This window comes from Melanotaenia boesemani, chromosome 1 (assembly GCF_017639745.1).
Source record: "Melanotaenia boesemani isolate fMelBoe1 chromosome 1, fMelBoe1.pri, whole genome shotgun sequence".
In the NCBI taxonomy this organism is placed as follows: domain Eukaryota; kingdom Metazoa; phylum Chordata; class Actinopteri; order Atheriniformes; family Melanotaeniidae; genus Melanotaenia; species Melanotaenia boesemani.
Window position 1 is genome coordinate 7674275 of NC_055682.1, and position 576716 is coordinate 8250990.

General features: G+C 38.5%; 3 protein-coding genes, 1 long non-coding RNA gene and 2 other non-coding genes across 9 annotated transcripts; 1 reads left to right on the forward strand and 5 right to left on the reverse strand.

The window, feature by feature from the left end:
• Window positions 1-27728: 27728 nt before the first annotated feature.
• Window positions 27729-33642, reverse strand: LOC121653709. Its single transcript, XR_006012844.1, has 3 exons — window positions 33630-33642; window positions 30990-30992; window positions 27729-27791 (listed from the first exon to the last, which is right to left on the reverse strand). It is a non-coding gene; the product is annotated as an uncharacterized LOC121653709 (long non-coding RNA).
• Window positions 33643-38982: 5340 nt separating this feature from the next.
• Window positions 38983-355567, forward strand: LOC121641784 (protein kinase C-binding protein NELL1-like). Of its 3 annotated transcripts, none has more exons than XM_041988075.1 (20): window positions 38983-39096; window positions 39606-39734; window positions 86787-86937; window positions 102664-102834; window positions 128993-129089; window positions 144227-144299; window positions 144725-144807; window positions 151961-152095; window positions 154168-154270; window positions 155828-155901; window positions 159374-159473; window positions 162638-162766; window positions 242312-242437; window positions 270209-270331; window positions 308471-308566; window positions 322040-322180; window positions 340116-340309; window positions 345111-345287; window positions 345569-345793; window positions 354171-355567. In XM_041988075.1, exons 1-20 carry the CDS (start codon window positions 39048-39050, stop codon window positions 354219-354221), a joined length of 2427 nt encoding a protein of 808 aa, XP_041844009.1. In that variant the 5' UTR covers window positions 38983-39047; the 3' UTR covers window positions 354222-355567. The 3 variants fall into 3 exon arrangements, with proteins under 3 accessions (XP_041844009.1, XP_041844018.1, XP_041844026.1); XM_041988084.1 differs by lacking the exon at window positions 354171-355567 and adding an exon at window positions 341531-341578 and having other exon boundaries at window positions 340116-340269; window positions 345569-345706; XM_041988092.1 differs by lacking the exons at window positions 345111-345287; window positions 345569-345793; window positions 354171-355567 and adding an exon at window positions 341531-341657 and having other exon boundaries at window positions 340116-340269.
• Window positions 355568-418384: 62817 nt separating this feature from the next.
• LOC121646176 lies at window positions 418385-418497 on the reverse strand. The gene has a single exon (XR_006011580.1). It is a non-coding gene; the product is annotated as a small nucleolar RNA SNORD67 (small nucleolar RNA).
• Window positions 418498-419694: 1197 nt separating this feature from the next.
• Window positions 419695-419808, reverse strand: LOC121646175. The gene has a single exon (XR_006011579.1). It is a non-coding gene; the product is annotated as a small nucleolar RNA SNORD67 (small nucleolar RNA).
• A 418-nt stretch (window positions 419809-420226) lies between these two features.
• On the reverse strand, window positions 420227-438873 carry LOC121639417 (lipase maturation factor 1-like). Its single transcript, XM_041984630.1, has 11 exons — window positions 438626-438873; window positions 437010-437319; window positions 435727-435737; window positions 433268-433416; window positions 430208-430273; window positions 428318-428485; window positions 428059-428239; window positions 425465-425618; window positions 423497-423680; window positions 423248-423360; window positions 420227-422088 (listed from the first exon to the last, which is right to left on the reverse strand). The coding sequence occupies exons 1-11, from the start codon at window positions 438837-438839 to the stop codon at window positions 421902-421904; spliced, it is 1737 nt and encodes a 578-aa protein (XP_041840564.1). The 5' UTR covers window positions 438840-438873; the 3' UTR covers window positions 420227-421901.
• Window positions 438874-442683: 3810 nt separating this feature from the next.
• Window positions 442684-575814, reverse strand: lrp4 (low density lipoprotein receptor-related protein 4). 2 transcript variants are annotated; one of them, XM_041987194.1, is made up of 38 exons: window positions 575484-575814; window positions 522446-522592; window positions 495505-495621; window positions 487104-487217; window positions 486892-487008; window positions 484929-485057; window positions 479437-479556; window positions 479096-479221; window positions 478381-478506; window positions 476287-476421; window positions 473947-474072; window positions 473287-473517; window positions 471284-471440; window positions 470552-470769; window positions 463972-464148; window positions 460773-460898; window positions 459891-460099; window positions 459503-459584; window positions 459300-459405; window positions 459014-459215; window positions 458677-458866; window positions 456252-456383; window positions 455861-456001; window positions 455692-455778; window positions 455435-455606; window positions 455131-455293; window positions 454549-454774; window positions 454085-454388; window positions 453724-453942; window positions 452749-452883; window positions 450308-450416; window positions 449845-450037; window positions 449344-449457; window positions 448471-448573; window positions 448118-448179; window positions 446660-446747; window positions 446426-446567; window positions 442684-444427 (listed from the first exon to the last, which is right to left on the reverse strand). In XM_041987194.1, exons 1-38 carry the CDS (start codon window positions 575542-575544, stop codon window positions 444086-444088), a joined length of 5748 nt encoding a protein of 1915 aa, XP_041843128.1. In that variant the 5' UTR covers window positions 575545-575814; the 3' UTR covers window positions 442684-444085. The 2 variants fall into 2 exon arrangements, with proteins under 2 accessions (XP_041843128.1, XP_041843137.1); XM_041987203.1 differs by having other exon boundaries at window positions 449845-449989; window positions 575484-575813.
• Between the last annotated feature and the right edge of the window lie 902 nt (window positions 575815-576716).

Sequence of the window (576716 nt, forward strand, 5' to 3'; positions counted from 1 at the left end):
ACCTTGCACAAAAAAAGTAGCAAAGTGCTCTACATAAAAACATACAACAAACAATTTTAAAAACACACACCTGATTATAATATCTCTGTACAGGCATGCATTCACTCATACATACACATAACACGCATCCACTCACCCTTCTGTCTCTTCAGCTGAATATTATTATGGAAATAACACCTGGCTTGACACTGCTGTGAGGAAATTATATATCTTGGGGATCCATTCACAGCCAGCCCACTCAAGACAGAATAAACCAGTTGTTCTCCCACTATCTTTCTCCTTTTCATCTAGATCTCACAACAGCATGGAGCAAGTTTAGGTTGGATTGCCTGCCATGAAATAGGACTGTGTGAACACAGCATATAATTCACCATATTGTTGCAGTGTCATCCTGGAAGGAGCTGGTATTAATCACTGGATGAAGATGATCACTGAGGAGGTGCTGTTCTACATTCTAAAGATTACATCAGATCAACTAAAGGATAAGTCATGTTTCTGTCTTGCAAGGTGAAATTCTGCAGAACATCTTTTACTTGCAGGTGATTACAACTTGAGAACATGTTCATAAGATTAAAAACAGAAATATGAGACAAGAGAGAGAAACAGAAAACATTGTAGTTCAATTAAATGGAAGTTTTCAACCTAGACATCCATACTTCAGCATTCTTTTTTCAGACAAAAAATTCTTTTAAGTTCAGAAAACAACCTCAGGTTGGCTTTTATTAAAATAATACAGTGCAACCTGTGGACAAGTATAGACGTCTGAGAAGCAGGAGAAAAGATCACAGGACTCTTCCTATATGTGTGAGGAAAAACATGATGATTTTGATCTTATGACGGATTTAATATTACCAAAAACAACACTATTTGAGCTATGACTATTTGAATAGTACCAAGATTGTTCATTATCAGAGACAGGAACACTGTAAAGGATTTTGTGCACACTTTTTGCATTAATGTGCATGTTTTCCAAAGGGCCTTTACCTTTAAGCAGAGCCGTTTTAGGATGTCATTTCCTTTTTTTAGCGCACACCGCTGGAGAACAAGCCAGGCATTAGGATGGGCGGCAGGTGGGAGGCAGGTTCAGGGAAAGATCAATGCAATTTGCAAAGTGCCTTCCACACAATTTCAGGGTTGGATTGTTTCCAGCAGGGAGACCAGTGGGTATGTAGCAAAGAATAAAAGTCATGACTCAACTTGAGTTTGGCAAAATCTATGCCTTTTTAACCTCACTGTCACCAATGACACGGGCTAACTGAAAGAAAATTAAGCTGTGCTGTCCACATCTCCTGCCTGTCATAGAGGCCTACAGCAGCAAATATATCTCTACTTTTTGTACAGGCTACATATCAGGACATTCTGGTACTGTCAGCCTGCTCTGAACTGCAGCCTCAGTGTGGCTTTGTCCAAAGACTAAATCTTTTAATATATAATAATATCTGCGTGTGAAGTACAGCACAACCGAACTCGCACTCATCAGAGATAGTTTGGTTACCACGACCATAACCCCAGGGCTGAAATCCGCACTTGGGAGACAGGGGCTCCTGAGGACAACAACGTGGCGCAGCAGAGTACGGGGCGCTGCGGGAAAAAGGAAGCGTTGTGCCCGGAGACAAAAGAGAGGAACGCGGGCGGGTGTGCTTGCCCAGCTGAAGGCTAGGAGGCCTCCAATTCCAACTCTCTTCCTGGCCAACGTCCGCTCCCTGGACAACAAAGTGGACCTGTTGCGTCTGAGGCTGAGTGTTTACACAGAGATGAGGAACTGTGCTGTTTTCTGTCTCACGGAAACTTGGCTGAACCACAACATGCCGGACTCAGCCTTCCAGATCGACGGCCTGCAGCTATTCCGTGCGGACTAGAGGTGCGCGGATGGGATATTTTTTCATCCGCAACCCAACGCAAAATTTCACAATCCGTCCGCTATCCATTTGCACCCAAGTTTTTGACCAATTTTCAAAACCGCACCCGCCCGCAACCCGCCGATTGATTTTAGGTCTACAGGTGATAAGTGGGCCACAATAATGCTGGCAATAGCCTACAAGCAAACTGGCACATAGCAAACAAACTGTGAAGCCTCGATAAGACTAGCTCATTCATTCCAAAATTATTTCCACCGCACAGCGTGCACGTTCACATTCTTAATTGTCCATATAGCAACCCCAAAAACGTATAGGCCTATTGCACCCCAAAGCTTGTCTTGACGGAGGAAAGCTGTCAAGGTGTTTGTGGAGGTTTGGGGTTTGACACAAGTGTGATGCACCATGTTAGACGTACCCGTCTTATGACTGTCATAAACATAGACAGCTTCACAGCTTTTGCATATGACATAACCTGCACTGGTGTCATCCTGATTCACCACCTCGAAAAATTTGTCCCAGGCAGCACTTTTTCGTCCTTCTTTTTCTTTGGTTTTTAGTTCTCCACTTTTAAGTTTGTCACGTACCACTTTCGCTGGCGTTGCCATCTCTGTTCTCTGATCTGATCTCTGGTCCAAACAAAGCAGCATGCGTAGAGCAAGTAAGCTACTAGGCCAAATTACTGCCTGATGAAAAGTGTGCTCAATTTTTCGAACTTAGGCTAACATATGAACAACGTAGGCGATATAGGCCTATATATATAGTTTTTCATTTGATAGTTCAACCGCCACCCGCCCGAATTTAATTAAAATATTATTTTTCGTCATGTCACCCGCCCGACCCGCGGATTAGCTGCGGAGTCCGCAGCTGTAACCGCCATCCGCGCATCTCTAGTGCGGACCGCGACCACCGGTCGGGGAAGTCGAGAGGAGGAGGACTATGTGTGTACATAAACGAAGGTTGGTGTACAAACTGTGGACTGGTAAAAAGCCACTGCTCTGAGGCGATAGAACTTATGACGGTGAAATGTCGGCCGCACTATCTGCCTCGAGAGTTCACCGCGGTGTTCGTCACCATTGTTTACATCTCACCGGGTGCTAATGCTAACGAAGCGCTACAGGAGCTCCATGACACGATCAGCTCACTGCAGACTGCGCACCCGGAGGCACTTTACGTGGTTGCGGGAGACTTCAACCACGTGAAACTGACGGACACTCTGCCCAGGTTTTACCAGCACGTCACCATTCCCACACGAGGGGACAACACTCTGGACTGTGTGTACACAAACATACGTGGTGCATACAGAGCTCTTCCTCGGCCCCATCTTGGCCTCTCTGACCACATCTCCATCCTGCTGGCGCCAGCTTACCGCCCCCTGCTGAGACGGATCAGGCCAACAAAGAAGACTGTCACTGTGTGGCCCAGTGATGCAGCCTCTGTTCTCCAGGACTGCTTCCAGTGCACAGACTGGCAGGTCTTCAGAGAGGCAGCTATGTGTGAGGGAGAGGTGGACCTGGAGGACTACACCTCCTCCGTCCTCGGCTTCATCTCCAAGTGTACTGATGATGTCACCACCACCAGGACAGTTACCTGCTATCCAAACCAGAAACCCTGGTTGAATGCTGAGGTGAGAGCTCTGCTGAAAACCAGGGATGCTGCGTTCAGGGCAGGTGAGGCATCAGCACTAAGAACGGCGAGAAAAGATCTGACGGTGGGTGTCAAGAGGGCCAAAGCCGCATACGCTCAGAAGATTCAGGGTCACCTCACCTCCAACGACCCCCGGAGCATGTGGATGGGCATAAAGTGCATCACAGACTACGACACCAAGGATGCACAATGTCCAAAGGACCCCTCCCTGCCAGACGAACTAAACAGGTTTTACGCTCGCTTTGAGGACCCTGACTCCCCCCCTCCCTGCAATAGACTAACACCACCACCTGGTGACACGCCCCTCTGTGTGTCCACTGCTGATGTGAAGAAGACTCTTAAAGGAATCAACCCCCGCAAAGCTGCTGGCCCAGACAACATCCCAGGGCGTGTACTGAAAGACTGCGCACACCAGCTGGCTGAGGTGCTGACGGACATCTTCAACACCTCACTGTCGCTGGCATCCATTCCCACCTGTCTAAAGACTGCAACCATTGTCCCCGTCCCAAAGTGTCCCACAGTGACATGCCTGAATGACTACCGACCCATAGCCCTGACCCCGGTAGTCATGAAGTGCTTCGAGAGGCTGGTTATGGCCCACATCAAAGACTCCATCAACGTCACCGTGGACCCACATCAGTATGCATACAGAAAGAACCGCTCCACTGATGACGCCATCTCATCAGTGGTCCACACAACCCTCAACCACCTGGAGAGCAGAAACTCATACGCCCGCCTGCTCTTCCTGGACTTCTCCTCTGCCTTCAACACCATCATCCCACAGACACTGGTCCAGAAGCTCTCCACCCTTGGTCTGAGTAACACACTGGGGAACTGGGTCCTGGACTTTCTGACCAACAGACCTCAGACTGTCAGGATCCATAACTCCACCTCCTCCTCCATCACCCTCAGCACTGGCTCTCCTCAGGGCTGTGTGCTGAGCCCCCTCCTGTTCACTCTGCTGACATATGACTGCTCGGCGAGACATCCCAGCTGTCATATAGTGAAGTTTGCAGATGATACAGCGGTTGTGGGACGCATCAACAACAACGATGAGTCGGAATACAGAGAGGAGGTGGAACACCTGGTGCAGTGGTGCAGAGAAAACAACCTCTGCATCAATGTGAAGAAGACCAAGGAGATGGTGGTGGACTTCAGGAAGGATAAGCGCCCTACTCCTCCCCTGCACATCGGAGGAGTAGCTGTGGAGGTGGTCTCCAGCTACAGGTACCTGGGTGTGCACATAACCGAGGACCTCACCTGGAACACCAACACTTCCCAGCTGGTCAGGAAAGCACACCAGCGCCTCTACTTCCTTAGGAAGCTGCGGCGAGCCGGACTAGGGAGCGCTGTCCTGAGGAGCTTCTACCGCTGCGCGGTGGAGAGCGTCCTCTGCACCTGCATCACTGTGTGGCACGGCAACTGCACCGCCGCTGAGAGGAGGGCTCTGCAGAGGGTGGTAAAGGCTGCACAGAGGATTATGGGGAGCAGCCTTCCCACCACCTCAGACCTCTACACAGCACGATGCAGGGGGAGGGCCCTCCGCATCATGAAGGACTCCACCCATCCAGCACATGGACTTTTCCAACCCCTCCCCTCAGGCAGGCGGCTGAGATGCATAAGGAGCAAGACCACCAGGTTCAGGAACAGCTTCTTCCCTGAAGCTGTCAGACTGCTGAACTCTTGCCATGCCCTGTAGACCCCACCCTACTTCCCCACCTCTGAACACCAGCCCAAACCCTGCTGCCCTGCCCCCACCCCCCCATCCCCACCCCAACTGAATCCACCCCCCCCCCCCGACAAACAGACCTGCACTGCAAACACTTTACTCCCCCCAGGGGAGTTCCTGTCCACATGTTTACATGTTTACCTGCTGTCCATATAAGTGCAATATCATTAATATTAATATCAGAAATGTTATACTTTGGACTACCACTACCTCATGCACATACATACTTGCACATATTTATCTAGGCTGCACATGCAAACTGGGCTCTTTAGTGTTTACTGTTATTTTTATTTAAAAAATTTTGCTGTTTATATTCTATTGTATTTAGCTTATATTCTATTTATATTTAGCCTATATTTCTATTTTTCTTCATGTCTTATTTTATTTCACTTATTGCCCTCCTTCTTATGGCTCAAACCGGGACCTCAGTTCTAATTTCGTACCATAAACATGTAAATGTGAGCTGGTATGACAATAAAGTTCCTTGAATCCTTGAATCCTTGAATAATGTTCTCTTTTTCCAGTCACAGGGTACAGTGAATGATTGACAACCATTTATGGAGCACGCCATCCAACTCCATTTTGTCATCTACTAGAGATAGGCCTCTAGGCTCATTGGGAAGTTAATAGCTTATATTGAAGCACTTTCTTTGTTCCATCAGCATTCATTATTTCCTTTTGAAAAAAAGAAACAAAAGAAAGGTTATTTATTCTTTTGACGGTGAATCTCACCTCTTATTCACTTCTGGAAACATTAAAGTTTTTTGGATAGCTGTGTTATGCTATCTCAAACAACAGATGTCCATTTATTCTGCAAGTGATTTGACTCCTCTAATTACAACCTTGTTTCCAAATTAGATGTGGGACAGTGTTAACCTTAATAAAAACATATGATGAACCAGAGAAGCCATGCTAAGGCCACCTCAAAGAGTTGTTAAATGAAATGAAAAATCATCAGCCATTAGTTGCGTATAAATAACATTAGTATTAGGGATGGTAATACTTTTTTAGTTATAGTAATTTAATTGCAGCTATCATCTCAATATGCAATTGTTTTGTTTTAACCTGCACCACCACAAGGTGGCATCAACTTACCAAGCTGTTTGCAACCACCAAGGACAAAAAGGGCAGGAGCAAAGAGTGTGGTGCTGTAAGATTTTATGCTAATGTATAATAAACATGCAGAGCCAAAGACAACTACTAGCAAACAGTTCTGTGTAGAACCATTTGAAGTTAATTTAATAAGAATTTGGTCTAATACAATATGTAAAGCTAGCGTATCAAAATGCTAGAAAATGTCTTACCCAATGAAGATGCTAACGGGACACTTAAAGGACCAGCAGGAGGACAAAACAAAGGAAAATAATGCATCTCCCTATGTGTGCTCAATCAGTCTGAGTGCCAGGTAGCTGACATAGGCTCAACAAGGGATGCAAATCCCTGCAACTTTAATATGATCACTGTTGAATCATGTTTTCACAAAGAACTGTAAATCTATTACAGGTAACCTATAATAGCATTATAGTGTGTGCTTTGAAGTCATGTAACACTTTCAAACCTTACTGCAGACTAATTTCCATAGATGACTAATATGCTGCACCAAAAGACACTTAGGATAGAAAAAGGGTCAAATTTTGATATGTCCTGAAAAATTCAATAAATACTTTTTTACTCAGTGGGGTTCCTAGAATGAATATCTGATCCGTAAAACATCTAAATTTCTACAATGGCGAGTCGGTCCGCTGTGCACGTTTTTGTGATGGGTATGCAGTTTTCTGCAAAACCAGAGCACGAGAAAATTCCAGCTTATACTCATGGAAAAGCTTCATCTTTACCAACCTGAGAGTGTGTACAAAACACAGATACTTTTGTCTGCTTTGCAGTTGGCTGATGTTACATTTGATGACATGTGCTCTGCTGGTCTGCTGGAATAAACATATTCTAGGCAAGGCAAGGCAGTTTATTTATATAGCACATTTCATGTACAGGACAATTCAAAGTGCTTTACATAAAACAAAGACATTACAGATATTTAGAATAGTGAAAGGCATCAACACATAATCAACACATAATCACAATAAAATAATAAATTACATTAAAATGATTAAAAGCAAGATAAGTTAAAAAAAAGTTACCGTGCAGATTTCATGCATAGGCGCATGAAAAAAGAAATGTTTTTAACCTGGATTTAAAAATGTCTACATTTGGGGAAAGTTTAATCTCCACTGGCAGTTTGTTCCATTTGTTTGCAGCATAACAGCTAAATGCTGCTTCTCCATGTTTAGTCTGGACTCTGGCCTGGACTAGTTGACCAGAGTCTTTGCACCTAAGAGCTCTGCTAGGTTTATATTCTTTGAACATATCACAGATGTATTCTGGGCCTAAACCATTCTGGGATTTGTAAACAAGCAGAAGGGTTTTAAAATCTATTCTGTGACTGACTGGAAACCAGTGTAAAGGTTTCAAAACTGGTGTGATGTGTTCAGATCTCTTAGTCCTGGTTAAAACTCCAGCAGCAGCGTTCTGGATGAGCTGCAGATGTTTAATGCTCTTTTTAGGAAGTCCTGTTAAAGACCATTACAGTAATCCAGTCTACTGGAGATGAATGCATGGATGAGTTTCTCTTGGTCTTTCTGGGAGACTAAACTTTTAATTCTGTTGATGTTTCTGAGCTGGTAAAAAGCTGTCTTAGTGACAGCTTTGATGTGGCTGCTGAAAGTCAGATCTGAGTCTATCAACACTCCCAGGTTACGAACTTGGTTGGTGATTTTAAAAGCCCGAGTCTCCAGGTGTTTGCCAATGCTGACCCTCTTCTCTTTGCTACCAAACAGAATAATCTCAGTTTTGTCTTCATTTAATTGTAGAAAATTCTCCCTCATCCAGGTGTTTATTTACTCCAGACACTGACACATTAAGTCTATTGGACTTTATTCTAGAGGAAAGGTGACCTTGAAGCTCTTCTGTTTGTCAACTGGCTCTATATAAAAAATAAGGTCAACACGCTGACCTTCTGGTGGGGGCACAAGGTATCACTGGGAGAAAGGGCACCCAATGGTAGGGGATACAGTGGTATTTCCTGAAGTTGGAGAATATCCCGCTTCCCTAATGCCTCATGTGTAAGGTAAAGGTTAGTTGTTAAAGTGCAATATAAAACTGCTTTTACGAATCTGGCTAATGGAAATGCTCTTCCATAGCCTGCAAAATCTATACTTTCCTCACATCTCTATACATCCATATGAACTTTAAAGAAAGCACACAGATTTCTGTATTCAGAGAATACTTGAAACATTTTGGCCAATAATAGCTAAAACAAAGATTTGGTATCTTAAAACCAAATACTTCAATTAGCAAGTTGTATATTGATGTTGAAAGAAGCAACTGTGGCTGAGATTTTCCACATGATGGTTGAAGAAGGGCTCAACAATCTGTGAAAGACTGTGGGAAGATCATTTAACTGTTTAAAAGTTAAGCTTTTCATTGTAATTTCCATTTTGCACATGACTCCGTTTTATTTGTCTTTCAAGCCCAGCAAGCTGCTTAATATTTACTGCAATTTGCTTCAGATAGATAGAGGAGAGAAAAGATGCAATGATCAAAATCCATCACAGCTTGATAAATTTTTCTTCATTTTCTCTTTTGGTTGCAGGAAACCTGGATGTTATATTAAATAAAAATGTCTTCAGAATGTATTCTTAAATAGCAGGACTGTCCAGTAGGAACAACATTTATAGATTAAATTCTAATTAGTCACAAATTAAATTTTATTTATTAGTTAAATTTGTTTTTAAAAATACTGTACGCTGAAGCAAGAAATCCTGTCCTACCTAAATCTGGTCCCAATAGATTGGTTGGAAGTGACTGTAATTAATATCCACAGGAATGAAGCAGAGCACATCCTGACTGCAGCTGAGAACTGGATGCCAACAGAAGTGCAGATTACTAATAATTAGTCATTAAGTGTCAAGATGGACCAATATTTGAGAATAATTGTGCTCTTAATGTTATACTCTGTGTTTAGAAGTAGATATAAGGACCTGGTTAATGCAAGGTTATGACACTGTGTCTCTGTCCCTTCTCAGCCACCTGCCTGACTAAGGAAAGTTTCTGAAAAGCCTGCAGCAATTAAGACTAACACTGTTGGCGTATGATCACCTTCTCATGTGATTTGGTAAGCTGGATGTACTCCAATGACAATTTAACATTTCTACAATATGATTAGTGTAGAACCATCTAAAATAATACGTGCGTTGTTAGATTTTTCACAACAGCATTGAATTGAAATTTGGAGAATTCAGTGTTAGTGTTTAAGTCTTGACAACCTGCTGAATTATTGTACAGATTTTCCACCATCAAAAAAGAATCTACATGATTATGTTTCACACTCCTGTTATGTAATGTTCAAGGTCAAATGACTCATTTTAAAGTTTAAATTTATTTTTGCTTTAAAAAAGTGAAAAGAATGCTGTGTGATGTAATCAAGTGCAATTAACATATAACACACACACATTGGGTTATATTACGTATAAACTGTTAGTGGCAGTTAGGAAAAGGTGCCACATATTGATTGTTTCTTTGCAACTGTGAGACATGTTTCACCCCAGTCACACACAAACACTCACCAAGGGAGGCGCTAAAAATTGAAAGATTCTCTACTCAGCTACATATTGTATTTTCCCTGTCAGAGCTTTACAAAATAAGCAGCAGAAGTCAACAAATTACAACTCTGGAGGCTCTGGAGCCCAACTTTGATCATGTCAGTGAAATGGAGAAGGATCTGTCTAAAGATAAAGACCATCTTGGGGCAGCAGAGCGGCTAGTCAGATAACTTGGGGGCTGCAGATTCAAATCCCACTTCAACCCAATATATCTGTTGTTGTGTCCTTGGGCAAGACACTTCACTCATATTGCCTCTAGAGTCAGTAACATTGGTGTATGAATGTTTGGTGGTGGTTGGAGAAGCTATTGGTGCTGTCAGTCTGCATCATGGCTACACCTTTAGCTTACCACCACCAGAGTGTGATTGTAGAGTCAATAAATAAGTAATTCAGAGCCTTGAAAAGTGTAAAAGAACTGACATCGAGAAAATAAAAATAACAGATTAAATTTACACAGAGATACATGATAAATACTTAAAATCTGAGTGTGATGATTTGAATATGAACCAACTAAGGAAAATGCCTAAATGAAATACAGTTGTTTTTATCTCCAAATATACATCAGGCAAAACAGTCTGCAGAGAGCATTATCAACACAGTGTCAGGGCCCACCAGGGTGGCAGTGACTAATGTGACAGACATCAAGTCAGCTTCTGAGGTGGCCATGTTTAACTCAATATAATGATAAAATCCTGTCAAAATGCTAATCAAAATCTAAAATAAAAATAAAAAACCCATCAAACTATTGTATTTTAAATTGCAGAAGAGGGGGAAGAAAAATACCATCATACCACATATCGATTGAAATGTTTAGTAATTGAGTTAATAATGAGAAATAACCTAATTTTAGTTCATTTATTTGGGTTGTCTGTCCATCGGTCTGTCTGTTAGCAATATAACTCAAAAAGTAATGGACCGATTTTGAAAATATTTCAGAAATCTCTGGAATAAGGAACAAGTAATTTGATTTTGCGGGTGGATCACTGCCAGGATCCAAGTATTTTTTAAAGGATTCTTTACTGTGGGCAGATATGGATAATTTTGTCATTAGACCTTCTAACTCAAAAATAATGCCCACACTCTTTGGCAAAAAATAAATAAATAAATAAAAATGACTGGCTCGGCAGAGGTCTGCGCTCTGAGTGCTTCTAGTGTCCCTGGTCAAACTGACCCTGGGACATTATTGCTGTTCCTGAGAAACAAACATTGGGTTAAGAAAATTAAAGTTAATTAAAAATACAACTGACGACTCCAAGCCTGTCCTACCAAACAGTGATAAATTATTCTACTTGTAGCTTCACTGTAGCAGCATCTTAAGATTTTATGTGTATTGAAATTTTTATTTTTCCCACATGCACTTTTAGACAATTAACTCATGAGAATTTATTTCCAGTTACATGTTGTATACTTTTTGTTTTTGCTTTTTACGTTTGTGTTCTTTATCACTTTATTGCCTTCTGTTTAAATTAGCTGTTGAGACACTTAACTACTGCGCTTTCAAAAGTCAAGTACATACAATAAACCTTATTCTTTATGGCTATTATCATCAGCATCAATGTAATAACAGCAGAATATTTCTCATTTTTAGAGTTTTCTTTATGGGAAACGGTGGTGCAGGTTTGGAAAAGATCATTTTTGCTTTTTCGGCTAAATCTAACAGATGGTATGTAAATAATGTGTAGTCATGCACTCTATACACCTGCATAGCCTCCTCTCCAGGACTCCGGTGCAGGTTGTAAATATGGTGCCTCATTTATTGAAAAAACCAACCACAACAGCAACAACAAAAATGAAAACTAATGTTGCCTTTGAGCGTAATAAACTCGGCGACAATGATGCAGCTGAACCTAATTTGGACCCAATCTCTTCAGATTGTGCAAGGTGTGTACAGCTTGTTCTAGCCTGAATGACTGGGGACAATTTAAATAAATTTCCAACAGGAAAATCTTTTGGAAACAGATTTTGTTACAATTTTGGCTTTATTTATTTATTTATTATCTTTTATCTTTTATAAATAGCTGGATAACAAAGCTGCCACTTATTCGCTTCAAAAATGACAAAACAGATTTTATTTCTTTAAGCCTCGCTTCTAAACTTTGGCAGATTTTCTCACTTTGGCTTCCCCAAACTAAGAATAATTTGGCATCCTGTCCCTTCTCTGAGCTCTTTCCACACCGTATAAGCAGTAATGATGTTGACCCTTGTCTAATCTCTTGCTCCGTCACTTTCCGTTACACCTCTTGTGTTTCTTTGCTGAATCGGCCGTGCTGCACATTCAAAATGGCTATTGTTGATGTTTTTGCTGGTATGTGGTGCTGTGCATAAAGCCTAGCACAGCTGTCACATGATGCCCCAGGCTGGTAACAAAAAGTTCTGAAATGTGGTTTCTCAGCCCCGGGATGTTGTCAGTGTGACATCAGACTGAGTCATATACGATACTGAGTTTAAGGTCAGAAAGTTTTGTTGTGTTTCTTTCAACTTACAGCTGTAACTGAAATTGATTAATTATTATATTATATTATATATTTGCATTCATGTACAGTTCCAGTCAGTGGTGGAGCTACACTTTTATACAAGGGGTGTATTTATCAGACTTTATCAGGGGACCATATACTAAAAAAAAAATTATTGTGTTCCTTTCTCTAACACACACACTCACATATACTACTGTGATAACTATGGTCACATTAGACAAACAAGAGAAAAAAATTCTTACATCAATAATCTGGATCACTAAGTGGAAATATTAGCAACAGACAAGTATAATAAACTTTAAGCTTATGTAGCTCTAGCTTAGTCAGCACTAAGTAACATGGATACTGAGGTACTCTTTGAGCATCTTTATAATTTCTTTGCAGCTCCAAAGTGAAAATCTTGATTATCTGAGTTGATGTGTGGTCCCTTAATACACTCACTGAAAACTAAGTATGATGTGGTTTTTCCACATTATCTTAAAACTAATCTAAAGCTACCATATGACTAGATTAGCACAGCTATGTAGCTTTAGGCTAGCATCAGGTTAATAGCCTTACATAACATTAGTAGTTATATTTGCACATGAAAAAGAAGAAGAAAAAAAAACGTTTCTAGAAAACTGCAGCCAAATGTTAATATTTTTTAAGGATGCCTCATTATTAAACATGTTGATCTATGCTTGTCTGGAAAGACTTTTCAAACCTCCTAGAATGACCTGTCAATCACCTGATGTGGCACCTTGGGTGTCCAATCAGGTTTTAGAGACACCCCTCTAGCTCCATCCCTGGTCCCAACTTAGATGATCCCATCTTTGGTCTCTGTACACTGTGTTGTTTAATCAAGGGAGGTGGGGGCATTTATCAGCTTCAGGCAGATGTCAGACCGACACTGTCAGCCTGATGAACACACTGGGCGCCTCAGATATTTCCAGGTCAAGGATAGAACCCATTTGGGCTTCTCCGCTCCACTCTGTAGCTGGATCTTTGCCTCACAGTTCTTCAGGGGATAAAGCTACAGAAGGACTCTAAAATAAGTCTGATGTGCTCGGCACAATCAATGGTTCTTCCACAGCTGGCCTACTTTGCCTCACTCTCACGCTGAACCCTGATCAGAATACCGCAATCCAAACACATTCAGATGTTTTCCACTCGTGAGTGCTGTCACCTGATCTAATTTATTTTCCATTTTCTCTTTATCGTTCTTTCAATGTCACTCTTCTTTCAGGCGCAGGCTGGGAATACTTTACTCCATGCAATTAAATCTGTATTTTATGTGTTTATTTCTTGTATTTTTCTATGGTGCAGTTTTCTTTTTTGATTTCTTTTTTATATTGTGAGACATAGTGATTAAGTTCAGATTTAACAGGAGGGACTTTGAACTGACTTTGCTCATATATGTTATACTATTATACTCTATGTACTATGGATTTCAAATGTTGGATCTAAACACAGCACATAGGAGCAAGGTGTGGCAAACAAAGGTCATTAATGAAAAACTTTCATTGAGTAGGAGTGCTGCATGTGTATGATAACTCAAAATGTCCATTAAAAGAAAATCCTAAAAAGAATCCAGGGCAATAAAAGGGCTTGCATACAGGAGAGGACCACTAGGACCCAGCAGGCAAGGTAAAGGCAAACCAGACATCACACATGGGGAAAATACTTTCAAAATATAATAGAAAATAAAACCCATACTAATTAAACACAAGACATGAATGTCACAAATACAATAGAACAAGTAAACCAACAGGAAAAGGAAAACTGAAAACTCAAGCAAACCTAAACCAAATTTTCACTGACCCTGACACAGAGACACAGTTTCCTGTCTGTTTACTTGCTTTTCTTATATCCTCCTGCTTTTTTTGTGGTAGACTTCTAAAGAAAAGCGAACACTGCTTTTACCATGTGGCCACAGTCGAGTAGTTAACAGCAGCTGCTATGGAACCTCCCGAACAGCTAAAGCAATCAAAATACACACTTTTCCAAAATCAAAAGAGCCCCCGTTTGCCTTTGAAATGAAGTGCATCATTGTTGTATTATCATGAGCTGAAAAGGACATGGATGGATGGATGGATGGATGGATGGATGGATGGATGGATGGATGGATAGATAGATGATAGATAGATAGATAGATAGATAGATAGATAGATAGATAGATAGATAGATAGATAGATAGATAGATAGATAGATAGATAGATAGATAGATAGATAGATGGATGGATGGATAGATGGATAGATGGATAGATAGATGGATGGATGGATGGATGGATGGATAGATGGATGGATGGATAGATGGATAGATGGATAGATGGATAGATAGATAGATAGATAGATGGATAGATAGATGGATAGATAGATAGATAGATAGATAGATAGATAGATAGATAGATAGATAGATAGACAGACAGACAGAATTGTCTTTTCTAATCTTCACTAAATACAATATTAAAACATTTAAACATAGCTAAAATGACATTAAAAGACAAAATCATATGCGGCGGTAGCTATTTTATTTGTTCAGGGTGGTTCCTGCAGAGGGAAGGAAGGTACTTATGTGGGCTAGTCCTAGATAGCCTCAGAGGGCGGTGCTAACAGTGGTTGTGTCTTTAGTCAGAACTTCAGGAGCACAAAGAAATTATTTTACAACTGCTACTTAGTGGTGAAAATAACAGACAGTAAAAAGCTTTGTCAGGTGACAAAAACAAAGCTGCCAAGAATCATCAGGAACCTTATGGAAAAACAACTAATAAATACTACCAGTCAAAAGTTGGGCTTACTAGGACAAATCCCAGTAAGCCTTCTTATTGTTGGTCTGTCAAAAAGCCTCAGTTGATCAGTTCAGGTGTTGATGTCTTTCCCAGCACACCCCTGGTCATAAGTCACTCATTGTCCACCTTAACGCTGCACTTAATTTCAAGGAAACAGAGCAGGAGTTTGATATATGGCCAAAAATGGGCATGCTGACAAAGGTTGAGTCTGATGATACAAGATGTAACTCCTACCTCTAATCTTTAGTCTATTATTTATAGGAATAATGAGGAATAGACAAAAACAAATAAACAAACAAACAACAAAAAAATAAACAAGCATTTCTCGCCAATAGAGGGAAAAGACTGGGCCATGCTGTAGGAGCTTGTCATGATACTTCTTAGCAGCCTCAAATGTCTAATAAATCCACCAGTTCTTAAGATTAAAATGTCTTTACTGGTTGATAAACTGGAATGAAAATAAAGTATTCTTAGGCTTTTTGTTTAAAAAAAATCTAATAAGAGAAGCTTTTTAAGGCTCCATACCTTCTAAAATCCACACTTTCACAGATTCCCAATCTAATGTACAGAGATAACTAAACTGAGCAAAACCTATAATTTTCTGATGTGTAACTCACATTTGTCAGAAGGGACACTTCCATTAGGAGACTAAAAGAGAAGAAGAGAGGAAGAAAAGAGGTACATGACTGGCAGCCATGAGAATGTCATTAGGATTAGCTATAAAATGTAGGCCATCCTCCATTTTTACTGGTGTGGCCCACAGAGCAAAAAGAGCAGCAGAGAGCCCCTTATGTGTGCAATAAAGCAAATATACAACACAGACAGGAGAAAAATCAGTATTTTAAGAGGTCTTTGGTTTGGTTTATTACTTACACAGGGTTTTATAGATTTTAATCATCACAAATCTTTGCTGGGGTGATGGCTAAGAAAATAAATGGTTGTGTCGCTTTGATCTGTACTACATTTTGTACAGTTTAACAGAGTAATTAAACCAAGCATTGGCATGAAAGTAAACATTCATTTGCAAATTTGATGCTTACTTTCATATGACTGTTGGAAAACCTTAAGAAAGTGAATTTTGCATAATATGGGACCTTTAAGAAAACAGATGTCTGCCTGCACAGGCATATTATTATTGGCTGAGATCATTTCTAAAATGCTCATGAGAGTAAAGACATTTCTATTAGAAAAAAACAATAAACAAAGGAAATAAAAAAAACAAAAACAAAACGCTGAGCAAATAAAATCTTAAGTGTCCTCATAGCCTGTGTATGAGGCCCCAAAATAAGAAATTTCTGTCACCTCTCTCACTTGCTTGCTCCACCTTTTGGCGAATATGTGCTCAAACGGGTGAGTCTGAGATCTTTCCCTTTGTGAGGTCAGAATGTGTACCTGCACTACAATGAACTAAGATAATTACCTCAGACTTAAATACAAGTTTTCAAGACTTTACTCATTTTCAAAGATGTACATGCATGTTCAACTTCACTTGACAGAGTAACAGTGACAGTGCCCACGAATAGATGTGTAAAATATATAAAATAATATAATATATTAAAAAATCTTCTTATCCGTGAGGTACAAATCAGTTTCAGACTGTATTTAAATATATATATATATATACATTATTATAGAGTATAATCTCAGGCAGCTTGACTAAATTTTAATTGAATATACCTGTTTTAGTTCACAGAGACGTGTATCAACACTTATTGTAAATCCTGTGCATGGTCACTGCAAGCTCAGTGGCTCACTATATAAATAGAAGTATCATAATTGCTTTGCATGTAATAGGTTGGTGTATATTTATTTCTGGAAAAAAAAAAAAAAAAAAAAAAACAAACAAACAAACATGAGGATACTTTATGGAAGTTGATGATAGTGCCCAGTTCATCAAAACAGAAAATACTTATGTGATTTGTCTCAAATCCTAAATTGTAGAATACAGACAGAGAAACAAGTCTAATCTGTTTAAAAGGACGAAAAAAAAAGCCACCTCATCTTTGTTTCTTCTGCAGGGTATTAGATATTAAGCTCATCTCAGTCAAGCCTTCATAAATCTCAGCCATGTGTGGATTTTAAAAAAGCAGAAACAGACAGTTTGAAGTGTGCTCAGCATCACGTCAAAAGATCCTTCAGTTTGTGTGTGTTCACTAAATCACAAGGTATAAATATAAGGAGGATTTGGAAAACTTGTGTCAGTCTGAGGTTTTACATAACTGCTGTGTAAAAAATGTTCCACGAAATTAGACCTGTTAAGGATTTGGGGAAAGAATGATTAAATCTGATCAATTTTTAATTCCTCTGGTGTCCTTGCAGATGTGAGGACACTGCAAACCTCTCTGTGGCCTCTGCAGATAAGTAGATGTGGATTTCAGATATGGTTTAGGACCCAGACTATTCACTAAATATTTCCAAGAGGATATACAGTATTTATTGAATAATTACATGTGTATCAAAAACCAAAAAAACACTGATAAAATATATAATACTGCCATAAAATTTAATTTTATTTGTCAAAACTGAAATCAAACGTAACGTAATCAAATATAGCATTTATATGTAAAACTAAACTAGTTTGCAAGGTGTTTGTTTAGATAAAATCTTAGACTGTGCTTCATTAAAGTAGACAAACTTTTACTGACACCAGACTGACTGTACTAAAGTAGGGATGGGCAACTCCTGCAACTCTGGTCCTCGAGGGCCACCGTCCTTCAGGTTTTATATGGTGTCCTGGTCCAACACACTAGATTCACAGTAAATGAATCCAACAACTTGTTGTCAGGTTTTACATAATGACCCATTTAATTTGAATCAGGTGTTGAAACAGGATAAAATCTAATACCTGCAGAACAGTGACTCTCGAGAACTGGAGTTGCCCATCCTTGCTAAAGGTAAAGATGACAAGCCAAGTTTCAGCTCAGCAAAACAAACTACAAAAATCTGCTGGACAACTTGATATATCTATTACTTAAAACAGTGACACATCATCAACATTAACATGTTGGATATTTTGAGATTATGCTTGCTTTTAGATGATTCTTTTCGGTTATGTGTGTGTTTTTAGCACACATGTAAGCTATTATAAAGAAGAAAAATGAAATACAAATAGTTATAAACTGAGTTTGTCTGGTAAACTGGACTCTGGAAAGCATTAACTCTGGCTGGTTTTCATCATTGTCCTGATTTTTATAAAGTGAACAGTTTAACACTAAATCTCCAACACACTTTTGTTTGTTAACACAGTTTGTTATCGGTGTGTTCATTCCATATTGCTTCACCTTTGTAAGCTAAGTGAAAATATCTCTTTGGCAATTTTTATGTTATTTTTAACATAAACTTTAAAATCTTTGTCTAAAACATAATCTTAAAATGAGAGAGAAGGAAATTTTAGGTGCACAAAGGTGCACCTATGACCACTGCCTTAAAATCTGTTTAAATGTAAGCATTCCCATAAAGGAATTGCATGAGAAGTGTTCTAGAGGACCCTGAGAGAACTTCGTCTCTATCAGATTTGGTTTTTGTTGTGTTTAAAGCAAAAGGGCCCCATGAGATGGGGAGCAACCTGTACGCATAGGATGCACACTTAGGAGACTAAATATGGTTAAGAGCAAACACAAGAGTTTCTTTTGACTTGTAAACATCAACACAGCTGTAGCAATGCTAAGTTTGTTTATGAGAGTCGATAAGAACAATGTCAGATGAACAGTGACTAATTTAAAAAATGACAGTAAAGTTCATAACAAGTGTAACTAAATGGATGGCTAAGGTTCACCCACGTCAGTCCCAACTATGAGCTTTACTGAATGTTTGAAGCCTTAAAAGAAGAGATGGTGCCTGCTTCCTGTGCCAAAACTAGAAGTTGGTTTCACAAGGTGCCAACTGCCCCCAGTCTACTTTTCGAAGATAAAGGAACTGCAAGAAACCCTACAGTCTGAGGTGAAATGTTCTGTTAAAAAAAGGTGGAACTATGAGATATTTATGATAAAATGAGCTTAGTCATTAAGGGCTCTATATGAAGAGAATTATTTAAAATGTTATTATTTAATTTTATTATAGATTTAACATGCAGTTAATGAAGTTCATTCACATCAGAAACCTTGCTGGAACATTTTGGATCAGCTGGAGGCTTTTCTGAGGATTTTTGGGACAGCACAATAATGAGGAATTGCAGTAGTTCAGTTGTGAAGTAACAAATGCATGGACATTGTTTTCTGCATCCCTCTGAGATGGGATGGTCCAAATTTTGACAATTTCACATAAACGAAAGGCAGTCTAGAACCCTGTTGTATATGTAAGTCAAAGGGCAGATCCTGGTCAACAATAACTTCAAGGTTCTTCACTGCAAGTACTGGAATCCAAAGTAATGCCATTCAGAGTAATTACATAGTTAGATGGTATATTACTGAGCTGCTTATGCTGAAAACTCAGTCTTTTTAAGAGGCTTCATGGACAGTTTAATACTATCTAATGGAGGCTTGTACAATGTAAAAAGTATTGGCCTGAGCACAGAACCCCAAGGAACTCCTTACTCCAAGGATGTCAAACTCCAGGGCACTGTCCTGCAGGTTTTAGATGTTTTCCTGCTCCAACACACCCTAATCAAATAAAATGGATCCACCAGCTTGCTGTCAGGTTGGGTCAGATGTGTCATTGTGCAGCAAAACCTCTTAACCTTGCAGGTCCGTACCCCTGAGGGCCTACGGTTTGAGATCTCTCACTTCCTTTGACATGTGAGAAAGATTCATTGTTTACATGAGACATCTGGACTCTAGCAGGTAGATATGACTTATACTATCCTAATGCAGTTCATTAAATTCCAACAGCATGCTCAAGCCTCAATAAGAGAATGTTGTGATAAAAATGCAGTATCCTGTTTAGGTTTGGCACTTAAAAAACTTGGTCAGGTTTAGGAATAAAATCTATTTGATTAGGTTTAGTAAAAATGTGGTTGTCTTACAATACAGTGTCATCATATTAAAATAACGTGCAGGATAATGACATGGAAACACAGTTTAATTAATTTTATCTGGTCTGTCCAGGGGAGGTCACATATAATCAAATTCAGATTTGGTACTGAATGTAAAATGATCAAATATGTGACGAAAATGTGAGTGAAATTACGAACGGATGGAATATGTTCTGATATAGTGCTGTTTGATGACAGGGAGGGGTCTTTGTTGACCAGATGTGAAGGAAGTTTAATAAAATACTTAACACATGAAACACTGCTGAGAAGTTTTGGTGAAATACTATAAACATTCATTGCTTTCACGTAGCAGGTGTTTAATGGGCCAACAAATGCAACATGGTTGAGGCTACATTTCAAAGAAAGCTCATTATTTCCAATTTAATAACATAAGAAAAACTGAATGAAAGAATAATTAGGAAAAGGTTTGCCCCAGGTAGTAAAAAACTAAGCCCTTTCCTCATGTAGCTGGAAACACAACAAATGCATTCATTGCAATAATAGTGAAAGTACAGTGAGCACTTACCTTTACAATTGTTTGTAAAGTGTTGCCAGTACAGAATAATTGACTTTAAACATAATTAAGCCACCCTCGGCTAAAAGCATCATAAACTGATGGGTTATTTTCCTGGTGACATCAAATGAGGTTTTTCAAGATTTTTTTTTTCTTTTTTACTTTAAGACATGTGGAATGAAGCCCTGTGATTGTGTTCTCTTCTTTTCTGTTGCTTATGAGAAATCTATGTCAGTCTTGACTTCATCTCACAGTGTATGTAAGCCACTACAACCACAACTAATTTGAATAACTCCTTTACATGTCATTATTACATCCTTCACTTCTCAGTTGTACAATTCTGGAAATTGTAAATCAACCTAAAATACTGTTAGTTTTGTCAAGTATAATAGACAAACTCACCCATCAGTCTTGTGATTCTTATCCCTTTAGTTATGGAGCTGCAAAACATTGATCAGCAAGTCACTTACAATGACAGGTTAGAGTAAATCCTTCTTTCAAAAGCTGATGTTACATTAAATCTACTGAAATAACAATGCCTTTGTGTTTCCTGTATTTTGTTAAAATCATTAGTATATTTAATCCTGGAACTTGTTCTGGTTCTACATAAACTTATAATGGGATCAATAGAGAAAAAAACAATTTATCTTATTATGGTCTGCAAATGTGAAAATGCAGTCCAGCATCATTGTTCCATTTGGGGTCAGAGTGGCCCTCTTCTCTCTGAGGCTATCTACCTGAATAATCCATTAATCTTTTACTCTAACGTAGGTCTCTACCACTAGCTTGTTACGCAAGGACCTATTGTCAGAATAATATAAAAGCATGTCATTGTATCAGAAAGAACCACTTAGTGCCTGGTCTGCCATTGTTGTATTATCTGTGTTCACTCTCATTTACCACAAGGTTGGAAATTTAGAAAGGTCTGAATAATAATGGCTCAAAATAAGAAGGATAAAGTTTACCAAAGTTTAATTAAGTAGCACAGGGCACACATTACAATTCATAGCTTCAAAGCTGAACTTCACAAAGAGGAGATGTTAATCTGAGACATATTAAGTGGTTCAGGAAATCCAATTAGTGTCAGGTGTGGACATTTGGAGTTTTTAACCCTAACAAAGCCAAGTAAACCTGTTATACCTATCCTAGATAATGCCTGCCATACATTCATTAATTCATTCATTCATTCTCCTCTGTTTATCCAAAGTCTGGTCATAGAGTTAACAGAACAAGGAGGGAAACACTGGCATCATTCTCTTCAGCTCCCCTTGGGGGATTTAGAGGTATTCGCATTCCAGAAGAGATTTATAATTTTTCTAGCATGTTCTGGGTTTACCCTGGTGTCTCCTCCCAAATGGTCATACTGAAAAATTCCTTTCCTTTGTTTCCTTTTTTACAGTTTTTCCACACAAACAATTACACTACACTACCAACATTTTGGACACATTTCCCCTTTGTATTTAATGGGAAAGTGTGTCCTAACTTGTGACTGATACAGTAAAAATAAAAATAAATCAGTTTAACAAAGGAAAAGAAAATATTGATTGATGTAATAAAGGTCACATTGACCATTATGCTCTAAAGTTGACCTTGGATATTTCTTTTTCATTATTTAATTATTTTTCATATCTATTTTATTATTTATATTTCATTATTTTCACTTGGTGTTGTGTGGGTGTGAACTTATTTCACCTTCTAAAAGATGGCACAACTGGAAAAGTTTGAAGAGACCTGCTTCAGGCAATGTGGGCACTAAGGTAGTTAGAAGTTTGCATACACCACAGAGAAAAAAAGCATTTATTTGTATCAATGGATGCATATGACAATGGATGAATACGTAGTAAAGCAAAGATAAAAATTGTTTTTATTTTTATTTTTTTATTTTTTATTGTTTTATTTATTAAAATACAGGTATTCACAGAAAAACTCAAAGAATAAATGAATAAATGCAAATGTGACAAAAAAAGGACAAATTCTATGTGACCAACTTAGTTCCTGCATTTTCCTCTACCTTTGCTTTCAGTTAGCCGTATAATGTAACTTTTTTCTCACTAATAGAATAATGGTGATTTCTGTGCCTAGTTATGGAAGTAGGTTGATATTTGGTGGGTTCGAAGGAAAGGCAAATTAATCATTGCTTTTAATTTTTTTTTCCATCTATTAATTAGTTGACTTTAGCAAAGATGTACCATGTCTGCTTGTAAGTAGTGTAATTTTTTTCAATTTTTCTGTGCCATGTAAATGCACTTTCATTCGGCTTAGTGATCTCTTTATTAGGTTTAGGCTTTCACAAAGTTTGTGCAGTCTTGGTAAGGTTAAAGGTTAAACTAATAACAGTAAAGCTGATGCTAAAAGAATGTTCTGCTTTTTTGTGTGAATCAGATGGCACCAGCGAGTACAGAAAAAAAAGCTAATTTAAACAACAGGATAGTCTCTCAGCAGATTCAGTGGTGTCTTGGAAACCATTGCAGGCTTAAACGGATTCTCATTTTGAAGTTGTTTTGTTGCTGAAAGTTTTAGCTACAGGTCACCTGATAATGCAAAATGCAGACTGACCTTTTCTTTTTTAAAGCCATCTACAGCCATTATAAAAGAACCTGTAATGATATTAAATTAGAGATTAACTTTCTCTCACATCCGTTCAGCACTTCATTAAATAGAGCAGACTGAAAGTTTCAGAAAGAACAAACCTTTTGATTGCCTAATTTTAAGTGAATTTCAACCTGTCCATGAACTGATGTGGTTCTTTACTGTGCAATGATTTAAAACAAACAAACAACACTTTAGAAATAGAAATTAAGACTTTTCATGTACAAGATAATTAAACGTGCTTCTCAAAAAACATTAAAAGCATTACAGGTGTGCAAAGAAAACATTAAAAACTAGTAAATGGCAGCAGCAAAGAGCAAAAATCACAATAAAATAATAAATTACATCAAATAATTAAAAGCAAGATAAGTTAAACGTTTCATGCATAGGCGCTTGAGAAAAGAAATGTTTTTAACCTGGATTTAAAAGTGTCTACGTTTGGTAAAAGTTTAATCTCCACTGGCAGTTTGTTCCACTTGTTTGCAGCATAACAGCTAAATGCTGCTTCTCCATGTCTAGTCTGGATTCTGGTCTGGACTAGCTGGACTGAGCGTTAGAATCTAATTTGTAATGAAACATGTATATTGTATATTTATAATCTGAAAAAACATCTGTATTATAAACAGATTATTAGAAACACAATAGTATATTATTGAAAATATTTTAAATTATTAAAAACATTATTCAAATAAAACATTTTCTTCTTCACTGCTCGATTTACCGAGCAACACACACACACACACGCACAGGATTTTCATATCATTTTGTCTGAATGTGATTTACTTCTGTTTCCATCTCAGCAGCCTTTCCAGGGTGTGAACTCTCTCATTTAGGAGGGTTGTGATTCCATATGGCCCTTAGTGTTGCTCAGCCAGTCTGCTGAGTTTTATTTTAGCACATGGCGCCCTGCTGCCTCTAATTCGGGTCCATGGAAGTGAAAGGTCTGCACCCTCTGTGGCATTCCTTTTTTGCATGCTAATAATTTCAGAGCATTGGGGTACAAACAGCTTTGATTGCACAGTTCTCAGCAGTTAATATTCAGAGCTCCAGTTCTGTGAATGTTGAGTAATAATGTTATAAAACATTGTAAAAAAAAATTGCTTCAAAACAGTGTCTTCTAATAATACCTTAAGCACACTTTTAAAGAGTAAGCAATAAAAACCAAAAAAAAAAAAATAATCAAGTTGAATAAAAATTAAATTGCATAAGAATGATATGAGGTGAATAAGACATGATGTCATAGACACATTACACACAAAAAATGTTTCTGTTTCACTGACATTAACAATATATAAAGTTAATGTTCACTTTTTAAATTTGGTGATTTACAGCAGATAAAGCAAGGAAATCTCTAAAAGACAATGGGAGCAGTAGATCAAAGGTTTATGCAAAATGTAATTTTTAAGCTCTCAGTTCAGTTCAGCTGGATTTGTACAGCACCAATTCACTTTTACAGACATAGTCCAATTTATTTGTAGTCTAAATATAATCCCATTAAAACAAATCCATTACATGGTCCGCATTATTCCACTTTATCATATTTGTGTTCAGAGAAGCCAGTTCAGAAAGAATAATTGCCTAGCTATAAAACCAACGGATGGTGTCATGTTTTCTCTCTCATTCAGACCCACATCCCTAACAGTGGATAAAAATTCCTTTGTAACAAGGGAAAAATCCTTCAGCAGAACCAGATTCTGAAGGGCAACCATCTGCCTCAACACTTGAAGATGAAGAGGATGAAATAAAGGGATCAGCAAGCACCATAACTGCAAGCCAGGGAAACACTAGCAGGGTCATTGCATTTTCAGTGTCAACATGTCCCACAAGAAATGCTTCTTCTACTGTGAAATCTACATTTGTTCGAATTCCTGGAGGAAACAACAGTTAAACAGCAATGGATGGAGTCTGTTTTTGGGAGCCAGCCACAGAGTTGCGCCAATGTTTGCATTTGTGACTGGCACATCACCGAAGACTGTTGGATGAATAAGGGTCGGTATGAGGGATTTGCGACCAGGCTTTTGCTGAAAGGAGGGTCTGTTCGTACAATCAAGGACCACGTTTCTGATCCTGAGCCACAAGCTGTAAGTAAAACTGAATAAGTTGTCTGTTTTGTTAATGTGCATTGTTAAAAAAAAAAAAAAGGGGGTGACAACAAGGCAACAAACTTCGATAAAATTTTGAGTTGGGCAATTAAACTAAATATTTTAAGCTTTGTTGTTGAATTTATTCAACTCTGAGTTATGATTTTTGTCCACTCAGCTTAAGTTATACTAAATTATAATTTTACATTGTAATAACCTTTAATCCTTACTTCTGCTAACTCTCCCGTAAGTTGTACTAATTGATCTTTTTCCATTGTAATAAATGTTGAGCCTTACTTCTAACTCTCAAGTTGTACCAACATATAATTTTACTCAAATTCTTACACAGAATCCACTTTAATTTGGTTAAGTTATTCTAGCAGAATAATTTGAGGAATTTCAAATTGCAAACGGCAATAGTTATAATCTAACTCAACTTTATAATTTAGAACCTATAACTTCTAATCAAAAGCATAATTACAGATGCAACATTCATTCAAAACACTTGGTTTATTTAAACTGTAGCAGCATCAAATCCCTTCCAACAGGGTCCTAGATTGTGGTAAATAAGAGTTGAGCGAGTAACAGCAAGAGGACCTTAACATGGTGTTTGCTGGACAGAAGAAAACTTTCAGGTCAGCAAATCCAGATCCAACATTAACTTGTGGCTTCACTGAAGGAGTTTGTCTTTGAGGGATCTGACCTTGGCAGAGAGATCTGTGACAATTTCCATGAAAACTTTCTTAACAGTTTCAAATGTGTACCTGAGATCTTTTGGGTACTTAAGGTTTGAAGCATAAATCAATCCAAAGAGGTAAACAAAAGTAGTTAGCAGGCCAGGGAGATCTTGAAGAACAATCTCTTCTTCCACAACAGCAACACTCACAGCACTTTAAGGGGCTGTGCTGTTATTATCCTCCAACAGAATGAGTATACCCACAGGGAGGCCCTTTGTCTGCTTTTCTTCTGGCTCAGGCCCAAGCAAACAGGCCAGGTAAAGTTCAGGAAGTCGACCCGGAGGCCACGCAGACTGGAGCTGGCTCTTTGGTGAGTCCACCAGAATTCACTCAAACACAGGTCCTAGCATTAAAAGAGGAAGAAGTGCGACATTCTCGGAGACAAGAACCAAAGGCAGAGGAGGAGCGTCCCAACCTGGACCCCCTCGGAGACAGGAGCCAGAGCAGGAGCTTCCTGACTTGGGACCCCTCATAGACAGGAGCCAGAGAAGGTGCATCCGGACCTGGGACCCCCTTGAAGACAGCTGTCTGGCAGGAGGTGTCTAGATTGCCAGTCTGGACCCCCAGAATGGCAACCTCTCAAGTGAATCCTCAGTTAGTGAGGCACGCCACTCCAGCCAGTTCACCAGTTCTGCTGAGGTGATGTAGGGGTGGCCCGATGAATCCATGTGTGGCCAGTTCATTGTGGCCACACATGGGGACCCAAGCGCAGGCAGATGAGGCAGGATGCAGACTGGTGCAAAAGGCTTTAATAAAAAAATACAAAACACCAATCTTACTAAAACAAAAGACTATAGTGGCAAAACTAAGACATGGTACGGACTAAACTAACAGTAGCTAACAACCAACAGAAAGCAATGAGCTGGAAAGGAGGAATTGAAAACCAATGGCTTAAATACACTGAAGGACATACTAGACACAGGTGAAGTGAATGATCTAATCAGACCAGGTGAACTAATTAGCAGAAACCAAAAAACACAGAACATGACACTAACACCAAAAACCAGGAACAGAAAGAACCCAGAACATGAAAGAACATATAAGTAAACCAAGGAACAGAGCATGAATTATGACAAAAAGACTATTTTTAAAAACATTATTGTAATTTGCCCTCTTCTCTTTTTTGCTTGCTGCCATCTTTTAAACTTTTCCAGATCATCCTTTTGCCTTCTTTTCTCAGGAGTGCAGACAAACACAAAGATGGATGGGACACAGGCTGGGGACAATGGGTTGTCTTTTACCGAAGGGAAAACAAAAGTAGCCTTAGTTACATTTCTGTTAACAACAGACTGACCTGAAGTGTCTGGTCCTGGGGCACAATAATGTTAAACCACTGCAGTTTTCTGCATTTTTAGTAATGCATTGGCTTAATTTTTCATAAATAAATATATTCAAAATTAGTGTAGCCCACCATAAATAGACTTGGAAAGCTACGAAACAAAATTTTCAATAAACTTACCACAGACAAAGTGCTTGATACACAGCTGAGAGCTTTCTGACAGTTTTCAGTTATCTCGTTGGATGCAGCAACACATTTAACCCGTCGTTCAGGGTTAGCAGGCAGTCTGTAAAATAAAATCCAATTCTTGGGATGTTGATTGGAACATCCAAAGGCACAACACAGATGTACCATTATTTTTTTTAACACGAAAAGCTATATGTTGTAGCTAAACCTGTAGAAGTGAGTCTGCTTTGTTTATCTTTTTGCCCCAATGAACGTCGCGGACGTGCAAGTCACGTGATCAGTGACTAAAACTGAGAATGGTCCATAGCTGGTAAGCAAAGTATTTACCAAAAAGATATGCCCTGCTGAATTCCTTGCTGCAGGTTGCTGAGTTGTCCAGTCTCGTTTTCAGGGTCAGATACGGGCTTGAGTCTGTACGGCTGTTTTGTATTGACATTATTTACTGAGCATTTATATTACTTCAGTTTGTTTACAAGTCCTGTGGTTCTATGACGAAACCAGTGTGCGCTCCCGACAACTAATCCCAGCAGCTGATCAGTCAGAGGCATCAGGGGGATGCATAGCTCAGGGCGAAGAGTCTCATTCTGCTTCTGTTTCTGGCAGAGGCTGATCTGAGGGCCTATGGAGAGGATTCTTATAAAATAAATAAAGGGATTTGAAAAGTGCTGGATTGATTCCTGCCCATGTGCACCCACATACTGAAATAAATTAGCCTGAAATGAGCATAATAGAACCACTTTAAGACCTGTTTCATATTTAATGATGATGTTTTTAGGGTTTTTCTTGACATATATTTATATCTGTTCACCGGTGGAGAACTGCATGCTGTAAATTTCAGCTTTACAAAAATGTAATATTTGTTGCAGGGAAACAGAGACACTTGTGGTGGAGGAGACAGAATTTTATTTCTCTCAGAGTGATTTTTCTGGAATGATGGAGGAAGATGTTAGTAGAAAATAGTTATTATTATAGTCATAATATACTGCGTCCTCATAAGACAACCTGGGATCTTCAGCTTGGTTTGATTTACGCATTCACTTCACCTGTTCCCAATTAATTCCTCAGTATATTTATGCCCCTTACAGTTTTCTTTTGCCAGATCATCTGTTGTGTTTTCCCGGTGTTCGTCCAAAGCAAGGTCTGTTTATAGGATTAAAACATTGTTTCTACATTCTGTCTGCCTTCCGCCTCCGAGTCCTGCATTTGGGTCCACTTCCTCCTCAATCCATGACAAATATATGGTCACAGTTAGAATTAATGGACATGGGTAGGTCAGTAGAAAGTTAATAAATAGTTAAGACTTACTCCAGGGATGCCCATTTCTGGGGGCTTCATTTATAAAACTGTACATAGGAAAGATCACTACAGGTGGCGTACACTGGAAGAACAGAAAATCCAGAGCACAAAAACTTTCGGATTTATATGCCTGTTTCTGTTTATGAATCAGAAAAAAACTCTTAATGCTGGCACATGTGAGGGAGCACCTTGCCCTGCCCATATGGTGGCTATAAAAGGTCAGGTGAACGCCCATTGATAAATATTAACTGAAATCATTGCCATGATGGGTCAGGAGAGGAAAAGAGCAAAGAAGCAGGATTTTTTGGAATGTGAGATTGAAATCCTAATGGACACAATATTGCAAAATATATGAAGGTTTTAATTGGTGGGCACAGCATGGGCATCATCAATGCCAGAAAGGCATCTGCCATCTGGAGTGGCAGATGACCAAAAGAAGTGGTCAGGCCTTAAAGTGGAGGCAAAAAAGCCCATCACTCTCCACATGAGTGTGTGCACCACAAATGGAGGAAGGGGAACGTCCACAGACAAAAAGCTGGTGAATCTGTCCTAAGATGAGTTGTGATGGAGGAAGAGGGGGACACAAACACACCAAAGGCACCGGATGATGCAGGTAATTTATGCCTTTGTTTTAAATTATAAAATTAACATGTACAGACACAATTCAAATGCCATTTGCATCACTTTATTTAGTTTTCAATGATAATTTTTTATAGCTCTTGGGTGTTCCAGCTGGGTCGGCGAATCTGCAGCTGTGGTTCGAGAGGGTGAGGCCAATGACGCCACAGCACCTTCCTGCCCCAGCACATAATTTAAACCCAATGGTTTGTTGTCAAGTTCTGCCTCTTAATTCCCCAGTAATTGAAGTCATTGTGTTGCAGCAGGAAAACATCTAAAACCTGAACTCTGCCAAACAGAAAACATCCACCTGGAGTTGTAATAACATCTCACATTTTCCAAACTTGAATTGTTACACTACTGCTGAATTTTTATACTTTATCTAGTAGGACTGAGCGGACTGTGTTAAAGAACACCTTTTCTAAGGAAACTGACTATGTGGTATTAAGAATTCAGGCCTATCTCTTATGTCAGAGTGACTTGCTTAATTTCCAGGTTGTTGAGTCCCACCCCAGGGTTGGAGATTCATATCTAATTAAATAAGGAATGAACCATAAGCATTGAACTGGTCTTTTTATTAAAGGTGTGCATGTGTGCTGCTCTGCAACAATTCCCTCGTGTCCCTTAATGCAGCCTACATTAAGTTTAATACTTCCTCAAAGGAATGTAAAAAGTAAAATATTAAGGAATAAAAAAACATCACTGTATATGTAAGTAAAATATTGTATGTAAAAACCATGTGGCTTAATAACTTAATACTTAATAACCCATGCATTAAGGATTAATAATCCTGATTTTCTTCCCTGACTTTGAATTTAGCATCATGATCTTAAGTCATGGATGTTTTAGTAGTATTTTTACAGAGCGTATTTATGTGCAGTTGGAGAATTGAACATGTTTAAGGGAAAATGTGGTTTTATAAGCTGTGTGGTTGTCAATCAGAAATGACACGGTGACACATCCCCACCAATGGCAGATTTCTAGCATTTGGAAGATTCTTTAGATCTATGTTGCACAAAACAATGTCAGACAAAGTAATATTTTTTCAGGCTTTTATGGCATCGCAATACATGTAACTAAGATCAGTAGATGTTTTTTTTTTATATATATATATATATTTAGATAATTTGTTGACAAAATGAAAATTACATGAACTGGAGAGCTAAAATGTTGAAGCTGCCTGTTTTAGTTTTTTTTATGCAGGTTTTCAAAGGCGGTAAAATGTGGTGTTATCTCTAGATATTTGCATTTTTTATTTTCTAAGTGTTTTCTTGTTTTTCCTGGTATTTTTACTGACAGCGAGCTTTTGTCTGCAGTTAGAGAAATCTGATCTGAGTGATGCAGCAGAAAGTTGTCATTTCAATCACACTGCAACAGAAATTCTGCTTCTTTGAGTCTGGCAAGTGTGTTTACCTCTGCATGAAGAAAGTTGAAAGCAAAAGTGGGTCATGCTTGGCATAAGTGTTGCTATATTTGTCAAAAGAATCAAACCAACTGACTTGCAGGGACAATTGCCCGTCATGTCCACAGCTTAGAGATTTTGTGTGACCTGATAATTGCCTTCCAGTGACACATTTTGTGGACAATGCACAAACTACAGAAGAGGTGCCCATTTAATCCACAACTTTTTCTGCCCTCACAGCAGGTTGTAGTGGCTGAAAAACACTTACAATTTCCTGTCCTGGTGGAATGAAGTGATCCATTTTGAAAAATGTGGCTCTGAAATCAGAAAAGGGTCAAATAATTTCATCTTTTGTATTACAAGCACAGCACAGTTGTTGTTTGATTACAACCCCAACCTCACTCCTCCAAAAAAGTCAGGATGACGTGTCAAATGTAAATAAAAACCAGAATGTAATAATTTGTGAATCTCGTAAACTCATATTTAATTCATAACTGACCACATTGGTTTTTGCAGATCACTGAACCTCTTCTCATCTTTGCTTCTGAGAGACTCTACCACTCAAGGAGTTCTTTTGAAATCCAAATATATTACTGGCATGTTATTAATTAGCATAAATAGTTGCAACATGTTACTTCAGCTGTTTTCTTTTCAATACTATTTACTTTCCAAGTCTTTTTTTGTCTCTGTCCTAAGTTGTTCAACGTTTGCATAATTGTCATTTGAATGCTTACACATGAAATGAATCATTAGAACCAGCAATTAACAGTAAATCTAAGGAAAATGAATTAATAAGAATAAAAACATTAATGAAAAAAAGAAATAAAATATCCATGTTAAAGTATTGCATGATTTGCATTGTGGAGATATGATAGGGCAAAAATGGATTTGTTGCCTGAGGGCAACAAGGTACCATAGTGGGTTAAGTTAATTAGATATTCTAAATTCAACCAAGGGTGTGAGCATGAGTTGTTTGTCCCTGTGTGGCCTGACTTGTGACCTGAGAGCAGCTGCGTTGGTCTCCAGCTCCACATTTTCAAACCTTGACTAGTGTTTTAATTTTCATTAAGTATATCTGGGTAACACATCAGTCATGTTCTTGGAGAAGTGACAGTCAATAAGACTCAAACTTCATCTGACAAAATACGATTAAAACACTATGACTTTTTCCTTATAGAGTAGCATCTGGCTTTACCAGTGTCAGACAGCACAAAGTCATAACCTTCTTCTTGCTTCCACCCCTCAATTTAACATGAGATTTACTACTTAAGAAAATTAAAATACAAGGTGAGTTGTGAGCAGCCCGTCCCACTCTTCGTTTCTGGTAAAACTGCACAAAGGTTAACACAGGCTGTAATCAAACTTTAGGTAACTCTGAAGCTGGGCAAATGAAATCAAGACTGTGTTAGCAATTTTTCACAACCAAAACTTGAACTTTTTGTTTAAGTTGCTAAGTTGTAAGCCTAGATGGCAGAGTTGAGCCAAGGGGGCAGAGTCTATAAAAGAGGGGCGGAGACACTCCCCATCATGGGTCTTTCTGCCTGATGCGCCAAACCTGAGAGCAGCAGGCAGCAGAGGCCTTTGTGTGGAAGAAATTAATGCTCAAGATAAAATCTTGAGTAGAGGCTTCAACAGAACACTTAGGATACAAGGTATGCCTACGCAGCAGCAGCAGCATATGACCTCCTTTATGAACTAGAATGTAAGCATTCATTGTTTTAATGCATAGGTTGTTTTAAACAGTTTTCAGTCACCTCCATACACCAGGAGCCAGGAGTGAGAAAGGAGTGGGCACCTGTGCTTTGACAAGGTATATCTCTTTCATTTAACATGTCTGGACCATTTAAGTTTTATTTTATGTTAATTGCTTTTTCCTTGTAATTCTTTTATTGGGTTTAGCATTGGGGTGCTAACTGTTTTCCCACTCTTGGTTATTTTCTGTATTTATTCAATTTGGATTATGGACTTTAGACTATATTAAAGGGAGGGGTTCCAAAGGGAGAGTGGTCTTTGCATGTGTTTTGTTGTGTTTGAAGGGTTATCACTTGATTGGTTGTTTTAATTCCATGCATAGTAATGTGGTTTGTAACACTGCCCTGACTGAGCCTCCCCACATATAGAATTGTCTTATTTTTTTTTTTTTTTTTTGCTTGGTCCATTTCTTTGGTCTGAAGTCTGTCAGTACAGAAATACTGTCCTCTCCTTTATATGTCCAGCATCCAGACCATTAAAGTTTTTAAAGGATCTTATTTTGTTTATAAATAAATTATTCTTTTTAAATATAGTGATCTCTTGTTCCAGTTCATTCTGGTGTTTTCCTTGATAAATAGCACTTGGTACAGTACAAGGGGCACTTCAGGTTCACTTGTTTTAAGGCGGTATGCTCTTTTTATGTTCACATGCAGACACAATCATATTTCACTCCTTAGCACTAGGCCCGATCCTTTTGTTTGCACGTTCACCTCCCATGTGCAAGACTGTTATTTATTCTATGATAGAGAGACAAGGTAAAATGATAGGGCAACATGACTCTTTAAAAGTAGCTCTCACAGGGGAAACGAAGGAACAAAAGGAAATGGCACTCTTCTTTGGTAACTTCCCACTCTGCCACACCAGTTTTTCCCAACATTTGATAATGATGATCAATAGAAAATAAGCTGCAAGGGCATCTTGTACAGTGCTCTATGTCTCTTGACTTATTCAGTCACCTGCTGTCCCTTTTTATTAAAACTCATAAAACTCATGTCATGCCTTTTTTAGCTGATGATGAAGGAAAAGTGTTGTGATGGACTGGGAACCTATCTCAGGTGTACCCCCCCTAGAAAATACATGGATGGATGGAGTGGATGAAGTATAAGTGCTATCATTAATATACTTTCATTTTTGTGTTTTTCTCCCATTTATCTGCACAAGCATAAAAGTGCACTTTCCTCACAGGGTTAGGATGAACCATGTAAATGGAGCTATGTTTAAAAGCAAATTCAGAGGTAACATATTCAAGCCTGGCACACAAAGCCTTGTCTCGCATGATGCCACATACACCACGCTGCCAGAGAGCTACAAAGTTCCCCACTATATGGGGAGTGCTCTAACACTGCGATTAATGGGTAATGATTGGCTTTCAACAGACAGTTCAGGACTCTGATGCATGGCTCTGTTCCCCAGGCTACAATGTTTAGGGACTACAAATGCTGCTCATCAGAATCCTAGCTCTTCAATATATATGATATATATTTCTTTCATGTCCGCCTGAGCTACCCAGTGCAAGAACAGTGTGTCTCTTCATGGAAGACAATTTCAGACAACAAAGCTTTTGCTCTGGTCAAGCTGCAATACTGTTGAGATGGCAGCTGGAGCGATTTAACCTCTCATGTCGAAAGCTGAAAATGACCACTTTAGCTATAGATCTTTCTTATTTTACTATGATTTTGTTTGAGTTCAAGACACAATGAAGTGTCATAAGAACCTCATGAGGCTGAGTGTTCCTCTTGTATTTCAATTAATCCAACTTGCATCAGAAATATACATGGATATACGCTAGTGAAATATATTATAGAAATTCTAATGTTAACCCAGCAGTTACTTTACAGCATACTTATTAGTTTTTTTTTTTTTTTGTATAGCCTACTTGTTAATTAGTCATGATGAAATAATTGTGGAAGTTTATTATCATTGTTTTAATGCCATGATAGATTAATGTTTTTTTCTCCAAAAAATTGGATTTAGCTTGATTAGTACATTTAAAAAGTGTTATGAGTATTATTGTTAAAGTTTTTAAAAGGCACAGGTTGTCTTAATAAAGTGCATAACACACCAGAGACAACTTGACTATTATTACAATTTCCCTGTGGGATAAATAAAGTATTTTTCTTTCATTCATTCCTGTAAAGGGTTGTGACATGAACAGATCTGAAGTAAAAACAACTTCAGCTGGTATTCTAAAAAATTCTATTGGGGAGGAGTGTCACACTTCACTGGGTTTAATTGACCCAATCTAGCTCGCACCTTAGACATGAACGGGAAATGCAAAAGACTTTTGACTCCTTAAAATGAAGTCTTGAGCTATATTTGTTCTGGGTTCTGTAGATCAAAATACATCTGTATATTACCATGCAAATGTTAGCATAAAGAACTTTCCAGGGAAAGGTACTGTTTATTTCAGCAAGACTACCCATGCTCTGCATTTCTATTAACAGCATGACCCTGAAATAGAGTCTGGGTTTGAAATTATAGTTTCTTAAGGAAAGGCTCATTGTAAATATCTATTGTCAGCACCCATCTGCCTCGACTGATTGAGAGTGGAGACGACAAGAACGAGTCAATAAGCACCATTATTCTAGGCTGGGGATGCTGAGAAATAAAAAGCAAAACACAAGTTAATGAAAGCAAAAATTGATCAGTTGATCTCCACCTGCATCATGTTCGCCTGGTTTTGAGAGTTACAGTTTTAAAAGATTTTAGTCAGAATATATTTATATGCATTTTAAACTTCCAGCTTTGGGTAAACTCATACAATTATTCATTTGTTTTTCTAGTGCCAAGTAAATGTGCCAACTATGAGACATTTAAATACAAAATTAGCATATGTCAATTTAATACATTGATCTAAAAAGGTAAAAACAGTAAAAGTGTTGCTTTATTTATATATATATATATATATATATATATATATATATATATATATATCCTTGTCAAGAGAACTTTTAGGACACGATGCATGTCACAAGTTCACCTGTTTTTTCTGTAAAGAACGCCTTATACACCCTGAGTAATTACAAATCTATATTTGAAAGAACTGCATAATTACCACTAAGGGTTTTGTGAGGTCAAACATATCCATGGCTAGAATAAACATGGTGAAAAACATCCATAATTTAAATTAAAGATTGTGCTGAAAGTAAGCATTGAATCTTAACAGCACCCGAGTGCCATCTCACCTCCTGTGGGTTTAAAAGCCCCATTCTTTTAAAACAAAAATAAACCTTGGCCTCTGTCGGCATCAGACAGCTTTGTTCAAGAAGTTTTAGGTTTTTTAAACAGTTGCTTTTTTTCCCTATTAGACTGCAGTTGCTGGTTGGGTTACTGATGAGCTCAAAGTGACTGTGGGGCAGCTTTTCACTTAAGTTGAAGCATAAACATACTACTGAGAATGTGTCCTGCTCTTTATTTTGCTCTTTACTCCTTTACTCTCTAAGAGCTGTTCAATTTGGTTCCCATTGACAAGTAGAACTTGACATGTGGTTATTCAGTGTTATGCAAAGGAAAAGTCAAATGGCACATCTCCCAGCATGCACTGTGAAACCCCTATAGATGGTCCAGGATGAGACTGCTCATCTGGTGTTTGATCAAGCAAAAAGGGTGCATGTCACTCCGCTACTCACTGAACTTCACTGGCTTCCCATGGCTGCCTGAATTTAATTTAAACCACTACTGCTTCCTAAATGAGGGATTTTTCTCTTATCTGCACCCATTTATTTAAATTGTCACCATGCATGCTTATGCATCTTCACGACAACTGCATTCACCTAAAGAAACCTGTCTGGCGTGTACAAGACAGCCTCAGTCCAGACTGTGGAACGAGCTGCCACATGATATCAGAGAGGCTTCCCTCAACCTTCAAAAAGCTCTTGAAGACTCTCAGACATCCAAGAACAGTTCTTCTTCTAACACCCCTTACATTCTTCGTGTAGAATGCACCAACTTGCCATTTAAATAGATTTGTAACTTTATGCTCATGGCAGTTTCTTGCTGCACTGGGTTGTTTTTATATGCATATACTTACTGCAGATTAAAATTGGTCCAAAACTGAAAGGAATCGAATATATGATCATATGTTGCCACCATAAGGTCGTGTCCCTTCATTTTTGCCACTATATATAGAGCGCCACTCCCTTTCAATAGCCTATACACATTCCTTGATGAAATTCAAGCCTTAACTGTCCATGTTGACATTTAAACTTAGACCTAAGCTATTTTTTTACATTTGAGAAAGTACTTCCCTCTGCAGGCAGAAAGAAAACATTTTTCTTTCTGTGTTAAACAGTGATTATATTGTTTAAAAGCAATTTGCATGCGTCTTCATTCAACTGGATTCGGCATGTCACACTGCAAAACTCTTCTAATAAATACACCTTGTATAAGTCTTCTGGTTGTTCCTGTCTACAATAGAGAAGAAAAACTAACATGAAAATGATGTTTATTAAAAACATGTTGGATAACACTTGCAGCCATTTCTTATACCACACAAGTTCAGCGTGGGAAGCGTTGATCAGTGGGTAGAGTGGTCGTCTTGTAGCCTGAGTGTTGCCGGTCGAGCTCATGTCGAGGTGTCCCTGAGCAAGACACCGAACCCCAAATTGCTCCTGATGGGTCGTAGTTGGTGCCTTGCATGGCAGCTTCCGTCATCAGGGTGTGAATGTGATGTATGATGTAAACGCTTTTGGTATCTGACGTTTTTGTGCCACCGTTTTTACTACGGTGTCTCTAAATGGACAAACAACTCCATGTGTGAAGTGAGAACCCTCTGAGCTTTAAAACTATAGTACCAGCTTTGTTTGATAAGTGCCAGAGCAGTAAGTAGCACCTTAACAGGCAAATGCACACAATGTTGAAGTAGTTTCCTGTAGTGCAGTCGTCGCTGCACCTGAGGTCACTCAATCTACTTGCAGATGAGAACCAGTTTATGTCCTGAATAATTTGGCTCACCGTCTATTTCAATATGACTCTGCAGATCCAGAGAGCCGCAGATTCAGACCCACAGTTCTGGACCTGTACTTTCAGATCCTTACTGTAAAACTGAAATTGCATTTCTGGACCACCAGGTTGCCCAGACCCCTTATGAGTGTGTGACAGCACCACCAGTAGACAACAAAACTGCAACTACTGAATCAGTGTCACACCTGAAAACAAGACTGTGAAACACGGAGATGTTTTATTGACTGATCATACATCAGTGAGACCTGCAGAGGAGAAAAAAAATCAAACATATCTATCACAAAGCTGAAAACAGACACATTTGTTAATATAACTGCACTGTAATCACAAAGGATGGAAAATCTTTGCAGCAGGTCCTGCATCTGTCCATATTTGGCAGGTTTTACACATTGTACACATCTAGTAAACATTCACGCAACTGTTTGCTACTTTTTACTTAAATTATGCCCAGAATGCTGACAATGGATCATGATATGGTCAACAGGTATTCTGGATGAAATAGCAACACATACTTTGTATGACTGTTTTAGAAAACGAAAAACACTAGAACTGAATTCAGAATTCAGAATCCTGACTTCTGCTATTGTTTAGAGTCTAATTTCGGAGGCTGGAGCAGTGACCTGCATCCCAATGCAGACATTACACTGTCCCTGGTGTAAAACACACTTGCACAGGTGGAGGAGGCTGTGCACAGTCTGCCACAACCATTGAGACACCGCCGCTATAGTCCTCACTGTTTGCGCTAAAGCAGGTAACCCAGACAGCCTGACAATGTACACAAATTAGACGCAGGGAGGAGAAGGGTATGATTAATGGTTCTCAATAAGGACAAGCCTCAGAGGAGAGGGAGGGCTGGAGCTGCAGGGCTTATAAATCCAGAGGCTTTTCTGAGGCAAGGATGAGGAGAGAGGAAGAGGTTTATTGAGGAGCTGAGAAGACTGATGGGGGAATACCGAGTGGAGAAACGGAATGTTATGTAAATCCCTCTCTGGAAGAATATTCTAAAGGTGCAGCATCTACGTTCCATTATTAAAATGTGCTCGACTTTGTCAGTCGCACTTGTTAATTTACTCCATAAAATCACAAATTCAGTTTTATTTCTGATGTGAGAAAAGCAGCTGCACGTATCAATTACAGCGAATCTCCTCCACTCACAGTTTCCTTTGAAAACCCAATCCTCACCTCCAAAACTGGAACTTTCTTTACTTTTAACGGGGGGATTTTGAAGATTTAAAGACATTATTCTCAACATGTCCATCTGCAGAATAATTTTTCCTTCTTACCTATTTAAAAGTCGATGTGTGTGATTTTCAATGACATGCGCTGACTGATCGCTTGCGTTAAGACACTATAAATAGATCAGGTTGTGCAGTGAGGAACCCCTGCGCTGGTGTTGTGGACCATTCCTCCGTTCCTCTACATCCAGGCGAGGAGAGAACGGCGCACAGCGCCAGACGGACCAGAGTGTGTTGGTGTGGATACACTGTGGAGCGCACGACTCACGAACTCTTGTGCAGCGCATCTCTTACACAAATGGATATTTACGTGACTTTGTTGTCCTTTTTCTTTTTCACCAAACCAGGTGAGTACAAGCTTTGGGCAAACTGATCGCAATTAATGATTTTTATATCCAAACTTGAGCGTCTTGACGTTTTGTGCGCCTCACTTTGCACCATGCGCGCACGCATGTTGAGATTTTTGCTTAGTTTTTGTACTGCAGCGTATTTTTTATGTGTTGGTGGAGTTTTTTTTAATTCTGCCTCAGGACAGGTAGCCTACGATTAAAGCGATCAAACCCTCTACCTGCACCTTTAACTAGCAGTGCACCCACAGTCCGTGGAGAGCACAGGTGATGGCTGCGGGCTTTTTTCCCCTTCTATAGTGGACAGCATTAGAATTATACTGTTAAATAATAATAATAAAAAAAACGCTTGACTTTTTGTTTCCCAAAAGATGCTTTTTAACGCAAACAATTAACAATAATGTCTAGCCTATGTAAAATTAATGCTTAAATCCGTTCAAGGTTTAGTCCTCTTAGCAGGTTGCGAGCCTTCCACTTACCATCCTCTAACCTTCATCTCCCTTCTCCAGCTTTTGTTTTCGGTTTAGATCAAGACTACCAGATTGATATCATCAATGAACTTGACCTGGTAAATGCCACCTATGGAATTACCCAAGTGGCGGGGCTTCACAACGGCAGCAAAGCCTTCCTTTTCCGAGGTAATGACAATGTTTTTTCAATTTTTTTGCGCCGCTCAAGTTGATATATATATATATATATATATATATATATATATATATATATATATATATATATATATATATACTCTCTTTTCTTTTTTTTTTTTTTTTTACTCTGTCTGTGTCGTTAATTAGTGAGAGCACATCCACGCTGCGCCACACCTTTTGGTGTCACAGTCTTAGAGGGTATGCTGAAACTGACAACTCCGGGGAGCCTCCACTCGTATTTACTCCACATTTAATTTGTCCGAGACAGCAGATGCTCACAGTCTCGGACACACTTGAGCGCTGCTGTCTGTTGGCTTTCTAAGACACTGAAATTCTTTCTAATTTTGCTTTCTGTGTGATCCTAACAACTGGTGCTGAATGGAAATCAGCTGTGAGGACTCTGAAGGGTGCACAGCGTGTGGTCGGATTGCTTTTTCTTTTCTACCTCTTCTTCCCTCTTTTTTTTAGCACGGGAAAGAAAGGGGCACATTTAGGAAGACAGTGATGGAATGACAAAGTGTTTGTCCTGTTCTTGTGATTTTAGATGTCAAGACATTGCTTTGAATGAGCTATTATCGCTTACTTCGCTGCATTCTGGTGGAACATTTGTCACTATTTGTCCCTCCTGCTGAGGTGCTATCCACTTTAGAAAAAAAAGGTCTAGTTGGATGCTGCAGGAAAGATTGTCAAACAGTGAGAGGAAATAGAGAGGTCGTATGTAAGATTGAACATTTTCTGTTTATTAGACAAAAACAGATATTAGAACACCTTCAAACAGTTTCAACAGCTACTTAAAAAAATCAAAAAGATTTTGGGGGCATTATGCTCTTTTTTCCTCTGTTTTCCATTGTTTTGTTTTTTTTTTTTTTTTTTTTTTCTTTATAGGATTGCCTGATGTTGTTCTAACCCAGGAACATTAGCCTACAGTGTTAGGAAGAGGAAATGCTTAGCTTTTTTCACTTCTTTGACAAGCCTATTCAAGTACAAGGATACAGGCACAAACAGCTTGAATTTAAAATGAGTAGCCCTGGGTGTTGAGACTCATATCAACACTGGGTATTGAAACTCATATAAAGCAGAGGAGAGATGTTCTTTGTGTGAGTGCATGTGGTTTTATTTTCTCGAGTGCTTGGCTCAGCACACCACTGGCTCCACATGAATGAAGCCAGGGCGGATTGGCCAACTCTGCCGAGGTAAAGCTGTCCAAGATTCAGAGCTGGAGGCCTTACGGGATACACAGTCTTACTTTTTACTTGGTACAAGCCCACACACACCCCTACTCCAACCGCCTTTCCCTACACAGTTTCCCGACTCCTGGGCGCAGCAGTGAGACAGCATAGGAAACAGCAGGCAAGTCCGATGGGGGAAAGCTGGACTTGTTTGTGTTGTGACCCATTTAATACTTTGGTTTTACCCCTTTGCTGCTGTCATGGGTCTGTAACACATATGGCTCCACTCATTTCGTTCTGCCAAATTTACTGAATTTACCAGATTTTGGATTTGAACTTGCAATCTCTTGCTTTGGTTAGGGTCTTAACAACACCAACTAAGTGACTGTAGTCCGTACAAGGCATATTTGTCCTAGTGAAAGGGGTTGGCTTTATTTTCAATATCCTTATGTCACATGCATCATGTTGAGATAGCAGTGGAAATGTCATAAATGTGAGCTGTATCGCAATGATTGAAAAAAGGAAAATGTCACAGCTGCATGATTTTCTTAAGGTTCGGTGGTTTAATCGTAATAAATGTGTTGCATTGACACTAATGTGCAGCTGCATTGATACAGCAATAAAGAAATGGGTCCTAATTCACCTGTATACATATACATCAAGTCACCAGTTCATCACAGGGCCAAAACAGAGAGAGAAAACATGCTCACATCCACTCCTTGGGAGAATTTAGAAACACCAATTAACCTAACACCATATCTATATGTAATAGTACCAAAGAACTATTTGCTCAAAACTAGGCATAACTTAGCCTGGTGTGCAGTGTATTCTCAAAACATCTGAGGTAACTAAAAAAAGAGGTTGTCTAGCTGAGTTGGTTGTTTCCTGCCTCTCAAATGATAGCAGATAGGATAGACTCCAGCCCTGCTGCTACCCTGCACTGGAATAAGGACCTGAGAGATGCATCTGTACCTTCAGCTGATGTATCTACTGTTAGTTGAAGCCTCGTCAGAAGTGGTCTCCATAGAAGGGAAGATGTCAAGAAGCCATTCTTCAGGAAGGGACATGGGGAAAAAAGGCTGAGATTTGCCAAATAACTCAAGTACTGGACTGAAAATCAGTGGCAACAGGTCTGATGGAGGAATGAATCTTCCCCAGAGCCTGGACCTCAACATTACTGAAGCAGTGTGGGATCATCTTTACAGAGAATGACGCAAAAGGCAGCCAACATCCAAAGAAGAGCTGTGGAAAGTCCTTCAAGACTACTTAAAACAATAAGTGAAATCTTCTGGTTGTGCTGAATAATAAATCTGCTTAGACCAGATGTTAATTTTCTAGTTTGTTAGAACTGATTTTGCTTTATGCAGTGTATTTCCATTTATGACTTCAGATATGTCAAAAAAACTGCTGCACCTATTTCCTGTCTTTCTGACAATATATTCAGACTTTTGCATAGTTCAGAACAAGAAGCTGTTCTGGTGTGACTGGATTCATTTTTATTGCAATTATTCAGTTCAACTGCACTGGTCTCAATTTCATATCTCTCCGTTGTGATGTCTGAATCTGAAAGAAAAAGTGATATTATAATAATAGTAAAATGAAATGAAGAAAAGCAGGGCAAAGAGTCATCCAATTAATCTCAATGACGGAGAAAGAGACATTTCTGGCCATGTCTTTGGCAGGACTTTTTGTCGCCAGTGATTCACTCACACCAGATGGTTTGGATAAAAAAATAGATTTCAGTAACTCTTCTTTTATGCTTTTAGAAGAATAACACACATAGAGTCAGAAGATTGTCTCTGCTTACATTTCCATAACTGGATTTGTGATTCCACCTTATACTAAAGGAAGCAATAGAAAAAAAAAAAATAAAATCAACAAAAAAACTAACAATCCCCACTGGACAGCAGGAAACAAAGCTCTTGTAACTGTGAGGATATTTGCATTTTTTTGTAATATGTGTTTCTTATGAACAGGGTCGCTTCTATTGCTCTAACATCAGATGCACTGAATAAAGTTAGTTTGCCCGGATGCGAGTTGACCTAGTTTCTCATCTTGCATTGGAACCCAGATTGTCAGCCTCATTACTCAAGACCCCCTCTGCCCCAGTGTTGATTTAGATTTAAAGTAATGGCGATTATTAGTTTGTTTCTTATCCTCTGGTGGGTACATTTCGGGTCTGGTGTTTTAATTTTGTCCATAGTGAAATAACTCAACTTCAAACAGATGTTGTCTCTTTATACAAGCTTTCCCAGAGAGATTTCTGAAATCTGAGTGTTCCATAAAACACATAGGCAACAGTAGGATGCATTACCAGACATGCTTTCTTCCCAGACTTTGTGAATTTATCCATGTTCAGCTCAGTGTGCAACGGGTAGACCATGAAGTAATGTTTAGACATTATATTGCTTCTGTTTTTGCATCTGTGTATTTCAAGTGGATTCATACAGGCTTCAAAGTCAGCTCTTATAGCAAAAATTGTAGAAATACTCATTTCAAACACTTAAAGTTTCTTGTTATTTGTTGCCACAACAAATCGATGCAGTTCTGCTTGGGCTTAGTACATTTTGGATCAGCTTTAATTACCCTCTTATGTATCGAAGAATAATTTAATTTTGCCTGGGACACTTTTGAATTAATTTTGTTTTCATCCTTCTATGGAAACCATAGCTCACCACATGAAATGTGGGCAGGTTTTATTGGCCTCTCATCTAATAAAAGTTGAACAAAACTCAAGCAACCAATATGCAAAACTTGCCACCAGGGTAAAATTTATTTGCTATAAATCAGCTTTCATGACTGGAATCTATGGGGGAAAAGAAAAACGGGACCTTATAATGTTATAATTTTACAGCTGGGACAGATGTAGCCATCGTTGGAAATATTCACTTTTAAAATTCAGATGACATCCAGGCAAGGTGGTGTTGTGAATGAAAAAAGGTAACATGAGAGCTAAGCTGTGAGAGGAATTTGAGAAATAATGAGAAATCTAAATAATTAATTGTTTTTTTTTTATAAAAGAAAAAAAAAAGATAACAGATTAAAACAGTTATTTGTTGGTTATTTGAATTTTATCACAGTTTAAACCTTAATACTAAATATGCACAGTGTGTTGGAGTGTTATCTATAAATATCAATATGAAGAGTTTATGCAATAATAGACATAGAAATATAACAAAACAACAGAAAGGGGGTGTGTAGTCTCTCTGCTTTTCACTGAGTCTTGCTTAGAATCATTAATGTTAAAGGGTTCAGTTGTAACAACAAGTGCAACTTTGATCTTGATATCCCTGAAATCTTTGAACAGTCTTCTTCAGCCTTTGGGGTCAATTATCCTCAACACATAACAGACTGAACTCTGGCGTGAGGACTGAAATGGTCCGTAATTAACATCTTATTGAGCCTCTGTCATTTCCAGTCAAAACCTTTCTTCCTGCTCCTTTTAACATTGCAGTGTAAAATAATAACAAAGATCTATTTCTGCCATAACAGTGCTGTAAAAGGTGTAGAAGGAGAGGAGTGTTCCCAAGAGATGAAGAAAAAAGAGGAGACATTAGCTGTTGTGGATGTGGTTTTGTGTGAAATGGAGGATCAGCCTTATTATACAACTGTGCCAACTGTGTGTGGTTTTGTGAAAGAAGTGGAAACATGAAAAGGTGAAGAGAATTATGTAGAAAAGAAACAATAGTTATTCATCAAGAATGAAAGTCTCTGGTATAAAAACTTAATTTCCTGTTTTTCTTCTTGACTGATAAATTAGATTTAGGTGCAATTTCTTGCTTGATAGGCGGTAGGTAGACAATTTTTAGATTGTTGCTATCTCCAGCTTGACCGCTAGATGTCAGCAGTCTTTACACACTATTCTATTAAAACAAAAATTTACTCTGAAATACTTCAGGATTGTTCAATAGACAGAGTTAGAACTTCCTCTGCTTATATGTCCAACTCCCCTTTTAAAGCTGACCACATGTAATATATGTATAGCAATCCACAGGACAGTTCAACAGAAGAAAACTGTTTCTGGTCACACAAGAAACACATGATTCATCCATTACAAACTGAAAGCCTGAAATTAAATGTGACACAAACTGAAAAATTTTGACTCTGAAGCAACTAGGGAGGCTTTTACTTGATCTGACTCACTATTAGGGCAGCTGACCTTTTTCATTCCAGATTTTTTGACTTGGGTGCACTAACGAGGGCTGCGTTCCATTTCCACACGTTGTTTGTACCTAGTCAGTTGTACAGCATGAACAAAAGCAGGACTTTCTCTAATTGGAAAGGCACCTTAATTAAGATGTCTGAAGGTCTAAAACTTTTTTCATTTGCTCTATGTGCCATTTTATTTATATCTCACCAGTACCACACATACTGATATCTGCATGTCCTAACAAATCTCACGTCTTCCCTTTACTATGACTCTGAAAGTATTTAAATAGACCTTGTGACTGCAGATATGTACTCATTTCATTATGAGTATGCAATTTTTGGGGCATGGTGTTTATATAAAAACTCAACGGTCAGGCATTTTGCAGAATTGTAATAAAAGTAGTCAGTGGCTGTTCTAGACCAACGTTAGAGGGGGCTGCAGGCTGGGACCAGCTTCTTTGTTGTAGAGGCACATTCATGAGAAACACAACAAAAACAGCCTTGAAGGATTTCAATATTTACTGTATAATTAAGACAATATTATAACAGCAATTTAATTAGTTGTATTTTCCAAATATAACTTTTGAGAAAAATCTTGAACATATAAAATTAATGGCAAATTTGCATTACTAGCTACAAAATGTCTGTAAGTATAATAATATGCAGTCCAGTTGTTTTTGGTATTCAAGTCAGTTGTAAAGTTCAAGTCATGCTGCCTTAAACTTCTCCTAAATTGAAAGATTTTCAATTTTGGCTGCAATAGCAAGTCCTCCCTGGTCTTGCTGATATTTGAAGGAAATGTTGATTAGAGATAACAGAAAAAAAGAAAGGAAGAAAATAGAAAAACACCTAAAGTAGTTTTTGGTGGATTTGGTTCTCGTGACGAGGGACCTACATGCACAAGATCAGAAACTGATTTTATGCATATGGGTCCAAGCCTGCTACTGGTCCAAGCCAGTACAAAATGCCCTTGAAAGTAGTGTTAATTACATATAAGAGGCAAAAACTATCCTTGTCTTGGGTCGGAAGGGTTTGATGGTTTAGCTACAAACATAATTAGTTAGTTGCTTTTGTTCTGGGTTTATGCATTAAACCCACTTTAGTTAGGGTTAGAGACACACCATGGTTTGTGTTGGACAAAAAACTCAATAACATAAAAACTCTTTTTCTAGCTTATGAAGTAATTTGAGACCGGCTTAAAATATCACTTGAAAGCAAAGCTTTGCAATATTAAAGTCATGAAATGGTGGGAGGTCATTCTGGTTAATAACAGACTGATTAATCAGTCAACAGATTGATTAAACCTTTTATTTGCTAATTAGATATAATCTGCTTCATCCAATTATTTCATGAGGCTGGTAAAGAATCAATGCAGTGTGTATGTGTGTGTGTGTATGTAATGTTCTTTATTTACTTTGGAGATTTAGTTTTACATTCAATGATTCAGTAACAAAAAGATAACATAGGATATTGGACTATTATACATTTGAAATCCCATAATAACTTACTTAATAATAATGAAATACAAGTTGCCAAAGCAGGTGAAAGACAGCGTGGATGTTAAAACACAACATGTTTATTAACTGATTAATTTAGTTTCTTGTGATATCTGTTTAATGTCAAGCTGCAGTCACAATAAGCTCATTATTACTGTGCAGGATCTTGTTTGCATAATCTGTGGAACAACTGAAGTGTGAAAAGACATGTTGCTTTTTTAAAGAGACACATAAGGATTTCTGTACTGATCAAATAAATAAGAAAGAACATCATAATTAGGACTTTGTTTATTTTTGGTTCTAATTTTCACAAGAATCCATGTCTGTGAATTAACATGTTAACAGTGTTAACTTAAAGCTCATCTCAAGTTTCCCATCCAGCATCTTTTCTACATCAATTCACAAGAAGGCTCCTTTGCTGCGCTTTGTGGTAAACTACTTTCTTTGTAAGGAAAAAATATACAGTGAAAGCTGAAATTGGTGTGTTATGAAAAGCTAAATTGGTGGCTTTGAAATTACTCCAACTTCAGCAGCTGCTCACAGGTGAAAAGAAGCTGAGCTTGTCTCAAACAAATCAGACCTATGGTGAAGTAAACAGGTGTTAACAGAAGAAAGAAGTCAGTGACCACCTGCAGTCTAACTGATCACAACCAGAGGCAGTAAACAAATCAACCTCAAGCTTTGAACAATACCACAAAGGTTGCAGAAGTATTGGTGAGTCCTATAGAGAAAATATGTTTTTTGGTTCTTATTGTTGTGTATTTAGTTAATGTTACTACAAGCAGCAAAATATTCTGATTCTAAACTGCAAGGGCTTCAGTCAAGGGAAGTATGGAAGTATGACACAATACTTCAAACAGGCTGAATATTGCATAAATGATTTGGCTCCTTTGAACAAAAAGTATAAATTGGAAAAAAATAGCTTTGTTTTAGCTGTTCTTTAATGTTAAAGGATATTAATTTTACCATAAAGTATGTGACCACCCACTTTCTTCTTCAAGAGATGTGTTACTAATGATCTTGTATTTTTCTAAAAGGACTTTGAATTGTATATTTACAGTAGTGGAATGCTTTTAGCTGTGGGCTAATGCACCTTGATGTGCTGCTAACAGTAACTTAAAAGCTATGAAATAACATGTTTCTCACTGGAAAATATTACTGTCATAATATGCATTTAACAGCTTATTTGCAATAATTGAGCACAAAGATGACATTATGATTTGTCTACGTGGAAAAAATTCTTTGGTTTATGTCTGTTTATGACTAAAAGAAAAATCTACAATATCAACTTAGCACCATTATTTTCTATTCACACATAATCCAGTATAGGGTCGTAGAAAGCTGGAGCCTTTCCCAGCAATTATAGAGAGAGAAACAGGGTACACCCTGGACAGGTTTTTAGTCCATCACAAGGCTAACATATTGAAAAATAAAACCAAACCAAGTAATGCAAAATTATACTCACATCTTTACCCATTTTAGAGTCAATATTGTCCTAAGACACCAGGGGAAACCTGTGTGGGCCATGCAGATTCCACATTGATGGATCCAAGCAGAGATTTGGCTGGGGTCACGACACTGATGACCATCAAATAACCTTACTGCCCATGCTTTGCTCATCACTTCCTTTTTTAATTAAACGAAAGGTCCAATCTGTCAGTGACTTCTCCAGAAGTCTATTTAAAGCAAAGCCTGATGGAAGAACATGCTGGCTGCACTAAAAGCTGATCCGAGACATTGCAATATCAGCCCATCATTTTTGTTTTAACCTGGAAGTAAGTGAATCACATAGAACAAATGGAGACATCAGTGTCTTTACTCTTTGGTTGGAGGTAGTTCTTCCTTTTTCTCCAACAGCCAGATGTTTATCACTTGTTCTACCTGCTGAAAATGATCTAAATGCAACTGCCTTTTTAAATTCTTTCTCTTGCAATTATAAAAAACAATTTGCAAATGATAAACAATTACAAGGTCTAATAATAAATGAGTGAAGCAAACTTGAATGCAGAAGACAAATTGAGCTTTGGTGTATTTTATTTTTCAGATCAAGGAACTTTTAATGTATGCAACGACACCACTGTTTAGTTTTATTAATGAGTTATTAATGATGTTCTCGTCCTTCACATTTCTCTCTGTAACTAAGGTGATTACAGCTGATTACAATGATTACTGTCTCTGAATACTGTAGGTGTTTCCCTAATTATGTGCGGCATGTTTTCCTAGCTGTCATCTTGCAGCGATCAGGGAATGTGTAGCTACATCTCTGATCTGATACCTCACCAGATGCTGTTTGTGTGAAGCAACTCAAGCGTGCCCTGCTTTGTGTGTGACAAGTCTAATTGACCAACATTTTAAATCTTTTAGTGACTATTCCAGGTATATCTAAACATTAACAGAGATATATCTAACAATTCTTCCTTGTTATACTTGCGGTAGGGTAAATCAAACTACGATGAAAGAGTTGTTTACACATTTTCCCTGCATATCATTAATTTAATTGAAGCAAAATTGCAGAAGAATAGGAGGAAATTAACCTATTTATCTAAAACATTGCAGAGTAACAAACATAAACCGTCGTAGCTGTCAGCAACATTAGCTTTAGCATAAAATAAATTAATGCTATTGCTCATGAATAACTGATGTAACATAATCTGTGAAATATAGAACATGCTCAAGCCTCAGGAATTATTTCCTGCAATTCATCAGTCCAATAAATTGCAGTGCATAATTTACAATCAGTGCTAAAATTTATTGCCAGTGCTGCCCACAGTCATCTTCTTAACAAGAGAGAAGGAAATTTATAACAATATTCATCAGGGTCAGCATCAGAAATTGGCGATTAGGCTCAACAATTGCACCCTGTGCTCTCGCAGATATTCTCAGTGGAGTGAAAATTGCCAGTAGTTTAAGGAATATGTATATTTGTATGCATACTCTGGATATCCAGAGGTTGAGATGGTCATATCCATTTATGTAAAAGTTAATCAAGGGAACAGAATGACAGAATTCCAATGTTTGTTGAAGACCAGCATTCAGGGGTTTATTGACTTCTAAGGACAGCAGTTACAAGGACTTATTCAGGCATATCTGAATTTGAAATATAGGGGTTTTGACATGATATGGAAGGGAGAAAAAAGGGAAGAACTAAAGAGAAAATCATATTGTATTCATAGTACATCTTACAAATCTCCCTCTTGAACCTCCCACCTTTTTATGTATAAATATTTTCAAAAATAACAGTCGAAAAACCTACTTGCTTCAAAATCATGTCACATGCACAACATGGAAAATACGTTGCTGTGTGAAGTGATCAAAAGTACCATAAAAAAGTTAACAGCTCCACTTTAGGCTCACATGTTAGTGAGAAGTTTAAACAAAATAAATCTTTAAAAAAATCAATCAGTAAAACCTGTAAAAATGTCAAAGTGTTCCTGAACCACTTGGTGTAAACGATGGTCTGCCCTGTTTTGTGCCCTGTCAAAACATTAAAACTTGTATCAAGATGTTGCAGATAGACATAAAGTTGGCAGCAGAAGATTAGCCTCTAGAGATTTTTTTTGTATTCTGAATTTTCAGTAATGCACTTGAATGCAACACCAGGTGGTAAGAATTTGATTAGCTTAATGACGTATCTGTTATAATTTAAAGTTGATATGCAGTTGGCAAAGAAGACGCAATGTCAGATCTTAATTTTAAGACGGACTTTCTTAGTTATTATAGCCTGGAATCATGACATGAAAGCTCCTTTTGGTCCAAAAAGCTGTCAATAAAAAGTTAAATTGTTTTACCGTGGAAAGGACAGAATAATGCAAACATTAGGGCACTTGCAAGAATTTATGAAAACAAGCTCAAATAACAGCTAGTTTTTTTTCCAGGTCATAATAACGATGATAAGTTGCTTTTTATTGTTCTGATTAATAATTTTTTGTAGCTATTAACTATTTAATGGCTCCTTTTGTATTTTAAAACTGTTGACATGAACTGAAATCCTGGAATCTGGATTATAACTGTGACACGTTAGCTGTGTCCCAATTCAGGGTAACATAGGCTACGAAGTGTCCTCCGGAGTGTACACACTTCTAACAACAACATAGGAGGTTGAATAACTTAAACCTCTGAAATTACTCATGGGCACTAAAGTGGACGTTAACACCAACATTGGGGGGAAAAAAAAACACACTGTCTGAGGCTCTGGTGTTTTCCAGTCGGTACACACTTCATTAACCTCTTAAAAATCAACGAATATCAAATATTACAGAATTTTACCATTACGTTTCAATGTACTTGGTTTTGTAACCATTCTACAAAACTGTAGTTAAAAAAAAAAAAAAAAGAAAAAAATGAACAAAACTTTATTGAAACTGAAAACGTTCTCTTCTGAGCTTGGTTGCTTAGTCGCCTCCATCTTGTGCGCAGAATTCTGGGACAGAAGAGGCCGTGAAGGATGCATCACCAGCAGCCTTCGTTTGAGGCCAAATGAATTGTGATATTGTAGGGTGGATTTGGAGACTCCTTCAAATTCTCCGAATTGGGACAGTGCTTGGTGCACCACCATGATATATGTAGCCGACGAATCCACACTTCAATGTGTGCAGACCATAGACTGTATATAAAAGATGGACGGAGCCTCTGTGACATCACCTGTAGGTTTCTGAAGAGTAAAAGTGAAGCTCGTTGGGCATTCCCACCATCGCCATCTTGGTAGTGTCATGCGTGTCATTAGTCCTGGAAAATCCAAAAATGGGCCAAGAGGTCGAGCTGAGAGGGGGACTGTGAAGGTGGTGGTGGACAATTGACAACCATCAAACTCCGAGCTGCCCGTAGCTAAGAGCCAACCGAGCTAACCCCGAGCAAAGGTAGCAAACCAGCTAACGGAGGTAAGCAGGCTAAAGCTAAGGCGCACTGTTAGCTGGCTAAAAACCGCGGTTTTGCTGCACTCTCCCATCATTCTGCGGACAATGGATACATGTCAATCAAAAGGACACGCCCCTAATTATGCCGAATTTCAAGAATAAATAACATCCAAATGGATGAGCTAGAAAAAAAATTCACCCCCCTCACAGTTGTCATGATGGTAAACTTGACCTATTAACCCTAAAATGGATTTTTGTACCAGGCTTTAAACATGTTAATTTCTGCTGTGAAGTTGGTCTTTTTAACATGGGAGTCTATGGGGATTTGCTCTGTTTTGGAGCCAGCCCCTAGCGGATGAGGGGTGAACTGCAATTTTTTGCATTCACATTTTACAGGCAAAGGATGCCTTGGTGCAAACCCTGAATTGGGACACAATTGGGACAGCAGAGGATTCTGCAAACCATTGGACATTTTTGGGGTTAAACTTTTAAATGTTAATGTACCGTTAAGTAAAAAAAAAAAGAAAAAAAAGATGAAAGCTGTTGTGTAGGTAGGCATGCTCAGTGGTCACTTGGCAATGTGCCTCCTAGTTAGTGCAGTTTTTAGTGTACTTCATGTCACTTTTGCCTGTAGAAGAAAACTGAAAAGGTTCTCAATTTGCATGATTTATCTGCGAAAATGTATGTCTGATGAAATATGTGTTGTTTGCTACCATTATTTATTTATCATGTCATGATTAAAGGGGTAGTGCACCAAAAAAGTGTTTTTTGGGCTATAAACAATACAGTATTAATTGTGATGAAAACTACATATACTGTATATTTTTTTTATTATTTTAAAAATGGGATTTTGTGGGTAAAAAATGGCTCATAATGCCATATACAGGGTAAAACCAGGTTTTTTTGTGACATGGGCAGGTAATTTACATCACTACAAAATTTAAAAAACCCCACAGTCCCTTCCTCCAGATGAAAACAGATGGGTCCTCTCCTTGCAGGCATAGAACACCATGCCTACCAACGTACATTAACTTATATGTTGTAGATTTGCTAGTTTCAGACTTCTGTTCTTTCACAGAGTTTTTGATGAAATATTCCTGCAATAGGACAGATTTGTGCTTTTGAGGGGTGTGAAAGTAACACTGGACTTTATTCTTTACCTGCTGATCCTCATCTGGTGACAGACAGCAGCTCAAATTGTAGCAGCAGCAACTTACAGCAGCACTTCCTGCAGCTGCCACGAGTCTCCACAGCTTTCCAGAGCTGCTGGAGCTGCTGACAGGCCAGTGCAGCAGCACTAATAGCTCACACTGAAACGGTTCAGGACCACCTTGTTCATGTGTAGCTGAGGAGATTCAGGAGGGGAAAAGTCTTCCACCTCAAATACCGCTTTGTGGCGTAGGTGCTTTGTGAATCTTGCTTTGCATCGTGCTAGTGAGCTGAGCTGCTGTCTGTCAATCATTTCTGCCTGTGTATTGCCGACCCGGCCACTCTCCGCTCCCTATCACCCCAAACCTCCCACCCCAACCCTTGCAGTTTCAGGCATTTTTCAAATACGGCAGTGGGTAAAGTTACACAAAAAGTAGGGGGTGTAGTTGCACTTTAAGCTGCATGTGCATGTTACAATGACAACACAGCAGTTTATATGGAAGGTGATTCAGTTAATTTAAGGTAGTTTTTATTGCCTTAAGAAAAGTTCCTGAGGGAAATGACCCTGATGTATCTCTGTGACAACCATGATTTTTTTTTTTGCAAGGAGCTCCAATACTTTAATATAAATCTAATTCAGCTAAAGGAACACTTCACCATCCACGATGAAAAGAAAGGATTTTATTATGCCCTATGTTTCCTTTCAAGGTTTTGTTGGATTATTTTCATACAATCATGCTAGCTGGGATCCATGTAAATACTGAGAACAGGAAAATGAGTGTCAGGCAATACCGGTGAGCAGCCTGTGATATCATCTTTCACTATTGTGGCATTTCTTTTTTTTTTTTTTTTTAAAACGGCCAACCTTGACGTTGAGTTGTTTTTCCTTTTATTGTTTGTCAGCTGGAGCATTCCTGCGGCAAACCAACATCACAGTTTAGGATAAATGTGGACTTATTCCTGCTGAAAGTGGTTTTTCTACATCTTTATGAATTTCACTGACTGTTTCCTTAATCTCATGAATGTTTTTTTTAGTGAGGTCAAGCAATGCACTTATAAAGACGAGAAAAAGTTATTATTATTATTATTATTATAATTTTACTGTTTAAACCTTTAAATCTATATTTGTGTAGTTGCTCTGAAGTCGTGCTTGATGACCAGGAAAAATGAAGTGAGTCGTCTGCTTGTGCAGGAGTCCTTGCTGGGCTTTGTGCTGGGATAAAGGAGGGTCACATTAGTTGTACCATCAGCTCTCTGTGTGCCACTTCCCTGCTTTACCACTGATGGATCTCTGTCTAAAATGGGTGCATTGCTGCTACATTCTTCCTTCCCAGTTAGAGAAAAATAGCCACACTTCTGCTCTGAGCCTCCACCTTTTAGTTTCATTTATCGTACAGCTCACACCAACCCTGCAGAGAGAGTAAAGTAGAAAGAGTTATGATCATGAAAGTCCCTCAGTCAGAAGCACAAACGGGCATCTTCTCCAGTGTTTGATACAATGAAAGCTTTAAATTTAATAAAAAATCATATGTTCACCACTTATTTTTTCAAATTTTATTTCATTGGCAGCTGAGCTTTTCATTGAATCTCAACAATTTTAGAATGATCAGTTTTTTTAATTTTATCAAGTTATCTGTTGAGTTTTCATATTGTAAAATATATCATAGATGGACAAAACATCACAATCTTAGTTTTAAACTTGGTACATAGAATTGTGTCTGAATCCACGTCCCTATTAGGCTTGAATCAGTTAGAATGTAAAAGATCACTAATGGAGCAATTTACGAAGAACATGTTTTGTCCTTTGGTAAAAAGTGAAAAGGGAACTATCTTGTGAAAATTTGTGGTCTTACAAATGTTTAGATGACTGCTGGTGTGTGTTGATGGATTACAAAGAGATCTGAGATGAATGAATGCGACACTAAAAGCTTTAGAACTGTAACAGCTCTGCTTTATAAAAATCTACCCTGATTTCTTTTCATCCTGCATGTTGCTGCTGCTCTTTGAAAGTTGTTCTTTATAACCAACTTTGTTAGTTCTGTTTTAACCTCTTGAAGGTTTCTGCTGACAGGTGTCCTTGTCAAGCCTGAGTTACTGCATATAAATCAATATGAACACTCACTGACCCATTTTAGTATCAGTGCACTGATTTAATCCGTCAACTCTTTAGAAGCGATTGAATTCTTGATTGAACAGTTGGCCAGATATGCCTATTTTTTGATATATCAAAAGACAAATGCCTTGAACTGAAGATGTTCATAAGTCTTGATGAATCCAGGGTAACCGAGGAGGTTAGAGTTAACAAAAGCCAAAAAAAAACAAGAAAAAAACTGTATTTCATAGCAGGTTCCTTTTTTCTGAGCATATCAGCACTGTGCATGTTAGTCTTGTTTTAGAAAGTTTTAAAAAAATTCCAATCTTTGATGTTCTCATGTGAAATGTTATCATGGTTGTGTCAGGCAGTTGAGCAGACAGAAGGTTTGGCTCCACTCGAACAGATCTGTCTGTTCTCTCATGGTGGTGATGAAACTAAGCTGCATGGAACAAAATGTGAAAGGAAAACAGCACATTAGTGAGACAAATTTAGTTCTTAATTACCGATGCTGCACTGAAATCAGACAGTAGGTGGTTTAAGAAGGAGAAATATGTGATGACATAATTTAGTAATCTTGATAAACACAAATACACCAGGAACATTATATAAACCCTTTCAGTGGAGCTTTTTCCTGCTCCATTCCTGCAGATGAACTGGCTATAAAGTGGGAGATTTCTTTGAGGTCTTATTTTCTCCTGCATCCATGTTGCTATTTATACCTCCCTCCCCTCTGACTGCAGAGCAGAGCTGGGTTACATGTGGCACAGTTATTGCAGAGAGAGCCCCCTGCAGCCGGGCCCAAGAGGCTGTGGGTAGTTCACAGGCTGCGAGCAGCTAAGCCAGGCTATGACTCTAAAGTCTTCGCGCACAATCCCAGCCACTGAATCCAGTGGAGGCTATCAAACCTTTCATCTTTTATGCATGAGCTTCCTGGCTGTCCTACTGCTGGAGGAGGCGAGACACTGGTCCCACCTCACAGCAACCTCAGAGGAATTATTCCATCTGAATTATTCATCATACATGAGTGTGATATCTTTTAAAGAGACAGACATCTCTCTATTGCCCCCCTGATGTCAAATTAAAAGCAGCACAGAGGAATGTGGGCTAGACAAACGTGTCATTTATTTGGAAGTGAGAAACAAGATTTAATCTGGCACAGCTAGACCAAAAACCCATATAATTGGTACACATCTTCATGGTCTATTAGGACTAAGATCAATAACAAGACTTGACTTCTAAGGATCTATTTCTAGTATAAAAAACCCTTCGGGGAAGCTGCCTTGTGCAATTTTTGGATACAAACTTTGAAACCCTATTCTTTTATTACATCTTTGAAATTATTGTGATGGTATACATTTTTCCTTTAGTAGAGAAAATGCTTAATCCCGGTGAAACCTAAAGCTGTCTGTGTTTTTGTTTTCATCTTGCAGTACTCCTCTCTACGGCCCCAATGTGGTTTTATTTATTTTGATTTATTTGCTTTTTCTTTTGCTACTGCCACTACAAAGCTCCGGAGTAAAAACCTGCTCCTCTACATAAGGCTTTTATTGTTTGTTTTTTCCAGACATGTGTAGAGTATGGCTGATTGTTGTTACTAGTAGTACATATCCAGTACTTGCCAAACATTCATGCGATTCCTTATGTATCCAATGATTTGGATGTTTTTGTACCTTTCTCCTGACTTGTACCTTTTTAAACAATGATATCCATTTGATGCTTTGTATGCTCTATGTGAACCAAGGCTTTTGCCTTATTAGACTTTACTAGCGCAGCTGAACTTTATTTGGGGTAATCAGTTTCTTTAAATGATGACAGGTCAGATGGCAGACAACCAGCTTACATTATTTATTTATTTGATATCTTTTTGCATTTTTCTGAGTGGATATGGGGCAAACTGACAGAACTCCCAGTAACTGCCTTTTTTATTTTTTTTTAGATGATTTTATGAACATTAGGGGGAATATAAACACTTTTGTGAATTACATCTGTCCTGACAAAGATTACAATTATGATACTTACTAGCTGTTTTGAGGTCTGAGCTGGCACACAGCAAACTGACTGATGCTAAATGATAAAATAAAATCACTTAAAAATAACACTGCATTTCCTCTCCAGTGGATGTTTACCCAAATTTCCCTGAGGACTCTCCAAAGGGATTAATAAAGTATTTCTTTTCTATTCTATGTCTACCTCAGACGATGTTGTATGATGATGTTTTTTCCTCTGCAAACAGCTACGTCAGTTAGAATCACCAGCAATGTAGCCTGTAATGCCACTGTTTGGTGATGCTGTGCACCCTTTAACCATTGAAACCAGTCAATGGAAGTGGGCCTAATTCATATTTCCTTTCTTTAGCTTTCCAGGTAGTAATGACTCAGGTGGTAGATCAAGTTGACCAATAAATGGAAAGTTTGATGTTCAAATCCCCCTGTCAATCGTTAGTCCGTGTGCAAGACACTTAACATGTTGATGTTAATAAAACCTACAAAGAATATTGGTTCCATTTAAACCTGTAATACGAATCAGAAATTCCTACAATGATGTAGATTCAGCTTGTTTTGCTGTTCGTGTTGCCGTGACGACCGTGACCCTATTAGCAAGTGTTGCTCTTGGTAGGTATCAGTTTTAGTCTCAGTTTTAGTCTTCGGGACGAAAATGCTTATTAGTTTTAGTCATATTATAGTAATTTCTAAGTTTGATAGTTTTAGTCCAGTTTTAGTTGACGGAAACTCAAAAAGGTTTTAGTCTAGTTTTAGTCAAATAAAAAAGTATTAGTCTTTAAACAAATTAATTTAGGTCAATGATACATATTAGGCAAGGCAAATTTATTTGTATAGCACATTTCATGTACAAGACAATTCAAAGTGCTTTACATAAAACATTTCAGCAGGGTGCAGAAAGCAATACAAGTGCATTAAAAAAAAAAAAAAGAAGGAAAAAAAAAAAGAAAAAAGTGGAATAAAGGTTGACAGGTTATAACAAGTATTGAAATTATAAAACAAGTTAACCTTAATGCAGGGATGCAATGCTGCCGTGCTATACTTAAAAGGTTTCTGCTCAACAGCAGTTATTTCTATATTTCAACTTTTTTTCATGAACTGATGCCCTGCTTCATACAAAAATGTCACTCAAGAAAATGGCTGATATATAAATTCAACATATACCAACTCATTGTGAGCTTGTTTGGTGATTTTCATCAATAATTACAAAATTAAAAGGAATGCTTTTAGACTTAGGTTTCCCAACCAATTTAGGGTTATGCATTGCACAGTTAAAATGCTAACTGTGGAAGCAATTACCCCCAAAAAAAGCAAAGAGCAACAACCTTACTTTGGTACCTGTCGATCGCCAAGTTTTATGAATCGATTTTGGATTTATTTAATTTAATCTATGTTCTTTTAACCCAGCCCCATTCTCCACAACCCCACGAGGAACATCTACAGTCTAAAGGACACACACACACACACACACACACACACACACACACACACACACACACACATACATATGTATGTATATATATATATATAATATATAATTTTAAGTGCCATCATATAATATTGGAAAATGCAGTTCTGGTCTTGGCAGAGGGTGTACTCTCTGGGCATTTAGCTGAAGCTTTTATCCAAAGACACTTCAGTACAGCACGAGACACTGCTTTAACAAAGTACTAAAGTACTAAACTTAAATTATGTACTAGATACTAAATCAAGTTTACTATCTATTTAAAAGACAGTGTAAGTGGCAAGGGTGGAAAAGTGTGAGTTAAGTGTGTAAGGAAAGCACTTGCTGCATAGTTGCTAATGACATTAATTATTTCATTCTGTGCACTGATTTTTAAACATGATTTTTATCTATTTGAACAAATGCAATTGTAATTTTGAGTAATAAATGTCCCTTTTAATATCAAAACTGAATGAAAGCCAAATGTTTGAGCTCCCATGAGTGCAGAACATCTCCATCTTATCATTTTGTCAACAAATACTTGAGAAAACAGTGTTCCTTAAAGATAGATCAGAAAAATTTCAGTGTGAAAGGAGGGAATTTTAAGGCTGCGTTTGCATTACCATTCAAATTGTTAGTTATGATTCAGTTTACCTCATAGTTTTGATTTGTTTGAAGGTAATTTCTTGTATTTCTATGTTATGTGCAGCTAATTGGGATCATACAATAAACAAATACAAATGGTTTAGTTTACAGCTGACTTGTATTTGGCTCACATGTGACCACAACTATCCACAGAAATGACACGCATGTGCACTTCATATGATTTTTACATGTATTTAAGACAATACATGTATGTTGGGTTCATTGTTTTTTGTTCATTGTTTTTTTTTAGGTCAGATGAACAAGTTTCATACATATTGCTTTATTTAATTGGACTTTGCATGAAATAAGTTAAAGTAAAAGGATTAATATTATATAGACAAACTCTCATATCCTATTATGTTTTCCTTCAAAGTTAAGGCTAATTAATTTTTTTAGATTTATTATAACATCTACTTTTTTAGTGCATTAGTGTGTTTGCAGTACGATGTACAATGTATTACTTCTTTTTTTAGATTAGGTTTTTAGGTTTCATTTCTCACTCAGTTGCTTTCAGCTACACAAAACTGACGCCACTGATGACTCATCATCCCTTTGTTCCAGAGTTTGTTCTTAATACATTAGATCACTTCACTTCATCACTTTTTAAAGGTTGCATTTGATCTAAAGTCAGTTAAAATCCCTGTAAGACATGGTTGAAGAAACTGCTAGCCTGAATCGGTTGTATTGTGTGTGCATGCAGCATATAAGTGCACATATGGAACACACACAAAATAGTTCACTGTTTTAATAATGCCACACGTTTCTGCCCTACAGTTTGCTGCACAGAGGGAGTCTGGATTACTTTCTTCTTTTACGATTCATCTGTTCTATTTTTATGGTTTTAGATGATGGCAAACTGTGTTGTTTATATTTTGCAGAGCCCTTTGGTCTTATGAATACTGTACGTTCAAAACTGCCTGGATATTATTTGCAGTGGTGCATTATTGTATATTCAAGGTTCCCTCTTAAGTGTGGTTTATTATCGCATATAGTGAAATGTCATCTACCATAGGACATGCTAATTGTTAAATCCGAGACTGCATGACTTCAAACTGGCACAGCAACCTCAACACAGAACAATTAAACTGTCTGTTTATCACTGTTCCAAAGTGCTGGCAGAAGGTGGAAAAATTCAGCCTTCAGCTGCTTCCTATCTCCATCAGAAGCCCGATATAATTAGCCCCGCTTTGTCCTGCCTGCAGCCATTGTCTTTGTTTTGATGGTATCACAGACACACTGTAATTGCATTCACATTCACTCCAGTGGCTTTGTAACCTATCATAGATTTGAACTGGAATTTGTTTTGCTATAACTAATTATAACTGATTACATTTCAGTAGCACTAAGACATAATGTGGATGATGCACATCCACAACTTTCTTACTTAAAAAAGAGAGAAACCAGTTTCGAAAATTGTTTTAGCTTCCACTTATTACTGTCCTGGCATTGTAAGATTGTTAAAGAAACATAAATAAGCTTTAGGATCAGAAAAATAAATGGAAATTCATTTTCTAATGTGGATGTCTGATGTGCATTCAGTGTATTCCATGATATAAATGAGCATTCAATAAATCAGCTTTACCCATTCAAACAAAAAGCAAAATGACACAGTACAGGTGATCATAGGCAAAAATATTTGGTAGCACGGGATTAATCTGAGACAATGTGCTCATTTCATTTCATGGATTAACCATTAACATGTTGGTCTCCAAGACAACCATGACACCATCATAGCAGCATGTTGCTGCTAATTTACCATACTACAAGATGCAGCCATGGAAACGTCAATGCATGATGTGTTGCTGACAACCTATAAATTCAAACTGAAGCCTGGAAACCTCCAAAGAAAATACAGAGAAAATCTCTGTTGCCATGAGAACACTAGGTAGGTCTGAAATGTTTAACGTGCTGATGAAAGTTAACATGTTTTTAGGATGAGGAGAATCTTCATCACATCTGCCTCATATAAGTTAGTTTTAAACATAGGGCAGGTGCTTACATGTTACACTTGTCTCAGTTTCCATTACAGTGAGGATGACGGATATGGATTTGTTTGATGTGAGCTCAGATTAATTCAACATATTTTACACACTGTAGTGTCTATTAGAGCCTATGGATGGCTAAGAGAAAGGGCGGGGTTGACCCCATTGCCATGGATGATGTCATATTTCCTGACACTGTAATTTGCTTTCTTGGGTCTTTAGGTGTTTTAGGTCTCTGTCAATAAATTCATGACCAAGATACTGCAGGAGGTGTGCTGCTGGATCCAAATAAAGATATGAAATGAAATGTAGGCCGTTGTTACTGGGCAATCCAGCTATGGCCGCAACATCCACTTTGAGCTGGGACACTTGGCGTGCATCAAGTGGAAACTGTAGAAATTGTCAGATGATGTGGGGTCTGCAGAGGGTGTTTGTTGTTTGATGAATAATTCTGCTTACAGATGACTCAGATCTGTGGCGCATAGCTGCATTACCCTTCAGGTATTTTTCATGTCACTAAATATAGCTGCCATTAAGCCACTTCTAAAGAAAATGACTCTTTTATATCCAAGAATATTGAGAAAGTTGTATTTAACCAGCTTAGTGACTTTTTAAATGAAAGTGGAAGTTTTAGTAAATTTTAGTCTGGCTCCTGACCTCATCACAGCACTGAAACAGCTCTGGTCAAAGTGTTAAATGGCATTAGGTTGAATACTGATTCTGGTATCAGTCCTGGTTCTGTTGGATCTCAGTGCTGTGTTTGATACTGTAGATCACAGAATCCTGGTTCACAGGCTGGAAAGACTTTCTAGAGCGGCCCTTAACTGATTCAGGTCGTATTTAGAAGGCCGGAGTTATTTTGTTACAATCGGCAGCTAAAAATCTGAGCGAGTGGCCATGACCTGTGGAGTCCCCCATGGGTCTCAGTCCTTGGGGCTTTTCTGTTCAGCTTGTAAATGCTCCCTGTGGGTCAAATATTACAGAACCATAGCATTAATTATCAAAGTTTATACAGATGATACACAACTGTATGTGTGTCTGTCACCAGACGACTGCAGTCCAATAGACTTATTGTGTCAGTGTCTGGAGCAAATAAACACCTGGATGACGGAGAATTTCCTACAATTAAATGAAGACCAAACTGAGATTATTCTGTTTGGTAGCAAAGAGAAGAGGGTCAGCACTGGCAAACACCTGGAGACTTGGGCTCTTAGAATCACCGACCAAGTTCGTAACCTTGGAGCATTGATAGACTCAGATCTGACTTTCAGCAGCCACATCAAAGCTGTCACTAAGAAGCTTTTTACCAGCTCAAAAACATCAACAGAATTAAAAGTTTAGTCTCCCAGAAAGACCAAGAGAAACTCATCCATGCATTCATCTCCAGTAGGTTGGATTACTGTAATGGTCTTTTAACAGGACTTCCTAAAAATAGCATTAAACATCCAAAATGCTGCTGCTAGAGTTTTAACAAGGACTACGAGATCTGAACACATCACACCAGTTTTAAAATCTTTACGCTGGCTTCCAGTCAGTCACAGAATAGATTTTAAAACCATTCTGATTGTTTACAAATCCCAGAATGGTTTAGGCCCAGAATACATCTGTGATATGTTCAGAGAACATAAACCTAGCAGAGCTCTTAGATCCAAAGACTCTGGTCAACAAGTCCAGACCAGAGTCCAGACTAAACATGGAGAAGCAGCATTTAGCTGTTATGCTGCAAACAAGTGGAACAAACTGCCAGTGGAGATTAAACTTTCACCAAATGTAGACATTTTTAAATCCAGGTTAAAAATATTTCTTTCTCATGCACCTATGCATGAAATCTGCACGGTAAGTTTTTAATTTATCTTGCTTTTAATCTTTTAATTTATGATTTTATTGTGATTCTTGTTACTTGTTGCTACCTTTTACTATTTTCTAATGCTCTATTTTCACAACCTGTGGTGCTGTTAATATTTTATGTAAAACACTTTGAATTGTACATGAAATGCTACATGCTACACAAAAAAAAAACTGCCTTGCCTTGCCTAATGTAGTCAGTTTTGATCTCCGGTGTTTTTTCTGTTCGTCGTGATGTTATCGCAACCCACACCAGCTCTATTCTATTCTTTTCTATTCTATTCTACAGTCATTTAGCAGACGCTTTTATCCAAAGCAACTTACATTTGAGAGTAAGAACAACACAAGCATGAATTCAAACAAGATGGGAAATCATAATTAAGTGATAGTCACACCGCTTTTGAGTCAGTTGGACCCAGCTCTACCACGATCACAACACCCTTGTGATTGAGGCGATACCTTTTTAAAAGCTCAGCATCAAGTTTACCAAATTGTTGATTGGGTTACTTGGATTACCATCAGCAGCTATCATTGGATTTAGTCTTTGGTTTACTCCTAGGGTTTTAGGAGTCTCATGACTGGTCGTAATCATTTTCAGGTTTAGGACCTAGTTTTAGTGCTAAATGTTTTGTGAAATACTTTCAGGATAGAAAATTTAGGAGTCCTACATTTAGGACCGACATGCCCACTTTTTGTGCTAAATCAGCAGGTTAGGAGCTACTTTTAGCCCTAAGATTCTTTATGAATGCGGCCCCTGATTCATCAGGATCTTTGCCAGCTTGTTAACAAGCCGTTCATTTCCTTCAGAGGGTATGAAGTAGGATTACCTCTAAAACGTGCAGGGCATTACTACAAATTCTGTTACATTGGGGGACAATGTAAGGCCAGCTCTTTGAAATGTGAAGTTGTATTGAAGTGGATGTTTTGGGATGACTATAGTCTTTTGCACACTGAAAAATCTATTGAGGAAGGATTTTATTGTTAGAGTGGCTTCATGAAAGTCTAGATTTAATTCCCTAAAAAAATATTTGGGAGGGCTAAACTGGCACTTCATATAACAAAACCCCAATGTAAACTGAAGATACTATGTAATAAAGAGTGAACATTAATGTTCCTTCTTCCTTTGTCCAAAGGTGTATGAGCTTTTTTGTTGGGGTTGTGTTCAAGCTGGTCACTCAGAGTGAGCTGTGGAGAAAATAATTTCTTATTCGTAAATGTGGAAAATATAACAAATCCCAAGGGGTATGCTACCTTTTTGACAGCTTTAAATTATGGTTGATGAATGCATGACAAATGAATGTATTACACAGATGACTGAATCTGTTGTAACTTATTGCACATTCTGTTTCTGAATGGCAGGGCTTGTAGATTTAGCCACTAGCGTGTTCCAATGCAACTTTTTAAAGAAAGCACATTGAGTGTTTATCAAATCTTAACCAGGCTTGCAGTGAGCCAAGATGCTGATGGATGTTGTGAAAAACATTGTCAGATTTATTCATCATTAATGAAATGTTGAATGTTTTGCATTATTAATTTCTCAGATGACTAACAGATACTCCAACAATGATCCTTTTAATTTTCAAACACACACCCCCTGTAGGCTTGAAAGGATGCAGTAAAGGTCTCAAAATGGAATCGTGATTTTCTTAACGTCAGTCAGGATCCTGCTGAAACTGAATGACAAGGTGCAACATTAATACCTTAGGTAATGAGCCATTAGCTATGGAGAAAACCTGGTCTGTTCTTTTTGTGTTGTAATGCCTCTTCTTGTTTCGACAATATATCTCAATGTACCACGTTTTGTGTTATTTTCCAAGAAGTAATGGATGTTCATGGAGCTCATGGCTATTTTTTAGATTATTGTTAGTTAATAATGGAATCTATTTTGCGGTAATTTCAAAGCACTCAAATGGAAAATGGAAAAGGTATATCTTTGTTGCAAAGATAAAGATAAATGCCCTCTCTCTTTCAGTTTTCCTGTAAAAAACCTATGAATAAATGGTGCCCAAGTCTTCGTTTTTAATGGTTTAAACTTGACAATTTCATTTTGAATGTGTAGGTGTGAAGGCTGCGTTGTTAATTATTAAAGTTCCAAAGTCCATAAATTACTTGTAAGTTTTATTTATAAAGCACCTATCAGGATAAAAATCACAAAAGTGCTTCACAAAGAGACTCAAGAGACAAGAAAATATAAAACCCAACAAAAACTATACAAAAGTCAGTTTAAAAAGATGGGTTTTCAGCTGCTCTTTGAAAGAGATCAGTCCACGGATCTAAGGCTCAGAGCAAGGGAGCTCAAGAGAAGCAAAGGCTTTATCACCTTTGCACCGCCAGACCCTGATCTCATGATCTCAGGGACCTGCCTGGGACATATGGCTGCAAAAGTGTTGACATAAATCAGTGCTATGCAAAGCACTATAAGTTAGGCCCAAAATTTTTAAATGCACTATGTAGTGGATGGAAAGCCAATGCAGCTGAATGAACAACGGGGTGACATGACAATACCTTGAAGATTTTGTTAGGAGCTTTGCAGTAGCCTTCTGTACAACTTGAAGACAGTAGTGTTTTTTTTCATTCAAGTAAACATAGACTCACAATAATGTAGACATAGACAATAACCTAGACTATGTATCATGTTGTTCTCAAGATGTTGCTGCTTTCTGTAGAAAAAGCTTCATAATGAGTATTTCCTGCTAAACTATCTGAATTTTCAGACGGGTAAGTTTGCAGCCATTCACCAGTCATTAACTAGTTTTCCTAATTTGGATTATCTGTTGTTAAGGATTCAACTTGTAATATTTTAATTTGAGTCGGAACATTTGGGGGTTTCTGTTGACATCATCGAGCAGCTTTGCAAGCACGTTTTTTTCTTTTTTTGCTAAATGAAACAAAGACGGATCAAACTGCAATCTCCCCCAGATTAAAGTAACTTCATGAGCAGATGCTAGTTTTCATTCTTTATGACTAAATACGAATGTGCATCTGTAAAACTTTAAACATTGAAATATTTGTGCGTTTTAATCTTGCAAGAAACACTGAATTTCCAGAAACAGTTTTATCTTAAAATGCATAAAATGATCCTCATATCAACGTCTTTTAACTGAATTATATTCATGTTAAAAACAAGTGATAAATAATGAGGGCTCTTTGCTTTTATTCAGGGACACATATTTTAAATTAGAAGAATCAAACCTTGGTCACGAGCTGTGGGTAGTGACCAAAAGAAGAAGATCACGAATACAAGCGGCCAAAATGAGTTTTCTCTGCAGGGTGGCCGGGCTCTCACTTAGAGATAGGGTGAGAAGCTTGGTGACCCAGGAGGGGCTCAGAGTAGAGTTGCTGCTCCTCCGCATCGAGAGGAGCCAGATGAGGTGGCTCGGGCATCTGGTCAGGATGCCCCCTGGTGAGGTGTTATGAGCATGTCCCACCGGAAAGAGGCCCCGGGGAAGACCCAGGACACGCTGGACGAACCACATCTCTCAACTGGCCTGGGAACGCCTCGGGATCCCCCCGGATGAGCTGGTGAATGTGGCCAGGGAGAGGGAAGTCTGGGTTTCCCTGCTTAGGCAGCTGCCCCTGCGACCCAACTCTGTATAAGCGGTAGACAATGGATGGATGGATGCATCATCCATGCAACCATGCGTGCAACCATGCATCATATGTAATTTTGACTTTAACACAAGCAAAGAAGTTCCCCAGTATTTAATTTTGTGTTTAGATTAGGGCAGTTTTCAGTTTGCAAACTTAAAGACTCAGACATGAATTTATTTTTAGTGTCAGTGGACAGTGGAAGAGGATTAGAAAGATGGTGTGTTTTGTTGTTGAATTCCTTTAGTTTTTACTGTATCTGTCATAGTGTTTTGGGCTACAACACACAGAAGATGCACATGCAAATGTTTTCAGTGAAGGATCAAAGGATGCTAAAATTAACTACAAACAAGTGCATTTAGAAAAATGTGAGCACTGCATGCGTTTCCCAACAAGCTGTCATTTTGTTTAAGTTTTGGGTTAAAAAAAGACCCAAAACACAGTCAGTAATTCTGTTTCTCTCCCTGACTTATGAGTTTCATGTCTTAAATTTATGTCTGAGACAAGAAAGAGCAGAAAAGCGCAAGGTGCTTTGATGGAAACAGAAAAGGCAATGCAGTCGGTCGATAAAAATAGATTATTTACCTCCTCAGCAGACATCTCACCGTGTATAAATATGCAAAGGAAGTTTAAAAATATCTTTCTAAAATTACTTATTACTTAAAGAAAAAAATGATTGTCATGTTAATGAACAGGATTTAACAACATAAACAGAAAGAATGTGAATGCTGACACTCTTAGTTCCATAATCGCACTGTGCCTAGAAAGCCCAGTTGGACTAACAAGCTGCATTATACTATAGAAAAGGAGATTCCTGCTGTTGTTTCTCCCATTCTGGAAAACATTCCAGGATTGAATTATGATTTCCTACCACTCATCTGGAATTAAGGCATAGGAATGTTTTTAAGTATTTCTACTGCAACTTTTTTTTTCTCTGAATTCCAAGTTTCTACATCACTCTTTTTAATTTCACTTGATGGTGTGTTTAATTTCACACCAAGCGAACCACACCAGGTTGCGCTTACAAGTGAACAAACACTGACAGTTTTTGCTTGTTTGGTCCAGACCAGAGTGTGAATGAGCGTTTGTACCACTTCAGATGAATTATACTATCCTTAGAAGGGGACCAGAGTTTGTTTAAAGTGGATCAAACAGTAACAGTGTGAATGCATCGTTAAATTAGTAAGGAAAGTAGGATATGAGCAAATACCCCAATATTCAGTGGTTTACAACTGATTTGCATCAGTTTGTTGTGAACAAATGCTTTGATTTTTATTGCTCATATGTTTCTGACAGATGTCTGCTTATGGCAGGTAGAACATACCACATCTATTTTCAGATATTTTTGTTTCAAATCATGTACAGCTCAGCTATATGTTACCAAAATAGACCCAGGATGCAAATACATCACTGAAATACAGAACATTTTGGACATAACAGTGAAACATTGATCAGTATACCTACATTAAAGTAGGTAATTGGGTCACAAAGGGTAGACATGGGCAATGATAGACTAGATCTACCCACCTGTTAGCAGGTGGTATGCCAAAAGAGATGAGATGCTGTGCTGCTGCTGACAACCATCTGTCTGTTTCTGGTGGGGATAATTGGGTGTTTCACAAAAGATTCAGAGGTTGTATGAGTTCATCATTCACATATCCCGAGATTAAAGAAAACTGTATTCTCTTGTGTGAATAAACATCTCTACATGTAATTTATCCCAGTTACCTCAAAGAAAACCATATTCTTGTGTTGAAGTTGTTGTTGTTTTAAATGGATCAAATGAAAATCAGTAAATTATCAGAAGTGAACCTAATGGTAAAATGGCTTTCTGTGTATTATTTAAGCCTGTGAGAAACAATAAATCAGTAACATTAGAGAAAGAGGCCAGAGTTTTCCCCAAACTAGCTTGCTTTAGAGAGCTGAATGCTCACTTGTCAATGTAAATCAGTTTTTACCATAAAAGCGAATCACCCCCTCATGTGCTTTTTCTGTTATTGCATTTTTGATATTCTCTCATTTTGTTGTGTAGTTCATATTTAAAGTGGTTGGTTAAAATGGTTGGATTGCTTTTGAAGAGCTAATTAATTATTTGTCATATTTTAATTACATGATCAGATTTTTCTTTTTTTTTTCTTTTTTTTGCCTTAAAGTAGATTATTACATCTCTTTGAAAGAAGCATAAAAGCTCCAGAACTTTGCTGTGAATGATATCTCATACATCCAGCTTAGTTCTGGTAGTATATAGAAACTAATGCCCTGACTTAACCGTGTCAAGTGACTGAGGCCTGGAGTTGTATCAAAGTGACAAACTACACAAACACCACCGCATTCCCTCACACACAAGAAGAAAGCCAAAGAGATTTTTCAGGCTCATGTTCACTTTGCTTGTCTATGCTTGGGAGAGCGTAGTGTTTGTCATGAAGACAGGGCAAACATCTGGAGTGCCATTTGTTGTAATAATTCATTGTTTCAGACTTCATCATCAACCTCAACACGCTCGGAGTCACTGAATCCTGTAACTTCCTCTCCAAATGGCATCCCATGCGAATAATCTGTCGCTAACAGGTTTTGAGTGCACACATGGAGATATTTCTCCACATACAGTAGCAGCTAGCTTACATTACCAGTCTGTATTTGATGAGCTGCCTCCTCTCTGCTTCGGCTCTGTGTGTCATACCCTATTTGTTCAGATAAGAAAGGGAGTGAAGGTTTGTATTGTTCGTCTTGCCACCTCCTTGGCCTTTTAGAAAAGTATTAGACTGTTTGTTCCCCAGTAGGACGCCTATGTTTTAGATACTGAGCTTGCTGAGTGTAAGGCTGCAAGATATGGAGAAAATGTATAGATGATGCCTGTGCTGAGTACTCTGGTGGCAAGCAAGAATTAGAGAAGTGGACGCTTGTGTGTACTTAGAATCTGGCCTTAAGAGCATCAAAATTATGTCATGAAATTAAACAGTGATTTCTATTACAACACTGTTAAATTAGTTGTTGGCTCCAGAATTTCTCTCCATATTGTTTTCTTCCTACAAGTGAAGCCCTGTTTGATGACAATAAACCGATGACATTGCTGATGTGGTCAGTCTAATCATTGATAGCGTAACCCCTGAGTTTGCAAAAAGCTGTCTTGACAATATTGAATCCTGAGGAAATAATCCAACTTCTTGCAGTACTTTTTTCTTTGAAATATTTTAATGAGTTTATGTTTTTAATCTGTAGTTTGACTTTTTTCTCAGTGCAGAAAAGAAGGTAAATCCACTAATCGCTCTTGATATTTAGGACTAAAAGTGAAGATGTCAGTAGTAATAAGCTAATCTTTATGCTAACATTAATAATAACATTAAGCCTTCATATGACAGACTGACTAATCTCTTTGAGTGAGTTTTAAGGAGACGAGATGATGTGGTGGATCCATCGTCCAGTATTTTTGTTCCACAAGGGTTGTAGTTTGCTCTTTTTTTATTTGTATAAAGTTTTTATACTTAAATTATAAAGAAGGGTAGGGTGGCAACAGGTGGGATGCAAGGGATTTTATTGTTTGCATGTGCATGTGTTTGTGTAATTTATTTACTTGCTGTCCAGCATCATAACAAGCTGAATGATAGACTGGTTGCTATGTTGTGCCAAACAAATTTGCTTTACCAAGGGGAGGTTTATGGGTATAAGGCTCCTCTTGATAATCTGATTAATTAATTACTTTATTTAATTACTGTTATTTATTTACTTTGAATCATGGAATCTATGTAATCTTGCTGGACCTGGCCGGAGGGGACAGAAAAAGAAGGAAGACAGCAAAAAAGAGGCAAAAAGGAAAGCAGAAAGAAGAAAGAGGAGACAAAAACACAACAGATAGAAGGCAATGACCCTTCAATCCACACTATCACCAGACAACAAACTGCTACATAAACACACCAGAAAAATTCCCACAGCTTTTACAGAAAAAAACAGAGCTGACAGTAATCAAGAGTTCCTAAATAACCAAATCAAAAAAACATATCACAACAACAACAACCGAAGTACCAGATACAAACTCATAGAGAAAAAAACTAAAATATCTCTTAGTGTATAAACCCACTGGACAATTCAGTGACTGTGTTGGCATGTAAAGTATGAGGAATGAGGAGTGATCAGTGATAAGGAGTGGTGAGTGAGATCGTGCAAATGCGACCACGCCTCCCTGGGCAGCCCAGAGACCTGGGTCATCAGCAGCAAACCCGGAGCACGAACCCAGGCCACCCCACACTGAAAATGGTGTGGGATCCCCAGCCAGAGCATGCCACGGTCAGGGGGCACAGGCCCCAGTGGGCCAAGATCGGCAGCCGCCAACCCCACCAGGCACAGGCCATCCCAGGCAGCCAGAGCGAAGGACCCAGTGCCCCGAGAGCCCAGAGGCAACCTATCTAGCTAGTTTATGAGCCTTACGAGATAGAGGCTAAATGTGAGACGTCCATTTAAGCAGTAATTTGCCTCAGAAATTACAACAATGGCAAGGAGACTAATTGTTCAGCTGTACATGTTTCCTGATGCACATGAAGTACACCGGAGCAGGAAACTCCTTGAGCTGCTTCTCCTCCAGCTTCTCTTTTGAACAGACGCTATTAAAGCAGATATTTCTGTCTGTTTTACAGGTGGTTAATGCAACTATTTTCAGCATCTGCTAATGCTAGTGCAACTCACCTGTGTGTGCACGCGGCATGTAAAGACATGACGGGACGTAATTACATGTCAACATGAGGATTAAAAAAAAAAAAAAAAAGATCAGGCTGTTTGGTTTTTATATATTTTTCCATTTATTATACACCTATTCTAGAGGGAAAGGGAACCCAAGTTACTTCGGTTGTGATCTGATGGAAAATGGAAGAAAGCCTAAATAATAAGTTATTTGAATATAAAATAACTGAATGAAAAAATATATAAGATATTAATTGGGTGATTATAGAAGTCAAAATAAACTTGATCTTTTAGATGTGGCAGGGGTTGATGTTAGGGGGTTGGGACACCCCCCTAATAATGGTTGGGGAAACACTGGTTTTCATTAAGTTTTTGAGTGCAGGTCCCTGGTTCAGAATAAAAAGTTTGTTAAAAGAGAAAAATCACAGTGAAGTTACGCTGATTTCTCTAGATTTAGAACTGGCAATAAGAACAAAAAAAACAAAAAAAAAACAAAAAACAAAACAAACAAAAAAAAAACTTCATATCAGTTGACCTCAGTGTATCTGAAGTTGGTCTGTCAGTCAAATCTTGGCTAGTCAAATTAAAATTTGTCTGATTCTTGTCACTAAGCAAATAATTTGCATCTTTTGAGATAAAATTAAAAAAGAATGTTTTTTTTTTTTTGCGTTTAGATTTGCAAAGAGTGGCATACAGTACATTAGGTGTTTGGTAAGCAACACCATTTTATTTAGAGCTGTGACATCCTGTGACTGCAGCTGCTTCACAGTGAAATCTTTCAGCAACACTTCCTTGCTTCAAGTCTTTTTTTTTTTTTTTTTTTTTCCACATTTTTTATTTTTCATTTTCTGTTCTGTGAAACAGCTGTTGGATGGAAACATTGCAGAGAAGAAAGTCCTCTGATTTCAGCTCCAAGTACTGATAAAGGATACTTGGCCATTCTCACATCACGACCCCTGTGCATTACATTTAATGTCACATGCATTTGTAGTATGCCATGCATGATTGTTGCACATATTAGCTGTGTGCCTCCGGGCTGTGACATATACTTTCCGAGAGAGACGAATGATGCCCTTGGGTGACCGTAGGCTGTATTATCTCTCTGTGTGTCTTTCCTGTGTGTCTCGTCCTGATTGTATCACTCAGCTATGCTCTGCAGGCTGCCCACGTTGTGCCACTTGTTTGCTCCACTCCCATTGTGTCTCCTAACACCTCGACCCCTAAACACACACAATTTAAAAGGATAAAGAAATACAACAGAGGCTGTTGCTGTAAGAACTTGATTAAAGAGCCTGCCATTAATGCAACAGTGTAATGATGAGGTTATTTACCATTTTGTTGCTGTAGTCAACATTTAATAGTTTAGTGGAGAGCTTTCTGGATTTGGGATGATTTCTCACCCTAGCTTTATTTTATCTTGACATACTGTAATATATTTTAATCATGCAGTGCATGGCTAATTGAGATAAATAGCTTTGTATGTAATGCTGATGACAGGATGGAGACCGGTTGGTTGGCGAGGCTGCTGGCTGGTGTTCTCTCACACTCAGATCCAGTGATCGGTTGTTTGTCAGGCAGAACAGTACAAGGATAGTGAGGAGGTAATTAGCTTGGCTGAGCTGTGATGTGCAGAGCTGTCTGTTCAAGCTCCCCTGAATCTCTACAGAGTCCCTGTCTATAAAGCTGTGCACTCCCTCAGAGGTAGCCACTGTCCCTGCTGTGGGCCTTCCAGAAGTCTGACAGATACTGATACACCACCTCAAAGCTTCTAGCATTCAACTAAATTAACTCAAATTTCAAATCCACCTGTTTCCCCTATGCGGATTGGTGTTCTGGATAGTACAGTATATTGGGCTGTCTGAATTCTTGCTTCATCTGTACAGTGAAAGCAGTTTACAGGATGGAGTGTTAAAACCGTCCCACATATGAGGAGGATTGTGTAAAGCTGTGGAGAGTAGAGCAGATTATGGAAAGAAACAGATAAATGGACACCCAGTAAACCCCAGAGTTTATTGGGCCAGAAATGACCAGATGTGTGACTGGTATATGAATTGACCGGCTGTAATCTCTGAGTATTGAATGTTTAAAGTTTTAAAGTTTAAAGCTTTTGTTATAAATGATTTATGGTTAAAGATAATCAAATGTTTAAATTGACATCTCCCTGATGCTTGGGTGCAGTGCTTATTTTAAATATGCTAGATTATGAATTCAGTCCTAATTTTAGAAAACTATATTATGTTGCTGTTTTTGCTTCAGCTCAATGTGAGTATGACACATTAAAGATTGTTCAAGAAGCCCCTTTTTTTATCAGCCTCAAAACACTTGCAGATCCTTAAAGTAGCACTATGTAACTTTCTGACCTTAAAATGTGTGTTTCTGATTCATTTTGTACATTATAAATGGCATTGTGCCATCCACTGTGACATTTATGTACATTCCTGGAGCCGGCATCGCCCAGCAGCGTCCCAAGGCTGAGAAATTCCACTTCGCAACTTTGGATTCCAGCCTGGATCATCACGTTGCAGCCGAGCTTTGCTTTGCACACCGCATAATATGCTAGCAAATGGATATCAATACCATGGCCATGTTGAATAGGCACCATTGCTGATTCATCAAAGTAATGTAAGAAGATATTCTCAGAGGAAGAGAGGAAAAGGAAGAGAAAAGGACAGGGCAAGAGATTAAACAGTCAGCATCAGACTGACTTGCACTTGCTGGAGAAAGCTCAGAATACAGGTGGGAAGCAAGATGGATGCTAAATTAGCTGCCATGTCTCACAATAGTTCAGTGGGGCTTTTTTAAGGTCAGAAAGTTGCATAGTGCTGCTTCAGTGTTCTCAGTTTTTCCATGTCTGTGGAATGTGTGTGTGTGCGTGCACGTGTGGGTGGGTGTTGACATAAAACACACAAATGCAGAGAAAATCAAAGGGGGGACTTGTTGCTCTAATTAATGTTCCCCTAGCCAGATTATGTTTCAGTGCTGTGTACATTACTGTTCATTAAGTGACAGCTGATAACTCTCCCACATATGGATGGACTTCACTTTGGGGGGTTTTATTCTTCTTTACTGTAATTAATCTGAACTCTTTCTGATTGCCTGCAGTAAAGAGTGTTAGTTCTGTCAGGGGCCACAATAGAGTTGTACATCCTCAGAGTTTAATTTTCATCAGATATGTGACACAACACATTATACCAGTAACCCACCAGATAGAACTTACAGGGTTTTAAATGTTTACAGTCAGGTTATCTGCTTGCAAAGGGAAGGAAAGGTTGAAGTAAATCATCAATGTTTTATTGATTCAGTTTTATGAATTTTTCAGTAGCTGAGGAGTTCTTCAAATGCAAGCCAAGTCAAGTTAGAAGAAGCTTGCTGAGAGGACAGCTGTGTATGCAGGGTGCTTGACATGCATTCATAGCATCCTTCACATGCATCAAAGTGTACATTTTATTATATTTTTGTACAAACACAATTCAGTTTCTATTGCTTTTGCCAGTTTGTGGTAGTATGCAACATTTCTTTTACCATTTTGCAGTAACTTTGCCAGTTGCCAGAAAGAGCCTTGATCAGTTATTTATTAGACATCTGTAAATGTCTCTACTGCTACATTTCGTAGTTTGTTCCTCTCTGCATTCTGCTTTTTATGGAAAAGTGTACAGTGAATTTGCTGGATCTTGTCTTCCACTGTAGGCAAGGCAGTGTGCCATCAGTGTTTGCAGTTGACATGTAGACTTTGTTCTAAATATTGCTTTGAATATTTGAGCGCTGTGCATCTTTGTTTTCCATTTTCAGTCATGTCTCAGTCCTTTATCTTTGATTCTAGCTCGGCTTATTTTCTGCAGTCCAGTCTCTTTCCTTTACTTTCCAAGGCCGACCTCCCTTGAGCAGCCAAAAGCAGGCTAGCTCCTTAGGGACAAAGTCTTGTGCACTGGATTGCTGGCTGGATGGCTTGTTGTGTGTATATACAGATGACTGGAGGGCTGAAAATGCCAAAGCAAAGATGACTGGTGGCTTACACAATCATAAAAGCAGATGATAGACCAGTAATTGTCACAAAATTCTATTGTAATTTTGAAGTAAGATGTACATGGGCTGAAATAATGATAATTATTATTTTGATCAACAGCACAACCGCTGCCCTGAACCTGTCCCATAATGTAGTTTAAGATAATTTTAAGGCCAGAATATAGATTTCAGAACTTTAAAATGAGTTTTTCATTTAATGAGCCTGCTTTTAGGGGTAGCTTTGTCGTCCCAACGGAGGCAATTGATTATCTTGTCAGACACTGATATTAAAGCATCAACAATAATTTATCCCGTACAAACAGTCTCACCACAACAAGCCATGTTATAATTTTCTGTTGGTTCTTGTGTGCTTGTAGTGATTAAACCTAAAGTAAGGCATGTTTTGGGTAAACTGTATGTAGCAAAAAGGGTTAGCAAAATGTAACTATGCTTTATTTCTGAGTAAATGCTGAGGGCAGGGTAAAATGACTAGGATTGCTGTATGTGTGCATTTGGTTAAATCGTTTGCGTCAACACCTCACTAAAAAAAACTTATTGCACATATTGTCCTGGATATTATTTGACATTAAAATAAACACCAAACTAGTCAAGCAAACAAACAAACAAACAAAAGCATTATTTATTAATAAAGACCATATAATAGTCATGTATATGACCATTTGAAATGATTTACATTTGTCCTACTTCTTTTAACCAGACTAATAAGCTAGCTAACAGATGTGGGAGCTATTGCTAATGTTAAGTTTAAGTTTGTTCTTATTTATCAGATCACTGATTATTCATTCATAAATAAATCCTCTGATTCTTGTTCCCAGTTCTGTCATAAGAACTTCAAGGCTGACAGGCTGTCTCTACAAAGTGTTGTGAATTATTTGCTCAAGATGGAGGATTATGTAGTTGCATCCACTTACTTTGCAGATATCATGTCTTTTCCTGTTTTTCATTGGCTCTTGATGTTATCATGCCACTCAGACAGTATTTGTTGTGTTCGGTCACACCTTAGGGCTGGTACACACAAAGAGTTTTTAAATGTGAAGAGATTTTTTTTTATCTGTTCAAGACCTCACACAGGAAGATAAAAAAAAAAATCAGGCATTTAACAGTTTTGATGATACTGTGTGTGGTGTTCTCCGATAATCTCAACACAGAACAACACACACATAACGAAGCTGAACCCCAACTGATCTAGAATCTAGTCCTCCAAGCCAGACATCTTGCATGACCAAATGTGATCTAACAAAACCAAAGAAGAAGAAACATAGTAACAATCAAAAAAAAAAACAAAGAAGAAACATAGCAACAACTGGAAAACACAACACCCAGCATGGAAGAGGATCTACAACACAAAGGAATGATGGTGATCTTGGGACTATCGTGCAGACTGGAGACAACGTGAATACATTCTTTATATCCTTCCTTGCTCTCCAGTCAGCTCGCTCTCTGATTGGCTACATTCTGTTCCACATCACAATCCACAGAGTCACAACTCAGGAGTCGTCAACTTTCCTCACACACATGAAGATTTTTGGTTGTAAATATTGAACATGTTCAATACTTCTGATTGTCGGCCACGACCCATTTCGGAGCAGAGTGTCGGGACGAATTCGCTCTTAACACACCACAGATCACAGAAGAACTTTATAGGATAATCTTATAAGACGTAAGATAATCGGGTGTTTGCCGTCCTTGGTCGGAAGTGGGAAAATAAGAACAAAAACCCCTCGATAATCTTTGTGTGTACCTAACTTTACAGGCGGGCCAAAAGTTAGTTTTTTTTTTTTCTTTTTTTTTTTTGCTGTCCAATTTTGTGCTTAATGTTTAGAGACCTAACAACCTTTTTTTTCTCCTGCTGTTGTACGTTCATAAGAAAGTAAGCATAATGTTAAATGGTGTTTCACTGCTGTTCTGCCCTGTACTTACTTTTACCCCTTGTTCATTTTTTGATGTTACTTGAATGAGGTTTGGTAAACAAAACTTAAATAGCTCTCTGCTCCCTGGAACATGTTGATATTCTCTTAATGTTTATGTGGTTACTTACTGTCGAGGAGAAGAGCTAGCTCTGAGTACAGCTGTAGCCTCTTTAGCTATTGCAGTGCTCTCCACTTTGGAAATTCCAGGCCAATGTTAATCCGGGTTATGTTCTTTTCTTTATCTGACAACTTTTTCTTTTTAGAGGTAATGCAGGTGAACTTTTCATTCCGCCAATTCGCTTCAAACATATGAGCTGCACATATAATATGAGCTGCTGTTGCTCACTTGCTTTATCTAGAAGGAGGGCCGAGGGCTCAGAGCGAGGAGAGGAGGCAGGGATTCACATGAATGTACATGAACGCGTGGCCTGACTGGCTGGTTAAAATGGGGTTGGAGATCAACACATAGAGACGGTGTGTGACGTCATGTTATACTCCAGATGAAATTACACTTCTAGTTCTTCACATAGAAGAAAAAAAAATGTTGAGTTGAGTGCTGTCCAATGTAGCAAACTACAAGTAGTATTTCTTCTAATCATAGAAGTACTTTCCTTTTCAGAAAGTTACTCAAGTAAATGTAACTCATTACTACCCACCTTCGAAGACGCACAAGGAGCGTTTCCTCATCCTGACAGCACTTAAACACTGTCAGCAGTCTTCTACAGATTTGCATTTAGGTTTTCAGGAGGATATGACAGTCATCTTAGATCAGCCTTATTGGTTGTTTTTCTCTCAGTAAAGAAATGACCAACGTTCACTCATGCTGAGGCATCGTGTTATTCAATTCCACTGCCGGTGACGCAGAAAAACAGTGAGATTAGGGCCTTTAAATCACGATTAATGTCTGGCATTGTAATCAAGTCACTGCGATAAGGGCCTAATAATTTACATTTACTAGAGGTAACATTTTTATTTTACAACATTGTACATTCTCTGTATTGTATTGAAATTGTTCTAATATCTCTCCACCTTCATTTACAGACAGCTATTACAGCACATACAATCATACAAACCTGCTGGAAGCGATTTATATTGCTGCTCTTAGTAAGCTGGAAAATGAGAGATTTCTTGCCTTTTGCTGGCATGCTGGTCTCTGGCCTCACATGGAAACTCTGCCCAGATCTACTTTGTGCCCTTGGCAAAGACTTGAGCATTGTACAGTAATGTGCTTATCTAGTCGAGACATGGAGACATGAGTTTTCCATATCAGGCCAGACAGAAGTCCTCACAGGCATGACTATGTCTTTGGTGAGTGAAGTCTCTCTGGACCTCATCTGAGCTCCTCTTCCCCACTGCCATTTAAAGAGGCCATCTGTAAGACTTTACTGAACTGGGGGAGGACCCACCAGGCTCCTGATTAAAGTGATGAGCTGTAAAATTGAGAGGGAGAGGGCTGTGACAGCTGGTTGCTGCCTGCCACACTGAGCTTCAGTTTTTCTGTTGGGAGATTAACCTTCCCACTTTACCTGCTCGCCCAGTCACTGTAAATGTGTTTGTCTACAAGAACCTGAGGGAGCTTTAAACACTAAATTCTAAGGAATGTCCAATTTTCTCATAATATCCCATCAAAACCTTGATCAGCTATTGTTAGTGGAATGTTTAGAGTGTGATAGCACTTATTTTTATTTATTAATTAGTTTACTGGATTATTTATTGGTTTGAGGAGTATTTCATTTTCGCTTTACGGTCTCTTAAACAGACTGCAGTTTATCCAATTATGCTGAAAAGTACACCATATTTTCTAAAGTAAATGAAGGCAAGGTAGGTCAAATTTATTTATATGGCATATTTCATTCACCCATGATTTTTCCATGATAAAAAAATAAAAACACAGTTACATATGATAGGTGTCAATGGCAATGTTTAGATTTCATTGTCAAATATTTGTGGCTTTGAGGCAAAAATAAAATTGCAAATGTAAAAAACTAGAATATTGTGCAAAACTTCAGTTATTTCAGTAATTCCACTTAAAAAGGTAAACTAATATATTATATTGATTCATTACATGCAAAGTGAAATATTCCCAGCATTTATTCATCATATTTTTTTATGTTTATGGCTTACAGCTTATGAAAACATAGAAATCTAAATCTCAGAAAATTATATTACAGCAATCACTTGGTCATTAAACCAGGTTTTGGTTCTTTTGGCAGTGTGGGCAGGTGTCAAGTCCTGCTGGAAAATAAAGTCAGTATCTCCAAAAGACCTTTCTGCTGAAGGAAGCATGAAAGAAACTAAAACTCGAACTGGGTTTTTTTCTTCTGTAATAAGTTGTGTTTTTCTTTGAAAGTAAAAAAGCGTCTTGTCACTGCAACTTTTTTTTTTTATCTGTGCTAGATTATGGTGATTTTTTTTTATATGAATGTTTTGTCTTCTTGTCGTCAAATGGTGGTAAACATTTATTTACAAGGCTTGGACTACTGCCTCACTGGATCTGGGGTTTAATCACACAGAGACGTGTTGATTCGTACTTCTTACGATCAAATGTTGCTTTCTGTTCCTTTTGCATGCACAGAGCTTGGGAAGAAAGCCTTTGTTCATTCAGCTCCTTTTGCTTGCAACATGTTGCAGAAAGACTGGAAGTTGACTGAGCTATTGCCCTTAAATGCCTTCAAAACCAAGCTGAAAGTATCAGAGACCCCTTCAATAACTTAGAATTGTTTTTAATGACCTTTGTTAATGTTGTTTGTTTGCATGTTGTAACTGTGTGTTAATTTTCACTGCCTCTTGGCCAGGACACCCTTTGGATAAGAGGTTTTTAATCTCAGTGGGACATTCCTGGTTAAATAATGGTTAAATAAAAAAAAAGTGCTCTAAAAATCTCCTGGTAGACGGCTGCATTGACTCTGGACTTAACCAATCTGGACCAACGCTGCCAAATGGCTTGGCTCTCAAATCAACACACTTCACTTTAAGTATCTTGGATTGTTGCCTCTCAATTCTTCCTCCAGACCCTGAGACCTTGATTTCAAAATGAGATGCAAAATTTGCTCACATCAGAAAAGAGCACTGTGGACCAGTGCATTGTTCTTTAGCCCAGTAAGACACTTTTAACATTGTTTTGATCAGTAGCTGCTTGACAAGAGGAATACAACATTTGAAGTCCATGTCCAGGATCCGTCTGTGTGCGGTGGCTCTCCAAGCACTAACTCCAGTCTCAGTCCACTCTTTTTGAAGCTCCCCCACATTTTTGAATGGTCTTTTCCTGATGATCCTTTCCACACCTTTTATTGATGTGCTTTGATGCAGCAGTTTGAGAGCATCTAAGTTCTTTTGCAATTACTTTTAGAGGCTTTCTCTCTTTGTGGAGGGTGCCAGTGGTTTTCTGCACAACTGTCAGGTCAGTAACCTTCCCCATGATTATAAATTCTACTGAAATAGACTGAGAAACTATTTAAATGCTCAAGAGTCCTTTGCCGGTCTTTTGGGTCAATTAACTGATTGTGGCCCTAAGAGGCTACAACATTGAACCTTTTCACACTATTCTAATTTTCTGAGATGTTGAATTTGGGGTTTTCATAAGCTGTAAGCCATAAGGATCAAATTATAACAAATAAATGCTTGAAATATCTCACTTTGCATATAATAGTCCATATATTACCTTACCTTTTTAAGTGGGAGTACTGAATTGAACTGTGCGATTATTCTAAATTTTTTTGTTTCAACTGTATGTGCTTTGTGTAAATGCATGAATCTAAAGCAAAAACCCAATAAAACAATACTGTATAACTTTCTAATCTTAAAACGCAATGCCTCTGACATGGTTAAATGGTACATTGACATTCATTATGCACTTTCTGGAGCTGTCATTGCCCTGCAGCTTCCTGAGACTGAGAAACTGCATTTTTTTCCATCCTGAAGCATCACTTGATAGCTGTATTTTGCTTTACAGTACTATGACAGCAATTGGATATCAACACACTTGCTGCTTTGAATGCACACCGTGGTTGATTCTGCAAAGAAGCGCAAAAGGACATTATTGGAGCAAGCAAGGACAAAGAAAGTATGAGTCGAAACCAGACTGGCTTTTCCCGGTTGAAGAGAGCTCAGAGAAGAGATGTTATGCAAGACTTTGGAGTAGATGCAGAAGTGCAAACATCTGCCAAAGTTCAGTAGCTCTGCATTAAACCGGGAAGCTTTCATTGTTAATATTGCAATTTTGTTGTTTTTCATGCAAGCAAATACCACGTCGTTACTTTCATTTAACCCGTATAGTTATTCAAGTTTCCCATTAAGCTTGTTTATGCAAAATGACACCGTCTTCATATCTGCTGTGGAATTCTGTTTGGGGGAAAAAAACATAAAGGTGATTATTATTATTTTTTTTTTTATTAAATCACAGCAATGATTATTTGCTGAAAACGACTTTAAAGTCTCTTTTTTTCCCTGACATAAGATCTTTATTTGTCATGTATTTAAATGTTTTCAGGTGTCTGGTGTTTTAATCCCTTTAAGCACGTTCCCTGATCCTACTGTTCTCTTTAGGGTTTTGGGTATTAATGTTTCAATTTTTTTTCTTTAATATATTTTATTGCCAGTGGGTATTCACAGTGATATCTTCACATTCAATAAATGTTTGAGGATCAGATAATAACATGCAGCCAAAGGTTAAATTTGGCTTGCCTTGTACTAATTTATGGAATATAATTCGAAGTAGATTATGCAGTTAAATAGGATGAAGTTTAGTTTTGCATGATTGTTTACATGTTTACATATGCATATTTTCCATGCAAATGCATGTTTTTTTTTTACCATTGAGCCATCGCAACATGAATAAAAATATCTTGATTCCACCACAGACGAAACTGTGATTATATATCTGTTTACTTGCCATTCAAAATTAGTTGGAAAAAAAAGTTGCTGTATTGGCAGAAATACAAGATTGTGCATTCATACTCTGTAAACATAAAGTTTCATATTTAGAATTTCTTTTCCTCATGTAAATAACCCATTTATACCTGATAAGGACTGAGCTGCAACTCTGCACCTTCACCTCATTCAATATGGATGAAGCCATGTGTATGCAAATTAGCCCAGTTTTTCTCCAATACACTCAGCTGGCTCTAATCTACTCAAGCACTCAGCTTGGAAATACAAGGGGACAGGCTAATTATGTGTCACTTATGTTAGATAAAACTTTTATTGTGATAACTTGACATGTTTTGCCCTTCTTCTTGTATATGTGTGTATATATATATATATATAGCTGGAGCATGTCTGGATACTCTGGCTTTCTCCCACAAATCAGAAACATGTTTATTTATTTATTTATTTATGTATTTATTTATTCATTCATTCTAAGTGTACCTATCACATTGTACTGTTTGGTATAATGAGCTATCACTACAAGGGGAACAAATGAAGAAATCAAAAGAAGAAGAAAAAAAAAAGACTAATTTGCACAGAATTAAATTGCTTAGTTTTGTTTGCTGCTATCGAGCATGACTCATTACCACAATATGTTGGTATTGATCTCGGCTGTGAAGCGTTTAAACTTGACTGTATTAAGTACCTACACATTAGATGCATCTGATGCTGTATGTGTGAGTAATTTAATGTTGGAAGTTGACCTTGAACTGTAAGACTATGCACCTTCTTTCCTTGTCAGTCAGGTGAAGGTAAATAGACCTGAAATCTGACAGTCTCTTCACATCATAAAAATAAGGGCTGTGTCTCTGCAGATTAGAGTTGATGATCTAATGTCTGACTCTGGTCAGGCAGCCTGCATATTGAAGAAGTGGGTGGTCAGGGGAAGTGGCTCTCCATCAACTTGGCTGTGACAGTGGGGAGGCTGAGTGTGAGGACAGGCTGGCTACTGTCACCCAGGGGAGATTTAAAAGCTCTTTGCTGAGACAACGACAGGCTTCTCTCCACTAAACTATCTGTCATGTAAATCTGGCAGTGTGGAACCTCAGGAGTTGATCATTCAGATCTGTCCTCTGTATTACAACTTCCCTTTAAGATTTTGTTTTTCTTTGCACTTTACCAAAACTGTGTACCAAAATTGCTGTGACACTAAGGAGTTTACAGCTGATCCTTGGTGTGATGCAGCAGTGTTAGTGAAAATGAGAAAAACTTTTAGTCCATCAGATGTTTACTCTTATCCATCTCTCCTGCATTCAACAGACTAAAACAATCATTTTACAGCTAATGTTTCACATACCTTCCTCTATTATGATTTATTTGCTTCGTCAGACCTTGAGGCTTGTTCAGTTTAGAAAAAAACTTAAATGGGAGTTGTATACATTTTCACCCAAATGCATGTTGAACATCTTCTTTTTCAGACATGGCATTTCTATAATTAATGACCTTATAATTTAGTTTTTTATGCAGAACTAAAACTGCAAAAACTAATACAAAAATATAAAAATGGCTCAAACTACTATGCTAACAAATTATACAAAAGATATAAAAATATTTTTTTCTATTAAGTCATTTTTCAAATGTGATTAATTGATATTTCTGTTGTAATTTTCCACATTTTAATCCAACGTTGTATGAATATGCCAATTTAATTAATTACTGTTTTTTTTCCTTTCCTCTTTCTTTTTATCCCTGTCTGTATTTTCAATTTACATTGTCATTCTCCCCAAATCTATTTCTATATTTTCGTCTAATATAAGTTGTATATTAATACTTTTTTTTTCAATTCAGTCATATTTACTTGCCTATTTTTTCCCATCTAGCATTTTCTTCTATTTATTTCTCCAAGCATATTTATTTGTGTCACCTTTCTACATTTCTGTATGCATTTCTACCGCATTTTGTAATTGAGAGGGGCAGCCTTTCAAGGCGTGTCTTGTGGTCACCTCCTCACCTATTAACCAGTCAGCACTGAGCAGGTCACAGGCCCGAAGTGCAGGGATGCCTGTCCATGCCTGTCTGGCTGGTACAGAGATGAAGGTGGTCTGAGTTAAAGGGAACACGTGGAACCACAGCAGTTGTCTTTCATAGGAGGTTTTACGGGAATGTTCGCTGGTGGTTACAGTTATAACTTTTCAGAATTTTTGTTTCTCTTCCCCCTCTCACCAATGCTGAAGTTACTGTGTTTATTTTTAATTTTGTTACTTTCAGTACTCCATAAGTTTGTACTGAAGTTCCTCACTGCTCACTCATTCCTGACAATGACCTGGAGATCTAGGGTTCATGGGCAAGGTTTGGCATTCATATAAAAGTTGACATTATTTAGATAAAGCTCTCGAGTCCTGTTAGATTTTATTTTCTCTACAGCACATCAAATTGCGATTCAAGCAGTGGACTGGATTATTTGGGGAAGAAAAGAAAATCTCTCCTACATATTTAGGGTTGTTAATGGCTTGGTGTCATATGTACATGAGTTTTATTACACTACACTAACTAGCACGGTGTGAGCACTAGTTAATGGGATTCACCTTGTTTACACAAAATGGGCTAAAGAATATTGATCAAAGTTGTTTTCCTTTTTTTTTTGTTGTTTCCCCTGTTTGTCTGATTCTAGTACTAAGGGAGAAAAAACATCCAGTAACAGATGGGAAACAGGCTTGTACAAAAGTCAGAGTTGAATTGGGAATTTCACCTAAATTGTAATTAAGTTCTTGAATTTGAGTTTGAATTGAAATTGCTAACAGGAAGCGAAATTGCAATTTAAATTGCAGGAGGCAGAATTGTAATTCTATGAAATTCAAAGAAATTCATGATACATAACTGATGTATATTTAACAAAGAATCTTTGCAGTTTATGTCAAGTACAACATGAATTTCATACTGATATGATTCTATGTGCTTTATGTACACAATTCTTTACTATAGTAAATGACCTTATTTTTTTTTTAACCACAAATAAACATTAAAAACATACTCTATAAAACAAATCATTGAAACTGTAATGTCTTCCAAATTGTGAAAATTATAGGACATCACTTAATGTCCCAGAATACCTTGCTCTAGCCAAGTCTTCAGAATGGTTATCCAAACATTTTGGACATTTATTTTAGACTACACCCTTGTGAAATAAGCTAATTGAGGGCCATACTTGTTTTGTACTTATTATTTTTGGAATTAGAGCAATAAGCAAAATAACACATGTAAAATGACATCTGTGCTTGTTCATTTTGGTGAGCCAGTTCCCACAACAAAGAGGAAACCACAGAGCAATCTGCAATTACTGCAGTGTGATATGTTTTCTAACCCTAACCCACATTCTCACTGATATGTGATGAGAATGAATTTCTCTGAAATGCAATGAATTCAAATGACACTTCCTGTAATTTCAATTCAAATTTAATTCAACAATATGTGGGGTGGATTCATTTCTAATTTATTCAGGGAATTAAAGTTATTTGGAATTCTGACCAGTTTATCATATGCCAGATTAACCTGCTTCTCTTTGTGCTTGTCTATTTATGTATCTGCAGTTGTTCTGTGTAAAACTGATATGTAGATATACACTGCCTGTCCAAAGACTGACTGTTGTTTTGTTGGACCGCCTTTAGCTTTTATTATTTTATTGTTATGTGTTGATGCCTTTTACTATTTCTAAACATCTGTAATGCCTTTGTTTTATGTAAAGCACTTTGAATTGTCCTGTACATGAAATGTGCCTTGCCTTGCCTTACTGTTAGACACTAGACATGATAGCTGCATCATTTCTCCTACTCGCTCCTTACCCTGATGCTTCCATCACTCTGGAACAAGATAAATTTGGACCACATGACCTTCTTCTGTTGCTCCAAGGTCCAATCTTTAAGTTCCAAATGGAACTTTTCCTTGTTTATCCTATGATATGTGGCTACACAGCTGTTTAGTCCCAATCCCTCCAGTTCCCTTCACAGAATTGCTCAAACTTTCACTAATAAACATAGCCGTGAGTTTGTCACTTCTTTTATACAATGTGATATTCCTGAATGTTAATCGATCACGGCCGTTAAAGATTTTTCCCACCAAATTTCTTACTGAAATATAATCACCCATACTGTAATTATCCAATGGGAGGCTCCTAACTGTCTTGAATAGTTAAATCCAGGTAGTGACTTGTATTTTGGGGGATGGCCAGTGTAAGTAGGTCTGACCTTTGCTTGTTGATAACAAGCTGATGCCTTATTATTTGAAAAAAGTAAACATTTGGAAGGTGTTTTGTTGTTGAGCCATTTCTTTTTAACTAAATATTTGTCTAATTTGAATTTTTCTTATAATATTTTAGACAAGCAAGCATGTCCTGGTCATCATGGATAGATAACTAAAATGAGCAAAGAAGGGGAACTTTTCATCTAGCTTTATTAGTTTCAGAGCTAGAACTACTAAACCCATGTTTTTGCATCAGTGAATTAACTGCCAGTATTTTGTGTTTTCCCAAATAACAGCATAGTCTTGATTAACACAAGCAGTTTGGAATTATTATTGCTATTTCAGCCAGGCTGGCTAAAGTGATAACTTGTTGTTATATTCTTATTCTGTAACTGTTCATATTGTATCATGTTGGAACTCAATGATCAATTAAAATCATCATAAAAAATAAATTATTTCAAAATGGACAAACTGTATGATTGAGTATGATAGATTAGCAGGTTTTTTTTTTTTAAACTATAAAACCACATGCAAGAGCTCTACAACAAAATACCTGAATTTATTTTTTAGATTTCCTTTTTTCTCTCCTGACATCTTTCTTTCTTCATGAAGGAAGACATTTCTTTTTGGTGTAAACAAATACACACATATATGTAAGATTTGTCATCATGCTTCAGGTTAGCACATGGTGCCCGGTGGCATCACCAGATTTTTTAAACGCTGTAACAAATGCCATGCCATGTAGAGCTGCCAGGATGTCTGATTTATGTTTGGAAGTGCAAAGGTGTTGCTTTGTGTTTTGTCATGTGTGATTAAACTGCTTAATATGCTTGGCAGGCACACATGGAGGGGGCAGACAGCTGATTGCTTATGAAAAGTCTGCACAAGCTCCTGATTTGTCTGTTTCATTCTGTCCCTTCAGATGTGGGGAGAGCTGTACATGCCCCGGCACACATCACAGAAAAAGTGGTGCAACTCTTCAGGAGTAAAAGTGAGTTTACCTTCTTGGCCTCCATCCAGCAGAAGTCCTCCACGTCAGGAGTAATTTTCTCCATCCACGAGTCAGAACACAGGTAATCCATCTGTAAGCCTCTTCATTTTGGTCCATGATTCTGTTGCTGCATGATTTTTTTCTTTTTTTTTACCACAAATTAGTGAGCTGTGTCATTTCGAAAAAGTCCATTTAAAGTTCTCTTTTTAGATGGTTTCAGAAGGCTTTTGATAAGGAGCTGTAGAGAAGAGAGCAGCGTGTGATTACTTGATTAATCCAGGTTTATGCATATGCTCAGGGCAGTAGGATAATAAGATAATCTTCCATGATATTTCTTTCTTCAAGAGTTAAAAGTTCTAAACAATGGCAAGAATTCTGATGATAAGTAATATCTTGCAAAACAGGCAAAAGCCAAATAACTAAAAGACACAACATACCTTTGTGGTGACCTGCCATTAGCTACAAGAGTAAAGAAACAGGTATGAACCTTTATTTTCACTGAGTAAAATGAGTATTTTGAATTACGGCTAGAGGCAGTTGCCAGAATGTTACTGCGGAAAATGAATGCTGTAAGACATGACCGAGTGAGAGCAGTGAGCTCACCCCCGGCCCCCAGAGAAACTCCACAACTGTGAATTGTTTTAAAGGGCAGGCAGCATTGATTTTCCTCTCGCTCTCTGAAGGTAAAAGCCTTCAGTTCTGTAAAACATGCAGCCAAAGTGAGCTTGTAAGTGAGTGTGTATGGTGCATGTGTTTGCTGAGAATACAGAAAAAAAGCTAAATCATACTCAGTGGGAGAGAAGATGGACTCTCAGCTGATGGAGAAGCTTGTGAAGAGGGAGCTGGCCTTTTCAAATGTAGTAAACAAAGGCTCTGATTCTTCCAGATAGGGAAAAAAAAACGAGCCATTAATAGATGTACAGGTTTTAGTGAAAATATGACAAAAGCTAGCTTATGTTGTGTGTTTCAGCTCAAATAATTGAAATTGTTGCAGCAATGATGACAGCTGTGATTGTAGACTTCTAATGCACGTCCATTTCAGCTTTAAGATCAATGTAGGTGTAAAGGAACTTTGAGGATATTTATGTTATTCATTATTATGAAAGTGGTTTATGACATGGTGTTATTTAATATATCAAAAAAGTCTTTTCAGGAATTAAAAATAGCCATTTGACTCAAATGGTGCTTTGGTGTGGTATGAAAATGTATGATTAATTATTAGTCAGTTAAGCAGATAAAATTTTTAAAGTTTAGTCTTAAGTGTGGCAAGGAATTTTCTTATTTTGATATCTCCTTTATTACCATATGCTATATGTACAGGGCTCAAATTACACCGGGTCTTTCAAGGGAGCCTTATTTTTGCGCGTCAGTGCAACTTTGCATGTCATGTGCATGTGCATATTAGTGCATGTAGCACAGTCCAAAATATGGTTACTTTCAAAAATCCCAACTGTTACTACTGTATGCAGCATGTTTAATCAAAAACAGGGACGGAGAGTTCTTTAACAACCACAAAAGGAAGCTTATCAAGTGTTTGTAGAACGGACGCTCACAGCACACAACAAACAACAATGTTGCTGTCCATGGTGCTGAAAGAAACACAACGGATCACCTGTCTTTTTGGAAGATTTATTTACTTAGATAAATGGATAAACACACAAAGATGACAAATTAATGCTATTCTTTTTAAGAAATAACAGAAACTTTATTTAAAAATTAAATGTAACCTGAAAGTGGACATTTTTAGGGCTCCGTTAAAAAGTATTAGCTAAATGTTTTTAGGGGTACTCCTCTACCTTTCCAGGGAGCTAAGCTCCCCGTAGCTCCCCCGTAATTCGAACCCTGTTTATGTATTATTCATAATTTATGACATGTTGCAGCGTAATATATATTTATATATTATATTTTCTTGTATTAGTGAACAATGTGAATATGCATTGCTTTATAACTGTGCTCGTGTTCTTGGCCACTTTTTTTTAATTTTTTTTATGAAAGATACTTGATAAAGTAAAATATAGTAAACTTCGTGTTTAAGCCCAAGTCCATTCCTGCTGAAAAATGTCTTGTCCTCAATTGTGCTTCTCAAGGTGAAAGTTTCAGTCCCTTTTTTTCCTTGCTGTCTCTGTCAGGGCTTTTTTTCCACTTTCTGTGTGACATAACCTGCGGGCATAATTGTTGCACAGTGGGCTCTCTGAACAACAGCGAGGCAAGGCTAAATGGAGCCACTTGACTGTACTGCCCTCCTCCTTCAGGCACAATGACATGGATCATGCAACATATGTATCTCAGAGGAGTTTTTGGACTAAGCAAATGTTTTATCAGAGGCCCTCAGACATACTGATTTCTAAGCCATTGATAATATTTATTTTGCTTGGAAACATATTTGGTTTAGAGATGTAAAATTTCAAAGGCACTGTTCATTTACTTATGAATTTACATACAAATTACGTAGACATGCTTTTGAATAATAGTTTCATTTTGTAATTGAAGCAAAAGCTAGTTGTATTCATGCAAGAAACAAAACAAAACAAAACAAAAAGGACACTTAATTTTCAATTGCCTTCCGAACTTACTAATAGGGCTGTTCTGTTATAAAAGTTAAGTTGACGATTGTCATTGAAAAAATTGTTTAATGCTTCAGTTGTGTTGTTTTTGTCGTCTTTTACAGCTTTTAGTTTATTGGTATTGATTCTTATTCTGCCAGATTACTGCAAATCTTACAAGTTATCAAGCTTTCATTTTTCCATTTGGTTTAAAAACAAAAATTTATCGTCACAGTGGTGCAGAATTGTTTGGCTGCACTGCCAAGTCCATGATGGTAAAGTCGGAGCAAGCTGCTATTTTTGGTCACTGTTTGCAAATAAAAAATAAGAGATGGAGTGGTAGCAGCCACAGAAGAGAAATGCATGTCCTCGTTATTAGTTATCATGAATTATCACGTCAGGATGTCTTCATCAAAATGTGCTGAATATGAGAAGTTACAGTCCTACAAACAGAATTATTAAATAATTACAGAATAAGGATAAAGGCATACAAGTATAGCAGAAAAAAAATAATAAGATGATTTAATTTCTGTTTCACCCAGTTCTATACAGATGAATAAAGATGATTTAGGCAGAAATCTTCTGGCCTTTACTCTGAATCAAAATCTCAACGTTAGTGCTTTTAAGTTCCTTCTGATCCTTTTGCACATGGTTAAGATTTCTATACCTTTTTTTGGCAAAATAAGTTTTGTTCTGTCTAGCGTAACCCTTCATCCTTTGAGGATATGTGGAGGTGTAGAAATGTTTGTCTGGTTTGATCTGTGGGTCACTGACAGTGCTTCTCAAACCATTCTGCTGAAGTGAAACATCTCAGCACATGAAACTAAAGCCATCAGCATGACCAGACACCATACGGGTAGAAGGGCGTTGTTTCTTTTTTCATGGATTTTAAACTGACTTATCTAACATTTAGTATAAAACACAAACTACTTATTTTGACATTTACCTCCTACATATTTCAGAATGAAGTTGTGATCAGGTTACTGAGTTTTGGGACCTGTGTTTTGTCTTCTCATACAGTGTGCAAATATATGCAAATAGCTCAGCCAAACCACAGCATGTTATTTTGAGACAAACTGTTGTGTGAGTCAGACTCCCGTGCTGAGTGTAATTAAATTTGGTGAGGAGGACAGATCCTTCATTGGCTCAGTGCAGACCTGTGCTTCTTTGTTACAAAGGATTTGTTCTGAACCTCTGAATCCTCTCTGAAGGCCTTATTAGAGCCCTCTTCTGATGCACATGCTTTTCTGTTAACACAGGCCTACTGTTCAGCCAAATAACCAAGTCATTGTTGCTTTACAACTCCAATTCCAATCATACATTTCCTCTCTGTCCTTTCGTTACTTACTTCCATCCCTCTCTCAGCACAATCAAACCAGCCCCTTTTCCTTATGCCAACTCAGTTTCCACAATATGATAATATCCTTCTCTTCCCTGCTCTCATCCCCCGCTCTCCTCATCGTCAAAGTAAAAATGTCTTTTGAATGCAAGCATTTCTCAGAATCCATCGCAGAAGAGTAGTTGGTTTGGGGGGACTGTCTTTCTGTGCCCAACACTGGGGAATGTGGAAGGAAGTTTATTGCTGCTCCACTTGGCTGAATACAACAAAAGGAGATGATTTCTGCCCAGGCAGCAATTTTCTTGGTCCCAGGAATGCTTTCTTTGTCAGCAAGAGGCAGAAGCTCTGTGATGAACTAACTCAAAGCCTGGCTTCTCCACTGCTCTTCCTACCTGAGCACTCAAACTCCAAAGATGCTTAGCCTGCTCCTCCAGCTGCTCTGTTCATCTGCCTGCCCTTTTGTAACTCCACAGGTCTGTCTCTCCTTCTGTGACTCATTTCGTAAGTGGTTACAGGTTGTTCTCTCTTATGAAACATGCTGAGCAGAAAAGGGACTTGTTTGTGGAGACTCTTCTTTTGTAAAAGTTTGTGAATCTTGGCGAGGGGGGCATCTGACACAAAGCAGAATTCTTTTCACAGTTTTTCAGCAGTTCATAGGGACTGAGAGCAAACCTTGGTCTTATCGAGCTACACACCACATGGCAATGTTTTCATCAACTGTAACCTGGTCTTTATAGTTAAAAATGTGCATCCTGTATAGACTGAATAAAGCTGACTGTCCCTGTAGAAAAAAATAAAATGAAACTACTGGATTTTAGTAGAAAAAAAATAAAATAAGTGAAGTAAAATTATTATTTGCTATTTATTTTACCTTTACTTATACAGGTTTAACTTATTGAGAGATGGGGTCTCATTTCCAAAAGTAAGCTGTCCACAAAGTAGTATGTAGTTACAAATGTATAATACAGACATGACGGTCTTATAAAAGTGCTAAACAAAATTAATTTAAAAGTTACACAAACAGGAACAAGACCTCATTGTTGTTTTTTCCCCCAGTGTGCTTAAAATGAGTTTTAAATCCTCCAGCATGACCAAACTAGACAGCTTAAAATCCTGCTGTAATGAATCCAAGGTTGAGGGCAGAGCAAGATAATGCCTTTTTGTCAAGCTTTGTTACCCTGAAGGTAATGAAGGCCTGCAGGCCATTGCTGCACAGTCTGTGTGACATGTAAGAGGATACATATGTTTGCAGCTGAGGATGGGTTTGTAAATAAAGTTGTACCAGTGTAGAAGTCTGCATGTGGATAATGATGACCAGTCTACTACAGAGTATAAAGTGCAATGATGTATGAAGGGTGTACATCCTGTTTATAGACAACATATATACTATGTCACCATAATGAAAAGAGGTGAGAAGGTGTCTACAGCAAGTTTTTTTTTCTGGCATTGGATGAAAAACAAGCTATTTTCCTAAAGAAGAAACCAAATTTTAGTTTCAGCTTCTTTTAAAAGATGTTCAGTGTGGAACTTTATTATCAGTTAAGATATGTCTAGATATTTATGAGATGCTACACACTCAAAATGGGTACCTTGTGTGGTTGTAATGGAAGGGAAGAATAGAAGGCATTTTCTGGAAGTAGACCACAGATAAAGAAGAGCAAGCACCACTTATTCCAGTGTAAAAGGAGATTTCCTTGAAGAGTCTTTGCAGAGAGTCTGGTCTCTCCATGCAACCGCAGCCACAGTGTGTTGCTGCTGTCTCTATTTCTGTTTGTTTCTAAAACTCTGAAAATGTGCTGAATTTTTCAAAATTTCTCTTTCCATCAGATGGGTTTTGTGTGTGAATGTTTGAGAAGAGGGACCTGCGGGCATCGACACTGAACTGCTGATCTGCCCTGCGGAGTTGTGCTGATGGATGAGCTGCACCCTCTCACCTCTGTTAGACACCAGTTTCCACACTGCGCTCCCTGGATTATTCCAGGGTGTGAACTTACTGGCTGTATTTGCTTTAAGAAGGAGGATGCGCTACAGTGCAAATGATTCCCTTTGCTACTTCTGGCTTTTGTAGATTCCAGGCTTTTATTATTAGATTTTCTGTAACAATTAATGCTTGTGAGAGCAAAATAATCTTGGTAAATGTAGATTTTTATGCAAGTTAATGATGATATTGAAAAACAACTTGAACTTTGGAGTGTATTTCCACTGAAAGCTGTTATTTGTGATCTTGTATGGGCTTAAGAACTTAAAGAAAATGTTTCAAAACAGCTGCTTACAGATATGAACACTCAAAATTTCTGTGGCTAACAAGCTGTAAATGAATATCTATTTTGATGTCCACCAGAAATGTGGATGCCTCTGGGCTCTTGGGGCCCTGGGCCTTTTGCTCTAGCCGTCCTGGTTGGCTGGTGCCTGGCTAGGTCAGTGGCTGCCAATCAGCGCTGGGGTGGCTTGGGTTCATGCTCTAGGATTGCTGTTGATCGCGTGGGTCTCTGGGCTGCCCCAGTCTGCCTCTAGCCTCCGTAGAGGTGTGGTCATATTTGCACGATCACACTCGTCTCTGATCACTACTCATTCCTCATCCTCTGCATGCTGACACAGTCACTGAGTTGTCCAGTGGGTTTATACACTAAGAGCTGCTTTTGTTTATGTTTTTTTGTGTATTTCTGGTACTTTGGTTGTTGTAGTGATACATGTTGTTGCTGTCTTGGTTATTTTTTTTAGAAACTCCTGATGATTGTCAGATTAGTTTACCTGTAGAAGCTCTAGGAAATTCTGTGTTTCTGTACAGGTATAACAGTTGGTTGTCTGGTGTTAGGTTGGATTGAAAGGTCTTGCTGAAGGGCCTATGGTGGTTCACCTCTGTTGGCACTCCAGATCGAAGCCCACCTCCATCACTACTAGGCTACTACGCCCCCACTAGTCACCACTGTTTAATCCGCTGATAAGAGTATTTTGTGTCGTTCATTTCTTCAACTGTACATTCATCCATTCATTTAAGCATGTTAGAAATCCTGGATCCTGCACTAAGTGAGACTATGGAAGTCTACTTGAATCAGTTTGGATTAAATAAAGCTGAGCTGCGTTTGCGGAAAAACTTGATGTGTAATTATGAGATGGCGCCAGTTTGAGTCTACCGTCTTCAGGTGAGTCTCATTCATGTGCGACTTTCATGGAATACCCCATGTATCTTGGACAATGGTGATTATTTACGCAAACTCACTTAGTGCCCAAATTGAGTAAATTATCTGGCTTACTGGCTCTACAAAATCTGGAACAGTCGAGTCAGAAATGATTGAAGGACTACAATAAGCTATGGCTTGGATTTCTGGAATTTGAATTGCAGTTGATGTTTTATTCACTGATTTGCAGCCTGCACACTGATTCCACCTTGTCTGGTTTGCTCATTTACAGTTTAAACCTGACACCTTGATGACCAGGGACAAAGCAGTCTGTCTCGCACTCCAGTTCCTGCTAATAATGCCACATTTAACACAGTCCAAACTGTGAAAATGAGAATTGATTTCCTCCTGCAAATCACATCTCATTAATCAATAAATCTCAAGCTATGCGGGCCTGTAAAAGTTGCATCTATCTGCTATTCTTCCATTTATGATGAGAGGATCTGTTAAACCCAAGAACTCCTATCAAGGAGACTCATCCCATAACAACTGAGGCACAATGCCACCCAACCAATCCCTTTCAGATTTTCCAGGTCAGCAACTGAAGCATTGGTGTGTTTTGCCAGTGTAGTATCTGGTTTACCTCCTCCTTGTGCTCTACGGTCAAGCTCCAGAGGGCTGACCCTCCCTATTGAGCAGATAATTGGCTGTCAGCTTCCTCCATAAAATAGCTGCGTGACACTGGAGGTGAGGAAAAAGGACAGGATGATATACAAGCAACCCAGCACTCTTAGGCAGCCATTCATTTCCAAAACTTTTTTTTTTTACAGATGATACCACTGCATTTTGATGAAGTCACTTGTCATCTCAACAGCTTCTTCCCAGAGCTGTCGCATTACTTTCTAAAACCCTTCTGCTACCAACAATCTTTCTCTTAGAAGACACAATGTGCAAGCCTGCAACTGTGACTGTTGGTGTAGCTCTGTTTGAATCATTAGCACCTATTGAGGTCTCAGAATGTTGATAAGAAAACTTAGAGCTAATGTTTTATGTACCACAACATGAGCAGAGTAATACATTCTGCTTTCCTGCAGTGGGGTTGATGGTACTAGAGGCAGTAAATATATCAAAGGAATGCTACAATCAGAAGATTTCATAAATCCTTTGGGGTATCCATAGCTCAGTGAGTAAGTTCAGTTTTCCAACTGTAACGACAGTAGTTCAATCAGCAGCACCTCCATGTGTCAAAGTGTCCTCGGGCAAGACGCTAAACCCCACGTTGCCCTCAGTATGCTTATCACTCTAAGACTGCGGGGAGGGGGGTTGCTGCGCACGGTTATGAGTGTGTTAAAATGGTTACACATCGTAGAAATTAGAAATGGATTAAAAGGCGCTGTTTTAAGTGCATATCATTTATTACTACCAGGCACCAGGTACCAGGAACTGATCTAAATTTTACACAAATGTTTTAACCTTTATTCACATTGCAGTCCTTTACCAAACCTTTTGAGATAGCTGAGAAAGCTACCATTTAAGTGGGAGAAAAAAAATCCAATCACATTTCAATGGCTCTTACAGATCTGCAAAAACCGCTTGAATGCAAACTGAGTGGAAAAAGTATTAGACAAAACTCCGGGAAAAATTACCATCTTTAAGTATTTAAAAATGTTAGGGGTATAGGAATACACTGATCTGTACATACATCGATTCAATGGTCCGGCCAATAGTTTCAACTCAAACTGAAAAATCAAATGATAGTCAGACTGTACTACCTTTTGAAATTCTACAAATATTTAGAGCCCTTAAACAGGAGGAAAGTTTAGATTAAATGCTGTTTTAATTAAGAATTTAAAAGTTTTGAAAAGCCAAAATCAAGAAACACGAAAGTTTAAAAACAATAAGACATAGAAAGTAAAGGGTGTGTAAAGTAGGTCCTGACTGATATGGACGTTTTGAGGTCGTTGCAGATTCTGATATTTGGCAGAAAAAAATTCCGAAAACCGATTAATCGGCTGATTAATTAAAAAAAATATATAATGAATACAAACTTCATTTTTGGTTCTTTAATGCTTACACCAACAAAAATATGAATTACAGACAGAACATTTTACTGTTTTACAATATTTTGTCCTTTAGTATATGTTTAACTTTACAAAAGAAGAATTTCCAAAAACATGCAACAAAGCATTAAATAACCAGGAAATTATATAACCTTAAAAAAAGTCAATTTATAAATTTATTGTATAAATGAATGTTGAATTAATTAAATATATCTTGTTTTGTATTTCTTGCTGGTGCAACTTAGAAGTAGGTTAAAGTAAAGGTAGAAAAACGTGTTTAAAAAGTTGTAAAGAGGTAAATGTGAGAGGAAATCAACTAAAACATTAAAAGTGGGGCATTTTATTTTAAAATTTGCATTGTTCAATTTTTCTACCGATGGAGCATGCATGAATGTAGCTATCAGTTGTACTGATTAATTTTGTCTTTAGTTTAGGACATGAGTGTATGTCTTATATAACCAATATGAGTGAAGTTGGTTATGGAGCCTTCTGATGCCCTATAATGTTAAATATACATTTTCTTTACTCCAATATTTTCTTTGCCATGAAATGTATCATGGCATATATCATATATATATTTTGGGCATTAATCTGTTTTTTTTTTTCTTATTTTTTTTTTTTAAGTAATTTATTGGTGCTAAAATTAAAAAGAAAACTCTGCTAACCTGACAGGAAGTCTGTTTGATTCAGATTATGTTTTTACTTATTATAAACTTGAGTTGTTGATATTCTAAAAATGTGTTGCTGTTGATTCCGTATCGTGCAGTGAGTATGTCAAATGATGTAAACGTTTTGTTTACAATTACATCCTCTAAGTAGTTAGCTCCATTAAGTAAAGTTAAGTATTTTCTTGTTATGCAGGATGTCAGGATTGTTCCAGGTAGGTGTACATTTACATGGGAAGAGTGAAGACTTGGTTATTTTAAGGAATTACCCCCAGTCTATCAGAAGAATTTATCTACTACTTATGAAAGCATTAAATATATATTGTATTTAACAGCTTAATGCACTTTAAATCAGTGTTTTTCAGTCCCAGTTCTCAGGACCCACTGTTTTGCATGTATTAGACGTAACCCTGCTTTAACACACCTGAATGAAAGGAATGGCTTGTTAACAGGCCTGCAAAGAACTTGATGAGGAAGTTCATGAATCTGAATCAGGTGTGTTGGAGTAGGAACACATCTAAAACATGCAGGGCAGTGATTCCTGAGGACTGGGATGCGAAATCACTGCTTTAGATGTTTGTAGAGACTAAAATCAGGCTAAAGTTCATATTTAGATTACTAGAACTCAAAGTGAATGCTATATTTCATGTTCTGATTTGTTCAGTAATTCACCATATCTACAAGAAGTAACAAGTGTATCCAAGTATTTTCATTTTCAAAGTTTTTATAAGTCATGTTCTTGAACTTGACTTGGCTAACATTCAGCAATACTTAATTACATACTCACCAAAAAAAACAAAGTTCATCTCAGTTTAGAGCTTCACCTTGTAACACCTTAGTAGCTACTTGGTTAAATTAACACACTTATGCCTTAAACCCCATTCATGCACATCATCTGCTGCTACGTATCTTTTCATCAGTAGAGACATACACATTTGTGTAGTTTTGCTATCAGGTCTAATCTAAACTCTTTCTCATCTACACAAGTCCCTCTTTACCACTGTTAGACATTTTTCCCTCTTTTGTTTGATATGCAAACATGATTTTTCTTATTCTGAAAGCTGTGGAAGCTCACAGTTGGGGTCTGTTAGATCCATGCAGTTGTCATTAGTAAAACAGCAGCTTTATACAATTTCTGGTTATGAAAAGATCATCAGTGAGAAGAAAGCCTTTGAAATCTGTCATTTTATGACATTTTCTTTTATACAGAGAACCAGCAAAACGTCAGTTTTTTTATATGTTTTGTGTCAAAGCACAGTTCATAACAAACGGATGCCTGTCGATAGACTGCCTCCATTTTCATTAAATATGTTGTATTACAGCCATACAATAGCTACCAATAAATACTTCATAAAATAAACACTCTCTGTGAAGTGGAGTTAATGCCTTTGATGATTATTTCATGAGTCCAATCGGGATAAGTGTTTCTGCTCATTCAGTGATTTCGGGGCTCTCGAAGCCCTGAGGAGGTTTCCATCAGTGAAAGAGTCAAAGCTGGAGAGCTCTCGTTCTCATTTTACCCCTCATTCGATGCAAATGATTCTTCTCCAGCTGACAAGTATCAGCGGCTCTGCCTCCTGCAGCATGATGAAGACGGGCTGTCAGGTCTGTGCTCAGTGCAGGCACAGGGTGATGTATTCATTTAATTTCAGAATGATGACATGCTGTACAAAGATGGTCAAGCTGGCCAGTTATACACACACTGACTCTACTCTTTCCCTCACTTTCTCTCACACATGAGCAGACAGCTTAAGCTGTTTGCATGCTAAGACACTATCTTATAAATACATTCATTTCTTGGGTGATGATTGCTTCAGTATTAACACCGTCTGCTGTATGTGGGGGGTTGATGTGCCATCATTAGCTGTGCAGAAGGGTTTAGAGCTTAAGTCTTGTCATAAGGATTTCCCTAAAATGTCTGAATTTCCCCTTACATTGACCTTACACTTGAGGAATTTCTTAATTTTTTTTATTTATTTTATTTTTTTTTTATTGTGGAATAAAAGAATGAAACATTAATATAAGGCTTCAAACCAGGAGCCGGACGTGTGGAATAGATTAGAGCATCCACAGGGGCTGCAGGAAACTTGCTGCAGCTGTGTGTCTTATAGAGCTTCATCATGGTGCCTATTTTTGCCACATGAGGTAAGCATCAGGGAAGCAACTCTCTGCTAAATACACAGCAAAAACATTTGTAGGTCATCATATTGACTTCACATAAGCAGTAATACACCTTTCATCTTAGTTTCAGAGTGCAGACAATATGTCAGATTAAAATACAGCTTATCTGTTATGATAGTGAATATTGAGTTGAAATGATTTTCTGTGTATTTTGGGAACTGAATGAGCCTGTGCTGAAGTTACAGCTGGAAGAGTTTAATTTGTGTTTTGAGTCATGCCAGCTATAGATTATACATAACTCTTTGCATTTATAGCCTTAAGCAGAGGCATGCCAAGTGAAAAATGATTGTGCTTCAGTAGCACCACAGGCAAAAAAAACAACAGCTATGCCAAGCATGAGTCAACTAAATAAAATGTGTGTGGGAAATGTACAATTTTACTTCCACAAAAGCTCCTACTAAGCGAGTAAATGCAGATTTTTTTTCATAGATATGCCTTTTAATTGATTTTTTTGGCAAAACCCTGAAGGGAGTCTCTCAGCCTAAGAGTGTTTCTTGTTGCACCGAAATGGAAAACTTAATGCTTTCAGAAACCGCCAGCAAAGGTTTTGTTTTTATTTTTAATTACCAGCGGGGATTTTATTTCTTTTGCCTTTTGTTTCCTTTTTTAATCATACATCATAGGTTCTAACTTTGAAAAGTAACTTATTAGGGGCTTAACAGTTTAAACACCCAGTTGAAATGTGGCAAAACACTGCACAGTATAAATACAACCAAACACTAGGACTGAAAGATAATCAAATTTTTTTTGACCAATAATGCAATTTGTGATTTGGTTTGTGATTTAATCTTTTAAATTCCATCTTCTGTTCAGTGTCCATACAGAAATATAATTCTAAATGAGATCTTAACAAGGATGCAAAGTTGAGATATGAAAGACTTCGCTTACAGCTGTGAGATGTAACCTGTGGCCAAAACACTGAAGCCTGAAGGTCCTTTAGGACAGGTTTATGATTTTTCTACTAAAGAGTTGTTTTTTTACACCACAGCACCTCATTTCTCTCTACATGATTTCTGTACTGCACAGAGCATAGTTTCACCCCGATGCCACACAGATATGTACATGCAGGTGCACACACTCCAACCAGCAAAAAACACATCGGACAAGATGTGGCTTCAACCACCTGAAATCTTACATTGTAACAGCCTAAATTGGGATTTTTAATGAAAAACCTTTAATCATTCAGTCGTACCAGACACCAAGCATGGTTTGTAGATGAGACCAAAATGCAGGTCAAAAAAATGACTTTTTGTCTCAGTTGTCCTGTTTTGAGCTTTACAAGTTTTGGATGTTGATTGTGAAGGGTGTTTTATTTCTGCAAGAGGTGTCAGAATGATGATGTCAGGAAGGTGATGCAAAGGTGAAGGACGTTGGAGACTTACTGACGGGCAGGAGTGCAAAGACTTGTAGGTGAGGGGAGAATCATGTTTTACGCTCTGAACTTTATTGGTTGTCAGGAAACATGTGAGGGATGGCAGGGTTTCAGTAGATGCTGACTGACATGGATTTTTAGTTGAAGAATTGCAGACTTGATCATCGGAGCATTCAGTGACTAATGTATGATAGCACAGTTTTTATATTTTGTTTGACAGTTTCATCATATGCTGCTTGATTTAACCTGATATACAAGAACATGAAATTAATAATTAGATTTTAAACAAATGAAAAAAACAAAAGGAAAACCAGATGATTAAACCAAAACAGCCTGCTTGATCATTCCAGTGTTTAGGTAAGCTTGTTCATTAGTTAAGATTGCTGCAAACACAAATTCAGACTTGAATCATTCACAGTTTATGGACCTTCTCATTTGGATTTTACCACTGTGTGCATTGTATTTGTGTGTAGAATTGCCTTTCAGTTTATCAGTTCCTCCCAGTTGCATTCATCCTCTAAAAATGAAGATGGATCAGCAACCCAAAGTCTCACTTGATATTCTCTAAAGTGGTCACAGTTGCCCTTTACATACATATGCATGAGGGATGATGACCTTTGGAATTGAATGGGCTTGATCCTTTTGTGCATATGTTGTTATAGCCTATATCAGAGTAGAATGCAGTCTGTGCTAGATTTAAGTTATTTTTTTGGGGGGGAGGGACTATGTTAGTTAAAAACAATATGTTTTTGTTTCATCAGAGGGTGTGTATGTGTATGTTTTCAGGGACTGGGGGTTATTTACAGCCGCAGGGATGCTGAAATGTCATGAACGGTTGCCCGCAGCTTTGGAGTGTGACGAGCTGGCTTTTAATTTACCGTGGCTGATGAGGGCAGGGAGTGGAGCCAGCCTGTTACATTCACACAAAAATGTGATGATAGAAGGTTAAACTGAGACTGAAAAATCTTGGTTTGGGTTGATGATAGTGGCTCAGTTGAAGTATCACAACATTTTTCAAAGTAGGAAAAAAATGCCCAAAGTTCTTTACTTTTTTTGCTTGGGAAATAAAAAAAAGGATAAAAAATGAAAAAGGGGAAAAAGGTTGTATATAACATATACATTGTAATCTTTGAACGTCATCATTTCAAATCTAAATTTTTTACCCACCATTTAGGTGAAGGCTGAATTCGTTGAGTTGGTGAGGGAGTATTGGCGTAAAGCGTTTTGAGACTTGTCTTAAATCCATTATTGAGCTCCTAAATTAAATGAGCCCACCACAGTTTAATTTGTTTGTGGGTGATAATGCAAGAGCAAACGAATACTCACTTTTTTGTTTTTACTGTGTAAACCGTATTATAAAATATCCTGGTCGAGTTTTCTTTCAGTCTTTTTAATTTTCTCTATTTGAATCATCCTGTAATACAAAAGGTTTAATTAATTAGTTAGTAATTAGATTTGATAAAAAAAAAGTGACTTTAAGTCTGAAATGTTAATTTGTGATCATTAAATTAAACAGATAAGCAGTCCACTGTGTGTAATGACCTTTTAATCAAATCAAGGATAAGTTTTTTTATTTTAAATTGCCAATATGATGCCCTTACTACAGTAAAAGACAGTGTATACATTTGAGAGTTATTTAATTTCTATAGTTTTAAAGCCCTTTTTCTGTGTATTATTGTTTATTTAATTAAGACAAAACTGCCTTTAATCAGCCTTACGTGACGTAACAAAGCAAATTTGTGAATGTGAATAATCTGTTATGCCCCAGCTGGTGGTCTGCGATGTACAGAGGTGACCAAACATCAGGCCTGAAAATAATTGCTTTATATACTTGGAAAAAATTCACATTCTAAGAGGTAAATTCCCATTTTATTTGGTAATCTTGGAGCAAGAATTCCCAAACCTTTCAGCCTTTAAGCTATGAAATAACAGTGACAGATGCACGACTCCCTTGCTTGCTGCTAATGCTGATTTTGATTGGCTTTTCAGTGTAATGACAGAAAGCATATGGCTAACTTACCTTTCCACCCATGTTTTCTTTAATTTGTCATCCTCTTTTTCCAAAAGAAACAACACTTGAACACAATCATGTCCACCTGGAGTGACAAAAATCAGAACCAACTTATGACTATGACCCAAGAGAGACCAGCTCTTCTTGTTGCTGGCTCTTATTGGTTTGGTGAATAAGAGTTCTTGGAGTATAAGCTAGTTTCAAAGTGCCCCTCTATTTATTTTGATATTGGGTTTTCCTTAAGTCAATATTTCTGCATCATGACCTTTAGACTTGTTGGTATTATGGAATGACTTGAAAGGCTGAGAAGAGGTAGGATTCTTCTTCAGGAAATAAAAGACATCCCTATTCAGTCTGGAGCATTTAAAGACAATCAGTAAAGGTGGGCGTCTGTTCGAGAAATACATTTTTCATTAAAATGTTTATAAAATAATGAATTAACCCACTTTGAATAAGACCTTGCATGACTTTCTATGAGTTTCTTGAGCCTTTCCAACCTCATGTCCCCCCACTTGCAGTTACTTTGAACTGGAGAGCAGCGGCGTGAGGGAGGAGATCCGCTACCATTACCGCTTCAAAGGCAAGCCGCGCTCCGAGTCCTTCCCCTACCGCCTTGCTGACGGCCAGTGGCACAAGATCGCCCTCACCATCAGCGCCTCCCACTTGCTGCTGCACGTCGACTGTAACAGGTAAAACGCAAACGGCGCCTGAAACAACTTAATAGCTCTGTCACAAATGGCTAATTTAATTTAACCATGCTCCTTTGAAGTGACACGTCTAATGAGCTGCCTGTGTTTGTCAAAGCAAATATTTGTTTGGTGCTGTGTCAGTGAGGATGACAGGTTGTTAACAGTGCTGACAGTGAAACATCCAAGGACAAATTAACACAGAGGATGTGAAAGAGAGGCGGTTTCTTTTTTATGTAACATTCTGTATCTGTGCCGCATTTACAGGATGTTCGTCTCACAGTGTTCCTTAATAATGTGGAAGGTAACAGTGATATAATTATCTCATTGATTGGCTAATAAAGACAAACCTCTTAAAGCTAATCTTTAAAGAATCACTTCAGCTGTCATTCTTCACTCACATCTCTTTAATTCAGCTACTAGAAAGGAACACTATAAATAGTACATTTTAGTGGAGCTAATACTCTTTTTGTGGATGAGAAGCTGTATAAGAAGCACTGGAGGAGTCATCTGTAATATTGATTCTTCCCAGACCTATTACACCCATCAGGCTGGTGGCCTACCGATTAATTATCATGCTAGTGGCTCTCTGTCTGATGATATTGTAGTGAAGATAAAAGAGGCCATGGAAATGTGCATTATTGGCAAGAGGGAAAAAATCAAAACATAATGGGAATAAAAGTAGAATTAAAACTTTTTGCTTATACAGTTCTTTGTAAAAGCTCTAAGGTAATTAAGGAAGTGAGATTGAACGGCTATTTATCATGAAGTTGTGGCTGTTGGTACTCTGAAACCGGAGTTTGAAGCTGAGTATAACTGTCTCGGGGGAGGCTGGCTTTGTTTCTAAATACTGCATTTTAATATGTTTTATTTAGTCTGCATGTACCTTTTTATTTGCATCCTCAATCTCTGTAGGGACTATTACAGACCTCTTTGCAACTCTTTTACCTACTTTATCTTTTTATTCTTTAGTTGTTTTTTTGCTTTATATAAGCTATTGGTGTTTATTGGAGGCTGCTTTCAGCTTCCCTCTGCTGTGTCAGCTGGTCCACTGCATTGCCTTGTTTATTACCAAACTAATGCAACTGAGTGTGAAGTACTACTTACAGCAGGCAGTGGACACCCACTTCTGCCCACTGATGAAACATAACCTAAAATATCAGAAGCTTCATAGAATCTAAATATTTTACTATAAGAATCATTAAGCAGGAAAATCTCCATCTCCACAAATAACAAGATCTTAGCCTTTTATAAATAGCTCAAAAAATGGTGGATAAGAAACTTTCCTCAAACTATATCATCAAGAAATCCTTAAATTACTTCTTGCAGGGATACGATTTAAGGCTTTTGCTCTCAGGAGAATAACAAATTTGCACTTTACTTTTTACTGTAAAACACTTTTTGCCCCCAACCACAAGTATCATGTCAATTAAAGGGAAACTTTTAGAACAAAACTTAGTTTAAAGCTTTTAATTAAATAATAAATAATGTCATATACATAATAGTATTTTTTTGTCAGTGAGGGTTTAGACAGTGCTTTTGATGAACACCACTGATTGTTTTTACGCTGTACATTTGTATCCACATCTCTCTGTCGTGGGATTTTGGTTGGTGACAGTTGGATGGTTAAAGTAGTGTCGCTGTGATGTGGTTTTTAGTTTTCATCACTGCTGTTCTTTGCTGTTTCTAACTGTTCTATTATTTATAGGGTTGTCACAATACTAAAATTTTAAACTCGATACCGACACTAAGGATGGTGCTTGATACTATTTTCCATACGATAGAGAAAAAAACACACTAAAACATCCAAGTCAGAACTCCGCAAAAATAACAACACAACCCAAACACCAAAAATACAAAATTTCTAAGACATTAACATTGTAAAAAGCATTTGCAATATTTTAAAGCCATATTAACTCGTGCAAAGATGGTCTTCTCAAACTGTTTACTCACTGTAGTGCAAAACATACTAAACTAAAACAACTACTACCACTAGTTGGTGTACCTGTACACAAATGTTCTTTTCTTCACAACACGTGAGAACAGATCAAGTAAACAATAGAACATAAAAACTAGTTCAGATTATTAACATTTTATTGAAATAGTGTTTTAAATTGACATTTTGAAGAAGCCTCAGTGTAATGTTTACACAGTTTATCAGACAAGAACCCAGTCCATACAGGTGTAATGTAACATTCCTGTTCAGCTTTTATATGTCTTGTGATTTGTTGCTGTATTTCCATCGTTGCTGGTAGGGTGGGTTGTGGTTGCTTAGGTCTACCGGCTGGTCCTCTTCTCTCAGTGTCAGCCTGGGACTGTAAGAGTGACATAATAATTGTCAGATACGAAATGAGTGGTGTAAACTTGGCAGCATGGCTATATCCCTGTAGCTCTGGATGCTAGTAGCATGGCTAAATCACTGTAAATATTGATGCTAGCAGCATGGCTATATCACTGTGAATAATTATGCTAGGCATGACCTTTGACTTCAATTTCAACAGTTTTTTTTTTCTAATTGTTATGCTGAAGACAGATCTAAGTGAAGTAGCTGGGATGTAGCCTGATTTTTGATGGTTGGTGTGGTTCTATGATTTCATGGGTCAGCATGCAGAGGTATTTTCTATGTTCAGTGAATCAAAAAATATGTCTCTTCACCCAGTAAAGGGTTAACTTAAGTAGATGGCCATGCTTGACAGTGGAAACTCAATATTCATGTTTAAACAGCAACTTTCTAACCTTGAAACCTGCGCTAATTGATATCTAAGTTGATTTTAAATTTTTGTATTAATTAGTATCTGAGAATATTTTTTTTTCTTTTTTGACACTAGTGATTTAGCAATGGAAAGCACTGATTACCAAAACTTCTGTATGAAAGGCACCACCAAATACGTTCAACATTTTTTATACATAATACAGGAGCCTCTTTTTTTGCTACAAAAGAGCGTGTAGATAACTCTGGTCCTTCCACATGTGCTAATTTTAACTACAACTCACAACAGTTTTACAGTTTGTATGTTAAACGGCACAAAACTCAGCAGCTACATTTGGTGTCCAGATGATTTCCTACATACCTGCTTATCTGTTTGTTCTCATTTGTCAACGTGGATAGAAGAATGCAGGCAGTGCTGTTCTGCCTGGCACTTCTCTGCTTGGTTGCCTTAAAAGGAAGAGACAGAAAAGACTCTGTGAAACATTTCCTCTGTGAAAAGTTCACAGAGGAGCAGCTGCATGTAAAAGCAATACGTTGTTGGGTGCAGAGATTTTTCTTTAGGCAGTCACGGACTCTTTTTATTTTAATTAATTACGAAACGATGCCAACATTTAGGAATATATATATATATATATATATATATATGAGACCGTGGGCGGTTTCATCCATACTTCATGTTGACTTATGGTAAAGGCAGTTAACAGATTCTTAAAACCTTCTGGATAAAAGCTGATGAATTATCCCACAGAAACATGGAAATGAAGCATTCAGTCAGAATTTTGCTCAGGTGCTCCAGAAGCCACAACAGTCAAATAAATGCTCCTTTTTAAAACTGCTAAATAAATAAATAAAAATAAAACCAGGACTGGAAAAGCAATTCACACCTCTGCTAACCTGCTACACATATGTTAGGAATGTATTGTTTCTGCAGTGAGGTGACACCATTGTGTTGTGACCTTCTTCTCTGTGATGCCATTTAGTATTTTATTTGTGGAAGCAGGTGATGTGACAAAAAAAGTTTCAGATAAAAAGACAAGCTCCGGACTTCGCTTTGATGTATAATAAAATATGATGATTTATTACAAAAAGTGACAAGTGACATGCAGAGTCTGTGAGGTCCCTGGCCAATTTCTGAGAATCCCACTAAAAATATGTGTGAAGCACTTAATATAGCTTCTTCAAAGACATTCATCAAATTCCCTGAGTTGAGCAATCATATGGAGACACATATGTTTACATATATAATGTTCGTGTGCTGAAGTCCAGTCTTTAAGATAAAGAACCTTATATGGTAAAAACCTTACATCCGCCTGTCTATACATGGAGTCTATTCACTACTCTTAGCAAATTGCAGTCTGCTTAAACTGCAACTCAGTATAATCCTAATCTATGTAATTTTAATTTATTCTAAGTATGAAATGCTGAGAATAAGACACTTCAGTATCCCTCTTTACAGTTTTTTTCTATTGCCAAAACACAAAACCCAGTACTCTAAACCAAATGACCAGTTGCCTAAACACATTTAGTAAAACTCCCCCCCTTTTGCCACAACCACAAACACAATTCACCTGTAGACACTGTTCACAAAACCCATCCCCTTTTTCTCAAAACTCAAAACAAAAATTGCCGTGCTAAAACACATTTTGCATATAACTCTGCTCCAATATGCATTGTGAAGCTCATGTGATGCAAAATGCTACCCACAATCAGCAAAACTTGAACACAATGAACATACCTGGTGCCAATCAGTAAACACAACGACTCATATTTGAAAACACCTATTGCAAATGATGTGACCACACCTATATAAGTCAGTGCAGTTTGCTGAAAGTTCAAAAACAAAAATGGATGATGAAGACAGAAGAAGAGGAGTTTGTGTCAGAGGAGGGAGAGGAGTTTGTGTCAGAGGAGGCAGAGGAGCGGGCCGAGGAGGGAGAGGAGCAGGCCGAGGAGGGAGAGGAGCAGGTCAAGGAGGGAGAGGAGCAGGTCAAGGAGGGAGAGGAGCGGGCCGAGGAGTGGGCCAAAGAGGGCGAGAAGCAGTCCAAAGAGGAGCAGGCCAAGGAGCGAGAGGAGAAGGAGGGCAAGCAAGACAACGCATTTTCATTACAGATGAAATGAGAGCAACAGTCATTGACCACGTCATTGTCCACGGCATGACAATGACCACCTGAATGCTCGGCCAGCAGATCACCACGACCAGCAGATTCCTGGGCCAGCTGATCTTCCCATATACGTCATCCTCTGGGACAATGTTAGCTCCCATCGCAGCATCCAGGTCAGAGAGTGGTTTAACATCAATCAGCAATTCATTAATGTGTGTCTGCCACCCTACTCTCCGTTCCTAAACCCAATAGAGGAGTTCTTCTCAGCATGGCGGTGGAAGGTCTATGACCGCCAACCTTACACTAGAGAGAACCTTCTCAGGGCTATGGACCTGGCCTGTGATGATGTGGCTGTGGAGGCGTTCCAAGGCTGGGTGCGGCATGCCAGGGCATTCTTCCCACGTTGTTTGGCTATGGACAATATTGCCTGTGACGTTGATGAGGTCCTGTGGCCCGACCCAGCCCGACGACGTGATGCCTCTCCATGATTTCGGTGTCAACATACAACATACTGTGTCAATTTTCAACGTACTGTAATAAAAGAAATCGCACCCTGAACATTGTGTTCTCAATTGTTACTGTACAGTATCTATTGTGTGTAATGGATCCTCCATGGAGTTTAGTACTCATTTTTGCATTGAGTTGTGATATTACTGCATTTTCTGCATTATGTAACTATTCCCATGAAATGCACAAATCTATAGAAAATGCCCAAAACATATTTGAGAATAAATAAGGGTTGCTCAAATGCATCCTGGCAGTTGTGAAACTGTAAAAAGAACAGTCTCACACTGTGAAAATTGCGCTTTCAATTTTTTTGGTAATGTGGTTAATGATGCTCAGTAGTGTTTACATTTTTGCAGGCCTTGAGTGGTATTTTGGTGTCAGAGTTTGCTTTTGAGCATATGAGCAACTGTTTTGGTGTGATGGGTTTGCTTTTGAGCATATGAGCAACTGTTTTGGTGTGATGGGTTTGCTTTTGAGCATATGAGCAACTGTTTTGGTGTGATGGGTTGGTTTTGAGCATATGAGCAACTGTTTTGGTGTGATGGGTTTGCTTTTGAGCATATGAGCAACTGTTTTGGTGTGATGGGTTGGTTTTGAGCATATGAGCAACTGTTTTGGTGTGATGGGTTTGCTTTTGAGGATATGAGCAACTGTTTTGGTGTGATGGGTTGGTTTTGAAAAGAAACTGTGAGGTTTAGTGTACGTAGCTTTAGAAAAGTGTTTTGTGTTTAGAGTTTTGTGAAAAGTGAGGGCAGTATCGTGAAATGTGTTTAAGCAATAGAGAAAAACTGTAAAAGCAAGTAGTCAGATCCATTCAGGTGATTTAATTTCTGCACTGAACTACACTTTATTGATTTGAGACTCATTAAATGGTGTTAAGCATCTATAATGGTAAGAGGTTACACTTAATCCCCACATCTCTCACTAGACTTTTAGCTGGCTAGAATTTCATCATCTTTATTTTCTCTTCTTTTTTAAATGTGCACACCCGGGTTGTGACAGACTTTTTGGGGGGCATTGAAAGCTTGTGTTTAGCAAAACTCATCCACTAAAAAATTATTTTACAAAAGGATAGTTGGACATTTTGGAAATTAGGTTGATTAAGACATTTGTAACCCACTTATAGTTGCTGGTTCAGTTCAAAGCTGGAGTCCAGACAAGTTTAGCCTGTAAAGATGGAAAAATCAAGCATGGCTCAGCTGGTGTCTGAAATTGTAAGTCTATTCAAATCTTTTTTTTTTCTTTTTTATTTTTTTGTCCCTTGACACTTGTTGTCACTCGTCTACATGCCACTACAAAGAAGTAGATGCTTAGAACGCTGCTGTTACAGATTGCACACAATGTTCACGATATAGCCATTTTATATATATTTTTATATAAAACATCTCAGGATACCAGAGAAGTCCTACCAGAAGGTTACATTTCCTCTACAACTGGTTTGTTTATGTAGTAAATATTGTAGTAAAAATTAAAGTCAGTTATTTATCGTATTTGCACTCAGCACCTCGTTTCTCCCTGCATGATTTCTGTTCTGCACACAACACATACAACACGAAAACGTCCATTTTTAAAATGGTTTTAGAAGTTTACATGCATGCTCACTTCCTGGAGAATTTGATCATACCAGGACATCCAGAAACTTTGACCTGATAGTGACAAAGTTCCTGGGGAAAAAAAAGAAAACATTCCCACAAATGGAGTTTAAGACTGCTGGATGAATCAAGATGCTGTTTCATAAAAATAAAAAAAAAGTTTTCTTCCCTTTCTTTTCTGCGTATTAGCCAGGAAAAAAAATGCCATGGCCCCTTTAACACTGCAGGTACAAAATGAAAATTATTTTTCCAAATTAAGGAAATGGAACAAAAGAAACAGCCACTTCCACTTGACTGACTCGATCAATGTGGACATCCCTGCCATGCTCTTCTGTGCCTTTGATACTGTTTGTTACAAGCACCAAATCCTCTGGCTTTCTGCAGGGCAGCATCTTCAATATGTACCTGTCATTTTGTTTGTCTGCACTGCACAAGTCTCGGTGTCCCAGAGAATGGCTCTTGCCCTTGAGTTAGGATTTACACTTAATCTGAAGGTGGATCACAAACATGGAAATTTTGTTGCCTCCATTTCCACAGCTGTCCCTGTCTGAGATTAAAAAAAAAAAAACAGAAGATGTGAAAACATGTACAACATGCCATCTCTGCCCGGGAGGACTTTGGCTGGGATGAAGGATGTCAGTATATATATCTTAACTTAATCAAAAGGAAAAAAAAGAAATCTTAGAATTACAAAAAATAAATCAATAGGAAACGTCATCTGTGCCTTTACAGGAATCTAAGAAGAAAGTTAATAATCAACAGAATTATTTTCACTTGTGCATTTTGTAGTTATAGAACCATTTATTTAAAACGTATTGATTCACTAACTTACCATTTACTATTCATACACTGAATGGTAAGGGTTCAATATGCAAAATATGTCGTTATGATTTTGCAGCTGATAGAAATACACATGAAATAGATTAAATGGATTGAAATTGATTTTTTTCACATAGTTAATACAGAATTTATGTCACATGTCAGTTTAAAATGCTCTTGTCTGAGCTTAACAATGGTCCCAAAATTTCAAGAAAAGTATCAGCCTATAAAATGAAAGCCACTGACAGTGTTCGGTGTAATGCATCATTCAGTGACATGTTAGAGTGGTCAGTTCACTGACTATTACTGAGCATGTGCGGTTCACTCAGGTAGCGGGGATACCAGAGGAGGCTCTTGTTATTTTGAGTTAGACTATGAAAAGGATCTCAGTGAATGCATACTTTGTGTGGGTGTTAAGTGTTCATCAGGGCTGGAAAAACTACTACAGGATTTGATGAAGTACCTGCAAGCTGAGCACAGCTCCACAACATCATGATTCTGCTGGTTGCTATCTTTTGGTAAGATTGTTGGTAAAATTACTATAGCTGTTAAGCTAAAAACATTGGACCCCACACATTGTTTTTTTTTTTTCTAAGCATAATTATTAATAAAGCACTTTGAAGGTGATGAAACACCTGTCATTTCTGTTAGCATGTATGTCTTAAGATTAAACATCATAAAAACAGCATGTAATGAGGGCATTTAAAGATAAATTTGTCTGACTTCACAACCAAAGAGCACAACAAACTCCAGTTTTGGCCCCTTCCTCCGAGAATAGACTTGCTTTTTAACTTGCATAGACAACAGGTGTTGATCACATGCTTGCTTGTTTACTACACTCATTACTGGAGGATTCCAAAATGAATTTGTAGGATATAAACTAAATGATAACCTCCTTTTAATGTCACCATGTTTACCCTTTGGTGAGTTTTAAAATTAAATGGTAGTAGTGGTATTGTAGCAGGCTTCTAAACCAAGCAGCATGAGTCTTGTCTTCAAAAGCTTACATCTGGTCATATTTGTCCCCACACTGCCCCTACCAGTTACTCACATATTGCAGCTTGCGAATGTGTAGTGTTATTTTGTGAGAATATCAACAAATGATGCTTCTAACAAATACAAAATATGTAAGGCAGCCATGGTAACCACGCATACACATAATTAGAAATAAAGGGAAACACCTACTCACCTAAACTGGTGAGTTTAGGTTTATATGGAGTCAGTTATATTTCTTCAGGACAAAATTACGACCAAGGATTTACTTCTAAAACCTCAACATTCTGTTCTTATAAAATTACATATTACTCACCTTCTTTTCATCATTTGTTTGGAAATGGGGCATCTGCTACACATCAATTGTAATATCCATTAAGTTAGACAAAACAATGCTCCACCCTGTATATAAATAAAAATCAGCTGGAGCCTCCCTTCCGATCCACTACATCATGCACACAATTTTCGACTTGGTGTGCTCTTGCTTATTAAAGTGGAGCTGTGGAAAATCTGTAGCATATTCTTAGTAAAACTTCCATGAACTCATGTTTGACTGAGTTCACTTTGATAGTTTATGCATAAGATAAAAAAAAAAAAAAGAAATCTCAAATCTGGCTTTAATGTTGCATATCGCTTTCTGTTTTCCACTCTGTGCACAACCTTGTGCTGTTTGGTAGTGACCCGAAAGTGACTATTACACTAATGGATCCAGATTGCTCAGGGGAGGAGTCTGTGTTAGAGCTGCCTGACCTCAGTGTTTCAGTCCAGACGTGACGAATTATGTGCCTATGTGGCTTGTCTGGTCTTCTCTTCTGCTGCAGATCCCCTCTGTGGACTTATTCTCATCTTTTCTGACAATTGTCAATCTCTGTCAGTAATTATCTTTCTTCTGTTCATTGATTAATGTGGCTTCCCTTGAAGCTCACCGGCTAATTCACATGAGTTGTTCTTCTTTTCTCTCCCAACGTAATAAATGATCCCAATCAGTTACACTATTTTACTGAATAATAATTTTATCATAAGCATAGCAAAACTGAGCTCTTATTCAATCAACCCTTTTAACATTGTGAATCTAATCATGTCCAGTTGTTTCATGCTTCTGATTATCTCTAAGTCCAAGATGGAGGACAGAAACGGCTTGAAAAGACCATTAAAGAAGATATTGCTGTGAAGTACCAGTTGTGTTGACAACTCATTTCAAGGCATTTTTAGTTGCAATACACATTTCATGTACAAGACAATTCAAAGTGCTTTACATAAAACATTAAACGTATCACAGCGGGGTGCAGAGGAAGCATTCAAAAGTTACTTTAAAAACAAACTTTACAAAGAAGCAAAATAAAGTTAAAATAAGATGCAAGAAGTAAGTTTCAGTGTGAAGAAATAATGGTTTTGATAAAAGGTGGCAAACAGAAGAGTTTTTAACCCTGATTTAAAACTGCAAAGTTTCAGCAGACCTGCAGTTTTCTGGGAGTTTGTTCCACATGTGAGGAGCATAAAAGCTGAATGCTGCCTCTCCATGTTTCGTTCTGACGGAAAGTAGATTTGACCCTGATGACCTAGGGGAAATGGTTGATTCATAACAAACCAGAAGATCCTGAATATATTTTGGTCCATTCAGTGCTTTATAAACTAACAGCAGGATTTTGAAGTCAATTCTTTGACAAACAGGAAGCCAGTGTAAAGATCTGAGGACTGGAGTTACATGATCTACATTCTTGGTCTTAGTGAGGAGTTGAGCAGCAGCGTGCTGGACTAACTGCAGCTGTCTGACAGACTTTTTAGGGAGACCTGTATGGACTTTGTTTCAAGACAAACATGGTAAGTCTAAAAGCAATGTTACCATCTTATAAAAATTATGTATGCAGTGCTTCAGTAGCAAATAAAAATAGGTCTTGTATTTATTTTTTATCTTTCCTTGTTTGCCATGCTTACAAGAATACAATTTTTCCGGGTTTTGGATTACCATTAACATTCTCTTTGCATCAGTAGGTTAGAATAGACACTGGAGGCTTTGTTAGCTATTCGTATAATCCACGTTGTTAAACCATTGGCTTAATAAAATATGACATGTCTTTAGTCTTTCTGTGAGGCAGTTTATGCTCTAACTGTGCAGGATGATGTAAAAATGTCATAATAAAATGTACTTAATTAAATATTTCTTTCTCATTTTGTATTCTCTGGCTACTCAACAGGTCATGACAGTTCTTTTCCAAAGCAGAAAGTCAGTGCTGATAGATTTAATCTCCATTCTTGTGTATAAATGCTTGTGTGACCTGGTGCTAATGCCAGTGTGAGAATATAGGCTTTAACTTTTTTTGTAATATTTAAAGTAGCTTTGAGCAATATTTCTCTGGATATTGGCTGCTTCCACACTCATTTTCAGTTCAGTTTAACTGACCATGTACATATACATATATATATATATATATATATATATATATATATATATATAGTTACTTTAAACACTGAGCTATGAATCACTCGAGCATGACAAGAAGCACCTCATTCGTGTATTGAATCAATGTTGGTTTACAGATAACAGACAACAGATGCTATGTTACACAAATGGGCTGCTTGGTGGTGTGGTGGTTAACACTCACCTCACAGCAACACATCTATCAGTCCATCCATAGAAAACGGATGGATGTCACACAGCTGTACAAGTTCTGCCCATTTATTTAGTTGTATCAATGAAAAAGGCCAAAGACAGCACAGTTCGACAGGCCTGCAATAGAATTTTTCTCCAACAAGGGGAATCCCAGAGCACTAATGGCTAAAGCGTGGCACATCTCAGTATGATTCACGATGGGACTTAAAAATTTTATTCAACTGATTGAAAAGGAAAAAGGCAGCCAACATCCAAAAAGGAGCTTTAAAGAAAAAAAGCCTGGAAAACTATTCACAAAGAAAACTAAAAGAAATGACAAGAAAGCTTATACCTTCACATGTCAAATCAAACATAGCATGTTTTTAAAGAACTGTGCTCCATCATACAGAGCCAAATGACCTTTCCAGTGTTTTATCTCTGCATATCATTTCCAGAGAAGTTTCATTGGACCATTCTGTGTTGTTAGGGTTAATTTCTCTTTCACGCTAACATTGTGTCTCACACCTGAATTAGTGCCACTGCAGAGCCGAGACAAGGTCACATGCTTACATAACTGGAGTATTTAACAGTATTTAATATATTTCCCCTTTGAGTTAGTGGCAGACACCTGTAGCCTTTTCACATGCTTAGACCCGATTTTTTGTTTAAACCTTAATAGCTCAACACAGTGGTGACAGCTCTTTCTGTCACAGTGTGGTTGCCTGTTCCTTTAAGGTCGTATCATTTGCACACTGGCCGGTGCTTTTCAGGAGTCTTTGCTCCATTCTGTAATGTTCCTTGCTCCTTCACTTCTCACTTCTTATTTGGTACCTTTTATAGCCAAGGCTGTGATATAAAACCTTCAAACAGAGTTGAGTTGAAGGTAACTTGGTTCTCCTACTTGACATATTACCATTGATATGTACTCCAGACAAAAGTAGCCTCCCTCAAAAGAGTTCCATCCCCCTTTCTCAGTTATTTAAATTTCTCAGCAGGATTAAATCTGAATTAAAAACCTTTGTATTTGCCACCTTTTATCAAAACAACTGTTAACTTTCCACACTGGAACTTTATTTCTATTTGATCTTTTTTTTTTTATTTAACTTCTTTTAAAGTTTGTTTATAATGCACTTGTTATTGCTTCCTGCACCCCGCTGCAATGCTTTTATTGTTTTATGTAAAGCACTTTGAACTGTCTTGTACATGAAATGTGCTTTACAAATAAACGTGCCTAACATATAAAAAAAAACATTTGAAACAAAAATAAGGTGCATAGCGATGGAGATCTCAGCTGGTTAAATTCAAATCTACCATTATAATTTGTATGGTACATTTCACACTCGATTAGAAAGATATATATTAATCTGTAAGCATTAGCATTTCTAAAATGTCCTCTAGTGCCAAAATGTCAGCTTCAAAAAATTTCATCTAATTGTTATAAAGTTAAAAGGGTCAAAGAAAAAGACTAACATACAATTAGTTTAGTCTTAGCTTACAACAACATTTAAGTCTTTTCATTGTTAAGTTCTTCAGTTTTCATGGCAACAGGTCTAAATAGAACTTACTGATTTTCCCAGCTCATTCACGAGACATGCTTTTGATCCGGTTAGTGCACCACAAAACAGAAAAATGTCAAACACAGATTCTGAATTCATAAATGCACAACATAAAAGATTTATTTATAACACTGTTGCTGAAATATAAAAGGAGTGCGGAAGATATTACTATACAACAGGTAGGTTGTCTGTGTCCAACCTACGGTGACAAAAACAGAAGCAAAATGTTGTAGTTCTGGACAAGAAGGTGGATGGAACAAAGATCAGAGAAACCAGTGGTGGTGGGATAAGCTTCATTAATTTACCAGAGATTTGTGTTATATTAATTCTTATGTGTGTGAGTGATAGACAGAGATTTACCTTTTTGTTTTCTTAAATCTGCCTTGTAGGAAGTATATAATCATACTTTTGTTATTTCTGAATTTTTCATATTTGTTTATCAGGGTTTTACAAATCTAAATTTTTCCTCATATTTTCAAAGACCCTTTTAAGAAAATGCTCCCATCTAGTAATGAAGCCTTTATAGACAAATCCGGCAGGTGTTTTATGTTTTGTGCCATCTTGTGATACACCTATAAGCTTATCTATTGTTCTTCAGAGTTCCATGCTGAGGCAATTGTAAAGCTACAAGAAACATTTGAAATGATTCATCTATAGAATCTGTGGCGATACGCCACACATTGGTCATAAAGATGTTACCACAGGATTTTAAGTAAATGTAAGTCTTTGAGTTTTTATTATTGTAGACCTGACACATTTCTCAGTTATGAGCATCATTTAAGCTGACAACAATTAGACCTTGATTTACTTTGTTACCTCTGGGTCAAGTCAAAGTCTGAGTAAAGCTTTTTGTTAGTCATGCTTTACAGGTGGTTTAACGATTGACAGAGTTCTTTATTTCTTTGTTAATCAAGGCCAAGGATTTGACAACAGATTTATTGACACAGCTCCATTGATGAGGTGTCTGAATGACCACAGCAATGGGTAGAGAAAAGCTTTACTTAGCGTTGCACCTGAAGAGGAGCAGTGTTTTAAAAGCCAGAACATGTGGATAATGAATATGGCTCATAAACTTGATTATGATGTTGGATCGGTGTACAGTCCTGCAGTTGTGGGTAATATAGTCAGTGACAGACCTTCACATCCTTGTATAGTTGGATGTAAGCTGTGAAATGTCTGCTTATTACACACTCAGATAATGAAGGCATGGAGACATTGGGAGCTCTCCACCTTGAAGATCTCATGATGATACGTCTGCTTTTGTGTCCAGCAGCCAGAAAATTACATTCTTATTTTGCTCATTAAAAAAGCCAGTGAGCTGGAAGGTATATTCTTCTTTCCCCACCTGCTAAGCAGCTCATGAGTCAGACCCAAACTATCATTACAATAAAGAGACTGATATAATGGAATAGTACATTAGATTAATGATAGAGCTGCAAAAGGGCTTTCTCTATTGTGGTCTGGTGGTGTTTTTTTGTTTTATTTTTTATTTTATTTTATTTATGGACTTGTTGTAATTCCGTATTATGTACTGATGTCTTGATTTGTTTGTCACAAGATGTAAAGAAACAGGAGTCATAGCTAAATTTTGCTTAAAGAAATCTAAAAATCTTGCTCAAAATGAAGAATTCAGGTGTAACATTTTAATTTCCTGTGAAGGGCAGTGCCCACACCGCTCAGAACAGCAGCAACTATTCATTACTTTATTACCTGATCACTGATACTGAGAGAAGGGTTCAGTACAAAGAATAATGACTTGAAATTAGTAATGTATCATGACACAGTCTGTAACCTTGACTGTGTTACTCTTGTCGAGGTTTGAGTTTGTGGTACAGTTAGTATCTCTAAGTGAAAAGCACTGGATGGTTGTATTGTGAACGCCTCCCAGTACATAAAATGAAACCACAGAGGAAATATGCGGCCTTTGAGGCTGAAATCAATGGGGCGACTCCAGTGAAATAACCTACATTTAGATCAATGGTTGGGTTTTCTTTCAGTGTAGAAGCTCATACAGGCCTTTGAGTAATTACTCCTGCTGCACTAGACTACTTAATGAAGAACAATTTTAAATGTCGATATAGTTGTGGGGGATGTAAAGACTTTTTACCTTTTGATTTTTTAGTGTTAGTGTGGGGAAAGTGGGTGTCCCAACAATGTTGTATATGACTGTAGAGGCAGAACTATCCAGAACAGACCCATGCAGACATCTAAAAAAGGCAGGCGCTTGAAGTAAAAAAATAAATAATAATAATAATAATAATAAGGGGCACAACCTGAATTATAAAGAGAGCATGTGAGGCAGGAATCTGGTAGTGACCCAGCTGTTACAGTTGCAATGGTCTTAGAAATATGTGACACAATGCACTATTAAATACTGCAATACAATATAAAAAAAATATATATATTTTTTTTTTTCATAACCAAAGAAATCTGACAAGAATGAGTTGTACAGGACTAAAGTATGCCATAAAAAGTTGCAGTGAAAGGAAATGCATTGCGTATGTTTCACCACCTGCAGAATAACCACCAGTTTTGTGCGCTAAAGTTTAATACACAGTAAATTGATTAAATGCGGTTAGTAATTACCTCATGTAATAATGAAATTAAATGGTATGTCATTTACAATTTACTAATTGTGTGAAACTTTGGTTGGGCTTAAAGTGCAGCATGACAAGTTAAGCAGCATTTACTGAACCTTGCAATATACAGGTAAAGAAAACCCAAAAACTAGTGGTTCATAGTTCACATTGGCAAATACTTAGCCAAAAGTTAAGTTATTGGGACACTCTAGCTAAAGGAAGCAACATTTATCAGTCTGTCAATCAGATCGATGTCCCTGTCAGAAAAACAAGCGGATGTCTTCGCTAAATCATTGGTGCTATGCAAGACACAGTTGGAGATACAGGTCTGATCATTTAGGGCCACTAATGTAGTGAGAGAAATTATAAACAGTTTCTAAGATATAAATCTTATAAGCGCTCCTTTTTTATAAAGTAGCTGATGGTAGAAGGATTTATATTTCAGATATCTAGAAAAGTTTAGATGGGGGGCCAGGCAGGGGCACTGACCAGGAAAAAGTTGGTGCAAATGAGATATACTTTTTTAAGGTCTTGATTTGATGCAATATTGAACTGATTATTACAACTAAAATGATCATATAATGCAGTGGATCTCAAATGTATTCCCAGCTGGTTGCTTGATATTTCGACAGCCCTAATGTATCTGTAAGCTACTATAATTATTCACCTTATAACTATGTAACTTACTATACTCATCACAGATGCGTGGAATGTGTAATAAGAAACACATTTACTGTTAAACCAAGAGCAGGACATCTGCACTCTTTCCTCCCAGTTATTTGTTTCACTATATCGCTATATTCCTTTTCTTCCTTCGATCGATCGATCAACCGATCAATCAATCAATCAATCAATCAATCAATCAATCAATCAATCAATCAATCAATCAATCAATCAATCAATCAAACTTTATAAAGCCCTTTTCATGTCAAAGGCAACACAATGATTAAGAATTTTAAGCATTATTCAATTCATGCATATTAAAAACAAAACAGGCCTTTACACATCAAAACAGAATTACATAAAAATTAAAAACACTTATTAGGATCTTTCACACAGTCGCACACACACACACACACACACACACACACATACACACACACACACACACACACACACAAAGCAGATTGATTAATGCATAATAATCATGATAATTATAAAATTGTGATTATTTCTCTGAATTATTTTATCAGTCACGACATCCCCTTTGATTCATTGGTTTAGCTTTAAAAGCTGTTTTTAACTAAATTAAAAAATTTCAAGGCCTAATCTCTAAAAAAAAAGTAAGACATTTTTTTCTTATCAGTGTGATCAAGAAACCCATGCTGACAACAAATACAGAGTTCCACTTTTCTTTTCCCATGGCAGTCTGTTGGAGTATATTTGGAGCAATCTGAATTTGCTGAATGATGACATGAATTTAAAGATGCACTACTGAACTTTTACAATTTTCCCAGCGATGTGCCCCCTATCGCCGGCTAGTTCAGCATCCATCTTGCATCCTACTTCTACCGTGAGCTCTCGCCGGGCTGCAAAAGACAGTGTTATCTTGACCCTTGCTGTGACCCTTTCTCTCTATCATTTCCATTCTTTTCCTGATGATGTCTTCTTTCATGTCTTTGCTGAATCAGTCACGGTGCACGTTTAAAACTGCCGGTGTGCTTGTTTTTTGTGTTTTTTTTTGTTTTTTGTCTTAGCCTTATTGTCTATTGATGTCATACTTGGTCAATATTTGGTAACCATCTTGTTAAGTAACTTCTCTGAGCCTCTATGACCCTGTTGCGAATACAAGTGTTTAACAGGAGCAGATTTAAGGATATTAGGCCGCCCAATGTTGTTGCTGTGTACCAGGTTCACGCTTGTATTATGTCAGGTGTGATGAAGTGTGTCATTACTGTTCACTTTCTCTGTTGAGCTCAGCAGGGTTTATCCCACCTCCTGCAGGCAGTCTAGCTCGAGCCCCATGTGGCAGGCAGGAGGAGCTCCATGCGCCAAGGATACCCGGGGGACAGACATACATTCACATCTTACCATACTCTCGATCTCCCAGAGTTTTTTTTTTTTTAATAGGAATATATCTACAGCTACAGTAGTCGTCCCTTATCAGAAAAGGACAGGAGCTTCTATCAACAGATAAGGTCATTGTGGAGGTGAAGTAATTACAGATATCTGACATAGTGAGGAAGCAGGCATGCAGTTCTTTAGGGAATTGGGTGACAAAGCCAGATTAGACTCTATTTTACAGGTAAAGCCAGTCGTTTCCCCAGAAGCAACCTTGGGGTAAAAGAATTTGGGTCGCTTTATCCATTAAAGATGATACATCTGCCATCTTATTAGGATATGTTCTAGTTTCAAGGCAACTGTTTCTTTCCTTTTTTTCAGCAAGGATGCTCTACTTCTACTCAACTATCTTTACTTTCTTTTTTTGTCTTGTGCTTGATATATTGACCAGATGCAACATGCTTTTAAAAACACAAAAAGTGTTTTGACTAGTTTACTTTTACATATGTAGCTAGACTTTTATAGACTCAGATCACTGCCTACCGTCTTGCATCATAATCTATGCATATTTCTTCTACTGCAGGTGGCAAAGCCTTATTTTGAGCTGAGCTAGTACAGATCGACCTTTTCTTGCATATGGATACCTTTTTTAGAGGTTGATGCTGCAGAACTGAAAATACAGGCTCTTCTGATGTCCAGAAAAGATGGAGGTAAAACAGGACGCTAGCACAAGATTAGTGCATAAAAAAAAAATCTTAAATTTACAGAAGTTTATTGATCCGTTTAGTATTTATTTTCTAAAAAAAAAAAAATGTACTGATTGTTCAGTGGAGGTAATATTGAATGAATGAAAACAAAGAATCACGCACTTCATCACATGTATTGATCATATGTCATATTTTATTGTCCTTGTCATACTGATATAATTTGCTTTGTGATAAGAAACCTACATCCTGGGACAAAGAAAACACGACAATCTCACTTGTGCTTACACTTTGGCACAGTCTGAGGAAGAGTTAAATGGGGGTGTTAAAGCTTTCTTTAGTGCTTAAAACACCACTTACGTTATACTTATTCTTTAAGATAAGTAAAAAAACATCTTTAAGATGCATTGTTCTTTAAGACACTTGGTTATGGTAAGTAAGTATTTGTTATCTTTGGTCTCAAAAAGAAGAAAAATCTGAAACTGGAAAAAATAAAAAAGTAGTTTTAATTCTGAAAACAAGTTGTTAGAGTTGTGTTGAATGAAATTATATGTGGTCATGTTGGCTCATTCTCTGCTATTCAAAAGCTTTTTCTTCACTGTAAATGTAATTAAAAAACTGAATGGCAAACGTGATCATAGAAATGGGTGTTAAAAAATCCATTGTGCAGCATGTTTAGAGAGGAAATGTATACTGTAGCGTACCAAATGGATCTTACTCAGGCCACAAATATGATACCATCAGTTGGCAGAAATGAAGGGATGTGATCATTACCCAATGTGTGTTTAGCATCCTGTTATGAACGCTGCTGAACCAAATTCCATGTAATCTGGTGGAGAGTTGGAGTATAGAACAGGAAAATTGGAGTGAATCGGGATCACTTTAGTTATAATACTGAAATGCAGGATCAGGTTTGGTGTAGGATACACTCATAAGCTCTTTTGTTGTGCAAAATGGGGAAAAATGTTATACTATTTTTTTTAAATCAAGGTTTATATGATATTAAATATTGTAACGTACTCAAATATGTTTCAGCCACCTTTATGGAGTTTGTCTTCAAACTAAGATTTTTAGAGTGAGTGTGTTATAGAGCTAACCTCCAGTCAGTAAAGAAAAAAACAAAACAGCCATGTGGAAGTATGTACTGTTGGTTTATAAACCTGCTCATTGATTCATTGTTAAAACACATGGTACAATATGTGATGGGTATCCAACTGCACAGATCCATGCTCTATCAATCAGTTCCCACAGATTTTTAAGTGACATCTTTCTTCAGAGAAAAGGAAGTATGCTGGAGGGTACAAGATTTCACTGATGCTGATGATGATCTCATCTGAACAGTCTGTGTTCTGGAGGGTTTAATGCTGGTATATGGAGTAGAGTATTAGTTAGGAGGCATTATCTATTACAGAAAACCAAGAAAACATTGAAAGCTGATGGACAAACTGCTGCAAAGTATAAAAAGAAATGTCAATTTTTAAAAAAAAAGACAAAGAATTGCGGACGTGGAAAGGACAAATCTGATCTTTAGATCCTGCTGAACTTTGGCAGATTTTCCAACTTATGCATCCACAACAAAAACTGATTTGGAATGTTTCTGCATCCTGTCTCTTTTCTGAGATCTCTCCAACCAGTAAAAGTTAGTCCAATGCTGACTAATGTTAAATTGCGCTACCCCTTTATTTGTTCTGAGCGATTTCTGAAATTGTCCTCTTGCATTTCTTTGCTGAATTAGTTATGTTCGTGTCCAAAACGTCTAATGATGTTAAATCCAATGTGGTTGATTTCTAATCGCTGCCATGTGACTCAGTGCTCTAAAGCCATATGCAGCTGTAATGTCAGTGCTCAAATGCTCAGCTAGAACACCCTAGGGAAAAAAAAAAAAAAGGTTTGGGCCCTTCTTCGATTTGTTTTTTTTTTTTTTTTCAAAACTTTTTTGGCCTTTTGACTTTTGTTTTTCAGATTGATTACATTAAATGGCTTATTAAAATGATTAATAAAACTTTTACGTGTAGCAACAAGATATACACAATAATTCCAAACATTTTATTCTTCTGTAGTTACTGTAATCACACAGATACAGTAAAATGTACAGCAACAGAACAGTACATTACCAGAAGTGCTATTTGGTGGCCCTCTCTGTATGGCAATGCAGACATTTCCATTTAAATGAGCCAGAATTCATATCCAGCCAAACTAAATGGACTTTAATGGAGAATCAGGCTAATTATGACGAGCATGTTAGAATTACAGGGCCATAATTTGCACTCACAAAGGGAAGGTTTCCTCCTTGTACATTTTTATCACAGGGTATCTTCACTATATTTCAATTTACATATAGATCCTGTGTGAAGTGGTGTGTGTTTGGAAAGTGTTCTATACTTGGACTGGTACGATATTGTGATAAATTTCAAGTATAATGTGGATCAGACAAAAACAAAATGCATGATATCCATTCATTCAGAATAGTTTAATCCAATAATGTTTCTTATTTACAAACTGATTTTACACATCATTCATTTTTTTGTAAAAAGTACAAAATACTAATGTAGTTATTTGTTCTCAAAGTATATGTTTTAACCTGGTCTCTTGTTCTTATGTACTGTTTGTTAGAATTTGGGGAGTTTGAGTTTTTATAGTTGTTGCATGTGATATTACATTAAAATAGTGTGAACGGGCCTGTTTTGATCACTCTCATAAACTGAATCAAAATTGAATGTAGGTTTTTGGAGCATTTTACAGTAACCCGTTTTCACCACCTGTCCAGACTATTATAGTAACTACAATCTCTGAGCTGCTTCCTGTGGTGTGGCCTATCCCAGCCTGTGCTTTTGGAAGCAGATAAAGTAAGAACTATGTGAGTTTTGTGCCATGGTGAAGCAAATAATTCAAAAAGGGACTCTGACTTCATCTTTCTGCCAGAGGAAGGACAGACATGACAGGATATGTCTTGAGCTCAACTAGTGGAAAATTAAAAGTAGTCTGGAGTTTAGTATGGCCGACAGATATTGGCAGAGAAAATAATGAGGCTGTGATTGAGATTATTCTTTTGAAGGGAAGTTATTACGACTGCCAAAGACCTGAATGAATTTTTCTGACTTCTGAAAATGGAAGCTGTTACTTTAGGAATACTTGTTTTGTGATATTATGTTCTGTTTATTTAGTCTTTTTATTTGCTCTTATCAGTAGCTTCAAGACAGTGTTAGGAAGCAGCCAGTCAGTTTATTGTGGCTAAACTATTTTTTTCCCTCCAATTCAGTCAGTAAATCAGCACAAACGAGGTGGCCTGGCGGCTTATACTGAAAAGGACTGTTAACAAAAATGTGTGCTGTGTTGTGAGATGTGGATTTATATAGTCTGCCATATAGTCCTTCCACAGTTCTGGCCAGGTTATAAGCTCTGGGTTTTTCCTTTTTTTGCTTCAGTCTCTACACACATGAGTGATAGTGAACCGCTCCACTCCTGCCTTCTTATGTACACAGATGTGGGTCTCTCACTCTTGCATACACATAGACAATGCTAAAGGTTAAGAGGAGCAGTGTGAAAGTGGAGCAGTGAGGACCCATTTTACTGGTTATGAATGAAGGATGGGTCTGGTTCATGTGGCTTCACTCTATGATGTACTTCCTGTAAACCTGTCCGTGTCCAATAACTTTTAATTGATTAACATTATATGTTCTGGAGCTGCTAAAATTCAAAATTCAGTTCTGGTTTATTTTGTGATGGCTGTAGTTACTGATCATGACAGAAAGGTGTACATGATACACATTTTAAAGAACAGCTGAAAAGAAAAAGTATTTTGTATTTATGTAGACGTAAGTAATAATAAGCCTTTCCACGATGCCACAAGCAACTGCAAACTGAAAGTGAGCTGCACACATCAGGTTTTGCACACAGTTCATATGCTCACCAGTGTTTAAGTATATTTTTGGATGTTTTTTTTAGAAACAACATTGTCAGCGTTAATCTCAGTAAAAAGCAGATTTCCTGTTCTGTGAAAGCCAGTAAGGCATGAACTAGCCACAGCAGAAAATCCTCAGTTTGCTTCATCACAGCTCTGATGGCAAAAAGAATAAGCAGTGTGAAGGATATCAGTGAAATGAGATTACAAGCAGGACTGCAGGGTTTTATTCCCATTTCCAGTGATTCCCACATGCATTCACTTGTGTAGACACTTGATTGCTTCTAAAACAGTTTGGGCCATTTTTAAGTTGTAAATAAAGACAACGTGCAGTGATTTGGAAGTCAATCAATCAAACAAAGATGTTGAATCATCAACAACTAGAGACACAAGCAGCAACAGACTGCTGTGACTAAGAATCTTGTGTAAACACTTCTGAAAACCAGTTTGTCATTGGATCCTTAGCTGAAAGATAAAAAGCTGCCATGCCACACACAACACACAAAAGAATAATCTAAAATGGGCTTTTTTTTTCAAAAGTGAGAGAAAGTTTGAAGCTCTCCTGGTGTTTGATGAATCTAGATCTAAAATTATATTTAGAAATCAATGAAATCTCATCATCCAGCCTTAAGAGGAACAAAACTATCATGCTTGTTGTACACACACTGTTCAGAAGCTGCAATCAGTGATTGTATTGGGTGGATCAGTAAACATCATGGGTAGCTTGCATATTTGTGAAGTCACTCTTTATTGTTTAGGAACAATATTTCCTGCCATCCAGATGGTTGTTTTCAGGAAAGGTTTTGCTTATTTCAGCAAGAGAATACATCATGACGGCATGGCTCCACAATTATGGAGTCCTCGTATTAACTGGCTTGGCTCTCATTTAATGTTTATTTATTTTAAAGTTTAGTTCATTCACAGTATTGAAAATATTTACATGTTCCCATTTCATGTCTGAAAAAGAGTAGGCCTAAGTATAAACTCATAACACCCTACCCCATTTCTCCACTCCAACTTTTTTTCAAACTCAAATTTCATACTTCACAATAAAAAATGTACACACTCCCCTCCCTCCCTGCCTCCTCCCAAGAAAACATAAATAAATGAAACAAAACACCACAATATTTCTGGCTTCAAACACTGTCAAACTTATATTTATTTGAAGCATTAAACACATTCTTAAGCAAACTGTTTGAAAAACAGTAAAATAAAACACAATGAAACTTCATGTATATGTTCATTCTGCTTTAAATGAATTCTGGTTGTTCTGCACATGCTCGTTCCCTTATCCTGTAGCGATGACAGTATGGGACGCTTCCTCCCTTCTCCTCCTCAGCTGACTAAAATGAAGTCGTATGCTGATGTTGAGCTGCTGCTTTTTAAAACTAGATTTAAATCAAAGCGAAAATGGTTCTTATTATGTGTTCTTCCACGGTGTCGCCAAAAAGAAAAGAAGCAGGAACTGAATTTTGTTTTCTTCTGGTCGATGTAAATACATCACATCCACCCCCTGGCCAATCACAACCCTTCCCAACCGCCTGATCTAAAGCAGAATTAAATAAAGGCGATTAAACGTGTTTTCCATGTAAACCTCAATTTGGAATTACTATTTTCATGTACATGCGAAATAGAATATTAGTATTACTATGGATAAGCTGAAAATGTGAGAAACAAGGACAGATGGGTCGGGAATTGCAGAGAATTGTGTAAAACAAGATGTAATCATAGAAGTCCCAACCAGAGCAGATCAGGTCTCTTCTTCTGCTGCAGGCTTTGCCTCACCTGCTGCAGGTGCCTGAGTTTTGTTTTTATTTTCCCCAGTTTTAAGACGTCATCGAATAAAACAAGACAGTTTATAACTCACTGGAGTTTTTATTCTATCAAAACTCTTTTGTTTGACTTTACAGATCAGTGGAAGGTAACTGGTCTGCTTTATCAGCTGATCACTCTGATCGATCAGTGGCTGTGTGAAATCATTCTGTTGTCAGAGATCAGTAAAATCCTACAACAGAGACCTGAGCTGGAGGTTAGATCTGAAGGTGGGTGTGGTCATTCCAGGAAAGTGTTAATAGTGCTAATTTACGTGAGAACATGTGGTTTATTAGGTGTTGATAAGCCGTGTGGACTTCAGCCTTATGAATATTTTCTTAGCTCTGGAAGTCTTTACTCTTAAAAGAGAATGAATGAAAAATTATTTTCATTGACCAAAACAAAAATACAGTTGTGTTAAATGCACAGATATAAGCTTTTAACTCAAAAGAAGCTATCTTGATAAAACGATATCCCTTACTCGATATTGTGTGTGATAAAGATATAGAGATAAAGTCTCTATATCTTGCCATCCCTAATAAGAACTCTACCGTATTTAGTGATAGCTACACAGAAGGGGGGAATCTGAAAGCCTGAGCATTGACGCTGCATAGAGAACATCTACACATTGGTATGTGGGCACAAAATGTGTGCACACACAACATACATGCAGCAAATGTGGAACATGAAGAAATACGGTAAATTATATGGAAAATTGGTTTGCTCTTATTTTTCTGTTGCAACCACTCATATACAAGCATTTTAAAAAAAAATTTATTACTATTCATATATTCATGGACCTTGAAATTAATTAAACTGAAGCTTTATGATGAATGTTGGTCAACTTAGAGCTAAAACACAACCTCTTGAGCAGTGCTAATCTGGGAATTTAGACCCTATTTAATGTGCACTGAGGGAACTGTGAGTGTTGTACCTTTACATTTCAACATTTCCAGACTAAAGAAAACTGAATACCATATAATGTAGCATGCACCCTGGGCAAACAAGTGGTTTTAGATTTTTTCCCATTTAGCACTGTATGCCTGTCAGAGACGGCTTTCATCACCATCCTAACAATAAAAAAAGCTACTAAAACGGACTGTCACAAACATTGCACCTTCTACTGTAATGGAAGTGCTGTTGCTGTGTGAGAAGTGGAGGTGTAAAGATGTTGAAGTTGGTGAGAAGTATTAAAGTATCAGACATGTGAATGCCAGGATTCAGGTTTTGACAGCTAAAGTTGGATAAGTAGTTTTATTGCTTCACCGGCCAGTGTTCTTAATGATGTGGCTGGTTGGTGTATATAAAGAATATATGATAGGCCTTGTAGTCCTGATTTTCTAGCTTTTAAAGATAGTACATCATCTTTGTTGGTTTACTAAATGTTATTCCCTCATTTCTGAGGGAAATTAACTTGAGCTACCTGTGGTTTTATATGGGCTGCAGGGTTCTGCAGTACTGATGATCTTTTCATAAAAATTCATAAAAAAATTAGGCTTAATGAAGCTTTAAGTAAAATCCAAAGAGATTTGAAAAAGATCATTTGTCATGTGCAGTGGATAAGTATGGCTATAAATCAAGACCATTCACCTGTCCAGGTGCTAACCTTTGTGGCCCAGAAATTTTACTTTGTGTCCTCTATGCAGTATGAAAAACTACCTGAAACTCCATTAAAAGTTGTATATTGTATAGAGATTTAAGTATTTCCTCTACATTCCCAAAAGTCAACGTGCCAACTGTCACTTCTGAAACCCACTATATTATCTTTTCTGCAAACATGTTGTAAGTCATTGGACCTCCTAGGGTAAACTAAAACAAAGAACTGGAGGTAAATAATCATTTCTACTCTGTGCCTGTATGACTCAGAAGGAGGAGGTGAAAAGCTGATAAATTGTTCTGTGAAATCCTCACGGGAGCCACTTGGAGCCCACCTCAGCGCAGGAAATAATGGTGCTGAATCACACTGAGGGTGTTGGGTGTAACAAAGCCTATTTGTGTCTGTGTCAAGAGTTAGGATGGTTAATACAGCAAACATCCCAGGTTCAGATATCGCTACACTGTTTGAACCCTGTGGGGTGAGACTGGCTGTCATGCTCGAGGAGACCAGTTTCTTCTTGACACTCGGGGGGGGGATGGATCTGCTCTGTGTCTGCTCTGGAGAGCAGACATGAACATAGCGTGTTGAATTTATCCTGGTGTTGAGGCGTATTGGATCAGTGTTCCTGTCAGAGCAGGACATCATGAGAAACCTGCCTGTCATTAACATAATATTCTCCTCTGGTTTGTTGTTGGCAGGATTTATGAGCGGGTGATAGACCCTCCTCAGATGGAGCTCACCTTAGGCAGTGGAGTGTGGCTAGGGCAGCACAGCCACAAGCACGGTCTGTTCAAGGTAAGACTCTACTCACATACCCCCACATAAACACACTCAATGCAACTGAATGTGCTTCACATGCAATACTGTCTCGTATAATTGGACAGATTTTCAGCAGGCTGTGGGGGGTTGGGGAGAAAGAAAAGCGTAAGAGTCCAAACAAAAGGTCTGAAGCCTCAGAGGAGCTGCTCAGCTCAGCTGGTTCTTTGAAACGCTTAATCCCAAGGACATTGCCACGTTGTCCATTTTTAATTGTTGCTCATTTTCACAGGCTCCTGTGCGCACTCACAGCAGGAATAAAACATGGAGTTTCACTAGAACATGCACTCACTCTAGATATTCATAGTTCTCCTGACCACCCACTATGCAACCAGTGAGCCTCCTAGTTTTCCTTTGTAACATATTGATTAGCCACGTGGCCTTACTGTGATGAAAATTATTTCTCCTCCTCATGCTTTGATCTTATCACTACTGCACAACTTCTGTTCTTTCGGTATCTGCCTGCCTCTTCATTCCTTATCTCCTCTTGTATCAAAGCATTCAAGGTGTTAATTTCTTCTTTAAAGGTGCAGCTCATCCCTGCAGTGTCTTAGATGTTACAGCCTCGGTTCCCCCAGTATTTCCTGCCTTCCATGAGCAGGGAGAGCTCAAAAGCACATGTCGCAGAGACAGATGCCGTTGAAAAGTGCTGGCTTGTAAGAACTGGCTTGCAAGGAATAAGGAAATTCTCCTGTCTTGTTTACTCTGGGATCTTGGCTGACAGGTGCACTTGTAACACCTTGAATCAAGGGCCCATTTTTTACTGTATTGGTAGTTTGTTTTACAGGTTTAAAATACAACTTTAAACCAGCAGGGTCACACTACATTAGGAGCACTTCACACCGTGCACAGTTAAAATGACAAACAAATGTTTCGCTTTAAAATTTTGCAGCTTGTGCGTCTCTTTATCTCAGAGCAAAGTTGACAATTATCTCTCTCTGCAGGAAGCTTTTAGAAGAAAAATGGTTACCTGTGTCTTTATTACCATGCACAGATGGGCAACTTGGATTACAACATGAAAGCTATAACATCAAGACTGAGAAAATCATCACATCTTCGTGGATTCGCAAAACATGTAGTTGACATTTGCGGGGTTTATTCAAAATATTTTATGTTAAACATTTAAAATTAGCAGCCAACAGTTACAATATTAGTCATCAGGCAGACATTAATGCAGGATTCATCAGGAAGAAACCACAAAGATGCTGCTGATTTGCATTTGTTTTGAATATGATACATTTTCTTTTAATTTTAAATTACATTACCCCAGAATTTCATTAAAATTCTACATATGTTCCAGGGTATCTTTGCATTCAGTGCTTTTCTCTTTTTCTGTGGCAAGCCTGGTAAACTTTGTGTGAAACATGGTAAAGCACGTTAGCCCAGGGTGATCTGACAAAGCTGCAAAGAGCTTCCTGACAGCAGCGAATAGTTGGGTTTGTCAGCTTTCGGGTGCCTACTTAAATATTCAGAAGTTTTCTGGTGATCGTTAAATGCAGTCTATGACTTATGTCTTTAGTTCTTGCAAAGCTTTGTGGGCCTTGTTACCTGCTACAATATGAATCTGTTTCCATGTAGAAACAGAGGATGTGATGTGAAGTTGCATTGCTACTTAAAGTTAGTCAGGGTGAAGTTGTCTTGGTGCATGTGTCCACTATTCAATTTATTATTCCTTACCACCATTTTCACAGTGGGTTAAATATATTTCTTTTTAAAATTTAAAATAAGACTTTTTCCATCCACGGTGGACTGATAACACTTTAAGCATTTGTTTATGATTCTCCTTTCCTGAAAGAAAGTGCTGTAGAAGCTCATTATCCTCAGAGACCATGAGACAAACATTTTTTGACAACTTTTTCCTCATTTCAGTCTGGTGTTATTTACCAAATTCAGTGTGATGGAGTTGCTTTTCTATTTCTTACTGAACAAATGTTGCTGTATTGATCCTCAGATTGTGTGGTTGCTTTTATCTGATCCTGCGTCAGATACAGCTCATGCAGTTTTCTGAGATTTTTAGTGCCATGCACCTCCCCCTTAAAGACCTTCAGTCATTAAGGAGGGAGTCGTTGAGAATGTCCTTTTTGCTTAGAATAACAATGTGACTTCTGTTACCTTTGTCTTGTTCCCTCTGGTCTTGATACCACCTTATAAGCAGAGTTCTCTTTCAACCTTGAGGCAGAACTCTCTCCTATCTGTGTCTGTTCAGTTTTAGATGTGGTCTCAGACTTTTGGACCCCACCGTACATTTTTCCAACCATAATATAGACTGTCTATTAAACAATTTCTGGAACCAAAAAAAGAGTTTATATTCAGCCGGGTCCATTGAAGTGTACAGCATTATCTCATGTTAATAAGAAAACATAATAATAAGATAATAATAATAAAGTTAATACTATTATTAAAGCCTCGGGCACCACCCATAACGGGAAACAATGATATCTTTAAATTAATCAATCTGTCTCAAGTAGCTAATTTGCAGAGTTCTTGCTTGAACTGACCTTAAACACCACACAACTACCTAAAAATAATATGAACATTTATTATTAGACTGCATACTACATAATATTATATATATATATATATATATATAATGGAATAATAAATCGGAAAAAAAATTAAAATAATGAAATTATGTTCAATCAAAGAGGTGTAAACTGAAAGCAAAGTGAAACATGAATTAAACTGTGGCGTTAATTAATGTACAGGAGACTGAAGAAAGGATTTCTGAATCCTAAAGAGACGTAGGTCTAGTTTAATTCCTTAGAAGAAAGATTGATGGAGGAAGATCAATTCACTATCCCAATCTTTTATGACACCAATAATGTTTCATCGTCAACTTATGCAGACAATTGATCCTCGTCCGAGAATCCCGAGTTTCACTGAGTTTCCACTGCCAGATCTGCTGGGGATTAGTCTGCAACTCTCTGCAGGCAGTCGGCCCCAGCACGGGGTCTGCAGATTTCTCTATCTCCTTCAGATATACGGCTGCAGGGTTAGTCAGAAGGTGGATATTAAATTGAGAGCAGGTTCCTCCTTGGAGCAGCAAAAGCTCAGATTCCTAATTTGCATATCAGGGTTTTATATATATATATATATATATATATATATATATATATATATATATATATATATATATATATATATGTATATATATGTATGTATATATATATATATATATATATATATATGTATATGTATATATATATATATATATATATATATATATATATATGTATGTATATGTATATATATATATATATATATATATATGTATATGTATATATATATATATATATATATATATATATGTATATATATATATATATATATATATATATATATATATATATATATATATATATATATATGTATAATATAATAATATATTATATTTTCCAGTGTGGGTTGGACTCCGCCAAGGCTGCCCTCTGTCACCGATTCTGTTCATAACCTTTATGGGCAGAATTTCTAGGTGCAGCCAAGGTGTGAAGGGGATCTGGTTCGGTGGCCTCAGGATTGGGTCTCTGCTCTTTGCGGATGATGTGGTTCTGTTGGCTTTATCGGGCCGTGATCTTCAGCTCTCACTGGAGCAATTCGCAGCCGAGTGTGAAGCGGCTGGGATGAGAATCAGCACCTCCAAGTCCGAGACCATGGTCCTCAGCCGGAAAAGGGTGGAGTGCTCTCTCCAGGTCTGCAATAAGGTCCTGCCCCAAGTGGAGGAGTTCACGTATCTCGGGGTCTTGTTCACTTGTGAGGGAAGGATGGAGCGGGAGATCGGTGTGGCGTCTGCAGTGATGCGGACTCTGCATCGGTCTGTTGTGGTGAAGAGGGAGCTGAGCCAAAAGGCAAAGCTCTCAATTTACCGGTCGATCTACGTTCCTTCCCTCACCTATGGTCATATTCAAACCATTAATTTAGGTGAAGCCAAAGTGTCCTCGCCTTCTCTGGAGAAGTTAATCATTTGTGTCTGTTAAATGTTCAAACGTGACATGGAAGTCAATAAAACTTCCAGAGCATGGTTACTTAGATGAGTCTCTTTCTGTATGGGCACTTTGGTGCAGAATCCACTACACCCTGTTCAACTTTCCATCTGCTCGCTCGCTTTATCTGCCTTTTTGTTTGAAGAAACGAAGTGAATGTTTTCAAATGTAATGCATTTATATATATATATATATATAGATATATATATCTTTCATATCTAGTTTTTTTTATTAGAACAACATAGCACACTATAGCACAAAACTGCAAGCATTGGGGGGTTAAAAAAAAACAACAACACAACAACACTGTCTCTGTCGAGATAGCTTTTCTTTTTCTTTGCTGCTTTTTATTTCTTTATGTTCTCCTCACATTACTTCAGTTGCACTTTTCTTTAGCCTGTTAAAGATGAGGATAAGCAGAACCTACTTATAGTTCCTTGTATATGAAGCTGGGAATGTTAAGAACCATGAGGTGATGAAAAGAGGAAAAACAGCCAAGAGCTCTGGAAGTAACACTGCAGATAGAGATAGGAGTTTAAATTGAACAGCAATTGCAATCTCTTTAATTTAAGGACTCCAAGAGTAGGATAATGAAGTTATGGCCCAACTAGGCCTTTAAATAAAACAGACTGAGCCCATTCAGTTCTTTGGGACGCTGTTGGTCCTCTCTCCATTGCCTCCTGGGAGCCTGTTCACCTGAGAAAGGAGTTGTAATAAATTATCTTTATCTAGATTCCATTGTTCAAACGATGCTGGCTCCTGGGGGACACTGCAAGTTTGTTCAGAACTGATGCGTTTGTAATATGCTTCATGTTTCATGCACCTCCGAAGAACAGCTCCTTTAAGGCCAACACATGATTCCAGGCGTGATATCCTGTTATCACAACTGGAATCATGTGTTGGTTTAAAAGGAGCCGTTCTTCAGTGGTTCCAGTCATATTTATATGGTAGGAAATTTTATGTCAACTTGGGCCCCTATAGCTCCAACATAGCCCCTCTAAGTTCACACTGCAGGGCATAATGCTCAATTCGGATTTTTTTGTGAAATCTGATTTTTTTGAGAGTCCGTTCACATTTCCAATTAAATGCTACTTAAATGTGATCTCCTGTATGAACCTTATGCGCACCAAAAGTGGCCCGCATGCATAGAAGACACACCGACATGACAGTGAGCGTGTGTGTGATGTCTTCGTGTTTGCGGAGCGTATGTTGCAATTTTAAAGTTATTGTCCAACCGTCGCCAGCACATTTTCAATTGCATCATTTTAAGGAATTTATAAGGAGATTACAAAAGAGGAGAGCCAGATTTTTGGCCATGACATTTTGTGGAGAAGTGGCAGCAACGTCTGTACAGAGAAACGTGGGTACGGTGTTGCAGCCAGGAGTGGTGAGAATGATGTGATCCTTTACAGATAAGAGTTTATAAACAATGTTGTGTATGACGTGTAGGTCAAATTAATGCGACCTGCCCGTTTAGACTGAAGTCGCATGGTTAAAGATCAGATAAGTATCGGATTTAGGACCACATATCCAAGTGGCCTGGGTTGCATTAGAAAAAATTGGATCTGTGTGATTCAGACTGTTATGAAAAGATCGGATACAGGTCGCATAGGGGCAAAAAAATCGGATTTGGGTCACTTCAGCCTGCAGTGTGAACCTAGCCTTAGTTGTAGTGTGCCTCAAGGCTCAATTTTGAGTCCAGCCTTGTTTTCACTGTACAGTATATGTTGCCACTGGGGTCCATTTTTTTTCAACGTACAACATTTTGTTTCACTGCTTTGCAGATGACTTACAGATTCATTTGCCCCTAAAAGCAAGGACGAATTCATTTAATATGGTATTGTGTTGTTTTGAAGATGTTAAACAGTGGATGTCCTTAAATTTTCTAAAATGAAATGAAAATAAAACAGAAATTGTCATTTTTGGCAGTTCTGTTAGTCCAGGAATTGACAATGCTCTGGGCCCTTTATTTTCTTACTGTAAGGCAAATGTAAAAAACGTTGGCATGTACCTTGATGGTTCCTTTAAACTTTGTAAGCAGGTAAGTGTAGTAGTCCAATCAGGCTTTTTTTCCATCTGAGATGGCTAGCTAAGGTAAAGCCATACCTTCCAACTAATGTTTTTGAACATGTAATCCATCTGTTCAGTCTTCTGTTCATTGTCTCCAGCTGCTCGTCTGCTGATTGGTACCAAATGGACGGCACACATTGGCTTCCTGTTTCTCGCAGGATTGTAAAGCAGTTCAGGCAGCAGGACCCGTTGGAAATGTGCTATATAAATAAACCTGACCTGACCTCCGCTGGACAATAATAAATCTAACATGGACAATGATGGAAACTTTGAGCATGTTACATGATACAGTGTGAAATCCCAGCCAAGCACTCATGCACGATGTATCTTTCACTTCACAGCTGATTTGTGTTCTGTATCTCTTTTGTTGATCAGTTTCTTATTTAATTATACCTTTCACTTTATTGCAAATTTGTGCTATCAACAACATAAATCTGAAATATTTTGATCAAGGACGCGCAAAAGTAAGTTGGTATAAAATGGAAAATCTACATATCGGAAGAAATAAGAATTTTATGAAGAGTTACTCTTTTAAAATGCTGATTTTTGCTGTAGTTAATGTGAGATTCTTTACATAATTTATTGCTGCGCGTAGGTAGGTAAATAATGTGGTATGTTAAACCCTAAAAACTGTAAACATTCCTATATAAAGTTTAGGGATGAAGAATTAGGGATTTCTAAATGTTTTAGTATAAATGTACTTTAGTAGTTTTATTGAATGTTCTTTTCTTGAGCTGATCTCATAGTTTTGATTTACTCTCTGAAGAGAACCCTTTGTTTTCACATAGACCTCAAACATAAACATCAAACTTCTAAAAATGCTAAAAAAAACACAACTCTTTCAGCTTCAGGTGTTGATCCTTGTTATGCCGCCTAGCATTTATCAAATTATCTTTCCTCAGGTTTATTTGTTTGGACTTGTGAATTTAATGCTATTCAGTTTCACTTGTACACTAAATTAACAACAAAGATTAAGTCCATTTATGCAAGCATTCGATAACAGTGGAGACAAAGTAGGATTAACACAGACGTGATGGGATAACGCTCTAAGATGAGCAGCTGACATCGGAATTTATAGCAAGTCAGTCAAAAAATCGGGTACGTGATCAGTCGGGTGATTTGATTGGCTGGTGCCTGCACTGCCACTATGAAAGTTGAACAGTTCTCAACTTTTAATCGCTAGCTATTTAAGCAAAATAAAGTGGAATTTAACCCAGAATTTAACTGGCTCGCACAAGAAATCATCCATTCTGTGTGACTGTAGACTTTAAAGGCTTGAAATGCAATCAATCAATATATAATAACTTTCCTTTTTAATTAAGTTTTCTTCATTACAAACTTTACTGTGTTCTTATTCTTTTTACTTCTGAAAGTATCTTCTGTGTTTAAACATTGAGCACATGCATTTGTTTGCAAAGTAACATGAAGAAGTCATGCACATCCATTTTATTGTATAATGTAGATTTTTATTATGGTATACTTAGTCCAGTTTTTACGTATGAAAAGTGCTTTCTAAATAGGATTTAATTCTTTTTCATCAGGATTTTTTTGGGCAATAGTGACATTTATTTGAAAGTAGCCTCGTGGAACATCAGCCTCTACATGCTGGGTGCCCACTCAACCAGTAAAGCTATCTGGCACATAATCCAGATTTTAAGTACTTGCATTTGAAACTGGCACCTAGATGGATTGATACCTTTATTGTAATTGTATTTAAATATAATATTTGAGGCTAAATGTTAAACAGAACTGAAATGAAACAAGTGAAATATATAAAATATACAATATAAATTCTAAAGGTAAACATTGATAACAGGCCAACAATGGAAGATGTATTGTAAATTTATGTTAGACATGCTAAATTAAAAGCTTTGATTTAAGATAGGCATTTAGTGTGTTGATAGCTTGGGGATAAAAAGTCTGCTTGTCCTTGCTTTAAGAGACCGGTAACGTCTGCATGAAGGAAGCAGTTTAAATAGATGATGCTCTGGGGGATAAAGTTGCATTTGGCAACAACAGAAATCGTGTGTTTTTCCGTTTGGGGCATCAGTTTCCCTGTCCTGTGCTGTCTTCTGTAATGAGATGGTTTAAACCAAATTCATGCCCAATCCAAACACACATTTAGTTAAATTCTCAAACCTTAGGTATACAGGGACTGTTAACATCAGTTCATTTCTTCTTTCTAATGCTAAATTATTAGCATATTTTAATTATGTAGCAGGAGTATTTGAAGAGCCCCTAATGAAGTGAAGAGGGGGTGTGAAGAAGAGCAGGGGACAGTAGCAAAGGCCACAGGACTAAATTACCTTGACTGCAGGTTTCTCTACTTGTAGAAAACTCTTGTTTTTCTTTTGGAAAAGTGCTTTAATGGACGACCTTTTTTTCTATTTAACAAGCACTGGCCATCAGGGTAAAACATTTTCTGCTAACATGAGTCTGCAAAACATAGTTAATGCCAGGAGTGTTGCTTCTGTACCATGGTTGCTGTTCACAACTTCAGGGTGTCATCTGTGAATACTTGCAAAAGTATGACTTGATATTTCACTGCTTAAATAAGAAAAGTTCTCACAAGGACAGTGTTCTATTTTATGTTACTCTTCTTTAAACCAGGCGGCTCCTCATTTGCATTCATCCTTCTTCTCTTCTTGTAACATCCCACTAGACTTTAGAAAAAAATTTCTTGAGGTAGACTTCAGCAAAGATAATTTCCATATTGGAAACTTAAAACAACAATCTGAGCCGTTAAAAGTACGAGAAGTTTTAGCAATTTCCAGTTACAAGGGAAATGAAGCTGAGGTTAATTTGTTTTCTATTACAATCTTTAATAATCAGTTACAATAGCCTTCAATGACCTTTGTCAAATTAGATCATGAATATCTTTTTTTTCTCTCTATGTGCATCTGTCTCTTGCCCTTCCCTTTCACAGTGTTAACTGGTGTTGTCAATGTTGTTTTAATCCTGTTAAGTGAACTGCAGGTTGAGCTTAAGTCTTCAGACACTGCTGGACCACAGAAAGATCACATTGTGCATGAACAAACTAAAGGAAAAGATAAAAAGAAAAGATAAAACCTTACCCAGGTTGTAAACTTCTGTTCATGTTGCTCAAAGCTCTGACCTAACGTGACTGGGCTGTTATTGTAAATATGAACAACAAACTTGCCACAAAAAGTAAAGAAATTTATATTTGGTCGATTTATTTTTCCTTTTCACCAATATCAGTCATTGGGAAGTGTGATCAGTTAACAATAAGGTATAATTTGGAAGGATTGTGCTTCTCTAGAATGAGCTGCAGGACCAACACAACTAAACATGTTGTAGCACCCCAGAAAAATGTGCTGAAATCCCCTGCAATAACCTCCTGCTGGTATTTTTTCAAGCACTCTCCCACAGTCAAAAAAAAAACAAAAAAAACAAACAAACAGATATTGGTCATTTTTACGCCTAATTAATTTTACACAGTCGGGGACCTCAGTGTCGTGTGGAAGATCTCTGCGTTGCCACAGCAGCCTAGCACCTCATGATAGTCATTTCGCTTTGAAATGGCTTCCCGTTCCTCTACCAGGAGGTGTTAAAGGTCAATCTGTGTGGTCGTGTTGGTCACTCCAGCACATAGCACATGTCCAAACTGATTTGTGTTCAATTGATTTGTCTGTAAAGTGCGCTGAGATGACATTGTTGTGAAGTAGCAGGATAAATAAAGCTGAATTGAACTGAATTAAGTTAGGTCCAATATTCTGGAGATATGGGATCACCACTGGCTCCAGATTCTCATTCCAGTATATCAGTCTTTCCAATATGTGCCAGTCATACATCTGTCACTGACTTGCTACTGGCAGTATTTGAATCTCAAAACAAAACAGGAGAATATTGCAGAGGATTTTGGCAATTTTTTTCAGACACTACTCACAGGTTAATACAGCAACCTTGGCAGTATTAAAGGGGAGAAATAATCAACCAAACACAATTTTGTCTTACTTTTTCTGTCAGGTTTATGACTGGGACTTATTCTTATTTTAGAAGCATTCTGTGAGGACGATGTTAACTGGAGTGACTGTAAGTCCGCTTGTGAACATTTGGGGCACAAAAACAACCTACATCAGATACATTCATTACATTTCCCCATCTTAAATCAATACAGACAAAATCTCAGAGGCACACAGCATTTCTTTAACAATGCAGTTGTTACCCTTTGCATTAAGTTTTATTCTGCACCCACTGTGAAAGCCAATAAAGACTTTAATTGTATTGCTGAACTATCAAGCTTTTTTTTATTTTTTTAACTGATTTAGATTTTGTACGTGAATAATGTGATCCCGTCATAAGCAGAATAATAAACACAAACATCTCACTGGACAATACAACAGCACACCACCAGCTACATTCTTAAAAGTAGACAAAATGTCTCCTTTGAGGTTTTATGTTTATTAAACAATTTGTTCTACAGAAGGACCACTAGCACATTAATCAGTGGGAATGAATCTAGTTAAAGAAACTATATTAACCTATGGGGAAATGTTTGTGAGAAATTAACATATATTTTTAACGATGGTCTGTTGGAGCCAGCACTTTGCTGCCATCGGTTGTATTACTCTGCATTGCTACATGTTAAACAGCGAATGGCTTTGCTTGTTATTTTTAAAGTGTGTTGTTTAATGTGGTAATAGTTGGGGAATTGGCTGCTGTCTGCGGGGGGACAGAAGGGTAAGTTAATTACTTTTTTTGCTGCTTGGTCTTTAAGAGAAGTATGTGAAATGAACACTAATTCTTGAAGCTTCATTTTGTGGAGGTAAACACTAAATTTGTCGTACTTTCACTGTGACAAATCAGCTAATTGACTTTCTGTCGGCATTTCTATGTCGGCCCCGGTATGTTAAAGCCAATATACCACTTAACCGCCACATAGGGGGGGACTGATAAACACATTACACATATTAATGTGTTTTTTTTTTTTTTACATCCTCCTGGTGCTGTTTACTAAACTAAAAAGAAAGCAAAAAAATAAAATGAATACCAATAAGTCAGTAAGACCCACTGTTGGCGACCATCCTCAGTGGGGTCAATCATTAATCCTGTTTAGCAGCAGTAAACCAGGAAAAACCAAATTATGCTTCTCTGATCAAAAGCAGTTTTTGAAATTATAATAAAAAATGTTATTTTGATCTGAATTTTACAAATAAAATCTCTCCAGAAACCAGAAAAACACAGATAACACAGTATGAATTGCTCCTGCATATAGATAATCAGACTCAAATGGACCTAGGCCTGCATCGCAAACTTCAAATGTTTAATGTTTGCTAAATATTTTGTGTATACATAATGTCTGTTTATGTAAAAACAGTAAAATCTGAGTATATATCGATATAGCATATATATCGATATTTCCCAAAAAAGCTGCTCCCGTTCACATCTTTGTTGCTTCTTTTGTCAGACATCGAAACACATGAGAAATTGACTGAAAAACAGCCCAATGTCTATTTGAGATTGAGTAAAGCATTTTCAGACTGTTTGCTGGATGAAATCCTGAGTGTAAAACGAGCTTCATCTGACATAATAACAAGTCAAGTAACTTAAAGATAATGTCTAAAAGATGGTCAGAGAAGTCAGCTGTAAATGTGTCTACAGTGATCTCCCAGAGAGAGAAGTTGAAGCTGTAGAATGTCTTAAATTCTTCACACACGGTCCACAGTCAGTGTCGCTTATACTTGGGATAAAAACTTAATTACCCTTGTGTGTGTGCGTGTGTGTGTGTGTGTACTAGGACACAGATAGTGGTAAAGTTAAATGGACTCAACTGTGCATGTAGCTGTAACGACTGTGCTAAATATAATTTTATGATTCAGTTTCAAAAGAATAGATAGTGAAGCAACCTAAAGTTGGAGTTGTTTCATTTATTTAAAATCTTTTGTTTGGCTGCAAACAAACACGGTGGAAAGTGTCACTCTTTTTGTGCTCACTGTACTGTAGATCTGCAAGTGTATAGCTGTGTAATGTAACATGCCTTATTATGGGATTATGGACATTTTTTTTTTCCGAATAGTGCCATTCTAAGATGGTCTGACAGAGTAGTGGGAGGTATGTGTTGTGTGTGTATGTGTTGGGAGAGGTAGTCAGTGAGAGGAGAGATTGTATGAATTCAGTTCAAATAACCTTCTGATCACTCACAGAGATGTGCGGTCAGAGCTCCTATATTACACCACTGGGACAGACATCTGTGATCTACACTCTCATTTCCATTCTGAGTGACACTGGCAGTCTCATCCTTGCTATCCACCCTCACACTGCCCATGTGTGTGTGAGAGAGAGGCTGCTTTTGTTCTCAATCTGTGCTGCAAGGCTGCTCGCTTCAAGGCAGTTTCTCTGTGTTTCAGGTGTCTCTTGCATTCAGGCCAGCCACATGCACTGCTAATGGATTTCACATGCACACAAAGTAAGACGATGATGCAGATTGTACCTGAGGTGGCAAATTTTAATGTCCCTGCAGCATGTTATTCATCAGTAACTACTTGGAAGGAGTGGTGATTTTTTTTTCTCTTGGGTGTGCATGCATGTGGACCCCCAGTGTTTTACAGGCTCCATTTTCCATTAGAAAAGGTGCTTCTTTTTTCTGAGACCGTTCCCTGTGTTCACCATGGAGCCTCTATTTATGAGCCATACACCTCTGATGATAGCTTGTCACTCAGAGTGATTGACAGTCTGTTAAAGGATGTAACAGAATTTTAATTTCTGCCCTGTAAGAAGCCATTTTTGTTTAGGTTGGGAATTGTTACATTTGAATAGATAACATTTGCTCTTTTTTTTTTTTTTTCTATTTCTGAAATACAAGCATTTGGATGAATTGAACACTGTTGATGTGGTAATTATGTCTGACAAAAGGAGAAGATAAACAGATATTCAAAAGGTGAAAAGTTTAAACATTTTCAGTGTTTTAACAAACATGAATGCATTACTTCAGTTTGATTTTAAGAAAAATAATTTGGCACGTTAAGAGATTTGAGATCATAAATAATGTTTATTTAAATGTCAGGCCTTAATCAGCTTGTTGCTATGGTTTGTTCAGTCAGTATTAGTAAAGGACATGATGGAGATTTAACAGCTTTGTAATAAAATGGGTCCTCAAAACAATTAGCAATGGAGGTTCCACTGAGCAGCAGCTTATCACTCCCAAACTGAAAATGTTTTATAGGGGAAAAGCAACACGACCAGAGAAGCATTTTCAGTTGGTCCTTTCTTCTTTGATGATAATGATGCACCATTCTACTGTCAGCAACACGTGTCACAAGGAAAGAACCTGTTTTCACCACACATTTCTGCATCAGATGTATTCTTACATCTTCCCACAGTCCAAAGACATGCATATTAGGTTAATTGGTCACTAGGAGTGAGTGTGAATGGTTGTTTTTCTCTCTGCAATAGACTGGTGGCCTGTCCAGGGTATACCCTGCGTCTCACCTGCTAATTGCTGGCATAAGCTCCAGCTTCCCTGCAACCCTGAAGTGCAATAAGCAGTGTAGAAAATGGCTGGACATATGCAGATAACAGGTCAGAGCAGAGATGGGCAACTCCTGTTCTCAAGAGCCACTGTCCTGCAGGTTGGATATGTTTCTCTGCTTCAGCAGCACATCTGATTCAAATGAATGGGTCATTGTGCAGAAATTGGCAACGGGGTGTTGGATCCATTCCATTTGAATCAAGTGTGTTGGAGCAAAAACATTTGAAACTTGCAGGACAATGGCCATTGAGGACCGGAGTTGGCCATCCCTGGGCCAGAGTAATTCCTGTAGATCAGGACTATTCAGTTTGGTCCCACAAGGGCTTCAGTTTTGTAGGTTTTCAATGTTTTCCTGCTCCACACACCTGAATCAAATTACATGGATACAACAGCCTATGGAGCCCTTCACAATGACTTGATTTGACTCGGGTGTGTTGATGTACAGAAACACTGAAAACTTGAAGGACTGCGGCCCTCATAGGGCTGAGTTGAATAGTCCTGCTGTAAATTAAATAAATGCAGCGTCTGAACGTGGATTGGCACACTTTGTCCAAAATGTTTTGTCTCTGGTTTGATGGTTACCACCATTGAGACTACAGTATATAAATGTAGTTTGTGTATTCACATTACACATTATGAAATTAGGCTCTGTATTTCACCTACCTCTAGTAGATTTTCAAGAAAGCAGTGGGCTGTCATATTTCAGCACCCAGGAAGCAGTTAGGGGTGTTAAGGGCCTTGTTCAGTAGCCCACAGTGGTTTAGTGCTAGACCAGGTACTTGAGCCCAGGTCCTCCAGACCCAAGCTCACCTCTGTTACCACTCAGAACCATACTTCTAAATTTTGCATCACCTGATGTGAACATATGTTAAAGTACATCTGTCAGTTTAGTTTAAATATAACCACTGCATGCAAATCCCAGTTTGCTTTGGGTATGAATGCATCATTAGTCTTTATTGTTAATTTATTCTTATTGTATATGGACTTCCTTTAATAAACATTATTTTACCCCAAGTGTGCTTTTTGTCAAGAGACACATGACAGTGAAAATAAGCATTACACCTTCTAAAATTGTTTTTGTTAACATGTTGGAAATCAAAGGTCAGCATTTCAATTGTGGAGTCCTTTACAATCCAAACAAAACCAAAACAAATCATTTGAGCAGATCTAAATGTTCTGTGTTAATACCTCATGTATGTGGTCACCTTCTCTGTTTAAACTCTAGCTACATGGTAAATTAGCTCCTACCAAGAATTCACAGAATGCAGTGTTGTCTGATAAAATCACCTTTCAGACATAGTGTGTTTCGTGGTACTTACCAGCATGCATAGCAGAGTTGTTCTAACAACACACTTTTAGCCACACTTCATCCAACATTTTGCTACATGTAAGGCTGGCTTGTCTTTTTGTGTTTTTGGTAAAAGAAATGCAGATACATGGGGGACATCACTAAGCAAATTGCCAGGTCTTAGATGTATAGTGATAAACAGTATTGTCAGTTTTCCACCCAGCTCAAAACCCTTTATATTCTTTTGTTTTGCAAATGCATATTAACGAGTCTATGTGTGTGTTACCAGGGCATCATCCAGGATGTGAAACTGATCTTCGCTCCCAACGGCTACATCACACAGTGTCCTAATTTAAACCGCAGTAAGTATCAAGATATAAGTTCTGTCTGTAGCAAAGTGGAAAGAGAAATGAAAGGATAATTTTTCATAGACAAATCCAGTTTTTCTCCTTTCTTCATTTTGCTGTTCTTTTTTCTTCTCTCTTTGCCTTGTTTCTTCATGTGTTTACTGTCAAACAAATTAAGACACAGTGTCGCTGCTGTGCTACTCTCTTTGCCACTGATCAATAAGGCAATCACACCCTGGTGCTTTATTATTGATACTAACACCTACTTCAAGCCTAAAACAAAGAGTCAACTGACATGTAAAGCTTCTGTTTACTCTTGGTCACTATATGTTATATCCAAATAAACTGAGCTAAGCTTATGGTTTATTTCTGTCTAAATGCTTCTCTGCTGCTCTTCCTTGTCTCTCCTTCATTTTGATGCATCCTGTTTGTCCGTTGAGCCTGTCCGACCTGCAGCGATTTCCTGAGCCTAGTTCAGGGCATCATGGACCTGCAGGAGCTTCTTGCCAAGATGACCCTAAAGGTAAGTTCCTGACTTTACAATGAAAAAAATTTGCAAAGTGTTGGCATTATGTTAGCGGCAGTCTTGAATAAACAAAATCTGATGCCAAGAAATCTGATTTTGTTGCCTCATCCACTAAAGTACTTGTTTCTCCTCTAAGGTTAGTGCCTCGTTTTTGTTAGAGATCGATTTTGTCGCTGGGAAATAAAACTAAAATTAACATTTACTCTTATATGTCATTGGGGCAGATAATTTATTTGTTCAGTTTCTGTTGTGAGCAGATATTGAAGAAGCTTTTAAAGACTGGAATTTAAAAAATCCCACTAGTCACTAATATCTAGATACTGTAAACAGTTATCTGGTCCCAGAATAGTTTACTTCAGATTTTCATTGTTTCCTTTTTTGTTGATCTAATACAGTTAAAACTTGCTTAAAAACATGTAAGTAGAAGATGAATAAATGATTCTTTCTTTTTCTTTAATAATGTATAAAGTCTTGGGTTATGACAGCAAACACAAAGGGGAAACCTTGAGGTGATTATTGAAAGTTCAGATTTTTAGTTTGTCAAATAACTATAGACCTCAGACTGTTATTTTCATGTGTTGACTGAGTTTGTTTACACGGTTTGGCTGTTTACTATGAACTTCAACTTTAAACTTCATGATACTTTCATATCAGATAAGAAAGTGTTTTGAGGAGGGAAGTTCAGGATGATCAAAAGTAGCTTTCTGCAGCCAGTATGCTGACTGGTACAGCCAAGTTATCCACTTTTAGCCTCCCTTCACTGGCTCTTTATAATCGTTAGAGTGGATTGTAATATCCTTCGCACTACAAAGCCCTATATGAATAATCTCATTGTTCCCCATCAACCAAAACAAAATCTTTGTATTTGCTTATTGAGTTTTAATTTTAGTTTTGAGTATCACGCCAAAGCTGCAGGCACACACAAAGTTCAGAGAGGTGTCAGAGAACGGTGACAGCGTCTGCACAATGGGAGACTATGAAATGACTTGGAGTCATGGGGGAGCCATTTCAGAGACTAAATAAATGCATAAACTATCTATGAGCATGTGTGATGGTCTTTGGGTGTTCCTATGATTGACTGTGCACATTTATATGTGCTTGAATGAATGCTATCAGGTGGGAGTGGATGAGGCAAGGACATCCCAGTGGGTGGGAGAGCTATAGAATCGTTTTCTGTATAAATAACGATGAGATGAACATCATTACCCTACCGCTGTGTCAGTGCCTCCTCCTTCACACGTGTACAGCTCGACCTTTTGCTATCTGACCTCCCTGCACACCCGTCACAGCAGGAAGGATGCAGTCGTCCCCAGCACTAAAAGGCTCTCTGCCTACACTGTGGAAAATTGAAGGATTCAGCATGGGGTGAATAATTGCTTGCTCCTTAGATTGTGAAGTTGAGTGTCAAGGTGAGGTGAGATGACACTTAGCTCTTCTGTGTGTGAATTATATTGGCAGCATTTGCATGTATTACACCTGAGACTTTGTAGGAAGAAGCCAGTTGCATGTTAAATTAAGAGACCTCTTATTAATTCTGAAAAAAAAAAAATTCTCTTGACTTTTATTTATTTTTTAACCTGCCAGTTTTTTCAGACATAAAGATGTCAAATTAACTAAAGTACTAAAGTTGTTTCTAAGAAGAGATAGTTGGTCTGCACTGAGTCAATAATAATCTATTTAAACTAGATGCAACATGTATGTGTAAACCTCTCATTCAGAAACAGGGTGACATTAGTCTTTTACCTTCAAAGCATGACTTGCAAATTGCCCCAGTTTTCAAATCATGTGAATAACTTCACTTTTATTAAATATCTTTATCAATGTAAAACCTAAACGTCTCTAATGGCTTTAGACTAATTTAAAGTTTGTCACAGTGTGAGATCAGTGTTTTAGTGGGCATGTTTTAGTAAGTCGTTCTCAAACAGGACTTAGGATTTGAAATACTCCATTTTCTATAATGCTTCAGGACATCTTTCTAAATAACCTGTGCTTAACTTGTCCTCCATCATTACTCTTGTCAGCCCAGTCTTACAGCAAAACAGGTTGTCATTAAAGCTTAATCACTGACTTTTTATCTTGTCTTGGACTGTTTTTATAAGGGATTATGTGGTGGAACTAAACACATGTCTGTTAAGCTGAAGACGGGTTTGGACATCAGTGTTGCATAAATTAGAACTTAAAAAAAATCTGCTTATTTACCTTCAGAAGTAGTTTGACAATAGTAACATTACTTTCTGTATCTGAAAAGACTTTGTTGAATTTTTTATTATTATTGTTTCTTAGGACGAATTTTCATTTCTACTTTTGTGTTACAATATTCAGTCCCTCTATAAAATGTAAACAGGATGCAGGTATAGAAAATTAAAACATTTTAAATTTAATTTCATTTAATTTAACAGAACAGTTTCCACTTTACCTCCATACCCACTTCAAATGAGCTTTGGAAGACAGAAACAGTGGCATGGTTTGGTTTGGCTGGTTTGTTCTTATATGACGACTTCTTTCCACACAGGACCTTTTAACTAGCATTTGTAGATGGGATAGTAAACTGTGTTTACAGGCAATTTTTTTCTGGAAGTGCTTCTGAGCCCTTGCCAGAATATTGTCTGTTTTTAAAACAGTGCTATGAGACTGCCTGGCAATCACTTATTATCATCGTCATCATCATCATCATCAGTTGTATGATTTGCTCAAATCATTCAATGTGCCTAAATCCAAAATTAAACGTGATAATTAATAACATATCCATCAATCAGGTACAGGAACCAAACTTCTTGGTATTATGATAGATGATGAATTAACTTGAACACATTGATAGAATTATAGCTATAATGGGAGGTGTGATCACAGCTCTGAGAAGAAAAACAACATTTCTGTGTGTTATTACAATGAATAACAATTTAAATTGGTAACTGGTTAAAGACAGGTTATTATGCTCACTACTTTTATCAACAGTATCTTGGTAACAAAAAGACCAGTGATACTATATAAAAACCTTCATTTCAGTATAATATAAAAACTATACTATAGGTACACTAATAGACATGAAAATTATTTTATATTACCTAAAGCTAAAAGACAGTTTTTATAGAGGGATGTATGAGAGGAATCACTTACCAGATAGCATATCAACAGTAAATGACATTACTGAGTAGAAAAAAATACTATGGCAGCATTTATTAAAGTATGGAATGTAGTTTTTAATTTATAAATGTGTATATCTGTGTGAGGATATGTGTATAATTGTGAATATATGTGTATATATTTATTTGGTATATATGATTTGATATATATTTAGTTTTTTATGTGTTATTTGTATGAATATGTGTATATTTGTGTTCATGTATATATGTGCAAGGATTATATATTTTAAAGAATATTTTGAAGGACTTTGTATGTGGGGATGTGATGTATTTCTGTGTATAGGTCTACGTATTTGCATGTACATGTCCATATATTTTGATTGTATCTAATAATTGGAACCCAGGACGAATAGCTGCAGCTGATTGCTGCAAGTTAATGGGGATCCAAATAAGGAAGAAGAAGAAGAATCATGAGCATCTAACATTGAGGAAAATGTGTTTTCCCGCCACACAGCGATTTTTTAAGATTGCAATATCTCTCGGTTTTACATATTGTAGATGATTAAATAATCAGTTTTTGAAATATTTACGTTGACGAACATTATTCTAAACTTGTTCCAATATTTTATATGCAATATTTTGGTTGCTGAACCTCTGCTCATCTTTAGTTTTCAGAGACTCTGCTTCTTTAAGGTGCTCTTAAAAAAAGCACATGTTCTATCAGCTGTTTCTTCATAGTACCACTTTTTAAGCATTTCATAGTCCCATCCCAATTTTTTAAAGATGTATTTCTGTCATCAAATTGAAAATGAGCAAGAATTTTTCATCAAATTGTAACTGATCTCCAACATTTGATGTGGACACCAGTGTCAGTTTTAATTTACATTTTATACAGTATCTCAATTTCTTTGGCATTTAGGTAAAAACACGTAATTTATCTGAACAAACTAAATTTGATTCAATGCTCAGGCTCCTTTAGATCCCCAGAATTTTATGAAATTTCCTTCATACATGTTTGCATTGTCCCCGGAAGAAGCAGCATTTAAATAAATAAATTAATAGTGTTATAAATAAATCAATAAATGCAAATTTTTTTTCTGACATTCTTTGTTTAGACTTCTTTTCCAGCTGTTATTTTATGATTTCACACGTCTCTCAGCCTTGTGCGTCAACAATAGGACTTACATGCCTATTAGCCTCCGACTGCTTTGTGCTGCAGCACGGTGCCATTTGATGCTCACGTTGTTCTGGAAAGGTATTACTCTGTGGTGCCTCGAGGCAGCTTCCAAGCCTTTGAAATTGCATTTCAAACATTTTGTTTAGGGCTTTGACAGGACACATCTCTAACATCACTAACATTCATAACTCACGTAACTCTCCAGCCGGGACTTCTTTAAACAATCTAAAAAGCCCCAGTGATATCCTTTTTTTTTTTGTTGTTTTTTTTTTCCTTCCATTTTTCCTGAGAAGCATCTATCACTCAGCAGCAGCTCTGCTGTCTGACACTGAAGCTTGGGCAGCTCTCAGAGGAGAAGGAGGGGGGTGAAGACAAAGCTGCAGACCAGCTTTGATGAGCTTTAGTCTTGCCAGTTTCTGATTTGAACCACAAAGACCAAATGGGTGATACGTTTACAAACTGCAACACCTGTGAAACTGAATATTAGTTATTTATGCTGTGGTACTTACATGTTTGTTTAAGTTTTAGAATTTTTATATGTATTTAACTTGAAAAATCAGATTTTTACTTGTCGTAAAGAGAAATAAAATAACTGGTCCATTCTTTTTGTAAGAAAGGTGATATAATACCACATGCGTGAGCAGGAGAAGTATGTGTACAATTGTTTTTTAGTATCTGGGGTGCCTCCCCACCTTCAAACATCAACAACTGTAGCTAAAAATTTCCAGTAACAGTTTCAGTTCAGGATGAGTTTTAGTACATTTCATCGGTGCAAAGGAGCTATAATGCTCAACTCAGCACTTTTTATATAACACAATCAAATATACATAAGAGCAAGCAAGAATGCTTTAAAAGGAAAAATGAAAGCAGATTAAAAATTGTCAATGATAAAGCAAAGTTAAAAAAGATTAAAAACTAAAATAGATTATTAATAAAGCAGGATATCAAACCAAAGCAATAGTTAAAAGTAAACCATGCATCAAATTACCAGAGCATTAAAAGCAATGAATCCACAGAATGCTTTCTAAATATATAAGTTTTAAGCCTTGTCTTAAAAGCTGATAACTAAAACTAAACTAAAAGAGGAGCCAGAAAGCTAAAGGCTCTGTCTCATCTCTGAATCGCGAGGACACCAGTACTGGGGAGCAATGAGATGATTGATATAAGATAGGGCTAAGCCATTAAAGGCTTTGTAGGTCATAAGAAGGATTTTATATTCTACTTTAAAGTTTATGGGGAGCCAGTGAAGGGAGGCTAAAACTAGATAAATATTATTGAATTTGGCTGTACCAGTCAGCATTCTGGCTGCAGAGTTCTAGATCAGCTGAAGGATTTTAAGGGAAGTATTTGGACAACTAGTTAAAATGGCATTGCAGTTACTGTGCATTCATGAGATAAATGCATGTGTAAGTTTTTCTGCACATTTTGAGACAAAAGGTTAAAGTTCCTAACAATGTTCAATAAAAGAAAGATGCTCTAGAAACCAGCTTAGTTTGTGGAAGGAAAGTTTTGTCAAAGCTGAGCCCTCAATTCCCTTCCAGCAGTACTAGAAGTTTCTCTCACATGAACAGTCATTCCACAATGTTTCAGTTATACTTATGCCAACACTTTCATTTGGTTTTTCCAAAATGTCCTTATTTTTCTTTGGAAAAGCAGGTCGTGTGCACAGTGTGGTTGCCTTGGTAGATATTTTTCTCCATACATAATACTTCTCACTTTAAGTATTACATGAGCAGATAATTGATCCAATGTAAGCACTGTCGAATGCCAAACCGTGGAGTGTTGCACTGTAAGTGCCGTCAACAATGAAGCACAATATAAAATCTAATCCATTATTATTATCATTATTATTATTATTATTATTATTATTATTATTATTCCATCTGTCAAGATAGTCTTGTCCACTTTATCGTTAGTGAACTGCACACATGCACCAAGTTCCTTCTGATTTTCTCCAAGCTGCCCTGTGCACATGTTGTAACTCTCTCTTTTGTTGTAGAGGTCAGATTTACATGGATCCTCCGTTAAATGGTAAAAAGTTTCACTCACAGCCGTCTTAAATTTTTTGGAGCTCTCACAGAAATGTTTTCCATGATAAATAATGAAGTCGTACGCGTCGCTTTATTTTTTGTCCTGGTTGTTTTTGTCAGTCTACTTTTTGGACTTTGGTGAAAATGTAATTTTCTTTTAAATCATATTTATAATTAGTCCACAAGTGAAGATGAAGAGTGACAAAATCACATGGATGAAACACCAACATCGTTTTCTGGTGACACATTCAAGAAACTCTAAAATTACTTTTTGAAAAAGAAAATTACAAAACATTTTGTTAAACCTTTTTTTTTTTTTTGCTTCTTTAGAGACTAGAGAACTCCGTCTCCAGAGTTCAAGTCTTGTGCTAATGACCATTAGTAGACAGAAGCAATACTCCTTAGAAAACATACTCAGCTAGATAAATTTACTGTAGGTTAAAATAAAATATCTGCTGCAGACAACCTTCTGATCCCTTACCAATGTTAGTCCCTCGCCACACATTTGTCAGTCACAGATGCATTACATCTGTCGAATGCCAAACCGTGAAGTGTTGAGCATGAAATAAGTTGCAGAAGAGGGGCTGATGAATAGCAGGAACAGAGAAAGGGTGAGACAGCACTGAAAGTGTCAGTCGGATCCGTCATTTCTCAGTAGATTATAGCCTGGGGTGTGGAGCATGAGCTGAATGATGATTGCTTATTGCTCTGTGAGCCCTTTTAATGAGTGGCTCTGGTGGAGCAGCTCCCTGTGAAAACTGACTGGGGTATGCCAGAGGGCAGGGGGCTGGGAGATAGGTGGGTGAAACACGCTCTGACTTGTGAATTGTTTTTGTGACTGTGGTGATTTTTTTGCACAGCTGAACTATGCTGAGTCTAGGTTGACCCAACTGGAGGGTTGTCACTGTGAGAGGACCTGCAGTGCCAACGGCTTGGTGTACCGTGATAAAGAGCTGTGGGTGGAGCCTGAGAACTGCAGGAACTGTGCATGTAAGGTGAGTATTACGATTATCCACAGCACTAAAGAATGAAGCTCTGGCTTTTATCTACAGTGACCTGAAACATCTCCCCGTCCTTGGCATCTTTTGCTTTGTTTTGTTATAATCTGGAATTAAAGAGGAAATGCTTACAGAATTTTATTTGGAGAATTTTTAAAAAGTATAGTTTTTAATGTAGCCCCATATTTACCTTTTAAATTAGTGTAATTTTATTAGGTTAAATTAAATTGACCTGCATGCAATCTTAAGTACATATTCAACTCCTGTCAAAGGAGCTGTATTTGTACTCTGGACATTATTCAGAGAGGTAACAAATAGGCAAAAGGTAACCGTGACAGAAAGCAGGAGTTGGGACATTTGTGGGACAACGATAAGCCATACTTGTGGAGACTATAGGAGAATAGCCTGAAAACTCCTGCTGATTAAAGAACAGAACAAGGAAACCTATTTGAAGATCAGCAAAGGGCTTCTGGGAGTCAGATGACATTCAAACTCTTAGTGTTGCATGTGGTCCAAACTCAACTCTTCACACCATCCAGAAAACATGATATGGTAACACAGTGTTTTACATCCTTGCCTGAGACGTTTGTTGCAGTCAAAAGGATGATTAATTATACCAAATGTAGGCAACTTTTTATGGGAAACCTATTTCAGTCTTTGAGAGAACTGAGACAGGGTGAGAGGTTCACTGTTCAGATTTAAATCTGATTGAGATTTGTTTGTAACACTTAACCGACTGGTGCACACTAACAAAATCTAGGAGTTTTGTCTTGGGAACTAATAAAAATCTCAGCGGGCAGATGAGCCAAACTTAAATAGACACAACTCGAGAGACATGCAGCTGAAATTGCTGCAGAAGAAAATTCTGCAAAGTATTAAGTTTGTGAAGGAGGAGACACATCCTAAAGTTTTTTCTTTTTTTTAATTTTGTTTTTACAATGAAATGATTATGAAATGATTTAACTAAACGTCAGCTTATTCTCAACCAACCCATCTTTTCCTCCTTCCCACCCGCTAATAACTGTTCACTAATAAGCCTGCTGCCTGTACTCTAAAATGTGTTGAATCAGGCCATCCTGGGCCCTGGGGAATTAGACTTGCTGCATCATTGGACATCGAGCACAGTGTAGAGTTTAGTCAGTCTGGTTTCCTCCTGTGGACATGCCATTAACTGATAACCACGGCGTCCTGGGGGAATCATTTTCGATGAGTCATGAAATGAAGAGACGCTTGCAGAGAGAGATATCAGCCTCAAAAATTAAGGCAGCTCTTCAGGGCCTAAAGAACTACCTGCTATCAACAGACTACTGATGGTGAATAGAGGCACAGTGATGAACTTGTTTGCTGTTATTTATAAATATAGTAGCTTTATGTTTCACATGTTTAAATGGCTCACAACAGGATTTACGTCTGAAGCGAGCAGATTTATAAAACCATAGGTGCTGCAGGTTTGAAACCTGAATTCGACGCTTCATGTAACATGAAAATTAATCAGGCTCCTTTGGATTTGCTAATTGCAACATTTTAAATTGTGATTAATGAAATAATCTGAAAGAAAACAAGGATTAAAATTAATAGCTTTAATCTACAACTGTAGTGTGGCTTTCTGCCGCACAGCTTTTGGATAGTCTGCCTTTTCTTTTAATGCCACTACACAGTGGAATATATATATATATAATATTAAGAGCTGCAGCTCCATAAGCTGTTTTAAATCTGAACTGAAACTATTTTTTAAAACAATCCAAATCTGTAACCACTAACTTATGTTAAATCTTTTGTTTTTTCTTATGGTTGTACACATCAAATTGTACATGGTCCTTTATATATATATATATAAATAAATAAATAAAAAATAAATAAATAAATAAATATTAGTTATTGTTGTCTACAGACTGTGTAGTCTTGTCAATCTGGAACAAAGAGTTTATTGATATTTAGCAAATGTAGGCTGTACAAAGTGAACTTTTTGAGAAGAGCTTGTAGCAGAAACTTTTTCCTCACACTTGGCTTTGGATCATTGAGGATGTTTGTAGGTTACTCATATTAAAAAGAACATCATTTCCCAACAGAACGGTGTGGTGGAGTGTCGCAGGATTTTCTGTCCTCCAGCAAACTGCTCTGAAGACTTGCTGCCCGTACATGTTGATGGAACCTGCTGCAAAACATGCAGACGTAAGTATCCCCAGCATATATTCAGGATGTGGAAAGCAGATGTTTTTACTTCCGAACCGGTGAAAATTCCCCTCAGCTATTTTGCAGAAATGTCTTTCACACTAAACAAATAGCCTCGGGTCAAACATTTTAATAATCTTCACGCTGCTCAATCAACACCGCAGCCTTGACGGTTTCAAGGTAGTTGACGAAGCCAGAAATACAAACTATGCAGGGTTGTTTTTCAAGGAGAATTTAGAGAACCTATGTGAAGAGTTTAGATGTTGTCTTTGTAAAATAATCTATTATCTGTTTGTATAATAGAAACATTAGCATTCACAGCTGACCTGCCTACAACTAGCAGTAGTTTTCATTTTGGATTATTAACTTTTCAGAGCATGGACGTTAAGTACTAGAATTATCTCCTGCTGGTTGAATACACCTGAAAAAATATGCTGCCAATAGACCATAATTGAATCTTAGGATTCAAAATCTAATGAATGCACAACAACTTAGAAACTGATAGACACACACTACAGGCATGTGTAGCATCCATATTTACCTGCATATTTATTTCAAACACCTTCTTAATAATAAGTAATATTAAGGGATTAGATTTATATTGCTCTTCATTGCTGATGGCACTCTAAGCGCTAATATTGGTTCAATTATTCGACCACTTCTCATTTATACCTGGTGATGGTACGTTACATGTGTAGCCACAGGAGACCTGGGGCAGACTGATGGAAACCTGGCAGCCGATGCATCACCACTGCTGCACCAACATTGTCATTTTCAAGTTGTAATTTTGATACTTGCAGATTTACATTGTGTCCAGTAAAATACTGCACAATGTTAATGTTTTAAAACTTCACCTGCAGCCAACACATGTGAACATAAACAGAGCTGCAGTTTGTTGGTGATGTACTGGAGCTCAGTGATACTGGAGTAAATCATCTGTATGAGCAAAGATCACAGCTGATTTCATGAATACTGGAATGGAAGGCATGTTTTAAGTTTTAAGCACAGAGGGGGTCTCACAACTGCTTACAGTCTCACGGGCAGCTCTGTCTCTCTTGCTGCACTGCAAAAACCTGACATCCCTGAAGTGTAGAGTCTGAATAATTCCATCCATCCTCAGCCTCCGTACATCCCTCTGCTCGTTCTTCCATCCTCCTCTTCCTCCCCTGCGAACATCAGAGCTGTAGCACAGACGAGCAGGGGAGCAGCTCCGTGGCTGATCGTGCTGCGGTCCAGCACCCTGGAGAGGGGGAAAGCAGAACCTCGTATCATGTGCCTCACTTACTATTTCTGCTTTACCACCAGAGGATTACACAGAAAGGCCTTCATCTCTTGTATTCTTAATACAACATTACATTTCCTCTGCGCTTATGCACACTAGTCAAGAAGAAACGAATTAACTGAAAAGACTTCATCCTGGAAACTTTTTTTTCCTCTAACAATCCCAGAAACGCTTCTCCATGCTGCTCAACGTAGGCTTACAGCAGACAATAATGAAGGATTTGTTCTGTGTTTAAAGCAATATAGAAACAACATGCTCTGCTTTCTTGTCTGCAGCTAAATGCACCTACTTGGGCCAGACGTTCTCTGAAGGCCAGCGTTTTCTGTCCAGGAGCTGCAGGGAATGCAAGGTATCACCTTTTCATGCATTGTGCATTTCTTTCTCAGTATTCATCATGTATTCTGTATCAGATCACCAGCTGAATCATCTCAGCGTAAAAGTGGAGTGTTACTATGTGGGGGGCTGCTTGGTATGTTTCTGTTAATTAGCAGCCCTTATTAGTTTCTCCACCCTCCTGCAATCTGATGGTGGGATAGTCAGGTAATTACAATAACTCATGAACACAGCAACACAAAGGCCTTATGTGAACTGGAGCTTCATCATTGCATGGATTATAATGACAGTCATTATTCCAGCTCAGCATAGAACAAAGGTAAGCTTTCCTCACTGAGAAGTCATTTATCTTTAAAGACACTATTTTAAGAAGGAAATTACCATTCTACAGATGTAATTGCTTACAAAGAACTACATAGGGGATTGCTGGACTCTTTATTAGCCCTCAGGGGCCCTGAAATATTGTTATACAGTTTAAAGGCTTTGTTTCAAGCAATTACAGCCATCTTTACTTCTGGATGTTAATGCTAATAAATGGCCAATTTGTGGGTGATTATTTTCTTTTTAGAAAGGTTCTTTCTTTGAGGCGGCTGTCGTTTGGGACCATGACAGCTCATAAATCCCAGTGTGTGTCGCAGCATGTGGTCCAGACTGTGTATATTTTTGAGCGACATACAGATACAGCAGTGTGTTTTCTGTCTTACGCTCATCCTTACAGCAGGAGATGTACAAGGACTGGGACAGTGAATTTTTCTGCATTTCCAGCATTTTCTGCTCTTGTTCTGCTTCTTCAAGGCTGCTGACCATGATTGATTCTCATCATGAAATCCTCAAAAATCTGAATGCTGTTATTTTAATATTTATATATAAAATCTTTCCAATACAGAAGGGGTTTACTTAGAAAGCAGACAAAACAAATAAAAAAATAAAAAAAACAAAGGAAATTCCTGGTTTTCTGATGATGCAATTTATTTTTTTTAAACTCTCATCTATTCAAATAGAATATTTTTAGTACTTGGATTGATATCAGACAAGGCAGTCAGTTTCAACATATCACTGTGGATTTTTTCACACTAAACATCTGATTGCAAAAGCAAATGACAACTAAAACTGAACATTTATGAATGGAAATAAAAGCTACCAAAGCTAAAAAAGTTCTGTAACTTAAATGAAGTCCTAAAGCAATTGTTAATGTTAAATAGTTCACCTTTAAATCACCTGATAACTCAAAACTTTTTATATAAATTATGTATTACTTAATTAAATAAGAGCTACCACAGTGACTGCAAGCATTTTATAAATAAATAGATAAATAAATAAAAAAAAGGAATCGTACTGGACAAAGACAGTGTTTGACATTTGTTTTAAAAGCCCAGGGGAAAATGACACATGCATTCCTTTTTTTCTACTTTTGTGTCCCTTCTTCAGGTGTGCACATCGGTCACTGTTATCACTACTAATGTCCTCACGGTGAATATGAAGGATGTGTGGGGAAAAAAAAACCCCAAAAAAACAACTTTTACCTGCTTTGTGGTTTAATGTATTTCAAAAGTATAATCACCTATTTAAATGTTGACATTTAAATACTCAAACTGGCCAATTGAACCTTGTAAGTATAGGTCTATAGGTGCAGGGCTGCCATTTCATGTTATTAAAGACCCTCACATTTGTATTGTGACATGCACAGTACCAGTCAAAAGCATGGACACACATACTTTTTTAAAGTGGATAGTTGTGTCCAAATGTTTAACTGGTACTGTATATGTAAGGAGGAAAAAGTACCAGATGAATATCCTATAGCCACAATACTCATCATGTCCCGAAGTAATCTTATTTTCCTCAATAATATAAGTACTGCGGTCATTCAGGTGACTCATCGTCATTGGGTCCTCTGATTGTAGAAAATCAAAATGTGTTAATGTACTTCCTATTGATGAATTTACCCATTTCTTCTTAAAACCAGCACCATGTCTGCACAGTTTCACCCCTTACAACCCTGATGATTTACTAAACTTTTAGGCTTTAAAGGTTTGTATAAAATAAGACAAATTAGCATTGATTTTTTTTTTAAAAAAAGGAATAAACTGATTAGTTAGGCTGAACTGATAATTTGCAATAAGATGGAAACTTTTCACCTTCACAGGTTTTTCAAAGACTGAGAAGTGAAAGTTGTCTGGAAAACCTCTTAGTTTTCTGAAGCTGTTTTTATATTCCTTGTTAAATGAAACCAGTTCAGACCTGCTGTTATTATGCGTCCTGCATGATCCAGTAATAATTGGACAGCTTGACGTACGTGTGATCAGAACTGGCATTTAAATGTGTCCGCTGTGTGTATTTAATGAGCACTTGTGATGAGATCTTAGCTACTGTCTCTCTTCACAAGTCAACATGTGGTCAGCTGAGCAACAAACAGGACATGAGCAGGTCTACTGATGTTGCTGTAAAAACAAAAATACATTCAGTACTTGTCTTTTTTGAGTCATTAAAACATTTCAGAATCACCTGTGTCACATTTTTACAGATTGAAACAACCAAATGAAAAGCATTTTGGAAGAAGTGGCTTGGGATTTTGTAACACTTTGTGTCAGCACTTCTCTAACTATACACACAAAATGAACAATTGAAATTTTCTGTGGGATTTATTCTCACAAGTCTTGAGAACCCTGAAAACTTCTGATCATAGCAGAGAGCAACTTAACTGCCTCTGGCAGATGCATGGGTTGTCTTTGCCTTGTAATGTGCATCAACACATTGTCTCATTCTGAAACACCACATTAAGTTCTGTGTAGTAGAGCAGGGATGTGCACAGCTCGCCTGTAAACATTTTCTTAACATTTAATGCTTCTACAGGAATGAACATAAAGACAGTCTGGAGATTTCCTGATAATAATGGGCCTTATGAGATTGAAAGCCGCTTTTTAGACTCCCCCGTCAAGAAAGGAGAAAAATGAGATGATGGGCTTATGTCAGGGACATAGATGGTCCTCAGTATGACCCAGGATGGTTTTTCATTCTGACTTTTGTACAAAAGCATCACTGTCTATCTCCGAATGTGGCCTGAACAATCAGTTCCAAGTTTGACCCAGACCTGGGGTCTGAATGGGTAGGACACCAATGTAAAATTAAATTAAATTAAATTATAAATAAGACTGATCGGGGCAGTGGTGGTCTAATTGGTTACAGAGGTGGGCTTGGGTCTGGAGTACCTGGGTCCCTGGGCTTCACTGTGGGACCCCAACTGCTCTCCGTGCGCAGGAATGTGGTCTTGTGGCCCACTGATCTTAGTTTAACTAGGATGGGTTAAAATGCAGAGAAGGAATTTTTCCAGCTGAGATTAATAAAGTATAATAAAATGACTGTAAGGTTAGCTTCAAACCCTGGTACAAATGTTTTTAGTGGAAAACCAAATCTTCCTTAACGCATAGACCTTCACACATGTGCTTCTAGCTCTGTATCTGAACTGCCCGACTTCTGCTTTGTCCTACTAGAATGGCCTGATGGTGAAAGTTACAGAAACGTGTCCAGAGCTCAACTGTACCATCAGCGAACAGATCTTACCAGAGGGCAGATGCTGCAATGTCTGCCGAGGTACGTCTTCCTCTTTGCTGCACTCTCCTGAAGTTGAATGAAACACTCCTTTCTGTGATTACTAGGGCAGACCTTTGCATTAAATTTGCTTCCCCTCCTTTTCACCCAGTGTGAATGTTTTCAGGTTGACATACCTATCACAGCAGATTGGGCTGTGTATGCCGGCTATGCCAATTTGCCTGAACCCTGATGCTTTGGCAGGGAGGTACTACAGGGTAAATAGCCACCAGTCATTCAGTAAATACATTGAATAAACAAACCGTTTGAAGCTGTCAGTTATGGCACCTTAATGAAAAAAATCCTTGGACAAGTTCTGCCTGAAGAAAATTGCGCTCTCATTTAAGTAAGATAGGCTGCATACCTTGGACTCGCCACACTCACAAAAAGATGAAAAATATGTAAAAAAAAAAAAAAAAAAAGAGGGGAAGGACTACATATTTTTAAGAGAGAAAGCAGCAAATAATTGGAGAGAGAGGGAGGATAAACCGTAGAGCCATGCGGTGAAAGAAAACTAAAAGAAAGGGTGCATGTAGGTTGAAGAATAAAGATGTAGAGATGTTTAAAGAAAGGTAGAGAGATTATGAGAGTAACACAATATGTTAAAAGGGAGGGTAAAAAGACAAAATGGAAAAATATAATAATAAAATAATAGCAAGAAAAAACTATAAGAACTACAAGGTACACAATATAAAGGAAAGGGTATCAGAGGAATGAAGAGTATGGGCAAGAAGAGTTTGTACTAAAAAAAACTAGCCATTAAAGATTAGACCTCCAGCACCACTTCCTTTTACTTTTTTCTTTCTTCATATCCACTGTCACTAAAGCGAGGAGCTGTTATTATTTTCTCATCAGTCCTTAACTGCCTCTCTGAAATGTATTTGTAACTGACTTAAATTCTCACAGTCACACTGGATCTGTCTAAAAAGTAATTACCTCAACCAAGGCGACGTTTCTTTCTGTGTTTTCAGTGGCGTCTGTATGTCTGCCTGCCTGCCTGCCTGCCTGTCTGCCTGCCTTCCTGTCTGTCTGTCTGTCTGTCTGTCTGTCTGTCTGTCTGTCTGCCTGTCTGTCTGTCTGTCTGTCTGCCTGTCTGTCTGTCTGTCTGTCTGTCTGCCTGTCTGCCTGTCTGTCTGCCTGCCTGCCTGCCTTCCTGTCTGCCTGTCTGTCTGTCTGTCTGCCTGTCTGCCTGTCTGTCTGTCTGCCTGTCTGCCTGCCTGTCTGTCTGTCTGTCTGTCTGCCTGCCTGTCTGTCTGTCTGTCTGTCTGCCTGTCTGTCTGCCTGCCTTCCTTCCTGCCTGTCTGCCTGTCTGTCTGTCTGTCTGTCTGTCTGTCTGTTATGGATGGATTTTGATAAAATTTTTCAGGAAATGTCAGAAATGGAATAAGGAAGAAGTTTTGGCTGTTATCCAGATCACCGTCTGGATCCTGGAATTTTGTAAAGGATTCTTAACTATTGGAAGATAGGGATAATTTTGCCGTTACAACTTGTAACAGATAATGCCCAGAATCATTGGCCAAAAGTACAAGATCATGATGGTAGATGTTAAATACACTAACAGCTAACACAGATTGTGCCATTAGAGTAAATGCAAATTTCTTCAGTAACTTCAAGAATGTTACAGCGATTGGCTTCATCTTGGTGTCTAAGGGTAATAGTTATAGTTATAAAAGTTTATTTATGAAGCACATTTAAAAACATGTTGACCAAAGTACTGAACAGCTTCAGTTAAAAGCCAAAACAGTAGTGCTGTAGTGCTTTTAATCACGATTAATCGCATGAAATGTTACAAATAATCGCGATTAATAACGTTGTTACTTGCAAAATGTCATTTTCCTTTAAAAGAAGGCCTGCTGCTATAAGAATAAAATGCAGTAAATTTTGGTTTACAAACACTAAATAATGGCTCTTAAGACATGCCTAAAAATCCTAAAGAACTAACTGTTATTAAATATAGATTTAATAACAAATGCATGTTGTTGTTTTTTTTTGTTTGTTTTGTTTTTGTTTATCAGTTTTTCAGTGTTTTCATGGAGTAATTGAATTCCACAACATAATGACACAAAAGTACCATTAATATTTTTTTTATCTCTTTTTCTTGTTTTGGGATATACTTCTGTATCGACACTTCAGAAAAACCACCTCATGAGAGCATAAAAACTTTTTTGTGATATTTGAGAGTTTTTTTGTTTTTTTTTAATGTAGGCGTTTCCATTACCAGTTTTCTATTGCAATATTTAGCTTTTGCACAATTCTAGGGGTAATGGAAACACACCTTATGATTTGGCAGAGGTCTGTCCTATCTAAATTTTTCTGGTCACATATGTGTTACTGTATTTAGAATTCACTATTCTATTGTAAAATACAACATTTGTACATTTAAGGGTTAGCAAATCAAAATCCATCAGTAACGGATACAACTTCATCATATTAACTCCACTTATATGTGAGTACCTAAGTGCATAATAAGAACTTTATCCTAACTGCACCAGTCTGCTGCTGTAAATGCGCTGAAGGGAAGAATCATGCAGAGACAGCTCTTTCTTCAACAATAGCTTCTCAGGCGCTCTGCCTCTCTGGGCTTTTATGTGCAGCCTGTCACTCATTACAGGACATGATGAGCTACATCTACAGAGAAAGAGACAATCATCTCTCTGTCTGTCACTATCCTTATCTGTCAGACTAATTCTCGGCCCATCTATCTGTGGCATCCCACTTCTGTGCATGTGAAGCTTCTCAGTCTGCCTTGATTCGGATTTGAAAAACACCAGTGGTGATCATAGATAAAGAGTAAAGAGATTCAGGGTTTAATTCCTGTTCATAGTTTCCTCTTGAATGTAAACACAAGGGGGTCTAATCCACGGGTGGGAAACTAGACTCAAGAGATTTGACTTTATCACCTTAGTACTAACTCCTGTTATATAAGAATCTGTCTTCCTGTTATGGTAACAATTAATTGTTTCCACAACTTTTACAGCATGTGTGTGGTTCAACTAAAAACAGAATTTTATTTTATACCACAATTATTGTGGCACAATAACAATGACTCATTTACTTATTGTTTCCCTCCATGCACAGTGATGCATGTACTTTTTGCCAGTCTGTGCTCAACTTCTCACTGCCTTGAGTGAGCTAATTTTATGGCTCCCTTTGCTTCCTTTCTTCAGGTTATGACTTCTGCGCAGAGGGACTCATTTGTGGAGAAAACTCTGAGTGTAAAAACAGAAATGCTAAAGCAGAGTGTGAATGCAAAAGTGGCTATGCCTCCATCCACGGGGATTCTACATATTGTGAAGGTAGGACTATTTTACTCTGCTCAGATTGACCGGAGGCTCATGTGGCTGACTAATAATATCTGTTAGCGCAGGATGTAATAACGCTGTGTAGATGGAAGTAGGTGAAAGTGTTTAATCAATTCTCTTTTAGGAGGCTGTTTATGTAGGCTTTGAGCTGCATACTGAGATTTGTAACAGTTTGAAGCGATGATGAGATGCTGTAAAGAAAACAAGGGTTGCTTTAAAGTTTTTAAAGCGGGGTTGTTCTTATGAGCTTGAGTCCTGTTTTACCCTCAGCAGCCAGCATTCAGAGCGTTGTTTGCAGAATAAGAAGGAATGTATGATGGGTCACTTAAGCTAGATGCTTCTCAGAAGAGGGCCACAAAAAGCTGTTTTGTCTACATCTAAATCAACTCACACCTCCATTGTTTTTATAATTCCCTCTCATAAATTTAGAAACTTTTTGTCATTTTATTTAAAGAATTCCATTTTTCACCATCAGAAATCTCATTTGAGAGCCTGGAACCGAGAATTTGAAATAGCACATTTTGCACAAAGAATATGAACATATTTATCATGGATGAAGTTATTTGTCTCTTGTGGAACTGTAAGCCATGGTTTGGGGTTAGTTGAGATTTTTTAAAAGTTACATTTGTCCAAACTAAAATTTCAGATTGGGTTTCAGATTGTCTGTTGTTCTGCCTGCCTTTAGCTGAGTGAATCTATGGTGATTATTAAATAATTGATTAGTATATCAGTACAAAGGCCCATCACTGAAGCTGTTTCTCACCATGTCATCAATAACGTACTCATCGCAACTCACCAATATCACAGAATCAGTGGGGGAACAGACAACTGATTGAAGGCCCATTTATGCTCAACTCAAAAGACGGATTTGTAGGAGACGGACAGTTTCGTCTATCTCCTGTGTTAATTATTGAGTTAATTTGGCCCATTTTCACTGAGCTTTGCTATTTGTTGCTCCACACAGAAAACTGAAACTCTTTAAAAGAAAGAAACCAGAGAAGAAGAGAATCAGTTAAAAAAAAAAAACAGAAGAAGAACAAAGACGAGGACAACAACTGTAGAAATTGTGTGAGCTTCTGAAGAAAGGCTGTGTGAGTGTTTAGGGTGTGTTAGGCGGTTGGAAACAACGTTATTGCGGTGCATTACTGCCGCCAACCGATGTCTGAGACTGACGCCTGATCACGGGAGTGAACTCTGAACTCAGCACTAGTGGAGGAATTGACTTAACGATGGCAATGAAAAAGTAAAGATGGTGACATATGACAAAGTTTTAAACGGAGTATAAAAGGGCCTTAACATGTTCTAGAGAAGCACGTAAGAGTAATAAATTCATACTGTCATCATGGCACAAGTTGCTACATTCAATGCCATTACACAGAAATTATTATTTGATTTTATTTTAAATTATTATAGGTTAATTCTAGATTGCAGGGTTACACTAAGGGTATTAAAGAATTAAAAAGTAATTTTGCTGCACTTTTCGTTGCAATGGCAAATAAAGTTCTATTCTTTTATGTAATTTTTATAATACTTGTATATGATACTGAAAATTCATTCTGCACTTTATAGAGGTGTTGAAAGCTTTGTATAAAAGTATTGTCATTTCTATGAATTTTAACATGGTTGTGTTTGTCTTAAAAGTTTTGTTGTAAAACGGATGATAAAAATGTCTATCAGTGTATCTCTAATAATTTCAGTTTTTGCATCTGAAACAAATCTGAAGGACCAGAATGTCTATTTTTTGTTATTTTTTTAAGGATCTTTTTTGGGGGGACTACAATAGTATTTAATGCTTGGACCAGTCATGTTAGATGGTGGCTTTAAATACCAGCGCAGTGATGGAACTTAGCAATCTGATCATTTAAAATATGTGATATTATTGTTGTGAAGTACTTATGCTGTTAATTGTCATGTTTTATTTGTTGTTTTATATTATAATTTGTTTTCAACAAGCTGCCTGCAGGCTAAGAACGCTGCATGTAAACTTTAGATAATTTAGGTATTTAGATAAATAAATTAGATGTTTTTATTAATCCCTGAAGGCAAATTATACTGTTGTCCAAGTGCTTAGTTCAACTACCACCTAAATCCTGTTTTCAGAGTGTAGGATTGTCTAAAACTTAAGCTTATCTTTAAATTTTTAACCAACTCTAACTTGGCTGTAGTATATTTGGATGTTTAGCTTTATTCTGCAGGATGGTCAATATTTTGCCTATTTGTCACCTTACACAGCGCACTCCGCATAATTAACTTTTCTGGAAACAAATAGTTGAAGTTTTTAGACCACATTTTGACAAATTTCAGGGATTTCCCAGCCACAGTGGAAAAGTCAGACCTCAGGGTCCTTGCAGTGTGTGGATTGTTGACCGGGGAACAGCTCCAGTTTGTGGCCCGGATTTGTTGTGATGGGGTTAATGGCCTTATTTAAATAAGGAGCTTGGGTGCATCAGTCTGTGGATTGAAGGATTTGCTAAGTACTTGGTGCAGTTTTATGGGTCTGAGCCACGTCAATCTGAATCCACAAAGCATTTTGTGAACTGGGTAGCCATGAGCTTTCTGGTCTGCTCTCCTCTATTTGAGCTGTATCATAGAGACGTTTACCCAGAGCTCCACTTCAATCCACAACTGTCCCATATATTAAAGACTGAGTGAGGGCTGGGAAACTCTGATTGTTAGATCAGCTATGTAAATCATGGAGCCACGGCTGCATTTGCTGCAGCAGAATTATCCATGTTGGTGTGTTGTGTCCTAAAGTCAGCTCAATCTTGGTGTGTATGGATCAACAGGATCTGACTGGAAAATTAGGCAAGGCTTTACTCTTACCGCCTACTGAAACTGGCTTTGGGTAATGTCTCACACAGCACACCAGGGTAAACATTTTTTATTATTATTTTTATTTTTCTCTATTTTTCTATTTATGAAGAAAGCCCAGATGTCTGACGGGGTGTCATTGATATCCTAATAGTTTTTATTTAGAGCAAAGTAATAGCTTCTCTTGCATTACATAAACAGGAGATTGTGTCTAGATCCAGCAGTCATTAAATGTGACTATTACATCCTCATAAATGTTTTATTGTGCAGTTGATAGCATTATTTACTTGTAATCAGAGGGCTGTTTGAAAGAATTTCAAGAATTGAAGTTTAAGCGTGTTTTGAATTCAAAACATAATAAAAAAAAACATAATTTTCTCTCCTATTAACTGGATTAACAATATTTTGCGATTCCTGTATTTTTGCTAATTGCCACTATTTTATTTATTTATTAAATCTTGTTGCAGAGAGCATCAAGTGTCTCTTGCATTGGAATAAATATATTCAATGAAATTACATGCTGGTAAAATAGGAGGCAATGAGCTGCACTGCCATTCATTGTTAGGATTTCAACAGCTAGGATTAGATTTTGTGTAGTAAAACATGCCTTAAATTAGCACTATGTGATTCTTTGCCATTATGATATGTGTCTCTGATTTATTCTGATGGCACACAGGCATTTTTCCAGCCTGGAGCATCACATTACACTTGAGTGCTGCTTTACACACCATTTCAACCACCAGCTACTGGATACCAACACACAGGCTGTTTTAAAGCATGCTGTTGTTGATTTATCAGAGAAATGCAAGGTAATATTATTCAAGGAAGAGAGGAAAACAAAGAGAGAAAGGGACTTAGGAAATAACACAATAGTCAATGCTGTACTTTTTTTTTACTTGGTGGAGAAAGCTCAGAGTACAAGTAGGATTCAAGATGTTAGCTGTCATCGAGAGGTGTCTTACTGAGAAAATATGCTCAGGTTTAGTAGTGCAACTTTAAGGTGCATTTGACAGGTCTGCACTATAGGAAGTACTGCTTACCTTATAGTTTCACCTTATAGACTGATGTAAACAATCTAGGATAATTTGTTATGAGAGATCTGAGGCCATCAGGAATTCTGTTGTGTTCTTTGTAAGTTACATTCACCTAGTACTGAGGAAATAAAGCTTGAGTAATTTGAGTTTATTCTGGCCATGTGTTTGTAATGTGTCTATCTTCCAGTCTGACAGATCTTGACCCCAAGCAGAAGAGACACTCTTTGATTTACAAAGAAAGAATGGACAATAAATTTTCCTGGGCAACAGAAGACAATTAGGCTGCAGCATATTGGGTCAGCCTGCTGCTGCAGATACAACACAGAGTCGATTTCCAAACCCAGCAACAGAACTTGGTGACTGTGTTAATATTCAAAGCCATCTGCCTAATCTCTGATAGCAAAAATGTGCTTGCATATGCAGAATATGCACACAAGTTTAAATGCAAACACGAACACATACTAATGATGATCTGTTTCTCTCTCGCCTGCCCACCAAAGCCTGTGTGTTTATTTATTCCATTAAAGATGTATTGCTGCATATGGGCTAGCATTTTTCAGGATTGGGAGAATGCATGCTGTATGGAAGCTCCCCCTCCTATTACTAGCTTGGAAAATCCTTTCTAACCCTGGAAATTCAGTGGTTTCTGTTAATTGGTCCTGTAAACATTTCCTACCACAGATATGAAGCAATGATGGGAAAGGTTTGAGTCAACATCACTGTGACTTCTGCACATTAAGATGCTTCTTGTTTATCTTTTTTTACCTCCATCATCAAACTCTGAGAAGCTCCAAGGCATAATAAAGAAAGCAGAATAAATCATACAAGACACTTTTACTGTTAGCTGAAGCTTCCCTTAATAATGCAATTTTCTGACTTGAATTGCTCAAATTGGTGCCTCTTGCCTCCAAACTGCAAATGGAGGCAAGACAGATTTATGAATCCAATGGACACTACAATTTATCATACGTTTCTCAGAGGAAATGACACACATGAAATCAACCTGATAATACACAAACAAGGCATCAAAAAGAAAAAAGTAGAAAAGAGATGGTGGATGCGACCAGCTGTTATCCACCACTAAAAAGAAATATAGGCTGCCTTCCTCCACATGAAAATTAACAGTCTTTGACTCAAAGCCAGTTTACCTAAAATTGTTTGCAAATAAGTCTTTGATTAGCCCCAAAGATAGTTAGATACTGTTTGTTCAATACATTTGGTATGTTGTGCTTATGTCAAATGTGATATGTTTAAACATTTTTTGTCCTTTGTTTATTACAAAGTCCATTTTTTCTACCTCCTGTCCAAAATGACATATCCAAAATAAATGAAGTATGAAATAAAAACTACAAAGGCTGTATGTATGATCTCAGTCTCAAAAAAAAATAGTTAAGACATGTGACATCACTACAAAAGTCTGTAAATTCACCTGGAACACAGTCAAAAATTTAAATGATTATATCCTCCTAGAATAAAACCAGGTTAGGGTTAGGGTTAAAGTAGGGATTAGTTAACCAGAGCAGTTTTACAGATGTTGTAATAAAGGTGTTACACTGGTAAATATCTCCAGAAGCCATCAGCTGATGTTGATGACTGAGACCTCTATTAATGGTCAGAATCTGAAGAATTGAAGGAAAGCCCCCAAATTCACCATGAGGTTCCAGAGAGAAGTGAACCCCAAGATAGTATATTGTATGAAGAGTGAATACTTCATTACTTCATTATTAAAGCCCCTTCATCTCAATGGAAACTACCAGGACCTTCATATTTCATTTCAAACAAAGGCAGTCATCAGAGAACACATTAGCCATTTTCTTTTTTTTTTTTTTTTAGGTAGAGTAAAACTTTTGACCACAAAACAGCCCAAGTAATACATGCTTTCTGAAATATTGTAAATCACAAGGAATTCCCCTTCCTGTAAATATTAACAGCATCTTAACTGTATATTTAATGTAGATTGAACTGAAACAGCTCGGGATTAAAAGTCAAAGTCAGTTTTTTTGTCAATTCTGCTGTACATACAAGACTGAAGAATTGAAATTTTGTCCTTTGTGGTGGAAACATTGAAAAAAAAACAAAATACAATAGAGCATATATAAAATATAGAGAAAGTAAAACAAAGTAGCTTTTTAGAAATGTGCAAAATCATATGCAACATAAAATCTGCACATAAAGATCTTACTGAGGTCAGATGAGGAGTGGCAACATTTAAAAAGGAAGAAAAACAGTTATGTCCACTGCAGTGGTATCTGCTATCTTAACAGGAGGTGGGAGGGGTTTAATTAAATCTTGTGAGGACACTTGTGTTGAAGCACTTATTAGCATTGATTAAGTACATTGACTACTACTCATGTTTTGGATTCATTTAGGCTTATTATCCTCGTCGGCTCCTGTTAATGCTGTCAGGTATGATCTTAGAGTCCCAGCAGATCAACTGCTCCCCCTCTCATTTGCTGAAAAATTAACACTCCGGCTGTTTTGCTGAAATCTTGTTAATACAAAAGTCTTATATTGTTGACACACATTAAGATTAATCTGCTAGCAGTGAATCACTAGAAAAAGGAAGGGATAGACCTGCTTTAGTGGGAAATGTTGCATCAGCAAACAACAAGCGTTATTAGCCATTTGCTAGTTAAACTCTGATGGGATTTTCCTCCCTAAAGGCCTTTTGTTGCGTCAGAGACGCTTGTGTTTTTACATGGTGAGAGTGAAATCCCAGCAGAGGTCTGTTGTTAAATTAGTGTGGACCTGCACAGTAAAGATAATTTATTCTTTGTATATCTTTTGACTTTGCAGCTCTTTTTTCCTCTTAATGTACCAAAATGACCCGTCATTCTGCAGGAATCTGTTTTACAGCCTCTCGATTAGGCATTCTGTGCACTTCTGTCCTCCTTTTATGTTACAAATTAAAGACGAAATCACCAACCCACATGCTTGGAAAATGCTCGCTGGTGAGCACATTAGAAAAAAGTCAGAGCAGTTAGTAAGACGCTCAAGTCGAGTCAAGTCTTTTCATAAATGCAGAGCTGGAGCTTATTTTCATCAAAATGGTCTCAGAAGGTTTTTGTGGAAAAGTCTCCTGCTGTTAAAAACCCTCATGAGTCACTCTGCCCACATTAAAGGTATCATTAACTCCTGTTGTGGCCTGTAAGTCATCAGTAGCTCTTATGTGCAATTCAAACACCAACTCGCCCTTGTTTTACACATAAAGGTGGATTTTTTTTTGCATCTTCAGATATTGTGTGGTCTGGTTTAAGTTGATTTCAAGGTAACTCACTGTCATTTAACCAAGTGCAGAGGCTGCACGTGGTGAGGTAGTTAGCACCACTGCCTCACAACAAGAAGGCCACTGGTTTGAGCCTCGGCTGGAGAGGGGAGTTTGCATGTTCTCTCTGAGTGAGTGGTTGTTTATATCTTTGTGTTGCCCAGGGTGAACCCTGCCTTTCGCCTGCTAATGTAAGGGATAGGTACCAGCTTCCCTGTGACCCTGAATTGAAATGCTTTAAAGAAAATTAATTACTCAAATGTGTGACTCCCACCTCTTGTAGGTTTTTATCTGTGAACCAACATTAAAGTTAAAAATACAAGACTCCCACTTTAAGAAAATCAGTGCACCAGATAGTAATAAATTTAAAATGGGACATTTGATTAAGTAAAAAAAAACACTTTAATTTTAATTATGAAAACAGTCCCAATTCTGTTATGCCTTTGAAAAACAATGAATATCCTTACTACTGCTCTCCATTATCATAAGCTTTTGTCTCTGAATTCAAGTTGCTAAGGCGGAGACATGTCTGAACTCTGAGTTGCATATTATCATGAATTTGAGAATGAGTTGAGTTTTCAGGTACTTAAAAAAAAAGATCAAATTTAACATTACCAATAAGAAGGTAGAAAGAGTACCATATAGCCCGTTCTATGCAGTTAGTAAAAGACAAAAAGTTTTTTTTTTCCTGAAAATCATAGTGTCGGGTCCTTTACACAGTATTTGCTGTCAGTGATGCAGATTTACATGGATAGCCCAAAGCGCCAGCTTGTGGGTTGTGTAGCTCGCTGCCGGTGGCATCATTACGAAACGGCCGCGGTCGCAGCTCTGATAAGTGCTTGTAATGACTTCTTTTATACCTTCTGATTACTGCCGCAGCCGTGAGTTGGGAGGTGATACTGTTTTCAGTGGTTTTAATTTACTACAATTAAGTGTTATTTCAGAGTATTCTAACTATTTTTGTTACAGCATAATTTTTTTATGCATGGAATCGTAACAGTGAGTCAAATCATGTTACATTTAACTGCACTGCAATAAAGATCAAAATTAATCATATTCTGTCATTAGTGTTTCACTTCTTTGGAAATTAATTGAAAGGTTAATTTTCCTTTAGTCTGATTTTGGCAAAAGACTGGGTTAATCTTCCTCTTCCTTCCACCCCTCCCCCTTTGGTAGTGAGATTAGAGCCCAGTGTGAGTCCGACACATCAAACCTAACGGTGCTATTTCTGTTTGTTCAGCTCGCTTCCATTTAGCTCTGAGCAGCTCAACTCACCAGGATCAGGAACTGACTCTCTGATGTGTCACCTTAGCTAACAGGCTCTAGGGAGGCGTCTTATGATATCCCCAATCTCCAGTCAATCTCAGCTGACACCACAGCAGATTTGGGCTCTTTTATTCTTGCTCTGTCGCTTTCCCCCAAGCTTTTACCACTCTGTGATAATCTGCTGTGACTTTGGTGCTAATAGCCCCACAGTTACTGCCACTGGAGCTCAAGCCATCTTGGGTGATGCGTTGCCTAAAAGATCCTGGATAGTGCAAGAGGTAATACATCAACTTGACTGTTTGTGTATGAAGCTAATTATAATTTCAGATAAAGCCAAAAATAAAGCTGCTCAGTGAAAACTGTCTAGTGTTATTGTACAACTACAACATTTTGGAAAGTAAGAATATGTTATGCTTACATACATTTTATAAATGCATCGTCTTAAATTCAAGAATGCACTAAATTAAGCTTTTAGTGCTACAAGTAGCTGTAGCCACCTTCATCAAGTTTATTCGATAAACAAAACAAACAAAAATCTAGCTCGCAAACACATTGTTGCACTTTTTACTGAATACATGGGCGCTTGTAAAGAATGCTGGCACAAGCTTCTCACTGTGCAATTATTCACTGTTTTTAATTTTGTATGAGTCTTGCTGTTGTCAGCCAGAGAAGAAGCTCCTGTGAATACTGAGTTTAGAAAAGCTTTCCAACTTTGATGAAGTTTTTCCTTGATAAATTCTAGTCAGATATTCAGCAGCTTTAAAAGAGAGAAAAAAACAGACTGAACTACTCACAGCTGATGCTTTGGTATGTTATAGGGCTGCACCATATCAGGAAAACATGTGATATCACTGTTGAGAGTTGCGATGACGATGTGATCTGCAATAAATAAAATTTCATGCCGCTTTTTCTGTTTTCTCACAAGAGCTCCACTCACAAAACTCTAATGCACAGACTTTTGTTGAACTTGAAGCTTTTGCCTTAATAACTTTAGTAGTGTTGCTGTAGCTATAGCTAGATTTTTGTAACTCTTCTTCTTAATAAAAATAATTTGGTCAGCAACACAAACAGATTTTATACCACAGTGTCCTTCAGCCTAAATTCTGAAGATAACATGAAAAATTAACAGCCTCTGCAAAAGTTTGAAGTAGTTTTTTTTTTTTTTACTAACTTTTGATAAATTATAAGTAGAATTGTGTTTTATATTCCAGTGTGGATTGGCAGTTATTAAAAAGAAAAAGATTAAGCTCATTTAATTAATGCACTGACGTTTAACTAATGTGAAAAACAGAATAACTTTGAAAATGCCCGAAAAGATGTCCTCATGTGTAAATGTGAACCCCTGTGTAATGCCGGCAGTCCAGATATCCATGCAGCTGTCCATGTCGACAGATACGAGGTAATTAGGACTTGCAGTAATAAGATGGAGCAACATACCAAATGTCTGCTGGATTTGTTTACAGCTCCTTGTGGTTGTACCTTACATTATCCTCTTGAGGAAGCAACTTATTCCAAGGCTCAATTTAGAATCAGCATTTCATTTAGCATGCATGTTTTTGGGCTGTGGGAGGAAGCCGGAGTACTGGGAGAGAGAGAAACTACTCATTGATAGGGAGAATATTCAGACTCCACACAGAAAAAGAGAAGCCTTCTTGCTGTGAGGTCCTGTAATTTGAGAAGTAACAGTTCATATTATCACACCTATGATACACACACCTATTATCACAGGCGTCTGTTTACCTTTGTTAATTTACACACCACAGACTCCTCAGTTAGTCTAAACATGGTATCTGAAGCAAACTGTGTTTTAAATTTAATAACTGTGTTTCCATTCACTACGCAGCAGATCTGAAGCAATCCTTGGAAAACTTGCAAAGCATAGAATCCGGATCAGACATGCAGACATGTTATCAGAGGATGATAATATGGGCTTCGTTGCTAGTGGTTGTATTTTAGCAGAGGAGTTATTTTTCCCAACTGGAAATAAAACTACAAGAGAAAAAAAAAATTGTGAAAGGAAAATGAGAATTCCTTTTATCTTTTGGAATATCTGGGATGTAATCTGAGATATGAGTTTGAATTTTTCCAGTTCTGTCCGGAAACATCTAAAGATTGACGTCATCAAATCATTTTCATTATTTTCTACGGCAGATGATTTGCAAAAGTGTTTTCATACCTTTTTTAATGCATAGCCACTCTTCTTTCAAACAAGCAAAAATATCTCAAGCAGTTAAGCTTTTTCAGGAAGTTTTAGACAAACGTTATACATTTTGCTTTTTCCATGAACCTTCACTTATACGTTTCTTCTAAATTTAAATCAGAAACAGCACTGGACACCCAGATCTTTCACTTCTTCCTGCCGGATTTCGCTGCTTGCTGCGGAAAAGCTTCCTAACAGTGTTTCCTCATGTCCTGAGCCTTATTTGCTGTGATATTCTCCTGTGATAAACTCGTGTCCATGAGCCAGACAGCCTGGGGACATGAATTAGGACACAGAAAATCACTGGTGCAGGATTTTGGCCATCATGTTTCTCCATGTTGTTGAGGCTGATAGAGGCATGTTGTTATCGAATGTTTGCAGATGAGCTGAGATGGGCTTGACTTGTGTGTAATTCAGATCAGCGCCCTGACAGACAGCTGCAGAGACAGACAGACTGAGGGGTGTATGGTAGTGACAGACTGGAGCAACAAACAGACAGAAATAGAGAGAAATCACTGGGGGTGCAAACCCGCAGGAGTCGCATCCTCTGAGGTTGGAAATGAGCCAATCAAGGGCAGCGACAGCCTGCAGAGCCGTCACAGTAGAGATGAAGGTGTGTGTTGAGTGTAACTCTGCTTGTGTGTGTTGTGTTTGTAGCCATCCTGGGTTTTCAGATAAGCTAAAGGAAACATGATGCGTCTCCACCCAGAGTGCAGTACCTGCCTTTGGTCTGTAGCTAATCTGCTAAAAGAAAATAATCCTGACAGTTTCTGTATACTTTTGGTCACACAAGAACTCCAGAAACCACAACACACCTTAATCTAAACACATACACCCCATAAATCCCTGGCTACTTCACTGTCATGTCATTACTTATAATGTTCTCACCATATTCAGGAACATAGTGCAGAATAAAGCAGACACAGATTTGATGAGGAGCTGCCCAAATAATATCCATTTGTCTTTACTGAGTGTGCAGCCATGAAAGCAGCAGCATGTATCAGCATTTGCAAGGGCTGCTGGCTGAATTGGCTCACTCAGTGGCATTAAAGAGTAATTGGCTGTGTTTGTACTTCTGTGAATCAATCAGGTTCTCTGTGGGCACTCTGTGTCTGCTGTGGTTTAACAAGGATGTAATGACGAGGAATGAATAAGCAACAGCATCTTCTCCCTCTGTGTTCTGTACATTCCAAAAAAGAGGGGGAAGGGTTGGGTTAGTAAAGGAAAAGATGGTTCACCAGCAGTGCTCCGGGCCTAAGAACCTGGACTTCACAACTTCACAATCTGAGACGCTGAATCACTTTACAGCTCTGTGCCACATGGCAGTAACTAGATATCAATATAATTGCTATTTTGAGCATGCACCATAGCTGAGTCATTAAAGGGGTAGTGCATACAAATGTGTTTTTGAGCTGTAAACAACACAGAATTACTTAATTGTCATGAAAACTACATTTACTTTTATTTACTTTACAAACGGGATTTTGTGGGTAAAAAAAAATGGCTTATAACGCCCTCTACAGGGTAAAACCAGGTTATGTTTTTTGTGACATAGAGAGGTTATTTATGTCACGGTAAAATTTTAAAAACCCCACAGCACTTTCCCTGGATGCAAACATATGGGTCCTGCCTAGCAGGCATGGAAAACCACACCCACCAACGCATATGAATGGATGTGAACTTATATGGTGTAGATCAGCAAGTTTCAGACTTCTATTCTTTCACAGTTTCTGATGAAATATTCCTGCAATGGGACGGATTTGTGCTTTTGAGGAGCGTAAAAGTAACACAGGACTTTACTCTTAATCTTTTGATCCTCATCTGGCGACAAACAGCAGCTGAAATTGTAGCAGCAGCAACTTACAGCAGCACTTCCTGCAGCTGCAACAACCTGCCACGAGTCTCCGCAGCTTTCCAGAGCTGCTGATGGGCCAACGCAACAGCGCCAATTGCTCAGACCACCTTGTTTATGTGTAGCTGGAGAAGTCAGTCCGTGCTCAAATACCATTCTGTGGCGTAGGCGCTTTCAGAATCTCTCTTTGCATCTTGCCAGTGAGCTGAGCTGCTCTCTGTCAATCATTTCTGCTTGTGTATCCCATTCCGTCCACTCTCCGCTCCTTTATCACCCCAAACCTCCTACCCCAACCCTTGCAGTTTCAGGCATTTTTCAAATTCAGCAGTGGGTGGAGTTACGCAAAAAGTAGGGTGTGTAGTTGCACTTTAAAGAAGCATATTATAATATAAGATAACCCAAGATTCAACATCAGACTGACTTTTATTGACTGAAGAGGGCTCGGAGTAGGATCCAAGATGGATGTCGAGTTGGCTGTCGTACGGGGGCATCTCACTGAGAAGATCTGCCAAAGTTTAATAGCACTTTAAGATAAATAAATCCATGGTAATATGTTTCCATCATACAGCAACAACAATGAACCTAAAAGAATATTTCTTAGTGTCTCCTCAAGGTATCTGAACTCTAAATAGGGTGAGAAGCTCTGTGATCCAGGAAGGGCTCAGAGTAGAGCAGCTGCTCCTCAACATTCAGAGAAGCCAGAGGAGCTGGCTTGGGCATCTAGTTAAGATACCTCCCGGATGCCTCCCTGGTGGGGTGTGCCAGGCACATCCCACCACTGACGGTCCCATTGAAGACCATGGACATGCCAGAGCATTCCCGGCACCACAACAGAGTACCAGGGCAGGCAATTGATCGCTGTGGACGGGCCCCATTTATCAAATGAATTTTGACTTTACAAGAGGACGAATTCCAGTTTAATAATTCAATATTTGACCCATGTTGAAGCAGCAGATACCTGGTGTACAGGACAGATTTAACAGTAAATAGAGCATTGAATTTATGAATAACAAAGTTAATCTAGTCAAATCATCCAATAATCAGACTTTAGAATTAAATGACAGACTCTATGAGGTCAAGATCAGTTAATCAAAAAACTAAACAGCAACATCATGTGAGAGACATTCAGATTTATGGTTCAAATTTTACACAAAACAACACAAACGCTCAGCACAACGCAGATGTTTTCATCATGCTCTAGCCACTCAACAAACTTCCACATCCCAGCCAAAGACGAACCGTGGTGGAACACACAGTAAGCTTCTAACTTGAACAAGTTTGCATAACTTTGTCCTAGAGAAAAGCAACTAGAGCTCCACCAAACTGATCCTGTTTCATTTTGTGCAACTTCAACTGAACATTAGGAAACATCTGCAGCAGACAAAGCCCGGACATACTAAACTTGTAATTGTGACTTGCTACACTTATTAAGGACGAGTCAGACTGTTGCAGACGATGCTCCAGAGAAAGAGGTGAAGACGGGACACATGCACCTGTTGTTGCTATGGTTACTATTTTGCTAGGTCTCGTCACATTGCTGGAATCATCCAAACTGCTGGTAGTGGCTGATTCTAGCTGTGTGATACCTGACATATGTTGCTTTCTTCATGTTATCATTGGACCGCTTTCTTATGTCCCTTCTCCAAAAGTATCACTGCCACTACTTCAATGAAGCTAGTTAATGACTTTGTGCCAAATTTTGTGAGAACTTAAAGAACGCATTATGTTCTTTAAGTTATCGCGGGATTTAGTGATTACATGAACACATAGATTAAATAAACAAACACACACACAACTTGTAAATATCTTGAGAGATAAGTTTTCTCAATGCAACAAAGCACATATGGGAACAGATTTTACTTTTGATCATTTAGTACCACTATAAAAAATAACTGTTAAATAATTATAAATGAAAATGATATTGAAAAATATATAAATTAAAATGAAAGGCTGGATGTGAGGGCCTGACTTGTGAATAGATGGGCCGTGCCCACTGGAGCCCGCCTGTAGCGCAGAGTCTGGGCTAGAGGTACTATATCTTTCACCTGGCAAATAGGAGATATTTGTGACTTTAAACCAAGAAGATTGTGGCACACAATACAACATTGCAAGCCACAAAAACTAGTTCCACATATAAACGTTACCGTTCAAGTCAGTGAAGGTGTTTTTCCAAAATGTTCCGTTTCAGTGCCCCCAAAACCGCATTTGCAAATGAAAAAAAAATGGTGTCAGCAAAACATCTGTGTCAAAAAGCAGCTACTTTTTGTGATGTTTAATGTGATAATACATTGTTCTAATGGCAGGAAATACATAGCTGTTATGAAATGCAGCAAAGTTACAAAAACAAAACAAAAAAAAGCCAGACTGTTAGAAGTGCAGTTAGTGAGATATTGTTTTAAAGAATACCAAAGCCAATACAAGAGCACAGCCTTTGAAATAAATATTTCAAAATAGCATATTTACTGTTCACAAACACACTGGCTGAAGGGGGAAAATAACAATAAAATTTGTTTATGACTGCTCAGACAGATAAATGAAGATAAGACAGCTTTGTAGAGTACAAACATGGCTGCCAGCAAAGCTCAGTCCAAAGTACTTAAAGTCCACAAGTGCAAGGAGAGCTCTCTGTGTGCAGCCGGTGGATTGATTCAGCCTGCTGTGTAACTTTGGCAGTCTGATGTCTGTTGGAGTCACAGTGGGTGAGCACTCTGTTAAAAGGTCAGTGAAGGACCTGTAATGAATTACAGTAATTTCAGTGAACGACAGTGTGCAGCGTGTCTTTGTGCGGCTGCTCCTGAATCCTTCCGCTCCCTCCCTGTCCCACTTCTCAAACACTCTTCTGGGTGGCATCCATCTCTGCCATCTGCACTTCACTGACTGCATGTGTTCCAGCTCAGCCAACACTGTCCTTGGCATCACTTCCTTCCCTCGCCTCATTCCTCATATGGTTATTTATCCCTGCTTATTTCCGTTCAATTTCCTGACCATTTCTGAGCTGTAGGGGATTGGGCTGGTAATCCTCGAGCCAGAGGGTTTGCTGGCTTGCTTGCTGCTCTGTATGGTCTGTAGGCTAAAGTGTTCAAATTTTCACTGGAATTGAGCCTGAAAGCTCCCATGCAAGCCTGAAAAACTAATTTGCTCTAAGTAGCCTAATGGGAGTGAATGCAGATTACCTAAAGGTCTGTTTCATTTAATTAGCATGGATCATTGTTTCATGTGTGTGTTGGGGGAAGTGTTCTTTAAACTTCAGAATTTTGTCTTCTGCTTTTTATTTTGTGTATGAGATTACTCAAGTTGATTTGCAAAATCGCCTTAGCATAAAGTGATTTCATGTATAGAAGATATATTTTTTTCTCTTGAACAAAGTAAAGGAAGATTTTCTCCTAATTCAATTCTTAATTTGCTGTATAAAATGGTTGAGGAAAGCTCATCTCTATGTTGAATAATAAAGTTTTTCTTTTAAAAACCTTGAACTTCTGTGAAGTTGCACTGCTCTCTGGTGCAAGGTCACACTAAACTTAAGCACAGTGAGCTGAAGGCAATTTTTTTGTTGCCAACTTAAATATGTTCCAGTATAATGCAAAAAAAAAAAAAAAAAAAAATTGGTGCTCACTTGTATATAATGTAATATATAACAGGCAAGTTTCAAACATAGATGTGAATTGTAATCAATCATTATTGATTATTTGTAAGCTGTAATTAAGCTGATTAAAAAATTAATAATTTGACAGCCTTAAATATAATATAATATAATATAATATAATATAATATAATATAATATAATATAATATAATATAATATAATTAGGGCTGTCAAATTATTAAAACTTTTAATTAGATTAATCACAGCTTTCAAATTAATTATTGGTGATTAATCACAGCTTTCAAATTGCTCATGTTTAATCACCTACTGCGAGTTTTTACATTCCTGAAATTTGCCTGTTTTTACTGTATTGTATCAACAGGAAGAGCCAATGCTACAAATATCTGTTGTTAGCTAACCTTCCCTTGGGTAAATGTCAGATGTCCAATGGTCAGTAAATGCAGCATGTAATGTAGCCTACCACAATTGTTCTAAATCATCTCTACCATGTTCTAGATCATAATTCAGAATCCATATATCATCATCTCACCAAGCGTCTCCATGGTGATCATTTCTATCATTAAACCAGCAGATGTGACGACTGAAGTTAAACAGCCAACATTGATGAAGAAACTCGATAATAAAAACACGTTTTTCCTTTTATCATTGAAGTGTGTTTGTGCAGAAGTGATAAATGTCCTACAGCAGCATAAACAACTGCTGATAAATTGATCATTGGCTGGTTGTTTTACACGCTTTTCACTTTTGTACATTACATGATCACTTTAGTTGTAATAATTAGTTCAATATTTCATAAAATCTAGACCTAAAAAAGGGTCTAATTTTTGTCCCCCTTTTCCTGGTCAGTGCCTGGCCACCCATCAGAACTTTTTTAGACCTGCCCCTACATAGCTGAAATATAAATCCTGTCTACCACCAGCCTACTACTGTGTAAAAGAAGGGTCCTGCCGGCAAGCCACCGGCAGCCGTCACTGCACAGAGATTTTGAACAGCATAGCAAACAGCCTACTCACAATAGAGGACACACCCTGGACTTGGTCATAACCTATGGTCTGTCCACTGGTGTGCCCTCTGTTGTTGACCTGGCTGTGTCAGACCACTACTGTGTGTTTTTTAACATCACCACTTTTAGCCAACAGGAGGCCTCAGTGAGAACTGTGAGGAAACGATATATTACTTCTGAAGTGGCTGCAAATTTTGTTGAAATTTTAAACCAAACTCCTGCTCAGATTTTACCTGCATCATGCGATTTTATTGTGGATCATTTTAACAGCAAGCTTAAGTCAGCTATCGATGCTGTAGCTCCTCTCTAAACTAAAATAATAAAATCCAAACCCACACCACTGTGGAGGAATGAGCAAATCAAAGAACACAAAAGACATTGCAGGAGAGCAGAGAGGAAATGGAGGAAAACAAAATGAATCATTTATTTAGAAAATTTTAAGGAACAACTTAAAACCTACAATAAAACAGTTAAACCAGCCAGAATCCTTAATTTTTCCAATCTTATTACAGAAAACAAGAATATTTCTTCAAAAAAAATTTCTTTTTAAAACAACAGATCTTTTAATAAACACAAGTTTTAATAAGTCTTCCATGCCTGCATCAGATGCTGCATGCGAGGACTTTGCCACTTCAGAAGTAAAATCAATGGCATTAGATACAGTCTTTCATCTCAACAACATTTTGATTTAAACAGACCTGAAGCTCTGCTTTTATCTGAGGAAACACTGGAGAGTTTTGTTGTGGTTGATACAAAGATGCTTGGTCGAGTTTTCCCCCAACTTAACACAACAACTTGCCTTTTAGACCCAATTCCCACATCACTTTTAAAAACATTTTATGGTTTCTTTGAGTGTGAGCTTTCAAACATAGTAAATTACTCTCTTCAGACAGGTGTCTTCCCTGCTGCCTTAAAAACGGCAATAGTGAGGCCCCTTCTGAAGAAGAGTAATTTAGAGATAGACAATCTTGATAACTACGACCTGTATCCAGCTTACCTTTTTTAAGTAAAATTATTGAAAAGCTTTATGCAGTTACATGAGTTTTTGCATAAACATAATATTTTAGAAATATCTGCTTTGTGTGTATATATGCATGTTCCTGCGTGTAACTTTTTTTTTCCTGTTATGTAGATTCTTTTTGTCTTAATGTGCATAAATTGATTTTTCATGTAAAGCACTTTGTGTTGCCCCAGCATGAAAAGTGCTTTATAAATAAAGTTTGATTGATTGATATAATATAATACAGCCAAATTTCAGGCATAGTTGCAAATGGTGATCAGTCATGATTGATTATATATGTAAATAATAAAAAAAAGGTTTTTAAATTCAACCCAAAAATGATTAAAGTATACAAAAATAAACAAGAAAAGAGCCCTAAAAGAGGTCAAAGTATCAAATTTTTACTTAAAACAGTTATTAAAAGAACAAAACAAAATGAGATAAAGGGGAAACTAAAATGGTGGCCAACAAAACACAAATAGGGGGAAAAACACACATAAACCTGACTGAGACCCCCCACATCATATAATGTGAAGGGTCGGTATGGTCTATTGTCACCACAGAGGTCTACTCCACGCCGTTACCACCTCTTTGTAAGCCAAGCTGAGGTAACTCAGAAATCAAAAAAGAAAATTAAACCAACTAATTCAAACATGAAAACACTATAAACTAAAATGTCTGCACTTTTTTTCAAAATACAGTATTATGAAGGTGTTTTAACCTTCTGGTTTTCACCAGAAGGTGAAAACATGGCTTCAGTAAAGTCTGGACACAGACAGGCACTCCTCCCCAGTCTTGCCTTAAGTCATTGCAAACTGTTAATTACAGTCCAGACCACCGGGATCATGTTCTGCAGGGTGATAATGACAGAATCATAACTGCAAGAACATCAGTCATCTCCAATTATCTCATTCAGTGTCCTTGGACTTTTCGACAAGCAGACTAGTGAAAAAGACGAAAACTAAGATGACTCAGTGTCATTGAATTAAATTACTCCACTACACAAAGTTCTTGAACTGACAAGGCTTTTTGAGGACAGGATTGGTATTCAGTGCTGCACCAACGGGACACACAGGCTGCATGCACTGCAAATCAAAAACATCTTTGTTCAAACAACATGGTATAAACATAACAAAAAAGTTTCTGTGTAGTCATTAGTTGTTTTTGTTTGTTTGTTTTACCCTTTCCAGTGTCATGACATGCAGAACTTTGGTCCATTCGCTCTACTATGCCAGACAGTACTCATTAGTTTTATTCAGGAAGAAAATCCGTCTTTTATGACAGCACTTTTTTTTAATACTCAAATTTCAGTGTCTTCAGGAATTGATTTTTAGCTGAGTCCACATCAAGGATTTTTCCTTGGAGTAGTAATTTTCTGCCCGGTTCCACAAAGGACGACAACTCAGAGAGGTTTATGGCCCGAATGTTCTGCAAGGCTGTCTTACATTCACACCAGATTTAACTGCTGACAATTAAACCTCCAACAACTTTTTGTCGTAACTGTCACTGCGGCTAATTTAACGCAGCCGGGAAGAGTTGTGACATCACAGGGAAGTGGGGATGATTCCACACAGCCATAATTTATATGAGTAATTTCTAAACTATTTGCATTGAAAACTAAACAAAACTTTCCTATTCCTACAGGCTTATAGTCCATTGGAGTGTGTTTGTGCGTGTGTTCATGTACTTTAGCTTAAACTTCTTGTACAGTTTGTTGTATGTGTTTAGATTTAAATCGACTATGGGGATTCAAATTGCTTCTTTTTGTCGTTGCTCTACATTGCCCAAATGATAAGTTTATTTTTATTAAATTCTTTTAAGCTGACTATGGGTATTTAATACAAAACTTTCTGTTTTTGCTTATATTTGTGAATTGTGTCTATCAATGTAAGGTATAGAGAGTTTATATTCCTCTCATGTGTACTATACTCTAAGTGGAATCGCCATCATTTTTACATAAAAAAAAAAAAACTGTGCAAAGTAAATTTGTATTTTTTTATTCATTCTCCCCTTTAATAATACCAGTTGGTGTTGTATTATACATTTTTGGAAAGCCTGATTAGACACCTTTACAACAAGGTATAACTTGGAAGGATTGTTCTTTTGTGTAATCAGTAACAAAAATAAAATATATGGATTGCACCTGAAAAATGTGGCAAAATCACCTGCAATATTCTCTTGCGGGTATTCTCTTCTGTTTTGAGATTGTAGTTCTGCCAGGTGTATGCTAGTCACAGGTACGTGACCGGCACCTGATTGGCCCCCGGGTTGATAGACTTATCGTAATAAGATTTTGAAGTCAGTGGCGATCCCATATCTCCAGAATCTATGATCTAATTTCATCCTCCAGGATTATAACGCTCTTCCCAGCTGAGCCAGGAACATCAGAGTACCTCTAGGATCGGGAAGTCAAGAGGGAGGGAGTGGTCTGCTGTGAGGCTAGACTTCAACCCTGTTACTTGTGGGATCTGCTTGGATATGCTGTACGTGCCAGACTGACCACTTGTGGGCACATTATGAAAGGGCACCATCCACACAGTTAGCTCATTCAACAGAAGCACAATCCTTACAAGTCCCACCTTGTCCTAAAGGTGACCAATCTTTCCAAAGATACTTAATACAAATTCAAACAGGACTTATTAAAGGAAGAGAAACAATCAACCAAACACAAATATCCTTACTTTTTGTGCCACGTTAACATACACAATGATGAAGGGTCAAACAAAATGTTGTTCCAGAGATAAGTTTGAAGCATCATGTTTGTATTGATCTTTTCATATTTATGAGCCAAACGGAACAAAGAAATCCAAGATCATCTGCAGAAGGGGACACTTTTAAAATCCCAGTTTGAATGAAAATTTTGACAGTAATTGCAGCTTAAAAATGCTCTATTTAAGGAAAAGGCCTAAAAGCAACAATTAACAACAGAGGCTATAATTTCTTGTAGAAAAAAAATTACATTTCTTTGCAAATTTAAAAAGAAGCAGTAGCATCTAGAAGCCAAAGAAAAGAGCGCAGCTTGAAGAACTTTGAGTTCTAACTTTCAATTGCTTATGCTCTATATTTTACTATGAGAATTTCCAAAGCATCGGTGGAATTTTAGTTACAAATGTCCAGCTGATAGAAAATCCTCCCAGCCCAAGGTTTTATTTGATGTTTATATTTGACTTTGTAACTAAAAAAATTCAGTAAAATGCATTTTTAAAAGTAATGCTTTAACCATAACTGACTAACCTTCTTAAAATTGAGTGATTAAGATCAAATGTTGTTTTTACCTGCTTGCTCCACCTTTTCTTTACTTTCACTCCCTTTGCAACATCAGGGCTCCAGACTGTGACCAAATGGTCACATTTTGCGACTAAAATGTGAGACAGTGCGAGTGAATTTTTTATCTACTTGCGCAATGGCGACTAATACATTTGTCGAACTTTTCTTGTAGTAGTTATAAATGAATTTATTATGTCGCTAACAAACTTCTGCTCCCCTCTTCGGCAATGCGCAAATTAGCCGCTGGTTTGCCGACTCAAACTAACTTCAATGTGAGAACAGAAGACAAACACCAACGAAGAAGACGGCAGCCAATGTGCGTGTGAGCAGGGACAAACAACCAGTGTGATTGGCTTATCTGTAAAAAGAGGCGGGTCTTGGGGGAATTTTTTATTCCTCAGTGTTGCCAACTTAGCGACCTTGTCGCTATATTTAGCAAGTTTTCAGATCCGTCTAGCAGCTTTTTAAGAAAAAGGGACTAACGACAAATCTAGCAACCTTTTCTGGTATTATTGGAGATTTTTGGAGACTGACGTGAATGAACATAGTTTACTTTTCCCAACGAGGAGTGGGTGCTGTGCAGACCTATCTCGAGTCCACAAGCACTACCAGCCTTGGTCTTCTCAGAGCAGCACACAGCTCCCAGCTGCATTCAGAGCGGACAACCTTCACCTCTGCTTCATGACCAGGGCCAGGCTGAAAATAATAAATGTGTTAAGCTGCTGCTGGAGGATCCTGCACTGTCTTACTGTCAGATAGTAATGTCTATTAATGAAGAGTGTGGAAAAAAATATTTAAAAAGTTAAAAGTGTTGTGAAATGTCCCAGACTCTTAATTAAAAAAAAAAACAAAGTACACTTAAAAAACTGAACTAAAAATAAAGAAATATTGACAGAATTATTTTATTTTAGTTATTTATTGCTGTTCTAAACATTTTGCCTTTCCCACTACATCCTTTATGGCAGCATTCATTATAACTATATGTACTAGGCTGATTATGCTAATTAGTGACTTCAAGCGACTTTTAGGACAACCAATAGCTACTTTTCTTACTGAGGAGTTGGGAACAGTGGCTGGAGAGCAGTATCAGTCCCTGAAGCTGTTTATTGCCAGGAACTACATGGACCAGTCATATCATGCCCTATGGGGGATGATAGTGACAAAGTTGCCATTATGTTTCAACTACAAAGTGAAAATCAAATCGAATCATCAAATCTCATTTGATTGAGTTAGTCTGAGTTAGTCTGGAGCCCTGAACATTATTGTCCTTTTCCCATTGTTGACATATTATTATTATACATCTGTATGCCTGAAATTCTAAAAGCTCACGTTTGTTGATGTCAACAGCCCCAAGTGCAAGCGTTTGGCAATCAGTTGAGCTTCAGATGGGTTTTCAAAAGTCTCATGGCAACAGCCTCATCTGCTGCATCCGCAAAAATATTTGCCAAATGCTGCCAGCTACTTATTATGCAGATACTCAGTTCAAAGGACCCTACTTCTCTGCACCTGAAACCTAAAGCATGCCAACTCAAGGTTGTCTTTGAGTAGTGTAGTTTAGCCGGAGTGCAGCTTTCAGGGCTGCCAGCACAGCGAGGGGAAAAGTTAATTGATTTATTCAAGGTTCACACAATCCATGCTAAAGCAGTGTTATTTATAATTCAGGGAAATCTGTGTCCCTAATTGCATAGCACAAGTTTCACTGTCCAGTGTAATTCAGAAGTTTGTTTAGGGAGGTGGAGATAATTATCTTTGGTTTACAAGTTCTAGAGCAGAGGTGCCCAAGTCCAGTCCTCGAGATTTACTATTCTGCAACTTTTAAATGCATCCTTTCTCCAACACACCTGAATCAAATGAATGGCTCGTTACCAGACCTCTGCAGAGCTGAATGACATGGAATTTTCCTCCAACATTTAAAGGAAGTTTTATTACCCAGAATGGGCTGATGGCTGCAACTGACAAGGAAAAGCCAACGTGGGTGAATCCATTTTTTTACTTTCCCCCAAATTTTTTCTGTGTGTCCTACATTCTGCTCTGCCAGCTTGTCTGCTATTCTTCCATACTCTCTGTTGTTTCGAGTTGCTGGGCCGAAGTCACACTGAACGAAGTCCTTGGCAAGTACGTCCAAAAGAGGCTGGACCTCATCATTTGTTCACTTCTCAAACCTTTTCTTTTTTGGCTCCTTTTTTTTCCAAACAATAAAACATAGATTTAAAGAGGCAACATGTGAAAACGTTTCACTGCAAGGTTTGCTGTTGTATGATGCCTGTAGACCAAAACAAAGTGTGATGAGCCACACCTTCCTCCATCTCTTCCCCACCCCCAAATCACCTCGTCTGCAAACAAATGTGCAAAGTATACAAACACAAACAATATCACCATTTTGTGGAACATGTCGAAGTAACTAACAAAGTTTATGTTGTTACTCACTGTCCAGGAGACGAACTACAGCAACTCCTCGTCAAATTGTAGCCTCTTTAGCTCTCACAGTGTTCTCCACTTTGGAAATTAGAGATAATGTTGGATCCTGGTTGGCTTCAGGTGAACGTTTCATTCCGCTCTGTGCCATTTCGTTTCAAAATTATGAGGCGCCTTTGCTCGCTTGCTCCAGCCTTTTATAAGGAGGGAGGGCAGAGGACTCTGAGAGGAAGTGTCGATTCACATAAACGTACAGCCGGATCGGCTGGTAAACACGGAGCTGCAGATCAACACAGAGACGGTGTGTAACGTCGTGTTATTCTCCAGATGAAATTACAATTACATTAATTTCCGCTTATTATTCTTTAAGTTTGTAGAAGTAGAATAAACATTTTGCTGCACACAGGCTTAAACATACAATGAACAGAACTGCGGAATTCTGCAAGTATGTTCCATGAATCAGTTTTTCAGTGCACAACCTCGCCCCTCAAGAACGCCAGAGATTTTTTTTTTTTTTAATGAAAAGTTTGGGGGTGTTTTTTTTTTCACTTTTTTTTTTTTATCGGTGTAATGTTGAAGGAAATGCACCAGGGGTTTTTTAAAATTCTGGGTGAAAACGAAAAAGGTCGCTGCAGTGGAAATGGGGCAATAGAACAAAGTTGTACTGCTGAAAAAAAGTTTGCTCTCTGGTCTTCTGTCAGACAAAGCTGTAATGTGTCTGCATTTTAACCAATGACAATTTTCCTTACCAAGTAGGTTTTTTTTTCTAAACCTAACCAAGTAAACTTATTGCTAAACCCGTGGAACTGAAAATGTATAGCCATAAATGTGAGAAACAAATAGGCTGCAAAGTGGAGTTTATTTCACTAAGCTTTTAGCAGGTGTAGCAGGTTTTAACAAGTTTCATTCACCATCTTCAGGTGCCACATTTTCTAAAGCAAAACATGAGATGGCTCAGTTTCACCCCAAGGAACTTTATTCACATTAGCAGCATGACCGCATACCTAAGAAAAAAGTCAATATTCCAACAGAGATAAATTAGGATGATGCTAATTCAAACATATCCAACATGCGAAGCAGTGATCAGGCGGCTGAAGAGTATCAGTGTGGGTGCCCAAGGAAGAGATTGGCTGGTATAAGGGCAGCTGAATGACATAATAACTGATCCCTTGGCTATTTGGATCATTTAATGAGTCGAAAAGTGGACAGAGTATCCCGTGCTTTGAGTTGTTCACTTCATTATGAGCAGTAATGGTGTGTAATGATGTGATAAAAAAAATTTTTTCCTGTCAGAGTACAACAGCAGGGTGTTGACGCTGAGCTACATTAACATAATGACGGGGCACAAAGTGTTGTGGGGGCATATGCTGTCCATCTGATCGGCTATGCTCAGAGTCTGCGATCGGGTCGACTGTAGAGAATGTGTTGGAGGGTTTGTGCTGCTTGTTTCTCAGGATTAAAAATCTGATCACCTCTGCTTGTAAACTAAAACATTTGTTTCTAGTTCTGTAATAACTCCTGTTTTCAAAATCTGTGGTGGATAATTAAGTTGGTGTAAAACTGATGAAACAGTGCAATGGGCATTAGAAGTATATGATCTAATATTCAAACTTTACTTGCTTTTTTGTCTTCCATTGTCTGAGTTTGCTATTTATATAATGAAGCTTGAGAACAGTAAATATGAAAGATGGACACACTGGCCTCTTGTTCTTCTGTGTCTTGGTATTTGGAAACTGGCATTGCAAACAAACCCTTTGCTTTTTCATCTGTTTTTCCTCCACTGTCCTAGGTTCTTATTCATTCACCAGATGTTGTTGCAGGACTGAAATATGAATATTTGCAGATTCGTTGACTTTAGGGGTATCACTCCAGTTGGCTGCAGTGACAGGGACCTATTTGATAAATATGTCTACATTCAAGGTAATTGTAGTATGGTAAAGATACTAACTTTGCCCCTATCTTTTGAGTTCATATTATCTACCCTGTCTGCCCTGTCTTTGGGCAGAACTGATGTGAGCTTCCAGCTCTCTGCTTTGCATGTCATATTCTGAGCTTGCCATGCACCACCACCAAGATGAAAAAGGGAATTTTATTTGTTTATTTGCTAGTACTGATATAAGATTAAAATTTTTAATTGCATGAAATGTTGCAATTAATCATGATTAATTTCATTGCTATGCACAAAATGACATTTTTCTTTAAAAGAAGGCCTATTGCTATATAGAAAAAAAGCAGGAAAATTTTGGTTTACAAACACTAAATCAGGGGACTGCAACCTGCGGCTCCAAAGCCCTAAGTGGCTCTCTGGACCTTCCACAAAGGATCTAAATACATGGCTAAAATGCTAAAGACTTAACTAATGTTTTAAAAATAGATATAAAAACAAATGCAGGTTTTAGCATTTTTCTGTTTTTTCCCATGGAATAATTGCATTGAATTTCACAACATAAGAAGAAGAAGACAAAGATGCCAGTAATATTTAAATACATCCCATAGAAAAAAAGTCTGTCTATCCTCTTTTTGTAAGTTTTATGTTTTTCTTTATTTTAAAACTTAAAAATAGAAATAAAAATTCGGTTCTTCAAAAATGACAAAAAAAATCCAATAGTAGATTTAAAGGTCTCGTAACATTTGCTGTTCTAAAAGAGTTTTATTTAGCTGGGCTGAGGGGAGAAAGACTATTTAGATTGTAAAGGTTGCAGACCCCTGCACTAAACACATAAACAGATTTAGCAGCAGTTTTTTCTTCAAACAGCAACAGTTAAAATATTTATTAACATATATAAAATCAAACATTTATGACAAAGAAGGATGAAATGTTCAGGATTTTCTAACTAAAAGGTAAAAAGTCAGCAGGATGGATTTAAAGCTGTGAAGCTGCTTCCTTCTAAATACAGAAGGACCAATATGTGATGAATATCAGCATCAGGTGAACAGACGGAAAGCAGGATTAGAATCTCACAGCTTCTAGATGGTGAGGAGAGAGAAATATTCACAATATGCACAATAACTTCCATCATGCACCTTTTCTGCTTCATTATCCAGATTTCTGGTGTATAAATTCTCTAACCTTTCATTCTTAGCTTGACTGTTAACTTAACCTCTTAAGCCTGCAGCCTCCCCTACCAGGAGTTAAGGGGTTAACATTCAGTTTTACCGGTGTAACGTCAGGTCTGTAAATGTAACTATAAACATGTGTGGGATCAACAGAAAGTCCTGAATCTCAGCTACCAACTCAGTAAAACTATTTCTATGACCACCAATTTATGCTTTAAATTTGTGAAATATAGCCATAAAGTGTCTCACCTTTGCTGTCTTGCCTCAAAACTTATATCCACCAGGTTTAAACTAAATGCAGTTTTATTCTGGTAGCAGTTTCCTGTGCAAAAATCACAATTTTCTGCCCATTTGCATGGGTTTTGACAGACAAAGAAACATGTTGGTCCTTTTTCTTCTTAAGTTTCAGACAGAAAATGTCTCTTCATTTTAATAAACCTGATTACATCTCTCCTGATTACATCAGATCCACCGCTGCAGCAGGACCAGACATGGAGGAAGAGACACATGACTGCAAGCCTCTGCATGTTGTTTCTCTGTGTTCAGAGCATGTGAGCAAGAACTTTGAGGGGGAAAGAACAAACAAACAACAACCACAAAAAAATGCTTATTATAATTAATGCTTAACACGATAGTAATGTGTTAACGTGCACTAAATTTCACGTATATGTATCTGCTTTTTCAAGCTTTACTAGATACCGGACATTTTCTTCCTCAAGTTATGAAAGCCATCAGTAAAAAACATGAACCTCATCTTCACCTTGTCTTATTCTGGTGTGTGCCGAAACTGCAGAGAACGAGAGGGAGCTGATACCTCTCACTGGGAAAAGTTTGAATGGCTCATCTGAGACTCTATGAGAAGGGAGATTCACACACACTTCCTCGCAGTTTTAACACACAGCTTAATAAGAAGAGTCAAGACTGATGGGCCATGGCAAAGACAGAGGTAAGACATAAATATGAAAATGGATAATAATAAAGATGTTCACTGAAACCTGTTCATTTTTAAAATACACTTAGTTTTAAATAATAACACAATGAGATTCAAATAGTATAAAATCAGTTTTATGTACAAACAGGTAATTAATTACTCCTGAACTTGGATAGCAAGCCTGCAGTCTGTTCCCATGAGTGCGTCAGGACACATCCCCATGGTGTAGTGGCTAAATGGGGAAAGTGACATTTTCATCTCTCTTTACATAATGCAACTTCAACAGATTGTGAAGCAAATAATTCCACCTGCTGCATTTAAACACATCCAGCGTTCTTTGAAGATGCAATGCAACGTGCACACAAATGCTTGTGTCTGATGAAATAAAGTCTGTAGGTGAGTTTGAGGGTTGGTCAGTGGTGTTATTGACCAGGGATTATGTCATAACCTCAATTTCCTATTAAAACCAATTATTTTAATAAAAAGCCACTGTTGTGGAATTTTTTGATTATTAAATACCACATTCAGTCAGCGGTTCTGGGATTTGCAGATGAGCTGGACACTTATGGAGTGATATTTTTCTGGTTGAGGTAACAGATCTGGCGAGAGTGCCTCAAAGTGCATGTGTGTCTATTGCACCGATAATGTTAGGAAGACCACCAACAGAATTAAATCCCATCTTGACAGTGACTTGTTCTTGAATGATTGGAAAATATATTTCCCCTGAGGGAAATTATCATGTTAGGACACAATCTGCAATAGCTTGCTATTTATTTTAAGATAACAAAATGCTTGTAAATTACAAATTGAAAAATCTCACAAAAAGCATTGTTGCAATTTTATTGCACTTTAATGATCTGATCACCAGAAAAGAACAAACACTGATTTTGTTTAAACATGTCGGCATTCTGATGTTCATAAGAGTTCCCTTAAGTGTTCATAGAATTTGTTCCCCCAAAGACAAGGTACTAAGATTTTCATGAATGTCACAATCTTCATAAAAATGTTACAAGTAGGACTTTAAGAACAAATTTGTTCATAAGAGCTGTCATTGAATGAGGTCCACTCTTCTTGTGAGGCATCAGTCCCACCTTTCTTTATTTCTGCGAGGGATAGCTGACACATCAGCAATTTGGGCTCAAATGTGGTAACACTGGTATGTTTGGCTGGTGAATTATTAATATGCAGCCATCCACTGTCTTTTTCTCTCTTAACTGCAGAAGGTGCAGGGGTCTTGTTCAGCCTTGAGCTTCTCCAAGCCTCCACAGAGCATGAGAACGACTGAACGACTGAGCACTGTCATTTCATGAAGAAAATAAGCCAGTATTGCCAAGCTCAGTGAATAGCAGAGAAAAAAAAGTGTTATATTAACTTTCAAACAATCTCTTTTGTGTGAAGACATTAAATTTAGTCACAGACAACGCCTGTTCTACTTTGCTGAAAACTATTAATCTCCTGTGAAATGGAAACAAAAGTTTGTCTTACTCATTTGCAGCTTTATGAACTGAGATATGAGATGCAGCACAGCAGCTGCAGGATTGCTCCCAATTTAAAGTTCAGAAGAATGCCAAATAATGCCTGCAGTTGTGATTGGCAGATGGTTAAAAAGTCTCTTATCTTCAGATACAGGATATATAATTACACAGGGATGCTCACATCACCCCATCTCACAGGATGTTCTGTCTGCAAAGCTCTTTAAAAGTAGCTATCAGGCTATTAATCACCAGCAGAACAGTGCTGTAGCTGCGGCATGGTTGCTAATACATTTACTACACACATCTTCTGTCATACTGGAGGTGGATCAGCTCTAGGTTCACTCACATCACTTAACCCAGCTCCCACCCTCTATTTCAGTATCTCTGCTTTTCTTTTCATACAGCTATTATTGAAGAGAACATTCACACTTTATCCTATTTGTGGGTAAATGTCAGGGGCAACATTTACATTCATAGTCTTTTGCTCAACAGTAATGTGGTTTGAGTCAGTGTATTTATATACACAGCATTTAGAACATGAGTAAGCTCAGGGTCTAATTATGCAAAGCCCTCCTTTGATGTATAAAATATTACCATATTTTTTTAAACCTGTATTTAACCTTGCTGTAGTTTCAGACCAAATAATTCAGCTGTTGCATGTGTCAATCTTACAGTGTTTAACATGTTTGCTTGGAAATGATCCTCTGGCCCGAAAATACTTTCGTTTTTGTTTTTTGTTTGTTTTTGTTTTTTTCAAAACTTGTGGTCTCAAAGACATCCGAGTCCAACTTCCACATTATCATAGTTTGTGTTTAAGGCCCCTAAATTATATGTCTGACAATCCTTTTTCTTTGCCCTTACACTGGGAACCAGTTTACCTCATATGTAAACTTCATTTCTGTGGACCTGCACAACCGACACTATTCAAACATGTGATACATATGGCAGCTATGCTACTCAAACCTTTGTTTGCTAAATTAATAAATTGTTAAATAGCCAGTATGTCTTGTTTCTTCAGACTTAAATCATCCAATCCAGTAAATCACACCAAATGAAAATCAAAAGTTGTTGGGCATTGTTTTGGGGATGTTTTTTTATGGTTGCAGCCCGCATACGGAACTCTGCTCATCCCATAAATGCACTTTGATTACAAATGTAGCACCATTTAGAAAAAATAAACAGGCTTTCCAGCAGATTTATTGCCATGAATAAGTGTGACATTGAAGAAATAGACTTTTTACAAAGTGTGTTTATAAATGCATAATAACAGGACAGCATATTTTCTGCTTTATTACTGCTGCATGTTGTTTTTATGTGTCCAGACATGTTTTCAGGCCCTTCTGGTCGGTGCTTGTCAGAAGGGTTACTAAAGCAGCCCTGCTCTGCCCTGCTAACAATATGTGGATAGTCTGTTTGACAGAAGCTACAGCAGCAAGCACAATCTGGATAATTGGACACGAAGTCAGACACAAGAACACAATACAGAATATTGTGAGCTATCAAAAGAAACCACCTTTCATTGACTTCTGATTAACTGTGGATAACAAGAGGTTTAGCAGTTGGGAAACAAAAGGCTCTAAATGATACCAGATATTCATTTTGTGAAGGACATCAAAGAGGACAATGTGAGGAAATTCTTCACAGGAATTTTGAAGTACTGATTAAATGATTAAATCTGCTGAAAACAAAGGGTAAGACCACCAACAGGCTTCCCTTCAGTTTTTATTAAAACCAGAAGAACATTGTACCAAAAGTAACATTCATTTCTTCAGTTTTTCTCTTTTTGATTAGATTCTTCCAGAACAGTTCACTGGAAGGGGAGGCTTTGGTATCATTAAAGCTGCATAATAAATTAACACTTTTCACATAAGAATATTTAACCTCTGGAAATGTTAGAGTTACCACGTTGATGTGGAAAATATTGGCAAAATTTAAAAAAATTGTTGCTCTTCATCAAAACTTCCACTGAATGGTAATGACAGACTTCCTCACACAAATTAAGGGATGCACATAACTTTGTATCAACTTAAATGTTTTTTATTAATTTGTTAAAAGCCTCACAGGCATGGGCTCATATGGTATAAATGTGAACAATAGTCATGTTTGAGGTAGAGAGGCTAAAAAACAACTTTTTATTTATTAAAAAAAAGAGCTTGCACAGATCTACATCACACAAGTGCAGCCTAGTAACAGAATACTTCACAATACTTTGAATACCTTCCTAAATGTAGTGTTTGATGTCATTTTAACACTTTGTTGGTGACATAACTGCTGTTCTCCTGGGTTCTTTTCAGGGGATGACATTCACTGTTTATTGATTTATAAATTAATTATCAAGTAATGTTTTTCGTTAAACTATTGTCTATTCAGGTCTTAATTAGAGACTGAGAGCTGCTCTGAGCTTCACACCTAAATGTGTGTGTTCAAACCACAATCCTAGTGGCAGCAGTGTATTCTATCTAATCTGTAAGAATAACATTCGATATGTGCTTTCTTTTCTTTTCAGACCGTAAAATGGTTGTGAATGTGGATTTTTCTAATTAATTTCTTTGAAAATACATGAATTAACCATCATAGGGTTGCTAATCAAGACAATCTCTCTGGAAAAGTGTGTGTATCAGACTGAAAAATTGGCTTGCACTGAGCTGTAATTATTTAGATGTGAGATGTGCCAAACATCTCAAAACTGTCAAGACCCCTCAGATTGATTTTTATGATAATGAAAAATGTTACATAACATTTCAGATGAGCCACATCAATGTTTTACATATTTAGCATCACTGAATCGTGTCTCCATGCGTCTCTTTTAATGTGTGAAAATCCTCCAAGGCCTTTCCTGTGAAACTGTTGTTTATTCGGTGCAGCAAAATTAACACAATATCATCAAATAATATTCAAGTGTTCAATAACTAATTTTTAAAAACTTTTAAAATGTGTATACAGGCTTCAGAAAATGTGCTCTAATTTTACTGAATATTGACACTAAAAACACCCACAATCTCTGGCTCAACCCACACACACAACTACAACAATTTACAAAAGACACATTTCAAATAGGTACAAACCATGGTGCTAACCGCAATCACAGGTGCTAAGGTCTATAAGTCACAAACACAACTTTTGGTAATGAGTCCATATCTTTTTTTTTTTTTTTTTTCTCGCTTTTAGACTAGTTTCTTTTTCAGGATGGAATAATTTCTTTTACAATTTTAGCTTTACATGAGGATAGGAGAATGTCCTTTAATACTGTCTGTAAATAAATTTCTGGAAAGGCAGACAGGATTGTTTTGTAAAGCACATTTCCACATCCTCAATTTAAGACCACGATTTCTGTCAATAGTCCAAACACTATTTGTCACTATTTGTCTGTTTTGCCCCAGTTTGAACAAAAACTCATTTAAAACTCGATTTTCTTTTCAGTAACTAGTAGTTTTATGGTCCAGTTGGTCCCAAAAGATAAATATACGTGTTACCATTTACAATAACTGCAATAATGACCAAACCTACAGCTTATGGTGCTTTTATGGGTTTCTGGACCCCACTGACAACACTGGAAGTTCAATTAATCAGCTTGAACATGCATTAGATTCACTATCGACCAACTATCTCATTTCTCCATTAGTTATTAGGTCCCCATTTTGGATTCTACTTGATCTGAATGGCATAATATTGACTAAATTACTAGTTAAAATATCGTTTAAAAGTACTATCTAATTAGTAAGGCTCAAAACTTTTTAGTAACAGTGTACATCCAAGTAGTAATTATAGCATTAATACTAGAGGTATTTTTTTTATTATTATTTTTAATAATTACCACTAACTAAATAAAAAGGAACAAATCATCATTATAGTCACTATTTTAAAGCTATAAGCACTAGCAGGAATAACCAGTAATATTCCCTGTTGCAGCAAAACTGTGTAGTGTAGGCTGTGTAGTGAAATTCATTATGATAATTATGTTTTGCAAATGAAGCAACATTTCTCTTTTTGCATTTGATGAGACAGATTTTGAATTGTATAGTCAACAGACTTCCCAGGAAAACATTTAGGCAATTCATCAACAGAAACTGATTACTTTTGATTGGTTAACATGTATGAGCTTTTATATTTCACTAGATAACTACTAAGTCAGAAACCTGAGACTTTTGAGTCAGTGGAAGTCACTTAACATCATCTTCATGATGTTCAATCCAACTCATCCTCACTGACTCACTGCAGAGACAGCAGAGCTCATTCTCCAACATTCAGGTTTTTGTATCCTTTTTGCTTCACTGTTCCACCAGCAGCTCACATGAGTGCAACAAGAAAAAAAACACTGCACCAAAGTGATGTCTGTGCATGTACTTCCTAGCACGTATAGCACTGCCATCTGTGCAACTGATTCTTATCAGTTCAACCAAGCATACTGCTCTTTCTGCAGTTCAGCCTGCTTTCCACTGCACTGCCATCTGCACAAAAGTTTTTTAATTTTATTTCACAGCCATCTCTAGACATTTTTAAATTTATAGAATAATTGGATCATTGTTGTTATTTTAATATTATAAGTTCAAAACAGATCAAATTCAATCTGGTTTACAGCTGCTGTGACAACACTATTTCCCTCACATGCTAATATATATCTCCATCTCATCAGTGTTAGTAGTTTGGTCCTGAGGCATTCAAGGGCATCAAAAAGCTAACCAGTGGTGACACTAGTGGTACTTGTTGTGCACTTATACTTTTAGTGAAACTAGTTGAACAGACCAGTCATAAAATTCACATTTTACAATGATATGGTTTAATTGTGTGTACCTTAAATGTGCCTTAAAAGCCACATCCAAAACATGTTTTATCTTTGAAGTCTCCACTGATGTAATAATTGTGCAGACTCATAGCTGATGGGAAACTGCAGTAGTGCTGAGGTAATGTGGCATACAAACACCTGAGATGGATTTGTTTGTAATCTGTGTGTCACATAACAGTGATTGTTGGAGCTCAAACGTAAGAAACAAAACTCTATCTTGGCATGATAAATGCTGCCTGAAAGCAAAGTGGCTTTATATTTTCCTGCTGAGACAAATGGAAATTTAACACACTGGTTCACTGACATCAAACTCATATAAGCACCAGAGATGTAAACATGTGTTTCAAATTGTCATTAAATATTAACAGTGCATCATGTTAATGAATTAATATACATTTGAATGAAAATAAAACAGTATAGAACAGTCTAATATATCAGTAGTTGTATCTGAGTGTCATTACTCATTTCTGGTCCATGCGACAGTTCAGTGTTACTTGGATCACAGTAAATGTCTCTGTGATCTAAAGAAATATTCACTTCACATCTCTGAACAGTACTATGAATTTAAGACTTGAAAATTTCTTCTTAAGATCATGTAGTCTTTTTAAATCAGTCTCTGATCTTCATGATACCCTTTAGATTCAGATTCCGAAAACTTTATTGATCCCATACGGGCATTTCATTTAAAACTGGTAAGTCAACGAGCGCCATTGCAGACTGAGCACCATCCAGTGACTATCACTGCAGCTCCCCTCCTGGAGCCAGACATCAGAGCCAAGCTGACACATGGCTCTCACCAAGGTTAATCTGTCCAGCACAGTGATTCCTGGTTTATTTTTAGAGAATATGCAACACATGTTCCTTTTTCAGGACTTTGAAATGGTAACGACTGGGAGAGATATTAAAAGCTTTGGTAATATATATTCAATAAATGTTGCAAAGTTCATTCTGACAGTCCACTTCATGACCTGATTTCTCCTTTCAGTGTTTTTTGTTAACTGCAGGTTTTATGGGCATATGGCAAGTAAATGTCATAGTACTCTGACACATTAAAAATTACGACTCAAGTTTTCATAAACATAAAACATTACGAGGCAACTATGTTCATAAGGGTTTGGCAAAGGACCCAAAAGGCACAACTAAATTAGTGAAAGCTGAGGTTGTAGCTCACACAGTCTGCTATAGCCCTTCATGGAGAATCTGGTTCATACAGCCACTCAGAGACAGATGTTGTTGCTTCGATGCCATTTACTGTAGCAGTTTCTTAAAGTTGTTAAACAAAGCGTTTTACAGCAAGTGCTGCAATAGACGGGCGATTTTCTTTTGCAAACCACGCATGTCCGCCTTCCAGCAGTGGCCCGGTCTCTGGAGGCTACGTTGCTCATTTGTTCCACAAAGTAAGCAGGCAGGTGACCTAAACCTGGAGCATCAGAGGCTGCAGAAGGTGCTGCATCAGTAGAAACAGAAGCAGGAGGTAATTCAGAGCCAGAGGTTGTCTCAGGGTTGGGAGGAGGCGAGCTGAGCTGCATGTCAGATGAGGAGGCAGGTGGCACTTTCAGTGGAGAAGCAGGGGGCATCTTGAAGGGAGAAGTAGACCAAATAAAGTTTTGCGGTGCCGATCTCCGTGGAGTAGACCCGATCTCAGCCAGGGACAGAATCAGCTGTTCCCTGAAGTGTTTTTGTGTGACTACAGGTCGGTTTTGCAGTTTGCACATTTCTTTGTGGAGGATGAAGGCATTCACTGTGGCTATGTCCACAAAGTGATAAAACAAGGTTTTGTACCATCTCTGTGTTTTATGAAGGACATTGTAGTAGCCAATGAGTGCATCTGACAAGTCAACACCCCCCATGTGCTGGTTATAATCTTTGATGCAACTTGGAATAGGCACATGCTTCACTGTCCACTCTCCATCTGCATTTTTTACTTTGCGTTTTGCTATCTCACTGCTGTAAGCTTTATGCATAGTAGAGCACATCGTTACCTCCCTGGTGTCAAACCACTTCACAAACAGCAGCTCTCCTTTTCTGATCCACCGGATGGTTCCCCTGGGTGTTTTTTCTGGCATGTTATTCTTTTTCGTCTTGGGATAACCAGCTACGTTGGAACGAATGGTGCCGCATGCCCAGATTTTTTTCTTGAGGAGATCAAGGAAAAGAGTAGGACTGGTGTAAAAGTTATCAACATAGAGCTTGTATCCTTTACCTAGAAAAGGGATGTTCAGCAGTCTCATTACAGCATCATAGCTTATCCCCTTCCCTGTGGGTTCGCCATCTTTTCCTCCATACACGAAGAAGTTCAGCGTGTAGCCACATGTGGAATCTGCTAAAACAAAAAGCTTAAACCCCCATTTGGTAGGCTTATTTCGGCAGTACTGCTTGAATCCAAACCGAGCTTTACTCGCCACCATTCGTTCATCTATGGAGATTTGCTGGTATGGGTGAAAATAAGTGTGACAGGCCTCCAGAATCTGCTCATACAGTGGCCTTATCTTGCACAGTTTGTCAAAGCCTGATGTCCCCTTTTTCCGGTCATTATCTGCTTCAGCAGCAGGATGATTCATATGCAGACTGTACAAGATGGCTAGAAAGCGTCTGCAAGGCATGACGGAGCTAGGAAAAGGCAAGTTGAACAGCCTGGATCCTCTCCAGAACTCTTTCAGAGTTTTTAGAGGTACGATGCCCATGTAGAGGACGAGGCAGATGAAGGAGTACATATCTGCTGCTGTGACGGGCACCCAGCTTTCCTTCTGACCTTGGCATTTCTTTTCCCCATAGGCGTTGGTATTTTTTACCAATGTATCAATAACTGTTGTAGAGAAGAACAGTTGGAACAGCTCAAGTGGGCTGTAATGTGCTGTTCTGTTCAGCTGAGGACCTACATCTCTCTCAGGTCTGAACCGTGGTTGAGGAGGCTCAACATCCTCCTCCTCAATATTATGCCAACGGTCTTCATCATCTTTATCCTTTTCTGATCCCACAACTCGTCTTTCTGCTTGCTGCTTTCCATTTTGAGTTCTCCTGCGTGGAGTGGCGAGTCTCTTGCCGGTGCTGGGGGAGGAGGAGGAGTTTCTTGTGGAAGTTGTTGCATAGTGGAGCTTCTTTCTGCAGGTTCTCTTGTCCCACTTCTTTGCAGGTTTCTGGGGTGATGAAACTGGAGAGGCATAAACAGAGCGGCATTGCCTCCTGAAAGCTCTTCTCTTTGCAGGCCTGCACTCCCACTCCTTATCTGAGCTTTCCTCATCAGCGATGTCTTCCCTGCAAAGTGGATAGGGAATGGTTAATGATATTCAAAATTTGCATGTTAATAGTTATAAATTTAAGCTAAACTATGTTTTAATACCAAGAACAAAATAAACTAAATAAAATAACAATAAAACTAAATGAAATCATTCTTTTCTCCCCTGCACTGGACCTGCTGGTGGTATAAAGTATCTCACACAGAATATCTGGATAGAAGAGGCCACCCAGTATTGCTGTGACTAAAATGGAAAGCAACACCTCATTTCTCCTGCAACAAGTGTATTCTAGCGGCCTTTGACAGTAGTTGGACAGGAAAGGGGGTCAGAGAGATCAGGGAATGACATGCAGCAAAGGGCTCCAGGCCAGGACTTAAACCTGGGCTGGCTGCCTGAACCAAGGAGCTGTAGCCTGTGTACATGACCGCTCAACTAGTGGAGCTACATGCCACCCCGGGTTCTTCAACCAGCTAAAGTGGTCACATTGTTTAAACCTCAGCATTGGATTATTAGTTGGATTAGCATCTAAATCAGCCCCCAGTTTTGCTTTTTAGTTTAGTCTACAGTTCCTGTCTCATCATTTGTCTGATATTTGTCTCAAATTTAGTCTGCACGTTTTCTGCAGCTGCACATCATGAGGGGGAGGGGGGATTTCTGGCAAAGACGTGATCTCTAGAAAGCTGGAGACAGAATGTTATGCAGAAATTCATGGAATCACCGTATTGTCTTTACAGCACATTTAAAATAGCCGATGGGTGTTTTTGTTTCGCTTTGTTTCTTTTTAATGTCCAGGATCTTGGGTGTTGGGTTCGTAGTGGTCAGACAGAATGGTTTGAATCTATGCACGTTTCTTTTCATGTTTGTTTTTTTGTGTGTGTGTTATTGGTTTGTGCTCAGGTGAGTGGGTGTGCTTGTGAGGATACCTCTGAGATGGAGGGTTAGGGGTTTAAATTTTTTTATAAAAAATAAAGTCTTTTAATTTATGCAAATATCTCAATAATAATAAATGAAGATTTACATGTACATTATAAAACAAATAGCTGATAAACATCTTTTTTGTTGTTGATATGATGTACTACATGTACCTGTATGTAGCCTCTGTACGTGGCTGAATGTTGTTTTTATGTCTCCTGTTTTGTTTCGTGTCTTATTGTGAAACATATTGTGACTCTTATCTTAAAATTTCCTATATCAATAAACATTTATTTATATATTTTACTGTATGTGTCCACAACAAGGGGGAGTGAGCAGAAAGCAGCATGCAGGTCAAACGTATGTGCACAGCAACCATAAAAGCTCCAGATAACTTGCTGACAAATTTGTCTCATCAATTATCTGAAGACTTAACTTGGGGCCTTGGTAGAAAATATCCACAAGTCCAGAGTAAATGTTGCATACACTGGTGTCCAGAACAGCTCTAATCCATGTAAGTACTCCAGTGCATGTGTGAAAACTATTATGATGTTAAATGACAGATAGTGAGTCAGTGAAACATTAAATGCATCAAAAGCATAAGAAACTGCTGGAGAGCAGGGTGACCAAGAGATGAATTAGCCAGCCTGAATTTGTATCCAGCCTTGGTGCAAACCATCAGTCTCTTGTCGTGCTTAAATTTGATCAACATTTCTCTACTGAAGCTACACCACACAAAGCCACACACCCTTCACCGTGTTGTACACTGCAGCCTGAAATCCACATCCTAAGATATAAGAACAAACAACAAGGCTGCAAATAGCAACAACTGCAATCAGCCTGTTATATATACAGTTTAATATGTTTTATTTGCTATGTGACTCAGGTAAGGATAATACTTTCATAAAACAAAAGATGTCATACTTAATCGGCTGTAACATTATCTGCCTTGTTCATAACACAAGGACATTATCCAGAATCCAGCTAATGTAGCCATAAGCTGTTTTGTTTTCCTAGCTATCCAAACATCTAAGTTTGGATAGCTGTACACACCATTGCCTCTGGTGTCTTTTCTATTTTCTGCGTCAGAGTCATTTCTGTAAAACAGTTTTTCAACATTTAAGAGCTCAAAATTGTGCTACAGGTCTACTCGCGGATGTCGTTATGTGATATGTCTGCTATTTTTATTTGCTGTTGTTTGATGCACAATGACATAAAAATCCTCCCCAACTCATTTTGTTGCAGAAATGCTCACTGCGAGTGGGTCACATGGGCACAGCTTCTGTGCAGAAGTATAAATCAAATATCATTCATGAAAAATCAAACTGAAAGCCATACTCTAGGAATGCTTTAAGAGTGTTAGGTGACATATTTTGTGCTTATGCATATACCATCTCAGTCACTATCAAATTGCAAATATGTGTACACCTCATGGAAGTTAAGAGAAACAACAGGAACTTTCTATGCTGCACTTTTTACCGATTCGTCTGGATTTGTTTGTCATTGTGTGCAGTGTGGCAAATCATTTGGCAGACCTGAGCCACGGTAGAATAGTTATTTTTCTGCATCAGTGAGATAAGGTACCGTCACTTGTCAGGTATTTAATTTAGTAGATGAGCCAAAAACAAGCATTACCATCTGCTTATTCTATTCAGAACAGCTTTAGAATTGGTTTTGCTGAAAATGTTCTTCATCACAATATGTTTTATAATAATCTGTCCCTTTAATATCAGATTTAATTTAGCCAGGGAAATAAGACCCTCATGTTTCGCACACTGATATAGAAGAATATATCCATGATGTCCCTGAAAACGATTAGGCTGCCAGTTTGTGCTCTTGTTGACTAGCGTCATGCAGTCCATTAAAAAATGCAAATGTTGAGAAACTATCACGAAGTGGAAAATATTTATTTGTCAATATGTATGGACATTTTAGTCAGTCACTTGTGAGAAAACACAACATTTACAAGCCCACATTGAAAATAAACATCTTCTAACTTTAAGCTGCCAACATCAAGTTGCAAATTACTCATTGGCCCCACAGGTGCATGTCCAGATCCTCCATATTCTGTTCCTAATGTATGGTTGAAATATAATAAGGATTTTTTTTTCTACAAGGTTCCCCTCAACACAATGAGGAAGTTATGCAGCTGTTTTCACTGGCTTCTTTGTGATAAACATAAGATGTAAAACAGTAGATTGACCCTTTAAAATGGGACATATAATACATAATAATGCTTTGCCTAATCTCACGTTCTCATCTCCTCCATAATGATGCATCAGCTCCTAAACATTTTATTACCTGGGCACGCAAATAATGAGAATGTCATGCCATTTATGATCTAATCTAGCAGTTTATATTAAAAAGGGGAGAAAAGTGAAATATGATGTTAGTGTACCATTTCCAGACACATTGTCTGGGCTACATTTTATAAAATTTATAGCCACGGGCTTCAGTATTTGTGGACTGCTTCTTTGTACCACCCGCTGCGTGCACGCACCTGAGTGGAAAAAAACCTTCCAGCATCACGAGGAAAAAAAAAGTGAAGGGTAGTGGACGTAAAAATGGAAAATGTTGAATGGAACCGGTCTGCGGCCTTGCCTCGCGCTTCCTGTGGGTTTCTATCAGCTTCAGCGAGGACAAAGGAGTCGAAAATGCTCGTGAAGAGCTGTAGCTTGAACAGGCTCACGCACACGCGCACGACAGACATCATCAGATACGTAAGCGCAGTCGGCACCACTCGGCACGCGAACTGGTCCTGCTTCTCATGTGGCTGTCTAAATGTGGCGAAGCATCACTTTTATATTGTGGCTACAACAGCTACACCATGCAGGCGGGTGCCAGGCTCCATGCACACAGATGGCCGCTTTCCCAGCAAAGGTTACTGACTTCTCTTTTTGTAAGTCTTTACCTATCACATCTCGTTAAATAGTGACATTTCAGCGAAACGAGGCCAGCCCGAATAACTTGTGTTATGTTGGTACTCACTTATCTGGTCCCGGGGCCAGTCCCCTCGGAATGTAGTCCTCGTCCAGGCTACTTTGACTGTACTCGCTCTCTGAGTCAGCTTCTGAATGGAGCTGTTGAAACTCATCCTCAGACTCTGAAAGCAACATGTCCAAAATCTGTGATTTGGAAGCGTTTTCCTTTAAGAAAAGTCAGAGGTTTTTAACCTTTCTAGCTGGCTTCTCTGGTTTTCAAAACGATCTGATCAGCAATGAAGGCGTCATGCCTTTTACCAGTGTCTCTGGTCCGAGAGGATGTCCCCTCGTTTACTTTCCATATATGGTCAGAGTCACTTCCGGAACTGTTCTCGCACCAACTTTCTCACAATAACAATCAAATGTGCTAGGCTGTTACTATTTAATACCAATTTTCTGGCTCTTCGAAAGTTGTTTCAGTGGGTGGCTTACCAGCTCTTTCTAATGACTGGTTAAAGTTAATTTGTCTTTGTAATTCTAAAGTATGATGTTAATGTGGGAACATAAAAATAACAGTCAGTATATATATATATATATGTGTGTGTGTGTGTGTGTGTGTGTGTGTGTGTGTGTGTGTGTGTATGTGTGTATATTCATATGTATATAAATCATAAAAATGCAAGAAGACATTATTGGAGGACAAGAGAAAAAGAAAGTGAAAAAGAGACAGAACTAGATATAAGGCAAGATGGATGCCGACTTAGCTGTCGTTTGGGGACACGTCACTGAGAAAATCTGCCAAAGTTCAGTAGTACTACTTTACTATAGGGTGGAAATAGGAAAATAAAATTCCTCCTTCCATTAGGACTGGTTTTCTGTGACAGCTATATAAATATGTATATACATAGAGAGAGAGAGAGAGAGAGAGAGAGAGAGAGAGAGAGAGATGTGTGTGTATATATGTGTATATGCCGAGGTGACCCTGAGCAAGACACTGAACTCCAAATTGCTACTGATGGGTCGTGCTCGAGCGCGTTGCATGGCAGCGTCCGCCACCAGTCTGTGAATGTGTGTGTGAATGGGTGAATGTGATGTATAATGTGAAGCGTTCTGGCTATCATCCCAGGTACAGTAAAGTGCTGTGTAAATGCGGGCCATTTACCATTTAATCATTTACATCCAGTTTTGCATTTCAGTCTTGCAAAATATTTTATAAATGAATTGTGGCAATATAAGGATAGTAATAAGGTAAAGAAAAAAACACCATAGGTTATGTCAACAGAGGATCAGGACCATGATTTGGCATAAAGGCTATATCTGTTATGGACTGGATCAACATCAGAATCAGAATTCAACATCATTTCTTGAATAAGTGGACACCATGTTATCTAAACCAAGGACATAAAGAACCATCTAGTTTGTTTTCAGGAACAAGTCCAGTAGGCAGACTGTGATGGGATTAGTTTGTATCAGTTCTTTCAGCAAAGTTTATATTCACTTTTATGATGGGAAAATCAATGCTCATTGAGATTTTAAATCTCAGGATCACATCTTCTTTATGGATGTCCTTCAACAGGACAATCTAAAATCACATTCTGTGCACATGACAAAGGCATGGCTGAAGAATAAAAGAGTCAGGTTACAAGACTAAGCAGCCAGCAAGTTTTGCCTGTCCACAACAATGAATGTATGGAGTATTATGGAATGAAAAATGCAACAATAAAAACCTCATCATGTTGCACATTTTTAGATGTGGGAAAATTGGAGAGCACCTATCAGAGCAAAATCTTATATTGTCCTCTATGCCAGAATGTCTGAGCAAATAACGTGAAAATTACATAGCTGGAAAAGGACTGCCCTAACTTTTTTTTATGTGTTGCAGGTCTGAACTACAAAACCTGATGTAAGCTGATGAAGAGAATGAAGTTTAAAAAGCTAATTTCATGGTTTTACATCAGAAGCATGCAACAGTTTTTACAACCATTCTCAAAGACGAACTGGTGATCGTCACTGATGAATGTGTGGACCTTTTGTTTTAATGTCAGGCGTGTATGATGGAAACATTTGAGTCCTTTGATGGCTGGATGAATAGACTTTGGTGGCCACTGTAATGTTTCATGCTCCCTGCACCACTCTTCCACAGTTTGAGCCCAGTCAATCCTGGTTTTGTCATCATGGAATATTGACAAGATAGAATAAACTGCTTATTCAGTAAATTCAGGTAGTCAGCTGATCTCGTTCTTTGGACACATAATGTTGCTGAACCTAGACCTGACCAACTGTAGCAATCCCAGATCATATACTGCCCCCACAGGCTTGTACAGTAGGTATTAGGCATAATGGCTGCTTCACTTCACCTGCCTCTCTTCTTACCCTGATGTGTACATCACTCTGAAACAGGGTAAATCTGTACTCATCAGACCACATGACCTTCCATTGCTCCAGAGTCCAATCTGTATGCTCCCTTACAAAGTGAAGCCTTTTTCTCCAGTTAACCTCACTGATTAGTGGTTTATTGTGGCTACATAGCTGTTTAGTCCCAATTTCTTGAGTTCCCTTCACATTGTGCACATGGAAATGATCTTACTTTCACTATTGAACATAGCCCTGAGTTCTACTGTTGTTTGTCGTCAAATTCAGTTCACCAAATGTTTTAAGTGATCACAGATCACCATCATTCAGTAGTTATTTCTGGTCACATTTCTTTGTGGAAGATGATGGTTCCCCACTATCCTTCCAGTTGTTAATAATGGTTTGGACAGTTCTTAACCCAATTTTAGTAGTTTCTGCAGTTATTTTAGATGTTTTCTCTGTTTGATGCATTCCAGTGATTTGACCCTTCTTAAACAGACTAACATCTTTACCACGACTGTTAAAGAAATGAGAAGATACTCATTGCATCAGTTGGGGTTAAATAACGTTTAGCCAGCTGAAAGATAATCATCCATGCAGTAATTATCCAATAGAAGGCTTGTACTTATCTGCTTAGTTAAATCCAGGTAGTATATGTTTTCAGGTACCTCATAATCATCTGTTATTCACTGAGAGTCTGACCATGCGACTGCTGAGCGACCTTGCTTCACCTTCCCTATTAAAACTCAGAGATGGCAGCATTAGCTTCAGTGAAGAGGAAGAAAAATAACTCCCACTCACTTTTACAGTTTTAGTCCTCAACAGAGTGGAATAGTAGAAAAAAGCCATAACATTGCCACTTATTCAGCATGTGGACCTTTGAGAGGCTTGGAGCTCATTGTTAAAGGGTTTGTATGCCTCCTCTGCACTCACTGGGCCACAAGATGTCTAAAGTAGGTAAAAAAATCCATTCACAAAAAACTAAACAACCTAATTTCTTAAGCTTTTGCAGATTTACTAACCAAATTAATGCTTCAATAATGACATTTAAAATGATCATCTGAAACAGCTACGTTTATTTGTGCTACATAAACTATACGTTTCCACTCTGGTAAGCATTTTCTCAAACTGTCATTTCAGGGTGCAACAAAATGTGCGAGCAGTGAATGACTGTAGAAACTGTTCAGTCTTTCTGTTTGGAGCCTGAGTCATGAGCAGGTCATAAATTATTCATACAGTTGTTGCTGAGAGTTCAAATTCAGGAAAGTTTAAAGGCCTCATTTTACTCACATTTCAGTCTTATGAGGATTTGTTTTCCGTTGTATTATGTCCCAGGATACAGAAAGTGTGCCTCATTACTTATTTATCTCAAACTGGTGGGTATTCATGCACAGGGTTTGCAGAAGGTGCGTCTCCAACAAGGTGCAATCAGTTTTAATGTAAGCTAATCTGAACTTGCAGGTTCACACACAGTGCATCAGAATTTAAATTTATAGAGAAAAAATGAAAAACATTTAAAATGTGAAGCTGAGACACTGTTCCTACATGTAATCATCTTAGGGTAACTTTACACTGGTGCTGTTTGATCCACTTTAAAACAAACTCTGAGCCGCTTTCACAAGTAATGTACTTAATTTGAAATTATGTGAAAGCTCATTTGCATTCTGGTGTGGTTCAAAGAAATTAACTCTGCTCCGCTTGATTCTTTGCAAGTGAACCCTGGTGCAGTTCACTTACAGTGTGAAAGCAAATGGAACATCCATTAAACCAAAGCAAGTAAGTGATCATTTCGATCAATAACTTGTTTCCTCTCCTGCTGTACGTACTAGCCAGCTTCTTTGTTAAAACATTATTAGTTTTCAACACTAAAAAGAAACACCAAGACTGCATAAATTTAGTGTTGCTCCACTGTTTCCATGTGCTGAATGAGCCGACCGAAGAGAAAGGATTTCCAATTTTGGTCCTGGCTGATAGATGAGCCAAATTTTCTTCTTTCTCTTGCTTGTTTTTTTGTTATTTTGTGGTTGTTTTGAGCCTTACCTCCCCAAATAAGCAGTTGTTGTAACTGTGTGATGTTGTCCAAGCATCTTTGTCTGCTTGAGTAAAGTGCAGTGGAATTCCCCGCCCAATTGAACTGAGAACCCTCATGTGAGTGTGCTCTTAACGTCCATGCAGATAGAAATAAGATGTCACAAACTGCCTTGAAGCTGCAAGTAAACAGCCTTGCAGATGATCTCCAATATGTACACAAGTAAAGCACAAGGAATATATTTTTGTTTCATTAAAAGGTAGTGGGTAATTGTGAATATTTTTGTAGTAATACTTTCTCTGGTAGGGTTGGCTGGTTGGGGTGAGTATTAGTCATGAGGCCTTTTGTTGGTTTCTGGTTCATGTTTTACTGAAACTACCCCAAGTGATTGACATAAGTGCAAAAAAAATACTCCCTGATGCAGCGTAAGCAGTGGAGCCATTTGTCAGACCTCTGAATGATGAATGTTACGGATGTGTCTTCTGCTTGCTGCTTTTGCAGCTGTGTTCACAGGATGTGTGTGTCTATATGTGTGTGAATGTAGGAGAGATTGATGATGGAGAGGACATGTGCCACAAGCTTTCTGTGGGATTCTTAAGGCCTGCTGTTGGTCTGAGCTGTGAGTTTAATTTAAACTGATGTCTAATAGAAACGCTGAGTTGAGAAAAGTTTTTCTCATACAAGAACTGTGGCTGACCAAGAAGTACTCGGGAAGTACTTATCACAACGCAAAAATTTTGGATCATATTTCAATGAATTTGTCAGGCTGTTGTGTTTTGTTTCCAATTACATATTTTTAGTTGCTCATCTGATAGCTGAGACTTCTGCAACTGAAGTGAAATTCAGTAAAATTCAATGCATAGCCCCAATTCACAACAGCCAATTCACACAATCCAATTAAAACAAATCGAAATAATGATCCACATTAGTCCAACTTATAATAACTATGCACATATAAGCCAATTCATAAAAATATTACTTTGCTACGAAACCAATGGATTGCATCAAATCTTCTTTTCAAAACTGAGCATGCACAGGAAAGTAAACAGGAAGGAAAATCTCCAACAGAACCAGGCTCAGGAAGAGCAGCCATCTGCCTTAACTGATTAGGGGTGTAGAGGACAGGAAAGAGGGGTCAGTGAGCACCACAACTCTAAGCCAGAAATACTTGCTGAGAAAGAAAAAGAGAAACACAAGTTAACGAAAACAATATCACATTTATGCATTGAGAAAAAAAGAGTAGAGAGAAAAATGGATGGAAGCACTCTGTGTATCATGGGATGTCTCCCAGCAACCTAAACCTATAGCATCTTAACTAAAGGGAAGGCTGAGAGTCACCAAGTCAGCATTAACTATAAGCTTCCTTAAAATGGAAAGTTAAATAAGAACTGGGCGTTACTCCACAGAAGTAAACGTAAACAACTGGGAGATTTGGTCCAGATATCTAATGATTCAGTCGTCGGGCTCCATTCTAACTTACAGTTTCCCAAAATAAACAGGCAATATTCAGATGACAGAGCAAATTTCATGAGATGTTAGGATGTTAACACGGGCTTACATAAATCACCTACCAAAATTTAGGTTTGGTTGCCAGTCAACATAATAACCTTTTGTCATTTTTGAAAAAACACATTTTTATTTCATTTTTTTAGGTTGACAAACCTCAAACCTTTGCAAAATGAGGATAGATAGACTTTCTTCTATAGGATGTAGATATTTGTATAAAACTATGTAAGAAAAAAAAAAATAAAGTCCATAGTTTCCAACCTAATTTCATTATGTTATAGAAACTCAATGGCATTATTCCATGAAAAATTGCTAAAAACCTGCATTTGTCATTATATCTTTATTTGAAAACATTGGTTAGTTCTTAAGCATTTTTAGCCATGAATTAAGAGCCATTGTGAAAAGTCCAGAGCCACAGGTTGCAGAACCCTAAATTAGGATGTTCAAATTTAGACTTAATTATTCTATCTATTAAAGTTTTGCAAAATATGAGGGGTATACTCACTTATGTGAGCTACTGTAAGTGATAAGGGCATAGATCAGCATACAGTCATATTTTGGAATGTTTTTTGTGGTTTTCTACATTTTAAGTTTGGCTAGAGTGTTTCTTTAAGGCTTCTCCGCAATTTTGTTGAGAACAGTTTTGCTGTTATTTTGACCCACATCTGTTGATGGAGAGTAAGATAAAAGAAGACCACAGAGGCCACAGAGTGATTGTGGCCTCCTCTTGAGCTATGTGTATCAACAAAGAACAACAAATCACATGCATCTTTTATAACTTTTTCCCCAGATGAAATTTATATTTAGGACACAATGCATATTGCATCAATTTGGATGCATCAATTTTCTTTGTTGTTTTCAACTGCTGTGCATAAACACAGGTCACGTTTTATTGAATTTTTATTGTGAGCGCATCAGACCAAGCTTCAAAAACTTATGGAATCCTTAGTTTGGCTAGTTCAATTGTAAGAAAATGTGATAAAGGGTTAAAAAACAAAGAAAAAATAACAACTAGAAGTATATGAATAACACGACTGAAATCTGCAAACTCTGCCACTCTTCGTGTTTTAAGGATGATGAGTCTCACTGCTGTCTTGCCTTCTGTTCATCTGCACCTACATTTTTCTATTATGCTCTTTTTTCCATTTATTTTCCTCAAATCCAATCAAATTCTCACACCTCATACTCTCAGCCCTCTCTGCATCCACACTCTAATGCAGCACTGCTGTCTTCTCAGGATACCTACCAGCTCTTAGATCTGCGTTTAGGAAGATAACTTAAAACAGTAGACAGTGAATTACAGAGCAATGGTGGCATGGGATGCATTACTCTTCTGTTTGGTTTTAGATAATAATATGGTTAGCTTTAAGAAGAAACTCAAATTATTTCTGTTTACTCAGGAAGATGAACATTGACTATTCAGAGGTGAGATATTGATTTGTTTTCTCCTTAACATTATGTTGAGAGAGTGATGAGATGATGTAATTCCTTAGTTTGAAAGGTGGGAGTTACAATGCCGCTCTGCTTGTTGCAAAGCCAGTGATGCTTTCTTTTATTTATTTATTTGTTTATACTTTGAGCATGTGTGTGTGTTGTCTGTCAGTTTGTATGTGTATATATTTTAATTAATGATAATGTTGTAATTCAGTTGATTTAGGCAAGACCCCAGGAAGAGCTGCTGTGAAAGGTCAGCAGCTAACGGGGATCTAATAAAACAAACCAGTATAGGTTCTCTGATTTTCTCTTTGTCTTTGGTCTCTGTGTTCTATAACAATCTCACTGTTCTCCAATTTCACCATGAATTTGCTTTTAGAATTAAAGGTAAAAGCTTTCCCGAGGTTAAGGTTTTGTTTTCCCCTGTGGTTGAAACTGCTTCATTTAATGCTTATAATTACTTTCTTCAAAACAGGAAGACAAAACAATTGAGTAATGTTATCTTGTCAAAAGATTTACAACTTAATTAAAATAATAAATTCAGAAGAAAACCTAGATATGTTGTAAATTAATTCATTTAAACCTTTATTTAACAGACAGAAGGACACAAATTATTTTCAATGTCTTAACTGATTTAAATGTGTTTAAAATATTAAAAGGTAAAATTCAATGCCAGTAGAAAACAAAACAAATGATGCGACTGTGGCATGTTTACTATTGTGTTGGACCATCTTTAATTTAAATTACAGTTTTTAATGGTACGTATTTCTGCTAGTTTTCAGATGAGTCTGTTCGGGCTGAATTTAAGATCTCAGCTGCTCAGCAGTCCGAGGTTGTTGCCTCATCATGACGCTGTTTATTTTTAAAAGGCTATGCATGTGGACTGCAGGCCGGCTAGTCAAGTACACACCGGCCACGTTTACATGAGAGTTTTCATTCCTCTTTAATTCAGAATAAAAATTAAATCCTATTTAAAAAGATTAAAAATGATCTTGTAAATACCTAATTTCAAATAAAATTTACTGTTCCAAATTATACTTAAATCCGAAGTAAGCTGGCTGGTTTATTCTGATTTTAAATCTGAACTGAATAATTCCTCGTTCATGTGTATGTTCGTTCCGCTTTAAATTAATTCCAATTGTTCTGCGCATCCTCATTCTCTTGTCCTGTCGTGATGATGGTACAATACTCTATCTCCCTTCTCCTCTTCAGCTGACAACAGTGAAGTAGGATGCTGGTGTCGAGCTGCTGCTTCAAAACTAGAAATGAAATCAAAGCGAAAATGGTTCTCATGTGTTCTTCCACACTGTAGCCAAAAGAAAAGACGCAGGAATGTCCGCCCCCTGTCCAATCAGAACCCTTCCCAACCCCCAGTTCTAAAGCAGAATTGAATCAAAGATTTTTTTAACATATTTTCCATTGAAGCCTTAAATTTGGAATTGTTATTTCCATGTAAACACAACACTAATTCTGAATAATTAATGTTACTGTGGCCACTGTCCACACAGTGTTGAGTTAAAATGGTTTTCCAGGGTCCTTCTGGGCCCTCCTGTATTGACATTCCTCATACAGTTTTGTCCATCATGCAGTGGTTTCTGTTCCTTTGTAATCAGGGAAATATTGTTTTGGAACTTCTAGATTCTCTGATTGAGTTTGGCATAAAGTGGTGAGCCATGGCCCATCCCCACTTGGATTGATCGAGCCTTTGGTGAAAGCTCCTTTGTGATGGTTAATTTTTTCTTTTTTCATTCCAAACTCTTTTGACAGTGTTGTTGGTACAAATTTTAGATTTGTTTATATTTTCTAAATATGTCAACGTTGAAAAGTGAACAACTTGAAAACCATTTGTTCAGAATTCTCTGTAAATGAATTCTTGTACATTTTAAATGAACAAATCACAGATTTGATTTTTTGTTACATTTTAAACATCCCAACTTTCCTGGAAATGTAGTTTGTATCTCAAACAGAACCTTCCCACTTTTAGTCCTAGAGCATCAAATATTGACGTTTAGTCTAAGCCTCCAGAATCTCTGAAATATGCAGACGGTCATTTAGAAGCTTCACACTTCTCTAAATATGATTTCTGTTTAGATTTAGACACTGAAACTACTAAGATTTAGGAAAATTGTTGTCTAAAATGCAGTGCTTTGTAATGTAAATCCAGCCAATATGAATAATTTTAAACAATGTAAAGTCTTGTATTATTGATACACATTGATTGATCTGCTAGCAGTGAATCACTAAAGGTAGTGATAGACCTTTTTTTTGTGGTAAATGTTGCATCAGCTAACAACAAGCAAGCATATTTGGCCATTTGCTAGTTTAGCTCTGATAGCATTGTACTTCCTAGAGGCCTTTTGTTACATCAGAGGTGTTTTTACATGGCGAGAGTGAAATCCCAGCAGAGGTCTGGCGTTAAATCAGCATGCACCAGGAAACAGTTTTACAGCCTCTCGATTAGGTATTCTGTGCACTTCTGTCCTCCTTTTATGTTACAAATTAAAGACGAAATCACCAACCCACATGCTTGGAAAATGTTCGCTGGTGAGCACATTAAGGACAAGTCAGAGCAGTTAGTAAGACGCTCAAGTCGAGTCAAGTCTTTTCATAAATGCAGAGCTGGAGCTTATTTTCATCAAAATGGTCTCAGAAGGTTTTTTGTGGAGAAGTCTCCTGCTGTTAAAAACCCTCATGAGTCACTCTGCCCACATTAAAGGCATCATTAACTCCTGTTGTGGCCTGTAAGTCATCAGTAGCTCTTATGTGCAATTTAAACACCAACTCGCCCTTGTTTTACACATAAAGGTGGATTTTTTTTATGCATCTTCAGCTACTGTGTGTTTTGGTTTGTTGATTTTAAGTTTCATTAAAGGTGAAGGCTTCCTACCACCATCTAAAGCCATGCATGTTCTGTTAATCGGTCTAAATTCTTCCTATGAGTGAGTTTGAATGCATGTTTTTCTGTTTGTGTTGCCCCTGTGATAGACTGGTGAGCTGTCCAGGGTGTACCCTGCCTCTCACCTGGTAACTGCTGGGATAGGCTCCAGCTTCCCCGTGGCCCTTAATTGGAACAGTCGGTATAAAAAAATGGAACAGTTCAGTTTTAACAGTACATTATTTCAAGGTTACACAAAAAATAAAAATAAAAATAAAAAGCAAGAGGAAAACAGTATTTTTCTTTGGAAAATAACAACAATCAATGTTTTTTAATAAATGTTGAGAAGAAGTCAGTAATATTGTGACTGTAGTTAATCTAAACTTAAAATAACAACAGGATATCAAACACTTACTGTTGGCTTTACATGCCCAAACCAAGCGGTAGAGATGGTTCAAGAAGGTTTACTTCCACAAGAGTTTAATATTAATACGATTTTATTAATGTCTCAAAAATATTTACTCTAGCAAACAGTGAAGTGGGTGTTAAAGGCTAATGAGGCCTTAGCAACATTATGTGACGTCATTAGAGAAACCACGTTAAGGCAATGGTGGATAAGTTTGGTCTTTGTAAGCTGCAGTCATGCAGGTTTTAGAGCTTTTCCTGTTTCAACACAGCTGATTCAAATCAACGAGTCACTGAGCAGAACTTAATAAGCTGTTGAATTCATTTAATTTTAATCAGGTGTGTTGGAGGGAAACATCTGGACCCGCAGGACTGTGGCTCTCTTGCATAACCCCAAACTGCTTGGTTTTGTACAATATTATGGAAAAAAATAAGAAAAACACAAGTTTGATTGCTTGAACTTTCGATTTCCTTTTAATTAACAAAAAAATTGACTTCAATTCATAACAGGTGACCTTCTGACATTTTAAACACTGGGTTGTGACATTTAACCAGCTCAGAGATTATTAAAAGAATCAGTCAAGTTACATGGCATTATCATGGCATCCAGGTTGTAGTCTGAGAATAATCAGTTTTCTTTGAGCGTGAAAGTTTGAGTTTCTGACTGAATCTCTGGCAAATCAAGCATCTCTTTACTCACAGTGAATGGAGCATTTTGAAAAATGCCACTTTGCAGTGTATGAGAAATGACAGGCAGATGAAGGTAGTAGCATCTTTCTCTGCTTTGGAAAAAACCTTCCACCACAAAAAAAAAAACAAAAAAAAAAAAAAAAAAAAAGCTACACCCAAAACCTTTAATGCTTCCTCCTTCAGCCTGCTTGATCACAGTGGATGACACCGCTGGCAAAATGAGACTCTCTGTCTGAGAAGAACTGAGTCATTAGGATGGATCATATAAACCACAGCAGCAAAAGGAAACATCCCCAGTGTTATATTTAGCTGTTTCTTTATGAGTTTACAATTGAATTATTGCAACAACATGATACATCTCTGTGGTCTGTGGGGATAAATAAGAGCTCTCGATGAATTCAGCAAAACTGCTGCTCAAGCACATGTTTGGATTGCATTATTTTAGATCACGATATATATATATATATATATATATATATATATATATATATATATATATATATATACATATATAGTGAGAGAGGGAGGGAGAGAGAGAGAGCACGAGAGAGAAGACAGGCAAAAAAACGGTGGTTCTTAACAAAACACCTGCTTGCAAAACACCTTTTAAATCTCTGTATTAGTTTTCTGTAACGCTTTTGTTAGGTTCTATAAATGCATATTTTCCCTGGTGATATTTCAAGATATTTCTGCTCAAATAAAGTTTAAATAGATTCACTCTTTTCAGAATACTGAATACATTGTGAATGAATGTTTTTATAAATACCTTGAGGCTGAAAACTCAGCTATTACAATGCCATCAGGAACTCTGCAACTATCTCACAAGATGAAAGGTCACTTATGCCAAAGAAGCAATTTGGATCTTTATTAAAATCCATAAAACAGCTTATTTTGACAAGTGGTTTTTTTTTTTTTCTAAGCAATTTTACTCTTGTTTTATTGCTTCAAATGGTCTTTAGGGACACAGCCTTCCATTTTAACAAGTTATACTAATAATTTGGAACCTACATTTTTCCAGTTCTTAACAGATGTGCCTGTTTTTGTAATTCATATTTTTAAAACATTGTTGATACTTTTTCTAAACACCTCATATTTTGACAATATTTAAATGGTATTTTTGAATAAACGTGTTTATACATGACCACATATCTTTATACTTAAACAGTTTTATGGTCAGTTTTCCCCTTGCTTTAACCCATTTAAGTCCATGTCTAGGAAATGTCTCTTGTCTTAATGGGTTGATAAGTCTCATTCATTATATTAACCATTATATAATTGCAGCTGGTTTCAGTGAAACTTACTCTGCTGTTGTTAAACCGATCAGACTGACTGGTTATTAATGTACTCATGAAGTAGTTATGTCTGACAAAATTTATCAGATCTGCTAAACACATACAGAGTTTATCGTTGTTTTATAAATTGCAGTAGTGCAAACATGTATTTTGGTTCATAACTGAATCTCATCTATGATAAAATATATATTTGCATGTAATGGAAGATTTTATTTCTGTAAACCACTTCAGACTGCAACTCTTTTTCACTGTCTTTAATTGCTATTGACATCTGCAGAAACATTTGGTCCACGTTTTGGTTTGGTCTTTAAGAATAACAGTTCGTCTGCAGACGCTCTGTCCTGGAAAGCAGCAGAAGTAATCGCTCCATTCAGTTTTAATTATGCGACTCTGCTAACTGGATTTCTCGGTTGCTGTAGCATCTAATGGTCACACAGCGCAGCCATGGGTGGGAATGCACATTTAGAGTAATGTGAAAGGCGAATTGCAGTGCATAATTCACACTGCCCCCGGCATACAGGATAACGTGAAGCAGTTCTTTTTATTTGAAAAACAAGGCATTAGTTTAGGGTACCAACTATTGGCTGAGGTCATAACATACAAGTGTCCGTTTTTTTTACATATCTGCTTGTTTAATATCTTGAGCATCAAGATCAAATCATGTTTTCAGTTTTCAGACAACTGGGGTTGCTTCAGTTGTGCCAGGTCTTTGTGGATGTTTTCTACTTTTTGTGTAGCTTTGGAATTTCTTGCTGGAGGAGAAGGATGTGGATGCTGCATGATTTCCAGGATGCTGTGGTGAGAGATGAGAAAAGAATTTCAACTGCAAGGGATTTATAAGCAAGAGTCATGCCTTTGAAGGTGGCAGCATGCATCAAATTCAGTCAGCAGGGGGCTGATGTTGGGTGTTTCATCTGGAAACAATGAAGCTAACCTAAATGAGACTGCAAGCTGAGGAGGGGCCTCTTCTGATCAATACTTGTCTGGTCTGTCAGGGCTCAGCAGGCCACTCTTTGTCCACCAGGGAGGTGTTTAATCCTTTTAGATGTTACATTACATTACATTACATTACAAATGTAGCATTAACACCAGAAAAAAAACATTATATAAAGACACACATGGAATGCGGACACGCACAAGCCTCGCATTTAATTAGCCCTACAGGTTGCTCAATGGGACCAGTCAGTTTTCTTGTAAATATATTACATATGTGATAATATATATATTTTTTATTCATTAAGATGATTAAAGACCCTCTGCCTGCAAATTGTACCCAAAATAAAAGGACAGCCGTAAGCCATAACAATTTAACTTGAAGATACAGCAGAATTTTTTTTTTATCCTTGTTCAACATTTTATGTTCTTTTACATTTTTGCTTTTTATGAGATATTTAACCTGCTCACTGTCAGCTGAAAATTTACAATCAGTTCATAAGGAAACTGGTAAAATCAAAAAATTGTGGTTTTTTACTGAAGTTATTGGAGGCCAAACCAGACCGTGGATGAGAATGAATTATTCGTAGTAATGTTACTCTACTATGAATGTACACAACTAATCAATTAGTAGATTACAATCTTTAACAATGTAGCATGGCTCAGTGGGCCGAGTAGTCGTCTTGTAGCCTGAGGGTTGCCGGTTCGATCCTTGGCCTGCCGAGCTCATGTAGAGGTGTCCCTGAGCGAGACACCGAACCCCAAATTGCTCCTGATGGGTCATGGTTAGCGCCTTGCATGGCAGCTTCTGCCATCAGTGTGTGAATGGATGAACCATTAATTTCGGCAGGAGAGTTATGGTTCACTACACAAAGATGCGGAGCTAATGTTAACAGCGCTGTTTCTGTGGAGTATATAGTGTAAGCTACAGACTGGAGTAGCCGTTGGCAACGGCAACAAAACAAAGCGAAGCAGGGCATTATTTCATTCAACCGGACAACAAAGCCAAGATTGGTGAAGGATAAAGTTAGCTTAGCACATTTCTGCCAGCATGATGAGGGGTCACTTACAAACTAAATTGTCAAAAAAAAAAAAAAAAAAAAAAGCCATTTAGCTCACCTGGTAGATCATCCTCCACATACAGAAGGCTGGGTCTGTGTACACCAAGTTCTGGCTGCGCCGCAGTTTCGTTCCCACCTTCGAGGCACGTCAGCCGACCAGGAGTGTATCAGACGCGAGGCGCCTGCGAGTACAGTCCATGTAGATGGTTCCACAAGATCACAAAATCACACGAGAATTGGAGAATCGTGTAATTCCCCACTTCCAGGATAAAAGTCTCGCTGTTAATGATGAAAACAAAAAAACACTGTCCCCCTGACTGATTAATGACGTAATACATTAATGACGTTTACATAGTCCAGCGATCACAAATCTGCTTTGGGGCTCTTATACTGAAATTTACCAGACGCTTTACACTTCTCACGCATCTGATTTCCTGCTTGGCCGTATCTGAACTGCTGAACTTGACACATACTAGAGGCGTGCTCCATCAAAAAATAGACCCAGCACCTATGGTTAGCCGCGACATGATGCTCTGGAAAGCTTCCGACATGCATTGCAGTACACCCTGTGTGAGCCAACCTGATACGTAAACCATTAACTAAAATCTCCAGAGGCTGTGGCGCAGCTGGAACACGTCACAAGTAGACCAGGTGGAAATTGGCCTAGAAGCTAGAGCTTCTTGACACATTCAGCATACAAACCAAATCCATAAGGCCAGGGTTTTGTTTTTGGATCACATGTCCATGTAAAAAGTCCAGTCCATTGTGGGTGTATACTTGTTGTACAGCACTTTTTACCAAAAGATTCTGCTAGGGCAGGAGTAAGCTTGGTCCTAGAGAGTTGCAGTCTTACAGGTTTTAAATGTCTTCTTGCTCCAACATGCCTGATTCAAATTAAATGACTCCAACAGCTTATTAAGTTCTGCTCAGTGACTCTTTTAATTGAATCAAGTGTGCTGATGCAGAGAAACATTGAAAACCTGCAGGACTGTGGCTCTCCAGGACCAAATTTGCATATCCCTGCTAATAGCACAGCAGAACGAGTGAGAGCTGCGTCATTGTAGATGGTAACTGAGGCCACTAAATCAAGGAAATTGCATGTAAGCTCACAATGTTCCTCCACGCTGCCTCTATTGGTCACCTTCATATTGCATTGTGTAAACATATAGTGTTAATTTCTGAAGACATGCACAACTGATGTTCAAAACTAATGCAGGATGCGTGTTGTAGCCTTCATACACAGAGAGAATACTTGAAGAGGAGCAGTTGCTAGGTAATTAAAAATGGTGCAACAGCAATCTGTATAAATGTATTGCAGAAACGATTGTACCAACTGTTATCACTGTTATCAATCACGTTAAAGAAACTTTAGCTTCCCAAAACTTGTGAACACAAAATGATATAGAAAACACCTTTTATAGAAAACTGCTGAGGAATCACAATCTGAGGAGTTAGACGTTTCACTGTGTTTTTATTAGCAGAAGTGTGGTGACCTTGAGGTCCTTTATTGCAGCTTTACTTCTCTCACATCAAGTCCGGTACAGAACTGAGTGTGTTGGAATTCTGGAAATAATTCTGCAGAGAAATGCAGCTCAGGTCAATCTGTCATCAATCAGGCAAACATGTCAGAGTGTTTAAACACAAGCTCAGAGCTGTCTACTTCAGATAACCCATTACATGTTAATAGCAAACAGGGCTCCTGATAAATCAAATAAACCAAACATGGAAGAATAGCATGAAGGCATGGGGTGTGAGATAATCAGTGCGTATTAAACGGACAGATAATGATAAAATCTGCTGTGATAATCTGGCTGTGGCCTGAACAACTTCTTTTCTTTCACACCGAGATCCAAAGGAATGCATCTCTGAAGGGTATCACATTTATCCTCTGATACTTCATCCTTATTACCTCTCTTCTATTTCTCCTTCTCACCAGAGACTCAAACTGCTGTTTTCTTCCAGGTGTGTGTTGTGTAATACTCAAGAGTGAAGTGTTCATAGCTGAGCGGTCCTCTGTATTCTCATATCTGACCTGGGGCTTTTAAACATGTTGCAGCCCACAGAAAAGCATGTGTAGCCATGTTACTTTTCTAAGCCAGAAGGTGAAGGGCTTTAGCTCAGGAGCTGTACTGTGTGCTTTTTATTTTCATTATCTTGTTTTTCTCTGCAGCTTATGTTCTACCAAAGTCATTTACTCACACACACACATGCAAACAAAAGGAGACACACAAAATTCCTTTATTCTGTTTGTGTGACTCTTCTGCTGTTCCACATTGATGCTTGTCCGGATTTACAATTCTCATCACCTGCTGGAGCCACATGCCGAGCTACACACGTCACACACAGGATGATATACACACTCTGTCTTCTATGTGAATAGCATGACATTAGCATCCGCAGCAGAAGCCTGAAAGCCCCCCCCCCCCCCCCCCCCATTTTTCCCTGCCTATATAAGATATTTATAAGCATTTTGGTAGTTTTCTTCCATTCTCTATCATCTGAGGTGAATGCTGTCATGTCACATTACTCCATAAACCATGCTGCTGCTCTCCTACTGTTCACTGAAGGATCCAGCCTACTGTCACGTTTCTGTTTAGACCCTCATAGGGTTTGTTCTGAATTATTAACTGCATTCATGTCATTAACCAGCTCGTAGAGCCTCCTGGCACAGGACCCCTAGCTTTGCATGATATAGTAACTACAAGGCACTGATTAGATTCCCAGCATTTGTAGCTCAAACCCTCTGCTGTGCTGCACGGAAAGTTGATTCATTAGTTTAAAGAAAAATAAAGGTAACAAAACATAGTGTTAAGTGTTGTACTTTTTCACATGACTCTAAACCAGCAACTTAAATCATCCCTTTAACATGTTTTTTTTGGGGCTCATGATCACAGATTATGTGACATCATTTGCCCAAAAGACTTCAATCTTCTAAATATATATTCATAGCATTTGATGCTACAGCAGAAATACAGCAGAGCTGCCACCACATGAACACATCTGTATCTATGGCAACCTATGTAGTGCCAGCATCCAAATTTAAATTGTTGCTGTTTTCTATTATCGGACAGAATTGTCAACTTGTTTGCAGCTTCATTCTGTCATTGTCTCAGCTCAGGATAGTTTCTGTGGAGAAGTGTTCATTCTTCCTTCACCAATCACTTGAATCTGACACATCTGCCTTAGTTTAGCAATGTTTCTGTCTACATGAATGCATATCCATGGCAACATGCTTGTTTTGCCAGAGTTTTGAGAGTAAAGCAGAGAAGAATGGAAATATCTGTGCATGTTCCTTCATTCTTTGTCCAGCAGCCATGCCTTTGGAGTGCCAAGAAAAATAACTAGCGCTGCTTAACACAGCTTGACAACACTTGACAACCATGTTCATCCAACCTGTACCACCGATTGGCTCATCGTTTGATCTCCCACAATAATAAGGCTGAGAACTTTGGTGTTTCCACTAAGAAAATGCTGTTTAATGTTGCAGTGACAGTTAATTTGTCAGAAATAGGTAAGAGAAAGAGCGATTGAAAGGGTCAGGGCTGTTTTGGTGCTTGTTTTGTCTCAGATTATTTCTCTGATTCATGCAGCATTTATGATGATGCTTTTAGACTGTAATTACATAAGATAACTTTACAGGAGAAACAGACAGGGACCTCTTATAAGTGCTTATCTCTTGTCTGTCAACACTTTCACAGTAGAACTAAAATGAATACATTTAACCATAATTTGGGGGTTTTGACAGCACCTAATTAAAAACCAACAGTAAACTTAAACATTACAGTAATTTCCTGACATCTCACGGTGAGTGGGCATTGTTACTTCCACTCATGCACACATACCTGTTTCCACTCAGCTTTATCCGCGTTCCTCAAAGAGTCTCAGACACATGCACACTGCTGGTGCAGATAGAAAATGGGTTTTGCCAGTGACAATAAGAGATGAATGGAGAAATGCTCAGAGTAAATGAGGTGATTTCCATGATGAAATAGAGCGATAAAAAGGCAGAGGAGAGATCACTTTTCCTCTCCCCTTCTCTCTTTCTGCTTCGTCTCTGCTTTGTTGGCCGCCCATTTATCTTGACATCACAGTGATGGAGAACAAGCACACAAACACACGTATGTGGGAGATGAGCTGAAAGCAGACTGCTGAACTGAAGTCATCCAGAAAGAAGCAACTTGAAGTTCTGTGCTGAAGTCTGGCTGATACTATATCCCACCTGCAGGTGACCTTGATGTCACTGATGTACGCAGCTCGGTGTGTCGCAGTGCATGGATAAGAGTCGACTCATAATGACTGAAATAAGGAGCTATTAGTGAACAAAGGCAGGTCCAAGGGCAAAGTCAGGAGTACTTATGTATATTTCAGGTGGCTCTATAAAAGTTTTACCTTTTGCCTTCCTTTGTGAAACTGTAGAACTTAACTGAGAGTGGTTTAATCAGTGTTTACAACACTTTTCTACGTCGCTTTAAGCAGATAATACGTGTGTAGATATTTATAATCCTTAGATGACAAATTACAGCCGGGATAGGCTCCAGTGCCCTCATAACCCTGAACAGGATAACGCTAGTATAGAATATGGAAGAATGAATGGATGTTGAATTTTAAAGAGTTTACTCTTTCACTAAACTAATACCAAATTCCAGAGGACATCTTTAGCTGATAAACATTGACCTAAGAGGCACAGTCCTTATCCAAATGTTTTGTACTGATACCTGTCCTTTCCTGTTAGGCTAAAACACAGGTCATTATTCTCCTACACACAAAAAAGTTACCTCCCATTGAATCCAAGTTTAATTATCCGCCCATCCACCCATTAGCAACCCTCACTCTTTCTGATCAGTATGTTTGTGGTCAATTTGTAAATAATCCTGTAAAAGTTTACTTGACTGGGTTTCAAAAATATATGTATTTTATTCCAGTCTGGTATCAAGTGTCCACTTCAACTCTGTTGTCCAGATGAAGTCATACTGCCCTCTTACAAGATGAAAAAACGTCCAAATGGCAAACACAAGGCTACCAAACAGCAGTTTGCAAACCGATCTGTCCCATGGCTACTTCCTTACAGTCTGCTCTTCTGAACAAGTATTTGTTTCTATTGGAGATTTTTGTTTGCTTGTTTGTTTTTGTTTGTTTGTTTTGTTTGTCCCATTTCATACATATTAAAAGTGTTAAAAAGGTTTTTTTTTTTGTTTTTGTTTTTTTTAGTTCATGGTTAGATGACTAACTTTGACTGTTTTATTTGATTTATTTCAGTATAAATCTGAGTGATTAATATTTATTGGTTATTAATTTTTTATTGAACTATCTTCCAGATTTATAAAACTGGTTATTGAGCTGCTTTGAATTTTAGTGCTGCAAGTTGAGAATAAACTAACAAAACAAAAACTAACCCAAAACAAGGAACTGCTTTGACAATGAGCCCAGTAGCTCAAAAGATGTGTAAAAGTAATTAAACCTGGTTAAAACCATAGCTGACTTACAGTCTTAATATTGCTCAAGTAAAAGTTTTTCTCTTTGTCGTTTACACAGAACATAGTGCAATGATTAATTCATTTAATTAAATTCTTCTATTTTGCAGAATAATAACATTGAATTTAGCTGTTCCACGAACTGCTTTATAACAACAATCTGAGGTTATGAGGTTATATTTTACAGAGTTACGACTTTTAGTAGTTAGGTTCTTTGAACAGCAATATCATTATCATTAGTTTTGGGTTTGTTCTGTGCAGCAGTTTTCTGTTGTTGCTTGTTGAAACTGAAGTTATTTGCTGCTTTGCTTGCTTTGAAATTTTAGCAGTTTTCCCACTGGGTTTGTTTGAGACTGAAAAAGTTTGATTGCCAAGCTAAATGCACTTGTTTGGGTATGCTTCTGAGATATGCAATTGACACCCAGGCTAATGTGTGCAGAAAACAGCCTTCGGTGGCTCCAAAGGATTTGTATCACTACCACCCATATAGTTCACAAACAGCTGAATCAGTGACACTTGGACTACACTGCCAGGAAAAAAAAAATATTTTTATTATCTATCAATAATTTTACCCCCACTGTTATTTTGCAAAAAGACACCTTACTAGTTTCTATTTCTGACTGCACATAAATAGTTCTTTAGTTCAGAAAAAACCTGATTTCACACATCATTTACATGGAAATTCCTTTGTGAAAACGTCTTCGGTGTAGTTTTGCTGGTGTATAACAGCACTTTCAAGTGTGAAAGTTACTCTTGTTGTCCAATTTCTGTTTGTGACTTGATGAAAGCTGAATATGTTAATGTATCCAGGAAGAAAAGTTGGAAATGAAAGGATGGTATGAAGTGTGTGGAGAAACAAATTGCTTGAGGGTATGCTTGAGACTAGTCATTTGCATTGAAAGTATTTTCTGACAATCAACTCTGGCTGTGATGAAGAGCATTTGAAGTGTTTCTGGTGAGGCATTTTGTAACTCTGATCAAACACAACTTAAAAACAAGCTACTTGTGACAAAAAGAAAATTTCATTTTAGCTGGATGTATTTTACCTGCAGGTTATTTTCCAGAAATGGTTTATCCAAATGAATGTTCAGCAGCACTATAAAGTCATTTTCTACTCTCCAGTTTTAAACACTATGTCAACCTACAGTGTCATTGCTGGCCTCAAGATAATAATGCTTCAGTCTTTTGATTTATCACAAAAAATGAGGAAATCTTTATTTGATACCATAAAACCTTAAATCCATTAATTACATCCTCAAACAACTTATGTTACACAGCCTGTATTTTCTCTGTAAACTTTTTTTCTCAGAATTCAGTCCAAACTACATACAACGTAGGCTGTACAGTTAATTACATGTGTGATAGGGGAATTAATGAAATGAGACGCTAGTAAGTTCTGAGTAGAAGTTACCAGAAGCAAGGCCTACAGACAACCTAGTCAAGAAGGCTGTGGATTTAGGTTTGGAGGTAGCTTGAAGTAGCCAATGCTTTTAAATAATTGTTGATTTCTAGAACTGTGGGAGACCTGACTAGCTTCTAGAGTTACAACCTAGCAAAGATAGCTTAACCAAACCTTTGGTCATACAAGCAATTCCTCTCCAAGGACTTCTTGCAGCTCTTGGAATCCCAACCTATTTGCCCAAGAGTTTGCTCACCCTGGGATGCAAGAGCTAGATAAGCAAACTATTGGCTAGCTCTTGGGCAAACACTTCAGGATCTTGGGCAACCAGAGCTCGAAGCTAGTTGAGATAGCAGATATGCTTACCACTTGAGCCAAAACATTCTATTCTATTCTATTCTATTCTATTCTATTCTATTCTATTCTACTCTACAGTCATTTGGCACATGCTTTTCTCCAAAGCAACTTACATCTGAGAGTAAGAACAGCACAAGCAAGAATTCAAACAAGATGGGACGTCATAATTAAGTGGTAGTCCAGTTGGAACCAGGTTCTGTTGTGTAGTTCAAGAGACAATGCTTTTTTTTTCTTCTTCTTCTCTCTATATTAGTCCTTTGTTTAATTACAACATCATGATTTCATCACACAATATCATCTTGGACGCAAGTGCACGCAGCTTATTCAGGGATGAGTTCTGCGAAAGAACTGGACAAATCTTTCGAACTCAACGAGAAAAATTGTTAAGCTATGTGTGGAAAAGCTCGTTAAACAACTGAGTCTTTAGCTTGCTCTTAAAAGTGGATAAGGACTCTGCGGATCAGACAGAGTTTGGTAGATCGTTCCACCACCAGGGAACAGCTAGTTAAACTAGTCTAGCTACTAATTTTGTGCCGCGTTGTGGTGGGAGCACTAGGCATCTTTCGCTGGCAGAGTGTAACTGTCAAAAGGGAGTGCTCCGGATTAAGGAGTGAAGGTAGACAGGAGCTGTTTGGGTTATTGTTTTGTAAGCCAGAAGCATTTACCTTGGAAGTTAACTTCATGTTTGGTTGTTTTCTTATGAATCCTTTGCATTATAAATCAGAAGTTTGACTTTAAAATTAAAATGGCAGAATTTCATGTCCTGGGATGAAAACACTTTATATAAGTGAAGCACTGACACATGTATCATCAAAGGTACAGTAACAAAAAAAAAACAAAAAAACATTCCCAAATTAATTTGAAGGATGGAACTTTCTTAATAGTTGATTCTCAAAAACTTGAGCAACATGTTCCTGTTTGCAAGCCCAGTTAAGCAGAAGAGTGTTGGGTGTTTGATTCAAGCTGGTGATGAGCAGCAGAAGCCTGGTGAGTTAAGTGAGTTAAGGTGGGATTAACTGACAGTCATATCTTCCCTGTCCTTATGTGAAGTTCAGCATGGCTAGCTCAGAAGTGACATCACGACTCCCTATTCCTCACAGTGACATTCAAAGTTAAACAAAAGAAAAAAAAGAGGAATTTGGAGTATAAACAATTAATCTTATTAGTAATCTAATAGCTACTCTGTGGTTAATCTTCATTTTAGTGAGTAAAACTAGAAAATGTAACTCTGCCAGACTCCCAAGTGCTCACACTCTCCCTTACCCACTCTGTCCACATAATGAGATATTTCTTACCTTAATATTGAAAGAGAGTTGGCACGTCTTATCATTAATCTTTGTCTGCCCCTCAAGCTCTGTGCCCTTGTAGAGAAGTTTAATCACATGTCGTCAAGATGAGCATTAAAATGGCTGACCTGGTGTTCAGCTGAATGCATCCTACCTATGTCCCCTAGCCCTGCCCAGAAACTACCTCTGCCATTGAGGGTGACAGGAGTTCACGGTGGGGGCTGAGGATGAAGGACAGCAGAGGTCTAAAGCAGCTGCAAGAACACTTTACATCCAGTTAGCCTGCTAAATGACCTACAGTACAAATCAGGAGCTAAACCACACTTAGACAGTTCTCAATATTATAAAGCGTTATTGTAAAAAATAATGCAAAGTCATGTGAAAAGGAAAATACTATTTTCATACATTGTTCAACTTGAAGGTTTTACCAATTACTGTAAGGTTTTCCAAATCAGAACATCAATAAAAAAAGATCACCCAGTTCTCATCACATCATCTCACAACAGGTAAATAGAACATTGGATTAACAAGAACCTATGACACATTAAATTGTCATTTACAAAGCTAAAAATGTGAAAATAAAAATGTACACTCTAACACCCTTTTTACACCAGGTTCATATACGACGCGTTACAGCTGCGCCACAGGCTCCGCAGCTGTTCGCGTCCATTTTAGTCAATAGTTTGGCTCACACCGGGAGCGCTGCTGTGCGTGTCGGAAGCGTCCAGAAGCGCCTTGTCGCGGCCTTCCGCTAAACATATGCGCCGGGTCTATTTTTGATGCAGCAGGCATCCAGAACGGGTCAAACTCAGCAGTTCAGATATTGGCAGACAGGAAATCAGACACTAATGGTTAGATTGTTAGTTAGATTATTTACAGGTGGAAAAGATTCAAGACAATTAAATCCTCCAAGAAGTGACTCGTCCAGTGAGTTCAGCCCAAAAATCAGTTTGTGCAATGCTCAGAGAAATGGCTTTTTAAAAAAGTGCTTTACCTCGGACTCTACATGCCTCAGTTATAATGTTAAATGTTTAAATTCATGACAGTACAATTAGAAAAATACCGAACATGTGTGGCTTGTATGAAACAGTGGACAGCAAAAAGGCTCTTCTCTCTAAAAAGAAAACGGCAACATGGCTTTGGTTTGTCAAGTTTCACCTGAACAAACTACATAAAGGTTTTCTGCAACAATGTCCTGTGGACAGATGAGAGCAAAATGGTGATGTTTAGTCATAATGGACAGCACCCAGACCCGGACACTTAGCAGTTATTGAGTGGACTATGAAATCCTCTGGATACCAAATGAGTCAAATGTGAACCCCTCTATCCAACAGCTAATGCTTAGTTGAAACTGAGCTACGCAACATGACAATAATCCCAAACACAACAGCAAATCTAAAACAAAAAGTCTGAAAAAGCAAAGAATTAGTTGGACCAAACAGTCTAATATCCAGACCTCATCCTGACTTAAATATATGAAATATATGAGTTGAGCTTTGAATAAACAAATGACTATAAACCTTAGAGACATTGTTATTGCTGCTTAAGGTGGTTCTACAAGCTATTGAGTCATGGACTGACTCAGTCAGGCTAGTGTTTGTTAAAGGATGACATGGTGTAATTTGTCTCGGGTTGATGTTCACCTGAGTTTTTATTTACTTCATTTTAAGACCTAATTAAGACCAGATAGTTGTTTTGATCTTGATTTGTAAAATTTTAGAACTGCAAGAAGGGATATTTTGTTTTTCACATAAAAATAAATCAAGCTACTTTTAAATTCCAGATTGCCTTTTACAACTGTAGTTTGTCATGTTGTATATGTTAAATATTCTTGCTTTTAAATTGCTTCATGCTTCATGCTTTTAAAATACCACAAAGATGATCATTAACAGTCACAATATGTTCACTGAAAAAGTTTAGAATGAACTGTTGAACAGTTTGAATGACACACATGTTGATGTCACCTCACAACGAGTTCATAGTTTGTGTTTGCATCTTTTTCTTGCCATTTGTCCTCATTTCACAGAATCTCACCGTACAGTTATAAGACTGCACTGTCAGGAGCATCAGGGTATCTGCCGAACTTCCTCTTGGTAAATGATATCTGACTCTGTAAAGGATGTCCCTGCCGACTGAGAGCAAATTAATTTCCACCCACACATGCAGCTTGTCTCTGTGCCACCATCTCTGGCATTTAATTGCACTTGATATTTAAGCGCTGGAGCAGATCACATTAAAAGTGGCTCTTCCTCCTATTTGTGCTGGCGGCATATTCCATTATACGCTCCTCATTTCTCTCGCTGTCCTTCAGATTGTGTTGAATGTCAGCTGCTTGGGGCGTCAGGATCCTGTATCAATTATAAGTTTTGAGGCAGCTACAGTGAATCAGCAGCTGATAGCATCAGTGCAAACTGGACAAGAAAAGAGGGAAAACAGTGCAGGTACACAGAGCCATGGCTGGTTAGAGGACACAGAGGAGTGAAGGCAGACTGTAGCCACCTCAGGATGAACTAGAAATGGTACTGGAGATTTAGGAGGAGACATTAATGACACCTTTAATGCAGGAACTTGACAGGGTTGTTACTCTCAGGCTGAAATAAGTTGCAGGGTTTATATTGATTTCCACCTGTCTGATAATAATTTTATTTCACCCATCAGCTACCCATCTACTATCCTAGCTGACATCGCCTCTGACCATTCTGTATGGCAGTGATAAGTTTCTAAACTGCAGTCCTTCCCATCAAGCAGACACTGAAACGTTATTTTTAGTGCAGTTAAAAGCTCATGTGCTGGGATCTCCACTGTCAGATTGCTAATTAATTAGACTGCACATGCATGTTTTATGTAGTCAAAGTGAAAATGAGGAGGCAGAAGAGATTTTTGAGAACACATCTGACATATCGCTGCAAAGAAGAAACCATTTCACAGGCGTGTGTTGGAAATGAAAGCATGCATTGTGTGAAAAGGCTTATGCTGTACCAGTTCAGCCTCCGTATATTACAGATGTAACACCAGACTAAGGCACAACATTCTCACTTTGAAGAGGCAGTGTGGGTAAACACTTTTAATTTTTTACTTGTTACATTACAGATATACAGTATTTCAATGTTATACCTCATGTAAAGATTTTTATATGCTATATATTTTATTACGCTACTCACACATTTGTTGTTGCATTGTTTCGATAAGCTTCTGCAGTGTTGTATTTATTTTTCTTCAAGATTTTGTATTGATGATGGGAGAGTTGGACTGCTGCACAAAGTTTTCTCCAGCAAATTATAAAGCTGTTAATGGGGCTATGGTCTGGACTCTGTGGTGGCCAATCCATGTGAAAATGTCTCATGCTCCCTGAACCACATTTCACAAATTGAGCCCAATGAATCCTGGCATTGTCATCTTGGAATCAGGGAAGAAAAAATCCATTAATTGAATAATCTGCACATTCACTATATTCAGGTAGTTAGCTGACCTCATTGTTTGGGCAGATAATGTTGCTGAACCTAGACCTGACCAACAGCAGCAACCCCAGATTATAGACTGCCCCCACAGGCTTGTACAGTAAGGACTATGCATGATGGCTTCATCACTTCATCTGCGTCTCCTCCTACCCTGATAGTCCTATCACTCTGGAACAGAGTAAATCTGGACTCACTGAACCACATGACCTTCTTCCACTGCTACATAGTCCAATCTTTACACTCCCTAGCAAAGCCTTTTCCAATTAGTCTCACTGATAAGTGGTTTTCTTATGACCACACAGCTGTTTAGTTCCAATCTATTGAGTTTCCTTCACATTGTTCATGTGGAAATGTTCTTACTTTCAATATTAAATTTAGCCCTGAGAAGGGCTGCATGATATCAGGAAAACATGCAATATGTAGTAACACTGTTGAAAGTTGTGATGATGATATGATCTGTAAGAAGTAAAATACATAAAGGTGCTACTTAGACGTTTTTTTTTTTTTTTCATATGGAGCTCCACTGGCAAAACTTATGCACAGACATCTGCTGAACTTTATCATTTGTGCTAGAATAACACTAGTAGCGTATTTTAGCTAACATTAGATTTTATTAACTCTTCTTAATGAATATAATTTGGTTAGGAACATCCCTTTTCTAACCAACACAGTTCCAAATAGCCGACGTGCTGTTCTGTTTAGCCACAAGTTCTTCTGCATCCACATTTTCCACGCCCCTCATGTTACCTTCCACCATCAACACACTCACTCAATGTGCTCTGGTGCTGCAAACATTAGCAAAGACTAATATATTAAGTTAAATTTTCTATATATTGTGCACCCCTAGCCCCGAGTTCTACTCCTTTTTTTTTTTTTTTTTTACAATTTGATTTCACCCAATCATTTAAGTGATTGGTTAAAGGTGTTGGACAGTTCTTAGCCTAGTTTTAGTGGTTTGTGCATCTCCTTAGATGTTTCCTTTGCTTTATGTCAATAATATCACCTTTCTGAAACAGATTAACACCTTTTTCATGACCACAGCATGTGTCTTCCCACATGGTTGTTTAAGAAATGAGGAGCTACTCTCTGCATCAGTTTGGGTTAAATAATTTGTTGCCAGCTAAAACACAGTTATCCATGCAATAATTATCCAGTGAGAGGCTTTTACTTATTTGATTAGTTAAATCCAGGTGTTGACTTTTTTATGGATGGTCAGGGTGGGCTTGAGTTTAGACTTTCTGTTGACATACACGGGTCACCAGTTGATTTAGATCCACCAGCTTTACAGAGCCGATTATGATGCATGTTTGGCTGTGTGCTTTGTGGAAGTGGGTTGTCTTGCAGCTGGCAGAGCAGATGAGAGGCATGAATGTTAACAGAAACAGATGTGCTGCCTCCTGCATTCCTGATGTATGACGAGAGTTAAATGTCAGAATATTGTTTTTACACGCAGAAGCAAACTTGCTGTGATTTGTTTTGCAGCCATGAAAACTGGAGCCTGTGATATTTGTTGCATGGTTGTGTTTGTTAAATCCCTAGGTATTTTGTTAAGATTAAATTAAATTAAAGCAAACCCAGAAAAATCAAGTTTTAGGAAGAGCTTCTGTTAGCAGAGCTGGCTACAAGCTTGGGAAAAGTTGGTATGTGAGGTACATTTGAGCATCGAATGAAGAAAATCCTCCCATAGCAAATCGTTTTTGTTTATCACCACATTTAAAAAAAAAAAATTTAGTTTTTTTCTTCTTTTCTTAAGGATTAGGATTATGACTAGATCTTGGATTAAGTTTGGACAAAAGGGTGAAAGATAACTCCCATATTTTTTCCATTATCTGGCATTCTGACAGTAGAAAATCAAGATAATTCCTTCACCACATTAGCCCCTGCTGTAAATGTGCTACCCGGCTTTCAGTGATTCAGTAATTCACTGGTGAAAAGATTGCATCCATGTCAACAGTTTTGAGGCTTCTAGGTTTTACATTTTATAAAGGTCTGAACAGCAGGCTTTATTTAAACATACAGTTAGGAATACTTAACCCATTAAGGCCCGACCCATGAAAAAATGGTAAGAAAAGTCCTTTTTTTTTTTTAAAAAAAAAAATATGAGCTCTCTATTATGCCCTTTAACAAAATGTTTCAAAAAATGAACATTTTTTGGGAGGGATATCTACCATTTATTACCACATGATACATTAAAAATAATATAATGTGGTTTTCCACTTCTGGGTATCTATTAGGGGACAAAGAACAAGTATCAGATTGTGTTCAACAGCATTTTGAGCAAAGTTTATACCATAAATTGAAACAAAATGTCTCAGAAACTGTATGTAACATATATGTCACATCGGGCTCTTATGGGTTAAATCAGATTTTCAGTGTACTGTTTTAGAGAAATGCTTTAAATGGCAATTAATACAAGTTGTGCAAACTTAATTTTGAGCAGCTTGACCCATAATCACAACTGATGTCAATCATTCTAGTTATATAACATTACATGCTTTTCAAATGTCTCTACCATGTAAATTAATCTCATTTTAGACTTCTGATTTGTTAAATGAGCCTTCAGTGACACCAGCAGCAGCAGCTTAATAAGTACTGGAGGTCGAAACTGTAACTGGGCTGATGGGGGATGTTGAGGAACTCCATTGAAAGTTTGATGTTAGTTTAGGGTTACCAGTAAGATTTTGAGGTTGTGTGCTGTATGCAGATAAAGTTTTTTTTTTCTTCTTTTTGAACACGTGTTCATGTGTTCTGAAGACACACATGGCTGTGCATGGAACATGAGAGCCACTATGCTGCGTTCATCTGGGGACTTTGACCTCTCCTCCTCTTCCTCCGTCCTCCAGCTGCTCTCTGCTGTCAGATGGAACCAGAGGGGCTGGCCTTAATTATGGGGAAGAGGTTGACTGTGACACTGATGCAGGACGTGCCGATGGTCTCCAAGGCCGGGGCCGAACAGGGCATGCCTCACTCCCTGTTGCCTCATCCTGACACAACCAGAACTTTAGCACACCATCTGCTGCCGATGCCCTCCCAACGGTCCTGGGCACAGGGACAAATAACGTGTGTGTGTGTGTGTGTGTGTGTGTGTGCGCATGTGTATGTGAGCTGCTCTAACTTCACTTTGCCGTCCTCCATTGCGCTCCATGCTAATACCATCTACCTCTTAGGAAAATAGGGCACAGCAGCAGCAAAGGAGCTTTTAAAAATATTTACAAAACATAAAAAATGTGGGAGTCTTTATATTTACTATTTAAAACATGTTTAAAACATTGTTTAAAATGTTCACTGACCTGCCTCTATTCAAAGCCAAACTCAAGACCCTTTTTATTTAAAAAAAAAAGCACTTGTTTTGTATGTGTTTCGTACCTTTAGCACTTTAAAAGGGCAGCGATGGTTATGTTGATTATGTTTAAAATGCATAAGTTGCTTTTATTGTGTGAGGCACTTGTGTTTCTTTGTGTGCATGAAAAGCACTTTATAAAAAATTTTTTATTCATTTTTATTAATGTTTATAGTAGTTTGTACAATATGTTTAGAGTAGACTTTGTTAAGAGAAATATTTTTGGGATAGATGTCCTCTATATCTGTTTTGGGATCTGCTACGTCCTTAGAACCATAAGTGTGATTGGTTGCCCAGTTATCCCACTTCCTGTTTAACAAAGGCTTTATTTAGATACAAACTGTTTGAAATGTATTACAAAGTCTGTATGCACTCTAATTCTTCTTACACTCCTTTTTTCATGGAGTAGCTGTGCAATACATAAGTCTTTTAAGCCATGTTTTGTGGGGAGAAAAAGCATCAACAGTAGGTTTCATCTTGAATAGCCCGCGTGGCTGATTTCATGCATCCTTGTTTAATGAAATCAAAGCTTTTAATACCGTCAGTGTCTGAACAGAAGTTAGGAAACTTTAACAGTATACTTCTCAGATATACTGTATCATCCAGTCATCCAGCTCTTGACTGAGAGGCTTAGAAATGTAATTTTTTTCATGATTCTTGAAGACGTTTACTATTTATCTAAAAGGCTTCTTCAGTTTTAATTCTTCAGGCCTTCCATGTGGCAAGAGTGTCTGAGAAACCTTCCTCTTCTTCAAACCCAGCAGCAACCTCTGTCAAAAACTGCTTGACTGGTTGACTTAAAAACACAGATCACCCAAACACAAACTGAGCAGCATCGTCCTAAACTGAGCTGGCAGGTCGTAATATTATGACTGACTGGTGTGCATTTCTATTATCTGAAGAGCACGGCAGAGAGGTTCAATTTTCAGTTCAAGTTTAAAATATATATATTTTTCCCTTTCATCATGTTTATACCTCCCACATAAGCTCAAATTGACTCGTGAAAAACATAATGTGAACTCCTGAGTTCTAATACGCCCACTATCATCATTTCCATCATCAAACTGACCTCAAAGTCAGGCATATCAAAATACATCTAATGTAGTATCCACATTTAATCATGCAATCACCTTCATTAGTATCATATTAGCATTGTTTTCATGTAGCTGCAGCCTCTGAGTCAGAAAAACAATGAAGCTAATTAAACACTCCCACCTTGTTCTCAAATATTTATACCTCAGTATCAGCTAACCTGAAAAATGATTACTGCTTGTCACAAGTGTAATGATGTTTCCTTCATTATAGCATCCCATCATCATCCTTTTGTTTGTGCATCTTTTGAGGTTTTTGTTGTTTTCCTGCATCTGTCCTGTTATGTGTTTCGATGCTGCTTCTGTCCCCATCCCTCTCTATACTTTGTATTAGTGCTACCTAGCATCTGTTCACTAATACCAGAATCTGCCCAATAATTTGAAACATGTTGTTATGTGGACTTGTATATGAATGTAGGTGACCTTCCTGACCAATTTGCATGTCTGTGTGGTGTAGTTTTAATGCTGCAGCAGCCTGACACAAAGAGAACTCAATTATAATTTCTGGGTACCTAGAAATGTGTAATGCTTAAAAGAATAGATCTGGTGGAGATCAGGGTGACAGCTGACTATTTTAGCATAGCTGAACAATGCAAAGATGCTGACTTTGTTCATGGAAAAACAATATGTTTCTTTAGTTCAAACAATTGGAGCATTGGGTACAGTAGAAAACTACTGTAAGCTAAAACTGATCACTTTCAACATAAGAACTAGGCCATTGAGCACATTCTTCTTGGGTTTGATCGCTAGCTAGTTTTATACATTGATTTTTTTTGCAAAGCATTAGACATCTACTTATTTTCTGTCTTTTTTTTTTTTTTAGTTAAAATAAAAAACAAACTACAACAACATCGCTCACTCTGTGAGGAAGGTAAACTCAGCTTGAGTGCACCTACAACAGGAAATATCTTTGCTGCTTACTGGTTCAGAGTTGCCTGCGCCCAGACTTTTGCATCAGTGTGCACCCCTGAGTTGATGCTGGAAGCAGAGTGCTGACAGTTGTCTCTGGTATCAGGCAAGCTTTGTAAAGCTGGATGAGGTGTGTTTAATTGGTGGGCAAACTCAGCCGGTCATTATAACAGATCATAGACTGGATCTGATTTGTGTTTGTCTTTGATATACACATATCACATCTTTCTGCTTAAATGGCGCAAGTAGTTTTTTGTTTAAGGATTATATTTACAACAATAAAACCTGAGATGTGCATTTAACAGTAAAACCAAGGGAAGGCACACACTGCTCTGTCTCCAATTGCCTATCTTTTTCAGTACACAGGCACCTAGGTGTAGTGCTCTAAGCTTTGCAGTAAATACACCTTTGAGAACATTCTCCAAAAACACTGAGCACCTGTCATCTAGGTAAACTGCTGCGCCGTGTGACCGAGAGACTGTCATAGTTTCAGTCTTCAGAGTCTGTCTGCAACTGTCAATGTGCAGCTCAGTGAATGGCAGCTTCTCGTTGGAGTTGCACAATGACAGATAGATTAAACCTTCCCTCTCACAAAGTTTCATTCTTTTGATAGAGAACCATACCATTTTAGTTCTCCAACCCACAGGCTGCTTTCTGCCAGACAATGCAAACAGCATGCTTCTTACTGTAGCGGCTCTAATCTGCTCAGCTGAAGCACATCCTGCTCTGAGCATCCTCAAGAGGGCCACGGATGGAGATAAAGGCTGCTGTTCTCTTAATGAATTCTAATTAAATGCATCAGCAGTCCTTCTTTCTCCTCTGGTACTAGAAGGGGGGACACAGTATCAGTGAGGTGTGGCCCTTTGCTGCATCTTGATAGTTGTTTTGTTTTTGTATGTGTGTGTGTGTGTTTGATTTGTTTACAGTGCAGAAAGATAGGAGTACTCTGATTTCACTCTCCTGAGGCCTCTGCACATCGTCATTGTGGAGATGAAACCCCCATCATGGAAATCTTTTTAAGTCTAGATGCTATTAAGGGATAATAACAGCTCTTTTTCAATTTTGTCTTGGTAGTCTGAGTTACTGCTGCAACAGGAAGAATGGAGCCTTTTGGGAGATATCTGCGTCCACTTTTCTCCTTGTCTGAAAGCAATTCTCTATAGAGTGTGTTTTTCTATAAAAACAATTATCCCTTTTCCTGCTTTTTATACAGTTGTGAAAATGATCATCCATGCAGGAATAAAATCTTTCCTATATATCAAAATTACGTGACATTATGCTTGAAAAAGACTAATAATATGCTCTCTGCATGTCGACGGGCAATTTCAGTATTGTGAAATAAGATGGTTAATGTACAGTAAGGGCTTCAACAACTTGGTTAGACTTGAGGCTTTTCAGCACAGACACGTGTGCCTTGCACAGATGGAGATACTGGAAAGAATCTGAAATAAACTGGCAACAGAGCAAAACTCAAAGTGTGTTTGTTTGAATTTTTATGAAGGTGTTGCAAGTCCAGAGTCAGCACTCTTGTGGCCTCATCAACATCAGGCTTTTCTTAGCAAGAACAGACAGCAGTGTGTTGAGTTTTGGTATTTAAGTGGATTTGCTGACATTTTTGCCCGAAACACACCACAAAATGCAAAGAAAAACCAACCATCTCTTCCTGAAATTCAAAACATTTATGTTGGTTGTTTTTGGTAGGGGAGGGGTTTTCCTTCGACAGTCAATTACTCTGTCAGTTTTTTTTCTCAACTGTGGAACATCCATTTTGCTCCCTGGTATTGCATTCATGATGGCTGGGCAAAATAACCTGCCACTGAGAAGACTGAGTGCCAGGCTACTCTCGAAATAACTGAACAGACAGTAAAAATGTGTCAGAATTCTGTAAAAGCACAAACATGTGGCATATTTAACATTTTTCCAAAAGTAATGCCCATCAGTAAGGTCTGGCAGCTCCTGATGGACAACAGGCCAAGTGCTTTCGCTGTGGTGCATGCAGTCATATGTGGCTACGTGGATGTTCTTTGGTCCTTCAAACAGCTCCAATCACATCATTTTGGCATCTCCCCCTGACTAAACATAACTGAAAGTAATACATGAGAGACCAAATTAAAATTTTTCCCAGAATGGTTCCAAATACTTGGTTACTTTTGATCGAAAGTTGTGTGTTTTATTCTTCCATCACCATTGAAACCCCAAAGCTGTACCTGTTTCTTCAAATTCTTGGTTGTTTAAGTAAATAATTTTTAATAGGTTCCCATTACTGTGATAAGAGATACTGTAATTCAGTAAATTTAAATATTATTTAGTCCATCACTTTCTTTAGTTGCAAACAAAAGACGTGCTTATGGATGTAATTGGAAAAATACCTATTATACAAACCATGTTTTTTTCATTCTGAAAATAAACAAATAGTGCTGATTAGCTGTTTACACCATTTGAGAAAAAAACTAAATGAAAGAACTTATCTTCCGTTTGGGCACACGTCTGTATGCTGAATGAAATACCCTGCAAGCTTCATTCTTCATGGTTCATAATTACCAAGTGAGATTAACTTGTGTGTAAAAAATAAAGAGAGGGTGGTCGAAGGAGAGGATTGTAGGAGCTGCAAATATTTTAGTATTTGAAGAGTGACACAGTGTAAAACTCACTATAAATAGCACAAATATATAGCATTCATTTATAGTGGAATTTTCTGGTTATTATATAAGTGAAAATTTCTCCTCGTGAGGTCGAGTTTTAAACTCTCAATCATTGAATTCCTAATTTCACAAACCCAGTGATCTTACTGTGCTTTACTGCAAGTGACTGACTACCTATAAGTACTTCACACCGTCACATTTAAAGCAAAAAGAAATCAAAATTTCTCCTTTGAAAGGCAGCAGACTTCAAACAATGTGAGTGACCCGCTGCAGTGGCAGAGTCCTGGCCTCATTTCCCATTTGGGGTTTGGGGTTATTTGAGTAAAAAAAATAAAGGAGTTTCCAACAGAAGGCGACAGTTTGTTGCTGGATTGAAAGTTGTTTCCATTAACTTTTACACAAAGAGGTGAGGCACATGTACACACACACGCACACACACCAGCAAGCGAATTTGGGCAGTCTTCTTTACTGCCTCGCCGCATCCAAACACTCGACATTCACACTCAGTATTATTTTTCTTTCTTTCTCCCACACACACAAATACAGAGAGGGTTGAGATGGTGCAGACATGTGTATACACACACACACACACATGCATAGAGTCCTATCCTGCCTTATATTTAGCTGTTCCCCCTACCCAGTCCTGACCTACATCAGAGTATGAATAAAGCAGCAGAGATGCAGAGGGAGCTCAGGGGGGGAAGAGGAGGTCTAGGGTGGAGGAGGGTAAAGGCAGGGAGGGAGGCAGAGGGAGACAGACAGACACACACACACACACACACACACACACACCAGCAAATCCAGAAAAATGAATTTCCCCCTGTGTGAAATGACAGTTCCAGTTCTGTCAGCAGACCTCACCTGCAACAATGCTCCCAGAGGAGGCAGCAGAGGGCGAACACACACATACACACACACACACACACACACACACACACACACACACACACACACACACACAGTTGCAAACACAAGGCATACAGGACCTTGGAACAAGGGAGATCAAAAAGCCTCATCATGTCTCCGATTTGACACTACATCCTTTTCTCACTTATAATGAAAGCTGACAAAAGCGGTGAGTTCTTGACTTTGAATTATTGAGGCCATGTCGGCGACATCACAGGGCGACTGTCACCACCCTTGAACGATGCTTTGCCGCCTTTCGCCAATAAAGGGTAATCAAATGAGTGGCTTTCAGGGTAAAGTAGTACTTCAGAAGAAGATGGAAATTGGACTCAGGTACTGTTTTACTGCCTCAAAGCACCAAAATAAGTTGCATATTTTTGATGTAGAAGATCAACGCCTCTTGTGCTGCAGGCTGTCGAAGCTTTGATCGCCTGAATATGCAATCTGTCTTTAGTCGACTGTACAATTCAACACTTCTACTGTACACTCTCTAAGGATGAAAATTGCCAAAGAAAAAAAACCTCTGGGTGTTGCATATAAATCAATTACATACTTCATCTGCATGCATTCTGTTGTAGGGGGAAAGTATGAGCTGAACACCTTAAAGCTGGAACGTATTTATCCAAGGAGTGGATATGAAAATTCTCCCCTCACACTCTCCTTCCCTTAAGTGTAGCACACAGAGTCCCTTAAGTGGTGGAAAGGCTTGTTAGCCTTAGGAATCTGGTTGTCTGCTGCACGCAAAATGCATTAATACATGCATTGTACAAATACACAAGTGTGCGCATAAAAATTTAGGCCACTTTTACATAACACCTCCCTTGTGTTTCAGAGACCATTTAATCAGCGGTCATACAGCACAGCTAATACTTTTCTGAGCAGCATATTTAAATGCTTAAACAATGTCTTTCAAGTTACATTAGGAAAAGAGAGATTCTGTGTATAGAGAGTAGATGTAATTCATCATATTAGCTATACATTATGGGTGTCAGGGGAGATGATGTTCTCTCTGCTTTTCTAGCTTGTCCTCAGCTGGTTATGGCCTTACCTAATAGGCCATTCCTTTCCCATCCTTTCTCCTTAACCTCTCTTATTGTTCACGTCTGCTTCTCTGCATTCCTTCCTCTTGTTTTTCATAGCACTGTTTCCTGTTGCTTCAACTAAACAACCAATTTTAATTTATTTTATGTAAATATTAACCACCTTTTGAGAAAAAAATGTTTCCTTACCAGTCTAAGTGGGTGTGGTGCTGCCAGAATGTTCATCCAACACTTATTTCTATAACTCAGGCTGCATTAAGTGGCTAAATTACATAAAGTTCAGAACTTTTATACTTGACAGCATGTCTGGCACCACTGTTCAGTAATGGGTCAGTTTTGTTGCATTTTCAGAATTCCAGCATTGCTTTTTGTCACTGAAGGTAGTGATTGTGTCATTAGAGCATGCATTAAGAAGTAAACACTGACTGGCCACTTTATTAGGTCTGCTTTGTTTGAACCCTCTTTTTACCTTCTGAACTGCCTTAATTCATGGTGCCACGGATTCAAGAAGGTGTTGGGAACATTCCTCAGAGGTTTTGCTCCATATTGACATGACAGCATCACACAGTTGCTTCAGATTTGTCGGCTGCATCCATGATGAGAATCTTCCGTTCCACCACATCCCAAAGCTGCTTTATTGGACTGAGATCTGGTGACTGTGGAGGCTGTTGGAGTCCAGTGAACTCACTGTCATGTTCAAGAAAGCAGGTGAAGATGATTTGAACTTTGTGACATGATGCATTATCCTGCTGGAAGCAGCCATCAGAAGATGCTACACTGTGGTCATAAAGAGATGGATATGTTCAGCAACAATACTCAGGTAGGCTGTGGTGCTTTTAATAATGCTCAGGTGGTACAAAGGGGCCCAAAGTGTGCCAAGAAAATATCTCCACACCATTACACCAACAGCAACTTGAACTGTCGATGCAATGCAGGATGAATCCATGCTTTCATGTTGTTTACATAAAATTCTGAATGATTCTGAGTGCAGCAGCTAAAATTGAGACTCATCAGACCAGGCAACATTTTTCCATCTTCTATTGTCCAGTTTTGCCGAGTCTATGTGAATTGTAGCCTCACTTTAATTTTTTTAGCTGACAGGAGAGGCACCCAGTGTGCTCTTCTGCTGCTGTAGCCCATCTGCTGTGACATGTGTGTTCAGAGATGGTATTTTGCATACCTTTGTTGGAATCAGTGGTTATTTGAGTCACTGTTGTCTTTCTATAAACTCCAGCCAGTCTGCCCGTTCTCCTCTGACAAAAACAAGGCAATAAGGTGGGTTGTCCAATAACCAGAAGGTTGGTGGTTCGATTTCCACTCCCCCAGTCAATTTGTCATTGTGTCCTTGGACACTTCACCCTCCTTGCCTCCATTGTGGGCATCGTTGATGTATGAATGTGGATAAAAGTTTGGTGGTGGTCGGAGAGGCCGTAGGTGAGGATTGGCTGCCACGTTTCCATCAGTCTGTCCCAGGGCAACTGTGGCTACACATGTAGCTTACCATCACCAAGTATGAATGAGGAGTTAATGGATACAATGTAAGGTGCTTTGAGTGCGTTGAAAAGGGCTATATAAATCTAATCCATTATTATTAGACAACTGCTGACACTAATAAACGTGGCTGGTGAGTGATTGCTGATTGTAGGAGTGGTTATATGATATTAAGCCAATGGTCAGCTAAAGATCTCTCTGAGGGATTGAGGAGTCATTCTGATCCTAAAACAGTTCTAAATTCTGTAATCCTGTAAAAATAAAAGCTGATTAATAGATGAAAGTCTGCCTTCTTCTATGTGAGATTGATCAATGCAGAGGCTAATCTTTGGGACCATTCTTAGTTGTGCAACAGTCTAACAATTCTAAACAACAATGTGATGCCCTGAGACCCTTAATCTAAGCTTAATTACTTCAGCGCTGATCAAACTGTTGACCGAGTTCCATCCACATGCTTTAATCAGTGGCCTAAGGAGTGAGTTGTGTCTTTATAGAAGAGTCAGAGTTATTAATCCAGTGTATCTGCTCTGTTTGTCCTCAGATATCGATGAGTGTGCAACGCAGATGCATTACTGCCAGTCCAACACGGTGTGTGTCAACCTGCCCGGCAGCCATCGTTGCGACTGTTTACCAGGATTCATCAGAGTAGACGAATACTCCTGCACCGGTATGTCTGTATGCATGAACACGTTGTTGTAAAAGTACGTTGAAAGTAAAGTCATCAAAACTGGCCTGTGGTATACTAATTGACTGAAATACTTTTTTTAATACAGAGTACATGTTTTTGTTTTTGTGTTAGTAGAACTTTATAAATTGACCTATATGGTTTATGTTTAAGCTTTCAAACTTCTTTCCTGCAGAATTTGTTAAAATCTACAAATGTTCTGAACTTGTGATGTGATAGTTTAGTAATTACAAGAGACTTTGAAACTTTAACTGTGCTAATTTCTTCATATAGCTGGTTTGAAGTCTTTTCTTTCTGTTCATAACAGTTCTGAAATCTTTGCAGTTTACTCTGTAACTGTGATGCTTTTTTTGTGAAATATTTTTGTTCAGCTTGAAATGTTTCACTGGAATCCAAAGGGAGTCACACGAATCTGAGGAAGTCTTGTAATCCCCAGACTTTTTCATTCATCAGTAGCAGCAAATTAACAAAAAATATGCCACATCAGCTTTGTTATAATAAAGCAGCAAGGCTGACATAAGTGTAAATACAGTGTCGGTAAGCTGCTGTAATGGCTGCAAACCCTGCTGATGACAAAGAGAGAACAAGACTGCAGTTGTATTACTTTAAATCCATGTATTTATAATTACTGAGGACACACTAGGTGAATATAAAGCAAAGATATTTCTTATCCTTTTTCCCTTTTGAATGTAGGAACAGTTTGATTTCCTTATTGCTTGTTAAATAATGTAAAGGTCACATAACCACCATTTTTTTTTCTTTTTTTTTTCTTTTTCTTTTTTTTTTAGAATCGACAGTAATGAGACATTCACTTGTTTAGGTGTGTGATCAATTTTTAAACATCTTTTTTTTTTACAGAAAAATCCAGATCTGAAAAAGAAAAAAAAAAAAAAAAAAAAAACAACAGACTGGAGACATCGTGAACACAGACTTTATATCCTTCCTTGATCCTCAGTCAGCTTGTTCTCTCATTGGTTACATTTCCAAGTCACAATCCACACTGTCACAACTGAGGAGTAGTCTGGTCATAAATATTGAACATGTTCAGTACTTCTGATTGTCGGCCACAACCCGTTTCGGAGCAGATTGTTGGGACAAATTCGCTCTTAGGATAATTTTATAGAAAAATCTTGTAAGACTTAAAATAATCGGGCGTTTGCAATCCTTGGTCGGGAAGGGGAAAAATCGGGACAAAAACAGCTTGATAATATTTTTGTGTGTACCCAGCTTTAGTGACATCTTTGATGTGGCTGCTGAAAGTCAGATCTGAGTCTATCAACACTCCAAGTTTACGAACTTGGTTGGTGATTTTAAGAGCCTGAGTTTCCAGATGTTTACCAATGCTCCTCTTGTTGCCACCAAACAGAATAATCTTAGTTTTGTCTTTATTTAATTGCAGAAAATTCTCTCTTCTCCAAGTGTTTATTTGCTCCAGACACTAACACAAAAAGTCTATTGGGCTGCAGTCGTCTGGTGACAGAGACACAAAGTTGTGTATGATCTGCAAAACTTTGATAATTAATGCTATAGTTCTGTAATATTTGAGCCAAAGGGAGCATATACAAGTTGAACAGAAGAGGTCCAAGGACTGACCCCTGGGGGACTCCACAAGTCATGGCCACTCGCTCGGATTCATAACTGCCGATCGTAACAAAATAACCCCAGCCTTCTCAATTTCCAGTTTTCCAGCCTGTGCAACAGGATTCTGTGATCTACAGTATCAAACACAACACTGAGATTCAACAGAACCAGGACTGATACTTGACCAGAATCAGTATTCAACCTAATGTCTGTTTCAGTGCTGTGATGAGGTCGGAAGCCGGACTGAAATTTATCAAGATTTCCACTTTCATTTAAAAAGTCATGAAGCTGGTGAAATACAACTTTTTCAATAATCTTGGAAGTAAAAGAGAGGTTAGAGACAGGTCTATAGTTGTTCATTATAGAGGCCTCTTTAGGAGTGGCTTAATAGCAGCTATCTTTAGTGACTTGGGAAAAATGCCCGATGCCAGTGAGCTGTTAACAATAAGTAAGAGATCACTTTCTACTGAGGTAAAAACTGTTTTTAAAAAGTTAGATGGTATCATATCCAGAGTGCATGTTGTTGATTTCAGATGCCAAACTATTTCTTGCAGGATTTTTAAATCAACCATTTTAAATTGTAAAAAAAACATCAGTTATTTCACAATTTATATTTCTTGCATATCTCAGTGGAAAGGAGCTCTGGGCTTATGTGTTTAGGAGGATTTGTAGGTTTTTCATTCATAGCAAACAGAGTACGAGAACTGATGACATTATTGTTAATCATTTCAGATAAATGCAGCTCTGGCCTTTTTCACAGCTCACTGTTATAATTGTACATGCTTTGTTTGTACAGCTCTGGGCCTGAAATTCACTGCAGGATTGTGGGAATCGCACAAAATATAATGGATTCCCGCAAACCCAGCTCTTCCTGCATACAATTACAGCTGTTACAGCTGAGCTGTGTGTAATAATGTGCAGTAATGGCTGCACTGGAGCCTTAAAACTGAAAGGAAGAGGAAGACTTCTGCTACAGATTCAGTGTGCACTCTCCTTCTCAGTTCCGAACTCCCTCTGCTACTGTTGCAGCATCGCTCCCACTGGCAAACCAAATGGTTGCCACTGGATTTCCCGCTGGCAAGACTGCAGGTTAATATGTACATCTAACCTTACATCACCTGAAGGGAAAAAGAAAAGATCAGCGCTAGTAGTAGTGATGTCGGAAATGACCCAGATCCTCCGGGTTCTTAGGTAGAGCTGGTGCTGGTAAAGTTACCAAGCAGAAAAGTTAAAGACTAACTGGCTCAGAATATATGTGTGGCTTGAACATAACAGTGGTGACATAAACTGCACAATTTTATGAACCATCAACTCTGCGTCACCAGCTGATGCAGTTTCTAACCCCTATTTTACACCAGATGCGTATACACCACGTCTGCCCTGCGGCCTCCACAGCTATTCGTGGCCATTTTTGTTAATGATTTGTTTCACACCGGGTGCATCCAGAACGCGTCAAATCAGCAGTTCAGGTAGGGGAAGATAGGACATCAGACATGGGATCTGCATAAAAGCTTCTGGTAATTTTCAAAATAAAAGCCCCTGTGCAGATTTCAGTTGGTGAACCATGTAAACATTACATTAATTATTCAGGGTGTCTGTTTTTTTTTTATCACCATGGACAATGAGACGTTTATCCTGGAAGTGGAGAATCACAAGATCTCCAATTCTCCGATGATTTCGTGATCTCACAGATCCAGCTAGGCGGACGGCACTCATGGGTGGTCCCTACCTGACACACTTCCGGTGTGAATTGACCCACTATGGAGGTTGGAAATTGGGGGTTGACATAGCAGCTGTAAGGAAAAGAGACCGATTTAGAGGCATCTTGCAGTGTGAAGACTAAATGAACAGGCTTCTTAAAACTTTATAGATTTATAGCACAAAACCACCGAGCCCATCTGATGACACAGACAAAAAAAAATGTAGCTACATGAATAAGAAATTTACAGTTACACTTGTGAAAGATATTGACAAAGCTGTACTAAAGGTCCTGTGTATTCCTTAATAATGGATGAATCTGCCATAAGTAACACCAAGTAACTCATTAAGATACACAGACTATAATCAGGTTTAAACAAAACCTTTAAGGAACTCTGAAATCGTGTAAACATGGATTCAGCATACAAAGAATTGAGAAATTCACTGAATAACACAAACCTCACCAGTCTGATGCTCATTTCAGAGCTTGACCCTCCACAAGACAAGTTTGATTTTACGGAAATGCTTATCAAATGGAAAGAGATTAAGTAGAGGAGACAGAGAACAGAGAGGAAAGAATAGAGCATGAAAGGAAGAGCAACCAAAACGACTTATTACACTGATGCAGCTCAAAAAGTCAACAAATTACAGAAATAAATATAGTTTTTAGTCGGCAAAGACTGATATGTGAGCAGGTTAAGAGCCTGGAGATAAGACAAGAGAGAGTTATCTGAGATGACTAAGAAAAGAGAAAACAAATGGAATGGAAGCGGCATATTAATCTAGATATGTAATTAAGGTATGAGTAGGACAAGACAGACCTGTAGTTACGATCACCAGTAATGCCCCCCTTAAAGTGTATAAATCCCCCCTATGTGATGCATGTAATTCCTCCCCATTTTGAAAAATTAATTTCAGGCCCTGCAGCTCATAGTGAATTTGAAGTTTTCTTTTCCTCCACATATGTTCAGCTTTTCTGCACTCTCTTTAGGTTTGTGACCATACTGGTGTTTTGCCATGGTGTTTTCTGTTTATTCAAGGTGTTTTTGATTCTTATTGGTGCAAAAGCATCCATTACATTGAAGATGTTCAAATTGAAATGATCAGTCCATCAACTGCCTGCACTGGTTGTTGGTAACATTGCCATGGACTCCACAAGCTGAACAACCTTCCTAACCGAGAAGCAAGGTTTGTGTTTTTTTTTTTTGTTTGTTTGTTTTTCTGAGTGACCAGTAAATCAAACAAAATAGAAAAATGGTCAGATGAGGCCAAGTCAGTGACCACAATAGAGGAAATAACAACACCTTTAGAAATAACCAGGTCCAGAATGTAAGAAAACTCCTTGGCGTTACCACCTGTCATGTTATCTATGTGAATGTGGAAATCCACAGTTAAGATAGAATACTGACTCCTAAGAAGATGGCAGATGTTTTAGTCTAGCTTTGGTAGTCCTGTTTCTTTTTTTTCTTCTGTTTTTATTGGTCTTTATTTAGACGTCTTTGTTGCATAATCAAAAATACAAAAGTTGTGAACAGATCTTGGTAAGGCTTTCAAATGCATAATAACCTACACTTTACTGCAGAAAACTTGGTATTTTCTACAATGCTATAACAATGTGTTCAGCAACTGTCACCTTACCAGATTAAGTTTACATGATGTAATTTTTGGAAACAACAACTTTGTTTAAAATTAACAAACAAATATGTTGAATTAATATTTTTAGCCATTAATTCATCTTCTGTCTGGTACAAGTTTTTCATGCACTGAGGACTGTGTGCACTAAGAACACAGAAGACAAAGAAGCAGTCTTTTACGTAAATTTAATGACATGTCATCCTACATAAGCGTCACAGATTTTTCATTGACTTTGAGAAGCATTTTCTGCATTGGAAACCAACTCAGCAGGCTTCTGACGGAGCATCAGTATGTGACGAGTTAGTTAACGAAGAACAGCCTGTCTGTAGCTGAAAATGCATGCTGGCAAATCTGCCATTAATTATCTGCAGTAGCTGTGGTTCCAGAATATCTGGTATCTAAATGTTGTTCTTTGTCTTCAGCATCTCAGAAGTGTAAATGAAAATTCAAATTTAGGGTTGTTTAAACTATTCATGTTAAAAAAATAATGCTTGTAAAGTGTTTCGTGTTGAGAATAAGGCATAATTTGATTCAGATTTTGGCTTCAATGGAAACAGTCAGAACTAACTGATTGATTAGTTTACACTTAACAAGCTGTCCATTAGGCCTCAATTATGGAGCCTAGAGAGTACTTGAGTTTTTGATTGTTCTTTTTTTATCCTGCTAAATAAGGTTTTAACTGTTTTCCTCTGTTTTTTTATTGCAAGAAAACTTGTATAAAAAACCCACTGAAACGAGCAGTATGCACATAAGATGGAATACATATAATACATGTAAGCTATGCTTGGGGTTTATAATAAGAAACTTAGTGGTTTAAGATCCAGAGCAATTCTGACCCAGCCAGAAGCAAAACTCTGGAGAAACGGGAAACTGCAACACCAACAGCTTGAAACCAAAGAAAAGATGTGGAATGTGATACATTTGGGCAAAATCAAATATGACCTTTCACATCACATATTCATCCACAATCCTTGAATGCATGCACACTACGTACACACTAAACTCATGGTTTAAATACAGAAATAGAGATGAATGTTACTGAATAAGAACCCCAAACACTAAAATGTTCTGTCATTGTGAAACAAAACTCACATGTTGTTTGGAAAGCCATTTAAACAGCTAAATAATGACAGTAACTGCTACCAAAATGTGCCATAAAAACTAAGTTCTAAATGAATAAATTAAAAATGACATGGTCGTTATAAAAAACTTCTAGTCTACAACCAGGCTTATGTCCCCCACCTGTAGCTGTTCAGAAAGTAAAATGATGGTTATATATGAAAAGGCACCAAAGTACACTGTGAAATGATGCATAAAGATCTGTTGCGTAAAGAATGAGGTCAGCTGACTACCTCAATATACTGAATGAGCACAATATTCCATCTTCCCTGACGGCACAGCCATATTCCAAGATGAAAATCATAGGGCTCATCAAGCTCAAATTGTGAAAGAGTGGTTCAGGAGCTTTCGACATGAGCAGAGCAGCGAGTCCAGATCTGAACCCCATTGAGAATCTTTGGAATGTGCTGGGGAAGTCTTTGCGCTGTGGTCAGACTCTCCCACCAACAATACAAGATCTTGGTGAAAAATCAATGCAACACTGGATGGAATTAAATTTTGTGACATTGCAGAAGCTTATCAAAACAATGACACAGCAAATGCTGCCATAATCAAAGCTAAAAGCGGGCCAACAAAATATTAGTGTGTATGGGAACTATTTTTTTTTTGGTGGCAACTTTTTTGGCCAGACCTTTTATAGCCACTATATGTGTGGGGCTATGCATGTGAGGTAGCACTTAGGAGGCAATTAAAAGGCAGAAGGCGGGGTACACCAGCACCAGCCCATTGCAGGGCCAAGACAGTGAGAAAACCATTCACCCTCACTTGTGAGGATTGAGAGTGACTAGTTAATCTAACATGCATGTCTTTGGATGGTGAGAACCCTCACTTACATGGGGAGAACATGCAAACTCCAAACATAAAGGCCACTGTTCAAACCTCCCCCTGGCTGACGCTTAAACCAGCAACCTATTTGCTGTGAGGCCGCAGTGCTAACCACTACACCACCATGAATGCAGCTAATGGATTGCATTGAATCTTCTCTTTGATTCAATCTCCCATTCTGAGCGTGCACAGGGAGGTGGGTCACAGTGGAAAGAAAACAACTCCCTTTTAACAGGAAGGAAAAAGCAGAACGCAGCTCAGGGAGGGTGCCCATCGGCCTTGACCGGTTGGTAGTGGACAGGACAGAGGGATCAGGGAGACCTGCCGAGAAAGAAAAGATAAATACAAGTTAATTATGCCAATACTGTCATAAATTTAAAAGAAAAGCTAAGACATGAAAATGGAAGGAAGTGCTCAGTGCATCATGGGATGTCCCCCTGTAATCTAAGCCTAAGGCAGCATAACTAAAGGGACTGTAAGATTTATAAAAAAGGAAGCCTTCAAGCCTAATCTTCAAGGTAGAGAGGATGTCAGCCCCCTGAACCCAAACTGGGAGCTGGTTACATAAGAGAGGGAAAGCCAAAGATTCTACCTCCCATTCTATATTTAGTTTGAGAGTTCTATTCTATTCTGTTCTATTCTATTCTACAGTCATTTGGCAGATGCTTTTCACAAAAGTGACTTAATCTGAGAGTAAGAACAATACAAGCAAGAATTCAGACAGGATGGGACATCATAATTAAGTGGTAGTCAGACTGCTGTAAGACCAGTTGGACCCAGGTACTGTCATGTAGTGCTAGAGGTTGTGCTTTTTTTTCTTTTTCTTTGTTTTTCTTCTCTCTATATTAGTCCTTTGTTTAATTAAAAGATCATGATTTCGTCACACATCATCTTCTTGGACATAAGTCCACGCAACTTATTCAGTGCTGAGTTGTGCCAAAGAGCTGGACAAATCTTACTAAAGCCTGGTACACACATAACAATATTTGGGCTGTTTTTGTCCCGATTTTGCCTCTTCCCGACCTCAGACGGCAAACGCCCAATCATCATGAGATTTTCCTGTCCAATCCGATTTGTCCCAATAATCCGCCCTGAAATGGGTCGTAGCCGACAAGTGGGAACATTAAACATGTTTAATATTTCAGAGCCGATTTCTGAGGAACGCCGACGACTTGTGCATTGTGACTGTGTAGATGGTGATGTGATACGGAATGTAGCCAATCAGAAAGCGAGCTGGCTGGGGAACAAGGAAGTAAATAAAGTCCGTGTTCACGCCGTCTCCAGTCTGTTATTTTTTTCAGTTCTGGCTTTTTCTGTTAACAATAGTCCCAAGACCACCATCATTCCCTCGTCCTATCTATCCCCTTCCATGCTGTGTGTTGTGTTTTTCGATTGTTACTATGTTTTGTCTTCTTCGTTTTTTGCCGGTTGTTGCTATGGTTCTTCTTCTACGTCTCGATGTTTGTTGAGGACTAAATTGTAGATGAGTTGCTGGACAGCATTGTCATGTGTGTGTTGTTCTGTGATTACATTTTCGGAACATACCACACACAGTACGATCAAAACTGATCTTTTATCTTCACGTGTGAGGTCTCGACCAGATAAAAATCTCATAAGATTAAAAAAATCGTTATGTGTGTACCAGGCTTAACTCATTTCCACGAGCAGAAGGCAAATTTATTTGTATAGCACATTTCAAGACAATTCAAAGTGCTTTACATAAAACATTTCAGCAGGGTGCAGAAAGCAATAACAAAAAAAAAAAAAAAAAAAGATTAAAAAGATTAAAAGAAATGCAGAAGAGTTAAGCTAAGTGCAGAAATGCTCTTTAAACAGGTGAGTCTGTAGTTTGCTGTTAAAAGTGGATAAGGACTCTGTGGATCTGGTAGAGATCGGTCGATCGTTTCACCGCCAGGGAACAGCAGAGGAAAAGAGTCTAGCTTCTGATTTGGCGCTACGTTGTGGTGGGAGCACTAGGCGTCTTTCGCTGGCAGAGCGTGACTGTCGAGAGTGAGTGTAGCTCTGGATTAAGGAGTGAAGGTAGACCGGAGCCGTTTGGGTTATTGTTTTGTAAGCCAGAAGCAGAGCTTTGAATTTGATGCGTGCTGCAACTGGAAGCCAGTGGAGAACAATTAGCAGCGGAGTGACACGAGCTCTTTGGGCTGGTTGAAGACCAGACGTGCTGCTGCGCTCTGGATCGTCTGCAGAGGTTTAACTCAGCATGTAGGCAGGCCAGCCAGTAAGAAGTTGCAGTAGTCAGTGGGTAAAGTGACCAGCGCCTGGACCAGGAGCTGTGCCGTGTGTTCAGTCAGGTAGGGTCTGATCCTCCTGATGTTGTAGAGAGCAAATCGGCAAGAGTTAAGATGCAGTTTGAGACCAACATGCTCTATTAGGAAATATGGAACTATGAGATCTTTAATATACACTTGAGCTTGGTATGTTAAGATTTTTTGTTTTTTTAGTTATGAATTTGCCTTGGTAGTTCACCCTTCTTATGTTTCCTTAAGAAGTACATTGGTTTTTATGATTCCTTTGCTGTTGGAGTTGTGCAATAAGCTTTTCCTTGATATTGATTTTCAGGAACTTTAGATCTGCTTCATCTCAGCTCCTCTGCTGTACCATAATGGAGAAAAAAACAACAACAATAAGCTCATTTGTTTAGTTAAAACTCTGTGCACCACATTGCAAGACAGTTGAGTTCCTTCTGATGACTTTTCATCATTATTTATAATCAGTTTGGAGATGGCTGTGTTACCAAACTTCACAGCAGGGACCTTTTTATGTCTGGGCTTGCAGTCTCAGGTGTAAAGAGTAAAGTGGAGGGGCTGTGCATAGAGCCCTAGGAGGCGTCTGAAAGAATTTAATACAATCTACCCCACAAAAGATATTCCTAGAGACATCTCGATTTTATCCCTTGCCAAAGCTGCTGGTGTGTTTCTTCTTTAAGGCCACTACCTGGTGACTCACAGCAGCCTGTGTCCTGCTTCAAATCAGTTAATGGTAATATGCCTTATTTGAATTTTCAATCCTGTAACATTTTAAAAGTTGTCTTCAAATTCTCTTGACAATTTAATGTTTTTTGCAGCTTTCAGTCTAATTCATGTTAGTGTGCCACGACTCCCACATGTGTCGGCCGCATATCTCTGCCACCGTGACGCTGAAACTTTTATCTTATTATCTAAAATAGGGGCATGCAGAAAATTAATGCAAACTGACAAATGCTCCAGCATCCATCATTTTAATGCCTCAGAGAATTAGCATGTGATCAAACAAAAAAAATGCAGACATTCATATTTTAGAGGCTTGTCTGCCATAAATCTTCTGAGTTATATTCTCCCAGACCTTTCCAGCATTAAATATAGGGGTAAAATATTGAAGCAGCTTCCCCCAAATTTTTGTAACATTACAATGCAGGTTTTCTGGCAAGATTTATCTCTATGTATCTTGAATCTTTTTTAAAACAGCACAGTTCCTACTGTTGTAACATAGCTGGTCTAAAATTGTCAGTTTTTCTGGAAGTGGTGTAGAGCAGCACATTTCCTCTAGAGTAAACAGACTGCGACTTGGTTCTCTGTGTTTCTTCAGAGAAGAGTTCTTTAATTAGCTCACTGTTGGCAGCCAAACAGGGACAAGGATCCGTGGACAATCAATCCATTTTGTGGCTTGTAAAGTGTCCTAGCCACTGACTGGGAGCCTGAGGAGGACTCTCCACATCTGCTGGGAGAGATAAATCCTCTCGTCATCTCTTCTTGCTTCCCCTTGTGCATCTCCTGAAAGGGTGTCCGATCATCATATTTGATACCTCATATTCCACAATGCTAACACGATTGCACATTAGCTTCTGTAATTCGTTGCTCATGCTGTAATCTGCATTGATATCCTTTATTATATGGAAAGGTTTTGGTATTGATAGTGTTGTCGCTGAATGAATGAGAACACACACAGATGCTCTTGTACGAAGCATGTACAGCACAGGATTTTAACCCATGAAGACCAGCCTCCGTTTGTCTGTATGGCTGGGGCCAACATGAGCTGATTCTGTTTTCAGGCCTTTTCAGAGCAGGAATGGGCTGAAAAAGATGCTGCTGCCATTTGTCATCAGAGAGCTACAATCACAGAAAGGAAATCCAGACTAATTAGATGTTTTGTGTGCAATCCTTCTTTACAAATGAACCATTAATTTTACTTGTAGGTTTCTGCTGAATGTACAGAAATAAAAACATTTTCCCATGAAGTGCAGTCATTTAACACATCATGAAATAGCACCATGGTGCAATCTTCTCGAAATGAAAAAATGTAGGTTAGTATGATGAAAAGCTACTAGCAGAGGTAAGAGATACCATTTTTTGGTAATTGCAGTCCTGTGTGTAAAAGGTTTTTCACTTTCAGGCCAATACATTTTCATGTGTACTTCATATTTGTCTCTACGGACACCAGTGCAGGTTTTAACTCGATTCCCCCTCACACATGGCTTACATCCCTGTTGCAAAATCAATTTTACAATCTGAGTAGCTTCTTAATAGCTTTTGCACTTCTACAAAAATGTCCTTAGTATTTCGACATTCACTGTCTGGCCTGTCCCTCCTTTGCTCCCGCCTGTCCTTTGAGACAATGGCACCCTGTAAACATTGGGAAGTTGCTGTAATTGTGGTTCCACTTGATTTCACTTCTATGGAAGCTGGCAAGCTGCTCTAGGAAAATGAAGGATAAAATGGAGGAGGAGGAGAAGAAGTGGCAGGAAGCGTGAGGTTCCACATTTCAGCCTCTCAAAATCTCTGCACGGCTTAGATTTCTCCAGGATGATTTTTCCTACCGCATGAGTGCTCAAACGTTTGGTGTCCCTATTTAAATTACACCCTTCTATTGTCATTATTTTTGGCCCACAGAATTCACCTTTATTTATTTTTTTCTCCTGTAAATCAATCCATGTGGTCATGATTTTCTACCTGGCTTCATTAAACATTTGTGCCGCCCAAGAAAAAAAATATTTATTGGTGTCCCAACACCCATAATCAGATTAGGGCTGAGTGGATCGATACCACAGCAACTGCTGCAGCTGCAACTTTATTTTTAACGCACTTTAAAAACAACTAAGTTATTTGAAGAAAGTGCTACAGTGTGCACATAAAATTAAAATTATGAAAATAAACAGCATATGAACATTAAAATTTTGACATATAGTTAAAATAAAATCATTAAAATAAAGTTTCTGTTTCATTCAATAGCATGATGAGATCAATATTTTTCTTACAGAGTGCTTTGGGGGCAAAAAGCCAAAGAATAAAAATAAGAGCCAAACAAGGCTTTGCTTTTGTTGAGCAAATTCATACTGTTGACTTTATTTTTCTCAAACAATTGTGTTTGATTACAGTGAATAACAGAGTTATTATTTTACAATTATTTTATTATTATTGTTTACAAACAAAAAAAGCTTCATTTTAAATGGCTTTGTTCAGTTTCTTAATGAATAATGTTTAATTTGACAAAAAATATTTATACTTGTTTAATTATGATAATAATAATTATCAATAATTAGGAAAATTTTTTTAAAATGTTTGTGAAATTTCAAGTAAAAAAGTATTGGTAGCGATTTCGGCAAAACTTGCCCTGAATTTACAAGATCTTTACTTGATATCGGACCGATACCAAAATACGAAGTATCACAGATCCCTTGCTCAGATGCAAACTGACTGGATTTGCCAGGTGGTATTCCGAGTGTGCAAGTAGTACAGGAGGACAGAACAATGGAGACAAATTATTCAAATTTTTAATTTGCTGAAGCAATTTGACCACAGCTTTTATTTATTTATTTATTTAATTGCGCCTGTGATTTTCTGTCAGGAACTCCATGTTTACAAACTGGTTATCAGTGCCCCAGTTAATGAAGCCACTTCCTCCTCTGTTAATTAAAAAAGAAGGTAAAAGCAATCAGAGTGTTTTAAAGTTCCCAATGAATTCCCAAACCCTATGAGACTGCTTAGCTTTTTTTTTTTAAAACGTAAACATTATCATTAGAATCAACATATAAATAACTTGACTCTAATTGCAAAATGACCAATAAAATTCAGCATCATATCTTTAGAAAACTTGGCATTAATGTTATTTTGGCTTCTCTCAAATAAAAGAGCCTTGTGTATCACATAATGCTTTTAATCTTTCTCAGTTTTTCTTCAAGGATGATGGTGCACTCATCCACTTTCAGAAATGTTTAGTCGTTAAAGACTTAAATGTCTTTTTCTCACCTTATGCAAATATTTTCTTTATGCATGAACCAAAGTTACTTCCATTCATAAAGCGTGTCTAGCAGTTGATGAAAGAAAAGTACAGTTCATTCACAGGGGACTTCTAGAAACTAGAGCTGTGGTTTCCCAGGTAAAACAAGCTGAAAAAATAATGTTCTCATACTATAGTTGAGTAAATCTACAATTCCTCAGTGTTGCTGTGTTGTGGCTTCAGGAGGGAGAATTTACTTATTCATGGTATGACAATGTTTTACTCTGACGAGTGGGTTAAAAGTTCAAACTTTATTTGTGTCATTAGTGGTCTTGTTCTGGACAGCACAAGTGACAAGTGGTGGCAGCAAAGGTTGAAACAAAAAGCTTGTTTAGTTGCCTTGAGTTTGTATAGGAACAGAGAGGGTCACGATCTGTCGGATTCATTGTTTGCATTTTTAAACACACAGAGCCGAGAACAGGCCGGCTGAATTTTTTGCCAGCCTTTGTTCAGCTGCCAGGCACTGCTTCATGGGGACTGTAGACATTTTCTGAATTCGAGGTCAGTAAAATGTTTCAGACCAGCTAGCAGCAGTTATCTCTGCACATTTTTTGTTGCTGGGAGTTCATGTATGAGATGCACATTGTTGATAATTTCACCCGAACCTCCACCACCATGGAAGTTGCTAAAAGAGCACAGCAGTGGCTTCATGCACTCCGCAGCCTTGGAAAAAGTGGCCTCCCCATCACACACCTTATCATTTTCTACTGGGCACTGTCGAAAATATCCTCACTCAGCTTTATGTCTTTATGTCCCCCCCCATCTGCACAAGCTGCTCTAAATTGAACTGGTTAGAAGTGCCACACCTTATTTTATGTTCTCATTTCTTTGTGTGCCAGATGATGTGCCTTGAATTATTATTTTTATTTTAAACTTTTGACCTTGTATAACTTAAACTTTTTTTTTTAATCTACATATTTCTAGTGATTTTTCTCTTTTAATTCCATTTTTAATACACTGCTCTGCTGAGTGATGAAGAAAAACTTTAGTTTCTTTGTATGATCATTCAGGTGAAATGACAACAAAGTGAATCTTGAATCTCGAGTTCCCACCACTGATATAACATGTAAAAATGTAATCAGCACTCTCTAAAACAGGCACTGATACTTTCTTAGTAGTGTCCACATAAACTTTCTTTTCTGAGCACCAACATTTATCTGGTTGCCTGCCGCTGTGCATAAAGAAGAAACATCTCTGCTGTTTTTCTGTTTTTAAGTTTTAACTTTTCAAAAAGGTGCCCAGATAGCAAAATAAGTTTGACCCAAATATGGCCCAAATGTGCATTTTTCTTTGGCCAAAATTTGGGCTTGACTTGCATCTTTGACAAAATGTGAGTGTGGCTGCCAAAACTTGCCACATGATCACCATATGTGGCCCATTTTTGCAATAAGAAAGTCTTCCCTTATTAGGACCATTTCTGGCCCACAAAATACTTGCTGTAATCCATGTTACAGGAGACTTGTCATAATTCATGCTAATCTGACAACTGACATCTGGTCCACTTATGAGCCACACAACACTTGGCAATGCCTTAAGCGAACCATAAGTGCCAAAAGTAGCCCAGAATTAGTCCGAACATGTCTGCTATCTGTGTCTGTTGTTGTCATTGTCGCTACATCTCTGATAGCCAATCATTTGAGGCAGTAATGTTGCCCTGGTAACAACGAAAATGTACTGAAAGCATGTTCTGGCTGTATTGAGAATTGAACTGTCCCTCTGTGACATGTTAGACATAACCATCAAAATAGCCTCAACACACATTTGCATTAGCACATCAGTTGGACCCTGAATGCTGCTGACGTGTGTTGTGCTTTAATCACCTTCCATAAAATGTGCTTTCAACTCACACAGAGGGCAATTTATAAGAAGGGTATTTACTTTAAGAAGAAAAATGCTCCTCATTGTTTTAACTATGTCTTAAGCTTAAAACAAGTGACTTTGATGCTGCTGTTTACTGAGCAAATGCAGGTCAATTAGCTTCCTTGTTTAAAGTAACAAGTCTGATGTGGTGCTGAATATCATTTATCTGCCACAGGTTATTCTTAAAATGGCTGTCACACTGTCACACCATTCATGCTTTAATTGCTATAATTTTCCACCTGAGAGTCATTTAGCTGTTCAGTTTGCTTACATAAACAAATTAAGGTGTTTTAACAGCACTGATTAAATTGAATAGTGTTTGCATGTGTTGGTGCTTCAGTCGAGTTATCTTTTGTTCAGACTGCAGTCGCACCACATGCCGTTGATTTTAATCCTCTAATACATATTTACACATCTCTCATCTGTACTTAGTATATATATATATATATATATATAGTTTAATTGTGAACATGTACATTGATAACATGTTTGCTGTAAAGAAGTTGCCAATAATTTCATGCATCGCTTGCTGTATATATACTTCTAGATTCTAGTAATGGAAAAGGTCATAATTTAGCCACCACCACCCCCCAAGATGTATTACATGTTTAATGAAAATTTTAATCAAATCCAATTCCAATTATGTATGTGATGATTGTGGAACTCAGGTGTGACGAGTCTGGCAACCCTGTCTATGTACATTAACTGTTCAAAAATGGAGGTCATGCTGTTATACTGGCTTGGCACCAGCCAATTTAATAATTCCATCAAACACAATTTTGGAAGGCAGGGAAAGGACTCAGATAAAGTTGTCTTATTCTTCACTTTCATCTATTTGTAATTGCTTCTGAGAAGCTTGTGTTTATATTTAGCCTCCCCATAAAGGTTTTATGCAGAGAACGTTTCTTCCCATTCATCATCAAACTGCACAGCCATCGAGACCGATGTCTGTCTTCACTTAAAGCTGCTCCTCTGTGAGAATTGTCTCTTCTCTGAAGCATTGTCTGCCTCTTCCCTTGGCTGAATGCAGACTGAGATTTGTGGAATAATAATAATACTCTGTGGCTATTTATGGGATGAATGTTTACTGGCATAGTGCATTAAAGGAACATGCTTTCATTAATGTGACTTGCTGCATAAGCATCTTTATTGCCTTGAGCTGTATATTCCATTGGAAGATAAATTAATTTTAATATGCTTGTGTGCTGCGGCTCTATAGGGAGGGTATGAACTGAGTGCTTAGGACACTATGAAGCAAACCGAATTCTGATGAAGGAGCAGCTGTTAATCATGATGTAAGTGAATACATTTGCCATGTAATGAGAGCCACTCGTGTTTTAGAGTGCAAGTTTATTAGTGGTTCATTTATGTTTTTGACAGTTTCTGTTCTGGTTTCATTTTCCTGTTTTTTGGACTGAATTTGTGAATGACTTTATAATTCAACTTTATAATATTTGTTTGTACTTCAGGTGCTTGCCCAAGGGTAACCTCATGTCCAGGTGCTTCATTTGGAAGATGATTGTGGTTCATTTTGTTATGTTTGAACTTTGATTGCCATGGTTTTCAAAGAAAAAAATTTAACAAACATGACTACAAATTTCAGTGGAAAAAATCTATAATCAGTCAGTGCTTTTGTCCAGAGATGTGATTAGAGCTCAGGTTCAAAAGAAGTGGAATCAGAGCAATGGTAATGATGCTGCAGAACATGACTGAGAGCTACTGTTGGTGTTTAACGTCTGTGAAAGCAGAACTCACTCGTCTATCAATGGTACTTGGAAATGAAGTGGAACATAATAGTATCGTATTAAGCAACACACATGAGCCCCCTTTTATTTACACTAGTTGTGAAATGCGTCTACAGCAGCAGGTCTTCGGGAAGTTGTTGCTGCTCTTTTTTTTAACAGCAGGAAAGCTGTGAAGACTTAATTTACTTCCTTTGTTACCATTTTAAATACAGGCTACAATTAAATCTACATCATACACCGGCAACAATCTTAAAAAGCTACCAGAATAAAACCTATTTGGTTCTAAAATAGAGAGCTTCAATGTATTCACAGTCTATACTTATAACACGCAAATGATTTCCATACACCAGTGCAGAGAAAGTGGAATTAATTCATTGGCAGGTTAAAGTAATCATTTTAAAAGCAGGGGATTCAGAAATGTTCTTTAACTCATTTTTATGGGAATGCATGTCCTTCGTACTAAATGTTATGACAAGCAGTCAATATTTTTTGCCCCATGGCACAGGAAAGATCTCTGTAGAGGTTCACTTCACGTCAAGGTGAGCAGCAAGGCTGGAAGTGAACATGACGACTTTCTGCTGCCCACAAAAAAAGGAAGAGGGGAAAAAACCTTGAAGTTTCTTCCACACTCTGTTCTTTTTTTATGAGCTTGTCACTGATCATTAAATTTCACATTACTGAAGTGTTCTGCTTGACATTATTGAATGAGGCGACGGCAGGAGCTTGAGAGATGAGGACATGTTTTAGGAATTTATTAAACAAAGTAAAAGTGAATCACAAGGTGTTGGTTTTACTCCTGATGCACACGGAGGGAGGAGATGCATACGTGTGGTTCCGTAAAGTAAAAGGAAAAAGAGGAAGAAACAAGTATAAATAGTCATCTGTCTTTACAGGCTGGAGGAGATGGAGCCAGGAAAAAGGTTTTAGTTTATAAAACCGAATCAGATCTTAATGTTCTGTTTTACTCCTACTTGAACAACAGTTGCATGGCGTCAAATTTTCTCTAAATCTGGAGATTTTAATTTTGAAAAGGAGAGAGGCAAGTGTTATTGTGCTCTTGGCATGGAGTTTATTTGTTAGTCCCAACATCCACTCATCGTTACTAATCCAGTAGACGTACTGCACAAATGTTTCAACAGGGCCTCTCATTTCTTCATATTTTGTTTCCAAGCAGCCGAAATTTGTTCTCATTTTAAAAATGACTTTGAGCAACAATTCTCCAGCCTTTCCGAAGGTCTTTCAAAATTTTCCTTTGGACAATGGCAACTTTTTTACTCCAGTCCTTGCATCTGACTGTTTGTCTTTTTTGTCAAGCTGTTCTTAAGAAAAAGAAAACTTACTAATGTGGCAAAATGACACAAGAACTGGACTAAGTGGTAATAAGTGGCAACAGGTCCGGTGGAGTGATGAAATCTACCCAAGAGCCCAGCCCTCAACATTTCTGAAGGCAGATAAACATCCAAAGAGCTTTGGAACGTCCTTCAAGAAGTCTGCAGGACTATTCCTGAAGATTACTTAAAGGAGTTGCATGAAAGTTTATCTAAGTGAGTTGATGCTTTGTTGAAGAATAATGCTGCACATACTGACCTTGTTAGAATCGTAGAAAATTTGTTTTTGCCTAATGTATTATATATTTTGATTTAAATATGTTTCAATATGTTTCCTGATGCAATGTAGAGCTTGCTGTTGGGATTCAATTGGCTTGGATGTTTTACACATATGAGTAAAAATGTAATGATGTCTTAAAGAAATGAGCAAGTCTCCATAATTCTGGCAAGCCTTTTGTCATGGAAAACTAACAAAACCAGCAAAATTCAGATAGAAGTCACTGGGAAATGACAATTTTAATTAGTGTCTTAGCCAAATATAAAATAAATGTTTCTTAAGTGACTTAAATTGAAATTATAGTCAAAAAGATAATTAATTTAATTAAACAAAAGAAAAAGGTTGCAGGAAAAAAAGGTATTTTAAAGAGGTAAATATGAGTGTATGATTTTGCTTTTAGGCTGAAACTCATATAGGGCTTATTTGTAACTAATAACAGCATGTACCACACTAACACACCACTCTGTGATGTTGTGATGGTTGATGTTTCTCACATAGAACAGATTCCCTGGTGTCTATAATAATTGCTCTCTGTAATAGCAGTTGTGAGACTTGAATAACAATCATTTGGTTGTTTTATTCTAATTACAATCTCAGTTATGTCATTTGTATTTTTGAAACAATCTCTGAGACTCACACTCAAACATGTTTAATGCACCCAACAAAATGTCATTTTATGATAAGCAATTATTAGTTATATTTACCATGTTTCAACATAAATTACATTGGATTGGTCAGAGCTTATTCAGATTAATAATCTGTTTACATTTAGATAGATATATGAGGCGTTCTGCTGCATATTGCAACATATTGCAATGAGACAAAATACAGAGATATTGAATTAGTCTGATGCACCTTCTTTCAGCTGAAATGGTTGAATATTGGAGGAACAATGTACAGTACTAAAAAAAAAACACTGAGTTGAGTACTTTTTTATAGTGTAAGTTATTGTTAGCTATAGTGGTTTCTAAGCACTCAAACTCTTAGCAATCCCATTTTCCTGCAGGGAACAGCGACTGAAAGAACCAGGGACTGATATCAGACATTAAAGCTCTTTTTTATGTGCTTTCCTTTGTCAGAAACATGCTTGTGAAATGAGAAAATAGCCTCAGTGATCCCTCTGATACTTCTATAACACTGCCTCCTACAGGGTTGCATGTGTAACATGGAACGTGCCAGTCACTGTCCATGGTCCTGATGATCAATTATTAAGAGTCATTAGCTCAGCGCTTCGGGGGGGGGGGGGGGTCACCTCAACATGTCTAGACCTGACACTACATCACTCTGTAATCATCGCTAATTAGACTAAATGTGACAGAGACAGGCAGCATGCTCATATTAGGCAGTTGTTATCTCTGAGGTAACTACTGGCTATGTAATATCTTTGTGGTGACATGATCATTTATTATTGGGATGGGTTATTGTATTGTGGAGAAAAATACTCTCGTGGATACTCTGTTAGATCTTCCCAACCACTGATGGTTCATACATTCCATTAGTTATTCTGTGAGAGCTATAATTAATTTTCAGTGCACCTACAGGTATGAGTGACAGCTGTGCGAACTCCTTGTTTTCTTCCTGCATAGAAATGCAATAAATGCAGCCCAGTTTCTAAACTCGTGAAAATAAATAAAATATTATATTAAAGCAGAATGAAGCATTAGTTTAGGGAAATTCCAAATGTTTTTGTGGTTTTATTTTTTTCTATATTGTAAAATAAAATATGCTCCCACACCTGCAAGCTTGATGGTTCACTGAAGTGTTTTTATTGTACAATGATGGCCCTTTAGGTCTAAAGAGAGCTCTGTGATTTTTAAAATACCCAAAACAAAAGGGACTGATTAAACAATAATCTGTACAACACTCAAAGTGTTGATGATACAAATGTTAATGTCATGGCATTTTACTTTTAGATTCTCTTTGAAACTATGATGAGTGTTAAAATTAACATCTTTTTTTAGAAAATAAGGAGTAGAGAGCGCAGACCTTCACTATGCCATGAGTCAGGGATAATTTAACATAGCAGCTTCTATCACCTCATAGTAAAGAATCCTTGAAACATTCCTGGATCCAGGTGGTGATCCAAATCACCCCCAATATCCAGTCACATGTTCCATATTTTATTACTGAAATTTACTAAAAAAAAAATTTAATCAAAATCTGTCCATTACTTTTTGAATTATGTTGCTGACAGACAAACCAGCAGCACCGAATACGTGACCTCCGTCTTGACAGAAGTAACAATATAGCTTGGACCACATTAGAGTTAAAAATGCAAGGTGCACCCTGTGCTTGATTTATAAAGTTACTTGTTGTGGCAAAAAACAAAAGTAACTAATTTATTCCGATTCAGTGATTTAGATTCAGATTTCATTCCCAGCTGATATAATGCTCATGCACCTTGGTAAACCAGGCGATGTTGAGTCAGAGCAACATTTGTTATATTTCTTTCACCCTGAGGGGGATTTCAAACCCACCATAATCTAATTGTTTTTTTCTGAAGGATCCTAATGAATGTTCAATGAATGAATGAATTTAATGAATGTTGACCCAGCGGATGGTCATAAGTGGTGGTGCTGCAGTGACACGTCTTTTAGGCTTTCGATTTTTTTGCAGAAGTTTATTGATAGTGCTACAGAAAAGACAAAAAAGAAAAAGTGTTATTACTGAGTTGTTTATAACTCACTGCATAGTGACTTACTGACAGTCTTGCTTTAAATAAATGTTTCTTTTAAAGCTAATTTAGATGCATCTACTGGCTGGGGAGGGTTTCATTAAAAGTGTTAATACTGCACATTTTCCTTGACTTATTTCCTCTCGTGGATAGATACTCAGATCTGCAGAAAGTTAATGTGTTTGCACATTTGCACCAAAATACCAACACCTAGCTTTGTGCAGACTGATTTGAATGAGCCTCTCATCTGTTTAGCTTTGTCTTATCTTTGCACTTTGTCCACAATAAATTGCATAAAATCTCATGTTTATTCTGTGCCCCTATCCTATTGGCCCCTATTATGTTCATTTTTCTAATCCTAGCCAAATATTTTTAACAAATAAACCTAACCAGGTATCTTTATTTTACCTAAACTATGTTTGAACTATCTAGTTTGCTGGTAGCTAGATGTCACAGTGAACATTATGATGTAGTGAGCTGTGGAGCATAAACCTTCTAATGCATTGAAATGGCTGAAGAAGTCTAATATCAAGGTAATGATGCTGGAAACAGAATGCCATCTCTAAAGGGATCGGAAAATAAAATAATAATTAAAAAAAATCACTGTGCACCACATTTTACACCCATGTAACATTCACATGCACAGACTTTAGATTGGGGTGAGATAGATGGGCAAATGGTACAGTTCCACAATTTAATTGGGACTCTGCAGATGTGCAGTAAACGTATACATGCTAGCCAAAGCTTCATATTATCAGTCTTTATTACACTTTAGAGGTGTGGATAATCTGTGCTTCTGTGAAGTCTCTCCTCAAAACAAGAGTCCATTTTGTTCCTCTGCTCCTCAACTTCATAGTCTGGTATGTTGATATAAATGGAGAGTTGTTACAGGCGTAAACGTAGATTGCATGGTTGCAAATGTTTGGGCTGCAAGTACTAGCAGACTGGTGAAGATGATGCAATTTGCATCATAGACCTTGCACAAGAGAAAACACTTCATATGTGAATTGCCTTTAACACAGACAGAGCAGATACCAAGGTTAGAAAGAAAAAGACTTGGAGTGCAGCATGAGCGGCACCAGAAAAGTACATCTTAGTGTGCTTTATGATTTATTGCTTGCTTTAAATATTTAACTTGGCAGTTTTTCCACACATTCATTGTTCATCATTTCAACAAGTCTGTGCTGGTTTTCACTACTTTGTTATTTCAACTTGGCCTACAGACATTAAGCAGCATTAATAAGCACCTATGTCCATCAGTGTTTTGATTGTGTTGCTCTCCCCTCTATCAGCTCACACCCATTAGCACACTGGATTTTTAATCATGTAATACCATTAATGGAGTCTGCTTTCCTGGCCCCTTCACAAAACCGTTTCACATCCCAACAGCACCATAAACATCCCCCTCCTCTTTAAAGTTCAACGCAGGGAGGAAATCCACGAGACAAGAAAAACTAAATAATTTCTCCTGGTCGCTTGAGGGCTTCATGAGCAGCCCTCATTAATTAAGCAGAATGCATTAGTCATGACTCCCACCAAAGCTTTAGTATATTAATGAGGAGTGTGTTGGACTGAGTGTGTATCTTGAGAAGCAGACAGCTGTTGGCCACATCCCGACTGGCACTTTCAGACTCAGCTTATGGTTTGATATTAAAAGAGATACATAAGCAAAGCAGCTGCGTTGTAAATCCTCATTGCAGCATCATCAAAGAGAGCTCTTTTATGTATTGTTTATAATCACTGAAATCATGTTAGATTCTAATTGAAGATGGATTAACTGCAGCTTAATCACTCTGATAAGCTCAGCAGTGAGTCTTATATCAATAAACACCAAATAATCTCATATTTATAAACAACAAGGATCTATAATTACTAGTTCATGCTGTTGTAATGATCTCCTTTCTGTCTCATATTAGTTTCCTTTTTCTTTAATAGTACATTACCTCTTAAGCAGGTGAGTGATGGCCTGAGGTCAACTCCAAACAGCCTCATTAGGATGTTTCATGGCGTTTCCAGAAGGTTTAACATGCTGCAGCAAACAGAAGCTTTTCTCAAAAGTGGCCCTGAGGAACAGTAGCTGAAATGTCTCATTCACTGTCAGTAATTCTGACTGGTTCTGCTCCTGACAATATGTCATAATAAGAGTGAGGGTTTGGGGGCATTTCGGGTTTCTGTTTCACCGATGGCTTATTGAGACACTTGGGTAAATAAGGAAGCTAATTTATAACTATACTATAATCCTGATTGTATTTTATTTTTTTAATCATTATTTAAAATAGTTTAAAATGGGGCTGCGTGGCTCAGTGGGTAGAGCGGTTGACATGTAGCCTGAGGGTGGCCGATTCGATCCTCGGCCTGTCGAGCTCATGTCGAAGTGTCCCTGAGCAAGACACCGAACCCCAAATTGCTCCTGATGGGTTGTGGTTGAACGCCTTGCATGGCAGCTTCTGCTGTCAGTGTGTGAATGTGTGTGTGAATAGGTGAATGTGATGTATGATGTAAAGTGCTTTGGGTATTCCAGGTACAGAAAGCGCTATATAAATAAAATTTACCATTTAAAACATGATTTCTCTCTGACTTTTAAAACGTTGTGGATCCAAACTTTCCTTAATTTTAGTTCAGTTCACACCAGACATGCCAGCATGGCTGGACGTAAGCACCCACTGTGTAGGAAATGGCAGCATTGGATTTAGAACACAAGACAGAACTAAATTTTGAATTGAAAAACACATTCAGGCCATAATCTTTTAATCTTGATAATCTTCCTTTCATAATCACTGAAGGCCAAATTAATAAGTGTAAATCCTTGTAACACTGAGTTATTCTGATAAGTAGGGTTGTGTACACAATTAGTAATGGAAAAAATGGAATTTCCTCCTCAAGATGTCCTTTTTCTATAAGATTTAAACAGAGGTTTAATACAGCCTGAATTGCTCACACTTGACTCGACTCTGTTTCCATCTTAGTTCCTCTCATCAGCGGAGGAGTAGGGGACAGACATGAGGAAACAGGAGGAAGGGTGAGGGGGGTTTAATAAAATGAGATGTCCTTCTTTCAGAGGGTCATTTTAAAATGACAACTAAATTTGTCATTTGACACAACTCCATCATCTAACCATTGACTTGTTGCAGCAAATGAAACTTTTGCAAAGGATCCAGTAGTGTTTCCTCACTGACAGCGATTATAGAGAATAAATATAAGATAAATTCTTTTCTTTTTTTTTATCTACTTAAAGACCAAAAATAGATCAACATGATGAGCTGCAAATTTCATGGAGGTAAGTCCTCATGTCGGCAGCTGTCCATAGAATCCAATTATGTTTAGCTAAATTCTCATAAAATTTCTAAAAAAAAATTAAATAAAAGACTTTTTAAAAAGTTTAAAAAAAAAAAGAAAAAAAAAGGATGGGCACCAGGTTCCTGATTTATTACAAAAGAATCTGAAGCACAATATTATTTATTAGAATCTACCAGTGTTAAACATTTTGTTCACAAAACCAGCTATTTGGCCAATCATTAAGACCAAGTAGACTCAAATATTTATAGTCTAGCAGCTGGTAAGCAATGCTTAATACTTTGATCATCACCAACTCAATAGTCATGCACCGCTTGCTATATTAAACCCTCCTCCCTTTCTTTTCTGGCCTCTGGCAAACAGTAAATGTATAAAAAAGTCTAGAGAGCAGTTCATAATATCAAGCAGGATATAAAACACTGACCCTGAGACTGTATGATGCATACACTAGAGGACTGCTGCATTATTAGTAAGCCATCTTTTCACAGATCATCTTAAACTGGCTACATTTTCATACTGCTGATCTTGCTTTGTTTCTACAGTGAAACAGTCCTTTAGATGTGTGGTCAGAGAATGTATCCCGGCTACTTAGAATAGAATGAATTTTAAGGATAAGGAAAGAAGTAGCTCCAGAAAGGGTCTGGTATGAAAACAATGTTTTTTGAAAGAATAAAGACTTAAACTGCTGCAATGATCTTTTTATTTTTTCACGGATTAGTTTGCTTGTCCATTGCTACCTGTGGGAAAACACATTTTTCACAAGGTCATCTTGCTCTTTTTTCTTCTTTTAATAAATTATAGTTTGTAGGAAAGTTATAAAAAAGGAAACATTTTTACTGGCTCGATTTTATTATACTCCCCATTTAAGGTGTGTATATAATCTTCCAATTACTTCATAGTTGATTGTGTACTATACTTGTTACTGGGGGATTCCACTACTGAACACAGTGGAGAACTCAGACCAGAAAGAGTTGCCAAATTTGTAGAGTGTAAACAAAACTATTAACATGGCTACAATAAAGGATTTGCTTAATTTCGATATCATGGCAGAGAAAAACAACAGCAGTGGTATTATAGGAAGTATATAAAACAAGCACACAATTTCTTGTCTTTGAAGCCTTCTGTAATTTGTAGCACAATTGATCCTCTTACCTTACATCCTGTCACATTGGTGCCAGCACTGCCTCCAGCAGTTACTCACATTATGTAGCTTGCATAGCATCATTTTCTGAAGACGTGTACAAATGAGGCTTCAAACAAATGCAAAATACACAAGGTAGCCACGATGATCTTGTGAACAAATAATTAAAAGTTAGTGTTTGTTTTTGTTTTTGGCCAAATAGTGACTGTGACGTAAAACAAATATAGTTTAAAAGGCAGTTTAGGCTATCATCATAATCTCTCTGCTTTATTTTGAATGCTTTTCATATGGTGTAGAAACCACAAGTGATGAGATGATGATTGGCAGCTTTGGCCGACTGTAAGTGGTGCATCACGTTGTATCAGCCCGCATACATATATATATATATATATATATATATTCATTCTCAGAAAAAACCTTGTGGGTCCGGGGAGGAGGCGTTAGAATTACTGTAGACCAGGGATCATGAACTCTGGACCTCTTGAGTGAATGTCCTGCAGGTTTTCAATGTGTCCCTGCTGCAATGCACCTCGTTCAAATGAAATAGCTCCCCATCAGCTTGTTGTCAAGGTCTGCAACAGCCGTTTTTCAGAACCTTTTTTTCCATCATAGCATGGGATAATTTTGTCATTAGGTACCTTTACATGGATAAATAATTTTTCAAGACATTTAAAGATAAGTGTTTACATGGATTATAAATGTACATTTACCCAGAACTAAACTCTTCTGACAGTGTAAGTGGGCATTTTACTTTCCCACTAATGTCTAGAAGATATAGGAAGGAAGTTTTTTCATAATTCTACATTTTAATTTCTTTGGAGGGTGTTGCATCACTATTCCACCATGTGATTTGAGCATCTATAGAAAGATTATATTTAAGTGAAAGAAAACAAGCCAAACTTTACTTTTGATCTTGTTAAAAGATTTGAATCATCCCTTCTCAGTCTGATCAAGAATTAATTCTGACTGAGCCAGTGCTGATTTTTTAACTGGACTATGGTGCTTTAATCTGATTGCGAGTGGTCCATGTAAACCCAGCTGAATAACTTGCTTATGTATTGTATAGGACACTGTTAATCTTCATTTGAGAGTTTAATTGCAATAGAAATTCCATTTATTAACCCTCTGGCACATGAATTATTACAAAACAGTACCACATTTTTTTAAATAAAATATTTTACTTCTACAGACATGCGCATTGATGTTTTTCTGTTTTTTAATCTTATTTTACCTTTCACTCAGTGTATTGATTTTTCTATTTGATCTATGAAGATATTTATAAACTAATATCTTGTCATATTAATATAATATAAATTTTCTATAAAAAACACCTGGATCATTTTCTTGTCTTTTATATACTATATCAAATGTATTTATTCTTTGGCAGAGTGGGAGTGTGGCAGAGAATTGGTGACTCACTAATGTCCAATGATGTTGCTAAAGTATGATCCACACCCTTGCATACATTTAAAAATAGCCTTTAAATATGTGTCCACTGTAGTGGACACTATGCATCAAAGGGTCAACCATCGTGTCATTTGCCATGTCCTTCATGTTTCAGCAAGTATCACTAAATAATCAGCCTAATCAGATCAAATTATACTGTTAAATTGAGGATTAAGATCAGTCAGAAACAGGAATTTACAAATAATATGGTCTGAAATCTACAAGATGCCAAGTTCTAAACAATAATTCATCTTTTTTTTTTTTTTTGTTTTTTTTGTAAGTTTTTTTGTTTCTGGGAGGAAAAACTTATTTAAATATGCAATAATTAAGATCAATGTATCTCATGGAAAACTAGTTTTAAAATGTGCCAGAGCCTACCAAATCTGGGCCCTGCTAACTGGCTACTTTCCTCTACTGTTCCCTGTGGAAAAAACTTGCAGTGTCCAAGCCAAAAACATTAGCCTAATTGATGCTGATGCTGAGCAGTCAGTCAGCACACCTGCTATACATCAGCTGTTCTACCACATGCCTCTACAGCTGGCTAGTGGTGGTTTTTAAGTAAAATGAAGCCAGGAAAAGCAGGAGTCAGCCTCATGTCGAAGCAGCCACTTCAAATCCATTGTGAGCATGCCAAGCAGAAAACATGTTCAGAAACATGGTTGTTCAGAGACCTGGCTGTTGACAGAAGAAAATCTCAAACGTGGTCTGATTTTTCTTTGTCAAGTAGCCATTTGACACCTTCTCAGTGCAGATTTTATATTACCTCTCAGCTGAAATGACTCCTTCTCCTCTTTCGCACAACAAAGACACATATTCACGGCTATTCTGACAAGAGTTCCCCTTTTCCTCTCACACAGAGCATGACGAGTGTGCCAGCGGCCAGAATTTGTGTGATGAGAACGCCATCTGCACCAACACCATCAGAGGACACCTGTGCACCTGCAAGCCGGGCTACGTGGGCAATGGCACCATCTGCAGGGGTAAGTTCCTGCCCCGGAACAGCCCTCTGGTTTCACAAACAGACCCAAACGTTCATTCGCATCCGATTTCACCTCATTCTCTGGTCCATAACGACACGGTTCACCCCTCCTTCAAATCACCTAACCAGGCAGCAGCTGTGGCAGAGATGATGAAAATTGATTCTGTAACAGTCTCTGCCTTTTTTTTTTTTTTTTTTTTGGGTGCACACACACTCACTCATTGTTTTCACCATTGACCTGTTGCCCTAGCTCCTCGCCTGGTTGGCGCCAGGCTATCCCAAAAGAATCGTACAGGTAATGTGTGTTGTTGTCATAAAGCTAACAGTTAAACATTTTTATTCATTACACCAATGCAGCTTTTCTTTCAACAGCACTTTAAGATTTGCAAAGAAGCTCATGTTTTTATTTTATTTTTTATGGTTGCAGCAGTGTTTCAGAAACTAAAAATAAACTACATACAGGGGTCCTCTTGTGCAAGTCTGTGTATACTGCATAAATCAGCCCATACTCGTACTCCAGGAACAGATTTTTTTAGGGTTTAGAGTATATTCAGAGTAGAGGGCAACCAAAATGCTGAAGCTGATGTTGGTTTTGTGGCAACATCTTGAGGAAATTACTTAAAATGGTGGATTTAATCTAAGTAATAAAGTGCCCTAGTAAAAGGAAATGAGAAATGTCTCAAATGGCCACATTGTATAGCTAAGAAGGGTTATTCTGACAGAAGTTTGTCTTTAACTGACAGTCAAGACAATGATATTATGATAATACTATAGACGCTGCAGTCAATGGCCCTGCCCTCTCACCATGCTACCTCTCTATTACATAGCTTCTCAGTTCAGTAAGCTGGATACAAGGTTTACAGAATTGGGTGCAGAGCTCCACACTGGTCAGAAAATCACCTATTAGATGCAGAAACCATTAAGGTCCAAGTAAACGATGTGGAGTTGATCCCCTAGAAATCACCAGCAGCCAGTTGCTCTTTACATTTTCATTTAATAGTTTCTTGTTGCGTTTTTTGTACTGCTTGTGGTTTTCTGCTAAAAACCACACTAAGAGCAGATGTACTGTCACTGCAGCAGAACTGACAGCTTTTGTTTCTAAACTCATAATGCTGCGAACTCATTAGGTGAAGTGACACTTTCAATATGTTAATGGAGGGCCCTTTTGACAGCTACTTTACCTTTACAAAATGTCTTACACGGGTCAGAAATTAACCCCATGAATCTATCTTGCAGAAATTCATTTTTTGACAGCTGTATAACAGTTTTTTTTTTTTTTTGATATGTGCTCCCCACTTATTCACACTTAATCCCCTCATTCCAAAGCTATGTATGTAGTGTATATTTAAGTCTATATTTGCACAGATAAATATACTTTATACCTCTACCCTCTTGGGACCACTGCTGCAGGTACGGGGCAGATAAAACATGGATGGCAGTCTGTAGAGTTCCATGTGGGGCCCTTGTAGAATCTGAGGAGACTAGTTAGTGTTTGCAGCTTCTACAGTCCAGAAGAGCATCTCAGTTCCAAGCTCTGTTGTAAAACAAACACCACAAGAGTGTGTCATTAGAAACTGGAGTGTCACCCAGGGAGCTGAACTCCCCAGTTTGCCTGAGAATAAATATCACATTTGAGTCGGTCTAAGGAAGAGAAAAAGCTGATCTGAGCTCTCAGGAAATCTGATAAAAACTAATACCTCTTAAAATATCATCATCCTGTTAAGAAATATAAGCTACTATGATAAGCCAACACAAATAGTTCCAAGTGTAGAAATATTCAAAAGTCTCTAAGTAAGTGTGATTTTAAACACAAATCATATAAAACAAGCCTGATTTCCAAAACATACATTTAAAGATCCAATACAGGTCTAAAGATAAAGATCTTTAATCACTTACCAAATTTAAATGTAAAAAGAAAGTGTACTATCATACACTGACCCACATAGTCAGAGGACAGGTGTACAGTGTTACAGGAAAGATTCAAATCTTAACTTTCCAGTGAGGCTGACAGCAGGTCCAAGTGATTAACTTTTTGTTACAGGGCTGTAAAAATGTCACTGTGATCTGATCATACTGTCTCTGCCCTCTTACATGTGGACAGTATAGGAAGTAACAACATTTTATATGCAAACTAATTTATTTGATTAATAACTAGTTACTTCAAATCATCTTCAAGTTGACTAGCTAGTTAGCAAGTGGAGAAACTGTTACCAATGTTCCTGATGAGATGGGTGCTCTTACTTCTTTTAACACATTCCTGGGACCTATATCTATAAATGTTAGCTTCAATCTAAGAATTGACTCTCCATCTTTCTCTTTCTTTTTTACTTCAGCCAGTAAAGGGAAGCCTTTATCGCAGTCTCCCGATTTACAGATTAGACAGAGTGTAAAGGCAGAGACATGATCCTTGAATCTATAATCACAAAGGCATGAGTTTGAGAACAATGGGTATAGAGCAGGGATCCTCAGTCCTGGTCCTCGAGGAAAGTTTCACTGCTACAACACACCTAAGTTCAAACCATTGGGTCATTAACAGGCTTGTGCAGAACATTTACATTAGGTGTGTTGTAGAAGGGGAACATCTAAAACCTGCAGGACAGTGCCCTTGAGGACCAGAGTTTGCAATCCCTGGGACCTCAGGCTCTTGGGCCTCTGGTAAAGGACTGGAGTTAGAAGAAAAAAAAATCAATTCTGCACACACTTGCCACTGAATAATGTAAATGGTTTGTAAAGCTGCTATTTAAATAAGAACAGAAGTGACTGATTAAATTAAGTCAGAATCTTTCAGTGCAGTCACTTCTCCAATTGAGCCAGTGCAGAAAAAAACTCTGATCGATATGCAACCCTCTGTATGTCTGTTTAATTAGTAAATAAAGACATCTCATGAGCTTGCAAGAAGTTCTTTCATGAAATTTTCATGGCTGCCTGCATCTGCTTGGCTGCTATCCAAGAGATGGGGATATCATTAGGTTAATTAGGCCTCAATTTTCCAACCTACTTACATGATCTCAAGCTTTCCTGCTGAATATATTGCAGGAAGAGTTTGGGATATCAGTTGCAGTGAATGAGCAGAGTTTGTCATCTGTCTTGAGTGCCTTTTGAGGTGTTTTGATCATATTTAAATGTGTTTAACAAATCAAAAAATTAAAAATGGTTTTATTTGAGTCTTTCAATGTTCCACCATAATTTCTTACTCATTTGTCATGTTCTGCCCTTCTGTTCATTACCATGAAAACTAATAATGCTGTAATTAGAAGAAGAGAACAAATCAAAGCCTGTCAGTAGTATGAATAATGAATGAGGACACATAATGCAGGTGTGCATCTATGTGTGAAGATAAGTCAGTGAAAGAGAGGCATAAATTGATAGGATGAAAAATAAAGTATCACCCCCCTTTCTACCCATCTGTAAAAAAGACATTAGGATGGGTAGCAGGTAGGAGGCTGGTCTATCGAGAGATCGATGTAATTTAAAAAGTGCCTTCAACACAATTTAAGGGTCTGGATTGTCTCCAGGCCCATGCTACACACACAGTAGAGGAAAATATACAAATTAAACTCAGCAATATATTTCACCCGATAGAAGTCCTCATCAGCGTGCAAATTATAGAGCAGAGAGGTGGATGTCTCAAACAATGTTTGGAATATGAATTGTTGAAAATAAAAACACAAATATTGCCTTAAGTGGTAGAAAGACTTCACTTATTCTGTAATCTAAAATGCATTTTATGGTAAATGGATTGAAAAAATATAGGGGCACCTGAATGTCACCAGTTTGAGTTTGGCCATGTATATGAAGATGCATTTTACTGATTGGATGTTAAGGTGAACTGCTCAGTCTGCTATATGTGCCTGACTATTAGGTTTTCAGCAGGCACAAGCTGTTTTGTTTGACTAACTGTTGGATAAAAGAGTCACATCTGATGGAGAAACGAGGTGATGGAAAAGGAAAAACCAGCAACTTCCATTAGAAAAATCTTATGTTCAAAACTTCTTTAATCCTAACAAATAACCTTACCAAAAATATTTAATGTCCTGTGTGTTGTTGTTCTTTTTTATGCCAGCAGTAGGGGTCTTGACCATAGACTGTATATAAAAGATTGACGGAGTCTCTGTGACATCATCCATAGATTTCTGAAGAGCTAAATTTTATGCTCATTGGGCGGTTCTCACCGTCGCCATCTTGGCAGCGTCACCTGTGGCGTCACTCCTGGAAAATCCAAAAATGGGCAAAGAGGTGGAGCTGAGAGGGGGACTGTGAAAGTGGGGGTGAATGATTGACACCCATCAAACTCCGAGCTGCCTGTAGCTAAGAGCTAACTGAGCTAACTCTGATTTGCTCTGATTTGAAGCCTGCCCCTAGTGGATGAGGGGTGAACTGCAATTTTTACACTTCTGCATAAGCTTCACATTGGTGGAGGTTGCTGCTTGATCTTGATGCATAACCTCATTGGCTTCCCTTTGGAAAAAAATTACCACTACGGGTCACAGACCGGTGCAGCTGAACCACTGGTGCAGCGTGAGCACATGCTCCTTCTGGATTTCCTCCCGTTGAAGCAAGGATCAGGAAATCCGCTGTTCAGAGAGTCCTGCCAACTTCTGATTACTTAACTTGGAGAAATGTTCTCTGATTTTAAAACTCTGGCTGAAGTGGCGCTTGTAATTCCAGTCTCTGTGTAGTAGCACAGCCTCCAAAACAACATCAAAACAGCCATTAAAAGTCATCTGTCTAAGGCAAAGTCCCAAACCTCATAACAACAGCCTCTGCAGCACTTGGGACATTTGATCATGTACAAATGGGCGCACAATTCAAGTCCATGCAGATCAGGAGGACTCTGTGCATTCAGGCAACAGCAGGTGAGCTGTTCATATTTTAAGAGCAACCGTTTAACTAATCGTTTATATGTAGCTACTGGGGCCACAGTCAGTGGTTTTTGTCACTGCGGAGAAAGAATTCCATGTATTCATCTGCTTGATGTGTGGATTTTCTTTTCAGCTTCTTCGGACTGAATATTAATTAAAAAGTCATGATAATTAAATGGTATTGAATATGACATTATCATATAAAAAAATAAAGTGACAGGTAAAAATAGATTATGACAGGATTTTTACGACCCATCCATTCATCCATCTATTTTCTTCCGCTTATCCGAAGTCAGGTCACGGGGGCAGCTGCCTAAGCAGGGAAACCCAGACTTCCCTCTCCCCGGCCACATTCATCAGCTCATCCGGGGAATCCTGAGGCGTTCCCAGGCCAGCCGACAGATGTAGTCCGTCCAGCGTGTCCTGGGTCTTCCCCGGGGCCTCTTTCCAGTGGGATGTGCCCGGAACACCTCACCAGGAGGCATCCTAACCAGATACCCGAGCCACCTCATCTGGCTCCTCCCGATGTGGAGGAGCAGCGGCTCTACTCTGAGCGCCTCCCGGATCATTGAGCTTCTCTCCCTATCTCTAAGGGAGAGCCCGGCCACCCTGCAGAGAAAACTCATTTTGGCCGCTTGTATTCATGATCTCGTTCTTTTGGTCATTACCCACAGCTCGTGACCATAGGTGAGGGTGGGAACGTAGATCGACCGATAAATCGAGAGCTTTGCCTTTTGGCTCAGGTGTTTCTTCACCACGACAGACCGATGCAGAGTCTGCACTTTTTACAACCCTGCCAGTCAAAATGACAGACAACGTAAAAGTCTAGCACAAGCTCACTCTGTATTTGATCAAAACTTCAGATATTTCTTCCTACTTATAAAATACAGACTTTTTCCAAATGCTAGATTACATGGTGTATTTTAAAATACATAATAACTGTCACACATACTGTATATTTGTGTTACATCACAAGCAAGTATGGTAGATGCATTATTTTATGTCCACATGTATCCACTAAAGTTTTTTATGGCTTGGATGTTGCGTCCATGTCAAATCTGCATTTTCTGAGACCAAAACCACAAATTTTTCAAACCCAAAGTGAATAAAGTGTCCGTCACCCCTTACAAAATCCAACCTCCTTTTTTGCCTTGTTGATGAAACAAAATACAAAGCTACCATAGAAATATACAGTAATCTATTTATTTTTAAAACAAATTACATAAAAAAAGAAATAATTATATTGTATCACTTCAAAAAGTAAAACAACATCAATAATAATTACTTAATTAGTTTATTATCTAATTAAATAGATAAAACTGATACATAAAATGCATTTAAACAAATTAATCTTTAATTCATAAGCAATGGCTTTATCACTGATAATAAACATTAAAAGGTTAGTTATAATATACTGTATGTACTTGGTGAAGTATTTGTCATGCATAAATAAACTGATAAATGGTTTTAAAATCAGTGTGTGCTTAAAAAAAGATGAGCCTTTATACGGTCTCACTGTAAAGGGGCTCCTCTCAATGTGACTTTTAAACAAAACAATTGACATTTGAAATTACTTGGTTTTTCAGGAAAATCATCTAATGATCCCCATGGACGAAAAATTCAACATGTCGTGATTGTGACTTCACATTTACTGTCATTTCCTTCGAGGAGCACTTCTTAAGGGACAGTGTGATGGACGTGATGACAGAGACTGGCTAAAACTGCTCATTTGAAACCAATAAACTCCTTTACATCCAACACGAACTTCTGTTGCCTTTAAAAATGCAAAACACCATCTTTACAGCCATCAGAATGTCATATTGTATGTCTCTTATGGGCTACTGTAGTAATTTGGTGGTTTAACATGAAAGAAAGGCAGTGGCCCTTAGCAATTTTAGATATACATTTTAAAACACATTCATTCTGGATGAAAGCAAGACAGTCTAGTTAAAAATAGCTGCATCCCTCACATAGTATAGTTTTAAGTACAGAGTCATTATCCAGTATACAGAAGCCACTCATGAGTGTCACTCCTACTCACTCATGATATTAGTCAGCAGCGGGTTGGGAAATACTAATAATGTCATTAAAATTTGCTGCTTCTTACCTTTTCTGTGCTGACCAATTAGTATTATGTGAGGCAGGGAGTTGGAGGAATCTTTCTCCTTTTCCCCTCCCCCTGAGATCTCATTACTTTGTGATGGCGACAGTGTTGGCCAATCGACCAGTGCCTCCCATCTCATTCCCCTCATACATCACCACTGACCCACTCAGGAATAAGGGAATTAGTGACTGCAGCGCATCCGGCTGACGTAGCTAATATTACTATTAGGAATGAGTCTTCAACAAAGAAAAATTTCTTTTCAAATACAAAAACATATGATAAATTGATGTTAGAACATGAAGAGGTTACGAGAGCCCTTGAGTGATGTTCAGCTGTGTGAAATCAAACATGTTGGTTTGCTTTTCAAGGACACATTGTTGTAAGTTAAACTTGACTTTTGAATTTAATTTTTTTTTTGAAGACTTGAAGGATAACGAGCAAGGCTTGTAGAGGGTGCTTTTAATCCTCAGTAAATTTAAAACCCTAAATTCATCTTTGATTTAACTTAATACAGTTAATCTTTTTACAAAAAATTCTCACTCTCTCATTGAGTGATGCTTAATGAATTAAAGGTGCCTGAGAAACATCTTGCCGGAATACCTGTTTTTTCTTGACTGCCTCTAGAAAACTGCTGTAAAGGACTGGACTTTTAACTATTTTATTTTTTTAATCACTGTTACTGGAAAGACCATGTTTGAGATCAAATTTTGTGAGTTGTTATTCTGCAAATACAAAAGTAAAAGCAGAATACGATTTTTGGGACTAATTTCCAGTCTGTCTCAGTAGCATTTTCAAATGTACTTCAACTGAAAATTAAATATCCTGATTGATTGATTGAAAAAAAGAGCGGGAGCACTTTATGCCGCGTTGTCAGCTATCAGTGGATCCAGTTTGATCAGGCTTCCTTTTTACATATAAACTTCTTTTTACAGGTTTTGGAAAATAACGTTGGTAATGTGGCTTCGGAGGCAGCTGTGTAAACGCTAATAATAGGCCTCAGGTGACTGGGGCTGGCAACAAGTTAGATGTTGCTGGAAAAAAGAAAAAGAAGAGGGGGGAAAAAGGTGTTTAAAGTAAACAGATATGAACATCACAGACATCTGTGACCTGCTGCTTGTCTTCTCACGGTAACGTTAGCTTGAACATGCGTATCGACACTTAAAACTCAAGCTTAACTGTAAATGGGAAGTTTTTAAATGGAATATGTAATTAAACAGTTTGTTTTTCTACACTTACTGGGATAATGGTGCAGTAAATCTAATTCCGATCAGATAATTATAATTCTTTTCACAATTATTAACCGTGTACTAATATCCCAGAATGGTGGCAGTACTTGTGGATTTTTTTATTCTAACCAGCAAAAAGTTTAGGATTGGAGTTTATGCGCAGTTTTTGGATTAAATGCTCCAAATATGCGCCATCTTTATGTTGGCTGCACGGTGGTTAGCACGACATCCTCACACCAAGAAGGTCGTCCTATCAAAACCAACAGTAAAAAACAACTTTCAGCACTGAATTGTGTTACAACCCCTACAGGGTCAAGGGGAAAAAGGGGTGGCAACACCAATTATCGAAGACAGTTACGTACAATGAAAGCAAATTTATTTAAAGATATATGCAAAAATAACAAGGAATTACTATATTCACTAAGTGAACAAAAAGACATCCGAATATCCTATTACTACACAACTAAACATAATCCCCAAACAAAAAGTATTCAACACAAATCGTCATGTCCAGGAGCAAAAAGCCAGCAAACTGCAAACAAGCTCCAAGACAGCAAAACCCAGTCCTCAGTGGCAAACTGAGCCGTCTTCACACTCAGACCTCAATGACAAACCGTGCCCCAATCTGACACAGCTCCCCAGAACGAAGGTGATCTGGTGCTTATGTAGCCAGGGGTCCTCATGACTGGCCAATCACAGAGGAGACAGAGCTGTCAACGACCAATCCTGGAGAAGGAGGGCAGAGTCGCAAGGCACAGGATCAGCAGCCAACCACCTGCAAGTACTGGTACAGTCCATTTACATTAAGGCCCAACAGGCCCAGGGCTGTCACACCCACTCCCTCAAAACACGGACCCCAAGATTCACAACATCAGGTACGGGACCAGCTGAAACAGGGCATTGGCAAACATACTGGCTGCACCCTTTTTATGTTGAATTTCGAAGTTATACTCCTGTGTAATAAGAGTTGTACATTCGGGCTAGGAACGTTAGCGGGTTGTGGTCAGTTACACCTGAGTTGGGTGCAGGGCTGGATCCTACGTATACATCGACATGACATTTTATTACTTCTTAACACATTTATATAAAATCATGTTTAAAAACAATACTGGAACATTATAATTATTAATTACTATTTCCTGTGTAAATGCACACATTTTAGCAGCAAATGACTCTTAGTTTGGTCATAATATTGATTCATTGATCTTATCTTTACCTTTCCCCTCCTTGTCCACACATTGTGCAAACCAATACTTACCTGATTTGTTGGAGGCCAGCAGATTAGTACAAGCATGAACCTATTAGATTTCCCCTGATGGACTTCTGTAGTAGGTGTGAAATGTGACCCTCTGCGGGGTGATTCCTTCTCTCTCCAGCTGGATCTTTGCCTCTGTGATCTCAGGGGAGCTCGGTAAGGCCAGACACATTTGCCACAATCAGTCGCTCTGTCACAGCCGACCTATTTCTGCTCTCATTGACTGAGTGCTGATTATACCTCACATTTTGTTTTTATTACAGGGGAGTAATTTCATCTAATGTTTCTGCTGCAGCAATGCAGCACCCCTTTAGTGGCTGGTAGCAACACTGCTGCAGATATTTTACAAACAGAAAAAAAAGACAGAGGTTTTTTCCTTCATGCAACTTTGCTCTAAAAACATAATTCAAACAAGTGGTTTACAGATGCAGTGTGTAACAACATCAAAAATCAATAACAGAATAATTTAATATATGCAGAAACAAATCTGTTTCTATTGGTACGTAATCACATTACTAACATAACTGTTATGGTTTTTATTCTCTTAAAATGAGTCATTTATATTGACCTGCCATGTTGGTGTCACTGTTTTTACTATGGTAAAGAAACAATTCTTTCAAACTTTAAAACTGCAATTCCAGCTTTGTTTAATAGGAGCTACAGCACCGTTTGGTATAAGTAGCGCTTTAGAAGCAGACCTGGTGATGCAGGAGTGGTACAGGGGACAAGACCTGCCCACCCAGGAACTAGCCTTTTCATTTTAATGTATATACTTTTAAATATTATTTACATTTATAGTCATTTAACAATTAATTTTATACTTGTATCAAATTATCATGATGAGAAAAAGTTCCCATGTGTGCTTTTTCATCTGTGTGAAAACTTACCTCTGGAGATATTTGCAAGCTGTACATATATATATATATATATATATATATATATATATATATATATATATATATATATATATACGTATATATACGTGTGTGTGTGTATTTGCTCTTTAAGTTATCAAAATATTTGGCGCTCAGTCATTGGCTACCTTCAGTGTTGTAGTAATATACCTCTGGACAATGGACAAAAGGAAGTGATTAAACTATGAAGAGAGGAACATGTGACAGGTGTCACGCTGCAACAATCCACCACTTCCAACAGCTGGATGATTTCAGCAATGTGACGTCACAAATAAGCAACCACAATGTCCACAGGTGCTTGTTTCCAAACCTCAGCCCCATCTTTAGAAGATAGTACCAGTTACTGCGTGTTTGACCATGGTTCCTCTTTGACTGGGATGTAGAAGTTTGTCAAGTAAAAAGAGAATAATGAAAGCTTCTACGCTGTGCTGAGCGTCTGTGTTGTTTTGCATTAAATGCGATCCATGGTGCTAAACGTATGTCTTATGTCACTTTTTAGGTACTTTAAGACCAAGCTCAGTTAATCAGTTTATTCATTTTAAAGTCTTAATTCTTTGTTGAGATTACAAGACTGACCATGCTATTCAAAAGTGAAATATTTTACTTTTCCGTCAAATCTGTCAGGTTTTTGTTTTTCTTTATTAGTAGTGATAGTGGAAATGTTTTTTATTGTATATTCTGCTTTGATATGGGCAAAATATTGAATAATTAAAATGGAATTTGTTGTTTTATAAAGTCAAAGTTTACTTTGCAGATAGGGATAACTGCTTAAAAGACACCAAAAATAGTTACCTGTAGTGCAGTCATTGCTGCACCTGGGGTCATTGGATCCGTTCACAGATAAAAACTGACAACCACTGTCCATTTTTAACTGTGCTTGGCATTCTAAGTCATTTCTATGGCCATTTTTATCACTAGATGTCAGTAATTCTTACATGCTGGGCCTTTAAAATTAGAAATTCAGGACTACTTTAGAGTATGATTACTAACCACTTACAACCCCGGTGTCCCTGCTGTAATTATTACAATTGCATGAGCTGATAAAGAAAGACCATCTCAAGAGCTCCTTTTACTGCGATTGATCTCCCAGACTGACTACGAAGAGAAAATGAGGGGTTAAGACTCTGTCTACCTTTACTTACTCTTGTTTCCCACAGTGCCTCACCTTATTCCTTTCCATTGCACTTCTCTTTGGGAGAAAGCAAGTGTACCATTATGTCATCTTCCTCAGAGCACAATAAATGGGCCACAATAGTTCAAACAGAGTACGGCTTAAGATTATAGATCAGCATTGTTCCCACTGCCAGCCTAATGATCAGCAGCCTATTCCAGAGCCTTTGTCAGCAGCAGAATAAGTGAGCTAATCTTGTTAATGGTCCATTTCATTCTCTAGGACGGGTTTGTATAGACAAAGGGGCTTCAAATAGAGAGGATTTCAGTAGTGAATTTAAACAGTGGCGCAGAGGACAAAGACATTGACTCATGCTTTTCGCTATTAGAGCTCATCACAGAGGAAACATGTTGCAAGCAGCTAACACAGAGCAGTGAAACCCAAGCTAATGTTTTTGGCAGGGGGGGGCTTTAGCATTTATTTCTTCTACAAGCCGTAAGAACTTAATTTTCTGTTTACATAATTATTGCTCCCCCTCTTCCCTTTTTGATGGGAACAACACATTTAGTGGTTCTTCCACTATGTAGTTTTGTGCTCAAGGGCATTATTTTTACAACATTTAATTGGGGTAAAGCTGCAGTATCTGAAGCAAAGATTAATTACAAATGCAGAAAAAAATGTACCAAAAACACACAAAAAAAAAAAAAAATAAATAAATAAACTTGTTTTTGAGGCTTTGTAGCAATTATCATTTGAGGCAATTATTTTTAGTCTGCGTTTCACTGTTAGATGTAGCCGCTGTTCAGCAAAGAGAAAAATCATCTCAAATGTTCTGCTTTATCAGATCCACACTTGTAAAGTACTTTATTGCAGCAAGAAAAAAATCAGATAGGCCGTCCTCATTCTGTCAACTCTGCAATGTTTTTTTCTCCTTAATCAAGTTCTGCCTATTAGATTAGCTAAAAGATTTTTTTGTTTTTTTTTTGTTTGTTTAACAGAGATGTTTCAGTGATGCCGACTGGTACACAAAGGATGGGAAACTAAAAAGATTGTCAGCTATACTTTGATATTGGACTGATTTCAGTCCAGCAGCCTTTTTATTATCAACACTGCAGCTGGAATAAAAATGTATACCAAGCTAATTTAAATAATTGTACGGTGAATAAATTTTATGGAATCCTAGCCAGGCTGAGAACCACTGAAAAATGATGTCTGACTAGTTTGTTTTATGGAACATGGAGGTTTCTGAAAACTGATGTCAGCTTGCAGTAAGTGACTATTAGACAAACTGCTTATTGAGGCACTTTTACACCAGTTTTAATGCTAATCGTCTTCCTCTTCAGGCCGTTTACATTCACAGGCTATCTGACATTTTGTCAAAACTGTCTTTAATATACACACAGGGGTTCCTTCTCCTTCAGTGTCGGGTCAGACCAGCAGCAGCAATAACTCAGAGATTATACTGTGGCTGTGATTTCTACAAAGGCTTAATGGGGTGGACATCAATGAATTGGTAGAAGAAGCGAAGAATCTAAAACTTAGTGAAGCTGGTTTCTGTTCAAAATTCTTGTGACATTACAACTATGCTGCCAGTATCATCTTATTTTTTCAAATGTTTAAGCTTTCAGATACAAGCAGATTTTATTTTACCTCCAGGTTTTGCCACACAGTTTGATCACAAATAGGAATTTGATAAGCAAAAAAGAAAGCATTTGTTAGCTGATACTGAAAAGTTTAAAGGAAAGGAAAAAGTTTGTGTATAACAGTTTGCAGAAAAATATTACAATTAGAAGCGAGTTAAGCTCATATTTAAAAAAAAAGAAAAAAAGAAAATTTGCTTTGTGGACTCTGACAACATTCAACTAAAGTGGTTTCATTTCTCCTTTTAGAACTCTTAATGAGAACTCGTATACAACACAAGAAACATGTGCAGTTGATGAGCGATGCCTTTGTTAATCAAGTTGTTCTTATCATTTCATGCTACCTTAATTTCTCCAGATGACTCGTCCCCTGTCCAGTCAAGTGAAAATTCATACAAGTCAAATTTAACTTTGATCAAATGTGTTACACTCAATGTTTTCCAAATAATAGTGGATTTCATTTGCTCTAATGGAATGAAGAAATTTACTTTCTACAGAGCTGCGGTGTCAGGAAGCCAGTATCAACACAGCCAGGGTTTCATCTGGGACTGAGAAAACACAAAGATTAAAGGCTCCAGGCTCCAAAACACTTTAGCTCAGATGTTTGGTCCCTGACTGGTTTATGGCAGGCTGCAGGGTGCACAAACACACACACACACAAATAGACAAGTTAAGGGTATACTTGATTGGGAAAATGTTAAGCTTTGTAGTTTAACTCCCAGCCACTGCTGTGAATTGATTATAAAAAGGGTATTATATTTGTTATAACTCCCAAGATTCCAGTGAAACTTAAGTATTTGAGTCTTAAGACTTAAGACACTTGTGGCATGAGCTCAAATTAGAAGTAGAATAAAGGAACTACTATGACTCTCCTCTATTAAGAATTAGGCTTTTACAAGAAGTATTTGTCTGTGCAGACATAAGATCTTTACAAACACTGAACAGCAAATTGTTCATATTTTTATTTGTGGTGCATTCTCATAAAAAAGAACCAGAAAGTAATGTAGCATCTGTACAATAACTGTAATAATAATCACTTAATCAATTCATAGTGAGTGAAAAATCAATTATTACAACCTCCCACTAATGGACTGCTGGATACAGACACGGATCATACTTTAGTACTTCATGCAGCACATTTTTTTCACTAATAGGTATTGATCTATGACTTCATTATTTCTGTCTTTAAATTTAAAGGAACCTTGCTGATAGGTGTGCAGATGACACGATCTGCTGTACTGAGATCTATAAACTGTGTGTTTGTCATGGTAAGGTCTTTGTGTGTCTATTATTATGTGATACCCCAATTTTCTGCTACTAATTAGTGCGGTGTTTGTGCCAAGCATAAAATTAGGGGGCACGCAAATATGTAAGCACCCAAAGGATGTGGAAATTCAGAAATCCATCCAAATTTTGTCATACAATATTTGAATATTAGAAATAACTTGTTGTGTCACTAATTAGCTTGTTCTCCATCTAAACATGCATGTTAACACAGTAGCATGTACTAACACAAGATATTTCAGTCTAGATCACAGTGATGGACCGCCTGTTAATGCCATCTTATGCTTGAAAAGGTTAAACCAGCAGTCACACAGATAGAAACATGGGTTACCAAGTTCAGGAAATTGAGGGAAATGAAGCAGCAGCTGTCTCCTGAAATGATGACATGACAGTTTTTGTTTTCTTCTTCTGCCGTTAATACCAGCTGCTCCTGCATCTAATAGGACCTCCACACACATACAAACACACATACATTACACACTTGCACACAAGCAAAATAAAATCAGCATCTCAGCCGCTGTCAGGTTTAATGCAAATTTCTTAACTGTCACTTCAATCATCTTTTTTCTCTTATCATTTGTCTATATGCTTACCCATCTGTCTTTTCTATATGCTGTCTGCCAGGGTGATAGGTCTACTCTTCAGTTTTTTTTAAGACTATTCACTTGTTATTGTTTTCTCTGGTTTTGTGTATATTTGCTTAGTATGGAGAAAGACTAAATTTAAACCACATTTTTCAAAGAAGGGTGTACAGGCAGTTGTCTACCTGCTCTGCTTAAAATGTTGCTGCTTTGTTGTGTTTTTTTTTAATGGCAAATTATCTCTGGATTGCTACTGTATGACTGTCAGATCTGTATTTATCTAAATTATCTCGTGAGGTATTTTTTTTGCCACAATTTTGAGGGTCAAACATTTAGACTTCCTCATCATCTGGCCTCAGTGCCAGCTTACCTGCTGCGTTCACCTGTCTTGAGTAGGAAGTAGGTGAAAAACATGTAGATGTTCTAGTAAAAATTATTATTACTATTCCTCTCCTCTCTACACTTGGATACCTAGTGCTCTAAAAAGCACATGGATTGCAGTGGATTCAGTCTGTGGCTCCTGCACGCCTGGACACCAGTTTGCGTCATCTGCCGCTAGCAGCAACAGTGCACAAGCGCCCAGTAAGACACCACACTGTGGAACTTGGATGTCTCAGCTACACCGCAGCTATCCACAGGCCTGTAAGGATGTGACCATTCTTAGGCCTCCTGAATGCTAGATCGCTAGCTAACAAAACGTTTTTCCTAAATGACCTCTTTGCATCAGATTTTATGTTGCTCATGGAGATGTGACCAAGTTGGTCTACCCCATTCTCAGAACTGTTTTCTCCCAAATGTTTTTATCTGATCTGATCTGATCACTGAGTTATGACCAATTTTTGATTGTTGGGCATTTTAATGTCCATGTTTGTTGTGAATCTAGACCTCTGACCAAAGACTTTATAAATTTAATTGATTCTTTTAACTTGATTCAGTAGGTTTTGACACATAACACATGAAAAGGGCACATCCTGGACCTGGTGCTGTCATTTGGTCTTAATGTAGATATGATTGAGATTTGCAAAACGCACTTTTCTGACCACTTTGCTGTATTGTTTTCTGTAATGCTGCCGCAAAATGGGGTCAGTCCGTGCGCCCTGGCACGCCAGGTGCATGCAATAAATTCCCAGACAGCCTTCTTGTTTTCTGTTGCTTTCAGTGAAAAGTTTAGATATGACATACACTGGATATATTCCTTTCTTCTTTCAGTGACACTTGCATTGATATTTTGGACTCTGTGGCCCCAGTTAGGCTGAAGTGCAACAAGCCCATGGCACACACTTGGTTACATTAGCATACTTGCAAACTCAGATGCATGTGTAGACACGCTGAGCGGCACTGGAAGAAAGACCATCTTCAGGTTTCTCTGCAAATATTAAGAGACAAGCTCACTGAATATCAGAGAACAGTTAAAGCTACATAAAATAGTTTCCTGTCATACCTTGTCTCTACAAATTGTCACAAACCTCAGATGTTTTTTTTTAACACATTGCAGTTTCTCTTAAGTCTATGTGACAGAAACATTTTTGTTCCATCAGCCGCCCTTTGTGAAGATTTCCTGACATTTTTCAGAAACAAAATCTCTGATCTTAGATTGTGTCCCTTATCTGTCGTGGATCCAGTGGCTTCATCAGTTTGCTGTGATACCTTTGAATCTTTTGTGACTATGTCTCTAAGTGAAGTGACTAAAATTGTTAAACAATTAAAGTCTTCTTCCTGTCCACTGGACCTTATCCCAAGTCATCTGTTTAAAGATGTTTTTGACTGTACTGGTCCAGGTATTGTGCACTTAGTGAATGCTTTTCTGATGTCTGGCTGTTTTTCTTCTGGCCTTAAGCATGCTGTGGTCCAGCCACACATCAAAAAGAGTAACCTTGATCCGAATGTGATGTCTAACTTTAGACCCATCTCAAAACTGCCATCTTAGGTCTTGCCTATGACCAGCTGCAGGCTCACCTTGACTAATGAAATTGGTGAAAAGTTCCAATTAGGCTTTAAATTGCAGCATTGCACTGAAACGGCCCTCTTAAAAGTTTTTAATGTTTTTCTTTTAACTGTAGATGCAGTTAAATCTGCAGTCCTCTTTCTTTTAGACTTGTCTACATCCTTAGACACTGTAGATCACAGCATCCTACTGACAGTTATCTTCCTCTGTGTCATGGTGTCCCCAGGGGTCGATACTGGCGTCTGTTCTTTTCGCCTTGTATATGCTCCCCTGGGTTTTGTTTTTAAAAAGCATCAAGTCTGTTTTCGCTGTTTTGCAGATGACAGTCAGATTTATCTGCCTGTAACTGCCAGTGATGGCCAGTCCATAGATAAAACACTGCAGAATGCAAGACTGTCTAATCAATGTGCAGGGATGGATGATTGCAAACTTTCTGAACCTAAATTAAAATAAAACTGAGATTTTAGTGTTTGGACAGAGTAATCTCCTGTACAGACATGACAGTGTGATTGGTCCTTTGTCCTCCTACTGCCATCATCCTCTTGTGAAGAATCGGGGGATGATGGTTTACCCTTTATTTAAATTGACAAACACATTAGTAGTGTTATCAAGGTTAGCTTCTTTCAGCTGAGAACTGTTGTCAAAATCAAATCCTATTTTTCTCTGGCTGGTTTTAAAAGAGCAATCCACTCATTTGTAGCTTTGTGTCTGGATAATTGTAATGCTTTATATGTTGGGTTGGAGCAGGGCTCCCTTCAGCTCCTAGAGAGCGTACAAAATGCTGTAGCCCACCTACTGACTAAAACTAACAGGTATGAACATATCTTCCCTTGTTTTGTACTCCTTACATTGGCTTCCTGTCTGTTTTATGTCAAATTTAAGTTTTTTTTTATTGTTTTTGAGCCTTTGCACACTATGGGCCCATCTAATTTGAATGAGTTGTTGCAGCCCTACACTCCACCCAAAGCCTTGAGGTCAGCTGACCAGTTCCTGTTGGCTGTCCCTAAAACAACTCTACTCTCTGATTGGATAGTTTGGATAGTTGGATTGTTTGTCATCACCCAATCAGATTGAAGTAAAAAGATATGGGCAAAATTTGCAACCGCAACTTCAGTCTTGCACACAGTTTTGTGCTTTGCATCTGAGAACAGGGTTTTCGCAAAAAAAAACTTTATTCTTTTTTCCGAAATACAAAGCTTTTTTACAACCATGCAAACCCTTTTCTGCACATTTGCAAACTTAAAATAAATAAGGCTGATTGTTTTTACAGGTTGACAAGCTTGATTTACAGATGCAAACTCCTAAATTATGCAAACATTCATTTACAACTGCAAAATCTTTATGACTTAATACTGAGCCCATAGCATCATGACCCACTGCATAGAGCGTCCATATGTGTTCAGTTTCCTTAAATACAAAAAGCCTGCTTTCCTGTTCACTGCATCAGGCCCAGTGAGTGTTATTACATTAATAATAATTAGATATAGATTACAAGAAACACTACACTACATAACAGCACCTGGGTCCAACTGGACTCAAAGCAGTCTGACTATCATTTAATTATGATGTCCCATCATGAATTTATGCTTGTGTTGTTCTTACTCTCAAATATAAGTCGCTTTGGATAAAAGCGTCTGCTAAATGACTGTAGAATAGAATAGAATAGAATAGAATAGAATAGAATAGAATAGAATAGAAACACCTGTAAACTGTAAACACCTGTAAACTGTTCTGTCATCGCTGACTGTTAAAGGTATGAAATGGATCAAGAAAGATGTGGTGAAAGCATACCTGTGGGTCTTTTATAAAGCAGTCTCGTATTTATTTTCGAGGCAAGCTGTACACTTTTTCCTTTCCATTCAAAGAGAAACCAAGACTAAAAGGAGCACTATTTGGCTCTGAATGGCCTTTCCTGCTGGCTTCTTAAATTTGTAACATTATTAAAACACTGTCAAGCTCTAAGGTTTATGTCATTGAACAGAATGTATTGTGCACATAAATTAGCAAACACTGCAGTTTAAATTATGTAAACTTTGATTATTTTTAATAAATTCCAGTATTTTGTTTAAGTGTTTTAATATAGGAGGGCAATAAGATCACATTATGGCCTGTAAGTCTCTTTGTCAGGGTTTCTTTAAGGCCTGCTCTAGAACTTGTCTTGTAAGTCTACCAACTATATTGCAAAAGAAATAAAGCTAAAAGAATTTCTACATCCATTTCAGAAATAATGTAGTAACACTAGACAGCCTCCTTGGGTAAAAAAAAAAAGCACTAGTTGTTTTTTTGTATAACATATACAGCCCTAGTACAACACATCATGGGTGTAAGAGGTTAAAGTAGAAGTTAATGAGAAATTAGGAACAAAAAACTCCTGTTGTTTGTAATTTCATTTTAATCTTTCAGTGCTGTGAGCAATCCAAGCTACATCCCACTGATTTCCATTGTAATTGGGATGAATAATTGTTGTAAACTCAAGTTGTAAAACATAATTAGTGAATTTTCCCTTTTTGCTAAAACTATAAAAGTGTGAAAGTATAATGTACCACAATTTTAACAAGTACTGTGTTCATATAATCCAATTTCATTCTGTATGTTGCAAATCCTCCCTCCCAGTTCCAGCAGCATGGGTCATGGGCAATTCTACCTCTATATCTCGCCTCTCAGCAGTAAACACCTTCTTATCAGAGAGCAGAGCAGCAGCAGAGCTTGTAGAAAACAGTGGTGCCATTTGCCTACCTGTGTATATCTGTAATGGATTCAGACAGAGGGAGCCGCTCATCCTGCACCACCCTCTGCTATGAAAGCTCCCCACGCCGATCTGCCAAGGGTGTTTCTGCACCTCCCTCCCTTCTGCTCTGATAGGTTCATGCCCCCATGACTCTTCCACCGATGGAAAAAAGATAAAATCCTCCTGACATGGTGTGAACAGCCAGTTAATGTCTGCCACACGCTGGTTCAGCTGAAAAGGGGGCAGCAAGATAAACATATTTCCAATTTTTAAACTATTCAGTTGTTGTCCAGCAGTTGAGTTTTTCACACAGAGACTCTTTTGACTTGAATTCCTCCAGATCTTCTTTATCTGAACATATACAGCACAAACATGTACACAGTTCATCTGCTATGTTAAACTTCTATGTCAAATGTAGCTTTGTTTTGCCAGCTTGGTCAGAATTACATGGAGAAGAGAGTGTGTATCTTAATGTGATGCCTCTGTCATGCCTTATGCAACACTTTTTCTTCTGTTTCTGTATCAGTGGGGTTGAATCACAGCCATAAGTGGTGGGGCTAGCATCCAGTGTGCTCTCAATGTTTAGGTCAAGGTCTATGGTCGGGGGAATGCCCAATTTGTCTCTGAAGAGTGCCTTCAAAAAAGTTAGCATCAAGCTAACTGTGATTGAGCTGTTGAGCTATTCAGATATTCTTTATCTTTTTTGTTCATCAACTTAACTTTTTGTTGACTGTGATTTTTTGTAAGTATTTGCTTCAATGTTGTGATTTTTACCTTGTCAATACTGTCTTCAGCCTGCTGAACTCACATCTTTAATATTATCCAGTTGCCAGTTTTTTCCTGAAAATCTGGAATTTCTTGTCGAATCCTTTTCTAAGTTCACCTTTGCTTCATCATTGATTTTCTGTTTTCTGCCATCTTGTCCCATTAGCATTATGCTCCTCATGGTTCGACTTCATTGCAAGTCTTGTCTACCATGCCTTCCCTGCTTTTCTCTCTTGTTTCCATCAATGTCTTGCTATCAAATAAATTTGAATGTCACATGGTTTAAGCAGGTTGTTCTGCTGGAGGATGATGCAATTTAGGCTGCCATCATTTTTTCTCATTTTAACAAGGTGATTTTTAGCTTAGACTTGACAAAGTGGTTTTAGTGCTTGAATAGGGAAAAAATCTCACTAAAAAGGCAGAGTCATAAGAGAACTCATTAGCGTTTTTTTTAATCATTATTATTTAAGGTGGAATAAAACCTTTTGACCAGAAAACAACAAAGGTACGACATGATTTATGATTTTGTCATTTTATTTTTCTTTGCCACTCTTTTGCTGCTAGCTCACAGAATTTTTGTCCCACAGTGATGAGACAGACACCTTTGTAATCAGCTTCTGCTTTAATATGACACCTCGTTTGTGTGGTTTGCATGAGGTGGATAAATTAGCAGAAGCTCTGAAATACACAGTGCTGTTCTCGTGTTTTTCTTTTACATGCCCATGTAATTGTTGGAGGTTTGTGGTGTCTTCAATTTAGGTGGCAACACTTGGTACATCATTTTAGCTGAGTTTCTCCCCCTGATTTTGTTTGTTTCCAAAGTGAAACAAATGGATTTTGTTTTCAGACTGTTTCACAGCAGTGTTTCTCAAGACCCACTGCCCTGCATGTTTTAGAAGTATCCCTAGCTGAACCTACACCCCTGAATGAAATAAATGGCTCATTAACAAGCTTGCAAATAACTTGATGAGGAACTTCATTAATCTGAATCAGGTGTGTTGGAGTAAGAACACATCTAAAACATGCAGGGCAGTGGGTCCTGAGGACCTGGTTTGAAAAACACTGTTTTAGACCACATTATGATTTTCACTGAGGTCTAAAACAGTGGTTCCCAAATACCATGCTGTTGGCTAAAGCCTCATTCGTGTTCCCCTTATGTAAATGAGGCAAGGCAAATTTATTTATATATTAAATTTTATTTCCATGACAAATGACAGAATGAGACTCTTCCACAATGAGCTCCGCCTCCACCTGATGTGGGCTGTCGCTTATTTGTCAACTGCCAGGAGTAGCTATTGGGAGCGCACTCTGTTTTTGTCATAGAAACACCGGCAGAACTCATAAACAAACCGAAGTAATATAAATACTCGGTAAACAATGTTAACATGAAATAAACAGCCGTACATCTTCGAGCCCGAATCAGACCCTGAAAACGAGAGTGAGCAACTCAGCAACCTCCAGCAAGGAATGCAGTAGGACGTATCTGTTTGGTAAATACTCTGCTTACCACCTATTGTCCAATATAACATTGTGTGCCATCCTTCACTCCCCTTATATATTTGTATATGCCCCTGTTAATAGGTGTACATGTGGCAAAGTAATCATGCTATTTGCTAACACTTTCATGCATTGCTAAACAATAGTTAGCTGTATTTCTAACCACTGTATGCACAACTATTGTTTCACGTGGCTAATCAGCTGGGTTTTTTTAAACTGGTTGTTACATTTGTACCGCAAAAGAACGATCACCCCAGTGTTTGTATCTCGACCTTGGGACAGTAGAAGCTGACCTGAAAAACGCAGGGCTCTGCCATGATTAAAGTGTAACTACACACCCTACTTTCCGCAAAACTTCACCCACTGCCGAATTTGAAAAATGCCTGAAACTGCAAGGGTTGGGGTCAGAGGTGTGGGGGAGCAGAAAGTGGAAAAGTCACACAGGCAGAAATGATTGACAAACAGCAGCTCAGTGGCCACTAGATAGATGGAAAGCTGTGGAGACTCGTGGCAGGTTGTGGCAGCTGCAGGAAGTGCTGCTGAAAGTTGCTGCTGCTGCTACGATTTGAGCTGCTGTCTGTCACCAGATGAGGATCAGCAGGTAAAGAACAAAGTCCAGTGTTACTTTTACATCCCTCAAAACCACAAATCCATCCCATTGCAGGAACATTTCATCAGAAACTCTGTGAAAGAATAGAAGTCTGAAACTAGCAAATCTACAACATATATGCTCATGTCCCTTCATATGCATTGGTGGGTGTGCTTTTCTATGCCTGCAAGGCGAGGACCCATCTGTTCGGAGGGGCTGTGGGGTTTTTAAAATTTTCTCATGACGTAGATAACCTCTCTATGTCACAAAAACATAACCTGGTTTTACCCTGTAGAGGGCATCATGAATCATTTTTTACCCACAAAATCCTGTAGGAGGGCGCCAGGCCATTACCGGCATTAAAAACAATCAAGAGAAGTTTTAAATTGATTAACACTGTAGAAGGCTTAGAAAAGTCAAAATAGCATAATAGGGTCACAAGCTTTGATCCCAAGTCAGTTCACCTGTCAGGAGAAGTTGACTAATGCTAGTGTTGCAAAATACAGCTATACACACACTCATGACATTTTTTTTTATTTACCATGTGAAATCTTATTTTTTAATAGCAAATTTGAATTGCTCAACAATACTCTTTTTGCAATGTCTAAATGTGGGAATTTTTTTTTAACAAAACACATCAAAGTTCTAAATTGACATCCAGGAGAAAGCTTGTGGTTGTTGGATAATGCTAACATGGTGCAAAGCAAGCTGAAGATGATCTTATGAACCAGACAGTCCTTCCACAATTAAATATAACCTTCCTTTAAAAATAAAACTCAAAACCTTTGCTTCTGTTGTGAGCGTGTCTGATAAGGGGCCGTGTATCTCCTTGATGCAACGCCACAGAAACGGATCAAAAATAAAAGTACAAACATCCTCCCTGCTTGTTAAAGAATAAATAAAATGCTGTGTTCAAATTCTGCAGATACACTTTGAAAAGCACCTTTCTAACAGTACCATCAAAAGAACAACTGATGGCATGTCAGAAAATGGAGTAAGAATTGACATATAAGCTACAGTAAATGTTATTCACCAAAGGCTACACTGACATTGAAAAATTTGTCTGCTGACTTGCTGTTGGGCTGTTTGAACTCCAAGACTACAAGGCAAGCTGTGAAGCCACAAAAGAAGAAAACATCTTTAAATTGCAGTCAAGCTAATTTTGGATTTAGCAACTGGTTTGGATATTTTAATTTATCATTCAGAATGTGACGGCTGGAGAATGAAAATCTGTAATACATTTTTTTTCCTGTGGTTTGCAGCTTATCATTATGATCACTGTTCCCTCTCCTCATTCTTTCTTTTACCCGCTGGACCATTCATGGAGCTATTCATGCAAAGATACAGCCATCCATGCACCGTATTTCTGCACAAAAAGCAATATTAGAATTATGCTCACAACCAGCAACAAATATTTTTGCTGTTCAGCAAAGTTGTAAATAGAATGCTGGAAGCACACAATGAATGTGTGAGTGTAACCCCTCCTGTGCTTTTAAAAGTACTACTCTACTTTCAGACCAGAGTCATTTTGAATGGTAAAATATCTACCTGGTATTTGGTTCAGCTTCTTGTTGCTGGGGGTGGAGGGAGGTAAGGGAAAGAATCCTCTAAAGGTTCCTTATCCTTGTGGTGTTGAAATGCAGCAAAAGATGAACAATTTTGTAAGGGGGCTATACATTATTCTGCCAAACAAAAGTACTGCACCATAGTTCTCCACCATACCTTCTGCCTGATTTTGCTTGTTAATTTTTGCTTTCATTAAATATTGCTGCATCCGGTGCATCACAGGACATGATGCCAAACACACCATGTGCACACCTTAATGGCACAAAAAAAGACATCCTCATTAAGTCGCTGCTGTTCCTTTTGCTCATTTACACTCATCTAACAAGGGCAACTCAATGGCGCATCATTGTATTTAAACAACAAGCTATCAACTTAAAATCATCTGAATGACAACAGCGTAGTTAGTTTGAAAAGTGTGTTTCACCCTGCCAGCTCCAACAATTCCGTCTCTCTGCTTGAACTTGCAAAGTGGGGAGTGGTGACCTAGTGGTTACAGAGGTGGGCTTGGGTCTGGAGAACCTGGGTTCAAGACCCCGGACTGGCAAACAGGATCCCAATGCACAGCTGAGTTTCATCACTGTGGTATCCAGCTGTTAAATATCCACTATACCAGGGCCACTCCTACTCTCCTACTAGTTCTGCAGCTTTTCAGTGTGCCCCTGCTCCATCACACCTGACCTGATCCATTGGCCTATGAAGTTCTACACAATGACCCATTTATCTGAGTCAGGTGTGTTGGAGCAGAAACACATTGAAAACCTGCAAGACTGCGGCCCTCATAATAATAATAAATAATAAGAAATGTTATGTAGGTGCTTTTCAAAGACTCAAGGTCATCGCACTGGAACCAAGACAAAAATGACACAAGCAACAATAACAATAGGATAAAGCAAATAGACAATACAGTAAAGGACCAAAAGGACCTGCACTACACAGGTGTCTTTCTTTGGCTTTAGCCTGTTTAGGATAAGCAAATTTACAATCTGACATCTCTTTTAAAATTTCTATCATGCCATGCTTATACAGTATTTGCTTACTCTGACCACATGGCCCAAGTCATCATCCTGCTTATGAATTCAGACTAGACAGAAACATAAATGCAAGCATACTTGAACTTTTTGTGTGGGTTTTTTTTTTTTTTTTTAAACTTTGGATTAGGATTACACGCTTTTAAGAGATCAGTCTAAATCTCTGGACAGCAATCCTTTTATTTTAAAGTGGCACTAAGCAGAGCTCTGGTAACAGTTTAACCGAGTACACAAGAAAGTGTAGCTGTGTTTTTCTGCTGAAAGTGTAATAGAGGGGGAAAAAGCCTGTGCTGTGAATGCTTTTAAAAAGAAAGTTAGACTCCCAAGGGGCATTTAAACATTGACAGCTGTTTTACATTTAGAAAATGTGCCATTTAAAAAATAAAAATCTGGCTGTCAGTTTGTTCATGCTTTTCAGTCTCCATCTCTAACAGACTAATGGCACCTCAGTGTTGGCTCAGCCCACTGCTGCCATCTGGTTTTCTAGGCAACTTTTCAAACTGACAATGCAAACACTAAATCCACAGTATGTTTTCACTGATTGGCTTTGTTTAATTAAAGATCTCATAGCTGAATACTGACTTATCACATGGCTGAAAAGAAACCTAATTAAGCCACAAACATGTCATCAAACATACTGTGAATTAGCTTTATTTTGTTTATTAACTGTGACAACTCCAGTATGTGTCCAGTATGAGGAAGGGATTTGATTGAACTAAGACAAAAATTAAATCCTACAGTTGCAGTTTACAATTTATAGATCAGTTAATTAAATAACAATAAAATTAACTTGGGTTATAAATGGGAAGCAATTCAGGCCTCTCAGTTGTAGCATTGATACTCTTCATCCTTCAACACTTTGAAGCGTATGCAGGTTTGTTCTACTGCAAGAAATCTCCAGAAACACCTGGCTGAATTAATTGTCATGTCAGCAGTATTGATAAACCTTTCAACCCTCAGCAGATACATTATGGCTCTAAAAATCATCCTTAATGCATCTTTAATCCATGCCGCTTGCCTGGCCAAGGCTCTTTTTGTCTTGTAAGTGCAGTCATTAGCTGTGGTGTTCGGTAAATGCCCAACAGAGAGCACAGCCAAGGGTGAATTACCTTTACCCTGATGCATGACAAAGTGAGACATTTGTATTAGTTGTTGTGTTTTTGGTCAATTCAACTCCTCGTTGCAGCTGACGGTGGTCTTCTTTGTCTGGAATTAATACTTGCTCTTGTGCATTCATTGGCAGGGAAGCTCAGCAGAAATTAAATGCATATACTGCAGCATGACAAATAAGCAGGAGGATTTTTCCATCTTCTGAAACTACAGCTGAAGATGAAAGTTCAGAAGCTGCTGAGCATCCATTATACAGATGTCCTTCCGCTTCTCTGTCAGAATAACAAATGGTGGTTTCAAGACTGCTGTGTGATTTTATATTATGCATCCTCTCCCCCCTCAATATCAATGTCTGTTGTAAAATATACTTATAGGTTTAAAGGTTTTATAGAATAGATTTTTTTATTTTTTCTTAGAGATGAAAGGCATAAAGACATAAAAAAGCAATATGCTAACCACATGATTGAAGCTCCAAGTCCTAAAACTTATCATGACATTGCAAACTTCTAATTGGTCAAAAACAATTTTTTCTAAAACACACCTGCAAGAAGAAAAATCTGTAGGCATGTATTAGAGATCTGAGAGCAGCTTTGTAAACCAAGAGTACAGATTTACACATTTTATTGCTGCTGATAGTGAAAGCCACAGTACAGTGTCGTTACTCTTCTAATCTAAATGACATCTATCTTTTCTGTTCTCGTGGACATCCAGGCTTTACTTTTAAGTCTTTTACAGCAGTTTCATGCAGCACAGCTATGGTAAGCTAATCTCACCCATGTTGATATTGTGTGAGCTGAAATCGAATAAGTAGAGAAAAGACAAGCTGTGCTTCTTTACTTGGACCTCTTGTTAATCTATTCAAATTTTATATATTGAAATATCACAATGTATGTATTATCAAAACCAATGTTTAATAGCGTTCCTACCGTAGAATCCAAGCACCATTGAAATAGTAACTGGAGTGAAAGGAGGCTAGCTGAAGGTGGAGGCGAAAGTGACAGTTTGCAGGGAGTCCACAGCACCTTCTGCTGGAGTCTATGACTAAGTAATATCAGTTTATTACATTCACTTTGCAGCTCCAGATTTGGACTGAATGATATTGTTTTGTCTGATAACGTTACAAACTTAATCCCATTAATTTAGTTACAGAGGTTGTTGCATTTAGTGCCCTTTACTAAACCATTCTGATCGCACCAGCAACCATCTTTAAAATATATGTACTCCCCTTTAAGAGACTGCTGCTCTGTGCAGAAGGACAGGAAGCCATCTGCTCTCTGATTGGATGGTTTGATTTGCCATCATCCAATCAGATAGAAGTTTAAAGACGTGGCCAAAAATCTGCATCTGTAACTTTAACCTTGTACTTGGTTTCTCGCTTTGCCCTTTTATTTATTTATTTATTTATTTATTTTTGCACACCCTTTTCAACATATTTACAAACTTGAATTTTCCAAGTGGATTTTTTTTTTTTTATGCAGGATGACAAAACTTAATTTACAAATAATTAAAAGAATTATTTGCAAACATAAATTTAAAGCTGCAAAATCTTTATGGCTTTATATTGAACATGCTCCTGCAACCAGTCTGGACGATGTTGAGAATACATATGGAACCGATGTGCAATTAGTCTGAAATAGGCCACGAATACAGCTGTTATTTTTGCAAGAACCAGGTTGAAAGCACAGCCTGCCCTTAGGAATACCAGCTGGATAAAGTGAAGGTATCGGAGCATCAGAGGATGAATGAGTCTGACCCCTACAACATCATTACATCTGCTGGGATGGCTTCAAATACTACAGCAAACTGTTTGTGGCTCACAGGAATCTTGTTGGAACAAGCAACAGGAATCCATTCAGTGTTACATTTACATAGTAAAACAAATTTCAGGCCACCTTAGATAATATATGAATAAGGAATAAAGTGCCTGATGGAAATAGGGTTTCTGAGGGAATGTTTAATCCAGTTCATTTTGAATGCGTTATTAAAGTCAACAAAATTTAGACTTCATCAAAGATCATTTTTAATGTAATAGTTTTTGTTCTTCCAAATAAAGTTGCAGAGCATCTGATCAACATTTTTATGAATCCTTTTCATGAAACATCTAGGGAGATAGCTGCATCAGTAAGCCTGGATATTCCCTCTGCTTTAGAGAGTAACGTTCTGCCCTGGAGGGATAAGGCTGTTTCAAGCCAGGAGTTAATTTTTTTCTTTGTTCTTTCTGAAAATTGAGCTGAAATTCAAGTCACATCTAATACTCTGCTTTTTTTGTTAAAAACTGTTCCAAAATAAGTAACAATTTCTTTACCTGGGATTTTGCAAATGGAAGGCAGTCCACAAGCAGCCTTTGACTCACATTTTTTCACATCAGAGACCTGAAGCACTATAAAATATTTTAATTACTTTAATTGCCAGAGGGATTTAAGAGAAATGCTTTAAAAATCGTTGTTATCAGCCAGTTGACTGATGATTTCTCCATTCAGAATTGACATATCTTCTAGCTGACTATCTGATATGATTAGCTAATAGCTAAGTAGATATCAGGCATAAAAAGGGGAAATAGGGCAACCCTGTACACATTTTGGTTCAAATCTTGGGGATGTCCCATCCTTTCATTTAATTGAGTTATTCAGATAGATTCAGTTTATTTTCATTCTGTAAAATTACATCAGAGATGCACTGCAGAACAAGATAATGATGCATTAATATGAAAAAAAAATACCTGAGATAAGTAATACATACTGATAACAATATAATAAACAGGTTATTAATATTGCATACATAAATAGAAAGTTATTGTAAGGTTTCTGAGTGATTTTACCATTACTATATAAAGCTTTAATTGTTCTACAAAATAAGTTACCAAAGCCAGTGTGGAACTCTGACAGCAAGCTATCAGTCCCACGTGATTTATTGTTCTTAAGGTTTTCAATTTAGTCTAACACTTCTTTTAAAAAGATCGGATGATCACTGAATTTTTGGTCATCAGAGTTGATTTGCTAAGTGTCTGTCAAAGAATTTAGAAATGTGGCAGCATTATTTTCACTATATTTAGAGCTGTACAGCTTTGTAAACAAGCCAGAGGAAATGTTTGCAATGTAGGTTGCATCACTACACATGGTATTATCTATCTGGAGTTGGTGAGTTTTGTTATCTGCAGATGAAACTTTTCTAGTTGTGTTCACCTTCCTCCACCCACTGCTTTCTAGAAATAAAATAAGCACCCCCATTGACAGAGTTCATCCCATTTAGTTTGATATTCAAATAGATGTCCTTTATCTTCAGATGGCATTGTGTTAGGGCAGTGGTTCCCAACCTATTTTCTTCACGGACACCATTCATGCATACACGAAAAAGCCATGGACCCCCTGCCCCATCCATGCTAAAAACCATACTTGGTTTCAAAAGTGACATTCTCACCTAAATAATGTATTCCTGTCCTTTGACAATTCCAAAGTTAAATTAACATAGAGCCTTATTTATTTATTTTTTTTTCTTAAAATAGGGACAATTTGTGGACATTAAAAACAAAGGCTCCTAATATTCAAAGTCTCAGGAACCCCTGTGCTCTTTGGGGGAACTTCCTGGGGGGGTCCCAGACCCCAAGTTGGGAACCACTGTGTTAGGGGATATCAAGATTTTACCATATTTGTTTCAGCCTCATTCCAGAAGATTGTATTTGATCCTGAGTCTGTTTTCAATATAAGAATATGCGGAAGAAGGGATCAAAAAAATGTGATTTGAATTAGAGTTGGGAACAATCCGACCCAATATTGGGATCCGAGATCGACTTGGTTCATGGATAGGGTATCAGACTGAATCCCCCAATCCACCTCGCTAAAGTTGTTCAGCTAAGCAAGGAAGAGAAAACGGCACAGCAGAAACTCCTGAAGTTAAGAGCGAAGCAGTAAACTTCCAGCAGACAATGTGAAAGCTGAAGGGATTAGCCCACAGAAAAGCTGCTCCAGTTCATCATTCTGGCCAGCCAGTCTCTATCTATCAAGCAAAACTCTGTAATAGTCAGCTAGCTAAAATGCTGTAATCCTGCGTGACAATATGACTCACATGAAGAAGGTGAAGGAAGATGTGGGAATCTGCAGCTTGGGTTGTTCTGCTTATACGTTGCAGCTTGTTGAGCATGACGAGCTTGTTGAGCATGACGAGCTTGTTTCACAGCGCAGTGTTAGCTGTGCTTTCACTAATGCACATAAAACTGTGGAGCATTTTAAACATTTGTAACTAGCACTGTCCTGTTTGTAGGATCTTCAAACTGAAATAAAAGATCTTGCTAATCGGCTCCATGAAGACATTTTGGCTAGATTGAACAGCAGCTTCTATGATCAGGTGTCCTCCTCAGCAGAAATGACCTCTCTGAGCTGAGACTGCAGACCACAATCTGTCTGCAACGCAGTTAGACTACCCAGTGTTCCCAGATTATTCACATACATCCTGCTTTCCTTTCAACACATTCTCTTGGAACTTAAATATAAAGAATAAACTATTACTGCTAAATTATCACTATCATTAAGGTAAGTTTATTTCTATAGCCCATTTCATGTACAAAACAATTCAAAATGCTTTACATTAAGCATTAAAAGTTTCAGTGTAATATTACACTCTTTCTTAAAATGAGTCAAAAGTCAATTCTATATTGTCTAGATCTTGTTTTTTGCTCCAAGTGAGACTCCTAACACAGGGTTACTTTAAAGTGCTTTATAAATAAAAAGGGATTGGACTGGTAGGGGGAGTTCAGGAGTCGCAGGAGAAGAACTGCAGTCTGGTGCCTCTGACGCGGTTTTTTACAATACGATGCACCGTATAACACCCACCAGACACCCACTACTGATGCCAATAAGCACAGACACACTTCAGCCCAGATAGAGCATCATCTCGTTTTAAAGTTATTGATTCCAGAAGGTATCTGCACCTGCAAGGAACTTTTTGGGTTGCCAGACGTCACCGCATTATTGTGTTTTTGTCGAGAGAAAACTCTGGTTGTTTTGTGTGTGTGTGTGTGTGTGTGTGTGTGTGTATGAATCAGTTGTGATGGCGGGCCAGAGCCCGGACCAGAGGAACGTGAAGCAGGACACCAGCTTACAATCGTGGAGGGTGTGACATTGTGGAGGGTGTGACATCAGTTTCATTGTGCATCTGGAGAAAGTACATCAATCACATCATACAGATAAGAAACAAACTCACACTACCCAGGAAGATGAACAATTTCACAATCATACATTGAAGAACTAATACACACACACACAAACTGAACATGGGTGAACTGAGGGCACTGACTTTGTTCTGTTTATTATTAGGGGCCAACTTTATTTTATTTTAATTCATTTTATTGGATTTTCTAACTGAGATTGTTTTTTTTTTCTTTTTGTGCACATTAAGCTGATTGTTGTTTTTATTTAAGGAAATATAAATTCAGTCATAGCTGAACTATTTTAGTTGGTACTTTAAAGAGTGGCTTTTCTGCCAATAAAGTATCTTTTTGTTACTTTTTTTTCAAACTGTTTGTGTCACCTATATCCTCCCTGAGCGAAACTTTATCATCTGATTCAGGATGAAATTGAAAGTACATGACTGTCACCTCAGTTCGTGTACAGTAGACAGTGGTACAACCATATCAATGGTTTCTGGGAGTCTTCCAGTATCCGATGGCAGCAGCCTCTGGCAGATTCAGATCACTTTGCATACATGTTTATCTTCCATGTGTTCTGACATGACATGTAACTTCAGGTTCTATCGTCTAAAGTGTCTTTCCAGATCTGTGACCGGCATACTGATGTGCTTCTTTTCTCTACCTAGAGCCAGTTCAAGCTGAGAAACTTTCCCCTTCACCTCACTCTTCTGGTTGCAGAGTTTCCACGTTTCCTCTCAGTCTTATCCTGAGTCAAAGATTTCAGCTCGCTTCTGTCTGGTGCTTTGGTCAGTAGCACCAGTCAACCTCTAGTAACATCACACAGCCCACTTTGTTTATTTTATACTTTTATACAAACAACCTCTTCAACTTAGTGAATGGAAACTTGATGGAGATGTCTAAATACTATTTAATTTCCTGTGAAACAACCTTGACCCTGAACCATGCACAGATAACTTCCTGTAAAACTAAGATAATGAAGTAGAAAGGATTTAATGCTTCCATCTTGCCTTATCGTACTTGGTGGGGTCATCAGTAGGAGTTCTGCTTTTCATGTTAAATGTAGGATTTTGAGTCATTGATTGGACTAATGGGAAAAGAACAGAAAAATCTTTCAGGCTCATGAGATTTACATTTTATGTTAGGGAGGAGAACATTATCAGGATGATAATGCCTGTGCAGCACATCACTGATCTTTGATGTACTACTTGGAATTCTAATTAGCACACCACTCCTATTTAACCCTATTCAACCAAATACAAAGTGCTTTTTTCCCCTCCTTTCATACCTATTTGAATTTATGCATCATTCCTTTACTTTCTCTGTGATATTCCTTCTCGTCATTCTGAGATAGATCCTTGGACACCCAACGACCGTGAATATGGCTGCTTGCTACGGCACAGAGTGGAATGATTTCATTCTCACCACCCACTGGAAAGCAATCTAGGTGTTGTAATGGGAAACTCAAATAGCAAATTTTTGGGAATAAGCATGTCTCTGGAAGTCACGAGTCAGCAACTGGCTAACTTAAGCAGTGAGATAGTTTAGGTGAAGGTCAAACGGACCACAATGGAAGAAATCTGTTGCTGGAAAAATGCAAAAGGAGATGTGGAAAGTAAATAGGAATATTTGCAAAGCAGAAAACAAATGGGAAAAGGAAGATGGAGGGACGTGATGTTTTTGTGAGATGTTTTCTTTAAGATTACACAGTATGTAGAGGCTTGATCAGAAGCATCAATGGTGAATTTGAGGTTATGGTGTCAGAGAAGAGGAGCAGAAATGGTTTTCTACAAGCATTAAATAAAGAGATGGAGGTAAATACAATACAATCCAGAGGATGTGAAATACTCCATGTTGCCCTATGTTTGCTGAACAGCAGCAATACACCCCCCCCCCCCCCCCCCCCCCCCCCCCCCCCCCCCCCCCCCCCTTTGTGAGAACCACCAAGAAATGTATTTTGTGTCACGTCAAACTGTAGATTGGCTGGGGGAGAGACACAATCAATGTCCAGATATCCACTAACTCACATCAACATGAGGAAATGGTCCTCAAAAAGTACAGAAAGAGTACTAATTATCACAAGGTTTTTACCAGTAGGTAACAGGTTATTATTATATTTTTTCTAATTATTATAGCTGAATTCACATGATGTATCATATGAATTACAACATCATTATTTATGATGTTGTCATTTTTATTATAATTATTACTATTTTACTGTCCCATAATAAATCGATGTGCTGTTGTTTAAGATTGAATTGATAGTGGTTTCTATAGGCTGAGTATTATTATGAAAATCATCATCATCACTGTTTTTGTCACTGCATAGTTTGTCTTAGAATGATGTATGATATCACCACTGTCGGGTACAAACCTCCTATGTCCAAAAATGATTTTTTTTTTTCCTTCATAAATATTGGTCACCCTTTATGTCTGTCTGTAGTTTTACAAATATTTAACCAAAGATATATGACGTAAAACACAATACCAAGTTTGATTACATTATGTCCAGTTATTGCAAAAACCATACAGTTTTATTCATTTCTTTAAAAATAACAGTTTTGGACATAGGAGGTTTGTGCCCGACAGCAGCGATATATTCTAATGTTATTTATAGGACTTTTGTATGCACAGTGACAACTGCATAGTTTCATTATAATATGATGTATTTAAGATTATGGTTACTGATAATTAATGTGACTGTGGTATGTACAGTGACTGTTATAATGTATTGTTATAATGTAAAGGGGTATGGCGAAGGGGTCGGTTCCTTCCCGCTCCGTTTGAACAGTGTTTTTGGTATGTCTTTTTTATGTTCTGGGTGATATTTTTTCCATTTTCAGCACTCTCAAATCAAATGAATAATCAGCTCATAATTGGCAGGAACACTATTATTGCTGTTATTATTACAACATGACAAGCCTGAGTTTCAGTGGACAGTTAATACACATCAACAACTTCAATTCTTGCTATGTGACATTCTTTGACAAGAATAAGGTACAACAGCCAACTGTAAACGAAAGCTTGTATTTTGTAAAGATAACGTTTATCCACCCCCACCCCCACACCCCTCCCCCCCACCCACACACAAACACACACACCTCATGTGATGCTCCACTGATGCTCCTTCATCTCTGGAAGTCATTAGTTCAATAGGCAGGCGACATTTTGCTGATGATAGTGAAATGATAATTAGAGCTGGAGATAGATTGAGTCAGTATAAGTGTAATTAATTTTTAAGTGTGAGGTTTATTAGTACAGAGGCAATCAGGCTCCTAATGAGAGCCTGATAGAACTTCTTAAATGGTGGAACCAGTTGGATTAATGGCTCTAATAGCTTCTGGCACAGGACTCAGCTTTTATTTATTGGCCCATATTTGTTTGTATATTTACTCCCTTTTTTTCAAACCAGTGTTGATAATTTATGCAGACACATGATCCTTCTTTACATTCATAAACTTAATGAAGACGAGCTACTGCACACGGATATCATGCCCACACACTGTTTGACTATAAATAGTTTTCATACCATTAACACAAATTTTATAAATCGTGTCGTTAATTAAGCTTAGAAGTAGTTTGTCTTTAATGAACTTGCTCAGTTAAGTCTGCCCTCTTTTTTGGGTTTAATCCTTCCCCCTTTCAGCACAGATTAACTGTTCTTTCCTGCCTTTTCAACTTTCTTGCCCTCCCTGCTCTCACTTTTGCCTCCATTTCATGGAGAATGTTGCTTCCCTCCATCCTCTGCTCAGTGGTGTTTGTCTCAGCCATGTTGATGCATCGCAGCATGTGCTCTCTCAGAACAAATCACAGCCATTTGCACTGCCAGCCTGCTTTCCAGCAAAAGGCAGTGAGACAGCTGTGCACACGATCACTCAAATAACCCCAAAATGAGCTGTAAAATGAATGAAATGTCGCTTTGTGACTTATCACCAAAGTGCATTGTTCTATGAAAAAGTTACAGCTTGGGAAGTTTTTTTTTGTCCCTACTGGGCCAAACTGAAGTTTTATTTATGACTGTTGTTGACAAATATGTTTTGCAGACAAGCAAACTCTACAGTGGCGGAGCAAAAAGCTGCTTTATCAAAAGGCATAAAGTAGTGTGGTGGTTTAACACTGTTGTCAAACCTTTGGGAGGTTTGCCACAGCAGTATTCTCACAAAAGTTTTGGACCAAAAATGATTTCATTCAAACTGAATCACATCAGCCCCAGAGTTTTCTGTTAGAGGTGAAGTCAATTCTCACTTGTGCTTTTACACACATTCACACTCCTGAGAAAATTTAAACTGTCCTGATAGGTGAGGTCAGTCTTATACGGGCTATTTTTCATGCATTTGTGTAATGGTGTTTCTGTGAATAACGGTGTTGCAAATCTTATCTCTTTTGCTACAAGAAATTGTAGTTAATAGAAAAATAGCAGTACTACTAACCCCTGCAATGATTCATCACCATTATATCTTAGAGACCTGAACACCTGCTTATTTGGACAATACAGAGAAGTGCAGCTTTTTAAAAACACCACCATTACTAATGTCTCTTATTACCACCTGTCAATGAGGAAAGTTTACTGTGTTGAATTCTCTGAGAGTTGTGCTTTAATACAATTGCAGTCAGCACTGGTTTACTTTACACGTTACAACTTCCAACCGGAAAGTAAGTGGATCGATTCCAGGCTTCACTGATTACATGTCGAAGTGTCCTTGGGCAAGACACTTAACCCCATGTTTCCTTCCGATGTACCTATTGAGGTGTGATTGTGATATGTAGTGTAAAGCGCTTTGAGCGGACAAACTGACTGGAAAAGGACTACACAAACATGGACAAAAGTGTTGGTATCCTTCGGTTAATGAAAGAAAAACTCACAATGGTCACAGAAATAACTTGAATCTGACAAAAGTAATAAATAAAAATTCTATGAAATTTAATCAATGAAAGTTAGACATTGCTTTTCAAACATGCTTCAACAGTATTATTTAAAAAATAAACTCATGAAACAGGCCTGGACAAAAATGATGGTACCCTTAATATTTTGTTGCACAACCTTTTGACACAATCACTGCAATCAATCAATTCCTGTAACTGTCAATGAGACTTCTGCACCTCTCAGCAGGTGTTTTGGTCACTCCTCATAAGCAAACTTCTCCAGTTGTCTCAGGTTTGAAGGGAGCCTTTTCCAGAAGGCATGTTCCAGCTCCTTCCAAAGATGCTCAATAGGATTTAGGTCAGGGCTCATAGAAGGCCACTTTAGAATAGTCCAATGTTTTCCTCTTAGCCATTCGTGGGTGTTTTTAGCTGTGTTTTGGGTCATTGTCCTGTTGCAAGACCCATGACCTGCGACTGAGACCAAGCTTTCTGACACTGGCCAGCACATTTCTCTCTAGAATCCCTTGATAGTCTTGAGATTTTACTGTACCCTGCACAGATTCAAGACACCCTGTGCCAGATGCAGCAAAGCAGCCCCAGAACATAACAGAGCCTCCTCCATGTTTCACAGTAGGGACAGTGTGCTTTTCTTCATATGCTTCAATTTTCCATCTGTAAACATAGAGCTGATGTTCCTTGGCAAAAAGTTCAATTTTTGTCCCATCTGTCTATAGGACATTCTCCCAGAAGCTTTGTGGCTTGTCAACATGTAATTTGGCAAATTCCAAACTAGCTGTTTTATGATTTGTTTTCAACAATGGTGTCCTCCTTGGTCGTCTCCCATTAAGTCCACTTTGGCTCAAAAAAACGACGGATGGTGCGATCTGACACTGATGTTCCTTAAGCTTGAAGTTTACCTTTAATCTCTTTAGAAGTTTTTCTGGGCTCTTTTGATACCATTCATATTATCTGTCTCTTTGATTTGTCATCAATTTTCCTCCTGCAGCCACGTCCAGAGAGGTTGGCTACAGTCCCATGGATCTTAAATTTCTGAATAATATCTGCAAATGTAGTCACAGGAACATCACGCTGCTTGGAGATGGTCTTATAGCCTTTACCTTTAACATGCTTGTCTATAATTTTCTTTCAAATCTCCTGAGACAACTCTTCCTTTGCTTCCTCTGGTCCATGTCGAGTGTGGTACACACCATGTCACCAAACAGCACAGTGACTACCTGTAGCGTATATATAGGCCCACTGACTGGTTACAAGATTGTAGACACCTGTGATGCTAATTAGTGGACACACCTTGGATTAACATGTCCCTTTGGTCACATTATTTTCAGTCTTTTCTAGGGGTACCATTATTTTTGTTCGGGCCTGTTTCATGAGTTTATTTTTTAAATAATTCTGTTGAAGCATGGGTGAAAAGCAATGTCTGACTTTCATTGGTTAAATTTCATAGAATTTTTATTTATTATTACTTTTGTCCGATTCAAGTTATTTCTGTGACCATTGTGAGTTTTTCTTTCATAAACCGAAGGGTACCAGCACTTTTGTCCACGTCTTTATAAGTACAAGTTCATTTACCATTTTACTCCATAATTCTTTCCTGACTAAAGATCCAGTTCCAGCTGAGGAAAAGCAACCCCAAACCATAATACTGCCACCACTTTGCTTCACTGTGGTTATGTTCTTTTGGTAATGGAAAGTGTTTGTTTTGTTTCTTTTGTTTTCTAAGCATATCTAATTTGCAAAATGAACAAACAAAAAAAACACCAGTGACCCGTTCTCTTTTTAAAAAATGAAGGGGAACAACTTTGCACCTACAAAAGTCTTCACAAACTCTTACGCTGCAAAGATTCAAAGCTCTTTGCGTCTCTGTGATTTCCAGGACATGAAAGAAACTGAACTGTTTCTTTGTCTTTCTAGCCTTCTGTGAGGAGGGATGCCGGAGTGGAGGAACCTGCATATCTCCAAACACGTGCATCTGTCCGTCAGGATTTACAGGACGGCACTGTGAGACAGGTAGGATCTGAGGACCCAGTTTCATTGAAGTGACTTGTTCAGCTCCATTTTTTTAAATTAAAGCTCTATTGAAGCATCAGCTTGTGTTTAAGCTTTGAAACCACGGCATGCAGATATGCACAGGAACAGCACAAACAACTCCAGCAGGAGAATCATCCTCACAGCTTGAAATAACACAGTGACCTTTGGATAGAATGCAGAATACATCGATCATGATGGAAAAAGTAGATTATGGAAAAGCCAATTTTTATTTGCATACAAAAATTCAAAATGGTGAAAGAAAATTGCATCGCTATCAATATCACAGATATTTGAACAAATCACCATGTTGCTGAGAGAATGAATTACAACATACAACTCAGCAGAAAGGAGTATTAAGCAGCAACACCCACAGTAAACGCTCCAGAAGATAAACTGCAGCACTGACATCATCTGGCTTATCTCTGGAAACTTTTAGAGCAGCGTTGTATGTAGAAACATCTTTGATGGATCACATCAGAATTGTCGTTTGGCCAATCACAATAACGATGACAGCATCGTTTTCACCTGTGTGTAACGGCAACTTGATGCAGTCGGGGTTAGCCTTAACAAATGTTAATGCTTATAAAAAAGAAGCGCTGGCCCAGTTGAAAATATTTGGACCATCATTTTCCAGTAAGTCATAGCTTAAGGAGGAAGATGCTATTTATGTAGTGAAGCTTGATTCATGGCTGAGGTGCAAATAAAGCTGGACCTGGTTAAAGATTAAGGTCAAAACTAAGGTGAAGGGAGTTCATCACAGCTTCCAGCTGTCACTGTATTTTAGATGGACAAAGACACATTTTCTGGATGATTTTCCACCTTTCTTAGCACATCCTCTTAATGAATGTTTTTTCATCAGATGTAAATGTTGTCTTTTCTCTTTTATTTTCCTCTCAGAGTACACCAGATTGCTTCATTTACATGTGATTGTTAGTTGCTCACCTTTTTCACACTTTTATAGTTCCATTTAGTGCACAGGTCAGCTGGACTTGTGTTTTTTACCCACAGTGACGAAAATCACAGTGATGTGTAACGTTGAGTTGAAATCTCCTCAGGAAATGATAAAGAATACCACACACACACACACACACACACACAACAACACACACTCACACTCATTCTCTGAAGCTTTTTTATTTAAATTGGACGCCGTAGAGATGGAGGATCCCATGAGAGCCATAAAAAAGACAGATAATTCTCTCTGCTCTCTTCTGTCCTTCTCCTTCCCTCCTTTATTTATCATCTCTTCTCTCTATTTTTCTTCCCTCTCCTTTTCTTTTCCTTTTTCCACCTTTCATTAACATTTTTTTCTTACCCCATTCTTCTTTGTACCATCCTCTTTTTTATGATAATTTCTTCTCTGTTTATCCTGTCTTGTGTCTTTTCTTCATTTTGCCTTTTTTTGGTCTTCCTCTTTTCTTTTGCTATTGTCTTCCCTCAATCTTCCTTTGTCTCTGCCACTCTTCTACCAGGTTTACCATTTTTTCTTACTCTCTTTTTGCTTTGCATCCTTTTTTCCTTAATCTTTCATCTTCCTTTAGTTTTCATCTGCAACTATTCTCATTCCTTCCTGCACTATTTGCTCTCCATCATCCATTTTTAACTTTGCTCCCTTCTTGTTTCTATTCTGCCTTTTGTCTTTTTCTCCTCCTTAGTGGTTTGATAAAACATTTTTTATTCAATTTATTTTTTTTTATCTTTTACTTTTTAATCCTCTTTATTTTTACACCTGCTTAATCTACCTCTCGCACTTCCTCCCCTTGTTATCAATACATGCTCATTCATTCATTCTCTCTGTTCTTCTGTCATCCCTATATTCGCCTTTTATCTCCTCCGTTATCAAACTTTCACTTTCAGCAGAACCGATCAACCAGCCCTCAGACAGCTCCTCATTCACAGGTCGGTTATTTGCAGCGTGTTTCCATGGTTTCTCTCGAAGCTTTGACATACATGTTCACAGTTCTACATGCAGTGTTGGGCCTCAGGTTCCTCTGACACTTCATCTTCACATATAAAACTGGGAAAACTGCAAAATATCTTTTCTTTTTCACCACTTGAATTAGTCTCTTTGCTTCACCAATGGTCTGTGTTATCTGTTTCATGGAAAAGCTCCATTCATTCAGTATATAGTGTAATAAATATTGTACTTTCCTATTGTTGTTAAAAAGCTGCACAATTACAGCAAAACTGTCTATATTATATCAGTCTGACTTAATTAGGTTATACAGCAAAGCTTAATTACCAGAAGAAAAGGCAGAAGCGTGATTATCTAAATTTAAATCTTGATTGGCTTTAATAAAATGTGTTTCATGCTGACAGAAAGCAAACGCTGAGAGCATCTGATTATGCAGTAATCAGATGCTCTCATGTAGTACATCAGTAGTCTCTTGGAAAAACAAGAGACTACTGATGTACTACAAAAATAGCAGTTTGATTTGAAATTTGCATCTAAATGTTTTGAAAATGTTTTGATTTTAAATCTATACACGCCCCAATAAAATGATGTCTCTTTCCTGTCAGTCAGTCTCTGGTATGTCAGCATGTAAAATTTAGAGGTTTTGTGCTGTTTTTGTCTTCCTGGATCTAAGTTTTGATTTTTTAAAATAAGGAGTCAACCTGAGCTCATTTCTGAGCGAATTCAAATGTTTGTTTTTTTAGCATCTACCTCCATTATTTTCATAATTTCACTTAGTGAAATTACATTAACTGCTACTTGATTACTTCATCACTCAGTATCTTGGAAAAACAATTATTAAACTGTCATAGTTTGTCACTCCATTTATAACATAGCTCATGAATATCTGGCTTTTTTTCCAAATCTGAATTTCTTGTTGAGAAAAACAAATTTAACTAAACTTAATTCAGATGTACTGCAGGATCGAATATATTTAAACCACTGACAGATAATCAGTTGCAACCCGGATGCAACACATTTCATCAAAGGCAGTCAACCGGGGACTAATTAACACCCCACAAACAGCATCAACTATCTGCCTGTTAATTAACATGGTAAACTAACTCTGCAGTGGAGTTCTCTGAGAACTAAAGCTTAGGTCCAAACCCAACATTCTGCTGCTGCATCTTGGCCCAAACTTCACATTTGTGCCAGTTAATTGAATGTTGATGAGGAGCAAAGTGTAGAGCTAGTTTGAGAAACTACAATATTACATCTGCAGAATGATTCTGCAGCTCTTCCATCGACAACTTCAGAAGGAAGACAGGAGGAAAAAAATGCAAAATAAAAAATAAGTTGCAGAGCAAAATGCCTTCTGGTTGCTAACCGACATTATTACATGAAGAAACTTCATAACATAATATATTAATCACTCTAGATGTCAAACAAATTTGTTCTGTGTGTACTGTTTAAAGTAATAACTCCACAGTTTACTGATAAGGAAGAGTGGGCATCATCAGTCGGTCAGTGTGACTGAAGTACACTAAGGCAGACTGATTATTAAGTTTTTTACCTTAGTAACACTTATCTTACACATCTTATCTTATCTTATCTTATCTTATCTTAATATTTTAAAATTAAGAAAGAAATACAAGAATCAAAGTGAATGTATTGAGATGGTGGTCATAGGGATGTGTTTTAAATATGTATCCGTAATCTGGAAATCTTGTTTCTGTTTCTCCCGGCCTTTCTGTCCTGTTCGTTTTAAAAAACTAAATAAATATGTGCATGTTACAGAAATATTAAAAGCTGATTTGGTGTCTCAAGTTGAGAAAATAGCCTCAAAGTAAAGGAAATTTAAGTGTAAATGTTAAAATGAGCCAGAAGTATTGATTGGAATCACAGTCTGCATGATTGATCAATAAAATGTTGATCAGCAACACCAGAAGGTCCGTTAGTGTTAGAATGACTTTCCTGTATTCATGACTTATTTCTTTTTCTTTGTATAGTAACTCGAAAATTAAGAACATAGTTAACAAAAAGTCGGCCATGAGAAGTTGTTATACTGTTAATGACAAATTTCTGCTAATTTAAAATTGTCTTTAAGCAAATAAACAAGCATTAAAAGTTTATTTGCTCATTAATCCTCTGCTACAGCAGTTGCTGGCCTTCTTGTGAAGGCACCTTCAAAACATACCTGAGAACCAATTACGAGCTACGACAGCGTATGTAAGCAAAGAAACAAAAACCAAGCTCCGGTGGTAAAATGGACATAAAAACATAAAAGTGCCATCTGTGTTGGTGGAATTTTTTTTGTTCTGGTCTTGTATGAGCTGTGCAGGTTTTTTTTTTGTTTTTTTTTTTTAACTTTGTATGTGACATGTTCACCATGTCTGTTGCTGTACTTCAATCTTAGTCTGTTTCCCCAGCTTTTTGAAATTTTTTACAGTATCTGTCTATCCCCTGACTTCACTTTCCTCCCGTGTAATAAGATCCATCGCTGCTCTGCTGACTTCTCTCCTCTGGAGTATGTAGTGTACCTCCAGAGGTTAAGATCATCTGAATCTAAATTTGATGGGAACCGAATTGATCTTATCACTGATCTTTTCATCCTCTCCCTTGTTGATCCGTTACCCCGGGTTGCCCATCTTTTTCCAGTGGTTTTACAAAACCAACTCATTTTCTGAGGCTTTCCTCCACAGATGTCAAAAACTGAACAGCTTACTTTGCAATAAACCCTGATTTCAAACATTTTCCACTTCTTTGTCAAAGTGGCTGGGATTAAATATATAATCTACTAACTGAATAATGCGCATTCACACCAGGGTAGTCAAGAGGATTCTGGTTGGTTGGGCAGTTTTAAAACAGTAGTACAGAAATCAGTAATTTAATTCCAATTCAAGTGGTGTAATAAGCCCAGAGAGCAATTCATTCTACTGTATAATATTTGTAGAAAAAAAGGAAAAAAAAACAATGTAGTAAATTATAACTTCAAGAGTAGCAGCTCACCTATAAAAACAAACAGATCTACAGGATGTAAGTGACAGATTTTTGATGTTGAGAGCGTTTAGTAGCTCAATAGATGAAGCAAAAGAAGAGTATGCATTTTGATTACTTCTTCGTTTATCCCACAGTGAAGGAACCACATCACACACCTGGGGTCTCATGTACAAAGAATTGCGTGGATTTCCCACCGAAACATGGCATACACTCAACTCCAGAAACTGTTGTATGCACAAAAAAATCCAGATGCATGAATCTGTGCGCACGGATAAATCCAAGCACATTACATTTGTACATCCCAATCAACGTGGAATAGAGCGCATGTGTTGCAGTACCCAACTCCTCACTGGTCATGCCTCCGTTTAAATATGCAAATCATATTTAAATAAGCTCAAACCTGAGATTTCTGTCTCTACACAATCAGAAAATTACCAGAGAATGAGTGCGCTCAAGACATTTATAGCTTCATGCATTGATTATCTATACAACTTTGGCCAATTAAGAGTTGCGGGGAAGCTGGAGCCTAACCCAGCATTTAGCAGGTGAGAGGCTACGGTACAGCCTGGACAGGTCACCGGTCCATCGCAGGACCAACACAGAGAGACAAACAACCATTCACAGTCACTCCTAGGGAGAATTTAGAATCACTAATTAACCTAACATGCATGTCTGCGGATGGTGGGTAGGAAGCTGGAGTACCTGGAGATAACCCACGCATACACGGGGAGAACATGCAAACTCCATTTTACACTTTATGCACAGGGTTATTAACAAGAGCACTTTGCACATAGAGACAATGGGGGCTTGTTAGAATAATCTTAAGCTGTAGTTTAACTAACAAAAATAAACAGCAATGATGCTGGAAGACAGGATAGAATTTGGGGGCTCATGCTCAATGAGCATGACAGAGATTAATTTTAGGACAATTACACAAATATATTTACTCACCAAGAAGCCACTCATCACACACAGTTCCAGCTTGTAGTCTGTTCCCAACCAAGCTGTTACTCAGAATGTGTGAGTCATGCGTTGAACCAGGCCACCTCGCCACAGTGTTGGTTAACTGCATTTGATCTGTATATTGATCGAATGAAAATGTTTCCTGTTGACATACAAATTCATCATGTGATGGCATTTTATAGCAGTGTGTGTGTGTAGCTCCGAGTACATTAGGAAAACTGGTTGTCGCTGCAAATTGCGCTTTAATGTTGACCTGTTCAGCTGCATTATATAGGAATTTGATATACCTGGCTGACGTGAATAATTCTGTCCCACTCGGCTGGCTTGGCTGTGGGTTGACTGTCACAGTCCCGATCAGTTTGCCAGATCTCTCTGGAATGCCCCAGTTGCTAGAAACCCCAGTGTGGTCAGCACCTGTATGGGGACAGGCAGCACATGGCTTCTTGCTGTGTTGCGCTCCGGCCACAGTTCTGCACACAGTTCCAGGACGATTGCCCTTGGGAACCTAAAGCAGCTGATAAGCCAGATATCATCACGTAAATCCTCTCTGTCTCTAAACACACGCTCTCTTCGTATTGCACCATATACAACATCTTCTAATACTGCTAAAGCAGCCATCGGTTTTAACAATATTTTTCGCACCACGTTGTGCATGTTGTGCATTTTATAGCCACTTGTGTAATTGCAGACACTTTGGTGTGTTAATTGTCATCAGTGTTAATTGTTCATTTGTCTCCAATGTGCACATCAATCAGTCTGAGGACTGTTTTCACATTTATTTATTATAACAGTTTCCTAGCATCACCTCAAAATGTTGCCAAAGCATCAACAGCTGTAGAAACGTGTGTTTGCCAGCCATGAAGTTGCCGTGAGGCACCGCAGCATGGCTGGGCAAGGCACCGCGGCATGGCTGGGCAAGGCACCGCGGCATGGCTGGGCAAGGCACCGCGGCATGGCTGGGCAAGGCACCGCGGCATGGCTGGGCAAGGCACCGCGGCATGGCTGGGCAAGGCACCGCGGCATGGCTGGGCAAGGCACCGCGGCATGGCTGGGCAAGGCACCGCGGCATGGCTGGGCAAGGCACCGCGGCATGGCTGGGCAAGGCAGGGATGCCGGTTCGATCCTCGGCCAAGTCATGTTCATGTCGAAGTGTCCTTGGGCAAGACACCAAACCCCTAATTGCTCTTGATGGGTCATGGTTGAGTGCCTTACATGGCATCTTCCGCCATCAGTGTGTGAGTGTGTGTGTGTGTGAATGGGTGAATGTGATGTATAATGTAAAGCACTTTGGGTATCGTTCCAGGTACAGTAAAGCTCTATATAAATACGGACCATTTACCATTTACCGCTTGTTTCCACGGTCATGTCACTCTTGATATATCTGAACTTGCCGTGACAAGGAGAGTACGCCCCATTTTTGTGCATACGCACCCTTTGTATGAGGCCCCTAGTCATCTTTTCTACGGGTCAAAGCTGTTTTGGCATCACAGGGTGATCTAAAATATTACATAGAATTTCGATGACAGATTGAAACAAAATAATCTAACATTTCTGACAGTATTTCTCTCTCTGATGGATAGTAGCTCCAAAATGTTCAGAGATTACTTAGCAAATCCATTTGGGGTTTAACAGTTGCAGGTATACATGCTTCTGGTGTCTAAGTTGGTGAGAACATGGTTAAAATGCAGTACAGATAATGTAACTGACATTAAAACAACAAGAAATCAGTGGTAACACAGAACAGTGGAACATCCCAGGAATAGACACTTGGCTTTGGCCAGTAGTCTATATTGGTCCTTATTATGCAGCTTGCTGTTAACCTTGAACGTTGTTTCTGTCTGAGCATGTGCTGCTGTAAATTCCTCATGTGACATCTTCGTGGATGTTGTTTCAGTAGGTCAGTAGGGCTGAGATAAGTGTAATTATGTAAAGCTCTGCAGGGCAAAGATTCTCTGGAGAGTTAGAGGGTTATTTTAGCTTTGGGTGGATTAATTCAAAGTGGTCTTACTCACAGCTTTTCACCATCTGGGCTGTCATAATATCCCATTGGGGAAATTCATAGATTGTGTAAAAGTGAAGCCTTCCAAAGGTACCAAGAGCTGTCGTTTGCATTGTAATGGAGTGAAACAGAGGGAAACGTGACATGCTGTCAGGCTTCCTTTCTTTTTCTTAGCTGTAACCAAGATTGATGGGATGTATTTGAATGTGTTGTCCAACATATTGTACCTCATACCACTGGAAGGTCATCTGTCCACTTTACTTATACAGAGAATGGAGGGTCGTTCTCTCTCTTTTTTGTACTTTTTTAAAAGTTTTTTAAACCTTTTGAGCAACAGGAATTATTTAGTGTTTGCAAATGCAACAAGTATTTATTACACAACATAGAATGGTGTTACTGGGCTTGTGATGAAAGGGTTGTAAAACAGCGAGAGCTAAACGTAAAGAGAGGTTTGGACTCCCGATGGAAAGTGATTGTATAAATGTGGTAGGAGAATCTGTTCCAGGTGCTTTATCCAGTGATTTGAAAGTATATTTTCGAAGTCCTCACCTTTTTCCCAAATTCCATTCTTTGTAGAAGAATTCCCAGCTTGTTTTGTGAAACAACCCATCTGGAACTGTCTTTCATCACGTAGTCATCAAGTGTATTCATGCTACAGAATGAATAAAGCTTTTCCAATTAAACTTAAATTAATACTCTTTTGTGCCAATGTCACATCAAAATAAGGATTAGTATTGAATGAGATTCAATAGTACAACATAACAAAGCCAAAATTGTATATTATCTGAATTTTTTTCTTTTTTTTCAGAGACAGCCTATTGATGAAGCTTGCCTGAAGGGCAAGGCTCTATTAAATCCTTAGATATTAAACGGGAAGAGCTGACAGCACAATGACAATGTGTGACAAACATATTTTAAAAGGCAATGATGGCAGAGGCAGTTTTATCTTGCTTTTGTTCTCATGTTCATATCATTCCATGAAACATTCATTTTCAGAGGTTTCATTCACCAATATTGACATCGGAACAAATGTTTATCTGGGGACTGAAGATTCTTTATCTGTCAGATAGAAACTAGTTTTGTAGTGCGAAACCGAGTTCCACTGACTGGCATACTCTGACTGTTCTGTTAGATTTAGCTTTGTGTTTGTGACAGTTTAGGTAAACCAGCGTAGCCAGGGCATCTGCTCAGTGAGCGCAGTAAAGCTGTAGAACTGTGTTTTAATGCTAAGCTGCTGTAAAAGGATGAACTTTAATCTACTAGTTTCCTTCAGGTACTGTGACAGACCAGTAAACATCATATTACATGCCTCCTACTTAAACCCTTCTTTCCCTAAGTTCACATGAAACCAGAAACAGTATTGGGGTGTTTTAAAATGTGTTTAAGCTTTTCATGTCTTACTCACCAGTATCTGCCCAGACAGAGGCAAAAATTCATTTTATATATTTGTGTGTTCATGTTGGAGTTTGTCTTCTAAGAAAAGTAGATCCATTCTGTAGTCAGTGTTGTCTTTCTGTTGTTACAATGAAAAACATCTTAAATTTGCCACTTGTCATAAACTATGGGCTTCTATGTTGTAGAGGAATAGAAGATTTTTGACATTATCAATGCAGGCAGTAATGTTGCTTGCTAGATAGATAGATAGATAGTTTTATAGATAGTATTATTTATGTGTTTATGTTTGGTCTTATTGTTTTATTCTTAGTAAATCTCTTCATAAAAAGAAACTTTTTTATGCTATGCAAAAAAAATATATACTTCACAGGAGACCACAGAAGGTACAGCAGTCTTCAAGCAAACTGGTTTACAAGCTTAAACTAAAAAGATGAATGAATGAACTAGTCCCCCTCTCCTGATCCACTTTATTGTTCATCAGTCAGACTAAATACTGCTTCAAGTAAAATGTGATTTCATTGCTAAGTCTTACCTTATCTTGCCAATTTATTTATAAAGCATTTTAAAAACAAGGATACTGCACAGTAGATCAAATCCTAACAGACACACAGGCAAAAGGTAAAAGATGTAAAATACACTCTCACACTGGGTCAAAAGCCAGGGAGTAAAACTGTGTTTTTGAATCAGATTAAATTCAGAGTGGAGGACCCTGCCTACTATGAGATGGTGAATCATTCCCAAGTTTTGGGGCAGCAGCTGCAAACTTTGTCATTGCTGAGTGAGACGTTTTTGTACCAGTAACAAGCAAGTTCCATTACTCATCATGCTTTTTTGTTTTTGTGTACAGAAACCAATCACCTCCTTTGTTGTTTTGGTACTGCCTTAGCCATGGATCCAGGTGTATGGTATCGCCAAGCCAATGGCTTACATGTTGAAACGCTGCAGAGTGTTGATTGGTCTAAATCATCAACCTGTGGACGCGTGGGCACACACAAACCACAAACACATAGTCGTTTGAAAGTCCAACTCACAATCTACTCTACAAGCACAGACCGCAGACTAAAAGCAAGACTAATGAAATCATGAGCATGCTTATTGATGGCAAGTTTGGATGAACAGATAGATTTTTCTTTCTCTGCTGACAGAGCTAGGTCGTTATGATTCCTGCCAGTAGTATTTAAACTCCTCTGAACTTATAGCCAGTCACAAATGCATTAAGTCCAATAAGCACTCTGTACTCTTCTATACTCCTCACTGTGCATTATCTTGGATAAAAGAGTCTGCTGAATCAATGTAAAATAATAAACACACACAGTAAAGCTGTGCATCTCATTTGTGTCTGCATCCACACACACTAAGCTGAGAAACAGCTGATCCCATCGTGAGATGGTGTGATCTGTAATATGATGCAGGGAAAAGATTGCAAAGTTGTACTGGACCATTTATTACAGTACCATGTAAAGGCAAAGCACCATTTGACACAGACAATAATTATTTTAGCTACTTACCTAAATATATTTACATGTTATGTAATCAATTAAGCTAAAGTTCAGATTCTTAGTTTTAATTTGATTCACATCCAGTATATATAAATATATATATATATATATATATATATATATAAATATATATATATATATATATATATATATATATATATGCGCCTCAAAAAGTTTGGGAACCACTGCTTCAGTTAATAGGTCTTTCCAAGCTCTTTCCATACTTTTTCTCTTAATACTGTATATGAAACTTGTCTAGCTTTATAAATGGTTTCAGAAACTAATCTTGCTTTTCTACTTATGAGGCTTAAGAATGGCTTGCACCTCGTGGTGAACCCTCTTGTAAAATCTTTTCTGTATGGCCTGCTTGGATAATGATGTTCCCTGCTCTTGGAGAGCGTTCTTCACATGGCTGATGTTGTTATGGGATTTTACGTTAATATGGAAAAAATGCTGCAGTAATCCACCACCAGCGCCTCCTTTTTTTTCTTAGGATGCAACCAAGTGTTGCCTCGCTTCCTACTGATGTTCTTGTAATCACTTGTGAAAATTCTTCATAAAACCATCAATGAGAAATAAATCCAAGAAGCTGCAGTTGTCTTGTATGTCATTTATTAGGCTGCAGCAGGAAAACGGGTTCGACAGAATACAAGAGTCTGCAGAAGTTCTTTACCTCTCATTCCGCCTCCAAGAGCGGTTTTTTATGCCTGCAAGGCGAGGGCCTGGTTTTTTGTATCTGGAGGTAGGGGGCTGTTCAATTCTGGCAACACGACTGGTAAAGTGGTGTTGCAGAAAAAATATATATATAAAAAAAGAAACATTAATTGCAATATACTGTAAGGAAAATTAAGAAGCCAATATTAAACACATGCATACATACCTGGCTCAGTATCAAACACTGTGTACTAGTTGTACTGAAGTAGTCCAGAAGCAGCTGAATTAAATCTCTACACTCTTGCGAACACCTGCTGAACCACTTGCATGTGCATCCTCTAAGATGCCTGCACAGAAAGTGCTCTCTAGTTGAGGAGTTAGCTGTTCTCATCCACTAGTCACCTCTGATTTCGGTATATTTCAGTGGGGTGTCAAAGAGGGAAATATTTTGTTGTTCTGACCAGATTTCTGACCTGTGAAGCTGACAGAGGACAACCCTCCAGGCAGCTGTCACCTCTTATTACCTACAGCACACCAGGACAGTAGCACGCCTCTAACACACACTGTTAAATGACTCCTCCTGAGTCCACTTACACGCATGTGTTTGTCCTTAAGGTCAGGGTCTTCCAGCATCAGCTGTGACTTTCACTGTTGTTATAGCAACAACACATTACCAAAACCTATTTTACTTCAACTTTACTTCATAACAAAATATTGACTATGAATTTAACGTCACCGTTTTTACAATTTTTATTTGTTTTTCTGACTTTATGCATAGAAGTAAGATTTCTTTTTTTAGGATTTTGGTGGGAAGAGTTGGTCTTATTTGTAATACCTGTTAACACTATGTTTCTTTCAAAGTTTACTTTAGCATCCACAGGCGTCTGTGAAATTGCAAACAACCTGGGACAGGTTGGTATTTGAATTGAAACATAATCTAAATTTATTGATGCATCCGTCTCAGTGAATGGCCTTAAACCAGCTGCTCCTTTTTCATGTTACATCTCATTAGCTATTTGGCGCAGATGCAAGTAATCAAGGTGATTTTAATATTCTGTCAATAACAGAATCAACATGGTTATCTATGTCCTATTTATATTTAAACAGTTTTCTTTAGCTATAAATAAAGTTTCTCTGCGAAGTCAAATTTCATGTTTTATTTATTAAACATTGATGTTGCAGACACATGACTGAAATAAAATCTGTAAAGCTCAAATCTTGTTGCATTTTTCACAAACTATTTGATGAAATCTTAATCTAAGTTTAAAACTCAAGTAATCCAACAGAAAGAGGACCTGTCGCTCACTGGATCAGTAATTTTACCTGCTTTCTTTTTTGCTGGGTTACGCATCCTGATACACTATTTGGGATGGTTTCTGAACCACTTCGGACTCTTCCAGATGTATTTTAGATTAGTTTTTTTTTTTCTTTTCATTGAAAGTAGCTTAATTTCAGAGACTGCATGCATACTGCCTACTGATCAGCCCCAAAACTGCCCAGCAATACAGATGACAGTAAATGAACTGTTCCTCCTTTCCTTATGCTATTTCATGTGTTTTGCCTTTGGGTGATTGAAGGTGTGACTGAAGGTAACACCTTAACCAAAGTGTGTGTGTGTGCAGGTCAGGTTTTACAGCCAGGAGCAAAGAGCTGCAGATGAGGAGCAGAGCTAACATCATACATAATGGATGAGAGCTTTTCTCTCCTGAGAAGGTGCGCGGATCTCACACCTCTGGGCTTGGCTTGTGTGTGCAAGCTGCACGTCAGAGACAAAGTGAGCTGAGTCGGAAAGGCCAAATGAGCAACAAGAAGTAGATAAATGTAAAGAAAGCAAAGCTGCTACCAGATGGCGTGATTTCTGAGACGTTGACTCTAGCTGTGGGAGAGAGACCGTCTGATCTGACCCAGTTCTAATGTTGCAGCAGTGTGGTTTGAAACTTAAAATGACAGAAGTGAGATGAGGCTTCCTGTTCACGTTTTCTGTAAAAAAAAACAAAAAAAAAAACATTTTGATTAATTCTGATGTTTCTGTCTGTTTGTGCGTTCAGATATTGATGAATGTGCAGAGGGCCTGATTGAGTGCCACAACCACTCCCGCTGCGTCAACCTGCCCGGCTGGTACCACTGCGAATGCAGAAATGGTTTCCATGACAATGGATCCTACCAGCTCGATGGGAGCTCCTGCATTGGTGAGCATATACAGAAAAAAACATCCTTATCACTGCTGCAAATAGCTTAGCCTCCCCTCACCCCATGTGCTCACTATTCTTATTAATATGGACTTTTCCTCACTCTTCATGTTCCCATTTAAGTAGAATTTCTGAGTACTGTCACTGCCCAGCTTCCTCCTAAAGTCCCTTATCTGTCTCTTCTGCATGACTGCCTGACAGCTCCATTTGTCCCCTGAAATTCAAGCATTAGGCTATAAAGACTATTATGTAATGACTGGGTGCCTGAGTGTTTGCTCTCCATCAGACTTACAAGGAGACTAATCAGAGGCCTCTCACCTTCAAAGCCTCAGCTCTGTTCACACAGTATGAAAGCTTCACATATGGTTTTATAAGATATTCATTAACACATGTCAGCCTTGTGTCATGATTAGATGTTTGCCATTTCACATGTGTTGGCCTACAAAGAAAGGGCAAAAGGCAGAATTCAAGACTGACAGAGGGAAATGCCAGGCCTATTTGTCAAAACAGTGCTGGTTACAAGAAGAACATAGACATGCAGTGAAACAGCCACTAGTTGAAGACATTCTAACGGGTTTAGCACTCATTTAATTAATTTGTTTATGTACTGTAGCTCTAATTACAGTGAAAAGCTATCCACTATAACTGTCTGGTATACAGGGATGCTGGTAAAAGAGATGACTTACAAATCAGTTGAGAGCACAACATAACCACTTGTTTTCGTGTTTTTTGCTAAATTTATTCTCCCTTTACATGCAGAAATAGGTACGTCCATTTCAAACAACACTGTCCTCATACATTCATCCATTCTTTACGTTGGCATGGTTGTTAGTCAATACAACCACTAGAGGGCAGTACAGAGTTCACCATACCAAGCATGGCAGTGGTGGAGGAGACCACGATAATGTACATTTGCAGAAAGAGACATAAAAAGAGGCAGCGCAAGTCTGAGCAGTTGTTAAATGCGTTTTTTCCTCTTCTTCTTTGCTTTGTTATTTGAGTGTGCGTCAGCTATACTGCTCATCACTGCCGCTCTGGTTTCTGATGGTACTACTCCTTTTATTGCTTTGGGTAACACATCTGCAAGGGCCCTGAAAATGGACCAAATTATGCACGAAACAGACAAATGCTTTGTATCTGTCTTTGATGGAGAGCAGAGATCCTTAACTCCAGTCCTCAAGGCCCACTGTCCTGCAGACTTTCAATGTCTCCCTGCTTCAGCATACCTGACTCAAATGAATGGCTCATTAGCAGATTTGTGCAGAGCTTGTCAGAGATATATTTAATTTGATTCATGTGTGTTGCAGCAGGGAGGCATCTAATACCTATAAGAGAGTGGGCCTTGAGGGCCGGGGCTGGGGATCACTAGTGTAGAGCATAAATGGGGCTTAAGGATATGTGACCAAACCATGACACCAAAGAAAAAGATAAAACTGATTCAATAAACACACAATAGAGCATGGTCTTTCTGGTTCAATTGATGTGAAAAGAAGAACATTTCTGTAAATGACACAGATGTTGTTGACCCTTCTTACACAAAGATTCACTCTTAGTTTAAAAGTTCAAGATTTTAAAATGACAGTGCCCAGATATTTGTAGGTTTTCACTACCTCAGTGGCCGATTAAAGTCTTTTTGTGCATGTCAGTTTTCCTCTAAATATTAATGACCACATCTTTTGTTTTTGAAGTGTTAAGCTGGGGGTAAGAGTCCTCACACCAGTGTACAAAATCATCCCCATTTGGCTGTGGCCGTCTTGTAGCAGACAGAAAATAAAAAAGTAATCTGCATATTAAATAATATACATAGTATAAAAAATAAATAAAAGCAATGAAAGCACATAGCCTCAGGGCTGTTTGTTGATCAGGAAGGTTGGGCTCTAGAGTCAAAAACACAAAGTCAGTAGCAATAATAGTTCTCAAAGTATGAGAGAAGAATTGACGTTGTAGGGAATGTGTGCGGTGTATCATGGAAGGTTTTCAGCCTGAGCTTGTAGTAGCATAACTAGGAAACTGTTTAGTGATTGCACTGACTATAAGCTTTACTATTTTTAACCTGATTCTGAAAGTAAAGACAGTGCCAGCCTCCCGAACCCAAACTGGCAGCTGGTTCCACCAGAGAAAAGTGATAACTTGTGTATCTACTTCTTGTTCTACTTTTAAAAACTAGGAAACACAAGTAAGGCTGCAGTCTGAGGGCAAAATTCTCTGTTGGGGAAATATGGAACTATGAAGCATTGATATTTAATAGCATGGTAATTAAAGCCTTAATACGTGAGAAAATGGATTTATTATATTCTGGTTTTCAAAGGGAGCCAAAGAAAATGAACTAAACTATATAAAAAAAGTCTGTCCTCCATGTTCCCATCAGAACTCTGTGCAGCAAATTGGATCAGCTGGAGTCTTTTCAGGGAACTACCTCTGCTGAACATCCTGATAAAAAGGAAATCTTACAGCCCAGTCTGGAGTATGACATGCATGGACTTGTTTTTCTGCTTTACTTTAACACAATGTTACTTCCCTCAATGTTAGAACTTTCTGCTGATTCCTGATAATGTGAGAGTAGAAAAGAGAAGTCATTGATCTCATGCATTGTGCTCTGATGTATATGTCACAACAAAAGGTGACTTTTTCTCCTGCAAATGAAATTGAACATAATAAAGATAAACTGTAACTTTCATGTCAGTGTTTTGCAAATCTGTGACTTGATTGTTGGTTGTAGTACAAGGGAGTCATTCAGGAACACAGAGACAAACAAACAGAAAGCCATTTAATTATAACTATTTATCTTTTGACTGTCACTTTGGTTGCAGAAAGGATGTAGAACCCTGTAAGTAGTGATTTGCAGGTTTTACAATGTCTGCATATCTACGTAAAAATGGATCTGTCTGTTTTTAGATGTTCATGCAACAAATAAATGTTCAGTCAAGTGTGCATGTGTGTGTGTTTTTTTTTTTTGGGGGGGGGGGGGGGGGGGGGGTTTAAGGACTGTGTGATATTCTTGTAGTCCATCCTACAAGAGATGTGACCATGACTGAGCCTCTCTAAGCCATGATTGGACACAATGGTCCACATTTTAGTTTCCTTTTAAGAAGCATTACTAAATTTTGACAGATGTTCTCAGTGAGTCACTCCCAACAACGGATATTTTAGTATCTAAGCATAATAATGAATAAGGTTTACCAGCTACCTGGTCAACTTTAGCTTGATTTTTTTTTTTTTTACATGATGGTCTCGTTGTTGTGTGAAATGACATGAATGTTATCCGTCAGGATTGGCATGATTGGATCATTTTCATAGCGGCAAAAAAAGCATAACTAGGTCACCTGGAGCTGCTGTCAGCTTCACTACAAAGTTCAGGCGTATAAATCTCTCCCAGTTTTTTGGTTGATGCTGATAGACCATCTAAAACTGGAGCTGTAAAAGTTTCCATTAGAAAACAAAAATATTCATCCGGGCATAAAATTGGGACAATTGCCATGTCTCTCCTGGTATACTTGTCTTTTTTTACCTTTTACTAAACAGAAAAAAGTGCTGTTTGTAATTTATATTGTAAAAAACAGTACTTTTTTTCAATTATAGTTTCATCATTTTTCTGTATTTTGGGACCAATATGGCAATAACTTAGGTTAAAGTGAAAAAACTTTGAGATCATGATGAAGCGGTCCTGAAAAATGTTCTATCAAACTATATTTTTGGTAAACATTGTGGTATATATGTGGTATATACTGTAAACACACATGTGGTATATTAAGACAAAATCAAAAGTATTCAAACAACCAAAATAGTCCTTTAGGGTTATCAGGACTTTGCTGAGGGGTTATCCTAAATGTCAGTTCTGGTGATAAAACCCTTTTACAATAATAGCTGCCACTAATCAACAATAAAAATATTTTAATTTGGAGCTAACCTGTCTGAAGTGTGCCTGATGGAAAAGGGATGGTCTTTTCTATACCAGTCATAAAGGGTGTACTTGGAGAGCCTGATGTTTTCTGAAGTGGTAAGGCAAAGCAAGGCAAGTTTATTTGTATAGCACAGTTTGACATCGGGGTGATTTAAAGTGCTTTACAGACACACTGAAACATCAGAAAAGAAATCTGTAACAGATCTGGCTTCATAGGCTTTGAGACCTTTTTTTAAAAAAAAAAAAAAACTTATGGGCTGGATGTCCACACAGCAAGAGGAGTTAAGCTGGCATAAGATGTCCCCCAGATTTTGCTGTTAATGGGATTAAACTGTGTAATAGTGTGTAAACTGGTTTTCAGTAGACACAGTATATTTCCTGGACCTGCTGTCGATTGCTAGACTGATATTCTGGATTTTGTCTGTGAAGAGTTTGGCAAGCCTTGGCTGAATACAGTTCAGGTCCTACTGACACAGGAGAGTTTTTTTAACCTGATGACAGTGGCAAATAAAGCTGGATTTATCCTCACGCGGCGTCTGCATATGGTCGGTTACCGCCGTAAGCTCCATGTAGGATCACGGAGGCTCGGCATCCACATCTTTCAGATCTGGATGATGCGTTCAGCTGAAGAGCCACGTATTCAAAAGAAGGAAAACTTCCAAGAGATAACGGCTTACACTGAAATGATTCATTTAAAAAAAAGGCAACCACCCCTCCTCACCTGTTCAGCCTGACCTCACTGATAAAACTAAAGTTTGGGGAGGCGGAGGTTGATTTGATAAGAGCGGCTTCACTGTCGTTTTGGTTTAACCAAGTTTCAGTTAAAAATATAAAATCAAGGTTGTGCTCAGTGATGAAATCATTAATTAAACATATTTTCCCTGCTAATGACCTAACATTTAACAAAGCTAACTTGATGGGTTTAGAAGTGTTTACCCTATGTTTGGGGGCATCCTCTGGCCCACAGGGTATGTTAACTGGAAACCTTTTAGAAAGCAGCTCTCTGTGTTCTGACCAAGCTACTTTTCTTCTTCTGTTACCTAAAAGTACAGATATTTTTTTCTGGCGTAGTGGGACAGGAGAGGCTGGGTGCCCTCCCTTTAGCTGCTCTGGTGGGAGATATATGAGGAACAAAAAACATATTGGCCTGGGGGGTAGATCAACCTGCTTCATCATCTGCTTAGTGAATTTCAGGTGAGGGGAGGGCAGGGGAGGGAGGTTAAGGATGACAACGACCTGTTGGAGGTTTGGTGGGGTGAAGGTCCACTGTCCTCGTTCTTGGTGCTGTTGAGGGTGTTGGGGGCAAATAAAGAACCTTCTTCTTGTTTCTGCCAATGTCTCCCTTTTTTGGGGCTGATGCTGCCCCTCCTCTGGGTTTCCACTGGGGTATGTTGGGTCTACCCTGTGAGATAACCTGTGAGATAACTCCTCCTGTATCTCAGTCTTGACACCAAGTGTAGAGGGATTTAAAAAAAATAAAAAAAAAAAAAAGGGGGGGGGGGGGGGGGGGGATACTTCGACTTGAACAGTGACTTGTTAAACAATTTAATCCATTTGCCTTAAAAAGATGCCTGTGATCCCCAAAAAATGAAAAATTGTTAATAAAACGCAGTTTGTTGTCAACACATGCCAATATAAGCCAGTTATTCAGTGCCAGATCTCTGATCCTCCGACAGCAGAGAAAATCGGTTCTGGTGTTTTGGAGGTTTATTCTCACCTTCCTAGTCTCTGTTGTCCAGCACTTTTTCCTTCCATGTCAAGGGGTAGAAGAGGTCCTTTGTTTTGTAGGGAGTGGAGGCCAGTCACAGACTTCAGTTCGCTGCGCCCAGCCTGTTATACGTTGTCCTTCCTATTCCAGGAGACATGATTTACTTTCTGGCTCCATACCAAGACAGTTCCAGGAAGGGTTTTACTCAATGATTTATTGTAATTCACACAGACTGCCTCTTTCTTGGTATTGTTATCTGTGCATTTTAGTCGTCTGTTAGCCTGCTCATCTCCACTGTTTCGAATCAATGGCAAGGTTGTTTAATTTCCACACAGTCCATTTATTTCCATATTGACTTCAAGGCAGCAAAGTTTTACCTCCAGCACTGTTATCTTCTTAAATAGGTCTTGGTATACATCTGTGGAGATGGAAACATCTTGCTGCTTGTTAGCCTATTGTTAGCGCCTTTCCAATCTACTTAGCTTTAGCTGAGTGCCACATGTAGGCTTCAGCTGGGTGTAGGTCACACTGACAGAGTGCTGAGGATAAAAGAACTATGAAAAATGTTGCTGTTTCTATTAAAAATGATTTAGTCCCATTGATTTATAGGTATTCAAGAGCTACTGTGAGTGGGTTTATGAGTGAAAAAGGGAAAAAATCAGCATAACAATCTATAAAAATCAAAGCTGGGAGGGAGAGTGAGAGCAAGCAGCAAGCGAGTGTATAAGGAGACAGGAAGCAGACGGAACTTGATGTAAAGCAAATTTGAGAACCATTGCTCCAGACTCAATGGAAACACTCTGTGCCTTTGCCTTACTTTGACATACATATAAACAACTCTGCTATTCTGGGAAATATACATGTTATATGTAGTGATTTCAGCTAAATGTATCTTGATAGTGGCTGCACAGTGGTGTGGTGGTTAGCACTGTGGCCTCACAAAAAGTTGCTGGTTCGAGCCTCCATGTGGAGTTTGAATGTTCTCCCCATGTATGCGGGGGTTCCTCTCCGGTTTCCAGCCACCATCGAAAGACATGCATGTTAGGTGAACTGGTCAGTCTAATTTCTGTAAGCGTTGTGCCCTGTGAAGGACTGGCGACCTGTCCAGGGTGTACCTGCCTCTCGCCTGCTAATTGCTGGGATAGGCTCCAGCTTCACCCGGAACCTAGAAAATAGATGGATGGTATCTTGATTGTAACAATCTCACATTGTTGATGACTAGTAATGGTTCAAAACAGTCACTCTTATATTATCTTACTTTAATGAGATAATAATTAAAAACTCTTTATAGCTATTTAATTGTTCCTGGCTGTGATGTTAAGTGAGGATGTCAAGATTTCCAGCTGCTCAGTGTATTAGACATGACCTTCTACCTACGTAAGAACAAGTACTCAGAATATCTATACATTCTTTGTAATTGCAATGAATGCAGCAAACAGGAGCGCTTGGCTGAGTGAAACATTTCTGCCTTCACTTAACCTTTAAATCAAAATGCCACATCAGCAGACTGTTCTGATTTATCTACCTGAATGAAAGTGGTATGTTTCTCAGTAGATTCCTCTAGAAAGTCATTTAATTTAATCTCAGATCCTTAGGAAAGTGGTATGACAAATGTGAGATTATACAACAGCTTTGTGTCACGTTACCAAAGACTCATTCCACCCAGGACAAAGTCATAGGAAAACTATTATAAATTTATATTCTCCTTTAAAGCATAAAGGAACTTTATAATATATAGTTCAGTTGTTGATATAAATAATTTAATTCAGTCTTTTGTTACTTTACAATTCATCCAAACAACGCTAAAGAAACATCTGTGTTCCAGATACAGAGGGAATGGACTTAAGGGCATAAAACACTTCATAGTAATTTAAAGGTGGTAAAAAGAGGTAAAGGTAACATTTTTAAATACAAAAAGAAACAGAAAAACACACAAGAGGGAACATATAGTAATTAACTATAACAATTTTAACACTGATCTAGGAAAATAAACATTTTGCAGGCTTTAATATTGTTCATACTAACTCATCATTTACAGTTAGTGGTCCAAATTTACTAAACCAGACAAGTTTGCCTGTAGTCACAAATCACAAACAATGGAAGTACCCAGTTTGGTGGATTTGGTCATAAAACTGCATCAATTTACAAACACTGGTGCCACCAGCTCCATTTTTAATAATAACTGATGTAGCCAAGCATACTTCATGATTTACATAATTTATGCACCCAGTCTGTTTTGCTGAAACATCAAACCCTGATATTTAAACTATTTACTTACTCCCAATATATGCAAACTTAAATTATATTTTAATCATTGTGTTGTTTCATTCTTTTTTTCCTTTTTTTCCTTTAAACAAAAACAGGGCTCGTTATATCCTCCCTATTTGTACGTAAATAGGCACGTCCGTGAGAGACTCTACTCGCATTTCCAGTGACTTGAGACTTGACTTGGACTTGCACTCAAAGGACTTGAGACTTAATTTTAAAACTCCTGAACAGTCTTATTTCTTTTTATGTTCTTCTCTCTGTCTGATCTGTTGTGTGTTGTGTTTCCTCAGACGTAATCTGATCTAACATCACACAAACGTATCTGCACATGCGATCAGTCAAAACAGTGACAGCACCGTTGAACACAGCTGTTCAACAAAGAGCAGACATAAACAAAGTTTAGTTTCTATAATGTCCCATGAAAGGATATACTAAAATATTTGCAAAAATGTGAGGGGTGTACTCACATCTGTGAGATACTATACATACTTATAAAGAGACATAAAGAGGTAGTGCATTAGAGAGTGGTGCTCTGTACACCCATTAAATATGTTGTGACTTCTTTTTCTTTGATCCTTTAGCTGGTTGCATGTATGCTATACTGTCAACACTGCCCCTGTGGTTTTTGGTGGTACTGTTTAGTTTACTACATCTGGATATGCATCCACAAGCTATCTGAAAACAGGCTGAAATTTGCACATAAAGGACACAGAAAAGAGACATAAGGCTTTGTCTGTATACACATTTAACATAGTGCACAATGGAGGATTTAGTTCAACCCTGCTTTTGTCTACATTTCAGTATTAACTCACTTCTTTGTGATATGTGAGAGTTTTAAATAATATATTCATGACCTGGAATACAACTTTATAACTGTGGTTAGAGGAAGCACTTCCACTGAGTTTGTAGAATTTAAAGTATAAATACAAATGTTTTATGGGTGTGTGCTGTTTACATGTGTAAACATGTAAACAGCACACATGTAAACATGTAAACATGTGTAAGCATATGCATGTTGCTGTGACTGTCTGCCACAATTTCTCCTCCCACTTTGTAGTATGAGCCCGGCAGGGGAAATGAGTACAAACGATTTCTCCACAATATCCCCCACCAACACCCTCTCATGAGCCAACCAAACATAAAGTAGCATTTTGTATTGAAAAACCTGAATCAAAGCTGAGAGTAATTGCATCAGTCACTTAAAGTATACATGACAAGTTTGCAATAAGCAGCAGAAAATACTGAATAAAGATGGAAAAGCGGTTCAATAAATGCATGTTAGATACGGTTTTGGTTATGGGGTAATGAAATATCCTCTTCTTTGTAAATAAGTTGTTTATTTTCAGTGTTTTGGCGCAACAGCAAATTGGGGAAATATTCAGTGTTAGTGGATAAAAACCCTACAAGAGGAGCTTGTAGCAAAAGGATGTTTGTTTTTTTTTCAAATGAGTGGTTTGTTTTAATGTTGGTGCTAATTTGTGTTTGGCAAACAGAACAAACAGCTGTGGTGCTCTCAGGGCATCCTACTGCATAACACATTAATCTATATGACTCTTTTATCTTTGCAGTGACTAAGTGTAGTCTCTCTCTTTTTGTTATGAGAGGACTGTTTACATTTTTCACTGATAATTCACATCTGCATTCTTGTTTTTCTCCAAGAGTTTAAACTACACTAAATAGTAGTGTGGTCAATTGATTTCAAAGTAGTCAAAGTCTTGTTCAATTGTCAAAGCTGCTTTATTCTTCTTAGTTATTGGCTTTTTAAAGTTATTTATTGTGCCACTATTTTTCCTTTCATTTAGGCACATTTTGTCGTTAAATAAAGTGTCACCTTTAAATTGCAATGCTCCTAGGGATGATAATTTAAAGACAAAACCTTTACTAAGATATTTGAGTTAAATAAAAAAAACTTTTTATAATGAAAGGGATAATTGTGTAATAAAATAAAATGGATTAAAAAAAAAAAGATAAATGATAAAAAAAATAAATAAATAAAAAAAACTAAAGTAAACTACATCTTCAAAGCTTGGATTAAATTTTAATTTGGGCACCCCCAGTACTCCAGTAATCAGTTCAGTTTGTCACTTTCCTTACGCACCCCCAGCACAAAAGGATCCAATCAAATTCCAATAGAAATTTTTTTATAGGGCACTTTAAACACAACACTGTTGACCAAAGTGCTGAATAATAAAACAACAGTAAATTATTTACAAAACATGTACATCTATAAATACACTAAAACTTAGGCCAAAAACCTCATCAGTCAAGAAATTATGGATGGATGGATGGAGAAGGAAAGCATTGAAAGAAAGCATACCTATACAGTAATAGCTATGCTATAGCTTTTCGCATAAAGTTGCCACTTAAATCCAATCAGTTAAATTTTATTAAAATATAACAGTTAGATTAATTAATTCTGAACCACTTTGGATCAATCTGTCTGCTGTTGTTTATGGTATAAATTTTATAAATTGGCATCTTTCAGGGAGGGTTGTATTTGATTTTGTGCAGAATGTTTTAAGCATTTAGTAAAAGGCTATAAAGTTCATAGTTTGTTTGCTTGTTCGCTTCTGGGTAAACACATAGTGCAGTCACCATAGTCAGCCATAAAAAGTTAAACATTTTCAATGTACTCAAGACAAATATGTGACTTAACTTTTGAATAAGATAAATAAGGCATCACTGAAAATGATGTCACCCTATTAGTGAAAATTAAAGGTATCCAAGCAGCTAGAGGCCATGAATTTAATAAATACAGTAATGGAAAGTAAAATGGGAATGTTCAGTATAATCCTTTTTTTTCTAATTTCATGTCAGTTTTTATGTAACAATCCAGCAAACAAGCTGGGCTGAAATAAAAATGGGGGCTCGTCCGGGATACATTTAGTTTACAAAAGTAACTGTTGTATTGGTACAAAACAAACAAAAAAAAATAGCTGCAGCTAAATAACTGGGTCATAACTTAGATTTCACTAAGCTCTTTCTTACTGTAGTGCAGGGTCTTGAGTTGCCTTTACCATTATGTTACATTGTGCTACACTGCATGTCGTTACACTGCGAACCAAAGCGGCTGCAAATGGCAGCCTGTCTGCTTTATGACTCTGACTCAAAGCTGCATGTGCTGCATCTCAAACCATGTTTATTATGCCTAGTGCTTCAGGGAGAAGACAGGTGGCTTTAATAAACAGATTGTGAATAAATTTGAGGATAATACACCATAAATTTTCAGTGTCTTCCTCCAAGACATGGTTTGTGCATCATTTTCTCTCTCTCTCCCCAGTGTGCATGACCTTTCCATATGGGTTGCCTGGAGACACACCAGAGAAATATAATTTAAATACTGAAATACTAAGCTTTCTGTTGCCTTCTAATTACCAACATCCGTCAGAAGGATTTAGTTGTTTTGTGTGTCTGTGTGCATGTGTCTATGCCTGTGTGTTGTCATGTACTAACAAAGGATTAGTGCTTTCATGTGTAACACCACATTTGGGTGCGAGTGAAAGTTTCACATATGATTGCCTCTGCTCAGCTGGTTTTTCCAAAGGGCTTTTGTATTTGGTTCTGACGCTGCCATTCACAGCCTGCATGTAAGAGCGTGCTTCATCTGCAGGCAGCAGCTTGTGGCTGAATGTAGTGAATGTAGCATGAAGAGCATTAATCCTTCACCAGCAGAGGTACAATATGTCTTACTGGCTGATGGGGGATTTCATTTAGTGTATGCAAATAGTCTGTCACAAGCACAATGAATTTTAGGCTGAGCTGTTTTCCCTCTCTCTGTAGCCATAAGAATTGATAGTGCAGCCAATTAGAGTACATGTTCAGCTGTGTCACAGTTTATTGTTGCTGCTGGTATTTTAAGTATTTGCCAAGCTTCCCATCCACCCAAAGAGGGTCTGTCTGCAGGAGACCACTCATCATTGTCCACTGGAGAACATAAAAAATTACTGTTCACAGAGTGAGCGATGTGGGGCAGAGGTGTTAAAAATGTTTAGAGGTGCAAACAAATTTCTTTTGCAATGGTATTTTCTTTTATAACATTTTTCAAGCAGCTTTATAATATTAGTTGCAAAGTACTGTTTTCCCCATGTTTTGTGTGCACAAATTTTGAAATATTACAAACTGTAAACTGTTTCCAGGGTTGTGTACAGTGCTTGCTGTTAGAAATCAGATTTGTGGATTTTTAATAGTTTACATAATGACGCTATCAGTGCAGAATCAGAGCCTTTTTCACATTCATATTAGAGGAATGAATATATATATATTTTTTTATATTTTCTTGCAAACCCTCTCCCCATGGAAAGAGCCAAAAAATGGATTTATTCCTTTATGATGCCTTTCTAGGCCTTTCCTGTGATGGTTTTCAGTTTGATTGTTTTTCTGCTTTTAGTTTCATCTTCAGTGAGTGAAGTGCAACTTAACCGTGACATTGGTTTGGCTAATACTCAATGTTCCAGTTCTTTACCTTGAACAAAACTGGGATTCTCTCACACTGTGCTTTTGGACATTTTCTATTTTTATTGTCAAGCACTGTCCAACCAGCTTTGCTGCATGTGGCTGAATCTGAGTAGACAGAACATTTCTGTACACTTAAAAATTCATCTTGATTATTCTGTCCTTTGTAATATACACACCAATGGTACAGTGCCATCTTCATTAAGATCTGCCTGACCCAAGTGGGTCCTTTCAATATGGAGGAACAGAGTTCCTTCTGCAAGCTTTAGTCAACTGATGTACAATTGCATTTGCTAAATCTTTATGCTGTTGAGAACTTTAAGAATATGATGATGCACCAGCTAACATCTCTTTTATGGATTTTCCAACTAGTGTTTTCCAACATGGTTTCCTTGTCTTTAATGGCTGTCTTGTACTGTATCTTATGGTGACATATCAAGTAGTTGCAAAGATTGGTGGAATTACCTGGAGGAACTGCAATGATGCAAAAGTACTGCTTCAGTTAATGATGCATTGTATATTGTCATTAGGTTTAAAAGCTTAAAAATTCAACAGCAGTGTAAGTGCTCCTTTTATCGGCATTAGTACTGCTGCATCTTCACATTGCCGCTGGGAAAAACGATCAAAACAAAGGATTGTTGTAAAGTAAATAAGTGTGCATGCTGAACACCATTAACTTTAAATGAGATTGCATGCAGGTGTGAATATTTTTTTGATTAATTGTGCAGCCTTACAGTAGTGTTGGATTCAATAACAAATGGTAACTTGGAGCTTTGAATTTCTGAATAGGGGAAAAAATTTATGAAATTGCCAACAAGAAGTTAGATTTTTCAGTGGAGATATAAACAGAAAAGAACTGGTAGAACATTATTGTTCCTATGGAACTGCTGATTTGAGCTTTAGTTTTCTGAGGTGCAGCAAATGTTGCATGAAGTGTTATTAGGGTGGAGAGGAAAAATGGAGAGGTTGGATAATGAAAGGAGGAGATGTTGACTAACTCAACGCTGGGCTGGTTCTTTGGCAGAACTCTGCAAATCTGAACAGTCCACTGAATTTAAACCGTCAAACAAAGTGTGACAGTAGTGTTTTCTCAGAGTTTAAATATATACACAAGCACAGAAGGTGATTTTTTTTTCTCATGTCTCCTTCAAGCATTTTCACTCTATATAACAGCATTAAGCATAAGCCTTCATGACAGTGATAAAGTACAGCTTAGACAGTTGAAAGCAGAGACAAGTCCGATCATGTAGCTCTCAGTCTGGCGTGTGCTAAAACGGTAACTGCAGGGGATTAAATTCTAGATTACCTGATTGAAATGTTAAAGACTGGGATGTATGGTATCAGAAAGGTGGGAAAATATTAATGCTCATCTGGTGCAGAAAGAAAACAATTTCAATAACACATGATGCTCAACAAAGACAAAACTACAAACTTCACTTTTCATAGTATCACTTCAGTTTTTTTACTTGGGCCTTTGTTCATGGAACACTAGCAGTGTGCCGTCATTGCCACATGGTTGGGATTGCTGTCTGTAGGCAACAACTGCTGGCAGGGGAAAGCAGAGCTGCTGTGGCAAGGGCTTTGGTCTTTTTCTCTCAGAACAGGTCACATTTAGTGAGGATAAAGAGAGTTAAATGCCATGACTTGGTAAAAGGTAAGGACAGACTTTTGGTACCCGGGGTGTCTATAAAACAAAGATGAAAATGCCATACACTCTCTCTGTATAGGTTAGTATGGAGAAGTGAGATGAAGCTGACTGTGCAGGACCTTTGATGAGCCAGCTGAACACACCTGGAGAATATAAACAGGTACAAGTGATGTGCTCAAGCCAAAAAGCCAGAATTTATATAAAGTATAATCCATATATACAGAAACGAGGTGCAAAGTAAGACCTAATTTAATTTATTCATTATAAAGCAGAATCTGGTATTCCTTGAAATATGTGTGAGAACAAATGTTTGGATTAGTATTTGAAACCTGAAATATACACTAAATCCACATATTCAAGGGTAATTTTTAATTATGTTTAAAAAAAAAAGAAGTATAAAATGTTAATGTTGAGATTGAAGGGTACATATGAAAGTCTGAGCCTGAAGAAAGGAGCTTCTCTGTAGCCTGCTGGTGTGGCAGCACATATTTCTGTCAGGAAGCAGCAGAGTGAACAGCCTGCACGTTGCTGGGAGGTTTCTTTTTTCTTAAAAAACTGGACTGTGAAGCAGCATGTGTGTTACACCATGCAGAGAAGGAACACTGAACTATCAATTTGTGGGAAACGGTTCAAAAAGTTGAAGGCTGCACAAGAACCCAGCTCCTTTCTGACTGATCAGAACTTTTCTAATGAATAATGTGGGAACTAAAGTATTAATTATTGGACAGTTAGAATTTCACACATTCACATAAAAACAGAAATTATATGAAAGGTGAATGTCTGTCTACAAAGGTACTAACAGGCAGATGTTTGGGAAAAATTACTAAAATATAAATAATACAGATATATCGTGATTCCTAAAAACCAAATGTTATTATAAGGAACTCATCTGTCTGTTGAAGGATCTCTAATGCCAAAGAACTTAACAAAACTCAAGTTTAACACTGGACAATAAAAATTATATAATTTCAAAAAAGGAAATGGTTGATAGAAACTTTACCACTACATAACTTTCTGACTTTAAAACTCTGTGCTTCTGACTTGTTTTGATAACACTTTAATATTCTGCCTTGCTGTGTACCAATGCCACGAAACTGCTCTTCACAACATTATTCTATCCAGCCCAGAACATCAAGTTTTGCATTTTATTCTACAGCACAACATCATGCCAGCAACTGGATATCAACATACTGTCCTTTTTTAATTGTACTGTGGCTGATTCAGCAAAGAAATCCAAGAGGACAATATTGGAGGAAGTGAGAAGAAAAAAGAGAGAGAAAGTGACAGAACAATAGATAAGACAAGAGTCAACATAAGACTGACTTTTATTGACCGGAGAGAGCTCAGAAAAGAAAAAGGGTCAGATGCCCAATTCACCATTGTTAGGGGGCGCCACAAAGTTCAGTGGTGCGGCTTTAATGCTGTCAAGGTCACAAGTTTACTAATAGTGATCACAGGAGGCATTTTGTCTTTTGCTGTTAAATACGAAACCGCTGCTGTAATCTCTTTATTTTCTTTCGCTTCCATTTGGGATGGCAGCCACAAATGAGATGATTCTTTTCTGTTTATGCTAGAACAGCTTCACATTGGCCCACATGTTAATACTTTCTGCAGAGTTGCTGTGATGATACCTTTTCAGGTTATTAAACAAATAAGTTGCATTTCCCAATTTAGTGTTTATCCTCCAGCGACTAAGTTACACATTGCATCTAAACTATTTACATATTACTGCCATGGTTGTTTTTTGTTTTGTTTTTGTTTGTTTTGTTTGTTTTTTTATTATTGTTTAGTTTTTTTGGGGGGGTGGGGGGGTTCTGTTAATTACTTTGACAGTTTGGGGGAAAAAAGCTGTTTTACTCTCGCCAGACTCTCCGAGATCTCTTCAGCTACACTCATTGTTTCAGTTCTTCTCAGTTTCCTTCCTCAGTCTACTGCAGTGGTTTTCAAACTTTTTCAAACATTATACATCATGTCTAGAGGCAAGATGAAACAAGATGAGCCAGCTGGCTCTATATGAACAGCCCATGGGTGACATACCTGGGGAATGAAGGTGTTTTAACACCCACACTTTTACTGGTGAGAGGGTTCAGTACCCGCACTTTTCCCGCCTTTTTTAACAAAAACTTTTCCCGCAGCTTTCCTCCCACGGCATGATGGTGATGAGCTGATCAGCTTTTCTGTCACAACTACCGTCTCTCTTGTTGCGTTTGTTCATCGCGCAGCAGTTCATGATTCACACAACATTTAGATGTACTCAGTTGCACTGGTCTGTTTCTTTAAGTATCACATGAACTCTGTAAAATCAATTAACCCCAAATGAAACAGCACCATCTGTTTCCCATATGCTAGCCTGAGGGGTGGTGTCAGGTGTGAACTAAGGAATGTTCTTTGGTCCGACTCTATATAAGACCGCTGATATGGTAGGTCAGTAGGATTTCCACATTGGCTTAAGGAAACCTCACAGATGCCGAAAATCTGTTTTAGATGCCACTTTTTGTACTAAAACTTGTTAATTATTCATCAGTTTGGTGTCCAGAGCTCTTTTTACCTCCCAAACAACTTTTCCACATCACCTGCCATAAGTAATTCACATTACCAGCAAAAGTAGGTCACAAAAAGCTGAAGAATGAAAAATGTTAACAGCAGCCTGTTTTAGTTAGAGCTGCATTTATTTCATACTACTTTTCAGTAATAATGAGTTTTGCTAGTAACACAGTAAAATCTAGTCATAAGGCAGCCATGCACACATCTATGAAGATAGATCAGATATCTAGTGAGAGTGAATCAGCAAAAGGAAACAAGGGGGCGTCTTCTCTAAATGCTGTGCAGATTTTGGAGACACAGGGCTCTGGTGACAATTATTAACTGGTTCTGTGATACAAATCGGAGCAGGACTTTTCTCTAATAAGGTAGTTAACAGTTGATAGAAAGGGTTTATGCTTCAACCATGCAGGAACGGGTCTGGAAAAGTTTTGCTGTGTTTCATAACTGCTGCACAAAGGTTTCCACTTACATAATAAAAAAGAAAAATTTGTTTTTATCCAGATCAGAATTTCTTTTGCAGAGTTTGCTGTTAAACTTCAGTCATGACATCTTTTGGTTTTATGACAGATATTACCACCATGTCGATTGCTGGTGAGATGATGCTGTATGAATTCTGCATTATCGTCCAGAACATGTTAGAGATGATGCCGAACAACATATAAAAGTACATTATCTGCTGCTTTTACTGACCCTTAGACATCTGACCTTTACCCAAGTGAAGGCCAGTTAACGTTATATATATTTAGACACGATTTGCCTAAATATATCCAGAATTGCAAACTTAACCAATGCAGCCTACATTCACTTGTTTTTTAATGATATTACTTTAAAACTTCCACTTTCCATTGATCTTGGTTTTCAGCCCCTTATTACATTTCTCAAGCTGTGTGGAGGAGGTAGAGACACATATGGGTGAAAAAGGAGAAAGAACTAAACTGTCCTTACTTTAGAGAAGTTATTCAAAGCTAACATCAATTAAATATGATGCTTTACACAGATGCTTCATCTGGCCTTTGTTTTAATGCACAATGCTGTTGTATTTGATCATTTCTTTCAGGTTGAAGGTTTTAAGGACAGCGTATATATTTAATTTGGTTTATATCACAGGTATGTCATGGAGCCTTCAGACTTCATAGATAAGAAAAAAACTTCTGCAAATGATGGACTGATGCATCCTTACATATTGCTTCCCTTAGCAAGATTCCTGTCTCTTCATTTCTGTCCTGTTTGCATTTTGTAAATTGGAATCCTTAAAAATACTTTACTCAGATTGATTTCTAGGAGGCTTCTTTAAAAAAATTAAACACACCACTCATACTCATATTCATACAGGATACTGGACACAAATTGCCAAATTTATTAAACAAAGAACACACAAGCATGTACTCACCCAGTTTCACTGTTTATCTTCCAGACATTGACGAGTGCAGTTTGCAGACACACACTTGCTGGAATGACAGTGTGTGTGTGAACCTGCCAGGAGGCTACGACTGTGTGTGCACATCTGGACCGGGCTGCAGCGGCGATTGTCCACAGGAAGCGGGAATTAGGCGCAACGGAGAAGATTGGAAACCCAGCTTTGACCGCTGTGCTATATGCTCCTGCAAGGTAGAGAAGATGAACACAGAGTAATAATACACAACTCGGACATTAAGGCAAGGCAGTTTATTTGTATAGCACATTTCATGTACAGGACAATTCAAAGTGCTTTACATAAAACAAAGACATTACAGATATTTAGAATAGTAAAAGGCATCAACACATAATCACAATAAAATAATAAATTACATTAAAATGATTAAAAGCAAGATAAGTTAAAAAAGTTACTGTGCAGATTTCATGCATAGGCGCATGAGAAAAATGTTTTTAACCTGGATTTAAAAATGTCTACATTTGGGGAAAGTTTAATCTCCACTGGCAGTTTGTTCCACTTGTTTGCAGCATAACAGCTAAATGCTGCTTCTCCATGTTTAGTCTGGACTCTGGTCTGGACTAGTTGACCAGAGTCTTTGGATCTAAGAGCTCTGCTAGGTTTATATTCTCTGAACATATCACAGATGTATTCTGGGCCAAAACCGTTCTGGGATTTGTAAACAATCAGAATGGTTTTAAAATCTATTCTGTGACGGACTGGAAGCCAGTGTAAAGATTTCAAAACTGGTTTGATGTGTTCAGATCTCTTAGTCCTGGTTAAAACTCTAGCAGCAGCGTTCTGGATGAGCTGCAGATGTTTAATGCTCTTTTTAGGAAGTCCTGTTAAAAGACCATTACAGTAATCCAGCCTACTGGAGATAAATGCATGGATGAGTTTCTCTTGGTCTTTCTGGGAGACTAAACTTTTAATTCTGTTGTTTTTGAGCTGGTAAAAAGCTTCTTAGTGACAGCTTTGATGTGGCTGCTGAAAGTCAGATCTGAGTCTATCAACACTCCAAGGTTACGAACTTGGTCGGTGGTTTTAACAGAACTTTTACTTACTATAACACGTAAATGAGCCACTGATGAAGAAAAGTTTTTTTTAGAAACTGTCTGCTTTTAATTTGATTTTGAGCTTTTGTTCTGGTCAGATATTTTTTGAGTGAGGTCAGCTTGTCAATCATTGGATGATGGAAAAAGTCCAGGGTGAGGGATAACTTATTTAAATCAAGCCACATGGAAGATTTCTAATATTCCAGGAAACTAGGACATCCAGCTAGTTCAATGACTGCTGATACTGTCATCATGAAAAGAGATCAAAACAACCAGAACAATAATCACGAGAAAAAGAAAACACAAAGGCTTAGAGCTGGTGGAGAGCCGGGATAAGACGGATAAATAAACAATGAAGAGTCTGAAAATAAGAATGGAGCAAAGAGGAGATGTACTGACAGAAGATATGGAGCAAGCACAAATCCCTTTTTTCTCTTGTTAAACATTCCTCATTTAATTAAAAATAAGAAAATCCCCTTCCTGAAAGAATAATGCATTTCCCCCCCACAGTTTCTCTCTGAGTTCTGACCTGTAGGGGTTGTTTCTGCTTCTGTTGTTTTCATTGCAAACACTGCAAATAATGTTAATTATTATTAATTAAAGCACTGAGGTGTTTATCATCATGAGGAGAGCAGAAACAGTTGTCATGAATTAGTCCTGTTGTTCTCTTGAGTAAGAGCTTGTTGCTGGGGCTCACATCAGAGTGGGAAGTGATCCAGTAGATTTTAGAGAATCTGACTTCCTGGAAACAGAGAAAATAAAAAGGACAGAAATTGTATTTAGAGAAAGCTCAATGTTTAGACTTCATTATCTGGTGCTTGTTGTCTAAAAGCACTTGTACTGATTATTACCACCCTAAACGTAGCTGAATATAAAAGCTAAAATTTGAAACAGCATAACAGTCATTTAACATTAAAACTTTTGGCCTTTTTTTCCATTTTTGGTCCACAGTCACCATCCAGACAGTTTTTTTTTTAGGGCAGATTAAGTCGTCAGATTATGATTTTTAACTTGAAAAGGTAAACTACTATATTATATACTCACTGTAAGCAGAGTGAGACATTTCAGGAATGTATTTTTTATATTTTTGATGATTATGGCTTACAGTTTATGAAAACCAAAAATCAACATATCAGAAAATAAGAATAGTGTGAGAAGGTTCAATGTTGTAGCCTCTTACTGCCACAATCAGCGAATTAATCCAGAACACCTGCAAAGGACTCCTTAGCATTTAAATAGTCTCAGTCTTTTTCAGTAGAATCATAATCATGGGAAGGTTGCTGACCTGACAGTTGTGCAGAAAACCATCACTGACACCCTCCACAAGGAGGGAAAGCCCCAAAAGGTAATTGCAAATGAAGTCAGTTTCACAGTTAAAGTTTTCTCTGTGAAAACTCAGATATCATCATCTAAATTTTAGGTCAGTTCCCTCTGATTGTCTTATTAGTTTAGTGCAAAGTGCAGAGGATTTTCATCTCTGTGCTCTCAGCAAAGGTCCGCGCCACGAATCAGCACAGGAAGAAAAAACTTAACAAAACCTGATTTGTTTATAAAGTTGTGAGGCAATAAGTTTTTGATAGCAAAAATGTATATATTTGTTTACTTGTCAAACTTTGTTATAGAGATGTTTTCATATCTCTAGGTGACTGTAATAGTGTCCCAGCTGAAAGCTTCAATAGCCAAAGAAAATATAAATGAATAAATCCGGTCCCATCATCATTCAGCTCTAGCCCAAATGTGTTGCACTCCCACCCACAGTATAACTGACAGTCAGATATTGATTTTACTCATATCTGTGTGGACGATTGTGAAACAAACATGAAAAATTAAATATTCCCCATCATTCTGACTTGAGAAAGAAAAGTAACCCTGCACTCCCTCCTATTTATAATCTCACTGCATTCTGACAAATATTTGTGACAGTTTAATGACACTTTTCTGAGCTCTGTAGCCAGAATGAGGTGGAGTACTCTGGCTGCAGGAAAGTGGGATATTGATCACATTTGTCTTTGAGTAGGGAAGGCTCAGTGAGTGATATTATCAAGCACAGAGAGGGTTATTTGGACTGAAATGACAGCTGAGATTCCAGTGAGCCTCATCCATCCATAAAATTATGCATTTACAACGAGAACACTTCGATTGCTCTCTGCTAAATACTGCGGTTAAACCACCGCTTGTCCAAACTTACGGGATCACTTCAGCTTATCTCACTAGAGACATTAAAGTCTGTCCATACTGTAAGTGTACAAGCAAACACTGTGAGATTTCTTTTGTCATTTACAAGTAAACTTAGTAAATTTACAGCAGCATGTTGTTTAATCTGACATTCTGCAGCTTAACTTGACACATTTTCAACAAAAAAATCTGTATTCTCTGGATCACATGATGTGATAGAAACATTAAAAATAAGTTTGGCTGCTAGTTTAAAGGCTGGAACACAGCATTAAATATTCATCATTTTTCAGCAGTAAATATAGACATGAGAGATCTTCTGGTGAAAACGAGCTGGCACAAAGATAGCAGAAAGGGACGCTCTGCTCATACTGAATGTTAGAGTTGAGAACTTCTACATCCACAGCTGTGCTGGTTGTCATTCAGCCTTGGTGTCTGAAACCTCGACTATAAAACTGCTGTATGGTAAGGGTTTTTTGTTTTGTTTTGTCTTTTTAATATTAATATGGCTAAAATTTGTATATGAGATGCTCTGAGGTAAAACTGAGACCCTTGAGAGGTAATATCGTCATTCAGTTGAATGAAGAACCAGATTTTAACATTCGAGAAAACTTCTAATGTCAATGGTAAATGGATTGTACTTATAAAGCACTTTTCCAGTCATGTTGACCACTCAAAGTGCTTTACACTACATGTCACATTCACCCATTCACACACACATTCATACCTCGATAGACACATCGGGAGGCAATGTGGGCTTCAGTGTATTGCCCAAGGGCACTTCGGCATGGGGTCAGGGGAAGTTTTAATACAAAGAACAAAAGGCTAATTCTAAGTATCTCCTTTATGTCCACGTTGGGAAAACAGCCATACCTGCTGATTTAAAAACAAATAAACAAAAAATAAATAAAACACAGGCATCACATTTATCATAAAAGTAATTAAACAGCAGCACTGCTCTTTTGGTGAACATGATAGTCTGACATTTACAAGTCTGATCTTACTGCTGGCATTTAAATAAACAGTCTGTGTCATAAACCTATCCTGCCAGCATGTTTTTTTCTGTCCCCCTGCAAGTCGAGGGTCATAACCGTAAAGACCAAGGCCAATGGTACTGGAACACAGACCCGAGCCATTACTGTCGCAGGACAATATGCATCAATAAAACATTGCATTGCCCTTTTAATGGCATGCAGAGTTATTTTAATGCCCCTCATACATTTTCTAACAGCCATTTTATGTAACGTTTTTACATCTCTATAACAAAACTATCCTGGGGCCAGATAGCACTGGCCATGCTCAGTAAAATGGACCATTAAGTTTTTTCCTGGTACAGACAGACAGTGATACAGCGGCTTAGCAATCTGCAGTTCAGTAGGAATCCACAGCATTTTAGCTTATCTGTCAAACTTTAAACACATTTCCCACAAACTGAAATTTACTGCAACACATTACAAACCTTCATATGTATGATGATTAGACTTAGAGAATGACTGCTCTTGTTAAGGAGAGCTGTTAGAGACTGCATACGTTAGCCAAGGTTAAATTAAAAAACGTCCTGAGTCAGATCATAACTGACCTCTGGTTAAAAAAAAAAACAAAAAAAAACAAAAAAAGGGGAAAGAATACAAAGTTATAAAATTAGTTGAAATCTGGGTGATTATAAATAAACAAAAAATCACATCTTTATCTGTACAGCACATCACCAGTGCACAGTTAAATGGGCTGTACTTTAGGGCAGTTACCACAGTGTGTTCTTTGTGTTGTGCAGGACGGGCAGACATATTGCAGAAGGAGACCCTGTGACTGTGGAGACCCAGATGAGGATCTGTTCTGCTGCCCTGGCTGTGACAACAGGCCCAGCAGTCAGTGTCTGGACCAGAGCGGACGCACACTCTATCGCAGCGGAGCGTCCTGGCTGTATGGGTGTCAGCAGTGCCGCTGCATGGTTTGTATACAGACAGTTATTAAATCCGTCTTTGATTGTTCAGTCCCTGAGGGTATGTTAAAAGAAAAAGATGAGATAAAAACACAGTACCTCCTCGTAGAAATGGGTTTTTCTTTGATACCTGTCGCTTATCTGCTGCTCAGCTGTGTGTGAAGCCTGAGATAATTACCAGCTCTTAATTCAAGATGTGGAAAGAAAACAGCATGTGAGTTGAAACTACATCTGTACAACTATATCAAACAATTCTTTTGTTTTCTACATGGGTCTCTTTCCTACTGCAGGAGGGGGAGGTGGACTGTTGGCCTCTGGTTTGTCCCATCTTGATGTGTGAGTACACAGCGGTGGCAGAGGGCGAGTGTTGCCCACGTTGCGTCACAGACCCCTGCCTGGCTGACAACCTGTCGTATGACATCCGGCAGACTTGCAAGGACCCTGCAGGCATCACCCGCCTCAGCGGGGACGCATGGCATATGCCCAAATCACCCTGCACCACCTGCAAGTGTAAGGTAGGTCACTGCAAAAACAAACACAACAGTACTTTATTTTTACCACAAAAAATTCAGAATTTCTACCATATTTTTCTAGAGTATGCTGAGATTATCATTACAGGTTATATTATCTATTTCAGTCGTTATTACAACAGACGTAATGTTAATTTTACACTGTTCATCTTTTATATAGATAGGTTAAACATAAAACATCAGGTCAAGTCAGCTTTATTTGCATAGCGTCAATTCATGACATTCATCTTATGGCTATTTTTCAGGCGATCCAATTTAATCAATGTCATTGTTGTCCAGTTATTATCCAGTTTAAACAAATCCATTATATTATCCACATTAGTCCAGTGTATAACTTGATCATATAAACCAGTTAATAAAAAATAATTACCTAGCTAGGGACAACCACTAGATTCCATTAAATTTCTTCATTTCAGTCCCCCAATCCTGAGCATGAACAAAGCAGTGGAACAGAGAAAAACCTCCAGCTGAACCAGGCTGAGGAGGAGCAGCCATCTGCCTCGACTGGGTGGGAATGGAGAGGATAGGAAAGAGGGCTCAATCAGCATCATAACTCTAAACCAGGCATACCAGCTGAGAAAGAGAAACACAAATTATTGACAGTAAGAAAGTCATATTGTCAATGTCAGTGCTCGATGCATTAGGCGACATCCCCCGGCAGTTTAAGCCTACAGCAGTACAACGAAAGGGATGGCTAACGGTCACCAAGCCAACCCTAACTAAAGTCTTTATCAAAAAGGAAGCTTTGAAGCCTAATCCTGTAGGTGGATGGCTTGTTCCATAAGCAAGGGGCCTGATAACTGAGTAAAATAGTTGCACTGAGCCGCTAGTGTTCTGTTTAAATGTTTCTTTCAAGGATTGAAGTAGAAATAAAACTATTCATAAAGTTCTAGAGACTACTTTTTGATCAGATACAGTGTTTTGTGAAACTCTTTAATTCACTTTACTGCTGCAGTGGAAGTGGAGACTGCATCATAAGCAAAATTTACACAGTCTGAAGAAACAGTAACTACAATGGGAAATGTGACAGGGAGAAGTTACCCAGAATTCTTCTTTGATTTTTAAAAGTCATTATCTCACCAACCCATTTAAAAACAGTTAAACCATTTTTCCAGAACTGAGTTTAACAATAATTAATCACTTGCTGTTCACAGGCAACTTTTGAAAAAGCTTTAATTAAACAACTGCTTGAAAAAACAAAGAGAGCATGGATTATTCTGTCATCTCCAACTACAGACCAATTTAAAACTTCACTCCTACACATAACATTATGCAACAACACCTTGCAAACTGTTTCAGGGCTTACCGCAGTGCGGAAAAAAACTCCTATCAAAGCTGCAAATGACCTCAGATTAAAAAATAAACAACAAAAAAAATTTTGCTGCTCCTGTTTAATTTAAAATGATTTGAATGCAGCACCAATTACCTGGTCGGAAATGTTCTTTTTTGCCAGATTCACACCATTTCTCTCTGGGTCAGAGAAAGTGGGTGCTTGATTATATTTTCAGCACTGAACTTTTGTTCTTTGTTAAATAAGTTTTTGGTCAGCTACAGCTCATGCAGAACAAGGCAGCCTGTGTTCACACAAAGGCCAGACAGTTAATAGCTGTTACTACTCAGATCTTGAAGCTTTCACATTGGTGACCTGTCTGTCCCAGAACATATTTGACATAATTTGTTAGTTTTTAAATCACTGAATGGCTTTTTCCACATCCTATGATGGTTAAGACATTTCTACCTGAAGGCACCTTCCCTGGGTTTACAATATAAGCGTCCCCGCCCAGAACAGTTAAAATCCAAAACTCTGGCTGAAGGTTTTGGACGTCTTACACATCAAACTGACATGAGGAACCAGCAGATGAGAGGCCTCCTGAATGTCTCCTCACACTGCCAGAGTCTGAACAAACAATGCACATACAACGTGAAGATGGAACACTTGACGTTGTATGTGCATATTATATGACTTCAACCTTCCAGATAGGACATACAATCTATGATTGTGTAAAAAAATGGGGAATGATTGGGAAGCTTTTGTAAAGGGTGCAGAAAAACCATTAATGTGACCTGGAACGGTGTTAGGGCGATCAAATCACACCGAGCATCTACCATTCACCAGCAGCGAATTTGAGAAAGAAAGGGAGATGTTATTGACAGAGTCTCAACCTCTAAAAAATGTTCTGTCATTCTGAAACAAAAGTTGCGTGTTATAAAATATATTCACGACAAAAACAGTGGACAGTCTGTTGCCAGCAAGTACCAGACAAATTGATAATAATTACTATGAAAATAAATGGTTGTTGTGGAAACATGCTCATCAGTCAGGGTAGAATTTCCCCACTTGCAGCTATTCAGAAAAGTGATGGTTGGATATAAAAGGCACCCCAGTGCCCTATTTTTTTATTTGACTTATTTGCACAGTATAGAAAATTATTTTATATAAAAACATAAATAAAAAAAACAGATTGTGCAGGTCAGATGAAACAACTTAAAGGGTTATATGATATCACAACTAAACATTCACTACCTCATATCTCACCTACCTCAGCATTTGCATCCCCCCCATCCTTACATGATCTATATGAGGCAAATTATATTAAAATACTTAGAAAAATCAGTAATGATCTGGAATAATGGTCTACGCTCCCTCTCTCTTTGTGGGTTTCATTAAAAATATCTGTTTGAATGTTCTGCGCAGACTCTTGTAACTATATTAGCCTGTGGAAATGCCTAAATCAACTTTTGACAATGTGGACAAAACTTTTCTGAGATATATTTGGCAAAAAAGCTCCACAGAATTAGACTTAAAACCCTTCAGTTATCTATATACAGTCAGCTTTTGGACTACCAAAGTTAATCTTACAAACGGCCAGACTTGGATTTATGAAGACCTTTACACTTATCTACTTTTACTTATCTACATCAGCTAGTCAATTGAAAATCATTTCAACAGCTGAGAAATGAGTTTGATCTCCCAAGGACAAATTTCTTTAGACACCTACAGCTAAGAACCTTCCTGATAACTCATAAAGAATGGGACAAGTTTACTAGACCCAGTCTTATAGAACATTTCCAATAGAAATCCAAATATGAAATGAAGACAACAAAATAATTTGTAAATTATAACATATATTCTCATCTATAGGTAGACATAACTCCCTGGAGATAAAGCAGAGATGGGAGGTGGAAATAAATGAAGCCATTTCATTGGATGCCTGGGCTGTGATGTGTATTGAGGCACACTTGGCCACAAATTCAAACACATGGAGAGAATTAAATGGAAAATAATTACTAGATTCTTTAGATCACCACATATAACAACCAAAATGGGGCCAACATGTCAGAGGAAGTGTGAAACAAATATTGTTGATCATATTCATATATTCAGATCAGATCAGAAATACTTTATTAATCCCTTGCAGGGAAATTCATCTGTGCCCTAAGCTCAGATTGTTCTGGATAGAGATATTTGATGCCCTTAAAATTATCTTTAAGCAAGCCACCCTGCAATCCCAAACAGTGGCATTATTGGGAGTAGTCCCCAAAGCAATGACAGAAAGGCAGATAAATACCTTCTAAATAAGTTGTTCACAAAAGCCTTAAAGACCCACTTCGGTGAAATCATGTTTTTCATGTTGTTTACATGTCCATGTGGCATTTATCTGACGCTAGAGGACATACCTTGTGAAAATTTTTATCAAAATGGCTTTTCTGAGTATTTCTGCATTTAAATCATTGTGAACCAATGGCAGGCAGAAAAAGGCAAGCTCAGACAGGCCTGCATTTACCCATCATAAACCCACAGGGTGGGGCCACAAGCTCCAGCACCGCCCTCTCCATCTGTTCTCACTCTGAAGAGAAGAGATGGTGGATGTATGTGCAGTGGCGGGATGCTAATCACATTAGCTTTCATTATTTACCGAAAAACTTTCCTGTGAGAGAGCAATGTAGTAGGTTTCTCAGTCATCACAATATAAGAAACCACACATTGGTTTGCAGTCAACACTTCAAGGAATCCAGGGGTCAGCATAGCTGTTACACCTTTTTTTCTTTTTTTTTCTTTTCACCACAATGTAATGTCTGATGTGTCCAACTGGTTATGTGGAGTTGCACAGGGTTCTGTTCTTGATCAAGTTTTGTTTTTGTTGTACTGGATGCCTCTTGATCAGCTGATTTGTGGTTTTAAAAATGTGTCCTATCACTTCTATGCTGATGATATATGTATTGTTCTTTCAATGACTCAGAGTTTCATTTTTTATCTGTGGTCCTGTGATGTATGTCTTGCATCAAAAACTATCTCTCTTCACATCACCTTCAGATAAATTCAAGTAAAACAGAAACTCTGATCATTGCTCCCAATAAAAAGATCCCCCTGGTCAAAAACCGTCTTGGTGCTCTGGACTTGTCTGTTAAAAACAGCCTCAGAAACCTTGGGGTTGTGTTTGATCAAGCTGTGTCTTTGGAGGGTCATTCCCGACAATGGACCAAAAATTGTTATCATATGAGAACCATCTCTAAAGCTAGGGGAATGTTGTCAAATCAGACCTTGAAATGATCATTGATGCTTGTATCTCATCTCATATTAATTGCTGTAATTCTGTTGTAACTTGTTTCAATAAGGCAACTCTCAGACTTCAGTTAGTGCTGAACTCTGCCGCCAGGCAATTGACAGGTATGCCCTGAACAGCCCACATTACCATTATATTATCAAGACTATATTGGCTTCCAGTCAAATTTCGTACCGACATTAAAATTTTAGTTTTGCCTTTCTGGGTGTTACATGGTCAGACTCCCCAGTATACTGACGATTTACTGTGTCTCTGCTGCTCAGGGCACATCCTTCAGTCCTCAGGCCAGAGCCTCCTGAAGGTCTCAAAGGCTTGTTTTAAAACCCTGGGAGAGCTGGCTTTTCAGGCTGTAGCTTCAGGAAAGCTTTCTGTTGATGGTTATAATTTATTTGATAAAATTATGTTGTTTTATTGCTCTCATTTTATGTAAAGCACTTTGTGATTTTTATCTGTGAAAATCACTTTATAAACACTTACTTACATATAAGAAACTGATTAAAAAATTGGGACCTTTATCAGATGGAGCAAATCATAATGCTCCAAAAGTCTATCTTTACAAAATGATGGGGTGTTGTTATGACTGTTAATACAATGAAGCAGGCGACTCTGTCCCAGATTCCATACACATCCCATGCATGGGCTTCATGTGCACACCATCTCTTCTAAAAGGTATCACTCCTGTGTCCAGGTCTGTACCATTGGATTTTGGATTGGACAATACTGCCCTTTCTTTTTCTTTTCAAACATGTATGAATTTCAATGTGGAGATTTCGGACTATTGTTAAACAGAAAAGCCAGAACTGAAAAAAATAACAGACTGGAGACGGAGTGAACACAGACTATTTACTTCCTTGTTCCCCAGCCAGCTCGCTCTCTGATTGGCTACATTCCATACCACGTCACCCTCCACGAGTCGTCAGCATTCCTCAGAAATCGGCACTGAAATATTAAACATGTTTAATGTTTCCAATTGTTGGCTACAACCCGTTTGGGAGCGGATTATCGGGACAAATCGGCTTGTAACACACCACAGACCAAATGATAATTGGCAAGGGAAATCTCACAATAATCGGGCGTCGGGAAGAGGCAAAATCGGGACAAAAACAGCGAAAAAAATCGTTATGTTTGTACCAAGCCTTATTCTCTGCTCTGAGATACTCAAGGGCATGGCTGCTGAAGACAGTGATTAACAGAGCTCAGATCAGCTCAAATAAACCACACCAAGTGGGCAAATAGAGCTGAGCTAGTTTAAAGCAAACCAAATTGCATAGAAGTCCTAAACACACACACATTACAAATATTAAATATTTTGTCGCTGTGAACCATGTTATTGTTTTTTTAAATGGCACAACTGACTTTATCATGGTGGGAATGTCCTGCCTCAGATTCAGAAGAAATTGTTCCCCTATGAGAATGATACCAGTGGAGAGAGAGAGAGATTTAGTACATCAGTTTATCTCAGCTGGTAAAAGTTTTTAAATGTGGACATTTAAAATGAGACAGGTCCTGGCAGTAGTCTTCATCCATCACTGTGGCTCTGCACAAAAATAATCCATCAAGTTTCCCATTAGTTTCCCAACTCTGTGGGTCAGTGTTGGCACTGCACCAAATTAATGCATGAATTTTAACAAGTAGAAATCTGACTATGAGCTGGTTGTGTACCCTCCAATATTCTTTGCCCCCTGACCTTATTTACTCCCTTTTCATTGGTTGTAGCTCCTTGCTGGTGGTTTTCAATGACTGCTCTGCAGCAACCTCCTTGAAAACCTCAAACACACTATGTAGCGCTCTTGGCATCAATAAAGGGAGGAGAGCTTCTGATGGGTGCAGCATTTTATTTGTTCACTTCTGGGGTGTGCAGGAACATTCTGAATGCTACCAGCATCATATCACAAGCACCATGAAAACTATAACATAAAATAAAATAAATACATCTGCTTATGGTTTCACAAAACAAAGTTGTAAACAGAGTTGTAATGTGGAGTTCAAACACCCTGCACATACACAGTAAAAGAAATATAAAAATTTAAAGGGAATTTACATAACACATAAGCACAGACATAATTACCCCAGTGCGTTCACATGCAGCATCTAACAACATGCAAACACATGCTTTTAAGTAAACTGCATAAATACATATGATGCTTCCACACATGGCTGTGCATTACATACACATTTACCGTGTGCCTTGCTCCTCTTACCAAGGGTGCAAATTGCGGCTTGGAAAACGTTCACACGAGGCAGCGTTTGTTTGGCACATGTTGGCTGAAATAACACAGGAGAGCAGCAGCATGAGATAAACGGAAAGTACAGGCAGGTTTAAGAACAAACTAAATTAACCTTATACTGTTAACATAGATGTGTGATGATATTTAAACAATTTCGGATAACTCACATGTAACAGATTTTTCTGCCACGAGTCAAGCAGGTGGAAAGTTAAGCATTTATACCAGTTCCTGGGCACGCACCTTTGATGACGTCAGCATGAGACAAACAAATCAATGAACTAGTGGTCATTTACACACTAAATAGTCATCATTTGAAACCATGTACAATAGCCAGCTGCTTCACACATTGGCTACTCACTTCCCAGCCGATTCTTTGCAAGTTCAATGGCTTGAAATCAGCTGAAAACTGACTGGCATTTGACTGGGAGAAGAGATTCTATGTTGCTGCATAAGTAGTAATTTTTTGAAATGGTATAAGTTACTAGTCTTGTAATGAGGACCATTTCAAACTGTCCCGATAACTTAGATATTTTGCTGATTAATGTTGTCCAATGCTCCCTGAACCACCATTTCAGAAATTGAAGCTAAAGAATCCTGGCAGTCATTTTGGAATATGCCTGTGCCATCAGGGAAGACAAAAAAATCAACTGATGGAATAACCTGCTCATTCAGTATATTCAGGTAGTCAGCTGGCCTCATTCTTTGGCCCCGTTATGTTGCTGAACCTATACCTGACCAACTGCAGCAACCCTAGATCATAGACTGCCCCTACAGGCTTGTAGAGTAGACACTAAGCATGATGACTGCTTCCCTTCATCTACCTCTCTTCTTACCCTGATGCTCCCATCATTCTGGAACAGGGTAAATCTGGACTCATCAGACCACATGACTTTTTTTTCCCATTGCTGCACAGATCTTGAAGTACAATTGATTTAACTCTGGATAAAATAAATGTTATCAATGTTAAAAATGATGCCACAACAAACGTGTGTTGTAATCAAAGCTAAATGTGGTCCAATGAAATATTAGTTTGTGACATTTTTTGTTTTTGTTTTGACAGGCAGTGTACTTTGCATAAACGTACCATTTATTACTGAGACGTCATGTCAGAATTGTTGTGCAAAAGGTATCCACCAGGGGCCAGAAGGCAAGCGTCTGATTGTATACATTAGGGATTTTACTATTAGGTGGTTCAGTAGGCCTCAGAAACCTCAATTATGATACATTAAGGGGTTAAAAGTATAAGCACTGTGAGCAGGCAACAGAGGAAAAATAACTTTTGAAAAACATGTCATTTTTGTTTCCACTGTTGACATGCTAACAGCATCACTGACAGACGTGACAGTTTGTTGCCTTGTTGGCATTCAGTCAGTAAGATGTTTGGTCCCAAGAGTCAGCCGCTTCAGAATACATTTTTCTTTCATTTCATAGGTGTTACATTTAACATTTTCATACCCTCATTTACAAATAAATTCAGTATCTTTGCTAGAAGTGCAGCAGCTAACGTTATAATAACGTCCATAATGTTGCAACTCACAGTATTTAATGTTTTGTCTCTTTGTTGTTCAGAATGGGAATGTTTGCTGCTCAGTGGATCTCGACTGCGTTCAGAACAACTAAAGCTCTCCTCCTCCTCTTACTCCCTTCACTACGGGACTGCCACGCACCCTCCACCATCTGACGACTCTCCCCCCTGGATTCATAAGACAGACTCTCGCACGCACATGTGCATGGCAGTGTGTGCTCAGAAAACACACTGGACAGACTTGGGTGTCGAGGCTGCGCTTTCACGCCACAACTCTGACGAACAGTGAGTGTGAGTGACTCCGGAGGAGACAGAAGCCACGGTTACTCACCACGGTCACTGTGTTGTGTTTGTGTCTTTGTGTTTGATCCCATTTCACTAAATGTCTTGAGGAAACTTGTGTAGTGTTTCGAACACTGACTCAGTTGAATTCGTGTTAGTAGTATTGATTTTGCTCAAACAGACATCCCAATGATACCTCCTACAGCATCCGATGTCCAGAGCCAAACAGCCGGTCAGAGGAGGAGATGCTCCATCTGTCTGTTTTACTTCTCGCTGGGTCACTCGCAGGAAAATGTCACAAAGGATTTGTAGCTGTTATAACAAAAACAAATGAATATTAAATGTTTTAAGTTACTGAGTCAGAAGATAGTTAATATAATGTGGGATCTGTTTCAAATCACTTGTTGAGGCCGTTTCACCATCTTTAACTGGACTAAAATCTAACCATAAGATCTATTGATCTACATCTTTACTCCAAATAACTGGACTAAACTCTTCATGGATTTATTTTATTTCAGCTAATCCGGGGGGGCACCACTTGGTTTCCACTTCTTCCTGTCCTCCCAATCTTTGCCATCATGTGCATCCATAAATTTTCTCTTTAGTGTTGTGTTTTCTTTAGCATGGCAGCTCTATCTGTAGTAGACAAGAATCAAAGCCAAGGGAGAGAATAAAGAATAAAAATTTATGGCCGTGTGCAAAAGTTAGTCTGAAGACTCAGTGTTCATCAAAGACCCTCTAAATGCCAAACCCCCTAATTAAACCACAGCCTTCAGTCAAGACGCTGGGGTATTCCTCTCTTGATCCATTAACACTGTCCCTTAGCATCACCATCCTCTCTGATGAAGAAGACCACCAGATGCTTACACTTAACCCATGGCATGCTGTGTGTGTGAAAGCAGTGTGATGGTGCACAACAGATTCCTGCCGGCCAGGACAAGCACCAGCCAGAGCTGTTGATTAAATCGGCACAGCTCGTGGTGGGTTTGACTTCTCCTGCATCTCCTGGGGCTCCTGCTCAGCTCCATATGGCAACCAGAGCAGCAAAGGGACAAAAAAAATAGAAGAAAGCTGGGGAGAGAGTGGATAATTAAAGCCATGTCACACAGGCCTGGATTTGAGTATGCCAGGAGGTCACCAAATGTTGAATCTGTTTACAGACAGTCAGGCTTATTACGGCAGGAGAGCTTTTCCTGCTACAGCTCACAGCTCCGATGCTGCTCTGCTGCCGCCATCCTTCCCTTCACAAGGACTTCCTGTATGTTCAAACCTTTCTCAAGCATAAATGTTTTTTAGGTGTCACCGTTTTCAAACTGTATGTCAAGCTACCCCTACCGACAAATTTTTTTTTTTTTCAAAGTAGTAATTGAGAACAGATATTAAAAAGCCTGAAATCTGAAACATCTCCACCTTATTTCTACTGAAAACTTTTCCTATAAAGTTGCTCCACATTTTTTTTAGCTCCCAGCTAATTTTAAGCAAGTGAAATAAATATAGAAGAGAGATGAGTGACGTTTCTTTTCAAAGCTGAATCGAGCTCAATACTTTCTTCTTTGGTTCGCCGGCACATAGTCAGCAAAGTTGCAGATATCAGGATTCATTTTGCTCCTTCAGAAGAATCCATTTGCTGCCTCAGAATGGAAAACAGCTTCCAGAGCTCCAGATAATCCCTCATAGTGAGAATGAAACATACATTTGGTTTTGTCGAAGTATTTTTTTTATTTTTTTTATTTTTCTCTTTAGATTTGAAGAGACTGAAATCAGTCACTGATTGAAAGATAGCGATGTTCCCTAGAGTCAGGGATAATGCTAGAACTCTGAAGCCTCCAAACTCCTGGTTGAGCCAAAGATTTGATTCTCTCATTGAGTCACATCTGAGACAGCAGCTGAAAGGTATCCAGCAAGAGCACCATAGCAATCCCACAGCAGAAAATTAGAAAGACAGTGGCCATGTCCTCAGAATTGCTTCTTTTTTATTTATTTTTTTTTTTTTTACTCAATACCACAATCATTGGTTGAGATCTAAACTAGCTTTGATTGAAAAGTGAATAAACATATACATGTTATTCAGACTACGACCCAGCTTGAAGGGTGCAAGGTTCGTAGATACTGTAATTACATCCATCTTTTTTTTTTTTAATCATTGTTTAGTTTTATTTCCAGTCATGTTTCGGATCCCACACAGAAACACAAAGTGTGTAAAAAATAAAGTGCATCACCTGGTCCTCAGCAGGTCTCAGAATTAAATACAGAAAACTTCATGGTGAACAACACATGACATGTTTTGTTAAATAAATTTTTAAAAAAAGTCAAAATGCAGAAGCAGTGAAAATCTTCCCTTCACTGATTCAGTAAGACATTTAGATGGTAAATAGGAGTCAAGTAGCACTAAACAAATATATTTGATCAATTATCAGTTTGAAGACTTTAACAGGTTTTATCTGTTTGCCTGTCTGGAGCATTCAGGTGTGTTAACACAATGCCAAGGAGGAAGCACATCAACAATAATCTCTGACAAAGACAATATCCAAGTGGAAAACACTCAAGACAACAGCTAATCTTCCCGGGAGTGGACTTTCCAAAAAGTTCTGCACAAAGTCTGACAATCTTCAAAAACTGCTATAAAAGGAAAAACAAAGTCAGAATTTAGCATGTTAAATGTTAAAGTTCATAACAAAAAAGACTCTTTGACCTAAACAAACATGGCAGCATGCCTTAGGTGCACCTAAACAAACCACAACAACTCTAAAACAATGTCCATTTCACAAACGAGACCTAAGTGGAGATGTTTGTGCATAATTCACAGTAGCACGTTTGGTGAAAACCAAATGCATCATAATAGCACAAACACCTCATTCCAACTCAACCTCATTCATGATTTCAACATGATTCCAGCCACAGGACCTGGACACCTTGCAATCACTGAGCAGACCGTGATCTGAATACCCAAGTATTCAGCGATCCGATCAACACGGGTGGGTTATGTCAATTGTTGTTCCGAACGCCATCCATGAAAACATCAAAATCTGGACTGAAATGACCCCTACTGCACATGCCTGTTACGTCAGACATAACGTTTTCCCACACTTTACATAATGGTTTGTATTGCACTGTTACTCAATGTAGTTCATCCAAAAAGCAAACAAACTTGGAAAAAAAAAAAAAAAAAAAAAAAAAAAAAAACTTTGGGCAGCAGAATAAAACTGCAGGACAAAATCGAACTAGGTCAGTAAATTGTTTATGATTTTAAAATGTCAAGACTATTAAGGAGGAGAAACTGAAATCAACAAGACAGCAATTAATACACACACTAGAGATGGATGATATAATCAGCATGATATCGGCCTTAGAGTTAAATATTGGATATCAGGTATTCCACCAATATAATTAACCAATAAAATAGCAAGTGCTGGGAGAACATAGGAAGCACACATCAAGCACATCATGACCGGAATAACCATACAGGTCTGATCAGAATTGTAACCCAACTAAAGAAATTGGACCAGAGTGGGCCAAAATGACTTATAGATAATAAATAGATAATATAATGGAGACATATGAGGCTATAAAAAGACCAACTGTTTTCTTCCAGTTATTGCTCCTACAGGTGGTTTTACAAGCTAATTACACAGGTGTTGTATTTAGTTTTTCACACTGCTTCTGCATTTTTGCTTAGTTTTTGTTAAATAATTAACCCATCTCAAGTTCTTTATCATGAGTTAAGATCAGAAAGTATCAGTGAATTTTTTTTTTGTTTTGTAATGTCCTGATAATTACAACTTTTTAAGTGAAACACTTTTTACAGGACTGCATTTTGCTTCATTTTGTGCACAAACAATGAATCCACAATGTCTTGGTCCTTTCTCAACCTAAAATGAATGTGATGCTTGTTGTTTGGCCTCTGAAGGGAGGGTGGCATGCTGCAGCTCTTACTCATCAACCACACTGCACATCTTTTAGTGTCTCACCAGCACTTTTCTCACCAGTTCATCTTCACGGTACATGTTGTAAAACTGAAACTGTCGGCTGTTCATAACGCAGTCACACAGAAAAAACAAGCTATGTAAATGGTGTCTTTATCCATCAAAGTTTAACAGCAACTGAAAGCAAACATTTGTACAAAAGATCAGTGAAAACAAGGTTTTCAAATTGCTCTGATTGATTTGATATGAAATACGACTACTGTAAAACACTATTTGCAAGTCTGTGTAAATGTTTTACATACTGACAATAATGAAATTATACAGTTTTTTAATTATCATTGTGTTCATGGATAACGTGTTAATTTTAGCGTACTACTTTTCTTTTTGTGCACTAAGTTCTGTTTAGCTGTAAATACTGTGTAAATGGAGGGGTACTGTAAAGAGAATAAGATTATGTGAATAATTCTCACTACCGCAGCTTCTTAGGATCTGAGTGTTGTAAGCCGAAAATGAGAGAGAAGCAACATTTCTATTGTTTTTACTATTTTCTTTATTTTTCTATTCTTGCCTTAACCCTTTTAGTATCTATCATAGTTTGTCTGTTCACTGTTTTAGGATTTGACCCATCTGTGTGTGTAAATACAAATCTCTGATCAATGTCCCTTAGTAAAACTGGAGCGCCTGACTTTGGGAATCCTAATGATCACAAACAAGTGTTTGTTCTACAGCAGACAAGGAGCTTGGATGGATTATTCACTGCATCGACTTTGTTTTTTTCGCTCCTGTCCCTGATATATTTGTATGATCTGAACTGAAAACAAAACCCTGTTGGAAATGAAAATGTTTTTCCTAATTCAGTCCTGCTGAAAAAAGCAAGGCGTTGTGTTTTCTCTTAAAAAACAAACAAACAAAAGAACTGTTTCAGCTCCTGATGTGCTTGTTTATGTTTTTAATAAAAAGGACCAGCAGAGGAACCTCAGGTCCGCTCATCGTTACTTCTCCAGATCAGAGTGGTCGACGTACTTGTACTTAAAGGGTTAAGTGTCATTTAAAGACTGTGTCGTGATAAGAGTTTGCTGTAAAAAAAATTCTGTTAATAAATATTTCAGTTGTTTATTGCTGTGCTTTAAAGTGTGATTCACAGCTACACAGGACATGCTTTCAGAGAAAAAATGTTGCCTGATCGTGGCAGATGACCTAACGGTTCACCATCTGATGACGGTTAAACTGAGAGCAGCAATTCTAAGCCTCAACAATGACACCAAACCAAGCATCAGGATAAAGTCTGGGAAAAGTCTTTCATCTTTCCACTGTTATCACTACTGCCGTTTGAGATTTCCCCCAGGAAATGTATGAAAGGCTGTGTGGCAGTAAAGATAAGCACATCCTTTTGATGCTTTAATGGAGTTCCACTGTAACAAGAACAGGTATAGCATCACTTATATTGTGGATAAAAATGCCAAAAACTTCATAACAGAACCAGAAGGTTTATATTTTTCTGCAAAAACCATAAATAAATCAAACTGGTCAAATTAATTTTAGTGTAAAAATGAGAACAAATATTCAGAGTTTGAAGAAACAAAAATGAAATTACTGGAAAGCGAAGAGCTGCTCAGCATCTTCTTGAAACATGGGGGTGTAGATGTCATCCTATGGGGCTCAACCCATGCCATTTTACTGATTGTTTTTTTCTTTAGCAAAATATCCACTATTACCTCACCTTAACGTATTATTTTGTTTGACTAGTTTAACAAGTCATTTACCTGTTTAAGCTTGTAAATCAGGCCATGGCTGCACTTTGTCACAGAATCTGTTCAGAACTTTTATGGACAGAATTTCTAAGCACGGACGAGGTATTGAGGGGATCCGGTTTGGTGGACTCAGGACTGGGTTCGCCTTTATCTAGTGTTTCTGTTTTGTTTATCTGGCAGCATTTTGGTTTAGAACTAACTTTTTTGCATTTTCTTCCAGCAGTTTCTCAAACCCCAACACCCGTTGTGTTGCCACCTGAGCCTGTCTTTGTTTTTGTTCAGTATAATAAACACACATTTACTTATTTAAACCATCTGTCCACCATTTATTTGTTACACCCCCTCTTACACCTATCCTGGGTCGTAACAAGTGAAGGAGTTCATGTATCTCGGGGCCTTGTTCACAAGTGAGGGAAGGATGGAGCGGGAGATATACAGGCGGATCGGTGCAGTGTCTACATCAGTCTGTCATGGTGAAGAAGGAGCTGAGCCAAAAGGCAAAGCTCTTCATTTGCCAGTTGCTCTATGTTCCTACTTTCGCCTATGATCATGAGCTGTGGGTAGTGACCAGAAGAACAAGATCGCAAATACAAATGTCCAAAATGAGTTTTCTCTGCAGGGTGGCCGGGCTCTCCTTTAGATATAGGATCATCGGAGAGGGGATCAGAGTAGAAGCACTGCTTCTCCACATCGAGAGGAGCCAGATGAAGTGACGCAGGCATCTGGTTAGGATGCCTTCTGGACACCTCCCTGGTGAGGTGTTTTGGGCACAACCCACTGGGAGGAGGCCCTGGGGAAGAGGAGGAAAATGGATTGATGGATGTTATGTCATCAATCCCAGAAGATTTTCATGTGCATCTGCTTGTCACAGATGAGTCTGAATGTTTTCATCGTAGATGGTGAATTGAATTGTCTCTGTGAGTGGGGGTGGGAGGGGAGCAGGGGAGGGGTTGGTTCTCTAGTGAACAGCCGTAGGGAAGCTTCAGTCAATTACACTACTGTCAGTCAGCTGGAAAGTCGGCGCTCTTTCTTTACATTGTTTTGTGCCCTTGGTGAATGGTTGGCAGTTGTGATCTTGTGCCCCCAAAAGGTGCTTATCATTCATGGGCTGGAACCACAAAGGAAACCACAGAGGGATGGTCCCTCCCCCAGCAACAACTTATCTACTGTATGAATGCAGAGGGAAGGAATACAGCAAGCATCTATGCATGAATGGAATGACTTAATGCCTCATAATTGAAAACAGCATTTTTAATCAAGTACAGTCCTGCTTTGAATCTAACATCTTGCTCTTTCTGATAGATTTGTTGATTTTGATGTATCTTGATCAGGAGATGTGGAAAAATTGTCTTTCAGGCAAAAACGTCTCTGGACGCTGACTTGAATAATAAAAAGAAGTTTATTACAAAAGTTCAGACATCAAAACAGATTTCTGCAGCAAAATCTGGAGGTCCCAAAGCCAGAACGAAGACCTAAAGACCTGATGTGTCATTCTGTCTTATATAGAGCTTAAACAAAGAAAATTCCTCAGTCCTGTGTCCTCCAATCATAGAGTTTGCCCATAGGATGCTCATTTGCATGGAATGCATGTTCTTGTGTCAATCCAGTCTGTGGGACAGAGAACCTTATATGGTAAAGACCTAAGTGTGTACCATACAAATGCTATGCTTAGATACCTCAATTTCAAATAGAGACCAGATAACAGTGTGGCATCACTTTAGTGAGACTTCAACAGCCACTGCCATCTCCTCCTCTTCCTACCAACAGCAGTCAAATCAATTATTTTTCCCTCTTTTTAATCGACTTTTCATGATTACCTGGGGCAGCTGGACTGAAATGCAAAAGCAAAAATACAATCAGTCTTCCTCAGGTGAAAATGAATACATGTGCTATGTGCAGTTGTTAATGTTAATACAACAACAACAAGGATTAAGTAGCTTAAAGGCTTTATTGACATTCTGACCAATCAATCTGTGTATAATTAAAGGGTGCAGCTGAGCCAGTGACAAGTTAAGCCATACTGCCACCATTGACCTGTGGTCAGATGGAGCAGCGTTAACCTGATGACATGATAAATGTGAGTTTAAGTCTGTATGTTTAATATATCAATACGACCTGACCTCCATCTTTGTTTAGCAGTTTTGTTATAGTTATGCTACATCTGATCAAAATTCATGAATTATTTTTCTTGTGCCATATGATTAGGACAGTAGAACTAATTCACACAACAAACAGGCACAGTATCTCACCCTCCCTAACACTTTGTGTCAGACATGTTTACATTCTCATTACACCAGAAGCTTAGAGCTGCCACGAGGGGGGGGGGGGGGGGAATTGGACCTTATTAAATTATAGTGTGATAGTTTTATTGTAACAAAAAAAAGATGAAAGATAAAGTAGCCCACCTTGTTATGATCTACAAAAATTAGGATAAAAATCATATGGCGATGTGATAGGTATCCTTGTCAAACCAAAACTTTTCAGCTATTTTTGTCTAGGATCAACAGTTTATTCTGATTTCTTGTTGCACATACAGTAGGTGGCACAGTTATGAGCGACATGGTACATCACCTGCCTGTGTGGATGTGTGTGTTGCTCTTGGTTAACATGTACCAATGGTTATGCTGTATGTCCTAGCTGCTTTCAGAAAACTAAAATAAAAATTACATATATGCGCCGCTGGGAGAATAAAGCTGCTGAAACAAAGACGGAGCCTTATCTGGTTTAAAGGTGCAATGTCATCCAAGGTGTAAGAGCAGAATCTCTCCATGTTGCAGCCCAGCATGAAGTAGATTTTTTGGTAAATTAGACATTTCTTTGATCTGTTGCTCATACACCATTTCTTCATTTGAAGATAATTTCATTAACATCTAACAATTCTTATATTTTTACAAAAAACTATCACATTTAATGTTTGTGGACTACTAAACAAAGTGCATTATGGGTCCAGTGCACGCATCTTGAACAAACAATCAAAACATAGCGCGTGTGGGATGATGGGCAGCTCTGGATGGGAGAAATGGCTCACGGTCAGATGTGGAAGATTTCGGGAAAAGTTTTGATACCTCTGGCAGAGAGTGGAACACATTATTTAAAAGGTTTGATTCATTTGAGTAGTGCAGCGTGAACACAACTAAACCAAGTGCTCAATCGTACCGACTATAGTGGACTGTTCTGGTGTGACTGCACCCTAATATATTTTTCAAGCATCTTTAACTGATTTATGGCCACAGTTAAGTGATTCAAAACCAGCATATTAGCAGTATAACCAAAAAGCTGCTCATTTGCACACCAAGCACTTTAGTTAATTTGTGTTTCCGCCTTTCTTGGCAGATCCAAGTCTCCCTGATTCACGTTTTAGCTTTGGTCTGCATCTTCTTAGTAAATCAGTTTCTGGCTGTCCGTGAGCCTTCACTGTGCTCTACCATACCAATGAATTCACTCGTCCAACGCACACCTGGACAAAAGTTCAAGAAGTTTGAAATGGTTTTACTTATATTCAGATATTCTGAAAGATGTGAGAAATCAATAAAGCTAACAGGATTGCAGCACTTCATCCAAATGTAACCTTTAAACCTTGATCTTTATAGACCTGATGCAGACTTTTTTTCTTAAAGAAAACAAACTTGACGTCTGGGTAAGTGACAAATGGAGACTACAATAAAGTGCCAGAATTGACCATCTCAGTGCTTTAAGATTGCCATGTCTGACTAGGAAAGCCAAGTAAAAACCAATTAAACCATCAACCGTCAGCCTCCACCATGACCTTCAAACACCCGCTCTGACCAGCTGCATTAATATTCTGTCACAGTTTATTAAGCTCTAACATTCATCAATTAGGCAAACAGATTTAATTGAATAGGGCACACTGCCCAGACGTGCAACCTTTCACAAGTGCCAGGCCCAATTTTGACAAAAAAAAAAAAAAAAAAAAGTCATAAATTAGTTCTTGAAAGGACCTTGTACAGTATAAGCAGGTGTCAGCATATGTGCTCATCTGCATGTGCTTGATCACTGCTGTGTGTAGACAATATGTTGAGCAGGTAGCTGGTCTCAATCTGTAATTCAATGGCTGTACTACCCACTCAGAGGTAGGTTGTGAGAAAAGACTAAATCTTTTAAATTAAAATACTTCGAAATCAGTTTTTTTTTTTCCATTTTTCCACATGCAAAACATAAAGAAATTCTTTGTTGTTCCAGGCTTGGAAAGAGCATTATGAGCATTAACAGACCCAACTCTGATAGAACATTCAGCTATAACTATAGAGATTGCTTTAAGTATGGAAGTGATTACAAAGAGGCTAATATGAATACTTGAAACATGTCTTTAACTTGTAGCATAAACTGTCTGCACAACCAAAACAGTTTAAAGTCGCACAAGTATAATTTCCCCATAAAGCAGGGCTACTCAGTTAGACTCCACGAGGAGCGCATCCCTGCAGGTTTTCAACGTGTCCCTGCTCCAGCACACCTGACTCAAATTAATGAGTCATTGTACAGAACTTCATAGGCTGTTGGATGCATTTAATTTGAGTGAGGTGTGTTGGAGCAAGAACACATTTGTAGCATTAGGCCCCAAGATTTTGGTATCACCCAGAGTCTGCTCTTCCTATCTACATGTTTTACGACCCAAAGGAAATTCCTGTCCACCACCAGATGGACAATTGTTGACCTAACACTGAGTTCCCCAGTCTACAGGAACTTTGCATTCAGAGGAGACTTGATTGGCCATCCGACCTGAAAACTCTAACTCATTAACTTCAAAAAGAAGAAACACCCTTAAGCTGAGTTAATTCAGGGCCGAGTGTCAACCGTACCAGGGAACATCTCAAACCTTTTGGTGATTAACAACATTTAAGGCCCTCTTCCCCAGACAGTCGCACATGTAAATCAACCTGAAATGGACCTTAAGATGCCAGACCACATTCTTTCCACAGATGGACTTTGTCAAGAAGTGTCAGAAATAACAACCCTTTTCTTACAGGACTGTTTAACCTATAGTCTTCAAAACTGCCTTTAATGGGTGAATTTTTGTAATAATGAATGTTTAAATTGATCCCACATCCTAGGAAAGTACAAATGGTAACTTTGAATGGATTCTCTGCTATGTACGGTCACAAAGTTACAATGCAAGGGATTCTTGCCACGGATCAACATCCCCTCCTGTTGGCCGTTTGAAGGTTAGCTATCGGGATCCCAAACCAAACTTTAAAACAGTTTACAGAAACTTTTATCCATAAATATCCATAACAGAACTGATAGTGTGTGATTGTAAATGTGAACTTCATTTACAGGTAACGGATTGCCAAAGTATATCTGCGTTTTATTAATGAAATGGTATAAATCTGTTTATATCTCATGGATAATTAACCACCTTCATCTGTTTTATGAAATGTGTTTTATAAGAGTACTTTCTGTTTGAACTGGCATATGGGAAAATAAGTTTATTCTTACATCCACAGTTATTAAGCGTCTAGGCCTTTGTATGTAAATTAAGCTCAACCGCGCCAATATTCTACACTGCGATTGGCCTAACCACGCCAAACCCCGCCTTAGCCAGAGAATATTACCAGAAACTCAGATATTTTAATTTAGAAGAAGAAGAAGAAGGGAGAAGAAGAAGAGTTAAGAAAAGTTTACAGGAGAATGAGTTAAGAAGGAGAAAATAATAGGTACCTATTAAAACAGATCTGTACGAGAAACAAATCCATGGAATAAGTCTTAGAACGTTCAACTTCGTTTTGTCTTTTGTTCGTGTTATTCGTTAATGTTTTTGATCATTTTTGCTCAAAGCAACCAAACCCGTTGCTACGCAACCAAGATATACAACTTTTGCATCCAGCGCGAGAGATATTCTAACTTAGTGCATTTTTGATTGTTTTCCTTTTTGAGAAGAACTTTGGGGAAGTCAGCCCAAAGTTCAGTTTATCAGAGCCAATCTCCGCCAGAAGCGTTCTGATCCATAACGCTCAATTGTGGACATTTCCAACAACCAGGCTCTGATTAGCCTCCGGAACCACACCAGCTATTTGCCACCGCTGTGCCAGTGGAGTGTGGGAATCAACCCGGTTCGTCTTGGAAGCTGATCCAAACCATTGCGGACGGGCTGTCTTCTGCCGGGTACCAGACGACATCAGGGATTCTTCCACCTTGACGCCGTACCCGAACCCCGCTTCTAGGCCCTACCGCCTGCTCCAAGTAAGACCGAACCGAGCCTCCAACTGGGTCTAGCTGGTGACTTTGAAACGTTAAGTTTTGTTCACTCTCCACTCCAAAATTCATTTAGTCATTCCTTTAATTCCATTGACTATTCTAAATTGTCTTCCTAAATTCCCGTCTACTTCGCTAGGTTCCGACTAGAATTAAAGGTCACTCATTAGTTAGTTTATTTTCCCATATTCCAAACTGCGTAAGATGCAGATATCAATTTCTTTACAATCCCTGATTTAATTTGATTGTCTTTTTACCCTTGTTTATTTCACTGTGCTGCTTTCTTTCTACTGTCTTTTAAGCTGGTTTACCCTCCCGGCGCAACAGAAGGCCGGCAGTGTCTCTAAAGCAATGTTGATAATTTCATAATTTCTGACATTGATTTATCCTTGCTGTTAATTGATTATTGATGGTAATAAATTGAATCATTTCCGTGGTTAATTTTGGATGGAATCAAGGTCCCTTCAGACGTTGAATTCGCCACTTCAGATATGAGAGTTAGACTGAATTAAAATCAATTTTATTGCAATCCTGCTCACGGTTTTCTCTTCTGGACCGTGGATTATTCAATCATTACACAGAAGAGTGGTGCCCCAATTCGAGGAAAATCACAGTCATAATTTTCATTGATTTGATATTAATTTCTACCGCCGAGGTTTATATTAATATCGAGGCATTACGCTACACATTTGAAACCTGGAGGATTGCAGCCTCGTAGGACCAAACTAAGAAGCCCTGCCACAGAGTATATTAACACACCGTGTGTGTGTGTGTGCCACACCAGCTGGCCCAGAGGAATCTCTGCAGAGTCATTAACACAGCCCAGAGGATCATCAGTTTAATAATTGTGACTAACAGGTTTTTTTCACAAATAAATAAAATTTAGATAAAATTAACCGAATGATTTCTTGATTTATGGTCTAGGATCAGTATGTGTGATTATAGTCATCACAAAAATGTGACGGAAATCCTCACCAATAAAAAAAAAAAAAAAAAACGCCTGCAGATGTTGCTATTACTGGTGAGAAGGCACATCAGCACATCTATCATAACCACTGAAAGCAAGCTGCTGGTACTTAAATTTGTAGTTGGTGACCTAACGGCTGAGTGACAAAGCTCAGGTTAAAATATTCAACATTATGTTAATGCATACCCAAATGGATGTCATTCTCATTTAAACATTAAGCTCATAAACAAGTACGATACGCAGCTGCTTTAAGTAACAACAATAAATTGCATAATGCTGAATTATTACATCTAATTATAAACACCCCCAACTCCCTGTGTTCCACCATTTCTGTGTTTTTGTAATTCATTTTTTTTTTCAGTGTGGCTGTAAAATTCTTACTCTAGGCCAAGGGGAGAAACTGGGACAGATGAGGATAATCAGTACACTTTCTATGATAACCTGACAGGTTCTTATAAGACATGACGGGCTGTAACCTCCAGCTCTGCGATCATATCCATCTGCACTAATGCTGACTGTTTCACGGTTTCCATGTGAGGAAAACAGGCTGTAGCAGGATCCAGTTAGAACAACCTCACTGCTGAAATTTCCACTTCCTGAACATATAATTTTATTTTAAAGAGCACAAAACATAAACTTACATTTGAAACATGATGCATTTTTTTGTTATATGGTCAAAGCAGTAGTTGGTTCCTTCAGTTTCCCCTTTGGAGTTCAGTAGTTTTACCCTTATTATTAGTAGTATTATTAAAGTACAGCAGAGAGGGAGGAACCTTCACATGTTCAATGTCCTCCTATTGAGTTGTGCTTTAAAGTGGAAAGGGATAATTTAGTGAAAAAGTTTTCTGTTTAACCTTATTTGGTAAAAGTTGACTACACAAGGTGCTGACCATAGAATATATCTGTGATTAGAATGGCTTCTGCAATTAAATGTTAACCATTATACAGCAGAGGATATAGCACTTTTGTTTCAGCTGTAAAAATTTATACTTTTCTCCAGTTAGCTAAAACTGCAAGTGGCAGATCAAGGTGGACAACTTTAAAACTGCTATGCCACAATGTACAAAGACTCTTGACTTCTGATAGGAAGGATAGATTGTCACAATAAAATAGAGACAACATGCATGAGCAGAGGTAAAGATAATAACTTCACAACTTGAACGTCATTTCTTATGTATGCAGACTGTACGATAATGAATGTGATCGTCAAAACCAACACAGGTTCTATAAGTTCTGCAGCTTATAGAAGCTACAGACAAATGTGCATTAATGATGTGTATTAATATGTTAGCTGGTAACAACAACAATCTACATCAATTCAATGATCAACAGTCCAATAATAATCAGTCCAAATAGAAAATATGAATCAAACATCAATATAGTAATTACTTGTGAGACATTCCTAAATAAAAACATGTAGAACTGATTCATTTGCTTTGTGCCACCAACCTGAATTTTTTATTTTAGTCTGATGGAGGAAGCTGCTGATATCTAATAGTGTGATGTTTAACTAGGATAAAGTCAAACTGTTCGAAGTTGGTTATGATTACCAAGTTCTAAATGTATTTACTTGTCTCTAAATAGCAGTAAGATTTATAATATACCTGGTTTAATAGATACAAATAGAAGTGATTCTTTTAGTTTTCTTTTAGTATCCATCCATTTTCTATACCGCTTCGTCCAATTCAGGGTCGCAAAGAAAGCTGGAGCTTACCCTAGTCATAAGCAGGCGAGAGGCAGGGTGCACCTGGAAGATCACCAGTCCATCGCAGGGACAACACAGAGACAAACAACCACTTACACTCACTTAGGGAGAATTTAAAAAGACCAATTAACCTAACATGCATATGTTTGGACTGTGAGAAGAAGACAGAGTACCCGGAGAGAACCCATACACAGGGAGAACATGCAAAGCCCACACAGAAAGGCCACGAAGAGGGATTTTTAATGAAGAAATCTATCCAGTAGTGTTAATTTCTTTAACGAAAACTAAACAAAAATAATTTCGTCATCGCACGTTTTGCACCGGATGGAAATTAGATTAGACGAGACTAAAACCCCCATTAATAAACAATAACTGGGACTAAATCAGAATGTGTTTTCGTGGACTAATAAAGACAAGACGAAAACGTAGTTCACTAAATAAAAACTGGACTAAAATCTATGAACATTTTAGTTCACGAGCAAAGACACGAAAATTATATTATATCATATGACTTTGTCAAATCCTGTCTCCTCTGCCTCCTCCTCAATTCTTTAGCAACTCACACACCCCCTTTCAAACCTGCAGCAGGCAGGTTTACAAACACAAGAGACAGACAGGAGGTGGATTCATGGCGAAAAGTTAAAAATTAAACATTAATGGCCATGCTTTGCTAGGTGGCCCAAGAGAAACAGAAGACGTGATGTATGGATCCATTTTCGCTACACTGAAGGAAAAAAAGAGAAAAAAGAAGAAAAGTATGCTATTCAAAGGAAGGGAAGGAATGTGGGCACAAGTTAGCAGGAAAAACACAACAAACCTGAAGAGACACGTTGCAGTTCACCACAAAGACATCGTGGTAAGTTAACAAAAAGTTTGGTGGTGGTTGTTTATAATGTGACATTAAACCACCGGCTGTAATGTTCCAGCAATAATGTTAAACCAACCGCAAACCCCTGGCTAACTTACTAGCTTCATAGCATGTAGCATAGTTGCCACTTGTTGATAGAATTGTGTGTGAAGTTGAATTTATGCTAACTTAGATACGTTGTACTGGTTGGGCAACTATGTTTCCAGTTGGATTGCAAGTTTAATTAAAGCAGACAGAAGTATGAGCTAGGAGCGTCAAGTGAACTATAGTTAACACAAAACACCTGAGCAGCTACACATGGATGCAAACTAAAAACTAAAAACGTACTAAAACAAATCATCTAGATAAAATAATATGCCACACTTAATTCAAGACTATTTTAACCTAAATTTTCATATATGAAATAGTCTAAATGTGTTATAAATTTAAGTAAAATTGTGTTTTGAATGTCTGAGGTGACCAGAGTTTTGTGATATCAAAATGAGGTTCCAAGCTAAAAGGGTTGTGTGTTTGCATCCCAGTTTATTTATTTGGTGACATAAAATGCTGTTCTATTTGTCTTCAGGTTACCATCACAAGGACATTTGATCTGAATTGGCATCAATATTAATATAAATAAGTGCATGCAAACATAAAAATGCCTGCAAAAATTTCTGCATAAAATAGGATAGTTATGTTTTAAGTATGAGTTTTAAATGGATTGTTAAATGTAGTTTAACATTGTTAGTAGTATATTACATTGTTAGTAGTTAGAAGAACTTTGTTAAATGAAGTTTAACAATGTTCCGTATTATCTGCTGACAAAAAAAAGTAAAAGGGTAAAATGATTGTCACCAAACTAAAATGTTGACAGTTTTTACTGAGTAAAACTAGAAAAATAAAATTATGTTTTCTTGGACTAAAATAAAGACTAAAATGCTCGACTTATAGTCGACTAAAACTTGACTAAATAAAATTGACATGAGGTTGACTAAATGTGATAAAAAACTAACAAGCACAATCGAAACTCGACTAAAACTGAGACTAATTTTTAAAATGGCTAATAAAATTAACACTACTACCTGGTAAGAACACCTAAATACATGTCTTCATTCAAAAGCATTTTTTATTTCAGAGCATTTACTGTGACAGACATCAAAGAGAGATTAATTTAAAGTTCAATTAAAATATTTTTGTTTTTAAATATATATTTTAGGTTGATTAGAAAGAAAATGCGAATCCACAGATCAGACTTAAAAATGTGATAGGCTAAGATACTACAGTAATCATCTAAATTAAACATAAATATTAATGGTGATACTTTTTAATGCATAATTATTTTACATTTACAGCTAAACAACATTTACATGACAGCTAAACTATTCAGTTTGTCTGTGTGGTCTCATTTTTGCATTATAATGAAACAGTAAGTAATTATTTGCTACATGCACTGACTTCAGGATGATGGCAAAAAGTAGCATTAAGGCTGTCTGTGTGTTATTCGATATCTTAAAAGGCAAAGGTCTGCCCAGTAAATATGACAGGAACAGATAACACTGCTCTCATTGGGTAATGACACAGGAAGAAATGTTAAAGAGGCCCTCGGAGAGACACGTAATGAAGCATTGTTTGCAGGATGAAACACACACAGACAGGTAATGAAGCATTGTAGGGGGCTGAGCCTGGTTGAGGCTGATAACATCCCATTGTGTCTGATGGAGCACAATGGGCCATATAAATGGAGCGACACCGTCTGTGCATCAAACTCTACCATCGTCATCATCGCAACCCACCCACATGCAGGCAGAGATGGATGGATGTGCCTGAAAGTGGTGCTGAAAGATAATGGTGCATCCAGAGGAGGGAAAAAAAGCTCTGCTCTGACTCTGCTGCAACTCTGCATGTTAATCAGCATTGATTATCTGGGGTATCAATCCCTCGGTCCAGTCTGTTCAAATATCTTTAATTTAAAGAAACATTATTTTTATAGGACCGACAAGCGAGCCATACTGGGAGCTATATGTGGACATTCTCCAGTAAAAAGTTATGTGAGTTTAGACAAGTTCCCATGTCAGAGCTGCTGTGCTGTCTAAATGCTTTCACCTTTTAGTCTCCTTAAAATATTTACATTTAAAATGGTGTATTTAATGCGGGTAGTTAATTATTGGGTAAGTTTGGTTGACAAGCCCTCATTAAGGCTTCTGTTTCCAACATCTTCTTTTTGCTTTTTGTAGATCTCACACTGCCAGAGTGAGAGCAGCTCAACTTGCTAGACATAAAACTGAATGCTTTATCTGAATAAACAGATGGAGAACTCCCTCTCTCCAAAAAATTGATGGCGCCTCACACTTCGCTCTAGACAGTCTTCTTACCAGCAGCGAGAGTTCAGAAATTATTATGTGGCTTGTTATGTTTGGAACGACTGTTTTGTTTGCTGGAATAATGAAGTGATATTGATACAGCTCAGGCAACAGAGAAATATGAGTACTGGAAATGGATTGTAAGAGTCAATTAACCCTGGATAGATGGGGGTTGCAATGCACTTGCTTCCAGACACTAACCAGTTTTGAATTTTGGATCTCATGCAAAGTAAGCCCGGGGAAGAATGTCTGCTTTCCATTATGAAAAGAAGAGACGGAACAAGATACATTTGGGCCTGTGTACCGTACTCCAACAAATAAGACATTGCTCTTATTAAATCCACAAATGTGCTGTTTTACACAGCAGTCAGTCAGACTGCAGAGGAACCCCCTTCTGTCATGTTATTCTTTTTGTTCCTCAGTTCTCTTCTATTCAAGTGAGGCATGCTGTTCGAAAATACAACTCCTCAATCTATACTGCAGCTATTTTGCAACCAATTACAAGCTGGGTCTGCCTGTTCCCAGCTAAAGACCAGATGCTGTGGCCTGGTTCACAGACAATCTACTGTCCAACAGGAGGAAATGTAGAAGTTACTGCAGTGTCCCTGAGAGGCGGACCGATGACAAAACACGCTCTGAATCCTAGCTTGCTCTTATTTTTATACCAAAAGTGAGAGAACGCATCTTTTTCTTTTTTTTTTTTTAGATTTTCATCAAACAATAAAGAAGTGTTACTGAATTTTGGCAGATTTCTCAGTGTGGTGCAAATAATATTCCACCACGGTTCCTCTTCGGGATGTGGAAGTTTGTTGAGTGGCTAGAGCATAATGGAAACATCTGCGTTGTGCTGAGCGTTGGTGTTTTGTGTAAAAGTTGATCCATAAATCTGAATGTCTCTCAGATGATGTTGCTGTTTAGTTTTTTGATTAACTGATCTCGACTTCATACAGTCTGTCATTCAATTCTAAAGTCTGATTATTGGTTGAAATGACTAGATTTACTTATTGATAAATTTAATTTTCTATTTTTAGTTCAATCTGCCCTGTTATATCTGCTGGATCCGATTTTAAGTGTCTGCAATTTTTTTTTTCCCACTGCTTTTTCCAGTAGTAGGGGAAAAAGAATATTTATGTATTCTATGCCTAATCTGCTATGATATGGCTTAAATATTGAACTATAAAACTGGAATTTGACGTCTTATAAAGTCAAAGTTCATTTAATCAATGGGACCCGGTCACAGCGCTCAACTGCCCACCCCGGTATTCTGTCCTGGTGCTGGGATTGGTTATAAATGGTATTGCTAACGTTTCACAGGTTTAGGTGATAAAAAGCAAACTAAAGACAGAGAATGGATGGGCCTCTTTTTCTGATTGGCTCTCATCTGCAGATTAATAAAGTCAAGAATCAAAATTTGACAAACTAGAATCAACTTTAATTAATATAGTGGAGTTTGCTCATATGTGGGTTTTTCACGGTATCTGAGCCAGATGAACAACAAGAGCTACAGGCAATTTTAATGCATTTTAATTGCTGTAGCGTGCATGTTAGGTTAAAGGTAATGATCAAAGGCAATCCTCAAAATGTAGGCATGTTAGGAATGCTGTGAAAATTGGGGTGGACCTCCGTTTTTTTGCTGGTGCACGCACCAGTGCAGCCAATGCAGAAGGTTAGTCTGGAGCCCTGCTCCCAATTCACAATTACATTTGAGCTCATGTTGAATTAATGATTAATCTGCAGATCTTATTTCATTCAGATCATATCACATTTAAGGCTCATTTCTAATTTCTAATTCCAGGTGCAATTCATTCTTCACTCACACATTATAAAACAAAACATTCTTAATTCTTCAAGGGCAGAAAGGAACAAATTATTCAGTCATAGAATTCAGTCATTCCCTCTTCTGCTGTCCCTAACATTAGGTATAACGAGGAGGAACAGAAGGGTTAATTGAATATTTTCAGCTTTAAACCAAGGGACCATGCACAAGGCGTCATATTTAAACTGTGCTTTGTGCCACAAGGTAACACCACCAACCTTTCCAAGAGTCTCAAATAACACCACACAATACAATAAATAGCCAAAAGGAACAAAAAAACACATCTTAACACTAACTGGAAGCTATAAATCACAGTGCTTCTCCGTACCCTTCAAATTTCCAGCAGTACAATGACAAACAACCATCACCTGACCCGGCTAAAAGTAGAGCTCCAATCAGGACAACAGTAAAGAGGAGAAATAAAACAGCACAACAAAAATTCACTCATCTCTGCCTCTCACAGACCATCAACCATTGTATTGTCTGATCTCTACAGCCATGGTCAAAGAAGAACTGCAATGTGCAAAACTTTACAGTAACAACAGACCTAATATCGTTCACATGATATGATTTATGTGCAGAAACTTTTAAGTTATCCACTATAAGGGATCTAAAATAAATGTGATTTTTTCTTGCAAGAAACTGAAATCCAGTATTTTATTTTCTCATTGTTAAACATTATACATACATTAAATATTTTTGTTGGAAAAATAAGAATTGTGACAATCACAAAGCTGTGAAGTGTCGGATACTCTTGAAAAGTCAGCTCCACAGTGTCAAAGTAAGATGACGTACTATCAGAACTGAAATTAGAGGAGTAACTACAATCAGCAGCGATGTGATGGAGTGTTTTTGTGCAGAGCCACACTGATGGAGAGGTGAGGGTCATTGCCAGCTTTTGTCTCATATTTTCACCTGGCAGTTTCATAAACCAGGTCTCTGCCTCAAGTTTTATGTATCTCAGGGTCTTGTTCACAAGTGATGGCGGTGGAGCAAGAGACTGACAAAAGGATGCTGCATCAGCAGTGATGAGAGCATTGCATCAGTTGAAGTGTTGAAAGGCAAAGCTCTCGATTTACTGCTCCATCTTCTTTCTGACCCTCCTTCATTGCAGTAAGATTTGAGTAATTACCAAAAGAATGACATCACAAATACAAACAGGGGAAATGAGTTTCCTTTAGCGAGTGGGGGAGAGGGATGTCTGGTTTTCCCCCTGAATCAGTTGCTTCTGCGACTCAGTTTCAGGAAAATGGAAGAAAAACATATGCATGGATGTTTTTACAAAACTACTGGTTTCATATAACTGAGTCCACAGCTAGAAGGTGACCAAAATATTTAATATGTACAGTGTGCATTTGTAATTTCAGATCTAAGCAGATCTGGTAGTTTCCCAGTGTTCGCCATATTACTGTCACTCATATGAGCTCATCTGACTTCTGTCAATCATCTTGTGAATACATTGACAGCGATGCTTATTTAGTTTGGATTTACAAACCTAATTTTACCTGGTGATGATTTTAATTCATGCTTAGCTGAAAGGCTAATAAAATCATTAATTTCAGAACACATTTTTCTGCTTTGTTCCATCTTTAAAAAAAAAACATGCTACACATGCAGATGAAACAATATTCTCAGAGTTAGTAAATTTCTTCTTAGTCATTTCACAAAGCTTAAACCAACACCACACTGCCCACTTTGACTCACACCTCTAACATGGGCGCAATAAAAAATAAAATTAAAAAAACGCCACATCGGACATCTCAAAGGGAGGAAAATGAGCCGTTTTGAAGCGTTTTCCAGAAGCCAGGAGCATGAAAACGATTAAATATTGATGAAAATGGGTGTATATCAACATGAAAATCTAACTGCAGAGGTCTGACAGGCCAAGATACCATTACAGCTGTGTCATGTGTACATGTGTGGATGTTTACTCACAGTATGTTTTACACCCCTTTGTGCAGCACTGGTTGCACTTGGCATGACAGCAGTCAGCATGAAGCCTTCAGAAGCCGCTGCAGAGGCAAAGGATCTGTGAAGAAAGCAGAGAAGGAGTCAGACCGCAGCATTTGACATTTACTGACCTTTATCTGAATTATCAGGTACTCTGCAGGACAGACCACTGAAGACAAAACATGCAGCAAATCCAACACACGGATTTAAAAAGATCCTTTGCTACCTCAGAACTGATCAAACGTTCCGTATTATCTTCTTTAAAAGGTGAAAAGCCATGTGATTAAAGAAAGAAAAACCACCAACAAGTAGATTGTAATTAAAATAAAATGCTGGGCAGCCTTTAGGGTAGCGTTTCTTGTTGATGCCAGATGTCAGAGGAACATAGGCAGACTGGTTGGAGATGATAAAAAGGCAACATGAACTTATAACCACTGGTTACAAGGTACGTAGAATAGCATCTCTGAATACACAACAAGTCCAACCTTGAAGCATATGGGCAACAGCAGCAGAAGACCACACCGGGTTCCTCCTGTCAGCTAAGAACATGAAACTGAAGCTACAATTCACAGAGACTCACCAACACTGTACAATAGAGGGTGGAAAAATGCTTACTGGTCTGATGAGTTTCCATGTCATCTCCACATTCAGATGGTAGGCTCAGAATTTGGTGGAAACATGAAAACATGGATCCATCCTTCCTTGTATCAGCAGATCAGGCTGCTTATGGTGTAGGGGATATTTTCATGGCACACTTCAGCTCCTTAGTACCAAGATAACATGGTTTAAACACCACAGCCTACCTAGTATTGTTGCTATCCATGTCCATCCCTTCATGACAAACACTGCAACATGCTATGATTTATAACAGGCTTAATTTGACAATGTAAAACAGGAGACTGGAGGAAAAAAAACTGGAATCAAAGTCAGGAAAAGAAAATACTGTAACATTAGCACATTAGTTTAACACATTAGCTACAGCGTCACAGCAGACAGCAGCTGCTTTTGACACATTATTTTTTAAATTCTATCTTTATGAAAACTTGAAACAAAAATGTCTCCATCTCCTTGTGGATGTGGCCCAAGTCACTTACAAAATCACCGCAGTTGTCCCTCCTCTCCCTTTGTCTACTTTCAGCTGTATAATTACTATCAGCTGTGTGAGGTTGTACCATTGGTCAGTTCAGCTTTTCATGCTAAATGCTAAATTAATCTCAGTCTATTTTTGGGCATCAGTGTAATTAGTTTGCAAACACAATTATTATGATAACAGCTAACAAATCAGACATTTTCAAAGCATTTGAATCCAGTTTTTTGTTTCCTACACTACCTAATTTTCTTTTTTCCATGCTTGTTGGTTAGAGTGATGAAGTGTTGAGCAAATCAGCAAAGGAATAAATGATTTTTAATATTCTTTTTATTAATTTGATACACATTTAACCCCCTTTTAAAATTAATCTTAAGGTCATTTCATTATTCATAGCTTCTGGGATGATATAAACCATCTACAAAGTCCCGGTAAGTTTAGAGTTAAACCTGGTCTACTGTAGTCAAAGATAAGCATCTTTCAAGGATTCACATTATTTCTGTTAATGTCCCAAAAGAAAATTCTTTTTAGTTCTGCTTAACTCAATAATTCCTGCTTCAAGACACCGACTGCTTCTTGTTCTGTTCTTTTAATAGGTGGTTCAGATTTTGAGCCATTTCCATGGCTGCTCAGTAAATACCACACCCCCACTGTGGGGCTGAATCTCTCTTAATACCCTGCAATCTATAACAGCACTGGACAGAAAAGAAGAAGACTTACCCTCCGTTTTGAAGGAATGAGGCTTCACAGGGTGTCTGAGCAGCCGAGGATTATAGTGTTCATCTTTACAAGGATTTCAGAGAAAGAATGGGGCCCTACCATCAAAATGTGACGTTCACAAATTTTATCTGCTACAGGAAGGAGACTCATCCTGTTTCTAGTCTTTCACAGTCCACACAATATACAGTGTTTGAGCTTAACATCTAGGAACCAGAAACAATGGCTGGTATGTTTAATACATGTGTATTTTATTTTACAAGATACGTTCACTCAACTGTACCTGCAGCAATATTCACTCTGATCAGAAATGATTACAAAAATGACAGAGACTGCAGATAAATTTATTTTTTTTACATTACTGTGCAAAAGTCTTGAGGCAACCCTCATTTTATCATAGTGCCTCTGGGGAGGCCAATCCAAATCTGATACCGTTCCTGCTTAGCCAGGTTTGAGCTAACAGTTCTTTAGAAATCAGCTTGTTGGTACAAGAACACAACTCTATGTCAGCCTGTGTTGAAGTGTGCAAGTTGCAGCAAAAGCAATGATAATGCAGCCTAAATATAACATGTAAAACTGGTTCTTTGTTTCATTTGTTGTGTGTCAACTGGTTCTTTCCATCTGCAAGGTGTTCTTTATGCTTGAATGTCTCATAGGTCAGTGTAAAATGGCATCACAAATGATAAAAAACACCTTTGATCCTTTGAATATGGTCAGGATTGGAGAGCAGACTGTGAATGAGCAAAAAGCAGTCGATTTATTATTAAAGATTTATTTTATTTTCAAGTTATTTTTGGTTAGGTTAAGGCGAATTACTTGGTCAGGTTTAACCTTCTCTGCATAGCAAGATTGGAAAAACACTGGAGTCTTGTCAGAGAACAAGAAACATTATAGGAGTCCAGTGTTTGTAGAAATATAAAATTGAAATGTTGTAAGATGCGTTTTACACAGGCCCTTCTAATTTGAATCCTAGTGTGTTTTTTCCTAAAGTCTAGTTCTTTGGGGAAGTTAGAATGCCCAACTGAAGTCTAACGTGTAGTACGTCTGGTCCACTTCAAGTGAACCAAATGCAGGATGAAAACACATGGTATACCAGGTACAACACTGTATTGTGGGTGAAATAAATCATGACATGTGCATGTGTATAACAATAACTGGGAGACATAGCTTGGAGTTAGACATGGAAGAACAATAAAAGTTTGAATAAAAAATATGGTCAACCCAAGTCCGTCAGGATCTCATGCAGCTCCATGTTTTGCGCTGATGCCGTGGAAACAGAACTTGTCCAGCACTGGCCAAAAGATGAGTGACTTTTCTTGCTCGTCATTTGTCTTCTTGTTCAGTCATTTTTAATGCAGCGATGCATCTGGCAGGGACAGAGACATGTTATTTAAAAAGGTCCAGTTTGTTTGAAGTACTGAACCAAGTCCCCAATCATATCGAGACCAGGGGACTATTAGGTGTGAATGCCCCTTTAATCTGGTTACGGAAGTTCTAAACCCATCGCCTATTCTAGGTATTTGTAGATGGAGGAAGGAATGAAACATGTGATGGAGGTGAGCAGATGCAAAGTTCCAAAAACCATTTCAGAATGAAAAGAATCTAAATATTTTGATGTAACGCAGGTCATGTAGCTGTTGCAGATGGTATTTAAGGATTAACATTAAACACCATAATTTGAAACCATGTAGTGGTTTAATATAGACATCTGCCTGTCAGATTGATTTCTGACACATGATTATGATTTAATTTACATACTTTACCAGCTGAAAGCTGCATAAAAGCAGTCCATTTACTAAGGAAAAGTTAAATGACTTTGATACTATTATACTTTTTCTTTCTTTTTTTTACAGCAAGAAAAATTTAAATACATTAAGTGGACCACATTTTTACATTCCCTTAGTAGCAAAGTTTTCAATTTACATGTCAAGGTACTTTTGACCCTCACTTATAGTCACCAGATGTGGAAAGTGACCAAAAGAATGCCATTATAGATACAATCGGCTGAACAGAGCTTCCTTCAGAAGGCGGCCAGGCTCAGCCTGTGAGATCAGGTGAGGAGCTCAGACATTTGAAGGAAGGTTGTCCTGGAGCCACAGCTCCTCCTTATTGAAAGAAATCAGCTGAGGTAGTTTTGGCATCTGATTAGGATGCCTTCTGGTCGCCTCCCTTTAGAGATTTTCTTGGCATGTCCTACTGGGAGCAGACCCCAGGGCAGACCCAGGACCCACTGATGGGATCATATATCCCTTCTGGCCTGAGAACGCCCCTGGATCCCCCAGGAGGAGCTGAAGAGTGTCATCTGGGAGAGGGGTGTGTGGGTTTCTCTCTTAAAGGGGACATATTATACATTTTTTTAACAATTGCATATGGGTATCAGAAGTCCACCAATATTGTTTTCAAAGTGTATTACCCCAAATTCAGCCTTGGTCCTTAATTTTAACCATTCCCAAACTGCATCTAGTGAGCTCTAGTTAGAACAGGCTGTTTCTTTGTCTAAAGCTTTAAGTGTTCACAAGTGGTACCTGTCCATGACCAATCCACGCCTCTCTCGCTGGAGAGGATCCCAATTTCACTTCTGCCCGCTCTTTGATTGTTTGAGTGCAGGTTCAGCTCGTCGGGGGGGGGGGGGGTTCGGGGGCAGGTCAATGGCAGTCTCCACTACCCAGGGGGGTGGATTTCCCCTTCATGAGGTCACAAAGGGAAAGATCTCAGACTCACTCATTTGAGCACACATTCATAAAAAGTGGAGCAAGCAAGTGAGAGAGGTGACAGAATTATTTTATTTTTGGGCCTCATACACTATGAGGCTATGAGGACACATATGACTGCTAGAAAATGTTTAGAAAGTGAATTTTGCATAATATGGGACCTTCAAACATGTTGCTTCCATAACCTGAGCTGTACTGAGGTCTTGACTCTATTAAAGATGTCCAGAAATCCTCCAGGTTTTTGTTTCAGCACCTTGTCTTTAAGAAGGTTCATTTACATTATAGTTTCCTACTGTCATTTACTTTTGTCTTGCACAGTCTAAGAGTTACTAGTGACCCATCATATGAAATAAGAAGAGCAGGAAATGAGAAAAAACCTTTCAGCTCTGTGGTTGGTGACTTCCATGAATACAAATGGTAAATCCAAAAGGAAGAGGAAAGCAAGAAATGAACCAAGAAAAAAGACAATCATAAAAAACTAAAAAATGGCCTCTACACAGAAACGCTATCACTGAACCTGAAGGTGAGAGAAGGTAACAAATCCCATCCATTTAGAGGAAATCTAGAAAACATCCATATTCATGATTTGGGAGGGAGGTGTCCATGTTCAACTGTGTGTGCAGAACACGCAATAAAAAAAGTCTTCTCCTGATATGAAGCTGACATTTCAGTCATGTCTGGGGGGAGGATTCATGTGGAGCGAGGGCAGTGCAGTACTGGACAGTGTCACAGCTTTCTGCTCGAGTGCAGAGCTTTGCATAATTACAGAGAAACAAGTGTGTGTATTTTTGTCTGATAGTGCTGCAGGGAGTCAGCAGGACTGAAGGAGAAGAGCATGCACTTTCCTTTAATGGAGGTATCATGTTCCCTGATATGGCCAGGGAGCAAGTGCTGCCTGGTCTTTGGTCATGTGTTCAAATCACAACTGTATTTAAGCCAGTGTGTAAATACAGCAGCACAAAGCCTTCTCATGTTTAACTGTACTGCTCTGATCATTAATAAAATAAAACTGTGCTTTTGGTTATACGTTTTGTAGTTTATTGCTGAACATATTTTTGTGGTATTGATTTCTCTCACCAGAGCCAAAACATATTGAAGTTGAATATATAGTCTGCCTGATCCTGTGGATGGTTTTGTACTGGAAAACATTTTGTTGCACCTGTTGCAATGATAATAAAGTTTCATTCATTCATGATGGTCTGCTTTGTTGTTTTACAGAGGCTGTAAAGTTTTTCTACATGTGTAGCAGCTGGTTTTCTGTATGGATTGTCCAGTTGTTGCTGTTTCTCTTTATTTTAACTGTTCTTCTTCTCCTGACTTCCCCTTCCCTCCTTGTCAGGCCCAGCATTAATTTAGAATTATCCAAAATAAAGATCAATAATAAGTACCATAAGTATCAATGGGAGCCTTATATCCTCCATTGAGCTCCCCTTGGCAAAGCAAATTTGTTTAACACAGCAAGGCCACCAGACAACTGCTGCCATGGTAATGTTGCACATATTCCCATAATATATTTCCTGCACAGGTATAACAGTCCTTTTTCCTAATTATTGCAGTTTATGGAGATATAGAAAAAATAAACTAGACTATACTCACCTCACAGTTACATCTGAATGTACTATCAACCCTGAACATACACTGAAAGCAAATATAGCTTAGAAACACCAGTGTAACCTTGTTTTTTTAAAGATAAACATACATTTTTCCTCCACAACATCAAGATAAGGCATAACTAAATGTAAATGACAAAGAAAAGAAGAACAAAAACTTCCAGACAAATTAAACGGATCTAACGGCTGACATTGATCAAAACAGCAGGAGATAACAGGACAAAGAGCGATTAGCCTGTTGGATGTCTAAAAGCAAACTGAAGGTGAAAAGTCGGAAGTCCTTCAGCAACACAGCAAGACTAATAAAGATAGCTAAAGCCAACATCTTCACATGAGATCAATACTTTCTAATCCAAGACGCACGCATGCATTAATGATGTCTTCGCCTTTTCCTTCCTCCCACATCCGTCTAATTTCTGACCTAATCATTCCCTAAGTACAGTTTACTCAGCTTCTGAGGTCATGAATCCCAAAAACTTTGTTAAACAGCATAAAAACAAAGCTGAAACTAGAGCATCATAACAGCCTCCTACTGAAAAAAAATATCAATATAAAAAATAGATATCCGCTGGTATAATAATTTAATATTGCTGAAAAGTTGGAGTTCATTACCAGCAAGAGAGTGAAAGGTGCATACATTACCAGCAACCAAACTTCCAATTCAAAGGGAAATATACAGCCCAGTTTGGAGAACTGACTGGTGAATATTTATGGGAATCCATTAGCCAAAGCTGATATTTGTAACTAGAAATGTGCAACACACAGCAACACACAGACACCCCTGTGTCCCATGGCATGGGGCGTGACTACTAGCTGGATGTTTGGTCTTCTCTCTGGTGTGCAGGAGGGGATTTGTTCCCTGGGGTGGCAGCTGGTTTCCGGGGTCCCCCAGTCTGCCTCTCATTTTTGCAGGGGCCTGGTTGCAATTGCACGTTCTCTGTTCACTATTCATGCCTGTTTTAATATTCCACATTTACTAGAGATGCAACAGAACAATCTGCCCTTCTGTTCTGCAGGTTTTCAGTTTTGCACACACAGACACATGAAAATGAACTCTAGCAAAGAGGTTTGAAGATGCATCAGTTTCATTCAAATCTTCAGTGTGGGATAATTTTGGTTTTGCTGTTGAGGACAACGATGAGGGAGTGAAAATGGTAAATAGAAATTCAACTGTCTGCAAATGTTGTTTGAAACATGTCCCATACGCTAAAGGAAACAACAGCAATATGTCCAAGCATCTGCAGCGCAAGCATTCTGGTGGTAACGCTTCCTGAACACAGGACATTCGAGCGACCCGAAAAGACAGCAAAAAAGCAGCTGTCTATCGAGAATGTTTGTGAGCAGACCTACCTGGGCCTCTTCAGATAACCACAAGAAAAAAAAAACGATACAGTGGGAGTGTTCATTGCTCAAGATTTGCAGCCCTTTTCTGTTGTCGAAGATGTGGAGTTTCAACACTTAATTAAAACACTAGACCCACGTTATACTGTGCCCTGTCACACACATTTTAGTGATGTTGTCATTCCTAAACGTAAAGCCATTTAAAACGTTTTACCCAAAACAGCAAGCCTTGCACTGACCACAGACAGTTGGACCTCTCAGGAAACTAAGAGTTACTTGACCATGACGGTCCATTACATGTTGGACTGGCAGACTCGCCCCTGTATGAAAGCCACACAAGCACACATTTATTAGAGGAGTTGAGAAATGCAGTAACTGAGTGGAGCAGCCACATATGACAATATCCATTGCTACAAATAATGCAGCAAATATTATGAATACACTCAATAAAACCGATGGACTGGGACCATCGATTTTATTTAACATTTAATTACTGCAAAAATTTAAGAAAACTGAAAATGAATGTCAGATTTACCATTTAATATTTCCAGTGCTTAGTTTTGATTTAATTTAGTCTTTATCCATCTACAATGGTTTTTTGTGTGTATATATATATATATATATATATATATATATATATATATATATATATATATAAATATTTCAGTTGGTTGTGATACAGAGCTTTGTTACTCAGAAATCTGAAACTGCTCCAGATGTTTCTTTTGTCTTGTTTTTAATCTAAAATTAATTAGAGCAATGCTGTATACTGTTGTTGTACAATGTATGTATGTGTGTGTGTGTGTGTGTGTGTGTGTGTGTGTGTGTGTGTGTGTGTGTGTGTGTGTGTGTGTGTGTGTGTGTGTGTAATAATCTTAGACGTCAAATAGTATCAATAGCAAAACTAAAATATAAGTACCAATCTAAGTGTGGTAGTCTGCAGAGGTAAAACTGCTGCTGAGATAAAACCTTTTGTGAGTCCAAAATTATGCAATTTTAGATTTTTGCTGGAGACCAGAAGCTATGCTGCTACTGCGGGCTTTGTCCTTTATTCTTTCCGTTACCATGTATGTTCTAACACACACCCCTGCTACAAAACACCCCACAGCTCTAATGCACAGGAAATTAAAATTCATGGGATTTTACTGCATGTTCCTGCAAATCAATAGTTTGTGGAGATAGGTCCACAATATGGTGAAAGTTACAGCTGCATTATCTCTAATTGGATGAACAGGGTAACAATGTGAGCTCAAGGAATATCTCTTTTTATTTTAAGGAATTGCAGGGGAAGACTGAGATTAGCATTCTTTTGACTGGACCATTTCAGCTTTAGTGATAACTCAGCCCCTTCTCAGTAAAAGATCCAATTTAAAAGTGTATTTCCCTATAAACACACTCTATTGAATTATAAAATCCAGTCTCACATGAAATATAGAATAATCTTGAGGTCGGCTGATTAATTACTCATCGGATTTTTTTTTTTTTAATAACAGGCAAAGGCTGACCCCTGAGCATGCTAAGCTGATTAAAGCCACGTTATGTTTTCTGTACTGATCATTTTACTCAAAACATGCTGGACTCAATGCTGTTAGATGATTAACTTATAAAGTTTTGGAAAAATGTAACGCGCTGGGAGAATAGTGTGATTTTAAGCTTTGCCTTTAAAGTCCTGTATATGTAAATGGATTAATATCAAATGTTACATAACCTTGAACTCCTTTAGAGTTGTACTGATAGTAGTCAGCTATACTTTAAGTTGCAGAGGCCTTGAGCCCCTGGGCCAAAATATATATAAAAAAAAAAAAATCCCAGAAAACCTCTGATGTTATCAGTTCAGCTTTCGGTATCAGATCATTTTCTCCGTTGGAGGCTGCATGTGTGCAGCTCTCACACATACATTCCGCAGCCATGCACACACTGGCACAAAAAACTCAATGTTTAAATTAGGATTACACGTTACACTTAGTGTGGACAATGTTCATCATAAGGGCAGCAAATGGTTTGCATGTGCAAACATGAGTGATTTGTCCAAACATGTAGCAAAAAAAAAGTTCACTTGGCTTTGTGAACTCTTTAAGTTTCACTCATTAAATGTGACAGCTATTCTTTTGACATCCAGTCCCTGTTTCCATGCAACTTTACATGTTTGTGAACTAGATCATTAAAGCGTGACATAAAAATATTGATTTTTGAAGTTACACACTTAAGAAAATAATCTAATGGTTAGAAAACTGTTATAGCTTATGTTAGAATAGACACATTGAAGGTGCAGAAAGTAGCGAAATCAAAGGTCAATGACAGAAAATTTTAATATATCATTGAAAACAGTTTCTATTGGTATCTAATTACTTTACCAAGACACCTGTTATGTTTTAATTCTCTTAGAATGGACCATTTATATCTACTTGCCATCCACATTAGAGTTAGGCCGATACTGATATTAGCATCAGAAATACTTGCAGAGCCGGTCAAAAGTAGGGGGACCGAGGCATGCCATGGAAACGGAATCATAATTCTTTGTTTCCTGCCCAACACAACCACACAGACACAGGACATTAAGACATCTTGCATCACTACTGTTTTGAGGTGGAGACACAGCTGCGCTTGAGTCCCTGTTGTGGTAACATTTAGCATTACCAATATGCTAGCAATCTGCCATTATTACTCATTAGAAAGTCCCACTAGCAAAAGAGTGACATGCCTCATATGTATATAAAGACCAAATAAATATTCATATCAACTTATAATATCCCGTGTGTTTACCAATTTTTATCCCTCACATCCCTTTTAATGAATACATCATTAAAATACTTAATTGATGTTTGGTTTTATCATTTTTATCCAGAAATCTTCATATAAATATTTCTGAGACGCATCAAAACCACCACCCTCTGCTTAATTCAACTAAAACGTCTCAAAATGCAAACTACGTCTGTTGTGATGTGATGGCTGTGATTTGCTGCCAATGTCTACTGTTGATTTGTCTTCCTGGACGTCAGATTCCCTAAATTGCAACAGAGTTGAGGTACAGGTGGAGAGAGGATCTCTCTGATACTTGTGTTTTCTGCTTTTCCGTGTGATGTCACACCTCACCAATGTTCACGGGATGTTTTTCCAATTCAGATTCAATCAGGGAGAAAATGGAAATCTCACTGGGCTGTGTTATTTAAACACAGAGACCCTGCTTTCTCATGCACTCTGCTGCCATTATGCACAAAGACATGTATTTAGTATGTGGATGTATGGCAGAAAGAATTTCCAGCAATAATTTCTGTTGTATTTCTTCATAATATCAATAATAATATCGACAAAAAGGTGACATTTTCTGCTGGTAAAAGCCATGTTTTTAAAAGAGAGAACATTTTTTTACATGTACCCAAAATTTTTATGCATTTTAATCCTCTTTAAAAGGCGTGTCCACCTTCCTTAATAACTTATAATAGACATGTTCCTAAAATCATGATGTCCATATGTAAAATGATCAAGGCTCTCTAACGTTACATGACAAAGTAAAATTAGCCTTAACCCGCAACTTTAAACTCTCGTGAAATCTCGTATCTTAACTGAGGTCCGCTACTCGTGCCCGAAGCACCAGGTACTGATTTTATTGAATCAGGAAAAAGAGGAAGACATCCTATCATAGTTCTGCACTTCTCCTCTGGATATCCCGTATAATTAAATATTCATGCCATACACATCATTTGTAACCCTGGTGGTTTCAGTTGGTCAGAGTGGGCGCATTCTGCCATTCAGGAACAGCACATCTATATTCATGCAAACATACCTACGACAGTGACTGAAACTTCACAATATTTTCTGTGTGACCTCTAACTAAAATCTATAACACAAAAGTTCAGGCTTTTTCTTTATGTATGTGTTGCCCAATCAAATTTGTCTTGTTTTAATTATTTCTCTCACATTGAAATGGACAGCAGAAAATTCCTCAAATTCTGGCATCCAGGGAAGATGCTGTGAGGAAGGCTGTGCAGTTAGCAAGCTAGCAGCTAGTGTCAGACCGTTATATAGCTCAGGTCTAGGTTTTTATATAGCACGAGCGCAACTTTATTTAAAAAAAAGAGGTATTTCAAGCCCTGCTGTCAAAGTAAAACACTGACCACTAAAGACAACATATTTTTATGGATTGAGTGAAGGAAAAAAGGGTAGCTGTTTGGCCAGCGGGGGATCAACAGATTGAAAATGGCTGTTAAAGTTTGCTCCATCTCTGAAATAGCTGGTCATCCGGCCAATATTCTTCTACCTTAGATTTGTATAAGAGATTTCCAATCTGAAAAGACTCAGGTTCACAGATTGTGCTGCTACAGGTCAGTATGTGTTTTTCTTTATGTTTTCTAAAGCCAATCAGACATTATCTGGATACCACTTTTCATTCCAAATTGAACATTGCATAATTTGATTTTCAAGATTTAAATGCAAAAAAACACCCAAACTCTAATTATTGCATTCTAATCAACATTTAAAGAGTTATAATTGTAAAACAGACCATTAGGGTTAAAATAAAAAAAAAAACAGTTATCATCTTAACATTAAATAACTTTCTTTTCTTTGATAATCCATCCTGGTACCAGTTATTTGGTTAAAACATTAACTCATATAAACAATCCCTAGGAAACATCCATGACTTGGCAAATTACGTCACACACCCTGCTCTTTCTTGTCAGTTCCAGCTGTGCGAAAGAAAAAAGTTTAATCACTTCAACATTAATTCAGCCCTCGTTAAACTGGCTGTACTGTTAGCCACGTCCAACACATGGATTCTGCCTCTCAGTCCCTGGGGAGAGGTTAGACAAGATGATGGGAAGTATAAGAAGCAAACTGCTCACCACTGAGGCAGTGGGAGGCGGCGTATCTGCCTGCAGGAGCAGGTCAGAATAAATCAAGTTTTATCATTAATAGACATGGACAGAATGATGGATGAGACACTGTGGGCCATCCACCACAAATTTGTTGCTGGCTCCTTTTTCACTCTGAGGCTATCAAGATAAAAAAAATAATTTATTAATAAAGCTCCTCATGCTTAATTGGAATTTCATAACAATTAATTATGCTTCCAGACTCAGCAGGACAAATAAATGTAGATTTTAATTAGGAGCTGAAGCAGGGAGGTTTGTGTGGTTTTCAGATGCACCAAACTATTCACTCTATGATCCAGTTAGAAAATTTGATTCAGATTACAGGGGACTGATTTTTAAAAACTATCCAAATATTTTCATAGATGCATTGAATGAAACTGGCTCACATTAAGCACATTTCAGTGCTTTAACTAGGTCTAACAGGCGGCAAATGTTTTTAATTTAATTTACGTACACTTAAATTAAATGAAATTGACCCTTTCAGGCCACTCGACCTGCTCTATGCACCAGTTCATGTGTGTACAAAGTTACTAAAGTGATGTGGAGGTATTAGCTTTCTAATGTTGCTTAAACAAGAAGCCCAAACATAATTTTGGGTAATAAATTACAAAAGTTACACTTTCAGATAATACCAAGCATAATCTTATCTGGGCTGACCACCTCACGTCAGCCTAAAAATTACAAACACAAAACCAACCTTGACATGTCACAGCCAGTGCATCAGATTGCATGTTTATGTCATCATGCCAACCCCTCCCCCCAAAAACCATTTCTTATTTGCATTTTCACAAATAGAATAAGGTTTTTGCATTTATAAACTGAACTGTGTGTTAATGGATTTTCAGGCTCTGTAGAATATCTCAGTCCATTTTTAAACATCCTAAGTGGTAGTTTTTCAGCAGGACCTGGTCTAATGTGGTCTGGTCTGCCAGAAAACAGGCAGGTTGCTGGAATACTTTACACCCTGTATACGTACTGATTTTATACTGTGCACAGCGGTAAAACTGATGATATAGTGGCTAAATGATGAATTTTATAAACACAGTATTTTGTAGCCAGATTCTCTTCCAAGAAGAAAAACACCTATGTGGCCATGTAAAGTTGGAGTTATTGTTGATTTAATTTGAGTAGGCAAATCACACCTCCAAAACCCTAGGGTTTAACAGGTTTAAATTCAATTCAGTTCAATTCAGGACATAAACGCTGAGTTAGAGTCAATGACAAATAATATTTTTACATACGGTTCTAAATGTAGATCTACGTTATGCTGCATGAACCATTTACTGACATTTTGTGGTGAAGTTGCAGGCTGCAACCATGCTGGGGTGAGGGGGCTGTGAGCTACTACTTAGTGAGGAAACTAACAAATACAGACACACACATTCAGTTTTGTAGCTGGTTATTCTTGTCACCTATAAAAGACAAAAAAAAAAACTGAGGAGGAACAATGACTGTGCAACATGACTTTCTTTCATTCAATCTTTTATGTGATTTTGCATTATTGAAAAACAGAGTTATGAATATTTTATTGTATTTCTAATTAAAATAATGTCCCCCAAATGCTACAGACTGGGATCTAAATTATAAATGTAAATGCACATCTGACAGTCATATAGTATAAATGTAATCAGGTGAGCTGAGACTGCAGTAAAATTCCCAGCAAGATTCTAAAGAGGATCTCAAGAATAAGAACAAAACTTTGTGGAGGAAAAGGAACTAAGTCATGGCCTGCAGCATAAATCTGTCTTTATAGATGAAGGTGACATTTCCCGTCTGAGATCCCGATGAAAGAATGGTTCAGATGGTCAGAAAGCTCTATAGGGAAAAATACTTTCTTCAAGTTAACTGTCAGAGCTATCAGAGCTGTCAGCTGTCACGATTATTACAGAGGCCTTGAACTGATTGCCATGATGTTATTTCTTTGTGACAGGACTATTCAAGAAGAAAAACTGGAGGTGGACATGCATTTCTGAGGCCTTAGTTTGCATGAGTTTCCAATTCCCAACCTCCCTCCTCTGGTATCTCAAATCTAAAAAGGGAAAGTTAAATTCCTGTGCTGTTAAAAACCATCCTCCTTGGCCTCCATCCAGCTCACAACAAATAAACAATGAAGGGGCACCAAGTTTCTGCAGTCATGGAGTTTTTGTTTTTAACTTCGGTGTACAAACCCCATACAGTTTTCACAAGAATCTGTCCAGTATGAGAAGCAGGAGAATTCCTGGGGAGAAATCTAGGTGTGTTAATATGATTTCTAATAATCCGATAACTGCCATTATCTGATGAAGTATATTAGATTATGCTCTCTACATGATCACTTTTATAATCTGGTCATCAGATAATGATCAGATTTCTGGTGTACATGTAAACATGTGAATCAATGAGCCTGTGTAATGTAATAAACACACGCTGTGCTGATGAACAGCAGATCTGACCCAAAGAGAGATGATGGTATCTGTAATTGAAAACTAAGTAGGAAAAAAACATTCATTTGTACCATTGAGGACTGTATGATATGCTAGCATGTAATGGAAAAGAAACATTAGAACCCAAGAAGAAGGGCTACTTGTTATGTTTTGTAGCAGATAGCAGATCTTATAAGTTCTGTTTCTTGTTATAATAAAACAATGTCGAGTCCTGTCTAGAAGTAACTGCTGCTTTTTGAGGCACTACGTCCCAAAACCAGTCTCATAATCATCTATAAATTATGATGCTATTCCAATCATTTATACAAGTATACCAAGAGTGAATGCAAACATGTCCAACTTCCAATTTTTTATTTTATTTTAAATGTGTTTTCTTTCTCTCAGTCTTCTGCAATCTGCAATTTCTTTACTGAAGCACTTAGACTCTTGGCACACTGGGTTTCAGCCAGCTGATGGAGATGGGAGCCACAGACTGGGACTGTATCAGAATATTGTTAAAAGTGATGAAGTTGGAACATCAACATTCTACTTAACTTGCATCCAAATTTGTATAAAACAGCCTCTTCTTCTAGAAAAATCTCTCTCAGGTTTGAACATATACGGTTGAATTACCTCATATTGGAAACAGCAGTTGTATAACAAATTGATTAGCATATTCATAGCTCTTCATCCACTTAAAGAGAATGAAAGATGCAGTCATTAGCAAGTGCATTTAAGGCTGGACATCTTCATATTTCATATGAAAGCAGAATAATTAGTTACCGTCCAATTCAACAACTTAGAACAAGAGCATTATCTGTTTTTAAAAATGTTTTAAGCATCTATAAGATGATGCTGATCTCATCATGTCTTTTACATGGACTTTAGTACTTCCACCGTAATAAATGTACATTTGCAATAAAACCTGAAGAGAAGATGTAAAGTGATGGCAGACAGTGTAACTGAAACCAGCTGCAACTCCACATCAAGCCTGTATTCCTAAAGAGACTGAGCTCATAAAATATCTGACAAAAACTGGACGAACAGCCACAGAGGATGACACTAGTGTGGATGCACATGACGAAGCAATACCAAAGATAAGACTACTATTTCTGATAGGAGTCCTGCTTCACTACCGGACCAGTAAAGGGGGATTTAAAAGACAAGCTAAAGTTGGAGAAAACTGTCAGCATGTCATATTCCACAATCTTAAATTGCTAGATGTTTGGCAGAGCAGTTTTTATGGAGTCACACTGGGGGAAGCAGACTGGAGCTGAAAATGCTTTTTAGCTGCAGAACTGTTCTGTAAAAGCATCCAAGAGCAGAAAAAATAACATGGAAATATCAATAAGTGAAAAGCAGAAATGGGATGGAAAATGCAAATAAATAAATAAAAAGTTAAATACCTTTTATATTCACTTTGACTTTTATTTAATGTGCTTAAGTATGTTTTTCTGCAACAAAGGCACAATATAGAGAGGACAGAATAAATTTAACTTGAACTTCCTGGGCGGGTGGGCCTCCACCGCCAGTGTCAAACTCAACGATCGCCCCCCTGCCCCATCCTGCCACCCCAAAGCCAAAAACGCAGGGGAAACATTGAGACTATATTGATACAATGGTTATTTTCATTTCTAGTCCAAAGAGCCACTGAACAAACAGCTACCCATCTCCATCACATACCGTTCAGACAGTGGTACACCTTCTCTAATAGACGGAGACGGCTCTAGTGTTGGACGGACAGATTTAGTGAAAACTTCCCTGTCACATGACATCGCACGTTTCAATAATTCACCTCTGGCACACGGGAATTAACCTGGATAGACAATTAACTTTTACCTATTTTTAACAACTGTTATCAACTACTGTTTTTGTTCATTGATGTTTTTTTATATTCTATATTATTTATTTTCTATCTTTTTGGGGGGTTTTGCACATTGTTCTCACATTTCTTGGTTTTTGCACATCTGTCAGGTTCACCTGCACTATACGACTTTACGGATACTTTTATGTTTTATTGTATTGAACTTATTCTTTTTTTGTCTTGTTGATTTGCACATTTTGCATACTTCATGTTTGTGCTTAGTGGACAAACGTAGAAGAATGCAGTAAGAGTTCTGATGGAATCATGGTCTACCCAAAACCTTTAGGATCCGATGCAGCTCCATGTTTTGCTCTTGGTGAAAATAGAAGCTGTCCAGCATTAACCAACCAATGAAGGAGCTGTCTTCTTTGTTGTCTGACTTGTCTTCTCCTTCTGTTGAGGAGTGGATTGTGTTATTTAAAAGGTCTAATTCGTCTGAATAGTGCAGCAAACTTGGTCCAGTAGAATGTTGTAACCACCAACTGAACCAAGTTCCCGATCGTACCGAGGCTAGCGGACTGTCCAGGTGTCAATGCATCCTAAATCAGCATGTATAGAGTACTTGCATTTTATTTATTTGTTTTTTTGTTTTTTTTCAATGAAACATACTTATAAAGAAGCCATGCTGTAAAGTATAATAAACAAAGTCAAATTAAGAGAAATGCACAATGCCCTCTCAAAGCACACAGCCACATAGCTGTGGAGCATCCTTACATTATAAAAACACATTAATTTTAAATTATGTATCCATAACAGCTCTAAATGATCACCTCCTGGTATACTTACACCAGTTATGAAACTCAGAGGGTTCATTCTCAGTTCAGTGTCTTTCATAATTCATTTCACTGTAAAGCTGGACTAAGAAACTGAGCCAGAAAAGCTCAGGAGGACGTGATTGTCCTCTGCCTGTATTCACAGAGCAGCAAAGTAAAAACTTCTGGTTTTATTGTGTTTTTCCTTGATGACTCATTCAAGGATTTGTTTATTGTCATTTCTGATTTTAGTATCCTGTGGGTGATCTCCTATATCACTAAAAAGTCTGGTTTATGGATTAGGGTCTTGTCTGCATGGCCTGGTCAACAAAAATTTAAAAACAACTGCTGGCTGAAGTGAATCATGTTGATAATTTGATTGTAAAGCATTCCAACTCCCTCAGGAAACACAACAAAGAGCTCAAGACGAAGGACATAAGAGGACCCAGCTATAACATACTCCCTAGGTCCTGTTTCAATTGTGCATTCATGATAAGCCCAGTCCAGAAAAGCACAAACCCAATCTGCAGGACTAAGAGGATGTGCTGCCAAAAACTTGAGTGCCAGACTCCACAGGACCTCCCTGGAGGCCCAGGCCCATGCCTGGCAGGTCAGAGCTGTCATACAATGATATTTCAGGCAATACAAGGCTTCCAACTTTGTGGAAGGCTCCGCTCTGTTCTAGCATGATAATACCGCCGCGCACAAAACCAAGTCCTTTCAAAGAGTCCTGCCCTCAGCCCCATTGGGATGAAGCGGAATGCCAAACAGGAGACCAGTCTTATTACACAACATCAGTGTCTGACCTTAGTAATGCTTTTTGGGGGGCTGGCTGGGGGGAAATCCCTGCAGCTAGGATTGGAAATGCTATAAAAAGCCTTCCCAGAGGATTTACCTCCACCTCACCAACACACACACACACACACACACAAATGTGTCCTGACTGTGACATTAACTTCCAATAATCACATGTGGGTGCACCAATTTATTCTTAATTTTAACAGTGTCAAGACTTTTCCTCATAGCACTGATATTGATTGTAGTTACATAACGTAAGACTACAAAATTAGGGCTAAACAATAATTAGTTTTTAAATCGAAGTCACAAGCATTGTAATTAGCAAATTGCAAAGGAGTCCAATTCATTTTCATGTTACACGGCCCCTGATCCGAGTTTCAGCATCCACAGTTTTACAAATTCACTCGCTTTAGCCGTAATTCCTCTTGTTCAGTGTTTTGGCCACAGGTTGCATCCTGTAGTTGGAAAGTGAAGCTGTTTGTGTCTCAACTTTGTGTCCTTGCATTAGAAAACAGAGCAGTTCATATTCATCTAATCCTCCATCTCATGTAAAAATATATTACTCTGTGAACTCTGAACAGAAGCTGGAATAAAAGAGATTTAAAAATATCACAATCACAATTAGATTTTTTTTAATCATTCAGGCCTCTTAATTATACACAGAATTTTAGTTCAGCACAGATGCATTAAATATACTGCTTAAAGTCATCATTTGCTTTAATGTTTAAGCTGGTCTCCAGGTCTACTTTCTGTATCCCTAACCTGTGTTTCCATGCTGACTAACAACCTGCTCTGTATTCTCAACCAAGAGGGAAGGACAGGAATTCTCACTTCCAAATTAAACAAAGAGGAGTTGACTTCATACAAAACAATTCTGCGAGTTATCAGCTCACTGCACCGGCCAAGAGCTGTCATCCCTCCTCTGGAGTCTCACAATGCCTGCTTTCAGACAATAAAACCCCAAACTTTACATTAATTCACTCACAGTGTTAATTTAATCTTATATTCTGTATGTTTAAGAAAGTCTTGCTTGCATTTTAAAAAAAAACTATGATATCCTTGGAAAAATACATATCTAAAACTTAAACACTGCAACTTAATTTCAGCTCCTTTTGTTAGAAAAGAAATGTGTGCACTTTCAGACAATGCTGCTTGAGAGGTGCAGCTGCCCCATGAAGGTGTGATATTAGAAAGGTATCTGGCTCAGACATAATCCTCACTATGAAGTGTTGATTCATCTGGATGTGGAGGCTTAAAGTAGAGAAAGAGGGCTGGAGGGGCCATACGATTTTTAAAATGGAAGCTGTAAGAGGAGAAACCAAACACACGTGTGATTTAACTGCAATGTTTTATTACTCAATTCCAGCACCTGCACACTCCTAATGAAAGGAAGCAACTACACTAAGAGACTGAAAAGATAACGTACATCTGTGGATGTTAAAACCTCATCTGAGAGGGAATTATAATTGATATATCTGTCAGAAAAATTACTCCTTCCCTCAACCAGCAGATGCAGAAAATTTTCACTCAGTTTAGTTTTAAAATCATGAATCAGGATGAGAATCAAGTCAGTGAGGCTTTCAGCTAGAGTCAGAGTTATGGACCCCATTAGAGGGAAAAGTGAATTAATGTTAGATCATTTGTCAAATACAAGATTAAACCATCTTCATCCACAACTGTTAGTGTTATCCACACCAAAAAGATGACACCTAAATATCCTAAATATACAAATTTGTTCTGAAAGCTGCTTATTTTGAGTGGTAAAATTATAGAATGATAAATAAATAGGGGTGGAACAATAAATCGATCCACATTTATTTAATGATCAATGTCCTAATAAGCAGAGAAGCCCAGACTTGATTGTGTTAAATCAGCATGTGAGTCACTGGCTCCTGAAATGAATCAAAGGAAAATCATATCATGGGAGACTTTATCGACTTGTTATCCAATTAATCTAAATAATATAGTATTATGATTAAACTTTGTTATTTTCACCCCTAAAATGACTCACCTGTCCCATCTTATCAGACCTGACCTGCTATGTTAAATGTGAATAGAATAGAACTTTATTTGTCATTGCAACAGAAGTGCAACGAAATTACAAATGTGTAAGGTATACATGCATATTTTCCAGCTTCCTGCAAAAAATACCATTGTATATATCTTTACATTTAAATTACACATAAGTTGTGAATCTTTTTGTGCCCCTGACGTCATAAAACATAGAAGTGTTTAGAACACATCTCTAAATCCCAAGTAAGTGTGAGATTAAATCACATCATCTGATATCAACTAAAATGAGCTCATTTTGTAAATTCTGAAGATTTTGATCTAATATCGAAAGTTATTGAACTTATCAAATAACAGAAACTTTAAATGCACTCAAATAAAAAACTAATTTATCAGCCAATAAACATTTTTATTGCATAAAAAATCTTTTCAATAATGATTCAGATGAAGACACAGAATAATAAATGACATTAATGAAAGGTTTTACAGTCTGTAAATTAAACTTAGCATAAACAGTAAGGAATTTTGTATTTGGTGGGTTCTTTCTCCCCTTTAATAACACTGCCTGGTGTTGTTTTATACATTGTTTAAGAGCCTGATTAGTCAGCTTTACAACTAGGTATAACTTGTAAGGATTGTTCTTTTTGTGCTACGTTTACTAAAATGCTTCCAGGCCTCAGCGCTGAGAAGCATCTTAACTGCATGACTGTAAACGCTGAGGTGGAAAAATATCTGAAGAGTTTCAGTCTGGTTGCAGCCTTCACCACATGCTGAACCAAAGAAGGCTCAACAGGTCAAGGCCAAGAAGAACACCGCTACTGCAAGACTAATAACATTAAAACTAAAATAACATTGTTATAAAATAACAATTAGACTAATAATAATAAAATAAATAAAAGTACAGCTCTTTGGAGATGCATCAGTTTGTTACCAGGTAGCGGTAGAGAACAAACTACCCAGACTGACAGCTGGAGGTGTTTCTGCTGAAGCTGATCAGCTTTTAAATGAAAAGTGTATCTAGTGTGTGCCCAGTATGAAAAAACATGGATAGAGAGAGGGGTCTAAGATCTTACAGCAGGACAATGATCAGTGACACTCACCCAACACCAGAGAAGATGAGTTGAAAGACGACTGGTTGCAGTTAAACGGTCACTTTGGGAGCAGGTGGTTACAGCATACATCAGTCTCATAAAAAGAAATCATTTAATAAAACAAAAAAGTGCCTGACTTAATGCTTTATGTGGATTTATTATTTATTGTTTGTGTATGGAGGGGGAATTATTTAAACAGCTACAAAGGTGACATATAGTAGGCTATAAAACCACAGTTTCATTTCCTCTGGGCCCTCTCCTCCTCCTTTATCACTTCAGCACCACTCTTTAATCCTCTAAATAATGAATAAATTCACAATACTGTACAGCCAGAGAAAAAGAGAAGACAGAGAGGAAGAGTGAAAGAAAAAAAAAGAAAACTTCTAATAAATGTTTAACTTGTCCTTTAAAGGTCAAGCCAAAAATGACATGGCATGAATTATAGCTATACATTACCCCTTAACACCTGAATTTCTTTACAATTCAATAAAAACAGAATAAATACAGTAAAAAGGGGAGTTAATTGATTAATTGTTGGGATGGATTCCGGCTAAACCTAAATTGGAAAAAAATAGAAGAATTCAGAAAATTAATGAATATACAGAAAAATATATAAAAATGTGAAAGACATTCTTTCAAATTCATGAACAAAACTTAACTGTGTCCAGTGCACATTTAATGCATTTGGTTAACAGTTAAAAAGCGTTTAGTTTGGCTGCCGTTCACCAAATGTAGAAAAAAGAAAACTTTAAATATTTAGCATAAACCAAACTAGTTCCAGTATCTCCAAAAGATCCAAAAGATTTTCTGAAAATGTGAAATTGTCTTTTTAGTACATTTTTTTCTTTAATGAAACAAGTTTAAATTGATATCTATGAAATACATTCCAATCAAGTTGAAAAAGTCAAATGATTTCCACCAAAATGAAGGATAGATAAATGTTTCCTTGGTCAGGAGAGTAAAGTGGAATGGCAAACTAAGATAAACCTCCACCACCTCACTTAATGTCACCTTGAGACAGGAAGGGCAAAAAGTAGAGCAGGGAGTCGGAAACAGAAATAAAGAGACCACATTGGGACATCAGATTAACATTGTGGCAGGACTGTGCAACAATGGGTAGTCGAGGGATTTGTCAGCATGAGTGATAGATGCTTCAGGATGGGGAAAAGGAGATTAAATCAGAATAGTTAGGAGAATGTGCATGTAGCAACCGGAGCAGCCCAGGCAGCAGTGCTCCCTTCACTTAACCTTCATCCCCACTGAATGCTTGTATTCATGTGACGTTGCATCTGCCTCATCAATTTGCTTAGCCTTAGCATCAAATGGTGATTAACCCCTCTTTTTTTTTTTAACCTGTCCTGTTCAGCATCATAACAAGCTGAATGATAGCCTGGTTGCTGTGTTGTGCTGAACAAATTTGCTTTGCCAAGGAGAAGTTTATGGGTAAAAGGCTTCTCTTTATAATCTGATTCGTTTGTTTATTTATTTACTTTGAATTATGGAATCTATGTAATCTTGCTGGACCTGACCAGAGGGGACAGAAAAAGGAAGAAGACAGCAAAAAGGAAAGCAGAAAGAAGAAAGAGGAGACAAATCCCAAACCGAAGTCAAGCCACCTCATCATGAAGACAACCCCAGAGCCACCCAGAGGGTGGCAGAGGAGAGCCCCAACCAGAGCCCCCCGTGGTCACAGGGCACAGGCCAAGATCAGCAGCGGCCGACCCTGCCAGGCACCGGCCATCCAGGGAGGCCAGAGCGAAGGGCCCAGGGCCCCATGAGCCCAAAGGCAACCCCCTCCCCCAAGGCAGAGGGTCCGCACTACGCCCAGGAGGACCAGGCCCTCCAGACAACCCCCACCCCGATGTTCCAGATGCACACCCTGGGAACGAAGGCACCATTGACCACTCCCGCCATCCTCCCACCCCCTCCTCTAACCACTCCTTCCTCCTTCCAACACCCCTGTGGAGATTAACCTAGCTCACTGTAGATCTGTGTGTTTGTGGTGAAAATGTTCTTTATTGCTTGAAAATGGCTTTTTTTATTTTTTCCAGTTTCAATCATTAAAATCATGAAAGGGATAAAGGATACGTGAGGGTTCCTTGTGAAAGGGAGAGCAAGTAAATGAGTTTAGAAGAAACTTTACAAAAGTGGCTTTTGAACTTTTCATTGGGATCAAACAAGCTGATGTGAAGCATGCCGGAGCCTTAAGTAATCATTTTATTAAAGGTTTGTAAATAATCTCACTTTAGTTAGTTGGGGGTCCTCCTCAGTTATTTACATTTTTATAAGTAAATTAAAGCTCGGGGGTGATAAAAGCTATAGCTGCTTTTTTGTATTACTTTTGAAGATTGTGTTTGCTAAGCAAAAAGCAGACAAGATGAACTCATTTCAGCATGAGATGATGTTTTTGCTTCATTCACCATGATGTCGTAGCGATCTTTAGAAAGGAGATGAAACATGCAACAGCTGGTTGTAGTTTGTTTACACCAAACATACCGAGTAACCACTTTATAAAAACACCAATGTGCACACTTACATGAGCAGAAACAATGCAGGATTTGTCATGAGAGGTCTGCATCCCAACTGCTTTCACCCATCCACACACAAAGAATTTATAAGCTTCCAAACTTGAATTGTCTGAGTGTAAAGATTGTGAATGAACATAAGTCGCAGTTGTAAAATAAATTCTGCTTCACAAGCAGCATCCACCCACAACAAAATACCAAATTAGGAAGTATCTCAGTATCTCTTCCTCATTTGCCATCGTTTAGAAACTGTGTACATCTATATTAATGTAAAATGATCAGTAAAGGATCTCTGGATCATGGTTCAGTATGCTGACATTTCCAAAAGTCATCTAGTCTTTGAAGGCGGCCATCTCTGAAGACACAACACATCCAGCACATGATAAAAAACTAAGATTTAGGCTTGGACTTTATCATCGATATAAGTCTTGTTTTTACTTACTGCTAGGAAAAGACTTAGACAGACAACATTTTTAAGTATTTTAGACCATGGTGACACTACTTATGTAAATGCTTCATCATCCATGCTCAGTTGCCTTGGCTCTGTTTATCATTGCTCCCAGTGTTTTACAGTGCATCTGGAAAGTATTCACAGCGCTTCACTAAATCCACATTTTATTATGTTACAGCTTCATTCCAAATTATATTAAATTAAGCTCTTACCTCAAAATTCTACACACACAATACCCCATTATGACAAGGTGAAAAAAGTATTTTTTTTAAGTTTTTGAATTTATAAAAAATGGAAAACAAAGAAATCACATTTACATAAGTATTCACAGCCTTTGCTTAATACTTTGTTGATCCGCCTTTGGCAGCAATTACAGCCTCAAGTCTTTTTGGATATGATGCTACAAGCTTAGCACACCTGTGTTTAGGCAGTTTCGCCAATTCTCCTTTGCAGTACTTCTCAAGCTCCTTCAGGTTGGGTGGGAGACGTCTATGCACAGCCATTTTCAGATCTCTCCAGAGATGTTCAATCGGATTCAAGTCTGGACTCTGGCTGGGCCACTCCAGGACATTCACAGAGTGGTTCTGAAGCCACTCCTTTGAGATCTTGGCTGTGTGCTTTGGGTCATTGTCCTGCTGAAAAATAAACCGTTGCCTCAGTCTGAGATCTCGAGCGCTCTGGAACAGGTTTTCATCCAGGGTGTCTCTGTATATTTCTGCAGTCATCTTTCCTTCTATCCTGACTAGTCTGCCAGTTCCTGCTGCTGAAAAACATCCCCATAGCATGATGCTGCCACCACCATGCTTCACTGTAGGGATGGTATTGGCCTGGTGATGAGCGGTGCCTGGTTTCCTCCAAACATGACGCCTGGCACTCACACCAAAGAGTTCAAGCTTTGTCTCATCAGACCAGAGAATTTTGTTTCTCATGGTCTGAGAGTCATTCAGGTGCCTTTTGGCAAACTCAAGACGGGCTGCCATGTGCCTTTTACTAAGGAGTGGCTTTCGTCTTGCCACTCTACCATACAGTCCTGATTGGTGGATTGCTGCAGAGATGGTGGTCCTTCTGGAAGGTTCTCCTCTCTCCACAGAGGAACGCTGGAGCTCTGCCAGAGTGACCATCGGGTTCTTGGTCACCTCCCTGACTAAGGCCCCTTCTCCCCCGATTGCTCAGTGTAGACGGCCGGCCAGCTCTAGGAAGAGTCCTGGTGGTTCCAAACGTCTTCCATTTATGAATGATGGAGGCCACTGTGCTCATTGGGACTTTCAAAGCAGCAGAAATTTTTTTGTATCCTTCCCCAGATTTGTGCCTCAAGACAATCCTGTCTCGGAGGTCTACAGACAATTCCTTCGACTTCATGCTTGGTGTTTGTGCTCTGACATGCATGGTCAACTGTGGGACCTTATTTAGACAGGCCTTTCCAAATCATGTCCAATCAACTGAAGTTACCACAGGTGGACTCCAATTAAGCTGTAGAAACATCTCAAGGCTTATCAGTGGGAACAGGATGCACCTGAGCTCAATTTTGAGCTCGATGGCAAAGGTTGTGAATACTTATGTAAATGTGATTTCTTCGTTTTCCATTTTTAATAAATTCAAAAAATCTAAAAAAAAACTTTTTTCACCTTGTCATAATGAGGTATTGTGTGTAGAATTTTGAGGTAAGAGCTTAATTTAATATAATTTGGAATGAAGCTGTAACATAATAAAATGTGGAAAAAGTGAAGCGCTGTGAATACTTTCCAGATGCACTGTATCTCCAATTCCTTCCCCAGCAAACATCTCTATGTTCTTTATAATGTAGTCTCCTGGCTCTACAGGAGAAAACATCACTGCTTAATTTCCGTCTGCAAAACTATAGTGAGTTAACCCTTGTTGCACTTGAGAAGTTTTTTAATACCAATTAATAACTTTTGTAAAGTTCACCCAGACTTCTGTTGTTTAATACACCCAAAATTTTTATTAAACTAAGCAGAATTACATTTTTTATTTTTCTCCTTGGTCCTGGAATGTCCTCCAGGACACCGTAAAGCTCAGTAACTTGGTCTCTTCCAGTCAGTGTAACTAATTGTTTATTTATATTTGCTGACTGCTATAGCGTGCTTTCTTGGCCAAGAAAATGAAACAATTGTCTCAAAGGAATTCCTGGTTAAATAAAGTTTAAATAAAAATAAATTTTCCACCAGTCTTTGTGGGTTTTCTCCAGAAGAGGAGCCACAGAGTAATTATCCTTAGTTAGCTATAAAGGTTTGCTTACACCGCCCACCAGCTGATAGGAAGCAGAAGCAGTTAACTTTAATGTTATTGAGATTTTAAGTTATTATAAAGAAAGGTCAGAAATTGGGGGAAATGCTTGCAGGAAACAATTTGGCTCCATACAGCTTGTTGTTTATTTCGTTAATGTAAGTGTCATTTATCAATAAATTTGGGGGGAAAAAATCTTTATCTTCTTTTGCAGTAATTCCCTCAGGTTAACCAGCAGGAAGCAGCGTTTTATCCACTTTCAGCAACTGCACATTAATTTATTTACTCAGACTTCTCTTCTTGATCTGTAAACTTTTTCTTCTCTCTCATCTCTAAGTATTAAATTTAACTGTGACACCAGCAAACACACTGAATAAGGCAAATTTAACCACAGTTTCACAGAAAACCAGCAGTTTGTTTTCTTCTTCTGGTCTGAAATCCCAGTGAAGCTCATAATGAGCAACAGTCACACTGTAGAACCTGCTCTCCATCTGGATGCAGACGTTGCCACTTAGGTAGGAAAACAAGAAGGGTGAGAGGAGGGAGGGTAAGGTAAGAGGGGCAGAGGAAATTTGGGTCATACTTGAACCAGTAATGATGGTGTAATGCGACGGCAAATTCTGAGAGCTGAATAAACTACAGATGCAACACCCTTCACAGATAATAACTAATGATTCCTCTCAACACACCAAACCAGAGCACAATATGAATCAGCACCCGACAAATGAATCAAGACACCTGACATCCGATATTCCTGCACACCTTCCCCGCTCAAACTGCCATTTTTAACAACCTCTGAGACATCCAAACAAAGATGGATAAGAGTAAAAAAAAAGGTATCAAGGAGAAAATTATAGGACCGAATTCTCAAAGTTTCCATTACTGGCCTCCTAATCCGGTTATACGGATATGTTCTCAATGGGCATGAGCAGAGAGCGCTGTGCGTACTGTGGGAGGGAGAGGTCATCCATCATGGACGGACTGGTGAGCAGGGTAAGGGACAGCCGGGAAGGTTAATATCAGCCAGGATCCGACTGAAGCTTCCATCTATTCCGCATCCAAATCTCTGGTGACAACACTGACTGATTTAACCGATTTCTTCTTCCGCTTCAGTCGACACCTATAATACATTCAGACTTGAACAAGTGTCGGTGCCCCAACGCCTCCCAGAAAAATACGCTCGTTCTTCTTGAGAAGGGTTTTAATGAAAGCTTGTTTTTGTCATGGATAGATGTGAGCTTGCCTAATCTACTCAGACTTATTACCCTGTAGACGTCCTGATGAATAAGTGAGCTTTAACATTTAATTAATTAATAGTTAACATTAATAGTAATTCCGAATTTGGATTTACATGGAAAATTCTATTCTATTCTACTCTTTTCTATTCTACAGTCATTTAGCAGACGCTTTTATCCAAGGCGACTTACACTTGAGAGTAAGAACAACACAAGCAAGAATTCAAACAAGATGGGAAATCATAATTAAGTGGTAGTCATACTGCTGCGAGTCCAGTTGGACCCAGAAAACATGTTTAATTGCCTTTATTCAATTCCGCTTAAGACCTGGGGGTTGGGAAGGGTTCTGATTGGACGGGGAGGGACAAGACGTATTCATGTCTACCGTAAGAAAAAACAAACTCCAGTTCCTCTTTTCAACATGGAAGACCACATAATAGAACCATTTCTTTTTTGAAGCAGCAGCTCGACACTAGCGTACTATTTCACTTTCATCAGCTGAGGAGGAGAAGGGAGATAGAGTATCGAATGTGTGTCATCACCATAGACAAGAGAATGAGCATGCACAGAACAACCAGAATTAATTTAAAGCGGAATGATTGTGCAGCCCAAATTCAGATTTAAAATCAGAATAAACCAGGCACTTACTTCATATTTAAGTTTTCATTTAGAATTTGGTGTTTAAGGTCATTTTAAATCTTTTTGAAGAGGATTTAATTTTTATTCTGAATTAAAAGGGGAATAAAAACATTTGTGTTAATGTGGCCATTATAGATACAGTACAAGATGGTTAACATCCTCCAAGTAGAAACATGATTTTCTTATGAAAGTTGACTTCTGTGTTAATGTGTTGCCAGATCTCTATTTGCGACACTTTTTACTTTCAATGTGCACAAAATTAAGTTGTTTCTCTTGTTTGCCACAAATTCATGCATCCAGGAAAGACACATTTTTGTTAAGAAGGTAGAACAGTGAGAGTGCTACTGGTTATTTGCTCCTCTTTGCATCGTGCATGATTAAAAACATGCCCAAAAAGCTGGAAAATAGATTCTCTGCATTTGAACACATTTTAAGCAGCTGCTGTAAAATACACATAAAATGTTTGCATGCTAATGAGTTTGTTTTACTCAGACTCTCATAAAATGATTTTCAGCAGGCAGAGAATGTCTGGAACTGTGTATTTAAAGGGATGGCTCCACTTTACCACCTCTCTTCTACTCAGGGACGAGTGCCTATCATCATAAAATAAGCATTAGTAGTGCGCAATATTTCAAGATTTGGTATTGATCCATATCCAAGTTACCACTTTAGCTTCACCAAGACCATACTGATACCAATCCATTTTAATAGTTAAGGAGGATGTATCATCAAATTGCTAAATCTGAATGAATTTTCATGGCTGAATAGAACAGAATTTGGGTCAAATTTAAATACTTTAAAATTAGAACCAGTAGAACATTAACAAAACTAACTTAAAATTTTACACAGTCAACGTAAAAGAGTTCAGTCTATGTTTCAGTTCCCATAACTGTATTAATCTAAAATATTAAATTTCATCGGGATAAATGTATCATGTTAAGGTTTTAACATAATTTATACTTCTTGAGTTAACTAAAATACCAGTGATACTTTGGAAATTTAGACAATAAATGAATTAACTAATGCCAAAGATGCCTAATATTGTATTTTCACCTCTGGTATTTACCTAAATGTTCTCTGGCATACTGAAAGCTCTCCGGGTCAGGGGTCTGGGGCTGCCAGGGCATATAGGAGAGAAAGTGAAACTAAAGTAACTGGTATTTATCAATACTAATACCAATGCTCATTTCATATTATTGATATTTGAGTTGATATGCTAACCACTAATAAGCATGTTTGTGCAGGCAAGTGGAAAATGGTTTTCCAGCATAAAAATAAAACTAAATACAAAGTTAATTAAAATTAAGCTTGGTTTGAGGACATTTTGTCAAATAATATGCCCTCATATTTTATCAGAACAATTTTTTATTTTTGTTTTTTACATCAGTACTATCATGTTGTTAATCATTATGCAGCATTAATACAGCACCCTCTTGCCAACTGCCACCAGGTATCAGTTAGCCTTTATAATCTAGAACTTTTCTATTTTTTTTTTTATTTCACATGTTCAACCCTCTGTCCTGCCTATGTCTTCAGCTGTTCCACGCTCCCCATCAAATGTTTTCTAAACCAGCCCCTCAAAAACACATTAGTTTTTCTTAAGCCATCTCGCCAAGTCTCTACTTCCATCAATATATTAGCAATGCTTAAACTTTCAAGTATATCTCTTGACGCTGTCTGTTGACATATCAACTCTGAACTCGGTTGGCTAATATGCAAAAAGTCATTCAGACACCTGCAAGAAATAAATTTGAGTTGTAGCCGATGCAGTGAAAAAGAAGGCCTGGTTGGACTGGCGTCACCCACCAGGCAGGAAGGACTCTGACTGAGCAGCTGAAGAAGTAGAATGTGATATGTTATTTAGGTTGTCCAGTTAATCCAGGTCAGGCAGGTAGACTGGAGACTGCGTGAGAGAGAACAAACTTGTTTTGAGGCTTGGCCAAACAGATTCAGACATGTGCAAACTTAGCCTGAGTGCATTACCATGGTTGGCTACACCACAATCTGGCACTGTGTAGGAGGACGCCCTGTCCTGCTTGGGATAAAGATTATAAGACTCAGGTGTGCCTGTGGTCACGCCTCTTCAGCAGGCATGACAGAGTTTTAATTCCAGAGAAAAAATTTTGAAAAGCTGCCCATCTCCTTTGTTTGCAAATTTTTCAAACAATGTGACAGGTTCAGGTTGCATCTTTGATGGCCTGAGAAAGGGTTAATCTACCCATTCAGACTCAATGAGCCTGAAGAAAAAGTATATAAATAATTGCATGACATTGATCTAACAGCAAACGTGACTTTAAACCTTTCAACTGCTTCAACATCTGTCTGGTTTTACTTGTACACATAATGGAAATAGCTCTTGATGCATTCACAAGCTCTACATTAATATTATCTGAGGGGCAGGGAGATCATTTAGAAGACCTCAACATAAAAAACAACCAACATGAAATGACTTCAGACCGCTGAGGTACTGCAATACTTCTGAAAGCCTCCTCTGTGATCTCAGAATGTGCTCTCATTGCTTTGATTTGCCCTAAGACACAAGCTTTATGGAAATAAATGGTGTGTCTTTGAATCACAGTAATGTCAGAACAGTCTATTGAACACCAGCCCATTTTAGCTGCATTTTCCTGAGGTGATGTAAACAAATGTGCTATCTGTGTGCAAGCTCCCCTGTGTGTTGTGTTTTTTAACACCTACACTGACACGGACCTAAATACAAATGGGCTGCATGCTGCTTTGATTACAAAAAAAGAAAAATTCCAGCCAAAGGCATTACTTGTTCCTAATTATTATGGACGTTTTCAGTTTCAACTGCTTTCAATTTAAACTCATGATGCTTCATGATGAACAGGGTAAAAAACATAGGCCAACATAGAGTAAAATACCTTATGTTACAAGAGTATGAAGTAAAGACTACAACTGAAGAGTAGTAAGAGTTAGGATGTTCAGTGTGATCAAATTAGAAAAAAGGGGTTTTAAAGGTATATATATACATATATATATATATATATTACACATCTAATTCTTCTTCACAGCAAAGAGTAGTGGAGTTTGAGTGGAGTGGAAATCACTTTTTAGAAGCTCACCAGATGTGAGCATCAGATGTGAGCACAATATAACACATGGTTGAATGTGGTCAAAACAGGAAGTGAGAAGATGCAGAGAAAGACTGCATGTTTTAGATAAACCTGTCCAAACCAAAGAGTTCCACTAGGCTGCTTGGATGTTGTACAAATGAAAATCCTTTGAAGCCGTCCCTGCTAACAGTGGGTTGACATTTGAGATTAAACTTCGCAGGATGTTTCAAAACATTGCAAAAGAATCGGTTTACTCGTGGTTTTGTGTGATAGAGTGGATTTGCAACTGTTTTGGAAATGGGAATATGGATAAACCTGTAAAAAAAGAAATGACCATGCAGCTATAATAAAAAGATGTGGGTTTAGCCTATTAGCGCATGCTGCCAGGAATTCTCTATCAGCCACGTCCCTTATTTGGCTAAGAGAAAGTTGACAACGCTATGTGTTCCAGTTGTCTTCAGAACTTGGAATTCAGAGGAATTTCTTGCCAGAGATGACAAAGTGATCTTTCCGAACAGAGAACTCTATCTTTTAGGGACTGTTTACATCTATATTACTGTAAAATGATCAGTATAAGATCTCTGGATCATGGTTCAGTGTGCTGCCATTTCCAAAAGACATCTAGTCTTTAAAGGCAGCCATCTCTGAAGAAACAACACATCAAGCACACGATAAAAAAAAAAAATACGAATTTGTCTTAGACTTTATCATCGCTATAAGTCTTATTTTAACCTCAAGGACCCAAAGATTCCTGATTTAAAGATGGCTGCACCAAGTACCACTTGTAATCTATTGTTGTCTTAAAATTCTTAATATATTTTGTGTCAGTTAAGTTTCAGTGTAAACTGCAGCGAGATGTTGTTAATGATAATTACATTGTTGTGGTGGGTTTGTTTGTGAAAAATAACAAATAGTAAAACAGTAAACAGATGCTCACAAACTGACTATTTTGGAGGCATCCATTTTTTCCAAGTTGGTGCAAAAAGACTGGTAACTGAATTTAAAGTAAGAAAATGTATGAAAGTACGAAAAAGTTAGAAATGTATGATAATGTGGAAAAAATATACCCTGAAAATAGTCTTATTTTATATAGGAAGATATATCCAGTGACACAACTCAGGTCAAGACAGACCCAAGCCCAAGATTTAGCAGCTGCGACAGCTACCAACATGGACCTTGCCACACAAGTTAGACACTGTGGTCTGATAGTAAGCCAGAGCTCCTGGGGGAGAAGCTCCCTGGCAAACAATAATTTTCTTTCTTAGTATATGTCCTGCCTGATAAAATCTTACCCACCTTGTGAACCACAACACATATTTAAATCTAGCTTCGCCACTGAAGACAACAGCTGCTGTGCTGAAGATGCAAACATAAAAACTTCAACTGAGACAAGACAGACTGTGTATTGGCAGGTTGCCATATTTATTGCTGCCATATCATTGTGGTGAAAAGCTGTGGCATCTTCCATCATTTCATGAAATATGTTTTTGGTAAAGGAATAATTTATTTCTTTGAAGCGGGGAGGTACAGAAATATGTATGGCATTACCTGGTACCAAACTCCTGAGCCACAGTGCCTATAAGCAGCTGAAAACTGTTTTTAGCTACAACAACCGTAGCTTCAGACTACAGACTTGTCTGTATAGCATCAACAACTAGACCTACAAGTTACTTGTTGATGCTATATACAAGCCCTTTACACAGATCATATGTTCTGAATCCAATTGAAATGTTGTCTTTTCACGTGTGTATACAAAGCAAATATAAAACCTACATAAGCAATAACATAAAAACCTAATCTGGTGAACTATTTTATCCATCTAAACTCTTGAGCCACCTGGTGAAATGGCCATTTTATCTCTCAGAGCAAAGGAGTAGTTGTTCTACTGCTAGGTGACTTGGGTATTGTGATATATTAGATTTGACTACCGGTAAGCATTTTAAAACAAGTCAACATAAAGTTGTGTAAACAACTCAAATATTCTGCAGGGAGAAGAAACAGTGATTACCTGGCATGTAGGAGCAACTCTGCAGTTCACAAAGCTCCCACTTTTATTTATATCAGATTCAGATGATATATTATGAAATAAGAATCGAGAAAGTGTGAGTAAAACCTGTACTTTGTATGCACAAAGCACGAAGTTGTTTGCAGCTGAAAGAGCTTTTGGAACTTTGCCTTGAGAAGCTGGATTCATGGATTTAAATGTTTACATCATCCACTCGCAGTCTGTCTAACTCTATTTAATATTATTATTATTACTTTTTTTTAAACAGATATGTAAAATAATGCTGTTACCTTGGCAACTACTACTGCAGACCTCACCTGGAATAGCGTGATATATTCAAGAATCCTGAAAACTTCAAAGACCCTCAGTTGCTGTTTATTAGCCAGCTCATGCAATGACAAGACTACACAAGTTTTTATTCCCATAATGGGTTTTTTCTGTGACTTTTCTGATAAATTTAGATGTTTACACAATTAAATAATAGATCTGAATTCAATCTGGTTTGGTCAAATTGAGGCAATTCCATCTATAAAAGTGAAAAATGTTTCATTGATACAAGCCAGTAATCTGGAATGTCATCGTTTATATCACGTCCAACATGGAGTGATAAATTTCCAGCTTAACACAGTCTGGTGTGATGCTGCTTAGCTCTACATTAAACACACTTGTGACTGAACTGTGAATCACTGACATCAAACTGCCTCCGATTATCAACGCGTTAATGTAATGTGTGACAGTTATGTCTAAGTATTCATGAGCGCAGCTCGCCGAGGCCCGGGGTTACGTCTCTGAGGGGTCATTTTCAGGACCAGAACAAATCAACATGACCTGATAAGCAGCAAAGCTATTTCAGCTTTGGATATGATATGAACCCTTCCTTTGATCACCAGCTCATATCTGCACAGCATCCAGCTCAAGTGTGTTTGGAGCACCATGAAAAGTACCCCCTACCATCCCCCCCGAAAACCTGCACACTCAGAAGACAACCTCCTAAGGCTAAACAAACATCTCCCTGCTTTTAAAGCTATTCCCATCTCAGATTTCCTCTAGCAACCCAGACTGGATTTATCCTCAAGCATGAGACCTGAGAAACATCTGTCTGCAGCTGGGTGCTCATTAATATCTGAGTTCAGTTAAAAACCAAAACTCAAGCACTCTCCTAAAACAAAGTGTACTTGACTCTGATCACGGCTGTTACAGTCTGAGAGGACGGAGAAGGAAAGCAACCGAGACTGCAGGGAGAATAAAATAATAATAATAATAATTTTCTTCTTTTGTGGACAGGATTAAAGTTTTTTAAACCCTAATAACAAATTTAACTAATTAAATTCTCTGCCATTTTGGTGATTTGCAGTCCAGTGCTTTGCAAAAGTATAAACCTTTCAGCCATTTTTCCTATTTTTGTAAACTTACAATCGATATTCTCTGGACTCACCTTTTGCAGCCACATGTCTGACACATGCAACCACTGGCATGTGCTCCTGCAACCTTGAAGATGTAGACTCTCATTCAGACTGAGATCTGGGGTGTCTAAACCAGTCATTAACATTAAATTGTGTCCCCTAAAACCACTCGAGTGTTTCTTTAGCAGCATGCTTATTTATTTGAAACAAAAGACATAATTAGACATTAAAATAAACATTATAAATACCGTTGTGTAAAAATACAATACCAAAGGAAAAAGAAATAATGTTTTTACAGAAGTGCCCAAAAAAGAGTCGGAAGCAGCAAAAACTTTTCAAGTCCTCCTGGTTGTTGCTCTAATTAATCAATTTTTATTTACCTTTTACCCAGTAGGTGTTTACTCATTCACCCACATTCTCCCTCATTCCCTTGCTCATTAGTTCAGTGTTTAAATATTAGAAAGATGGTACCAGATGTGCAGATCCCAAAAAGATAAACAAATGATAAAAAAAACACACACAATAAATCACTAATGCGACCGACCCATAAGACAACACAATGCTCTCCTTCCCCAACATGCTTCTTACTGTCCCAGAGTCCAAGTACAACTCTGAGACTGTGGAATGATCTGCCTTTACAGACTGGCTCCTTCTTTGGCTGCTTTTAAATCACTTGGAAAAAGTCATTTTTATTCTTTGGCTTTTAACACTACGAGGGATTCTTTTACTTGTTTTTATTTACTTTTATTTATTTTATTTACCGATTATACTGTGCTTTTTATTTATCATATTCTTTCAGACTATTTTGGCTTTTCTTTGTACTGTGTACATCACTTTGTTCGGCCTTGTTGCTGTTTTAAATGTGCTTTATAAATAAAGTGGTATGCTACAGTAGATGGTGCAGGAAAAATCAGGGTACTACTCCACAAGGTATGGCCTACTAAATAGCTTTCTTTTTTTCCTTTTAAAATAAAGATATGTGTTTTTAAAAAACCCGTCTCAGTGTGGACATGGTCTTAATTTTAACAATCAGTCGAAGCCCTGTGTACCCCCTGTGCTTTTTGGTGACCCCCTTGGGGTTGGGGATTCTAAGGCATTTTATAAAGTCACCCCACAAACAAAAGTGCACGTATCTTTGAGTATAGCATTTCACAAGGTTGTTTTAAAGGATTTTTCCTCTTAATTCTTATTACCCTTCACTCTCCAGGAAGTTTTCTTACAATGGACACTATTTGTAGAGTATTACATTTCACCAGATCCACAAACCTCAATACAATAAAGGAAGTATGGCAGCAGAAGTGAACAGCAGAGTATTTGTTGCATTGATACAGAAAGTGTTTGACTTTTTCTAAACCACCCACATTTTTTGAGATTTCCAGCAGTTTGTGGTCAAGCATAATAAAAAAGAACTTATTTATATGTTTTCTTTCATTACATCCTTAATGACCTTTTTCACTTGTATGTTTATTTTGCATTTACCAAACAGCACAAATTAGATTTTTGTCCAGATTTAATTATATATTTTTTCTTCATCAAACCATAATTTCAGTTCATTCAGTGTTATCGCAACCACATTGAACTGCTGCAAATTCTCACCGGCACAAAAAAAAAAAAATTAGCTTCATCCTGAACAACAACCTATTTCTACACTTTGATACATTACAAATGTCATTAATGTTGAGAATGAATTTTTTAGGGCCCAACACTGATCCCTGCAGGACTCCACAGATGTTTATAGTGTTTGATCCAACGTTACCCGCTTCCAGAAACTGTTTCTGGTATTTTTTGTATAACTTTTTTATACAATTTTTAAAAAAATCTAGCTTAGACTATACTGTTTGCATATCACCACAGCATGGTGCTACCACCACCACAACTCACTGGGGGATGCTAACGGGGCAGAACATTTTTTCAAAAGGTGTTTTTCGTCTCATCTGACCAGAACACCATCTTCCAGATGTTTATAGGCTTAGTTAGTTGTGCTTAGGACAGAAACTATCTTTGCTGGAGAGACTTTCAGCTCCTTCAGGGGTTCCCTGTAGTCCGTTTCTTCTCCAATTAATACCTTTCTTGGTAAGTCTATGACTTTTTTCCATTATTTGAAAATTGAACAGAGCCTTAGCCTGTTTTCATATAATGGATTTAATGGGGTCTTGAGGGATAAATATATGAGAGGAACACTGCCCTGAGACACAGTGAAGACACCGTACATCATCACAACCCCAATTCCAAGGGGCTGAAAATATCTGGCCAACACCACTGCCTCCTCTTCCTCCACCAAGTAACACAGAACAGCCTCTCTACCATAGTGCAGGTGTCAGACTGGAGTGTAATGCTGTGATTTTCAGTCTGACAGGTCAAAGCTCTGCTCAGTGACGACAGCTCAGTTGATGTTAATGACTTCAGGTGGAAGACGACAGGGGTGGGAACAGAGATCTAAAAGACTGACTCTGTACTTGCTTATGAAAAAGGAAATCTGCAAAATGAGGAAGGACCCTTAAAAAGGCATCCAGTCAGATCACAAGATGAATAACTGGTTTGTCTCAGATTATCAGATTTCCAGCTGCAATACAGGTACAATACTAAAACATCCACAACGTTCAATCTGTTGAGCTCTCCACGCGTTGCAGATCTGAATCAGTGCTGAGCAGATGATAGCAGTACAGCTGCAGCCTTAATATCCATCCATCCATTATCTATCCCACTTCATCCAATGAAGGGTCGCGGGGCAGCTGGAGCCTAACCCAGGGTACACCCTGGACAGGTCACCAGTCCACAGTCTTCATATTTAGTTTTATAAATATACATCAACATGTCAGGGCACATGTACAGAGTGAAACCCATCTGCATCCAGAATCTACTTCATGAGAGCTGCCTACAATCATGATAAAGCATTGAAAAGGTGTGTAGTTATCAGACATTAATAAGTTTAAGTGTAGCCTTGACTGCGTCAGCCCACAGTGTAAGAATACTGGTGTACAACTGCCACCTGGTGGTCAAAACCATGAAGTGCAGCAAAGATGAGCCATCACCAAAACTGCTCTCCACCAGGATGAACACAAATCTACATTTATTTAATCATGCATTTGCGTGGGGTCTCTGCTTGTTAGTTTCCCTGCAGTGACTGAATACTATGCTAAAAGCAGTTCGACCCAGAAATCTTTGTGCTGCTTGACATCAAAATGAGCCGAACTTCAATTAAATCAGCAGCTTCGCTTGTATAAGTAGACAAATTAGATTCTTCATAAACCCATTTTCTCTAAAAAAAAAAAAAAAGAAAAAGTGGAAATCTATCTTAAGGAGTTCAGTTTCTCAAAAGAAAAGAAAAGTTGCTTCAGTTGAAAAACAAAACACACAAACCCCGTAATGGTTTTGGTTCTTTAGCTTTTATTTGGATGACAAGGAGCACAAACAGATTAACTTATCTCTTAAGATCTGTTTACATCTGACAGACCGATCCCAGATCATACAGCTAGTTCTGATGCAACACTCCTTTCAGAAAGCTTTGTGTAAACAGGTTTTCATATTTACAGACCGGCCAGAATGAGCTGAACATCAGTGTTTTCTGCTCTAAGCTGAAGTCACGTTTTCAATACCGGTTAACAGTTAAGCAGTTCTCTGCAGACTCATTATGACCCAAGCTGATGTGTGCCTCAGGTGATCTTTGCAAATACCACCCTACAGAAGATCTTGTGAACAAGGTGTTGGAATATTCATGCTAACAGTACTTCTGTCAGAGGAAAATCAACCAAATGATTCAATGTGATCGAGCCTGAAACCTCCCTGGCTGATACAAACCAACATCAAGACATTGAAGAGCAGCCGTGGCCTCTGATGATGCAAGACAATCAGCGAAAGTGTAATCCCTTCACAGGAATCCGGTCACATCAACTAAACGCCCTCAGCCAAGGCCATTAGTGTGATGTGACCGAACCAATCTCACTTGAAGGATTTCCCAGTCTGATATTTTGACAAGGGCAGAAAAATGTGAGTTTATGCAAGTTTATTACTGCGTGTTTGCAGAAAACATGAAATCAAGATTAATGTTAACATCTTAACCCTGCAGTGCTTACCATCAACAAGCCAAGCGCACAGCTGGAAAAGCCTCAAGATCCCTTCGCCTTGAAAACGTTCGATTCATCCATCACCTCTGACACACGTGTCTGGTTCAACATGGACCATCTGCCAAATAAAGACGTTTTCTTGACTGTCCAGATAAGAAAAAAACAAAACAGAAAAATTTTTTTGTTGCTTACTTTGTTCAGTGTTAATAAAATCTTCCCATTTATCACTAGAAAGAAAATGCATCAAGCTGATTAAAAAATCCTCACCTGAACGTGAGCCTGCATGCTGATGTTCAGATGCCTGAAAAATCCTGGAACAACAGCACCGATGTGATGAGCAGGCAGGATTTGGAGGATGAAAGGGATACTAAAAAAAATAAAGGGAACACTAAAATAACACATCCTAGATCTGAATAAATGAAATATTCTTTTTTAACACTTTGTTCTTTACATAGCTGAATGTGCCGACAACAAAATCACAAAAATTATCAATTGAAATCACATTTATTAACCCATGGAGGTCTGGATTTGGAGTCACACTCAAAATTAAAGTGGAAAAACTCGCTACAGGCTGATCCAACTTTGATGTAATGTCCTTAAAACAAGTCAAAAAAAGGCTCAGTAGTGTGTGTGGCCTCCACATGCCTGTATGACCTCCCTACAACGCATGGGCATGCTCCTGATGAGGTGGCGGATGGTCTCCTGAGGGATCTCCTCCCAGACCTGGACTAAAGCATCTGCCAACTCCTGGACAGTCTGTGGTGCAACATGGCGTTGGTGGATGGAGCGAGACATGATGTCCTAAATTGGATTTAGGTCTGGGGAACGGACGGGCCAGTCCATAGCATCAGTGCCTTCTTCTTGCAGGAACTGCACACATGAGGTCTAGCATTGTCTTGCATTAGGAGGAACCCAGGACCAACAGCACCACGGTCTCACAAGGGGTCTGAAGATCTCATCTCGGTACCTAATGGCAGTCAGGCTACCTCTGGTGAGCACATGGAGGGCAGTGCAGCCCCACAAAGAAATGCCACCCCACACCATTACTGACCCACTGCCAAACCGCTCATGCTAAAGTGCTCAGTGTGAACCTGCTTTCATCTGTGAAGAGCACAGGGCATCAGTGGTGAAGTTGCCAATCTTAGTTTTCTCTGGCAAATGCCAAACGTCCTGCACGGTTTTGGGCTGTAAGCACAACCCCCACCTGTGGACGTCGGGCCCTCATACCACCCTCATGGAGTCTGTTTCTGACCATTTGAACAGACACATGCACAATTGTGGCCTGCTGGAGGTCATTTTGCGGGCAGAGGTCCTCCTGTTCCTCCTTGCACAAAGACGGAGGTAGCGGTCCTGCTGCTGGGTTGTTGCCCTCCTCTATGTCTCCTGGTAGCGCCTCCATGCTCTGGACACTACGCTGACAGACAAACCTTCTTGCTACGGCTCGCATTGATGCGTCATCCTGGATGAGCTGCACTACCTGAGTAGTAAGGCAAGGCAGTTTATTTGTATAGCACATTTAATGTACAGGACAATTCAAAGTGCTTTACATAAAACAAAGGCATTACAGATATTTAGAAATAGTAAAAGGCATCAACACATAATCACAATAAAATAATAAATTACATTAAAATGACTAAAAGCAAGTTAAAAAAAAAAATGCCTATAATTTCCACCTGTTGTCTATTCCATTCGCACAACAGCAGATGTGAAATTGATTGTCAATCAGTGTTGCTTCCTAAGTGGACAGTTTGATTTCATAGAAGTGTGATCGACTTGGAGTTACATTGTGTTGTTTGTAAATTTCCCCATTCAGGGATCAATAAATTCTTATCTTATATACAAGCAGTAGTTCAAGATCTGCTTTATCCACCACAACCTTTCTGAAGCTGCACACGGACGCATTCAATTTTTAAACAAAGTTTGCTGCAAACTGCTCATTAAAATCCTCCACACTGGAAACATCTTTTCCTTTATTTCAGTGCATGCTGCAGAGGCAGCTCTGGGATCAGTGACAGACGATGTGTGCAGCAGGTGAAGGTCCCAGCTGAACTTTTGAGTGTGACGTATGACTGTGCTGACAGATGCTGCTGTGGGGTTGGAAGGGTTTTTCTGGCCAAGAGACTGCCTGCAGAGAAAAGGGGAGACAGATAGAGGACGGAGGAAATTTAAAAAGCACAACCAGTGATTATCCTGAAGCAATAATGATAAAAAGGAATTCATAGAAAGACAGCTGCTGTCAGGTTTTTCCACAAAAACCTCCAATGTCCAATTATTAAATGGGCTACAGATCACAGACAGGCTTTGTTTTAACTGGGTCACCAGAGACCAGCTTGATCTGTGGAGCCGTTCGATTATTAATAGAAATGTACTGTTATTACCAAGGAGAAACTGTACGGGCAAGCTGGCAGAGCCTGAGTCGACTCAACAAAACTATATTCATATTCAATAACAGTACTGCTACCTCATCTCAGCACTGCTGTCATCAATGTTCTGAATAAATCCAGTTTAATATGAGGTCATCTGACAAGGAGTAAAACATTTATACAGTTCACTTCATCCAAGATATGAAATCTTAAGCCTTTTACTTGCCACTGACGAAATCCATGTTTTTGTGACCACAATAACAATAATAAAACAAAAACACTTGTATCCAATGGCAACAAAGTTTACAAGGCGCTGTTCCGATTGTAGGTGTTGATCATATTTCCATTAGAACTTTCGCCGGGTTCATCCACGTCTGACAGTGAAGACATTTCTCCCGGCCAGAGCCGCCTATTGTCCGACACGCGTTTGTTTTGGCTGTGTTTACCCACAATGCCCTGCGTTGAAGTCACAATGACCTTTGGGTCTGTTTCCTGTATTTAGTTCACTTGAAGCTAACCCAGAGTTACATTTGTAGGTGAACCAGAGTTCCCTTCACGTGTTCGTACCTCTCCAAACAAGAGACTTTCCGAGCACACAAGGCCACTCACAGAAGCTGAAGTTCTTCCACATGCTAGTTTAAATGCAGACGGTCAGATTTCATGCTCAGCCGTTGTGTCCGTTATGTGCAGACAACACTCGGTCCCGGCACTGCACTTCTGCATTTCCAGTATTGCCTTTTGGGTACCTTAACATTGTGTTATTTTTTCTGTTTGTACATCAGAATAACACATGACCGCATCGCGACGCACCTGAAACACCACTTTCACCCCACCCCTACATACAACCTATATGATGTACGCTCAGAAGGACACAAAGCGATAGGGAACTAACAAACAAATAACAAATGAAGAAGGAGCTGACAGTGGAGATGATGAAACAGGGACAGGACAACAATCAAAGATCTTTCAAAGGGGGGAAGGTTTGCTTGCTCTTACCAATTCTCAGGTTGGCGCTCAACCTACAGAAAGCAGAATTTGGTCTAAACAGTTTGATTTTCAGACATCCTTTCCAACAATGGGCGTTCCAATCTTCAGGCCTGAAAACGGAAGAAAATAAACAAACCGAAGGTCAGACAACGACACCAGAAGCTGAAGGTGTTCACTTGCTGTTTTCTGTCACGAGAGGAGGCGACTCAGATGGCCCCTGTGCACAATGAGTGTCCGCACATCGTGTCAGAACAGGCCTGCTGTGCCACTGCAAGCAGTAACCTGTCTAATGGTGCAACTCATCACTGCCGCCCCCCTACCAAAGCTTATCTGCAGCACTTTAGGAAAAATCTGTCCGAATATTTTAGATCAAATTTGTGTTACTACAGCTCAACTACGGAACAACATTGAAAGAAAAGCAGATTAACAAAATATAGTTTTTAGTTAGTATTAATACAAATTCACCATATCAGGAATCTTTACAACATTTAGAAAAATAAAAACTTGACTTCAAAGCTACAGAGCCATTTTCAGATTTTCACTCTGAAAAGCCACCCAAGTCAACACCATAATTTCCTGCAGCACATCTCTGATGGATGTGCAGATGCTTGTAAGGGAGCCTAATTAGCTGAAACGTCAGCCACAGCCTACAATGCTCAAGGACTCGTGTGACTGAATGCAACAAAGGAAATGCCTTATAATTAAGCTTTTTGTTCGATATATCAGTTTCATCCAGCAGTTTCTGTGCTCCAAAAACTTCCCTACCAAGTTTTTGGAGCACCACCCCAGAAAAGTTTAAATTAAAAAATGTTTTAATATAGGTCTTAAAGCTGTGGGCAAACTGAAACTAATCACAATTAAATTAAAAAGGTACACAGTTAAATATAAAATGCAATAAATACAGTTTCTTAATTTAAACTTCAAACATTATCCTTCATAAAAAAAACTGATTAAAACAGTAAGGTAGAAAAAACATCAGAAACAAACCTAGAATGAAGGAGTTCCTGCTTCAGTCAGCAGAGAGGAGAAGCTGAGAGACAAACAGGATTAGATTATTCATCTTATAATGTACATATTATTATTATTTGTGTGTGTGGTCTTGTTTAATATCACCTGAGTGCTACTTCTTACTACACCTTCACTCTTGAAACAATCCACTGAGAAACTAAAAGGTTTTCTCACTCTTATTCTTAAACTTAATAGATTAAACAAAAGGAATCAAAACATTGAAATTAATTAAATGAACCAAGGTTGTAAGGTTTTTTCATTAAGTCAAAAGCCATTTTAAAAAGGTCTTCTGCCCAAATGAACTCAAAGTGTAACTACATGCTCTACTTTTTGCATGACTCCACCCACTGCCAAATTTTGAAAAAATATTGAAAATACAACGGCTGCGGTGGGAGATGTGGGGTGATCAGGGAGCAGAGAGTGGGCAGACAATAAATTTGTAATAGATTAAACAATAAAAACCTATGCGCATAACAGTCACTCATTAAGAAAAATGGATCGGGTTGAGTCAGATGGCCCCTGTGCACACAGCGTGTCCTCATGTTGGATCAGATTGGGGTGCTGATGCCACTGCAGCAGGCACCCCAACTGATTAGTGCAACTCATCACTCTCACACCCGCCACCATTTCGACTTAACATACGAAACTGGCTTCTAGCTTTTTTGTCGAGTTTGTTTTACCTCGTGCTGATTCCAGGCCGACAGGTCGTGTCCTCCACTCAGCACCGTCCACCATGGTTGCCAATACAGGTCTTTAATCCCCCTGATTTGAAAAAACTTAAGTTAGCAAATTAGGCTCATTGTTCCCAACTCCTCTGTAAGAAAAGTAGCTAGAAGTAGCTAATTAGCATAATCAGCCTAGTTGTAATGTAAATAGTTTGAGAAGAACAAGCCTCGTATGAGTGCTTTTGGACGGGGGAGGGGTCTGCGTAGCACCCGCTCCTCATTGGGAAGAGTAAACAACGTTCATTCACGTCAGTCTCCAAAAATACCAGAAAAGGTCGCTAGATTTTTGACACTAGTCGCTTAAAAAAAGTCGCTAGATGGGTCTGAAATGTCGCTAAATACAGCGACAAAGTCGCTACGTTGGCAACACTGCTTAGGCTGTGCACCAAAACACAACAGACATGCAGGTTAGCTAAAAGCGAACAAGGACAACACGTGGTTAAAAAAAGTAACCCTACAAAGCTTCAGTGAAACCAGAAAGACAAAATAATCTACGATGCACTCTAAGTTTACATCTCGACTGGCTAACAATTAAAATAAAAACATTCAAACTTACATGTCAGAAATTAGAGAAGGAAAGCAAAATTAGCAAGCCGAATTAGCTTAACTATTAAACTGGATTTATACTCGCGTTGACGGCGGTGAAGCGTGCTCTACTATTGTGCTGCAGTTACTCTTCCGCGCTAACGACACAAATTCGGCAAGAAGCTCCTGAAACCGGAAGCACGTAATCACTAACCGACCAATCACAAAGGAGTACTTCCGCATGAGCAAGCCAGGCGGTGTTACACCAAAAATTGTGACCCATCAGAATCTGTGACCACAGGGGGCGACAGTTTACATTACTCTGCATGCAGACGAGTGAAGTCTTGTAAAAAAAAAAAATAATAAAAAAATGAGTGTAACGTTTATTTAAGTCTGAGTTCATTATAATGCAGGTACAGTAAAGTCACACATTCTAATATCAGAAATGATGACCTAGGTCACCCCTCTTTTAGTCTGGATTCTTCTAACATGTAACCCTAAGTAGCCAAGACAACAGAGGTCACCATTTCTAACAGCTATCAGAATGTGTGACTTTACTGTGCCTACATTACAAAGAACTCAGACCTAAATACACGTTTTCAAGACTTTGCTTGTCTTCTAAGACTTACATGCAGAGAAATGTACACCATCACTAAGCAAATGACTTGATCAAGACTGTGGAAAATGCATTGGTGTACACAATGTAGCAGTGATTTTGAAAGTTTTCAGTGGCATATCAACTGTATCTGCATTTATTATTAAACAAGACTTCTGCTTTTTTAGCACAGGAGGTGGCATTCGTTCAGCAGAATGCATTCACACGGCTATTTAACATAAACAATTCCAGCTTTTTTTTTTTTTTTTTTTTATTTGGTCTCCTGAATCATCATTGAGTTTTTTTATTTTACACATCATTATTTGGACTTAGTGTTACAGTTTGTCATGGAATTTTTCCAACAAGATATGTTCAAAGACATCATCTCTGCATCTTTTTCCCTTTGGAAAAATAGATTGTTATTATTAATCTAAAATTATGAATAACATTTAGTCAGAACTGACTAATGTTATTAGGCTTATTATGTTATTAGAAAAGTAAAAGAATTTGCAGGAGTAGCAAGTAATGCAGTAGTAGTGCAACACCCTTATGGCTCAGTCCTCTATAATATTGACTATAATCATTTTCAGTTGTTTATGTATTTGAGCTGTTTTATAAGACAAAGATGAGCAGTAAAGCACCTTATTTGTGATGATTGGAGATAAATATCAAATTTAAACTTCACAAACTGTCATATTGTTTGGGATGTTCAGCAACAGGAAAGGTTTCATCAAGGAGTTTCCCATCAAACATGGTGGCATCCATGGTGACTGTAACAACACGAAATGTGGAGCTGAAACAGACTTTTTCCAAAGAGATTTCCTCTTGATGCTGTAGTCTGAGCTCATGCCAGACTTTGCGGCATTAGCTCCTGTTTGCTGGTATGTGTGGATGAGGCCAGTTCCTGGATTGGAAGTAGCCTCGTAGTGATTCCAGGTCCACAGGAGGGAAGTATGGTCCGATACGTTTTCTGAGCCACCACTTGCCGTTTGCTGCGCTGGTGCTGCCTGGCTGGCTGAATTTGTATATGAAATGCTCTCCTCGGACCCACCTGAGGGAAGGACACAGAAAAGAGCCAAACCATTTTAATATTTCCTTCAAAAATCCCACACTAAGATAAAACAGTTCAAGGCTTGTATTCAGATGTTTTTATTTAAGAAAAAACTTAACTATACCTTGCAAAACAAAAGCAAAAATTATTTAGATGTTTGACTTTTGTTTTAATAAATGTGACATTCCTCTCCCATACAAGTGCTTCAATAAAGCTGTTTCTCCTCCTTTCCTGTAAAGAGTATATCTAAATGATATTAAAAGTATTCTTTCTTTCTAACTAATTTAAACATAAAAAAGATAAGAGGCAGGTTTTGGAATCATTACTGTTGTTTTGATGCATATTGATGATCAAAATGGTAAAATTTTACACATTTTCTTTATTTGCTGCAGTTTGCCGCATTTTAAGATGAATTTCTTTTATTGCTCAACTAAGTTTCTAAACTGGATTAAAATATTATTCTTTAAGGATTAAGTTGGCATTTTTTGTGAATGAAATGAAGCTGCGATAGTATTTGTTTTTAAAAAAAGGTCAAACTTCTTTATAATCGTGTAAAATCAGCTGCAGAGATTTTAAAGTAAAAGAAAAAAGGTTTAACACGCTTCTGTGTGACATTAATAATAAATAAGCTAAAATAAAAAAAAAATCTTTAATGAATGTTGTACAATTATTTTTATTCTTATGCAAGTAAGAAAAATCATAAATTTTTGTCTCAATTATTCTACTTCCAATTCATATGCATCACTTCCACCAGCAGAAACGTGTTGTTTGCCTGTTTATGATCCGATCTTCATACTGAGTTATATTATTAAGAAAAATAAATAAAAGGAAATTAATGATTGCAATCAGATGCTGTTGCACAGTAATTTATGTTATATCTTATAAGTCATGTTGCCTCAAACAAAACAGCTTTAATCATATGCATATTAACTCCAATTTCTTTCAAGCTTTTATTTTCGGGTGCATATTTGTCATAGTGAGATTGTGTGCGTCCTCTCCATTATTCAAGTTTTTAATGCATTTTCGCTTTGCCCCACCAGGGGGAGGTGTAGGTAGATCCAAGTCAGCATCTCTGCTTGCAGTATAACTTCAGATCATTACAAGTTACAAAGAACATTCTGAAGCCCCACAGCATGATATCAGTGTGATCTTTGTTTACCTGGGTGGGTTTCTCCCTTGGAAGGGGTTGTGGTCGAGCAGTGAGAGGACGGTGCTGTCATTGGACAGCAGACGTCCCGCTATGTGGATCACCCACTCACTCTGCTCATAGGTCTGAATGAAAACATTAAGACAATTTACATAAAGCGAGAAGAGATTGATTAAGGATGGTGAGACTTAAATGATTAAAACAAGGGCTACATTAGTTTGTTTAGAGACTGAGTTACAAATATACGGCACAGCGTCTCACCTGGAAGGCAGCGAACCACATGAGCCAGTCCAGCCGGTAGTGATATGGCGATATGAGGCAGGGTCGCCGGTACACATCTCCTGGCTTACAGAAAAACTGGTACTCCTCCCAAACTGCCTCAGGATCTTTGGGATCTACGCTGCGAGTGCCCTGAAAAACCACCTCGGTACGCTCCTTCGTGATGCTGCTCAGAGGATCGAGGAATTAAGGCGAGGCAGAAAACAAGAAAAAAGGCTTACAGTTACATGGAATCCAAAATGTTAGGCCACAGATACATTTTTCATTTTAGCCGTTTAAGTTATAGACTATAATAAATATGGCCTTAAATAACTTACTGTGATTGGACAGGAGAGTCAAAAGCAATTTCATTGACAGATCAGGGCTAGTTAATTTCTTCAACTATAAAGTAGGTAAAAGGCCTGAAGAGTCATCTGTGACTTCCATAAACTCACAAGAAAGAACCAAGAGAGCTGAAACTGTTCCTCTTCAAGAACACGGTTAACAAAACCAGGTTTTAAGCCTGATTTTTAACACTACAGACAATACTTGTGGAGTTTGCAAACAAATGTTTCAGTATGAATGATGAATATCTAAATTGTCTGAAGTTTAAAGGGATGTGATGTGTGTTCAGATGTCAAATAATCTGCATTAAGTTACACTTACTAAAGACAAATCTGACTATAGAGCAGGAAACCTAACAAAATATTTTAAATAAACATAAATGAATGAACCTCTGAAAAGGAGGCACTGACATATTAAAGAGCTTTGTGCTGTTTAATCCGCATTCACTACATGAATACAACCTTAAGAAATGGTTTAAGTCTATGCTCAGTATGCACAACGTGCTGATGAAAGACTAATTTAGCTCTATTAGCTCCCAAGGCTCAGAGATAAAAGCCTGTAGTGAACCTCCTGCTGTCAGGAAGTTGTTTGTGGCTTCAGCTCACATTTCCAAACCACATGACTCCAAATCCACGTATTAGAAACTATTAAGAATTAGATTATTGGATTCCTGTAAATGCGTTAAAGTGTATACGTGTTTGTTTCTGATCATTTAGCATTTCATGTTGTTTTCATTGGGTTGCACTCGTTTAGCTGAAATGAATGCAGACCAGTCAGGTTCAGCGGCAGTTTACTCTTGGAAAGCAATTAGACCACAACACAAAAGTCCCATGTCCTGTTATATTTTTATCCAATTGAATCATTTCAGTGAACACAGGCAAAACTAACATAACTATTCTAACTTAATGGAGTACTGAAACACATTGAAAGTGGATTTATTGGTTTAATTAAATGCAAACCGAGTATGTGATTAACTGTGTTATACTTCAGTAAATAATGAGGTGTTCCTGTAAACCAAAACTCAAAGTGAAAATATTCCAATGCTTGTTTTAGTTACACAAAAAACATAAAGCTAAAAAAAATGTTTAAAAGACAGACAAGATTTAAAGAATTGTTCTTAAAGCAACACTACATAAATTTCCGACCTTTAAACTCTGTTCTTCTGACTCTTTTTAATTTACAATGACATTGATTGTGTTCATTCATGGGACTGACATTACCCTGCAGCCCCTCAAGACTAATAAACAACACTTCACAACTTTTCTTTCTAGAATAATCATATACTATCAACATGTCATATACTAGCAACTGGATATCAACACATTAACTGCTTTGAACGTGAACCCTTGCTGAATCAGCAAAGATACCTAAGAGGACAATGTTGGAGAAAGCAAGGAAAAAAAGAGAAAGGGACAGAGAAAGTGATAAGACAAGATAAGACAGAGAAGAGACAGGATACAATATGGATGCTGAATTATCATTCGTTAGGGGGCGCCAAAGTGAGAAACTAACAAAGGTCAGTAGTGTTGCTTTAAAAACACTAAATAAACCACTAACGCTGTTGTGTTAATCTAAATTTAGTACAAAAGACTGTTTGTGGACTGTGAGGACGATTCCTGACTGTACCTGCCGAAGGCCCCGTAGGTGTTGACGATGCGCAGTGGATCAAAGGAGGTGTTCATCACCTGCCGGGAACTCAGCAGGTTCATCACCACAGGGATGCTCAGACAGCCAATCACAACGCCCAAAGAAATGTTTACCACTTGACGTATCAAAATACCTGATAGGCAAAAACAGGAAAGAGGGATTCATTCTAAAAATATATTTATATTTTAATTGTTGTTTTATTGGTGACCAGAGGTACTAAATGAGGGATGGGCCGATGCAGATACTAGCATCGGAAATACTCGCAGATCCTACCAAAAGTAAGGGGATCGGTATCGGCGAATATTTCTGTCCAAACACCATCTGATACCATGGAAACTGAACAACAACTCATCATCCTGCAGCATTCCTTGCTGCAGGATGATGAGTTGTTCGCTCTCGTTTTTGGGGTCTGATTTTTTGTGATTTTTCTGTTTTGTGTTGACGTTGTTTACTGAGTATTATATTAGTTCAGTTTGTTTACGAGTTCTGCTGGTGTTTCTAAAACAAACAGTGCGGCTCCCAACAACTACTCCCGGCAGTCGACCAATTAGAGGCAGCCCGCATCAGGGGTGGGCGGGGCTCAGGGCGGAAGAGTCTCATTCAGCTTGTTTCTGGCAGAGGCCGATCTGAGGGCCAACGGAGAGGATTGATATGAATAAATAAAGGGGTTTGTGAAAAATGCTGGATTGATTCCTGCCCTTGTGGACTCACATATTAAAATAGATTACCCTGAAATGAGCATAATAGAGCCACTTTAAATATAATCCAGTCCTAAAATAAGATAATTAAAGACTCAGATGAAAAACACATGGCATATTACACTGTGTCTAAGACTAAGCCAAACTACTGAAGCAGAACCGCTTTTAGCAGCAATAAGTTGTAGTGGTCATTTTCTGTATGATGTTATTCTACTATTTTGCTACAGTTGCTTTAGGTCATTGGGGTTTGCAGAGATTTGTTTATGTACAGCTCTGCGGATGTCCCACCACAACATTTCAATCAGGTCGAGATCTGAAAATTGACTTGGTCATTGCAGCACTTTTATTCTTTTACATTTTAGTCATTTTTTTGTAGATTTCCTGCTGCGTTTGGAGTCATTGTTAAGTTGCCTGACCCAGTTCAAGCTGAGCTTAGGCTTAGAATATTTGCTTTTGTTGATTTTGCATGTCCTCAAAAATGAACCGATAGTGGCAGTGTAGGGACCAATATGACCGGATGTAAGGTCACAGGGTCAACAGCAGTAAAAATGACAAAGTTTTAAAGAAAAGACACAGCATGTTTGATTTAGGGACCTTACATACCATCTATAATACTGCTGCTGTTATTCTTTCTGCTGTGATCTCAAAATAAACTAAATTCTAACCTCCTCTATTGTCTGCATATTTATTGTTTTGTTTACACCAAGGCTACTCAATTCGGTCCTACGAGGGCTGCAATCCCGCAGGTTTTCCATGTATCCCTGCTCCAAGACACCTGAATCAAATTAATGAGTCATTGTGATAGGCTGTTTGATGCTTTTTTATTTTATTCAGGTGTGTTTAAGCAGAATACACTGAAAACCTGCTGGACTGCGGCCCTCGTAGGACCAAACTGAGTGGCCCTGGTTTATACTCTACAAATTCGGCAAGTCTATCTGGTCTGGTTTCTCTAATCTGCCCTCTAGTGGAAACCTCTGGTAACAAGCATGGTACACAACCAAGTGTGTGAACAAGTATGCTTATGATAGTTCCAATGTGAATGAGAGATTAAAAACTAAGTATAATCTCAGCTTTACTCAATGGCTGGAACGTGTCCAGGTCCTGTAGCTGTTAAACAAGCCAAAATCATCAGCTTCCACCACTTTGCTTTGCAGTTGGTGTTTGTTCTTATTAATGGAACATTGTGCATTATTACCAAACATCTCCACTGCAGTCTCATGTGTCCAAAGGACATTGTTCCAGAAGTGCTGTGGTTTGCGCAGATGCAACATTGCAAAGCTAAACTGTGCTGCCATGTTCTTTTCAGAGAGAAGAGGCTTTCTCCTGCAACCCTTCCAAACAGTCATACTTTTCAGTCTTTTTCTAATTGTCCTGTCATGAACTTTAACATTTAGCACGCTAACTGAGGCCTGTAGAGTCTGAGATGTAACTCTTGGGTTTTTCACAGTTTCTCTGAGCATTGCACAGCTGAGATGTCCACTCCTGGAAGGACTAGCAACTTTCTTAAATGGTTTCTACTTGTGAAAAATAATCTTCCTCATTGTAGAATGATGAACATGTTTGGAAATGTACTTAAAGCCCTTCCCAGATTAATCTGTAGCAACACTGCTTTTCTAAGATCATAGCTGATGTCTTTCCTCCTTTGCATTGTGTTAACACACCTGAATGCTCCAGGACAACAAACTCCCAACATCCCTCAGTATAACATAGTAATAGTGGTCGTTCATCTTTATATTTACCATATTTAAGACCTGGCAAGAACTACATATCCAGAGAAGTAAAACCTTACAATTAAATGAGGGTGTGATTTATCTTCTATACTCTGAAAGCAAAAGTGATGGAAAGGTCAAAGTATAAAGTTCAGGATCTGCTCACCTTTAGTGGGTTTGAGGGTGCGCTTGGCTGTGTGCTCATTCTGCATCTCTAGCACAACCTTTTTGGCTCCAGACCCGGAACGAAACAAGAAGCCCAGCGACGCGTCATCAAAGCAGGCCAAACTTGGAACAATTGTGAGCCAGTTCAGGAAACTAAGGTTTCCGCTCAAGATCAAGACCACCTACAGACCAGAAAAAAAAACAGGTCCTGTTGGTCCAAAAAGGAAAGCTGCAGCATACATTGGTGAATAATGAGTTACCTGAAAGAGAATCTGAATTGCTCCATTCACTATGCACATCCGTCTTCCCAGGAAAGTAAAGAAGGGGACAATGAGCTCAATAAAGTGGTTGGACAAGGTCTCGAAGCGGTGGAACCACCACGGAGAGCGATGCATGTAGTATGACATGGGGTTGGGAACTGGTTGGGTCTGGAGAGATAAAGACGAGTAGGAGAGGATCTTTGATTTTTGTAATTTACCTTGAATTTCTGCATAAAAAAAGTTAAGTCAGCAGCATCACATTTATAAACAGAGAACACATCGATTGCTCAGGATGGAAGGTTTTCTGCTTTACTTTGGCATTAGATCTTGTCTCAGACTGGGATGGGGAGTAATTTATGCTGCCGCACCTTGAGGGAATATTTTCCCTCAAGTCTAAAAAAAGATGCAACTTTATTTAAATGAAGGCAATTCCACTTTTCCAGAAAAAACACTCAGAGGTTTCTGAGTGCAGCACAGTGTTTATGTACAATTAAGTCTGCATGCAAACTGTGTATTAGCTGAACATGCAAACCGCTGCTGATGAGGTGGGGAAAAATAAATATAGCACATAAATAGGTGAAGCACAAAAGAAAACAAGATGACTGGCAAAATCAATATGTTCGTTATTCTTGTGTAACAGAAGAAAAAATGGGATTATTTAACCAGCAGCTTACAAAAACACCCCTGGAAATTCAAGGGCAAGTAGTCTGAAACCTCAGACAACCTAGCCACGCCACATGGCCTCCAAACTAGCAGCACACCAACAAACACAATGTGACCCAGGCAGGAGGAGATCTGCAGCTCCTCTGTAGTATGATGCAAAGCACTTTGGGTATCATTCCAGGTACAGTAAAGCGCTATATAAATACAGACCATTTACCATTTAAGACAAGAGTTTATAAAAACAAGCAGGTTTGACCCGAGGGAACAAAAAACCTCTTTCAAAAATTTGGCCGGAATGATGTCTAAGGGACAGTTAGTAGGTTTCACTAACCACTTTGGTTGGAAACGTGGACTTGGCCTCCTTTAGAGCTCTTTGTAAGCGACTAAAGTGACCTTTAAAAAGCCCAGGGATACACACAATTTGTTCTTTGTCCACCGTCGATCAGCCTGTCATCATAGTTGTTTGAGCAGACGGGTGTGGTCATTCAACCAGTGATCAGTCTTGGTTTTGGTGCTTTTTCGCCAAAAAGGGGCAACAGAGTCCAGATTAGCAGAACATCTAGAATGGAAAGTGGAGGGCAAAGGGGAGGAACCAGTCTGAAAAAGTGCTGTTTTCACCTGGTTTCAGTCAGGTCTCTGTCAGCAAAAGGAGATCCAGATCATGTGTTGTTAAAAAGTCTTTCAAAATAAATGTCTTGTGAGGGATCTGGTATTAATCAGCACCATATGAAATGAGCATTGGTCAGTCTGGTGAGAGGAGAGGCTGAACAACCAGAGATTCCCTGAGACGCAGGTCCGCTGGGAAATCCGCACTGGCCACAGACATGGGAGGAGCACACCAGTATCCGGGAGAACCGGCTGCAGCCACCGATATCTATACTCTGTGGAACTCCATAGATTGCAGCCACTGTAGTCCGTGGAGGATCCGGTCAGAAAAGAAAGGCAACGTAGATGTGGGGATATGGATGCCAGGAAAGGTGGAGGCGTCTTTGAGAATGTTCATCAGGGCCCCAAATCTGCAGTTTTTCCAAAGAGTCACGAATATTAATAAGTGTCAGGTGATTATACACCTGCAGCGGTAACACACTCCTTGTAACAAGCAGCAGACGCAAGAGAAGTAACAACACGATCAACAGAGGAAGATGGCCAGCCAAACATCTTGCTACACCCTGGCAAAGTATGACAATACGAGACAACATGGAAAAAAAGTTACCAGACAAGACCCACCTCATAGTGGTAGTCCATGCATGTGAGGTCTGTCCAGCATTTGTCACCTCTGATTTTTATTAGACCCTGAAAAAGATAGAAAACACAAAGAGGTATGATCAAAACCAGGCAGTTATCTTTATTTGAGAAGTTTTAGCAAAAGCATTTGAAAAACAAAATTATGATCATTTGTAGAGAAGAATTTATAACCTACATATGTTACCAGAGTGATGTTTATGGGATTAAATCAATGTAAACATGCACTCATTGAGGGGAGCTGTAATGTGGTATTAAATCTGGACTAAATTACACAGCACACCTGAACTTTTGAGCTTATCATGAAGCAAACCAGAGTTAACTTATTTTCACAGTGTGACATTACTCCAAATGGATCATACTATCTGTGAAAGTGAAGCAGGGTTTGTTTAAAGCGGATCAGTGCTAGTGTAAATGTAACCTAAGAATTTGAAAAAAGCTGACTATGATGAAGAAAATGGCAAAAAGATCATTTAAACAAGACAGAAGAGAAAAATAAAAAAACAATAGACAAAAATAAGACAAAGAAAAAAAAATTTAACTAGTAGCAGTAAATCAGGGGTGTCCAAAGTCGGTCCTCAAGAGCTGCTGTCTTTCAGGTTTTCAATGTTTCCCTGCTCCAACAAATCCTCATTCCTCACCGCTGTCAATAGCAACTGCAGGAGCGACAAGTACATTTATAAATTGTGAAATTAAGGATGAACTTGTCTCCAGTTTTAGTTTAACTCTGTTAAATGAGACCTGTGCTCTGTTGCGTTGGCCATGCTTTACATTTACGTTGCATTGCTAAAGTAGTGCTAACCTAGCACTACTAAAGTGTGCTATACCAAATGTTTGAGCAGGACCTTAAAGGGTTAAGTTACTCCCTGTCTATGTTATCGATGTGGTTATGCCAACCCAGCATAGCGTTAGCTAACAGCTTAAGAGCCAGTAACAGCAGAAATAACATAAGTGTACAAAATATTTGACAGTGTAGAACTAGCGTTCATCACTCCATCACATCACATGCATTTCAGGAGGAGCGATGTGAACGCAGAGAGGAGGGGAAAAGTTAAAATGACAAACATTCCTCTGTCTTCAGCAACTGTCACAATGTCAAATCACTCCTAGTTTTACTTTATCAGAAAATACTACAATGTGACTCAGGCTGTAACAGCAACTCACTGTGTGTGTTGTTGTGGAGTAACATAAGCACCAGACTGTTTGTGACCATTGTATGTTTGAAAAGCAACTCTGTTAAAGATGGCATGTTTTGACATCTGAGAAAAGTGTCTGATTTTTATTTTGGTTCATATGAGTCATGACTTCATGGCAAAGAAAATAATGAGAGTAGAAAAAATGTGATTTAACATTAAAAGGCATCAGATTAACTTCACTCTTTATATTGCTTATTTATAGCATAGATACACCTATGGTGTAAGTCTAAAGACAAATTCATGAGTACAACTGGTAGCTATATTAATGCATGCTCCATAGAAAAAAAAAATCAAAATGCAAATTTAAATTAAAAGAAACAGAATTTATTTTATTCTTTTTTTTTTTTATTAAATCGGCCAATTAGGAAGGAAGGAAGAATAAAGATAAAAACCACAAAGTGCTTTACAATAAGAATAAAATAAAATAAAATAAATGAAAAGACACAGACATAAGAAAATAACACATACGCAGTCGTAAAACCATCGTTTAACGAAAATGCATATTTGAATAAAAATGTTTTCAACTGCGTCTTAAAAGACTCAACAGAAAGTAGACATCTTAAAAAGAGAGGCAGCACATTCCACAACTGGGGTGCCACTGCCAGAAAGGATCGATCGCTTCTGGTCCTGAAGTGTGTTCGTGTAACTACTAGTAATCTCTGAGCAAGGCCTGTCACATGTAAATGACAAAGGTCAGAGATGTAGGGAGAATCCTGACCCGTAGAGCACTAAAAATAAGAACCAGCATTTTAAAATGAATTGTAAAATGGACAGGTAACCAGTGGAGAGATACTAAAACCAGGGTGATATGTGCTCTTTTATGAGAGCGAGTTAAAAACTGTGCCGCAGCCTTCTGTACAGCCTGATTAATCGGTTATTGGAATTTCTTTTCTACAAAATATCAGAATCAGAATCGGCCCTTAAAAGATCCATATCAGTCGGGCTCTAAACATGACTGTGCACCAGTGCACAAAGCAAGGTCCACAAAGACATGGATGAGTGAGTTTAACGTGGATGAACTCGACCGGCCTGCACAGAGACCTAACCTCAACCAGATAGAACACCTTTGGGATGAATTGGGCAGCTGTAACTCAGGAGGAATACCAGTCGTCCACCAACCGGAAAGTTGGTGGATCAATTCCAGTCTTCCCCTGACTCCATGCTGAAGTGTCCTTTGGCAAGATGCTGAACACCATGTTGCGTGTCTATCGGGGTATGAATGTATAGGTGAATGTAGCGTGTGAAGTGCTTTGAGTAGTCAACATGACTGGAATAGTGCCATGTAAGTACAGTTCATTTATCATTTGATTAGAGCAGAGGCTGAGAGCCAGGCCTTCTCGTCCAACAACTGTCTGACCTCACAAATGTGCTTCTAGAGGAATGGTTTAAAATTCCTATAAACACACTTCTAAACCTTGGAAAGCCTTCGCAGAAGAGTTGAAGCCATTATAGCTGCAAATGGGTGGGCCAACATAATTTTGAACTCATTTGATTAAAAATGGGATGTCTATTAAGTTCATACGACAGTCAAGGTAGGTAAGCCAATACTTTTGGCAATATGGTGTAGTTATTCTGACAACTTAAATAACTCCAAGAAGTTAAAAACACACAGAAAAGAAATTAAATGCAAGAGCAAAATAAAGTTAATTAAAACATTTAATCTATAGATAATATTGGGTGACAGTAACTATGATTTTAAATGTTTCTCTGATGTTACAAACTGGTCTGAAATCTCTCTCAAAGTTAATGTTATGACAATTCTGATCTTATTCTAGCAAAGGATTGGTATTCGTTTGTTCCCCTATTATCTCATTAGACTTGCAGGCATTTCATCATTGTCTTTACTCACAGCGCCCAGCATGATGCGAACGATGAGCCATCTGAAGGTCCAAATGCAAATCAGGGAGGGGGGGCAGCGGCGGGGTACCTGGGACAGAGTCCACATTGGACACAAGAAAATAGCCAGGAAGCCTGTCTCCAACAGCTGACTCTCCCAACCTGAACAAATAATCACAAGATAATTCATCAAATTGTGTTTTGTAATTAGGTTCCTGGTCTAACATTTTGATGTTTTGCCCTTTTGTTATAAAATGTTATTCTAACATTATTTAATCTATTCACAATTTTATCATACACAATACATAAATCATGGTTATGGTCTGGGTTAGCATGGTTGATATTGCCACACAAAATTTTTACTCTATCTTTTATAATGTTGCAGACTAGACTCTGTGAGCTTTGAGCATTTTACTTTACCAACATAGAGGTGAGTATACTTCATGGTTTCCTCAGGCAGTGACTCTACATTTAACATCACAGAGACAGGCACGTGATCTGTTGTGACCATACAAAATCTCAATATCCTCTATACTTCCATGTGCATCTGCTGTGCAAATGCAGCGATCAAGCCAAGATGTTGTATTCCAGGCCTCACCAACATATGCAGTTGGCAGCAGAATTTTACTCGACAGGAATAAATTGCTGTCTTGGCAAAACTGAGACAAGTGTTGGCTAAATAAAATGGTAAAAAAGGTAAATGGACTTGCACTTATATAGAGCTTTTCCAGTCAGTTTGACCCCTCAAAGCGCTTTACACTACATATCACATTCACCCATTCACACACACACACACACACTCATACCCTGATAGGTACATCAGGAGACAACGTGGGGTTAAGTGTCTTGCCCAAGTACACTTCAACATGTAGTCAGTGGAAGCCTGGAATCAATCGCCCTACCTTCCCTTCCGATTGGAAGACAACTGCTTTTCCTCCTGTGCTACCGCCGCCCCATAATAAGGACTTTACATAAGATACACCCCTTAGCTAAAAGCAAGTATATTCACTTTCTTCACTAAAAGCGAGTCTTCCAAGTTATTCATATCCTACCACCATATGTGGGATAGCATGAATGTCACCTCATCAACGTTGATGGTGCTCTTGGCTCGCCTCCTGATTTCTATGGCCTCATTAATCCGGGATACCATCAGCTGATAAAGACACGTCATGACAAACCTCGACGTTTTCTGAAGTTTCAGTCGAAACATGTCAAGGTGAAATTACAGCTCCTTCAAAAACTCCTTGTATGATGTAAAGAATTCTTAAAACTACAGCCCTAAGCCATATTTGCACATGTACTGGAGTACTGAAATGTTTTGTACTGCTCCCCAGGTGTGACAGCTGAGAATGATACATCTGTCATGGTTTAGGGGTTTATGGTTTAGTTCTTGCTTGTTTCTGATGTAGTCTGTTGTATAGTTTCTTGTCATGTCCTTTAGTCCTGTTTTGTTTGGGGTTTGTTTTCCTGTTTTATTTTGTTGAGTTCAGCCCCTATGCATGTTCTCTTCACTTCCTGCTCATTACACCCTTGGTCTTAATTTGCTCATTGCTAGACCTGCTCCACATTTAATTAGTTCTCCTCCAGTGTGTGTGTGTGTCTGTGTGTGTGTGTGTTTGTGTATACACCCCTTGGTTTCTTTTGTTCATTGCCAGATCCTCCTCAGCTCTCCTCACGTCATGTTCCTCGCATCTTTGATCCTTAACAGTGGTAGTTGCATTTAAGTTCTTGTTCTCTTTTTTGTTTGGTTTTGTTCTTTTTTGGTTCTTGGTGTCTCTTCCTGCCAGTGCAGTGTTTTTGTTTTCTTAAATAATATTTCTACTGAAGTCCACCTGCCTCCAGCCTCTTTTTTCCCTTGCACCTGAGAGTATCCTTCACTATGAATTTCTTGCAGAGCGTTTCCACCCATCCATCTTGTTAAATCTCCGGAACAGCAGCAGACAAGAAAAAGTGAAAATAAAATGTAGCAACAAAACTTGCAGGGCATTTTCTGCCTGAGCGTAAGACAGCGAGAGAACATTCTGGGAAAAGTTGCTACATCATTCTCTTTACCACTGACCTGTATGCAGCTGCCCACCCATTCCTTGCTTTTCAGAACATATTCAGAAACATGCAGCACTGATACAAACACAAGTAGCATGCTATTCTCACACAGCAAGTTCCACTGCCTAATGTGTATGTCACGTCCTGGCTTCTACATGCTCCTGGCTGCACCTCCTCACATTTCCAGCCATGGAGGCACATCTGTTGCAAAAGTCTCCTGCTTTAAAGCACATATGTGAACAGCAACTGCTGAAAGTCTAGACCAAGCTGTCTGGGGTTCATGTGTGAAAACAGCGGTTTGAAGGATGTCATTAAGTAAATTTCTGTCTTTAAAAGTACCAATGGCATCAAAAGCTGTCTTACATTACTTTAATCTTCTTTTGGTAAGGAAACAACAGAAGCCATGGTTTTATTTTTAAGTTCACTTACCAAAGGAGTACCTGGAACGAGAAAAAGAAAACAATTAGGACACTAAAACATAAGAATTTTTATTCAATCTTTTGTGATTATTAGCCTGTATAAAAAAAACATCTGCTTCTTTTTAAAACATTAGAAAATATGAAAATTCATTTATGTTTTGGTGTGCCAAGGGGCCAAAATGCATTAAATTTACATTAATGTACAACTGTGAGATAAAAAGAACTGATGTCTTTTCTTTAAGAATGAGACATTTATATCAACAGAAATGTTTTCTTCATCACAGTCCACCACGTTGCTCAGACAACTCTCTACAACAACCCAGATAGAGGAACACTTGACGGCATTTTCAAGGCCATTGTTTCTCTGTCTTTAAAGGAAGACTGAGGCTGAAATCTGCAATTTGGCCACTAAATATCATAACATCCTACACAAGGACTGAAATTTTCTGCTTTACCAATCATGGTACACAATCATACAAAAAGCTTCTAAAAAGGTAACGAAAACTCTGCAGAGCACAATATTACTCTTAAAACAAAATAATAATCAAATGCAAAGTTGTTGAGTATTCTGTGGCAGGATGAGGAGAAAATCCTCACATCTGAGAAAGTTAGAGAAAAGACAATGTTTGGCCTTCTTCTTAAACGCTGTTTTAAAAATGTCATTGTTTCATAATACTGAAAAAGTTTTTAGTTATCTTTCTTTTAAATGACTTTCAGATGTTTTAAAACCATAACAAGCTGAGCTGCAGTTGTTACGATGAGGACGTTTTCCATTTAGGTATGCCAATTAAAACAAAGGCATAGACAAACAATTCTCCCTCATTTGGAGTCAAGTTCAAGGTAAGCTGACAAATTCCAAAGCAATATATTTACTTTCATTCCCAAGAAAATGACCTGATTCTTTTCCTGATAAAGCATCCATTGTGGTCACCAGCTCACTTACTGTGCCTTCTCATTGTTTAGTGTTGGCCAGTATTGTACAGTGCGAGCCTGCTGTATGTCAAACACTGTAGTGTTGCCAACATGGAAACCAGAGCAATTATGTCTGTATGATAAACTAGATATGGTAGACTACCAGCTGAAGGATGCCAAAGAGTCTGGTGACAATTTGTTTAGGTTTATTTTAAAAATCAAGATTAAATTTATGTATAAAGTAATAATTGGGACATCTTTCAAAAGCAACCTTACTTTCAAACACTGATTTATGACACAACCAATAAAACCAGCATCCATTAAAAACTTCCAGTATCATTGTCCCAGTTACACATTGTGTGAACAAAGTCCTGAACTCACCAGAGCTGCCCAACGTTGACCAGGGAGTGGTAAAGCACCCACAGCGTGACCATGATCACAATATTGGCCATTCCCGTCAACAGGACAAACCCAGATAATGTCAACCCCGCCAAGGCGATGCCATCCAGGTTGGCATCCATGTGGCTCCAGTCCAAGAACCAGAGGATGGACGGGGTGTATGCCAATGCGGCCATGCCGATCTTCCCTCCCACATAACGTTTCACACTGTTCAGGTAGTTCTTACAGGGCATTAGGCCATTCTCTCCTATCAGCTGTTTGTTCTGGCTGAAAGCAACACTGAAGGCCACAACTAGAGAAAAAAAAAAAAAAGAGAAGGTGAGAGTGAAAATACAACTATGATTTCCAGCTCATAACTTCACACTGACAGATGCAGGATATCCCTTATGTTTGTTTTTAAGATCTGCATGGGTACAAATTTAAAGGGTATGCCACCAAAAACTTGCATACGACATGTTCCACAGACTACCTTGCATTTTTTTTGCAAATTTATGACCTGCACATACACCAACCTCTGTCATTTTACAATGAAACCACAAAGTACTAAAACTCACCTTATACACCAAGCTGTCAGCTCTCTGATTGGATAGTTTGATTTGTCACCATCCAATCAGATAGAAGTGAAAAGATATGGACAATATTCGCAACTGCAACTTCAGTCTTGCACCCAGTTTTGTGCCTTGCATCATGGTTTTGTGCAAAAGAACCTTATTTTTATTTTCACAAGCACGTATCTTTTTTTTTTTTACAACTATGCAAATCCTTTTCTGCACACTTGCAAACTTAAATTTTTCAGGTAAATTGTTTTTACAGGGTTACAAGCTTGATTTACAGAAATTATTTGCAAACATTCATTGTTAACTGCAAAATCTTCATGACTTAATATTGAGCCAACACCCCCAGGGTGGGAGAATATATATTGGCCACAGCCCTGTCCCTCAAAACTGGCCCTCCACAGCACAACAATGAAAGAGAGTTAAAACTGAAAGTCAGCATCACTGACAGAAAATTGTCAATGGAAAATAAATAAATAAATAAATTAGCTTAAGTCAGTCAAATATGATGACAGGGCCGCGCATCTCAGAAAGTTTAAGCCAAACATCAGAATCTTTAGTTTCATCCCAGTCATGAAGAACAGTAGCTTCATCTTCTTCAAGTCTCCAGTGGATTTATTATTAAGTAGAACATGTGTGGCTCCAGAGCTTGGTGGTGGCTGAAAACAAAGTTTAGCCAACAGTCAGCATATGAGTAAGATTAAAGGTGAGACAGAAACGGTGCAAATATCCTTGAGATACTTCTGTTTCAAAGCCCCAAACAGAGAAATATTACTGTCCAACAGACCCATATTTTAATTTAACAAATTTAGGAATACTAAAAAAAAGCACACCAGTAATAACTGTTGACTAAATCGCTGTTGTGTTGATAGCTGACACGAGTGTTTGTTTACTCTTAAGTGTTAACTCAGTTGTTATAACTGAGTTACAGCCACGGCACTTGAAATACATTAAACAGCTGCAATTAGGCTAAAAAGGACACCAAACAACGCAGCTCTCTAGTTAACCCCCAATGAATGCTGGTAAAGCCGTCAACACACTCACAGTAAATAAAGGCAACAGCGCGCAGCAGCACAATGCGCGTGAGCCAGTAAGTCCCAGGCTGTAAAGACAAAAGCTCCTTTTCTTTCTCTGTGTCTCTGCTGGAGTTTGATCCATTATCTGTGCTGCTGGAGGAGACTGAGTCTGTCTCTGTCCTCCTGCCGTCCACGCGTCTTTTTCTTACAGAGTTTTCTGCACCCACACCGCTGGCTGCCATGTTCGTGGATGGCGTGGTCACGTGACAAAACACACACGGAAGCGTTTCGTTGCTGCTTGATTCCTGCAAGATTTTTCATTGCCTTATACTTTTAATAATAGAAACTTAGAAACTTGAACTGGTCTTAAATTAGATCATTATTAAAGTTTTTTTTATATGTGTGTCATGAAAGTCAAGGCCATACTTTTTTTTTTTAACCTTTCACAAAGAATTTGCTCTGCCTCATGAAAGGAACTAAAAGTGAAAGAAAATTAGCCTGAAGTTATATCTGTATTATGTTAAAAAATAATACGGAAAAGAAAAATAAAAAGTTTAAATATTTAAATATTATATTTAAATTGATCTATGTTGTTTTGCCATTATTTCCTATTCATATTTATTTATTTAATAAAGAATAGAGAATAAAGAATAAAGAAAACCTTAGTCCTTCAGTGAGGAAATGGCTTTGTTGCAACAGTACAGATGCAGTAAACAGAAGCAAACAGGTAATATAAAAATAACTCACAATAAGTAATATGTGCAGTATATGGTCTGACAGAGTAAGTATGTACAGTATATAAATATGTATACAGTTTCCATGTGTTCGTTGTAAAGTCTGACAGCAGGGAGGATAGACCTGCAGTATCTCTCCTTTGCACAGTGAGTATGGATCAGTCTTTTCTTCTTTTAAAGCCATTCCATAATAAATTTGCTGCTGTTTGGGATCATTGTTCTGTTTTATAACACAATTTCAGCCAAGCATTTTCTTCTAGACATACTTTAAATGAATACTGAATACTTTGGTATACAGAGGAGTTCATGGTCCACTCATGACTGTAAAGCAGGGATCCTCCAACTCCAGTCCTCAAGGCCCACTGTCCTGCAGACTTTCTATGGTTCCCTGCTGCACCACACCTGACTCAAATTAATGGCTTATTAGCAGACTTGTGCAGAGCTTGTCAGAGATCCATTTCATTTGAATCAGGTGAGTTGCAGCAGGGAAACAACTGACCCCTGAAGGGTAGTGGGTCTTTAGGACTAAGTTTGGGGATCACTGCAAAGTATCCAGCTCCTGTAGTTGCAAAACAAGGCCAAATCATTATCCCTCAACCACTGTGCTTGAGTTGTTATGAGGTGTTTGTGTGGATTTGCTGTGTTTAGTTGTCTCTAAATATGGAGCTGTGTATTATGTTCAAACCTCTGCACTTTGGTCTTGACTGTCCAAAGGATTTTCCCCCCTCATGAGTCTCCTGATTTGTTTATGTGATGCTTTGCAAATTTAAATTGTGCTGCCATTGTTCATTTTCACAACCCTTCCCAACAAGTCATACTTGATCAGTTTTGCAATCCTGCTATCATTAACTTTAACATTTAACATGCTAATGTAGAGTCTGACTCCTTAGCTTTTGGGATTTTTTGCCCTTTCTCTGAGCATTGCATGGTCTGACATTGGGGTGAACTTGTTGAGATCCCCCTCTTCTGGAAGGATTGGCAGTATAATTAATGTTTTCCACTTGTGAATAATCTTTGTTACTGTAGAATGATAGACTTGAGATCATTTGGAAAAGGCCTGTTATTCTAAAAGCAACTTATGAGCAACATCAGCTGCTTTTACAAGATCACTGCTGATGTCTTTCCTCCTGGGCGTTGTGTTAACACACTTGAATGTTCTAGACCAGCAAACTGTTAACATTTGCTAATTCCTATGAAAACACTCAGAAAGAATGCTCCTGCATTGTGGCTCTTTTATTTTTTCCTATAAATAATTAATTTATTCTTCTTTCCTTAAATTCAAAGCCCAATAAGACCACATTTTTTTGTGTTCTGATGTGTAAAAGCTTAGAAATTAAATAAGGTGTACTTTCTTTTTCACATGAATATAAATTACTTGAGAATTCAATAATCAGGCTTGGCTACATGCCATCAAACCATTAATTCTGAATACATCTTTCCCATCATTGCTACGTCTATGATTATAAGCAGAAGCAGACAATTGTTTCACCTTTATTCCTATATTATCACCAAGTCTAAATATGGAACACGTATAGAAAGCAATAAGCACAGACGACTCAAGTTTCATTGAAATGCAAATGCAATTTTATATTAAAAGATAGCAAAGGGATAATTCACTATATCACACAACACAGCTTGTTAGTACTGCCATGGAAATACATATACAGTCTTTTAATATTTACACATCAAGTGACAAAGAAAAAAAAAATCATAAATACCTCTTTTTGTTAACTTTACAACAGCTATATGTGACCAGTATTTCATACGATAAAAGAGCACTATTAAATAACTGGCATCTTCCCTATCATTTACAAGGCTTGGAAACACAGTGGTTAAAATAATCCAGCAAAAAACAAAACAAAAATTGTTTTTCTCCAGTGAGTAAAATTAATAAAAAGTCTATAAACGGTCATGAAATCCCTTTGTACAAAAAGACTATACAACTCAATAAACGCAATATTAACAGAAATGTTTGCTTATATCTCATGATAAAATCTGTACAGTTTTGAGCATTCCTGCAGCAGAGTTGGAGGGACTGTGAGCCGGATAATTGGATACTGGGTCGCCATGACACCCTGCAGGCCGACTGTCAACCAACCGTCAGAGGCTGTAGTTACATAGCTGCCAAGACCCTCTTTCATTGGCCTCAGTGCTTTGTCTAGCAGCAAATCAGCAAGTTGCTGAGCTTGTAGCAGATACTTCAAAATATATGTTTCTCTAACGTCTACAAGATATTCGTCAGTATAGCAATATAGTATATCCTTGTACGGCATTTCAACATCAGAAATGTTACTGTAAAGTTAAAGCAAAGCACAATATTTTTACTTGTATTAATACCATTCCTCAGTGACATATTTCTAAACTAACCCTCACTGCCTTGATGAGGTCAGACATGCAGTGTTTCTAAATTCCCCATATGTTAGACTGAAGTGAGAATGCATTATAGTATTACAAATCTAGAGCTGATGGATTAAAAAGCTTAAATTACAAACCTTCACCTTGAGTGGATATTTTTGGTTGCACGTGCCGAGTTTTAATATTACCTATCTCAATGTTCTTCATTACGCCAGAGCGTGAAAGTGATAAACTGAAACTGTGATTATGTCCTAAAATCAATCGATTCAACAAAATCATTAACCCAACCATGAATCTTTAGAAAATTTTCCCAAATGCTTTTTTAACAGAGCAACGAATTTTCAACATCGCATTTCTAAACTTACACGTTGTCTTTAAAAATGCTGAATTATTTCTATTTTCACATAATAATGAATTAAATAAAAATGTTATCAGGGTCAATATTATTAGCCATAATAAGAACTGACCTTTTAACTTAGCACAAACCACAATGTGCTTTTACTTTATGTTCAAAGCTGGTAAAATCAATTAAAAGAGCATTATCTCCAAATTTATACACAGTATAGAAACTTAAGGAAGGGTTTCAGTTGTCTCTTTAGAAAACATCAAGTCAAAAACATAATAAATCAGTTTAAATGTGAGAATACACAACAACGATATGAAACACTGCTCATGGTGAAGAACAACCTTTAGTAGATCGAAGTGAACGTTACCGACCGGCCTGCACAAAGGTCTGACTTGAACCACACCTAAAAGTTTGATGGGTGAACTTAAGATGAAGGTCCATACCAGAAGGCCATAAAATCTGGAGGAGCTTGAGAGCTCTGCCAAATAAGGACAAAGGGCAGGGATTCATCAGGAGAGGTATCACAGACCTGCTGAAAACTACAATAAGTGACTGCAGGCTGTTCACGGAGGATAGAAATTTCGACCGTTTTTTTTTTTTTTTTGCTTTTGTAGAATAATTTAATTTCTGTGTGCAATGTAAAATTATTTAAAAATCCACAATAAGTCTTGAATGTTAAAAAAAAGCTGTGGTAAAAATTCTTTGTTTAACAGCATTTGGGAAATACTTCTAAAACAATTTTTCATAGAGGGAACTAATTGGTCCTCAACTCTGTTTTTTTATAGAAAATTGGGATGGTTTCTTAAATAATGTATAATAAACACTCCCACAGTGAGAAATAATTCATTGTTCAATTTGTTAACATCAAAGAGCTTTTCATTCAATAATAAGTGCTAGCATAGTTAATTATTTACCTGGATGAGAAAACCTCACAATCTTTTCTTTCTTCATTTTAGGGGAAAACCCAATTATAGATATGCGGAATGACAGAAATCTTACTGTGTTTGGCACAGAAGAACTCCAAGAAACCCTTTTCTAGACCATGGAAAACAACTCCCTGCATGGCTGAACAGCAGTAATGGTTACGTTAGAAAAATGTCATTAACATTTTAAACCCTCAGAGGTAAATTAACAGAGTGATTGAAGTGTTTGGCGCTTCGGCTGTCACTTCATCAAGGCGTCTGCTGCAATGCCCAAAGACCAGAACTGACTGAGTCACAGCCTAAAAACAACAAGCTCCTTTCAGGTTACTTTTGCAGTGGATAAATGAACTATGAGAGAGCATCCGCTACACTAATTTCTTGTTTTTGGAGGCAGTAAAATGAGGAAACAGAAGCAAATGTCATTGTGAAGGCAAGTCAGTGAAGTTTAACACGACAAAAATCCCAGATTTATGATAAATCTCTATGCAAGTGTTAATGGAGAGAAAGAGAGAGAAGCATGGAGACTCTGAAGCCCCAACCCTTTGGCACTGTCATAAATACAACCGGGTCCCACTGCACAAACTTCTGACTTAACACTCATTATTCTGTGGAAGTCAGCAAACCCACTCAACAAGAAAAAACGAAAGTCCATAAATAGAGTTCATAAAGACGAGTGGCATTAGAGAGACTGTTCTGTGGAATATGTTGTTTTAGTTTCATCCCAAAATATAGTTCACAAAAATGCAGGTGAAGTTGTACACAGAAGCGTCGGCATCCTTTAAAGGCTCCAGCTTAAACTTGTGTCTGTTCACGTCCTCCCTGGAGTCCATTGCCTTCTTATTCCAGCATGCTCCTCAGTTTATCACGTAGCCTGAAGGCAGCAGCACTCAGGCTGCTGTTGGAGGACTGAACTGCATGTGTGTACAAGTAGGACGGAGCCCAGTTTCAAAGACAGATGTTGTGTTTATGTGAGCTTATGTGTCCAGCCGGGTTCATATGTACTAGTAGTTTACATATGGAACTGTTACTGCATTTGTACCGATTTATACCAGCTCTAAATACGCGTGTCTGGATGTGTGTATCAGGTATTGATGGTTGAGATAAAGCACAGAGGAGGCAGCGCACCACCCTCACACCTCACTCTCGGTGGAGGGTTTGCGTATGGAGGCCCAGCCGGTGTCAGGCAGGCTGTGCTGGGCGTGACGCTGCGGGGTGATGGCTGAGGGGGTCAGGGTGGTTATGGAGGAGCACTCAGACGCCTCCTCCTGGAGGAGCTGCTCTGTCTCGCCGTCATCTAGCGAAGCGCTGCTGGCCTGCAGGGACACGGTGTCTGTGCGCATGCAGGTGTGCAGGCCGCCTCGGGACGGCTTGATTTGTTTTAGGTCGTCCCAGTAAAGCTCATCGTTAGACAGGAGACACACCCCCTCCACAATGCGGATCTTCTCTTTGGTGTAGTCTCCGTCCACTCCACCCTGGACAAGGACACATGATCAGCGGGTCAGAAAGACTGCGTCTTTTTCAGAAACAGAAGCTACTATGAGACTTATTGTCTTTAGTACATTTTGTTTCCAGTATACTTCCAGCGAGCCACTAAGCTGTCAGGGAAAACTACAGTTTTAGCCACAAAAACTTTCAGTTGCAACCAGGTAGTTTCACAACACTCAGAACAAAAAACACAACTCATGCCTCAGATGTGCTCGTCTTCCTCTTTTTTTCTTTGCTAATACCATGCTTCCTCTTTAAGTTATTTTTTTCCTTTTAGACTGAGGTGATCCATTTATAATGTGGAGTTAACTTCACTGGGTTACTTTCTGCCACAAGAACATGGAGGTTATGTTATTGTTTGAGCAAATAGAGCTGTTTGTCTGAAACTGCTGTTTTTAATCCATGTGAAAGTTTAGTAACAAATAAAGAACTATTTATAGATTTTCATACATTATATATTGAAGGGGCAGTGTAGGGACCAGTTTGACTGGATGTAAGGTCAGAGAATCCAAAGCATTAACACAGTATGCTTGTTTTAGGGGCCTTACATACCATTTATGATATCTATGCTGCTGTTTGTCTCTGCTATGACCTCTAAATAAACAAAATACTAACCACTACTTTTGCCATGTTTATCAGTTTGTTTACGCCCTACAAATTTGGCAGCTCTATCCAGACTGAGTTCTTTAATGCACCCCTCTGGTGAAGTCATTCGGTAACAAGCATAGTACACAAGCAAGTCTGTAAACAATTACACAAACTAGTTGCATACGTGAGCTTAAAAAGTAAGTACATTTTCAACCTTAGGGCTCATTTATGCTCACTGTGCGTACATAAATAGGCATGTCCATATGAAATGTCAAATATCACTGCTCACATACTCCGCTTGTACGTTATGTTGGTATGGTTGTAAGGCAATACATGGCGACAGCAGAGATCATGATAAAGAACACTCAGAAAGAGACATAAAAAAGGCCGAGCAGTAGACGGTTCAGCTTCTTCCTTCTGCTGGTTGTACATGAGCTACATTAAGCAGCACTGCCCCCGTGATGGTGATACGGCTCTGTTTAATGTGTTTGGGTGCACAGATCTCTGAAAACCTTCAGTAATATGCACATAATAAGGATGTTGTTCACATGTGTTGAGCTCACACCTGTAACTAAAAAAGGCAAAAACTGCAAATGTATATCCTTCTACTAATTATTCCTTAATTTTGAGAAAATGTAATTTTATTCTAGACTAAGAAGAATTTGAGAATGAAGACTGGAGTTACAAAACCAGTCAAAAGTTTGGACACACCTACCCATTAACTTTGAATGAGCAAACTGTCCAAACATTTGACTTCTGTATAGTAGAACTGTTTACATGGTCTTTTATGGTTATTTAAAGGCTTCACTGTTAACCATAACACTGAGGGCATTTTAGCTAATTTTGCATCTCTATATTTAGTCTTGTTTCAGAAGATTTCCAGATAATTCTATAAATAGTTTTCACAGTAATTGTTAATGTCAGTGCACAAAAAAAAAAATAAAAAATGGGCAAGCTGATCACAGAACGCCGCAACTGCACTAAGAGGTTTTGTTAATCTTGATAGCAGCTTTCATGCAGTGAGAGAGAGAAAAAGAGTTAAGGGAAAACAAAAAAAGAAAAGAAAAGACAGTCAAAACAGATGAAACAATTCCTACATGCTGTGCAGCTACCTCTCCTCAGGAAAGTGGATCAAAATATAAAGGGAGAGAGGGAGTTGTAGGGATGAGAGAGCTGCAGTGAGGAAGAGAAGAGGAGGGAGGAGAATATGAGCGCTGGTGTCCTGCTCGTTTTGTAATTTCAGAACAATCTGATCAGGAAGAAAATGAAGTTATTCATCTCCATGGTTATCTGAGATACAACTAGGCAGTCTGTGATCATCACTAAAATCTTATGGATTCACCATAAATCCCTTCATTCAAACAAAAAAGATGTGTTGCTTCTTTCTGGTTTTTTACCTCTTTCTTATATCGAAGCTGGTTGTATATTGGAGGCTTCTGTGACGTTTCGATCTTCACTTCTTGTGTCGATGTTCGGTACGAGGGGTTACTGTAGGTCAGATTGCTCACTCCCGGGTCTGCAAACTTTGACTTTTTATGTCTGTTGATGGACAAGAAAACAAAACGATTATGCATCAAAATTCTGTTTAAACAAAGCCTGTCAGAGAGTTGAGCATCGAGCAGGAAACTGACCTGTAAATAATCAAAGCAGCGATGAGGATCAGAATCGCCAGGATGGTGAGAACTCCACCAATCACATAGCTGATATGAAGTCCTTCTCCTGCAACGATAACACACGTTAAAGACGAATGCGTCCATGGAGCAAATCGCGAAGCTTTCAATCGTTACAGACACATGGATTAAGCTTGCATTCGTTTTACATTCAGCAAATATATAAAAAGTAAATTCACACTTCATATTTGCAAAGAATTATAAGAGTTTTCTGAAAACTATCTTTGCTGTGATTAGAACTTTAATCATATTTAATTTCATATCAAAATTTAAAACTTGAGCTGTTGATCAACAGTCCCTGCGTAACTTGTCCAGAACTCTGCTGCTCGCATTGTGACCAGAACCTCCTTCATCCATCACATCACCCCTCTTCTACAGCAGCTTTACTGGCATCCGGTTAAACATCGCATCAGCTTCATAATCCTTCTGTATACATTCAAGGCCGCCCACCACCTCACCCCTCCTCATCTGTCCGCCTTGGCCCAGATCAACACGCCCTCCCTCCGCCTCGCCACCTATGGGAATGGGGCACTCAGCTGTTCTGCTCCTTGGTTCTGGACCTCTTTACCACTTGACATCAGACATATCACCTCCCGTCCTCTTTTCATATCCAGACTCAAACCTTACCTGTTCAAAGTTGCATACTTCATATAACATCCGTCATTCTGGAGCACTTTATTTATTTTATCTTTGTTTTATTTTATTTTATCTTGTGCTTTTTCACTTGATTTTGTTGCTTGTTGCGCTTGTGTGTTTTAAATAAAATGTATTATTGTTGATTTTATAAGTTTGCCTTTTTAATGTGGTTGAGCTGATAATGACTGATTAGAGGAAATCAAAAAAAGATAAAGCAGACTTTATTTTACTCTGCCACAGTCAGTCATTTTCAGATCTAACAGTCAGAAAATAAGAACGCTGATTACACACAGATTAACCTGATCCATGATTTAGGCTGGTTTAGGCTTTTAGAGCAGAAGGCTTCGCGCGGTTTAGTTTGGGCTAATTAACACTGCTGGTTGTAGTGCAATTGTAATGTGAGCTGAATGGATGATTGAGCTGCTTTTATTTAATTTTCACAAACAGGCTTCAGTTCACCTGATCACCTCCATGCGTCTCTGTTTCCAGAGTTTCCAAAAAGATTTTCATGCTGTATTTTCCCATTAAGCTGAACCCATTCCAATTTTGCCACTGAAATGATCTCTCTCTTTTTTATTTATTTATTTTTTTTTTGTAAAAGCTGGGGTTGATGCTGTTGATAGCCACAAGCTCTTAAATAGCTGGCTAACACACTTTAAAATTCTTCCCCTCACATACAAAACTCTCCATAACCCTTGTATATGTCATAGTTCTATATTTCCAACAAAGCCCTTGGACTGAACCAAGTTTACAAAGTGATAAGTGAGATGTTTGCGTACTAACCGTGAGGAGCCGTCACCACTGTGTTCAAGCAGCCTTCTGTGTTCAGGTTCTTGTCAGTGCAGCTGTAAAGAGAAAAGAAACCCAGCGTGAAAATGTGCAAAATATACAGACATCAGTTGTGGTGATCTTAGAAACAATAAGAGATTTCACACATATGAATGCTATGTTGGTTTCACTGTATTTTACTTTGTTTCTTGTAAATAATAAAATAAGAAACAACAGAATTTAGTCTAGATCAAATGCTGCTGTTTGAAACTGACCATCAGCATTAATGGCAGCAGAACATTAAAACAGTCGGCTCAGAGGGTCGTGCAGAACAGAGTTGTTTTATTAAATGAAACAAGCAGACGTACTTGACCAGTGAGGGTCCTCTGTGTGGAGAGTCTGTTGGGGCTTTGGGGATCTTGTTGGGAACTGCAGTGCTGCTGGCAGGAGCGGTAGGAACGTAACCTGAAACTGATTAATACGTACTGGTCAGAATCTGAACATCCGAGAATACATTAACAATTGTTTTTTGTTTTTTTGTTTCATTTTGTTGTGTTAACTTGCTATAAGATTTACACTGAGCAAATGTCAGTTCTCACCGCAAATTGTGAAAAATAAAACAAATGACTACACAATTTATGGATATTTTTATCTTTTAAAAGCAACACAAATAATTTAAATTTGTGAAGCACAAACATCTCAAACCCTTTGATCAAACTTAATACTAGATGAGCCAAGGCTGCCATTTTGACTCTTTTGAAACATGTATATTTAACTTGAACTTGAAGCCCTCAGAGAGCGCAGACCTCTGTCAAGTCATTGTAATTTTTTGCCAATGACTGTGGGCATTATTTTTGAAAGCTCTAATGGCCAAATTATCACTATCTCCCCATTATAACTGAACAGGCCTTATGATTACCATGACACGAATGATTGAGCATCTACACTACTTTATCATATATGAATTTCTATTAAATTTCCATTAGTTTGTAAAGAACAGAGCCTTGGTTTATAGTTTGTTTTGTAAAACACTGATTATAATTATTATTCTCTGAGCTGTATACTTATGAAGGAAGTTAACTGAAGTTTAAATGTAGCAATCAAATTTACAGCTGGTGGCTGTTTTAGTAGTTATGGAATAGTGGCCATTCTAGTGTAATACATGTGTTTAAAGCCACGTTATTTTCAAGGAATGCACACTATTTTGCAGCACTGGACTATGGTAAGATGTAGAAACGTACTTGTGGAGCAGGGTCGCCCATCTAGTTCATCTGGGCAGGCACACACAAAACTGTTGGTCTTGGCAAAGCAGAGGTGAGTGCAACCACCGTTATTTATCCCACAGAGGTTAGTACCTAATGAAAAGGAAAGAAAATATTCACAACTGGAACAAAACAAAAGCAATATTTTATTTGAAATTAGGTTGCAATAGTTTTTCTTTACTTCATAAAGAGATTAAAGGGACTTCTGAAATTAATTGACATCAGCGCTGTGACACTCGAGTGAAAATTCAGATTATATTCTCAGAGATTATATTAGACTGGCTCAAATAATTAAGTCATGCCTGGTTTATTAATATTAAACTGATCTGAATCAGATGTAGTTTTATGATAACCTAGTCAGCGGTCATATTTCAGACATCCATGTTGGTCTTTGCTGCTTTAGCTTCCCAGCTCACAGAGAAGTTGATAAACAGAGTAAAGACTCTGATTCTTTCCATGTCACGTGGAGGACAACTTTACCTGTTTGTCTGTGAGGAGATACCACTATAATGTCCATGAGGCCCTCCACATTGGCCAGCACGGTTTCTTTGTTTCGGCCATTGTATTTGTCCACTCGCTGGATGGACTTAGTCTGCCAGTCCGTCCAGTAGATCCATCGATCTTGCTGTGAGAGTCGGGAGAAAGGAATTAGAGGGGAGGACACCGGCTTCAACTGGGGAAACGAGGGAGAAGAAGAGAAAAACACCGACAAGGAGCGGGGGGGTGAGAGGAAGAAAGGGAAGGAAGAAAAATGAGGGTCAGAGTGGAAGGGAAGTAGAAGAAATGGTTAAGCTGAATGGATTCAGTATGAGCTGCAGGACGGAAAGACGACAATGAGAATCACACAATGAGCCGATAAGACAAGAGAGCAGGTGAGTGGAGGAGGCAGCCAGGAGGAAGGGTCAGCCCAGTGATCAACAGCAGAGGTGGATTTGGGGGATACCTGTGTAAGGGCAAAAGGATGGGACACTGGACTGACGAGGACTTGACGAAATTTCCCATTCAGGTCTGAACTCTCAATCCTGTCCAAGTGGGCATCCACCCAGAAGATCCTGCAAAGGAAATCACAGATTCATAACTGAATTACTGTCTACTAAAACAGCAACTAAAAAGATAAAATGAAATAAAAATTTTTGTTCTCATTTCTGAAAAAAACAGCTAGTGGAAAAAAACGTTATCTTTACTTATCAGACTCAACACATCGGTGGGAAACAGCTAGCATGATGAAATCCCCAATAATGTTACTAATAATGGTGCTTTAAGCTAACATTAGCTATGTTTGCCATATTAGCTTCAAGCTGCTCAACGCTATTGCAAACTGTTAGCTGTGTTAATGATGGCCTAGTGTCTTTGTTGTGCTGAACAAATTTGCTTTGCCAAGAGCTTTATAGATATATTGCCCCTCCTAATAATTTAAGCATGAAGCTAATGCTAACTCTGTTAACTATGCTAGCTTCAAGCAGCTTTAAGCTAACACTAGCTGTGTTAGCCATGTTAGCAGCAAGTACATCTCTGCTTATCAAATGCTAACAGAAACATAATAAACTAAAAAAGTATGTAACATCTAGCAAGTTGGTACACAAAGACTCAACAGATGTTCTGCAATTCTCAAATCATTTAGAATATTAATTTTAACAAATTACTCAGTATGCTAATATATGTGAATGATGGTTAGCATGATTACATGTTAAAATGGCATGTAAATTCATATATAATAAGTGTAGACGCTCAATCATTCTGGTCATGGTATAAGGGCTTGAAAAAAAACTAATGATCTTTTCAGTTTCTTGGGTCCTAAAGATGTTCAACCTCTTATCTGAAAGGCTCACTAGTTTGGCAGAACTAAAGAAGGCTTTGGGAGCAGTGAAACATCTTGTCCAGTTTCCTTTATTTAATGATGAGGCTCGTTTAGCCAAAAGCTAGCTAAAACCCCAATAGTTAAGGTCTACATTCACACACTGTTAATCACCCTTTACAATTGAGAGGATTTAGCTAATATCTAAGCCATGAACTGAACTAAATAAACTTAATAAACTTACTGGTTTTAAAACTGTCATTGTCATTGAATGACTTGGTTTTAATAACAATATTCACCTAATAACAAGGGGCCGGTTGTTCAAACATAATCCTATCGGATTTCGGTTATCGGGTAGGATCAAATCTTGAAAATGGGTTGTTCAAGAGGGAAATCCGGATTCCAAAATCCACTTGGATCACGTAATCCAATCCTGGTTGTTATCTGGATAAAACCCTCAGTTTAGGGTGTTGAGTAGGATCCGGATAACTTGGATCCAAAAAGAAACAGGATTATCCTGATCCCAACAGAGGGTAGGATTACAAGGTGGATTTCAGGAAGAAACTGCGGTAAAACCTAACAGCTGATCAAATAATAGAACTTTTTATTCGGTGCATATGTTTATATTTGTATTTTGCACCTGACTTGTTTAACCGTTATAGGGATAAAGTCATTAAAATAGGCATAGGCTCTTATTAAGCCTTTCAGCATAGTAAAGCAAGAATAAAAACATGACATCATCATGTCCCCATAAAATAAACCGCCAAACAAATTCAATAACACAAATAAAATACTCAATTTTCCTGTTATTCATCACTGCGTAATCAGAAAAGAACCTGTCAGAAAAAGAAATGTAACGATTTCATCCCTCACTACACATTCCCATCCTTCCCTCATTCTGACAGAATGCCAGAGGGTGGGCCGGTACCGGGCCGGTACTGGACGGGTACTGGACCGACTCAGGTTCGTAATCAACATTGTCAAAGAGAGGGACATTCCGCCTGGTCGCAATGTTATGCAAGGCAATACATGCACGTATTATGTTACATGCTCCGGGTGGTTCCACTAGCAAATAGCTAATGCATGCAAACCGTCTCTTCTACCTGCTGTTCTTCACCTGGCCGGCAGTGCACATTGATTTACATGCTGGAAATCCGGATTTTGTGATCCTGAAAAACGGGATTTTGGACCAGGGTGGATGGATGGATGGATGGACCAGGGTGATCCAATCCTACTTTGCTTTGAACAATTGGGATAAAACATAAGCTGGATTACATGACCCGCCGTCCTGAAAAATTCCCAAATCCGGATAGCTTTTGTCCAGATTAAGTTTTTTGAAAAACCGGCCCATGGGGTTTTAGGTATAAGAAGGTTTGTGCTAGACAACAATATGGAGAATTTTGCTCTGAGGTACAAAATTTTTATGTTTAGTTTATAAACAATAATGTTTATGATTGTGTAATTTGGTAAAGCATTAGCTATCCTTACAGTGACCTTAGACAATGAAACCTTACAATTAAAATTACATGACACCTCTATTAATGCGAGAAGCAGTTATCTCAGATATATTTCATGCTTCATATTCTGACCTTCGTGTGTCGTAGTCTAATGTGAGACCATTGGGCCAACCCAGGTCAGTTTTTATCAAAATCTTTCTGTCCGAACCATCCAAGTGAGATCGCTCAATTTTTGCATCATTCCCCCAATCCGTCCAGAAGAGAAACCTGCAGAGAAAAAGATAACTTTATATCATAATGAAAAATGAAGGACAAAGATTTGCTACAAGTTGACATAATTAACTGCTATTTAATACAAAATGTGTCTTTGTTTTTTTGCTTTTCTTTTAACAGTTTTAATTCTGGTTCATTGACAGTATGTGGTGACATCTAGAGTAAAACAGAATAACTCTTTATTAGCTCTTTCAGTTAATTAATTCTTAATCAAACATTACATTAGTTCTGCAGCACAGAGATGAATTAAATACAGGAGAAAACAAAGAAAAATGCCTTAAAAAATCTATTAAACACACAAAAAGTATTACAAAACATACAAACATAATTCAATATTAGAAAATATTATTTTGTGTATTAAATTTCAGATGTAAATAAACAAACAAGAATAAGGTACACTTATACAAATATGAAAAAAAAAAAAAGCAAAAATAGAGTTACGCTACCTTAACTATAAAATAAGAGCTACTGCACTGTCAACAGGAATTAAACAGTTTGATTAAACAGTCTGAAAACTGCAGAAAGGAGGGAAACTGCAACATCAGAGGTTTAAACTGCCCCTGGCTAAACACCTTGACTTCAGTCTGCACTTCCGAGTGTGTAGGGAAAAAAAAATGCTGGCTGTGTTAACTATTGAAATAACATGGTAAAGTGAAGGGCGAGGAAGCCTATCCAAAGCAAATAAGCTAAATCATTTTTTAAGCAATCATATAGTAGTAAAAGTTAATTTTCGATATCATATTAAATATTTACCTAGAAATCTCCCTAAAAACACACAAGTCAAAATATAATTTGGAATTTGCAGGTAAAGCCAAGTTAACATCCCATTCTTACCCTTTGCTTGGGAACACTGCAATGGCTCTGGGTTCATCCAAACTGTTGTTGATCAGAACTTTACGGCTTGTCCCATCAAGGCGGGCCACCTCTATGGTGTTGCGTCCGGTGTCCGTCCAGTACATGTTTCTGGACACCCAGTCCACAGCCAACCCATCGGTGGTCTTCAGGCCCTGGCTGATCACCGTTTCCATGCTACTGCCATCTAGATTAGCACGCCTTGAGCACATAGTACAACAGAAGTTATAAAAAATATAGGCTTTAGGTTATTGCGCAAATAACTGTCTGTTTGATGTTTAAATTTCCACTTTATCCTGTTATTAATTTGATCAAACATAAATATGAGGATATGTGCCGCCACCTGATGACGTCAAGGGTGACATCAGTGTAGTAAAGTTTTCCCTCTACGCTGTCGTAGTCCATGGAGATGACATTGTGCAGCTCCGGTACAGGTACGTGAACATCAGTATGGTCATTGGTGTCCAGGGAGATTCTGCGCACACTGACACGGTTGGAGAAGAGAAGGTACGTTTCTGGGGAGTCGTCACATGACCTGCCATCTCCCTTGAGCAGGATGCCGGTGGGGCAGGCGCAGGATGTGTCGTTGGTACGAGGCAGGCACAGGTGGGTGCAACCTCCGTTCCTCCTGCCACATTTATTGAAACCTACAGAGACCACAAACAAACAAAAAAAAAAAAAAATGATGCAAGGAGAAACAGGTGTACCTAAAATTGAACACAAACATAATACAACAGATCTCTCTAGGCAGAAACTCTTACTCAGTTCACTTCTCTGAAATAAAACCAACTTCTTGTTCTGTCTCACCCAGTGGCCTCTCCCTGTCCACAGCCTGGATGTCCATCAGGCCTGGCAGGTTGGCCCGCACAGTGATGGTGTTGGCCCCGGTGTTCTTGTCAGCTCGCTGGATGCTGCGGCTCTGCCAGTCGGTCCAGTAGATATGGGACCCCAGTAGGGTTAAACCGTAGGGGTGCTGGACTGGAGTCACAAGGGTGTGGCGATTTTGGCCGTTCAGGTCTGACGCCTCAATGCGCTGCAGAGAAACGAGGTTTACATAAGATCCTAAAGTCTGAAGCCAAGGAGCTATTTTCAGTTTTTCACTAATATGCATTTTTGCATCGTTTTAAATTGGTGATAATTTAACATCTTGTAAATAAATCGGAAACATCAGTTAGGATCTTTACAAGTTAAATAGTTTTTTTTCCTTCTCATGTTCATGTTTCTAATGCATTTGTTTTTTAAAGAACTGGTTAAAATCTCTCTAAACACGACTGGTTCAAACTGACTTTCAATAAGTGTAACAGCAGAAAATCCTTTAATCGTTAGACTTTTTTCCTCAAATAAAATACAGGATTTGAGAAGACAAATACATCTAAAGTCAATACTGACCTCAGTGTGAGCATCAGCCCACAGTAACTGCGACCCAGCAATGTCGATAGCAAGGCCATTAGGCCACCCCAGGTTGTTACTGATGAGGACCACACGTTCGGATCCATCCATTGCTGAACGCTCCAGCTTGGCATGCTCTCCCCAATCTGTCCAGTACATGTAGCTGGAGAAGAAGAACATAATAATAAAGGATGGAAAGGTCAGATGAGCATGATGATAAGAACATGATACAATCTAGAGTTTAAGACATATGAGCAAATCAAATCAGATAAAAATACACAAACTATCACAAGGGCAGCCTCACCCCATCTCATGGTAGAGGGCGATTGCTCGTGGGCTGTCAAGGTTTTGCCAAACGAGAACTTTCCTCATGGAGCCATCCAGGTTGGCCACTTCAATGCGGTTGGTTCCAGTGTCTGTCCAGTAGATCTTCCTGCCAACAGCGTCCACTGCTAATCCATCAGTTGTCATCAGTCCTACAAAGAGAAACAGAAATAAGTAATGACACCATAAATAAGTGGAATCATATAGAAATATGTGTGAAATGTCTCTCCTCCCCACCTGTAGATATGACATCTTCCTGTGCTGTCCCATCAATGTTGGATCTGCTGATTTTCTTCATTGTACTGTCAGACCAATACACTTTTCCTGCAAGAGAAGCCAATAAAACTCAATTTTCTGAACCCCTTGGTCTTTTAAAACAGGTTTCTAGAAGATTTAGGCTACAAACCTTCTTTGGGGTCAACACCAACAGCGATGGTGTTTTTCATGGAGCTATTGACAGCCAAAACCACGTCAGCGAAGTAGGGAATATCCAGAGAAACCATCCTGATGTCTGTCCTTCGAGCAAAGACGAGGAAGCTGCTCATCCCTGCACACACCAACACACATCTCAGAAACCTTCCTGTCAGAGTCAAAAGAGGCTAACAGGTTTTTATATTACAGGAATGAAAGGTTCTTTTTATTTCAGTGGGCTTTTGTTATCATCATTTTTCTTCTTTTATTTATTCTTATCTTATTTATTTTATTTAATGTTACATTCTGACATGTAATATTGCAAACAAAGTGTAGTGGGGATGCTTCCTCTGTTTAAATGTTTCTGTAGGGAGGGTTTTCCATACCAGGTGTGCATGTTTTTCCATCCGTCTGCAGGTTGATCCCTGTGGGACAGGCACAGCTAGAGGCTTTGGGAGCAGGCGCCAGGAGACAGAGATGACTGCAACCTCCATTATTCACCAAACATGGGTTATGCACTATACACACACACACACACACAAACAGACTCTGATCACCCACCGACCTACTTTTGATGTGATATAAGAAGAAAAAAAATGGGAGAAACTGGGGCAAACAAAACACACAAAGTAACAAAAGAGAACAGATGCCAACAGAGAAACCCTTCTGGGAACCGTGGCGAGTCCCTTACGTCACTGACATTAGAGAGGTTTCACTTCGGTTCTGGGCTCAGTTTACCTGCGATCCCCCCGAGTGACAACAAGGATCTTTAATATGAGCTTAGAGCACAGGCAACAAAAGATGTGTTTCCTTTGTCACAAGTCTAAGAGAACACTTGAAATGTGGCACATAGGTGTCAGTGAAAATGTATATCTCCCACATTTCTGTACAGTTACTGTAAGATCATTTCCAAGCAGGGAATTTAGAATATTTTGCTTTTATATAAACTTTTACAGTAAATGTTGAGTACAAGTTTAGATGTTTATTTGATTTAATTTTGTCAACTTAACATTAGCAAATTAGTGCATATTTAATTAGACAATGACTTATTTGCATAAAACAGTGTTGAGAATGACACTATTTTCTGGTCATATCTACTCAGGATTGATGTGACCAATTTTTTTGTTTCTCTTCATATGAAGTGCACTTTGATATGATTGTTGTCTGACTGTTACGTCCTGAAACCACATGCAGACGGCTGATGATGCTACTATATATTAATGTGTGTTATAAATGATGAGAAAGAGAAAAGACATTCTAGTTCTTTCCCTGAAAGACCATTAGTGTGAGACTCCTTCATCATGTCTTCATCTGGTAATAAAAAATATTCTATTCAAGTGATGTTGGATGGACTGGTCGCTGAGAGAAGCAAGCTTCACTAGCTCCACCTTAGAAAAGATCCTGTCTGTGTGATCCAAAGTCGTGGATGTTTCAGATCAAAATATTTTAAAAGGAGAACTTAAAAAGTAAAACATTTCTAAAAAGATAACAAAATAATTATCTTATTGCAAGTAATTAACTAAGGAAGTTTTTGAGAATATATCAGTTGGGTTAAACTTTTAGCAATAAAATCAAGTTCCTATTAAAACATATGGAATAGGCTGAGATATAACATTCCTAATGACCCCAGATTCATATATCTAGAACTAATACTAGAAGAGGTAATGATTAAGGAGAAATAGGCCTTTTAAAAATTCAATCTCTTGTGCCTAAGAAAGCCATTACAAGAAACTGTCTGAAAACAGATCAAACCGGGATGAATCACTGGCTGGACATTATAGAAGAAATAAGCTCAATGGGATAAAAGACAAATTAAAACAGAGCTATATGCTGGAAGATGGGCTGAACATCATCTCGATGTACACTTCTTGGACTAAAATGTACCAAAGACTAAAGAAATCATTAATTAGAGCAGGTGGAGACTGTGGACAACTATAAATATCTTGGCACAGTGTTTGACTCAAGCTTGATGTTTGATGCAAACACGGTGACCAAACGTGCACAGCAGAGAGTCTCTTTTAATGTCTGTAACAGCATGCTGCAGGTTTTTTTTCATCTCGACTCAAAGTCTTTTAACCTTTTCTTTCATGTGCTGGAACATCGGGCTGACTTTTAGGGACAAGAACAGTTAAAAAAAATGTCAAAGTCTGCTCCAAAATCATTGGAGTTCAGCCAATTCAGAGATTTGCAGTCAATTTGGGAGAAGCGTGTGGCCCAAAAAGCAAGAGACATAACTTGCCAACCAAATGATGTTTTATCTTCAGGCTGCCACTTAACAGCTCCCCTCAGAAAAACGAATAGCTTCTCCATGTTCTTCATACTGTCATACTGTGTCTTCTGTGTGAAACTGAATTACCTTTAAAGGATAAATAAAGTTGTCGAAACTAAACTGAAATAAATAGTGTCCCCCGTATGTTTTCATTTTTTGTTATTATTATTGACTCTTTACATACTCGTTTGTATTGTTGGTTTTGTTATTGATCATAAAGGGAAAAATGTTAGAACCTGGTGAAGTTTCATTATGCTTTTCTGTTCAATCACAAACTAAAAATGAACATTTTTAAATAATATAGTCTGCTGTTAAGATAAAACTAAGAAAGACATGCTGCTCTATAACTGTAGTTTTAACACCGTTGATCATACGTGGTCATTAAACCAGAGCTGGAAGTCAGCTCTGAAACTTTGCCCTCATTCATTAATTGATTTCAGTCTTGACTCTTTGCGTTAAAGGATCAAAATTATGCCTAAGCTGGATAAGTGCATCTTAAGTAAATGCTTCAGTTTTCATGGAGCCTGCAGATGTGCACGGACCTGTCTCACGGTGCCGATGGAACATGTGAATGTCCATAAGGTTTTCCAAGTTTTCCGCCAGCGTCTGTCGGCCCAAACCAGTGAGCTTATCAGCACTCTGGATGCTTTTGGACTGCCAGTCTGTCCAGTACAACTTGTCCTCGTGTACAGTCAGGCCAAAAGGGTGAGGCAGTTGGCTGCCAATCAAAACCTGAGTACAAAGCAGTAAGAGTTTTAAACCTTCCTGAGCAGACTGGACTGGTCTGACTTAACTACTGATAAAAAGAAATACTTCCAAACAATTTATTCAGCATGAAAACATTCATTTAACTGAAAAAACAAACAAACAAACTTTTACCTGTCGGTCTGAACCATCAAAGTTGCCAAACTCAATAGTTTTCATGCCTGCGTCGGCCCAGTACAGACGTTTTGTCTCATAGTCGATAGCGAGCCCATTGGGCCACGTCAGGTTGGATGAGATGATGACGATGCGACTGGAAGCATCCATTCCTGCTCGCTCGATCTTTGGGTTGGCACCCCAGTCAGTCCAGTACATGAAGCTACAAACAAAGAAAAACGTAAAGGAGTCTGATTTTCTGTCCAGCTGATGATGTTATTTACTGAACTTTTTTAAATCATCTCACCCTCCAATTGGGTCAACGACAATGTCTCTGGGCCGGTCAAGGTTCTCCCATATCAGGACAGTCCGCATGCTCCCGTCAGCGTTAGACACTTCGATACGATCCGTACCTGACACCCGAAACATGACAAGTTAGAAAAAAAGCAGCCACACGGTGATTGTGTGGGAAATAATGCATATAAGAATACATAAAAACAGGTTGTTTACCAGCATCAGTCCAGTAGAGTTTGCTGGTCACCCAGTCAATTGCCAAACCTGCTGGGCTCTCCAGACTGGTGTCCACCACCACCTAAAAAACAAACAAGAAACAAAGATGTGAATCCTTCACATGCTTAGATTACTTCCTGAAATAGAAATATACCCTGACACATGCATGAAATTATTATTTAATTTGGTTTAATGCTGTTCTGAGACATCCAAGGAAGGCATTTAATAGCAGAATAAACAAGATTTAAAGACAAAAATGAATTTCGTGCTGCACTTTCACATAAGCACCAGCAGATGGCAGCATTACACAAACTTTAAAATGCATTTCCTTCTTTTTCTTTCACCTCCTTTGCAAAGAAGAAACAATTTGACAGCAGATGTCACCGACCTCCTGCCTGGTGCCATTCCACAGCGCTCTGTTAATGGAGTCGGTGGTGACATCAGTCCAGTAGATGTAGCCGTCTTTGGCGTCCCAGTCCAGTGCCACAGCGTTGCGTACATCAGCCAGAGGGATGACATCATCTGACATGTCTTCTGTGTCAAAGCTGATTCGTCGGATGTCCGTCCTTCGGGCAAAAAGCAGGAACTTGTCAAGACCTGATTAAAGACCAAAGGTCTTCTGTCAGTCTTCTAGGTTTAACAGTGGAGTCAACAGTGAAGACAGCAAAACAGCATGACCACAAAAACACCTAACAGCCATTAAAAGGAAAAATCCAATTAACCTGACTGAATTAAATAAATCAAAACCTCTTTTTTAACATAATTACAAAAAAGACAATAAAACATTAGCAATGTTTTAAACCACTGGCTTGTAATGGTATTAATGAAAAACTTATTTAGTCAACACTTATTCAGCTAAACCAAACTGTAAAATGTTTTAACTTTCTTTAATTTTCCAGTAATTGAGATCCCACTTTACTTCAAGTAGATGTCTTATAATCCTCTGCATCATCTGTTTTCTAAAATTTTGTTTGCTCCAGCAGCTTACGCCTCAACCGGCGGGCTGATCCGATTAACTGCGTTACAGGATTAACTTTTCCAATTTAGCGTCTGAACATGGACTGTTTGATAAGACAAACTTTACAGTCAAGAGTCAGAGGAGGCAGAAGGCCAAAGATTAAGTACAAGATGAAAATCAGAGAAACAAAATCTAAATAAAAATCATTACAGACATCTTTACTGAGATTCTAACTTACTTCAAGTTTAAAATTTAGGTTCTAGTGGTTTCTATGTTAAGTTTTTAATATTATACAGATGTAAAGGAACTCACTGTTGGCACAGCTGTATTGATCCACCTTCTTGAAGCCGGTGGGACATGCGCAGGTGTATGTTTTATTGCTGGGGAGACACAGGTGGCTGCAGCCGCCATTGTTGGTTCCACATCGGTTCCTTCCACCTAAAGAAGAAGCAGTTATGTACAATTTAGTAAACAGTGGTCAAGTGTTCCAAAAGCTGATTTTTTCCTAATCCAGCCAAGTTGAAGCTGCATGACTTCCCCTGTTCTTTCATACTGTAGCACATCTTATGACTCCATGTAAAGTCTCTGAATGCCAGCATACTTTGGAGTTCACTCCACCTCTGGAGCATCCTTCCTTTGTTTAACTTCTACATCCTTCACAGACAACTAAAACAAAGGATCAGTCAGTAACCCCCCCCAAACACAGAGGCAGCTCACAGTTCATATTTGTGTCACACTGTTGGAGAATTTCTGTCAGTATGAAAACAAAAACTTTCTCTTGGCCAGAAGACAAGTTAAACATAGTTTGTTATCAAAGAACACAAGTCTTCGCTGTCATGCTGATGAAACCTTCTCAACTGGCCAGTTCACCGCAGGGTCCAACACTACCGCAGCAAATCATTCTTTCATCTGTGGATTCGCCACCGTAGGAGACGAGTTTTCACTTCTGTGTGCAATGATACGTTTAATGATACCTTTTTCATGCCGGCTGTGTCTCTCCTCAACTCCATTAATTCTTTCTTTGTGTGTCATCTTCAACATTTGAATCTCCTGCCTGGCGTTTAAGGCCTCCTTCTTCTACTTCAAGCTATAAACTCGGATGCTCGCAGAAATAGCATCATTGTTCTCACTAAAAAGCTGGGTCTGCTCCTGTCATTGAGAGCCAGAGAAAACAAACAGCACTCAAACGCACCACACAGATCAGCAACAACCATCTACGCCTGCACAAGACATTACTCTCAGTGCATAAGGAGGTGGTCCAATAACAGTATTCAACAAGCGAAACTGGTTGATAAAAACATAAACACAGCAGTGTTTGCTTATTATCTCAACACTGTTGTTCACTTACCAGCAAAGTTAATGTGTAATTCGAGGTTATGGCTAGTGAGAACTGTTGCAGGAGTGGCATTTGTAGCACAGAAACAGGTAGAGCTTAAAAGAGTAAAGAGTGTACAAAGTGGTCGAAATCATGGCTTCTCTAGGAGCACCTGGCAGCAACAAGGTCAAACAGAAGAGAAATGGATGATCCAAACAGCTACATGTCGGTTAAAGGTGCAACAAACAATCTTAGAAAACAGGATGGAGCAGAATCTCCATCCAAATCCTGGTTCTGATTGAGGAGGGCGTTTTGGCCAAATTATGTGGTTTATTCAGTGGAGAAAAGTTGAACTGGTTTGATTCTTACTCCACAACATGGACTCAAACGCAGTAACAAGTCTGCTCGGCCGACCAGCTCATAAATCAGACAACACAAGCTTTGATTACAACACTCAGACTCAGGGAGATTGAGCTTGTTCAATCACGAAAACGTTGTTACCGCACTGAGCCTTCACACAGCAAGTACAGTGGCTGAGATAGTAAGTTTCAAAATCTTTCATATTTAACCTTTACTAACTTATTAAAAACAAAATAATAAAGTCTCATTAATATCTAATGACTATAACCAGTTGTCCTCTCTGATGAAATACGGAGACTGTGATAACTATTAAGCCAAATGTAGATAAAACAGAAATCCTAATTGTTGCCCTGACTGGTGCAACCCTGACATAAACAAACATGCTGGTCTGTTCAGCCAAGGCTCAGAAACATCTGTGTTATCTCTGACTCAGCGATGTCTTTGCTGCACCAGTCACAAGAATATATTAGGAACTGCTTCCTTTAATTGAGAAATATCTAAAACTACCTAGATTTCTCTGTAAAAACAGAGCTGGAGATGATTATCTGTGCTGTTATTTAATCAAATTTAGACAATTGCAAGAGCTTTTTTTTCCCAGTTTTAACAAGAAGGAGCTTGCATGTCTCCAGGCAGGTCAAAATGCTGCTTCTGGGCTTTTAGCCAACACAAGAAACAGACAACATATAACTGCCTCTGCATTGGCTACTGCTGCATTTTAAAATACATTTAAAATACGTTTTAAAATTTTACTTTTCACATTCAAATCACATCAGATTTATTTGCAAAGCACATTTAAAGACAACAGAAGTTGACCAAAGTGCTAAAGCTTTTCAGGAGGAACAATAAAGACAGCCTGTCTGTGAAGCCTTGGCATACATTGCTGATCTTTTAGAAATCCACACCCCTTCTCTCAGTCTGAGGTCAGCTGGTCAAAGACTACTAGTGGTTCAGCGAACCCATTTTAAGTCTCGAGGGGACTAGGCTTGTAAAGCTGTGGTTACAAACAACAAATGTTTGTCTTTATTCACTATCCTTTGTCCATATACTGTATAGCAGTACTACCCAACCTGGGGTCCCTGAGCCCTCAAGAGGGTCCCCAAAAAGGGCAGCGGGTCTGGGAGGTATTGACTGTACAGAGCCTGTGTGACTGTTTGTAAGTAGTTAGTAAGGCCGTGTCCACACAAAGGCATTTTGAGAGCTTGAAAAGACATTCTTTTAAAAACCAGGTCCCAAAGTGAATAAATAGGGTCTTCAAAATCTGCTCTACAACAATATGTTAGAACTTATATTCCCAGTCAAAATAAAATACTTAGTAGGCCACAGCTTGTGCATCCAATCAGTTTTTGTCCACGTACTGTGTACATGGATTTTTGGTAATCACATGAAGGGGTCCTCCAGAAAATTAGGCAGGGAACCACTGCTGAAAAGCATGTGATTATCAATGCTTTTCTTCAACGTAAACAAATAAATTAATCCAGGAACCTAAAAGTGCTGAAGTGCATTTTCTTCCTGCTTCTCATTAAAAGACGAAGGGTTCTTCACTGTGATGCTCTTGGTTGCTTTAATTCAAGCCACGGTTATTTGTTTCATAAGACCAAAACCACAAAAGCCTCTATCAACAACTATATAATCTTTGTTGCAACACATTTAAAACACAATACGACGAGCCCTGCAAGCCTAGTGTCACCTCACACCTCCCTCCAGCTTCTCCCAGCATTTCTATCATTTAGAATTTTGAATTGAAATGTGATAATAGAGATAAAGATATTGAACACTTCTGAGGTATTCAGCAAAAACCAGCTTCTGCATTTATTTCTGCGCCAGCTGTGCACCGACCTGCAGGCTGCCTCTGAGGGTGCAGGGTGTGGATGTCCATGGGAAAGTGCAGCTTGTTGCGGATGATCTCTTGGTTCTTGCCGGTGAACTTATTGGCGCTGTTGATGCTCTTGGTGTGCCAGTCGGTCCAGTAGAGGCTGTCCTCAAACACCGTGATGGCGAATGGATGAGGGAGGCCTAAAGAAAGAAACAGAGTTCACGACGGATGACTGAAGTGTTTTATCAAACCTGCAACAGAAAAAAAAAAAAAAACTATCTACATGACACATTTCTCTGGTGAGATGTTATTCAAAGTAAACAAAAGAACCTAGTTGGACAGTTCATAATTAATCTGAGGCAGATTTGATGGTTTCAGTCTGAACGTTAAAAACAAAAAAAACTATGGAATGATTCTGTGTTTGGCTTGTTCCACCAACACTCTCCAAACATCCTCCCATTCTGATGTCATATTGTCCTCATTTAGAGCTGCTTTCAATTACTCTGCCTCTCATCTGCCTGTAGCTGCTTTAGTTGTGGCCGAAGGCTCCAAACACAGAGGCACTCCCATGGTTTTTCCAAGCATGATGCGACTTTTCTAAATGGAAGATCAAGAGGAACCCTTAAACCGAGACACACTGATACTACATAAAAATAACCACCTTGTTTTTACGTCTTTATTTCCCCAAATTTGCATGTTTTAATGACTGATCTGATTTTCTCTACAACCTATAAGATGTATAAACATTTTATGTGAAATAATCCAAAAGATTAAAAGCTTTGGCTTCTGGTAACTTGAGTGTTTTGTGTCTGTTGGTGGTCTACGTCCTCTTTTAACGCAGTTTAACAAGAGTAGAGCTTTTTGAGGCTGCACAGAAAGATTGAAATCCTTTAGTTGTCTTGAAACACTGAAGTCCAAGATTTCTCTCAAACGTGTCTAAATAAGCGATTATCCAGGATCAACGTTAAAAAAAAGCACAACTAATGTTGTTTTTATGACTAAGTCTCTACTCCATTTCACACCACGGAGAAGAACAGAGAGGATGCAAATACCAGAATTGTTTTTCACTGGCAGATAATAATGTTTACATGTAAAACCTCAGCGCTTGTTTAAGGAAACAGGCTGCAAAAATAAGCTTCAGGGCCCTTGAAATGTGTCAACACAAGAACTTTGCTTCAAGGATTAAAGTCTGCAGTTACTTTTGTGATCACACAAATGGCTGAGTTGGATTAAAAATTGACAGAAACGTAAGCTGCGGTCGGTATCGGTGGATTCCTGACGGGGAACGTCCTGCAGCAGCATCTCTGGAGGGGAACACTTGCCCAAAAATAATGCTCCTTCATATCCTTTAACTTAATCTTGCTCTCAAAGTGTAGCTACATAAGCATTTGTGGGTGTGTAATGGTTGGAAGAAATGATTTGTGTGGCAAGCATCGCTGGTGCTCAGCTTTTGAAGACAGTGCTGCTCATTTGATGACACTGTTTTATAGCACAACATAAATGTGGAGTGGTAAATGGCTAAAACTGGCGACTGACACGATAATGAGATGCAAAAATCTGAATCATTGTGTGTGTACTTCAGCGTAAAACTCAAAAAGACATGGTTCTTTACAAGCAACAAAATTATGAAAATCCACACATGGTCCTGCTGGAAGGTGGACAACAGGTGAAGACACCTTCATTAAATATTAAGGTTTTAATTTAGACTGATCCTGGGTGTGTACATTTTATCAATCAACCAATTAAAAACATGAAAAATAATGTATATTTTCTTCTATTTAAATCAAGAACCAGCCAAGACAACCAAGCTAAAAGAAAGTAATAATAAAGCAGCACTTCCATTTCTTTTCTTTCCTGTCTTCCTCAGAGAGGTACAGGTGTGTGTGTGAAGTGATTCTGGGAAAGTGTGTGTTTCTGACCTAATCCGAACATGAAGGAGAAACAGTACACCCTCTTCCCTCCTGCTTTTCACACAGTCACCTCCTTTCTGCACCTTCACCCCTCCATCTCCTGCTCTATTTATATTTTTATTTTTTTTAATACTGGGACAGCTGGAGCAGCAGCTGCAGGTCGTCGGGGCATCAAACGTCCCACCAAGCCGTCACTGCCATGTCCCCTTTTACCGGCATGTTGCACCTCCTTGTCCTCTCACACCTTAACCTAATCCGTTGCCTCCAGATGGACAGAAGGCAGCTCGGTTTAAAGTGTGATGGAAATTTCAGTCTTGCAGCTCACTTTTAAATGATATAAAGACTAAATCAACCGCTTGTTCTAAGGAAATTTTTTATGGGACAAGGATTCACACTGGATGGACATGGGATAAGAAAGGATGCTGCATACACATCTTAAGAAAAACAAGAGACTGAGTTCTGATGAGTTAAAAAGAAGAGGTTACTTATTTGAGTGGTTGAGAAAATATCTACAGATATGAAACAGATGGACAAAGTTGCAATTTTAGGTATAATAAAGGTTTATATTTGTTAAACAGATAAAGAGTGAAAAAATTTAAGAAGGTACCAAAGTTTTATGTAGTACTGAAATAAATATACAAATACTTGGAGTTTGGATGAAGATGCATTAGATTTGATAACAAACTAAGAATATTTACACAATCTTTAGACTGAAACGTGGTACATTTTGTGGTTAAATCCAGAGATTAAAGGAACATTCTCACACTTTTTCCATTGTCTGGCTGGTCATAGAACTGATACTCAGGTGCGAGTTTCAAGTATGTGTGTATGTAAATAAATAAAATAAAATAATAGCAAAAGCCCTGATTTAAAATCCACACTAAAACTGTCATATATATTAAGATAAAAACATTTTTACTTCCAGGGACTGGTACATAATCAGTCAGGACATCGTTAGACTCGAAATAGTGAAGCGTCAGAGTTTTACTGCTCTGGCTGCAAGACGTGAAGCTGGTTTAAACTCAGGTTCACAATTCAGACACCTGAATGTGAAACTCTTTTTGAAAGATGTTAGAAGTAAAACATGCTTTCTGTACTCCATTTCCATCTTAACAGTATAAAAAAAAAGATCTCAATGTGTCACCTAGAAATTTATTAGCTGGTGTATCTTCATGCAGCCGATAGTTTTGATTCTGTTTTTGGCTCCAAGGGTCTTTATCAGAATCAGAATCAGAAAGGTTTTTTATTGCCATATGAGTGAACAGGTTCACATCATTAGGAAAATGCTGCGGTACTTGGTGCAGACATAAAAACAATATAAGTTTAGGCATGCAATAAATATAAAATAAAAATTTTAAAAACAAAATAAAGTCTCTACACTTTAACACAAAATTACAAAATATACAGGATGGGTATGGAGTTAGAGCATAATCCAGAAGGGAGTATGCTAAAGTGACAGTAAAGTAACCTGAGTATGTTTGTCTCTTTTTGCATGACAGTTATTAGACAGTTGTTCAGAACAGAAACAGCAGGCGTGACAAAGTAAATCAGGTGTGTCGTAGCAGTGACACACCTAAGACCTGCAGGCTAGTGTGCCTTGAGGACCAAGGTTGGGAATCACTGAAGTAAAGGAACCAAGGCTGGGAGTCGAATCTGAACTGGTGTCAGGGTTTTGCAGCCTTTCTATGTGAAGCGGCTGCTCAACCAGGTGAGCTGAACACCAGCCTTGCAGCTGACAGTTAAATGAGGATGATTGAGGAACCCTGCCAGATGTGTCCTATAACTTCCACACACACTATTAATATGTGAATTAATAAATAAATTGCAAACACACACATGCAGAGACAACCACACCAACCTTCCTGCGACACCCTCTGGAGGAGCTGGCATATGGCCAGCCAGCACACACACATCCACACCCACATGGCCAGCTATAGGTGCAGGGAGATAAACGCTCGTTAACATTCCCAGCAGCTCCGAATGCAACCATGCACACACACACACACACACACACACACACACACACACACACACACACACACACACACACACACACACACACACACACACACACACACACCAACGTCCCATTTGTCCTGTGTGTTGTCTGAGCAAACACAGGCTGTGAAGGAAGGACAGGGCCAATTACAGCCTTTTATCCTCACAGCACACATCATTAAGGAGAGCTCAAAGGAATGATGGCGGCACACACACTCAAACATTTCCGTGTCCCCTCTCTTTTTTCACACTCCTGATAATTGTTGACGTTCTTCCACAACATTTCCACTCCTTAGAGAAGAAAAAGACAGAAGAACCAGTTTGAGCCATTCTGCCAGCTGGATGGTATCATAGAGGTATTAACTCTAAATCTTTTATCCACCTCTAGTTTATTAATTTAAAGGACCTTTCAACTTTAAAAAAAGGTTTTTGATAAGGTAATAAATAATAAGTTTTAATAAATATTGTTCATGAATTTTATTTAATTTTTCATTTGAATATTTTAATATTTATTATTTTAATAAATATTACAAAACATTATTATTATTATTATTATTATATTTGATAAATTGAGTTTGGGATTGTTTTTGCACTCTTTTATATCTCCAAATTGAAACTGAATCTTATTTTCTAGATTTAGCAACAGTCGATGTGACGATCTGCCTGTGTATCGTTTATTTTCATCTAACAAACAGACAGACTGCTAAACTTGTGGGCCAGGATATAACTTTTAAATGCATGGTTGCTTTTGACTTAATTAAAATTTAGTTTTTTAATCTGCAGGTGGAGATAAAGCAGTATTTATAATGCTTCTGTCACTTTAAAAATAAATAAATCATTGTGATCTGGTTTGGTTGCCCTGCAGCCAGTGTCAGTATAACTTGTGCATTAACTAACTTCACCACCAACCTGCTGATGATCAGAACGCCCTGCTGGCTGCTTGTTTGCTGAGTGAGAAACATGGAGCACAAACGCAGCAGGAGGCAACAGAAACTGTCAGTAAGAACCTGAACTACAGCATGACGTCTCAGAAGCTGGATTGTGTTTGTACCTGCTTTCATTTCCAAACACCAGGTTTCCACTTTTAGTGCACATGAACACAAACACACTTCTCGGTAGGAGCGAACAACACAAATAGAAGCAACATTGAAAAAGTTTTTGTGTTGTTGTCATTTATGGCTTTTGTGTGTTTATTTTAGTGGGAGGTCGACGTGTGCGCTGTTTAATGGAAATGCTGCCCTGATTAACTCCACATGCCATGAGGAAGGGTTACTGTAAGGCATCATCTAATGCAAGAGCACTTCTTTGCTTTGTGTGTGATAATTAATGAAAGTCTAAAACAAGACACCTAACTCCTGCTAGACCTCTGCTCACTGCATCGTTTCTGGTTCACTGTGCCTCAGTCTGAGTTTTGTGGCATTGTGCATTATCCTGGTGGACACAGGCATCAGAAGATGCTACACTGTGGTCATAAAGGGATGGATGTGGTCCGTAACAATACTCTGGTAGGCTGTGGTGGTTTTAATAATGCTCAGTTGGTAAGGGGCCCAAAGTGGGCCAAGAAAAAATCCCCCACACCATTACACCAGCAGCAGCTTGAACTGTTGATACAAGGCAGGATGGATCCATGTTTTCATGATGTTTCCACCAAATTCTGACTGATTCTGAGTGCAGCAGCTGAAATGGAGACTCAGACCCGGCAACGTTTTCCATCTTCTATTGTCCAGTTTTGGTGAGTCTATGTGAACTGTAGCCTCAGTTTCCTGTTCCTAGTTGACAGGAGCGGCACCTGGTGTGGTCTTCTGCTGCTGTAGCCCATCTGCTTCAAGGTTGGACGTGTCGTGTGTTCAGAGATGCTGTTCTGCAGACCTTGTTTGGAACCAGAGGTAGTATGACCTCCTGTTGTCTTTCCATCATGTTTAACCAATCTACCCATTCTCCTTTGAGCAGGCAACTGCTGCTCACTGGATATTTTCTCTTTTTTAGACCATTCTCTGTGAAACCTGCAGATGGTTTTTTGTGAAAATCCCAGGTGATTAGAAGTTTCTGAAATACTCAGACTAACAACCATGCCACATTAGAAGTTACTTCTTCTTCAGTGTGATGCTCAGTTTGACCATCATCAAGTCATCTTGACTATGTCAACATGACTGAATGCATGTGATTGGCTGATGAGATATTTGTGTTAACAAGCAATCAAATAGTTGGATCTGCTGAAGAGGCCACTGAGTGCCATTGAATTAAATGAACTTGGGTGGGGGGTCAAAGGCAGGTAATGAGAAAAGTAATAAAAACTTTGAAAAGAAAATGCATAACAAAATGCTAAGCTATCTTAGCTTTTGTGAAACAGTTTCAGTTTTCTGCAGCCCTGTTTAAGAACTTGCCAGATTAAATAAAAGTGACTAAAAAAGCAGTAAAAGTCAGAGAAAGTCTCTAAAATTAATTCCACTTCAACAGGAAGCTATGGCTAACTAGCTGAAGCACAGCAGAGAGGGACATTTACCAGCTTTACTATAATATTTGTGGAAGTTTCTGATTTCTATCATTTTGAACACTGGCTTCCATCTCTTAAAAGAAACAGGTATGTAACCTTTGAGGAAGATCAGCATTTGTTTTTAAGAAATCAATAGACACAACTAAAAAGCCTGAAGACTCAGTCTGTCCTGATTTCATCAACCGCAGCCTGAGTGTTTACCTTGGCTGATGACCGCCTTGCGGTTGCGTCCGTCCAGGTCGGCTCGCTCTATGACGTGGTGCTTGGCGTCCACCCAGTACATGCGGCGGCTGGCATAGTCGATGGTGAGGCCGTTGGGCCAGAACAGGTGTGTGTCAGCGATGACCCGCCGGTTGGAGCCGTCCATGTTGGCGTACTCGATGCGAGGCGTGTTCCCCCAGTCTGTCCAGTAGATCTTACTGAGGAGAAAAATGAGACAGTCATGGTTGGTTTACCTGCTTACACCTCAAACCGAACACCTGAAGCTGCGCAGACAGAATGAGACAGTTTCTTGTCAGGATTTAGGACACAGCAGGTGTCTTACATAACAAACAAGTCTCCTTTGCCCTCTACATTTATGTCCCCCCCCCAATTTTTCAGTTAGCCGATGCTAATGAGCTTCCTAATAAGCTGCATGAGTTTTCTACTTTCAAATTTCACTGGGGCCTCATCCAAACCTCCCTCCTGCCACTGCATAATACCAGCCCAAGGAGGAGGACACACTTTGCTGCTGCCCCTTTCATGAATTACTTGTTCCACACAGATGCTCGCCTGTGGGCAACGCTGTGCTGCCAAACTTTAATCGCTGCTCTGCTGCTACGCAACATCTAGGACACATCCAGAGGGGATATGCATATATGAATGTGTGTACATTTGAAAGCATCTGCGGAGAATTATAGAGTGTTTGTGCATGTGTGTTTTTGAGACTCATACCCCTCTATCGGGTGCAGTGCGATGGCTCTGGGCTTCTCCATATTCTGCCACAGTAACACTTTGCGGTGTGTCCCATCCAGATTGGCCACCTCAATGCGGGACGTCCCAGAGTCTGTCCAGTAAAGCTTATCATGGATCCAGTCTATAGCCAGTCCACCTAAAGGAGAGAAAAAGATTGTAACCCTCTAATTGAACCAAGCAACAAAGTGAAGGAAACAGGCTATCAGCTAAAAAAAAAAAATACAGAAAGACAAAGCTGAACACTTTGAAATATATATTTTGAAGTATATTTACAGACTCTGATTCAATACGCAGTTTAGATAAAAAAAGTACTCCCATTATATACTTTGGTTTGCTTCTATCTCTGACCACTTCCAAGCTACAGCTTTGAATTCTTGACATCTAAATGTAAAACTTTCTTTTTTAAAGGGTTAAACTGGTCTAAGCATGAGTTGATTTCAGTGTTTCATTTATTGTTATCTGGCTTATCTCATCCTGCTCATAAACAAATTGTATTTTGAAGCAGTGTTACAGGTAAAAAGAATAAATTATTTATGACTGAGATATTCACCCACTTTCAGACACATTTAAGCGGAGTCCGTCTATCATTACACAAAACATTTCTGTGATACGCACGAGGACTAAAGGTATTGACGAATACATCCGGGGGCAATGTGGGGGTTTAATATCTCAATAAAGGACTGGAGAAGCATTTTCAGACAACCTTTTATATTCATTTTAAACATTAAGTTTATGTCTAGTTTCATAGAAGGATGGTTACAAGACAACAAAAAAAGGAGGTGAGGAAATGTAAAGACTTAAGTAATGTTGCAAAAAATATACTAAGCTAAAATTAAAAGTAGATCATTTAAATGTTTTAAATGACTTTTTACGTGCTGGAAAAGAGAAGCTGAGAGAATGTTGTTGTCATTTTCATGATAACCCTTGCATGTGTGATGCATTCAGCTACACTAATATTCTGGCTTATTTTCCAAGAAAAAAAAAAGCTATTGGAAATTCTGACTGGCTGGAAACTTTAGGAACTATCAGCCATATTGGCTGGTGTTATAAAAATAAAAAATTTAATAAAAAGTCAGTTTAGGGCTATGCTAACAATTCAATTCTTTTATTTCAGACTCACAATTTGGCCCATATAAAAACAAACAACAAAACAAAACAGAGAGACAAAGGGACAATACAAAGAGACTAAAGAACTTTGTCTATAATCTATACAAGCACTTTCTCCAGTGCCTCCAGAGTCCAGAGTTATATCGTACACTGCTCATCTTAGGCATTGTTAAAACCATAACGATATCAGTTTTAGAATCCTCCAGTCTCATAATGAATTTATACACAAAATCTCTAAGAACAGCATGTAAAGTGGGCACAGCATTCTGCACAACAATCTAACATGCTGCTGTAATCAAAGGACTGATGAGGAAACTCTTCCTCTTTCTGCTTTCAGTCTTAATGCTGACAACCATGATCCCCTCTTTAAAGTTCATTAAGAAATCATAACATTATCCTAAACTATCATCTGTAATGTCTCATCATTTCATCCTCATATCACTAGTTTTAGTGTATTTAGTAGACATTATGTAAATCCTTTCACACCACGAAATTATAACATGGCAGAAAAATCTAAGGGAGGAAGATAAGATGAAAATAAGAATAGAAAAGGAGTACAGATAGTCAGGGAGAAATACAATAAAGACTAGAGGACTAAAACAAAGAAAGGCTAAAACAAAGAAAAAACGGAGTGGAAAAGTATTGAAAGGCAGACAATAAAGCTGAAAGCAAAAAAAGACAAAAGGCAAAAAGAAAATGAAGTCTGAGCAGTATTGATGTCACATTGCTGAACTGGTATAGGGTGATGAATGGATGAGTGAGGGAGAGCAGAGCTTTGTCAGACAGAGAGAAGCAGAGCTGAATAAATTGGATAAATGATGAATGAGCTTGCTGTCCTACATCTGAACCCACTACCCATTAGATGCTGCACCCACCTGGGCTCTCCAGACCAGTGGAGACGACCTCCTCCACGTTAGAGCCGTTAAGGTTGGCCTTCATGATGCGATCCAGCGTCACATCCGACCAGAACACCAGCTCACGGCTGTGATGGAAGTCCAGAGCGATGGCATTTTCCAGGTTGTTGAGCAGAAGGGTGTATTCAGAGCGATGTGGCAAAACCTGTCGGATGTCGATGCGGTTGGCAAACAGCAGCACCGGCTCTGGACCTGAAGGAGGGAGCAATGAGTAATAAGAAAGAAGCTAACTGAAGTTTCAGAAAAGAAGAAACACCTTAAAAAAAGAGGCAGAGCCGGGGCCAATATACATTTTTAATAACATGGAGTATTAATCTCAGTGGAGGTAAAGGTTTGGCTTCTGGCAGCTGCCTGACAGACAGTCCTGACCTGGATTTAACACTGGCCTGCAGCAGATTGATGGGCTGCTGTACCAGGCCTCCACTCTGCAGCAAATCTAAATCTAGGCCAGACCCTCAGAATGAGCCCGAGACCCCAGAGAAGAGGAGCGGATACGGTTACTGCTGTAGCAATTATAAACACTGTGCAACCAAACTTTTATTGGAGGTCAAAACCTGGTGACCCTGGTGGTCACATGTCAAGGATAAAACACAGAATATACTTTTTTTTTTTTGCTTTTACCCAGAGCTTTGCAGCTGCGCTTGTCAGGTCGGAGTTCATAGCCCTGAACACACCAGCACTGGAACCCCCCCTCTGCGTTGGTGCAGCCCTGGCTGCAGTAGCCTTCTTCAGCACACTCGTCCACATCTGGAACAGACCACAGAGGCAGAGGACGACAGGGGAGGAAACAGTGGAGACAGTGGAGTCAATCTCTCACAGGGTTAACAAGGAATTCAACACTAAACAGTTGCAGCAGATGTAGAAAAGCTGCTTCATATGGCAGCTGCAAGGTCACATTTGTTGGAATATTTTCTATTTAGATTTTTCTGCTCATTCCAAATTAGCTGGAAACTTTAACTTTTGAGAACCTGAGGTCCTCTTTTTGGAAGGCTTTAAATATTTTTGGAGAACTCACTTGAACCTCTTTAATTATGTTTATCAGAGTTGGCCTTTGCAGTGATAATGTCCACATATTGTACTCTTATTCAACAGCGCATTGTTCCATCATATTCATCCTGAAAGTGTTTTTTTAAGGCAAACCTGAAACTTTTTTCAATTTGTGCTATGTGCCATCTTCATTAACTCTTCACCACTAACACTTTAAACAGATATTTACACATCCTAACAAAGCTCATGTGTTCCCTTTACTTTGACTCCAAAAATATTTAAATAAGACCTTGTGGCTGCAGAGATTTACTCATTTTTATTAAGGGTATGAAATTGTTTTAATATATGTGGTTTTTTGGTTTTGATAATGCATCTTGTTTTATTCAAGTAAACTCAATTATCTTTAGCTCTCAGGTTATTTTCATACAGTATTTATTGTTTTAGCTTGTTATGGGCTCGACACTTGGGAGGTGACATCGCTCCTTCTCTATTCATTTCCTATAGAACTTGCGTGATGAGGCAGAAGTTGCTGCCCTCCTCCAGTCAAGCGACAAGTGACATTCGTGCATGTGAAATGTTGCACTCATTCACGTAGACGTGCACATGGAGGCTTGCAACGCGGCACAAGAAAATAGAAAAATGTTCCATTTTTGTCGCTCTCGCATGGCACTACAACCAACCAGGGAGGGGCTTCATTGACTGACCAATGAGCTGAGAGCAGGCTAGACAGTGTAGTCTGCACACACTTTCAACATGGAGGAACAGATGATTTTAGCCATAGAAATATATATAATAAAAGCCTTTATATTATATTATATTATATTATATTATATTATATTATATTATATTATATTATATTATATTATATATAAATAATTTTAATGTTTTCGACTTTCCCATACTTTACAACACTTCACACAAACTAAACTAAAAGGCTGAATTTGCCTGAACGTAGATCCTGGATTTATCTGGATCAGCCTTGAGGTCCATCAGTTGATGATTTTCACCATGCTGTTTCCTTGTGTGTAAAATCGGACGAACCCATATTTGTCTTTCTCTTTGGTACAGTAGAGTCAACAGCAGATTTCTGTCAGTTCCAGCAAAACCTTCATCCTTCATGCCTCGTCTGTCACGGACTGCTTTGAAAATCTCAAAATTCAGTCCAATATCATAACCAATCAAATTTCTTGGAGACAAGCGATCCGAGATCGCCATGTGCAATGCTGCCGCCATCGCTGCTGTTTGTCGCGTCACGTGTGGCGAGCCCATTGGCCTCACAGAAGCCCTTCTAGGAATTTAGTGCTGCATGTTAGCATCTGCTATAAACACTCTGATACTTGCATTAGAGAGCTGCTTTCATATTATTAGAGTATTTTATATGAATCTATTAGATACACCTTTAAGTGCATGAATTTAGCAAATTCATAGAATTTGGCTGAGAGAACATCCAGTCCTTATTTATTTAGTCCATATCCCTTTAAATTAATATCTTGCAAACAACCCACAAACTAAATCAGAAAATAAAAATAATGTAAATGATTTGAACCGGTATGTTAGTGAGGATACTATATTTATTTGATTTACTCTCTTTTTTCCCTAAAATAACCAAATCAGATGACTCTAGTGATTTCACATATAAGTTGTCTAAATATTATTAAACTTAGAAGTTGCACATTTTTCCAAAACCATCTTGTGGTTATAAAAGTAACAATAAATATGTAATCTTGCAGGTGGTGGGAATGTGTGGCAGCACACGGAGACACATTTTACAGTCATGTTATATTTAGGAAGTCAGTGAAGCTATCAGATGTTAAACAAGAAGCTGCAGCAGTCATGAATATCCTCAACCTGCTCACTCACTTTCTCTCACAACTATCACACACACACACACACACACACACACACACACACACACACACACACACACACACACACACACACACACACACACACACACACACACGGCAGTGTTACCCTGGCAGGTTTGGCTGTCATCCATCAGTCGGTATCCAGTGTGACAGGTGCACTGGACCAGTCCTCTGACCATCTGACACTTCTGGGAGCAGCCTCCGTTATTCTGGTTACAGTTGCCCTCGCTGGAGCGCGGCCCTAAACGCAGAACGGAAACATTACAGGAACATAAACACAGTTTGCTGATTCAGTATAAATAGTACCACGCACACATGCTTAAAAAGAGCATCTGGCTCCTCTGATGTTGAGCCTTGACATATTTTAGTATCCAAATGAGCGAGGCCTGAGGACGGTGAGGTTTATTAACATATACAGTCCAGACTGTCTTTCAGATTTATTTGAATACTTACGAAGCCACACACGGTGTTTATAAAGAAGTCTGTTTACAGCCTGATCTTTCCTCTACTGCCACTGTGAGGTCTAAATTTCTCCTTCACCAAGTTGAAGACTTTGCAAGCAGCTGAGACAAGTTTTCAGTTTTCTTTTTCTTTTAGAGTTATGCCAGTCTGAGCTACATCCCCTAACAGAGAGGCTGGGGAATGGTCATCAGGATGCAGGTTGAGATAATCTGTCCCAGGGGTAGCAAACATATAGGCCATAACTGGCCCACTAGACGGTCCAATCTGGCTCATGGGGTGAATTTGGTAGATGTGAAAATTAGATAGAAAACAATCACTACAATTTTTAAATAAAAGTAGCTGAAATTCCTAAAGTTTTCCATGTCAGGTTGCCTTTATTTAACTGTTTAAATACAAAGGCAGGGGGAAAACTTTCGTAATAGATCTGATTTCAGTTTGTATTACGAGGTGAGTTAGTTCAGATTGTCAGGATTACTACACACATGTGGAAATGTACATGTATGTACAGAAAAAATAACTCACAATGTGAAATAGTATATTTTTAATTTCTAGATTACCGTATTTTACAGGCTATAGGTGGCATTTTTTTCAGTTTGGCTGGTCCTGCGACTTACAGTCCGGTGCGACTTATTTATATAATTTAAGTCATGAACAAAGGAGTAAACATTACCGTCTACAGCAGTGAGAGGGCGCTCTAGGCTTGCGATAACTACAGTATATGCAGCTCTTGTACCACTGAAAAAATCCCAAACAAAATGAAGAAGAAGAAATTGACTTAACAACCATGGCAACACAAAAGACACATGGACGTATGAACATGGCGACGTCTGACAACGTTTGAAACGGACGTCCTTGTTTACGTACGGGCCTTAAGTCAAGTCATCCACTAGTGCGCAGGGCAGAGTTTAAAGTTTACTTCCGTGCTCTGAGATCAGTTTCAGACACCGGTTGGTGGCGGTAATGCACCGCTGTAAAGTTGTTTACAGCTGCCCAACACGCCCGACACACAGCTTTCCTTCAAAAGCTCCCGTCATCTCTACAGCTGTTGTCCTTGTTATCTTATTCCTGTTCCTCTTCTTCTTCTCTGGTTTGTTTTGTATGCAGGTTACATGTAAGCTGTACTGCTCAACACTGCCCCTGTGGTTTCTGGTGGTGTTTCTCCATTTGCTGTGGCAAGTGACAGATCTGCAAGGTCCCTGAAAACGGACCAAATTATGTGTGTAAATGGATCATTTAAACATATTTAAATGATGTACTTTTGTTTCTGGCCGGATGAAAGTATCCACCCATCTGTGTATCCATCTTCTGTGTTAAACATAAATGGGACTTAAAGTCAGTCCGATGTCACTTCCTTTCTTTTTCTTCCTCCAATTATGACTTGTGTTTCTTTCCTGAATCAGCCATGATGCGTGTTCTATGAACATATGCCATACAGCAAAATGCAGCTGCAACATGATGCTCTGGGCCGGATAAAATAAAGTTGTGAGGTGCCATTTCTCAGCCTCTGGATGCTGCAGGGCAATGACAGCTCCAAGAATGTGTGTAATAAATGCCAGTGTGCCATCGAGACAAGTCAGGAGCACAACATTTTAAGGTAGGAAAGTGATGTGGTGTTCCTTTAATAAGCAAATAAAACAACAATTTATGACCCTCAAAGTGAGTTGTTATTACAAACTGTAAAAAGTTGACTTACTGCAGCAGACATTCTGATATATTTTACCAGAATACTCATACTTACGGCAGTCGTGGTGTGGCTGCTCATCAGTTCCATCCTCGCAGTCGTTGACCTCGTTACACACCTTCCTCTGGCCGATACAACGCCCATTCCCACACTGGAACTGATCAGGAGCACATGGAGGATTCTCTGTAAGGAGATATGATGATACATGTCGGACATCTCGGCCAAATCAAGGAGATTTCTCTCCAGTATTACACTGATGTATTTACTCTATAACATTTGTGGTAGTAGTGTTGTTTTTAGCAAAACATAATCTCCCACTCTGCTCCTCACTCATGCATGACATGATGCCACAAAAGGAGTTGTAACCAGCAGTACAGCATTAATGTTGACTGAGAGAGTAGGAGTGTTTTCCCTTTATCCTCTGCAAACATGCCAGATTACATCACAACAATACAGAAAGGATAAATACAATACAGTGATTAAATAATCATTGTTTTAAATATTTCATAAAGAGTAAATGAGACACGAATAAAAAAAAAAAACAGGATCTGGGTAAAACTTTACTTCTTCTTTCCTCTTCTGGTTTTCCATCATTTCAATCTCGGTGTGCAGCCAAAACAATCGGTCTTAACCTAAAAAGCAACCCACTCCCCCCCTAAAAAAAGGGAACACTTTCTCAACAGAGGAGGCTTGTTCTGAGCTGTTGTCATGGCTACGCCTGGAAGCTTGTGTTATATTTAGCCTCGGAAAACAAGATAACAACCAGTCTTACCAGTTTTCTCACAGCCTTCTTCATCGGTGCGATCCGAGCAGTCATCCTCACCATCACATCTCCATGACAACCGGACACAACGTCCAGTTCCACAGCGGAACTGGTCGGCCGTGCACATGGATGTGGCTGCAAGGGGTACACACACACACGCACAATAAAGCACACACACACACGCACACAAACAGGAACAGATGCATGAAAACAAGGTATTAAAAGCTACAAACAAACACATAAATATTAAAGAAGTTTAAAAATTTTTCTTTTCCTTTTAAAATCTCCACCCTTTTGCAGGACACTTTAATAACAACTTGTTCATTAATTCTTAACCAAACGTCACTTACTGCAGTTTTTCTCATCTGATTGGTCGTCACAGTCGTACTCGCCATCACACCTCCAACCAGCGTTGATGCACATCCCGCTGCTGCACATGAATTCAACAGACCTGCAGGGCTGATGGGAAGCTGCAAATACACACAAATTCACCAGTACTATAAACTCTGTGCATCACAGAATGATTTTAAAGGTCCCAAACTGATTATCAAGGTTCACTGTCCATAATTTATAATTAATAATCCAGAGTCTGAAATACTATTATTGTTTACATATCTTAATGACAACTAAATATTGGAAGGGTTGTTTAATGTTTTTGGAAAAATGAACACCAACATTCATTGCCAACAGGTCAATAACATGATTCAATATATACACTACTAGTCAAAAGTAAAAAAAAAAAACAAACACATTTTCCAGTTTTTAAAATTGAAATTCCATCTGTTCAAGATAAATAGCTTGAAATGGTACATAAGTAAATGGTGAACTGTCAGGGGGTTGAAAAAAAGTAAGGTTCCCCAAAAATTAGCTGAAAACTACATATTTAGGAAACAAGAACTGGATTAACAACTTAAAGCTGGAATAGAGGTTTTTCAAACCTTAAAAGTTACCAGTTCTTACAGATCAGGGATCACCAACTCCAGACCTCTTGAGCCAGTGTCCTGCACTTACTCAAGAGATCCCTGACCTTTAAGTCCTGCAGGTTTTCACTGTGTCCCCACTGCAGCACACCTGGTTCAAATAACTTGTTGTCAAGAAAAAGAAGAACAATTTTATTGTCATTGCATTGAATAATACAACAAAATAAAAAGAAGCAGGTCTGTACCAGCCTCTTAACGACCCATTATTTGAGGCAGGTGTGCTGCAGCATAGACATATAGAAAACCTGCAGGACACTGGCTCAGGAGGTCTGGAGTTGGGGATCCCTGCTATAGATGTTCCAACTTTTTCTGGTAACATACAATTCTTCTGTTTAAAAGTAATGTTGGAACACACTGTGGTATCATACCCTTGGAAGCATTGTTTGAATAGTAGTTCAGAAAGTAGTTTTTCTATTAAAAAAAAAAGGTAAGAATAAGGCAAATAACAGAAGAGAGACAGGCCATAACACCTAGAAGTGTAGGTCTTTCCTACAGAGACATTTTAAAGCACTTTTGAAGAGACACATGCTGCCATACAGATCAGGTCTTTTTCAGGTCCTGCTGATTTCACTTGTGATGCTAAATGACCAAAATGACCCAAAACTACTTTTTCAAATCTGTCATTTGGGGCCTTGTTGTCATATATTTCCTATTTCGGACAGTATTGAACAGCTTCATACCTGAATCAAGCTAGACAACATTTATCTTTCAAAACCTGAGCAAACAAAAATAATGCAACACAAAACTTGACTCTTGATACGTTACTGATGTATAATATTATATCATTTTGATTTTGTGCAACTTTTTGAAACAGGGCTCCGTTATGTCTTTTATGAACTGTGGCTGCTGTTTACCAGGTGATGGCCTCCTCACCATTTGGATCTTTTAGGTCTTCTTATCCTTGCTCCCATTCAGCTGTGGTCTCTATCAATAAAGTTTGTTTTAAGTAACTTCTGCACACATAATTCAGGCAAGTTTCTCACAAGCCAGCTTGACACATCCTCTACGAGGCTGTGGAGCCTGCTGTCCTCTGAATGCTGCCCAGGAGCTTCATAGTTCAGAAAGTAAAAACATTTAAATATTCAGTGTTTTAATTCAGCTTTACTTCCTTTGCCACTAACATTAATTAGTTGTTTTTATTTGCAATCACTGATCACTTGACGAGAAATCATAGCTGTCCAAATTTTAAATCTCGGACCATCTCTCTACATGTGCGCAGATCAAAGTGAAGCTCAAACTGGCAGCAAATGAGGATGTAGGAGTACGAAAAAGATTAAAGCTGAATCAAACACAAGCATCTTACATCCTCAGCTTGTGTGTGTGTGTGTGGAAGAGTTTTCAACGTGCTTCCTCCTGACAGCGGGACTCGGCTCTCATCGAAGCTACAACATGCTTGTGATAGGGGGAAGAATGAATTGACAAGGAGGGAAAATGCAGGGAAAGAAGGATTAAAAAAAAAAAAAAAAGAAAGAAAAACAAAGATGGTGTAGAGCTTGGAGAATTCCTGTGCTGCATATCAGCCGGGCAGGAGAAAAGAGAAATGATCAAAACAGCAGGTGGCTTTCCAGCAGAGAGCGAGGCAGACAGAAACAGAGATAAAGAAGTGAGTGAATCAGTGTGGGACGCCAAAAAAACACAGACGCCCACTCACACACACCCCCAAATGACTCACTCGTCTTTATCTCGCCGTCTCACACACACAAAGCACTTTCATGTGCTTAGCCATGCAGCTCAAAGCTGTATCAGTGGTTTCCATGTGGTAACAAGGTATGCAATTTTTAGTGCTTTTGGATGTATATGTGCCTATGTGTGTATGTGTGTGTGTGTGCATTCACATGAGGCAAAGAGATTGAGCGAGAGAGGCTCCTTTTCTAACAAAGCGCCCTTCATGTGTCTGGAGAGTCGATGCCAAGGAATGCTGTCTGAGGATGGGCTGTCTTATGCCTCTGAGGAATGCCTCCTCTGTGAGTGTGTGAGAGAGAAGGCGAGTGTATCCACAAACTTTGAAAGAGAATTCAAGTGATGCTCTCCCTCTGAAAAGAATGTAGGCCAGAAATAAATGTGCAAAAAAACATAAATGGGCAGCTTCAGAGTGAAGGACAGCAGCAAATGAATGGTTAGAAGTCAGATTGTTCGTTCCCACTGAAAAACTGCTGACAGGATGTCGGAGTTTCGCCTCAAATCTGTTTCCTCACAAACTTGTGGAGACCCTAACAGACTGTGTGTGGACATGCTCTGCAACACTTGGTTAATTTGGACTGATCATGTGCTGTATTTCCACCTGCTGTCACCTTCTAACTGATGAGAGCTTATATAAGAAAAAGAGGAAAACATGTTAAAACACTCAAGAATCAAAGCAGCAATCTGGATGTGGGAGGATAGGAGATAAAACAAAAGGGAATAACATGACCTTTAAGATGATCAAACGATGTTAAAAACCTTGAAGCTGTGGTTATCGCATTGCAGATAAACACATCAAAGACGTGGAAACTCCTGCTTTTGACTTTGTGTGTGCATGTGTGTTTGTGAGCAGTGTAAGCCAATGAGCGAATAAAACGAACACAACATATTACAGTGAGAGAACTAGGAGGGAGATGCAGAGGCATTTGTAAGCAGCAGGCAGCGCCTCTGTAGTGAGAAGAATGAAACATGATAGTGTGTGTCAGGACGGTGGCGTCACTGTGTGTTTGTGTGAGAGACACTGTGACGGAAAATGTCTAACAGACAAGTGTTTTCCAGTTATGACAGACGCTGTCAAGTTAAAGCTGTTCCTAAGCTCCACCTGCCAACAGTGGAACGTCAAGTTATGAAATTGAGACTAAATGTTGTTTTGACACTACGACCCAATTACAGGTCATCTACACTGTCACTCTCACTTTTCCCTTTAAAGATTGAGGTGAAAGGGTTATCCACCCCTACAAATGACCCGACTTGCCTCTTGATCCCTAAGAAATGGGACATGCTAACCTTGGAATGTGTCGTGCACAAAACCAAGCGGTTGAGGCACTGATATCTTAACAATTTTGCTCATTGAAAAAGACGTGGACTTGATTTGAAAATTTGAATGAAAACATTTTGGAAGTTTCTCCAAAAGCTGGTGAAAACTGGGAGAAAGGCTTCAACATCCCCACAAAACCGCTGTAGTACATACTACAAGGCTGTGGGGGCGCTACGATGATTAAAGAGTAACATTCCAGAGTTAGAACAAGCTAGAGCTAGATAATCTGTTTGCTGTTGATGGTACAGTTGCACAATATTGTGTTGTAACAGCAGTGCATTTTAGTGCTAAAGCTGTACACAAGCCAGGACTGTCTGGAGCAGCACCACAGCACAGTTGGTCATGGATGCCGTTATTGTTGTTGTGTTTGGCGCACATTCATCACACTGACGTCATATCCTCTAGTGGTGCGGTTAAGCTGTCCTCACAGTACAACAGAGACAGAGGTCTTAAACCCTATCCACCTTGGTACCTGGTTTCAGACATGATCGGTTTCATGGAGGCTAATCCCTGGTTTCATGGGGTTGAAAGGGTGGATTTCCAGAATACTTTTGCGGTTTTACTGCAATTTGGCGTCGTGGGGATGACCCCTAAATGTATGCAGGTTAACTCCACATACTTTAGAAATAACAGTGTTTAACACGGGAGTGGGACTCCACCTGTCTCTGACTGGCTGTTTTCTTTAGCTACGAGAAACTAGTCCACGTATTAAATCTTTCCCACAGGCAAAAAAATAAAACAAAACAAAGAAGAAAACCAAACCAGTTAACATCCATTAACATCTCACACTTCTGCATTAAATGGCAGTTGCTGTTATGAACCATCTTTGTTTGGCATCAACAGAAACACAACTCCTGCATAAACTCACCAACTTTCAACAAGGATGCTGCTTAATTATTTCAGAAAGTTGGATGGAATTATAGATATTCTTCATCACATCCTATAGCATGCAGAGTAATGTCATCCCTTTGCGTGGTTGCACCTCACAGGCTGATTTTCTTGGAAGTCGTGGCAGTCACTGGATGGATCTTCTTTACTAAAGGGTAAAGACATGCTGCTACAAAAAACTGGAAAAGGATTCAATAAAGTTGTCGTAGGGTGTGTAACTGTTTTAAAAAAAATTTGTTTAAGCATGTTACATTTGTTAAAAAAACTACTAATGTCAAGAAAGAGTGAGCTTTTCAGCAGTTACCACAGGATAACCTCATCTGTATCTATTGTTTTCAGGATAATTAAGATTTATCAAGCTCACACTTCAAGCCTCTTAACCGTTTTACCAATTCTGTTTTATATGACTATAAACTGAATATTGCTGTCTCTGTTCCTTTGACCTATAATTTAAATAGCAGCAACCTTACACAAAAAAGCTTTATACCCAGACTTCCTGTTGAGAGCCTTTAATGTACTTTTAAACTCCAGGTAAACTTGTGCACAAAGCTGTAAAACATGAACATGAGGAGGGAGTGTGTGAAGGGAAGAAGAAGAGGAGATAGAAGAGATCTCCTCCAAAGGGAGAAGGAAAACTCACCTAAAGACATAACAAATCTCCTTTCCCAGAGGAGCTTTGCCTTCATCCTCTGTGTAAGAGGCTGTTTAGTGAGACAGAAGAACTGCCATGGATCTGAAAATGCCTGAGAGCTTATCTGTGCATATAAGCGCGAGTGATGTTAAGAGTTTCTCATAATAGAACATGTTATGATTGCATTTGACCAAGGTTAAGGTTGTAAGACTGACCAAAAACATCAGAAATGCCCTGAAATATCTGTGTAAACATTACTACGCTCTGAGAAAAAGGTTTTTACAGTCAAGTCAGGACTTGATTTTCATCATGCGAGTGTGCACATCCGAGTGAATGGAAACCTACAGCAGTCCGACTCATCCGACCAATCTCCGCAGTCATCATCTCCATCACAGTGGTAGATGTCCAGGATGCAGCGGCCATATGCACACTGGAACTCCTCCACGCTGCAGGTGGCTGTCATCACATCTGAGGCTGCACAGACACATGCAAACGTTAAACAGATGCAGGGAAAGATGGCGCAGCAGTTGGCTGTCCAAACCTCTTTGAAGTTTGACTCAACTCTGCTGAGAATATCAAACCATACATGAGATGAAGGCAAAACTCTTATCTGTATTAAGACAGCAAAGATGATTGCATGATAGGAATAAAGTTGTTACTGTGAAGTCTTAGTTAACATGCGGCTGTTAGATTATCTTTTTTCCCTTCTTGCAGCCATAATTCTGAGCTACGATGCTGCTGAATGAGCAGCTGGGTTGGCTGGCAGACTCTTCTGTGATGAACTGATCTTGGCACTGCTCAAAAATGAAAATAAAGTCGTAAATGATTTACTTTAGTTTCTAAATTTATTTCCAATTTTGTTCCTAATCATTTAGTATAAAATAAAATGTCAACAAGTAATTTGCCTCTTTGATGACTGTGCAGATTGCTTGCCATCTAATTAAAATCCCATTTAAAACCCTGTTAAATTTAACTCTAAATGACACACGGTACATGCTAATTAAATCTATTATACACAAACTGTGTTATCTTATATAAAATTATATTACTGTGGTTAGTTTGTTTTATTAATTAATAAGTCAACACAAATAAGAATCAGTTATTTAATAGCTGTGTGAGGTTTAATGAAGCTTGAAAAGTTTCTGTAGGATGATTGTTGTTTTCTTATTTTTGTTCTGTGTGAGTTGCAGAAGCGTTGCACCCGAGGGAAAGTATGGCAGAGGAAGAGTTATTCCCTCCAAACAAACGGAGTAAGTCATCCATGGAGAATTTTTTAGGTTAGAGAAAAAAGTGACTAAGTTGTCACTGTGGAGGACGGCACGCTAGCACGTAAAGTATGACATAAAAAAGTTACAGAGGAAGGACAAAATACAGCAACTAGGTTTCACCACCTGCAGAATAATCACTGTCCTTTTATGCTAATGTAAAGATAAATGTTCATAAACTGGATTAAATTACCTTCATTTTTCATGACGTCATTTCCTAATGTGATGAGTTAAACAGTGCTCGCCTAATGTTATCTGGTTTAAGAAGAACGAAAAAGCATAGAGATTTTTTTGACATAGTTCCACTGTTCAAACATGACAGATTCGTGTAAGGTTTTTTTAGCTGTCAGTGTGCAGCAGTCTGTAGAAGAAACCTCTTGCATTTCAGACATATGGTCTTTATTTATTTTCACTGTTCCAGTATTGTTCATGTTTTAAACAGCAACTATTCTGCTAGAGGACAACTGGAAGTCTAAAACATTCTATGTGTTTCTACTTCTATCTCCAATTCTCTACTCAGTTTCAAAGGAAATGTTCAAAACTAATTTTACAATGTAGTTTACAGAAAGAAGCAGAAAGAAGGTTCTGTGGCCTTTTCCATCTGTTTTCTCTAAAGTAAAAGCAGAGGTCATTTTTAATATTTAATTATTGTTTACAAAGCAAAGGGGATTTAGTTGGAATAAGACTTCCTGGCTCCTTTACTTTGTTATTGTATTATTTTGTTATGGCATCAAAGGATAGAAATAAATAAAACTTAAAGACCTACAAAAAGTGTTTATGTAATTTTACACATTTATAGTGTACAATAAGTCGTAATAATTCCTCTGGCAATAAGAAAAATGAAGAAGAAACTCTTCAATCATGACATCCTTGCAGGTAGCCACGCTATCAGTCATAAAGCTTTCCTTTTTTTATAAAGCTGTCTGTTAGGGTTGTGTCATGTGACCCAACTGTGGGCCTCCCTGTCTGTATTGGTTCTGCTGGACCACTGTTTTCTAATGATGGATAAACATTTGCATTTATTCACATTCTAAAACACATACTGCAGTTTTCTTCGTCCGATCCATCCTTACAGTCTGTGTCCCCATCACAGTACCAGTGCTCAGCGATACAGCTCCCATCTGTGCAGCGGAACTCCTTGTCTGAGCATTTACGCATATCTGGAACGGGAATAACACACACATATTAGAAGACGGTGGAGAGGAATATGTGTTTGAATGACTCCGCTCATGTGCATTTTCTTGTGACTACCCACCACACTGTTCATCACTGTTGTCACCGCAGTCGTTGTCGCCGTCACAGTGCCACAGGCTGCGAATGCAGTAGCCGTTCAGGCAGTGAAACTCGTCCTCTTCACACTCCCTGGGAGCTGCATGGAAGAAAGGACTCAAAATAAGTTTCATGGAATAACAGTGGGTTAGGGCTGATACTTAACTAAAATCTACCTCTGCTGACATTTTACTTAAAACTTAGGAACCTGATGATTTATTTCTTGCATGGCGAGGTTGCAGGTATAGCTCGAAGATGCTCAGAGAGAATATGTGCTTTGCTCTCAGAACAAAAACCCTTGCAATGACAGCTGCAGCAAAACTGTGAGCAATGAGGCTGAATAAGGTGACTCAGCACTGACTTACATTAATAATTTCTTCATTTAAAAAACCATGTCTCTTGAATTAATGAGTACTTTCCAAGCAGGCAAAAAGATGATTGTATGAATGTAAAAGTCAGAGTACATAGTGAGACATCGTCTTTTAATCCTATCTCTGCTGAGTTGCACAATGCACATGCGCAAAGAGGGGAAAAAAAATACAGAGTGAGACATTGTCTTCTATTGTTTATCTCTGCTGAGAGCTGCACATGCGCAATAAAGTCCGACAGGGGAAAAATATGGTGGCGGACTAGGGAGGAAAACTGCTGGTATACCTTCACGTTAAACTTACTAAATAAATTAAATACATGTGAGATTTGTAAAGCAAACCTTGTGTACCACGGAAGTACGTCTGTAATGCTCAAACATTTAAAGAGGAGGCACGCTGGACTTAACAACCTCATGCATAGTTTTCAGAGCTAAGTCAGTTTGGTTCTGCGTTAATTCAGTTTGGTTCTGCATTATGTCAGTTTGGTTCTGTGTAAGGTCAGTTTGGTTCTGCATTAAGTCAGTTTGGTTCTGCGTTAGGTCAGTTTGGTTCTGCGTTAGGTCAGTTTGGTTCTGCGTTAGGTCAGTTTGGTTCTGCGTTAGGTTAGTTTGGTTCTGCATTAAGTCAGTTTGGTTCTGTGTAAGGTCAGTTTGGTTCTGTGTAAGGTCAGTTTGGTTCTGCATTAAGTCAGTTTGGTTCTGCGTTAGGTCAGTTTGGTTCTGCGTTAGGTCAGTTTGGTTCTGCGTTAGGTCAGTTTGGTTCTGCGTTAGGTTAGTTTGGTTCTGCATTAAGTCAGTTTGGTTCTGTGTTAGGTCAGTTTGGTTCTGCATTATGTCAGTTTGGTTCTGTGTTAGGTCAGTTTGGTTCTGCATTAAGTCAGTTTGGTTCTGTGTTAGGTCAGTTTGGTTCTGCGTTAGGTCAGTTTGGTTCTGTGTTAGGTTAATTTGGTTTTGTGTTAGGTCAGTTTGGTTCTGCGTTAGGTTAGTTTGGTTCTGCGTTAGGTTAGTTTGGTTCTGCATTAAGTCAGTTTGGTTCTGCATTATGTCAGTTTGGTTCTGCGTTAGGTCAGTTTGGTTCTGCATTATGTCAGTTTGGTTCTGTGTTAGGTCAGTTTGGTTCTGCGTTAGGTTAGTTTGGTTCTGTGTAAGGTCAGTTTGGTTCTGCATTAAGTCAGTTTGGTTCTGCATTATGTCAGTTTGGTTCTGTGTTAGGTCAGTTTGGTTCTGCGTTAGGTTAGTTTGGTTCTGCGTTAGGTCAGTTTGGTTCTGTGTAAGGTCAGTTTGGTTCTGCATTATGTCAGTTTGGTTCTGCGTTAGGTCAGTTTGGTTCTGCGTTAGGTTAGTTTGGTTCTGCATTAAGTCAGTTTGGTTCTGTGTAAGGTCAGTTTGGTTCTGCGTTAGGTCAGTTTGGTTCTGTGTTAGGTCAGTTTGGTTCTGTGTTAGGTTAATTTGGTTTTGCGCTAGGTCAGTTTGGTTCTGCGTTAGGTCAGTTTGGTTCTGTGTTAGGTTAATTTGGTTTTGCGCTAGGTCAGTTTGGTTCTGCGTTAGGTCAGTTTGGTTCTGCGTTAGGTCAGTTTGGTTCTGTGTTAGGTTAATTTGGTTTTGTGTTAGGTCAGTTTGGTTCTGCGTTAGGTCAGTTTGGTTCTGTGTTAGGTTAATTTGGTTTTGTGTTAGGTTAGTTTGGTTTTGTGTTAGGTTAGTTTGGTTCTGCGTTAGGTCAGTTTGGTTCTGTGTTAGGTTAATTTGGTTTTGTGTTAGGTTAATTTGGTTTTGTGTTAGGTTAATTTGGTTTTGTGTTAGGTTAATTTGGTTCTGTGTTCGGTCAGTTTGGTTCTGCGTTAGGTCAGTTTGGTTCTGCGTTAGGTCAGTTTGGTTTATTTTGCGTTAGTTATTATTTAAACAGTTAGTTTGAAGTTACCATTGTGACTTTGGTTTAATTTTTTCTTCTTTTGACCTCTTTTAGTGCCCTGATATTTTGAGTAATTTTGGGGGGTACATAAAACCAGTTCTTTTTTAAGCCTCATGTGGTCCTCATTCTTCACCAGCTCGGTCCCTCACATATAGTTTGCTTAATATTACAGTTTATATGCACATCCACCCCTGACAGGAGGTAATCTATCATTTATCACAGATATGAGTGAGTGTGAGACAGCTGAAACAAACAGAGTGATGCCCAGAGAGCTGATGTGAAAGAAGATGATGAAGTTTCCCTTCATTACGGGGGAGGTTTATCAGCTTTTCTTTGCTGGATTGCAGAATCACAAGACACTTTGCTTCTGAGATCAGTGACATGACAGGGAGGCAGACAGCCCATATCTATATATTTAATATTCTCTAGATCTCATGCATCATGTTTATTTCTATATTCCCATGAAAAAGTTTGGTTTCACTCTCTGTGCATTATGTTTTAGCTGAGTCTGAATTAACCATTAAAGTGGACGCTTATATTTAATACAACTACATCTCTCCAGTTAGGCAGAAAGTTCAGCTTTAAAACACATATTTTTTATTTTACACATAACTCAATCCACCCATAAAGCAGGACATTATGCATATAATATAATTTTAAAAATAATTTTTTGTTGTTTTTTTTTACACTGAATTGTAAGAAAATGGTTGCAGACAAAACATGAGTCATCAGCTGCATTTTCACTTTTTACGTGCACAACCAATAGAAGGAAATAGCTAAAGCAATTCAGGGAAGGGAAAAGTAAAAGGGAAAGAAAAAGCTATTAAGAAATAAAATAAATTGCAATAAAGAAACAGAAAAAGAAATAAATGAGGAAAAGAATGAAGAAACATTTATTGTAGCTAATTACATAAATACAACAATTTCTGTATCTAGTCTTTTTATTGATTTCTCTATTGATATTAGTGTTTAAGCATGTTGGATCTGTGTATTTTATTTATTTTTTTTACTTTTTTTTCTGTAGAAAAAAGGTAAAATGTTTACTACTTTTATTTACAGTACTATAGCCTGGAACCTTGAAATTCTCTCACCAGGATCTGGGCTGTCTCAAATATGCCCTGAAAAGTCTCCATCTGATCCAAAATGCTGCAGCAAGGGTTCGGATGAGAACTAGCAGGAGATCACATTTCTCCAGTTTTCGCTTTTCATCATTGGCTCCCTGATAAATCTTGAATGGAATTTAAAACTCTTCTCCTCGCATTTAAAGCTGTCCATGACCAAGCTCCATTGAATCTTAAAGATTTTAATGTTTTTATATTTTCCCAGCAGAGTACCTTGCTCTCAGGCTGCAGGTTTACTTGTGGTTCCCTAAAAGTTCTGAAAATAAAGGGGGAGGCAGAACCTTCGGTTTTCAGACCTCTCTCTGGGGAACCAACTCCCAGTTTGGGTACAGGAAGTAGACACCCTTTAAGATTGTGTTTAAAACTTTACTTTTTGATAATGCATATTTATAGTTAGGGCTAGCTTGGTGAACCTAAGCCAAGTTATGCTGCTACAGGCTTAGACTACATGTAGATATCCCATAATGCCCTGAGCACTTCCCTCCATTTTTCTTTACTCCTCATGTATAAATATGGGCTGGGTTTAGACCATCGTGAGACAGGTTAGTTTTACCCTACTGATGATGTGTTGTTGCAATTACTTGTGATAAATTGCACAAACATAAATAATATAATGGATTTGTTTTAACTGGATTATAATTGGACTAAAATTAGAGTGAATTTGGCTGTGTCTGAAAACTACCTTGAGATGACTTTGTTGTGAACTGATGTTATGCAAATAAAGAGGCTTTGCGTAGAACAGACTGAGGAGTGTAATTAATGCCTATTAATTAAATAACAGCATTACTTTTGGTGCATTTCCTCAAACATCTCAAATTTTCTGTGCTGCAGTTTGTTATTATCGTACCATATGTGATGTAGAGATATGATTTATCTTAGGTAATAATCTGCAGTAATTATTCAACCCTCACCGCACTGTGTTCACCATGAAACGAGGGCTGAATGATTTTGCTATCACTGTATATCAGCCTGTAGGCTATGGATTGAAGACATCACCGACTCCAATCCCCCCACTAGTCTGAAAAACATCCCCCTTTAAAAAATAAATAAATTTAAACCATCTTTTATTAAGGTTGCAATAATTGATTTTCTCGTCCGTCTCTCCCATCGTCTCTGCCCTCCATCGGTGAGGCAAACAGAGGTCAGAGGTCAACAGGCCCTCAAGACGCTCATCGCTCACACGGCAGCTCAACGTCAAAGGCCAAAGGGAGTCATTACCAGACCCTACGTGTGTGCATGCGTGTGTGTGTGTGTGTGTTTATGTCATGAAATTATGTCCCCCCACCCCCAACAGTATGTCTCTTAAACTTCAATAATTCAGAGTGATCTCATGCTCAAACACACACCTCAGCACACCTCAGCCTCTGTTTGTCTGAAATCTTGACAACTGCTTCAGCTCCAGCCGAGCGTGGAGGATTGTCTCCCCGTCTCTAAATAATGAAATAAAGCGTCTCCTTCGAGGGGAGGAAAAATATATATACAGACAACGGGAAGACAGACCCAGGTCAAAAATGAAGAGAAAAAAAGAAAGATGTATAAAATAATAAGTAGTTTGTGAAACAGCAGAGAGGAGAAAATTTACTGGGCATGAGGATGAAAAATTCATTGCCAGCTTGGAGCAGACAGACCCCCCATCAGGAAGCGATTCAGTGTCTGGCTGCCGATACTGAATGTGGGTCAAGAGGAGGAGGAGATATCATTGGATGATGGATAAGAAACAGAATTCAGGAGACAAAGAAGTTTCTTGTAGCTGCTGTACACACAAACCACATGAGGTGGAGGAAACAACCACAGCAACATTTATTTGCATTTTGTTTATAACTCTTGCTTCTTCTTCCTCCAATCTTCATCAGTCCACATAATTTAAGATGGTCATTTGATCATTTTACCCAACTTTAACTGTGAATTGAATGATAAAAACAGCCGAAGGCAAACACCTAAACAAACGATAGATTGCCTTGAGGTTAGTTACAGACGTTCGTGGTAACCAGGGAATAAATTCTAATGACTCTGATGATATCTGAGTGTTTAAGTGCTCCTTTATTAGGTCAAAATGTCATCCTGTCAGTCGTGAGTAAGCCAAACACACGACACTTCATTATTTTGTCTAATGGCTCTTCCACCCGCGCCCACCGGCAGCTTCTTGGGTTACAACCACAGCGGCCGCCGCCGACCAGACGGCTGCAGCTTGGAGCTGCCGCTTCCAAAATAAAGATTTTCTGAACTTTTTAAATTCCATGTTGCCAAAGGTACGCAAGATAAATTGATCTGGCGTCGCAGACAGAAGCTTCAGGCTCACTTGCAATACATTTTGGTTAATCAGACATTACTCTCACCACAAATTAGCTCATACATGATTAGTTTTCCGTAGCAACCAGCCAGGGAGATCCTCATCTCATTGTTGATGGATGGAGAAACAAAAAAATATTATTAAAAAGAAAAAAAAGTATTGAATCATGTACTTTAGCTTCTTTTTGTGATACATAATATCTGTGGCAACCTCTATAGAAACTAGTCAACCAGTTAGATGAACTGATCTGCATGTTTACACCAGACACAGATCCTCATGATTTATGGGAGTAACAAAATGGACTTATTAGGGATTTAAAAGGAAACGGGAGGTAGGAACTTAGAGAGCATCTACTGTCTTGTAAAACCGTTAAAAGGAAGTTGAATATAACACGTCACAAACAGGTAAGGTATTACTTGAAAAACGTCCGCTAAGTTGTGTATCACAAGCAGCCAACCAGTAAAAGAGAATTACTGGTGGTAAAATGTTTTAAAATATGTTACTGCTTGTTGTTTCTGGTGGAGCTTAACACAGTGTGATTCTTTTTGTTGTCTTCTTCTGGATCATAATCAACGTTTGATCGCCAAACAGATGGACAGCATCATTAATGGTTAGGATGAGTGTCCATCCACATTTATCAGATCAGACACATGAAATCTGGGTCATCACAGGAAAATACTAAACTTCTACCTTCCTGTGAGGATCCTCATGCTGATGTGATGCAAAGCCAAACGTCTACATGCCGATTTGTTTGTGTCATTGTTAAACAGTTTGTTGGATCTACTCTTGGATTATACTCTACTGTTGGATCTCAGTCTTGGTGAGACTACGGCTGGGGAGTAAGCAGTGTTGAGTTTGAGGAGTAGTCCTACTGTAGGGCACTTCTCCGCTCTCATTCTCTGTTCCACGGTACAGTACAGTGTCACGATGGTGCCCATGTCATGCTATTAGGGGTGAGGGTCAGGTGTGGTTGCAGCTGAGGTCATAAAAGCCAGCCAGTTGTGATGTGAGGGATCAAAACTGGCAGAAGGTGAAGGAAAGCCAGAGGTGTGTACAGACATTTTTCATCTAATAAACAAACTGGTAATGGACTGTTTGCCACCGTGAGGGCTGACCACGTGCCTGTAGATGGGATGAGGTGGACAGATCAGACCGGTGGACCTGCAGTGTGTGATTGGACTGTGATAAGTATCTCCTCTCCCTTATTGTAGCCGATGGCAGATAAATGTGGATGCAGAGTTATTCTTATGTGCATGGTGTTGAGATCCTAGACTGGCGATTGAGTCATAGTTTAAAATGTTTGCAGACAGGGTCGTGTCTGTGACACAGTACGGCTCAGAATGGGCAGCAGAAATCTCATTACTATATATACTATAAATACAAATAAATTGATAAAATAACTAGATATATGAAAAATAAAAGAAAAATAAAAGCACAAATAACTAATTACAATAAAGATTCAGTTAAAAGCTAAGCTAAAAAGATAAGTCTTGAGAATGTTATTTAAAAAATCTACAGTCTCTGCAGCCCTGAGGTCCTCAGGAAGGCTGTTCCACAGAAGAGGGCCATAGAGTTGGAAAGAGGCCTTGACGTAGGTTTTAATCCTGACTCTAGGAATAATTAAAAAGCCAGTACCAGAGGATCTCAGGGTCCGCGTTGTCTCATAATTTCAAAGAAGGTCAGATAAATAAGAAGGCCCATGACCGTCAAGACATTTATAAATGGCTTAAAGAACCTTAAAATCAATCCTGAAATGGACAATAAAAGGACATGAGTCACATCTGTTGCTAGGCAACAACAAAACAACAACTAGGATCTGTGAGGAAATGAGTATCAAACGTCATTGTAAGTAAATACACCTTGGATGGTGTAAATAAAAAAATAATTTATTTATTTGATTAATTTAACTTCTGAAAGTATTTGTTTAGCTTTGGCATTTACCATGTGAGCTGCTTTTTAACGTTCAGACATCTCATTCCTCGTAATATACTAAAAAAGCTGCTTTGTTTTTAAGATTCTGGGTTAAAATCGGAGTTGCCATGCAGAATCATTTGATTTCTGACCAAACAGATGTTGTCCCAAGCTAAATTAATATTCCTATGTTAGTGGGAATGTGCATAAGCTTTGATGAAAGCCTCATAAACCCCTTAAACATCACTTCCAGGAAGTATGACACAAAAATACTATTTTCCCAAAAAATTTTGATGTAAAACTGGACATCACAGAGACAGAAACACAGCGGGAGGCACATTTCACCCGGCAGCAGTGCACTGATACAGAAATACGACTGTAGAAACAGACACGCTGCTTCCTTCACCCACTGTGGACCTCATTCTGTCCAAAAAGCAGCTGATTGGTTTCTGGGGTGAGTAAACACACACAAAAACACACCCAATCAGAAAACAGACATGAGAGTAAAGAGAATTCAAAGGTTTTGTGTGGAGACTGTAGTGCTGAGCTCTCATCACACTGTGTGTACTCATGCAACATCGTATGTTTGCGAGTGGGTCATACAGGCAGTGGAACAAACATCTCATTGCACATGGCTGCCTCAAACATCTGTCCACTTCTAAAACTAACCCCCGTCATTATGACAGGGCAAGTCCAGTGTGTGTTTTTGTATGAACGTGAGACAGCGCACAAGCTATCCATGCGACCGCAGCTGTTGGTTTGTATTGTAGAGAGAGGATCTGTACTCACGGCAGTCTTGTTCGTCCGAGTCATCCTCACAGTCGTTGTCTCCGTCACACACCCAGGAGCGACGGATGCATTTCCCGTTGTCGCAGTGGAAGTCCAGCGGCGAGCAGGTGGGGAGCACTGGAAGCACACAAGCATCAACAACATTACTGTCAGCAAACAAACAAACTGTGCTGGTTAGCAGAGCGGAAACGAGTGCCTGTCTTCTGTTTATGTGTCTCCTTAACATAGAGGATCTTCTACGGTCTTTTAAGTGCAGATCTAAATTCATGCAGGTAAACAAATATGTAAAAAAAAACAACATAATTACAGCTGTGAGCCCATGATTACAACTTACTAAAGAAGTCATCACTCTTCAAGACACATTTAAGTAAGTACAGTGTACAGTGGTAGAATGACTATAAGAGCACTGATGGAAATACTGCGAGATGAGAAGCTGTTTACTTGGTTTGTTTATGAAAATTATTCACTGATCAGTTTTTAGCATTTGCAAATTTTGTCATGATTAGTGATGGTAATCTTAATATCTTTGGGTTTTAGCTTAAATTTAGAGTTTTTCAGCTAAAGTCTCTTTGGGAATTAACTTGTTGGTGCATAAATACTGTTTTACGTCGGTCAAACTTTTTTTTTTTTTTTTTTTAATAGATTTGTGTTTTTGCAACGGGCTACTGGTAACAAAAGTGTAGATAAAACAAGGTCCACACTTTGACTTAGGAGCCACACCAAAAAATAGACAACAAAAGCTCTACCATTAAACCCCCCCCAAAAAAAATTCTATAAGATATGTTGATAAAAAAAAAAGAAAAAAAGAAATTCTAAGTATAATGAAATAATATAAATAAAACTATAGTAGAAAAAATTCTTTTTTATCACAAAATTATTACTGGTTTATTTCAATTCCTGCTGGGGGCTGCTGACTCTGCCCCACAGTGAACAAATAGTACAACATGCCACCCTCATATATAACTCTAAAAATATTAGTACTTGACCCTTTTTTTATTTGCTCCCCCAGTAGGATTAAAAGATATGACCTAAGTCAACATTATATTTACATTGTGGTACACAGGGGGCGGCAGTAGCTCTTGAGGAAGAGCAGTCGTCTTCCAGCTGGAAGGTCGATTCCAGGCTTCCCCTGACTGTCTGCCAAAGTGTCCTTGGGCACGTCACTGAACCCTGCACTGCCTCCCGATGTGTCTATCGGGGTATGAGTGTGTGTGTGAATGGGTCAATGTGACATGCAGTGTGGTCAAGCTGACTGGAAAAGTGCTATACAAGTCCATTTACCATTTAGTATTGTATGAAATGATCAGTGGAACGGCCACACATCTAATTCTGCTTAGAACCGCATAAAGTCTTGGGCCAACCCTTTTCCTGCCAATCACATATCTTAAATGGAAGTGTCATAGTTCCCCGCATCGATGGACAGGTTTTGTGAACTCTGAGTTTTTGATATATTCAATGACACTCTGTAAATGTCAGATCAGCAGTAACTATTTTATTTTCATCTTAGCTGAACTGAACGCAGTAACTCCTGATTCATCCTCCCTTTATAAAAAGCTAAGTTGGTGTCAAAATGTCCTCATACTTCTACGTGTCCTTTATTTTAGGATGGTTGCTAGGCGATACATCCACTAGAGGGCAGTGCAGAGTTCACTTCCCAGTTCTGACGCTGACGTCAGACAACAGCAAACATGGAGAAGGTGGACAAAAACCCGATGATGCACATTCTCAGATGGAGATATAAAAAGAGGTGACGCGGTACATGATGAAGGTATATGCAGCGTCATCATCATAGCAGCAGCTTCTTCTTTATTTATTTCGCTTGTGACACATGAGCTATGCTACGCAACACGACCAACATGGTTTCTAGTGATACGGCTCCATTTGCTGCTTCTGGCTGAGCGTCTGCAGGCTGTTTCACAATGAACTGAAATAAAGGCTGTAGAAGATGGATAGAAGGTTCTGTGTGTATGTGTATTTAATGTAGAGCATAAAGGAGGCTTAACATGACTGTTACATGTAATATGTCACCCAGCCGTTACAATATAACTTATAAGAAAAAGAAAGAAAAAAAAAAAAACTGTGAAATGTCAATTGCTGAATACGAGGAAGTTTGCAACAGCTGGGCACAAAGCTGTTGTCCTTTAGGCACCAACAAGACCTGCCCTGATTGTGGGTCAATAAAAAGAGTAAGTTTTCAATATTTTTTAGATCCTACCAAGACCAGACCTTATACAACACCTGACTAATGAAAAACAAAATCCGATTCTCCTGGGGAAATGAATACAAACAGAGGAGGTAAACATGACTGTTACAAATAACATCTCATTATCGCTTTATTGATTAAAAGAGCAAAAGAAGGCAGCTTCTCTTGGGAAGCCGTGTGGTAGTGGAGATGAAGCTTTGTGATGATTGTGTTTGGCTGGTAGCTGCACTGAAGGTTAAAGTCTGACCAACGATCCAACTGCAGAAAGGATTACTCTGTTTCAGAGCGTGAGCCTGAACTGGACTCATGCATCCTCATTTCTCCCACCCTCTTACACAGCGAGCAACACTGAGCTCAGCTCAGTGCATTCCTCCTTAACTTCATATCCGCTCTAAGTGCAGCTACTCGCTATCTAAGCAGAGCCCGAATGACTGGCCCTTTGTCATTTGCAGACAGAGCTAATTTAATTACAGGCCAGAGAGAGAGGTGGAGGGAGATGAGGGGAAGGGAGAAGTGGGAGCAGCAACCCCTTACAGTGGACTCTCACTTGCCTGTCAATAGCAGATATGAAATACTGACCAAGCAACGCAGACTTTATGAAAAATGTATGACATCATGCAGCGAGTTAACCAGCCAGGCAGACAGGCAGGCAGACAAGACTGGAATTAAGTGTATATGTGTGTGTTTGGGTGTGGCTGTAGTCTTTAGGGAGAGAAAAGCCCCACTGACCCACATAACCCTGCATGGATATTACATTTCTAAGAGAGAAATACAGAGTCATACATTTGCAAAGAACTCCTGTTTGGACATCTTGCTCTTTGTCAAAGCCAATTCTGCTGAATTGATGAGCTCTGTCAGGTTTAAATGTCAGGACAATAACACACACACACACACACACACACACACACACACACACACACACACACACACACACACACACACCGGTGTTTTGGCTCAGTGCACACGCACAGTGCACTGCAATTCTGCAAATATTTGGATTCAGTTAGAATCATAAATCATCATAAAATCAATTTTATGAGTTAGTGGTCCAGTTTGGCTCTAAAAAGTGTCCAATGTGGTGCATTCAAAGATGCTCAGACACATTAAGAGGGGAGAACCTGATAAGAGAATCGTTCTCATGATGCTGAAAGGTTTCTTCAAGGTTTAAGGTTCCAACTTGAGCTAAACTTTTAAGATCTTTTAAGTTTATGTTCTTCATGCTCCAAACATGGATTTGATTAATCTAGACTACATTCAGTATATATCTAAATAGGGCTGCACAATAAATCATTAAAAAAATCGTGATCTCGATTCACACTTACACATGATCTCATTTCTACGCACAACGATTCTTAAACATTTTATATCACGAGCTGTATCACAAACGAACACTCCTAATTTCCTCCCCGGGTTTTTTCAAGGGTCCCCAAATGCAGCACTGCTGTTGCCTCCTCCCTCAACCAATGGTAAAGCACCGTTACAACACGCGATTCAGTGGAGGAAGCCGCCTGCAGGCCAGTGTTTGGAAGGAGTGAGCGAGAGTGAAAGCGGAGGGAATTCTGCGCTAAGGAGGTTTAAATGCAAAGAGACGAAAACCCAAGTGGTAGTGGCGAGAGTCACCCTCTTACCGGAACAGCACTCGTACTCAAAAAATGTTTGCATTCGGCAGCGGTGTGGAAGTATTTTGGATTTAAGCCAGATGATGAGAAACAGTGCGAGTTGCATAGTAAAGTGCTTTTTACCCTGATTGCAGCACCGCAAGGCAACACCACAAATCTCTACAGTCACATTAATCGTGTACAAAGCAAGAAACAAAGACAGACGTCAATAACCGAACTGAACCTTATACAATACACATTACACACATACATACATACACACGCACACACACACATATATATATATATACCTATATATATACACACACACACACATCTATATATACATATATATCTATAGATATATATATAGATATCTCTATATCTATATTTCTATATCTATATATATATAGATATAGAAATATATATATATATATATATATATATATATATATATATATATATATATATATATATCATCATATCATATATATTTATTCATTCATTCATTCATTCTCTGTACCGCTTATTCCATTACGGGTTGCGGGTAAGCTGGAGCCTATCCCAGCATTAACAGATGAGAGGCAGGGTCCACCCTGGACACGTCACCAGTCCATCACACATAGGGACAAACAACCATTTACACTCCTAGGGAGAATTTAGAGTCATCAATTAACAAGCATGTCTTTGGAGAGTGGGAGGAAACCGGAGTACCAGGGGAGAACATGCAAACTCCACACAGAAAGGCCACCACCCCCAATTTATACTGAACCAGTCTGGACCTCAACTTGTTACAGTTTTGTTTTTTGTTTTTTTTTGTTATTTTGTTCAAGGTCAGAGCAAAAAACATTTTGTGAAAGTAAAAAAATCGTGATTCACATTTTTTCCTGAATTGTGCAGTCCTATATGTAAACAATGAAAGTATCTGGTTTTAGCGCAATATTTAAAATGTTTGTTTTTCTTATTTTTTCTTTTTTTTTTTTTTTTTTACTCTTATCAAACTGTAATAAAAAGAGAAAGAAATCTTTCCACTCCATGTCAAAGTTGTTACTGCAGCGATTCCTTTCCAGCTGACTCAGGCTAAATGAAGTACGAAATGCTTTGAAGTTTTTTTGGGGAAAATTTGCTGGTACTCAACTAGAAGTAAAATTCTGACAGACTTACTAATACAGGATTTCTGCTGACATCCTAAGACAGCTTACCGGTGAAGTCCTGACACCTGCAGACCATCCGAAAACCTTCACTTTGTTTAAGGAAATGTTTCTATGAGTTCTAGATGCAACAGAGTGAAGCCCAGAACCAATAAAAGATAGAAAAAAAAAAAAAAAAAACCTCCATCCAAACATTAATGGCTATTTGAAGAGGATAACAGAATGATGGTATTGTGAAGACACACACACACACAAACATTCAGGTATACTGTCCAGGCCACTTCATTAGGTGTACTTTGTTAGTACTGGGTTGGACCCTCTTTTACTTTCAGAACTGCCTCAATTCTTGGAGGCACAGATGCATCATGGTGTTGGAAACATTCCTCAGATGTTTTGCTCCATATTAACATGACAGCATCACATGCTGCAGATTTGTCATCTGCACATCCATGATGAGAATCTCCCGTTCCACCACATCCCAAAGCTGCTCGATTGAACTGAGATCTGGTGACTGTGGAGGCCGTTGGAGTCCAGTGAACTCACTGTCATGTTTAAGAAAGCAGGTGGAGATGATCTGAGCTTTGTGACATGGTGCATTATTCTGCTGGAAGTAGCCATCAGAAGATGCTACACTGTGGTCATAAAGGGATGGACATGGTCAGCAGCAATACTCAGGTAGGCTGGGCTGGTTAAATGATGCTCAGCTGATAATTGGCAAAAGTAAAAAAAACATCAAAAAACATCCACCACAACATAACACCACCATTACCAGCCTGAACTGTTCGTAAAGGGCAGGATGGATCCATGTTTTCATGTCATTAAAAAAAAAAAGAAACCAAAACTCATCTGGTGCAGAACTGCTTTGGTTTGGAAACATGCAAAATCTATACAAGCAAAAAGTCCATTCTCTATCATACAAACACACACACACACACACACACACACACACACACACAAAGTGTAGTCGTGGCCTATTGGCCTCTGGTTATCAGGTGGATCAGCAGGGAAAATGCTGGAAAGGCTGATGAGGTCTCAGGTGCTTTGATCTCTCTTATCACACAGATTCTGATCAGCTCAGCACCGCTCTTCTCAATACCACTGCAATCCTCGGTCTCTCACACACACACACACACACACACACACACACACACACACACATATCACATTCATATGAGCCTTCTAACACTATTTTTACCCATTTGTGTTGTGTGCTATGCTCCATTGACCATTTAAAGATGCTACTGAACTCCTACGTCGTTCACTTCATTCAAACCTGAATTACTGGCAGATTTAGCATCAGTATATTTTACCAGGTTGAAACAAAACAGGCACATTAACAGAATGATGCCTCAGCAAACTGCGCTGTGTTTGATTTCCTGCTACTGGGAGTCTCCAATAATCCGACCTGTCATTCATGCTCATTTGAGAACGCTCAAGTAACGAGATGATAACACGTTCATCTGGTTTTTCACCCGCTTGCCGTTGTAGCTCATTCACAGCCTAAACTGTCACTTTGAAGTGATGAAATAACACAAACACACAAAATGTTTGCCTGCCTCACACTCCGAAGCTCTTCCTCTGAACCTTCATCCTCCTGAGAGCTGCCTGGTTCACAAGTGTCAGAGCACAACACACACAGACAAAAACACACATTCTGACCTTCACCGATGGGCTTTTCTCATCTGAGCTACAGAATTCCCACTTGCATTCCACACTCATTCCCACAGTAACACACACACACACACACAGATACACACACACCTGCAAGTCCCATCATCACAAGTCTGTCTTTTATCTGATGCACAGAGAAGAAAGCAGACAGACACTACAGAGGCTGCAGCTGATAATCTAACGAAAAAAAGTTACAATGAGAGCCGATTTCCATCACCACGTTGCATCAGTCAAACAGCAATCTGAAATCATTTTTCATTCGAGCTTCTCTTTATTTTTACAGTTTATCAGAAAACAGTGTTTTATAATTATAACATGAAATACTGCTGTTGGTTTAGCTTACTTTTGTCAGCGTCTAGTCATCTCCTGACGTCAAGAGCCATGAGATCACTGATCCCCACTGACAGTTAGAGTATCAAGTAGAAACTGTAAAGCAGAGCTAAAAACCACCAATTAAAAGTCTTAATTATCAAGACTTTCCAGAACTTAAAAAGCTAATTTCACTGTGATAGGATGGAGGCTAAATATGTCAAAACCAGATATGAAAAAGCCTCATTTAAAACAATAAAAAAAACAATCTTAATTAATAGTTAACAGGAAAATATGTGAGGAATGATTAAATGATCAAAAATCGGTGCACTTTCAGGTCTGGATTTGAAGTAAATTTGCTTTTTCTTTTGTTTTGTTTTTTTTGCCTGTGTATTCAGTTTTTTCTGTCTATTTCTTCCATGAACCTGCTTCTATGAGCAAGTGAAATTGCTGATTTCTGCAGATGTAGCATCTTTCTTGACTGCAGTTAGGATTTGCACGTCTGACTTGCATAAATCGTCAATATGAAGACGTATGTGCTCGTCTTTAAGTGGCCTTGAGCAGCAGAGTTAATGGCCACTCTTAACTATAGAGCAGCTGAATCAAGGGCCTCTAATGGGATTAATATATCTGCCGAGGTGTTGCTTAACGCAGACTTAAAGTATGGGAGAACGGACAGATGAAAGACAGAAAGAGATAAAAAAAAAAAAAAAAACAAAGCAAACAAAAAAAAAAAAAACAGATGTGGACTCCAGCTGGTGAAATGGGATCCGTGAGTCTTAATAAAAGTGATAGATGGATAAGTACACAGATAACAAGTTATATAATTTTATAACCGTCTGCTGATACTGTACAGATAGTAGTTTGGGTGTTTAGTAAAAGAGGAAGACCTCGGATGACGACAGAAGGGTTACCGTGGAAACATCTCAGGTATGCGTGACAGATCTTGTGTCTGAATAAAAATAATCAAAGATGCTTTAACAAGGTTTGAGTCGATATGAACTTAAAGTTATAACACAAACCTCAGTTTGATGTCTAATCCCATTTCCAGACATGTTGGAAAACTTTTGAAAAAATGCAGTTAAAAACGGAGTCATTTTTTTATTTGTTTGAAACTTTATTTTAAAGACAAGTCCGAAGAAATTATGTTTAGTTTTTCACTGATGAAATTCATTGTTTTTAGCAAATATAAACAGATTTATTATTCCACAATATGAATACACTAAAAAAAGTTAATTAAATTCCCTTTTATTGAATCTTTTTAATGTTTTGTAGTTGAGGAAACTTTGCGTATTTTCAGAGGACTCTTGTTGAATCCAAGGTTTCAGCTGCTCCTCAGTCCATGATTCTCCTCTTCATTGCGCTTCATGCAGGAGGCGGATCTGGATAACAGGCAAACCCTGCGTGAAGTAACGTCGTTGGACATCCTGCAGAATGATGCCTGACGCTCTCCTGCTGAAATAACCAGCTCTTTCAGCTCTTAAAAGTATCTCCTTGTCCCCTCTCAAACTCAGACTAATCCCCTCTTTCTCTCTGCTCTCTTTTTTATTTTTTCTCCACAGCCGATCCCGACTGAGGTGGCTTATCTGATTCTTTGCAGCTCTGGTCGGTCGCCAGAGCATATTTCAGTCCGTCAGAGAGGAGCGGTTGTACCAGCCATTTTTGTTGGCTTTGTGTCCCACAGCGGCATTTGTGATGTCTTCCTTCACCTCTGTGATAAACATAACTTCTGCTGTATTTGACCTTTCATAAACTACCTAAAACCCACCCCACATTTACATTTACCAACTTTATTAAGTGAAAAATAACTTTTTAACACAATAAGTCTAAAAATCCTTGAAGCTAAAACCAAATACTTGGTTTTATTGACTTTACTTCTACTGTACGTTGAATAAAACATATAGACCTTTAAATAAAGACTGCATATCTCCCACTGTTACAAAATAGCAGAAAATGATGGAGAAATAAATGTACTGATAGATCAAAACCAAAGGATTTCTTGATAATAGAAATGTGCTAATATGTAAATTAGATGTTAAATCTGAAGCAGCCAAAGTTTTGCTGGCTCATTGTTCTGTTACAGGATCTTCCAATAAGAAATTAGAGACCTGACAACTGATTCTGATCAAAGAAAATGGCTGAATACAAATTAAACAAATTAAACACCCACACTGTATAAAGTTGTACTCAGAGTTTACCAATATGCCCTTTAGATGAAACTGGTGAAGGGCTGTTTGGGTCAACACATGTATTCTCATTAGTGGAACCATTCTAAGATGTGAAAGTTCCTGGTGTGGTTGAGAAAAACCCAGATGCCAAATACCAAATTAGTTTGCAGTTAAGTCTCTCTTGATATGGTTGGGTTGACCACAGCTAGGAGGAATATTCTGAGACAGTAGTGGCTAATTTTTCATTATTAATACACTCAAATCAAATAAAAAGGTTAAGACTGCATCTTATGACTTGGTCGATCTAGAGGGAACATTTTCACTTGGATTGTTCTTGAGTACAGAGAAATACAAGGGTTACCAAAAGTTGATAACAGTAACACATCAGGAGGTTTATTTACATGCAATTTAACTTTTTATTTTTTAGAGACATCACAGAGGTGGACAGTTAGGTGAGTTCAAAACATTTTACCCCATTCTTTTTCTATTATTATTAACATGTTGAGAATATAAAAATAAAACATATAATCTGCGGAGTAAAGTCTTATAACACAGTGATGTGGGATTTTTTTTTTTTTTTTAAATCGAAGTGACCTGATGAACTCATGTGATCTGAGCCAAATAGGTACAAGCGTCCACCAGTCAGCCATAAAATTAAAACCACTGAACGGTGTAACGAGTAAGGCAGTTCATCTTGTTGTACAAAGCAACGCTCTGGTGGGAAAACCTGCACCCTGGCATTCACATGGATGTTACTGTGTCACTTTCGACCGGCCTAAACATTGATGTAGACCAGTCACAGACACCACCACCTGCCAACAGCAACCCGCTACATAAACAGCCTCCCCCTGCAGGACAGCAGAGTCTAAGATCCATGTAGCCTCCAAACTCCTCCTTCTGACAGGATCTGATGGTAACTGTTGAAAACAAGCCAAATCCACAAAGCCCCCCCTCCACAATCTAAAGAAAGTGCGTGGCTTATGTCTTGATATTCGAGGTTACAGCACACCTTCTGAAGCTCTTTGTCCATGCCCTGACCAGCCAGAGGTCTTTTGGGGGTCATCAGGAGAACTGACTTAACATAAGGCAGGTGGTCTTAATGTTATGGCTGGTTAATGTACCATATATGGCTTTTGTTGCAACCCTGGTGGGCTGCTTTTTTTTTTTTTTTTTTTAACGTGTATGTCCAGCATCGTAGCAGCAGAATGATGGTCTAGCTGCTGCGCTGTGCTGAACAAATCTGCTTTGACAAGAGTAGCTTTATGGATATAAGGCCCCTCCTGATAATTTAAGCATTACTCTTTATTTTTCTATTTATGTATTGCTGATTTTACATATTCATTCTGGACCTGACAAGAGGTTTGCCGAAAATACATGAAGAAAATAAGAAAAATCAAGAGGAAGTATTATTTTCTGAACCCACAGTAGTTTCCACCTACTGGTCACTACAAAAAAGCAAGTCTGTGGTTTTTCTGGTTTGGGTCTAGATAGATTTTATTATTTCTTGTTGAAACTATATGGGAAAAAAGGGATGCAGCCATAGCTAAAGTAGCTAGCTTTTCATACCTCCCAAAATCTAAATAAATCATCTTTATTTCATGACGCAAACCCGTCTACTTTCAGTTTTCCTCTGAAATGAAGAGAAATTCAAATATTCAACTACCCCCACATCCATCCGTAAGAGTGAATTTACTGAATGAACAGCAGACATCCGCGAGTGTGTGAAAGATCTGCAATGCAACCATCTTCACGAGACACTTTTCAGTCCATCACAGCAGATTAATGCTGAACCATTTGCTTGTTGCCATGACGAATCTCTGCTGAGTGCTTAACCCCAGTGAGTAACACTCAAGCACCATCATCCACTCAACCCACACATTTTCTTAAGAGGCTGAATGACATTAAATACTCTAATGCAGTCTAATTATGACATTATAAGGCTGCTGGGATTATCTGTCACAAGCTGAATAAAGACATCATTTCTTCAGCGTCAACTTTTCTGACATTTAGACACCCACATGAAACTGCTAATTAATCTTTGTACATATCATACTTGGACTATTTGACCATTTACTGCCCAAGGATAATTAGTTTTGAAAGCATAAGAAAGGATAAGAGGATAATGGTCACTAAGTTAACTTAAATCAGTCAAAAACTGAAGGAAATTGCTTCAAAAGAGGTCAAAAGACTAAAAAAAATGATAAATCCTGAATTGACATGAAGTCACCTCAGCAGTCAGTGTTGGCTGCAGTGGATTTCCAGTAATTCTCCAACGGTTCTTAATACGTCTTACGTCAGCACAACCATCCCAGAACCAATAGGAAGACAAAAGATTGAATCTGTCCCAGTGCAGCTATTATTACAGACAATAGGGATGTTTGACAGAAGCTCAGGCAGGTAATAAACATGCACACGCACGTGCACTCTGGCACACACAATAGATTTAACAAAAGCAAGCACAGCTGTGGTTGTATATTTTGTTATGTGACATCTGATTAATTCTTCAGAAACCTGCAAATAACTCTTATTCTAAGAGTAATTATTCATAAAAAACAAAACTTCCAACCCTGGATGACATTAATAATAATAATACAAATAAAATCTAATTGGTTCATTAAATGAGAATATTAAAGTTACAGTTTAAAGTTCCTGTAGTGGAAAATCAGGAAGAACAAGCCTGTTGTAAAAATAAGTCACACCTATGCATTTCTGCCACCTGGTTAATGTAAATATGTATTAAGTTAACAATAGCGTTCAGCCTGGAAAGGACTCCACAAACCTGTAATACACCTCTGTCTTTACCTTTACCTGCACGTAATACATCAGTCATCATTGTCATTTAATCTGATTGTGCTACTTACAATGTGTCAAATACAATAAGTGTTTTGTTTGTTAATCTAGAGATGATGTCGGCAAATTGCATATGTGGTCACAGTTTCTAAAGCTGATAAATATTAGTTTTAAGTTCCACATTTGATCCTTTGCCATTTGACCAAAACAGAAAATGCTGCTAACATATTAGCTGTCGCAGCCCAGAAATATCCCCATGTAAATGATCCTCGCTCAGTGTAAACTGTAATTCAAAATGTCCAACCATTATTTTTCCAGAAATGACAGAACTCACCATAAACTGTAAATATACCTATCAGTAACCACATTGAAACGCACAGCAATACTCCAACTATTGGTCTCGTTGTAGGAAAGACAATATTCTGATTAGGGTGTTTACGTGGGCTGCATGTGGGATAATTCAGACATTCTCATACAAACCCAGTCCAGTTATTGACTCATACCCACATTATGTCCCCTTTTTCCACAGTGATGTTTGCAGCCCATTCATATCCACAAAACACAGATTTTCATTCCCACAGCCATCCTGGCTCTGTGGAACCTGTCGTTGCATTTGGTGTTAACTGGAAACTTTTTTTTTCTTACCTCCTACAAGAAAATAACCAAAATAAAAAAACTTCCCAGTGGTTAACCTTGGGTAAGGTTTCTCAGCTGTGACTTTACATCATTCACAGGAAGGGCATCCTATCGTGTAACCATTAAATCTTCCTTTAGTTCTTCTCTGCCTAATGGAACATTTGATAAAATACATCTAGAGCAGTGGTTCTCAAACTTTTTACAGTATGTACCACATGAGAAAATATCGAGCTCACCAAGTACCACCATCATGAAAAATCTGAACATACAGTAGCAAACATATTAAGCCATAACATACATAGCTATTAGCTATGGACAGTTCATAAAGGAACTGGGCTGCACGGTGGTGTGGTGGTTAGCACCACAGCCTCACAGCTAGAAAGTCGCTGGTTTGAATCTCAGCTGGAGGGGGAGGTTCGAACTTTGTGGCCTTTCTGTGTGGAGTCTGCATGTTCTCCCCGTGTATGCCTGGGTTCTTTCCAGGTTCTACAGCTTTCTCCCACCGTTGTGGTTGTTTGTTCCCTATGTGTTGGCCCTGCGATGGACAGGTAACCTGTCCAGGTGTACCTGCCTCTCACCGGTAATGCTGGAATAGGCTCCAGTTACCCGCGACCCTTAATGTTTAATAATTTTATTTAAAAAATATTTATGACTTTCCTCTAAGTACCACCAAGAGGCCCTCGCGTACCACTGGTGGTACACGTACCACAGTTTGAGAATATAGGATCTAGAGCATTTTTATCCAGTTTCTTTTATCAGGAAAACAAATTATATAACTGCAGACCAGGATTTGTTGTAAAGCAGCCAGCAGCCACATTTCCCCCCCCAACTTGTTACATGAAATGCAAATAAGTCCAAACTATATGATTCTGAGCTCCAGTTTCTCAATTCCAAGATGTATTGAATGCAGCACAGAATCATGCATTACAAAGTAGAAGTTTGTGTCCCAAAGTGGAGCGAAAAGTGAGTTTGGATGTAATACTGTGAATAAGGTGTGTAAGTATAGAATACTCCACTAAGTTTAATCTATTACTTTGAATATGACCTTATTTGTGTTAAGCGGATGAGGAAAAAGCAGCTTATGTGTTTTATGCACAGAAAGATCTTTATCAGGTTAATGTCAGAATATTGCTGCTCGTGTTAATGTAATCACCAAGTAGTACATGAGAGGTCCCAAATCCTACCACTGTGTTGATTCAAGAGCTTAGCAAACAGATTTAGCTGCATACAACAGACATTAGTTCTGCAACAAAACTCCCTCCGCTGTCTTTCAGTGTCTGGCAAAACAACACAAGGATACAGAGTAATAAAGCCCAAGAAGCTTAGATGCTTGCTGCCAAATTCAAAAGAACACCTGGCAAAGCATCACAGCACCAAATATTAATACAAGGCTTGTGTAAATGATGGTAACATCCAAGTTTACCTGTGTTAACAGGGAAGCTACAAAAACTCAAACTTCAAAAATACCTGCAAAGCCTTTCTCCATCATCTCTGCTGCATTTAATTATGTACAACCATTAAAACCGACTCAGACAAGCCCAAAAAGGATTTATAAGGACAACAAAGCCAGGCCCCAGTTTAAAAAATCTGTTTCCCTTTTTACTTTTGTCACTTTCTCTGCCCTCAATCAGCCTCTAATCATGTCCTCTTCTGTGTGAACAAGTGTGCTCGGCTGGTTTACTGAGCGGGAAGTAAATATTTAGGAGGTGGAGGAAATAACTGAGCAAGCACTGGATTGAGAGAGAGAGAGAAAGAGAGAGAGAGAGAGAAAGAGAGAGAGGGAGGATTATGCTAATGTGACCAAACAACTATGGTTGAATACTGCAACAGAAGAACAAAACAGCAAGACAAAGGAGACAAAGGAGAAAAGTTGGAGAAAGGACAAACTGAGAGAAGGTACACATGGTGAGAAATAAATGAGGAAGTCTTGGGGAAAAGGAAAAGGGAGTCGGGTGTGCAGGTTTCCTGTGGTCCGAGAGCAGAGAGAAGAGAGATCCAAGGGCAGAGGGAGGAAAAGATGAAGGGGCACGGAGAGAAGGAGGGAATGAGGTCCTAATCTTCTCTGCTCCTGCTTTCAGATCAGCTGAGCTCCTGCTGTCACAGCTGCTCCCTGATTGGCTGAAGCTGGCTGAAGTGGTGGATTAAAGGACAGAGGGGGTACTTCTTCTTTCCTGTGGTTCATATTTGTGTGAATTTGTGTCAATGCCCTTGTGAGAACTAGTCTCAGTTTTGGACATTCACTGAAAAGACAGAGTGATCATTCCTCACCGGGTAGCTCCACAGACTAGTTTCAAATTCAACATGGATTAAAGATCTGAATTTAATCAAAAGACTAACTCACTCTGAAAAGACATAGCCTCAACATTTGGATTCCCATCCAGCTGTGAAGAAAGGGTGAGTAAAGTTATAAGTAAAGGCACATCAGTGTCCCTTACACTGCAGAGGTTACACATGACTGTAGCACAGCAGCAAAGCAGATGCTAACAGGAAGCAGGACGAAGGCACAAACCAAACCGTTTCGTCTCGGACGTACATGTGAAACATGGGGAAAGTTATTAGAAGATTTCAGATGTTGTGTTTATTTTGTCACCTCCAGCATATTGTGCTGGAACGTCTCTGTGAGTGGTGCATTTCTGAAAGTCATCATGAAGTTTACACCAAGTGATGTTTATTCTAACAAAGGTAAAAAAAAAAAAAAAAAAAAAAAACTTATCTTTCAAAAACAAACAAAAAAACATCTGAAAAGATTTATATAAACTTATTAAAATACTTGAGGAACTTTTACTGATTTCCATCCACTTTTTCTTATAGTATGTGTGACTTCAAAATGCACATAAATGTTTGAAACCTGACTTGTGACAGAAAGATTCAACAAACTAAGCTTGTGTTTATTCTCGTATTTAGAAAAACGACACAGGAAGGCGTAGGGCATCATGTAGTACTCATGAGAATTACATTACAAGACTAATCACTTAGGATATATATATATATATATACATATATATATATATACACACATACATTCATATACACATATGATTTATTAAAAGAAACAAATTAATAAAACTAACAAATTAAATAAAAACGAATAAATATATAAATAGATAACACAAAATACATTTAAAATAAACAAAATAAACGGACTGATGTGGAGCTTTCACAACATTTCCAGCCACCAGGTCATGATTCAAGTTGGTAAGTTGTTTAAACAAATTCCTATGATGAATATGGTAAAAATAACACCACCTGGAGGTCCAGCTACACCTCAGATGTACAGAAGTGCATCCACTGGAGGGTCCTCACAAGTCTGTGTGGGAAATATCTCTATGTGCCTGTGAGAGTGTGTGACTTTTTGGTACACACCCATTTCCCGATCCTCACAGACTTCTGTGAGCTGACAGAAAAACCAAATGTCATGCAGCGCTTTTAATCGCACACAACAGAGAATTTCCTCTTCCATTTCATCTCACATCCACTCTCAGCACACACTCCCTCACATGCGTCTCCTCTGCAGCCGTCTTCTGACTTGCCAAATAATTTACTCTTTCAACAAGCTCAACTGCTTTCAACTCAGCGGGACTTCAACAGTGTTCCCATGCATCAAAGGAAATGTAGAGGTAGAAATCATGTGAAGGATGACCTCGAGGATGAGGTGGGAGGATGGCGAAATGATGAAGTAACGGAGAATATTGTCTAATGCACTGTGGTTACAGTTGTTATGAGCATCCTCTTCCAGTGTGTGCTGATGAATTGTGTTGCTTTGAACTGGGAGGAGAGGAGGGGGAGGTCAGGAAAATGAAGCGTAAAATAAGATATGAGAAAAGAACTTAAACCACAGAGTTTCTGCAGAGTATAATGACCCACACTGATAAGTGTTGTTGTTACATCATGGTTACATCAACCACATGTACAATGTCTCAGCTGGATTTTATTTCTTTTTATCCCTTAATCTCTTAAAAGGTTTTGCTGTGTTTACAACTGTTGTGTATAAATGTCTGCATATGTAAAAAAAAAAACACTGGAAATTCAATTAGAGATTTAACTGATGCAAAATGATTTTACCATACTGTGACCACAACATGCAACATCACCAACAACAATTAAAAACAAATTTTACAACCTTGAAGCAACTCAGCTTTGAAGTCTATTTTTCATTTGCAAGGTCCAGTCAGGGGAGGGGCCGGCAGCAGCACCCGCGGCTCATTGAGAAGAGTAAATTATACGTGCTTTCCCAAAAAAGTCTCCAATAACACCAGAAAGTTGCTAGAAGGGCTCAAAAACTCGCCAAAGTAGAGAAGCTTGCAACACTGTGTTAGCCAAACTCTGACATGTGCTTGAATATAACCGGTTTTACCAGGAAATCGTGTACTGAAAAAAAATTTACATTATTTGAAACGCAAACTTTGATTAAATGCACTCATTGTTTTTAACACATTAATGTTTTTGTGATTAACTATATGTTCCTGCAAACTCTCTGTGAGCTGACAGCACTGTCTGTTTTTCCAGCATCCTCTTTCTGAAGTCCGGGTCGCAGTAGTTATAAAATGTAAAGGAGACTTGGTTAAAGGCAACTGCATTTCCTTTACTGTTACCTTTATTCATTCTCTTAGGATTAGCTTGACCTGGATGACTGAGAATCTACACCTACCTACATTTATGAAAAACGGAAAAAGCCTTTTTCATACATGAAGATGGTCAGGAGAAGGTACAATTTCACCTCCTCTTTATTTGCTCTTACTGTTAACAAAAGTGATTCCCAGGGTAAATTTTTTTTTTTTTACTGCAGAAAAATGTACTCCTAGAAATAGGTCTGAAATATGTCTGAGGCAAAAAGTAAAATCAGTGGTGTTTTGTTCTATTCTTACACACCCTACAGTACTACAGTGTTTTCCCTTTGGAGCATCTTTATAGAAGGTGACGTTCTTGAAGACTGTTGTCTGCATTAGTTGTGTGGAAAACCTTTGACAAAAAATCTAGAATTAAATATTTTTATTCATCTTCTGGCAACTGTTTACACACAAAAAAAAAAAAAAAAAAAAAAAAAACACTTTTAAAGCAGAACTAGTGAACACATTTTCACACTTTGTCGCCTCTAATGAAGACTAATTCAGCATCCACCTTACACCACATTTCTTCTCTAAGCTCTTTCCAGCCATCATGTCAGCACAGTGTTAACTCTTGTCTCGTCTCCATCACTTTCTCTCATTTATTTCCCTCCATCCCCCAATGAAGTCCTCCTAGGTTTTGGAGCTAAGTCAAGCTTGGTGCATGTTCAAAAAGGCCAGTGTGTTGATGCAGTTGCTGGTGTGTGACGCTCCAGGCTGGGAAAAAAGTTTTGTGAAGTCTGGTTTCTCAGCCTGGGGATGCTGCAGGGTAACGATTGCTCCAGGAACGTACAAAATAAATGGCATTGAACCATCAAAACAAGATGAAAAAAGAGTTTTTATGTCGTAAACGTATGTTGTGTCGCTTTAAAGAAATCTTAAAACTTCTGAATTTTAGGAAAATCTTATCTTAAAGTGCTTTGTGAAACCGGCCGTGGTGTGTTTAAAGCTTGCTTGATTGCTTGAACATGATTACAGTTTTTGGGGGCGCAGCAAGGAATGATGGCAGAAACTACAAAGGCAGCATCCAGGTTAACATCTGCTGGTTCAAAATTCTGAAATTACTCAAAGTTGCAGTTAAAATAATCAGTATATCTCACTGCACATACATGCAGCCATCAGGTGGAAACTTGACAAACTCTTCTATTTCCCTATTAAAATAAACCACACTTTTTTTTTTCCTTTCCCTAACAGCACAGCCGTCATCACAATAAGCTCTTACTGCAATTTCCATAAGAACCACATTTCCACAAGCAGCATGTAGCTCTTTATTCTCCTTATGGGAGTTTATGGATGTGGAGCACGCTGCCAAGATCATAAACATGTATTCCTCTAACGGCCGTGTCCCACAGCTCATACGTTTGGCCTCCAATCAGATGTAATAAAGTGCGGCTGTATGCCATCCAGAGCTGTGTACAAAGGCAGGAAGATAGAAAGGATGAAGGTTCATTAATCTGATGATTCATCTGTGACTTGTGTCTTCATTAAATTCCATCCAATAATTTGTCTCCCGTCCTTGAGATGCTTGACTTCAGTCATAAAAAGACATGGGATGTAATCACTCTACTTTTTAAAAACATTTTTCATTTACTCCATCTTTTATAAGAAAACCTTGCTAACAAAGATCATCTCTACAGATTATTGCACATTTTCCTTCTATAATTTATTCAGTTTGTGGTACAAGATACAGAAATTGCAATCTGCTCATATTTTAGCTAAATTAATGGCTAAAATGTAGTTAAAGATGGACAAACAAACAAACTCTGGATCTATCATGTAATTTTCAAATTCTCGAAGTCTGAAAATACCTAAATGAGGCTGCAACTGTGTTTGAAGACACGCTGGTCCTGCATGAAAAGTTCACAGAAGAAATGTAGAGTATAAAGACGTCTAGGAAAGATTTAAGCTTGACTCAATTTGTGAATGACCACAGCTGAACACCATCCAGGAAGGCTGCTGTGGTGGTCAGCTAAATATAGATTCTTTGGTAACAAAAAGCGGCAAAAATCATAATTGGATATTTTGTGCTATGGTTAAAAAATGGCCTTGTAGTCTGATGTCCAAATCCAGGGATTCATGTTTGATTGCACTGAGGAGGTGTGTCACTGTAAGTGTGGCGGAGGAGCCGAGGAGGAGGAGCCAAGAGGAGACAGAATTTGACAAAATCATATCATATAATAATATAATTTTCGTCCCGTCTTTGTTCGTGAACTAAAATGTCCATAGATTTTAGCCCAGTTTTTATTTAGTGAACTACACTTTCATCTCTTCTTTATTAGTCCATGAAAATGCAAAATGCATTCTGATTTGGTCCCAGTTAATGTTTATTAATGGAGATTTTAGTTGCGTCTAGTCTGGTTTTCGTCCTTTGAAAAATGTGCGATGACGAAAATATTTTTGTTTAATTTTCGTTAACTAAATTAACACTATGATGTAATTGAGAAACATTTTTTTAAATAATATGATTCAGCAGATGCTTTATGTAAAATAACTTACAAGTGAGAAACACTGAAGGTCGGATGGGGTTCAGTATTTTTTCCATGAATTGTAAACAGGGGAAGCTGGGAATTGAACCAGCTACCACATGAACAGACAGGGATCTTTCTTTGTGTATGTGAATGTACATACAGTATGTGTTGCTAAACAAAAAATACAGAATTTTATGCAAAAAAATATATATATATTTTTTTTTTCTCACTAATTTTATTAGCACTAAGCAATAGAGCACAACATAGGGCATAAAAATCTACTTAACTTCACTTTGAGTGGAATTTTAAAGCTACAAATTCGTGAAACACACTTGTGTGGATCTTTTAACCTTTAAATGTTTTTCTTAGAACGTAGATTTATGATCACTCAGCTAAGACCGGTCCACCCAGTGTGGTCCAGTTCAAGCAGGATGATGTTACCAGAGGGTGAAGAGGAGAACACATGGCTGCAAAGTTCACTTCCTCCTCACACTCACCCAACAGCACCTCCAGCAGAGCATGATGGAGTCCAGATCACCACCCATTACACCAGAGGTGTCCAGCTCCAGTGCTCGAGGGCCACAATCCTGCAGGCTTTAGATGTTTCCCTGCTCCAACACACCTGATTCAAATCCAATGGCTCTCTTCAACTAGCTTGTTAAGTTCTGCCCAAGCACATTGACACATTTATCAGATTCAGGTGTGCTGAAGTGAGAAACATCCAAGATCTGCAACACCAGCTCTCCTCCATTCCCTCTTTGGTCTCCACATAGATGAAACTATCTGGGGGAATGCGAGCATACGATGTCAGCACAAACACATGGTTCACAGCTCTGAACGACACAATGCCCACATGATCCCACATTGTAATTAGATCGCTTTATGGACACAGCCTTCCTCTGCTCCCATCCTCCGGAGTTTCACACACTCTCCAAGACACACACACACATTCCTCGGGGGAAATCCAAAACAGTTGCACTTTGTCTGGCAATAGTTAAATTGGTATAAATGATAAAGACATTAAAGTTCAAACAAAGTCTGGATGCCACACACTACACTGCTTCAATTCAGCAGAAAAGACGCGGCGTTGTGTTTTTCTGTGCTTGTTCATTGTCATTCTTCATTCTCACGGTCACACATGTCCGGCCATCTGAACAGTGGAAACTGCTCTTGCATTGAAGCTGCAGACGCACAGACATGTTTGGAGAACAATGTTATAAACCATAAAATTTCACTCTTCAGTTTCACAATTTGATCCAGTTGATTCAATTAGTGTTGCAACAGTCACATGGGACTCGATTCATTCTGAGCAACCAACACACCCACCTATGACAATTACACACAAACACACTTTCATTTCAAAAAGCAAATACATGAATATTTATTTTTGATTAAAAGTATCCTTCAGTCCAATTGTAAGTGGTCCTTACTTTTAGAGCTCCATGTGGTCGGGCTCCTCCCTACATCTCTGACCTTATTCATTTACACGTACCAGGCTGTGTTCTGCAGTCTTCAGATCAGAGGTTACTAGTAGTTCCTCGTACATGCTTCAGGACCAGAGGCGATCGATCCTTTCAGGCACGGTCACCCAAACTGTGGAATGTGCTGCCTCTCTCTTTAAGATGTCTACATTCTGCTGAATATTTTAAAAAGCAGTTGAAAACATTTTTATTCAAACAGCCTTTTTAGTTAAATAAGGGTTTCATGACTGTGTGTATGTGTTATGTATTTTCTTGTCTTTGTCTTGTTAATTTTATTTTTTATTCTTATTGTAAAGCACTTTGTGATTTTTATCTGTGAAAGGTGCTATATAAATAAAATTTCCTTCCTTTCCTTCAAAAGAGAATCTAATCTGATATCTTTCCAAGTTAAAAAAAAACAGATCAGAAGAAATTTGATATTTTAGGAAGTTAATATCATCATCTTTCTATGATGTAAATGTCACACACAGTTGTGAATGTACGGTGGCCATCAGTGGACAAAATTCTTCCAGACATAAAACATGTTTTCATCTGCAAATGGACCCAGTGGCCTCAGGTGCAGCGATGACTGCACTACAGGTAACTTCTTCAACCTTGTGTACATTACTGTCTTCTTTTAAGTGCTTTTGAAGGCATTACTTATCCCAAACAGTGATATAACTCTTTTCAAAGTTGGTACTGCAGTTTTAGAGCTCAGAGGGTTCTCACTTCACACAGAGTTGTTTGTCCATTCAGAGACACCGTAGTAAAAATGGTGGCACAAATATGGCAGCTGCCATGTATGTGGATTCACGGCAAGTAGATATAAATGGCTCATTGTAAGAACATAAAAACAAAATATTTATTTTAGTAAGGTGATTAGATGTCAGTAGAAACAGTTTAAATGATATATACATTTTTTATATTAGCTGTGTCCCAATTCAGGATTTACACACTTTGAAGTGGAGGTTCGTTGGCTGCATATGTGACAGTGGCGAGCCAAGCACTGTCCCATTTGGAAGGCATCTCCGAATCCACCCTACAAACCTGCACTTTGTTTGGCCTGTAGCAAAGGCTACATATCCTTCACGGCCTCTTTTCTCTTTTTTCCCAGAATTTGATTCACTCAAGATGATGGCGAATAAATAAAGCTCCAAAGTCGTGTAATATTTGATATTCGTGGATTTGTAAGGGGTTAATGAAGAGTGTGTACTGGCTGGAAAACAAAAGAGCCTCAGATTTTTTTTTAAACATTCTTTAGTTAAAAATGTAAAACAGAACCAATTCAGCGGGTGTTAATGTTCACTAAAGTGTTTTATAATATGCAAAACTTTCACAGGTTTAAGTGATTTAACGTCCTACGTTGCTGCTATGGGAAAACTGTCATCAACTAGGTAGGTTGTCTCCTTTCACGAATGGTAAGCAGCTTTGGAGTGAACAGACTATGTAGGACAATCCGTAGCCTATGTAGTCTGTGCACTCTGAAGTGTTTGGACCCTGAACTGGGACACAGCTATTGTTACACACTGCACCTTTAAGGTTGGAAAATTATGTAACTGCATCTTTAAGTACTTCATTACCGACTCCATTTTTTTTTCTTCTTTTTTGCATCTAAGAAAAACACAGTTTGATATTAAAAAGAATTTCAGCCACAGCAAAGAGACTCCCCACGTGAACAGTATCTGAAAATGTTGTTTCTCAGAATAAGAACAAATCCAGCAAAGACCTGACCCAGAACCTGAGATGGATCTGGACCTTCAGTCCATCTACTGTTGGTAGAAATCCTCTCCATGGCAGAGTGACTGAACTATTCCTGAAAACTAATTTAAACACGTTCCCATTAAATCTAAGACTAGTGATACAAAGTACTATGCAAGAGTCTTGCACAGACTGAAGACTTGCAAAGTACTTTGTATCACTTGTCTTTTCCACCAAGATTCCACTTTACAGCTGCAAAGAAGTGGCACTCATTATTCTGCTGTTGCTCGACTTTGCTTGCTCCTACTAAAGTAAACAGACGGGCCTCAGCCCCATATCAGCGTGTGCTTTCAAACAGCATGCCTGAGTTGCAGGATCAGAGGACAAATGACACTGAAGCAATCTCTTCTTAAACAAGGGCTGGTGAGATTATATGACTACTTCACCACAGCCTTTCACCATTTTATCAAAAATAAAATATAAATGTGTGAATTTGCAACCTCTTGTCATAGGTGGCAAAAAAGTTTAAATGTAATGTAAAAAGTCTACAACAACCTATCATAGAAAGGTCAAAGGACTGATGAGAAAAAGACCTGCGGAAAAAAAAGCTTTCCATTGGGAATCCATCTTTCCTTTTAGGTTAAATGAATTTCCCACAACTAATGCTAATTAAATTGATCATCTGATTTGCTCTACAGTCAGTAACCTCAAAATAATTTATTTAAAATCATACAAAGGAACTAAAACATAAATCATCAGATAGGAATGAACAGACCATTTAGTATTTTGCTGTATTAAAACTATAAATATCAATTAATGGATCCATTTTTTTCCTTTCAGTCTGAGCAGACTAACTGACCAGAGATGGTTTTGTCATAAATTAATAAATATTATAACTCCAAGACTAGATCAATTTAATTGGCATTCTGCTCTAAGAATAATGGAGTAGCAGTAACAATATCTTTAATGTCTGGCCACTACAACCGGATGACATGAGCACTGTGGTTACATTGACTAGAGCATGTCCATGACAACGATCCTCCAATCACAGAGCGATAAAGCAGAGGATCGATGGTACAGTACTAATGGATTAGGAAGGTCCAACTAGATGTTCTGATATCTGTCAGCTGCTTCCATGTGTCTCCCTAAATGAGTAACGTACCGCAAATCAATATGTGGCAATCTGACTCACTAAACATTCAACTGGCCACAGATCAATAACACTTAGCATCCCCCCTCCCAACCCCCTAACAGGCTTAATGTGACAGAAGAAGAGTGATGGAGAAAGAATATCAGCACACATACACAAATACAACCACACAACTCTGAAAGTGTCCGAGGAAAAGGGCAAAAACCTGCATCTGTGCTCCGGGGTGAGCAGTGAGGAGAATAAAGACCCTCACAATGACGTTTCCCATCGATACGCAGAAGTGTAAAAGAAGAGGAGTGAAGATCTCCACCACTTGACAAACTGACATGCTCTGCAGGAAAATACTCCTTTCTGTGTCCGCTGCCAAGATTCGCCTCCAGCCAAAATTCATCTGGTGCCAAAAGTCACTCAAGCCTTTTTTTTTTTTTTTTTGTGCTCGGAGCATAAACCATGGAGAGCGCCTCGCTGAGAAATACTACCCCGCCTGACCAGAGAGCCATCCACCGTTTCACCGGGTGATGATGAGATCCATATGAGCTCAATTACTGTTTTCTTTTATAACTTTCTACTCCGTTTATGTAGGAAAACTGCTCCAGCACACTTTGATTTTCTATTAACAAATTTCAGAAGTCGTGAATGTAGGTGAAGTCGCAGCAGGAAGCTGCAGAGAGCAACTTACTCAGAGGACATCAATAAAGCATCAGTACTAATGAAAAGGTCTAAAAGGATTTCTGATAATTACATTTTCTAAGATTTGATCATTTAATTGGAGATAAATGTTGCACAGCTGCTTGTGTTTATACATCATTTAACAACTGAGAAGCTTGTCTGCTAAATGTAAAAAGGCTTGGAGTAAAAAACATGTTTATATTAATTTATATAAGCATAAAAATGACCTCATTAGTCTGTCATTTAACGCCCTCCCCTATTATATTATGAGAGGAAAAACATTCATTATCTTTAGTTGATCGATTCTTTTCAAAGAATTGAAAATGTTCGTTCAGATTGTGGGTGTCTGAGTTTCCATTGTGGTCTGAAGCCCTGCGAAGACTGGACTTATGAGAGGCAGACAGCAGTGAAGTTACAAAAGAAACATGCTTCATATTGTCAGTGTGGCACCAACCTGCAGGGTTGTGCTTAGGAGTCACTGTTTTTGTTTGTGCTGTTGATCATAACTACTGTCATTCAGAATAATATATTCTGATTCACTGATATTTCTACATCTTAAAATTAAGTCTGTGAGTAAGCTGAGACGAGTATCCTGGGTGCCTTTAACCAGTCAGGTACCAGGTACTCTCAAAAGTACAAATTCCCAACTAAGGCTATTTTAGGGGCTAAAATATCTTCCCAGGAGTCGACTGAGGTTGATTTCTTGCACTGGAAATGCCTGAGGAATGATCTGGGCTTTGGTAAAGCTATCATCTAAAAGTTTGCTTTCTTGGAAATCCTGAATTCTGTATCCAAGTACACAAAAAGCAGTACACAGGGGAAATGATTATATACACGGACTTAACAGAGAGTGCTTTGGCATTAATAAAACCATTCTATCTAGAACCACAGGCTGATCTTTATTTAATTCAGCTTAGAGGTTTTATATTTGACATACTCAAAGTGGATTTTAATTACAGCTTAACTCAAGAGTCTTTATTTGCCCTTTCACTCCAAACTGGTTCCGCTGCTGGTTCAAATCACCAGCCTTTGGTCTGGAAAGCAACTCCGACAGCAGCCCCATGTTTGTGTCGGACCATGTAGTCTGCCTAATACATGGGAGAAAACTGAAAACTGAGCTTTAATGTGGACATGAAGACAAAGCAGCAGTGGAGGAAGGTGGTCCCAGGGTTAATCCTCATTTTGGTGTCGTTTCATGTTTAGTAGTGACCTCTACTACTAAACTAGCAAATTTTCATACTTAGGTGCCGACAGCTAATTCAGCATCCGTCTTGCATCCGCTCTCTTCTCTGAGTTCTCTCCAGCTAGTAAAAGTCAGTCTAATGGTGCCTTGTCATATCTCCTGATCAGTCCCTTTAATTTTTTCTTTTCCTTCCTTCCCCTGATAATGCTCTCTTGTGTTTCTTTGCTAAATCAGCCATGGCCTTCGTCCGAAAAGACCAGTGTGTTGATATCCAGCACCTAAGCAATGATCCAAGCTAACGTTGTGAAGTACAAATTCCCAGCCACAGGATGCTGCAGGACAATGACTGCTCCAAGGACTGCGCAAACTACAGCCGGGTTTCCACCGGCAGGTTTGAGTCGATACGGGACAGTTGGTTTTGGTAACTCCTGATCTAAGTTTTCACAGCCAATCGTACCTTCATCCAATAGACAGCATATCAGCCGGCTAGCGATACATGCTATGTCATAGCATCACGTCATAACAGCCTTCATTGAATTATTTTGAAGAACACAACACAAAAACAAAAGAAGAGAAGGATGGACATCCAGCAGTTTCTGTTTTTTCTTTTTGGCATGTGGCTTTAAAAAACAAAAAACAATATTTTCAAATGTGTTGTTGCTGTTTTGTTCTTATTGCCAAGTTGTACAGGAAGTGATGACTCTTTGGACCAATAAACAGATTGCAGCGTGTCAAGCTCCACTTTTTTGGGTCGGCTCAGTAAGACTGGGACCCCAATGGTAGGGTCACAAAAAAGTGGAACTATCCAAGTCAGATATACTGGTTTATTTTCTAGTTTTCCCTGTAAAAAAGCAAAAAAAAAAAAAAGAAAAAAAAAGGCATACCATACTAGACCCATTTGGGTGCTATCAAAAGAAATAAGAAGCCCAGTTTTAAGGTCAGAAGGTTTTGTAGTGTCGTTTTAAAGTATAGATAAAGATAAACTGTCTCCCTATAATGCAATCTAACATACAGCAGAAGATTTAAACGGCCGTGGAAGAAACTGGTTCTGAGAAGGTTGCTCTAGCACCAGCACATAATCAAAAACAAGGATATTTGAATTTTCCCACTTAATTTTTTGATGATGTGTCTGCAATGGAGAAAAATTAAAGACAGAGGAAGAGAAATGCAAACAAAAACTCACTGCATCCATCCTCATCACTGTGGTCCCCGCAGTCGTTGTCTCCATCACACTGCCACTGGGCCGGGATGCAGGTGCACTCCCCGAATGCACTGACCGCACATGTGAAGTGGTTCCTCCCACACGAACATTCGGCACTGCCCTGAACACCTGCAAACACACAGAGGAAGACGAGGTCACATCAAATCAGCCGCTTTCAGGTTAACCTGCATGATTAATGGAATTTCTACAAATAAAAAGCTGAGTTGCACGTGAGCTCATCTTTCCTGTTGTTTTGTCATTTCTGTGCCCATCTCACACATCTCGGATTATACAAAAACACACAACTCAGAAAACACAACATTCAGCAAGAAGAAATGAAGACAGATATCAGATGGATAAGATGTTTACAGTTACAACAGGACCATAATATTCAGAGCTTTTTATCACCAGAGAATCATAACACTGATTTGTACCCCGTCTTTCTACATATATCCACCCCCTTTCGCTGCTCCCTACGTGGTAATGGCAAGAAGAGCTTCAGAAAACCACAGCCGTGTGTTGAAAAATCAGTTTAATGGACTTTAATAGGATTCTTTATTAGATTTATGTGGCAGCAGTAAACTCTACATTTCTGGAACTCTGGGCAGACTAAAAATAACTCTGTTTCTGAACTTCTGTTCACGTCTTAAATTTTTTTAAAGTGATTTAAAGGCAGCACTGCTCATGCGAGTAAGTGCTTCCCGGCTGAAATAACACAAGTCTTTCACTCGATTGTCAGGAGTTTCCCACCTTGCACAAAGGCTCAGAGCTGAACCCAAAACCCAACTGTGAGAAAACGAGCCAGTAATTGGTCGTGTTTAGGAGAAAGTTTAAATCATGTGTCCTCTGTGATTTCTCCATAAATCAGTCAATGGTTTCTTTGGCTTACTACAGAGTCATCCATTTCATCGCTTTGTCAATCAAAACAGGGAACGTGAAAATTTCAAGTTGACCTGAGCTGCAATTTCTTGTATGAAGTCAAACTTGAGCCGCTCACTTATCGGAATTCAAGTCCAAAATTGGATTTTTACACCTGGACAGTGGTGAAATAATAACATCTAGCAAATTTCCAGAAGCATATCAACACATCAGACTCAAAGCCTCAGTTTGTTTGTGTGCATGGACGCTTGCTGTGATGTTTCCAGATGAGATTCCTGCTGATAAGTAGGTTGAGTGGCTGTTAAAAGCAACACAAACTGATTTATTTTGTAGATTTTTTTCCCCCTCAAGGTTTATCCTCAAACAATAAATCACTAACAGAAACGTGACAGTGCGGCCGGCATGCATCGACACTTATGATTAATGGAGTGATTAATAAGCTTAAAGTGTGAAAAATCAAGACTTTTTTAATATACTTCTCTGAGAGATAATAATTCACTGAAGTATCACGTAAAATGTGTAACATCTGAAGAATTTTACTGACTCGTTAAAGGATAATAGTGATCACCTCGGACTATAAAAAAACAAAGCAATACATGAATTATTAAGATAAATATCTGATAAATGTCAACGCAAACTCTTAAACATGCATCCATGAAGCCCCGATTCTCCCCCACATCAGTAGAAAACACCACATCTTCAGACACATGACAGGAAACCGCGACCAGGAGTGGGAATAAATAAAGGTTTCCCCATTTTGCTCTCACTTTGAAGCCCATTAATGACCATCTGTGTGTATTTGTGTGTGTCGACTTTGCTCAAACTGGCCCGCCGCAACCCAAAGTTTCTTGAAGCGTGTGTGTGTATGTGTGTGTGTGTGGTTCCTGGCCTCTTCACAAAGGCATCAGTCAACCCAGGAGGGCCTGGCAGGGAGAGCTCAGTAACCTTCAGATCCCTCCCACAGCACTAAATTAATGGCCTCTTTCTTTTCATTTCCCTCTCTCCCTCTTTCTCTTCATTTAGTCTTTCCACCATCCCTTCTTCACACTCCCCCCTTAAGCTGCTTCCTTTCTTTCTTTCCCCCTTTCTCCCCCCTAACTTCTTGTTTCCAGAGCTCCCACTAATGGGAGGGAAACAACAATGGCGTCATCCAAGTCTTCCTGTCTTTAAACTTGTCTTTCTAATTTTCTTGCACAGTCTGTAATTCCTTAACTCCTCCAACCCCTCGGGGCGTGGCGTTCACCCTCTGAGAAGACAGGCAGGACAATCTCAAGACAGATTCTTGGGCCTCCTTGGTCGAGCCTGCATAGCTCATACTGCAGCTTTTTGAGCTGTGCTGGGTTTGTAACCTTAAGCTTATGAGCATTTTGTTCAGATGTGTGTGTGGGAGGGGTGTGGGCTAAATTAGAGTCTTTGAGCTGGAGCAGAAGTCTTGTCAACATAAAGCCACATCAGAGGCCTTGCATTTGTCAAACATGCTTTAAAAAGCAGAGGTCACTGGCTCTGACCAGAGCCAAAGAAACGTACAGAGTTTAGCAGAGAGCCTTTAACCGAACCGCACTGCAAATTTACACAAATGATTCTGAAATGGGATAGATGAAACACTGCGCCAACCTGTAAAGGTTGAAGATTTTCATTGTGGTGGAATTACAGGGTCCTGTTTGAAGAAAAAGCAATGACGGAAGCTATAAAGAGTTATGACCTCACTGAGGCTGATAAGTTATCAGTGAAATATGTCCTGCTGCTGGAAAGCTATGTGCTTACACACACACACAGAAAGGCCACAAATGAACTTCTTTTATGATAAATGAGCCTGTTCTTTTATATTATAAAAACTTGTCATGAGTCAACACTTGTTGACATTAACACTCTAAACTTCAAGCCTTTTTTTTACACTGTAAAAACTGCATGTAGAAACTCAGCCCTTTTAATCCCAGTCAATTTATAGACATTATTATTTCAGTAGGGATGCACAGATACCACATTTTTACAAACTGAGTACAAGTACTTAGATTTGAGTACTTGCTGCTAAAGAGTACCAATATGAGTACTAATAAATCCTGTTACGGTTCACTAGTAAGGAGTGTGGACCAGATGCAACGACTGAGTGGTTAATTGTGTTATACGAGTCATCCTGCAGCATCCTGCTGAGCGCATAAAGTCTCAACAGCCTTCAGCCGCTGGTAAACAGCATTTTCTTCTAGTAAAGACAGTCTGTTGTGGTGGCTAGCGATTGTTTAGACTCCGTCCAATTTGTCGCTGAGTTCTTGGAAGGTCGTCTTGAGCCCTGAGAGCAAGGCTGATCTGTGGTCAGCTAGGAGTGCTTTAATCTGGTGTTTGATAACATGGGCGTCAGCCTTGGACTTTTCACCTGGTTAAGTGCTTTTTAGTGGTTAATGCGTTTAAAAAAGGCACATCAATTACACAGACTAATCTTTTCGCATTAACATATTAAGTTTGACAGCACTAGCTTTTTCACATTGGTATTGGTTTTGTAGTACTTTTTTTGAATACCGAGTACGAGTACACACACGGTATCAAACCAATACCCGATACTGGTATCGGTATCAGTGCATCCCTAGTTTTCAGGACAGCCTCAGTTGTCAGATTATGAGGCTAAAACGATGTAAAATAAATTTATCAATATATATGTCACCATAAAGGCCAACCAAAACAACAAAACAGAATTTATTACTAGCAGTACGTTCTAGAAATAACCCACAGATCAACAGAGATCAAGCCTTTTCTCATCTGCACATCATTCTCTCAAGTGTTGGTTTTCAGGAGAAGAAAAATTGGCATTGAAACAAACACACAACAGAAACTATTTACATGTTTACATTTTTTCCTCCGGCTGTTCTTAGCTGTTTACAGTTATTTATGCTACTATTTACATAAAATCTTTACAAAACTGACTCAGTTCATTTTTGACGCACAGTGGAAACAAAGACATCCTCTTGGTTTTATTCCAGCCATAAAGAACCATTATTGTTGTTCTTTTCATACATAGAATTTTTTAAATATTTGGCTGCTCCTGATTGGGCACTGTTGGCCTTTGAAGCTATGTAATTGGTCACAAGTTTGACAAGGAGTGGCTCCATCATAATTTCCAGATTAAAATAGAGATTTCTAAGCAGGATAGTAGTGGTATTGAGATATATATATATATATATATATATATATATATATATATATATATATATATATATATATATAAATAAATAAATAAAATCATGCAACAAAAAGTTTGGTTCTTATTATTCAGAATAAATCTACAATAAAATAATTTCCGTTTCCAGGTCAGTTTTTAGTGTTCAAGTAACATATCTTTAGGTAGACGTCATGAGTTTTAGCTTTAATTTAGTGATATTGATTTTGATTTTATTTTACATTATTCTCAGTTCAGGATCTACGGATTTAACAAGGTGTTGTGTATTCCTGCCATGAACTTTTATTGAATGAAACTGATTTGATTTTCCTTCTTTTGAATGTTTGTGGTTGTTGGGTGACATTCAGCCTCTGAAGGTAATGTACCTTTTAAAAAAAGCTGACAGGAAATATTTGTTGGCAAAAACAAACAACAGACTGGGGAGGCATGTCGACTTATTCCCACTGAACCTGCTAGACAAGACTCATCACTCCCGGATGTACCCCAGTCAATCTGGACTGGGTCTCCCCCCCAGTGATGATCTTTTCTCCATGAGCCAGACGTGCACAAGCCCTCTGTTACCTCCTCCTTTTCTTCTTAGGGAAAAATGCTGAGAAAGCCTGACAATTTTGCTGAGAAGTTCTTCTTTTCAGTGTTGGTTTGGTTCACTGAGTTTTACAGTAAAAAAAAAGTCTTTTATTTATTTTTGCAACACAAAGGCGATTCTAGCTTTTCTTCTGTAAGGGGAACAGTGAGTCAACTGGCCATGCAAACAGCACTTCTACCTGTCAAGACTAACAATGTCTTCTCTGTATGGATTTTAGAAACATAAAAAACAAAACAGATGGCTTCAGCTTCTATATCTCATCTTAAAAAATCTGAAAACAGGCGGTATAAGTTAGGGATGTCTCGAATATATGTTTTCACAGCCATTAAAAGGGAAACTCGTACTCGCACGTAAAATGAAAACAAAGTTGTATCTGTTGCTTTTTGTCTTCATATCACCTTTTTCCCTGATTTATGTGCATAAGTAAATAAATGCCACTAACTCATGTGCATGTTCGGCCTACTTTTCGGGTTAGCAGTGAAGCCGACCACCAGCTTCACCTGTCTCTGACTGAACCCAGTGGGTGAGCTGTGAGTCAGAGGCGATGCAAAGCAGAGAAAAAGAAAACAAAGACCACCAAAGATCCTCTACCACTGGTTACTATGGCCTGAAACTGTCTAAACAGGCCTGATGGGGAACAAGACAGGTGGTCCCACAAAGGAAAACACAAAGATGAGCCCACAAACCAACACTGACACCACACCTTAACCTGACCCACATAGAACAAGAGCCTGTGTCCACCAACCGAACCAGAAGCTGCCACGATGTAGGAGATCTAACCAGGTGGTATTCCAGTTGTAGGCCACCATTTTGCAATTCATTCCTGTTAAATGGTTAAATAACGAGTGTGAGGAGTTTAGGAGGGAGCAGAGGGGCCAAAACACACAATGGTAACCCAGCCTGGAGAGCGGGTGGCCACACGCTTTGAACGATGTCAAAAGGCTGGCAGTTAATTAGGCGTGGACCTCCCTGGAGACTACCTGGAGGGTCGGAGCTGCATCTCTTACTGTGTGTGAGAAAACTGCTATAAAAAGGTGATAAGTGGGATATTTCTGTGTGAGGACAATGCAAAGGATAAAACAGAAGCAAAGAAGGAATGAGTCAAATTTTTGTGTCCTGTGTCTTCCTGCCACCCCTCCTCTGATGGTATTTAGTTATAAAAGCTTCAGAGAGACAGCTGAGACTCAGCATGTTAGCAGCTGCTCAGACTCAAACTGTCACAAACCAGCTGCATTCAACTGCACAGCGTCACGCAGCACTGCACAACATGAATAGACCCAACTGAGCCCCCACATCTCAGTCAGGCTACAGCGTTCAGCGGTACTCACCTCTGCTGACTAAATAAGACACGACTGATCGTGTATTCAGAAAGGCTGCACACCGGCGATAACCTGCTACAGTCATTCATGGTTCGCAATAAGCATCCAAACCTCAGCAGTGTTTTGGCTCTACTGAGGTAATATTGAAATAAGCTAGACGGGTTTGAGTGTTGGCCTAAATATGAGACAAACATTATTATTGAATGATGAGAGAACATGCTGGGTCTTGGCTCTGCAGCTAAAACTGATACTCCTTCTTTGGTGCAACGGAGATTTCAGAAATCAGTTTCCACTGCTTGGAATTAGCTAAATACAGCAGAAAACTTAAAGAAAAATAGATTAAAAAAAATAAATAAATAAAAAAATATCATGTCATGATTATGTTGTGGAAATTTAATGCAATTATTCCATGAAAAATCATTGGAAAATTGCTAAAAAGCTGCATTTGTTATTTTATCTATTTTTAGAAACATTAGTTAGTTCTTTAGCATTTTTTAGCCATGTATTAAGAGCCATTATGGAAGGTCCAAAGAGCCACTTGCGGCTCCGGAGCCGCAGGTTGCAGAGTCCGCTCTAAGTGCTTCACTTATGACATCTAAAAAGAAATCCTGTTGCTGTTGACAGACTGTAGCAGAAAATATGGGAATCAACAGACTGGCAGATCGAGAGTGGATGCTAAGTTTGTTTTTACACAGCAGGACATAGTGTCGCTGCCATCCTTATTTAGTCTATCACATTCAAATTGAGACGGCACTACAAAATGGGACGCACAAGTGTTAGCAGAGGAGGTGTGACCACACTGCTAACAGCTTCAGACACCAAACATAAACATTTTAAAGGTGATAATTATTTAAATGGTTTTATTTTTTTTTAAGTAGAAGCTATTGTCTTCTGCTGGGATGTGTTCCTTCTGGTTATGTCTGTTTTTATCTATAATAAGTGATGTATTATTTTACAATTTTCAGACTACATCTGTAATTCTCCACATCAGCTTGAATATATTGTTCATCTTTACCATTTTGTTTACACTTTTTCTGTGAAAAAAGACATTAAACTCAAAGTTTACTCTGTTTAGGGTATCAATTAGTGAGTCGGCTTTTTTGCCGTTACAAACATGTGGTGTAAACCTGTTTCCTTATAGAAAAACAGCTTATCAATCGCAATCCTTAGTCTGCAAAGGAAGGAATTAGCAGAGGTGAAACCCGCCAAGAAGGAACAGCTGTGGATTAATGAGAATGTCTTTTGTTGCCAATAAAAGCGCGAGCAGTACATGTAGAGGTCAATGGTTGTTACGTTGACACCCATCACCAACCTAAACATCAACCTGAAGCACCTCAAGCTGGACAGCAAAAACACAATTAAGATCATGTAAGACGTGCATCCAGGCTTCAAACTCTTCGATCACTGTGTACAACCAACAGGGTCCAAAGGATCCATAACCAGGCACTCCAGGACACCCTCAGATGCTGTTTAGAGCTCCTTTAGCTACAAAAATCGTGCCTACGGTGGTCATATGGTATGGTTGGTCAGTTTATGTGTAACAGAAAGCTGCAATAAACAGTGATTTTGCTTATTGTTACAAAAAAAAAAATATTTTGCACTGTGTTTCTGTCTTACAAATAAAAATCCAATTTCCTCTTTCCACCCAGATTCACTTTGGTCTTCATATCATTCCTTAAATGCAAAATGCTCCATTTTTTATACTCAGTTGTTACTAACTAACTCTGGCCAGAGCAAGTAGCATGAAGTGGCTCAGACTTGTGTTTTCTGAAAACAGCAGCTTGAGGAGAGCGGTGAGTCTACAACACACATAAAATGTTCCATAAAACCAAAACAATTAACAATAAAGAGACCAACATGCTCAGTAAGAAGTTGGTGGTAATTCTTAGTGTATTTATTATCTTTCACTTTAAACTTTCACTGTTACAGTAAGTGTATTGATTGTTAGTGTTTTAGTGATTAAATGCTTCTTTTCTTGGTTCTTGTTCTTTAAAAAAATAAAATAAAAACTTGCATTAAAACATATGGAAGCTGTAAAGCTCCACTACTTCCCTGTGGTTAGGACATTTCTGGGTTACGCTGACTTGGCTTCGGGCTGCCAAACAGCTCATCATCCCTGCCAGTCCCCACTCTGTCGGCTCATCCCCACCTACTAATTTGCCAGCCTAGGTTAAGCCGCCCTGATGTGGCGAGTTTGTTACCGCAGCAACACATGCTGAACCCGGCTGGGAAAAAGACAAGTGTGCAGATGCGCTTTATAAGCAGAGAAAACTTCTCAAAAAAATAAATAAAAAAAACGTAGAAGTACATAAACAACGTATCAGACAAGCAAGTTTAGAGTCGATGTTTAATCTTCAAAGCACTGCAAAAAAAAAAAAAAAAAAAATCTTCCTAAGCAGCCCCGTCATCGCGAGCTCATCCTCCCGGTTTCACACAAATCACACAAACACACAGGAGTGTCTGAAATGTGAAGCAGTTGGTCCAACAGCAGGGTTCTTTTCACGCCTGCTCATCTCAGACTTTCATTAAAACTCCAGTCTTATCAGACCACAGCACTCAATCATGTTCTTATAACATAAGTCAGCAAGATGACGTGTGTGTGTGTGTGTGTGTTGTTGACCTGCCTTTGAGGCTGAAACATGTTAACAATCCTGCAACCTGACCAGAGGTAGACCCTCAATTCTGCATGCTATGTGCACTACTTGATTCTGGCAAATAATGCCAAGTATGTACACACACACACACACACACACAACCCCACACAATCCTCCAAGCTACAGCCTGTTAACTGAGAGTCACTTATTCAGTTGAAATAAGCCAAAACAGCATAATTACACACATGGAGATACATCATCATCCTGCTGCTGAGGGTAACAAATGAAAGGCCCATAAAAGGAGCTGTATACAAAGTCAACACACACACACACACACACACACACTGCCATCCACGGCCAGCCAACAGTCTCTCTGAAGTCACTTCAAAGATAACACTGAGTTGGCCAGGGATGAGTGGATGGCTGCTGGACAAGCATGTGGGCCAGCGGTGGGTGTAACGCTACATGTGAAAGAAAGAAAGAAATTGTTTATATCAAACATGATCCAACATTGACACCTTTACGTTCCTTTATCACATCTGGAAAGAAGTAGGCAGAAGTATAAATATTTCTTGACCTCATTACTATGACACACTATTCAGTCTAACAAGTTATTTTCCCTTTTTTTTCTCACAACTTCACATAATAAATGAGAGATTCAGCCACAAAAACAAAATCCGTCTGGCTTTAAACACTGTCATTAATGTCCTGGATTACACTGCTGTTCTTCAAGCTTATATTCAATTAAAATGTGCATTTTGGACCTTTGTTTTTTTTTTTTTTAACTGGTAGCTGTTTTTACTTTGCTTCAATTTATTTGGTAAACTGTTTAATAATTTTAGCCTGATAGTGAAACAGACAAACTTTTTAAAGTTACCCTGACACATCTGATTTTTAAATTCAGTTTTCCTCTTAAATTGCACTCAAAAAGTTAGGGATGTTTGGCTTTTTGTATGTTGTCAGAATGAACCTAAAATCTACTATGACCTAAACATGTGACCTTAATTTTCCTTTTTCAAGTGTTTAATCCACAACATGCTGTTCTCTAACAAGATGATTAACCACAGAAAAACAAAACAAGTGTCTGAATGAACCATGAGATGCGAGTAAATCTGATGGTCCTTTTTATATCAAATATATGAATAAAAACGTGCAAGCTTGAATCTTCCAGAAATGTTTCTAAGAGGGGCGAGAGAGAGAGAGGGGCAAGAAAGTGGTGCGATGACGCTTTATTTTCCACTATCGTCAGCCTTTTTGCGATGGTTCTGCCAGCTGCCTGCAACACTGACGTGGCTTTGGGACTCGATATGCATGTTCATGTTACAAACACTATCAGAAGAATACAAAAAACATCCATCATAAAACACAATAAAGAGGCAAACTCAGGCAAACCGAAGAGAACGATGTTGATAATGGAGGCTGCTTGGGCAAAGCTGATGATAAGCTGCAGGTCTACAGTCATAAGCCCGTGTGGGAGGACTCCTGTGGTGTTTTTATGGAGTGTGGGTGAGAAAGTAAGAGTCGAGCATGAAGCAAAAAAAAGAGAGAAAGAGAGAGAAGGTTCGGCCTATTTGTTTAATAGTTGCTGAGATGAAAGGAACACTGCTGGGAGAAAAAAAACTGACTACGGCTGAGTATTGATCCCCAACACGTTAAACAACACAGAAGCTTTTACTCATTTAGATATTCAGATTCATTACATTTCTGCAGATTCATGGTTGAAAAGGAAACATTTGGAGGCTGAATCCATGTCCTGGTTTTGATATGGATAGGGTTGTTTGCATGTGTGTGTGTGTGTGTGTGTGTGTGTGCATGTCAAACCCAGTAATGTAAACACAGCAGAGCTCTGAGCTCTGCCTGTGGCTGTGAACACTAGACTTGCTGGGTAATGTGCTGAGTGAGCACTTGGTGTCCAAGCCTCTGCTAATCCACAGATTGACTCTTTGGCCAAATGACATCCCTACACTCACTCACACACACACACACACACGCACAAACTCTCCCAACTTTCCACCATCCCTGCTTTAACCCCCAAATTCCCCCGATGGAGGCCTCTGACAGGGATTCACAGGTCACAGCCAGAAATGAGCCCAGAGCAGAGATCTCTCTTCTTACAAGAGTTCGTTTTCCAGATTAAATTTAGTTTTTAATTTTCTTCTGATGCGAAACAATAACAACCACAAACAAAACTTCAAGATAAAAGTCAAACGAAACCAGTTGTTTTGAGCTCTTTCAAATGCTTTATTGTGTTGTGTCATATCTGCTAGTCATGTTTATACAGAAACAGCTGATTGCTCATGTGATCAGTCACAAAACTCATTTGAAAAGGCATTTCCATCAGCAGCTCAAGAGAGCCATCATCCCTATTGGCTGTTTCTAAAAGAGGGAAATCATTTTCTGTGAGCTGATGAGTTAAAGTAATTTAATGAGGATGGTTTCTACAGTCTTTGTTATGTTTCAACTCTCCAGTTCAGCTCACAGTTAATTACATGAAACACAGGTTTTCAACTATTCTGGAGGATCTTCATTGGTCCTCCTCTCACACCATTGGCAGATGAAGTCAATGTGACGATAACCCATGTTAGCACACACAACTTTTTTTCATTTTCGCCACAAAAACTCAGGCAGATCCATTACAGGGCCAGAATACTTTAAGCCCAGTAGCCCTCTTGCCTGGGCCAGAATGCCTGTTCTCCAACCTAGAAATGAATGCAAAGGAATCAAAATGTACATAAACATAATGTCATCTTCATTTTACTGTGCCACAAATGTCAAAGCAGTCCGAATATTACTAATATTTAGTCATTCTGTGAAAAGTCTGATGAAATTGTCTGAGCTTTTATAAGGTCCAAAAATAATGAACGTGAACAAGAACAGCGGACCTTGTTGCAGTGCACGTTGCCAGATGAGTATTAGTGGCTTAATTTAGTCCATGTCTGTGAATGTGAACTCTCAGTAAAGGGATAACTGTAATAAGAGGAGATTATTCCATGCGGGCGAGCTGTAACTCACTTTATGGCTTCTGACTGGATGAGGAGAACAGGCGCTGAGGTCTAGCTCCGTAATATCCAGTTATAAACTGGCGCAGCGTGGGGGGGCTCTGTTCCACGGCTCTAACCTTCTCCATGTTGGCACCAGACGCTCAATGATGTTAACATTTGGGACTTGGGGCAAAAACTGGGCTTGTAAATTTCAGATCTCTGAGTGAGTTTGCCAGTTTCACTATACTGACCTCTCTGTTTTTTACATCAGTCCAATAGTCAACCATTAAAATGAGCTGCTAGGAGGAAGAGGAGGAGGAGCAGGAGGCACTTAGAGTTACACATACAAAGACACATATTTGTGCCTGTACATTTACTGTCTGGCATTCAGAGGTATTTTATAAGGCAGAATGATTCTGATCTGAAAACAGCCAGATAATACAAATTGATGGCAAACACAGAAATGAGGCTCTGTTAATGTTAACTTTAAATCTAAATCTAAACAACAATCAGTAGGTTGAACATTTGGTGAGAACATCAATCTAGAAAAAGCTTGTACCACAGCGAGAAAACATGCACATGCTGAAGTTATGAAACCTTATAAAACACCCACCCCGGTCCCTACAGGACAATAAAACCCTGGAGCATTCCAGAGATAGTGGGAGTGGAGAGGTTTTCATGGAGGGGGGGATCTTAAATTGGTGACTTGGAAGGCAGAGCTTTCCAGAAACGAAGCGGACAACCTGTGGTTGGGGTTGAATTCTTTCCCTCTCTGGCTCTTTTTAGGAACAGAGAGAAAACGGCAAACACAGACCCCTTCATTCAGAGTAATTTATCCTTATGGCAGGGCCTTCTTTACCGGCTGCAATAGCCCCCTTCCAGGGCTGCCCAGCAGGATGCCTGCGAGTGGCGTGTGAAACTCTCCTGTCTCCTTCAGCTCAAAAGGGAAGGATGAACAATGGCCCTCGCCAGGCGCTGGCTCCAAACAATTCCTGTGCCTGCTTCACTTGGCCTTACTTTCCCTGACCCGAAAAGGAACCACAAGCTATTCCTGTAAAACCCACATTCCTGTATCCATCCAGTACTGTCCATTTCCTTGAACATAAACAGCTTTCTCTCATCTTCTCCCTCGTCTTTTACCTGAAGCTCTTTGCTTCGTTTCCCAACGGTTTTGCTTGGCATCAGCCTTTGTTCATCCAACTGTTATTTAAGCAACAATAAGAGAAACTCTGAATCAAGATAGAGAGCAGAGAGAGCCCCACATTTTTTCAGGGTTCTCAGGACCCCATCTGACCCTCCCATTGCCCTAATTGTCAAAACATGGGTGAGTCACCCTCCGTCACCATGTCTCAACACAACCATTTCTCTGAATTTGAAAGAGCGCTGCTGGATCTTTTCCTGCCTGAAGGGGCCTGGATCGGGCTCAGAGAATGGGTGAACAAAGCAATTATTGGTTTGATTAATAGCATATTTGTCAGGGTCAAAATTACAACTGATGGTGATTTACTGTACCCCCACACCACATTTCCTAAACACATGGATCACAAAAGAGTAAACAAAGAAAATTAATGTGGACAGTGAGACAGCTTTGTGCCATTACAATGAACTCCATAGTATGTTTCTTTTCCCGGGGCAGCAGATGTTCATATGGCGATCAGCTGGATCTAGCTGACAACCTACAAGTCAGTCTGATTAGCCAAGAACAAGAAACTGTTTCTGCAATCTTATATGGGAGTCAGAAATGGGGGGGTGGGCACATATGTCGACAGTTTCCTCCACTAAAGGAGCCTCAGCAACGATCTGCACAGCACTTGCAGGAAGCCATTTTCTCCCCAGTACTGAACCATTCACCAGCGGCTCCTACAGAGCTATTGAGCATTCACAGGGCACCTCCACATCCCCGACAAGCGCAACAAAAAGCATTTTAAAGCAACACTCCCCATAGTTCCCACACTATTTCACCTGTCAAGCGCATACAAAACACTCAAGGAGGGCCAAATTCTCCTCAGGGGTGCTACAGCACACCTCTTGCCAGCCTTGGCCCCACTAAAGATGTTGTTACTCCTCTTAAAGAATGAATACACTATAAGTCTTCCCCACCTACTATCATGAACTACCACACTGAGCCTCGGGGCCCAGAAGGGACCTTTCACCTTGACAAGCAGCACCTAAAACAGAGGAGGAAACCTGAAGAAAGCATTTCCTCATGGAGCAAGACTCCCATAGCAGGAGGATGAGTCATTCTGGGAAGGCTGCTGGGGAAATCGATACAGACCAATTGTCTGTTTGAGGAAGAAGACGCCAGAAGAAGCAAATAGAGGACGAAGCCAGAGATGAGCTGTGTTGTATAAAATTAGAGGCGTCTGCAGAGTCAGAGCCTTCACCAGCTGATTGATCGTTTGTGTAAACTAGAAAGATGTCAGGGTCTCGCATAGCTGCACAGAGGTCTGACAACTCCTTTGGTCAATCATTTACTTAAGTCTCTGAATTATGAAAGTTATGTGGCTGGAATCCAAGAGTCGCCTTACTCGTGCCTCCTCTTTGGCATAGCATTAATAATAAAACTGTTTAATTTCACATCACCATATAATGTGAACTGCGATAATGCCCGGCCTTTACCTTCTTCTTTTCCAAATGAGAGACAAATGCTCAGTAAATTAACAGCTCTTTAGCTCATGTTAACATCAAATTAAAACTCACACTAAACTTTTTTTTCCCCAATTTTCCCCTGTGTGCGTAGGATGGAGAGGTACAGCTTCACTTCAGCTAATTATAGACCATCTCCAATGTCTCTGGATATTGTTGCCATGGTGCACATAACTCATTATCCTTCTCACAGGGATATGAAAATATAAAATGGGTTGACACTAGCTTTTTCAGTTCTAATGTACTGTATGCTTTTGAGATTAATTTTGGTAAATATTGCTCTGAACCAAGCAGGTCTGCATTTAGATGTGGACATGGGAGATCAATTCAGCAGTTTTATAAATGTTAGCTGATGACTTCATGTTGATGAAACTGTTACATCATCTGAAAAGTCTGAGACAGACACAAGAGGGATGAACTAGAAATCAGACCAGCATCCTTTGACTTAAAGTTTGTGGATGAATGAATATCGATCGACATATTGACTAAATGATCTACAAGCCAGCAGCATTGTTACTAACTGAAACTATCTATAAAACATCAGTATAGTAATCATATGTAAGATGTGCTTAAGAGAGAACATGTGGAATTGTTTTATATTCTTATTTATTATTGAGATTAAATAAGAGTAAGTATTACACAATAACCAGGGATCCTCAATCCTAGTCCTTGAGGGACGGGTCCTGCAGGTTTTAGAAGTTTCCCTGATGCAACACATCTGATTCAGACTCAAACTTGATGCAATGCTCTGCAGCAGGGAAACTTATAAAAGCTGCAGGACACTGGCCATCGAGGACCAGGATTGAGGATCCCTGCACTATATCCTGCTTTAAAGACTTCTGTGGTAATTGATTCTTTATGTTTTGGATTATGTGAAAATTTTAAAGCTCAATGTGGTACATAAAGTTGTTTGTTGTGATTTGATATGAATGAAGGTGACTGTGTTACATCAACATATGACATAATTTCGCATTGATCGCTGGCTCCCGAATCAAATCAAAATCCCATTGTGGGAGAATTTATATCAGCAAACATTAAATCATGACCCATTAAATCAAAACAAGAACGTATTGTAAGCAAACTCAGTTTCAAGCAGTGGACCAAGTAATACCAAATTACATCTGTATTTAGTTGTTGAGAAGCAGAGGTTCTGCGAATTTTTCAGCAAAGACAGAAGCGAAGCCTGCCCTCCACGACAAGATGGAAACCAAGTCATGGCACCGTTGAAGAAAGCAGGTAGGATGGCTCTAATACATGATGTGTGAACAGAATCTTACTGAATGTTACAAGTATGCATTGTATCACAAATGACTGTCACATAACATATAATGCTTTCAAACTAGAGGAATGGAGATCACTAAAACCAGTTTCAGTTATAGTCACTAATGGTTCATCCAGAAAGCTAAACACAAACTGTCAGACCCTCACACTAAAGCTAGCTCAAGCTGCTCACGGTGACAAGCATACGAGAAGAGTGGGATAAATAAGTAGAGTTTATACAGTAACAAACTCATGAGTTGTCTACAACTTTATTTATCTGTGAATGAGGTAAATTTCTTATGTTTTTAGGTGGTTAGATTAGAGTGAGAAAACTCTTTTATAACAATTTCATCACAAAACTCCGAATTTTAATTAGATTTTTTTCATGAGCTTCTTAGAACCAAGCCTCATTTCTCTCTGTCCTAACTGGCTGCAAGAATATTCTAAAACATAATGACTGGAAAGTTAAACATGACATGTGGTTTTTGACATGTCTGCAAGTAGAAACTCTGCTGCTGTTCATAAAACTTCCACTTAAACAGACAGCACAAATATTTGCTCTGTTAATCTGCGGTGCTTTGTGTTGGACTGAAGATGCAGTTATGTTTCCCCTTCGGCTAAAGTGATTATGCTTCAGTATAATAACCGTTAATGGATCATAAACAGCCATAAAGAGTTGGAAACACAACACTCAGCAAACTGTTCTGTAGACGTTGCAATCAAAAAATAATCATCCTTCTGATTAAACTCCCCACCTTGATCAACAATAAGGCCTACGACAATCAAGATCGTGCACGTTTGTGAGGTTTTTGGTCCCAAACCATTATCTGTTGTTTCATATCTTCCTGCAATGATGCGATCTTATTTTAGACTCTCATAAAAGGAAATTTAAATGTAACTCAATAAATGTTAATTTGGCCCGAGGCATTTCAGAGTATGAAGACATCAATCTTAATGCAGCTCCCTCCCACACCAGCTCCAGACGGCAGCCTCAACAGATCAAGTCATTATCCAAAACAGCAGCAGTTATGAGAGGGAGAGAAAGAGGGGATGATGGAGTCATTCATTTTATCAGTATTTATGAAAATGTGCTTACCAAGTTACAGAAATTGGAAGGATTTGGGAACAGGGCCATGTTGCTACATAAGGATAAATGTTTCAGTGTGAAAAGTTCTTTTGGAGGAGAAAGACATGAAAGTAAAACCCAAACTGTGTGATCACATCACTGCTTATAAGCACAGCTAAAAAAGACACATCTGCTCCCTAACAGGTCTGAAAATGAGCAGTGTCATTACTTATTAAACAAAAAACAAACCAAAGCACAGTATGGCTTGCAGGAAAAGTATACCTCATTATTCAATAGCTTTTTATACTTTTATAACTACTATTATTACCAGTTTTTAAATATTTTTCTCTGTTTTACTGTATTTTAAAGTGTAATATAATTTACTATTTGTATGTGTGCTTTGTATTTTTTATGTGGAATTTATTTCACATATACTAGACTTCCACATGTTCTTTCTTAAATTCTTTAAACTAAACTAAACTTTAAATCAATGTTTAATGTATGACATAAAGGACTAGCCCCTTCTTGATATTTAGCCTTTGCTTTGAGGCTTGCAGCATGTGTTTATGCCCAGCTCTGCAAGCATTTTCATCAGGTTGTTGAGCTCTGGTTCTTTACTGCGTCATTGCAACAACTTGATTCTTTCCTTTTTCAGCCATTCTGTTGTAGATTTGCTTCTGTGTTTGGGATCATTGTGTCAGTTGGGCTTTAGCGGTCAGACGGCCTCACATCTGATTCCAGTATACTTTGGTATCCAGAGGAGTTTGTGGTCCATCCAATGTTTGCAAGATGTCCAGGTTTTATAGCTGTAAAACAAGCCCAAATCATCATCCTTCCACCACCATGCTCAACGGCCAGTAATGAGGTGCCCAAGCTTTTCCACTTTGATCTGGTCTGTCCACACAACATTGTTCAAGGGCTCACATGGTTTGCTCAGATGCAGCTTTTGCGAGCAAAAAAGAAACCTTTCTCCTTAAACATTTGTAAACAAGCCATATTTGTTAAGTCTTTTTTAATATTTAACATGCTAACTGAGACAAGAGTCTGAGATGTATCTCTTGGATTTTTTGTGGTTCCAGTCAGTCTGACCTTGGGGTGATCCTGCTGGGAGCTGCACTCCTGGGAGGACTGGCAACTATCTTATGAATAATCCTTCTCAACATAGAATAATGGACCTTAAATTACTTGAAATGATTTTAAAAAGTACTCTTAGATTGAGCAGCCGCAACAGTTTCTTCTCCAGGATCATTGCTGATATTTTTCTTTCCTAAAACCTAAAATTTATTGGTAAACTGCCTAAATTTGAGTTTTTGTAATGAGATCACACTTGTATGAGATCCAATTACTTTTGTTTAATAAATAAGTGTGTAATATTTCATGTTATTGTTAAACTGCAGTTCAATTTAACAAATTTTTTATTTTTTATTATTATTACACCCTGATCTGTAAAACTTCTAAACTGTAGATCCCAACAAATACACAAAAGGTAAGTATTTATGGTTAAGGATTTAATTTAATCATGTATTTGGTGCTTATTTGCCAATGTTTGTTTATTGACACATATGCTGTTGTAGACAATTTAATGAGACCCTGAATTCTTGCTGGTTGGGTGCAAAAAACTTTACAAATCCCAGTCCAAAACAGTGTACACAGGTTGGTCTTTGGTATATCTGTGCAAAGCCAAACATGCCTGATAAGTTTCAGTTGTATGTTAAAAATAGAAGCAGATTAGTCAGACTTGTGTATTTTATTCTTTGTTTGCAAGCATGATGTGTCCATCTTGCAGTCATCACATCTTTCATTTAGATAAATTTGTCCCAGTTTAGCCATAACAATGTCTGGGAGGCTATCTGCCTTTGAAGAAAGGGATGAACGGTGATGGTTAGGATGGATAAAATCACTTCTCTGTCTCACACACATCTCAGTCTTTCGTTTCACTCCGTCTTCACTGCATCTTCATCTTATAAATCCCCAGCTATTCTTCATTTTCACTCCTTCTACTCGGTCTCTGCTGGCTGTCGCCTCCTGAAACCAACTGATAGTCATACCACCTGCAAGTGTGATGTCGAGATCACGCCCGTCTGTTTTAAGTCGGCCTTGACAGAAAGAGTGAACCTGTCTGGACCATTTCGACACACACAGAGACACATATACATCATGCGGGCAGAGAGAAAAGCCCCCACCGAGAAGAAGAAAGACAAGATGCTGCCTAAGGTCTGATGTTAGTGCTGGGCGTGCTTGGGCCTGTCTGCCGACAGAGAAAACACACTCAGACGAACACGTAGCGCTTCTCTGTTGCCACCAGCGAAGTGAAAAAAGCATAACAATCATTTGATAAGTGAAACTGTAATAATTCACTGTTACTGTTGCAGAAGCAGAAATTTCTCTTTCGCTTCCTCTCCCTGCTGACGGCAAACAGAGGAAGGAAAAAAAAAAAAGATTACAATGACCTCCAGACAAGCCAGAAATAAAGCCTGTAATGACGGAGGAACCTTAAAGTTAATCATCTGCTGTTTTACATGAATGGTTCAGAACAACCGAGCTTTAGTCCATGCATGGATCAACACATATTTGTAGTGTTTGAGGGACTGTAGCAAGAGCTTAAAAAATACACCATGTACAAAACCTACAGGAGAATGTAATAAAATTAGTTATATTAAAGCCGGAATCTGATGAATTTCCAAAGGCTTGAAGAAATAAAAAACTCCAAATGAAATTTCTATTAAATTATATGATCTTCCCTCATCAGACCATCGTGAAGAAAAAAAGAAAAGGAAGCATATAGACCTTTCTTTAACTCCCCATTCTCCTGATGAGCTGTTTCTCCCTTATCATGCTGCACCTGAAGATCTTTACCTTCACATGACACTTAAGAGATAAAATGAAAGGGGGGAGAATAACCAAGCTGATAAGTATAGAGAGTTACAAACCACTGTGCTTTGGAGGAGAGGAATGTGGAGGAGGCAGCGATAGAGGAAAACATCACCACTGATGGGATATTCTAGACTTTGATTAAAGATGGATCAGAGCAGAAACACTGTCCTCTTTTTCTTCTCCTCCTTTTATACTCCAAGTATCCAACCTCCCCATCCTTCATCTCTGCTTTTTCTACTTTTTTGTGGTGTAGCAGAAGTAAATGAAGAGGAGGATGATAGGGGGAGGATTGGAGAGGAAATCTCTCATGATTCGACAATGAGCTGGGAGATCAGATGCATTCAGTGTAACAGCATCTGGAGGAGCTCGACGAGGGGGGACGGTGCTGTTGAAGCAGGGAAGAACAAACTTGCTTTCTGTCAAAGATGATGCCATTTCCTCCCTGACGAGGTTTTGAAGAGATATTTTAGAAAAGACAGCTTTAAGACAGAGAGGTAAAGGGTTCAGCAGGATGCCAGCATCAATGTCTTTTCATTTCCTCTGAGACAGAAAAACATCTGTGTCTCTAAACTACGGGAGAAGCATGGACTAGGGAGTGATGTTTGATGAACAACCCATTGAACTCCTCGTCTCCTCTGCTGTTAACAACCCGACAAATAGTGCTGCTTTTTTACATAAAATAAAAGACAGTGATACTGACCTCTAGACAGACCGGGGAAATAAATCCTATAATGATTAAAAGACCTTTTAGTAAATCATTGGCTGCTTTGCATGGCCGAACCCTCTCAAGTTGCAAGAAAGACTGGAAAAAGAGGGGGTGGAGGGTTCTTCTGTAAGAATGTCTGCCAATGAAATGAGATGTGCTTGAGGCTCATTAAGAGAAAAAAAGCCTGAATTTAGTTAATCTCCCTCTCTACACCAAAAACCAGCTCAGATCAGTGACAGCCCATCTTAAGAGCAAGTGTTTACCTTCGAACTCACGTATTGGTAGTTCACATTAAAGTCTGAAGTCTGATGTGCAACACATTTAAGCTTCAGGATGGGGATTTAATTACTCCCCCTCTTCCTCCTTTGTTTCACTGGCCTACCCAAAATCACGCCCAAGTGTTTCTGATCCGATTAGAGAAACATGAAACTGTGATGGGAAAATCGAAGCAGTAAAGTTTGGTTGATCCTACATCAAATAAAGACTTAAAAGAGGAGTCAGTACGTCTAAATTAGCTTCATTTGGACCAAGTGCTAACTGATGAAACCTGAACAATTAAACAACACTTATATTCAGCTCTCAGAGATGACATAATAACAAATATTCTCTAAAGGAATAGTTTGATTACAAAAATATGCCATTTGTATGAAAAATGAACATGTACATACAAGTTTTTTTTTTTTTTTTTAATATATCGTAATGCAGGTACATCTGTGAAAACAAAACCATTCCCAGAAGCAGTATGGTTACCCTCAGCGCACCGGTATCTAAATTCCAATCACTGTATAATAACAACCTTGAAGACTCCTCCATCCTGTCATTACACAAACATTTCTAATAAACACGACTTTATGAGAAAACTTGTTTATGATTTAAACTGGATTACAGGAGTCATCCTATGACAACAGGACAGAGAGCGCGAGGGCCTGGCTGCACAGACTTATTACAGCCTTTATTTAACCAGGAGGAGCCTTGTTTAGACCCAAGTTCTGTTTCGCAAGATACCTCAAGACGGCAGCTGGTTAAAGGACAACCACATAATATTTACACAAAATTAAATGCTAAATTTTTGAGAGACCCAAATAATAAATAAGATTTGTGTTGGGATTTTAGGGCATAAATGTACCAGATGGCTTCAATAATTTGAGGATAAATTTCAGACTCTGTTTACTCAGAAGAACGGAGGAAATACTCTCCAGATGTTAGATGGCACTTAAGATCAGAGGTATTACATCATGTCAAAACTGGAAATGTAACAGTCCAAAACACAATTCCTTTAATAAGTATGCATCAAGGTCCGTAAAACTGCTGAGGCACACTCATCTTGCTGGATATCTGTCTGCAAATCAGTGCAGAGCAGGTGCATGAAGATATGCACAACTGACTAGATAGATTAAATTATTTTAATAATTAGTATTATGTTTTTGCTACACATGCACTTGTAAACAGTGAATAAGCTTTGCAGCCCACTCCTGGTGGCCTGGAAAATCTAATAACAATAAATAAAAACACTTATAATAAAAGGTTTGGACACATCTACCCAGTCATTCTGAATGAATAGATGTGTCCAACTCTTTGACTGGTATTCTATATCTCAAAGTAAACGCCTCTTAAGGGGCTGAACATGCCTCTGTGTACTGCTTCTCAACTTCCACCCAAACATGTTAGATAGTTACTTCATCAGGCTCCTTTTGGGACTTAAACTGTTGATTTCATTAGCTTGAACTAATCTTAGTTCTTGTTTCATCTTTGTTAGGTGACAACTATGCTTATGTTTACTTTGTAGTTGGAATGTACTTTTCTTTACATGTTCACTGCTGGTGGGAGTGTAGCTCACCTGTGTATGCATGACACGACATATGGATATAATGACAAGTTATTGTGTAAATAAGATAAATAACATTGGGCTGTTTAGTTTTTATAATAAAAGAAAAAAATATAAATCTGTTCTAGTATTTAGCTACTGTTTTATTCTAACTAATAGAATAAAACAATAACTGAATATAAAATAATTTAACATAGAAAATATAAGATAATAATTGAGTAATGATAGAAAATAAGTTATTTCTACAAAGTTTAGTGAAATCCTACTGGGGTCTTTTTATGCACAAAGATGTTGAGTTCAACATTTACAGTGTTTTAGAGGAGATTACAAAACCTCAAGATATATATTGTGAATCATGATAAAGCCAATGTTTAAAAAACCTTTAAATGAGAAGTCTTTTTTTTGTGTGTTTTTTTTTTTAAAACTCTTTTAATTGCTTGGCTCAGTTCTAAAGCCCTGAAAATTTGTCTCAGTTTTCTTACTTGACAAATGTTGTCAGCAAATGAAGTCATAGCTTTTATCAAGTCCTCTTCTTTGTTTGCTCCAGTCCAGCTGATTTCCAGTAGGGATATTGTCTTTGACACAACCCCCTGCTGTCTAATAAGTGTGTGAAAGGCTATCTGCCCCTAACGTCCGGATGTGATCCTCATGTTTGAAAAAGGGCTATGGGGGGGCTCAGGTGTCTAAGAGGGACCCCGGTATACTCTGGGTTGGATACTCAACATGTAGATTAAGTAAATGGAGCTCAGGCCTTTCTGGTTGTCCACACACTTCACCACCGAGCTTGGAGCAATTAGCCAATTACAGCACTTGTGGCGAAACACACTCTCACATACACGCACAACAGGCGAAGGCGAAACATATGTTCTCTGTCATTTCTCACACTCACACATGCTCCCTCTGTCCGACGCACACGTACACATCATGTCTATCCCATTACAGGAGCCCCCAGGCCCAGCTTGCAGGCTGAAAAGCCCAATTTGTTTATTCCTGTGGGGATTATGGGGAGAAGGGAGGGGTTGAAATGCATTTAACAGGGCACAGGGGCATTTCTCCAAAACCTCCTTAATTACTGCCCCTCCTTGCCCACAACTCCCCACCCCCAAATGCCGTAGCCTCCCAGAACTCGAGTACTATGAACCTTTAGCGAGAGTTTCTAGCGTAGCCACTGTTCAGTTTTAGTGCACGGCTGTGTGAAGGAGATACAGAAATACAGGGAGCCGGAAAGCTCCCATCCTCCACAAAACTCCCTCCCTCCCACTCCCAAATGAGCCATTTCAACCTCACAACAGTGAACTGGGACAGCAGCACCGGCATCCATCTTATTCCAGCAACATCACCTGCACTGACACCTGTAAGGAGAGGGGTAATTCTTCATTACAAAGCAGAGCTGTACCTGGGCAATGCACCTTTATTCATCAGAGACAGCATCATAACATTATGAACTGCCAAGATTTACTAACCATGTCATGTCAGATGCAATAGCATTGTTGAATAATGCAATGGCCATGTGACTTAGATAAACAAATATGTCGATGTAAGGTGCTAATCCCAGGTGTGCACTGCGTTCCACCCCTGCACCTGTGCAGGATGGATAATTGTGGAACCTGCATAAAAGCACAACTCCCTCTAAACTGAAACACACCTGTGTTTGTCCAACTTCAAGTCAAAATCCATTTCTGATATTTATTGTCCTGATTAGACCCCAACAGACTTTTGGAACAAATACAGATATTTTTTCTATACCGACTAAATATTCACCCCTATTAGTTTGGATTCCCCTTGAATAGTTTTGCTGGTAACTGTAATCAGTAATATTTAGTAAGGAGATGAAACAGTTATTTGGTGGTACTAAAGACTGCTTTCCATTAATCTGACAGAAATCGAACATGGCATTGTCATGTGTGTTTTACTCCAAAGCATTTTAACACCAATCTGACAAGGTCACATGACTACACATGACTCTCGACTAGGGCTGCAACGATTAGTCGACGTTGTCGATAATAGTTGACAATAAAAATAGTCGACAACGAATTTAGCCGTCGACTATTGTCGACAAAAGAAAAAAGAACCTACAAAGTGAGACATCGTCTTCTAATCCTATCTCTGCTGAGTTGCACAATGCACATGCGCAAAGAGGGGAAAAAAAATACAGAGTGAGACATCGTCTTCTAATCCTATCTCTGCAGAGAGTTGCACAATGCACATGCGCAAAGAGGGGGAAAAAAATACAGAGTGAGACATCGTCTTCTTTTTTTTATCTCTGCTGAGAGTTGCACATGCCTAATAAAGTCCGCCAGGGGAAACATATGGTGGTGGACTAGGGAGGAAAATGGCGGTGGAGAATGTTAAAAGTCTGGGATAACTTCCCGTTAAACTTACAAAATAAATTAAATACATGTGAGATTTGTAAAGCAAACCTTGTGTACCATGGAAGTACGTCTGCAATGCTCGAACATTTAAAGAGGAGGCACGTCGGACTTACATAACAACCTCATGCAAGATTTCAAAGCTGAAAGTATAATAAGATCTATTTATAATAATCATGAGATACATAATCCGATTGGTCGTTTTAATAGTTGGTGACTAATCGACCATCAGAATAATCATTAGTTGCAGCCCTACTCTCGACAGGGCACAAGTCTAAACCTCAGCAGTCATGACCAGACAAAGAAATCTGACAGATTACATTATTATAAAATAAATAAATTATAAAAGGTTTGTTTAAACTTCCTAATAATGTAATCTGTCAGATAAGCAGAATAAGCAGCTCAAGCTCACTTTGTAAAAATTTTCTGAGGCTGGTAACATTTTTAATCGCACATACAATTCAATCAAGTTGATGTCCTCAGGTTAAATTTTTATCATTTTTAACAATTCATTGTAGCTTTTTAACATTTAGCCTCGTTTAGATACATTTTTTCTGTAACTGGTTATATAAATTTTCCCCAAATGCCCTCCTGCTTTATGCTGCTCCCACAATGCCCAGCAGGGATCCTCAGGTCCCAAACAAAAGCCCCCAGGGAGCCTGGATCACAGCTAGACATGTTTAAGAAACACTGGTGGAGCTCTTTCTCTTCTTTATGCACTAATTTCTTTCTGCATTTCACTCACTCTTCCTTTACCTTTTTTTTTTTAAAGTTTCACCCCCCCCAACAACCATCTCCTTCCTGCTCTCACTTCATAAAGAGGTACAGAGGGGAGAATAGACTCACCACAAAGAAATGAGAAAAAACAGAAGATAGAGGGGGTAAACAGACTTGGTGATTGATTAGAGGCAGAGAAGAAAAATGGTGGAGTCTCAAATGAAACACAGAAGCAGCTAGAGATGACTATTCACATTCATTAGAGGGCACTTTTCAAGGCCTCCTTCCCACTCAGTTATAGTGAAAAGACTGACTCCTCTCTTAGAAGCTCTCTGTCAGAGAGAAAGCAGTTTTCCTGTAAATAGACTTGCAGAGCCAAACATCTCCTTGAGCCACTCCAAAAACATAAAACTCACCACTCACAGACAAATTCTAAGGAGAGATTTTGATGCCAATGAAGCTTTTGTAGAAAAAAAACAGAAGAAGAAACATCATATCCTACCAGTGCCAATGACACAAATAGTGACTGAAAAGAGATTTTCCATCTTGGCTCCTCAGGACTAATAAGAACCTTGAATAATTCTTGAGTTTGTTGAAGCATTAAATGCGTTTTTTAAATTCAGCAACCAATAATCTTAAAGGAATTATGATTTTATTGGTCATATGTTCTTCAACCTTAAAACCCAATCAAAAGTATGGTGTTATCCCATATTCATTGCGCCACCACCCTCAATGGTGGTCGTTCAAAACTGGTTAAATGCTTTATCAACAGATAAAAGAATTGTCTATCCATTTATTTGGCTGCATGACTGTAAAAATCTACCAGACAGTGGGAACTTTCTGTCCCCCATCATTGCCCGGCTGTCTGTCTGTTTTTGATGATGCAGAAACAACAGGTGGGCCAGTGGCTCCAGACACATGGACATGCATGTTTTATTCGTGACAGAGGGATTATGGCCCGAAGCAAACAGCCTCCTAAAAGGACATATGATATCTCATGACATCATGCTGGACAATTGTCCCCTTCACAACATGTGCATGAACTGCACAGAAATTCCTGTTTTTGTTTTTTGCTTGATCGCAAACGGCAAACTAACGGTTTGAATTCTGAGACACAATATGACGCATATATGATGAGAGTGGGTTTCTCCTTTTGTTTTAAAGACAGATTAGATGTCCCAAAAGCACAACTATGTGTTTTTCCCTACTGGAAATCACTTCTTTAAAAGAGTATAACTTAAGCATCATAGAGTTTGAGGAACAGATCATCAATATCCTTATGATGAACGCCAAGACCCAAATATGATATAAAAAAAAAAAATTAAAAAAAAGGGACATTTACCTGCTATATATTTAACACATAACCATCATTTTTATGATTTTATCATCCTGGCCCTGATAGTCATCTTTAAAAGTCATCTTTAAAACACAGTTAGCAGAGCTGCCAGTGAAGCTCAGCTTCCCTTCACCTAAACCACCCAAACTGGCTTGTTTTGATGATCCAGTTCCTTCCTCTGATTGCAGCCTCTTGGCCTTTTCACTCTTTGATTTTGTTCCCCTCCTCACTGCACCAGTTAGACCTTTAACCTCAGTCTGTTTGGTATTCTCATCCCTCTCTCTTCGCTCTTCATCCACTTATTCCATCATTGTTTCTCAGTCTGTCGTCCCAGTGAAAAGAAGTTTTATAGCACTTACTGCATTTTTCTTCATTGCACAGACATTCGGTGGCCTCCAGCTCCGGGACATATCATCCTGACTCCAGGAAAGAAGACTATCTCTTTTTTTATTTGCCTCTTAAGTTACATGACAGACGATTGTTAAAGCAGAGCTCTGCTCTAGCGAAGGCCTGTTATAAATCTGGGCTGATTTAGACTGCAAAGACAGCTTCCTGGATGAGGCCGGGGCTGTGGGGATACACTGACACTTGATGGTATGAACAGGGTTTAGATTCAAGAAGTGTCAGTGAGAAAAAGGACTGAATGATTCATTGTAAGTAAAGAAAAGGTAGCAGGATGCCATGGTCTGGGTAGTTTTTTTTTGTTTGTTTGTTTTTTAAAAGTGATGGTTATGTGTTTTTTTTTTTTAATTTTTTTTTTTTATGAAAACTCATAACCATCTTTCAGATATTTATATTACCCAGAAGTACCCCCATTCTTCTTCTCATTTTTTGTGGTTCTCCCAGCTAGTGTGATCAATCCCATTGTTCCCATCATGAATGTCTCATTGACAATGTTGGTGGTCTGATCCAAGTCAGGAAGATTAACGTGGATATTGAAGAGTTGGAGCTGAACATAGTGAGTGAATGTGAAGAATCAGTGCATCTGAATCCACCGTTATGCCGCATTAACGGGACTTCAGCTGATTGTGCACCTCCAAAATTTTGTAACCTGGCATGTGGTGCAACATGTACAAAATGGATTATTGACCTTATATTTCAGTTCATTTGCAGGAGACCCACGGAAACTTCAAAAACATGTTGACACACTTATTTTGCCAAAGTTTTATTTGTGCATTATATAATACAAGCAGCACAACATGTTCTTCCTTTTTCCATTGGAGAGAAAGTCATTAACACCTTGGTTTTCCTGCAATGCTCAAACTTTTTTTTGAGAAATCTCAGTTTCATAACGTAACTCCAGATGAATCAGTCAACTTTACAGCAGAAAGATTCTGGATGGACCCAGGTAAAAGTCCAGCAGCAATCTGTGTAAAACCTACAACACTTCCTCAACTCTATGTCCAGAGCTGCAGCAGTACATTAAGCATCAAGACGAGCAAGCCTCAAGCTGACGCATAAATGCATTGATGTTGCTTATTAAATGGCAAACTGGACTTATTCCATTTCAAGGATGTGAAATTTTAGTTGATGGTTAACTATCGCATAGATAACAGTAAAAATGTAATCATCTTTCTCAGTTTATTTCTATGCTGCGATTATAATAAATTTCAACCAGTAATTAAATATATTTCATAATTCTAATAAAGAACAGTCTTCTTGGCTTTTGAAACAAAAACATTGTTTTTAGACTTCAGACTGAAACCACTGCAAAATGTGTATCTACAGTCTGTGTGCATATAAGCTCTATGCAGCAGGCAGTGCATGAGGGCAGTTGCAGAGCTGGTCAAAATCCTGGAAGGAGCTTTGGGATCAATAGGCCTGCCAACAGCATTACTCCTCCTGGCCCACAGGGCCTGTCTTTGGACACAAGAGCACAGGGACTTTAACTCTGATCTTATTTATGTGCGCACAAAGGGCAGCACAAGGGGTCTTTTGGTGGGGCCTGTTCAAACAGAAGGCCGGTGTGGATGGGTCTTTAAGGGGGCTGGGCCACATTGACTCTGGGGAAGAGAGAGCGGCTGACAGGTCAGTCTTAAAGCCTTAAAAAATGGGGCCAGGATCAGGGGGTACCTAGGGAGGGGAGAGAGAGGGAGTCTCAGCCTTCTCCCTCATTTCCCCAGAGACGAGAGGGGGGCTACACACAATGCGTCTGTGCTGTGGAGCTAAGAGGAGCCAAGAGTGAGAGCTGGCCAGAGGAAAGTTGAGGCAGGCGGGTGGGGCACAGGGGACAGTCGACAGGGAAAAGGCTTCTACCTTGTCCCAGCTGTCGCAAAGCTCCAAACAAGCATTCCTCATATATCTCCAACACGGAGGCCTCCATGGGTCTCCGTCCCCATGGGCAAGGGGAACAGCGCTAAATCAAACAGCCATCCAGCCCCCTCTCCAGGCTGGCAGGGCAGCCTCTGATTTGGAGGATGAAGGGCAAAAGATCAAAGCCCTCAGGAGGGGAACACAACAGCTCCATCCAGCTGGACGCTTCCCTCCTGTCACCTCAGCGTGGGGGTGCTGACCAAGGAGCCGTTTTGTGAGCGGGGGTGGAGTTCGGCATCATAAACTGCAAAACAGCAGGCACTTGCTTATAGCATGCGTGTGTGTGTGTGTGTGTGTGTGTGTGTGTGGGTGTGTGTGTGTGTGTGTGTGTGTGTGTGCTATTTATGTGGAGGGGGGTTGGCTAAAGTCAGTTGTGACACCGCGAGTTGAAGCGCAGATCTGTCACGGCTGTCATTGTTGCTTAGCAATGAGTCAAACAGAAGGAGAGACGAAAGAGGAAGAATGGAGTGAGCAGAAGAAAAACAAGAAGAAGAGGAAGAGATTGAGGATACTGGTGGAGAGAACTACGAACAGAAGTGGAGAGCTTGGTCTACGTTCTCTACCCTCTAACTGATTTTCACGCATCTGCTTGTGTTTTTGTGTGAGTTTAACATGGATGGTTTCCAAATCATCGAGGTGTGCAAAAACAAAACAAAACAAAAAAAAAAACAAAACAAAAAAAAAACACCCAGTCATTCAGTTTATGGCTGCCTCAACCCAACAGTGACCCCTCACCCCGAGTCCACTGACCTGGAAGCTACGTCCATTTGGGGCGGCCATTTCCTTACTCTATAAAAGGAGGCAGCGGAACTGAAGGAGACTAAGGGTGAAAATGGAGGGGCAGAATCATTAACTACCAGTACAATGACCAGAGCTGTGTCCGACTCCAGCCCAGTGTTTTGGAGAGGTCAACCTCTAAAGATCTGAGCGCTCCACAGCCAGCAACACAGAGTCTTCACTGAGGGGAAAAACAGGCCTCTGATGGGGCAACAGGCTGAGGCAGAGAAAGTCTATAAACAGCTGGCTGCTCACAAACAACAAAGGAGGAAAGTGCCAAGGGCACTCTTTGGTTTCCCAATGAGTTAAAAACTGAGCCAAATTGGACGAGCTGCTGCAGTGTGAAGTGTGGATGAGAAAACTGACAGATCAGATGTCCAAATATGAGGAAATATACACATAAAGCAACCAGATGGATGCAAATCCAGGTCCTCAAGTAACTGCACCTTGCCCATCAATCTTCACAGCTTTGGCATCTGTCCTCCTGGCTGATGACCTCGGGCTAGACTGGAGACAGAGGCTCTTGTCTGGGTGTGATAGTCTGGTCTGCTGGTTGTAGCTCGGAGCAGTTCAAGGACTCCATGTCCATTTGTGCAGCAATCTTCAGTCTCAAGGTTACACCGAGGACCAGGCAGCCAGACTTCACTGAGAAAGGGAGAGTCTGGCAAATTCCCAAAACTTTTTTTTTTTCTTCCAGCGCCAACTTCTGCAGAAACCTAAGCTGTGTTAAATCTAAAGTCCAGCATGGCAGATAACATTCATACCACTGTAGCAACGGCGCCGTCCCAGTGTCTCTGTTAAAGACTGGTGTTTGGCAACAGTTCAGATTAGCCTCTGGCAAAGTCAACAGTGTGATACAGAGATGGGTGTGTGAGATAAATAAGGAAGTAATAAAGTGGCTGAATAGCAACATTAAAGGAACAAGCAACCCTTTATTATAATCCTGCTTTCTATATTTTAATGAATGAGAAAATGTTAACATGATTATGTTGGGGTATACTAATAAAAACGACAGCCTGATAACAAACCTGCAGTATTACAAGCTAGTTGAATCTGAATTAGAAATCAATTTCTACACCAAAAGGCATCTTGCAGCAGAAGCTTTGTATGTCAAGAACCTCTCAGCAGAGTGAATCAGTTACACGTTGATGGCTCAGCCTCCTCTCATGAAGCCCACACTGAGATATAGATGCACATGTGATGCCAAAAAAAGGGATGAGTATATTTAGCAACCCTCCCTTTTGATGTTCTCCCCCTACTCCTCCTCTTGCCTGCATTTCTCCTCACTCTGTTCCTCTCTAGTGCCACTGCTCTGCAGATAAGAAGTACGTCTCTCCCAAAGGACTGGAAATATCTGCAAGGACATTGTAAACACAGTAAACAGGGCACACAACCACCAAGTCCCCCATGACTCAGCAAAGAGATCTGAAACCTATTTGGTGGTGTCGCTGCTTTTATGTGAAAATAAGCTCAGTCAACCTCAGCTGCAGAGAACATTTGTCATTACATCTCGTTCTTGCTGACCCATGATGCATCTCTCTGCTGCGTGGTTTGACTGTAGCCCGTCTTCTGGGAAGTAAATAGCTGAAAAGGTCAAACTGGGATATTTAAAACATAAATGCAATAAGAAAAATAAGGGCATGTAGATGTGTTTAATGAGGCAGAAAACTGCTGTTTCTTTAGTCTGTTGGAACAGACTTCACATACCTTTAGATATAATCAGCCTTGTGACCTTCTGCCATGTTGATGACTGTTACAGTAGCACAACAAGACATCTTTTCTTTTGAACAAGAGGTTGGATCATGACTTTTTTCATGATGAAAAAAATTATATTCTGAAAGACAGGTTCACACCATGAGAGGCTCAAAGCCAGCTTTTCACATAGATGATTAAAGATGAAGGTTTCTCTGTAAATACTGTTTATGCTCCGTTTTTGTTCCCTTTGTTCTGTTTTTCTTGTTTTTGCACTACCACTCCAAGACAAATTCCTTGTATGTGCAAATTAACTCGACAATGAAGCCCCTTTGTGATGCTGATTCAAACGGTACAGATACGTGGTCACTGATCTTGATGTATGAACACTTAAGACATGACTTGCAACGCTCATTAACACTTATGTTTGATATTTTCATGATGTCAGCAGGGGAGGAGTTGTTGGAAGCCATCAGGAAGAAGCTACAACCGATTACAGTCCAAAAACGGCATTTTTCCATGCAGCAAAACTGTTCCAGGAACCAGGTCTTTAAAGCAAGTTACATACTCCACAAAAACAGAGAAACTTCTGTTCCCGAGGTGGCAAGAACGAGAACAAAGTTTGTTTTGGCCTGGTTATTTCATGTTGGACAAGAAATACAGAGGGGGGTTGTGCACAAGGCAGTGTCCATGTCTTTATATAACACGTGCTGTATAAATTTTTGCATATATCCACCGCCTTGACCAGCTGTCTTGACCTTCAAACTATCTGCTCACACTTGTTGAAATGACAACTTTCTGACTAACACTTTTTCACATTGGCCACACCCACTTCAAATTTCCAACCAATCATACAGTTGTTCAAAGACTCCACACAAGTAAAAAAGTTTTGCCAGGGTGATGTGTCAAGAACAAGCTCCAAAAACTACAAAACCAGGACTGCAAGAACAAACATGGCGTCATTTCTCTTTGACACCTGACATCTGAACAAGAACGAAGTTCGAGTATGTAAACCAGTCGAGAGTTCCTTTCCTCAGTCGCCGTCCTGGCTCCACTGGAGGAGCCAAAAGCCAGGGGAGAAATATCAACCCACAAAAGGATCCTGGTGTTGAAGCAGTACTTTTTAGACAAACTCAAACCTTTGGGGTGGGACGTTATTGAATGATCCAGCATTGCATTCCCATCTTTTCATCCCGAAACATTTCAGGTGTGAGATCCACATTAGCTCATGAAATCTGCTAGTTTTAAGATGAATACCTGTTACTGCTATTTGGGACCTCCAGAATGGATGAGGAACAGAGTTAGATTGTGGCATAAAGCATTTAAATCAAATCCATAAAACATTAATCTCCAAGTGTTTCACTCAGTTTTACGCTGCAAGGCACAAATAAAAAACACCCAAACTCTGTTAAAAAGTGAAACATTAACAGATTTTAAGTAAACTGAGCTGATAAGCTCCTCACATTTCCACAGCAGAGTGGGGGATTGCTGAGAAGAGTGTGCAGCACCAGCTGCATCGTTGGGTGAGCTCCAGGTTGACAGGTTGCTCCAAATGTGAAAAGAAAGCAGTGAAGCTGGAGCATTAAAATGTTAATCTCTAATCGTTCCACAACCATTATACTCTAAGACAAACAAAAACGCCCCAAAACCCACAGAAATATGTAACATTGATTGATCTGGAGTTAATAAACTAAAGTGAACTCTTATTGTTTGCCGCTGATCTGAGCCGGAGGGCACAGCTGTCTCTGCGGCAAACAACACAAGCAGCCCTGAAAAGAATGATGGATCTAGAGCAATCAAATGTTAACCCTAGATTTTTTTTATATTTCCCACAGCAGTTCTGATCTGAGGCACAAATAAAAATGCTCAAAGCCTCTGAGAAATGTGCAACATGGACAGATTTTGAGTTTATACAGCTTCTGGTTTAAGTGTAGGTTCAGCCATCCAGTGCCGAGACTGGAGAGTGAAGATGGGGTGAAGGTACGCTCTTCACTGGACCTAATTTGTCGATTCTATCATGAACTTCAGACATTTGTAGAAATCTAACAGATCCAGAGGGGAAATAAGCCTTTCAGTCCTGAAAGAACAACTCAGGGTCATTTTAGGGTGAGGCAGGTCATGTAGTCGGAGCAAAATGATGACAACACAAAAATTTTGCACTGAGAATTTGGCTTAACTGGTCATGGAAATGTCTTTTACAAAGGTTTTTGTTTGGACATAGCAAAAGTCTTACTCACACAACAATTCACTTGGATATTTTCTTTTAGTTGAAAAATTTATCTTTCCAGACCATTTTAATATATCTAACTACTATATAAAAAAGGAAAAATAAGCATTTTTCTATGTAACTTCTGTCTTTTCATTTATTTGCCAAGGCAGCAGTTTCAAACTTATGACCAAGTTCATGTCCTTTGTGTGGCAGGGCACATTTAAAGTGGATCTTAACAAATTAAGATGGTTCAAAAGTGCATCATGAGTTGTGTCTGCGTTAGACCGTTTGTCGCCACACTGAATGCTGGCTCTGTTGCTGAACAGTGAGCCCTGAGCCGTCTGACTGATCAGCAGCACGAGGTCAGCATTTGATGTTCCCTGGACATTGTTTTAGTTTTATTCAAATGATCCCTTCCCATCATTTGATTCACCACTGGCTCAGTTTCCGTTCAGGGCTAACATTTTGGACTATAAAAAACGATTAACAAAATGGAAAAACTGTAAACGAGCACATGGCCCACTACTGAATGTGTCTTTTTTAAGAGGCTTACTGTACCTTCATGCCCCATAGAAAGATAAGGAAGTTATATAAAGAACCACACCTCTCTGCTATGAATTTCTAACAGCTGTAAAGCAAAGTTATCCTACAAAATTGATTTAATTCTTCAATGGTGCAGTTGAAGGGCATTTCACAGTCCAGTTGCTGTGCTGTAAATGCACCAGAAGGTGAATGACAAGTATAGCATCCATCCACCCATTATCCTTACCGTCACTCCCTTCCCGAACACAAACCGAGTTCAGAAGCAGTTCAAGGGTAAGAGGAGGATTTGTTTGCATTCCAGGGCTTCTTTCATGCTGCCTAAACGGTCAGACAGGTGTTTGTGCATCCTGAAGGCAAAATAACCTCTGTGCTCTCCACTGACAGGCAACAGGTCACTTGATGTGAGGGGAGAGGTTTGTCATGGGAAAAGGATGAAAGGGTGCAGTAGTGAACAAGCGCACTGCCCCACTAAGAATAGCCGTCGCCTTAAGACCCCAGAGGCAGGAGGAGGAGGACAAGGAGGGGGCTGGGTGCTGACACCCTACACCTGAGACTGAGTATAGGGAAGGGGGAGTTACAGTACTAGCAGCTGAAAGCATGTGTGGCAGCTTTCAGAAGCACACTGGAATGGTGACAAGGGTTTAGTTCCGATTAGGGCTGGGTATTGATCAAAATTTTCCAGTTCCGGTTCCGATACCTTCATTTCGGTGCCGGTTCCTGACGAGTACCTATTTCGGTTCCTATTTTATAATATTACCCCTTAAAGAAAATTTCATCACAAATTTTATTGCACATATTGGTTTATTCGCGCTATTTCCAGTGCAAAAATAAGAACTCAAGAGGTAAGAACTCAAACATCTTCACACTATAAACACACACGTGCAGACACACACGTGCCAATGTAATTAACAATTTTTCTTCAACAAACTTAACATGTCAGCCTTCTGACGGTGCTTTGCTCGGTGTCAGATGAATCCGAGCCCTCCTGCAGAGAAGTCGGGAGTGGCAAAGTCGAAGTTGAGGGTGAACTTGAAGTCGACTCCGAGGCAGAACTTGTGGGAGAGAAAAGTGTGCAACTCTCCGCTCTCAAATTTATTCCATGGACCGTCAAATGTTTCAATAAATTAGATGTGTTGCTGTTCTTGCAGACGATGTTCTTGTCGCATATATTGCAACGCGCAGTAGATGTATCATTCTTGCGAAAATATAACCAGGCTTTCGAGTTCGGCATTTTTGTGACTTCGTCGATGCATCAAACATGGAAAGACGCTTGAGAACGAGAGGGGCGTGATCAGTTTGTGTACTTCATGCACGCGGACGTTTCAGCCAATCAGATGACAGCTACTTACACATGATAAACCTCTGGGCACCGAAACTTGGAACCGACAGACGAGGCATGTTTCAATACCAAGTAGAACCGTCACATTTCAGTCGGTGTCAAGTAAGAACCGACATTCGGTGCCCAGCTCTAGTTCCGATAGCTCTATTTGACATTGGAAGTTGATGAAGTTTACATAAATTTTCTTTCACCAGGAAAGAGCAACAACAAAGACGCTGGGCATGCAGAATACGGGCTTAAAATAAGACTATTGAGCACATTGTGGTAGCTACATACTTGGAGCAGGAGGCTCCATCCTTAAACCAGTAATTGACCTGATCATTACTCAGAAAGCAAAAAACTGTTTGGCCCACATCTAGTTTTGTTTGGCCCATAGTTTGCATTGATTTCTTATGAGTATGGAAGCAAAAACAGCAAAATTGCTAAAATCTATGTCAAGACCGGCTTCGGTTATTTGGACCACATGTGGCCCACAAGGATGTCACAATTACTTAATTTCACAATTAATCACCATTTTAAACTCTACATAAGCAATATCTATAATGTGTGTGTATATATATATATATATATATATATATATATATATATATATATATATATATGTGTGTGTGTAAATATACACATACACACATACATACAGCATGGTACAGAAGTGAGTACACCCTTCACATTTTTACTAACATGTCATTATATCTTTTCATGGGACAACACTATAGAAATTAAACTTTGACATACAGAATATCAAAGTTTAGATTTTATAGTTTGGTGTCCTGTATATCAAAGTTTAATCTCTATAGTGTTGTCCCATGAAAACATATAATGAAATATTTGCAAAAATACGAGGGGTGTACTTACGTCTGTGAGATACCATATTTATATGTGTTTATAGCACCTGACTATAGGTCGCAGGACCAGCCAAACTATGAAAAACATTTTGCCTTACAGTTCGGAAAATACGGTAGCCATCACTGGGTGCTCAACAGTATTATTTTATGCCACTTTACCACACCTAATCAAAGTGAAAAAACAGATAATAGCATATCTAAAGATAAGAAGACTGTTCCAGCAAAGCAGCATTAATTGACTTTTAATGAGTTTATTGGATAAGAATGGATAATAAAACTTACTGTCATTCACACCAGTCTAAATTAGTAGTAATTGTATTTACAGATATTCACCGCACCATTCCGCTTGGTGACACAGTGGAACAACATAAAGTAGCCAGTGCAGTGCAGCTTTAGGTGGACTCCCAGGCTTCCCATGTGAATCAATTCTATCCGGCTGAGAGGGTACCGGAAATGTGCCAACACTAAATCCAATTAAAAAACGGGTGGCATTACTCAGCTTGATGACAGTGTCTAGCAGAAACCTGAGAGAAAACAGTTGATCCAGTGGTGCCAGTTTGAGGAGTGGCAGAAGAGAGCAACAAACTCAGAGGAGGAAGATGCTTTTGTTACTTCTTCATAGCACATGTGCAACAATCAGAAGGGCCAGCTGAGCTGTTGTTTAGTTGTGTGTTTCATTGACTGGCGCACTGCCAGAGGCACATATCTGAGTGGGGCACGATGGGCACCAGGCGCCAGCTAAACCTTTTAATTTCAGCTGCAACTGCCGGGTAACTTGACAGCATCCTGGCACCTGTCTCCCATACATGCACACACCCACAACATAAAAAAAAATCACAACAGCGGCCAAGCAAATGAATAGAGCATGAAAGAGACACATTAAGCCCTAACACCTGTCAAGGATTTACAGAGTGACTGTGAAAGTACAGGAGGGAGACACCCCTCATAACATGGAGCTGCAAGTCGTGACCTTTCTTCAAGAGATACATCGATAGTGGATTTGGCAGAAACCACGGTCTTAACGTTAACTGTTAATGTGAGGGGTTTTTAGCTGCTAAATAGTTTGCAGGTGAATGTAATCCAATGATGAATGAAAAAAAACTGAATTTGGCATTATCTTGGCAAGAGAAGCCAATTTTGAACAGAATCAACACAGGCAACCTTTCAATTGTGTATAAAAAGATTTAGCTGAGCATTGCTAAGTCACGCAAGAGTAGGGTCACTGTGAGGCGGGTCAGGGAATTCAGCCCGATATCCGATCCGTGAATCAAGTCATTATCGGAGCCAGATACTGATATTGGGATCGGATCTGTTCCAACTCTCCTTCATTCCTCTGCCCAAAGACTAAAAATTCTCTCTCTTTCTGTACCTCTCCTACAGCAAAGCTCCACACAACTGAGCTTCATCTGCATTTTTATAAAGCAAATGAGGGGTTAAAAGAAAAAGAAAAAAATCCATTCAAGCCTAACCATGACCCTAAAGGTAAGCATAAAACTAATGCAGGAAAAAAGTTAATGTGAATATTAAGAGGGCACGAGGATATAGAAACAGCCTTGAGCCTTATCCGCTGCTCTTTCAAGTGAGCAAGAGCACACACAGCAATCCTATTAAATGAGTAACATCAGGAGCAACTGCGCTTTATGAAAGTGTGTCCCCCCCTTCTCTCAAGCTGCCAAGGTTAAAGCAATCAATCGAACATCTGAGGCAGCGTGCAGAAAGACAAGCAGTCAGAAAGGCCACTAACTGTGTCAGGAGGTCTTAATAAATGTTCTCTAGATAAGGTTCAATGTTTAGCACCAATATTGTGCTGTTGATCAAATTCTGCTGCAATTACTAAGCATCGAGTACTCAAAAGGCCGCTAGAGATACAAGATAAAATTCTCATAATGCAATGCGTCTCCTTAAACATTAACTTTAAATCTCCTGTTAAAAATGTTCTGGGTGACAAAACTGACTCTTAGGGGGAAAAAAGTGAAAAGGAAGTCTGCAATTAAACTGAGGGCGTTAGATCAACAGAAGACAGTGCAGGAGTGAAAACGAAGGGTCCCGTATAGACACAGGTCAGTGCCTTTCAACAGCCTAACCACACCAGGTCTGGGTCTGATTTAACTGCACTCCAGATTTCCTTTCCCTCCCAGGCTAACACCTGGACAGGATCTATAAGCAGCACCAGTCTTCCATGTCTGGACAAAAACATCCATGCATGGTCTTTTCTAAATCCCTTCTCAGCTAAAGAGCCAAGAAAATTCCCCCCGAAAGCAGCTTCCAATCCTCAGCATTTATTGGTTAATTAGATTTTAGTAAAGTTATTTTATCCTCCAAGATTAGTATTAAGGCTACAATGGACATACAGTCCACATGTTTCATAATATTAAAAGACATTTAAAATCTACAAATTTCAACTGCTAAAGAATTTCAAGAATTTGAGATGAAAAAAATAAAAACCTATAAGCAAAAACTTTGCTTTATTTAAAATAAAAAAAAAAATCTCATATTGGCCGACAGTCTTTACATTAAAATTCAGGCATTGAAAACAAATATTTCCCATCTAGATCATTGATGTGGCGATTATAGATTTACTTGGTACTATTACTGTCAAAGAAATAATCACAATTTTACGATTCTCAAGATTATCATGCATTAATTTCTCAAAACTATAAATGTGTAAAGTCACATAAACACTTCTTATAAGTCTTTATGTTTAATCTATTTCTATCTTTTCGTGCAAACATAAAATAATAGAGAAACACAGAAAAGTAAGCAAATTCCAACTAAATCCCTTCTGATCTAATATTCTGATTCTGATATTAACTAACAGATAAAAAAGGCTACAGGACCTCTGCATGGACTTGGGAGGCTTCTCTCTGGAAACTACATCATAAAAATGTTTTTGAACTCTTCCTTTTTTTTTTAATTTAGAAACAGCTAAAAGCATATATCTAGCTTCGACTTCCAGCAGGTCCTTTAGCAGAACAGCTGTTGTCTGTGACATAGGTAATAATAGAACAAGAAATAAATAAAAATGACCATATATCTGGAATTAGATGCCGTTTCTTCCACAAACCATTACACACTGACTGAAAGGCATCAACCTCCTCATGCCCAGGTGCTTTCATTTGAACAGTGAAGCCATCCATCATGACATCAAGTATTTTAGTTTTTCTCATCTGTAGAACGTAACGTTCAGCTGAACGTGTCACAGTGCTGGAAACCCAACCCATAATGACCCAAAATGTCATCCATAATGACAAATTACGATTATATTTCATTTCATTTCAACCAAACATTAGGATTATTCAACCCAGTTGCTCAACATTTACCTTTACTTCAGCGTAAAAAGCTGGTCATCCTCCATTTTGGATACTTTTCCTCTTTTCTCTGCAACTTTTTTATTTCACGCTTTAGAGGCCAATGAGCCGACAAGGATGACTTAATCAGTTTGTTTTTCGCATTGCCACAATTGATGAGAGATTTTAATAAATAAAAGAGGAATTTAATTACTTTAGGTGATTGTTTTGTCTTGTTTTTGTTGTGCATATGTTTGATTTTCACTCATTGGGTCAGATATAGTGAACGTTACTGTGCTGTATGTGATATGCCATGTTTATATATTATAATACTTTGCAGCGTGCGAACCCCAGGAGGAGTAGCTGCTATCTTAGTGGCAGCTAATGGGGATCCAAAGAATTAAGAATACTGTCCTACTGAGACACGCCTCCTCTGCAACTGCAAGGGAACACCAACAAACCAACACAAGCAGCAGCACGTAAGTGTTGTGTAACTTTGTTTTCATCCACAAGTTGCGCTGATCTGCCATTTTGGATCAGACATAAGCTGGCTGGTGGCTGGATAGCTCAGTGGGCAGGGCATCCATCTCCCATGCAGGACACCAGAGTTCAAATCCCACAAGGAATAAAAAGTAGGTCCTTAGGAGCGATGCTTGATGCAACTGCCTATGTAAGTTGCTTTGGCGGAAAGTGACTATACAGAGAGCTCTTTATAATTAATTTTTCGGGACGATTAATGCCACAATTAATTTTGAAATTAAGTAATTGTTACACAACAAAAACCAAGAAGTGGAAGCCTGTCAGAGAACCCTTTCTGGGCCACGACTGATTAGAAACAAGCTCTCTAAAATAAATTAAAATTAGGACAATCTGAGGCAGTGGACTTGCCCAACATAGATGCCTTTGTCTCTAGATGGCCAATGCAATAACTTAAGTAGGTGCTTCTCAGAATAGAAACCTCATAGATCAACCACCTAGCAAGAAAAGTGGAAAATCATGTTGACCCAATTAGTGCCTGCTGTCTGCAGAATTTTCTTGTTGTGGTCCGCTTCAGTTCCCTTCAGTCCAGGCAGATGGTTCCCGTGGTTCTTTGGGGGAGTGTTGTTGTTGTTATTGCCTTCCCTTAGTTTTGCCTCAAGGTCTTAAGAATAAATCTGGCCCCTGGGAGTGGCTGACACAGTCCTGCAGCAATTATTATTCCTCCTGTATAAATGTATGCTTTTCTTTTCTTTCTGCAAGTCAACTGCTTCTTTATCATCTATAGAGACTTTTTCTTAATGCCCTCGTTTATATGCTGACATCTAACTATTGTGCTTTTCTTACTCTCACTAAGAAACTCAAAGATATCAAAGTATGTGTGTGTGCATGCTTTGCTTTTCTTTATACCCAATTTACACCCAGCTTGGTGGGGTTATTACTCTGGACCAAAGAGAGGGAAGAGCCAAAAGCTGTTTGAATGCAAGGTTGTCATATTTTGAGGAAAAAAAATATTATACTTGTATCAACAAGAAATTGTCTACCCTGGGAGGCATTTAGGACCCCTAGCAATCTGTAGCTTTGCCACCCCCAATCAAAGATAAACTGATTTTTTTCTGGAGAAAAAAATAAGGAGGAAATGCATATATACCCCTTTAAGTAAAAAAAAACAACAACAACAAAAAAAAAAACAATTTCTCTGAATCACACAAAAACATGCAATCTGAGTAGGAAAACCTTTGATTTTTGTAGTGTGAAAACTAAACCACTATTTTAATGTTAGAATGCAATAGAAATAGTTGATTTTAAAACATTATGTTTGATTTTAGTAAACAACAAAATTATTACACATTTCTACATCAAAATGCAGAAATGTCTCAGGTAGTTTTTATATAACTGTTTACAGAACAATCAGTTATTGCCATAAGAGGTTATGTGGTCCATTTCAAGACAGTTTCTGTCCACTAAAAGACATTGAGGACATCATAGGTCTGACATCTCCTGCATTAGACCTCCTGTCCACCAGGAGGAAGCGTTCGACCTGCTTTTGTTGGATTTTAGTGACGACTCCTGCTATTCCTCAAGCAACCAAATGCATCATGTTGTCATAATTACTTTATTGGTTGATGTTGTGCATTTTTCCACCAACAGGAAAGGGGTTGTTGGGTGTTTTTAACAGTAATATACATAGAAAACTCTGGTTGTACCTGCCTTATCAACACAATTTATAAAACTGGTATATAGTTTGAAGTCTGCAATGATGACAGAAGCTGGAATGAAGACTCTGCGTGGCTTCGCCTTGCTGCTAAATCATCAGATACGCAGTTTAGATGTGCCAGCGCATCCGTCAATCCCAGAGGGTTAAAATACCTGACAAAGTTAATCAACAGTTTTAAACATCGTTTATAAATTCAGAGTAAAACTGATTGTGAATGAGGCTCTATGTGGCACACTGGACGTTGCACTCAAACAAATTAAACATTAAAGAAAGTTAAACCAGAGGAAAATCGGTGGAACGTTGAGCTCATTTTCATAGACCGTGCCTACATAGAGACGAGTTTTGGTACTATTTAGCTACTAGCAATAGCATTCACATGAGTATACTAGCTAGCTGTAGCGACAACCGTTAGTCTGCATGTCTTGCATTTAGAGTATATCTTTAAAATCATTAAACTATCTATGCAATTTCAACCAAATGTTGAGTGAACCGGATGATTATTACTTCTATAAAATGCAAAGTGTTGGTAGCCTCCCCTACCTTATTTTCCTGTTTTTTCAAAGGAGTTTTATTCTTAAAAAGAGAGACAAAATCTTTGGACACTGAAAGAAGCATCAGAGTCATGGGTCAAAACGTCATAATAATGGCAGAAATCCAAAGGTCAGATCAACATTAAATCCAATCAATTCTGCAACCAAAGGTTATCTTTAGAGTCTAACATCTGCCAAATTGGTTTCATACTTCTAGAGGTTAGAAGAAGTACACCAGCTTATTAAAGACATCTGAGGTTCAAAAAACTCTCAACAGCCTCCATCTTGAAAGTATTCCTTCGATATGAATTGACATTTGATGCTCACTGTAATCACAGTCTATGTGCGTGTGATGAAAGTCCAAGGTAAATCAGAGTACAAACTCTCACTAAACACTTAACAAAGCAGCTTTTATTCAGCACTGTGAGACTGATGTGTCTCTTTGGTGAGGAATGACAGATGTACTGCATGTCTCAAAATTAGTGCAGCAATCATGCATGCAGAGTGACACAGCAAACTGGTCAGACAAGTCCCAGAACGCACAAGAGAATCACTTTTTACATCAATCATTCATTTTTCAGCATATAAAATTTTAAACACAAGTGTCACCTTTCTTGTGGTGTCTTACAGTCACTCAGTTTACTTCTCAGTGCAAATAATCAATTTGTTTGTTTCCTACTTTTTTAATTATAAGCTTTTCTGACACCAACTCTCAATAATTATTCTGTAAATAGCAGGATCAACCAGTCATGAGTCCTTATCAGGCCATGCTAAGCTCAGTTCTATTTTGAAGGTGCTGTTATGAAACTCCGAGTGGGAGTTGTAGTATTATACATAGCTGCCTGTGTGTAGGCCAGCTCTTTAATCAGTCACTGTAATTGCTGGGATGGACTTTGAACCACAGACATATTTGTCTCCGCTTTTCATCCATGGCTAAACAACTAAGGGGGGGAGGCAGCAAGCGCTCTGGGCCCGGCCATGCACGGCTCCTGTCCTGGCCCCACGGGCAGCCAAGCATGGAGCAGGAACGAAGGGGTCACAAACAGAAGAAAGAGAGTAGGATGAAGAGGGAGAGATGTGGAATGGAGGGGGTGGAGAGGCACAGAGAGAAGGATGCAGCGAACGGAGAGGACATGATGGTACACAAGTCCCCCAGTGGCAGATTGAGAGCTTTGAGGAGTCCAGTGCTCTCCTCTGAATACTAAGACCTTTCATAGGGGCAACACTGCAACAGAGACGCAACTCCAAAGCCTTTCCTTTGAGGCCCCTGCAATATATGGGGCTTTCAGCTGCTTGTGCAAGAGAAGGTCTAATTGGAAACGGAGGCGAAACAAGGAGGGGTTAGAGAGGCGGGAGCAGAGGAGCTAAGGAGAAGAAGAGAAGCAAGGAGGGGTGCTTGATTTAAGAGACCATTGTTTTAACAAGTACATTCTGCCTCCCTCTCCTTTCTCCTCATGGCCTCCCCTTCAGATGCCCACACTCCACAGAGTCAAAAGGCGGCGTTTAGCCCCTCTGAACGAAGAGGGGCTGGGCTTGTTTAGACACTTTGTCCTCCTTGGCTTCTGTGAAAAGGCCCTGCTTCTATGGGCCACTCAAGTTCATTAGGAAGTACAGCGCTTTCAGCTGCGTCCCCATTCCAGCTCAAGGCCTCTATGGGGCCTTCAAAGCCCTTCACTGTTTGTTTAATAAAGACCCTCACCACCTCCGCAACTACCACCTCCATTTCCCTCATCACAGGCTGAGCTGAGCTAGAGCCTGCAGGGTATAGGGCCATGTATTGAAAATAATGAGGAACATAAAGTGGTGGAAGGATGATAAGGACTAGCATGAAGACATATGGCACAGAAAGAAGATGTAGAAGCAACCCCATTAACCGCAAATGACGCAGGTACAGTGTCTCACCTGCTTCATCACAGTAAACAGGCCCCATTTTTTAGATCAAGCATGTGTGTGCGTTTGTGTGTAAGCTCAGTCAGGTTTCAGCTCTCACACTTTCAGATGACATCACTGTGCGTCAGTATCGAGGAGACAAAGTGAGAGATGTCACTCTAGAAGGGCAAAAGCACTCTGAGATCATCTGAGCCCCCAAGGAAGTCTCAGCTGCTCCTGTGTGAGTTTGTCTGTACATGGAAATAATTACTGTGAGAAAGTAAAAGTGGATTCAATTTACAGCTTTTTTTATTTTATTGCATTTACTTTCCCAGGCAGACATGAATGTAATGTCTTAGTGTGAGCTTTGAACTACTATAGAAACAGAGTATATACATGTTTTCTGGTTATGCTGCTCCAAAAACGGGCTTCACAGCAATATGGAAACCAGCAAATTACCAACTGGGTTTAAGTGGAAATCTCATGTGCACACTCCCACGGAGGCATAATAATATGAGCTGGAAAAAACTAGATTTGCAATATGTACTTTCTTTAAGGCAAATCATGAGCCATTCAGTAACAAAAACTTAAAACAACATTGCCTCGCTGATCATGCCAAATCTGATGGCTAACAAGCTAGCAGACGGATCCCCAACTCCAGTCCTCAAGGACCATGGTCCTGTAGACTTTCAGTGCTTCCCTGCTGCACCGCACCTGACTCAAATTAATGGGCCAATAGCAGAGTTGTACAGAGCTTGTCAGAGATCCACTTAATTGTAATCTGGTGTGTGCGTGTTGTAGCAGGAAAACATCTAATACCTGCAGGATAGTGGGCTATGAGGACCTGGGTTGTGAATCGCTGAGCTAGCATGAATGGAGAAATTATGAATCAGCACACCATCCATAGTTGTTTTCTGTATTTAATTCATGATTAAATGGAGAAAAGTAAAGCACTTGTTTGAAGTAGATTGGCCAATAAAAAGAAGCTAAAGATTTCTGCCGCAGATATACTAATTCATTTTACACAGACGAATGGTTTTAAACTTCTGGGTGTAATTAAAACCTCTCAGCTAACCTCCCATACACAGTCATCATCATTGCTGAACACGAGAGCGACGCTGTCGCCTTTGGAAGTCAGAGTCACATTAAAGGGGGTTTTTGTGTCTGTGATATTGTATTTCTGTGGGTGTGAATTTAATTCCATTGCGCAGCAGCATACCTCCTACAGCCAGGGGGACATCAGATATCCAACAGGTGCTTCCCTGCAGTCGTAGAATCCCAGTGAGGTGTGGGAGGGAAATATGACTCTGATCTACCATGTGCACTCACGTATATGCATGCAATCAAAAAGCCCCCCCTTCAAGTGCATTCAGCTGTTTTTACCAGAGCTGAGCAACGCACTGAGATGAGATGGTATGCAGGACTGCAGCTTAATGTCAGATCAATGAGTTAATCATATTTATTTCCATTCAGTAGGTTTCCTTTCATCATGTTGCACTTTTCTAAACAAAAATCTCAACCTAAACACAACAAAGTCAATTTATTTAACACCACGGTGCACAGACAGAGCTTGACACTTATTGTGTTGAAGAGTTAAAAGTGTGGGGGGTCTCCTTCAAATCATATCTCCTAGTAATCTTATCTAAAGCTTGAGATGGAAGCTGTGGATGAGTGTTCCTGAACCGGTGCCTGAGCAGGCAGCCTGTGCATGCAGGCATGATGAAAGCCTTCATTCAGGCACCTTTTGGAGGTAATCTAGGAGACAGCTGCAAGCCCTCATGTGCAGGACCCCCACTGATGCACACAGAGAGGGTGGGCAGGACACTGTAAGACGGTGACCATGAGGAATCTGTGAGGGTTTAAGATGCTGAGAACAAGGGGAGAGATACAATCGGGAAAAACAGAAAAACAAAAGGCAGCTGTGTTGGAAAAAACAAAATACCAGGAAAGCATATAGTGGATGTGTAGAAGAAAAGAAATGCATATATCTACCAAATCTGCACTGTACTGTTACTCTGTTACATTTTCATGGCACAGCAGGGAAAACTAAGCATGTCTGGCAAAGTGATAACTGGAGCGCATGGATTAAAATGAATAAATCATCCAGCAGGAGGTAAAAGCAGGCTTAGTGAAAAAACTGAGTTCCCTTAAACCAGAGAAGAAGAAAACGGGGTTTTAGTCAGAGGCAACTCAAACCATTTTCTGTCCTCCCTGCTCAGGCCGAATCTTCTGTCAGACATGAGGCATCTTTACCTCACTTTACTGATCAATACTAAAGCCAAATTACTCCCAAAGCCTTGTCTATATATGTTTTTCCCCCTTTTACACCCTGATTAAATGTCCTGTCATCACAATCTGTTAAATTTCTTTATCACAAAGTGGACAAGCATATTTGGAGCGTTTTGAGTGGGAGTTTCCTTTACAGTACTATTGATCCATAGAAGACTAATCCTCACACTTACACGCCTGCTGCATACTTTGGAGGTTTTCAGTGGCCACAACCCTCTGAGGACCGCAAAGTGGAAGACCCCCGAGATGTTTGACATTTCTGATATGATTAGAATACAATCGTATCAGTCTGAATACATTTACAATTCATTTTCAAGCAGCTGTTTCTCTTAACCCTGGTGCTCGTGGGATAACATCTGAATTTAAGTATAATTTTGCTCCATCGTATTCCAGCTCTTTGGCTTTCTGGCTTTTCTTTCCTTTGCTTTGTTCACTCTTTCAGAAACTGTGTCCATACTCGGCATCAGCTTGCATTAATGGTGATGTAGGTAGTAGCATCGTGGCTCCATTTTCTCATCTCATACTGATCACAGCGTTGACTCTGACGAGTTCCTCAGAAACCTAAAACATTGTTCACCAGGTCTGAACTGAGCGTTAAACTCAGCGTTTGTTTAGACTGATCTCTAGATTTGGTCTGACATATTGTTCCGATGCCTTTTTGGCACGACTGCAACTATTTGAAGCCCATACAGTCAGTTCGCATCATTCAAATGAAGGTTTTCATGACATGTGTGTGGTGTTAAACCAGTGTTGGTGGGCTGAAGATGAATCTTGTTGAGACAAGCATAAACTGGATTCAGAGCTCTGACATCAATCAGCAGCGAGAGGTTCGTCTCTCTGCCTCCGTGAGGCAGGCTGTTTGTGAGCTAATAGAAAACTTGTCTGCATTCATACAAACACTTTTTGTCCATGACCTCAGCGGAGGGACGGCTATATCCAGTTAGCAAAGAAGCATGTCTTTCTCTGACTGTAGTTATTTATATCATGAACTCTCACCAGGTCTGGGTGGCGCCCAAGTCAGTGAACTCAGTGGACAAACATGTTAAAAGCTAACCATGCGGGCAGATTAGCTTTTTTATTTATTTATTTATTTTACAGATAAATAATTCTGCTTTTAGCCTTTTTAACAATTCATATTCCCAAAAAACGCTAGAAAACAAAACACAGCTCTTTGAGACCACAAAGTCAGTGCTTCCGTGAGGATTTTGTGACAACAGTGAATGCCAGAACAGTCGGCTCTGTGCGGTGACGATGGCCAGCGCCAACAGCGCTGACGGACCATGTGGCAAAGATGGAGCTTTGTTCTGCAAAACCGGTTTTTGTGCTGGTTCGGAGCGTGCGCCCGACCTAAAACTAGTTCTTTCTGATTTGGCTCAGTCTAAAAAAAAGCCCCCCTCCCTTCAGCCGGAGCTGAAGAAGAAAAAACAAGTGAAGAAGAACTGGTAAAAAATGTTTTAAAAATAGTAACAACTGTAGAAAAGAAGTTTGCTTTTGAACACTGCCACAGCAACATGTACATATCCTGCTTGAAACAGTGTGTATAAAACCAGTTTGCAGCACCGTGCATACAGACCATGCATGTGCGTTTGGAAACGCTGGTGGGTGCACTGTTGCAGAGGGCCGGCTCTAACATTTCAGATGTTTATGTCTTTATAATAGTTCAGCAGGAGCAATGCACAGAGAAATGAACTGCATCAGGCTTTGCCAACACAAGTGATCGCTGAAATGATTTTATCATTGTTCATATCTTTGTGTGCCTTCTTTACTATGTTCAGTCACAATCCTGACAAACCAAAAACACTGTGTAGAAATTCAGCTGAGTCATTTAACTGATCCCCCACTTGTACAATTAATAACTGTTAAACTAAGAGATATTAGTTATTTAAACAAATAAAATAACTAAAGTAGTTCATTTACTAAGTTAACTAAATGCACTACTCTCTAAAACTGACAAGAAAGAAACTTCAGGATGTTTTTTAAGTCCATAAGTCATCTCTAAAGCCAAATGTTTGTGTGTGCCCCACTCTGCAGTTCCAGATTAGACACACTGAAAATATGGCTGCACAAGTTCTACCTCATCCCTCAGTGAAGACTGCCCCATACTCCTTTTTGTCTCGATTGAGGGTCCCATGATGTCTTGGTTACAAACTGAGACAATACTCAAGAATAAGTGGTTTATTTTCCATGCATGGCCAAAGCAACGCTCGGGGAGGGACAGAAGCCTTTCATCTCAATCATTTCACACTAGTGTCTCCGTATTTTATTAACATCCCTCTCCTCACTTGCTGCGAGGAGGAGAAGACCCAGTAGAGAATTAAGTTTCTGTGGGTCTCTACCTGTGTGTGTCCTTCAAAATGCCTTTGTGTCCCTGCCCCCCCCTCCCATGGTTGTGCTCAGACAGCGAGTCTCCAGTCCTGCTTATCTTTCTGTCCTCTACAGCAGACCCCCACTGAGACAGAGAACCAGAGTTTATTACAGTTTCCAATAATCTGCAACCTCCAAGGAACTCTGATTCATGCTACACAACATTTAAAAAAAAACAATAAGAGCGTCTCCTACGATGCTGAGCTCTATGGAGCTGCCGTTTGAATCCATTCTGTGAAAATTTGGGAATCTGTCTTTGGGATGTTTTTGTCATTATTATTTATTATTATTTTCATTTACCTTCAAGTGTCATTTGATCCTCACGCACCCTGCTGGCAAATCGCTCCCTGACCCACAGCTGCAAATCAAATCAATACCAAGCTATCGACTAAAAAGTAAAAATAAGAAAGCTGAGAAGGGTCCCTTTCTTCTGTTGTTGCACTGACATTAAACATCGCCTTGGTCTGCTCATATTTTCCTTGTAGTGTGAACGCAGCATTAAAAAGAAAAACTTTGGCACAGTGGCTGAAAACAATCCCTCTCCACACCGAGAGCTGCAGGTGATTAACTTTGTTTGTTTGCTTGTGTTCACTGAAAGCTGACATGCTTGACATATATTAGTGCTGAGAGCAGAAGTGAAGTGAAATATGCCCCGGAGCTGTGGCATCATGTTCTGAAATCAGAAACGACCCTTAAGCCCGCCCAGGGGTGTCTTACAGAAGAAGTTGGTCTTGCTGAAAAAAAGAAAAAGGTGATTTATAGGAAGATAGAAGAACAAAGAGAGGGTAGTAGAGAGGGAGAAGGGTCTGATGTCAGACATTTATCAATAAGAAAATGTTGGAGGAGGAGGAGGGGGAATAAAGTAATCACAGGTTACCTCCACTGCTACCTTGGAGGTGCAATTCCATCCCCTCAGAAGACACATACAAAGCACAGTGGGGGTATCAGGTGGCCCACTCTGCCTTCTCCTGGTGTAAGCAACAGCCTGGCTGACACCAACCTAACCAGCTAGACCAGAGGAGGGCACGCACAAACACCCACACGTTCATTCACTAAGACCACACTCAGCTAACACAGCAGTTTTCCTCTCAGACCTGTTAGCAAAACTTTTACTCTCCACCTCCTGAATCCCCAAAAAAACTTAGACCAAGGCTAGAAAAAGCAGAGTGAAGGTAAATGTATATAAATCCCATTTCACAAAGCAAAGTCACAGCTGCATCCTCCAAATCAATATTACCCATTTGCCTATAGAGTGGAGCCTGTACCAAATTACAAAAATAGGAATTTCATAAATCAGTCTGTAGGCTAAGTTACTTGGGAAATATTAAACTTGCACCACCATTAATACCAATCCAATTAATCTGAGGACACTTAATCAAATGTGGTTTTGAAGCTTTTTTGCAAAACAAAGTCATAAATTAAGTTTGTAACCACGCCTGCAGATTCTGTGAAAAGGCCAGTGGTGGGAGTGTTTTAGTGTGTTGGTCGGGGGGCTAATCAATCTCAAGAGGGGATACAGAAAGCAGGGCAGGATACAGAGGACTTGAATCAAAGATCAAACTCAATGACCAAAGAATTCCACAATAAAAAAAAAGAAAAGTTTTCCCACGTTTCCTCTGGTCAGAGAGGACTTTATCATCTGGGAGTTAACACAGTAACTTGAACAACAGCAAAGCTACAATCAGTCTCTTGCTGGTCAACGCCAGCAGCCTGTCAAAGAGACGCTAGACAGCAACTGGGACAAATCTCTTTGGACCATGGACTTGTCTTTGACCGAGAGAGTCAGCAAGATTCAGAACTGAACTCACTGGCCAAACCCAAACATCAAATCTGTGGCCGCTCCCTGTGTTCAGGTCCAACAACTTCTGTAGAAAACCCTGCATGATTACTCAAAGATGAATACTTCGTGTCAAAAGTAGACGATTTGCAAAGACATTTTCATTTAAGAACTCCCCTCCCCCACGCTATCGTACCCGTCTGTAGTCCAACTTGGACCAGAATAAAATAAAAATAACAACTCTTTTTGCTTTTTCTCTGCATCAAAACATTTAAAAATGATTGCCTTTGAGGTTTTTGTAGTTGGATTCTAAAATATAAGATTGAGTTCTGAGAAACATTAATGGACTTTTCTTTTCTTTTTATTTAAATTATTGCATTTTTCTGCCCACATCTTTTCCCCCAATTTCAGAATCATCTTCGTCTTTTCTTCTTTGTTTGGCTACAGCAGCAAAAACAAATAAATCAACCTCACTCGAAGAAGTAGTTCTTTTGGATGTTTGCCCAGCTGTCAGACTCACGAAGAAGCATCGTCCAATTTGTTAAAACAAACAGGCGCGCGGATGTTTTCAGATGTATGATACCAAAAGGTTCTGACTCAAACCAAGTCCAATCAATGGCTGAGAAGAAAATGAGGAGAGCTCAATGGTGAATCTCAGGAGAGGACGAGGGGTAGCGCTGTCCCAGAGCACATCATTAAACTGTATAACACACTTCCCAACGTGCCATTAGTCCAACTCAGCCTATTACTTCAAGGCCACTAGTCTGTGCTGAGAAGGCATTTTGACCCTACACACAAATTAGACGTCGACCCCGCTCAAACGCATACACATAAAGAAAGTTTAATAAATAATAGCCCCGGGTCATCTTCTGTCAGTGGGACCAGCAGCTGGTCTCGTAGCACCATTTACTGACCACTGCTGAGAAATAAAAGCTTTAACCTTTTTATTTCATCTTCCACAATAATGAAAACACACACACTCTATAACTAGACTGAGAGATCTCTTTGCCAATATTTGTTGTCAAAACATGATAAACACATATTTTGACCCAGTGGAATTTCATTTTTACCATGGACACTTTGACAAACATAAATGAATAAAGAAAGAAATGACAGGAAACATAACAATCTAAACAGCGATACTAGAAAACTACAAAAAAAGACCAACTAAAAAAGACAATCAGTTGAGCTATGCCTTCTGTGCCTCAGCTGAAATACCAACAGTGGCCGATCGCAATCATACACAACAAAGACGGGTTTATGACATGATACAAGCCCGGCAGACTTAATTGCTTTATGACAGAACAAGTCCATAATCAAACAAGCACGACCCCCCCCCCCCCTCACCCCAGATAAAAAGGGAAGGCGGAGAAAACATTGATAACTACATCTGAAAAGATGAAAGGCCCCGGCTATAAATAGGATGTGGATCATCCGCTGAGGCTTTTGTTTTGAGTTGGATGTTGACGCTTATCTGGCTGACATTTTAGAGACAGTTTTCTGGTGGCATTTAGGAGATGTCGCAATTACACCACCTTCCTTCTGTGGTCCAACTAGACAATTACAGATGTCTTTTTTTCTTTTTTGCTCTCCTGTCAGGTAAATCTGCTCATGGCATGTCAGAGAGCACGGCACCGGGCATCCATGTGTGTATAACGCTAAGCCCCGTGTGTGTGTTTAGAAATAACTTCAGTGAGTCCTTGCATTCCAGCGGCTGTTCTAACATGTTGTAAACACAAGGTGTTAGAGAAACATAGGACTGGGTGGGGGGGTGGAAAACACTCAGACCTGAGACAAAAGCTGCTGGGAAGGGAGACAAATGTAAGATCTAATTTGTCATAGATGAAAAATGGCACAGTCTACCTGCATAAGACCAAAAAAATAAGCTCTCACAATTATGACACATCCCATCAAGTCAACGGATTATTTTTATTTCTAACAAAAGAACTTTCTAACATCTGAGGAAATGTACAAAATCTCAATTTATTTAATTTAAATATGTTTTCAGCATTTGTGTCTTTTAAGTGAGGACAAAGATTTTTCTCCATTTAAGATGGGATAATTTATTCCCACATCAACCAGTGCTGGTAACAATCTGCCTCCAGGCAGAGATCTGACAGCACCCCCCATGCTGATATAGCCAACATACACCCTTACATCCATGTACACAAAGGGGGCGAAAAAAAATTACATAGGCTACTTAACTACAGGCTACTTAATTTTATTTATGCATTAAAAGGCATAAATAAAATTAACCTACATCTAACAGCACACAGTAGTGCAGCTGCTGACTTTAAGCATTTAAAGTTAAAATATAAAAATTTTTAAGAGTATTTTCTTAACTTAAACCAATAAAATATGATGTATGACTGCGCTAAGACCACAGAGATTGAACCATCGACTCCAAGCATGTTGTCAAATTAGACTTTAAAAGAAAAATGAACACATTTTCACCACGGTTTCAGTTTAACCTCCTAACCAGTGTTAAAGAGGGACAAACTTGGCTGTTGCGTCTGGATGTGGGAGATAAACCAATAGGGCATACATATGGTGGGAATCCAAACAAAAGCAAAAAAAAAAAAAAAGTCTGCTCATCTCTTCCAGAACACGCGCACGTGCAGTTTTAAGCTCTGCTCGCGGCGTCGGTACGCGGTGGTTTCCTTACCTGGACTCTGGCTGAGTAGCAAAGTTGCTAAGGCGCCCCACAGCACCGTGACCAGCTGCATCTTGTACCCCACTTTTCTCGCTCTTCTCCGGGCTTCTTTTCCCCCTATTCTTCCTCTCAGCGCGCTTAAATATCAACGGGCTTCTTTTGCAGGAAGACGCTCCGGCTTTCACCCTAACCTCATAGCATGACTGACTTTTATCCCCTTCTCTCTCTCCGACCTCCTCCACCTCCTCCTCTTGAGTGTGATAACGCAACAAAACCGGGATTAAAAAGTTAACACTGAGAAGGGGTACTCTACCACGGTCTCCAACATGTTGTGCTGTGGTTCCCGACGGTGTAGATACCAATAAGAGCGGAGGGCTGTACCATACCGGAGCTGAGAGGGGGATAATTGTATCCGCTGTGGTACATGAAAGTTAAAATTGGTATAAAATTAGGAAAAATAACAATACAATATATGTCACATGTTTAAAGATGTATAAATAAAACACCCACTCGTAATACTTTGTTTATAGTTTACGTTATGTCTCTCTTCATTCCTTATCACCCCCCTATCCCGCAAGAAATCGACTCGTCCTAAATCTCTGCTTTCTTGTGTCATTTGTTAAATTACGTCTTTTAAAAGGCTGGTGGTCCGCTAAGGACAAATCACACTGGGCCTGGAGGCATTAGTAAGCAGTTTGTGGCCTTCTATACTGCACAGAAAAACTTCTTTCTTTCTTTCTTTCTTTCTTTCTTTCTTTCTTTCTTTCTTTCTTTCGTTCTTTCTTTCTTTCTTTCTTTCGTTCTTTCTTTGTAAATTTAAACACAATGGAGGTTAAATAGAGGAAGAGGAGGATGAAAAGTTTCTGTGTTGTCACTTAAATCAGTGAAGGCAAATGACAGAGTGGCGGTTTTTACAGGGCAGCGTAATGAGGTCATTACACAGTCATTCAGTCCCACAGATTTACAAAAAAAGTCATCAAAGAGACCTTATGGTAATATTAAAATGCAACTCATTCTAAGGAGGGTTCTATGGGAACATTTATTTTCAAACATTACATTGAATACCAGAATGACATAGACCACAGTTTGCTTTGCAGTTAGGTCCAGAAATTTACTGTGAATGTGTGATGATGCTCATGATGCTCAGTCATTGAGTACTACCATAATCTAATTCCCAAAAAGATGAATGTCACTTTATAGTCACTTCTTAAGTGTATATCCAAAACATATTCTCAAAGGAGCATT

Coding starts and splice junctions, on each gene's coding strand:
- LOC121641784 (XM_041988075.1), top strand. CDS start 39,048: ATGGATATTTACGTGACTTTGTTGTCCTTTTTCTTTTTCACCAAACCA. Junction 86,938..102,663: donor ATCCACGAGTCAGAACACAG/GTAATCCATCTG, acceptor CCCCACTTGCAG/TTACTTTGAACTGGAGAGCA. Junction 144,808..151,960: donor TTGCCAAGATGACCCTAAAG/GTAAGTTCCTGA, acceptor TTTTTTGCACAG/CTGAACTATGCTGAGTCTAG.
- LOC121639417 (XM_041984630.1), bottom strand. CDS start 438,839: ATGGCAGCCAGCGGTGTGGGTGCAGAAAACTCTGTAAGAAAAAGACGC. Junction 437,320..438,625: donor CGCTGTTGCCTTTATTTACT/GTGAGTGTGTTG, acceptor TTTTTTCTCTAG/TTGTGGCCTTCAGTGTTGCT. Junction 425,619..428,058: donor CACCCTCAAACCCACTAAAG/GTGAGCAGATCC, acceptor TTTGCCTATCAG/GTATTTTGATACGTCAAGTG.
- lrp4 (XM_041987194.1), bottom strand. CDS start 575,544: ATGCAGCTGGTCACGGTGCTGTGGGGCGCCTTAGCAACTTTGCTACTC. Junction 479,222..479,436: donor ATCAGATGAGAAAAACTGCA/GTAAGTGACGTT, acceptor TACCCCTTGCAG/CCACATCCATGTGCACGGCC. Junction 452,884..453,723: donor GCAGTGTTCCCAAGCAAAGG/GTAAGAATGGGA, acceptor TTTTCTCTGCAG/GTTTCTCTTCTGGACGGATT.